The sequence below is a fragment of the Lissotriton vulgaris genome, chromosome 3_1, assembly GCF_964263255.1.
Source record: "Lissotriton vulgaris chromosome 3_1, aLisVul1.2, whole genome shotgun sequence".
Classification (NCBI taxonomy): domain Eukaryota; kingdom Metazoa; phylum Chordata; class Amphibia; order Caudata; family Salamandridae; genus Lissotriton; species Lissotriton vulgaris.
The window spans coordinates 1,618,634,172-1,619,210,887 of NC_141689.1; the positions used below are offsets into that span (position 1 = coordinate 1,618,634,172).

Below are 576,716 nucleotides of genomic sequence, written 5' to 3' on the forward strand. Positions count from 1 at the left end.
TGATAGCTATTGAGAAGGGTTGTGGACTTCCCCCTCGGCCGTCACCTACCCAGCCGGACATTGGGCAGACTTTCCTTCGTCTCTCCGCTTTATCTCCCGCCCGTTACCCTTTTACATTACCCCCTTACCCTTCTACACACCATGAACCAACTGATGTAACTTCTAACTAATGTATCTTCTGTAACAATGTGTAACTTGTAACCTATGTAACTTTCCTCATGTGAAGAGCTCTGATACCTATGGGTCAAGCCAGCGCTACATAAAACTCAAGAAAATAAATAGGAATAAATAAATAAATTGGAATACACTAAGAATTCTCTACATTATCCTTCACTTTCAACAACATCCTATAATTTCAAATTATTTTATTGCACTTCAACCTTTTCACTCTAAGTACAGATATATATTATTTGATTTCTTCAGCATCTTCTCAAATGTGAATCTTTTGAAATCCCTCCCATTAGAGAACTTTAACTCATTCATTTCAAGAAAAGTACTGATAGGTTACTTGCCTTCCTTAATATGAGATAACAAATTCATTATGATGCATTATTCTTAAGTATCTCAAAACACAGCATAAGGAATATCTATAATACATGATGAACCCTACACAGAGTAATATTCTTACTCGATCAGTATTCATTAATCCATATCAAAGTAATTATACCAGTGTAGTGAATTATATTCCAAACATTCCTCCATCAAAACTGTTGATATACATATTTGTTCCTTCCCTCTTTGCACACATAAGCAATTATTCTCCACAAAAAATGTCTTGTTTCACAGATTCTAGGCAAACATTTGTGTCTTAACGTCACGTTCATTATACAATCGAATACATTCACATTTCTAACAACCACCTGAACACTCTATCTTCTGAGTTAAAGTACAGCAACGATATTATATTATGTTCTAACCCATACCAATATCAATGATTTCTATGGACCTATTGCTTACACTTATCTAATGACATAAATTATCCCTCTACCTTCCAGCATTCTAAACAATCGTAAAGTTAGCCATATTTTAATTGAAATCATATAATGTAAAAATTCTCAATTTAAATATAAATGTTGTGCAATTTATGTATTAAAATCACAGCATCTGAAGTCAAAATACTTTTTGTCTCTAATATTACTTTCCATCTCACTGTTTTTTATTAGCTTTTCATTTGAAAAACAAATATACAAGATAGGTATTTCCACATTACATCAAGAGAAAACCATGAGATTATGTATCCGAACACAGTCTCTCATACAAAGAAATCCTCACAGCATAGTTTGAAGAAGTCCAGGAGACAAGTGGAGGGGGGAGAAAGGGGGAACCCATCCTGGAGGACTCCCCTTGCTCTCCAAGTCGTCTTTACGAGGGCACAATAAACCATACTCCATACTCAGACCTGTGTCGGCTGTAGATTATCCATCCCCAGACCATAGACCTCCCGCCACCGGCCCCATATTCTATCAAATTTCCTTGAGCACCGTCTAGCGACATAGATTACTCTTTCAGCCCTCATGCATGCATCATCCCCTGCAATCCAGTGTTCCTTTGTGGGAACCTCCTTAACCTCAAGACTTGTGCCAAGCAGCCTGGGACCTATTTTACTCATCACCACTTGCTGGCGAGCATAGACATTTATGAGTTTATAACCTTGCATGCCCCTGTATTCCCAGTACCATTCCATCCATGTGAACCCATTTCCTCATGACCAAGAATGGGGGTATCTTCCACACCAGGATTGTGACCCCGCACGAGCCCCTTGTGAACCCAGTGTGGCATAGCAATACATTTCGACCTCGCCCCAGGGAGTTGCAGTCAGTGCCTAAAAGATGTGCATTATCTGCAAGAAAAATATACATTTGATGTACTGGGTTACCAACCATCTCTTGATCTTGTCCCCTAGGCCATTTATATTCTAGGACAGGCTTTTGAGGCAGTCAAGAACAACCCTTCCCCCAACTGATGGTCCTGAGTCATGTTCATATATTTATTTATTTTATTTAGTTGCTTGTATCGCGCCAGAATCGACCCATGGGGTATCTCCGCGCTTTGCTCGCCTTAAATACAGAAATGCGGTGCCTCTGTAGGATACCACAGGGTGAGTTATACTTCCTGAAACAGGTGCATTTTTAGGGCTTTCTTAAAGCACAGGTGGTTGGTATTGTGTCTTAGGTTGGTTGGAAGTTTATTCCACAGGGTCGGTCCCACAAATGATAGGGCACGACCACCTTGACTGTCCATTCCCTCCCCACCCTCTGGTAACCCTCATCCATATTACCATCGGGGTTGGACTATTTGCCCAACAGCGTAACTGGCCCAACTACCCTGGACTCCCAATCCTACATTTCCTATCAATAAGCAAAATCATACTTATTCCCAATGCCAGAAATGTCTGTCGCCCACCTCCCCCAGAAGCTCTAAAACTAACTTAAACATAAAAGAATATTTAGGACAATTGTGTCGCCTGTGGAGGTCCAGTAGCATGAACAGTAGTGTTGTATGTGGGATCCTTCATTTGTGGCCCGTGTCCACCGACCCACACCCCAGCCCAAATAAGCAAAACAGTGTGGTAGTGGTTCATCAGGAAATATAATCCAACAAATCCAAGTTGTAGTAAAGAGGTATTTATTAAAGCATCCACCTTCTTGAAAGTCAGCAGTTTAACTGACAACTGGCTGATCTCCAAGATATAAGAAAACAAACAATATTCAAAGAAATGCAAGAAATACATTGAACACTGTACAAGAAAGATTCTACTAAGATTCTACATGGAATGAGCCTAGAGAATTGCAAAGAATTTTCAAGTAGTAAACATTCTGTTATTAACACAATACTCCACATCCCCTCCCTTTATAAAATGAAAGAAAGAAAGATGCAGAAAAACAACTCATTTGTACAATACAAAATCATCAAACTTTCTTGGAATAAATCTCTGCCTTTTAGACAAACGGTGAACATTATTTCCCTGAAAAGATGTTTGTGGAAATAAACAAGGAACAACATTAGCATCATTAAGTATATGATCAGTTATCTCAGAATCTGTACTTTTTTCTTCAACAATTGTGTCACTTGAAAAATCAGGATCCATAGACATACAATGTCTAAAAATAGAAGGATCAACCTTTGCAATTTTTGAAATATTCCACCAGGATCCATTATCCAAAAGAACAGATGTTTTCCCAATTTTACAAATCTCAAAAATGTCTGAACATTTAGATTGGCCTTTTTTAACAAAAGTAGGTAATTTAATTTTGCCTTTGTCACCTACATGCAATTTAGATTTAACTGTAGAATAAGTATTTGAAACAGCAACATTGTGTCTAGCCTTTTTATAAATGATACTCATGTCATTTTTTGATTTGGCCTTCTCAATCCAAGAAAGAGAAATCTCTTGTTGAGGACTCCTGCCTTTAAACAAAAGAAAAGGCGAACATTTTGTAGAAGAATGTGGAGTACAAAGATAAGACCAAACCAAATTTGCCACATGATTCTTAACATCAATGTGAAATTTAATAGCTAATTGTATACCCTCAACTAAAACTCTATTAAATCTTTCCACAAGACCATTCATGTTAGGTGAATATAAAGCAGTCTTGCAATGTTTAATGTTATTCTTTTTGATTAAAACATCAAACAAATGTGAGGTTAATTGTGTTCCATTATCAGACACTACAACTGAAGGCAAACCCTCTCTTTTAAATATCTCCTTAAGAAAGTTGATCACAGAAATAGTGTCAATTTGTGTGGACCATCTATATTCTACCCATTTCGAGAAATAGTCAATGACAACAAAAATATATACTTTTTGTTTCTGAATTCCTTCATATGGACCTAAAATATCAATCGCTATTTCATTCCATGGAGTATCAGGTACCTCTACTTTCACCAAATTTGAATGTAATGGTTTCAAAACTTTATCTGAATTAGCACTCAAAGAGCACTACTTAATAAAATGAGCAATTTTATCATCCATATAAGGCCACCAAAAAATATCTCTAATATTCTTGATAGTACTAGACTGTCCTAAATGACCAAGATGGGCAATAGAAATTATATTTTGTCTAATAGACATCGGGGGTACAAAACAATCACCTTCAGAATCAGGTTTTCATTACAAGTCAAATCATCTTTAACTTTCCAAAACACTGCAAGTTCCTTTGAAAGATTTTTCTCAATTGGCCAACAATCCACAATGTATTTATTGACTAATTTAAGCTGTTCATCCAAATCCATAGCTTTAAACCACTCATCTTTTGTAACTAATTCTGACATAGAAAGAACAACATCATCCACAGATGTTACAACACATTCATCAAACCTCTCAGAATGATTAACAAAATTGATACTAGGCAACAATCTTGAAAAACAATCAGCTCTGGTATTTTGTGAGCCAGGAATATAAATGATATCAAAATTGTATTCATATAATTTTGCCAGAATACGGACCAACCTTGCAGATGATTTTCCAACACCGTTTTTAGATAAAAAAGAAATTAAAGGTTTATGATCTGTCTTTATTTTAAAAGACTTTCCCCATAAATAGGTTTTAAAATGTTCAACAGCCCATGAACAACCTAACGCCTCTCTTTCAATCGTAGAGTATTTTACTTCAGCAGCTGAAAGTGGTCTTGATGCAAACGCAATGGTTACTTCTTTATAAATTTTTTACCTGACTCAAAACAGCACCAAGTCCAGTGACACTCACATCTACAGTAATCACACTTGAAGCATTAGAAGAAAAAGGAGACAGAGGTTTGATGTCAATTATTGCAGATCAGATTTAATAGCAGAGAAAGATCTAAAATGTTCATCAGTCCAATCAAATTTACATACCTTTTAAAGAAGTAATCTCAAAGGTAAAACAATATCCGAAAAAGTTTGAAGAAACCTCGAGTAATATTCACACAGGCCTAAAAATGATTTAAGGTGTTCTTTGTCTTTAGGTTCACACATGTGTTTGATGGAAGCAAGAAGATCATTTTTAGGAAAAATGCCTTGTGAATTGATCATATGTCCCAGATATTCAACCTCAGATGCAAAAAATGTGCACTTATCCAACCGATTAGTCATACCTCTTTCATCTAAAATAGACAATACTTTGTCAAGAATATCTCTGTGTTGTTCTACAGAATCTGAAAATACTAAAATATCATCCTGAAAAGCCATAACATTTTCAATGTCTTTAAATAGTGAATACATCAATTTTTGAAAGACTGAGGCTGGAGATGAAAGCCCAAATGGCATCCTAATGTATCTAAACGTCCGGAGTAATAAATGTTGTGATGTCTCATGAATCTTCCGTAAGTTCTACCTGATGGTACGCAGATTTTAAATCTATGCTGCTAAAAAATTTTGCCCCATCCAATTTTATCAATAAATCCTGTATTTTAGGCAACGGATGACACCCCGTGACAATTTGTTTGTTTACAGACCTCAAATCCGTGCACATTCTAAGCTCACCATTTTTTTTTTAACTAAAACTATGGGAGAAACCCATTCAGAGGCATTAACAGGTTCAATTCTTAAAATTAGGATTTTTCTCAACTTTACTACTACTAAACTGAGAAAAATTCTAATTTTAAGACTTTCGGTATTCACAGAAGGCATTTAGGAGTCCTAAAGTTAGGAGTCCTAACTTTACTACTACTAAATTGAGAAAAATCCTAATTTTAAGACTTTCGGTATTCATAAAATGCATTTAGGAGTCCTAAAGTTAGGACTCCTAACTTCTGTGAATACCGAAATGAGTAAGTGTCTTCTGTGAATACCAAAATGAGTAAGTGCCTTCTGTGAATACAAAAATGGTAGTAAGTTTAGGATTTTGTCTTAAGTTAGTTCTGTGAATCAGGCCCTATATCTTTCCATCACTATATGAGGTTGTTCAGTAAACCTCTTTTTTAACCTATCAATAGCTTCAGCAAAACAATTATAGTCTCCACTTTCAATTCCAGTAGGAGTAGAAGATACTGGTAAATGTATAAATACATCTTCTGCATGACCACCTAAGGTGTTTAATAAAATGGCTAATTTCCTAGAAGCAGAAAAACTTGCACCATCAATGGCTAATAAATAATGATCAAATAATCTATACCATTTTTCCCATTTCATACTGGGCTGATTAGGACCAGAATAGAAAGGAAGAGGTGGTGTACCACAAACAGTACTCATTGTGAAAATTTAATTGTACACCCAATAGTAAAATAATAATTTGCCTCCAAAATTCTAGTAACTATATATGAAAATGAATAAAAATACAGTTGCTGATATTCTCTCAATATTCTCTCTAAAATTGATGTATAAATAATATGAAGTGAACAACAGGCACTGGTAAAAAGATCGAGTGGTTGCTAAGCAACTAACAAATATACAAAATGGCCGCCTAAGCGTGATGACGTCACCGCTTGGATGACAGCACCACGTAGAGGAGAATATCAAATAGTAGGTGTGCGCGTCACCGCGACATGCTAGGAATGTAGCGTGAAGCTTGAAACCTCGACGAACAGTACAATGACGAAGACGATTCTGGATCCAGGAGATGGAGTCTTTATGGTGCGTTCCTTTTTTGTAAAATGCACAGAGACTGTAACTGTTGTCAATTGAGAGTGCGGAGAAACTGCGAGGAAACGACCGCAGACTCAAAACGACTCCTAACAAGCCAAAACACAAACTGTTGCCACTTCAGTCAAACGACATAAAAAGAATAACTGCTGCGCTGCCGCTCCGGCTCGCCACAATCCCGCTCCGGTTTCCAGGATAAGTCTAAAACTTAATCTTTTAGACGAGGCTTCAACCAGTAAACAAAAGTGGCTCCTCAGTCCATTAATAAACAATCCAAGTATATTCAAGTATCGTAATTCCAGCACAATTTTTAAATGAAAGATGAGAATCTTCTTATGCAGATAAAAGTATTTATGGTTCTCTCCCAAAATTCGACAAAAAGTTCAATCTTACTTGTAAATCAGTATACCCTAGAGAGAATCCATCGATAAATCCATAATATGAGTGCACTGCAGGGAAGTCTTGAATCCAAAATTTAAATAAAATTATCCATGACTTTGAAAAATTGATAAAATGATGAAAAATCTTCCCATAAGTTGATCAGTAAATGCTCCAAACAGCTAAGAAAATCCCATCCTCATCGCCAATATGTGGCAGTGGTTCATCAGGAAATATAATCCAACAAATCCAAGTTGTAGTAAAGAGGTATTTATTAGAACATCCACCTTCTTGAAGATCAGCAGTGTAACTGACAACTGGCTGATCTCCTAGATATAAGAAAACAAACATTATTCAAATAAATACAAGAAATACATGGAACACTGTACAAGAAAGATTCTACTAAGATTCTACATGGAATGAGCCTAGAGAATTCCTCAAGTAGTAAACATTCTGTTATTAACACAATACTAGAAACAGTATACATATCAGCTCTTCCAACAAGTAGTTCAGAGTCCTGGCGCCTCCCCAGGGTCTCGCCAGCTCACGACAGGCCAGTTAATCCAGGTCAGAGAATGTATGTGCCATAATTGGGGGTCACCTCAGGCCAGGCTCAAGAGCATCCACCACAGAGTCTGACTTCAAGTCCACCTCCTCCACCACCTTGGCCCTTTCTGTCCTGTCCTGCGAGGATGAGGGGCAACTCAACAGTGTGAAGGCCCTCCACTTCATCGGCTCCCTTTTTTGAACTCCACCATTTGCCAGGCCTCAGCCCTTACCATCGCCTTTCCCTCCTGCTTTAGTCACTCCAGATCGCTCCAGGGGCCTCAAACAAGAATGTGGAGTTGTTCTTAGCTACCCAGAGTATGCCTGGGTATATGATAGGCCCATTTGTTGCAGTTTCACCTTCACGGCCAGAACGAATAAGGCTAGGGGGGCTCCATTGAAAATATTGTCTGCGAGCCATTGCTGTAGATATAGTCCTCCTGATTTCTTCTATGCCAGTTCAGGTAGGCTGGTCACTCTTATGCTATTATGGTGGAAATAGCACTCTGCTTCCTCTGCTCGATCTTGAAGTTGTTCCACTGAAGTGGCCAGCTCCTGCAGTTGAGCCTTCCTTTTGCCAAGCTCTAGGTCGACAGGCTAACTGCCTTCTCTACCTAATGGACCAGGAGGCCAACCTCCGATGATCCATCCTGAGCAGCCCCATATCTAGCCCACATCATCTATCTTGGCATCCAGGTAGTCCGCAATGGCACCCAGTATCTTGCCCAGTTGATCAAGCTGACTCACCAGGGCATCCCCCATGGACGTGAGTGTGGGTTGCCACTCCCACCAAGTCTCCGGGCCAAGTGTCCTTGCACTGTGGGGGTATTATCCTGGTTGGGTTTCATCATGCCATCATGGGCTAGAGCACCTCAGTCCTCGCCTCCCTAGGCCATTGTTCCCCTCTGCAGAGGCAGGTAAGTGTGCGCCCCTGCTGGTATCCTGGAAGCTATCTTTTTGCATATTAATGTGCATTCCTTCTACAAGCTTTGTATGACTACAGTCCATTTGTTTCCATATTCCCAGAATCATTCAACCAAGTCTCAGACATTCCAAGGCTGTATAGAAACCATTGAACCCCAGTGTTGTGCCACAACTTTGCTGTCAATCAACCTCACTTCTATGTCCTGAGTAGGGTGGCTACCCTTCCTGTTGCAGAATATTAGCCTTTCTTTCCATGATGGTGCTCCAAGTCCATCTTGCAGAGCGATAGCACCAGCCCAGGCATGCATTTGTCTGTGGGCACAAACAACTTGTGCCACCTCTTAGGATTTCACAGAAGGACAACACCTGTACTGGTGGCAGATACTCACAACTGCTTTGGAAGGCCGGTTCTGCGAAGGAGGCACAACAGGTCCCACGCTGATGCTGGCCAGAAATCCTGGCCACACTTTGCCACTTCAATAACCTTGGAGCCAAAACAAGCCTTGAAAGCGTGATCTTGAGAAGGGAATCCCCCCTCTCACAGTTAGATACACTTTAGGGCGTGTAGACACATAGACTACACTACACAACCCCTATTTTAACCCACACATATTTTATTGTCCTGAAGAAAGCCAGATTAATATAAGGCACTGGCTGAAACATGTTGACACTCTAAGGACGTAGGAGGTCGTAACCCGCCTCTAACGTCCCACAGCCTTATTTTTAACCGCTGACGGAGGCCCTTTTAATAAAGTATTCTTACCCCAGGGACCATCCGCCAAGCCGTTTTAACTTCACATACCTAAACACCCAACACCGCACACACAGTGACATACCTGCTCCGCTGTAATCAGGCGTCGAAGCACACCCGGGACACGCTAGGTGTCACTGGGTGGGCCCGATGATGAAGCATGCCACCAACTAGGTTGGTGGGTGAGGGCTTTCTAATGACACCCAACAGGTGCCACTGCCACTTGGCAAAACGATACTGAGTCGCTATGTAATTAATAATGTTAATGTCAGATTAACCCAATCTCTAGCTAGTCTCTTTTTGATATCCACACAAACAACTTGTGCCACCTCTTAGGATTTCACAGAAGGACAACACCTGTACTGGTGGCAGATACTCACAACTGCTTTGGAAGGCTGGGTTTGGGTGCCATCCAAGGCCCACAAGCAGACACCACCACCACCACCGGGTCTCTGAGGCTGCTCAATCCACAAGTGTCCATCCTTACATTTCTTTTGCTCCACGCCACTCTCGTTGAGACCAACAGTGTGACCATGACTCTGAAGGTACCACCCTTGGCAGGGTACAGTGTAGCGTGACCATCGGACTGTCCATGATTTGGATCTCAAGTCCATTGTCTGTGATGGTGATCCCTTTTACGGACACCTTCTGTCGTAATTTGGGACATTGAGGTGCGCAGCACTGTTCCCCTGCAAGATGCCTCAGCTCCCTGAGGGGGGGGGGGGTTGTCTCGCACTCGTCCTCTGAGCTCAAGAGTAGCCACACCCTGCCTATTGTCATTCTGTATGCGGCTGATTGTAACATACAGAATGACAATGGGCCAGTCTGGGCTGTTAAAGCATGTGGTGGGCCTCCTCCTGCCTCGGTCTAAGAGAGGGCATTCTGTTTTAACAATACATAAAGTAAATTGTTTCATCTCACCAGATGGAAGAAATTTACAGAATCCAGTTCATGAAAAGAAGCCAGTGAAAGAAGTTAAAAAGAAGTAGTTATAGTTCCTTCACAGTCTCATCATTTTAGAACTGAAGTATTTTTAATATTAAATACAACGAAGCCATAGTTGATGCTTTTTATTTTATGCAACTAACAACCATTTGACAAAGCCAATAGTCCTGGCTTGTTGTAGGTGTAATGTATTACATATCTTAATGCAATAACAGATGTAGCAGAATACCAATCAGGCAGCACACTATGCTAAGCACAGATGTTTAGTTTGTGATTTAAGCCCTTATTTACATCCGAACGCCTTTTGGAGAGGCCCACATTCTTTTCAACCCACTTAAAGCCCTGGAAACAACACCATGTCACAGTCACCTTACTTCATGGCACTGTGCATTATGCATGACTTCAAAGTTTTCAGATTGCCTATGTACAGGGGCATAGTGAACCACCCCACCCCTTGCTGTAGGACCAACAGCAAGGGTGAAGTTCTTGATGGGTCTTTCTGTCTGCAGCTCTGAAGACAAAGGCTCAGCTCATAATTAATGTGAAAAGGTGGGTGAGTGAGTGAGTAAGTGAAGGGATGGGTGGATGGCTGGATGGATTTGTGAAGGGGTGAATGGATGAGTGAAAGGGTGAATGAATGGATAATGAGAGAAAGGATGGATGCATGAGGGAATGGAAGGATGGATGAGAGAAATGGTAAATAAATAGATGTATGGATGGAATGGTGGATGTTAGGGTAAAAGGGCGGATGGATGGGTTAAAGGGTGGATGTATGGGTAAAATGGAAGATGGATGAGTGAAAGGGTGGGTGGATGGATGAATGAAACCGTGGATGATGGGCAGGTGAATGGGTAGATGGATGAGCAGAATGATGGTTTGATTGATGAATTGATAAGTGTAATGGTGAATGAATGGACGGATCAGTGAAAGGGTGGATGTAAAGATGGATGAGTGAGTGAAAGGGTGGATGGATGGATGAGAGAAAGGATGGATGAGTGAAAGGATGGATAGGGTCAATGGATGGATTCATGAGTGGATAAGTGGATGGATGTGTGAAGGGATGGCTAAGCGAAAGGGGGATGGACAGAGAAAGGGAGGATGGATGGATGAGTGAAATTATGGGTGGAGGGATGAAAGAGTGAAATGATGAATGGAAGGATAAATGATGGATAGGTTTGGAAATGGTTGAATAGGTTTGGATATGGATGTGCACACAGATGGAAGGACAGAATGAATGGTGAAGGAATGAATGATGGATAAAACAATAAATGGATGCCACACCCCCGGGTGACTCACCCCACCACCCCAAACTGATACATAATGTAAGGCAGCAAGTGCGGAACTTGGTCTTGAAATGCTCCTTCTGCCTGCCAAAAAGAAGAAACTGATTCCTTGTACAGCGCTGTGGTACCATAAGAGACATTTCACTGTTGTGCGTCTAGGCGACCCTGCTCCCGTGCAATGGGGAAGCAGCGCAAGCAGCCCTCCATCTTCCAGAGGCCATGAGAGATGCATGAGGGCATGGCTCCGTGCACCAATTCTGCTGGGAAAGGAGGGCAAGACAACATAAACTACACTTGCAGACAACAGCACTGACATGACTCAAGTCCCTTCCACCACAATTTATTTTCTTTGAAAATTTTGCACCCAGGGCAACCGCCCCTGTGGCCTCACCCAAACTACTCCACTGCCTACCAGTATGGATGACAACTGACTCTTACACCTTGTAGCCCTCATTGTCTTAAGTAACATCTCCCATATATTGACTTTCACATTTATGAGTCATTGTCTCTATAAAATATGTATGTGATGTAACACACTCTGACACCCTGCTGTACATACTCTGGATGAGTAGCACTATAAAAGAAATTACATACACATAAGAGAGGGTCTTTGTGAAGATGAGGGGCACCATTGGTGGGTGGTAGCAAGGCCGGGCTGGCCTTACCCGGCATTGGCATTTCCGCGGAGACTGGAAGGGTGGGGAGGCGGTTTTGTTAGTGGGGGCTGGCACTGCAAAGTTCCTTGTATATCCAGCAGTTTTCAGGGAACAATAAAAGTGTCACGATAACTCTGGTGACTAATGTACCTGCGGAAGAGAGATGGGAGCTTGGTTTAGTGGCAATTTTGAATCATCCAAGGTAGCACAGAGGGCAGGGCCAGACTGTCCATATCGGGAACTGGGCATTTCCCTAGTAGGCCGCCTGATTGGGTGCTGGTTTTGAATCCCTGGAGGACTGGTTTTTTACTGGGCCTGTTTGGCAGCATACCTACAATATCAGCCCCCTATATCAAAAGCGGGAGCAGTGAGGCTGGAGTGGTGCTTCCAACTAGAAGCCCACCCCTGCCCCCAGGGGCCGGGCAAACTGTTTGCCAGGACCACTTTGGTTCCCAGTCCGGCCGTAACAGAGGGTTAATATGCCTTCTGCAAAGGATGTGTACCATGCATATCAAAGAACAATATTTTATATGCAGAGTTCAGTGGCTTACTGCTTTTGTCACTGAGATTCTTTTGTTACTGTACAGTTCCTAAGTTACATACAAAATCTAGCACAGTGAGCTATGACTATGAACTGTCATCAAATAGCTGCATGCAAACTGCTTGGTCCAGGTTAGAAAGTTATGTTTTCTTCCCAGTTTTTCATTATACTGATGTAGCTAAAAAAGTTTTGTTTGGGTAGTAATAGATTCTTATCATTAAAGTGAATGCTAACTACTGTGCTATGTTCTGAATTCTGAGTTTGAGCTTCTTCAGACCAAACACTCTTACAAAATCCTACAAGTAAGGGTGACACAGATCCTACACCTTGTAGTGCACGTTGCCTTATGTAACATTTTCTATACACTGATTTACACACATATGATTCATTGTCTCTGTATGTGTGTGTGATCTAAAGTGCTCTGGCACCCTACAATGGTATGGGAGGCGCTATAAAACAAATGAAATATATCTGAGAGAGAGGCACTGTTGGTGATAGTGAGGGAATCATTGAAGAGCCCTATCAAAGATTGCCGTATCCTGGTGCACAGTAAAGTCTTCATTTACTTTGCTTTAGAAGCTAATACAATTGATATATATTAAATATCTGCAAATGAACTGTGAAAATATTTAAAAACCTATCATCAGTCTGGAAACCACAAATGGACCACTTGTTTATAATTCAGAAGTGTGCTGGAAACAGAGTTTTAATAGGATCAAAACAATACTTGGTGATGTTCAAATGATACATATTTGCTGAAACACATTTCCACACATTGGTATTTGTGCGCTAAATGGTTTTATCAGTAAAACTGCATGTTGGCATTTTGCTTCCATTCAATAGAAAATGTTCTATATGTAAAAGACAGTGCCTCATTCTGCCCTACAATAATACCTCATCAACGTATACAATGTGTAGTCTGTAGCACACTTCTGTGCATCAATGAGAATCGGCAGTTTAAAGCTCACAGAAATGGAATACCCCATGCAGCATACTATTTCCAGTATAGGTAAAGTAAGGAGGGCTGATATATAGCAAGCCACTAGCAAGGTCATTAAATAGTAATGTGAACTCCTATCTAACCACTCTGAACCACAATAATCCCATTACACTCTGCAGTGGGCAGCCAATTATTGTTCATGCATCCTGGTTAATATCTCCCTTTTCTTGCTGAATGCTCTTACCCTCACACAAGACATGTCCGCTATGGATCTTATCTATCACTCAGTACTGGACCAGTCCCTATGCAAGTCATCACCAGCTCAACAGAAATCGAATGCTTGAAGCGATCTGAAACATAAAGCTGGCCACTCGGAGGACTGCACTCTAGTCCAGCACTGCAGGTCCCAATTAGCTACATCTTATGTGTGCCGCTTTACATCTCACAATGGCACTGATGTGTCTTTAAAACTTACCTTTTGTCCTGAAGTTTTGTCCTGAATTTTGACCTTCTGTCCTGAATTTTTGTCCAGAATTTTGACACTTTGTCCTGAATTTTTACATTCACCGTCCTGAATTTGCCAGTTGTTCACCCTAGTACAGTGTGGCAGGACTGGAATGGCAGCTGTATTTAACAGATTTGAAGTGGCAGAGACACAGCTCTGCATTAATGTGGCCTTCTTGTTTGGCTTTGCGGCCACACACCCATTTTCCCTATGTCGCCATCCATTTTATTTGTGCCACTGTAAATATCAAGGGCATTTATAGACCTCCGCAAAATTACCCTACTGCAATCCTAGAAGATGGTGTTGTCAGCATATTGTAACAGGTAGTATCATTTTTATGTAGGGAAGCTCTTGCTGTACTTATTTCATTTTCAAGGTCTGTAGTGTATAATCTAAATAACAAGGGTGCTGGGAAACACTCCTGTTTAATATGTCTTTGGTTAGTATTTCTTTCATACTGTATTAAATAGATAATCTCTCATTTAACCCTAACCTGTGTTAGCATATCTATATAAGAGAATGTTCAGGTCTACCTTTTTTTATATAACCAAGAACCATTCCATTCTGGATAAAAGTCACTTGATGTTTATTGATAATTATTATTATATATTATTTACAAATCCATAGAAGTAGCTATGGCTTCATGTATAGCACCTATATATGAGTCGCATGATTGAATATTAGGAACTACATCTTCCTTGACCCAAACCGGTTGTAATGTGGCTGATGTACATCGATGTCATCCTGATCATACAGGATGAGGCATCAATGAACATAAAACTCATAAAAATACAATAAATCTTCAATTCAAATATACATAAAGTTTTGATAGCTCAGGGGTTCCTGATATGGAGCTGTACGTTGAATGAGGACTTGCATACTAAGCTCTATCATAATTCAGTTCCAACTAACTCGATTTACTATTTGTGCACCTTTCCACCTCTGAAATTATTATCGAGTGTTGCATTATGAGGGAATGCTGTCCTCACATTATAATTGATCTATAACTGAGGACTTTCATGATGAGACCAACAGAATGCAAAACAATTTATAAGAAAAGATGTTCTCATATGACTTTGATGACAGCCGGATCAACAGCCAGGAACTGTAGCCAAAATGACATTCTAAATACTTAAATTGAGGACCACAGTTAAATGTTTACTTATCATCAAACATTCTATTGACAATGGGAAGTTTCAGTCGAATGTCCTCAATTTGGACACAGATGTGAAGGGTTCAATTAACGATTTTCCAGTCGTGTGGTATGAGAATGTTTATTTTATATGATTATCATAAGCAATTTGTCTGCTAAGAGAGGAAACGGTTGATTTGGATAAAAACATTAACCTCATAGATGCTATTAAACATTCCTCCCCAGTGCTGCGCTGTCCATTGGAACTAGTGCTGAATGGACGTCCAATGGTCGTGCGCAGCACTGGGGAGGTAGTGCTGCCGTCGGCCAATGCACCGAGGCAGCACTTAAGGGGTTAAAGGCTTCTTTACATGTAAGAGGCATAACATCCGTACTAATGGTTGAAATAAGTGCAAATGCATTTACAATAATTGTGGTAACAGTGTTTCAGATTAAAGACTTGATCAATTATATGATTAGTTATGTAGCATATATGACTTAATCTGCCCTGTGAATAAATGTATATAGGGCACACAACGTTGTCTTTAAAGTTGAGAATTTTAGAGCACTTACAATCAATCATCAGGATATTATCAACCTGTAAACCACGCATTTCTTGGAAACACATGATGGTTATTCAGCAGATCTATAGGCAGTAGTACTGTATAGAGTGCATAAACAGGAATGTAGAGGGGATAGAAATTTCTGTCTGAGACATGTGAAGTCCTGTACTATATTGCTCTGATCACTAAAATGATGGGTGGTTTAAATACAATTTTTTAATGATAAACAGTTCTACACTTTCATTGTCTTAATCCATGTGGTGGCTATGAGCTTAGAATGAATTGCTATACTTGACCTATACTGTAGATTTTAGTTCAGTTAAGAGGCCCATTACAGTTGGAGTGCTGAACTCTTCCTTTAATTCATGGATCACGGAATGATTTCAAATGGGCGTGGTAATTTTTGTATCAACTTGTAATGTATTCTAAACTGATTAATTGTACATATTGTTCTAGATCCATGTCAGGTGTCAGGATTCTTATTATGATTGTTTTGCAATTAGGTATATATCACATCACTTTGGATCACTGTAATTTCCTCACAGTAAGGGTGGAGAACGGGCCAGAATAAATCTCTTGCATTTTTATACTTTCACACTTTTTGAATAGCAAAATTATATTTTTAAATAAAGAGATTCTTTTGTATTATTGAATCCAAACTGATGTCTTTGAATAGCTGTTGACTCAGTCGATGTTGTGCCCAACCGCATCTTGTGTATGGTTATGGTTGTGTTAATTGTGGACTTGATGTGTTTTGTTTTAAGATATTGAGTATATTCTCATGTGCTCTCACTGTGCAGCTGCCTCCTTTTCCTTGAATCGTCATCAGCTTCTGGTAAGTATAGAAGGATATTCTTTTTCTCACTCGCCATCTCACTTATAATTGTTTTTGAGGGTTGAGATTATTCCTCCAGGGATGGTGATTTCAGTTGTACTTCCATCTGGTTCCCTGATTAACTCTAATGAAATTCATATTTTATTCTTGGAGATATTTGTACCCCACATTAACCTTGTTAGCACCTATGTTTGGGAGAGTTTGTAATTTTGCTTTAATTGACACGCCAAATAAAGAAAGGGGCAGTCTTGCCCTCCATCAAAGATTCTTTTAATCACAGATAATATTTTAGACCTGGTGATGATATTGGTATCTGTTCCATAAAGGTCTAAATTTCAACAAGCTTAACTCGATTGAATCCCTGTTGTACATTAACTTATCCCAGCATAAAAAAATTCACGAATTTTTTTATTGATTTGTGAAAACATAATATTGTATTCCTATTGCTTTAATGTCAATGTTCCCTTGCAACTGTATATCACAACATTCACTGATATATTTTATAAATTCAAGCATAGCTGTTGTTCTCTTTACTTTGAAAGGTCTTATACTGCCAACACTGCCAGGGCCACAAGGACGAACCCAGAAAGTATTGGGGGTGGGGAGCCAGGAGATCGTGAAGAATTAAGAACAGGGTCAGGTGAATCAGGAGGAGGAGGAAAACCATGAGGAGAAGGAGGACCAGGAAGAGTAAAAGGGCCAGGGCCAAAAGAAGGAACTCGAGCACAGGAACTAGGACCACAAAGAGGACTAGGCACAAGCAGAATCAAGATGAGGAGGACCAGGATTTCCAGGAAAACTAGTACTCTAAGCATTAGGAGATTTTAACTAGGAGGAGCATGAGGAGCATGACCAGGAGTACCAAGGTAACTAGGAGGGCAATGACATGGGGGGGGGGCAGTGGAAGGAGTAGAATAACTAAAAGATGTTCTAGGAGGAAAGCTAAGAAGAGGATCAGTACCAGGAATGCTATGATAAATAAAACTATGAGGAGGAGGGTGGGCAGAAGCAAGAGAACCCGGAGTATGGAGAGGAGGGGAAAAAGCCTTTACAATGCTGCCTTTCCACTCAATGCCTTTACTACGCAGCCTTTACCATGCATGCCTATACCATGCACGGGCACACACACATACAGATATAGAGTGATTGCTAATAACTTTGTCACTGTTTGTTGAATCTCCAGAAAACTTTGTATACCTATTCTGCATTGCCTGATGATGCAAAATGCCATGCTGAATAGTTAAGGGGATGCAATTAAAAAAGTGGGGGGTCCCAAAACACGTTTTTCCACCAATGCATTTTCCATAAGCTTTTTAAACAGACATAGTGAGCAAAATGGTGGTACGATTGCATTGAAATTTTGCAGGAATATAGATTATGCTGTGGAAAGAGTCCCTATTGTTATTTAATCTGAATTTGTTCAGTTGTTTTTAAGTAATAAAGGCTCAATCTTTGTGATATATAGGGCTGCAGTATACTGCACTACCTTCATGGAACACCGCGGTACACAATTATGATGAAACACAATATTATTGGTTAATGAAAGCCCTAGCAAAATAAAAAAGAAGGCAACCATACTGATTAATTCACATTTTGTGTTTGGCCTGTGTCGTAAAATCAAATTAGCATATTAATATTTTTGTAATGTATAGGAAGAAATGAGACTGTTTACAAAGTCTGCAGAATTTCCATCTGTATTTATCCATATTTATTTTTGGGCCATTTTATCTGTATTTATTTATTTTTGTGTCTAAATGAAGTTGTAAAACTGCACATTTTCATATAAATTTAACTGAGAGGCGCATACTTATACTTTTATGTCTGTCATGTTTTAGCTACTTACGCTGCCAATATTACGTAACAATACGTTCACTGGTAAATACTAGCATTATACCATAAATGTATGTTGAATTATGCCATTATTTAAAGAAGCATCATCCTGTTTTTTAATTTTCCATGCTGTCCCATCAGCTCAGCTGCTGGCATATAATTCATGAAAAACAGCAGAGAGAGTCACTTAAAAGAAACACAATTTTCAGCATTTATCCATCTTTAAAAATAACTGCACACAGAAAACACATTGTTCTCTGTCTGTATTTATCTGTAAAAATACGAAAAAACGTAAAACAGGGAGCCTTAATTATGATATTCTATAATATTTTCCTAAAATTATCTAGAAAGTACCCTGATAGTTATTGAATTAAATACATAGTATAGGGTGGCTCTTAAAAGAGCCTTTTCCTATATATATATATATATATATATATATATATATATATATATATATATATATATATATATATATATATATATATATATATATATTTATTCAATGAAAAAACCATAGGTTATAGGCCATATATAGTTAGGAATTAGCATTTACAAAACCTTATTTTACTCGCATAAAACCATTGAAATTCCATATATAGTTAGCTAACTATAAGCGCTAACTATATATCGCGCACCCGCAATCCACTGCTGATGATGTCACATATTACATCATTCATGACATGGTCAGTGACATCACTGATGACATCACTGATGACATCTCAAATGACATCACTGATGACATCACTGATCACAACATCCAGTGATTGTATGTGTCTGTAAAGTTTAAATATGTTTCACATATTGAAGAATGAGTGGATGTATAAGTGTCTGGATGAAGAATTTAGTAGGTGCATGACTGACTGTATGAGTGAGTGATTAAATGTGTCTCACTGAGTACATGGGTTAGTGACTAAACTGTCTTAATTCGTGCATCAGTATGTTTGTTGTTGTGTAAGCTGCTGCATGTGTTGATCAGTAGCTATAAGAGTAGCCATATGGGTTATTGATTGGTTGCCCAAATATTTGAATGGGAGGCTGAGTGTGTGTGTGGGTGGCTGGGAGGTGCGTGACTCTGTGCATAGATGTGTAAGCAGTTGATTCACTAGGAGTATGAGTTCAAGAGTGCATGTGGAAACAGCTATATGAGCGGTTGACTGTGCATGGGTGTGTTGGTGAGTGAATGGATTTCTCATTGCTACATGTGCAAGTAAGTACGTATGTAAAACACAATACATGTGAGAGTTGAGATATATAAATAACTGAACATAAGAGCCAGTGAATGTGTGAGTGGCTGTATCGATCACTGTGAGCTTGTATCAGGGATTATATAAGAGAGTAAATATGTGTTATTATATGTTTGAATAAGTAAGATGTGTATAACTGTATAGTTGAGGAAATGGAGGTGTGATTGATTCTTTGCATGACTGACTAGGTGTGTGAGTAAGTCCATGGATGAGTGACAGTCTGTGAGTGTCTGTTTATACTGAGTGTATGTAAGGTTATATTAGAGTCTGAAGAGGTTCATTGTATTATCACATGAGTGATGTGATCAGTGATGACAAATGAGATGTCATCAGTGATGTCATTTGAGTTGTCATCAGTGATGTCATTTGAGATGTCATCATTGATATAATTTGAGTTGTCATCAGTGATGTCATTTGAGATGTCATCAGTGATGTCATCAGTGATGTCACTGACCATGTCATGAATGATGTAATATGTGACATCATCAGCAGTGGATTGCGGGTGCGCGATATATAGTTAGCGCTTATAGTTAGCTAACTATATATGGAATTTCAATGGTTTTATGCGAGTAAAATAAGGTTTTGTAAATGCTAATTCCTAACTATATATGGCCTATAACCTATGGTTTTTTCATTGAATTTTCAAGGTTTTGTAAATGCAAATTCCTAACTATATATCCACTATAACCTATGGTTTTTTCTGTGAATTTCATTGGTTTTTTAATAGCAAATATGAAAAGCTTTAAAATGTCAAGTACGTGATAGATAAAAACATTTTCGTATTTATGCACGCTGATGTGCTTTGAACGCTGCCCCCCCCCCTCCCCTCTTTTGCCTTTGTTAGTACTCTCTCTTTGCAGATACAGAAGGGTAGTTAACGCAGGCCTTTACCCCCGTTGTAATCCGTCGTACCTCCTTGTCTCTCCATTTGATTGATTGTTGTCCAAGCATTTACTGTTTTAGAATTGGTTCTCTTTGGATCATTCTCTATTTACAAACAAGCACAAAGTCGCAATACTCTGTTTAGTCTTTGCAGATAGTGAAAAATCGTGTAAAAAAATAAAAGTAATCGAGCAAAATCAGTAGGCCACTAATTGGATCTCTTTTTGACCTCGCTAAAATAGAAATATTAGGAACAACCCTTCTTGAGAAATACGAAAATAGTGAGATGAACTGAGCTCCACACCATGAGGGCTGCAAGACAGCTCGGCTCCATCACCCATCCCGCACAAAATAATGACAAACCCTATGCAAATATTAAAAATATAGACAACACACCAGCAAAGAAATAGGGTAAAACATTTTATTAAAAAACTATTTACATAACGTTGCTTTATAAGATGATGTCAGTAGTGGACCGATGTGTGAATAGATCGAAAACAGCACAAGGCTCCAAGATCCGGATAGAAAGCTCCTGGATGTTGGGTGCCATAGTTTAGAGTTCTGAATTTCAGCCTTTTTCAATGCCTGTGCTTTGTTGAATCAAAATTGCGGCTTGACACAAAGCTGACTCAAGCGTTGTTACTGATGCTATGCAGACCAAAACTGGTTTTCAGTTTGTACATTTTTCTAGATTTTTCAATCCAAGTTTGGTTGACTTTGTAGAACGATGGCTTCAGATTTTCAACATACGGTGTGGTGGCGCTGACTGGGAGGGGGCGCTTCGCTCCTGCCCCCTCCCCAAGTAAGATTTTCATACGTGAAAGTACGTTAATGGTTTTGGTCCCCGAGATGCTTCGATGTCACTACCATTCTCAAATAGCATAAGTTCTGGATGTTGGGTGCCATAGTTAAGAGTTCTGAGCAGCGCTTGTAACACTGTCTGAAGCTTATTTCCTCCTACTGCAGCTTCACTATTCTCAAAGTAAGTGAGTGTCGTTTGTGGACCTGACTGCATTAGAAAACAATATGATATGTTACCTTCCTAAACAGCTTGACGGAGGCCCCTGAGGGGCGCTGTGATGGCCATGGACTCGGAGAAGACGCTTGGCTCCGACACCCTCCCCAAGTCTTATAGCACTGGTGTAGCCTGAGATCGCCCCCGACATAGGCGGCCGGCTCCCGGGGTCCGGCGGTACTTTTTGCCTTTTGATGACTCTTCAATTCTGGACCTTGTCCCACAATCCGTTTGACCTGAAGACAAGCTGTAGTGAGGCGCCCCTTTATCGTTTTAGTTGCCATTCCGCCCGCTTTTGCTACACTGTGCCTCTTCCGCCATTCAGCTGTTTTCCGCCCGCTCTTGCGACTACAGCGTCTCGCTCACCATGTAGTTGAGATGCGCCCGCTCTAGCGGTGCAGCGATAGGCGGCTGCCACAGGACTCTCAAAATGGCGGCCGGCTCTTCGGTTTTGGGCCTGGTCCACTGAAATGGCCCTGGGACACCTTGGAAGTCGGACGCTTGTCTGCTAGGGCTTGGATCCCATTCTCGAAAAGCGTCCCCTCAGCCGTGAAGATTCTACAAAAGTCTTGGGGGCCTCCGACTCCCGCAGGCTTCTGGTGGGGAGCGGCTGCCATGATTGCTCGTGGAATGGCCACGACGGAGCTACGAGATGGTAGTGGTCTCATGCTGACGCCAGCTTTAGTCTGAAACATCCAGAAACACTGTAGACTACCAATTCGATCAGTTCCGGTAGCGCCCCAACATGACCCGGAAGAGAAGAACTTGCCCTCCCCTCTTTGACTGATGGTTCTTGTTGCCTGTCCCCTCTGTTGTCATTTAACAGAACTTTTTGGACTGCTGAAAGGGGTTGTGTTCTGAACGCTGGTTGGTGGAGACATTTAGACTATATTCTTGACCTACGTTGTCGCGTAATGCGTTTTATGACACGCCGCGTTAGCGCACCCGGAAGTGATCCGAGGCGCGGCGCGCAGCGCGTAACGTAAGCATAACAGGTCATGTGACTTGTTAATAAAACTTTTCATTGGTTCATTTTACTTTTGTTAATTTAATGATGAAAAGTTTGGTCATATGACCTAAAAATTACGCTTTTTATTATTTTCGAACAATATATTTTTTTCAAACATATGTTATAATATTCCAGGCTAATGTACTTTCCCGGAAAATTTACAACTGTCTGGCAAGTAAAATATATTCCTTTTTCGAGAAAAAGGGCGTTTCTTCCTTCCATGACGGAGCCGTTGAGTAAAAGAGATTCGGCCTGCTGTCTTAGTCGCCGATACGCCTGATTATCAGATTCTTATCGATCACTTTATGTTGCAGACATGAAAAACACAACTGCCCTTGACCATTTATCTTTACTGCGTTCCTACATATTATACCTTTTATCCGTCATGTAATTGGACTGCTTTATTTCACTTGCCTTTTACTGATTCGAAAACAGTCACTAAAAGTAAAAACTTTACAAATGAAAATACTACTACCGTGTTTTGTTTTAAAAACCTTTATTGTGAAAATGTCAGTATACAAATACGGGCCTATAACCACGTGGGCCGGCCACGGAGCAAACTCAAATCGTATATGATGAGGAGACATTTACACTGTAGAAGAACGTAACAAGCGGGCCATTAGGTGACAAGAACAAAGGTGTCTAACAGTTGCGGTATCGGTGGACGTACATTTTGTAATTAAAATACGACAGGGCCACTTACAATAACATTTTCTAGATATACATTTGCGGGCAAAGAGTTACGAGTCCCATTTATACCGGCGCCATTTTGGGCGAGGCCGGGCAGGTCCAAGATATAGTCAAAATGTCTCCACCAACCATCGGCCAGACCAGAACCCCTTTCGGCCCTTTATGTTACAAGATGATGTCTTCCATTCAGAAAATATTGGTGGCAGCATTTTGAAAGGAAACAGAAACAGCCGTTCTCCTAGTGAGTTTCACATTGTTACATTTAGGAAGAATGTTGAAGAGTAGTATGTGGAAAATCTGAAGCCATTTTTCTACAAACTCTCAATCAGACTTGGATGGAAAAAAAAACCTGAAGAATGTACAAACTGAAAACCAATTTTTGTCTGTATAGCACCAACAGTAACGCTTGAGTCAGCTTTGTGTCAAGCCGCCATTTTCATTCAATCAATAGCGTCCCCCTGCACACATTCAGGGACCTGGTCGTGTCTTCAGATGAAACGCATTGTAGGAAAAGAAGCAGAAAGGAAAAGGAAAAAAGTTCCGCCGGACCTAGTGAAGCTGCAGCAGGTGCAAATAAGCTTCAGACAGTCTTACAAGCACTGCTCAGAACTCTCAACTGAGGCACTCAACATCCAGGACTTGCCATTCGGATCTTGGCGCCTTGTATTTTTGTTTTGTTTTTGATGGAAGGGAAAGAACAAAAAACAGACATTGAAAAAGGCTCAACAGTGCAGGGCGCCTTGTGCTGGTTCCGACCTATTCACACATCGGTCCGCTACTGACATCACCTCATAAACCAACGGGGCACCCCACGCCGACTTTCGGCGCAGCATTGTAGGATGGACACACCAGTGCGGCAATTTGATGGATACCACCTCGGTGCCATCCAGATCTCGGCGCGTTCATTCATTCAATAGCGTCCCCCTGCACACATTCAGGGACCTGGTCGTGTCTTCAGAAGAAACGCATTGTAGGAAAAGAAGCAGAAAGGAAAAAGCAACAAGTTCCGCCGGACCTAGTGAAGCTGCAGCAGGTGCAAATAAGCTTCAGACAGTTCTACAAGCACTGCTCAGAAATCTCAACTGAGGCACTCAACATCCAGGACTTGCCATTCGGATCTTGGCGCCTTGTGCTGGTTCCGACCTATTCACACATCAGTCCACTACTGACATCACCTCATAAGCCAACGGGGCACCCCACGCCGACTTCCGGCGCAGCATTGTAGGATGGCCACACCAGTGCAGCCACTTGCTGGACACCACCTCGTTGCCATCCGGATCTCAGCGCGTTCGAGTCACTGTGCCGGAAGAGTGACCGGAACTCAGCTGAACACGCCGTCTTTCGGCGCAGCATTGTAGGATGGCCACACCAGTACGGCAATTTGCTGGACACCACCTCGGCGCCATCCGGATCTCGGCGCGTTCGAGTCACTGTACCGCAACAGTGACCGCAATTCAGCTGGACACGCCGTCTTTCGGCGCAGCATTGTAGGATGGCCACACCAGTGCGGCAATTTGCTGGACACCACCTCGGTGCCATCCGGATCTCGGCGCGTTGTGCTGCCTTCGGCCTATTCGCACATCGGTCCGCTACTGACGCCGCCTCACGTGCCAACGGATTTTCTACGCTTTTTGTAGCCCTATGTCGCATAACAGGTCATGTGACTTGTTTATAAAACTTTTCATTGGTTCATTTTACTTTTGGTTTCCTAAAGATGGAAGGCTTGGTCATATGACCTAAAAATAACACTTTTCATTGGTTTAGAACATTTTTTTTTCCCAAACGATGAAAGCCCCACCTTGTTTCTGGATCATTCAGACTGAAGCTGGCGTCAGCATGAGAGCACCACCATCTTGTGGCTCCGTCGTGGTCATTCCGCGAGCAATCATGGCAGCCGCTCCCCACCGAAAGCCTGCGGGAGTCGGAAGCCCCCAAGACTTTTATACAATCTTCACGGCTGAGGGGACGCTTTTCGAGAATGGAGCCCAAGCCCTAGCAGGCAAGCATCCGACTTCCAAGGTGTCCCAGGGCCATTTCAGTGGACCAGGCCCAAAACCGAAGAGCCGTCCGCCATTTTAAGAGTCATGTGGCAGCTGCCTATCGCTGCACCGCAAGAGTGGGAACAACTCAACTACATGGTGAGCGAGACGCTGTAGTCGCAAGAGCGGGCGGTAAACAGCTGAATGGCCGCCACCTGGGGAGGCCCGTTCACGCCGCCTCCCCCCCCCCCCCCCCGGGCCGCCGCACGCCAATTTTCGGAGCAGCATTGTAGGATACCAAAACCAGTGCGGCAGTTTACTGGACATCACCTGGGTGCCTGTCGTACATGTTGTGTCAGCCATGTGACACTGGACACAGACCGCTACTGACGAGGCCTCCCCCCGCACCACCCGGGACGCCCCACGCTGTTTTTCTGTGCTGCATTGTAGGATCCCTAAACCAGTGCGGCACCCAGGCGACATCACCTGGGTGCCGTCCAGAACTCTGCACGTTGTGCTGCCTTGGGACTATTCGCACAACAGACCGCTACTGACGAGGCCTCCCCCCGCCCCACCCGGGACGCCCCACGCCAATTTTCGGAGCAGCATTGTAGGATCCCTAAACCAGTGCGGCACCCAGGCGACATCACCTGGGTGCCGTCCAGAACTCTGCACGTTGTGCTGCCTTGGGACTATTCGCACAAAAGACAGCTTCTAACCATTGTTGCTTTTTGTGTTAATAAATGTTTAAATGTTTTTAGTTTTTGTTCTGTTCATTATCGTTAAAAGTTAATAAAGTTTTATAACCTTACTTTGTTGGAGTGTTATCTATTTTTTGAAAAACGGGTGAATGGGGCCTTGAATCGGGTTATTGTCATGTGTGGGCTTTGGAAGTGTGCTGCTGCAGGATCGGACATTTCAAACTCAAATGCACGTTCTTTTTCTTACCTTTCCGAAGCATGGAGCGCAATAGCAGGCAGAGAAAGGGTGATGCACGTGTTGAACACTACCTGACCTGGCAAGTTGCTGGCAGTGCCCCCCCGCCCGCTCCTGAAAGAGGGCACACACACACCGCCGCCCCGAGTACTTCAGAAATCTTTAAAAGACCATGCGCTTGTTCATGAGGCTTAAATGGTTTATCACCTCTTCTAGAACCCCTACATCGACCCTCTGACGTTTCATGGAAAAATTACCATGTAACACAATACCAAGCCCTATCAGCTGAAACCCCCAAGGAATCGTGGGGCATATTATCAAGGGGGTTTATCTCCGCTTTTTTGGCTTTAAAAACCATGAAAGCGGAGATAAAATTATTTCCCTATTATCAAGCTGTCGCTAACACCAGTTAGTGACACCTAGAAGGAGATAGCGACCATCTTGGGCCCGGCTTTGCATGTCAGTGATACTTATCACTAATGACATGCAAAGTGGCGTGCCAAGATGTTAGCGACTGGAAACAGTCCCTAACATCGCTACCTTCTATTACCAACTTTTGGAGATATTCGCACTAAGCGCGAATATCTCCAAAAGCTAACACCTGCCCTGAGCAGTTCTTAGCCATGTTATCCAATGGGAGGTGGATAACATGGCTAAGAGCATTAGGTCGATAATACATGAATATCGCTGACTTTTCTGCGATAATAGCAAGGTTTATCTGCGATAAAAATCGCCGATGTGCGGCGATAATTTTTGTCTCTAAACAAGTTATAGACAAAAATTATCGCTAGTTGTTAGTAATATGCCCCCGGGTTTTTGCTTGCAGAAATCGGGAGGCGGGAGACTAGCACTGAAATCAGTACTCACACGCCTGAATCAGGAGAATTGGCATGTCTGAATTCTCTACAGCTGGGGCCATAAACTACATCCGCAGGGGTAGGTGATAGCCTGGGACCAGCCTGGCATCTAAAATGGCTGCCGTGCACGACAAAATTGTGGCATTCGAAAAAAGGCAAGATGGCGCAGCCGCTGGAAGAGATATATCAACATATATCAGCCTCCTCAGCCACCCTCAGGAAACATAGGGGATTAGGATATGTCTCCCGCACACCCTTATACCTAGTACTTTAATTAACGAAGCACAAAATGGCGAATTCCCGTTTCGCTACCAGTTTGCGGCCCAGTTCGCGGCCCGTGAAGCGCTTCTACCGTGAAAAATCATTTTTTTTTTATTTTCCCCACGGGACCCTTTAATAACCCCAACAACATTCCTAGGGGGTCAAGAGGGGGATACCTTGCCCCCTTTCATTAAATTCCCCCTTAGTTTTTCACCTTTTCTTCTCTCTCGATCCTACCGAGAGACAAGATGGCGGCCGCTCCGGACTGTCACGCAGCAAAAAAAAAAAAAAAGCTCACGCACAGCCGCTGGAAGAGATGTATCAACATATATCAGCCTCCTCACCCACCCTCAGGAAACATAGGGGATTAGGATACGTCTCCCGTACCCACTTATAACTAGTAATTTAATTTACGAAGCACAAAATGGCGAATTCCCGTTTCGCTACCAGTTCGCGGCCGCGCTTCTACCGTGAAAAATCATTTTTTTTTTATTTTCCCCACGGGACCCTTTAATAACCCCAACAACATTCCTAGAAGGTCAAGAGGGGGATACCTTGCCCCCTTTCATTAAATTCCCCCTTCGTTTTCCACCTCTTCTTCTCTCTCGATCCTACCGAGAGACAAGATGGCGTCCGCTCCGGACTGTTTAGAATGTTGACAGACACCGGAGAGCCAATCAGCTTTCTGCGCGCAAAGTTCCGATAAGCGAAAAGTAAGCGGACCGGATCGCTGCCCAGAGCGCTGTTACAGATATATATCTTGGTTTGAACGTTAATTTCTCAAAAACTACTGGAGCACATATATTGAGACCTAGCAAAGGCACATCGGGCTAACAGTCCCTACAATTTTGCCAAGTTTCGTGCAAATCCATTCAGCCGTTCGAGCTAAAAGTGAGTCCAACCGCCCTATGGAAAACTCAATGCAAAAAACGCGTTTTGGGACCCCCCTTTTTTCTCAGCCCCCCCTTGACGAAACCCCACCAAATTTTCAGGAGCTGCTCAGAAACAAAATGTGCCATTTTCCTGAAAATTTCAGCCGATTCCATCCACAAACGCCAAAGTTATTAGACATAGAATTTTCAAAAGTCCCATAGGGAAAAAATTCTAACTATATATACCTACTGGCGAACGCCAGTAGGTAATTACCTACTGGCGATAGCCAGTAGGTATATATAGTTAGGATTTTTTTCCTATGGGATTTCTGAGAATTCTATGTCGAATAACTTTGGCGTTTGTTGACGGAATTGGCTGAAATTTTCAGGAAAATGGCACATTTTGTTTCTGAGCAGCCCCTGAAAATTTGGGGGGGTTTTGTCAAGGGGGGCCGAGAAAAAAGGGGGGTCCCAAAACACGCTTTTCCCATTCATTTTTCCATAGGGCGGTTGGACTCACTTTTAGCTCGAACGGCTGAATGGATTTACACGAAACTTGGCAAAATTGTAGATATGGTTTGCCCGACGTGCCTTTGCTATGTCTCAATATATGTGCTCCAGTGGATTTTGAGAAATTAACGTTTTAAAAAAACTGATATATCTGTGACAGCGTCCCGGTTAGCGCCCCGGTTCGCGTACCTTACGCGTAACGGAACTTAGCTAGGAGAAGCCAATTGGCTCCCCGATTGACTGTGAACATTCTAAACCGGCCGCCATCTTGTGTCTCGGTAGGATCGAGACACAAGATGTGGCAAAAACAAAGGGGGAAATGAGCATAAGGGGGCAGAGTACATCCTCCCTGACCCCCTAGGTTTGATGAGGGGGCTTTAAAAGGGCCCCGCGGGGGAAAAAAAAAATACTTTTTATATCGGTTTTTTTTGTGGGGGGAGCGCTCGGTACGCGCACCGGGAAGCGGTCCGGGAAGCGTCATATTGGGAAAATAGGATGAAAGAATGTTCAAATATTGCATGTTTATTGCTTGTTCTTTATTTTTTTTTTTTTTATTTAAGTACCAACATGTAGGTACCAATGCAGAGTCTAAAAATAAAAATACATTGTTTCCATTGTAGATATCTTGCATGTTGTTTCAGAAGTTATTGTGGTATATGGAATTCATAGCGTAGTCTGTCAGGAAAGCAGAAACACCATGGAGGCAGGAGATGATAAAGAGATGTTAAATACACATTGGAGATAATATAGTGGAAGAAAGGAAGTAACTATGAGCAAACTTACTATGTAGCACAAAAAAGTTGCACAGTATATTTAAAGTCTAATATTACATTATAATCAATTTGCTACTAGATTCAAAAATACACATAAAAATGAATAATGTCTCAAACAATTTTGGAATTATTATATATAAATTTATTTTTCTGATTTGTTTTCAAAATTAAAAAGAACTTCTAATAATTCTTAGTCAGAATTTTTCTCATTCTCAATTAGGTAATCCACAGATTCTACACATTTCAGAAGTTCAAAGTCCCATGATTCATCAAAGAATTCTGATTCATTTTCTGTATCTTTGTTGCATTCTGCAACAATTTCCAAGTTATTTTTTTTCTCTCCTTCCATTTTTGTGCTGTAAAATGAATTTTAAAAAAATATATTAGTACAGATAGGGCACTGTTGGGTTTAAGTACAGACAGGTAGTTTGGTTTTTTAAACAGTGATTTTATCTTTGGGCAGTGTATGGTATCAGACTGGAAGTAGAAATATAATAAAATATATGTGATGAAGTCTAAGTCAATTCTAAATTATACAAGACAAGCTTAACTCCATCCATAACTAAAACAGAGAAGTCTATCTTATTCTATAAGTATTACAGAGGGATAGTATATAACTATCAGAAAATGTTTTCCTAATTAACTAAAAGTGCAGAACATACTTCAGTTTTTAAAATAACATCTTACCTTTCAAATAGAAGTTTAAGTTCTCAGTTGAATGCACTTGATATGTACTTCAGGAAGTAGTAGTCAAAATGGCTGTGTTTCTCTCTCTTTCTTTATATATATTCAGGTACATAACCAATCAAATGTCATGAAATAATAGAAGATATTGAAAGTAGTATTTTGATTGGTTGTCAATTCTAACACTTCATAAGTGTTTTTGTTATGTAATTTACCTCAGGATATTTAGTCAGGCTTACAGCATAATTTTCTCAATGGAATTCCATCAAATTTGGGTAAATGGTAGGGACTGCTATGTAGTAGGGGCTATTGTATATTTGATGACAGTGTTTCTTGTGGTTTTTCTGTAAATTACTTTCCCACCTTTTTTTATCGAGCGCTTACCGGTGCGCTGCCCGGTACGCGAACCGGCAGCGTTACGGGAGTCCTCCATTTTGTGTATCAGTAGAATTGACACATAAGATGGAGGACAAACAATGTTAATGGGTTGAAGGGGGCTCGGTAGACACTTTGTGACCCTCTAGGTTTTCTTAGGGGGGATTAGGACGCTGCTATATGCAAAAATAATTTTAAAAAAAAATTGGAAAATTTCGGGGGGGTTTGCGCCCGGTACGCGCGCCGGTAAGCGAACCGGGGAGCGTACTTTGGTGGAAAAAAAAAAAGTTAGAAAAAGTTAAACGTTTTGAATGATCAGAGGTAGGGTAGCTCTGAAAAGAGCTATTGGGTTCTGTGGCTAATTTAGGTACCTATAAGTATGTTCCAATGCACACTTTTAAATAAAGGACGAATATTCTATTCCTTTATTAAAAACATGTAAAATATATTTTTGAATTAAAAGAAGATTACATTTTACAGCTTTTAATATTTGCTATTAAAAAACCATTGAAATTCACTGAAAAAACCATAGGTTATAGACCATATATAGTTAGGAATTAGCATTTACAAAACCTTAAAAATTCACTGAAAAAACCATAGGTTATAGACCATATATAGTTAGGGATTAGCATTTCCAAAACCTTATTTTACTCACACAAAACCATTGAAATTCGCATATATAGTTAGTTGCACTAACTATATATCACGCACCCGCAATCCACTGCTGATGATGTCACATATTACATCATTCATGACATGGTCAGTGATATCACTGATGACATCACTAATGACAACATCCAATGACTGTATGTTTCTGAAAAGTTAAAATATGTCTTACATATTGAAGAATGAGTGGATGTATAAGTGTCTGGATGAAGGATTTAGTAGGTGCATGACTGACTGTATGAGTGAGTGATTAAATGTGTCTCACTGAGTGCATGGGTTAGTGACTAAACTGTCTTAATTTGTGCATCATTATATCTGTTGTTCTGTAAACTGCTGCATGTGTTGATCAGTAGCTATATGATTAACTATATGGGTTATTGATTGTTTGCCCAAGTATTTGTATGGGAGAGTGAGTGTGTGTGTTTGTGTGACTATGTGCATAGATGTGTGAGCAGTTGATTCACTATGGGTTCAAAACTGCATGTGGAAACAGCTGTATGGGTGGTTGACTGTGTGCATGAGTTTATTGGTCAGTGAATGGATATCTCAGTGCTACATGTCAAAGTAAGTACATTTGTAAAACACAGTACATGTGAGACTTGACATATATAAATTACTGTGTATAAGAGCCAGTGAATGTGTGAGTGGCTGCATGGATCATTGTAAACTTGTATCAGTGAGTGTATAAGACAGTAAATATGTGTTAGAATATGTTTGAATAAGTAAGGTGTGTATAACTGTATAGTTGAGGAAATGGAGGTGTGATTGATTCTTTGCATGACTGACTAGGTGTGTGAGTAACTCCATGGATGAGTGACAGTCTGTGAGTGTCTGTTTACACTGAATGTATCTAAGGTTATATTAGAGTCTGAAGAGGTTCATCGTATTATCACATGAATGATGTCATCAGTGATGTTGTCAGTGATGTCATTTGAGTTGTCATCAGTGATGTCATCAGTGATATCACTGACCATGTCATGAATGATGTAATATGTGACATCATCAGCAGTGGATTGCAGGTGCGCAATATATAGTTAGTGCAACTAACTATATATGTGAATTTCAATGGTTTTGTGTGAGTAAAATAAGGTTTTGTAAATGCTAATCCCTAACTATATATGGTCTATAACCTATGGTTTTTTCAGTGAATATATATATATATATATATATATATATATATATATATGGAGCTTTTTCTTTCTTATATATATATATATATATATATATATATATATATATATATATATATATATATATATATATATATATATATATATATATATATAGTCGCCACAATCCGCTGTGTCACACGAAAGATAGACGGCACTCGAAGTCTCTTCTCCAGGTGAAAATTTATTGGCAGACCCTCCTGCCCCCTCGACAAACGCGTTTCACCACTTGGGCTTCGTCAGTGTCTAAAAAAAAAAATATATATATATATACATATATGAGATCCATCACCTACATATATATATGCAGCAATTTGTTCCTCCTGGAAGGAAAGGGGAGTCGCACTTTCAACACCTTGCCTGTGGCACTGGAATAGTACAGATGGGCAGCTGTGATTCCTGACGCGTTTCCTTCGCCTGCTGCAAACTTTTTCAAAGGTAAGCCCAGGTGGTTCAGGGTGTGTCAGTGGGAACGTCTCAGTTTTTATAACGCTTGGCCGGCCCTCTAGTGGACATCTTGAGTGACGTTAGCCGGCATGCTGGTAATTAAAGTCTCACTGAGTCCCTGCTTGTATGCTGACGGTGCTCTGTTACTACGGAAACCATGAGGATTTCCTACGGTGTTGTTCCGTGGCAGTCTATATTGTAGGACTGCTGTGGATCCTCTCCAAACTCTGGTGCTTGGCGGCAGCCGTTCACCCTATGATTCGTTTCCGAAGCCAAAGTATTGGTCCAAGGTCGGGTGACTGTCGCCGCTCTTTGGAGGCAGTGCGTTTCTCTGCGGCTGGACCCGCCGCTCTATATGCAGCAATTTGTGTATATATATATATGTGTAAATAAAAGGTCACGCAATGCGGGTGATCAAATACCCGAATCTCTAAATTCTTAAAGGAACAGTGTTCTTATTATTACATCCCACTATACAAACGGGAAACAGAATACAATAATATGCAACGAAGTACTGCTACTGAATTGTGATCGCCGTACTGCCTGAACTATATATACTAATAAAGCAACAACATATACCAAAATGGAAGAGAGAACAACGCGAAGATTAGCAAAAGCAGAAACAATGTTTCAGAGAAGCAACACCAAAGAAAGTATAGGCGCAGAAGGAGGTGTGAAGACAGCGCCACAAAATATCACAACTTCAAAACAATTATTTCTCAAATTGGGAAAGGTAATGAGAAAAGAAATCTCACGAGGATGGGAAATAATCACTTTAGAAAAATATCTGGAATGCAACATGGTACCGAGAGGTCTCCGGATATTTACTCTCCCCAATCATCCAGACACCAAACCTGAAATGTTGGAGGAGTGGGGCAATAATAATATGGACTGTTCAAAACGTATGATGAAAATAATCATAAAATATGCAGGAAAGGAAGTAGAAGCACTACTTCAAAAAATAACTGAAACAGAAGCAGAGATATCAGCATTAAAAGAAGATAATGCAACAATAAAAAAACATAGAACGGAATTGGATAAAAATTTAGACAAACATGATGATGAAGTTCAAAAAAGAAAGGAACGAAAGTTTCACAGAGATGAAGATGACTATAAATTTGGAACAATATTAACCTTTGCATGGAAATTCGATTCAGTGAAAAAACAATGGGATACCAGGAAGAAAGGCACCAATCCACCAACAAGTGGATCAGAGTCTGATTTTAGTGAGGGTGAACAAAGAGCAGCTGGTATACGTAGGTTTTCTTTTTTAGAGGAGATGGAGCTGCTCTATTACGAACAGCAAACACCACGCTTCAATTCAAGTGGACGAGGATATCAGAGACGAAGAGCAAGAGGCAGAGGCTCCCAATATGTAGGAAAACAAAATGCAAAACAAGACGAGGGAACCGACAAAGGAGGACGATACAATTTGAGGTCCAGACCAGGGAAAAGTTAATTACCAAACAAAAAGGAACACCAAACCTGGTAATAAATCTGTCAAGATACAATCTTTCAAAAGAAGAAATCAAACTATTAAACAAAGGTCTCTCATTCTGTCCAGAAATTCATCATGAACAGGTTGATACTAAGATAGACCTCTATAAATATGTAGGAAAACTTAAGTTAAGGAAGTTCTTTGCCAAGAGAACTGCACATTCCAAAATACAAGAAAACCAAGAAACATCTCCAGGGAACCAGACAGATACAGACACAGGAGAAACAGAACAACTAACACCACTCATCCAAGATCAAGTTGATGACCTAAATTGCGAGATCTACAACATGGAGGATGTACCTCGTTTACGCATAGCGTATGAACTTGCACATGAAGAAACAGGTTCTCAAATAACGGATACCCAAATTTTGAATCAAATGGGAATTGCAACTGATAAACATATGGAAACCATCTTCAAAGCTAAGTCGAAATGTTATCCAATCTTACATCCTGGCAACAAAATTGATCAATTTTATGACCTAGTAATGAGTGATATAGAAGAAATGAAAAACAACAATCACTCGAATACAAAGGAAAATCTAACTAAAAAAGAAAGAGCAGCCATTCAATCCTTAAAAAATAATACCCTGATCGAAATTAAACCAGCGGATAAGGGTGGAAACATCATTGTAATGGATAAACAACACTATATTGAAGAAGCCCTTTGCCAATTAAATGATAAAAAGAACTATGAATTACTAACTAAGAATCCTATTCCTGAATTCATAACGGATCTGGAAATACAATTGAATCATTGGCAACAAAAAGGCTTATTAACAGAAAATGAAAATAGATATTTAATGGTGGAAGATCCAATCACACCAACGATGTACATTTTGCCAAAAGTGCACAAAACACTGAATAGACCGCCTGGAAGGCCTATAATTTCAAGTTTTGGAGGACTATATGAAAATATTGCAAATTATGTGGATTATTTTATTGCCCCAACATTAACATCCTCCATAAAGGATACTGGGGATTTTTTGAAATTGCTAATGAACACAGACTGGCATCCCTCTTATCTTTTAGTGACAATAGAGTGGTGTCTCTCTACACCTCGATAAGCCATGAAAAGGGAATCAGTGCTATTGAATTCTTCCTCAAACAAAGGTCAATTACAGAGAGAGAACACTCAAAAATGATAATTGACATGATCAGAATGTGTCTTTATAATAATGTTTTTCTTTTCAACCAAAAAATGTACCAGCGAAAGTGTGGAACAGCAATGGGAGTTTCCTTCTCTCCAAGCTACGCTAACCTCATGATGGGGTGGTGGGAGAGGAGCGTAGCTTGGAGAGAAGAAAACGACCAACATATGGCTAAGGTAGCATTATGGGTCCGCTTTATAGATGACCTGTTTCTTCTATGGAAAGGTACACAAACAGAATTTGATACCTTCTTTGGTATCCAGAACACAAATGAAGATGGATTACAATTTACATACATCAGCCCCAAAGAAATTGAATTTTTGGATATAAAGGTGTTCATACAGGACAATAAAATAAAAACAACTACTCATAGAAAACAGACCGCAACAAACAGTATCCTTCATGGATCAAGCTTTCATCCCCATAAACTTAAAAAGAGTATACCATACGGAGAATTTCTCCGCATGAGAAGAAATTGTTCAACAGATGAAGAAATGGAAAAGAACTTCAAGGACACAAAAAATCGATTCACAGAACGTGGATATAAACAAATTGATATTGTTCAGGGAGAACAAAAAGCAAGACTGAAATCAAGAATAGAAACATTGAGTAATGGAATTCAGGATGACAGTACTAAAGATAATGAAGAACAAAAGCCAAACAAACACAAAAAAGAAGAACAACCACGAATGATCATAGCCTATACAAAAGAAAGTGTAAAATTCAAAAATTTTTATCAAAGTACTGGCATGTCCTTAAAAAAGATCCGGATATAGGGAATGAAATAGGAACAGGACCACTAATTTCCTATCGAAGAGCGCCAAACCTCTCTGACCATTTGGTACAAAGTCATTTCTCTCCAGTAAAGAAATCTGTGGATTGGCTTCAAAAGAGAAGCAATGGATTCATCAAATGCATGACATGCAAAGCATGTAAAATCGGACAAAATACAAAGACTTTGAAAGATCCCTCAGGCAAGGACTTTGTGGTCAAGACCAAAATAACGTGTGAGACAACATTTGTGGTCTATATGCTGAAGTGTTATTGCGGCAAGGAATACATAGGCAGCACAAAGTGTCCACTAAAAAAGAGGATACTAGAACATATCCGTGCAATTCAAAATCAAGACAATTCATATGCCATGGCCAAACATATAAAAACTCATGCTGGCAGAACTTGGCAAGATATAAAGTATCTAGGCCTTGCAACAATCCCCATGCAGGAACGAGGGGTAGATAGACTGCTCAAATTGAGAAGACTGGAGTCAAAACTGATAATGAAGTTTAAAACAATGTTTCCTTGTGGATTGAATGCAGATGAGGAAATGCATGTCCATTTGTAGAAATGACAATCATAATTCTTGTAAATATGGTATTTGGTCTAGACCGGAAAGCAATCCTAGTGATGGCAGCAGTTGCAAATAGAGCATGGTCATTTACATTAATTTGAGGGTAACAATGTGGGGTAAAGGGCACTCAGCCCGAGGAATGTTAGAAACATCGTTAAGGGAAAAGCACTAGTATGTGTAAATATAGGAATACCTCGTTATTCAGACAACACGTTACATATTCTACTCAAGAGTGAACGTGTAACAGTGCATGACTTAATGATTTTTGACCCCACAATTACCCGAATAAGAAGTATAATAACAAGAAAATGTAATAACAAATAACAACTACATGACCCACAATGCTTTGTTCGCTATATGTAATTGATTGAGTATAAAATGCGGAAATTGAAAAGGGACTAACGTAGAACACTGCCCTGACCAAGAACGTTTGTTCGAAACGCGTAGGAGTTTTGCGATTGACCTGAAATAAAGCTAAAATTCTACTGCCAAGAAGTGTGCCGCGCAAGTTTTTGTTTTGAATAATCCAGAGACACGTTCCCGGTCTCGAACGCGGGCACCAACAGAAAAGTGTTCCCTCTGCGACGGGTGCAATTGGGAGGAAAATATATATATATATATATATATATATATATATATATATATATTACCTACTGGCTATCGCCAGTAGGTATATATAGTTAGGATTTTTTCCCTATGGGATTTTTGAAAATTCTATGTCTAATAACTTTTGCGTTTGAGGACGGAATCGGCTGAAATTTTCAGGAAAATGGCACATTTTGTTTCTGAGCAGCCCCTGAAAATTTGGTGGGGTTTCGTCAAGGGGGGGCTGAGAAAAAAGGGGGGTCCCAAAACGCGTTTTTCCCATTCATTTTTCCATAGGGCGGTTGGACTCACTTTTAGCTCGAGCGGCTGAATGGATTTGCACGAAACTTGGCAAAATTGTAGGGACTGTTAGCCCGATGTGCCTTTGCTAGGTCTCAATATATGTGCTCCAGTAGTTTTTGAGAAATTAACGTTCAAAACAAGATATATATCTGTAACAGCGCTCCGGGCAGCGATCCGGTCCGCTTACTTTTCGCGAAACGGAACTTTGCGCGCAGAAAGCTGATTGGCTCTCTGGTGTCTGTCAACATTCTAAACAGTCCGGAGCGGCCGCCATCTTATCTCTCGGTAGGATCGAGAGAGAAGAAGAGGTGAAAAACGAAGGGGGAATTTATTGAAAGGGGGCAAGGTATACCCCTCTTGACCCCCTAGGAATGTTGTTGGGGTTATTAAAGGGTCCCGTGGGGAAAATAAAAAAAAATGATTTTTCACGGTAGAAGCGCTTCACGGGCCGCGAACTGGGCCGCAAACTGGTAGCGAAACGGGAATTTGCCATTTTGTGCTTCGTTTTAATTGTTTAGAGACAAAAATTATCGCCGCACATCGGCCACAATGCATGAATATCGCTGAAAAGTCAGCGATATTCATGCATTATCCAGCAAATGCTCTTAGCCATGTTATCCACCTTCCATTGGATAACATGGCTAAAAACTGCTCTGTGCGTGAGCTTTTTTTTTTGCTGCGTGACGTTTGTTAACGTTCGATTCGATGGAAATCAGGAAGTGTTGACCACCATTTTGTCACTGTGAGTAAATATTTTGGTATAAATGAATCCTCATTGATAAACATTGTCTGCGCCATCTTGCGTTTTTGTCCAATGCCACAATTTTGTCGTGCACGGCAGCCATTTTAGATGCCTTGACCAGGGCCACTCTCTGCACGCCGCCGATCCTCAGCATGGCTCCCCACCCTCGCAAGCATCTCCCCCACGCACTGGTCACCCCCGCTCTCTCTCTCATGCATGGGACATATACTTCCCCCCATCTGCGCTGCTCCCGCCCGACACCTCCCTTTCACCCTATTCACTACCGCACCCTCTGACACTCCTCTTCCTCTGTGTCCGATTGTCCAGGCCGGACCTAGGCTATCACCTAGCCCTGCGGATGTAGTTTATGGCTCCAGCTGTAGAGTATGCAGACATGCCAACCCTCCCGATTCAGGCGTGAGACTACTGATTTCAGTGCTAGTCTTTCGCTTCCCGATTCCTGCAAGGAAAAACCCGGGGGCATATTACCAACAACTAGCGGTAATTTTTGTCTCTAACTTGTTTAGAGACAAAAATTATCGCCGCACTTCGGCGAATTTTATTGCACATAAACCTTGCTATTAGCAAGGTTTATCGCAAATGCGATAAAAAACGGCCGCAATGCATGAATATCTTTGAAAAGTCAGCGATATTCATGCATTATCCAGCAAATGCTTTTAGCCATGTTATCCACTTCCCATTGGATAACATGGCTAAAACTGCTCAGGGCAGGTGTTAGGTTTTGGAGATATTCGCGCTTAGCGCGAATATCTCCAAAAGTTGGTAATAGGAGAAAGCGATGGTTAGGGACTGTTTCCAGTCGCTAAAATCTTGGCACGCCCACTTTGCATGTCATTAGTGATAAATATCACTGATATGCAAAGCGGGGCCCAAGATGGTCGCTATCTCCTTTTAGCTGTCACTAACTGGTGTTAGCGACAGCTTGGTAATAGGGAGATAATTTTATCTCTTTTTTTTTTGGCTTTTAAAGCCAAAAAAGCGGAAATAAACCCCCTTGATAATATGCCCCATGATTTCTCGGGGGTTTCAGCTGACAGGGCTTGGTATTGTGTTACGTGCTAATTCTTCCAGGAAACGTCAGAGGGTCGATGCAGGGGTTCTAGAAGGGGTGATAAACCATTTAAGCCTCATGAACAAGCACATGGTCTTTTAAAGATTTGTGAAGTACTCGGGGCGGCGGTGTGTGTGCGTGCCCTCTTTCAGGAGCGGGCGGGGGGGCACTGCCAGCAATTTGCAGGCCAGGCAGTGTTCAACACGTGCATCACCCTTTCTCTGCCTGCTATTGCGCTCCATGCTTCGGAAAGGTAAGAAAAAGAACGTGCATTTGAGTTTGAAATGTCCGATCTTGTAGCAGTACACTTGCAAAGCCCACACATGACAATAACCCGATTCAAGGCCCCATTCACCCGATTTTTTAAACATATATAGCACTCCAACAAAGTTAGATTTTAAAACTTTATTAACATTTAAATATAACGAACGCAACAAAAACTGTAAATATATTTAACCATTTTTTGAAATTAACCAGAACTATAACGATAACAACAACAACAACAATAATATAACTTTTATGCCTAAATTACGCAAACATTTAGCTAATCTGCTAAAGGGGGGAGTCGCCATTTCTTTACAATAAGCAATAATGAAAAATCCACATCAATAGGGTTGTCCGTTTTCTCGATGCAGCACTATAGTGCAACATACACAGCACCTGGGGTGTCAAGAGTGAACAGGTCTTTCTTTGTTCCTTAAGATGTTATCTGTGTCAACCTCTTCCGAGAATGCTGATGCGTTAGGATTTCCTTGTGTTTCTTAATAGCATTGGTGTCTGTACACTTCTTTGTCAATTCTGTCAAGATGATAACTGCTTCATAAACAGACGATATCTTTGTTTAGTCATTAGTGTTAAGTGTGTCTGAAACTACAGTGCCCTTCTGTTTTTTTTTCTTCAGGCTCTACAGAGTTTTGTGTGTTGTTCTTTTCAGCGACAATTATTCCAGAGGTTTCAGGTTCACTTGTTTTGTTCTGCAGTGAGTTAACAGCTTTAGAGAGTTCATGTTTATTTGCTATGTCCTGCTGTTCGTCAACTGCTTCAGAGACGTCAGCCTCATTTGTTAAGCTTCAGTAGATCCTGGACCTGCCCGGCCGCGCCCAAAATGGCGCCGGTGTAAATGGGACTCGTAACTGCTTGTTGTGTACTGGTTGCCCAACCTTGATATCACGAGATACATATGCAGTTTTGAAGCACATGGCGGAGGCTTGTCTGCTGTAGTGGGGCGCCCCTTTATCGTTTCAGTCGCCATTCCGCCCGCTTTTGCTTCACTGTGCCTTTTCCGCCATTCAGCTGTTTAGCGCCCGCTCTTACGGCTACAGCGTCTCGCTCACCATGTAGTTGAGTTGCTCCCACTCTTGCGGTGCAGCGATAGGCGGCTTCCACAGGACTCTTAAAATGGCGGTCGGCTCTTCGGATTTGGGCCTGGTCCAGTAAAATGGCCCTGGGACACCTTGGAACTCGGACGCTTGTCTGCCAGGGCTTGGGTTCCATTCTCGAAAGCGTCCCCTCAGCCTTGAAGATTGTACAAAAGTTTTGGGGGCCGTCGACTCCCGCAGGCTTCCGGTGGGGAGCGGCTGCCATGATTGCTTGCGGAATGGCCACGACGGAGCTACGAGATGGTGGTGCTCTCATGGTGACGCCAGCTTCAGTCTGAAACATCCAGAAACAAGGTGGGGCTTTCATCGTTTGGGAAAAAAAATGTTTTAATCCAATGAAAAGTGTTATTTTCAGGTCACATGACCTAGTCTTACATAATTAGGAAAAGAAAAGTAAAATGAACCAATGAAAAGTTTTATTAACAAGTCACATGACCTGTTATGCTTACGTTACGCGCTGCGCGGCGCGCTCTGGATCGTTTCCGGGAAGCTGCGCCTTGCGCAGCGGAGCACTTCCGGGTGCGCTAACGCGTCACGTCATATGACGCATTACGCGACAATGCAGGTCCAGAATATAGTCAAAATGTCTCCACCAACCAGCGGTCGGAATACAACCGCTTTCAGCAGTCCAAAAAGTTCGGTTAAATCTTAAGAGTGGGAGCAACTCAACTACATGGTGAGCGAGACGTTGTAGTCGCAAGAGCGGGCGGTAAACAGCTGAATGGCGGAAGAGGCACAGAGTACCAAAAGCGGGCGGAATGGCAACTAAAACGGTAAAGGGGCGTCCCACGACAGCGTGTCTTCAGGTCAAACGGATTGTGGGACAAGGTCCAGAATGGAAGATTCTTCAAAAGGGAAAAAATTCAGCCGGACCCCGGGAGCCGGCCGCCTATGCCGGGGGCGATCTCAGGCCTCACCAGGGCAACACGACTTGGGGAGGGGGCAGGAGCCAAGCGCCCCCTCTCAGTCCGCGCCATCTCACCGCCCCTCGGGGGCCTCCGTCAAGCGGTTTAGGGAGGCACCGTATCACATTGTTTTCTAATGCAGTCAGGTCCACAAATGGACTCCACTTACTTTGAATAGTGAAGCTGCAGCAGGTGCAAATAAGGTTTAAACAGTGTTACAAGAGCTGCTTAGAACTCTGAAGTATGGCACTCAACAACCAGGACTTATGCCATTTATGTAAGGCAGTGACATGGAAGCAACTCAGGGACAAAAAGCATGAACGAACATTCACGTATAAAAATCTTATTTGGAGAAGGGGTAGAATCCAAACGCCCCCTGCCAGTTCGCGCCACTACACCGTATGTGGAAAATCTGAAGCCATCATTCTACAAACTCTCAACGCTTGTTATCAGTGCATGAGTTTCATGCTCGATCGATTGAGCTAGCCGGATCGGGCAATAAAAAGTATAAAATAGTTATGTAAATAGTTATTTAATAAAATGTTTTACTCTGTTTCTTTGCTGGTGTGTTGTGTATATTTATAATATTTGCATAGGGTTTGTCGTTATTTTGGGCGGTGTGGGTGGCGGAGTCGAGCTGTTTTGCAGCCCTCATGGTGTGGAGCTCAGTTCATTTCACTATTTTCGTATTTCTCATGAAGGGTTATTCCTAATGTTTGTATTTTACCGAGGTCAAAAAGAGATCGAATTAGTGGTCTACTGATTTTGCTCGATTACTTTTATTTTTTTTCACGATTTTTTCACTATCTGCAAAGACTAAACAGAGTATTGCGACTTTGTGCTTGTTTGTAAATAGAGAATGATCCAAAGAGAACCAATTGTAAAACAGTAAATGCTTGGATAATAATCAATCAAATGGAGAGACAAGCAGGTACGACGGATTACAACAGGGGTAAAGGTCTGCGTTAACTACCGTTCACTATCTGCAAAGAGAGAGTACTACTAAGAGAAAAGAGGGGAGTGGGGGGGGGGCAGCCTTCAAAGCACATCAGCGTGCATGAACACGAAAACGTTTTTACCTATCACGTACTTGACATTTGACAGCTTTTGATATTTGCTATTAAAAAACCATTGAAATTCACAGAAAAAACCATAGGTTATAGTCCATATATAGTTAGGAATTTGCATTTACAAAACCTTGAAAATTCAATGAAAAAACCATTGGTTTTAGGTCATATATAGTTAGGGATTTGCATTTAGAAAACCTTATTTTACTCGCATAAAACCATTGAAATTTCATATATAGTTATAAGCGCTAACTATATATCGCGCACCCGCAATCCACTGCTGATGATGTCACATATTACATCATTCATGACATGGTTAGTGACATCACTGATGACATCACTGATGACATCTCAAATGACATCACTGATGACATCACTGATAACATCTCATTTGACATGACTGATCACATCACTGATGATATCATTCATGTGATAATACCATGAACCTCTTCAGACTCTAATATAACCTTAGATACAATCAGTGTAAACAGACAGTCACTCATCCATGGAGTTACTCACACACCTAGTCAGTTATGCCAAAAATCAATCACACCTCCATTTTCTCAACTATACAGTTATACACACCTTACTTATTCAAACATATACTAACACATATTTACTTTACTCTCTTATACAATCTCTGATACATGTTCACAATGATCCATACAGCCACTCACACATTCACTGGGTCTTATGCACAGTTATTTATAGATGTCAACTCTCACATGTACTGTGTTTTACATATGTACTTAATTTGACATGTAGCACTGAGATATCCATTTACTCACTAATACACTCATGCACAGTCAACCGCCCATACAGTTGTTTCCACATGCACTTTTGAATCTATACATATAGTGAATCAACTACTCACACATCTATGTACAGAGTCACACACCTCCCAGCCACCCATACACACACACTCAGTTTCCCATACAAATACTTGGACAACCAATCAATAACCCATACAGTTACTCATATAGCTACTGATCAACATATGCAGCAGTTTGTAGAACAACAGATATAATGATGCACAAATTAAAACAGTTTAGTCACTAACCCATGCACTCAGTGAGACACATTTAATCACTCACTCAATCAGTCAGTCATGCACCTAGTAAATCCTTCATCCAGACACTTATATATCCACTCATTCTTCAATATGTAAAACATATTTTAACTTTACAGAAACATACAGTCACTGGCTGTTGTAATCAGTGATGTCATCAGTGATGTCATTTGAGATGTCATCAGTGATGTCATCAGTGATGTCACTAACCATGTCATGAATGATGTAATATGTGACATCATCAGCAGTGGATTGCGGGTGCGCGATATATAGTTAGCGCTTATAACTATATATGGAATTTCAATGGTTTTATGCGAGTAAAATAAGGTTTTCTAAATGCAAATCCCTAACTATATATGACCTAAAACCAATGGTTTTTTCATTGAATATATATATATATATATACCCACAGCCGGAAACACTGTACTGCATGCCTCTAGTCAGCATCCCTATCACCTAATTAGTAGTATTCCCTTCGGGGAAATGCTACGAATTAGGCGGATATGTAGCTCTGAGACTGAGTGCCATAAAATACAGGAGGAAAGCAAGGCACGTTTCTTGTCCCGAGGCTACTCAGTCAAAACTGTACAACGGGCAATTACCAGATCTTTAACAATATCAAGAGAAGAGGCACTAGCAGTGAAGGATAAACCCAGTGTTGTGCTATCCAAAGAAACAACTATTAAACCCAGAGTTATTACAACTTTCAGTAAACAGCATAAGGAGATTCGGCAAATCTTCTACAGAAATTGGAACTTAATAACAGGGGATCCTGTTATTGGTGAATTCGTAGTGAATAAACCCAATATCACGTTCAGAAAATCTGTATCAATGTCTGATAGACTAGTCAGTAATTGTTTGGAAAAACCAATTTCGGACACTTGGGGCTACCTCGGAGGTGGTTTTAAGAAATGTGCTGTATGTAAGGCCTGTAAAAATGGGTGCAACAAAACCCAATACACAGTGCCTTTCAACAGCAAACCTGCATTGATTAAAAAACGCATGTCATGTAGGACTGATTTTGCAGTCTATGTGCTGCAGTGCCCATGCGAGTTACGATATGTAGGCAGCACTCGCTTGCCGATACATAAACGGGTACTGCAGCACATTAGAGCAATTGTAGATAAAGACCAATCTTATCCTGTGGCCCGTCACTTCGAAAGCGTACACAAAAGTGATCCATCAGGCCTACAATATTTTGCTATTGACTGTGTTATGCCACTAAAAAGAGGGGGTGATAGAGATGCAAAGCTCCGTCTGTTGGAGACTAGATATATAATCGAACTTGACAGTAAGGCCCCACGGGGCCTTAATGCAAGTGAAGATTTATTTACATGTTTATAGGTTTTGAACTGAAAAGTATACCGGATACAATAGAGAATCGGTAATTTTGGACAACAAGTTTTAAATAGCATTCATCCTTGGTTTTTTTATACCAATTATTCTGTCTATAAATGTGTGATTGACAATCTTTTACATTTAAGTTGGTGTGTTAATATGCTGAATCAAACAGGATCAACAATGAGCAACAAATTTCCTTCCACTCCCATGAAATATTGAAACATGTAAAAAAACTTTTTTTTAAAAATACACATAAATATTGGAATGATTATGTTAAATTTTGCACAATATGCACTTATGTTTTGGGGTTTATGATGAGATTTGGTACTTAGAACCTGGATGAATTAAGATGGTTTAAATTGTTTTATGCAATCCGGTTGTACTCTTTTTGTAGTAAGGAATGGTGTTTATTAGATGCATACCAACAGTTCCTCGGAATGATTACTTCTTATAAGATTGGATTATGAATTTCATATGAAGTTTGCTCTTGAAAGAAATCATATTTAAATTGCTGTAGTTTGCACAATACAAATGCTGCTAGATTAACATCCAAAGAGGGTTATTTAATTGTATAGTAGACACTTTGTCTTTTATTGTAAATAATGCATATATTATGACATTTATAACAAAATGTGTATATAGTTTTCTGTATACATTCCCCCTCAAAATTTGAGTTTTATTCTTATAGGATAGGATAGGATGTAAATTTGTAGAGCGCGAATTGCTGCCCGGAGGCGTCCAATCGCTAGAAAATGTTATTGTATATAGGATGGTAACATACTATTGCACATATTTGCACAGCATTTTTTGTACAGCTATAAGGGGAACTTGTTGAGAAGTTAATTGGGCACTGTGCCTTTTATTTAACAAAAACTGACACCATTCACCAATGTGAACAAATCGTGGTACATCAAAGAGTTAATGGGGGCGGACCAGCAATATTCTGTGCCACCTCTTTGTAGTTCACGAAATCTATAAGTACCCTCATTTATTTTTAGTAACGTATCATGTGATCAAGCCTCTGGCTAGAGGCGAAACACGTCATGCGGAACTGTTTGGGTGTTATTCTATGAAACTGATGGAATAAAACACTGTTTTTGCACAAAAGTCGGGTCTGACTTGTTCGTTCAGAGAGTCCAGTCGAAGCAGCAGGACTGGGATGCAGCAGCGTCGAGCGAAGTGAATATATATATATATATATATATATTTTTTTTTTTTACATTTTTTGCTCCACTCCTCCAGTTTTCGAAGAAATTACCACACTCACGGGGGGGAGGCTTTTGCACAGACTTTTATTTGGCAAACCGGGAAATAAACGTTTCGACACCAAGCCTTCTTCTGTGTTAGTGATTCATCGAGCAAAACATGTTTATAAAGCATTATTCAAATGGGCATTGAAATAAAGAAGGGACACACTCCCTTTGTGCATATATAAGCGCCATTTTAGAGTGTACAAGCACCTATAGAATCCAAATTAAAAACTCATTGATATATCATCTAGGTGCATTATCGGCTGAGATCTCAAACATAATCATATTTCATTAGCACAATTGAATGTTGAATACATTTTTATATATACCATTCATTGATATTACTCGTGCCTTTCATTTCAAATCTTGCTGTGAATCGGCCAATGTCCCTTCTCATATTTCCTTAATGCATGCCACACTAATTCATAGCTATATGCTGTGATCCAAACAAAACTAAAGTGAAACCCCCAAACTAAAGACATGTCACGTTATAAATAGAATCTACCCATTTCATCCATTTGGAGAGACATACCATAATTACTCCATCATTTCCCATCTATTTACTTCACGAGGCACGAGTAATATCAATGAAGTAAATAGATGACTATAACTTTCGAAGGTTTTGTAGTTTAAGTTGGTGTTGTATAGAAACTATAAATAAAGTTTGCCTAACTATAAGTAATCTTAACCTTTAGGTGTGTATATATAATAACAAGTGCCTTCAGGAAACCTACGGCAGGGAATGCGTTGTTGCACGCCACCAGTGCACACCCTAGACATTTAATCGCAAGTATTCCCTTCGGAGAACTCTTGCGACTAAAGCGTATATGCAGTACACCAGAGAAATATGAGACATGTAAGGCTGAGACAGTGGAACGGTTTAGAAGAAGGGGGTACACAGAAGATGTTCTAACTAAAGCAGTCCTAAAAGCTAACAACAGATCTAGGGAAACACTACTTCCAGCAAGCCATGAAGACAAGAAAACAGATAAAGGGGAGGACAAAGATGCACCCAGACTAATCACGACCTATAGCCTGCAGGAACGTAAGATTAAATCCATTGTAAGTAGAAATTGGCCCATAGTTTTAACTGATAACATCCTGAAGGATAGATTACCAGAAAGGCCAACTGTCACCTTCAGGAAATGCAAAACTATGGAGGCACATTTATCTAAACCCGTGGTAGAAGGGGCCTTAGTTAAAACATGGCTACCGGTTAAACAGGGGTTCTTTAAGTGTGCGACTTGTCGAGCATGAAAGTTTGGTGTGAGCACCACAAAATACAGATCACCCTTTAGAGAACAGGAACAAAAGATCAGGGGCAATTTTGATTGCCGCACAGATTTTGCAGTATACATTCTCACGTGCACCTGTGGGCTTAGGTATGTGGGCAGCACCAAGCACCAGGTGCACGTGAGAATACTGCAACACAACAGAGCTATCATTATTTGCGACCCAGCCTATCCGGTCGCTCGGCATTTTAAATCTGTACATAACAAGGATATTAACTGCCTAAAGTATTTTGTTATTGATCACGTTCCCATACCCAGAAAAGGAGGTAATAGGGAGATACTCCTAAAACAGCTTGAGACAAAATATATCTTGAACCTGAATAGCAAATTTCCTAACGGATTAAATAACACAGAAGATTTCCATACGTTTCTTTGAAATTTTCCCTTCAATTTGTTACTGCTATTGATCCATTTATGTTCTCTTAATGTGTAGAACTCTGAGAAGACAACTAGAGGAAGAAACATTAGGAGAATTGTGTCCACCAACCGGTTGAATATGTCTGCAGGCTTGCAGGGATTTCGACGGTTATGAACTTAGCTATGGTAGCTGGTGGTTACATAGAGGTGTGAACTTCAACATCGGTCACACTGCTTCTGCAACATTGCTGCAATCAATTTGTAGAGCATTATTTGACTCTCAAATATGTACAGAGCTTCATTGTTATTAGACATTACAATTTTATAATTCACTCATTTTTTTAGGGGACAGCACTTAGCATTTTGGTGAATTTAGAATTCAACTGAACGAGCATCTGGGTAACACCTGGGATCAGGTGTCGTTCTGCAACATCTTAGAGCCTAGCAACTTTATACATCTCTGTATTAAAAGTCCAACAGGCATTCATAGCGATTTTGCACATAGGCAACTGCATTGAGGCAGCAACGTTGCATTAGGACCGTGTTTTTCCAAAAGTGATTAATGATTAAAACATGAATTATTTATTACACGGGCGCATTGTGCACACTCTTTCCAAACATTCAGGCTGGAATATTTTGCACAATTTAATGCGGTATATTAAATGCATATGTATATAATGATAGAGATATATATTTTCTATACATAAATAGATATAAATATATATATTTTTGTATTGTACAGGAAATGGAATTATGTATATAATTGTAAATAATGTTGATATGTACAATAATGCAAAGTGCAACAATCACACTAGGTGTAATTATTTACAGAGTTTTTTGTATATAGGTATATGTATGTTTAAAACCTTAACAATGCATTTATGCTGCTATATTGTGATTATAAATACGCCACACTTGAAAATCTTGTAATATAAATCAGAGATGTAACTGAAGGCTGTTCACATTGAAAAGGTGCCGTTCTTATCTCTAAACACCAGTATATCTTCACTTTTTATTGTCACGTGGTGTGCAAATGATGAAAAAAATGAGTATTTAAAGACATCTCGGACGTCATGACTGTTATGTGATCAAGGGTAGTGTTTACCCGAAACGCGTCATGCCCAAAGAAACAGAGAGGTTATAATAAACTGACTTTTGTACCGGAAAACTGCCTGGTGGTCCGTGATTTCTGAATGCCGCGTTGGAGAAGCAGAAAGTTGGTGGAATATATATATATATATATATATATATATATATATATATATATATATATATATATATATATATATATATATATATATATATATATATATATATTACCTACTGGTGGTCGCCAGTAGGTAGTTATAGTTAGGATTTTTTTCAATGTTAAATCTCAAAATTCTATTTGGAATAACTTTGGCACCGGTTGACGAATCTGCCTGAAAATTTCCTGAAAATGGCCTCGTCGAGCTCCGGTTCTTCCTTGAAAGTTTGGGGGGATACGTCAAGCGGGGGCTGAGATAAAAGGGGGGTCCCAAAATGCGTTTTCCCCATGTTAATTTCCATAGGGCGGTCGATTTCACTTTTAGCCCGAATGGCTGAATGGATTTCCACCAAACTTGGCAAAATTGTAGGGACTGGTAGCCCGATGTGCCTTTGCTATGTCTCAAGATATGTGCTCCAGTGGATTTTGAGTAATTTAGATTCCAAAAAATATATATATCTATAGGCGCTCTCCGGTGCGCGCACCGGAGTGCGCTCCCGGCGCGACACGCGACTTGCGCGCAGAAAGCTGATTGGCTCTCAGTTGTCTGTAAACATTCGAAACAGTCCGGAGCGGCCGCCATCTTGTGTCTCGGTAGGATCGAGACACGAGAGGTGGCCAAAACAAAGGGGGAAATGACCATAAGGGGGCAGGGTACTCCCCCCTTGACCCCCTAGGTTTGATGTGGGGGCTATAAAAGGGCCCCGCGGGGCATTTAAAATATTTTTTTTTTCGTTTTGCGCGGGGGAAGCGCCCGGTACGCGCACCAGGTAGCGCACCGGGGAGCGTAAAAGGAAGGAAAAAGATGACAGAGTTTATAAAAAAAAAGCCTTTATTTAGAAATTGGAGGTAGTTCTAAAAAGAACTTTTTTTTTTCTTCTTTTTGTTGTTTTATATTTTTTTGTGTTTTTTGAACTTTTTGAACTTTTTTTGGCTTTTTAAAACAATTTTATATTTTTTTTGGATTTTTGTCAAGGGAAAAACACAAAACAGGGATTCCAAAACGGCTCAACAGGAGCAAAAAAATTTGAAAATTTAGGGACTGTCAGGGCAGCGGTGTTGCTGTTTCTTTTGGGCAATGAGTTCAACACTCTGCTCCCCATAGCAGAGCAGTTCGTCACACTCCGTGCACAGAAATTTGATGCCTGCAAACTCTGGCTGTATGTTAGGGACCATTCTTCTACGGGATGGTCCCGATGGTGTTGCTCCACCAGTGGAGGTGCTGCCGCCATCTGTGGGTAATTTCCGTGCCAGGTCTCTGACACTCTCCCTCGCAAAGTTGTTTGGGTGTCTTCTTTTGACATGCCTGATTAAATTGGCATTTCCAAAACTATATTTTTTCAGAGGATTGCCTCTGGATAAAGTACTACCACATATTTTGCAGGTTACTTTTGGAGCGTTGACTTTTTTTTCTCCTTCAGGGATGTTATAAAATTTCCAGATGAAATGGATTTTTTTCTTCTGCCTAGGAGGGTCCTCATCTACAAATGCCTCTGAATCACTGCTGGATGACTCTCTTGCAGCCATTGCTGTAGATCAGGAAAGTAGGAGATGAAGATAGTACACAGAACAGCTCTTGCTCTCTCCAAGTACAAAGCAATAGTGAAGGAAATGGGTGGGGATTTCATTCTTTGTAAAAAAAACTGTTAGCAACCAATGAAAAGTGTTATTTTAGGGTCTAATGACCCGACGCGCTTACGCAGCGCGCTCCGGAGCACTTCCGGGTGCGTTTACGCGGCGCGATCGTAGGCGCTTCCGGGGCGCAAACGTGGCGCGATCTTGGGCGCTTCCGGGTGCGTTTACGCGGCGCGATCGTAGGCGCTTCCGAGGGCACTTACGTTGCGCGCCAAAGTGACGTCATCAAACTTTTACAGAAATACATAATCATTTTCCTTATTAAAAAAAACGGATTTTATTTGTATGGATCGAAATGTTTTGCATTATTATTAACTTTTCATTCATATTTTTTTTCACGAACGACAGTAGCGCTCTGGGTGCGCTTTCAGGTGAGCTCACCGGAAAGCTTACCGGAGAGCTTAGCTGAAAGCTTCCCGGAGCGCGCACCCAGAGCGCAAAAGAAAAAAAATATATTAAAAAAATGAATACTTAAAAAAAACAGCAAATTGTAAAAAAAAAAAGGTTAGAAACTCGATATAGAAAGGAATTAGCATTTAAAAAACCTATGAAATTCACTGAAAAAACCATAGGTTTCACACCAGTTATAGTTAGGAATTAGCATTTAAAAAACCTATCAAATTCACTGAAAAAACCATAGGTTTCACACCAGTTATAGTTAGGAATTAGCATTTAAAAAACCTATTAAATTCACTGAAAAAACCATAGGTTTCACACCAGTTATAGTTAGCTGGAAATTTTACTGATATAAAACCATTGAAATTCCCACGTTATAGTTAGATGGACTCACTATAACTTGCGCGTGCAATGCACTGCTGATGATGTCTTATTAAGCCAGTTAACCAATCAATTTTTAAAAACCATCCATTTAGACACTTATTTAAACATTTATTCTTCCATCAACTTTTACATATACATATATAAAATATATTTATTTTTCAGAAAGACACACATTCACTGGATGGTGTCATCAGTGATGTCATGAGTGATGTCACTGACCATGTCATGAGTGATGTAATATGTGATGTCATCAGCAGTGCATTGCACGCGCAAGTTATAGTGAGTCCATCTAACTATAACGTGGGAATTTCAATGGTTTTATATCAGTAAAATTTCCAGCTAACTATAACTGGTGTGAAACCTATGGTTTTTTCAGTGAATTTAATAGGTTTTTTAAATGCTAATTCCTAACTATAACTGGTGTGAAACCTATGGTTTTTTCAGTGAATATATATATATATATATATATATATATATATATATATATATATATATATATATATATATATATATATATATATATATATATACATATATATATATATGTACTGTGTGCCCCGAAGGGCGTTGTTCTCTCGTGCACTCCCTGGTACTTAATTAAAGAGATGTCCACAAGATCTATCAAACCAGAATGTTATTCGTTTATTAACAGCATCCAGCACAAAACCCTACGCGTTTCGGTCTGAACACAGACCTTGCTCATGGGACTGGTAGCATCAATCATTTTGAAACCATTGAAATTCCCCCGTTATAAACTCGTGCGCCCGCAATCCACTGCTGATGACATCCCATATTACATCACTCATGACATGGTCAGTGACATCACTCATGACATCACTGATGACATCTCAAATGACATCACTAATGACATCATCCAGTGAATGTGTCTATATATCTCTCTGTGTATTTGTGTGTATATATGTATATATTTATTGGTGTATTCGCTTTTTTGATCGTCATGCTGATTTAAGTTTCACTCCTACAGGGACAGACTGATAACTAAAGGACTTATGCCGATCCACGGATAGATGTTGTCACATTATATAATTTGTATAATTATTATTTTTTGCCCTTACCACTTGTTTTTCTAACCGATATACGGTATTATTTCTTTACATGTAGGGTAAATGTATGTTTTATTGAGCACATTTTATCCACTACAAGATGGTGCATATATTTGACCTAGGGTTAGTCCTTTATCTATGTCTGTCATCACTAAGGAGCTTTATAATTGAGTCATGTGCTTAGTGTCATTGACACTGACAAAGGCTGACGCCGAAACGCGTTTGTTGTTGATCTTTCATTAAAAAAGACCGCTGTGATTTTTCACCACCCCCGGAGTGCTGTCGTTCCTTTTGAGGGAAGGGACTTTTGAGCGTTATATATATATATATATATATATATATATATATATATATATATATATATTCACTGAAAAACATAGGTTTCAGCCACGTTAAAGTTAGGAATTAGCATTTAAAAAACCTTAGAAAGTCACTGAAAAAAACCATAGGTTTCACAAATGTTATAGTTAGCTGGACATTTCACTCATACAAAACCATTGAAATTCCCCCGTTATAAACTCGCGCGCCCACAATCCACTGCTGATGATGTCACATATTACATCACTCATGACATGGTCAGTGACATCACTCATGACATCACTCATGACATCTCAAATGACATCACTAATGACATCATCCAGTGAATGTGTCTTTCTGAAAAATAAATATTTTTTATATATGTATATCTAAAGGTCGATGGGAGAATAAATGGGTAAATAAGTGTCTAAATGGATGTTTTTTTTGTAAAATTGATTGTATAACTGACTTATTAAGTGTATCTTAGTGAATACATGTATTAGCGAGTAATGTTTAAATATTTAAATATCTGTATCAGTGTCTCACTTTGTGTATAAGTGGCTGCATGGGTTGGTGTGTAGCTACATGAGTGTGTATATGGGTTATTAATTAGTTTTTTGAGTATCAGTATGAGTGGCTGTATGGTTCGGTGGGGGGTATTACTTAGAATATAGATGCATGAATGAGTGACTCACTGTATGTGTTTTGAAGACAGCATGTGTGCAGGACTGTATGGGTGGATGAGTGTGTGTATGGGTGTGTTAGTGACTGAATGACTGTCTCAATAGTGTCTTTATGAGTAAGTACATATGTTTTAAACTAGTATATGTGAGTATTGATGTATATAAGTGAGGATATATGACAGTGACAGATTGGAAGAGTTCCTGTGTAAATAAGTATGTGTTTCTATAAGTGATTGTTTAAGAGGGTAAGTATGTGTATGTTTCTGTAAAAGTAAGTGTAGTGGTGTGTGTATTGCTGTATATGCAAGTAAATGGATGTTTGATAGTTTATTTGCATGTGTGAGTATGTGTGTGTGTAATTCTATGTATGAGTGTAGGTGTGTAACAGGATGTATAGGTGTATGAGTACATATGATGAGTGAGTACATGTATAAGTGACTATATAGAACTGTTGGTGAATGAGTGGATGTGTATGTAGATTTTGGAATTACTGAATAGGTTGTTCTAACTGGTATTGGTATCTCCATTGTTTTGAAAAATGTTGTTTCTATTTTTCAATGTGTGTATCAAAGGTTATATTAGGGTGAAAGGAGGTCTACCACTCTTTCACATGGATGATGTCATCAGTGATGTCATTTGAGATGTCATCAGTGATGTCATGAGTGATGTCACTGACCATGTCATGAGTGATGTAATAAGTGACGTCATCAGCAGTGGATTACGGGCGCGCGAGTTATAGTTAGCTGAACTAACTATAACGGGGGAATTTCAATGGTTTTGTATGAGTGAAATGTCCAGCTAACTATAACATGTGTGAAACCTACGTTTTTTTCAGTGAATTTCTAAGGTTTTTTAAATGCTAAATCCTAACTATAATGTGGCTGAAACCTATGTTTTTTTCAGTGAATTTGCAAGGTTTTTTAAATGCTAATTCCCAACTATAACGTGCCTAAAACCTGAATTTCTGAAGTTTTGTAAATGCCAATTTTTAAATGTATTAATTGTTATATTTATTTTTTTGATACAGATTTACTACATTTTTTATAATAATTATTTTTAGCTATTTTTTTAAATTACATTACATATTTTTAATGTAAAATAATTTTAAAAAATCCAAAAAGATTTTTTTTCTTCAATATATTAAAATTAATTTCTATAATTTATTTTGCATTTTTTTGTGGTAAACGTAGGTTACGCGTAAGATCCTCACACACTCCTGCGTATCTGTAATCGTACTGTACGCGTACACGCGCATACATCACAAATACGTTTTGACGTTACGCGGTGCATCGGCTCTTCCGCGTGACGTCATATAGGTTTGTACGGCGCACGCTATACGTGCCCGCAATTTTTTTTTATGTTTAAAAAGATATATCTATGTATTTAATGTAAATATTAAGGCAAGACATTATCTGAGGTAATCGTGAAAATAGTATTCATTTACTTTTAATAAGCATTTATTACTTTTAAAAGCAATTGCGCGAATCGCAGGGTACCCCTTGCGTACGCACACCATAAGAGCTGCTTACGACTACCCCTTGTGACTTCAAAACAACAGATTTGATTGGTTCATAATACTTCCTGTTCTAACTGTTGAAGGACCCCACCCATTTCAATCATTCTTCTTTGACCTTCACTGAAGACACATCTTTTTGTGAAGCTGCTGTTTTTTCAAGAGATCTTCAATATGGCTGCACAGCAGGATGAAGATTTCTCAGAACACTCTTCTGAAGACGAATTTGTTGCAGAAGATCCAGTCCCCAAAAAGAAAGAAGCACTTATATGGAAGTTCTTTTCGTTTCCTAACGGAGAAAAAAAAGTAAATGCAGCAAAGATGACCTGTAAGGTGTGTTCAACAGTGCTGTCCAGAGGCAATCCTAATAAGCACTAGTCTTTTGGAATTGCCAGCATGGTGAAGCATGTCAAAATACAACATCCCCGCAATTATGCTAGAGCTGCATGCAACAGGCTTCGAGAAGACTCTCCACAAGCTGCACCCAGCACATCCGTCCAGATTTTGCTGATTTAAATATTTTATGCAATTTTGCAAGGAGACTCTTTGTTATGGAGAACAATCCATATATTTCATTTGCAGGCACAAACAACAGCACCGTTGCTCCCATCCTTAATTTTTTTGTTTATTTGTTCCAGAGTATTTTGTTTGTGCAGTTCCCCTTTTTTCCTTTTAAAAAAAACAAAAAAAATTGTTCAGAAAATCCCCCAAAAATACAAAACAACAAAAAAGACACACAAAAAAGTTCTTTTAAGAACTAACTTCAGTGGTCAAAAAAAGAGCTATATTAATATGATAGTGTGTGAAAGTTATTTTGAATGAATGTGTAGTGCATACTTGAATGAAAGAATACATTGGTAGTGCATGGTGAATGTGAAAGTGCAGAACTATTAGGAGGTGCTACAGCATAACTCTATAAGGTGTTTACTTGCAGTGTACTGTAGTACTTCCGAAGCACATGAATGTAACATATGTACATAAATATGTTACAAGTCTATGCTTCCCTCTGCACTGCTGATGAAACTGCCTGGGTGAATTTATAAGGGTGTGTATTTTAACGCAGTGAATGGATTAGTACATACTGATGAATGGGTCGCTACAACAGTGCAACAGCAGTGACAGAGTGCTCGGTGAAAGTGTAAGGATAGAGACTGGGGAATTGAAGATGTGAAAGACAAGTGAGCAGGTGGATACAAGACTGCATGCATAGTGCATAGGGGTTTGAAGCAGTCCATGCCCTAAGGCCTACTGTGCTGCATGAGTACTTGGGTAGTGACTGAATGATTACAGTTCTGCAAGGAGAGTGCCTGACGGAATTTATAACTGCTTCAGTTCTGGCAAAGTGAATGGATTAGTACATACTGCTGACTGGGTCACTACAAAAGTGCAATAGCTGTAAAAGAGTGTTTGGTGGAAGTATAAGGATACAGACTGGGGAATTGAAGATGTGAAAGACAAGTGTGCAGGTGGATAGAAGACTGCATGCATAGTGCATAGGGTTTTGAAGCAGTCCGTGTCCTAAGGCCTACTTTGCTGCATGAGTACTTGGGTACTGACTGAATGATTACATTTCTGCAAGGAGAGTGCCTGACTGAATTTATAAGTGCTTCAATTCTGGCACAGTGAATGGATTAGTACATACTGCTGAATGGGTCACTGCAACAGTGCAACAGCTGTGACAGGGTGTTTGGTGGAAGTGTAAGGATACGCACTGGGGAATTAAAGATGTGAAACACAAGTGTGCAGGTGGATACAAGACTGCATGCATAATACATAGGGGTTTGAAGCACTCCATGTCCTAAGGCCTACTTCATTGCATCAGTACTTGGGTACTGACTGAATGATTACAGTTCTTCAAGGAGAGTGTCTGACTGAATTTATAAGTGCTTGAGTTTTAACATAGTGAATGGATTAATACATACTGCTGAATGGATCACTACAACAGTGCAAGGGCAGTGACAGAGTGTTTGGTGGAAGTGTAAGGATACAGACTGGGGAATTGAAGATGTGAAAAACAAGTGTGCAGGTGGATAGAAGACTGCATGCATAGTGCATAGAGGTTTGAAGCAGTCCATGTCCTAGGGCCTACTTCGCTGCATCAGTACTTGGGTACTGACTGAATGATTAAAGTTCTGCAAGGAGAGTGCTTGATTGGATTTATAAGTGCTTCAGTTCTGGAGCAGTGAATGGACTAGTACATACTGCTGAATGGTTCACTACAACAGTGCAACAGCAGTACAGAGTGTTTGCTGGAAATGTAAGAATACAGAGTGGGGAAATGAAGATGTGAAAGACAAGTGTGCAGGTGGATAGAAGACTGCATGCATAGTGCATAAGGGTTTGAAGCACTCCATGTCCTAAAACCTACTTTGCTGCATTAGTACTTGGGTACTGACTGAATCATTACAGTTCTGCAAGGAGACTGCCTGACTGAATTTATAAGTGCTTGAGTTTTAACGCAGTGAATGGATTAGTACATGCTGCTGAATGGATCACTACAACAGTGCAAGGGCAGTGATACAGTGTTTGGTGGAAGTGGAAGGAGAGAGAATGGGGAATTGAAGGTGTAAAAGACAAGTGTGCAGGTGAATAGAGGACTGTATGCATAGTGCATAGGGATTTGAAGCAGTCCATGTCCTAAGGCCTACTTCGGTGCATGAGTACTGGCTACTGCCTGAATGAATAGAATACTGTAAAGAGAGTGTCTGAGTGAATCTATAAGTGCTTGAGTTTTAGCACAGTGAATGGATTAGTACATACTGCTGAATGGGTGACTACAACAGTGCAAGGGCAGTGACAGAGTGTTTCATGGAAGTGTGAGGATACAGACTGGGAAATTGAAGGTGTGAAACACAAGTGTGTAGATGGTTCAGATCTGCATACATACTGGATAAGCTTTTGAAGCAGTGCATGTACTAAAGCCTAGCTCACTGGTCTACCTTGCTACACCAACTGCAGAATGGTGCAGCATTCACACACATCTTCAGATTTTTTTATTTCTGAAGTGTGTCTCGTTGTATAAGTGTTATGTGCAAACACACACAACAACACATATAGAACACCCCTTCAATGCATAGTGGTATGTATGATGATCTATTTACATAGAGAAGAAAACGTATACAGAGTATCTTTTCCTGTCATTGCAAATATAAAACACAATCTTGTGCTATAACTCTGTTACAAAAAGTGATATAATTTTGCCACAGCATGATTTTAAATTTAAATTAAAAGTAATTAATTGATTAAAATTTAAAGTCTAATGATCTTAAGCTACATTTTAATTCCACATAAAAAGATACACAGCATCTCTTTATATAGTTCAGAATTTATTATTATTAAAAAGTGAAATTATTCTTCAGACATCTCATATTTTAGCACAGCTTCTAGAAGGAGTTCATCTGGTACTTCTTCCAGATCATACTGCTGGTTTGCCATTTCAGAGTTTATAGCTTCCAGTAACTCTACGCCATCCAATGCTTCCAAAAGATCAGCATCATTGCTTTCATTTTCAAATTCATATGTGACATCTGCAGTTCTGATGTCCTCTGAATCAGTCTCGCTGTCTGTTATAGATTGATTTTGTAGTTTAATTAAACTGTTGCTCATTTTTAATGTCTCTTCTGTAATATTCCCCTCTTTATCCATAACAAATCTGTTATGTTCTAGGTCCTAGCACAAAACATAAACACATCACTTGAACAGTTTTCTTAGTACATAATACAAAAGTAGGTTTACCAACTATTTAGGCCCAAAAAAAGTATTATGTAAATACAGTTGTCTAATAACATTCCAACAGTATAGTTTTAGTAGTTCATAAGGTTATATAAATATAATTGCTCATTAAGATATCTTGTTCTTAAGTTTTCGTAGAATTCGAAACCAGTCACTCTTTACGACTATGGAAAATGACTCAGGCTCTTATACTAAAATGCAGTACTAAAAATGTTGAATATGTCTATTTACCTTACCCCTTCCAAACTAGTAAATGTGTTTCAGTGAAATGTAAGGGATACTGTTGCTTGACTAGAATAACACTGTGTATCTGTGTGTATTTAAGTACCATTCTGACACTAGTTTTTGAATACTTCATGTGTTTTCATACACATCAATCCTTAAAGACCTATCCAGTACTCAACTTTTAACAAAATTAGAAACTAGTCATTGCTTACATATGTCCAAAATACTAACAGCAACACGAATAGAACGCCCCTTCAACACAAATTATTGTGTATGATGAGGACATATTTACATAGAGAAGAAAAGCTACACACAGTAACTTATCTTCTGCTTGTAAATATAAAAGAATATTTGGAAACACAATCTGTGACGTATTTTATGTTGAGCAATTTGGTCTCTTTTAATCCTGAAAGTCCCTGGTCTCTACTAGCCAACCATGTCTTTCTATTCAATAGCATACAGGTGCGATGCAGAGAGCTGTTCTGAAGCCATGTCCCATTTTATACATCTCTGTAATAAAACTCTCTAGCACTTTTTGAATATATCTTCTGAGATAGTGGGTCCCCAGGGACACTCAGTATGCATATTAACTTTATCATATATCTTTAAAAGATACAAACCATCTTCGCACATATATGTACTCCGTCCATCTCTTGTTTCTTCAGCTGTGTAGAAGCTCAGCCCATTGACCATTTTTTATAGTTACTTATACTTACCTTAAAAGTAATAAATAATAAAAAAAACTATATATTATACAATTAGCATCTGTGGAAGACAAGAAAAAATACTGTTACAATATGTATTTTACAACACAGAATAATTTGTAAAATATTTCATTTGCCTTTTTGCTGTTCTCAGAATATATTGAATTTCACTAGAAACAGTGATTTCAATTGTACTCATCACATAACAGCGGGCAAAAAAAAGACAATCAATAAGATTATCTTAAAAAAAAAACATTCAACATTCTCAATAACAATCTAAAAAATAGAAATAAAACATATGTTAAATGTTTTTTTCTAAGAGCAATTTCTTACCTAAATATGAAACAACTCAAACAATGATAAAATAACAAAACGTTATTATTAATTTTCATACACTGTAAATAATGTTGTTTAGAAATAGATACTGACAAAATATACAACAAAAAGTTTTTAATTGTTTTAGATACTTTTCCTCAAGGCCAAATAGTATTCGTAAAATCCTTTGTTTTTAAGTTGTCCAATAGTATTCCTGAAAGGCCAAATTGTGTTCCTAAAACTTTGGCTTTAAGAATATTAGGTAAGAATTTGGTAATTCTTTAGGCAAACGTTGTTTAAAAGCTAATTGACCATCATTGCAATGTGTCCAACCTTTATCACATTTTAAATAAGCAGTGTAATGTCCAGATGTTGTAGAAGGACCATCATGAAAAATGATTGCTATAGCTACAAAAGTTCTTCCTGATATTGATACTTGAGTAGCTACAAATGTTTTAATTAAAGTTCACAATTTTCTTCCATCAGCTGTACAACGTTGCATCATTAAAATTACATACTGTCCATATCTTTGTATAAATAATCTTGATGACATTTTTTGATTTACATTGGCTACACTCCATGTTTTGAGTTGCTCCTCAAGACACTGATTCACAGTCTGGTAAAGTCAAATATATAAATCTTTCAGTGTCTATGTTAGTGCTACATGTAAACAAACAATTTTCACAGTCATGTTGCCATTTGTAAGAAAGGCCAAAAAGATTTTCAATATCTATACCTTCCTCTTCCAATACAACAAGCATATACATAAGAAATTCCTGACAATCTTGCTGAATATTCTGCGTAAATTGAGTACAACCAGATCATATGTCCAATACATTTCGAATATCAGAAACACTTCGTATTTTACTTTTATCACTACTACTTTTCTCATAAACAGAATACAACAAAGAACAAAATCTTTTTTCCCGATCCTCAACAATTTGCTGTTGCAAACTTTCAAGGAAAAAACCAACACTAACAACTACATTAGCATAGCAGTTGCCACCAGAACTATTTTCAAATTGATAACCAACAATCTCTTCAACAGTGTCCTTTTTCTTTTTGCTTGCAATCACAACTTTATCTTGGTTTTTTTCTTTCTCTATACCTTCACTACAGATATTCTCATATCTTCTTTTTCGACCTACCACACACTTTTCAAATACTGGATATTGAACTAAATTGGGAGCATATTCTCTTCTTAACCTATTATACTCTTTCACACAATTTGCATCTGTACTAATCTTTCTCTCATCAAAATCAATCAAGTACAATCCAGATAAACTTCTGACCCGAGACAAAGCAACATATGCCATACCCTCTTTAAACATGGTGCTTCCAATTTTCTCCAAAGCACTATCTACACTTAAACCTTGAGATTTATGAATGGTCACCGCATACGCCAAAGAAACAGGAAACTGTTTTCTGCGAACATACAAATCTTTTACAAGCAAAAACCGAGCTGAACAACAACTAAATTGTTGTACTTCTTCACTTTGATCAAATTTGATTTTCAAAAATTCAATACCATCTCTATTTAGATATTTAACGAAATCAACAACTTTACTTATTGCTCCATTTACTAAACCTTTTTCCATCTTCAAAATAATGGGGCCAAAGGGGGGACCCAAGATGTTACCGGCCAATCTCTTTGATTGATTCCTCAATCAAAATACTGGGGAAAGTAATCCTGGCAAGGATAACAGCATGGGCGACAGATAAAGCCATCTTAAGTAATGCCCAATACGGCTTTAGAGCCGGGAGAGGCACCGAAGATCAGTGCCTAAACCTACAACTTATAATTAACAAATACACGGCTGCGACTAAAGGATCAATTTTTCTGGCATTTATGGACTTATCCACAGCTTTTGACCTAGTTAATAGGTCAAAGCTGTGGATGATGCTTCTGGAGCTAGGACTTGACCAGGCTTTGGTGAATTTTTTGGCTGAGAGAAATCCGACGAACAAGCTGACGAGAATATTGATCTTTTGCTTAAAAAGGCTAAAAGAGTGCAAACTATTAAAAATTTGAAGGCTGCAGCAAAACTCACAGGGTTGCGCGACGAATCTCAACCAAGGATATCTAACATATTTACGCCACTCTCAAAAGAAAATGAAACCTGGAAGGAAGGAGGCAAGGGAGATGACAGCTGTAGTACTCTCAATGATAATGGGAAGTTAATGGATGTTTGATCAATAAGAGTTCCAGCGATGGAATAAATGGAATAAATCCAACTAGCACTAGCGAAGAAAAGGCGGAAATGGTTACAGATCCGAACAACCAAGATCAAGATCAAGATCAAGAACGGGACTACGTGGATGCTAATGTGGATGCTAATGGACAAATACTAGCTGTGGGCAAAGAAACGGAAGCTGTGGGCGAAGATTTGTCAGAGGAATCTGACTCCGAAATCTATGAAACTGGAGTCTCGATTACTAGCGAAATTGAAAGTGATATTGAAGCCACAAGTGCGGCTAGCGAAGATGAAAACTCACCAACCGCTAATCTGGAAATAACCGAGTTAAAGATCAATAATAACGAGCCAGGTCAAGACGTAGCCTCTAAAAAAAAATGGAGAAGAAGAAATCCAAACTTAGAAAACCACACAAACCACTAGATGATGAAACAACAGACCAGGGGAGCAACCAGGATCAAGCAAAGAGAAAACATAGACACCTCCGAAAAAGTCTGACTCCTACACTGACAGGAGACACAGAACTTAAAAATCCCAAAATCGGGGCAGTTGAATCGAGTAAAAGGAAGGGAAAGCAACAATATCATGATATCGACAAACTAGATAGCTCTCCAGAACCATCATTGAGTGAGGTCTTGAAGACCATAAAGGATTTTCACTTGGACGTTAAAACAGATAGTCAAAGGAATCATGACGCGATTCAACAACTCCAAGGTGCTATCCAGAACGTAGATAACACCTGTATGGAGATAGTTGATAGGATGGCCTCGGTGGAGAGCCGCACCGAAAATCTGGAAGCAGATGTCATCAAACTCCAGGCTAAAGAAAAATCTCAATCAGCTACTATCGAAGACTTAATGATAAAGGTGGAGGATCTTGAAAATCGGGGAAGAAGAAACAACCTCCGCTTCTTGGGAATCGCAGAAGGGGCAGAAGGAAAGGATGTCAAGGGCTATATTGTAAATCTTTTGAGGTCCTCCATGCCTGAATTATCAAACTGGGAATTAGAACAAGAAGTACAACGGGCTCATCGCTTCCCTCTGACACTCCCTAAAAGCCCTATTAAAGAAAAACAGTACCCAAGAGCCATTCTGGTTTGCTTCGGAAACTTTCTTTTAAGAGAAGCAATCTACGACCTGGCTAGACCAACGAGCAGGAAGGAATTTCAAGGAAATAACTTTTTTGTCCGTCCAGATTTTGCACACGCAACGGTTGAACGCCGATGGAGGCTGAGACAACTTTTTGCCCCATTCGAGAAAATTGGAGGAACCGTTTTTTTGCTGAATCCAGCACGCCTAAGAGTAATCTACAAAGGAAAGACAAGGAACTTTACAAGCGAGATCCTAGCTGAAGCTTATTTGCATGAACTTTCCGAACTAAGAAAATGGAAGGGGAAATATTAAAGATAACCACCTGAAATGCTATAAGGCTATGAAATGATACAAGGCTATGAAATTAAAAACTCTCAGGCGATCAAGCAGGTGGTGATACTCCATACCTGGGACCCCTTGGCCCCAGGATGCCTCAGGGACTGGTTGGGGGGAGGAGGTGTGAGAGGGGAGGGGGGGGAAGAGGGAAGGGAAGGTGAAGGGTGGGTGAGAAGAAAGCAAAAGAAAATTGGAAAAAGGAAGGAATGGTGCAGAATAGGTAAAGGTCAACAGAGGCAAGCAAGGAAAATGATTTCTGAAAAGATTTTTGATACAGGTTGTAACACTCTCAGCGATGACACGCATTAATATATGTACAATGAATGTGGGGGGATTGAACGACTGGAGGAAAAGGCAGAAATTAGCATATCTAGTTAAACATAACAGAATAGATCTTCTCTGCTTACAAGAGACCCACCTCCCTTGGTCTAAGAGAAATTTGCATTGTATTAATGGATTTGAATTGTTAGCCTGTACAACTCAAACTTCAACAATTAGAGGGGTTGCCATTCTAGGAAGGAAAAGTTTAGGCAAAGTGAAAAAGGTGAAAGTAGATAGTAATGGCAGATGGGTGATTATTGATATGGAGCTGGGGCTAACTATTTGTACAGTGTATGGTTCTAATGAGGACGATCCCGAAATTTACGATTTTCTAGAAATAGAGCTTGCAAATTGGTCCTCTCCTCTAGTGTTTACGGGAGACTTAAATATTTCATCTGAATGAGGGATAGGTACATCGTATCAGGGAAGGAAACCTAGAGTCTTTAAAGCGGTTCAATCTATGTTAGCTTCTCATGGGCTTCAGCACCTATGGAGAGCTAAAGAACCTTCAAATCTAGGTTATACTTATTTTTCTAATCCAGCCCAGAGATATTCAAGATTGGACAACTTTTTTGTTTCTGCTTTTGAATCCAAAAAAGTTAAGATAAGCAGACTCCCAAGGTTTATTTCAGATCATAACCCTTTGCTGTTGAATTACGATATGGGAGGGCTAGAATGGCCTAAAACAAACTGGACCTTTGAAAGAAGGCTGTTAGCAAATAGTAGATTTGTGGATCATTTGAATAAATGGGCTGGCGAATTAATTTTTTGCGGCAAATAGATATAGTACATCCCGAAATGGGGTCTGGGAGGCTTTCAAAGCTGCTTTAAGAGGAGAAACAATCAGCTGTGCTGCCAGGCTTAGAAAGGAAGATAGAAGCGAAGTAGAGAGACTAATGGTTAAACTGGTCGAGGTGGAAGAACAACATATAAAGGATATCGCTACTGGCAGTAACACCGAGACTAGCCAGGGAGTTCTGTTGGCAGTAAAAGCGGCACTGCAGAAGGAGGTTACACTGAAAGCAATAGGGGAGTACCAAGCTTCGAAGGCAAAGAGGTATGAAACGGGTGAGCAAGCTGGTAGAGCACTTGGACTCCGGATTAGACAGGAAAAAACAAAGAATGCGATTCCATGTATAGAAGAGGAAGGGATAACATATACAGAGATAAAAGATATCCTATCGATATTTAAAAAATACTATCAGAAATTATATGAGAAGGACCCTTTCAATATTGTTTAGGAAGACAGGTGTATTGACAGAGGACCGTGTTTGGATGATACAACAAGAAAAGCACTTGATAAAGATATTACAACTGAGGAAGCCTTATCTGCCCTGCGAGAATTAGTGCCAGGAAAAGCATCTGGCCCTGATGGCCTTCCCTCGGAGGTTTATAAAGCTATTAAAAAAGAGATCACTCCTCTTTTAGTAGATCTTTTTAATGGGATACTGTACTCTGGGGTGGTCCCCGATTCATGGAAGGAAACTAACATTATAGTCTTTCATAAGAAAGGCAAACCAACAGGGAAACCGGGGTCATATCGACCTATATCCTTAATAAATGCTGATACTAAGCTATATTCAAGGATTTGGGCGAAGAGGTTGGGCAGGATCATAGGCGATCTTGTCTCTCCATGGCAACATGTTTTTGTCCCTGGGCGTGGTACGACAGATCACATATCTAGAGCAATAACCCTGTTTGATGCCCAGGAGGCCGTGCGGGGAGGGATGGCCATGATCCTGCTTGACGCAGAAAAAGCTTTTGATCGGGTGGAGTGGAGCTTCCTCTGGAGCATTTTGGCCGGGAGGGGCTTTGGTCCAAATATTGTTAGGGCTATTAAAGCCATGTATATTGACCCAGAAGCGACAATTACGGTAATGGGAGAGAAATCAGACAAGTTTAAGATAAGTAGAGGGACACAGCAGGGTTGTCCCTGCTCCCCCATACTATTCGCTCTATACATCGATCCGCTCATTCAGAAGATTCTAGAGAGCCCTAGAATATCCCCTGTGATTTATAATAGTTATGAAAACAAGATTTTAGCCTACGCTGATGACCTGGCGGTTATCACAACAGACCCGCAGCAAGCACTCCCAGAACTGGTACAGATGGCTAAACTTTTTGGACAAGGTTCTGGATATCTTCTGAATGAATCTAAAACCCAGATAATTTGCTCTAGAAACATATCAAGACCCGACCCTAGGTATGTTGATTCTGCTTTATATTTAGGGGTTAAGATAAATGCTACAGTGGGTAAGATAGTGGAAGAGAATTACCCCCCTTTATTAAATCAATAGAGGTAGAACTGAAAAGGATGGATGCCCTTTATCTTTCGCTGGTCGGGAGAGTAAATGTTGTAAAAATGGCGATGTTTCCAAGGGTGCTATATCTATTTAGAGCCATTCCCCTATATATTGAGGAGAACATTCTGAAGCAACTAGAGTCTGTCTTTATCAAGTTCATATGGCAGTATGGCAAGGTTAGACGCTCAACGACCCTTATGTCCCTTCCGTGGGAAAGGGGTGGGATGGCACTTCCGAACCTGAGATTGTATCACTGGACCTGTCTCCTAACCCAGATGTCAATCCTGTTTCAATGCGACACTGATGCGATTATTGCAGACAACCAGGGTCCCCCTCCCATCTTTAATTTACTAATGGGGGAAAAAGCTATGGGATTACTGCTAACGGAACTGGAATATAGGTTCTATAAAAAGGCATGTTTTAAGATCCTGCTAGGTGCATGGCAAGTATGGAAATCAATTTTAAAATTTGATCATATCCCTAAAGTCAACCCTTCTCTTCTCTTGGTTAATTCTAGCCTTTTTCCTCATTTAAGCAATGACGGGATCCTACAAGTCTGGAAGGATTTAGGGGTTAAGACGATTGGAGATCTAATGGTAGGAGATAGGATAAGTGGGTTTGAGGACATGCAAAGGAGATATGGCCTTCCCTCAAATCAATGGCTTATATATGGCCAAATCTCCGGCATCTTATAGGCTTGTAGACCAAAGCTCAAACCCCTTGTAGACTTTCCTGTGGTTGAAGGTATGAGAAGAAGATGTAGGAAAATAAAAGTTATTTACAACATGCTGGTGTCCAGACTACAGGATGATGTAGGAAAAGTAGAAAGTGATTGGGCAACTAAATTGGGAAACCCGGATGTAGATTTGGACCTAGCATTAACCTTGAATAAAAAGATTTTTCGGGCGTCCAATTTACGAGCACAACATTTTAAAACAGTCTTTAATCTATACCATACACCGGCTAAATTATTTGCTTGGGGTGTCAGGAATGATGATTGCTGCCCGAGATGCGATAAGGGACAAGCTGACCTACTACATATGTTCTTTATCTGTGAACGATTGACCCCCGTCCTGGATGGAATAACAAAATTCTGGGAGGGGTTGCTAAGTCATAAGATTGATCTATCCCCAACACTAATGTTATTTGGCTCAGATTCTAAACTGGTTTTAACAGATGACGAGGCTGCTTTGGTTTTTATGTCGGTCGCCGTGCTCAGAATCATTATTTCGGCCGGTGGGAAGGATGTAACAGCCCCGTCTTTTCAGATGTGGATCTCTAGATTCTTAGCCATTTATAATGTTGAGTCTAGCCTATATGAATTTAAAGGTGTTAAAAAACGAGAAATGGGAAGACGATTATGGGCCCCGGTTAAGAAATGGATGGACGATAGAATAAGAATTTGAAATGTACTGTATTGCTATATTTATTGATTGATCTTTATATAATTTTCTACCCCCACATAAAAATATTGGGTTTTTCTTTTTAATTGCTCATATATGTATCAGATGTTCTTAAACCTTGCTTATGGTAATGTATTTATGTATTTCCTTATTGCACCATGACCTCCAATAAAAAATTGTTTTTAAAAAGAGACGGAGAAGGAGATTCTTTCGTTGAGGTATTGGGGTCCGGTGTTGTGGAGGGCTTTGTAGGTGTGTGTGAGCAGCTTGAAGTTCACTCTTTTTTAAGGGGAGCCAGTGGAGGTCTTGTTGGTTCTGGGTGATGTGGTCTTGTCATGGGATGGTGAGGACAAATCTGGCTGCAGCGTTCTGGAAGGTCTAGAGTATGTGGAGCAGAGATTTGTTGATTCCAGCATAGAGGGCATTCCAGTAGTCCAGCCTGCTGGTGATGAGTGCAAGGGTGACGGTCTTCCTGGATTCGGGGGGATCCATTTAAAGGTCTTGCGAAGTATGCAGAGGGTGTTGAAGCATGTGGAGGCTACGGTGTTGGCCTATGAGTCTGCCACATGAACCATCTTTATCCACTGTAAATGTACCTAAGAAGGAGATTGGCCATGTAATATGCCCTGCTCTATCAGTCACTCCGTGTAGGACTTCAAAGAATAGTGGCAGCAGTAACCAGGGCTGACCCACCAAAGTTTGTGACTGCAAGAACTAGAGTGAAAATGTGTTGGTTGGGATCATGATCAACTAAAGAGCTGAGGGAAGAGAGTATGCATCCAGGGCAGAGAAAATTAGAAGCATTCCATTCATTTTTGTGTGGGTGTGTGACATTGTGTCCTTCCCTAATAAATAGTGCTGGTTCCTTAAAGCGACCGTTGACCCTGTCACCAGGCAGGTTGCCCCCCTAGCCACCGCATGGTCCTCCTCGTGCTGTGTGCCGTGTGCTACGCTCTCTGAGCTCGCCATTTTCACCCCGCTGTGTGTTCCCCGTTTTTACCCCTCTGCTCTGTCCCATTAGTTTCCCCTCGCTCCCCTTGCCTTCCGCTTCCATTTAGCTTTGTGTAATTGTTTTTTGTCATTTGTGCTTTCCCCTCGCTCCCCCTTGCCCTCTGTGACCTCCTGCCTCCCGCCTTACCCTTTTTTTCCCACCGCTGCTCCCTGCGGCCCGACCCCCGCCGCTCCCATTCACCACCCCGCTCCCGCCTCCCAGCTGCTCCTCCCTCCCTCAGCCCCTCATATGGAGGATGCACGGGGGTAAAGGGAGCGACCGTTGACCCTGTCACCAGGCAGGTCACCCCCCTAGCCACCGCGTGGTCCTCCTTGTGCTGTGTGCTGTGTGCTACGCTCTCTGAGCTCGCCGTTTTCACCCTGCTGTGTGTTCGCCATTTTTACCCCTCTGCTCTGTCCCATTAGTTTCCCCTCGCTCCCCTTGCCTTCCGCTTCCATTTAGCTTTGTGTAATTGTTTTTTTGTCATTTGTGCTTTCCCCTTGCTCCCCCTTGCCTTCTGTGCCCTCCCGCCTCCTGCCTCGCCCTCATTTTCCCGCTGCTGCTCCCTGCGGCCCGCCCCCGCAGCTCCCATTCGCCACCCCGCTCCCGCCTCCCAGCTGCTCCTCCCTCCCTCAGCCCCTCATATGGAGGACGCACGGTGTACGCGCAACGGACGCGCGCAGCAGGTGCGCCAATTGTGCGCTGAAGGCACGCCAAAGGCAAGCCCGTCTGCGCCCGTCCGCGCCTGGACCACGCCCAGAGCCAGAACCCCTGGTCCGCGTTGATGCCAGTGCTCCCGAAGAAATTACGACGCAGCAACCCTCCACGCACTCAATGCCGGCCGGATCCCCGCCTGCTACCGAGCCACCCCGAAACGCACCCAAGGACCCTTCACCTGCCAAGACTGCCGATTCACCTGTCTGCGAACTTGCACCGCACCCGCCAAGCCGAGCCCCAGCAAAAACCACCTCAAGTGCATCCTGCTCAACACCCGCTCCGTCCACAGGCACGCCGTCGAACTCTGGAACCTCCTCGACTCAACATCACCAGACATCGCCTTCCTCACAGAAACCTGGATGAACGCCTCCTCAGCCCCCGGCATCGCCATAGCCATCCCGGATGGCTACAAGATCAGCCAGAGAGACCGCATCAACCAAACTGGTGGAGGCATCGCCATCATCAACAAAAACACCATCCGCATCACCACCAACTCCGACGACACCCTCTCCGCTGCCAAACACCTTCACTTCCAGATACACACCGACCACAAGACCACCCTCAGAGGAACCCTCATCTACAGACCCCCAGGACCGCGCACACAATACAGCAAAGCCATCGCAGACTTCGTCAGTCCACACGCCCTCACCTCCACAGACTACATCCTCCTAGGGGACCTCAACTTCCACAAGGACTGCAACACCGCCGCCCTGCTGGACAACCTCGCCAACCTCGGACTCAAGCAACTGGTTAACACCCCCACCCACTACGCCGGCCACACGCTCGACCCCGTCGTCTCCTCCAGCAAGCACATCTCCTTCAGCCACTCCACCGGACTACACTGGACAGACCACCGCTGCGCCCACTTCACCTTCAGGAAAACCACGACCCACCACCACCCGCAACAGATCCCCCGCAGAAGCTGGAGCAAGATCACCGCCGACCAGCTCACCACCTCCCTCAGCCAGAACCCACCCACCAACACAACGGACCCCGACGAAGCAGCCCGCAACCTCACACAGTGGCTCACCGAATGCGCTGACGAACTCGCACCACTAAAGAACCCTCCCAGCAGACCCGGCAGCAAGAAAGCCTCGTGGTTTACCAACGACCTCACAAACTCCAAGAAAACCTGCCACACCCTCGAGAAAGCCTGGCGCATCGACCAGACAGCAGAACGCATGACCGCCCTCAAGAACGCCACCCGCATTCACCACCAGCTGATCCGCACCACCAAGAAGACATCTTTAAAGAACGACTGGACAACAACACCCACAACAGCAAGGAGCTTTTCAACATCGTCAAAGAGCTCTCCAACCCCAGCGCCTGCAACACCGACATCACCCCCTCGCAAGATCTCTGTGCCTCTCTCGCCTCGTTCTTCCACCGCAAGATCGCCGACATACACAACAGCTTCGGCGCGCCGACCACGCACCCAACCACCGAACCAGTGCCCCCACCACCACCCTCCGCACCTGGACCCCTGTCAGCACCGAAGACACCACTCGCATGATGAACACCATCCACTCCGGCTCCCCCACGGACCCCTGCCCACACCACATCTTCGCATGCTCCGAAGGATCTTCCGATGGATCCCCACGGAAAACAGGAAGACGGTCACCCAGGCCCTCGTCACTAGCCGTCTGGACTACGGGAATACCCTCTACGCTGGAACCACAGCCAAACTCCAGAAAAGACTCCAGCGCATTCAGAACGCCTCAGCATGACTCATCCTGGACATCCCTTGCCGCAGCCACATCTCTGCCCACCTGAAAGACCTTCACTGGCTCCCCATCAACAAGAGGATCACATTCAGACTCCAAACCCACGCACACAAGGCTCTCCACGACACGGGCCCGAAGTACCTCAACAGCGGCCTCACACTCTACACACCCACCCGCCAACTCCGCTCCGCCAGCCTCGCCCTCGCCTCCGTCCCACGATTTCGGAAATCCACCATCCGAGGAAGATCCTTCTCCTACCTGGCAGCCAAGACATGAAACACCCTCCCCACTCACCTTCGGCTGACCCAGGACCATCTCTCCTTCAGGAAACAACTCAAGACCTGGCTGTTCGAGCAGTAGCGAACCCCCTCCCCTCAGCGCCTTGAGACCCTTACGTGTGAGTAGAGCGCTATACAAATGTCGATGATTGATTGATTGATTGATTGATTGACTCCTAGTGTCAAGGGCTGCCAAATATGTATGCTGGTCCCCATCATAAGAGTATCATCTCTGATGCAATTGTGTCAGTTCATGGTATAATTGTGCCATTGCTATATTATTTTCATCATTGACTATTTTGGGGATACAAGTCTAGTAATTACATACTTGCTGCCATCACTGACATATTAAGAGCATAACCTGCTTGCTTTTAGCCATTCCTGACAGAGTGGCAACCGCTTCTCCCATAATAATGTACATAACTGATATATGTTGGGCATCCAGCTGTGGCACAGTGGTAGCCCCGGTTTAATGGTGGGCATTATTACCATAACAGATGCATTAACAGTGTTATGGTGAGCAAGCATGGCCTATGATTCCAATTCCTGGGTATTTGAAGCGGAATTTGTCCGTCAGAGGCATTTTTACATGGTGGTTCTCAATGAAAACGAAAAGCTGATGATTAGGGACTGTGTATTTCCTAACAATGAAAACTGATTTATTTGATTTTTAGAGAAAAAAATAATGCTTTTTCTGAAAAGGTTTTTCTTTTGGAAAATTGAGTTTGATTGCTAAAATTGGAAAGTGGTTTTGATAGAAGAATATCGGTATTTTTAAAAACTAATATGCTAATGAAGACAACATATTACAATTCTAAAACATATTTAAAGTTGTTAGCTGAGTGATAATTCAATTTGAGTTGGGGAGACTTACTGCTGTGGTAGTACCCTTTGTGGCACACAGTATGTGATGATTTAAATTTTACTTGATTGCAAGCATGTAATTTTGAAAAACGTTTTCCTAGCATTCTGCTGATAACTGTATCTGGAATGTGTGGGCGGTGACTACTGATTAATCGTTCTTAGGGTGGTCATAGTGTGATGTTAATACATATCATTAGCATTTTACAGTAATAAAATAGGCTAGTAGCTCAGCAGTACTTTCCTTGAGCAGAATTAGCTCTCACTTCAGAAAAGGTTGGAGACCCCTGTTCTAAGGACTACTTCGCTGTATGATTACAGTTCTGCAAGCACAGTGCCTGACTGAATTTATAAGTGCTTGGGTTTTTGTGAAGTAGTGTGGCTCACTGGTTAGAGGCGGCAGACCCGAGAGCAGAGGACGGCCCGGGACCAGGGTTCGATTCCCGGCGCGGCAGGTTTCTGGACCAGGGTCAACGGACTCGATAATTCTCTCGCCTCGGTGCCCACTCTGATCAGCGATCACACTCGGCAACTCTGGGCATTAGCTTGCCTCATCTTCACTAACGGCCCCACCAGACCGCCGTGGATGCCTGGTCTCACCCTGGAGATACCCATTAAGGGACCATCTCTCAGGGAAGCCAGGAAGGGTTTCGCAGCGGTCGAAGCACAGAGATACTCCCCCGGGAGTGATTCTAGCGCTATATAAACACGCAAATTAAATTAAATTAAATTTAAGCGCATTGAATGCATTAGCACATACTGCTGAATGGGTCGATACAATACTGCAAGAGCAGTGACAGAGTGTTTGGTGGAAGTGTAAGGATACAGAGTGGAGAATTGAAGATGTGAAAGAAAGTGTGCAGGTGGATATTAGACTGCATGTATTGTGCATAGGGGTTTGAAGCTGTCCATGTCCTAAGGCCTACTTCGCTGCATGAGTACTTGGGTACTGACTGAATTATTAGAGTACTGTAAGGAGAGTGTCTAAGTGAATATGTAAGTGCTTGAGTTTTAGTGCAGTAAATAGATTAATACATACCGCTGTTTGAACAGCAGGGCTTTGAACTTCTGCTACGCGGAGGCATTGAAAAACGTAGCTCCTGCATTATCTTCTATATAGTGGGTGTGGGGCAACATTTATGTTTTAATCTTGACTACTGAGCTTAAAAATTATAGGTGCTTTTAACTTCACTTACCTGATCTTGTGGCCTGCTCTCGAACGCCCCGGTCCACCACAGCCTTGTGGCTCATTGTTGTGGATTGCTAAGGCGAGTGCGAGGACCGGAAACCCTCACTTCCGGTAGCGTGCAGAGAGACGCCATCTTGGACGGCGGTCTAATTGTTGTGCGCTCCCTGTCGCCTGGCAGTGAGACCTTTCAATGGTCTCATATGCGGACGACACGCAGCTAGTGGTTGCACTGGAGGAATGTTCTACCCTGAATTCCTGTACGTTCAGACGCGGCCTGACGGCCGTGGCGGATTGGATGTCTTCTAATTATTTGCAATTAAATGCAAATAAAACTGAAGTTTTGCTAGTCGGCAAGAATGCTAGCCTATGGGGTGGGCACTGGTGGCCGAATGCTTTGGGCAAAGCCCCAGAACCCAAGAAGGAAGTCAAGAACTTGGGGGTGTGGATGGACTCCTCTCTTAGTTTTTGTATTCACATCAAAACAAAAAAGTGTCAGGTCCATGTTTTGGCCTATTACGAGGTCTTAAACCCATCCTGAAATTCTTTGACCCGTCAACTCGCCAGCTGATAGTCCAGTCGACGAGTCTTTCCCGCCTGGACTATGCTAGGTCCTTGCTATTGGGGGCTAACCCAGCTGAGATCATCCAGATGCAGCGAAATTCACAACGCGGTGGCCAGAACCTTGGTAGGTCTTTCACGGTTCCGTCCTATCGCCGATACCATCCGGAGACTTCATTGGCTCCCTATGGCGGAGCGGATCCAATTCAAGACTCTATGTCTTTCTTTTAAGATCCTGAAACTTGCTACACCTAATCTGCTCTGCAATTTGCTGACCCCGTATGTTCCTCCCCGTGCACTGCGTTCTCTGGGGCAGCACTTGGTCGCTGTTCCCCGGGTGAAGCGTTGCCGAGCGGGAGGACGTTCCTTTTGCTACCTTGCACCCAAACTGTGGAACTCAGTCCCGGTTCATATACGGGGACTGGAGGATCTGTTGGATTTTAAGAAGGCTATTAAAACTCACCTTTTCCCTCTAAAATTGTTTATTCTGCCGCTGATATGTTGAGCTTCCCGCCGTAGCAATCAGTTTTATCTCTTTGCCTTTCCCCTTTGCTGGGGCAGCTGAGCGCTATATAAGCCTCTATAACATAACAACATAACAAAACATAACCGCTGAATGGGTCACTACAACAGTGCAAGAGCATGACAGATTATTTGGTGGAACTGTAGGGATACAGACTGGGGAATTGAAGATGTGAAAGACAAGTATGCAGTTGGATAGAAGACTACATGTATACTGTGCAGGTGTTTGAAGCATTTCATGTTCTAAGGCCTACTTCGCTCTATGAGTACTTGGGTACTGACTGAATGATTACAGTCGTGCAAAGACAGTGCCTCACTGAGCTTATAAGTGCATGAGTTTTAGCACAGTGAATGGATTAGCACATACTACTGAATGGATCACTACAATAGTGCAATAGCAGTGACAGAGTGTTTGGTGGAAGTGTAAGGATACAAAGTGGAGAATTGAAGATGTGAAAGACAAATGTGCACGTGGATAGAAGACTGCATGCATACAGCATACAGGTTTGAAGTAGTCCTGGTCCTAAGGCCTACTTCGCTACATGACTACTTGGGTACTGAGTGAATGATTACAGTACTGTAAGGAGAATGTCTGAGTGAATCAATAAGTGCTTGAGTTTTAGCGCACTGAATGCATTAGCACATACTGCTGAATGGGTCACAACAATAGTGCAACAGCAGTGACAGAGTGTTTGGTGCAAGTGTAAGGATACATAATGCGGAATTGAAGATGTGAAGGACAAGTGTGCAGGTGGATAGAAGACTGCATGTAAAGTGCATAGGGGTTTGAAGCAGTACATGAACTAAGGCATACTTCGCTGCAAGAGTACTTGGGTACTGACTGAATGATTACAGTTCTGCAAGGAGAGTTCCTGACTGAATTTACAAGTGCTTCAAATGATTAGAGTACTGTAAGGAGAGTGTCTAAGTGAATATATGTGCTTGTGTTTTAGTGCAGTAAATGGATTAGTATATACCGCTGAATGGGTCACTACAACAGTGCAACAGCAGTGACAGAGTGTTTGGTGGAAGTGTAAGAATACAGACTGGGGAATTGAAAATGTGAAAAAACGTGTGCAGGTGGATAGAAGACTGCATATATAGTGCATAGGGGTTGGAAGCAGTCCATGTCCTAAGGCCTATTTCGCTGCATGAGTACTTGGGTACTGACTGGATTATTAGAATACTGTAAGGAGAGTGTCTAAGTGAATATTTAAGTGCTTGAGTTTTAGTGCAGTAAATAGATTAGTACATACCGCTGAATGGGTTACTATAACAGTGCAACAGCAGTGACAGAGTGTTTGGTGGAAGTATAAGGATACAGACTGGGGAATTGAAGATGTGAAACACAAGTGTGCAGGTGGATGGAAGACTGCACGCATAGTATATAAGGGTTTGAAACACTCCATGCTCTAAGGCCTACTTCGCTGCATGAGTACTTGGGTACTGACTGAATGATTACAGTTCTGCAAGGAGAGTTCCTGACTGAATTTATAAGTGCTTCAGTTTTACCACAGTGAATGGATTAGTACATACTGCTGAATTGGTCACTACAACAGTGCAAAAGTGATGCAATGGAACAACAAAGAGGTGCAAGGGGCTTATAAATCTACCCCAGAGTGTTTGCAGAAGTGTATGTATACTGACTGCAAATTGAAGATTTGAAACACAGGTAAGGTGACTAAACACATTCTATATATTTGACTGTTGCATTTTACTATACAATCCTGACTAATTTTGCAAATACATAACCAATTTGCTGCATTATTGGTGCCAACATTACATCAAAAAAGTGACGCAATAGAACAACAAAGAGGCGCAAGGGGCTTGTAAATCTGCCCCAGAATGTATGCAGCAGTGTATATATACTGACTGGGGAATTGTAGATTTGAAACACAAGTCTGATTCTAGACAAGCAACACTATTAATTACTCTTGAAGACTAATATGACTGCACACATTCCAGAAATATAAATACTGCATTTTAGTGTACAACCATGTGTCTTTTTCCCAAATACAAAAGCAATACCTGGTTTCTAATTCTATCAAAACTTTTAAAAAGTATAGGTTTTTAAGCTGTTATGTTTTTGCATACATAAAACATACAAAAATACTTCTCTCAGAATAATTCCTAAATGCACAGACTCCCAGTGTGATTCTAGACAAAAAATATTTAACCTTGCATTTTACAAAAACACACTTATTAGTCTAGAAACGGTAAGGTGACTAAACACATTCTATATATCTAACTACTGCATTTTAGTGTACAACCCCGACGCATTTTGCAAATACATAAGCAATTTCCTACACTATTTGCATCAACATTACATAAAAAAAGTAACACAATACAACCACAAAGAGGCGCAAGTGGCTTGTAAATCTGCCCCAATGTGCTTGCAGCAGTGTATGTATACTGACTGGGGAATTGTGGATTTGAAACACAAGTCTGATTCTAGACAATCAACACTATTAATTACTGTTGAAGGGCTAAAATGACTGCACACATTCCAGAAATGTGCATACTGCATTTCAGTGTACAACCATGATTCGTTTTGCAAATACAAAACAAATAACCGGTTTCTAATTCTATCAAAACTTGAAAAAAGGATAACTTTTTAAGCAGTTATGTGTCTGCAAACACAAAACGTATAAAAATGCTTCTCTCAGAATGATTCCTAAATGCTCAGACTCACAGTGTGATTCTAGACAAAAAATATTAAACCTTGCATTTTACAAAAACACATTTACTAGTCTAGAAACGTTAAGGTGACTGCACACATTCCATGTATATAACTACTACATTTCAGTGCACAACCCTGACTCATTTTGCAAATGCATAACCAATTTGCTGCATTATTTGCGCCAACATTGCGTCAAAAAAGTGACGCAAGGGCAGCTTAAAGAGGCGCAATGGGCTTGTAAATCTGCCCCAGAAAGTTTGCAGTAGTGTATGTATACTGAATGGAGATTTGAAACACAAGTCTAATTCTAAACAAGCAACAGTATTAACTAGAATTGGAAAAGTGACTGCACACATTCTACATTTTTTAGTACTGCACTTTACTGTACAAAGCTGACTCACCAAACACATTAACTTACAAAATGCTTTTATCACAATGGTTATCCAACTGCAGACAAACTCAGAATGTGATTCTACACAACTAAACTACTCTTTGCGCTTTAGCAGGATAAACACATTACTCTTATTAAAAACAAAATGCACCATATACATCTCCTTACAAATTAACAACTCACCTTTCAAATTAATTTGTAGATTAAGAAGAATGTCAGTCACACACCAGATTTTCTTATACAGAATCTCTGTACTTCACTGTTCTTAGCAAAACCAAAAGATGGCAAACTTTCCCTCTCTTTCCTCACATATATACATGTAAATAACAAATTAAATAGCTTCCCACATTAATTCAAAAGCAAAAACACATTTCTATTGGTTGAACATTTGAACCCCTTCTAACTGACATAACTGTGAACCCTACTCCCAATTTGCTTTCTGCTGTTACTATAGTAACAGATCATGCAAAACTCAACTGACCGCAGAGGTCAAAAGTTCAGCACACTGTAAAACACTCCTCCTCAACAACTTTAGACTCAACATAGGTACTTACTCATAGATACCAATAAACACAAAGCCTCTTTTTACAACCAACCAACATCTAAACACATAAGCTTGATAGATATCTAAAAAAAAATTATTTTTTTAAAAAATTCTTGCTTGGTTACGCGTACCGGACGCCTTAGAACTCGGGCAGCATACGTGGTACGATAAGTGTACCCAATGCGTGCACACCAGAGGTCGCTCTGAGCGCCGCACTGGGTACGCGCACCCTAACTTTACCGTAATAAAAAAAGCCCCGGTTAGGTGGTGATCACAGAGTTTGGGGGGGCCGTCACAGACCCCCGAATTAAAAAATGCAGTGCCCCGGGGAGGTGGCGTCCCCGGGGCGTGTGGGGAGGGGGCTCAAAACCCCCACACAGGTTTTTTTATTTTACAAAAAAAAAAAAAAGAAGCCCCCGGGGTGGCGGTCCCCAGGGCTGGGAGGGCCCTCTGGCCCCCCACTACAATAAACACTTTGCCCCCGGGACTTGCCCCCCCAGGAGCTAATTACAACTAAAGCAAGCAAACTTTCCCTCTCAAACTACACACTCAATCTACACACATATACATGTAAATAACAAATCACATTTCTTCCCACATTAATTCAAAAGCAAACACACATTTATAAAGCTTGAACATTTGAAACCTTTCCAACAGGAGCAGCATCAGGTGCAAGAAATCCATGACCAAATTAACTGAGCATTTTCTCATATCTGGTCATACTCCTGACGACCTGAGATGGACCGTTATAGAGCAAATCACCCCCGGCAACAATCAGAACCATCGCTTGTTCGAAAAGGAACAAAGATGGATTTCCACGCTTTCCACGCAGAAGACTGGTCTTAACGACAATATACCCAGGAATTCCATCATGGGATAGGTGTCCATCTGCATATGATCTCTACCCAATAGGCCTCCTAACATATCTGTTCCGACTACTTCTCTGTATCATTACCTAGAACCCAAATACTGGGTGTTCAGGTGAGCCATAGTTGATTGTCAGCATTTATGACTATAGCTGCCTTATGTACCCCTGGCACCTTCAGTGCCGGAATATACAGAGTTTTTACTCGTAACCCCCCCCCCCCTGTTTTCCTGTTCAAAATACTCCGTGTTGGTTCCCCTCCCGAATATTTAATAATGTTTGTGGATTCAATCTACATCCACGATCGTAAGCGGTACATGCACTGTCCGGCTCATATTGTAAATCCACACTCACAACTCGCTGTCATAACTTTATTTAGGACCGACAGCAGTATGAGCAACGTTACCATGACTACCCCCGTCCTCCGTTCGGTGTCAGCTGACACTAACCTCCATTGGCTGTCGGGTCGCACGTGTTCCGATTGCGGCCGAATCCCGTTAATCCCATTGGCTGTCGGGTCCCACGTGTTCCGACTGCGGCCGAATCCCGGAAGTCGAGTGATCGCGTTATTAACAGTGCACCCGCTGAGCGCTGGTCACTACTAACGGGGCTCCATGAAGGTAACCTAGTAGGTTAATAGACCTCCAGGATCCTGCCACAAGTAAGTTCACTTAGTTAGTTTGGCGATAACCTCCAAGCGACTACGGCGCTCCGGTTCTGATTCTACCCTTTGTTTTCTGACAGAGCAGTTTACGTGAGCAATCCGCCATTGGAACCGGGACGCCCACGAAGCAAATAGTTTCTTTACTCTGAGTAAGCCTGCTCCAAGTGATATGAGAATACGTGTGATTGTGTGTGGTCCACTTGCTACACGTTGGCAAGATCTGACCAGCACGTAGTTTTTGTTTATCGCAAGATTGATTGAGGTGGTTTTAAGGTGTCTATTTACAGTTGTGTGGGCCACTCATTTGACCTGACACGTAATCATTTGTTTCACCCACTTCCCTCATTACTAGGTAATAGTTCGTGTTACTTATATGAATGGGATGTATCGATTGTTTTAACAGACACTTATGCACACTATGGGAAATGCGCAACTAGTGCAGGTCACTGGATCATGCACGGCCCGCTCTGCATATTGCACCAGGGACTTCCATGACTTTGACACCCCAGTCTGGTTGTCACCTTCGAGAGCACGTTCTTTCATGTTTGTGTTTGTTATTTGTGTGACAAGTTGTTTGTCTTCTGTTATTGTGGTCCCAACCCCCTTTCCTACTACCTTTATTTTGCAGGTTTTTTTCCAGACTCTGTAAGAAGACCGCGTTACATCTTTTTGTGTGAACTACAATTGTGTGGTTTCTGTTTACACATTGATCGAGGGCAGGGCACACCTTAGCGTGCGTGCACCACCAAGATCATTCACTTTGGTCCTGACGAAAACCGATAATACTAACATGGTTGAAACATGTAGACCTATTTTAATCACATAACACATATGCCTTTTTTTAATACACCACACGTCGCAAACACCGAAGCCTACCTAACTAGACAAAGGTGTCACATATTTTATACTCAGTGTCCCATCACTCCGGAATAAAGTCCAGGAGCGAGTAGCATTGGACACTTTTTAAATCACTCACTTTTAAATATCTCACTGCACATATAAAAAGAAAAATACCTGCTTCACTGTAGTCAGGTTCGAAGCACACCCTGTTGGCACTCGGCCTTCGGGGTGGGACCCCGATGATGAAGCATGTCACCAACCAGGTTGGTGAGTGAGGGGTCTTCTTAAAGGACTACTTTTGTCCTTGATTGGTTGGGCACTACGTGCACCACAATACATTTGATTTCAGAAGCTCATTCTACTATAGCCTCACAGGGGTACTCCTCCATTTGTTTTTGAAAGTATTTAACAGGGGACCGGGAGTTTCCTCCATACACATACTTAAACACCCTCTCTCTCTTTTTGTTTACAATAAACCTTTCCAACTGACATAACTTTGAACCCTACACCCAATCTGCCTTCTGCCTGTTACCATAGAAACAGTTCATGGAACACTTAACTGAGCACACAGGTCAAATGTTCATCACACAATGTTTCTAATCAAAACAGCAAGTGTGCTTGACTTTTCAACATATCAGCTTATCTTACGTAACGTTCCTTAATAACAGTTTATCTTAACCAATAAGAATCATGCTTTTAAAAAACAGAAACATACACCCTAGTTTTCAGTGTAGAATGTTGTCAAACAACCAATCACTTCTTTTCTTTTTTCAAAACTGCATCTTATCCACCATTTTAGAAAAATCGGGCAGCATACGTGGTACGATACGCATATCCAACACGTGCACACCAGAGGTCGCGCTGAGCGGCGCGCAGGGTACGCGTATCATAATTTTACCATAAAAAATATAATAATCTGCCCTTAATTTAAATATTTAGTGCCCCGGGAAGGTGGCGGACCCCGGGACTTGGGGGGGCATTTCACCCCTCCTGTGGAAGCCGGCATTCCTTTTCTACATGGGGAGCAGCTAACATGCTGCTCCCTATGTAGAAAAGCAATAGTATATATATTACCTACTCGCTGTCGCCAGTACGTAGTTATAGTTAGGACCTATATTTCATAGGAAATCCGCAACATTCTATTTGGAATAACTTTGGTGCCCGTTGACGAATCTTGGCTAAATGTTCAAAACTGGTGGGGTGCTCTGGTCCGTTCCTATCCTGAAAGTCTTGGGGTGATTCGTGAAGTGGGGGCTGGGAAAAAAGGGGGGTCCCAAAACGTGTTTTCCCCATGCAATTTTCCATAGGTACCGTTCATCGCGGCTACAGCCCGAACGGCTGTACGGAATTACACCAAATTTGGCAAAGTGGTAGTCCTTGGTTCAGACTCGTGCCTTTTGCTTATATTGTGTAAATCCGTACAGTAGTTCCTGAGAAAATTACAATTAAATGTACATATATATCTATGGCCTCGGTGGATCCGCGCATCTTGCGCGGATAAGCGCACTGTCTCGATCACGCGCTGAAGGCTGATTGGCTGTCAAGTGCTTGTCAACATTCGAAACCAGGAAGTGTTGGCAGCCATTTTGTGCTTCGGTAGAAGCGAGGATCTAGAAATTAGTGGAACAAGTGTTCAAAACGTGTAAAGGGGGAAGGTAAGAAATATTTTGACCCTCTAGCCCTGCTTAGGGGACCCTACAAGGACCCCTAGGGCCCAAAAAAGATTTAATTTTTTTTGAAAAACTGAGAAATGTGCACTGGGTGCATGGAGCCGCCGTGAAAAACAATAAAATGAAGCGCGGGCTCCTGTGTTTGTTTAAAAATTAGCTACCTGGGAGGGCCAAATCCCGGGGTCTAAAATATTACATTTGATGGAGATCCAGAGGGGCCCTGTAGCCCGAGGACCGCCATTCCTCTGTGCTACAAAATAAATGGGTGAGGGTTTACAAAGGTCCTTCTAAGCTCCGGGGATTACCACCCTCCGGGGCTTTTTATATTTTGGGAGGGGGGCCTCGTGGTCTCCATTCTGGAGCAGTCGAAAGCCTTGGGGAACACCACCCTTCAGGAGCGACTCCTGCTGTGTCTCGGGGTGTCTACCCCCGGGACACTGCTGTTTGCTATGGCAGGGCGGGAGTCGAGGTCTCTGCTCTGTCATAGCAAACTTGAGGGTATATTAACAAGTGCCATTTCACCGCAATTTTTTAAAAAAAGCCAAAAATTTGGTTACAATTATAACGCCCTATTCACTAGGCGACGCTAAGATGCAATAATGCATGTTAGCAGCCGTTTTGCTAAGGGCTTACCTCGCATCTCCAATGAGTTGCAATGTAGGCTCTCTCAGTGGCAAGGTAGGTGTTCCTATGACAATATAAAAAGAAAGAGGGAGGTATGGCAACAGCGTTGTATTCACAAGGCGGCCCTGAATTTGAGGACCGATAGCAGAACTCTTGCTAATTGTGGTTTATGTCGGATCCTAACATCTGTCCTGAAGTAGACTTAAGCATGTTTATTATACGAGGTGGATTGATATGTGAAGTTCACAGTCTTATATTAACAAGCTTTTTACTTGCGAACGTAAATTATGGCTGTATTTCTCGTGATATTGGGGGCTTATTTGCAAGGACAGCATTAAACTTATCGTCGCTTTAGTGTTAGGAAAGAGTTGTTAAAGCAGCCATAATGGGTTAATAATAGGCTTTTGAGAATTTGTGAGAATTCCAATAGAAGCCCAGGTTTACACCAGAACATTTTAACACTGTCCTTGTAAATATGCTATTAGGTTTTGTAATGTCAACAACCCCGTCTTCCATTTAAATAGGCATTAAGTATTTAGTGAAGTGCATTGTGAATCGTGAAGCAACGCTGTCTAATTGTGATCGATAAAGAATTTGAAGGGTTGCGTACTTCTTTTACTCGTAATGTACATAGGGTCTGATTTACAAGTCCCTTGCACCACTATTGCGTCACTTTTAACATGGGAAAAGTGACGCGAAAGTGGTGCAAGGGGCTTTTAAATCTGCTACACAGTGTTCTGTCATCTTAGTTTGCTTTCATCGATGTCATGTAGAGGATCCTGGGTAAATATAACGGTTTCTGTACAGCCAGTACCTTTCAAACCTACCCCCAAACTGCTTACTGCCTGTTACCATAGTAATAGTCCATGGAACACCTAAGTGAGCACACAGGTCACAAGTTCACCACACAATGTTGCTAATCCAAACAGTTACTGTGCTGGAGTTTTTAAAATGTTCCATAGGAACCGTTAATCGCAGCTACAGACTCTGGTAAAGAGCTGGTAAAGAGTTAGCCTCAGTATTATACTTCTAGTTATAAAAATAATTTTTACTTTAATTGTTAAATCTTCTCTAAGCATATGATTATCACACTAAATAATAGTGAAATGTCAGACAAAAAAGACGTATACACTTTTTAAAAATTATCTTTTATTACAACAAAAATAAATAACTAGAAACGTAACTTTAAGATAACAATATAATAAATAACTAGAAATGTAACTTTAACATAACAATAAAATACAGAAAATGTGAGATGGACTCCAATGGAAGGAAAGTTGGTAACCTGGAAAACAAAAATGAAAATAAGTTTTTAAAATTAGATCGATGTGACTGAATGAGGTCAAAGATCACAAATTAAGGTAACACTTGGCAATATTTGTTTATATGCACGTCTGCAGTGTGCATGATACATCCCACCCCTCTCATAGGCCCGCGTTGAAGAGGTGTCTGTAGGGAAGTGCCTACTGCTTCAGATTTACAGTATGGATCAGCAGGTCATTAAAATGATTCAGAGATGAGACAAAATTGGGTGCGAGATCACGTCATTATGCAGGACACTATCGTTTATTTCGAACGCATTTAATTGGAGGCATTGTGTATCTAGGCCGCTCTGCTTACCTTGTGTAAAAACTGTGGCGAACAGAGTTCACAACTTGAAGTCTGCTTTGTTTCTACACTGCAGACTGTATTAAATTCAGCCTTGATTTATTTATCTTCAGAGTAGACAGCAGCGTCCATAACTTTAAAAGAGAAATAGAAACAATGTGAGAGAGAGGGAGAGAGAAAAAGAGATAAAAAACAACATTGAAAGTGTGAGAGAGAGAAAGTAATAGATGGAGCAGGAGAGGTAGTGTTAATACTGGAGAAAATCTTCGTAGCTCACTTTTTTGCCTGCGTTGTGTGTCCAAGCGCGTGCAGGTTCATAGTGCACCCTCAAGTTTAGTGATCTGAAAGATAGTATAGCTAGTAATAGCAGAGTACATACAACTGCAAAGTATATTTCTGATTTATGCCTTTGTACACTCAGGATACTGTATTGCATCAACTTCCACTGCAAGGTGGTAGTAGTATTAGTAAAAGCTTTATTTCGATAAAGAGCATATCTTGAAAGCATTTGAACATAGTTAGAAAGTTACATAAAAAAGCTCTACATGTTAAAAGCAATATATGCTCTAGCAATTGTTAAATATTAAAAAACATGATAGACATCAGAAAATATTAGTTATACCCTTCACACCCTGAAATTCATCAGTGCAAGATAAAAATGAATAGAGCAATGAAGGGAAGGGCATTTTGAGGATAGGAGGGAAGACGCAACCACAAAGAGGAAAAATGAAGAAAAAAAAAGAAAAAAGAAGAAAACACTTTAGTGGGATATTCTCAAAGTTCTCGATCTGATATTCCATGGCCATCTCAGGAATTTAAACAGACCACATACACACAGTGCTCGTGCGTCTAATCTAAAAATGCACAACGCTGTAGAATGGCTATGGGTACCCAGTTCCCTACAAAGTGGTTTCAACCAACGGTCCCTAGGTAATGTGTCTGCTGGGCAGGCAAAAAAGACATGGGCGATTGACTCAAGTTTGGACTCGCAGTTCGGGCAAAAAGATGTTTGGAACGGAGACTTCCAGCGTGCAGTCAGTACGCGCTTGGGCAATGATCCTACTCTAAACATAAAATACAGGGCCCTATCAAAGGGCTTCTGTATAATATCCAGGTAGGATTCGTAACATGTGAGGTGATTATGCTGTAAAAACTCCTCTGTCATCCTGCCTAACTTAGGATCAAGAAATCCCTTACTGAGAACGCAAGCCTAATATACCTTCCTAAGGACTGCCTTAGGTGGAGCAGTTCTATTGTCCCATGCATATTTAAAATCGAGATCGTATAATAATACTTTGAGATCCTTTAGCCATTTAATTTTTTGCCATCCATCCATAGACATGATTTCTGATAGGCCCTCTGCGTATTTTGATAGCTCCGGTGTTCGCCATAGGCAGGCCCACAACAGGAGAGGACGGAGTCTTGCTAGATCTTTAAACGAGTGACATCCTAAGTCCTGCAATAATGGTACTGTAGGGGTCCTCTGAGGGAGCATTATGAGGTCTTTAAAAAATGTATTTTCTGGCCTTACGATTTGGTTCGAATTGGTGGAACCCCAGAGTTCGGCACCATAAAGGGCCGAGCTTGCTCCTCTGGCCTTGTAGATATTGATAGCGGGGACAATAGGTCTAGTTGTTGAGGAGCGATGCTTCTTAAGTATTGCCCCCACTACCCTTTTGTGGTTCAGGAGCATTTTTTGCATATGGGAATTCCACAACATAGAATCGGATATGCGTATACCCAAATAGTCAAACACAGTAACCCTTTCCATAGGGACAAAGTTCATGACTGGTGGGGACCCGAGATTTTTAGGTGGATTCAGCACTAAATACTTTGTTTTAGCTGAGTTTATTACAAGCCCTCTCATAGTACAAAAGGACTGGAAGCTATCCAAAAGACTCTGCAGCCCCCTTGGGGTCTTAGAGATGAGAAGGGTATTGTCAGCGAATAGGAGAGTTGGAATTTTTTCGCCCGGCAATGCCGGAGCGTCAGATGGAACACGCTGTAGATGATCCACCACCCCATTCACGTACAAAGAGAATAGGGTGGGGGCCAAAACACAGCCCTGGCGAACGCCCCTATTCACTGGGATCCTAGCAGTTTTCTGTCCCTGAGAACCCTATCTCACTTGGGCAAAATTGCCCTCATGGAGCCGTATCAATATATCTAAAAAATCGAAGGGACCCCCTGCTCAGCTAATACCCACCATAGGCGCTCCCAGGGGACCAGGTCAAAGGCAGTCTTTAAGTCAATAAACGCGAGATAAAGACTGCCTTTGCCTATGCGAACCACCTTCCAATACAGGAGAAGTAGTCTAAAGACCTGCTCTATGGTCCCGGTGCCTGCCCTAAATCCCGTTTGGTAGTCAGAGAGGATTTTGTTTTCATCTGCCCATTCTAGAATCCTTTCTAGCACTACCCTTCCGACAACCTTTTGGCTTGAATCAATCAGGCTTATGGGACGGTAATTTGCGGGGTCGTCCCTACGCCCTTTTTTGTAGATCGGAACGACCTCAGCTCCCTTCCAGGAATCTGGAATTGGTGCGCCTTTGTCGATGGCATTAATTAAAATTGTAATGAGCTTTGCCCATGTTGCCGGATCGGTCCGAAAAAGGTCGCCGTGGATACCGTCAGGGCCTGCTGCCTTTGCCGGCACTATACGCCTGATGGTGTCTTCCACTTCCCTTTCAGAGAACGGATAGCTAGTGTATTCCTCCTGATTTGTTGTAAGGTCGCGAGCTGGGACTTCACTCTGCACCTCCTGCGGGGTAGAGTAAAGCTTTGTGAAATGGTCGTGCCAGATTTGACTTGATATGTTACTAGTGATCAATTCGCAGTCAGGTCTTGTCTTGGTTCTAATCAGATTCCAAAAGCGACCAGCATCCTTATCGGCACTGGCCGCTTTTAATGCTTGCCAGTGCTGCTCTTCCCTCTCTTTCTTGGCGTTGAAAACAGCTACCTTATAAACTTTTCTATCTGACAGGATCTTTGAATGGGATTTACTTTTGACTGCCTCAACCAGGGCAGTTTTCTTCCTTCTGCAATTACTTGTGTACCACCTATCATTGCCATTGGGCTTCTTACGTGCTGCCCCCTGCCCTACTCCGGTGCTTAAACAGAAAAGCTTTCCCAGAGTAGTGATTGTCCTTTCGTAAATTTTCGGCACCCTATCAGGGCCATATTGATCTGTGGGGGCCTCACCCAGTTCACTTAGAGCCTCTGTCAGGGCCTCCCCAATACCCTGTAGTTTCTTACCGTCAATAGCGACTTTCTGCCATTTCAGGCGCCTACCACAATTAGAAGGGACCAATTCCAAAGTTGACATTCCCTTCACTAAGTCTGTGGGCCCATATGAGCATGCCCACAAAGATTTTAGGGTTAGACAGAGTGGACTATGGTCGCTATCAACGGTTGGTGTTATCACCATATCCATCACATATCGCCAAAGTTCATAGTTAAGGAGGATGTAATCAATCCTCGAGGAGTGGTCTACCCTGTTGTAGGTGTGGGCTCCGGTGGAATCAGACAATGTCCTAACATTTGTGGCCCTCAAGCCATATTCCGCTACTAGGGAGTTCAGCTGGATGGCCAATTGGGTCCACCTTTTTATGGGGGGGATGGTTAGGAGTGGAATTCCCCTCTTCGCATCATCTTCGTCAGTGCTGAGGACATCCTCGGCAGCGATAGGCTCAAAAGTACAATTGAAGTCTCCCGCGACCAGGATGTGCGAATCATGGGGACATTTGATGAGTTCTGATTCCAAAGATGTAACTATCGGAGATTGTGCTCCTCCCTTTGTTCCTCGGACATAGATGTTAAAAATTTCCAGGGTTCTCCCTCTTTGGTTTTCCCTAATAGTTAGCCTTAAGATGTCGGGGGAAATACACTCGATCTGTCTTATTGCACAGTCTAGGGAAATGTTAATCCATATTAAGAGGCCGCCCGAAGGGCGTCCCTTCCCTGTTGATGGAGGCACTGCCGGAACGTAGTAGGACACAAAGCCAACTTTATGGTGGGGCACTACACTCCATGTTTCTTGAAAGATACACATTGTGTAGTCTTCGACAAAGCTATTCCAGTCTGGCAAGGATAGTTTCTTTAAAATGCCAACTATGTTCCAGCTCAAGATCTTCAAGCTTTGACCAGCCGGTTTGGGGTCCAACAATTCATTTGATGGTTTGAGTTGGGTAGTGGTCGGATCAAAGGAAAGCTCAAGCGAGGGGGGCTTGCAACTGTATGCCTTAAATGGGGGGCCCTTTGGGGTAAATAGATGGGTTCTCACGAGGAGAGCCTAGCCTGATTATGTATATTATGTTGGGCTAGGATGTCACTTTGGAGGTTATGGTTGAAGACTGTTACAGAAGCATTTGTACTCGTAGTTGGTATTTGGGGGATTACCGTTAGTCAGTCATTCTCGATTAGTTTAGAGCCTCTGGGACACCTGTGGCCATCAGCACTCTTTGTTGAACTTAAGGACAGTGGGGAAGATCTAAACTGGATACTTGAAGTCCCAGGTGCGCAGCTCCTATACTCCAGAGCCAATAGGCCTTCAGCTAAGTGGGGGGCAGTCAGTAAGATCTCTAACATATCTAGTCATTGGTCGCGCAGATAGTGCCTCGTTACCTTAACAATATCCTCTCTAATTATCGATCGGCACCCTCTCACATGCCGAATCCAATTAATCACCTTGTTGGTTAAAGAATCCCCCTGTTCATATCCCTCTTGCTTGGGCACATTTACCATGAATACAGTCTTCTTTGGAAATAGTGGATTAGGTGGATAGCCACGTGGTTGTGAACCAGGCATTACTGGAATATATGGAGGTAACTGGGGTGGTAAAGGGGGTATTTTAGTGTAATTAGTCCCTACTGGGCCACATGTTTGCTTCTGGGGCTGAGCCAGTATCATATTCTCCCTGGGTAGTGCCGATTTATTTGCCAGCATATTTGGATTTATCTGCTTTGTAGCTAAATAAGCACTGCCTTCATGGTCCTGGTTCCTCAACAGGAGGTTTGGAGGCTTATGAACGGGAGCTCTAAATCCTGAGATATAATGCGTTGCTAGAACTTCCACTGTAGCTCTTAGATCAGTGACTATGGCTTTTAGATCTTTTACCTCTAGGGTTAGAGTGTTTATAGTTGCTAATGAAGCCGCAGTCCTGGCACATGGCTCTTCTAAGCCCCCCTTATGTCCCTCAGGCTGGGATTCGCCTATGCCCTGAAAAGATAGGGTGTCGACAGGATCCAAGTCGGTGGACAATGGGGCAAAGCGGTTAGAGCAAATTATAACCGTGGGTCCCAGAGGGACCGATCTAGTCTGTTCTGAAAGCTGAAGTGGCAAGTGAGGAGGTAGAGAGGTGCCTAGAGTGGAGCTAGGGTCGTTCCTTGGTTGCTCCTTGCTGTCAATGATAGTATTTGTGCAAGATGGTTTACAGAACATCTGGGGTATATGGACATTGGGTCGTGAGGGGCATATGCCAGATGGAACCTCCCGCAAATTACTAGTATCTACATTTGCGGCAGGATCACCGAGCAATATGTCACCACAATCGTCAACCAACGATTCTATACGGTCCATAACATCAAATTTGGGCGCCTTCTTATTGTTTTTCTTCACTTTTTTGGCTTTTCTAGCGCCCTGTGCAGTATTCGAGCCATAACCTGCCCCACCTCCCTCCATAGCTTTTCTTTTACCCATGTTAGGAAGTCCGACAAAACAATAACTCAAGTCCCAAGTCCCGAATTCCCTCAATGGGAAAAAAAGAACCTTAAAGGATGGCTGCAGGATCGTCCGAATTGCCACAGAGAATATACAACAGGAAATGGCAGGGGTATAGCCCTGGCCTGGCTCTTCCTGGCTGTGACGGGCTTGGACAGGCCTGCCCTTGGCCCGGGCTTCACCCGGTGTGCGCGCGCGTGCGTTCCGCGAAGCGGAAGGCTCGAAGTCTCTTGAGGCTGGCTGGCAAAGGAGGGGCTGGGTCCGTCACTTCCTTGGTGCTACGCCCGCTGCAACCTGGGGCTTGTAGTCAGCTCCTGCTGCTGGTGGTAGCAGTAAAGTTTGTAGTGCTGCGTCTCCCGCGAAGCGGGAGGCGCGAGGTCTCTTGAAGCAGGCTGGCGAAGGAGGGGTTGGGGCCGTCACTTCCTTGGTTCTACGCCCGCTGCAACCTGGGGATTGTAGTCAGCTCCTGCTGCTGGTGGTAGCGGTAAAGTTTGTAGCGCTGCGTCTCCCACGAAGTGGGAGGCGCAAGGTCTCTTGAGGCTGGCTGGCGAAGGAGGGGCTGGGGCCGTCACTTCCTTGGTCCTACGCCCGCTGCAACCTGGAGCTTGTAGTCAGCTCCTGCTGCTGGTGGTAGCGGTAAAGTTTGTAGCGCTGCGTTTCCCGCGAAGCGGGAGGCGCAAGGTCTCTTGAGGGTGGCTGGCGAAGGAGGGGCTGGGGCCGTCACTTCCTTGGTCCTATGCCCGCTGCAAAATTTGTACAGTTCCAACTTGTTTAATGGGCTTCGATTTATGAAGAATTTATAGAGTAGTAGTGTTTTCCATCAGGTTGTGAAAGCAAGTGGTGCGCAGTGATATACGTGGTTTCAATCATCACGAGTGACGGACTTTTGACCGACTATAAAAACCTTCCTACTATAGGAAAAAGAAATACAAATGCAATAAGATACAGTATATAGGACTGCGCACGCCTAAATTGCTGGGTCGCCTTTTTGTACAAGTCTGCTGCCCCCATCTACTCCCTCCACTGCGCACCCAAGCCTCACTGCCCACCTTTTCGCGGACAGGGTACGTTCTACATCATGCAGTCCTGCTCTGCCACCAAGATGTCTCACATTTGGTGCTGAGTCTTGAAGTCTTGATATCGCTATGGCAAAGGACATACTCGTGCACCCATCTTCATCGCAGGTTCCTCACCCACTCAGTCCTTGCGGTACCACTAACTCAGGGACCAAAGAGGCCACACACATGGTAGTGGGCCCCCTTGTTCAGTAGTCCAGGCCTACATGAGGCGTCCGAACTACTAGGACGGGCCATACCAGCTCTTGCGATGGGAGTAACTCTAAAATGGCGTAGAGCACGTGCGCCCCGTCTTTTTTATTGGTAGTGTCACGTGTGTAGTGACGTATGTGCTGGATGGGTGTGGTGTGGGTGTATACCAGCCATAAGGGAGTGTGTGTGTGCCATTCTGACAACTAGACCTGGAATTAAGAAATAACTACAATGGAAATCTGGGCCATGCAGCGTTCTTGTGTTTTCCTGGTAGCGTAAGCGGAGTGAGCAGGACTGATGTATGCCAGTGCTGCGCGAGGCTGTGAACGATGACTCCGGAGCTATGGGTGTGGTTCTGTTGTGAACTATATGAGAAATCAACTGATTCGGGTGTCTGTGTTGTAGTGCTGCCGTCACCCGAGTCTTAAACGCAAATGTGTCATTATGTCTGTATCACTGACCTTATATTCATCCAGAGTTGCACACATAAAAGATGATGGACATGACGCATTTCTGTGAATGTGAATGTTTGTTGTACATTCAGTGGAGTGTTGTAGCTGTAGTAATACAGGGCTGTGAAAGCTTTAGGTTGCAGTTTTTGGCACATGAAAGTTAGTTAATATATATACGTATATGGTCATTCAGGTATACTGTCGAATTTGGTGCTGGAAATCAGTGTTCGAGGTGCGTCCACATCCTGTTATTGTAAAGAAATAACGTAATCTACGCGTGCCTAAAAATGTACTGTAAATACGGTGCTCATGTAAATTGCTGATATAGTTTTGGGTCGACTTCGCGCTATATAAGTATGCTAAAAAAACTTTTTTTAAAGAAATAGGCCACACTTATAAATTGACTATACACTTTCTTTGCAGTATTGTAATAATCCATTTTGTACGTTTGTATTCGTAGAATGAGCGAGAGAAAGTTATTTAATCGAAGTTTTTGTTACTGGCAGAGGTAAGATAGTTGCATACGCTGTTTACAGCACAATATAATGTGGTAGGGCGCGGGAGCGGCATTGTACAAACATAATAAGTACACAGACACAGATAGATAGTTGAAGTGGGTACGGGCATGTGTGCTCGACTCCATTTTAATACGTTGCTGTTGGTAACAAGTAGAATAGTAATCATGATATCATACACAGATATTCAATCATAAACGGTTTATGACTTCTGCTGTACAAAGGTAGAAGCACTATATGTGAAATAATACACAGAAGATTCTATCGTAAAGGGTTCATGAGTTGTGGTGCACTAAGGTAGGGTCGGTTTGTGTGGAGCCAGCGATGATGCGTGGTTCAGGCAGACCGCACTGGTAAGACTGTCTTTTGACTACTGAATTTTGCCTTAATAAGGCCACATGGCGATTATTTATGGTGCACTGAGTTAGTGGTACGTCTGGTGCTCAGCGTGTTGCCTACTGGACTGCATCATCTGTAATCACGATTGAAATAAAAGATGAAACATGTATGGAATACATTGTCGAAATATGTATTTTCGGGGACATTATAGTTCAAGTTGTGACCTGTGCTTTCCGCTGTGTAGACTATCATTGAGTGTGCCTTTGCACTTGCAGCGTGAATTTTGTTTTTCAACTAAACCTAGAACTGATATAAAAGAAGTTTTTGAAGGAAGGCTACTAAAGAGATATTGTGTAGGTTTGAGGGGCGTTATACTTTCTTTGGTACTGCACTCTATGAATAATGAATGAAGAGTCAGTTGAATTCTGCCTGAATACGGCCACGTGGCGATGAATTATGGTGCACTGAGTTAGTAGTACCTTTGGGACTGAGCGTGCACATAACCTGTGATGATGCATGGTCCGGGCAGGCTGCATTGGGGTAATGTTTTTTGACTATTGAATTTTTCCTTAATAAAGCCTTGTGTCGATTATTTATGGTGTACTGAGTTAGCGGTACGTCTGGTGTTTAGCGTGTGCTCACTCTGCGATGATGCGTGGTCTGAACGGGCTGCACTCAAAGCACTGATTGTTGCATACTGGACTCCATGTACTTTGATGGGAAAAAAAAGTACCATCGATGGTTATCAATTCTTCAGTAACAAAATGATCAGAATCAGATGATTCTTCCAGTGGTGTAGCCATTTTTGTCTCCAAAAATGAAATTCAGGTTTCCAACGAAGAAAAATTGAGGTTCAAATTGTGACCTAAGCTGTCCGCAGTGTAGACTGCCATTAAGTGTGCCTTTGCACTTGCAGCGTGAATTTTATTATTCAACTCAATCTATAAGTGATATAAAAGAAGTTTTTGAAGGAAGCATACTAAAGGGATATTGTATAGGTTTGATATGTGTTATACTTAGTTTGGTATTGTACTCTGAAAATAATGACTCAACAGTCTATTTAATTGTGAGCTCTGATGACCGCAGTGTAAGCAGGAGGCCGTGGTTAGCAAGAGCCCACGGCCACGTGCGGTTGACTAGAGCTGCACAGTATTGGTAATTTAGCGTGTGTGCAGCCAGCGATGATAAGTGGTGCACTGAGTTAGTGACACCTGCAAAAACAAGGTTCTGTGGAGCCTGTGATGATGCGTGGGAGGGGGAGGGGGCAGGGGGGAGGGGGTAGGCACAGTAATTGGAGTAATGTCTTTTGTTAATTGAATTCTACATAAATTATATTTAAAAGTGATAGTATGCCTGACTGTGACATAATACTGTTCACTCTTCTTTGCGATGATTTATGGTGCACTGAGTTAGTAGTATCTTTGGAGCTGAGCTTGTACGTAGCCTGCGATTATGCGTGGTCCAGGGGGGCCGCACTGGGAGCAATGTTTTTTGCCTAGTGAATTCTGCCTTAATAAGGCCCCGTGAGATGATTTGTGCTGCAGTGAGTTAGTGGTACCTGAAGAACTCAGCGTGTGCACACCCTGTGATGATTCGTGGTTCGGGCGGGTCACACTGGTTCAATGTCTCTTGCCTACTGGAATGCGTCATGTGCAATCGCCATTCCACCTGAATCGTGAGCCCTTACAATGTAGATCGAAGGCAGTAGTCAGCACAGACATTGAGGAATGTTTTTTGTTGTATCGTTTAATAAAATCTGAACACAAACAGTACAATTGTCTGCATTAAATAAATCAAGGGTGAATTCCCTACTGTCTGTAGTGTAGATGCAAAGCTGAATTCAAGTTGTGAACTCTGCTGTTCGCAGTGTAGATCGAAGGCAGTAGTCGACACAAACATCGAGGAATGCTTTTTTGTCACATACTTTAACAAAATCTGAGGACACAGTACAATTGTCTCTGCCTTAAATAAATCGAGACTGAATTCAATGTTGTCAGTAGTGCTGATGCGCTCCTGATATCAAGTAGTAAACTCTGTTGACCGCAGTGTACATTTAAAGGCAGTAGTCAGTACAGACATTGAGGAATGTTTTTTGTTGCATCCTTTAACAAAATTGTCTCTGCCTTACATAAATAAAGGCTAACTTCAATGCTGTCCGTAGTGTAGATGCACAGCTGAATTCAGGTTGTGAACCCCGCTGTCTGCAGTGTAGATCGAAGGCAGTAGTTAGGACAGACATCGAGGAATGGTTTTAGTCACATCCTTTAACAAAATCTGAAGACATATAGTACAATTGTCTCTGCATTAAATAAAGAAAGGCTTAATTCAATGCTGTTCGTCGCATAGATGTAAAGCTGAAATCAAGTTGTGAACCCTGCTGTCCACAGTGTAGATCGAAGGCAGTAGTCAGCACAGTTATAGATGAATGCTTTTTGTCACATCCTTTTACAAAATCGGAAGACGTATAGTACAATTGTCTCTACCTTAAATAAAGGAAGGCTTGATTCAATGTTGTCCGTAGTGTAGATCCTAAGCTGAATTCAAGTTGTGAACCCTGCTGTCCGCAGTGTAGATCGAAGGCAGTAGTCAACACAGACATCAAGAAATTCTTTTTGTTGTATCCTTTTACGAAATCTGAGGACATAGAGTACAATTATCTCTGCCTTAAATAAAACAAGGCTGAATTTCATGCTGTCCGTAGTGTACATCCAAAGGTGAATTCAAGTTGTGAACCTTGCTGTCCGGACTATAGATGGAAAGCCATAGGCAGCACAGATATCGACAAAGATTTTTTGTCAGTTATTTTAACAAAGTTTGAGGACATAGAGTACAATTGTCTCTGCCTTACATAAATCAAGGCTAACTTTAAAGCTGTGCGTAGTGTAGATCCAAAGCTGAATTCAAGTTGTGAACCCTACTGTGCGCAGTGTAGATCGAAGGCAGTAGTCGATACAGACATAAGTCTGCGGTGCTGTGGCGCTGAGTTCGCAATGGGCCTGTATCGAGGAGACACGTGGTCATGGCAGCAGCCACGTGGCAGGGTGAGGACCTTCGCTGTGGCAGACTCTTTTCTCTTTGCAGAAGTGAACCAAGGCGTAGGCTAATTATTTATAGTCATACACTGGAGTTGCGTACGTTGGACCAGCCCACTCCGCTTCTGCTTCGAGGGGGGGGGGCAACACAGCTACATGACCAAGATATTCCCCAGTGTCTGAGATAATATGGTTGCGTCCACTGTGCAGTACACTACACGTATCAATACACACGGAAAGAATTTTGGTGTGTATAGTGAGTTGTGTATAACATATCACCGGTAGCGTTAGGTTTGTGTACATTATTGTTGATGTGCGAGTTCCTCCCCTTAAACATAGTTGATTGCCCATCTCTGAACATTGAGCTAGGGTGCTGTTAAAGGGATATATTACTTTGCGAAGGTTCATTGTCCTGTTTTGCGCTGCCTCTGAGGTAGTAGAGGGGTGGGGTCAGGAGGGGTGGTTGTAGTGGTGCTGACGCTAGGTGTTGTGATTTTGTTGGGTGTTGGAAGTGCATAATCAGTACCTCTATCACAAATTCCTCTTTAAATATGGGTGTGAGTTGGGTGTAATTCACGCAGTAGATAGTCGACCTCCTTACACCAGTTAAATGTTGATGTTAATTTGTTACTGGTAAGTGGAGCCATCGCTGGTTTTTTTTGTGGTTTGTGGAGATTTTCTTGGCGGAAGGAATCAATTGAAGACTGGTGATATTTGTAGTTTGTACTAGGTTGAGATTAGGATGATAATTAAAAAAGAAAGAAAAAAAATTGATATGCTTAATGAACATTATAATTAGGAATTATCATTTAAAAAACCTTCGAAATTCACTGAAAAGACCATAGGTTTCAGGCAGGGTATAGTTAGGAATTATCATTTAAAAAACCTTTGAAATTCACTTTAAAAAATATAGGTTTCAGGCAGGTTATAGCTAGGAATTATGATTTAAAAAACCTTAGAAATTCACAGAAAAAAACATAGGTTTCAGGGGTATTATATTTAGCTGGGCATTTCACTCATACAAAACCATTGAAATTCCTCCGTTATAGTTAGTTGTACTAACTGTAACTCTCGTACCCACAATCGACTGGTGATGATGTCACATATTACATCATTCATGACATGGTCAGTGACATCACTGATGACATCTCAAATGACATCACTGATGACAGTGCAGCCCCTCCAGGCCAAGAGTGAGACTATCTTGGCATGGCAACACCCTAAAACACAGACAGAAGGAGTGAGGGTCTTTCTGGGCCTCACAAAATACTATAGGATGTTGGTTAAGGGATATGGCACCACTGTTGCCCCCTTACATAGCTGACTTTGAAGAAGCAGCCCAGATGGGTGATCTGGACAGAGACCTGATACAAAAGCCTTTGACACCCTCAAGGAGGCCATGTGTACACCACCCATCCTCATGGCTCCTGACTTCTCTAAGGAGTTCATAGTGCAAACAGATGCTTCAGATCATGGCATGGGGTGGTCTTAGCACAGTTAAATGAGGGTCCAGACCAGAGGTCTTCAATCTGTGGGGCGCAACCCCCAAGTGGGACGTAGAATCATGGGTAGGGGGTACGCATTCCACAGCCTCACTTCTGCCTGGATCCAAAACCTTTGTTCTTCATTTTGGAAAAGACAACCGACCCGGAAAGGTTAATTCCAATTGTTAAAATGGTTCAGCTGAAGTTTCATTAACTGAGTCTCCTGTGCTGGGAAATGAAGCCGGTCAGACAGCAAACTAGCCTTCATTCCAGGGTGCCTGCTTGCCTTAATGGAATGCAAATATGTGCTATGAGTTAATCTGCAAATGTAAAGGGTACTTTGCAAATGTAAAGGATGCTTAGAAGTTGTTTCTGGCTTTAATTGATCGAATCACTTCAAGCATTGTGATGACAAAGATTTGTTTTTTTGAGTGGAAAGATTTAACTGGGCTGAGAGGTGTGTGCTTTTAATCCTAATTGAATTTACACCGTGCTTAGTATCCCTCAGGAGCTGTTGAAGGGACAGTTATGTAAAAGAAAAATGGAATTACGTATGGTCTGGTATTACTAAAATCTACATTTTGGAAGCACCATTTTATCATAAAACTATTTGCACATTTTGTAGCACTCTATCTTTTACTGATTGTAATGCAAGTATAAAATATTGACTTACATATTCACAGTGTTTTTTGTCACATGCTGTGACCTCGTACCACTTAAAATACACAAGTCACTATTCTCCACTGAACCAACCAAGTATTAATTCTGTGGCTCTCTGGTTACACACAGACCTCTGCATTGCATCAACTAATAGAGGTTTCCTAAAGTTCTGCATTGCATTTCCCACAAAATACTCTTTGTTTATTTTTCATTTAAGCAGGCCTATTATTTCATATGTAGTTAAATGATGGTGAAAGATCTAAAAACATCTAGACTATGTTTGGGGCTTATTTATGAGAGGCTTCCATGCTCCGGCGGCACAGGCATCTCAATCATATCTATGAGGCGTCACAAAGTTACCTTGCGTGGCTTTGCATGGCCTCAGAGATGTGGAGTAAGACAAAGCTGCGCAAGTCCCTTCGGTGCCCTACTCTACATTAAGGACTTGTTCCAAAGGCGTTGTGGTGGGTGTACCCAGATTTACAAAATCACATACACCTGGGGCTGCACCAAACCATTATGCCTCCCCCCAGCAGTCGTAACGAGGAGACATTTTTTCATTTCTATTGGTTTTTCCACTTTCTATTTATGCTGTATTCTGTAGCACACATAGAAAGAGGAAAACGCCTTTTATGATTGTTTTTGTGCAGGAAGGTGCCCCGTCCTGCACAAAAACAATCCTGCCTATGTTAGTGCTAGGCCGCAATTTATGCGCCAACTCAGGGGGAAAGGACAACAATGCATCGTATTTCATAAAGATAGTGCATTCCTGCCCTTTAACATTGGCATAGGGCAGCACAGCAAGAAGACTTGCGGCGCTGCTCTACGCCAATGCCTCATAAATGAGGCCCTTTGTTTTTAGCCACACCTTTAACCACGCCCCCATGCTCACTGCCCGTTGATTTGATAAACACTGTGTAATATTATTTACCGACTGTAACAATGATTTGTTGTAGGAATTGGGGGCGTATATAGTTGTTGATAGTTGTCGATGATGAGGAGTGCCAGGTTCTGGACATTTTTGTCAGGGGGCCCTCACACCTACAATGTTTTGACAGGGGGGTCCTGGCATCAAACATTTGAAGTCCTGCCAGCGGCCTTCATTAGCAGGAGGTTACTTCCACAGGAACGGAGGTGGAGTTTAGAGGTGGCATTTTCTGTGGTGTGGGCAATGAAGAAATTGAGGTAATACCCGTCTGGACTCACTTCCAGGTTAAGACAGACCCCTCAGATAGCTCATGCAAATGAGGGGTGAAAATCCCAAATAGTTGAAGTGGTCCATCTCCCTACAGGGAACGGACTTCATGGTGGAACACCTTACTGAGCCAGATCACACCAAAACTGATGGTCTATAGAGGTTCTTCTGCCTTAATGATGAGAAATCTTAAGGGTTTGGGTAGTTCTCCCACCCTTTCAGCTGATGGGGAAATGTGTTAGAACTGTCAGCCTTGGGGTGGTCTCCCCTGATGTTTTGCCTTCCTCCCGCATTTTTCTGAGCTCGTTTTTGTTGGCATTAGGACTCTGTGCACTTTTCTAACGCTAACTAGTGCTAAAGTGCATGTGCCCTCCTCTAAACATGGTAATATTTGCTCATACGCAATTGGCATATTTCATTTACTTAGAAGTCCCTTGTATAGTCCACGGATTGTGCCACCCACTTAAGTAGCCCTTCAAACATGGGGCAGGCCTGCTATTGCAAAATAAACCTTCCTTTTTAATACATATAAATTACCCCTAAGGTAAGCTCTGGATAACCAGAGGGCAGGGTGCAATGTATTTAAAATGCAGGACATGTACATTTAGGTTTTACATTTCTGAAAGTGAAAAACTCCAAAATTAAGGTTTCATCTCTTCAAGGCCTATATCTCCCATTGGATAGCATTGGGATTACCTTATTGAGTTTTATAAGACAAGTTTCTAAATGGAAAGATATTATACATTCATGTTTGGTGTCTCTGGAATCCTTATTTAAAATCCTAACATATAGAAGTCAGATTTCAAATTGCAATTTTGTAAATGCCACTTTTAGAAAATTGGCATTTTTTTGTTGTTTTTTCAACTTTCAAAAACCTTTATTGTACAGCACTGGTAGCATACACAGCAAGCGGCCTACAACCCGGAGGCCGGCCACAAAGTCATCGTAAGTTAGGATCATAGATATTCGCAATTTACACAGCCTTGTGGCCGACAACCCTGGGGTCCGGCGGCGTCATGGCACAATTATTAACTCCTTGAGCATGTTGGTACTGTTCATAATGTGACCATTTGTCCCTTCCCAAGTGAAGCAACATTATTCCTAATCCTGGTCTACGGCACTGCGTTGCCATGGTCCTAACAACAGCGTTAAATTCTTCTAGTAACTAAACATCTAATTATGGAACAAACCTAATTCCCCCCCCCCCTCCCTCCCGCCATGCACTCCTAACCTTCCCGGCTATTCTTTAGTAGTTGCTGTTCCGTATCGGGGTGCCCTGCTTCTACAGCGACTCCCTGTATTCTAAACCTCTGCACGTTATGGACTGCGTTTTCTCCACCCTGCGCCCAATCGACTTTCGCTCCCTGTGGGATCCCCTAACTCGTCTTGATGTCTACATACCAGGTGTCTCCCCGGCGCACTGACGCCACAATCGACTCCCCTGTCTTTACGTCCCCCTGTGTTCCTTTCCCTCCGCATGCAGTGTATCAGATCGTGTGTCGTCTAGGTCTACCTCTTCCCTATCTGCGTTGCCTGTGTCTCTGGTTCTCAAGTGCGTTTGGTATAATCCCCAAAAGTTCTTTGGCCGGCTTGTGGGGGGCAATATCTCGCTGTAATGTTCGGATTGGGTGCAGCAGTATATCATATCTTGAGCCCATCTCTTGACCGTCGGCAGTGGGCCTCTCATCCAGCATAGGGCGATCACACGTCTAGCTATTAGCATTCCCATGTCGGCTAGTCGCCTAATTGCCACTGGCGGCCCTCTGGAATATCCTATCAGAGCTAGAGCCGGATCCGGAGCCATCTCCAATTCCAGTGTCTTATTCAGCTCTTCAAATATGTTGCCCCAGTATTTCTGTATACCTGGGCACCACCAAGCCAGGTGCATGAAATCTGCCATTTGTTCGTGGCACCTCTCGCATTCTGCCGTTTGCCTGAGCCCATACCTGTGTAACCTCTCTGGTGTGTAATATACTCTGTGGAGGAACTTGAAATGCACTAATCTGTGCCTCCCGTTCAGCGATATCTTTTTAGTGCTTGCGCAGCAATATCTCCACATGTCATCATCTATCGTGACCTGGAGGTCTCTCTGCCATGCCAGTCTAGCTTTCGTGTTCTGCTGCACTCTATGTACCATTGCCGTCTTATATAAGTTAGTAATCAAACTGCGCTGGGATTCTGTTTTAATAACGTACGTGAGTTCCTGTATTTCTGGCGGCTCAGCTAAATCTGGGCCAAGTAGATCCAGTAGGGCGCTACGCGTCCTGTGATATTGAAAGCGGTCTAGTAGTGATAAGTCCCCACGTGTCGCTGCCACCTGGTCCCATGTCTTAGGCTGCCCGTCTTTGAATAAATCTCCCGCCTTGGTAATTCCTAGTGTGTGCAGAGCCTGCACCACCCCTCTTTCTGCAACCGGCGTCAGCCATTTGGCCCAGTCCAGCGGCATTATCGGTGTATATAGTAGTGTGCAATGTTGCGCTTGTAGTAGGGAGTTCCAGGAGTGGTTCGTGGCTGTTATAGAATCCAATATGCCGACTCTGCGGTCAGTTGGTCTGAATACCGTAGTCGGTAGTGGTAGAGGGTCCGCAAAAACTTGTTCCATGCGTACATGGGGGATATGCTCATCTCCATTCACCCAGATATGTAGGTGTGCTGCTTGCGCCACTCTGTAGTACAGCTCTAGGTCCGGGGCACCCAGGCCACATCTGTCATACGGTAGCGTGAGAAGAGACCACTTCGCTCTGGGTTGCTTGCTGCCCCACGCCAGTTTAATCATGAGTTGTGTAATAGATTGAAAGAAGGCTTTCGATAGAACCATTGGTATGGCGCTGAACAGAAAGAGAAATCTGGGCAGCACCACTATTTTCATGATGGCTATGCGCCCCATTAGTGACAACGGTAGCCTGCACCACCTCTCTACATCATCTTCCAGCTTGCTATATGCTACTCTATAATTTTCCCTTAACAATATCTCGGAATCTGAGTGTAGTTGTACTCCCAGATACCTAACCGATTCCTGCATCCATTGCAGTGGAAATTCCATCTCGAATCTACTGGTCACTGGGGTTAGTGGAAAGGCCACAGATTTTTACCAATTTACCCTTAACCTGGAAAGTGCCCCAAAGCGCACTACTACCCTAAGCATTGACTATAGGTTGTTCTCTGGATCCCGGACATACAGAAGTGTGTCGTCGGCGTACATTGACACTAGGGTTTTACATGTTGCAAAATTGATACCTTAATTGCTGTGATACTCACTTAGCGCCCAGGCAAGAGGTTCCGCCACCAGCGCATAAAGCACCGGCGATAGTGGGCAGCCATGCCTAGTCCCTCTACCAATTGAGAATGCTTCTGACACCAGGTTTCCTATACGGAGCCTCGCCATCGGGCCATGATATAAAGCGCCAATCATTTGGAGAAACGGCTCGACCAAGCCGAAGCGTCGCAGCACTCGGGTCATGAACGGCCACTCACCAGAATTGAAGGCCTTCTCCATGTCAAGGAAGACCGCTATGGCTTTTGCATCCTGTCTAACATGCTGCATAGTGCCCAGCACCGTACGGATATTATAGTTGAGATGTCGGCTAGGAATGAATCCCGCCTGTTCAGGCGGAATTAACTGGGGAGCGAGCAACGCCAATCCCGTCACCAGTACTTTCGCATATATCTTTGTGTCCATGTTGAGTAGGGACAAAGGCCTTTAGGAGGTGCACTCATTGTGTGGTTTGCCGGGCTTAAGTATCGTGACTATCAGCGCTTCTCTCATGGATAGCGGCATGATGCCTTCCACACATACATCATCGTATAGAGTGGACAAATGGGGAAGCAGCTTCTCCTGGAATGCCTTATAAAAGCCTACCGTGAGGCCATCAGCACCGGGTGCACTACCAGAGCGCATAGTCGCCAGTGCCTCTGCTATCTCATCTTCGTCTATTGGCAACATAAGGAACTCTCGCTGTGAGCATAGGCAAGTCTATGTGCTCCAGGTATTCTGCTATGTCTTCTGAGAGGTCGCCACACTTAGAGGAATACAGGTCTGAGTAGAAGCTGCTAAATTCGTTTACAATCTCAGCCTCCTCCGTGGCTACGCCGCCGTCCGCTGTTTTCAACTCTGATATTTGCGTTTTGCCCCTTGTGCCTTTCAGCACTCTGACAAGCAGCGAGCTAGGCCGCTCCCCTTCGCCATATGACCGGGCAGATGCATATTTCCCCATATGTTGCACTTCCCTATCCGCCTCTTCATTGTACTCAGTTATCAGTATTCTTATTTCCTCCGCCAAAGTCGGGTCATTGCTACTCTGCTGTCGATGCTCAAGGGCAGCCAGTTGCTGTTCTAATAGCGATAGTCATCGTCGGATAGATTTGAGCACACTGGAATGCTTAGACATAGCGACGCCTCTTATATAGACATTGAAGGTCTCCCACACAGTTTGGAAACTGTCTACAGAGCCTATATTAGTCTCAAAAAAGATCTCAATCTCTTCAGCTAGTTCTGCTTGGAATTGTTCATCTAACAATGAGTATGGAGGGAACCTCCACGTGAATGGAGGGATCACTCTCGTGGGGGAAGCCAATACCAGTAGGATTGGCGAGTGGTCTGAGAGGGTGCGAGCCAGAACTGTGCATGCCTTAATACGTCCCAACATGGCAGACGACATCAGCCAGTAATCAATTCTGGTGTGAATATTATGATAAGCGGAATAGTGTGTGTATCCTCCCTTTTCAGCGTGTCTGTATCTCCACACATCCTCCAGATCTAAGGCGGCCAACTCTGTATGTAGTGTTTGCGCAGCAGCCGTAGGCCTGCGTGGCGGTCCAGCGGATCTGTCAAGTGTCGGGTCTAACATCAAGTTAAAGTCGCCCCCCCCATAGCATCTGTGAAGTGGGGTATATATGGGCAATTTGCGTCAGTTTACTATAAAATTCCGGGGAGTCATAGTTCGGGCCATAGACATTAATGGCTATCAGATCAAACCCCAGCCCAGTGCATCTTGTTATGACAAAAAGGCCCTCTGGGTCAGCCTGCAGTTGCAACAAGGTCAACTTTGATCTAGGGTTCACCCATGTCAGTACCCCCCTGGAGTGTGTTGTGAAACCCGCTACTGCAGTATTGTTCGCTAACCCTTTGGTCAGTAGCATCCTACTCTTAAGCGGTAGGTGCGTCTCCTGCAGAAGGGCCAAGTCCACCCTCTGCCTCTGTAAATAGCTGAGTACTTTCCTGAGTTTGCGGTAGTCATTAAGTCAAGTCAAGTCAAGTCATAAAATTTGTATAGCGCACTACATACCCAGAGGGTTTCAAGGCGCTTAGGAAGGGGAGGAGGATTATTTGTCAAATATCCACGTTTTAAGCTGCTTTCTGAACGCTAGGTGATTCTGGGTGAGGCGAAGGTAAGCGGGGAGTGAGTTCCATGTTTTGGCAGCCAGGTATGAAAAGGATCTGCCTCCCATGGTGGTCTTGTTGATGCGAGGTACAGTGGCGAAGGCTTGGCTGGAAGAGCGAAGTTGGCGGGAGGGGGTGTAGAAGGACAGTCGAGAGTTAAGGCAATCTGGTCCGATGTCGTAGAGTGATTTGTGTGCGTGGGTAAGCAGTCGGAAAGTGATCCTCTTATTGACGGGTAGCCAGTGGAGGTCTTTAAGGTGACCAGAGATGTGTTCATTGCGTGGGATGTCTAATATGAGCCTGGCTGAGGCGTTTTGGATTCGTTGTAGTTTCTTCTGGAGTTTAGCGGTGGTACCTGCGTAGAGGGTGTTTCCGTAGTCCAGTCGGCTCGTGACTAGAGCGTGGGTGACTGTTTTCCTTGTTTCGGAGGGGATCCAGCGAAATGTTTTTCTGAGCATGCGAAGAATGTTAAAGCAGGAAGAGGATACGGCGCTGACTTGTCTGTTCATTGAGAGTGAAGAATCCAGGATGACGCCAAGGTTCCGTGCGTGGTCTGTCAGGATGGGTGCTTTTCCGAGGGCTTCCGGCCACCAGGAGTCGTCCCATGCAGATGGGGATGTACCTAAGATGAGGACTTCTGTTTTGTCTGAGTTCAGTTTCAGACGGTTTTGTTTCATCCAATCGCCGACTTCTTTCATTCCTTCGTGTAGGTTAGTTTTGGCGGTGCTGGGGTCCTTGGTGAGAGAAAGGATCAGTTGAGTGTCATCCGCGTAAGAGATGATGTTGAGGTTGTGATGGCGTGCGATGGCCGCGAGGGGGCTCATATATACGTTGAAGAGGGTGGGACTGAGTGAGGATCCTTGAGGTACGCCGCAGATGATTTCAGAGGCCTCGGACTTGAATGGTGGGAGGCGGACCCTCTGGGTTCTTCCGGTGAGGAGCGAGGTGATCCATTCCAGTGCTTTTCCTTGGATTCCGATGTTTCTGAGGCGTTGTAAAAGGGTGCTGTGGCAGACTGTGTCGAAGGCTGCAGAGAGGTCGAGGAGGATGAGGGCGACTGTGTCTCCATTGTCCAGTAGAGTTCGAATGTTGTCTGTTGCTGCGATGAGGGCGGTCTCAGTGCTGTGTTTGGCTCGGAAGCCAGATTGTGAGGGGTCGAGTGATTTGTTGGCTTCGAGGAAGGCGGCGAGCTGGTTGTTGACATCTTTCTCGATGACTTTGGCCGGGAATGGAAGAAGCGAGATGGGGCGGTAGTTTTTGAGTTCGGTGGGGTCTGCTGTTGGTTTTTTCAGAAGGGCGGTGAGTTCAGCGTGTTTCCAGTCTTCTGGGAAGGTAGCGGAGTTGAAGGAGCAGTTGATGACGTCTCGGAGGTGCGGAGCTATGACGGAGTCTGCTTTGTTGAAGATGTGGTGAGGGCATGGGTCTGTGGGTGATCCAGAGTGGATGGAATTCATCAGGCGGATGGTGTCCTCAGTGGAGATTGGGTTCCAGGCGTTAAGGGTGTTTACGGGGGGAAGATGGTCAGCAGATGGTAGGGTGGGTTGGCTTCCGGGTTGGTTGTCAAAGCTGTTGTGGATGTCAGCAATCTTGTTGTGGAAAAAAGAGGCTAGGGAGTCGCAGAGGGTTTGAGAGGGGGTGATGTTGTTGGAGTTGGCCGAGGGGTTGGAAAATTCCTTGACGATGTTGAAAAGTTCCTTGCTGTTGTGGGCGTTGTTGACAAAGTCGATCCTTGAATGCTGTTTTCTTGGCTTTTCTGATCAGTTGGTGGTGAGTATGGGTGGCGCTTTTGAAGGCGTCCTTGTTGCTGGTGGATGGGTCTTTTTTCCAGGCCTTTTCAAGGGAGCGGCATAGTTTCTTGGACTTCTTGAGATCATCGTTGAACCATGAGGCCTTCTTGTTGCCAAGTTTGTGTTGACGTTTTTAAAGTGGTGCTAGGGTGTCGGCGGTGTTGGATAACCAAAGGGTGAGGTTGGAGGCGGCTTCGTTGGCGTTAGAAGAGAGGGCTGGGGAGGTTCGAAGGAGCGATGTGGAGATCTGATCCGTGGTGATTTTGTTCCAGTTTCTTTGTAGAGTTGGTTGGAGGTGGATGATGGGTTTCGGCTTGTTGTAGGTGAGGCCCCTCACATTCCACGTGAGGGCCCGAAGAGCAGCAGGCTTATCTTTTGATATCACTTCAGTTACGTTGGCCATCGCTCCAAAGTGTGTGCAATTGGTGCAGCTGTGCCAAGAGTAAAACCGGTGTAGGTAGTGCGTGCAAACTGGAACCTAACCCCCCCCCAACCCGCAACAGTCAATTTTACAAAACAGAGAGTTAATGAGCCTCCCCTCCCTCCACCCACAGCAGACCTGCCTCAACCTGGCCTTGCCGAGCCCCTTCCCACCTCCTCCCCCTTTTCCCCCAATCCCAACTGCAGCAAATAGCTCCTCGTGATGCATTGCGTGCAGGGGCCAAGGTTGCCAGGCAGCCTGTATACTCTGACATCGCACATTTCTCTACTGCAGTCGCGCCCCTAACGCCGCCGCGCCCTGTTACTAGCACCTTTTAGAGCGAGTAAACTTGGCAGTTGTCTGCGTTCTAGGAATCCTGGCATAGTCCTCTCCCTCCCCCCTGCATATCAACAGATACAGCCACGTGCATCCGCGTGCTGGCAGTCAATGTATAAGGTCCAGCAGCGACCCAGAGATGGTCAAGCCCCTGTCACCAGCAGATCCTACCGTACTTCTTGCTGTTCAAGGTCACTCCTGTTCGTCCAAGTGACTGCTTCCTTCTCCTACTTCCATGGATCGATTGGAGTCACTGTGCTGGTCCCTGGACCAGCTCTTAAGCGCCTGTTGTAGCGCCCTCGTGTCTGTCAAAATATGTGTCTGGCCCTGCCGGTTCACCCTTAGTTTAGCCGGGTACAGCATTGCGTAGTCTAGGCCAAGGTCTCTGAGCCGCTTCTTATACGGTATAAAGTGCTTACGTGCCTCCTGTACTTTCGCTGTAAAATTCGGGTATAGTGAGATCGCCGAGCCCTCATATTGTAACGACATTTTAGCCCTTGCCAGCCGGAGGGCAGTGTCTCTGTCGCGTTAGTTGAGCAGTTTCGCAATTATAGGGCGAGGGGGTGCGCCCGGGAGCGGACGTGGGCCCAGTGAGCGGTGCGCCCGTTCCACTACAAACATTGAAGAGAACGCATCATCTCCCAGGAGGGTGTTGAGGAGTTTTTCCACAAATGTTTCCATGGAGCCCATCTGGGTGGTTTCCGGCAGGCCCGTGATTCGGAGGTTACAGCGTCGTGAGCGGGCCTCCAAATCCTCTGTCTTGTCCTGTATAGTTTGCACAGCCTTCTCAAGTTTTTTGTGACTCACATCCAGTTCCGTCTGGGCCTCCTCAACTTCTGTCACTCTTCTCTCCGACATGTCTAGCCTTTCAGCATGTTTGTCCAAACGTTCTGCCATCCAGTCCATCCTATACGTTAGTGCGTCGATCTTAGTGCCCAGTGAGGATATACTTGTCTGCAAGCCTTTTTCCATGGACAAGAGGAGTGTCTTTATGTCCATCCCCTTCGCCTGCTCTTCTTCTGGTTGTGTTTCCACGCCGTCCATCGACGGCGCCACCTGCTGCTGCAATCGTCTCTGCGAGAAGGGCAACTTGCTCTGCGTTTGGTCACCCTTCCCCATCCTGTCGACGGTCGACGGGTCTGACCAGCGGACACCCCCGGAGATCGGCGCCCGCGCATACTAAAGCTGTAAGGCACCAGGTCGCAGCACACCTCCGTCACACTAGTTTCACCAGCGCTCTCCTTCGCTTCTACAGGATATTCATACAAGTTGCAGGCTGCAGAGCGTATTGGTGAGCTCCACTCTGCTGCAAGGCCACCCCAGTCCTCAATATCGTATCCGAGCTTAGCTTGTGCACTCCTCTTCCGTCAGTGACCTCCACCCTACACGGTAAGACGATGGGGGGTGCGCTCCTGTTCTCGGCAGTCCCCGTGCCATCCAACCTGTCGGGGGGAGGGGGTGGGAGTATTTTCAGTATAGCTCAGCAATTTGCACCAGCTTCTGGATCCCCAAGGCGCTACTCCCCCTCAGCTTCCCTTACGAGTGCGCGCAATTGTCTCAATAGTAGTGAAGCCTTGCCTCGTGACTCTTAGGGCAGGTGTTCTGCCCACCAGACCTTCACCAGGGGTTAGCCGCCACTCTCCGCCTGTGGCTGCAATGGGGTGTCAGGGGGGGTCCCCCAGCCACTTGTAGGGTAACACTGCGCAGTATCTCTGTTCCTCTGGCATCTAAGTGCGCTCTCCCTTCTGATCCTCGCCACTTTCCAGGCTAGGAAATGAGGAGGGTGTGCCCGGCCCGGGGGGCCTGCTCCGGGCTGCTACCACTCTCCGGCTGCTCCCCTCAAGCTCCTGGCCTTGGTTCTCGAGCCAGCAGTGGGATGGGGCTCACGTGATGACAGGTGTCTCCAGGTAGATGCCCCCTCTCACCCGTCACGTCTGCCGAGTTGTTCGTCTCGTGGGGCAGGCCTTCACTTCCGGTGCACCGCGTCGTGGCTCCACACTCTAGCTGCACGCCTCGTTACGTCGTCCGGCCCGGTGTGGTACTCCAGCCCGGGGCTTCTGGGCCTGCTTGATTGCAAATGGTTTTGGCCACTCACCCGTCCTCAGAGCTGTTAATCACGGGGCAAAGGGCACCGCAAGCCGTGCGCTCTGTTGGGGGGGCTTGGGAGAGGTCCGGTGTGATGCCAAACTCGCTCTGGCGCAGGATATTTTAGGATTTATTAATCAGCGCGGCGGAGCTGTGGGCTTATGCATCTATCGCGGCTGCCGGCAAGCAAAAAATTGGCGTTTTCTTACCATAGCTATTTGGTGTCTGCAGCCTGATTCTGGGCACCTGATGGGGTGTAGTTGGCAGTGGGCTTTGTGTATTCCACCTAGACAGCCACACTCAATGGGAGTTTAGGTGTGATTCAATGGGCCATCACTGACAGGATGGGAGGGAGGAGCTAGACACAGCCTCGCTTACACTTGAATAGGCTGTGACTTATCCACAAACAAAGAGCTGCATATCCCCTGTAGTTAGTCTGGAGCTAGGGCTGACAGGGAAGACCATCTCTACCTTTCAAAGGCCTACCTCTAGAAGCGTCTCCCTCCCTTCAAAGGCACAACTGTGTATAAAAGAAGGACCTCAGACACCACCACTTCAGTATACTTCTGGGGTGAGGGAGAACAGAGAGTTGAACTGCCTCAATAACTGGATGCAGTCACTCTGCTGTTCTGGGGTCAGAGTAGGGGAGAGTTTGTCACCCTCCACAGACCAATCATGTTAATGGGCAGGCAGGAGGTCAGGGAGAATCTTGCTCTCCTCTTCAAACCAATTATCTGTCACCAGGAGCATGCTGATTTCGGACCTCTTAAAGTGCAGTTTGAGGCAGTTCACATGAAGCAGCCTTAAGGCGTTTCTAGGGGTCTGGAGGTCCACCTAGTAAGTGGACACCCCTTCTGCTCCATAATCTCATATGGGCCTGTCGAGCAATACTCAAGACCTCTAGGCTTGACTGGTTCCATAACCCACACCTTCTGGCTAGGTTTAAAGTCTGCTAACACTACCGTGGATTGGGGGTCTAAAGGGAAATGTTTATAGACTTATTGGTGTACGTTCCCTCATTAGTACTCAAAAACCACTAAATACACCTACAGTCTCTCACATGTGTATGCAATGTTTGAAGAAAAGCCCTTGTTTCTCTCTCAACTATCAAAATGTGTTGAAACACAGGGGAAGGCATCCCTTAAGGATAAGACCCCTCACTCACCCGAAGTTGACATGCTTCATCATATGGGTCCTCCTTACCAGTGGGGAAAACCTAGTCACCACTGGGAGCTGCTACTTCAAGATTTTAAGGAAGGAGCTCAGAGATGTTTTGAGTTTTCTATGGAGTAGGATGGTAATCCCATATGTGTGCTGTTACGGTTGAGTGACGTATATTGCAGCGCTGTGTGAAGGAAGGGTGTGATTTAAAACTGCCTAGATAGATCACCAATAAACTTTATTCCTGTGTACTACCTGACAGGATTAAAATGTAACAGCACAGTGTTAGGGATATAAACCACTGTTAGTGATAGGTCGACATGTTTCAGCCTCTTGATCTAAATTCAGTATCAGCGGCTTTCTTCAGGACATGCAGTGCCCCTGAGCGAAGATTACATTTTTCCTCAGTAGAATGGGGAATTGTATTTTTCTCATACTTTTGACAAGTTATTTAGTGTGCAAACACAAGATGATGAAGGGAGTGCTTAAACTTTTCAACCACTCACCCCAATCAAGAAATCTGGGTAAAAACCATCTACCTGTTGCTAACTATGCCAACCCAGTTTGGACCCATTCCTATGCAAATCAGTCTTGACCCTGCTTCCCATGGGAACAGTCCAGCTCGAACTGCCAGGTCAGGTCCTCCATGGACAGGAAACAAGCATCCTCGGACCGGTTTTATGCTATCACCCCTCATCAGCCAGGCTAGCTTGAATCCAGTGGCACAGCGAGCAAGGGAGCCACGTCTAGGAATACCCTTGGCCACTTAGGGCAAATACTGCAAACACAACAAGATGATGGGTGGAGTGCTGATATTTTTCAACAACTCCCTCTCAGTCAGGAGATATGGATTAAATCCATTGGTCTTTGGCTCACCATGCCAGACCTGTTTGGACCCAGCCATATGCAAACCAGTCTTGACCTTGCTCCCCACCGGAACAGTCCAGCCCAAACTAACAGGCCAGGTTCTCCCTTGACAGTAAAGAAGCATCCTGGGACTGGTTTCAGAGTTTCACCATCAGAATCTCGACCAGCTCCGACGATAACCTTACAACCGCCGAACACCTCCACTTTCAGATCTACTCTGACCCTAGAACCACACTTAGAGGCACCCTCATCTACAGGCCTCCAGGTACCCGCAGTCAATTCAGCGATGACATCACGGACTTCGTCAGCCCACATGCCCTCGCCTCCGAGAACTACATTCTTTTAGGAGACCTCAACTACCACCTTGAAAACAAACACGACAGCAACACCTCCACCCTTCTGGACAACCTGGCCAATCTCGGACTCAAACAACTCGTTGACACCCCCACCCATATCGCCGGTCACACGCTCGACCCTATCTTCACCTCCAGCAAGCACATCTCCTTTGATCACACCACAGCTCTCCACTGGACGGACCACAGCTGTGTTCACTTCAGTTACAAAACTACCATGACCCACAACCGCCCACAACCTATCCCGCGAAGAAACTGGAACAAAATCACCACCGAGCAACTCCTCACATCACTCAACCAAAACCCTCCCACCATCTCATCGGACCCAAGTCTAGCGGCCACCAATCTCAAGCAATGGATCACCCACAGTGCTGAAGAATTAGCACCCATGAAAAAGCACCAGATCAAATCAGCCAGCAAAAAGGCTCCCTGGTTCAATGATGACCTTAAAAAATCCAAGAAGCTATGCCGCAACCTGGAGAAATCATGGAGAAAAAACCCAACCACCGACAACATGGCCACCCTCAAAGCAGCCACCTGCAAACACCACCAACTGATTCGCTCCACCAAGAAATCAGCATTCAAGGATCGTCTCGACAACAACACTCACAACAGCAAGGAACTCTTCAACATCGTCAAAGAATTCACCAACCCCACCGCAGCATCCAACGACATCACTCCCTCCCAAAACCTCTGCGATGCGTTATCCTCCTTTTTCTACAATAAAATTGCCGACATCCACAACAGCTTCGAAAATTCTCCCAGCGATCAACCTTCCCCACCACTCTCAGATCCTACTCCGCCAACTAACAACCTTAGCACCTGGAGCCCAATCACCACCGAAGACACCATCCGCCTACTGAACTCAATCCACTCTGGCTCGCCTACCGACCCCTGCCCCCACCACATCTTCAACAAAGCGGACTCCATCATCGCACCCCATCTCCGCGACGTCATCAACTGCTCCTTCAACTCTGCCACCTTCCCAGAAAGCTGGAAACACGCCGAACTCAGCGCCCTTTTGAAGAAACCCACAGCAGACCCAACTGAACTTAAAAATTACCGACCCATATCCCTCCTCCCATTACCGGCCAAAATCATTGAGAAAGCCGTCAACAGCCAGCTCGCCGCCTTCCTTGAATGCAACAACTCCCTCGATCCCTCACAGTCCGGATTTCGAGCCAAACACAGCACCGAAACCGCCCTCATTGCAGCAACTGACGACATCAGAACACTACTGGATAACGGAGAAACAGCGGCCCTCATTTTACTCGACCTATCCGCCGCTTTCGACACAGTTTGCCATAGCACCCTCATACAACGCCTCAGCAATGTCGGCATAAAAGGAAACTGAGCCCACTCGCATCCATCTCGCGCCAACACAACCTCAACATCATCTCTTACGCCGACGACACCCAATTAATCCTTTCCCTCACCAAAGACCCTAACACTGCCAAAAACATTCTTCACGAAGGCATGAAAGAAGTAGCCGAATGGATGAAACATAGCCGCCTTAAACTCAACTCAGACAAAACAGAGGTACTCATCCTAGGAACTTCCCCCTCTGCATGGGATGACTCCTGGTGGCCATGCGCCCTGGGCACAGCACCCACACCTACAGACCATGCACGTAACCTTGGCTTCATCCTAGACTCCTCCCTCTCGATGTCCAGACACGTCAACGCAGTCTCATCCTCCTGCTTCAACGTACTTCGCATTCTCAAAAAGATCTTCCAGTGGATCCCCCTCGAGACAAGAAAGACTGTCACCCACGCACTGGTTACGAGTCAACTGGACTATGGTAACACACTATACGCCGGAATCACAGCAAAATTACAGAAAAAACTCCAACGCATCCAAAACGCATCAGCGAGACTCATATTGAACATCCCTCGCCAGGATCACATCACCGAACACCTAAAAGACCTCCACTGGCTTCCCGTCAACAAAAGAATTACATTCCGTCTTCTCACCCACGCACACAAGTCCCTCTACAATCTAGGACCCGAATGCCTCAACACTCGACTGTCCTTCCACAAACCCACCCGCCAACTAAGATCGTCCAATCAAGCCCTCGCCGCAGTCCCGCGCATCCGAAAATCCACCATGGGGGGCAGATCCTTCTCCTTCCTGGCTGCCAAGATCTGGAACTCACTCCCCACCCACCTCCGCCTTACTCAAAACCACATCGCCTTCAGAAAAGAACTTAAAACCTGGCTTTTCGACAAATAATGAACCACTTCCCAAGTGCCTTGAGACCCTCTGGGTGAGTAGTGCGCTATATAAATGCCAGAACTTGAACTTGAACTATCAGCGAGGCTGAAAGAAGGATTTAACCCAGATCTCTTGACTGGGGGGGGGTTGAAAAGTGTCACCTGCTTCCAGTGCCTCAGCTTGCCCCCTCAAGCTCTCTAGAGTGGGTCACTCTTTTTGAAGAATTCCTCCCTGGTGGGGCCACCATCGACTTGTAAGCCAGCAGGCTCAGGCAGATCACCCAGGGTGGCAATATCTTCGTCAGTTGTCTCAGGGGCATCCTCCTCAGGTACTCCAACTCTGACTGTAGGAATTTCAGGGGGTGGTTTTCCATGCCCGTACCCTTGCTCTTCTTGACAGTTGCCTGGGCCATTGTTCCAGGCTCTAAGGACACCAGCTGAAACTGCACAGTAATCATGATGACGCCTGTATCTCTCAAAGCCTCCAACCGTTGCCCATTGAGGGTGACCCACTGCCTATACTTGAAAGTATTTCCAGGCATATGGGCTTTTGACACCATCTCCTTATCCCCCAGGGAAACTCGGGTCACCTCTGTCTGCTCCATAAAGCAAACTGGGGCTACCTCCTCCCTGGGTGCTACACTCACCAAACCAGGTGGGGAGCTGCACCCTCTTGGGACATTTGAAGTCACCCTTGGAATGCCCATAGTGTAGGAAGGTGGATACCGGACTATGGTTACCCCAGATTTTTTTGCCTTGTGTTTAGCTGGTTTTCAACTTAGTTGGCCTGGTTCTCTGCTAATCAGGGCCCAGGCTATCTGCTCTCTCCTTAAAATGGATTCCATGTACCCTAGGTGCATAACTAAATTGGCTTGGGTCACCTTATCAGCCCCTGTACAGAGCACTATAGGTGCCCAGGGCATAGGTGCATCCAAGGCCTACCAGGGGCTGCAGCATATCTTTTGCCACCCCTGGCTGGCTACCCAAAATTGGCACAACTGGCTGATCACTCAGCTGGGGCAAGGTGGTGTAATCACCCCTTGCTTAGATATAGTATGCCTATATCTAAACCTATCTGGACACATATATACCTATAAGTCACTCCTATGGCAGGCCTTAACAATCCTGGAGGCAGAGTGCTTGGTTTTATGTGAGATGGTGCTCTAGCATGAGCTGAGCCTGTCTGCAGCTGTCGGGACCAATTCCCTTAGCTGTTCCGAGATAATGCCAAACCATATACTATTTAGTGCATTATAATCCTCGCAGTTATATGTTAACTTTGGTTTGGCTTTATCAAAACATGTGGTGTAAGGTGTAATACGATTTGGAATACTATCCCCTTGACAGTCCTGTCGACGGGGATAGCATTCCACCCCTCTAGAGGGAGAAGACATGTTACTTTGCTAAAACGCGGTTGATTTTTAAAAGAGCCTTAGCATCACAAAATGGACGCTTCTGCCACAGACACGAGTCTGACCTCCTGCTGCCGACCGAAACTCAGCAGAGGTGGCCTGGACAAAGGGTTTCCTGTCGCAGGGAGGTGTTACACCACTCCAGACAGGAGATAGTGGATTGTAGCAGGGAGGTTTGAAAGAAACCAGACAGAGCCTGGGGAGCACAAGGCTTCCCCTTGCATAATCCGGTCAAACCAGTTCTGGGGCTCACCAGCCCCAGTCCCAGCGCGACCCTGGACAAAGGGAAAGGGGTGTATCCATACCCTTCCTGGGTCCCACCCATAGGAGGGACCTAGCAGGATATCCAGCCCACCAGATTGGTATAAGAGTGGGAGCAATGCCCAAGCATTCAGATAATCCTGACTGAAACTTATGAAACGAAACTCTGGACCCTTCGACATCCTACTCGACGTAGAAGACTGAAGAATCTCCCTTGTGGTCAAGGAGTGACCACCCTGTGCAAACAGGCACCATCCAGCACCTCGACGCTTGCTTTGTTGCAGTTCCCGCCGGAACTCGAGCGACAGAGTCCGACAAGACCAAGCGTGCCTGCCTTCTAACAGCCCGATCCACAGTCCCTGCAGAGCTGAGACCCGTGGAGGTGACCGGAAGCAGGGCCGTTTCTAGGTGTTTTGCCGCCCTAGGCGAGAATTAAAAAATGCCGCCCCCTCCTTTTTACTACAATCACTCTCCGCCCGTCATCCAGGCTAGAAGAATTAATACATTAGATATAAAAGAACTTGGAAAGTTTGGAATTGACAAAATGGTTGTGCTTTGCCCAGAAAGCATATTAAAGCAAAATAAACAGCAGGTGCCACATTATTACAGTGAACCAGCTATATTGCCGAATTCATGATTACACTGGCATACATCTTGAGCTGCTCAAGTCACAAAGCTTACGATTCGAAATAGCACGCTCTTGTACCATAATGGTATACCTCCAAATGGTTTGCCATGGAAGGATGCAGCAGGGGACATTTATTTAGCTATGCATAACATGAAGCTGGAAATGTTTGCCAAAATTATATTATTTCGATTAAAAAATTATATGCATCCAATAAAATGCTTTCTTCTTAGTAGCCCTCACCTCCATTTGGGATGGTTTGAATAAGGGTGAATTTGTTCCTGAATATTAGCAGAACATAGAAGGAACATACCGGCAGGCCTCAGTATTGTAGAGTAAACTTGACTAACATGTTACACAAAAACTTAAGCTGTTCATCTATGACAAGTGTATCTGAGTGCATCCCATTTACTATTTTCTTTCATTTTTGTAAAGGGAAATATTAAAGAGTGCAGAAAAACATTGTTCTCTGAATGGTGTTGGCATGTTTCGGATGCATGCCTCACACTCACATACTCCATTAGTAAATGTGCATTACCATACAAGAACGCTGTTCAGTATCTGCTTTGCTAGACCTGGCATAGGAAATGATCTCTCAATCAGCATTCTTTTAACCGGTGGAAGAGCGAGTTCCATTCTTCCCACGCTTATCAGGATAGAACTCTCATCTTGACGGAAGAGAATCCCAAGTCCCCTCTTTATCCTGATTCCTAAGATTAAAAAACGTGCTTTATATCCCCCATGTTTAGTTCACCACCAAAAATTAACATCGGATCCTGTCCTTGTGGTTTGTCCTTCTAGACTTGTATAAACAAGGCCTGCAAGTTCTCGAGGGCACAGAACTTCCCAAAAGCGGAAAACTTTGTTTTAAAGACATTTACGACAATGGAGAACAATGCTGACACATCTAGAAAAATCATTTTGAAATAGAGTGCGTTTGTATTCTCAAAAGGTACCCTCGCCAAACTGTAGTATGTCACGGCGCTCCAACGCACCAAGGAGCCACCGTTAACCCTTTGCAAGTATGTGCTAGACAGACACTGCAGTGTGTCTGGCAAAAGGTAGAGGGTTTCTAACTTTACCAGCAAGGGAGAAGGGAATCAGCAACCTGAAATATTTAGCACTGATAACTGGGTGCTAGTGACACAGAACACTGGGACCTGAACCTGGAGTAATGGGCTGCCTCTAATGTGGGACCATCCGGGTGACACACATAATTTACTCTATAACAGAAATTATTTCTTTACCTCAATTACTTTTGGTATTGGGAAAAGATATTCGACAAATTGGTATTACTTGTGCACAAAAACACAGGATGCACACTAGTCACGATCATAGACCATTAAACTTGACATATTTCAAATACCCTGTAGCTATGACTCCATACCTGGCCACCTGCTCTGAACGTCTTAAAAACTACCTTTACCTCCTGTTGCAGACAAAGCAGGACAGAGTGATCCTAACGCCCTTACCGTATGGCCGAGATAAAAGTACACCCCTTAAGTGTTTTGGGCAGCGTGCCACGAAGCACACACATCACAATGAAGCAGTAGAAATGGGAGATCACAATAAAGAAAAAAACATTTTAGTGAAAAAGAAAACTTGAATCAAAAGAAAAACAGAATTTCTGCAAGTACCATTTGTACGTTTACTATTGTAACGCTCACAATATACAAATTGAATCTGGAAAACATGCCTGAACTGGGGTAAAAATGAAGCACATATATACTGCGGATGTTTTTGAAACCAAAAATATACAAACATTTATAAATGTATACAGTGCATAGGCATTAACTTGTGTATGGTAATAATGTTATTGTGAATCAGGCCCACGTGGAATATCCTCTTGGATTGCACCTCAATAGTCAAACCTGAACAAAAAAAGGGAATAAGCAAGCAGCGTTTGACACACAAAAAAAACTGATTATTACTACAAACCGGGACATGACAGAAAAACAAGCCGTACAATTGGGTGAGGAGCTTCGTGATTGAAAATGTTGATTTTTATTTATAGCTCCCACTTAATACTTTACATTTTGAGTTTCTGGTGGCTGTTATATGATTTTATGTTTCCAAGCTCGGCTAATGAAAGGAAACACTCCTTTTACATATTTTGACTTCAATCGAAAAAAAATGCTTACTTAACGAAGCATGTTCTGTGCTTCCTATCATTTGGACAAAGCACGTTCGCAGACAGCTGAAGTGAGAAGTCAATACTATCTTCGCAAAACTTTCTCCCGCAGTGTAAGGTAACGTTTGACATCGAGGCTCCGAGGTCAGTGTCGGGACCACCATAATGAAAGCGCGTGACGGACGCTTCACCACTTACCCCAGTGATGATGACAGCGTGTCCCCAGCGGCGAAAACGCAGGAGGTGGCCAGGAGCAGGGTGAAGCACCTCAGGTTTGTCATGGCACCTCCTGCCGTGCTTTTTTTAAAAGTGCAGCAAGAGAGCAGGCGTGACGAAGCAGGAAGGTAGCTTGGTGCTGTGCAGAGGCAGATGGGAGCCCTTTCTGGTGTGTGCAGGTATTAGAAATGTGCGCCTCACTCACTTTACGCAACACCTTGCCACTGGAGGACATTTCCTAAGAGTGTGGACGTTTGCAGTGGCGGGCGTGCACCGTAGGGCCCCTGCCCGTGGTGCACTGGCACCGGGTGTGACGTGATGGCGCTTTTGAGGTCTGTTTGTTTACTTTTTCTCACGTGTAGTACAAACTCTGCTTTTTGCCGCCCTAGGCGGCCGCCTAGTCTTGCCTAATGGCAGAAACGGCCCTGACCGGAAGCGTGGGGCCCGCCATATTTGAAAGTCCACGAGACGCTGACTGTGCAGCCCATGAGTGACCCTCGAAGCTGTACACCGGGGTTTGAGGAGCCCCAGCCCTGAGCCTCTCTTGCACTGAAGCTCACCCTTCTCCACTCACCGAGTGCGGCGTGGGGCCCTTCTGCATCTTTTGGCTCAACGCGTTAGCCCGGTCACTTGCCCGTTGGCTTGTGGCCCCTGTGCCAACGAACCTTGAAATTCGACTTGTGAATCTGGTTGCTCCAGACTTGCACCCACTCCTCTGAAAAGGAGCCCCCGCTCTGACCCTCCTGGTCCAAGTGCAACGCCATCTTTTAATCCTGCGTGGGTTGCCCTTACCAAGAGTTGTTTGCTCCGATCCGGAAGCCGACACCGCCGACAGCGAGAGCCTGCGTGGGACAACTCGTGATACACTCCTGGACATCCTTGGAGCCCCAGAGTCCACGTGGCAGCGGAGAGAAGCGACCTGAAAGCGCCCAACATTGCCTGGTTCCTTCTGGTTCCACCCTGGTCACTGCTGAGTGACCCAGACTCTGTCCACTCTGCTTTCAGATCATCTTTAACTTCGATCCACCCTTGGATCACACCGGACACTTCTCGTCTCGACGCCTGCAGCATCTTTAGCTCCAAGCACCAGCAACCTGCGTGACAAAACCCGACACTACTTCGCACCTATGCACCCGCTTCCTGTGGGTGAGGTAACTCAGCAACGCCGGTGTTCCCACACTGGTACACACCTTTAGTGTATGTGTCTTAAGTTTCGTCCTTCTAGGTTGAGCGGAAGTATTCTTAAACAGTAACTTTATAACTTTTACGCACCATTGACTTTGCATTGGTGCATGCCTGTGCTTTAAGCGCTGCACCCGAATCCCGCGGGCTTTTCCCGACTTCAGCATTGCTAGTCCCGACTGGTCCCAGCGATTCCCTAGGCCCTAGGCCTAACCACTGTTCGATTGGTATCTCTTATACCACTTTCTTAATATATGGTTTGAGTGGCCACCCGCCCTCATCCATAATTGTGCAACTTTGTATGTTTAACTGTGCTTTTGTTTAAACGCTTGTGCTTCTAGACTCAAAGAGTATAGAGGATTATTCTAGTAATAAATACATATATTTTTATAATATATAACTTGTGTGGTGTCCTTTCATTTGATATTACAGGATTGTGATTGGTAAAACAGCTTGCTTAACACGACCTCTTGAGTTAAGCCTTTAAGCCTGCTTAGTCCATGCTACCCCTAGGATAGCTTTTCTATAAGGTTGACTTACAACCAGACACCATAAGGGATTGTTTGGACTGATACAAGGTGGTTCCAGAATTGGAAACTTTATATATCAGGCCAACTTCTCACATTGGTGAGCAGCGGTGCGGATTTGAGCTTGCTGTTTTACCATTGCAATCTTTTTATCAAATTGAAAGATCACATCAAGTACCTTAGGTACATATAAACAAAAGCTTAGCATATTTAAGTTCTACTGAACTTAGTAGTTGTAGATCAATGGGCTTAGCACACCCTGCCTACAACTCACTAGCAAGGTACAGTAGGAAAACACTTAGTGTAGGTAAGTGCACCACTTGCACCTCACTAGCAGCCATGGCTGGCACAGAGGGAGCTTCAGGCTCTTCACCAGTTGACCTTACCAAGGCAACTTCCAGCTATGACAACCTCAGCCACAGAGACCTGAGTACCTTGTGTACTGCAAGGGGGCTGAAAAAGGGTCACAACCCTACCATTCCCATCCTGATAGCCATCCTGGAGAAGGATGATTTAGATAAGGCGAGTACAGTTCCCTTAGATGCAGGAGATGGAGTGAACCCCCCTGAGAATGAGGACACCCCAGAGGTGGACGAGGAGGAAGAAGAGGAGGAAGAAGCTGACTCAGAAGTAGATTAGTCAGGTCAGAATCAGAGGGGTAACCAGGTACATGTGGGGAGGCTTAACCAAACCAACTTGGACCTACTTGGAAATGGAGAGGGCCAGCACCTCCCCAGAGTACAAAACAGAACTGTTCCAGGCAATAGAAGGGTGAGGACTCCCTCAGGGGATTCTCACATTTCTAGTGTCTCAAGAAACTCTCAAAGGGGGATGACTTTCCCCCAGAGAAGAGAGCATAAGGCCAGGGTGAGAGCTGTAGAACTCCAGATAGAGAGGGAAGAGTTAGCCCTGGCCCAAGCTAAACTTGCTTTAGCAAGGGAACAGAAATTGTGTGGCGTAGATGCCACTGGTGGCATCTAAGCCACACAATTCCTAGAGAGAAAGACAGGTCCTATGATACTAGAAACCTGACAAAGATTGTGCCCCCCTACAAGGAAGGGGATGACATCCACAAGTGGATAACTGCTCTTGAGAGAGCCTGCATGGTACAGCAGGTTCCTGAAGAACAGTGGGCAGCAATCTTATGGTACTCCTTTTCTGAGAAAGGGAGAGATAAGCTCCTCACTGTCAGACATGAGGATGCTAAAAACTACAAAGTCCTGAAGAGTGCTCTAATAGATGGGTTTGGCTTAACCACTGAACAATACAGGTTAAAGTTCAGAGACACCCAGAAGACACAGACGCAGGACTGGACTGATTTTGTAGATTGTGCTACTAAGGCTCTGGAAGGTTGGCTACATGGCAGCAAAGTACATGACTTTACAGGATTGTATAATTTGATTATGAGGGAGCAGATCCTAAGTAATTGTCAGAACCAGCTTTTACACCAGCACCTGGTGGACTCAGATTTGACCTCTCCCCAAGAATTGGGAAAGAGGGCAGATAAATGTGTCAGAACCAGGATTAGGCCTAAGAATCAGGGCAATGACCAGAAGAAGGAGTCTACCAAACCTCAAGATAAGGGTGGGGATAAATCCAAAGAGAAGACTTCCCCAGGGCCCCAAAACTCCAAGGATGGGGGTGGGTCCCAAGACACTTCATCAACTCAGAAAAAGCCATACTGTCATGTCTGTAAACAGACTGGCCATTGGAAATCAGACAGCTGTTGTCCAAAGAATGGCAATAAAGAAAATATACCTCCAAAAACAGCTCCAACACCTCCTGTTACTATTAGCAGTAATCCCCCAGGAAGTGGGAGCACCACCAGGAATCTAGGTGGGTTTACTTTTGGAGCACAGGTGGATTCTGGCCTACCCAGGTCCCCAACCACTTCTGTCTGTGAAAATGGCATGGGGTTTGCCAACTTCACTGATTGCCCAAATACTTTGAGCAAGTACAGACAGGAGCCCCTCGTCAATGGTTTGAAAGTTGAGGCCTTTAGAGACACAGGGGCTAGCATCACCATGGTGGCTGACTGTATAGTCCCCTCTAAGCAACTTGTACCTGGTGCCACATACCAGGTAACAAACATTGATGGAATACAAACCAATCATCCCATGGCAGTAGTAAGTCTCAGCTGGGGAGGTGTCACTGGCCCAAAGAGAGTGGCAGTGTCATCAAACTTGCCTGTAGACTGCCTACTAGGAAATGATTTGGAAATCTCAGGCTGGGCTGAGGTTGAACAGAAAAATCCATTCTAGAATGGTAAATGCCAATGGAAAGGTTAGTGGGGCTGTAATGGCTACAGCCCCAATCCAAGATGTCCTCCCTGAAAAAGTTGGTAGGGCTGAGCAACTCTCAGCCCCATCTTTAGCGAACTCACTTCCTGAACAGAATAGCAGAACTGTTATGATAACAGCTCACACCCAAACTGAGTCTCCTCCTGAAAAGGTTGGTGGGGCTGTGATGGCCACAGCCCAAACTCAAACTGATACCTGTGTTGTGAAGCCTGAAATGATGGATCACTCCACACAAACTGAGAGCATGGAGGAGGAAGAGAAATCTCCCCCTCACCAGACATTAGGACAGGATCAGCCTCCTCAGGGAACTGATCTTACCCCTGATGAAGGAACTGCCCCCAGAGGTTGTTAGGCCTGGCCTGACAGAGCCCCTGATGGCAGTGGACCCTTCTCAGGTGGGATCCAGTCTGGAGCAGGTAACCTGCCCCTCTCTACCTTGCCTTAGTCAGCCCAGGGCTGCAGAGGACAAGAAGGACAGTGAGACCCAGAGGGACCCCTGTCAAATAAAGCACCCCCATCGACAGATTAGGGGCACCAAAGCTAGCAGTCCTAGCCAGGTGAAAACTTTAAAAACTCCTGAGGGAGCCCCCTTAAAAATAGTTAGGGACCTCCCACAGATGGATTCTGTTGGGCACAGCCAAACCTGGGACCTAAAGGGCCCAACCCTGAACTGTCCCTCCAGTAAGCCAAAACAAGGGACCCAGCCTCCAGCTTTAGGTAGCCAGAGGCTGACCCTGAGAGCACAGTGCAACTCAGTTGAAGAAAGAAAGGCACACATGGTGGAAGATAATTGGAGGAAGCGGAGCCCTAAATTAGTGGAGCCTCACTTCAATACTCCATATCAACACCAGCCTTTAACTTTGCATAAACACGCCCAAGGTAGTGATTCCCTATGGTGGAGACCCTCTAATACCCCAAGGGTGAGGGACTGCTTAGTGGACCATGAGACAGGGGGTACCCATGCTAATGCAGGTACTTCCTTATATGGCCACTCAGGCAATATAGGCTTACCTGGTCAAGGATAGCCTTATCTCCTTTCGTTTGGGGGGGGGGGGGTTGTGTAGGAAGGTGGATACCTGACTATGGGTACCCCAGATTTTTTTGCCTTGTGTTTAGCTGGTTTTCGACTTAGTGGCCTGGTTCCCTGCTAATCAGGGCCCAAGGCTATCTGCTCTCTCCTTAAAATGGATTCCATGTACCCTAGGTGCATAACTAAATTGGCTTGGGTCCCCTTATCAGCCCCTGTACAGAGCACTATAGGTGCCCAGGGCATAGGTGCATCCAAGGCCTACCAGGGGCTGCAGCATATCTTTTGCCACCCCTGGCTGGCTACCCAAAATTGACACAAATCGCTGATCACTCAGCTGGGGCAAGGTGGTGTAATCACCCCTTGCTTAGATATAGTATGCCTATATCTAAACCTATCTGGACACATATATACCTATAAGTCACTCCTAAGGCAGGCCTTAACAATCCTGGAGGCAGAGTGCTTGGTTTTATGTGAGATGGTGCTCTAGCATGAGCTGAGCCTGTCTGCAGCTGCCGGGACCAATTCCCTTAGCTGTTCCGGGATAATGCCAAACCATATACTATTAAGTGCATTATAATCCTCGCGGTTATATGTTAACTTTGGTTTGGCTTTATCAAAACATGTCGTGTAAGGTGTCATACGATTTGGAATACTATCCCCTCGATAGTCCTGTCGACGGGATAGCATTCCACCCCTCTAGAGGGAGAAGACATGTTACTTTGCTAAAACACGGTTGATTTTTAAAAGAGCCGCAGCATCACAAAATGGACGCTTCTGCCACAGACACGAGTCTGACCTCCTGCTGCCGACCGAAACTCAGCAAGGCCTGGACAAAGGGTTTCCTGTCGCAGGGAGGTGTTACACCACCCCAGACAGGAGATAGTGGATTGTAGCACGGAGGTTTGAAAGAAACCAGACAGTGCCTGGGGAGCACAAGGCTTCCCCTTGCATAATCCGGTCAAACCGGTTCTGGGGCTCACAGCCCCAGTCCCAGCGTGACCCTGGACAAAGGCAAAGGGGTGTATCCACCCCCTTCCTGGGTCCCACCCATAGGAGGGACCTAGCAGGATATCCAGCCCACCAGATTGGTATAAGAGTGGGAGCAATGCCCAAGCATTCAGATAATCCTGACTGAAACTTATGAAATGAAACTCTGGACCCTTCAACATCCCACTCAACGTAGAAGACTGAAGAATCTCCCTTGTGGTCAAGGAGTGACCACCCTGTGCAAACAGGCACCATCCAGCACCTCGACGCTTGCTTTGTTGCAGTTCCCGCCGGAACTCTAGCAATAGAGTTCGACAAGACCAAGCGTGCCAGCCTTCTAACAGCCCGATCCACAGTCCCTGGAGAGCTGAGACCCGTGGAGGCGACCGGAAGCGTGGGGCCCGCCATCTTGGAAAGTCCACGAGATGCTGACCGTGCAGCCCACGAGTAACCCTCGAAGCTGTACACCGGGGTTTGAGAAGCCCTAGCCCTGAGCTTCTCTTGCACCGAAGCTCACCCCTCTCCACTCACCGAGTGCGGCGTGGGGCCCTTCTGCCTCTTTTGGCTCAACTCGTTGGCCTGGTCACTTGCCCGTTGGCTTGTGGCCCCTGTGCCGACAAACTTTGAAATTCGACTTGTGAATCTTGTTGCTCCAGACTTGCACCCGCTCCTCTTAAAAGGAGCACCCACTCTGACCCTCCTGGTCCGAGTGCAACGCCATCTTCGAATCCTGCGTGGGTTGCCCTTACCAAGGGTTGTTTGCTCCGATCCAGAAGCCGACACCGCCGACAGCGAGAGCCTGCATGGGACAGCTCATGATCCACTCCTGGACATCCTCAGTGCCTCAGAGTCCACGTGGCAGCGGAGAGAAGTGACCTGAAAGCGCACCGACATTGCCTGGTTCCTTCTGGTTCCACCCTGGTCACTGCTGAGTGACCCAGACTCTGTCCCCTCTGCTTTCAGATCATCTTTAACTTCAATCCACCCTTGGATCACACCAGACACTTCTCGTCTCGATGCCTGCAGCATCTTCAGCTCCAAGCACCAGCAACCTGCGTGACAAAACCCGACACTACTTCGCACCTGTGCACCCACTTCCTGTGGGTGAGGTAACTCAGCAACGCCGGTGTTCCCACACTGGTACACACCTCTAGTGTATGTGTCTTAAGTTTTGTCCTTCTAGGTTGAGCGGAAGTTTTCTTAAACAGTAACTTTATAACTTTTACGCACCATTGACTTTGCATTGGTGCATGCCTGTGCTTTAAGCGCTGCACCCGAATCCCGCGGGCTTTTCCCGACTTCAGCATTGCTAGTCCCGACTGGTCCCAGCGATTCCCTAGGCCCTAGGCCTAACCACTGTTCCATTGGTATCTCTTATACCACTTTCTTAATATATGGTTTGAGTGGCCACCCGCCCTCATCCATAATTGTGCAACTTTGTATGTTTAACTGTGCTTTTGTTTAAACGCTTGTGCTTCTAGACCAGAGGTATTCAAACTTTTCCAGGTTGAGCCCCCCCAGCTGAATTCCCCCAGATGTTGGGCCCCCCCACCACCCGACCGAAACCTCAGGAATCCGGCACACCACATGATCGACTACAACGCGCACACCACAGGCCATATCCGGCAAACAATGCTCAACACAACAAGAGTGCCTAGCAAACTGCAGGCCTGTGAGTGGGTGTGGCGAAACGACAGAGGCGTACCACACAGCTCAAAACACAATCCTCCAAGGCAAAGGAAGTCATCACAACCCTCCCCATCCATCATGTACACCTTGTCATCCACCAACTCCCCACCATTCATTCCTTCCCTCCATCTGTGCCCCATCCACATCCAAACCCCTTCAACCACTTGCAAACCCATCCACCATCCATCCCTCCATCCATCATCTCACCCATCCATCCCTCCATCCACCCCCTCACCCATCCATCCATCAACCATCCATCCCTTCGCCCAATGCATCCCTTCGCCCAATCCATCCCCTCACCAATCCATCCACTCTTCCACCCATCCATCCAACCACTCACCCCTTCACCCAAGCTATCCTCCCACTCATCCATCCACTCCTCCATTCATCCATCCACTCTTCCACCCATCCACTCACTCACTCATCCATCCAACCACCCACCCTCTCACCCATCCAGCCATCCCCCCACCCACTGATCCATCCATCCACCCAGTCACTCATCCGTCCACCCACTCAACCCCCCACTCATCCATCCACCCACCCATCCATCCCTCCCGCTCTCCACCCACTCATGCATGCACTCTCTGACCCATCCATCTCCATGCTCCTCTCCTCACCCATCTATGCACACACCTGCCCATCCACTCTGCCAATCATTCATCCATGTCCTCACTCATCCATCCATCCTCCCCCTCTCTCTCCATTCCCCCCCTCACCCAGCCACCCATCCCTCCATCCACCCTTCACACATCCACCCACTCATCCATTCACTCATCCATCCACTCATGAATCCATCCATTGACCTCTCACCCACCCCTTCACTCCTCCATCCATCCCCCCGCCCATCCACCCTCCTCAATCACCCATCCATCCCCACATCCACCCCTTCACTCATCCATCCATCCACTCACCCCTTCACCCATCAATACATCAATACATCCTTCCATCACCTCTCTCATCCATCCACCCACCGACTCGTCCACCATCCACCCCCCCATCGATCCATTCACCATTTCACTGATCCATCCATCCCTCCACCCATCCATCTACCCTTCCAACCATACACACATCCATCCACTCCCATCCATTTATTTTATTTTATTTTAATTTCTTATAAAGCGCAGGAATCAATCCCGGGGGGGTATCTCCGCGCTTTGCCAGCTAAGAAGGTTATTAGGTAGAGCAGCCTGGGGTTTATGTGGGTGGAAATGCTTCTTGGAAAAGGAGGGTTTTTAATGCCTTTATGAAGGACAAGTGATTTATGGTGGTTCTTAGGTTAATGGGAAGGTTGTTCCAAAGGGCAGGACCAACAGCGGAGAAAGCACGGTCACCCTGTCTAGTCTTCTTTGTATTGGGAGGTTTTAACAGGGCTTGGTTGCAGGACCGCAGGGACCTGCTAGGCTGGTACAGTTCAAGAGACTGGGCTAGGTATTTGGGGCTTGCTCCATACAGACATTTGTGTACCGTACAACAGATCTTAAAGTGGATGCGCTGTCGTATGGGAAGCCAATGCAGTTCTTTCAGCAAGGGCTTGGAAGGAGTCCTGGCAGGTGCACCCATGACCAATCTGGCTGCCGTATTCTGGACCACCTGTAAGCGGCCTACTGCATCCGTACTGGCTAATGTCAGCAGGCCGTTACAGTAGTCCAGGCGGCTGGTTACCAAGGCCTGTACAAGTGTCTTTCTGCATGTGGCAGGAAGAAAAGGAAAGACACGCCTGAGTAGACCAATGGTGTGAAAACACAGACCCGGGATGTAGTTGGTGTGTTCTTTCATGGTCAGTTTTTGATCAAACTTCACTCCAAGATTTTTAACGTGTGTTTTGGGTGCCGGTACTGGGCCAAGGTCGAGTGGCCACCAGTCAGGGGTCCAAAGGATACTTGCTTTGCCAAAGAGCAAGACCTCAGTCTTTGTTACATTACACTGGAGGCAGTTCCTCGCCATCCAGTGTGACACCGCTCTCATACCCTCAGCAAAATTCCCCTTGATTTTAGGGTCAAGGGAGCTGAAAGGGTAGAGGAGCTGAGTGTCATCAGCGTAGGAGACCGGTATGAACCCGTATTTCCGCACAATCTCAGCAAGGGGGGCCACATAGACATTGAACAATGTAGGGCTAAGGCATGAGCCCTGTGGCACCCCCTTCGTGAGCCCCCTTGAGATGGAACGAAAGGGGCCCAAGCTGGTAGATTGTGATCTCCCGGCGAGGAAACTCTCCAACCAAGATAGTGCTACGCCTCTGATTCCTACTCCCTGCAACCGGTTCAATAGGGTGTTATGAGACACGGTATCGAAGGCTGCGGACAGGTCCAACAGCACTAGAATCATAGAGCCCCCTCTATCTTGTGACATTTTGATCTGATCTGTCACAGAGAGGAGGGCTGATTCAGTGCTGTGGTTGGGCCTGAATCCAGATTGGGATTGGGATTGGTCCAGGCCCCCTGTCGCTTCGATGAAACTGGAGAGGGTGGTGTTGACGTGCTTCTCTGCCAGTTTGCTGATGAAGGGAAGGAGAGAAATCGGGCGAAGGTTGGAGAGCGTAGACCAGGGCATGGTGGAATTTTTGCGAATAGGGTTCACTACCGCTTCCTTCCAGGCAGATGGAAGTTGGCCTTTGGCAAAAGACAAGTTAAGTAGGTTCTGAATATGAGGACCCAATATCTCGGTTAGCGGAGGGATGAATTTAGCTGGTATCAAATCAGAGGGAGAACCAGATTTAGTTTGGTTAATGAGAGTGGTCAGGTCCTTAGTAGTAATTTTAGGGATGTCCAGAAGAGTTTCACCAGAAGTCAGTTGCGGAGCAGTTTCAGGGGCCTCAGTCCCCAGAGTGTCAGAGACTGTAGTGATTTTTTTATATATTGCTTCAATTTTTTCCTCAAAGAACTGAGATATGTCATCGCATAATTCTTGGGTGAAGGTGTCTGGACTTTCACATACTTCAGGACTAGTGAAAGTTTGAATGATTTTAAATAACTCTCTAGTAGAGTTGCCTGCTTCTGCGATTTGAGTGGCCAGACTCATTTTCCTAGCTTTTTTGACATTTTTGTAGTAGGAGGACATAGCCTCCAGGTAGCATCTCTTGTCTTCCCTATTACCTGTACGTCTCCACAATTTTTCCATTTTTCTGCATTTCTTCTTTTCACTTTTGAGAGCTTCCGTATACCATGTTTCCCTTTTCGCTATAGTAGGTTTTTTGGCATTTTTCTGTGGAGCTAGAGAGTCAATAGCTGTTATCAGCGTAGAGTTGAACAGGGTGAGAGCAGTGTCAATGTTATCGAGATTGGTAAGTGGAGGCTGTTCCCAAATTTGAGTGAGTTTGGGGAGAGTGATTTTGTGCCATGGCCTACGTTTAATAGAGTGGGTAGCCGGGCGGTTAGTGGAGTTGGATAGGTGTGGTATGGAGAAGTCAATACGTTTATGGTCCGACCAATTAATATACTTAGGGGGATGGCAATGAACATTAGGTTGGGTAGTAAAGATCAGGTCTAATGTGTGACCACCTGAATGAGTGGTCAAGAAGGACAAGGGGAACCCATTTAATCACTCGGGACCATGGGCGGCAAGTATTTTCAAAACAACAAGTGGTCCTGAGCATACAAGAATAAGGAATACTGATATATATAGATCACAATGGAATTCTATATAGTTCAAGATTCCTTGACCGGCCGGCCAAGGAATATTTATTATTCAATTAGTTTGTAATCACAAAGATACAACAAATAACCCAAGAAGTGAGGGTTATACTGGGGCACAGTCCTGTGCCAAGCAGTGAGAAGAAGACAAAGGGGTAAAGGTAAAGGTAAGTGAGGGAAGTTATCAGGCAAACAAGGTGAGCTAGCAGGTCACTGGTATCAGATATACATTTAGCAGTGTATCCTGGAGTCATTCACACACCAAATAGTATCATAAAAGTACATGTATGAATTACTCTAAGGTCGACGTTTCGATCCCCAGCTCAAGTATCACGGGATCATCATCAGGACAAGCAAATTGATTTTGCCTGAACACAATTATTTATAACACCAAGTTGATAGCTTGAGGTAGGGTTAGCTTCAATAATGGAAGTTCTTGTTTGAGGGCGCACGTTTTACTCCGTCTTAGTGACTGAATCGTTCTTCCAATTGTGGTCGGGGTGGACTTCTGTAGGGGCGCCAGTTTGGATTTAAGGGTAAAATCCAATCTTGTAGGTTTTGTGACACCGGAATCTATTCAGTTAGTGCCATCTGTACCTCTGCATTTGTTTGCACAGTGTGGCGGGGAGTAGGCATAATTGGGCAAGGATGCACTCTGTTATCTCCGCTTGGAGCCCATTACATTTGCGAACCTGCAATCTTCAGGGCAGGGGTCTCCGTCCTCCGGCGTCTAGGGATAGCGCCGAGTGATAAGGTGCGCGGCCGGGCAAATAACTGGTCCGCGGTGGAGAGAGCAATTCTCTAGAGACGCCGGGCACTGGGGCTGTTCACAATGGAAAGCTTCGAAGCTCTCCATTGTGAACAGCCCCAGTGCCCGGCGTCTCTAGAGAATTGCTCTCTCCACCGCGGACCAGTTATTTGCCCGGCCGCGCACCTTATCACTCGGCGCTATCCCTAGACGCCGGAGGACGGAGACCCCTGCCCTGAAGATTGCAGGTTCGCAAATGTAATGGGCTCCAAGCGGAGATAACAGAGTGCATCCTTGCCCAATTATGCCTACTCCCCGCCACACTGTGCAAACAAATGCAGAGGTACAGATGGCACTAACTGAATAGATTCCGGTGTCACAAAACCTACAAGATTGGATTTTACCCTTAAATCCAAACTGGCGCCCCTACAGAAGTCCACCCCGACCACAATTGGAAGAACGATTCAGTCACTAAGACGGAGTAAAACGTGCGCCCTCAAACAAGAACTTCCATTATTGAAGCTAACCCTACCTCAAGCTATCAACTTGGTGTTATAAATAATTGTGTTCAGGCAAAATCAATTTTCTTGTCCTGATGATGATCCCGTGATACTTGAGCTGGGGATCGAAACGTCGACCTTAGAGTAATTCATACATGTACTTTTATGATACTATTTGGTGTGTGAATGACTCCAGGATACACTGCTAAATGTATATCTGATACCAGTGACCTGCTAGCTCACCTTGTTTGCCTGATAACTTCCCTCACTTACCTTTACCTTTACCCCTTTGTCTTCTTCTCACTGCTTGGCACAGGACTGTGCCCCAGTATAACCCTCACTTCTTGGGTTATTTGTTGTATCTTTGTGATTACAAACTAATTGAATAATAAATATTCCTTGGCCGGCCGGTCAAGGAATCTTGAACTATATAGAATTCCATTGTGATCTATATATATCAGTATTCCTTATTCTTGTATGCTCAGGACCACTTGTTGTTTTGAAAACACCTGAATGAGTGGGGCCACTATTTCTAGGATGTAAACCTAGCAAAGCAAGGTCAGAAAGAAATGTATTGGTGTCCTGATGGTCACCAATGTCAGTATGAAAATTGAAGTCTCCAAGTAAAAGGAAGTTTTCCTTAGCTTTCAAATAGGGGGCTAGTAGTTCAGTGAGAGCAAGGGAAAAGCCAGCATTGGGTCCAGGTGGGCGGTAAACCAAGGCTCCTTTCCACTGTGTTTTAGAGTTGATTTTTAAATGAAAGATGAGTACTTCCATAGTAGGGAGCATCACCTGTTCTAAGACTCTAATACTCAGGGTGTCTCTGTATATAATAGCGATTCCACCTCCCACCTTCACAGGGCGGTCGAGGCGAAGGATTTTATATCCCATGGGTATCCCTAGGGTGATGGTAGGGATAGTATGAGGTTTCAACCATGTTTCAGTTAGGAAACATATCTTGGGTTGAGTGTTAAAAATAGTGTCCCACAGTTCTATACAGTGCTTGGGGAGTGATCTGACATTTAGCAAAAAGCTATCGCAGTTTCCCTGGTCGTCAGTATAATCTGTAGGCCGTCCAGAAATGACATGGGAAGGCAAGGCTTGAAATCCGCATTTGATACAGGAAAAAGGACCCTCAGGACACGGGAGCGCTTTGTTGTTACAGCGGTATTGTTGTGGGGGTTGTAGTGCCCTGAGTGTTTGAGGAGCATACCTGATACACAGAGTGGGGAAAGAGCAATCCATGATGACAAGGACAAGGGGGGTGGCCCCTGGCCCCGTCCAGTCGCGGACGGGCGCAGACGGGCTACTCTTAGGCTAGTCTTCGGCGTTGTCTTAGGCTCCCCAGCGCGCGACCGCTGCGCGCTCTGTAGGGGGCGAGGGCTAAATAGCCCCGGTACACTCAACTGCTAGAGCGCTAACCGCCAGCAGTGCAACAGGAAGTGGTGTCCTCCCTCTCTCTCAATCCGAGGGAAGACGAATCAGCGCTCTAGGTGCGTTTTTCAGACTCCAGAAGTGCACAAACGTCAAGAATGAAAAGAAGTGTGTGCAAGAATGCGATCAGCGGTAATTTTAAAAAAGGTTTCCTTAGTTCACAAAATTTTTAAAAACGATCATACAGCGTTTCACAATACAGCGTAATATAGATGGGCTCTAAATAGCAATCTGTAGCTGGCTAGCGGGTCAGGAGGTCCTGCCACAACCCCTTACCGCAGCGCTAATGAAGTCAGGCTCAGCCTAAATAGCCCCGGTACACTCAACTGCTAGAGCGCTAACCGCCAGCAGTGCAACAGGAAGTGGTGTCCTCCCTCTCTCTCAATCCGAGGGAAGACGAATCAGCGCTCTAGGTGCGTTTTTCAGACTCCAGAAGTGCACAAACGTCAAGAATGAAAAGAAGTGTGTGCAAGAATGCGATCAGCGGTAATTTTAAAAAAGGTTTCCTTAGTTCACAAAATTTTTAAAAACGATCATACAGCGTTTCACAATACAGTGTAATATAGATGGGCTCTAAATAGCAATCTGTAGCTGGCTAGCGGGTCAGGAGGTCCTGCCACAACCCCTTACCGCAGCGCTAATGAAGTCAGGCTCAGCCTAAATAGCTCCGGTACACTCAACTGCTAGAGCGCTAACCGCCAGCAGTGCAACAGGAAGTGGTGTCCTCCCTCTCTCTCAATCCGAGGGAAGACGAATCAGCGCTCTAGGTGCGTTTTTCAGACTCCAGAAGTGCACAAACGTCAAGAATGAAAAGAAGTGTGTGCAAGAATGCGATCAGCGGTAATTTTAAAAAAGGTTTCCTTAGTTCACAAAATTTTTAAAAACGATCATACAGCGTTTCACAATACAGCGTAATATAGATGGGCTCTAAATAGCAATCTGTAGCTGGCTAGCGGGTCAGGAGGTCCTGCCACAACCCCTTACCATCCCTCCACTCATGCATCCATCCTCTCTCCCACCATCCATCCACCCCTTCACCTATGCATCCATCCCCTCACTCATCCATCCATCCCCCCACCCATACATCCACCATGTCACCCACACATCCACCATTCCACCCATCACTCCACCCATACATCCACCACTCCACCCATACATCTATTCACCCACATGGCAACATAACGCACGTCTGGTGGCCGGCTCCACCCGGCATCCCTCGCTCTCCCTCTAGCTGCCTCTGTCTCCCTCGCTCTCCTTATGTCTCCCTCGCTATGCCTTCCTCGCTCTCCCTCTGTCTCCCTCGCTCTCCCTCACTCTGCCTCCCTCGCTCTCCCTCTGTCTGCCTGTCTCCCTCCCTCGCTCTCCCTCTGTCTGCTTGTCTCCCTCCCTCGCTCTCCCTCTGTCTGCATGTCTCCCTCCCTCCCTCACTCTCCCTCGCTCTCCCTGTCTGCCTCAGTCTCCCTCGCTCTCCCTTCGCTGCCTCCCTCGCTCTCGCTCTGTCAGCCTCTGTCTCCCTCCCTCGCTCCCACTCGGTTTGCCTGTCTCCCTCCCTCGCTCTCCCTCTGTCTGTCTGTCTCTGTCTCCTTCCTCCCTCCCTCTTCATCTCACCATGCCTGTGTGTGCCCGGGCTGACACAGCTTCTGGGCGCACACACACACTCAGCCAGGCAGCCGCACCCGAGCACTTCACACCTCTTTAAGAGACCATTCGCATGCTAATGAGCTTTGTTCAGCTCTTAGGCCCCTGCAGCCCCACTCTGACGGAAATCGCCCGCCCTCGCAGAGAGTCTCTCTGCATCACGCTGCACAAAGGGAGGATCGGAGTGGAGCGCGCGCCCCCCCCTGGGATGGTGCCGGGCCCCCCCAGGGGGGCGCGCCCCACAGTTTGAAGAACCCTGTTCTAGACTCATAAAGAGTATAGAGGATTATTCTAGTAATAAATACATATATTTTTATAATATATAACTTGTGTGGTGTCCTTTCATTTGATATTACAGGATTGTGATTGGTAAAACAGTTTGCTTAACACGACCTCTTGAGTTAAGCCTTTAAGGCGGCTTAGTCCATGCTACCCCTAGGATAGCTTGTCTATAAGGTTGACTTACAACCAGACACCATAAGGGATTGTTTGGACTGATACAAGGTGGTTCCAGAATTGGAAACATCATATATCAGACCAACTTCTCACACATAGTTGTAGCCCTCTGTACATTGGGGTACAACCCTTACTGTCTGCTTGTCAAAGAACCCCTACTTCTTAGTCTAAGACTGGGACTAGTTACCACTATTCCATTGGGCATTACTTTGGGGACTTTTGAGAACTTCCTATTTTTATATTTTACTCCCCCCTCTGTCTGCTGGTGAGACACCTGACCAACCTTGTGGGAGTCCCCCCCCCCACCCACCCAGGTAGCTTTTTGGACACTCTGGTGCTGGCCCAAAGGTTCGCCTCCTCAGCAAGCTTCCAGGGGTCAGCAGCTTGCTGTCAACTAGATGTTGGCACTGCTCTGGAAAACAAATACTGAGCACGTGCTCTCTCAAAATTAGATTGTCCACATAATCTACCCAGGACTGGTTGGGGAGTTTCTGGCTGTCTGTGAACCTCTGGCGGTACTTTTCAGGTATCAGTCCAAACCTAGCACTCAAGATGGCTTCCATGGGAATGTACCTGTTCTGGTTCCCAACTTCTAAAGTAAGATGTGTGTCGCACCCCACTATAGTCATGCCCTTCCAACCCGCACCCAATGCTCTCCTGCAATCTTTTGAACCCTCAGGACCTCATAGGCATAAAACCATTTGTCAATATCATTCCCCACCACATAACTGGCCACCAAAACCTTGGGGATGCAGACCTTTTTGAATCCTTCGGGCACAGTAGGTATGCTGCCACCATTACTCCAGGACTATGCCTGTCTGGTCTTTATGTCCAGCTCCTTAAGGCTCCGTTCAAGAGCAAGTAACAACTTTTTCTCCTTTAAGACCATTTCATTCCTCTCCTCCTCCTCCATGGTGAGTTTCCTTTCCTCCATCCTTAACGGGGCCCTTTGCAGCTTGAATTCCTCCTCCTCCTTCCTCTCTGCCAACTCCTTTGAGGACAGGCTGCAGGAAGAGATACTGCTCCCTGGCATGACAGGGAGCTCAAATCCAGGAGTCAACCCATCCCCTTCCACTGCAGATAGCTCATCAGAAAGGCCCTCTCCAGGCCCCTCCATCCAGTGCTTGGTAGGCTTCTGACCAGGCCCTAAACGTCTTTTGCAACTCCACCTTCCTGGTAGTGCTCTTGGCACGAAGTATCCTCTCCTTGCAGAACTCCTTGATCACGACCACAATGTAGACATCCATATTGGCCAGCTCAAACTCCATTCTTGCAGGTGGTGTCAAGTACAGCAGTCTGAAAGATAATTTAGAAAAAGCAAAAAGGCCAATCAGGGAGAATTTGAACTCTAATTGGTATTAGATATGGGATGGTTGTGTACACCAAATCACTATATGGCACTGCACAAGCACAATTCCAATCCTCACTGCTGAACACCAGTGTAGGAAATTGAGTTGGTTGACTGGAGTGTGGCCCCTGGTCAAGTACCATCAATCCTTGTCAGGTTAGGACATACCAAAACCCCAAATTAACCTCTGCTCACCCTCTTGGTAACTTTCCAAAGAGAAGTCAGGTTTAACTTAGATGCAATGAGTGAAGTATGTGTGCAACACTTCAAACAGTTAAACAGTGAAAATGCCACACACAAAAAATCCATGTTAGAAAAGTAGAGCAGAATGCAATGAATAAAACAAGACCAAAACAACAAAAATCCAATCAGTAGAACCGGAGGTATTAATTTTTAAGGAATAAACAGTAAAATAGCACATATAAGCAGGAAGCGACAACCGCGGGTAGCTGGTTGCACTGGACCAGGTCTAAGTCAAAAGTGCATGCTGACTGTGTTGGAGGGCTGGTTCAATACAATCCCAGATAAGTTTTACCATCTCAAGTATTGTGTCAAGAGTCCCGTTCGCATTGGAGACGGCCACAGGGAGCAAGGAGAGCATTGCTGGCGATGGTCAGTGTAGTGCGAGGAACAGGCCATCGTGGATGGGCGGACTGGAGCCCCACCTTGGCAGACATCCGCGGCGATCGATGCTTGCTGTGTGAAGAGACGGGCTGGTGGCAGCTTGTGCTGATTTTCCATGTCAGAGGTGCAGTTCCTGTGAGAATGGGCCCGTTCAAAGTCACAAAGAGCATAAAAGATTGATTTTGAGAGCCTGTAAGCCATACCAAGGCTCTAGGACCTGAGCGGTACCAGTTGGGGGGAAGAACTCGTGAAATACAGATTCAGTAGCTGTTGGGGAGCCATTTATGTCTGAGGCACAGATTAGGAGGCCAGCAGACTAACCCTTTCAGTCATGCTGGGGTTTTTGGTTCAAGATGGGTTGCAATCCAGTTCTACCACTCCAGGCAAGACAGGAGCAGGCAGCAGGTCAGCAGAGCAGGGCAGTAGTTCCTTCAGCGTGCAGTCCAGAAGAGTAGCAGTTTTTTTAGCAACACAGCAGTCCTTCTCCCTAGCACAGGTCCCAGAAGTGTACTGAAGCTTTGGTATCGGAGGTCCTTCTATTATACCCTAGTGCCCTGCTTCTGGAAGGTGGGAGTAGCTTCTAGACAGTGTCTTTGAAGTATATTTAATTCACTACCGGCACTGCCCTGGTTACAAGCTGGCTCAATTGACAGTGCAGGGTCGTTAGGCCCTTCAGTTGAAGACTGAACACAGCCTATTCAAGTGTAAGTGTGGCTGTGCTCAGCTCCTCCTGCCAGCGATTGGCTTATCTAGTAATCCCCCATTGTGTGTGGCTGTCTAGGAGGAATACACAAAGCCCACCTGACAGCAACACCAAGTCATGTGACTCAGGGAGTCTGCAGGCACCAAATTGCTAAGGCAAGAAAAGTGTTGACTTTCTAAATGTGGCATTTTCAGAACTGTAATTTAAAATCTGACTTCACCATAAATTAAGATTTTAAATTAGGATTCCAGAGGCACCAAACATGAACTGGTGATCTCTTCTCATTTGGAAATTACACATATAATATGTAATAAGGCAACTCAAAAGTTATCCTATGGGAGGGATAGACCTTACAGTAATGATAAACGAATTAGAGAGTTTTTCACTACCTGGAACATGTCAATCTTAAAATTACATGTCCTGGGGGTGTGGCCAAGGAGGCCAAAATGACAATCACGATTTAGGGAAGCTCTCAGCAAGTGATGGCCATCCCTCTTCATCCTGCCTGACAGTGCCCGTTGAAACTTGGCCTGAAGGGCTGCCTATGCTGAGACGCCCCTGTTGCTGCCATTGAGCCTCCCCACCCCGCAGGCCGCGGTGGAATATGAAGGCAGCCTGGTGAGGTGCATTCCACTATGCATCCTGTAAGATGACGGCCGCAGAGGTACTGCGGTATGCCCTGGTGCCTTGCTGGGCTGGCTGGGCTAGGGCTGTGATTGCCAAGCGGCCAGTCGCCGGGGGTGAATTGTTGCTGGACACACCAAGTGCGATGGGGGTCAGAGCTGCGGACCTTGCAGCAGCCGGTGAGTTCAGCCAATCTGGGCACTCACTGGTGAGTGGAGGCGGTGGCGCCAGGCTCTGCACTGCGAAGTAGGCCAAGGGGGCCTAATCCTGTGACACGCTGCGTGTATCATGGGGGAAAGGCCAAACTTGTTGCTCCCTCTCCTACCCATGGCCCGCTGCCGTTGAGCTGGGGAGACGGCCTGGACCTTGAAGCTGCCTTGCCTGGGGTGTCCGGCTTTGCGCTGCAATGCCTTCCCTGACATCTGTGGACCTTACCGGCATGAATGGAGGCATCCGGGCCCTGCTGTTGGGAGTACTGGGGCCTGAGACAGTGCCGCCCACTGAAACAGGCCCCCTTTGAGATACCCATGGGTAATGGACTTTGGATGACATATACTGCCTGCCTACATCTGAGGCTGTGAATTGGGGTCTTGTGGCGGGGTGTCTACCTGGCCTTGCCATTGCTGGCCCGGAAGGGTGAGCTGCTCATGCTGCCTGGTGGCAAGTGGGCCTGACCCTGTTGCACGCTCTGCGCCCAGCGACTTGAGCACACCTGACAATGGGAAGAGGAAACACCCCGCCGTCATCAGATCAAACTAATGTGGACCAATTTACCACTTCCATGATGGGAGCCGGAGAGGTGACGGGAGCCCATGAGCCAGCGGTCCAGTCTCCACTACTACCAAATCTAGCGATGATCCTTAAGGCAATACAGGACTCCTGTGAAGCAGTTGAGACTAAAGGCGATGGACTGAACATTGACCTCTCATTGATGAGGCAGGATCTGTGAAAGGTGGCTGACAATGTGACCGAAGTAGAGACCCAAATCGCCACGATTGAAGATGAGGTAAATACACTCAAGAGTCAAGTATCCAAACTAATTCCCTCTACTGCGGTACTCACTGAAAGGGATGAAGATGTTGAGAACCGCTCCAGGCACAACAACTTGCACCTGGTGGGTCTTCCCGAAAGCCTTGACATTCTTGTGTTGGACACACTTGGAAACTGGTTCCACTCCTGGGTCCTAGCAAACAAATTGTCCTGTATTCATCATCGAGAGGACACATTGCTCCCTGGCTCTCAAACCGCCAAACGAGGGAACCATCTCGCCCAGTGATACTGAGAATTCTGAACTTCCGTGACCGGGACACTGACCTGAGTGAGGCCCTCGGTCAACCAGACCTCCAGTACCAGAACTCAAAACAATGATTCTCCCAGATTACACAAGGGAGATGCAGCTGAGACGCTGGTCCTTTGAGGAGGTCATACAGAAGCTCTGTGCCCTCAACTTATGCTATATGCTCCTTTCCCTAGCCAGCCTTAAGGTCATCTTCCAATCCTCTAACTATTTCTTCGCTAACCAGGAGCGGGCCTGGGAGGGGGGCCACAGAAGATCGTGGTCTGCGGCCCTGAACCAGAAGGGGCGCCGCAAGGAGGGCACTGGTGATCCCATTCACCACCCCTTGTGTGGGATCCCTGACCAAGTGATCTATGTCCCAGAGGTCTAGAAGAACCCAGCAGGAGAGGGCCGAGCAACTGGTGACAGAGGCACAGACAGCCAAGCCATTGAACCTCTGACCTTGCGGCCACCCGCGGCTCACCAGCCTACTTGACACAGTTCATCGGAATGACCCCCTGTAACCGGGACTGCCTTTCTGCTGCAGGAGGCCCTGGGCGCTGCTGCAGGGGCAGTGACGGCCGAGGAGGTGCTGGGGGCCTCACTATACCTCCTGAGTGGGGGGTTGTGCTTGTGCACTTCCAGAGCCTCCCGCTAACATAGACCTTTCTAAGTTGTATGTTCCATTACTGAGCACACCACAGTGGTGGACTGTAATAATGCTTCTACCTTATATGCCCTGTCAGGCAGATCAAACTAATGTGGACCAATTTACCACTTCCACGATGGGAGCCGGAGAGGTGACGGGAGCCCATGAGCCAGCGGTCCCGTCTCCACTACTGTTAGGTTTTAGCAAACAGTGACATGTGAGATTGCTACGATTCCGGCATTTTGCCCATAACCCTAACCAGAATCGGGTACTTGCAATTTGTTGACACTCCCCAACGCGTTTAAGGGGACGCATCGGAACATAGCCATTGCTTGGCTTACTGTTCCAGTTCCACGCCCCCTTCTCCTCTTCCTGGTTCCTGTCGGCGTCCTCCGTGGCGTGCTGCAATTCCTGCAGGGCCTTTGTGGAGAATTACCTGTCTCCTGCTGTTCTCCTACCTTTTTCCTTCAGTACCTCACCTTCCTTGAACGCGGTGAGGTATTCTTGCCGGTCTTCGGCTTTCCTTCGATATCGCTCGAGAGTGCATGGTTTGTTTCCTTACCTTTTCCCACGCATTTTGCGGGCGTCTTGCTCGCCTCCTTCCCCTACCATTCCTCATGCCTTTTGCGGGCGTTCTGCTCGTAACTATTCTATTCCTTCCTGTTCTATAACGCTAGTATCCTGTGTTTGCATTTCGTTGTGTTTGATACCCTTTTGAGAGAGAGCGCTCCGCCCTGGGATCTTCTGAGGGCCGGGTGTCTCTCCTCCTGAGAGTGTTACTGCTCCGCTGTTCTGACCCCCATACAGCCGGGTGGTGCACCTCATTCCCTCTATTGTTTTCCTTGGAGTGTTTGGTGTGTGAGTCCTTCGTGAGTTCTAACTGTGCTGGCCTGTCCATTGGGTCTTCTGCGTCCCTCTTCCCTGAACTCATCGATAAGGAGATCCCGACTTTCAATTGGGGTAAGAATACCTGGTGCAACCACACATGTCAATGTTTTAACTAGTTACTGCATTATCTAGTCAGAGTGTGTATTACAAAGTGTGACCTGGTTTTGTTTCCTAGCCTGGACCACCACCTGAGACTCTTCCTACTACAAGCTGACCCCTCGTATGAGGAGAGTGGTGGACACTCCTTGGGTTATTCCCTCATACTTTTAGGGGACAGTAGACAGGAGTGTGTTTTTCATACCGCATTCTTGCTTCTGTGTCCTGGAGGTGGAGGGATCCTTCTTCGTTCCCGTGGAAATTGGTCTCTTTGCTAACAACTACTACTAAATCTAGCGATGATCCTTAAGGCAATACAGGACTCCTGTGAAGTAGTTGAGACTAAAGGCGATGGACTGCACATTGACCTCTCACTGATGAGGCAGGATCTCTGAAAGGTGGCTGACCATGTGACCGAAGTAGAGACCCGAATCTCCACGATTGAAGATGAGGTAAATACACTCAAGCGTCAAGTATCCAAACTAATTCCCTCTACTGCGGTGCTCACAGAAAGGGCTGAAGATGTTGAGAACCGCTCCAGGCGCAATAACTTGCACCTGGTGGGCTTTCCCGAAAGCCTTGACATTCTTGCGTTGGACACAACCCTTGGAAACTGGTTCCACTCCTGGGTCCTAGCAAACAAATTGTCCCGTATGCGTCACTGAGAGGACACATTGCTCCCTGGCTCTCAAACCACCAAACGAGTGTACCACCTCGCCCTGTGATACTGAGGCCCTCGGTCAACCAGACCTCCAGTACCAGAACTCAAAACAATGATTCTCCCAGATTACACCAGGGAGATGCACCGGAGACGCTGGTCCTTTGATGAGGTCATAAAGAAGCTCTGTGCCCTCAACTTACGCTATATGCTCCTTTCCGTAGCCAGCATTAAGGTCCTTCTCCAATCCTCCTACTATTTCTTCGCTAACCAGGAGCAGGCCTGGGAGTGGGGTCACAGAAGATCGTGGTCTGCGGCCCTGAACCAGAAGGGGCGCCGCAAGGAGGGCACTGGTGATCCCATTCACCACCCCTTGTGTGGGATCCCTGACCAAGTGATCTATGTCCCAGAGGTCTAGAAGAACCCAGCAGGAGAGGGCCGAGCAACTGGTGACAGAGGCAAAGACAGCCAAGCCATTGAACTTCTGACCTTGCGGCCACCCGCGACTCACCGGCATACTTGACAGTTCATCGGAATGACCCCCTGTAACCGGGACTGCCTTTCTGCTGCAGGAGGCCCTGGGCGCTGCTCCAGGGGCATGCAGTGACGGCCGAGGAGGTGCTGGGGGCCTCACTATACCTCCTGAGTTGGGGGGGATTGTGCTTGTGCACTTCCAGAGCCTCCCGCTAACATAAACCGTTCTAAGTTGTATGTTCCATTACTGAGCATACCACAGTGGTGGACTGTAATTAATGCTTCTACCTTATACGCCCTATCAGGCATCTGTCTTCAGGTGTGACCTCTGCCATCAGACCACCCCTTCAGTTACTTTTCGTTGTGTCTCTTTTTCTTCCCTCTTTTCTTTTTTCTTCTTGCCTCTCTAGGTTCACCACGTTTTGAATCAGGGTGGCAGATGCTTCACAGGGAGAAGTATGGGGCGGTAGGACTTGGGGGGGGGGTCTTGTTGATGTTTAAAGTAATATTTTCCTATGTTACTAATGTTTTTTCCACATGCTTGGGGTCAACAAGCTGTCCCACATTGCAATACAGATGTTCAGACTTGCGGGTGAGGATTCTGCCTGGGGGCAATTCTAACCCCTGGCGGACTCTGCTCGCCAACATACTTTTCTGTACCTCTCCAACATGATCACAGTTCTTTCCTGTAATGCTAACGGGCTCTCAGACTGGATCAATCGGTTGGGCGACTTGCGCTATATCAAAAAGGTACACGCTACTGTAGTCCTCTTACAAGAAGCCCATCTGATAGGAACCTACCACCGTCTTATTGGCCAATTTGGATATGATAGAATATTTCACTCAGGCTTTGCTTGGGGCTCCAGGAGGGTAGCACTCCTCCTTCAGAGATCCCTTATTCTGACAGTAACTAAGATACACACCAATGCATTGGGATTATGTTAGGATTGAGGGCAACACGGTTGCTAGACAATATAATTTTGTCTCCTGTTACACCCCTCAGAAATTGCTACAACCCACACTTCAGGCACTGAACTCACCCACTTTCTGAGGACATTGCCCACGGGGACCACCCTGGTGGAAGGAGAGTTTTAAAATATATATATATATATTTTTATTAAGCAGTTATTTGAGAACCACAGATTGTTCATAAGCGGTTTAACATAGTCTTTATAGACCACATGCAAGGGGCCCGAAAGTCGACAAGTATCAATGTACAACTCAGTCTCTGTCTCCTATGGTGACTCCTTACATAGAGTGGTAGGCAGAGGACCCGTCATCTGAGTGCCTTAGTGACCCAGTTTCCTCCCTATCTCCCAATACATTGCTACCCCTGTGTTGCATCCACAGTCCCCAGAACTTTTTGAATTTACGTGGGCAGTCCCGAGACCAGTATGCTGTGCACTCCACTAGTTGGCACCAATTAAGGTCTTCCTCCCACTCTTGGGCCGTGGGAGGTCTGTTCGGGTGGGAGATTAATTAAACGACTTCCAAATTAACGATGGCTCAGTGTCATCAAAAATGACGCTCTGGGTATCATGCAAACCCTCCATAAGAGGTTCGCTCAAAAGCTACATTCGGAGTCAAGAAGCAACACAGAAACAATGCGTGACTGACCTATAGATTCAAATATGACGGCTGAAGCGTCAATTCCAGCAGCCTGACTCAGGTGAAGCACAGCATCTGCTAGACCTGGCAGATGCAGAATTACAGCAGGTCTCGTTTGAACAGACAGCACACTGCTGGATTGCTTCCACTCAAAGAATCTACGAGCTGGGGGACGAATCAGGCAAGCTGCTATATTGATTGGCGACTCACGGAGTCTCTTCTACAGTGATACTGGCTATTCGGGATCAGACAGATTGCATCAGGGAAGAGCTACCTGCGATCGCCCACACCATCAAGACCTATACGCATGCATTCCAGTGCCCCCCCTGGAGGTGGAAAACCCCATCCTGTGGGACATCCCTTTGCCCTCTATCCACCACTCTCTGGCCCTGGACCTAGATAAAACTTTGACGGAGGAAGAGGTAGGTAGTTTATGACATTTCTGGCCTTCAATCAGGTAAAACCTTTGGGCCTGATGGGAATGCCACTGAATGATATAACAGATTTTGCTTCATAATTGTGCCACACCTGTTAAACTTTTACACCGAAACAACACACTGGGGTTTCTTTCCCACTGACTTAGGCTGTGCGACCATTGTGGTGATCCCCAAGCAGGGTATATTTCCGGATCAGTGAGCCTCCTACCGGCTGATTCCTCTCATTAATGAAGACATTAAGATTGTTGTCAAAATCTTGGCGGGTCGTTTGACGCGTACCCTTAACCATCTCATCCACCCGGACCAGTGTGGGTTTATGCTGGGTAGAAGCATACGCCACTGCATTCGATGAGTACAAGTGGCCCTCTCCCAAATGCAGAAGCTAGTGGGTAAACTAGACCTCCTTCCTGTAGACTTCAGAAAAGCCTTTGATACGCTCTCATGTGAGCTCTTAGAGACAGTCCTGACACAAAAAGACCTGCTACCAAAATCCCAGAGGATGGTCCACCTCCTCTATCTAGCCGAGTGAATGGCATAGTATCAGCCCCTTCCCAATCCGGTGGGGCACATGTCAGGGGTGTCCAAACCCCCCTTTGTTGTTTGAGTTAGCCATCGAGCCATTAGCATGTCTCATACGCTGTGATGCATGAGTCAGTGGGTGGAGATGGGGAGCGGGTTCGAGGACTGGGTGGCACTCTAGGCCGATGTCTTGTTGGTCCTCTGGGACCCTTCGAGCTCTGTCCCCCGTAGTCCAAAGATTATTAGTCTTTATAGAAAGGCCTCCGGTCTCTATAGTAACTCGGCCAAATCAGTACTGGTGGAGGTGAGGATGAAGAGGGCTGTTGCTGGTGCCAGAATATTCCATTGTGGTGCAACACATTTAAATACCTGGGGGTCCACATATGCCACCTCCCAGGCCTGGCATGGAAACTTAAATTCCAGGACCTGGCCACTTCCCTTGACTTGGACTTCCATTGCTTGCAGTGGCTACCACTAAACCCGATGGGACGCAGTGTTGGAATAAAAATGTTTTAGCAGAGTTATCCATGCATTGTATGTCTTAAGTTAGCCTTCGCTGCACCATTTTATATTCAGCCGCCATTTTGAGCCATGATCGAAACTAACTTCTGGCTTTCGCACTCTCTGCCCCAGCTGAAATCAGCTTTAATACTCTTCGTTTCTCCAAGTTTGAACTTCGCTGTACTAATGAATACACGTTGCCTGTACATACCTTTCCCACTAGATAGGCCTGTTCCCACCCTTGGAGCGGCGTGTGGAGGCAGAGTGACCTTGGAGCTGAGATAGCATGTGCCCGGTCTCAGTATCTCCTTTGCTCATCAGCTATCAACTGGAAATTTCTGTTTGGGTGTGTCATTATTGGTTCTGAATTGTACAAAATGTATCGCCAGGCTTGCTAAAGTCAGTCCCTCTGCAGCACTCCCAGGAGGCTTGTCAGACTGGACTCCACTCGGTGTACTTGAATAAAATATACTTGGTTTGTATTCTCTACTGTCTGACCGACTATTCATTTGTAAGGAAGGTTGAGAGGTGGTCATGAGTGACCCAGGTGGCCCTAATCGGGTCTCTTCCTTCAGCAGCGTGCTCTTTGATATGCTGTGTCTTCCCCAGTATCTATTAGCGAGTTTTCAGTTCCCAGTACCCAGGCAATGGTTCCCCTCACTAACCTCCAAACGGACCTCCTTCATTTGGGCTGGAAAGCGCTACCTTGTGTCCTTCTCGTCGGCACGAAAGTCGCCCTTTGACTGGGGGCTGGGAGTCTCCGATATTTATGCTCACTCCTTGGCTGTGCAATTAGTGCCCATCAATAAATGGTTTGCGGGATGTGGGATGACCAAGCCTATCGCGGGGAATTCCATACGATGGAATTTGAGCTCTTACTCTGTACTCTTTTTGGAAACCTGGTATCCAGGGCAATGTCCTACTGAGCCAGAGTGGCGATACACTGATGGAGGGCGGCCCTGTGATTCACTAGGGCTGCAAGCTAACCAAACTCACCCGCCTGTAGTTCGACGTGTGGCTCCATCAGCTCTCTGCCCTGAAGGGAATCCATCAATGGCACTGCATAGGTATCACTTATTTAGGCGACGTTTACAACGGGACTACGCAGAAGTCATTTTAAGAGTTGCAGGTACAGTATGCCTTGGGCCAAGTGCAGTTTTTTTGCTTTCGCCAGCTGTGACACGCCCTGGCGACGCATCTCCATCCGGTGCCGAACCAGTGGTTTCCGGCTCGGCACCAACACTTAATTGTTAACACCAGTGCTTGTGCACAGCCTGCCACAAGGTGTTGCTGTCTGCCTGATGTAGAGATGACCACAACAGTCAATTGTTAATTGTAAATTCAATGTACATTCAAAATGACAATTGCCTGCTGCCCAACCCATTCTAAATTGTGGAATAGCCTGAATTGTTACACTTGTAGGAGTGCGATGGTTAGTAGTTGTTTGTATTTAGCACCATAGGTGACAAGGTGTGGTGCCAGCTGCAGTGGGCTCCTGACGAGAGCCCTGGCACTTTTTTTCCCCAATTAAGCACTGATTCTATTCTAAATCTAAAATATGTGTCTAGCATTCACACCGAGCCCTTACATTGCAAACAGAATAGAATAAAGTCTTGCTGGAGCAGCAGTGACAGGGAAACCTTTTTCTCTGTATTTCCACAAGAGGCGCTTGTGTACTCAACCTTGAAAATTGTAGGTCTGGAAAAAACGTCTCCTCAGCTACCATGATGGTCATTTCCAACGAACACATATAAGATCTACATATACGCTCAAATGGTGCCTGGGACGTCACTTTTGCGTTATAAGGAACGCCTGCCTGTCCGTTATTCAGTCCCGGGTGCACCAATTCTTTTCCACGAAATCAGTCACTCACCAACAAAACCCAGTCTGACCAACCCCAAAAGTTCACACTAATGGAGACGCAGGCCAGCTTTGATGGAGAGGCTTTGCGGCTGTGAACTACCTTGAAATCAAATTTCAACCTTTCTAAGTGCCAACACATAAATGTTTAGGGGGGGGGGGAAATCAGATTGATAGAGGCCTCTAGGGTATATTTTCTTTTCCCGCCATCCGGAGCTCCGCGACCCTCTGCTGAAAGTTAACAAGGTGCCTCTGGCACGGAAACGCTGCAGCAATAAGCTGAATGTTTCAATTGAAACATGTTTGAATGCTGTGGCGGCGGTAACTAAATAACACAGCTCGATTTAAAACAAGCCCTCTCACTTATGTTCATATTTGCTCGTCCGCCCCAGAGCTTTGAGGGAAACTGTGGCTGGCTCTCAGCGTCGGTGCTGTGAGGCTGCTGAGACGCTGGGTCTGAGACTACAGGGGCTGGAAGCAGCAGCAGGACTGAGTAGAGCATGTACTCGGGCTGGAGGAGGGGGCGGGCTACCGAGGGTGAGAGCGGCGGCGGCGGAGGAGCGGGGTGAGTAATGCCAGAGCGCAGAGACAGGCACACTCCAGCCCTGAGCCTGCACGCACACACACACGGAGGGAAGCGGCCAGGCACCTCCAGCTGCCACTCTGCGGGAGCGCAGCCCTGCCCCGCCCCCTCAGCCGCGCACAGACCGCGGCCCCTCCGCCTCCACCGCTGCTGCCCCGGCTCTGACACAAACTTATGCCTGGACCCGCCGGCGCCCCGGACGGACCACGGACGTGCCTTCCGGGGGGTTTGACCCATGCAGAGGGTACCGAGGAGCCCGCCGGGGACACCCCGACATTGTAGAGCAGCAGGTAAGGGCAGGAGGCTGCTTCTCTAAAAAGTGTCCCATTTGGGAGTCTTACATCAACTACTTTGCATCCCTTTAGTTATTGCATTTTTTTTCTTAATTGGGTTGAGGGAGAGCGCGCCACACCAGCCGAATTTTCTGATTTAAGAACCTACTCTACAGGCACATACATCTTTGATTAATCCCCATTGCGTTTGGGGATACTTCAGGAGAAGGATTTTGCAGCAGAGTAAAAGTCTGTTTGTATAGTGAGCTGTTTAAAGAGTAAAACAGATTTTTTGTGGGGCGGAAAGAGTTAGATTTTACCATTTTGCCCAAAAGTAGATTGTTCCCTCTGCCTCACTATATATGTAGAGAGAGAGAACCCACACACAGTTGGCATGTCTTACTGTCTCGAAAAAGTAAATACTCTTTAAAACTGGAGCTGGCAAGAACTGGTAATTCAGACAGAGACATGGTAAACTTGGAACTACGTTAGGAGAACCGTGCAAAATCCACGTGCAGGTGATTAGCATTGGCCGGGGACCTTTTCTTTTTTCCTCATTTTTTTTCTGCCTAGAGGCGTGTTCTGGAGGCGCGTGGGGTGTCGAAAGCCTTTTGCACGGAGTGTGTAATGCCGGGCAGAGAACTTGATAATTTCAAGTCTTTTTTTGTGGCAGTTTTTTTCTCCACATGCTGCCGCTCTCCCTTTTGCTTGCTTCCATCTCCCCCACGGATCCAAGGTGTCAGTTTCCTGCTGACATCACCCCTCCTCTCAGGCTCTCATGATGCTTAATTGATGTCACATGATGGTTTTTATTGGCTAGGGGGGCAGAGCTAGTGAATTAACACGTACCACATGCATTTTAAGGTTGTTACTTTGTAATAAACAAGTGACGTTGAATCAGAGTAGCTATTTAAACCGTGCAAGAGTGGCGAGGCGTGCCGTGCGCTTCCACGCACAGTACCGGCGGCTCGCGCTTTACTAGTGATAGTGTGAGTCTTGGGGCTTTAAGTAGGACTTTGTAAAGCATGCCTACATATATTTTTATTTAAATGCCATTGCGCTTGGGGGTCTCCTCTTTGGCTGCCAGGAGTGATGTTGCTCGGAGGTGGAACTCTCCAAAAGCCCCCTCCTTTGCGGAGGAGAGAATGGGGTAGACGGGTGCGCCCAGTAGTAGAAATCCATTTACACTAGGGGGCTGTCAGCAAAAACATGACAGAATTGGGGGGGGGGGTTATACAGTTGTATCTGTAAATGTAGACTAAGGCATCTGTATTGTGGTACTGTTGCGTTACTGATGATGTAATGTCTTAAAGGGACATGTAAAACAATACAAAATTGGTTTATAAAAAAACTGCCAATTGCACTACCCTGCACCTATCATAATATCTTCTAAAACATGTGTGCCTCTTTATTTTGTATCTGGTTTTTCTGGTCCCCATTTTATTGTGAGATTGCTGTGATATTGTTTCCCTTTGCATTCTGGTACTTGTAGTTCGGCATTTATAATGGAAAAGAAGAACTCGGATCCCTTGAGCTCATTTGAAGAAGATTTTCGGTGTCCTAGCTAAACATGCATTTTGCAGTCTCCCCTTTCTGTGGGAGCAGGGGCCATATTTGCTATGTCTTTTCCCCTTGCTAGGCGCTGCCATAGTGTGCTGCCAGGTTTGGATCCGGGTTTTGTCGGGAGGGGGCTTCCATACATTCAGAATCCATGCCTCTCCAGTTGCTTGCGCCGGCTGCTCCTTAGCCCAGCCCCGGGTGAAGCTGGCACACCCTTCATTGGCAAGAGGAGAAATGCCTCAGCAAGTTTCACAGCAGGGCACTTCTGGAAATCTCAAAACTGGCAAGCAAACTGTCCCCTTGTCTGCCCCCTGCGAAAAGGGCGCCGGGGCTCAGTAGATGTTGCTTCTGGCGCCCAGTGTGCATCTTAGTAGCAGAAATATCTTCCACAGCAAGGCAGTAGCCTGATTTATGGTTGTATATTTGTTGGACTACTGTGAGTTTAATAGGACCGGGTAGAGGTGTATTGTTTCAGGTCAACATTATGAGGATCTGGCTCTGGTAACTTTATCTTGACACATGTCTGTTATACAGATGGTTACAGATGAAGTGACCTGTAGATGAGACCAGCTGAGAACTCCGGTTCCAACATCTGCATGCCACATGGCCAGGGCCACTGGAATTATGAGTCAAGGGACAACTAACTTAGGTGGCAAAAAAGGGGAATTATGCGGTGTAATGCGCACTTTCTGTGGCAGTATCATTTCAGTATTTTGACATTTTAGCACACATAGATGTGACATGGGCGAACGTTTCACACTATGAGCACTGGTTTAACACCTAATTAATTATAGCAGCCAGCAACTCAATGTGACTGTTTAACCTTTGCACTGGTCCTGCCACTGCACAGTGCCACGCGCTGTCTCTTTTTAATTACTTCTGATCTGTTGAACTAAGCACTTAAAAACAAAATTGCAATTTGAGCCATACGCAAATGGGGGGATTATGTTGTGAGCGTGGTAAATGTATAATTGTGTTTAAAATGAAGCGGCTTCATAATTACATAACTCCAAGTAGTTTCTTGCATATGTCCGGTGTGATGGATTTGGCCGAGGTTTAGTGAAGGGTGTGATGGATAACATCATTCAGCCTTTTGTTATAGCTTAGGTTCTGTAGGCGCATGCAGCACAATTACTTATGTTTCACAAACCAAAAATCACACGGTATGTGTGTCATCTTTGCTTCTGTGCCCTGGCCAGTGTTTAATTTGTGCTGGGTTTTGCCGGTGCTCAGCATCTCTTGTTTAAATCCCTGACACACATTTATGACAGTCTACCACATGGTGGCGTTCCCTTCCTATTTTTGAATAGAGCAAACCAGACAAGTGTTTAACAATTCTGCAAAAAATAAAATAAAAACCGCAAGTTCATTCTATCATTATAGCATTAGGACCTAGGTGATATGGAATAGACCAAAATGTTCCAATGTTTTGAAATTGTAGTAGGTAGCATTGGCACTGGCATTCTGCCAATGCAGGCTTGGTCAGTGGGTGTTACAAGCCACATTGGCTTCCCAGAAATTCCCTTGGTCCCTGGCCCATATTTTATTTATTTATTTTGTTCTTACAAATAAAGCACCGAGTCCAGTGCGTGCCCTATCCTCTTCGGAGGCGAGCTACAGCCGTATCTTCGAGCAAGAAAAACAGAAAAAAGAAGGCCCCTGGAGACCGTTCCATGCATTGTGCGTCATGGAGCTGTTCTCCCCATCCATCTATTCGTCCATATGTCCATTCAAGCAGGTACACGGACCCCCAGAGGCTGCTGGGAATGGTCTTGAGAGGATGCCCTGCTTGTCTTTGATGGTCTGTTTTCTTTGATGTCTGAGGAATCCAGGGCAGGCTTCCTGCGTGTATTGCTTCCATCCTCGCTGAGCTGGCAGGGTCTCCAAAGAGAGTCGGCTCTGCCAGGGGGGCGTGATGAAGCGGAGAGGCAGTTCCCCTCTCCTGCCCCTCTCTGCACTTCTTCACTCCCATGCTAAACTTCATGTTTTCTGCAAGTGAGTCGTATACTTGATTGATTCCAGTTTAATTAAATCGAGTCTGCACAAATAATGCCTTTTTGGGCGTCACTGGCATGAGTAGCCAAAATTGGAGGCATACACTCTTCCAGATTAAAAAAAAACACTTCCTGTTTGTTCTGCATATATTTCCTTCTGGTTCCAAGCCTCCAATTACCATATTTTTTAACCTTGCCGGACAGTGCTGCGTTCAGATGGTGATGCGCGCTGCTGAGTGGCGCTAACACGTCTACGAGCGCTGCACTCGACTACCACCTCGGTGGTTGGAGTAGGCGTAATCGTGCTAATATAATAATAGGTTGTAAGTGTGGGTATGGCATAGTGGTTTGGGCTTGTGCAAACATGTGGCTACAGCGAGGTACATGGCGGTTTCACAATGTGGAGGGAATATGTTAGCCTGGCGAACACATGTATAAAAAAAATGGCAACTGTTCTATTAGTGCAGGTCAGTAAGATGTCTGCGTCTCTCCAGGGCTATATCCATGCAGGAATGAAAACGCATATATTTACTGGGAAAACGTGGATAGAGTGAGCTATGCTACTCATACCATAACTGACAGCCCTGTTCTGCACTGCTCATGGCCTCACATGTGACATCAGCAATGACATCACTTTTATGGACACTTTACAACTGGCTGGGTAACTGGTGAGATAATGATCAAACTTGATGAAATATGACTCCGATAAGTGGGAATTTACCAGTTGCAATAAAAACCACGGAATTACGAGCTTTTGGGAATAACTTTAGGATTTTGGTGCTTACCGCTCCCAAATCTTAAAGTTCTGGTAAATAATAGTCATTCCTCCTTGATCCCTCCCCCCGCCCAACAACCAGAGTGAATATTGGCAGGTTTGACCTATCGATGATTGGTAAGGGGCATGGTTAGAGGCCTTAGGGGAGATGGATGGGAAGGGGTAGTTTTAAAGGCAGGTCTTAGGCATCAGTACGGGGGGGGGGGGGGGGGGGGAAAGGGTGCGAGTTCAAAGTTTAGGGCTTAGGCGCGGGGGGTCAGAGTAGTAGCGACCTTAGCCACGCATACCCCCTTACCATTCATGTCTTTACTATGAAAATGAGTTTAACCCCTTCACTGCGGCGGCTATTCCGCCGCAGTGCTAAGGGGGCGGGGCGGAAGAGCGACGGGCGCATGCTGGTGACTGAACCGCTCCGTCACCAGCGTCGGTTGCGCTGCGCTTATGACGGAGCGGTTCCGTCAAGGCCCCGCCCGCTCAATAGAACGCTCAGCGCAGGCGCGGAATTCGCACCACGCATGAGCGGCGGGCGGGCCATGACGGAACCGCTCCGTCATCAGCACAGTGCCACCGCAGCTGATGACGGAGCGGTTCCGTCATCAGCATACAAGGGGTTAAAGGAGAGCGTGGTTAAGCCGCATTCCTAGTTCAGCCTCTGTGATAGAGGCACGTGTGGTTTAGCAATGCATGCCTCTGTCAAACACAACTGGTAACAGCAGTTACTGCACTTATTACAATTAACCGGATCGGTCTTAATAATGTCACAGAATTGCTCTACAATGATATTGATAGCCACATGCCAGGCCGTTTTGTGAAGGAGCAGTTCAAGAGCTTTCATCCTTGCACACCACGTGCTCATACTACTTTACGTGGAAATGATGTTGTTGGCATGCGCACCATACTGTCTACATTGATGGCATGAACTGTTTTGATGCTGGTCCATGCCCACCCTTCCAACTTCATGATGAGCTTTGCTTTTAGGAATACCCTACACTGTTTGGAAGACTCTAAACACCAAGGGCCATATCATAGAAAGGGCGCACTGTTCCGGTTTGCATCACAGGGCATTTTTAAACTGGTGCGCCAGGCGCAAAAGGGGACCGTGTCCCTTATTGCAATGAATGCGCTGCCCTGGGACAGCGACAAGCTCTGCTGCCCTAGGAGCAGCACATTCAGTGAAATATGGAGTGGGTGCTTGAAAGCCGCACCATGTTTCCCAGTGCAGGCGGCATGCCCCCTGCACATTAAAGTAGAGAGAGTAATCCCTGTGCAGACAGGTGCAGTCGGTAACTGCACCTTACCACAGGGGGATGCCTGGGGGGGGCCATGGGACTTCCTTTCCCCTACACCCCATGAAAATGAGGGAATGCCCCCTCATGATAGCGCTGGAGCTACATGTGTGCCAGGGCTATTAGCATTACAGAAGGGGACGCACAAGCACCTGCGGCCCCTTTTATAATACTTGGTGCCCTGGAGTTGCATAAAGTTGGCACACGCCCTTTGCGCCCTAGGGATACAATGTATAATATGGCCCCAAGTAGGCATAACCTTAAGCCACACTTGGTACTCTGCCCCCCTCTATATCATCTTCAGGTCACACAAGGTGTCGGCTTACCTAGTTCCTACTGGACACTATACTCCGTACGTGGTTTCCTGTACCTTTTTTCCCCATGGACGGGTTGTATGAAACCTGGCGTGCTGAAACTCAGCTGGATAAAGCGAGCAATAGCTGGAAGAAAAAAAGTAAGTTCCATGTTTTGTGCATTACATCAAACGTCTCCAAAGCTATTAGCCAGTCCAGAAATGCCTTTTCACTACAAGGGGCATCTTTACCTTCTACACTCCACCTCCTTTAACCCCACTGCACTATACCCCCTTTAAACCTACATACATCCATTCAGGAACATCAGTGTTGCACCTTCAGGTTACATGTACGGTACTCATTGGTCTTTTATGTGCAATGTAGCTTGGGTGGCTGAGTGCCATCTAGAGGTGTCACTCAATCGATCAGTTGTTTGTAGAGCGCAGCTACTCACCCATGAGGGTCTCAAGGCGCTGGTGGGTGGGGGGTTGCTGATACATCTGGGTGTGGAGGTTCAGTCCAAGAGCCAGGTATTGAGGTCCTTCCCTGAACTGGGTCACCTACTCGGATTGCCTAAAGTAGAGGGGCAGGGTGTTCCAGGTCTTGATGGCGAAGTAGGAGAAGGCTCCTCCTCCGGTTCTGGTCTTGTGGATCCGGGAGAGGGAGGCAAGGGTGAGTTATAATGAGCAGAGTTGTCTAACGGGTGTGTGGAAGGCGAGGCGGTGGTTCCGATATTCTGGTCCTGCGTCGTGGAGAGCTTTGTAGGCTGCGTGTAATGTGCAAGCAGTAAGTTTTAATCCCAGCAAGGCTGGCAGTGTTTCATCCTTTCGAAGTAGATGAAATGAGTGCTGCTGAGTTTGTGAAGATCTGATACCCATTGATCACAAAGGCACAAGTCAAGTGTGTGAATTTCAACAAAAATGGCCACTTTCAAAAATGTAGTTTATCCAACCCATGTTTGCTTTGACATATATGTACATAGCCAGCAATTAAGATATAGTAATGCATTTTATGACTTGAATATTGTTTTGAAAAAGCACAAAAAGATACAGGTGGATTGAGAAGAACTAATGTATAATATATGGTGTAGATGGTGAACTGTTAATACCAGATCATGAATAGGGTGTTGACATGCTACGTAAAATCTAAAAAAATATTTTCTTAAAATGTTAATTATAATTGCATTCTATTTTTTCCTTGGGTGATTGTTGTACCGTCTAATGAATATAAAGTAAGTTATCTTTTCCACCCCAGAAACAGTTGTATGCTCAATGTAAAAGATTAAAGAATACTTTGATATTTTCACATAGGTTAGTGATACTATTGATACGCTCTGGTTGGGAGGTACAGATGGAATCGCTATTAGATTCTCTCCCGACACAGACTATTGCCTCTTTGTGAATCTGCTCCGCCTAGACACTTCAGGGATGGATTTGTGCTGGATACCACAGTGAGGTGCTTTAGATCTGCCCCAGGGCTGCTTCAAATGTATGGAAAAAGTAATCTGGGCATTAAGGTCCTCCAGGTTGGCCCATTGCCGACCTTCTCAGAGAAGATGTCTCAAGAACACGCTATTGAGTTCTACTGATTATTCTTAGGGATGCTGTATTATTGCTCAGCCAACTCTGTTTTTTAAAATTCCAGCCATATTATTTTGCATCTAGGTGGTATCTAACACAGTGTTTCATAAGGTAAGTGTAGGCTATTTTATTTTCATTGGTCTACACAGAATATTAACCTTGATTTTTACTATTGCAAAATAACACAGGCGATCGCAAACAAATTGGAGCAAAATAGCACCTCACCCCCAAATTCAGGAAGGGCTGTGTCATTTCCTGTGCACTTCTTGATACTGTGTAAACCAGTCACAGATTCCCAACAGTCTGACCGCCCCACCACCCTCATTTGTTGGAGACATTCAACCTGTGGTATAATGATACTGTGCCATGCCATCCGCAATGGGAAGGGTCTCACATCGAGGGAGACTGTGCATACTAATGCTGCACTCCTGCTACCGAGCCTCCTTTGAATTTAGGGGGAACTCTGCGGTCTTCTGTATTTTAAATAACTGAGGAGACTCCTTCCAATTTAGGAATACCTATAATGTCTTTGTAATGCTATGCTAACTACTTAGAAAGATCCTGTGGTTTCAGGAAGAATGTACCATCTTATGTGTAATTATAGGTTGGGAGTTCAGTCTGATCCGTGCTGCATACTATTCCAAGCTAACAAATGTGTGAGATTCTCCTGAGTTCAAGAAGATATTCCCTGGCCCTAGTGTGTATCAGATTTAGGGTCCCTGGCCCTAGTGTGTATCAGATTTAGGGTCAGACCTGAGCATCCCCAGTACTGCCCGCCAGTGACTACTAGAGGCAGTACAAGATTTTTTTGATGCTGTGCTTGAAATGTACTGTATTCTATTTTGTGGACCATGGTTGCTGATGTGAGCAGGGAATCAACAGGCAGAAAAGAGTGGCCGTGAACGTTCTAGGCCTTTACCTAACCTAAGGGCTTTCAACCAGACCTTATCCATTGGTCTTCTTTTGTGTCATTCACACTTTTCTTCCACCTCCTACAACATATCACATGTCAGAGGGTCAGCCCACTTCAGCCATTGGTTAACTTCACAGTGAGTGACAGCTTTCTGATCTTTCACAAGGATAATTTCCACACATGAAGGATTTCCCTGGTGGCCAGGACTACCATGACAGTGATTGCTCTTTAGATCCAAAAAAAGTTTGTTTTTAAACCAGAGGTCTCCAACCTTTTCTTTATTAAGAGCTACTTGCGTCCAAAGAAAATCCTTGCGGGTTACTTATATTATAAGAGATGTAGTAGTAACCACATCAAACAAGATTACTTTAGTGACCACTGCATGGAAGATTACTAGCAGTGATCATCTCCATGATTTAGGTATGTTTGCCAGCAGTAGTGTAAAAAATATGTTGACCATTTGGAATGCCTCTGCATGGGTAATACATAGCAGCCGAGCTGCAGTGTCCCTAGCACCAAGTTAATAGTAATAATAGTCTCCCCAACACTGTTAGATTTTAACACTCAAATATCAACTTTAAATATATTTGGGAAATTCAACCTTTTCTCTCCAAATATCATCTTACGACTTTTGAAATTACACATATTTGTGTTTAAAATACACACTTTTCAGAGTAGTTGAATATATCTTAATTCAATCAAGCAAAAGCTTCGATTTTAGGTCTCTGGGATGCACACAAGAGAGCTGCTTCCTGGTAACTGGAGAGCTACCGGTAGCTGAGGAGCTACTCCTTGGAGAAGCCTTTTTCATACAATGTTTTTATTTATTTATATGAGAGCTAGGCAGCTTTCCAAAGAATAAAGTTTTGCAAAAACCATGACGAAAAGAAGCACTGACGCAGCCAAAAGCCTGGTTGTCAATGCCAGACCTATTGGCGTTGCCACTGCTTGTTGTTTTTTTAGATGCAAGTAACTAACTCACGGTTCTCCAAAATGAGTCATGGAGGGCCGGATCCATGCCAGATTTTTAATATAACTAGATTTATCTAAGTGCGTATATGCATAAAATCTGACATGGAGCCGGCCCTCCAACCGACTTTGGAGAACCCTGCACCAACTGGTGCTGTTGGAAGCCGCGTTAGTGCTGCAAAGATTTGTGGGAGTACTGAGGCTGCTTCCGGTCTGTTTGGCCAGTGATCCCCCACATGCTGCTCATAGCAGGGCTGAATTCCATGGGTTCCCTGGAAGGCAGCCTAGCAAACTCCCAGTGAGGGAATGACATCTGCAGGGATGACATCTGCATGAATGATTGTATTTTGACACCCGCTGAACTCCTTTGCAGTGTTTTCAATGAGAGCTGCATATTTATTGAGGGAGGTTTATGTAGCGCTACATGTCGCCTGACTTACTACAGAGGGCTGTGGTGTTCATGAATTAAAGTTCATGTTATTTGGGTAGGAAAAATCTAACCCCCTCCCTTCGGTTTCGTGTCACCAAGTCTTTACCTGAATGTTGCCTTTAAGAGTTATGTTTGTACGAATTGCCCGAAATTATGATGGTTAGAACACCAGACAACCCCACCTTGTGTCTGGTGTGGTCATATATGCTTTTTTTTTTCTCATTCTGTTACTTGTTTTTTTTCTGTTTGTTTTTCTTTTTTTGGCCTTGGTCCCCGCTTATGCCGTGCTCTAAATTAAAAGCCAAGACTAAATGACGTTCTGGTCTGGACACCTGGAGATCACGGAAATAGAAATGCGATGTTTATTTATGCTACGGACTAGCCGTGGTAAAACTGCGTGTAGCTGCAGGGCCTGCATGAAGGATTCCACTCTCTGCATTTTGCTTTCCTGCAGAATAATAATTAACAAAACAGTTTCAGCAGAAGGAATCTGTACAGAGAGCATCTCACTGTACCGCTGCAGAAAGTAAACAATTTGTCTTTCACACTGTGTAGTATTTTCCTTCCGAGGGTGGGCAAGGCTGGAATCCACCCCCCTCATTGTTGCACATTAGTCGCAAACACCGCAAACAGCCTAATGAACGCTTAATTGCATTAGAAACACAAATTACCAGGAGTGTGTGGAATGCCCGTCTCGCAGTTGGGACTCGACACAGGCTTGAAAGACAACTGGCAGGCGGTGTCCTTCCTGCTGTGGGTGGTCAGCTTGCACAGACCCTCCAGTGTTCCTTACACTCCGCCCCCACCCAACAACATTCTCCAGGCAAGCCCACCAACTTCAAAGGCTTTGCAGTGTGCGTTGAATTCTCTGTAATCTACGAACCACTCGTTCAACGGGCAAGACACACCAGTCAGGGTGGGGTGTGGCGTACGGGTATTGAATGAAAGCGCTTCGAAGCCTTGCCAGGGGTAGTCAGCGCTATATGAATGCAATTACAATACATTTACGTAGGATCAAATTCTGCTTTGTTTCTAGCATTTTAACATTTACAGTAACGTCGGACTGCGGGTATTTAATTATAAAAACGCCTGTAGGGTACTTACTTCCGGGTTGCAAGCCTCGCTTTGGCGTGCCCCCAGTGAGAGGGCCTTTATGCTCGCGCTGTAAGTTAGCTGGCCAGTTAAATGGAGGTTTAAAGTGAGGCCATTCATTGGATGCTAGCGTGTTATTACCCACCGCCTTGGGCGCACAGTACAGTTGTGCTGGTGAGCTAATGGCCGGGGTCGATGTAATCACGGTATAGGCTGACCTCTGGGGAGTGCAACGGGAGCCCCTGCAGGACTGCGGGTTGCTTGACCCCGGTAATTACAGGAGGTCAGATAGCGTTAATTAGTTTACAGTATACTGCATACAATCCCACATCCTCGCCTGCCTTTCCTTGGAGGCGTGGGTGAGGGCTGGGCCCTGCTTAGCCTCAGTTGCTGTTCTGAATGGGAGGAGGGGCTCGCATGGCACTGGTAATTGGCGTAGGATTGTTTTTTTAGTGCAGGGGAGGGGTGCTGGTCAAGTTTCCAAGGGAGAGAAAAAAAATGAGTGGTTTTTCCACCGTTAAGAAGAGGACTGGTGTGAAGTTTGTGATTTAATTAAACGCGTTGTATCCCGCCTTCTTCCTACCTCTTGATAAACCGACGTTTTCTTAGGATCAGGTTTAATATGGCGCGGAGCACTGCACCCCTTTATTGCCGCCTGTCGGTGACTTGCAGCTGAGGCGGGGAAGTGGGGAGGACGGGGTCATTGAAGGCATTTTGTTGGCCGTCTCCCTCTCATTGAACAGCACTGGAAACAACACATTGCCCGCTAGAGCCGGACGAAACCAATCATGGCGGCCCTTCCCACTCGTCCTTTTATTGTATATGAATGGAAATCTTGAAGAGGGGCGTGGCCAGCAGCCTAACATGGCGGACGTGTCTCGGTAAGGCTCCGATCACGGGGCCTTAATTATCCTGAATAATCCTGCAGAGGTGCTCCCTCGAAGTCGGGCCGAGCAGGGCTAGGGTGCTGGAATGTAAGGAGGCTGTTGTGTCCGGGAGCAGAGACAGCGGGGGGCCAGGACTGCGCAGCGACACGCTGACGGCGGCTCCAGAGGCGTGAAAAGCACCCACGGCCTAGTCACGGCCTGGCCGCCTCAGAGGTCCTGGAGACGAGGCGGAATTAAGCACCAGAGAGGTGCACCAGGCACTTCAAGAACGGGGAGTGCGCGGCTCGTGCAAAGGGGTGCAAGACACTGAGGCAGGCGTCGCGGAGAGAGACCCTGCTGGACAACGAGTGCAATCGAGCCCGGAGGCGGACCGTAGACCCGATGGGGGCAGGACGGCTGGGTGCGACCCGCGGCGGCCCTCTGAGCCGAGAGGGCTACTCAAATCAAGCACCGCTCCTCACCTGGGGGCGCCCGGCAGACACCCGTAGCCCACAGTCATCCACTGCACACCATCCTGAGAAAGGCGATCCCCCGCAAAATGGCTCCTCATCCGAACTGATAGCCGTCAGTATACCGACTAAGGGGGACACTGGCGGCCTGAAGGGGGGCCCCTAGTTGTCACCCCGCATCTTGGCCAAGTGCTAGGCGGAAATTCACTCGAGGGGGCTCCCCGCAGAACATGGCGGCAACAGGGCACGGAAAAACACTACAGCGCCTGAGCGACCCCGCGTGCAGGGGGCATTGAGGGCCAGAGACAGCTGAGCGGCGGAGGAGCCAGTGATCTGCGACATAAATGGAGCAGTGGTTGTCCACTCCAACTGGACGCACTTCGCGCAACGCCATGTGAGCAGTTTTGGCCAGCGCTGATCCACACGCCACACACTCTCAGAGCTGTAAGGGACCACTACACACCCCTGTTCTAGGACTGAGTTGACAGCTAGCAGAGGGGACCTCTTGACACCGCTCCAGTTCCGGAGGCTGGCGCAAGCCACGCGAGCAGAAGAGCCCACAAAGTGGTGCTGAACACCGGTGGGTGAGCGCAGAATAATAACAACTGTGCCGGCCCGGACGAAAGTACACACAGCAGTCAACCGGAGCAGGCCGACGGGCGGAGGCGATTAGTTCTGAGTAGATCCCCACAGGCGGCTGAGACTGTGGAACCGGACTGGTGGGGTAACCCCCCCCCCCCCCTCCCTCGCAGACTGGCACACCGATCCGGCACATTAATGCCAACGGCGCAGCAGCTGGCAATGGGGAGGTTAAGGGACAAGCCATAACAGCAACAGCAGGCGGCGGGCGACATGGGCCCAACGCAGGAGAGGAGTAGGGAGGACTCGGAGCTCACAATGACGCTGGCAGCCAAGATGGATACTGTATTAGCGGCGGTGGAACGCATTGGAACCACCCTGGAGCAAACCAAGACATCCCTTGAAGCGTGGATAGACAAAGTCACGTCGGATTGCACGCTGCTACATGCAGATCATTGTACATTGTCAGAGGAGGTCGTCCTCCAACGACAGTCTGTCCAAGAACTACAGCCCGTGGTGCGCAGTCATGCCACAGCGCTACAGGATCTGGTGAATAGGGTTCAGGCGCTAGAAGACCATGCTGAGGATGCGGAAGGGCGCTCCCGGAAAAACAACGTCCGTGTGGTTGGACTGCCGGAGGGAGAGGAGGGGAAGAACCCTGAGAAATATACAAAGCGGTGGATACAAGAGCTCCTGTCACCTGGGATGCTGTCTGCGCACTTTGTAGTAGAGAGGGCGCACAGAGTGCCGGCGCAGGCTCAGCGCCTGGGGACACGCCCATTCCTCTTTAAACTCCTTAACTACCGGGACAGTGACGTGGTGCTCCGCAAAACCCGGAAACTGGCGGATCTCAAGGTGGGCAACAGCCGAGTGATGTTCTTCCCAGACTTCACAGCGACAGTGCAGAAGCGAAGAAGCACGTACATGGCCGTGAAGTGGCATCTGCGGGCATTGGACCTACCTTACTCCTTGCTGGTCCCCTCGTGCCTCCGAGTGGTCACCAAGGAGGGCACGCGCTTCTTTGAGGCCCCATCTGAAGTTTGGGACTGGCTAGAGGAGAATGGCAGTGGTCCGGGACGAGGCCCACGGGCCCGGAGGTCGGTGGTTGGCAAGAGCAACAGTCCAGGAGGCGGAGGAGGAGGATAGGGGCCAGGCAGAGCGTAGACCCGGGTCGGGCTGCCGGAAGCCCGGAGAGGATGAGACAGGAGAGACAGGAAGCGCTGGAGGCAGTTGCGACGCCGGGAGCGGCCACTAACACAGACAGATTTGAAGTTCGGCAGCTGAGCGATGTGGATGCAAGCGGTCCGTCCACGGTGCTGTCAGAAGACGTCAATCTACCAGTAGTGACACCGCAGACAGCAGATCTCCTGATGTGACTATGAGAGAGTCCCTCACGACAGTACTGAAGGGCCTCACCTATTGGCCATTGAATGCTATATCCTTTGCCGGGCTGCCGCGCAAGGCGCTGTATGGGTGGGACACTGACCCAGCGACCCGGGTGCTACATGGGGAGGGTGCGCCATCTGGGGCCTGAGGGGAGTGCTCCAACTGGGGGAAAGGTAAAGCTGGTACTGGGGGGCGAGCAAATGACCAAGCAGCTGGCCCGAGCAAAACAAGGGGAAGGGATTAGTATGTATAATACATGAACAGAGCGTTAGCCATCCTTGAGCGCCTCTTAGATACTCACAGGCCCTGCATAAGGGAGCAACCTCATGATATTGCTGGCTACACAACCCACTGCGCGAACACTGTGCTGGGAGCACGACCCACTGAGGGACAGACACACTTTTCGTTTGGACGAATGCCCCGTTGGATAATCGCCCCATATGTTTCGTTGTTGAAAGTTAGTTACATGATGCAGAAGCGACATACAGACAACTCCCAGAAGCACCGGTCTGCTGGCTTCGCTTGGTACCCTTCCCACCCTCCTGACTCCCACGCAGAGGCAATGCACTACCATAAATGGCAAACACTAGCATCATAACGTGGAACAACCGCGTCATGCACACTCCAGCGCACCGTTACTCTGTATTCTCTTACCTGCTGCAACATGGAGTGGGGATAGTGCTGCTACAAGAGACACACATGTCCCGAGCAGAGCTTGGTAAGCTCCGTAGCCCCTGGAGAGGCCAGATATACGGCACTGAGTACTCAGCGCATGCGCTTAGCACGATGATCTGGGTGAGAGCTGGAGTCCCGTTTGTATGTGAAGAAACACAGGTGGATCAGGAGGGAAGGTACTCCCTGGCGAAAGGGAAACTCAACGGGCAGGTGTTACTACTGGGTTCATTATACGCCCCTAACATGGGTCAACAATTATTCCTAGAAAATCTGAATCGAGTCCTCCACCAATACGCGGGATTGCCATGGTTATCGGGTGGAGATTTTAACATGGTATTAGACACACACCTAGACCGATCCTTTGCCCCGCTACGCTCTGCACCGGTGGCGTCAAACACGCAGGCGCTGCAAGACTGGCTTACCCATTGGGGAATATACGACCTCTGGCGAGTACAACACCCCACAGATAGAATATACTCATGTTATTCAGCAGTACACGACCTGCATGTCCGCCTGGACCACATAGTGGGATCCCAGTCACTGCTTCCGCTCTTGGCTGCGACGGAATACCTAGGTAGAACGCACTCCGACCATAACCCTCTGTTATTCCGGATTAGCTGGGACGCGGGCTGGCCGCCAGTACCCATGTGGAGGTTGCAACCGGCCGCCCTGGAGGACGCCGAGTTTCGCTCCTCACTGGGCACTGCCATCCCGACATACTTCGAGGACAATCCGGAGATGACAGCTGATCCTCTGCTGGAATGGATCTCGCATTAAGCGACCATCCGGGGACACTGTATAAGCGCTACCTGGAACATTCGCAAGACGGTGTCCGATTCCCTGACTAGACTGGAATCAGAGCTTCTGCGAAACGAGAGGGAGGACGAGGGAGCCAGGAAGGCACTCAGCCAAACTGGGGGAACTGAGAGGGGAACATGCAACCTTAATGGAATGGCTGAGATGTCATAATTACGTGGCACATACGGCCAGGACACATACTAAGGCAGGCAGGGCTGGGAGACTACTGGCCTGGCTGGTGCAAAGATCGGACCGAGGAGCATTGGTGGGAGCCATTCGTGCGGGGGGAGGGGAAATGGTCTACACGCAGCACGAAATCCACCAGGCACTGACTGCGCATTACAGGCAGCTGTACACGGCCCGGGGTATTAGCTCCAGGCGCGTGCTGGATGAGATCCTAGACCGGGTGGCACTGCCTACTGTCACTGGCCCCAGAACGGGGCACTCTGTGCCCCTTTTACCCTAGAAGAGGTCGGGGAAGCGATTCAGGCCCTGGCAACAGGGAAATATCCGGGTCCCGACGGCCTACCAGCTGAGTACTACAAGGCCAACAGAGAGATCCTGGCGCCCTGGCTCCTCCAACTGTACAACACAGCAATTGATGAGGGCAGGCGCCCACCGACTTTACGAGAGGCCTTTCTGGTGTCGCTACCCAAGCCTGGCAAAGACCCCACAGAGTTAGGCTCGTACCGTCCTCTAGCTATGCGGAATGTGGATTACAAAATATACGCCAAAATCCTTGCAGAGCGATTGGCACTGGTTGTCCCACACCTGGTTAACCCAGAGCAAAACTGCTTTTTGCTGGTTTGGTCCACATCACTGAACCTTAGGCAGTATTTCAGGGTAGCAGCGGAAGCGACATGGGGCTGGCCTAAAGCAGGATGTCTAATATTAGACCAAGAAAAGGCATTTGACAGTCTAGAGTGGGGGTATCTACAGTCAGTACTGGAGAAGTACGAATTTGACACTGATTTCCTACAGATGGGGGACCTGCTATACCGTAATCCGCGTGAGATTGGGGCCCTATGTATCGGAGGCGGTGGCGGTGGCCAGCGGCACCCGGCAGGGGTGTCCGCTGTCCCCGCTACTCTTTGCGCTTGCCATGGAGCCCTTGTCTGCAGCCTTGCGGCAGACACTAGAAGTTGGGATTCCACTGGGGGACGGAGTACACCAGGTGTCGCTCTATGCTGACGACTTGTTAGTATTTATCAGAGATGTGAGCAATATCCCGGACAGTCTGGATCGCCTACTGAGCGACTTTGTGGAGCTCTTGGGACTTCGGGACAATGCAGGCAAGTCGGGCCTCTTCGCGTTTAGCGATGGAGTGGAGGACCCGGGGTTTAGGTTACAAGGCACAAGAGTCCAGTGGATGGCGGACACATTTAAATACCTAGGAATTCAGGTTTATCGCCAACCGGCCGATCTCTTCGACGGGAACCTAGGTCGTGCAGTGACAGCGCTCAGATCGCACATCGGCTTCTGGTCCACGCTCCCACTAAAACCCATGGGCAGAGTAGCCCTGGCCAAAATTGTTATGCTCCTGCGCTTACTCTACTATTTTACTAGCTTACCTCTTTTTCTGTCAGCTTCCTTTTTTACCACACTAAATAAGGACCTCCGTGATTTCATCTGGGGCTCCACCAGGCATCGGCTGGCACTTCGGAAATTGTTCCTCCTCACCGTTAAGGGCGGATTCGCTGCCCCCTGCTTTGAGCACTACTATCTGGCTGCGCAACTTCAGTGGGTTGCCCGCTGGTTAGCGGACAGGGGGAGGGAGGACACGGCTACCAGAGACCCTCCATACACACTGGAGCGAATACACATGTTGTTTCACCCATTGGCCGCCTCGGCGCGCCCCACCCCGCTATTGCTGACGGTGGCATACATGTGCTTCCGCAGGACGCTGTGGCTCACGCGAGCAACCTTACCATACGCGCCGGCGGTACCCCTGGAGGGCTCGCCGGTAGGCGGGGGTGCTTACGCGCCCCATGCTAGAGGTGGCATGATGCAGGAATACAGACACTAGGTGACCTTTACAGAGACGGGGCGCTGACACCATATGAGACACTGGTCACTGACGAGGGGCTCCCACCAGGGGGGTTCCTGCTGCACTGCTCCTTTCTGGCACACATGGCAAAGGGATGAGGGGATATTGCGACCGAACCCGATCAGCACCTTACCATACAATATCTCCACGTCATGGGAAGGGGGAAGCACCTGGTTAAGTGGTTTGCTGCGTCACTGAGGGCAAACACGGCGAGAAACCTAGACGCATTACGGGGCAAATGGGAGCAGGATCTGGAGTCGGCCCTTGACGATAAAGAATGGGATAAAGTCCTCAAGAGTCCAGTGAGAATTCCTCGGAACATGCGCTTTCGCCAAATTCAGGTCTACATAATACAAAGGGCCTACCCCACTCCGGCCTTAATTAATAAATATTTCCACAGGGCGGACGCGTCCTGCCCCAGATAAGAGGCTGTGGACGCTGACATACTTCACATTCTGTGTGGATGTACAGGGCTAGGCACTTACTGGGAGGACATAGGCAGGCTTCGTACGCAGTGTACTGGGCGCATCATTCTATGCAACTGGCCTGAATTCCTCCTACATCTGTTTAAGAGCCCCCCTAAAGATAAAGCATCGTCCCGGTTCCTAGACCTGGGGTTGGTGGTGGCGATGCGTCTTCTCACCAAGAGGTGGAAGGTGGAAAGCGCGGGATCCACCTAGCGCGCAGGCTTGGACCCTATCCCTTCAGGCGTGGGCCAGGGCAGAATGGACTGCGATACGGCGGGAGGAAATAGTGGGGCTCCGCAGGGAACCTATAGCAGAGTCCTGGGAACGTATGGTCCACATCCTACAGTCGGTGGGGATTGCCGCCAATGAAGGAATGGCAGGGGACTAGTGGGGGCTGCAGTTGACCGGGGGGCACGTGCAGCTGGCACCATACTTGACATCTTGCCGGGTGCACTACACGATACTGCAATGCAGGGGAATAACGGAAGGTGGAGGCGTGTGGAGACGAGGGGGAGGATGCCTATCCGGGCGGAGGGAGGGGGAGAGGGAGGTCGGGGAGGATTCCGGAGATGAGTGGGGGACAACATTGACTGTATGCTCAAGAGCATGTCGCACTATGCTTGGTTACATTAGTGGAGTTGAGAGCTCACTGTTTGAAATATTACACTTTTCTGTACCTGGAGTTGGGTCGCACAGGCCCCTTCTCGAACACGGATGCACTCGAACACACCTGCTAACTGTGGGAATGTTTACACAATACAATGCAGTACCTAAGAGACATAATATGTTCGTATAATTGACAGTCGAAATGTACTTGCAGTAATGAATCAGATGAATATATATATGCAGTGTGCTGTCTGTGAAAAATGAAAATGCCAATAAACCGATTTGACAAAAAAATGAATGGAAATCTTGAAACGAGTGGGAGGAAGGTGAGGTGGGCATGATGAAGGAGTGTCATGGAAAGAAAAACAGAAACAAGGCGGACACCAGAGCCAGCAGCTTTCAGAAAAAAAAAAAAAAACACTTTTCAGACCCAGTTCAGAGGGAGACCGCTGCAAGCAGTTCCTGCGTCCGTCCCGTCTGGCGGCCAGTGCCCTGGGCGTGGGTCCAGTTCGCTCATGCTAAAGGCCTGCATTGACCAAAGCGGACACTGCTGGTGCTGGCTAATCCGACCAGAATCCTAGTGGTAGCAACGAAATGTGCAGGGGTATACATTGACGCATTGTAAACAGTACAAAATCTGCAATGCCTAGATCCAGTCCCTCTGATTGGCTGCTGGTGTAGGAGTTAACAATGTCTTTCGTTGTTTTGGCGGGAGGGAGTGCTCCAATCAAGTGTCTCTAGTGCTTCATGTTGGGAGAGAGGTAAGGGTTGAACTCGTGGTCGACTTCACAGGTTAATGTGGAGGCTGGAATACAAAGCATGCAACTCATGAGGCTGTAACCAAGCAGAGGGGCCCGGAGGTCAACTGTGGGGAAAATGGTGCCCAAAGCGAAGAAAGTTCAGCTAGTGCTTACTACACCCGCCTCTTCCCATCCACAATCGGGTGGAGTGGCGCACACAAGAACAACTGACAACATGATGGTGTGGATAAGGCTGCTTTAATGAAACTGGTGCAGAAGCCTCAAAAACATAAACCATGGCGCTACGCCTTACATACTAACCATCAAATCCCGGCTTCCTTATACATCTTAATAACTATCCATCCTCCTCCCCCTCCCCAAAGTAATCCTTTACAAAACCAAAAGCCCATTCACAACTCTTCCCCACTCAAACGCCCCACATCCAACCACAGTGCAAACACCACTGTTGCCCCTTGCCCAAGGACCCTACCACCCGACTGAAAATCCTGTGGGGGTTAGGCATTCTGCCCACCCCCCAAAAACCCATTGGACAGCATGGCACATCCAGGAACAACTGATAACATGATAGTGTGGAAAAGGTCACTTTAATCAAACAGGTGCATTAGCCTTAAATACATAAAACTTGGCGCTATGCCTTAAATATTAACCATCATAACCCGGCCTCACTATACATATTAATAACAAACCACCCCCCCCTCCCCTAAGTAACCCTTACAAAACAAAAAGTCCAATCACAACTCTCCACACTTAAACTCCTTGCATCCAACCATTGCGCATGCACCACTGTTGCCTTGTTATTGCATTCAGAAAATGCCCTATTCCCCACCCGTGGGTCTCGTCATCGTCATTCTTGCAATAACTTTCAACTTGTGTAACCAACCGCCACCTGAAAAACCTCCAGAGTCCCCCCTCCCCCCCCTACACCTTTGCTGGTGGATATACCCTACATCCCCATTGGCATGTGCAAAAGTCCTGCCAACACATTTCTCACCTGCATCAGGCACAACTCCACCCCAAAACCACAGAGCTACCCCCCATCATCACAAAAAATCGACTGCTTCATATTTTATGTCTGCATGTTCTAGAAAAACCAATCCTCCAGATTTGCAAATCTACCACCTTCTCCTGTGCCAAAAGGACCCCAACATCGTGCATCAATTCTTGAAACAACTACAAACCTTCCTGATATTCTTATGATCCTGGGGCACCCACCAATAAAGTCATCAAGATAGTACACCATGATCTTCCTTCCCCACTTACATGAGTAAACATTTTCTGCAAAAGGATGTTTGAACTGTGGTTGAGAGGAGAGATTAAGTGGAATTCAGTTTTGAGAGTATTACGTTTCAAGTGGTTGCATGTGAGACAGAGTTGCATTTTTGTCAGTCTGTTATTGAGGATGCATATGCCTTCTGGAGAAGTGATTTATAGGTAGAGTTGCGTATCATCAGTGTACATATGGTATGAGATGTTGGATAGTTGGAGGATTTCAGTCAGGGTTGCCATCAGCTAACTGAAAAGGGCAGGGTAGAGTGAGAAGCATTGAGGGACGCCACTTACGCCTGGATGGATAGAGCATGGTTGAGCATAACTCTTTGAGTTCTGTTATGTAGGAATGAAGAGAACCATTGTAACACAGTATCTAATAGGCCCATCCTACTTTCTAGGAGGTCCAAAAGGTTCTCATGTCTAACGGTGTCAAACGTAGCTGATGGCTCAAGCAAGATTAATAGGCAAGATTCATTCTGGTCTAGAAGTCTCAGGGCATCATCGACTATATGGACCAGGGTAGGTTCGTACTGTGAACCAGCCTGAAACCTGATTGGTATTGGTGAAGGAGTTGGAATTGTTGTATGTGATTACCAAGCTGTTGATGTACGTATTTTTCCAGGAACCTGGCCAGAGTTGGGATGTTGGTAATAGAGTGGTAGTTGTTGGGCTCTGATTAATCAGAATTGGTTTAGTTTTATTATGTGGGTGACCTGGCCACTTTTTAGACAGTCTGGTATGGAGCCTAGTTTTAGGGAAGCACTAATAATCCTGGTCCATAAAGGAAACAATGGGAGTGTTTGATCTCATTGAGAAGTTTAGAGGGTAAGAAGTTGTTGTAGTGATTGGAGTATTTCAGCAAGAATAATAGATTTAAGATATGTTAAGTCTTAAAGATGGACTAAGAGGTGTTGTTATTTGGTTTACGGAAGGGGCTTTCAGGGTGGCCTCTCTGAGAGGTGGGTATGTTGCAGGCATCAAAGGCTATATGTCAACCCTGGCATTTGTTTGCCCCCATGGCTTCTGATTGGTATGTCCACATCATGTCAGAATACCTGAAATTTGGCAGGTACCACTATATATAGCACTAATATATAATTGCCATCCCTGGAATGTTATTGTGATGTCTCCATATGAGATGAAGGTTCACTCTGATAGTAGTGCAGGAGCATTTAAGGAAAATTGAAATAAAAATTGTGAACTTACTAAATAATATGCTAATAAGTTGGGGGCAAAGTAAAAAAAAAAATTACAACAAAACGTTTCCTGAGTTTATTCACTCAAAAGCCGATATTTGGTGGTGAAAAAGTATTTCTTACGACATATCAAGCTGATGTTTGAGGACTATATTAGTTCATTTCCCAAAAATACATGACACAGATGTTTGAGTGATAATTCATACTGAGCTGGGGGTTGCTTATTGGTTCTTTTATTTAGTGTGTGTGGGCACTCGATACTATGATTGTCATTTCATGACTGATATCAAGGGTTTTCATTGTCTTCATTAGTAAAGAATTTTTATTTTTTTTGATAATCAAATTGATTTGCATTTGAAAAACAAGGACAGCTTGTGATTGCATAGTAAAACAAATTCTACTGTTGACAGACAATACAAATCCCAGCCATAATTTAGCGCCTTCGAGAAAGCCACCCCACCAGAAAAGCAGTGTAACGAGGTAGGAGGAAAAACAAGCACACTTCTCAGGACACTAGGTTTAGCCATTTGCCCCATACCTTCTGAAATTTCCTAGGATAGCTCCGGGCCTCAAAGAGGGGTTCCTCCTGGGCCACACACCAATCCATTCCCCGTCGCCACTTTCGTATGGTAGGAGCTTTGGCCTGTGCCCAGACCGATGCAATATCTTGCTTGGCCACCGCTACCACTGTGCCCGAAAAGAATTTGTCTGCTCTAAAGCCGTCCAGCCCGTCAAATACTCCCATAAGAAGGCGTAGAGGATCATGAGGGACCTGCCACCCCAGAGTTTGTGTAAGGTCAGACTCCACAACCAAAATGGAGCAAGACTAGTGCATAACCTGACCATGTAATAGAAATCGTCCAGAGCTTGGCCACATCGTGTGCAATCTGGGGAGGGGCGCAGTCCTGCCCTGTGTAGGAGCACGGGGTGAGATAAGCCATGTGAGAGTAGTAGCTTTGGATGAGATGTAGTTTGGAGGAGGTCGTCAAGATTTTGGGAGCCATAAGGGCATCGCGCCAGTCTGCCTCTTCTAGGGGACCCAGTCATCCCTCTCAGCGGGTTGGCAGCAAGTCTAGGGTGATAAGGCCATTCTTTACGAGGGAGCGGTATATCCGTGACACCCCGCCTCTGCCTAAGTTTCCCATCATGACCTGGACTTCTAGTGGGCAGAACTCAGGAAGCGAAGTGCCTGGTGGGATATGCATATTAAGGTTGTGGTGGTGTTGTAAATACTTGTAAAATTGGGTAGTGTGAAGGGAATGATGCTGTTACAGGAAGGGGAAGGCCCTGAAGTGGTCTCTCCCCTCCGCCCCTCCCCAGATGTCTCCAAGGAATGAGATCCCGACCCAACCTCACTGCTTGAACCCCTCAAGGGTTGATGTTTCATGAAGCCATGTGCCATGCCACAGCGGTGTATGTTGGGTAAGTCTTATGTCCCATCTCGTGTAGCGCAGGGCAGAGTGCCAAGCCACAAGAACCGCACTGGTGATAGGAGGGATAGCTTGTGGAAAGGAGCCCCATATAAGTAGGACTGGATTTGTTGGAAGTCCATATTGAGGAGCTCAATCCTGTAGGCCGGGTCAGACCAGCCTCCAGTGAACCAGACGTGGACGACTATAAGTTTGGTGGCCAAATAGTAGAGGTGAAGATTCATCATGCCCATGCCCCGTCAAAGGGAGGGATCCGGCAACGAGCTAAGGCTATACATGGTCGCCTACGCCCCCACACAAACATGGTAATTACCCCATCAAAGTCTCCGAACCAACTACCCGGAAGGTGAAAGGTGGTATTTTGGAGAGTGTAAAGGAAGCGGGGGAGGATCATCATTTTAAAAAGTGCCCCTCTTCCAAGGCTGTTGAGGGGAAGGGATTGCCAACGCTTAAAGTCGGTTTTGGCCTACGTGATCAGCGGTGTATTAGTAAAGGTTTTTATGATGTATCATCACTACCAATGTTTACAGTAAGAATCAGTAAGGCTGGTTTAACCTTAGAGATATGTCTTGTCTGAAACTTTAAGATTTCTGTAATCTGAGAGGTAGCTTTAGTGTCTGAGCTTGTGAGATCTGTCACACATTAGAGGTTAGCTCCCCTATCTATCGACTGATATTCTGTCTGTGGTATTTATTTACTCTGACCCCTCCTAGTGGATTCACATTCATAATATGACTTAAAATCCATTTGGAAGTGGCATTATGGGAATATGAAATGAGTTTTGAGGTATAAGTGACTAAAGTTGCTGTGCTCACTTTGAAATATGTTAGGAGACCAAGTTACCATGAACTCCGTGATACACCATTTTGCCACCATTCTTCCTGACAGGTTTTCATAGGGTGAGGAGAGGAAAGTACCCCCATCCCCTAGAGAGGATCAAAATTGTGTCGCAACAGGAAACAAAATATAATGTTTCATGAGTACCTCTTCAGTCTACAAAGCCCTACACGATGTGGGACCTGCATTCCTCAACCACCACCTCACTTTCCACGCTCCCACCAGAGACCTCCACTCCGCCCATCTGGCCCTGGCTACTGCCCCACGTATCTGCAAGACCACAGCCGGAGGAAGATCCTTCTACCTCGCAGCAAAGACCTGGAACACCCTGCCTCTCCACCTCAGGCTATCCCCGTCACTGCCTCAGTTCAGGAAGGACCTCAAGACCTGACTCTTCGAATCAACCACAGCGCCTTCGATTAACCTGCAGTCCCCTCCCTCCCCCTTCCCCCCAGTGCCTTGAGACCATTACAGGTTTGTAGTTGCACTTTACAAGCCACCTGACTGATGGATTGATATTGAGCAGATGGAAGAGTTACAGACTAAATCAGCGAGGTTGCGCAGCTTTAGTGACTCATGTGCATATGGAGTAGCGCAGTGCTCAGATGCACCGAAGGTGGAGCACACTGGCCACAAAAGAATCGTGGTTTTGAGCTCCATCTCAGTCATGTTGCTCTAATAATTAGTCCCCTCAGTTTTCCCAAACAGTTTCTGGTCTGGTACTATACAGCCAGATTCATCAAACCAGAATCGGCTCGCAAAGGGCCAGATTCTGAGAATCTGTCCCTTTGCGAGCGCTATTTTTGCATTTTGGATGCATCATCCCAAAACGCAAAAATCGCAAATATAGAAAAAGCTAAATTGCGATCAATTGCATTTAAGGAATCCCAATTTAAGATTCCTTAAATGCAATTCATGAACTATTTTAAAATTGCGAAATCGCAATCTGGGGGCCGCTATTTACCACGAAGTCTAACTACGTGGTAGGTAAATAGCAAAAAATGAGAAAAATGCACTTTAGTGCATTTTTCTAAGTTGTATGTTACACACACACCCATGTCCTTGGGACATGTGTGTGCTTAACACCAGTGGACATTACCATTTCAGGGGTGAACAGGGTGTCCTTTGGACACCCTGGCACCCTTGGAATTGCTTCCTTATTTGCGATTCGCTAATTCCGAATCGCAAATAAGGAATGACTCCCCATTAATTCATATGGGCCTTTAGGCCCATAGGAATGAATGGGAAAGCCATTCCTTATTTGCGATTAGCAATTAGCGAATCGCAAATAAGGAAGCTGTAGAAATCGCTAAAATTATTGCGATTTCTACATGCATCCCGTTTTGCGAGTCTTTAATAGCGAATCCTTAAAAATCGCTATTAAGGACTCGCAAAACAGGACTTTGATGAATCTGGGGGATAGATATTTTTCTCCCTTGCTGTCTATGTTGGAGGGAGGTTCCAAGCATTTATCGCTGTTCCAAGGTCCCCGTTCCCTGTGTTTGAGTGTTTCCTAGCATTATCTCTTAGCTCCTTGCTTTAGAGCCACACCTTATTTTGATTATGCTCTCATCATACTGTATTTATACATCTTGAGTTGTTTGAATAGTGTGTTTTCCTTGTCTGGTTTATTGCATCGGGTGACATGTGGCAGGTGAGTTGCTGTCGTCTTTGACTTTTTAAATTATACTTTGTGTTATCAATTAATACAAACATTGTCTCAGGGAACAAGTCGGCAATTCAGCTCTCTGACGCTCCTCTGTCCTTATTTTCCTGTTCACTTCCAGAGGAGGGGAGATTTTTCTATTTTGGTGGTTCCTCTCCGAGTCATATCTTGGTCCAACAGGGCGCTGACCTCTTCCTTAAGGAAATGTGTGCCCTCTGAAATGCCTAAGCTGCCCACAGACTTGCTTCACGAGTGGCTGCAGCGGAAGTGAATTTTAAGCGTATGTTGATGGCCAGAACTGGAGTCGAGTTTTAGCCATGAAATGAAACACAAAACCAAGTCAAGTGGAAAATGCCTCCTGGCTATATGTTAGGATGAAATGGCCATTGCGGGCAAAAAGCCTGACAGATGGCTGCTATTAGTTTTAAATAACTCCATTCTTGGCTTGCCTTCCCCAAACCTGTTTATGTGCAGCAGTTATGCGTTAATTAAACATGGAAACCATGGATTGTGCTGTGATATGTAAGGTTGTCCCCTGACTTTTAATTTGGACTTAATCATAGGTAAGAATCTGGTTGTAAAGGTTGATAATCAGCTTGCTTTTCAGACTCCCCTGCTGCATAATTCCAGTGGCCCTGAGTAAACTGGCTCATAGTGATGATAGTTCTAAGCAGAGAAGGCATTCAGATTGCTAAAATGAAGCATTTTTAGGAAGCGGTAGCTGAAAACTGGGAGTTGTGCAAACAGTAAACCAACGTGTGTGCACAAGGTGGTGGGCAGTATGGACCAGAATGTGACTTAAATGCATCTAGAACTGAAAGAAAATGCAGCCCCATGATGAGAAATGAGATTCTATCATTCTGTGGATCTTCTGGGTTCCGTATATAAACTGCTTCAGCGTTAAATGCAAAAGCGATTTGGAAAATAGTACATTTGTAGTTTATACATCTACTGAGTTGCTAACAAATACTCAGCACTATACATACACGCCAATAGACCCGGGTCAGACGGGAGTCTCACGATTTTTGAAGCCAAAATGCCTTTCATTTATTTTAATTTTATTTTTTTAGCTTTCTTCAACCTAAAATTGCCTCTGCTTCAATGGAGAAAACAAAATCCTCCGTTTTCGTTGTCTTTTCTTCAAAGTCTCTTGCTTTTCGGTTGTAAAAGGTTGGTGTGTATGCTATAAAGTGATAGGAGGGCCACTTGCAAAGTCATGCAAATCTACCAACAAATAATCTGAGGTTTTGGATGTTCAACCTCCATTCCGCATTTGCTTTGGTTGAATTTTTGTGTGGTAATTTGAAGATTTCCTGCTACAGTTCTCACTTGCTAGGCGTTTACAGTGAAACACAATTCCCTAAAACAGTGGGTTTCAAGAAATGATTTAGGGTAAAGTTGATCTTATCTGACTTGGATCTTGGTGTAGCCTTTATGTATGTTCCAAACCTTAGCTCAATGTCTATCAGCTTTTAAAGAGAATGTAAGTGTCCTCTGCGATTTTTGATTCAATTGAGGAGATATTCTAGAATTTAGTGGTATCTGCTAATTAATTAGGCTATATATATATTCAGATATGGACTTGAACCCCCCTTTATATGTTGCATTTCATCGTCCACTTGTTGCAATTTCTGCCGCCATTCTGGGTGCATACCACTTAATCTGGCTGCATTGTTTTTACACTACTTTAATGACAATTTTCCCACACAGGTACCTTCTGCTTTTTGCTAGCATGGGGATTCTCATATTCATTTCCTTTGGCCCATTTGGTTCAAAATAGAGAGTTAACAAAGCAGAGGTTGTTGTGCTTTCTGAATGGTTGACTTCTCTGCATGACAGAGTTCCGCATAATGTGGGTCACCTTGGTCAGTTTTTAGGTCGAACCTGGGCAGCGCATGAGCTGCTCTGCGAGGCATGCTGTATTCAGTTAGGGAATTGAAGCTCTGCCCACTCTCCGCCCATATTTGTAATTGGTTTGTGTGATTGTCCACTGTAAGCCGTGGCTGTTCATTGGTCAATAGGGCTCAGAAGTCCCTCCTTAATACCACCTCTTCTCATTTTGTAACCTCCCATGGCGACACCCCCTGTTACATGTGTTGTTACTCGGTAGGCTTTAATTACAGCCTCGAGCACTATTTTCTCAAATAGCTTTGTCCTGCTTGCTGTTGCAGGCAGGACATGCTCTTCCCTAAGGCTTTAAATGTATTTTTTATAGCAACCATTTGCAATGCAATAAGTCTCGCATTTGCGAGAGTTCAAGCTATTGGCATTGTAAATGACAATGCCTTTTATTTATATGTTTTAAAAAGAACACATAAATAAAAGGCATTATCATTTACAATGCCAATAGCTCAAACTCTCTTATTTGCGAGACCTATTGCATTGCAAATGCTTGTTTCATTACTATTGTGTGCCTAGGAGGATACGTGTGCATGGCCACTCTGTGTTCCTAGGCACACTTGTTCACTCTTGTATTAGTGATGGAAATCTCCTTCAACCAGAAATATAATTTTTATTTTGAAGAATCTATCGCACCCAATTCCATTTTCTACCCACTATAGTCCTCCCTCTCCCACCGCAGCATTTGTTCTCTCACAATATTCCCTTCTTTCGCTGTTCATCTTTAGAGCATGATTCAACCATATTGTGATATAAATGTTACACAAGCACACACTGTGATATAAAATCTTGTTCTTGTCGACTTTTTCCCAAGAACCCTCTCGCTTGCCCCCTCTCTCTCTCTATCATGTCCATTATTTTCTGTTCTCTGTCTGCACTTTGAAGAGGTCTTAGGAACTTCACTTTGCGACTGGCATTAGCGCCAGCTCCATATAATATAAGCCAGGCATTAAGGGACAACAAATGCTTTGAGTTACGTTCATTACATAACATACGTGAAACATATTCACATTAATCAAATACCAAACAATAATCTACAATGTCCTCACACACCAAAAAAATTGACCAATATTTTTAAGACTCAGTCACAATCACTGGCCTCCTCAGGAATCACATTGGGCAAAAGTTTCACCCGAATCCCAGTCTATGCATAACACAACAATGTTTTGAGCTCTCAAATACCCTAGAGCAATGGTTCTTAACCTTTTTTCTTCTGTTGGACCCCTGGACCCACTGGAAGCAGGAGACCAACATTGGATTATTATTGGAATCTGGGTACCCCCACTGAGTCATAAATGGAAATATGGAACCCTGGCCAAAGCATTGTCGAAGATCTGAACCACAAAACAATACAAAAAAAATACAAAAATAAGTATTCGTGAGAGAAATACACAAATTATGAAACATTATTCAATTCACAAATATTGAAAAAAAATCAACATTTTAATGCGAAGTTTGGAGCTTTTCTAAATTCAATTGATGCCATTCATTGACCATTCTATATACTGTTTGCTGCACTTACACTGCTTAATATTCTAAGCAGTTGTGGATTCCCTGAGTAGGGGGTCCCTGGACCACAGGTTAAGAACCACTGCCCTAGAGTGTTAGGTCCCAGGTCAGAAGGACCTTAAACATGCACCAGGGCACCCTGCGGGCCCCCTGACACACTTTTTGGAATCTGTGGATCGATTTTGGTGGGAAGAGAACAGGACTCCAAACTGGTGTTAGTCTGTAAAACTAGCAGGTGTCTGGCCCTTGGGTGATTTTGTTTTGATCAAGCATTCAATGAGCTTTAATGCGCAATCCAAAAATTAAAGTGAATTCCTGTAACATCTGTTTAGGTCTCGCCTGTCGATGCGCATGCGCATCGAGCAAGCGAGACTATTGCGAGTTATCCACTCTTTATCCACACTGCAAGGAATCGTGGCGATTCCTTGCAGTGCCCGTGACTTTTAAGGTCAATGCGCATGCGCATTGAGCTTATGCGCATGCGCATTGACCTTAAAAGCGCGTGCGCGTGCACGTCCGTCTCCTAACAACACACACACACCCTCTCCCCCGCTCCGCCCCCTCCCGCCGTGTCGCATTTCTCTTTCTCCTCCCCCTCCCCTCTCTTCCTTCCGTCTAACGCCGTGTCGCACCCCTCCCCGCTCCGCCCCCTCCCCGCTCCGCCCCCTCCCCTTCCCTCCGTGTCGCATTTCTCCTCTCCCCTCTCCGCCCCCTCCCCTGCCCGCCGTGTTACGGTGAAAGGCTTGCTTGTTTATTTTACCCGCCGTGTCTCTGCTGCTTCCCCCTGTCCTGTCTCTCCTCCTCTCTCTCTCTATACCCTCCCCCTCCTCCCCACCACTCCCATCAAGTCCCTCTGGCCCTTCCCTCCTCCCCGGACCCCTCCTCCCCTGCCCCCTCCACCCTTTCTTGTTATTCTTCCCTCTTCTTGCAGCCGGAAACAGCTCATTGCCCTCGTGCTCAAGTTGTAATGGGCAATGTCTTGATGGAGTCGGGTGTTACTGTGCAGGTGGTTCTTCCGCCTGCGTTTCATCTGCGTGTAATCCAAATACAACCCCGTGCTGCCCCGTGGGACTCTTCTGGCACTCGGACTCCTCCTGCTGCTCGGGTGAGTCTCGCTGCGTGACTTAGTAAAGCAAATACATAAAATAGCACGATTTCGTAACCAACAGACTTGGCTTTATATAGTGTGATTTGTTTGTGCGATACTAGTGGTGACGTCTCACTTTAGACCCATACACAGCATAAGAATCACCTGCACGCTCTTCGACAGTGTTAGTTCATATCCTGTTATAAACTGCTAATAAAATGATGCCCCAAAACGCAAATTGTCCATTCAAATGTTCTGACCTGTACGGGGCACACATTGAAATACTCGGACCCGCCACAAGAATATGGGGCTTATTTACAAGGCCCTTGCGCCACTTTTGCGTAATTTTTAACATGGAAAAGGTGACGCAAAAGTGGCGAAAGGGGCTTGTAAATCTGCCCCATGGGGAAATTTCCACATAGTAATAAATGTATTACACTTGCAACTGACCTCTCTCTATTTCCTAGCGCCTCTGTTTTACCTTTCCATGTCCCCATTAATCCTAGAGTTGGATTTCGTATATCCTTTCACACATATCTGCCTTTTCTGTTTTTTGCCCTACATCAAGCCCTTACTCAGCGGATACTGACCTCCCAATGTGTTCTGTCAGTCCGAGGCCGACATTATGTTTTGGTTCCAGCAGCCATTGTGTGTTTGTGTACCTGTTTTTGTGCATTCCTCTATTTGAGTCTGTTTTGGCACGCACTTGTGCAGGTATATGTGTATTTATAATCTGTGTGTATGACTGTTTTTGTTCGACTTCTTTGTGTTGAGTGTCTGTCTCGGCTCCCTGTGACATCAGCAGTGACATATGGGTTAAAGCTTTGAATGCAGGAAGGCCCGGAACGACTTTCATCTTCCCAATCTCAGTAATATCGCAACACCTGGCAAACCTTTTCAGCAAATTCTACTTGGCCGTCAGTCCGGCAGCCTCACCTCACCATTTCTAGCTTGTTGAAACAAAAAACTAGTACGTTTTTCCTGCTTATACAGTTTACTGCTGGTTAAATAACGTAAGCAGCTTATATGTAATTCATGATTTCTCAAATCAAAGGCTGGCTGTGCATAATTAAATGGTACGTCAATATATTGTCTGAAATATCAGAAACCTTTAAAGGTGAAGGAGAAATCGGACTACAAGTTATTTGCATGTGAGAGGAGTCTACTTAATTGTTCTCATATTGCAAGAGAAACTCCTTCCACCTTTAAAATACCTTTACTAACTGTAATTTTTGGGATGAACCTACAAACGAAGGTTCTTTGTATTCGGCTGTAAAAGACTAACATAACGCAATAATATATTTGACTTTTTCTCACAATTGAGTTCGATGTGGTCTGTTCCGAACCTTTGAGCTGTGAATTTTGATCGTGCTTATTTGGTTATCCATTTGGTTTAAGGTTAATGTTTATTGTAATCTCCAATTCAAATTGTGTATTCTAGGAAATAGTTTAGAGATATGGCATTATTATCTTGAACGTTTTGGATTTTTTGAAACCATATATTTGTTTCAGCCTCACTCACCCTCAACCCCTCACCCTCACTCACCCTCAACCCCTCACCCTCACTCACCCTCAACCCCTCATTCTCAACCCCTCACCCTCACTCACCCTCACCCTCACTCACCCTCAACCCCTCACCCTCAACCCCTCACCCTCACTCACCCTCAACCCCTCACTCACCCTCAACCCCTCACTCACCCTCAACCCCTCACTCACCCTCACTCACCCTCACTCTCACTCACCCTCACTCACCCTCACCCTCACTCACACTCACCCTCACTCACCCTCACTCACCCTCAACCCCTCACCCTCACCCTCACTCACCCTCACTCACCCTCACTCACCCTCACCCTCATTCACCCTCACCCTTACTCACCCTCAACCCCTCACCCTCACTCACCCTCAACCCCTCACCCTCAACCCCTCACCCTCAACCCCTCACTCTCACTCATCCTCACTCACCCTCAATCCCTCACCCTCACCCTCACTCACCCTCACCCACCCTCAACCCCTCACCCTCACTCACCCTCAACGCCTCACCCTCAATCACCCTCAACCCCTCACCCTCACCCACCTTCACTCACCCTCACTCACCCTCACTCACCCTCACTCACCCTCACTCACCCTCACTCACCCTCACTCACCCTCACCCACCCTCAACCCCTCATCCTCACTCACTCTCAACCCCTCACCCTCACTCACTCTCAACCCCTCACCCTCACTCACCCTCAACCCCTCACCCTCACTCACCCCCACTCTCAACCCCTCACCCTCACTCACCCCCACTCACCCTCAACCCCTCACCCTCAACCCCTCACCCTCACCCTCACTCACCCTCAACCCCTCACCCACCCTCAACCCCTCACCCTCAATCCCTCACCCTCACTCACCCACACTCACCCTCACTCACACTCACTCACCCTCACCCTCACTCACCTTCACCCTCACTCACCCTCAACCCCTCACCCTCACTCACCCCCACTCACCCTCAACCCCTCACCCTCAACCCCTCACCCTCCCTCACCCTCAACCCCTCACCCTCACTCACCCTCAACCCCTCACCCTCAATCACTCACCCACACTCACCCACACTCACCCCCACTCACCCTCACTCACACTCACCCACCCTCACTCACCCTCACCCTCACTCACCCTCACTCACCCTCACCCTCACTCACCCTCACTCACCCTCACCCTCACTCACCCTCACCCACCCTCAACCCCTCACCCTCACTCACCCTCAACCCCTCACCCTCACTCACCCCCACTCACCCTCAACCCCTCACCCTCAACCCCTCACCCTCCCTCACCCTCAACCCCTCACCCTCACTCACCCTCAACCCCTCACCCTCAATCACTCACCCACACTCACCCACACTCACCCCCACTCACCCTCACTCACACTCACCCACCCTCACTCACCCTCACCCTCACTCACCCTCACCCTCACCCTCACTCACCCTCACTCACCCTCACCCTCACTCACCCTCAACCCCTCACCCTCACTCACCCTCAACCCCTCACTCACCCTCACTCACCCTCACCCTCATTCACCCTCACCCTTACTCACCCTCAACCCCTCACCCTCACTCACTCACCCTCACTCACCCTCACTCACCCTCACTCACCCTCAACCCCTCACTCACCCTCAACCCCTCACCCACCCTCAACCCCTCACCCTCACTCGCCCTCAACCCCTCACCCTCAACCCCTCACTCACCCTCAATCCCTCACCCTCACTCACCCTCAACCCCTCACTCACCCTCACTCTCACTCACCCTCAACCCCTCACCCTTACTCACCCTCAACCCCTCACCCTCAACCCCTCACTCACCCTCAACACCTCAGCCTCACCCTCACTCACCCTCAACCCCTCACCCTCACTCACCCTCACTCACCCTCAACCTCATGCTAAAGATTTACAAAAAAACCCATAAACAATTCTAAAAGCACTAACTCTAATGCTGCGAGACCTATTGCATTTCTAATGCTTGTTTTATCCTTACTGCTGTGAATGTTGTATGGAAGTTTTCTGTACACACGTCTTGTTGAAGTTTCTACTCTATAGCTGGTTTTAGGCCACAAGAAGGAGTAACCTAAATAAACATCAGAACTTGGAGTTATTTTTTTGCTCTCTGCCATTCCATATAATTCAGTATTTGAGTACACCACAGCTTTATTTCTGAAAGGTTATGTGGCTTTCTTCAGCTTGTCAGTGCACATGCGCAAGTAGTAGCTTGGCGCACAGCTGCCAATGAGTTTAGGCATTCTTTCCACAAGGCAAATGAGGAATTTTTTAGTTTGGATTCCAGTATTTGACCCGGTACCTTGGTTCTGTTTTTGGGTTGTTATTTTAGAGAACTCAAACAGAAAGATGTTTGAGTTCTTCACTAAATTTTTTTTTTCTCAAAGGATTCTTTTGTATTTTTAATTACATTTCTTTCAATAAAATCTTCCATTTTATATAAAGTATATTTCCGGATAGTTATGAATATCTTATGTGTAAAAAATATAAATATATTTATCACGGTTGTTCAAAAATCCTCTTTTTTTATTTTTAAATTTTACAGCTAGGTTTGTTAGGTGGATTAACATTTAACCTTTATGTTTGAGGTAAACTGATCCACGGTTTCTCACGATCAATAGTAATGAGCATGAGCTTGACTCGCTGCATGGAAGCGCATGCACTTTTACAGCATTCACAAACCACATTCATTCTACAGGGAATGTTAATGACTAATAATTCGGGGGTTCAATAAACTTTTCCGTTTCATCCAGAACCTTTTATCGTTACATTTACTTCCTCCAGTCGGTCTGGTAACGTGCATATCTTATTAGGTACCTCCCCAGATTAATGGCTCATTAGCTGTATGCTGATGATGAAAACATTACTTTACTGTCAATAATGAATATTTGATGGATACTTCTCCTTTCAGCTATTACTTAGTTGAGGCCTCCCAAAAAGTGTAACATGTTACTTGCTATCAGCTCTAACCTCAAAACTCTATTGTGGAGACGTGTTTTAGAAAAATCCTCACCAGCGGCCCACTGTCTCAAATACCGCCTAACGCAAAGAAGTCCTATGTAGGTCCAGAAGGGTTGGTTCCGAAGCAAATTTTCAGGAATACCATATCGCTGGGGTGAACTGATCTAGGTCCAACTTCCTAATAATTACCCAGATTTTTGTTTTGGATAATCTTTTAAATTTACTCTGGTATGTTCGCAGTAGAAAATATTCATGTTTCCTTAGTGAAAAGTTCCATAGGAAGTGCACATGTACTAGGTGCAGGCTTAATTTAAATATTAAAGTAACATTGGCTTGGATTTAAGGAGCAAAATGGAAGATGAATATGTCAGGTGAGCGGATGAAATAATTGGCCGCGAAGTTGGAGTTGAGTTGGATAATGGCACGTGAACAAATCTGTGTTACCCCATTTATCACTCCCTGTCCCCCAGAATGGACTCTGTTTACTAATGATCTGTGCTGCAGATCACTGTCCTGGTTATTGGCCTATTTTACAGACCTGAGTCCAACCTTAATGCTGTTTGACTTGTTTACAAGTGATGGTTTCAAGACATATTGCAAAATCTACTTAGGTCTATGAAGTTCAAACATATCAACCTTCTTCTAACTATATATCTGGTTACTACAGTAAACAAAAAAACTCAAATAGTTGTCTGTCAAGCCTTTCACTTGGTTGAACCATGATGTAGTGATCCATACTTCCTCTGCCATGTCCGGTTGTGCCCGCTCAGTACGTATGTCTGTCATTCCTGGGTGAACCCGCTAGTGCACATACAGTGCCTGATTGCTTACCACCCATTCCTACTTTCTGCACCTTTGCTGCTCCTGTGTGGGTGGCAGAGTTTGGACTATGGTCAATGGATGCACCTTTCCTCTGGCTCTTCTATGCTTTATATCCAGTAGTTTAGACTACATGCTTCAGTCCATGCTAGAAGTGGTGTTTGTTTGCTGTACTGCATCTATCCTGGTACTTTATCTGTATCCTTTGTGTGCTCATGGAGTTTGGGCAGTCTGCCATGCACACGTGACCCAAAACCACTTCCCCCTGAGGCCACACTGCATTGACATACTGTTTCCGCATCCAAGCACCAGTTGTAATGGTTGACCGTCCTTTTCATCGCCTCTTTTTAATGCAGTCTAAGCCTGTGCTCCGCGACCAAACGCAATAAGAGCTTTCCTGGCATGTACATTTCCATCCTTAGCGCTACCAGTAACTAGTATGTTACCTTAGTGCACATGTGCTTCAGCGCCCCATCAGTGGTATGAAGCGCTATATAACTCTCATTACAATACAATATTCTTTTCATGTTGCTGAACTATTTCTTCCTTTTATAACTCATATCCTGAGTTCCAGAAGTAGCCCTGGGAAGACCACATGATCTAGTCACCATGACAGAGCCAAGGTGCTTTGCGTTTTGATGCCTTGGGCAGACTGCCACCGTAGTAGGGTTGTATGTGCCAGCGCAGTGTGTACACTGGCATCATGACACTACCAATAATTTCGCAGCTAATTCTAATATGTGTAAGCTGAGTCTCTAGACCACTGTTCATGATGGTATTATGCATGGACAGCGGCCACAGCACTTTGAACTATTGCTTGTTACAATGAACATCCATACCCTATCAGAAGGCTTTGCATTTTCAGCAGAAATCTTGGTACCTTTGTAGTACTATCATAAAACAGCCGATATCCTTAAATAGTGAAGCAATATTCGTATGTACATAAATAGCGGCGTTGAAAGTCTTGTTAAAGGAAGTTATGGTTTATAAAAATCAGAGGTTCCTCTAAAAAACTCAACTTGAAGACAAAACTTTAAAAACAACTGACATTCACCGGTTATGGTGAACTATGCAAGCATCACACCTCCACTCCAATGCCACTGTTCATGACTTCCCATGTGAGGTCACAGATGACATCACAAAAGACAGGTAGGTCACCATTGCCGGCACTGCATATCACAATACTCTTGACAGCGGTGATGTAGCTCAACACTCCTGCACTCCCCCGCTTCTACCGACCAGTGCTGAGCTGGGATGACGTCACGTACTGGAGTTGGAGTAGAAGGAGTGCTGTGCTCCTAAGACCACCCAGAGCACAGCTTTAGGCAGGTCATATGCTCTACTCAGTGCTCAATAGCCCTTCACAGACTGCTCATGTTCTTAATTGATTACATTTACATGAATGTCAGTCATGGACTCTAGGTACAGTTGGGTAACTCTCACTATTTGCAGCGCTTAGAAAAATTAGCTTAAGCACTATTTTGAAAAAGGTTTTCTTAGGAAAACCCACCTTGGCACCACTGACAGTCACTGAGACCTCGGTGGTGTTTGGCTTTTTCCAGAGCCTCATTGCCTGCAGAGTCCTCCAGTTATGACTTGTTCACCACCTTTGTTTGTTTTTGTTTTGCATTATATGAGGATCATTGAACTGCCCTCCTTTACTTCTTAGTTCATGTACCCTGACACCTTCATCTGAATGAGACACTGTAATTCAATTTAAAAAGACACCCGTCAGTGCCAGAAGTAAATAAATCCTTTTTACTGCTGTGCTGAGGACAAAAGAGGAGAACAAAATGATGAAGGAATGCTGGAATTAGTCTGAGCCACTGGGATCGACTCCAGATCCTCGATTTTTGGTGAGAACCTCTGTTTGCAAGTCAGTCTTTGTCCTACTCCAGTAAGAACAGTGCACCCCAGACTGCCACTTAGATCCATCATGCACGACAGGATCTCATTTTGGGTAAATTGCCTGCTACTAGTCCTACAACGGCATAAAACTGGGTTTTTGAAAACGGACACAAACAATGATGTTTAATTCATTCCACCTGTCAGCCTTAATAAAAGCGCCACTGAAGAGCTGTATTCTACAATGAGCAAATTCACTCAAACGGCAAATTCCATGTTTCACCAGGAAAAATCATAAGGCAAATGAGTGTGTGTTGTGTGAAATACCAAGTAATTCCGTCATAACAGTTGACAGTTCTCTCAGTGAGCTGACCCCACTTAAGGGTGACTGGCGGTAGGCAGAGGGCAACCGTGAATGCCTACCCGTCCCCCACTCCTGCGCCCCTATGGCCTTCTGCTGTAAGTGGGGGGAGAAAGAATCTGAGTAGTGTCCTGTCTGCCAGTCTCCTCCTTTCCCCCTCTTGAGCGAGGGTCCCCAGATTCCTGGTGGGTTATGGTGTGGTGGGGTGGGAGAGGAAAGTACATCACGGGAAATGGACATTGCCCTAAGGGATGATATCACAGGAAAGGCCAGGGTATTTAGGTCTGCGCCATCTTGACGTCGGTCTTTTTCTAAATCGCAGTTCCATCCCGTAGAATCTCTGTTGTGAATACTCCTACCCACACGGGTCCATGTCTTCAGTTCGGGTTACCTATAAGGTCTTGATGAGGTAGCTATTGGTAACTGGCAAGGCTATAAATCAGGCTAGATCAGCAAATTGCAGTGTCTGCCCCCGCCCCCCAAATAAAGTTGGGATGGCACTGAGATAGGTGGATGGCATTTACATAAACATGGGAAGTCTAACACTGAGTTGGGGGTGAAAGTCTACGATGTGGGCAACAGTATAGGGCATGGACTGTGTCTCCTGGTCACAGTCCCAGAGATACCCCCCAACCTAATTGTTGGTTGGGGTGGGACCCTGACTGGTTTCTGTATGGGAACAGGTCTGGGTACACCCCTCCGTATGCAGGTGGTGTCACCCACGTGGATTGATAGGAGTGCTCTGTGACCGAACACGTAACCGGCAAGCCCGGTCTCCTTGTATATAAGCAAATTAGCGCAGGATGATGTCTAGATTAGGAATGCTTTGTTGATCTTAATTTGTTGTGTTGAAACTGTCAAGATGAAGATTGGAACAGACAATCAGAAATGTTTTGATTGTTGTGTTTTGAGTAAAAGCAACCCAAGTGGTACATTCACACAGTTAAAGGTATAGGTTCTGTTGTTGTCTTGGTTGTTAGAAGGAGGCAGGATCTGACCTGGGTGCCCCCTTGGCCTATCTGTTTGCGAAACACAGTACTAATACCAGTGGGCCCTTTAAATGTGCCTACAGCTGGGAGCCCTCTAATTTGTAAAAAGAGATCCCTCTTTGGACCCCACCAAAATAAATACTTGGTTTTTTGATAATCCTTTTACTGTAAATGACCAGTTTGTAATCTGACTCTGGCATAGGTCAAACCTGAAGATGAAAAGGCCAGAACCATGCAAAAGGTGTAAACTTTAAAACCGAAAGAAGAACCAGTTTTGTAAGCAGCTCTATGATGTCAAATTTCGAAGACTGTTCCATGACCCTGTGACATGCGTCTGCTCCATCTGTTCAGGAAGTAAAGGGGGGCTCTGCTCTCCCATAAGTTTCTATAATGTGTAATTTTGTACTTTTGGTTTGGCGATCGTCTCATTTCACCTCCTTAGTTTGTGTTTCCACATGTGTTTTGGTGTGTGGTTGCTTATTCTACTCCAGAAAAGAGCAGATGGCTGTGGCAAGGAACTGATATTTAATTTAATTAAATTATGCCCCCATGTACAAAATGGTAGCATTTTGTTCTTATGAGAAGGCAGAGTTACTAAGTGGAAAGACAAGACCAATGAAGACATGGTGTGGCGTGGCACGCTTTTTTAGTTCTTGCCTAAACAGTGCATACGCTGTCTCTTGCGAGACCTATTGTTAACTTACAATTGGGCTTAGATTCTGCCTATTGCTTACCATTGGCTGGCTTCATTGTCAGTTTCATTTGCTTGCTTCTTATTCATCATCTTCTGTAGACTTCCTTCCACTTCTTGTTCAACCCCTCCTCCCCCAACATTGATTTATTTACTAACCGTGTTCTTCCACTGCTCATTTTTCAGGCACTAACTTTTTCTTTTTGTCTAAGCACCTTATGGGTGCCTGTGTTTCAACTGCCTGCCTTGTGCACTTCCTCCGTGTACTGTTTGTGTGGTTGCCCCCCTACCACCCACTCTCCGATGTCCGTGTGGTTGCCCCGCTGCATCCCGCCAACTCTTCAATGCCTGTCTGCTTGAACCATTGTATGTCTGCTTATGCCCACGCGCCGTTGTCCACGTGCTCCCACATTCACCCTTCGCTAATCGTTTTGCCTCAAGGAAGCATACTGCTAAAAAAAGAAAAAAAAGTGCTGTGACGCAGCCAGCTCTGACTGCGTCATAGCGCTTCAAAAAAATTACCTTTAACCATCGTTCATGCAGCTGTTGCTGTCTGCTGGTCCTCAGCTCACGCTCTATTGCTTTAGTTTGTTGACTCAGTAAATTATAGCATGCTGTCTTCTTCTGGCCTATTCAGCTGTTGCAAAATTCCAAAAAATCTTTGCATCATGTTTTCACACTTAGTTCTAATAATAAAAGTTTGTTTTTCAGTGGTGACTGTTAAGTATGGTAGGTGTGTGCACAGATCATACTGGCATGGTGGCAGAAGTCAACGGTCATTCACCATTTTTTGTGCAACAAAATGGGTGCAAGTTGCAGCGGCGGTTTGTTCATGGGAGCACTTGGGCGCTGACCCCCTACTGCTGCCTGCCACTACCTCCTTGGCAGGCACATTTGTACCATTTAAATTAGCCCCATCTGTTCCTCCATTCATTTTATTTCCTTAATGAGGCGGGGCTACGGAGCTGTCAGTGGGTGAGGCTGAAACTTAGCTGCACATGTCAGATTGGCTGGTATTTCTGCTCTGGCCAGCCTGACATGCGCAGTTCAGGTTCTCACATTGAAGGCTACCATGGAGCTGCGTCAGCAAAAACAGAGCCCCCTTGGTCTTCAATGGAGTGTTTTGCTTGCATGCCCCAGCCAATCGCATCACTGCTACAGTGGCGGCTCCTCCGTTAAGGCGGAGGATCATCTCCTCACTGCTTTTCGCAGTGGAAAAAAAGGAAAAATAAAATGATAATAATTCTATGTTATTATCAATTCTTTTTCTTCCTGCGGCGTCTTGTAGGGGTGGGGCAGATCTTCTTTGCTCTCAGAGCAAGGGGAAGAGTGGTGGGCACTATGTAAGTGCGCACTATGTAAGTGCGCATGCATGTTTGACCGGCCCTCTGGGGCCGGCCAAACGTTCATGCGCACTTTTCATGTTCTACATGCAGGCTGCATTACAGCCTGCATGAGTACATGCCCACCCCCCCCCATTCACTGGCTGAGCGCTGAACCATGGCGCTCAGAAAAATCACAACGCTGCATTGCAGCATTGTGATAGGCTACCGGGAGGGTCGGAGTCGTGTGCTTTCTGCTTCTTTTGCAGAGAAGAAGAAGGAAGAGGGCGCAGGAAAGGTGGCGGCGGGGTAGGTGTTTTTTTTTTAACCCCCTCCTCTCCCTCTTCCCGCTTCCCCCCTCCACCCCCACTGCTGCTTCCCAGGAAAAGCCACGCCTGCACTGCTCTAATGCTGCTTAGTATTATATAGAGCATAAGAGCAGTACTTGGATTGGCTGGGGAGCTTGGGCTTAATTTTCCCCATCCAGGAGGAGAGAGAAGTAGTGTCCTGAAATCACCCAGGCCTCTTTAGTATGGTGAAAAGACTACTACGGATGAAGTAAGGAGTAGTCGTAGATTAAGGATTAGGGCGCTGAACGGGTCAGAAACTTTAAAACTGAATAGTTGTATCATATTGTGTTTCTCGGTCCACTGCTGCATGGAATTCATTGGGTGATGCTGACGTGAGCACTAATTGGGATCAAAGTAAGCATGTGCGTGTCTGCTTCTGTGTGTGTGCAGGCATGCATGTGTTTGTGCCAATCTGTGATCTTGTGTCCATGTGTGCAGGTGCAAGCATATCTGTGTTTGTGACTCTGCGTCATCGTGAGTGCTGACGACGGGCAGAGGCGTTGCACTGTTTCAGTATACTGCGCAGGCGGGCTCCAGAGCTGTAGGAAAGATGCTCCTAGCACCAGGACTGGGACAGTAGTGGATTCAAGTGCTATCCTTTAGAGCAGGGGTCTCCAAACCGGTCCTGGAGGGCCGGATCCATTCCAGATTTTTTGGATATCCGCATTGAGATACATGTAGTAATTTTAAAAATCTGGCATGGATCCGGCCCTCCAGGACCGGTTTAGAGACCCCTGCTTTAGAGCAACACTCTAATTAATGCAGCTGTTAAAACATGCACAGTACCAATTGTATTGGTCAATTTCGGTGATGCAGTCAATATGCGTGTGTTGTGTTTCTACTACAAAGATTTACTTTAAAGTAAAATCAAATTTGTTGGTAGATAATACTTAAGTGCTCTAAGAGGTTGCTTATTAGCTGAATGCAGCGCTATACGAATAAAGAAAAGAGGAACTGACTAAGGCCCTTCTATATATGCAAAGAATATACCCATGTGTGTTCTGTAATGCCCAGCACACACTGAGGCCCAAATTTACTAACATTCATGTAGTGTGCAAAACAGCAGCTCTCCGTTGTGTAAATGTTTGCTCCCTCCTTTTTCTCATACTTTCTTTCTTCTCCTCCACTTTTCTCTTTCTTCCGGTGCACGCATACACACTCCGCTCACCCATGAGCACAGAATTTCTTTTTTTGTTAATTGCTGTATAAATTCTAACAGCTTTGTGACTTCCTTTATGTGCTTTGCCAATTACACAATTTTCAAGGTGCTCTGTAGAGAGGCACTCAGCTCCAGGGTTCTCAAGACTACTTGAACTCTTCCGGGTAGACATTTTGAGACTGGATGTATTAAGATATGCGGCATTCTTTTATTGTTTGGCTTGGCAGTTCAGGCTGGACTGTTCCCATGAGGCACAGGGTCAAGACTGATTTGCATATAGCTGGGTTTGAACTGAGGTGGTGAAGTGAGCTAAAGAACGATTATGGATTCAACAAAGATCTGTGACATCTGGGGGTGAGTGTCTGAAATGTTTCAGCACTCTGTCCATCATCTCCTTATGTTTGCGCTGCATATTTTAAGACTACACATTAAGAATTTTTTTTATAAATCTTGCTTTTCACCAAATTCTTTATTGAAATTAGCTGTAAAATACACTATTTGGCCCTCTTTTTTTTCCCTCAAAACGTTTCTCTAGAGGAGACCCCCCCAACCTTCCATTTTGTTAGTTGGGCTCCCTCACTTAGCTCGCTCACATTTTAAAACTCATCCACAACTTTTACACCTCACCGCTTTGAAATGTCCTCAGCCGCCAGTGGCAAGTTGTTGCGCTGGTCAAATATTTCACCTGTATTTGTTACAGTTGAGGATTTTTGTATTTGCCACAGAGTCACCATGCTGGAACATATGGAGCCCTCAACATTAGAACAAAATTGAACTACAATTTTGTGCATAATTACATTTTTTAACTTGCTTTTTTTGCATAGCACTTCATACCGCTCTTCTGCCACCACTGAGGGCTGTAAATAACAAGAGTTACTATTACCCATCTGAATGGTAATGCGTTTACTGACTCTGGAATGATGGAACGCCGAGCTGGTGTTGGTGGGAGTATGATTCAATCTTGTGACCAGCTCAATCACAACACGTGGAGGCAGCCACTGTTTAACTCACTGAAGCATCCTGCCAGGGCCGGACTGGGAACCAGAACCGGCCCAGGCAAAGTGCTCGGCCGGCCCCCTCCCCCCTCCGGGAGGAGAGGGGAGGGGGGAGAGGTGCGGCCGCGCTCTGTGACAGGGCTGGTTTTCGGCCTATTTGCAGCATAACGGCCCTGTAACAAAAACGGCCCCAGGGGCCCAAAACCGGCCCCCAACCATGCAGCCCACCGGGGAATTGCCCGGTGCCCTCAACGGCCAGTCCGGGCCTGCATCCTGCCAGCTATGATGCACTATTGCAATGCGCTTGCTCTGAAATTGCATGTAATTCTAAAAGTGAAAATGCACACTTAGAAGAGCAGTAGCACTTGTGACTGGGGTACATTTGCAGCTGTTGTCCTTGTAGGCAGAGAAGAATGTTTTTTTTATATAGCTTCTAGGTAGTTTTTATTGTCAGAATATGTCAGTCAAATGTGAGGCTTGACTGACTTTGCCTGCCCCACCAGGCCTTCAGATGCAAGACACACACACCACTCTGCAGCTTTGCCAGCTTGAAAGACCAAATGGCCCATCTTGTGATTAATTCTGCCAAAAAATGGAGTTAGATAACCCTGGCTACCTGAACAACTTTACTCTATACTGGGTATCCACTCCCATTACAACCAAAACCTTGCCGTTGTGCTTCGTTTTGTGTTATATGAAGCCATGGCTTATCTTAGCCGGGTTATCTAACTCCATTTTTTAACACATAGGATCTCACTGAGTAGCGGTGTTGATACCGAGGGGGTAGATGCACAAGAGTGCTATAGGGATACACACCTTTAAGTTGATTAGGACTTACTTTCAATATTTTTCCTATCTTCTTATATATTTGTTTATTTTTCTGTTTTCTGGTGGGAAGGAGCCAATGATGAGAAAAGGAACACACTGACGAGAACCTGTCAGCAGTTCCCTGGTGGTTGTTCCCGTGAGGTTCCTACCCACCATCCACACATTTTTCTCTCTGATTACTTTCTGAGGTGGTCTGATGTATTTCTCTCTCTCTCCTTGTATGGGATTGCATGAGGCTTGATTGAGAATAGACACTATAGACATAGATACAGGTGGAATGACACACATAGAACTAGTGAGGATATTTTAATGATAGGCACACCTTGTTGCAACTTTTTCAGTGGGTGGAAGGTTAAGTGTAACTACACCGACAAGTCAACAAAGGATGTTGTAGAAAATATTGCCTAAGGAGTCAAGGACCGGGTTGTTGTGATTATAATGATATGAGTGGAGGGTACCTGTGTCTAAAGTTTCCCCTTTGAGCTCCTACTTTGAGAGAATCCAGAGGAAATACCCCCAGAAACCCACAAGAACCCAAAGGCCGCAGGAAGAAGGCCGAAACAACTGCTACAGATGCGGTAGCCAAGCACATGCCAGCAACGACAATAGATGCCCATCGTTCAGAGCTAAATGCTCCTTTTGCGGGATAATGGGGCACTGAAAAGGTGTGCAGGCGAAAACCTAGGTCGGAGGTGAAGTACGTAGCCCAGGAGATGGACAGAGAGGAAGAGACACCGGAAGGAGAAGAGGATGAAGTTTTGTGTGTTGATGACCAAGTTCTGGGAGTAAACTGCGCAAGATCCAGAAAACCTGTGTTACAAATGGAAATAGGAGGAGTGCCGATCAACATAGTGGCAGATTCAGGCTCCCCATATACTATCGTCCAGCGAACAGTGTGAGAGAGAGACTTTGAACCACGGACGAGCAGGAACTTACTCCCTATGGACATACACCCAGTCACGTACACCGGCGAACCCATACCCAGAGGAAGAGCAGCAGAAGGGAAGCTCTAAATCACTGAGAAAGGACCCTTGGTCCTAGGATGGATAGACCAAAGAGCTCTGGGGATCCAACTCAACCCAGGAGGAACCACACAAGTGATGATGACAGACACACCACAGGCATACGAAGAGGAGGCGTGGAAGAAAGAGTACCCTGAAGTCTTCAAAGGAACGATAATTCACACACAAAATATACCTAAAGGCAGGAGCGCAACCAGTGAGCCACAAGGTGCGCAACATTGCCTTCAGGAGCAGAGAGGCAGTACAGGAGGAGCTCCAACGATTGGAAAAAAACGGAGGCATAGAAGCCATTGAAAGCGCTGAATGGCTCGCACCGTTTGTGGTCGGACAGAAACCCAATGGAAAAGTACGTCTGTGCGTGGATTTGAGGGAACTCAATAAGAACATTATAGTACCCAAATACACAATTGTCTTGGTAGACCGGTACACCAAGTGGCCGGAAGTGGACATTTGTGAGGTGGCAGACACCGACACAGTACTTGCCATCCTAACCGCCACATTCTTGAGAGAAGGGATTCCGAAGGTAATCATGTGTGACAATGGACCACAATTCATTTCAGCAATGTGGAACGCGTTCATGGACCGCAACGGAATAGAAGTCAAGCACACCCCTGTGTACCATCCGTCCGGAAACGGACTAGCGGAGAGATTTAACAGAGTGATAATACGCTCCGTTCAAGCTGCAATAAGTGCGGGAAAGGACTGGCAGAAAGAACTACAAAGGATACTATGGGCCTATCGCATCACCTCAGCCAACAAAGTATATAGCCCATTCAAAGTACTCAGAGAGCGAGACCCTTTCACAAAAGATAATCTGGCATGGAAACAACTAGTGGTTCAAAGCAAATGGTCCACGGCGGTAGTTCGTCGCAACATCGACAGGGCTCAGGCCGTGTACACAGAATATTATAACAAATGTCATAATGTCAAGGAGGTGACCCTGGAGAAGGGCAAGAGTGAAGCAGGCGGTGATGAAGAAGAAAGGTAACGGCAAGTTTAGCCCTCCACTACAAGTTGTGGAGCCGTATGCCAGGTCGGCCTTGCTAAGCGATGGTAAGGTGTGGTGGCAAGATAGAATAGCACGATGCGACAGAGTCGTGAAGAGGGAAGACCCGGAGGTTTGGTGTACACCCACCCCGGAGGAGAGCCAAGAACCTGAAAGGGCACAAGCGTTTGAAGGGACCATGCAGGAAACCATTTGTGCAGAGCGACGAAGATATGTACGAGCCAGCAGAGTGCGATGGTGAGAGATCAGCCTATCATATCACGCCTCGCAGCCCAGGTACCGAAGGAAAAGAAGGAGGGTAGAGAAGAAAGGAGATGGTGAGTGTCTGCCTGCAAGACCGTGACCAGCGAGTAGTGGAGGGCCCGATGAAGACACGTACCAGGCTGGGAAGACTGATCAAGACACCAAAGAGGTTTGAGGACTATAACATGGAGACCAAGTAAGACTGGTATGTACTTGCTTCCACCGACTACCACAGTAGTCCTTCGACCACACTGACATCATTCATTGTTTTCTTATAATTGTTGTGTGTGATGGCAAAGGGGGGAGATATGTGGCGACGCGCTCTAGTTGTTGAGAGCGTGTGCCCGGGAATGCTGGGAATGTGCGGCGGCCTTTTTAGGTTGCCGCGAAACTCCAGAGCGGCAAGTTGCATTCCCGACGCTCGGGTAATAAATACTTCATACCTTAAAACTTTTCCTTGTATAATTTAAGAGTGGACCAGTATATGTGCTCCTTGAAGGTTCTTTGAAGGTATGAGCTAATAATGGTTTCTCCAGCCATGTGGTGTTCCTCGTGTGCACACCGGCACGGCGCAGGAGTGCTGCCCTTTATTTTCTCCACATTTTTTAATTATTTAAAGAGTTCTGTGTTCAGTCCCATAAAACACCTTTCGAGGACTTGTTTCCTACTGTACTTTAATTTCAGTCAAGCAACTTGCGTATTTCAGCATGTATTCTCACTTAAGGGCACCCTGAAGCTTTAGGCTAGCCTTCTATGCACTGTGGGCAGTGCTTTAAATAGGCAGGTACTTGTAGGCAGCGATGCCTGTGATTCTTTAATTTAATTTAAAAGGGAAAGTACCGGTATTTCTCAGCAGGGGTGCAGTACTTTTAAATGGAGTACCGGTACTCCTGGTAACAAACATGTACTACGAGATAGTTTCCATTTCAAGCATGCACTGTCGTCCCAGTCCTAGTTTCTTTACTAGTTGAAAGATTTGTAATGTTTCAGACTTTTATCGATTTTTATACCTAACGCTGCTTACGTGTATTCCTCTTCCCAAACATCGAACTGTGTTTAAAAAAATCTCCAGGGAGAGGAATTGTACTGGTTAAACAGTACATGATGAGCTGCCTTTTGTGACTCTTCAGCGGTCTAGATCCACTAGGGGGCGTTCAAAGGGCAGAAAGAGGACTTTTTAATACGGTCTATAACAATAAAATGTAATAAATTATTGTGCAGATCCCCCCTCTATGTAAGCTACTCCAGCTCGATCAGTATTTAAACCACCGTTTGCATTTGCTTCTCTGGTGGGATTTGATTTCAGTGGATTGAAACCGGCATAACCTACACATTGATAGTTTCTTAGAGTTCTCTGTTGAAGATGGTTTTCTTCTGGTTGAGAATTTGCAATAAACCAGATTAGAACACTGGAATGTTGGGAGCTTCATTGAAGGCAATGGAGCGCCCGCGGGCCAATAGTGGATAGTATGGACTTTCTGCTCCAACATTACAACTCCTTTCTTTGTGTCTCTCTTTAATTTAGTTTTTCAAAAAAGGGGGGAAGATTTGCTGACCATACAGTAAGTTTGATCTCCTTGTTTGGAGCGACAAATGGAGAAAATATCAAGATTTGTCTGGTATTATTTATTTTATACCCAATTCATATTTTATAATGGTTCAAAAGGATTCAATTGTACGAGAAAGAACATACCATATACAATAATCTAGTCAAAAATTATATACACGACAACATTACACATGACAAAACATGAATAGAACATATCATGTATACATTAACACATCAATATTCATTGTTTGCACTGTCTTCGAAACAAGAGGTACAAAAACACTCTGGTAAAGAAGAAATCAAATGGAGAGTTTGCAAATACTTAAAGCAATTCGACAAGGACTGGGGAAACAATCTCACACACAGTCACATAAACAAAAACTTGTTACTAATTTCGTCAGTTACTTGTCTCCATTTTGGCCGACACGTTTCAAACTCGCTATTTTACTTGGCGGGTTCTCATCAGGGCTTTAATAATTTATCCTGCAGGGGGGGGGTGCAAAATATTAATGAGGAGAAAATCAATTTTTATCTATCAATAGCCTCAGCAAGTATTTTCTTGTATGTATTAAAGATTGTGATTACCTTACAAGTATAAAGACAGAAGGTGGGGGTTCAAAAAATGGTCTACGGGGGTCCTCTTCCTGATATCTACGGAGCAAGGAAACCATTATTCAAATATGTATTTAAAGCTAAGAATGACCGTAGGTTCCTGGCGGCAGAAAATGCACATTCTCGAATCCTACCTTACTATTTCTTTTATAGTTCAGTGGATTAGTTTGCCCGTTGTTAATGAGATCCCATGTATCCCAGGTATCTATCCAAAAAGAGAAAGAGAAATGCGGAAATAAATATACCGCATTCACTCTGTTCACGATAATTGCGGAAGCCCATATGATGAAAAGGATTACCTTCACTTCCAGCTTCCAAGCTCTGCTGGATCCGCTCGGTGTAAGGCTGTTATTTGAAGCTGCAACTCTGGCGGTTTACAGCGGAACTCCGCTGGCGTGATATTCAAGCGCGTTCCGTTTCTGCAAGAAACACGCGTTTTAGTTACAATCTGAGTGTCGGCAGCAGGAGCGCTGGGATTTGGAGATTGCTGGGGGTCGCGTAGCTAAAGCAGGGTGCTGGCTTACCCGATTCTGTTCGTTTGTCGCCCGTCAATGCTCGCACAGGAGAAATCTTCAATGCGCCATGTTTCAGGCAAAGCTTGGGCTTTTAAAAAAAAGGTCACGTGATTCTTAGGAATTATGGGATACGTAGTTCATCAAATGAACTGACAGATGCAGTGTGTCAGGGACTCGGCTAGATGCATTAAAGAGTTATAGTTTAGAGAGCTCGGACATAGAATTCAATCCAGTTTGTAAACTATTGAATCTAAGTATCAGATACGCTTCTTTTCTGAGTAAAACATCATCCACATCATGAACTCCTTTCAGGTGCCCTATTGTATACAGGACTGTCCACTTGAAGTCCATCTCTGAGTGTCCCTGTTCAATAAAATGTTGGACCATCGGCGCAGACACAACCTTATTTTTAATTCGTGACTTGTGTTGTGTGATGCGAGTATTGATTTGCTGGCTAGTTTTGCCTATGTACAATTTATTGCAGCTACAGGTGATTGCATAAACCACATTCTTGGTTTTGCAATTGCTGAAACTTTCATTGCGCCATCTAATGTTCTTTAATTTAGAGCATTCTACTCTCAGTTGGGGGATGTTTTAATGGAAGTGTAGCCCATCTGCCTCCTGCTTTCTATAGCCTTATAGCCCGCCGTAGCGGGCTATACCGGCTATTAAAGGCCCGCTGAATCGTTAGAGACCCGACCCGAAGGCGAGGGACTTTAACGAAACAGCGGGACTTTAATAGGCTACGAAGGGCTATAAGGCTATTAGAACATTCTGCCACTAGAGGGCAGAATGTTCTAACAAATTAACCAAAGGGTTCTCGAAGCTCGAGGGGATATAAATCCCCTCTAATTTCGGGAAGCCTTTTAGAACATTGGAATGTTGCTCTGCGGGCCTTTACTGGCCCGTAGAAGCATGGAGCACTCCATTGTCTGCAATGGAGCTCCCAACATTCAAAGGTTCTAATGGTCGTTAAAGACCCTCGCCCACGTTATAGCCCTTAGACTCAGGCCCATAAGTTGGTTAGAGGGCCTTCAATAACCATTATTGCCCCCTGCAGCAGGTAATGCTTACTGGATGACGAGTAGGTATTAAATTACTACAGATAGTATGCCTGCTTGTTCTTGGTAGCTGTTGTTCTTGGGTCATTTCTATAGATCTTGTTTCTGCTGTGTGCTGAAGACTTAAAAATAGCATCGTTTTAAAACACCAAGGACTTAATTGAAACCCAAATATATTGAAATAGCTTTGTGTTCACTAAAATCTGCACTATCAGCCAGATTCATGAATGTAAATTGAGATCGCAATAGCTGCGAAAAAGCTATTGCGATCGCAATTCGAAAAAAAGGTATTCATGAAAAAAACTAGCGAATTCGCTAAGACATAATTGCGAATTCGCAAAAGAATTCGCAGAATCCCGGCATTAGCCCAATAGCGAATCAGGAAATGCGAGAAACCACGGATTCTGCGAATAAGTATGCGAAATCGCAATACAATCGCAATCGCTATTCAAGAAAAATCGCAATTAGCGAAAAACCAGAAAATCGCTTTTTGCGAGGCGCAATTTAAGGACAACCCAAAGCAGGTGGTAACCATCAAAGAAAAAAAAAAAGTTTTTGAAAAACCGTTTCCCAATCAGCAACAGGTGCTGGCCTGACCAAACACACTTAAGGAGATGCAGCTGCAGCATTAGGACTCTCACAATGCCAGGACTGTACATGGTGGTCAGGCGGCGAAGGCTACAGCGAGCTGCACGGAACAGACGTAGGATCCAGGAGAGGATATTCCGCATGCGGGTCACCCTGCTGGGCCAAACCAGAGAGCAAATATACGCTAAATACCGCCTGAATGGCCCAATGATCATCAAGCTAATCCAGGACCTGGACCCCCTGATGCAGCACCCAACAAGGCGGACCAATAACGTGCCCACACATGTCCAGGTATTGTGCAGCCTGCACCTTCTGGCCTCCTGAAGCTTCCAGGGGATAGTTGCTGTTGCTGGGGGATATCCCAGCCCACCATGTCCCGCTGCCTAAGGAGTTTCCTAGATGCAATGCTGACCCAGCTACACCAGCACATAAGTTTCCCCACTAGCCAACAGGACTTGGATGAGTCCAAGCATCAATTCTACAATGTTGCGCAATTTCCACATGTGATAGGATGCATTGACTGTACCCACATCCACATCTGCCCACCAGCACAAACTGAATACATGTACCGCAACCGCAAGTCCTACCACTCCCTCAACATCCAGATGATGTGCAATGCTAAGACATACATCACGGACATAGTGGCACAGTACCCGGGGAGCACACATGACTCCTTCATATTCCGGCACTGCGGCCTTCACACACGACTGGCCAGGGGAGACTTTGGTGAAGGACACCTACTTGCTAAGTACACTTGCCCCACAATGTTACACTGTGATAAACTAGCTGCACTGCACAGGCACTCACCCTCTGCTCCTCTCATTCAGGTGACAGTGGCTATGCTCTCCGTGAATACCTCCTCACCCCATACCTCAACCCTGCTACACCACAGCAACGCCAATACAATGTAGCACACATACGCACAAGGAATTGCATTGAGAGGACATTTGGGCTACTGAAGAGCAGATTCTGCATACTTCACAAGACTGGTGGGGCCATGTACTACAGTCCTGATGTCTGCTGCCGCATTGTGGCTGTGTGTGCAATACTACACAACATTGCTACCAAGCATCGGATTCCTGTAGAGATATCTGGCAGTGAGTCGGAAGGGGACGACCGGCCACCTGCACATGCGCGTCATGCACGCGGGGAACACCCTGCTGAAGGACACAGACGGCGCAACCACATCACAATGAACTGTTTCTAGTCGACCCACTCCCCTCACCCAACACTTCACAAATGCATGACAATGGAAATAATGACAGGAGTCTGATGTTGAATGCTTGAATAAATATTATTGTTGATAGCACAATAATATGGAATAATTCCTATGATTTACATGTGAGGAGTATTGCGCCATACTGCTCAATGTTTTAAACACGACATGCTTCTGTCAGCAGCATGTCCCTGCCCATGAATTGAAATGTCATGTGCGCCTCCGGCGCGCCGCACCCAGTTGCCTCTCAGGCTCCTCCTCCGGCAGGGCATGTGATCCCGCACTGGGCCTGCTGCTGCGGCGTAGGACACCGACCTGTGTCGCAGACAGGCTGCTGACACTCGATGTCCCCTCGCTTCTATCATCCCCACCAGCATTGGCTGGGCCAGTTGGTTGTAGAGCCAGGACAGCACTGGTCACCTGCTCTAGTACACGTGCCACGTCCTCGCAGCATTGCACCATCTGCAGCTGCATTGCCAGAGACCGACGTGACAGCTGGGAGGTGGCATTTCCTATCACGTAGTTGGAACGCGTGTAGGCCGAGAGGCGCGTGAGTAGCTGGCGGTGGCGGCGGCGGGTGATGTTGCACTGGCTGATGATGGCCGCAGTTTTTGCCTCCATGACAGTTGTCATCCAGTCAATTCGATCTGACACATTGGCAACATTTCTGCCTATGTTGTGGAGCTGCAGTTGTATGGCACCTTGGCGTCGTGCCTGCAATTGTTGCACGCGCAGCATGCGGCGCTCAATACTGAGCCCTGGCACATGCACAGCCATCGCCCTCCTGCCGGTGCGTGCTGTACTCTGCTGCGGCTCCCTGACATGCCTGCTGTGCTGGCTGGCCACAGTGGGTGTGCGCTGTGTCGCAGGTCTAGCAGCACCTGATGTAGATGGTGCCACTGGGCTGGGTCTTGCTGCTGGCACTGGTGCTGTGCCTGATGTAGCTGGCGTAGCTGGTGGTGGTCTTGCAGCTGGCACTGGTGCTGTTCCGAATGGAGTTGACGTAGCTGGTGGTGGTCTGCATGGTGGCACTGGTGCTGGCCCAGATGGAGCTGGTTGTGTGGATGTCTGCTCCTCCTCACCCTCAGGCTCCTCTGGTGCCTCATCTATCTGCAGCCTCTCGCGGTCACTGCTGGTGTTATCTGCCCCACCTGTGATGGAAAGTGGACGTAGATTAATTGCATGTATCTTTGACATGTGCAGTTGCTACATGCATGCTGGCTAACATTCCCTGACTGGCTGTTGCATTGCGTACATTGGGACATGTCTGGCTGCACTGGAGTTTTTGTACATTGTGGGCAGACTACATGTCCCACAATAGAATAGGGCATGTTCTGATGTGCATGGGCTGCATGACTGGGGTTGATTATAGGAGACTATGGGGTCATGGCCATTGTTAGGGGACAGGGTCGCAGTCGCATGCCACTTACCTTGGCTGTCTTGGTTGGGTCGGGATGAGTCCAGAGGGATGACCCCAACACATGCCTCACGCTGCAGTGTGTCCTCCACACGATCCTCCAAGGGGGTGTTGGGAGGTGTTAAAATCTAGTTTGCGACATCAACATTATCGGCACCATCTTGTCCCTTTTAGGCTCATTCGTGTTCGTAAGTGGCAGCCATTTTGAATGCCATGGCCTCTCTGCCCACTGCCGATAGCCAGCGCGTCTCTCTCTCTCTCTCCTAACCTCACAAGCATCCCACACACGCTGACAGCCCCCGCTCTCACATGCTTGGGCCATAAGACTCCCTTCAGCGCAACCCTGCCTCAGAACCCCATCCTGTTCCCAGCTCAACACCTCCCTCCATTCCTTTCATGATCCTGTATCCTTTGATAAACCCCTTTCCTCTGTGCCCGATTGTCCTGCTCGTTCCCAGGCCGCCACCTGGCCCTGCGGATGCTGTTTATTGCCCCCATACAGTAGGAAGCTTCCCCCATCAAAGAATCCACAACTGATCAAAGCCCCCACCCCATGAGATCCGATCAACCACATGCATTCCGGGAATCGGCGGAATGCCCAGCTGCGTGACAATCATCACCTGTTGTGACCGGGGTGGGGACTTCTACTGTAAATGTGTGTGGGAACGGGCTTGAAGCGGGGATTCTGAGGATGTCTTTCCGTACATCAAAGTGTTGACAAAGATGTGTTTCTTGCAATAAAGCCATAAAACTGTGTATAAGAGGCCAGGCCTCAGAGATGTGGTTAGAGCACCTCTAGAAGATACCCTGTTGTCTGATTTGATGTGTTCTGCTCCGTCGGAATAAACTCCTGTTTCCTGCCTTCCAGTCTCCAGCGCCTGCCTCTTTGTTTGATAGATTCGAGTGGTATGAGAGGCGGTTAGCGCCGGGCAATACTTAAAAAGGTTCTTGGTCGACATCGGCCCTACCCTTTTTAGGTCGAGCCTAGACTAAAGCAAAGCGAAGCTTTGCTGTCTAGGGCTCGACAACTTATGTAATCACTTTCAGGGGAATGTGGACAGCAGACTATCACGAGCGTCTCCTGCCGGAGATTCTACCTCGTGAGCGCGCACGTCGCCGTGCCTCATTTTTCCATTCTCAAACAAAGCCACACTCACGCATGCGCACATACACACACTGCATACACACACCCCCCCTTAAACAGACACACGCTGCATACACACACGCACCCCCCTTAAACAGACAGACACACGCACGCACGCACGCACGCACAAACACACTCCAACATACACACGCGCGTACACCCCCACCCTCAACCCCACTCACCGGGCTCCTCTCCCCTTACGCATGGGAAGGCACTGTGCTAGAAGGTGCGCTGTCTCATATCACCGCCGCCTCCCACAGTGGCATTGTATGGAAATTAAAACTTGCCTCCCCGTAAACACCGCCGCATCCCGGGAACTTCGGTAGCCTTACAAATCCCGAGCGCAGCTCCTCTGACGTCAGATTGGTGCCGGTGGGGCCGTTGCCTGGCAACGGAAGTGACGTCGACGCCGGGCGGGACTTCGACGCCGGGCGGGAGGGGCGGAGCCTGATCGAAGCCTGAGGCGGCCATGGAGCCGGGCCTCCCGCTGCTGCTGCTGGGGAGCTGCGGCCTGCTACTGTTAGTCCGGTTTACGGGCCGGGGAGTGGGGTGCTGCTATGTTTAGACTTAAAGGTGCAACAGGGAGATGTCTGCGGAAGCCCCTTCCCGCGCCTGTGGTGTCACCTTACAGCACTCGCAGGAACTTTCGGGCGAGTTTAGAGCTGGATGGAGCCCCTCACTCACTCTTTGTGCTTCCCGAGGCCACAGCCTTTGTCCTTGTTGCAGCATTGCCTCGCTAAGGAGGCAACTATTCAGCGGAAGAGGGTGAGTGAGCGTGCTTACACTGCAGAACTGTTAGAAATACTTGGACAGGGGAACAAATGCCCCATTACCACCATATTTGGAGCCCAGAATGTATTGCTATATCCTGGTTACTTACAGACACCACCTCAAAAGCCTTCCCTGAGACCAGTGCTCAAAAGTAGTCACTAGGATGTGGCACACTGGACATGTGAACCTTGACATTTGACTGGCATGTGCTGTTAGTGTATCTAGAGCAGGGCCACTGGAATTATGTTGTCGGAGAGGGCCAAATTATGCTGGTTGAGTTAATTATGTGTCAAGAAAAAGTAAATTATGCAGCATATTTTGTAACCGAATTACTTCATTAATTCGTCATTTTTAAATTTAGTAACACTGTCTGGCCATTGTTGCACTTCATTAGTACCAGTCCAGCACCCAAATATAGCAATAAGCAACACAAAGTTGGCCAGTCCAATTTTGCAAACCACCTTCCGATGAGCGGCAACATGTGTCGCTGCATTTCTTTTACAACTTTTGAACCGGTTGAGCTAGAAACATTTTCCTTGTTAAATCTGTACATGGTGTGTCATATAGTGGATTATGTGGCAAATGCGGCAAATCTATAATTATGCAAAATTCGACATGGCCGCACAGACGCATAACTCCTGCGGCTCTGATCTAGAGTGATGCGGTGACTGGGCATTCGACCGGAGTTTACCTAACAAGTGATTGATCATCTTTATCAGTAAATGATGTCACCAATTCTTTATCTGGTGCGCACTATCGAGGTCGGTGGTCAAACTGTAAAAAAGTAAGCAGAGAGTTCTAAAGTTGTCTGAGGTGCTCCCCGCTGGCCCTGCCGAATGACAGGGATGCTGAATACGGGACTGGCTATATATTCTCTGCTCAATCTCATGCCTCTTTCCTCCACCGCCCTTTGAACACTCTCTAGCATGTTCTTTCCCACCCCTTCTTTCTCCCCTTTCTCGCTCTTTAGCTCTGGGTCAAAGCCTTATGATGAAAAACAAGTTCCGGTTCCCAAAAATGAGCGGGTGGTTCCTTTCACTGACTCCAACATATTAAGAATGAATGTCACGCATGCAATAGTAGCCTAACATTTTCTAATAAACTTGACATTTGACTGATCTGGCTAGCTTCCACTGAGCAATAATCCGTTGACTCACACACCTGAGAAAAGCCATCCCACGGCTGCCAGATCTCTGAATTCCTATCAGAAGACATTTACAGGACAGGAGAATGTTTTTTTATTTTTTTTATGGAGAAGTTCCTTCTGTTCCTAGTTGAGTCTTGGGGGTTGGATCTCTAGGTTCAGCTGGGCTTTTCCACCCCTCTCAGAATCAGGTTAGCGTTTCCTTTGCGTTATCTGCGTGCCGTCCATGTTTCCTGAGGTCAGGGCTTCACACCCAGCCGGCAGCCGCCCCCTACTGCGGTTAAACCAGTCCCTTGAAACCGTGAGGCAGGACAAAGGGCGGACACTACAGTCTCAATCAAAAGTGCAAGCCTCAAACATAGGGAGGAAAATGCAAACTTTCCTATAGGCAGATAAGCGTCAGTACTAAGGGGCTAATTTGGACTGGTCGAGTTTCCTATACAGCGAGTACACTATTTCACCACTCACGATTACATGTGTTTCCGGCCAGGAATTATTTTGTCTGCAAACTTAGGGCCCAGAGTGATACTCAAAATGCGGCCCTCCTGACCTTTACATGCGGCCCCTCGTTAACTGCGGCACTGAGCGCTATTTACTCCACTCAGCACTAACACAAAACAAGCATTTACAATGCAACGGTCTCGCCTTTGCAAAACTTAGAGCTAATGGCATTGTAAATGACAATGCCATTTATTTATCTGTTTTCAAAACCAACACATAAATAACAAGCAGTGCATAAAAATGCACTTTGTACTTATAGTCCTTGCTTATGAAAAGCAAGGCTGGCAGTCTCTTTTACTGCCAGCCTTGCTTCTCGTAAGCAAGGACTATACGCACAGCTTGCACGTTTTCAAAACAAATTAATAAAAGGCATTGTCATTTACAACGCCAAGAGCTCCAACTTTGCAAATGCGAGACCTATTGCATTGCAAATGCTTGTTCTACAGAGGGACTGTTGGATCTCCCCCTCCAGTTCCAAGGCTCTCACCCAGCCTCTCAGCCACCCTCTCCTTGGCACGACCTCGGAGGTCGTACCACCTCTTTTTGAAGTCGTCTATGGACCTCTGTGTTACTCCCACTGCGTTTACTCTGGCGCGGATACGCAGCCACAGTCGCCGTTTCTCGGCCTCAGGCACCCTCCTGGAGTCCTTGCCGAAAAGTTTGTTGTGGTCTTGGCAGACTCCATCAATTAGATGCTCCAGCTCCTGCTCTGAAAATTTTAACTTCCGCTTGCGCCCGGTGTCACTGGGCACTGCTGCTGCATCCTCTGCCATAGCTGCAGTCTGCAATAAGCAAAAAATCCAAGTCTGGAGGTGTTTTGAGAGGAGCTCTGAGTGTTGCTGCTTCAATCTCTGCCTCAGTGTTCTCAATGGGGGAGGGAACTGCCTGCTTCCTGGTTGTGATGTCATCACTGTGCTCGACATGCGACTTCCCGTTTTTGCGATCTCGCTATTAGCGAGATCGCAATTTGCGATCTCGCTGATTGCGAGATCGCTATTCCTACACGGAAATGGACGGATTTAGCGATTTTTCTGCGATTTTGAACAATCGCTATCGCCTTTTGCGGCCGGTTGTGATTCGCTTCATTTTCTCGCAGTTTTTGATGAATCCCATTCTGCGAATTCTAAATTGCGATTCGGTATTAATCGCAATTTAGAATTCGCAGAATTCGGTTTTCATGAATCAGGCTGTATGTGCTTGAATACCAGTGACTTGACACTGTGGAAATGGTGCTTTCCTTATTTAGTTCACAAGAGAAATGGATAGTGAAAAGATTATTGTCAAAAAGGGAGTAGAAGAAATTAAGATGAATTCTCCTTACTCTTGTGTGTATTTTATCGCCAACTGCTATGAGGAGGTACAAATTGCACGTGATTTGTTCAAGATAAGCTAGGTTTGATCAGTGTGTCAGCATTGTTTAATTAAGGTAGATCTGCTTCACGTGGAGGTGTGGAGGGCGCCTTATTCCTTCACCCTATGGTTGCATCCAATCTCTACCTTTTGAGGACGATAATATGAGTACCAATTTAATTGGATTAGAGCTACTGTCCCCGCCTAAACCGCTTTGACACACGACCCCCCCCCCCCTCCCCGACCCCCCCAGTGACAGTCACCACTGTGTCGTTTTCGTTTGGACCACTTTCCCATAGGAAAATAATGTTTGATATATATATATATATATATATATATATATAAGGTAATGCGTTTATTTATTTATAGCACACTGAAACAGTTCCAAGAATTAAGGATACACTTTTTAAGAAAGCACTGTTCCACCTGTAAACCTTTGCTCCTCTCCTACGTTTATTTCTCGCAAGGTAAAAAAAAACCCGATTTATAAACGTTTACAATGCTCTTTCTAAACATCAACTAACAGAGCGGCTTGGAGACACAGGAAGGCTGAGCTTTGGCTGGTGGGCTCATTGCGGTCTGGGATCACTTGCATTGTCTGCCATTGGCCTGCAGTGAGACCCTGGGGATGCTGCTGCTTTGTATGGAATGTCATCAGTTGGTCGTGTAAGGAAACTAATTAAACACATGCCTACATCCATGCAAAGGATGCCAATCATGGGCCACAGCTGATTGACTGATGAACATGGAAATGAGCGAAAGCTCATGTTTATATGGTGTTTGAAATAAATTAGCCGGGACCTAAACTTTATTTTTCCTTTGTTTTGCTTTTTAGGTTTTCTTGTGTGTTTTAAAGTATGCCTTCAGTTTATAATAATTTAACACCAATACTACCTTTTCTTTGCACCGGTGAGAATCCTATTTTCGTCTAATGTACATTAAAAATAAACAGGCTTTCCGTACCTTTTCTAAGTACACCTGTGCTATTAAGCTCCCTTACTGTATTATCAACATTACTTGCAATGGTTACTGCCCATTTGTCTTTTGTGCTTTGGCTTTTGTACCAGTTTTGTTTGCTCTGCTCAGTCTTTTGTGCCGATTTTTTGTTCTCTTTCTTGTCTTTTTGTGCCTGTATTTGTGCTCGTTTTGTTGCCTTGACCTGTTCATTTGACTGCTTTTTTCTGCTTTCTCTTCCCTTCTGACCTCGCTCCAGGGACTTTCCCTGTCCTGGGCTCTTCCTGACTCCACCTTCCCCCTCTTCTTACCTGTTTCTCCCATGTGCCTTCTCCTGCTGCTGATTTCCACTCCTCCTTAGCCCCGCTGCACTTCTTCCCCTCCTAGGACCTACTTAATGGCAGCCGTTGCACAACCACACTGCTGGCACACCAGTAATAAGCCAGTCTGTGCCCACCACCATGTACCTTGGTCCGTCTGACCACCACACTTCATTTGACATGCTAGCACACAACACCGGACGCCGACACGACTTCTGCTCCAGTTTCATTCTGCTTCACACTGTAGGGCTCTTCTCATGTGCTCACTGACACTTTCTTGCAGCATCACTCCAACTCCACCCTCTGCACACACCACACCCTGCATCACCTGCATGATCCTCAACACCAGATCGCTCTACAAACACTCCACCGAAATCTGAGACCTCATCGACACACACTCCTTGGACATCCTCTTTTTCACTGAAACTTAGCTCAATACGTTCTCCACTCAAGCCATCGCTGAGGCCATCCCTTCTGGCTACAAGATCATCCACTGAGACCAGCACCAGAAACCTGGCGAAGGTCTTGTGATCATGCACAAATACCCCATCACCTGTTCAACCACAACAGACAAACCGGCCTTACTTATGGAACACATATACTTATAACTATCAGCCACTTAATTACCAACTTGGGCATCCTCGCACATCGACCACCAGCACCTCCCACCACCTTCGCTAACCTTCTCACTGACTTAATTACTCCCATTGCCCTCAGATCCAGCAGCTTCTTACTGCTCGGTGACCTCAACATTCATATCAATGACCACTGTTATCCTAGAGAGTTTTAGCAAAATCGGATTCACACAGCTCGTACAAGCCCGACCAACATAGCCAGATACACACTCGACCCAGTCTTCACTGCCAGCAACAAGCCACCTCACACCACTCACATGGACGGGCTTCTCCATCATACACTTCTACAAAAGCGCACCCCACTGCAGAAAACCCAAGCCAACCTTCAAAATCAGTCCTAACTGGAACAACCTAGCAGAGGCTGACTGGATCCTCGCTCTCAGATCCAGCCAGCCTATCCTCACAGGCAGCCTACAGAACATATCCACTTTCAACAACTTTATCTTTGACTGCGCCAACACGTTGGCTCCCATGAGGAAAATCAGGTATACAGGAACTTACACTCAAGCATGCTGGTACACGGAAGACCTACGAGATTCCAAGTGCTATTGAAAACAACTAGAAAGAAGATGGAGAACCAGCCGAGATAGATGCTTTTGTGCTAAGACTAGAGTCCTGCTCCAACTACTGCAAATCATTTTTCAACATCTTCAGAGATTTCACCAATCTAACAGCAGCCATCAGCACCACCTCGCCCTCACAAGACCTCTACTATGACCTTTCTGACTTTCTCCACAACAAAATACTCAAGATCTACGCCAACTTCGCACTCCAACCTAGAATATATAACATCATGCAATCTCCTGCCACCACCCAGAGCATCCACGTTTTAGCAAACTGGAGCCATCTCACCACAGAAGACGCTGACAGAATTATGCAGACCATCTATTCAGGGCCCTCCACAGACCCCTACCCTCACCACATGTACAAACTGGGTAGAACTCTGATCAGTGCCAACCTCACTACCATCATCAACTCCTTCATACTTAGTTGAACCTTCGTAGATAGCTGGAAACACACAGAAGTCACAAATCTACAGAATAAACTGTCTGCTCACCCGAAAGAATTTGGCAACTACAGACCCATCTCGCTCCTTCCTTTCCTGGCCAAAATCCTGGAGAAAGTATTCAACAGACAACTTTCTGCCCAGCTACAACAGCACCACGTCCTGGACTTCACCCAATCCGGGTTCTGCAGCAACCAAAGCGCGGAAACCTCCCTTCTGGAGCAACAGCTAACATCCGGTCTATCATGAACAGAGAGGAAATGGCTGCTTTCATCATGCTCGACCTTTCAGCAGCCTTCAACGCTGTCTTCAATGCCATCCTTATTGCCAGACACCAGGACTCAGGAATTTAAGGATCCGCCCTGAGTTGGATCACCTCCATCCTCTTCAACAAAACTGAATGAGCAGTCTCCCCATCTATACCTCTGAATGCAAGAAGCTCATCTGTGGAGTCCCCTAGGGCTCCACCCTCAGCCCAATTCTTTTAATCATGTACGTGGCACCCTACACCCACATTATAAGAACCCATTGTCTTCTACAACCAATGACACTCAGCTCACTCTCTCCCTTACTGACACGAACACCACTACCAGGATCAATTTAACCTTTTGCTTGGCCAACGTGGCCAACTGGATGAGAGAGAACTGCCTTAAACTCAACACGGAAAAAACAGAGATCCTGATATTCAGGAACAAGAGCTCCACTGGGGACTTTTAGAGTTGGCCGCCTGAATTAGGTCCCTTGTCCAATCCCACAGACCATGCCAGAAACTTTGGCATTGTCCTAGACCACAAACTCAAGATGAATGAACAGGTCAATGCTGTGATTGCATCCTGCTACATGATCCTCAGAATGCTCTGCGAAATTTTCAAATAGCACCCTAAACACACAAGACTCACTGTCACCCGTGCCTTTTTAACTAGAAGACTTGACTATGGCAAAGGACTCTACACCAGCATCTCCAACCAACTAATGCAAAGACTCCAGACCATCTAAACCACTACTGCAGGATTCATCCTAGATGTCCCCAGAAGTGCCCACATCACTCCCTACCTCACTGGACTACACTGGCTTCCCATCCAAGTGAAGTAGTGTGGCTCACTGGTTAGAGGCGGCAGACCCGAGAGCAGAGGACGGCCCGGGACCAGGGTTCGATTCCCGGCGCGGCAGGTTTCTGGACCAGGGTCAGCGGACTCGATAATTCTCTCGCCTCGGTGCCCACTCTGATCAGCGATCACACTCGGCAACTCTGGGCATTAGCTTGCCTCATCTTCACTAATGGCCCCACCAGACCGCCGGGGATGCCTGGTCTCACCCTGGAGATACCCATTAAGGGACCATCTCTCAGGGAAGCCATAAAGGGTTTCGCAGCGGTCGAAGCGCCTTGGGACCCTCCGGGTAAGTAGTGCGCTATATAAATGCCTATACATTACATTACATTACATCCAGAAGCATTGCCAATTCAAGCTGCTCATCCATGTCCTCAAAGCCCTCCACAACACCGGACTAGAAAACCTCAACTACCGACTCCAGCTCTACCAATATTCTAGACAGCTACACTCTACTTATCTCTCCCTCACACAGGTCCTCAGCATCCGCAGAAGTGAGTCAGAAAGGCATGCCTTTCCCCTTCATCACCACCTAGAACTGGAATGAACTTCCACAACACATCAGGAAAGCGACTACACTCCTCCATTTCTGCAAGAAGCTGAAGACCTGGCTGTTCAACAAGGAGTACCGTCCAGCCTACGTTCTTGCTCTAGCACCTGTATTCCTTCAAGGGTGTAAGCTGCGCTATACAAATAGACATAACATAATATCACTTTTCATTTTTAAAATGTTCATCGCAGGCACATAACTGCCACATTTAGGTGGCAGCATATTTTTTGTGTGTGTTTTTTTGTTTGTTTGTTTTATTGTATAGTATTGTAACCATCGCAGCAGCTTGGCATGGTCAGACTTATTGCTTTTGCCAATGCTTGTAGATTTTTACTTTCCTAACCTAATTTACTGTTTTTCCTAACCAGTCAGATGCAAAATTCAGTGAGCCCTCCCAAGGGCTCTATGCTCCTTAGCGTCCCCCCTGTGTTCTAATTCTGATCTTGAACTTGCAGTGCTATAGGAAAACTGAAAGTATTTGGTTTCTGGTCAGTTATTTGGACCGTCAGTAGAGTGCTAAAAGACCTTAACAAGGTACAGCCCCCACTCTTGGGTAAAACACACACATCCCAAAGCAACGAACGCTCCAGTTTAACCAGGTAGTAGCTTTTGCTAGCCAGCGGCTCTACATCTAAGTAAAGGAATTTCACGTCCGAGCACTCACCACACAGCGTATACAGGATATAAACTCCAGTTTAAAGAAACACAGCCCTCCAGGCCCAATAATACTTTGCGATACAGAACAGTTTGGAATGTCAATTGCTGAAGTCCTTAGTGCTAAATGGCTTTTAAAATCATACCTCACACGGTATACAATTGCTGGCAAGATCATACAATGTCATTGGGATCACCCTTAAATTAATCCTCTCAGGGAAGAGTTTGCCAAGTTTCATAGATGCTTAATCTGTGGTCACCTGGGGTTACGCAACTCCCATACTGGTGCCACAACAAGTCTATTTCCTTCCTGTTTGTAGGACCCTGTGCAGGCATGTTATGTTATCTCATACCGCATATGTGACCAATCGTGTTACTGGTTGAGGGGGGTGAAACTCTATTCTGTGCTCAACCCTCTGGTAGCCTGGCACAGAGCAGTCAGGCTAATTTAGAGGCAATGTGAGAATTATTCATACAGCACTTCAAACAGTGATAAACTGAAAACACAACACAAGAAAAACCCCACACTAATTTAGAAAAATATAGAGTAATTGTTAAAAAATAAATTCTGATGGAAAATGCAAAAATTCATTCAGTAGAAATGGAGATAGGCAATTTTAAAGATATAAGTGAAAATAGCGCCAAAAAGCACAATGCTCAAACTGTGGTTACCTGGTCATACCGCACAGGGACAAAGTCAAAACTTCATGGAGCGTGGATTAGCTATAGGGGCCCAGTTAGGTCCACTGAACACCCTACCTTAATCCTGGTTGCGAAGACATGCGGAGTCCTGTGTTGAGGATGCATTGTGCAGCGGTTGTTCCGGGAAGTTGCGATGGGCGAGGCTATGCCCTTGCATGGAGATTGGTTGTGCAGCGTCAGTTCCGATGGGGTGTGTGGGTCGAGATAATGTCCTTACATGAGATGCGTCGCGTTGCGGCCGTCCAGTGGGTTGTGTTGGGTGAGGTAATGTCCGTACATGAAATGCATTGTGCTACTGTGGTTCTGATGAGCTGTTGTGGGCGATGCAAAGTCATTACGTTGGAGAGGTCCTTGCAGCAGAGTCGGTGCATCAGTTCCGAAGGCGATGCATTGGGCAGCGGAGGCATTGCACTGGTACTGCGGTAGATGTTCCATGGAGAAGATGCTTTGGTTCTGCTCAAGCCACGGATGGGCTGGCAGAGCACCTTCAGGACCACTTTCAAGGTTCTAGGACTGGGGTGGCACTATTTGGTAGGTCAGGACTCACTGATGGCAGAGTCCAAGTACTGGGTTTAAGGTTGTTGGATGCCTATTCTGTCCCTGGGGCTTCTTATTGGGCGGCCAGACAATTATCTCTTGGAGTCATTCTTGAGTCCTGGGTTTAGAGGTACAGGTCTAGTTCTTCTCACCCAGGAAAGAGGACAGCAGGTCAAGCACAGTGGGGCGACATTCCTTCCAGGCATCAGTCCAGTAGAGTGCCAGTCCTTTCAGCAGAAGAGCAGTCCTTCCTGGCAGAGACCTCAGGAGAAGTGTACTGAAGAGTTGGGTCTTTAGGTTCAATATGAATACTAGGTGCCCACTTTAAAGTTGAGGATGCTTGTAAAGGCCCCCCCCCCGAGGTGTCTGGCATCCCTTTCCTCCCTGTCCTAGCCCCAGCTTGTCTGGGGTCACAAAAGATCAGTGTCAAACTCCTTGTGAGTGTTCAGGCATAGCCTTTGTGATGTGCAAGTTGTGGTAGGTGACACCCCCCCCCCCTCATCAACTCAGAGGGGACCACCCTGCCAATACCTAGATTCCCTATTTCTCATTGTCTGGGAGCAATACACATAAACAGCTGCCAGAAATACCTAATCATGTGACCCAGGATCAGGTTGCAGGCACCAAATGGTTAGGGCAAGAAAATGCCAACTTTCTAAAAGTGCCCTTTTCAGAATGGTGACCTAATATTCAACTCTACCATTAAAAATGACTTTTAATTACAATTGATTTAGATGCTAAACTCGACCCATCTACCTGCTCCCAAATGAAAGTTATTACTTATTAAATGTAATAAGGTATCTCAAATGTTATCCTATGGGCGAGGTAGGCCTCATGGTATCTATGCAAATCTTTACTTGATTATACAGCCATAGAATCACATAAAACCAAAACAATCATTAAAATATATATATATATATATATAATGACTTCAAATAAAATTACTTTATATTGTATTAATCTATAATAGCAATTTAATGTAATTTCAATTCAGTATATAATCTAAAAGTTATAATCAATATACATTGGTAGTTGTTTTGAATTGATTCATTACTATAGACCGTATAAGAAATTTCATCAGTGACAAACCATCTCATCTAAAAGGTAGAATATGAGATGCCCACAGTATCCTCCCAACATATGCTTAATGAACACCATATACTTCAGGGCACTAAGAACTTAATGGGGACCTTAAATATAAATCATATATAGATATACTGCACCTACACTCTTTTTTTGCCTAGCCGTCCACATGCATATAAAAAAGCGAGAAACTGCAAATGCTATGGGTTTCCTGGTATCCCTTCTCAGGATTCCAATCAGTGCTCTATAGTCGCTGATGCCCAGTTTTCGACATAGCAGGAGGATTCATTTTCCTCTGTGACTTGAATAAGCCGGACAAGAAAATAAAACGTGCTTCACTGATTCAGTAGCCTTGGTGCAAGAAGGACAACACCTATCTGCCTCATAGGGATCTTGTTGCCAATTAGCCATAAAAGAATAAGTCATTGTAGAAGTTCATGATATTTATTTCTTCAGGGTCATTTATATCAATTCCTGATAGAATTACAGACTTGCAGCAGATGACTCCTGGCCTTTCTTGATATTTGCTTTGAATTCTGACTTATTATTTGACCTTCTAATGCTCATATCCACCTTGAATCTGTTCTATCTAGGCCCCCATTTTAGTATTGAAAATGCCTCCATTGATAATACTGCCAAATTTATTATCGAAACCATTATTTTCTATCTGATCTTCCGGAGTTTATAGATCTGCTTGACTACCTTTTGTAAATACTTTTGTTTTTCTAATCTTGTCCCTTAACAGGTGGACATTTTGCACCTGAAGAAATTGATTTGGTTCTGGAATCATTTTGATTATATATATATTTGTTTGTCGGGTATCAGCTTGATGCTGTACCTACTTCTTTAGCATGAGAACCACAAATTAAATGATATCTCCTTAGCTTCCACTGATAGTATGGACAGGTTTCTTACAAGAATATAATGCCTGTTTTATGACTGAAATATCTATAGTCCGATTTTTTTAGATTTTGATCCTAGGGCGCTCTCTGTCCCAGACAGAGTATACAGTGATCTTTCTTTAATCATTGGTCATTTAAACACTGCTGTGAGCTGCATGGCTGTACAACAGGTGATACTTCTTTATTCTTTTTTCCTGATGTCTGGCGTTAGCCAAGACTTTTGATTTTACTAAGATTGAATGTTTAATATTCTGTACCTAAAGGGGTTTTAGCTGACCCTCTTCATCCATTGGTCTATAATTGTGTCATTCACATTTGTATTCTGCCCATACAGCATGGGGCATTGGGGCGGCCCACTTCAACAATGGGGTATCTTAAGCGCGAGTGATTACACCTTGCCCTTTTAGAAGGAGCTCACCCACACCCAAAGTAGCTCCCTTAATGCCAGGGACTACTAATGTGTGTTTTTTTGAGATCAAAAAAGTCTTCTTTGCTTCAAAAAAACAATTATATATATGTATATATATATATATATATAAATATAATTTTTTTTTGAAGTTTGCTGAGGATTCGTCAGCTTGCAAATAATATGACAAAACAAATACAGGCATAGGAAAAAGGTTGGCAGCCATGCCATCACCACACCTATTGGTTTTGCCAGTGCTTATATTTCTTGTTTTTCTTTGTGATACTCCTTTCCTTATCTCATTACTCTTTGAAGATTTGCCCTCTGATTGATGCCCATTCTTGGGTTTTTCCACAATGTTGTCCTTGGCTATTGCTTGACCAATCGGTTCTTTGAGGATGAAGGCTTATGTTTGAAAGACTGTAGATGGGACCGATTTGCCAGTCTCAAATCCTGGTCTGTTTAAAATTACACAGCTTTGTCCCCAACATTCATGTGCGTTTTCTGCCCTACCAGTGGCCTTTGACCGAGTTCCCTCAGCTGCAATATTACTGATTGTCAAGGACCCCAGAGTTGATCGAATTTCAGGTATGCGAGGAGATTTATTTCCCCTTTCTTCTGCACACTCACTCTTTCGCAAGAGAGGCGTTTCATACATGTATGTTAGGCACACTGTTTATTTCTATCTGTACAGAACCAAGCATCAGCTTTTTTCTCATCGGGTTTCCATTAAATAGGGTGTACTCCACTGAGGAGAATAACGCTTCAGAAACCAGAATTTCCAGATGTATTGCATCCCGGGTATACATATCCCTGTGCTAGCTCTTATAGGGGAAATCCCATCATATGGAATACATGTGTACACTCCATCAGAGCCAAGAAGGTGTCGGTTGCTTTTTCCAGACATGTTTCTGTCAGAGAAAAATGCAGAATGCCCATGTGGCCGCTCCAGCTGAGTTCTCAAGTGCTCCTCTCTTGGTGCTCCATCTGAGGTGAAGCGCCGTTCAGCCAGGATGTCTTAAGAAACCGGTTTCATTAAGTCATTGGTTATCTGATCCCGCCTTCGTCTTACTCCTTTTCTTCGATTCTAGTGCCACAGAATCTACCCTCGTGTTCGGAATACTCACCATTTTGTTAATAATAGTTCAGCTTTGGTTGTTGGCCAGATTACTTGTGAGGTGTGGAGACCTAAGCTAGTTTTCGATGATGGACTAGAGAGAGGAGAGCAGCTAGTCAGGGGTGAGCTATTATTATAGGTGCTGGCGATGGGGAGAGTGAGGCAGATACCTGAAGACTACAAGTAAAGGTCTGTGCAAACCACTGAGTTGATCATAGAAATGTATAGGGAGGCTTGCAGATAGTGTACATGCACCAATGTAGACAGAGGAGAGACATACATTGACACTGAAGAAATCCACCTATATACAATAGTACTCTGATAATATGGTATTTAGTTTTGTCCTGTATAAACAGCAGACTCTAATTTCTTTACAATTGGGGGCTTGACGCACCTAGTCGCCGATTTCTAAAGACTAGTATGAATTATTACAGTTGAGTTCTGACTTCACAATGCGTGCTACCAAAGTCGGGTCACATTGCATAATTGAAGTAGCTGTTTAAAGCAACGAAAATGGAACGTTGCTTTTCTTTCTTCTGCTCTATTTTACTAGCTTACAATGAAAAGCGGAGAAAATTTTCTTTTTTGCACTCCTTAGAGAAAGATAGAATTTTTCTGCGTGTTTACACAAATTCCAAGGTATTGCAGCGTTTTTATTTTTAAACTGAGTTGTATTGAACTGTTTTTAATATCTGTTTGTAACAAATATCCAACAGGTTTTAAATGTGTTTCATTTGCATTAGAGGTTTTATTTTTATTCTTCTTGTTTTCTAATATGTTCACACTTTTATATGAAAGAGCTACGCACCAAAGTTTAAGTGGTTTGTGGGAAAGTCGATGCTGTGGCCATGTATTATATAGGATAAAGTACCCCCTGCCATACATGAAAAGAATATTGCAAGTCGCCTCGGAGTTCCATAACCTTATAACTGAACTCTGCCGTTGTCCTCGTTCCTCTATATGGCCATGGAACTCCTTTGTGACTTGCAACATCCTTATAATGCACAACAGGGGGTACTTTATCCCTTCTATAATGCTGCCCACAGAAATGCTGACTACTGTGCAGTGCCTTCTTGGAAGAAAAAGAATTGCTTATGGCGCCACTGGCTGTACGTGTTACTGCCGGTGCTGGCAGATATTTGATTATAATAAAATGAAAGGTTCCTCATAATAGTCGGACACATCCAAAAATTTGATTTAAAAAAATGCCAATATCATACATTTTTTACACAATTAGAAGGTGGCATCTGTGAAACACACCACAGTAGTCAGTGGGTGAAACAAGACAACGTTTTTAGTGCAAAACGAGCTGAAAAAGTCAAATATGTGGCAATATTTGAAGTGAACGGCAGTATCAATTATTTGGGTGGCCACCATGAACATAAGTCTTCCTGGCTGTGCATTGTCTGTATACGAACCCATGGACATCTACGTAAATCCAGTCTTGATGGTGTACAGAGAGCCTCGAGGTGTTAATTGGTCATCTTCAGGACTAAGCATCAATAAGAAGAGGAACTAGAAGCCATTGAAAAGGTGGGACGGCAGGTCCCAGTCGGGTCCTTAACAGCTCAGACAATGCCACAGCTACTCGGAAGCGAAAGAAACACTAAAAGAGAAAGGTCTGGCTCGATTGAATGTTGTGGCTCATCAAACTTGCATGGGATGATTGATGCCTGCAGTTCATTGTAACGCTTGGCTCAAAACTGCCCATCTGTGCAGAAAATTCCCAAACCTGAGGTGGGACCATCACTGATGGGTAACTACCAAGTTGGACATTTACAACACAGATGGGCCTATAGCACAGAAGGTTCTGGAGACGGCCTTTCGGTTGTTCTGCGTATAGCCTATACAGCCTAAATCTCCATTTAGTCATCTTTTTTGTGGTGGTGACTGCTGACTTACCCACTATTCTAGTTTAGGAGAAGTCTGGTGTCCGTTTTGTGAAGCTTAGCATGTTTTAGAGCAGTGAACTAATCCATACTCGTCTCAACTCTGCTATCCCGCCGCTAGCGCCTATTGCAGTATGCCAAATTCACTTCCCACCTTTACAATCTTCTGTGTGGATTGTACTAGTAAAGGTCCATCCAGCAGCTTCAACGAGCCTTAAGGCCTGCTGCTGCTCCTCTGTGTGCTAGACTCTGAGGGCGGGAGCTTGAGGAGCTTCGACTCTACCCTCGTTCCACCCATCGAGTTCCACCTCACACCGGATCGTTGGATGTTCTGCCTTATATAATTTAATGTGTTCTGGTGAAACTGCTGTTGATCATGTGTTAATGTCATCATTTGCTGCTTTGCGCACCCTGGCCCTTTTTTAGTGACAGATGTTACCTGTGCTTTGGTGCTTTTAGGGTATGCTGTGGGTGACACCTTAGATGGCCCATTTGGTTTTTCATGCCCTACTTACTACAAGCTATTTTGGGTGGTGTTTAAGTTTGACACATTGGGGTAGTCACTCTGACACTGTTAAAGAGGAACGCCTTTGCCTACAAAGTTACGGGCGAATTGTGCAGCCTGGTAATCTGCAAGACTTAAACAGTGAGTGATCGCCCAAATATCTCCCCGCGTCCTGCAGAGGTTGTGTGCTGCTTTTGGGAAGTCTTTGAGGGAGGCATCAAGATGAGCTGAACCTCGGGGGAGTGTCATTCTTGCCCTGAGCCCTAGCTTCTGCTTTTAAAGTATCTTCGGTTTTGAAGCCAGCAATGATGCGTATGTTGCAGTGCAGGCCTCGTTTCTTAGCCTAAAGATAAAGTATGTTTTAACTTTGGGTGCATGACTGGTCTGAGGATAGTGGGTGTCTTTACTCTGTCTTATCACATGCAAGGCTTGGCGTTCCGCACCTTCCATTGAGAACCCTATTGGTCGATCCGAATTGCTACCCTGGGAGAACTACCAAGGACCTGGAATGAACCTATAATCACGTGATACATGGTGTCCATTCTGCAGCGTGTAGTACATTAGTGCGACGAACCACCTGGTGCTCTTTAAAATTTTTTTTTTAAAAAGCATATGGTTCGGAAGGAGAACGTTCAGGGGTTGGAACAATACACAGCTGCAGAGATTCACCGCATGGAAAGATACTCCTGTTAGCTTTTCATCTGTCTCCACTGGGACCATTGCTCATCACTGCAATCTATTTCCCAGGACTCCTGCAATATCATTTAGGCTTTTCATTTCCTGTAGGAAATTTGCCTTTGAAATCTCCGCTCGGTTCCTGTAACAGCACGTGCATTTACGATGAAATCCCTCAAATGAGCATCCGAGGTGGGTGAAGCTAATTGTGCCCTCCAGCACCTGAGACCACCCTCCATTGAGCTAGTAGTGCATTGGATGCCCACAGTAATGTCTCGTGCTCGCAGGATGTGGAAATGGCTGACCTGCCTCGCAGTTTGTGTATCCATGCCGGATTGGTGGTAGGTAATTTTACAGGATTGAGGCTTAACGTAACTAGGCTCGCCACTGGCTGATTGTGACTGTGCGACTTGAGGTTACTGGGAGGTACCTGTTGACTCTTTTAAAGAAGCAGGCCTAGCGACAAAATTACCAATCGGTCGACTCCTCTGAACTTCTGTCCTACACAAGGGGTAGGAAACCACTATTGAAATGCTGCGATACATTTAATGCAACAGAACAAAACACAGTGTGGTTGTTGATAGCAGACCCTGGCCTGAAAAAGAGTTTTCTGTTGTGATGTATACTATTAGATGTAAGGCTGCCACCTGATCAGTCATTTTCGTGCAAGTTCGGGTTAATATAAACAGAGAGCCCTTTAAAATACGATATTTTTCTCCTTTGCAGTATGTTCTTAAAGCAACAAATTCAAGTTGACACATTGCAAAAATAATTTGAGTGCTGCCTAGACTATTCCGAAGGCGTTTTATTCAAATAGAACCCGCATTGCTTTGTTAAAAAGAATACACATTGTGTCATACAAGCTGTTGTTATTGGCGTTCTAGCATCCGAGCTTTCCAGAACCCCAAAATCAATGACGAATGGCCTGTATTTTACTTTGATAAATCTAGAAACCCTAGGAGTCACATTATATTATAGCTCTTGGAAAAACAAAACATCTTAAAGGAAACATTAATTATTAATAATTAGTTCATACATGTGAGTGCTGTTTTTTTGGTCTTTTTGCCCTGAGTTGCATCTTTTGGAAGTTTGTGGGTTATATAGCGTATATGTCCACATTGCAGGGCCTATTAGATGGAGTATCAGGGAACCTGCTGTTTTCTATTTAATGAGGCTAGCGGTCGGTCCCTTAGGTCTGGTCACCTCAATAACCAGATCTATGAGTAATGTTACATCACATAAATGTACCTCAAACACTCTCCAGCTCTCAACATAGAGGGTCTCAAACTTGCCTAGATGTAACACAGAATAGTATGGGAAGCTCCTACTTAAATCTACGAACCTCAATTCCTCCAGCACACTCCCTGCACCAAACAGCCGCCTATTTAAGCTCAGCTATCCAAAATGAACCTAGATAGCTCGATTGTCCCTTTGCCAAGAAAACGAAGGCAGCACGTCATCAGGTTTCTTCTGAAGTACAGGACATTCTGGCTACCTGAAACTAAACAACTTCAGAACAAGAGTCAGTTCTTAACCACTGTGAGTGAGGGAGGTAACCGTGTAGAACTTCCGACACCACATTGCCAGCACTAAAAGACAGTAACATCTTAAGGATTATAGGGGCCCCGGGCAAAACCCTTATTGGGAGCCCCTTTTCCCAGCAACTTTGAATTTATGATCCATTTTTTTGTTAAATTGCGCCCATGGATCATACCTAAAAAGTTAATAGTAAAAGAAAGAAGACAATAGATAGTAAATTGTTTATTTAAACTCATCGCCCATACCCTTTAACATGCCTCCTTTTCTCGAGTTGCCCTTAAACCGCTTTGATCTACATACAGCACACAGCTTGGCATGTAAGTGGACCATAGGGCAGCGCTGTATGAGTCTCTGGGATACTTGCCAACATTCTATGAGCAAAAGAGGCAGAGGTAGTTATGACAGCCTTACTATTTAGATAAATTAACCCCTTCTCTGCTAGGCTTCCCCCACCGGTTCTAATCCTTTTTTAGGGCTATTTGGGATAGTTTGCATTTAGGTCTCCAAAACATTTTGTCCACATCAGGTATCCACGCCAAATGTGTGCCCTTCTTTCCCAATATCCTGGTAATTCTAACAGTACCCAGTGTTTGTGGATTCCCTTGTAGGGGCCTGAGAAATTAGCCAAAATACAGCTATATTTTGGGGAAAAAGTGCTGCAGAAGAAAGGTCTGTTATTTCCCCTGCAAATGGCCTTAACAAAGGGTTTGCTGTGAAACTCAACATGTTCCCAGTTTTTAGCAACAGGCAGGCTTGAATCAGGAAACCACGTTTTTCAATACAGTTTTGGCACTTTACTGGGACAAAGCCAATTTTTCAATTGTTTCTGATTTTAACCTCCTTCCAGTTCATGGTAGGAAAGGGTATGATACCCCATGGTGGATCCCGGAAAGCTATACATTGCTGAATTCAGAATTTAATCCACCTTTCAGAAAGGGGTCATTCGAGTTGATTCTTCAAGGGTTTCCTATAGAAAGTAACAATTGAAATGCAAAAAAATATTGAAATTGAGTTGGAAAAAGAAACAGGCACCTGTGTCTAAGTTGTCATCTATAACTTCTAAGTATAGCATATTTTCAAAAGCAATATACCATTACACCTGCTGGACCCTTCTGGTGGCGGGGATATATAGGGCTTGTAGGTTCACTAAGAACCGGAGGTAACAAGATCCAATAACTGAGCTGCACCTTGCAATGGTTTTTCAATTGTGTAGTGGATATACAGCAATTCATTTGGCAAAATATAAAGAGTCCAAAATGTTGGCAAAATATAAAGAGTCCAAAATAGTTATCAAGGAAACCAATGTATTTCTAAAATTCGCAAAAGATACGGAGTTTATAAGCAGTGGTTATTTGCACATCACTAAATTTGTGGGTATCTTTACTAGCATGTGAATTGGAGGGCATTCCTCTACATGGCTTCTTTCTTACACCCTGTCTTACATTTGGAAGGCGCAAATGTAGAGAAAGAAATTGGTAATAACACTTGTTCAACCATTGTGCGTTCCCCCTGGTCTCTCAATAAAAACAGTACCTGACTTGTGTGGGTAGGCCTAGTGCCAACAACAAGAAACTGCCCAAAATGCAACGTGGATACATCACATTTTTTCACAGAAAATTTACCCTTTCTTTTTGCTGTGTGCCTTGTTGTGGATTTGGAGCCTAGCTCAGATGGCACGTAGTCCTACGAGGTGTGGCTTGTGTGGATCTTCTAACATTTTCTCATCCGGAATCCCCCGCAAGCCTCAAATGCAGCTAAACAAAATCACATTTTCTTCACATTTCTGTGGGGGAATCACTATACCGGCACAAATTTCTTACCACTCAGCATTCCTCTCAATCTCCCGATAAAATTGATACCTTACTTCCTTTGGGTGGGCCGAGCGCCTGGGCCAAAAGGTGTAGAGATTGAAGGGGAAACCAGAACAGGTCATTTGGGCAGTTTTTAATACATTTGTGGACTGACTCTGCTTTCGGTACTCACACAAGTGAGGACCTAGAGTAGGCCAATATACCTGTCTTTTAAGTTTGGTGATGAGTCTGTGCACCCACTTATCAGGGCCAACAGTGCCAAGATTTTACTGGTAATAATATGTGGATGCATAGCCTGGTTTCACTCTATGAAGAAAAATGTTTAAGAATGGAAGGTGTGGCACCCCATATCTTAGGACTGGGAGCAAACAGCCCAGTCAAGGCTACTCGGTCAGAACTGAAATTAGAAACAAGTTGGGAGATAGCTCTAACCAGGCATGCACCGGCAGATATTGAAGCGTCAATACATTTTGTAAGATTCTGTGATAGGTGGGTGAAAACTGTGGGTGTGTGATGGATGTTTAATGATTTCATAGTAGGAGTTGTAATTTCTAAATGTGCTGTCAAAAAGCTCAATAAGTATATGGCTGTTGTTGAGAGGGAGAATAGTGGGATTCCTGAAGGTAGGCTTGTATGCCTCTTTTGTAAATAGGCCCTGGAATGCCCACAACACATAGGGGCATAGGTAAGAAGGCGTTTGCGATTCGCAGAATTCCAGCATTTGCGAATCGCAAACGGCAATTTGGTATGTAGGTGCCACATAGCAAAATAAGGAATCGCAAAAAATGTGATTCCTTATTTTGCTAAGCATTTAAGGAATCGCAATTTTGCGATTCCTTAAATGCTATGTAGGGGTGACTTTTAAAATGCGATTTTGCCTTAAGGAATCGCAAAATACCACCTACTCCAAGTACATGGTATTTTGCGATTTCCTGTCAAAATGCATTTTTTTCAAAAATTCAAAGTGCCATGTGGTGTACAGACATGCCCTTAGGGCATGTATGTGCGCCACATGTACTTACAGGCACATTCCAGGGGTGCAACAGGTGTCCTTTGGGCACCCTGACACCCTTTCAATTGCGATTCTCAAATTGCGATCTTCTCATAGAAAATCGCAGTTTGAGAATGTATCCCAATTCATTCCTATGGGCCTCTTGGCCCATAGGAATGAATGGGACACTCATTCCTTAATTGCGATTAGCAATTTGCTAATCGCAATTAAGGAATTTTAGCAATTGGCAAAAAAATTGCGTTTTTTTTTTACCTACATTCCATTTTGCAATTCTCAAAAAGTGATTCCTTAAAAATCGCTATTTGAGAATCGCAAAATGGAAATTACCTACATATGCCCCATAATGATTTATTGTAAAGGACTAGAAGAATTCAGGAATAAACATTTAGCTGGATATGAAGTTGGTTTCGAAGCAGAGAATGAGGCTGAACTTATTTAGTAGTTCCTGAATCCAAGTCGAATATCTATTTTTAAATGTGCAGTGGCATTCTTAACCGGTGTTGCTAATAAATGTAGCATGTTGTTAAATGTACTATTTATTTTTCCAATTCTCACTTTAAAAAAAAAAGATTATATGCTTTGGTTTAAACTTTACTGAACTACTTTGACAGCAACAGACATTCAACCAGCTAGGCTTCACGTGCAAAACTACAGTGGATCATAAGAGAATGTAGAGACTGTGGCAGGCCTGAGACCTGTGATTGTGAATGTTACTGCCTTAAACTCTCCAATATCTTTATTTGGTTAGAAGAAGACAAAATGTATTGAGTTTTAGAGTTGAACAACAAAAATGTGTTTTCTTTTTCTTGTGAAAAGAGATTGTGCTTCTCAATACCGATATATCCTTTGCAGAGCACATTATACATGGCATAATGCATTGCAATCCTTTTTTTCAATCTAAATATTTGCTTAAAATAAATTGGTGATGCTTACGCAATTGCATGGTTCTGGATTTCTGAAATTCCTGATAAAAGGATTTAAGCAAAATCGAAATTGCAAACGTCATCACTCTGTGTAAATTGGGGAGCATAATTGGCTCCACAGGAGGGACATTCCTCTGTTATTCATTTAAGTCTTGTCTTGCATGTGGTTTCTATCCTCAGAAAGGTTTTATGGAAACAAACACACGATAGATTTCATGATTCCCAGAGAGTGTTTTAGTCCTATTTTCCATAGTTTCCAGATGATTTCATTCCCTTGGAAAGTACAGTGAGGTCACACAGTCAAGTCGGAAACAAACTAGCCAACTCTTGGGTAATACTTCTTTGCTAAATTAAATATTGTAGTGTTGGTAAGTAATGTCTAAAGTTGGAAACCATGGTTTTGTAATAGTTTTGTGATGCTATTGAAGCATAGGAACTTCAGCCAAATTAATGTTACAAACTTTACATGTCCTGGCCCCACTATATTGTGGTGGCAGAATATTTTACTCAAGACGGTCCTTGGTCTTTTGCAGTGAGAAGTGTTGCAATATGCAACATTGCAAACGCTGCCAGACAAATATTTGCTGCATGGGACGTTTATTAATACAACCCTAAAGAAACAAGTTCTGTATGTTGATTTTTTTGGTATCGCTTTGTTCGCCCTAAGTTGGCAGGGTATGCCCAGACGCGGGTCCCTTGCTCACTTTGCCACTGGATTCAAGATAGCCTGGCTTATGAGGGTTATGAACCCGAAACCGGTCCCAGGATGCTCGTTTCTGGTGCAGGGAAGACATGACTTTGGCAGTTCGGGCTGGAAGAAAGAGCATCCCTAGATTCATACATATTGACAGTGATGTGTGATGCACACCACAGATGACCGATTCAAAAAAATGAAAGACCAGTCTTTGAGATCCTCATGGGTCGCGTCACATAAAATAAATGTCAAGTGGTTGAGGGGCACAGTACACAAAAGGCACAGATTAGTGGTTCTGCTGCTACCAATAGTCAACAAAATTGAAGGGTTCGTTTTTGTTGTCCAGAGAACATTCAGACCTTTGTTGCATAAAAGACCGCAATACACATGCCCACTGCCGTTCACCATGGAAGATGACGATTACTTTTGGGAGGGATGCTCTAGTCTTTGCTGCACTGTAGATGTAGAAACCAAGCTAATTGCCATATGGAATGGTAGAGAATCTGGCACACACAAAGGTTAATAAATTATTTAAGCTGGAATGTAAATTTAAGGAAAAGGTTGGCCAACTGTGAACACCAAGATATATGTTCCTTGAAGTGTTGGCACTAGACTCACTGAGTGGCAGTGCCACTGTGAATCTTTTGGATTAAGACTTTGTGTGGTCTTGCAGCAGACCGAACTTGGAAGATGACAGTCAGTGTGGTAGTTTAGATTATTCTTTCATTACTCCTTGGGGGCAATCATGAAAAATACGTGAGCAAGCCTCCATCCACGGGTATGCACAGAAGCAACACCTCACTAAGGCACACTTTTATGGTGGAAAAATTAGCTCAAAATTTGCTTTTAGTGACGAAGAAGAAAAATGAGGGACTGTTAAAGGCAAACCCATCTTGGAGTCCTTCTTAGACTAGAAAATGGTCTCTAAACTATTAATAGTTTTGAGATGTTGCCTGCGACAGCTTGCAGCGGTTGCATGTGATATTGTCTTCTACAAGGGAATTGAATCCTGCCCACTGCATACCATTTGTTGGCTTCGCTTCTCTTCTTCCGTGTGGAGCATGGACCTAGTACTTACTGCTTCATCTTGATTAGTGTCCTTATGCTGCTTGCACTGTAACTATACGTTTTATAGTGCTTTTTGAAAAATAGTTTTTAGCTATTCTGCAAGCTACTCTACAGCATGGCTAAAAGACAATGGCAAAGCCAGTCGTTTTGACTAAGGCATAACCTGTTGGTTTTGCCAATACTTGTTTTTTAAATTGTTACTGCCCCTGTTAAGCTTAATTTAAGAATGTGGGTTTAGAGAGCAGAAGTGACATGATAGTTTTTGATATCACCATAATTGGCACATCAGTATCTGATTTTTTTTGTTTTGACCATGCATGCTAAGATGCTCACTTTTTAATAAAGTCTGTCATGGACCTTACCAGATGAGCCTACACCGTACGGTGTTTTCTGCTTGGGGTCTAACCCATGCTGCCTATTCTAGGTTAAGGGCATGCTTTGTCACAGTATTAATTGAGAGCACATAGAGAATATAACTTGAAGTTTTTAAGTTATGTGTTTTCTTTTGAAATATCTACCCTCGGATAGCATGGAATGGTAGAAATGACATTATTTTATTTTTATTGGCATAAGTGTAACCTATGACAGTGTTAATTCCCCACGAGTGCCAAGGTCACCTGGGCATTTTCCAACAATGTATCTGCCAGCATCCTCTACACAGGAAAATGAAAGGATGTCCTGGAGACTGTATCCAGTGGATGCATCAGATGAACATGTTCATGGATACTACTCGTCCAGATACCTGATGTGTTCTGGGACATATGTGCTTTTACTATTTCTGAAAGGTAATCGTTCATCGTTTGAGCTACACTTTTTACCACCTCTCTCATAGAACCAAACTACTGTTATCCTATAAAAAGCAATCTAACTACTGCATGTCCAACCAAAAAGAAAAACTACTGCTAAGGTGTTCAGTATCCGGCCATGATTGAAACCTCTTTTCACATAACGACACAGACTATGTTCCTCTCTTGTAGCAACAAGTGAACCAATGTTATTCTGTGGGAGGGGGTCTCAACAGCAGCTTGCCCTCCAAAGTGCATAGTTTTGTGGTGCAGTTTGCATTCACTAGCTGATGGTAGTCATTGGTAAATGGCCACCATCAGCTATAACATTGAGTTAACCTGAAAAACATTTTGAATAAACCTTAACTCATTTCTTTCTTTCACAATGTGGGAATACAGATGTCCAGCTCCTCCCCTCCCTCTGAATGTTTCTCAGTGAGATTAGTTCCTTATCCCAGTTTATACTTGGGTTGTTCCGGAAGGCTTAAAAATCAGATAACTTGTGATCCTAAGGTGCTAGCGACACTGGGTGAAAGACTCCAAGCCCCAGAGCAATAGATCTTGCCAAAGAAGGAGACCAGGCTGTTTTTTGATACATGGAGGGAAATGGATTTGACCTAAAAATGTAATAGGGGACATAAAGAACCTTACAGGATCTTCTTTCGGTTGTGAATTCAGCTGGATAGCCAGCCAGCTGGGTGCTTGATCCCTGAAAATCAGGAGATCTCAAGTGGGGTTTAAAGGGTACTTCCTGCAGTGCCCAGGCCAAGCAACTGGCGATGGGCCTATACTCACACCACATCAGGTAATGGCAAGGGTGTATTGTGGATATAAATTGGTGGTATAAGGTATACTCAAAAAAGGACAAAGGGCCTTGTTAGACGGACCGGGAGGGTCGGCCGAGATTACGGGGAGAGGTCTCCAGGGAGAGCCGTCTCCAACGACTGTACAGACAAGTAACTTCCCCCCCACAGACGGACACCACACAAGATTGAAGGTTAACGAGACTTTATATGCAATTCTTAGATTACGTTGGTATGATACAAGGAGGTCTGGACTCAGGGGTCCCCTCGATTCTAGTCTTTGGTTGAGGAAAGGGGTAGCGGGACAGTCTTAGTTACCAATGAGTACAAAATAGCTCTCAATCCTCGAGCTCGGCGTTCTAGATGATCGGGCCGTGGAGGAGCCAAGCAGGTCCCGAGATGGATGAAGAAAGGACAACGGTCCGCGGCGGAGCCTGCAGGTCCCGGTGGAAGATGACGGTTACAACGGTCCGCGGCCACGCCAGCAGATCCCGACGGCGATGAAGGATGAAGGTTACGACGGCTGTGGCAGCGCCAACAGGCAGGACGATGGTGCACAGGACAGAGCTACGGCAGCGCCAGTAGTCCGTCCAGGATGAGTTCCTCTTTACGTCTCTCGACTCCAAGATACAACTGCCTTCCTGCTCTGGAGCTGCCCCAGTTATAGGGCTGGTGTGCTTTGATGTCCGGACCCTCGCACTTGGAGGTCGGGAGGTCCGGGATGAGGGAGTCCAGACACCCAGCAGGGGGGTGGAGCCAGCGCCCGGGGAGGCGATGGGCGAGCGGCACTGGGCGGGGGAGAGCCATCGGCACCTCTTCCTCCCATTGACTTGCCAAGTAGCCCGCTCACCTCCTGGGTGGAGGGTGGTGCCGGAATGTCTGAGGCCGGGCTAGGCCCCGGGTTGAGGTCGATCGGGGGCCAGGCGGCCTCGTGGTGAAGTGTCCAAGATGGCGGCCCGGGCTGGGCGCGTGGGCCGGCAGTGGATCGGATCCACGAGGTTAACGTGCTCGGGGGCAGGGGTCCCTGAGGGGACGGAGGACGTGCAATGGTGGTGTGTGGTACTTGCGTGACTGGGCTCGGGCCTGGTTGAGCCGGGGGAGAGCGGCCCTTCGTGTGGCCTGTCCAACATGCGTCCCCCCCAGCTGAAGGCGGGGAGAGTTACCCATCCTCTTGGGGACTCTCCTCGTCGAGGCGGAAAAACCGGGACAGGCCATCCGCGTTGGCGTGGTCTGACCCAGGCCGGTGTTCGACTGTGAAGTCCATACCTTGCAAGGAGATGGACCAGCGTAGCAACTTTGGGTTTTCCCCCCGCATATGCATCAGCCACTGCAGGGGTCGGTGGTCGGTCTGCACCCGAAAGTGGGTGCCAAAAAGGTAGGGCCGGAGCTTCTTGAGGGCCCATACCACAGCGAAGGCTTCCCTCTCTATGGTGCTCCAGCGTTGCTCCCGTGGTAGGAGTCTCCGGCTGATGAAGGCCACCGGTTGATCAAGGCCTTCGGTGTTTACTTGAGACAGGACCGCCCCAATGCCCTGGTCGGAGGCGTCCGTCTGGACGACGAACTCCCGGCTGTAGTCTGGGGCCTGGAGCACAGGAGCGGAACACATGGCGGCCTTCAACTGTTCGAATGCCGCTTGACACTCTGGGGTCCAGTTCACCTTCTTGGGCTGATTCTTTGACGTGAGTTCGGTGAGAGGCCCCACTATGGTACCATAGTCTTTCACGAACCTTCGGTAATAGCCCGTGAGGCCCAGGAAGGCTCGTACCTCGGTTTGGGTGATAGGGGGCTGCCAGTCCTGGATGGCGGCAATTTTCAGCTGTAGAGGGGCCACTAGGCCGCTTCCCACCTGGTGTCCGAGGTAGGTCACAGACCCTTGTCCAATTTGACACTTGCTGGCCTTGATCGTGAGGCCAGCTCGCTGAAGGGCTTGCAGCACTGCTCGGAGGTGGTGGAGGTGCTCGGTCCAATGGTGGCTGTACACAGCGATGTCGTCTAGGTAGGCGGCGCTGAACCCTTCGAGTCCCGCCAGGACCTGATTGACGAGCCGCTGGAAAGTCGCTGGGGCATTCTTCATGCCGAAGGGCATGACCGTAAAATGGTAGTGGCCATCGGGGGTGGAGAAGGCAGAACGTTCTTGTGCTCGGGGTGTGAGGCCGATCTGCCAATAACCTGCTGTCAGGTCGAAGATGCTGAGGTAGCGGGCAGCTCCCATTCGGTCGACCAGTTCGTCTGCCCGGGGGATGGGATGTGCGTCCGTTCTGGTGACTTCATTCAGGCCCCGGTAGTCGACGCAGAACCGGAGTTCTGGTGTGGTTCCGGGGGCGGCTGCTTTGGGGACCAGTACGACCGGGCTGGCCCATGGACTGTCCGAGGGCTCGATGACCCCGAGTGTGAGCATCTTAGCCACTTCCGCCTGGATGCAGGCCCGTACCCGATCAGGTACGCGGTAGGCCCGGTGGCGGATAGGAGGGCTGTCTCCGGTGTCCACATCGTGCACACACCAGGAAGTGACACCTGGGGTGAGGGAGAACAGACTGGCGAACCGTGACAGGAGGGCTTGGCACTCTTGGCGTTGTTCTCCGGTGAGGGTCTCCGAGAGTCGGACCCCATCCACGGAGCCGTCTTGCTCTTGGGTCCGCAGGAGGTCAGGGAGAGGCTCGGAGTCGTCTTCAACCCCATTGTCTGTGGCCATCAGTAGGCTGAGTTCTGTTCGTGCAAAGTGGGGTTTCAGTCTGTTGGTGTGGAGGACTCGGAGTGGGTTCCGGGAGGACTCCATATCGATCAGATAGGTGGCAGGACCCTTGCGCTCGATTACCTTGAAGGGTCCCGTCCATTTGTCTTGGAGAGCGCATGGCTCCGTGGGGGACATTACCCATACCTGTTGCCCCGGCTCGAATTCAATGGATGAGGCGTTCTGGTCATACCATTTTTTCATGTCCTCTTGACTGGCCTCTAGGTTGGCTTTTGCTAGGTCTCTGAACCGCCGGGACTGGTTGCGGAGGGTGAGGAGGTACCGGAAGACATCTGGAGGGCTCTTGGCCGGAGGCATCTCCCAGCCTTCTTTGATCAGGCTGAGCGGCCCCCGCACTGGGTGCCCATATAGCAGTTCGAATGGGCTGAAGCCTAGGGATTTCTGTGGGACCTCTCGGTAGGCGAAGAGGAGGCACGGCAGCAGCACATCCCACTGGCGACGGAGGGGCTCTTCCAATCCCCCGATCATCCCTTTTAGCGTGCGGTTGAACCGCTCAACAAGTCCGTTCCCTTGGGGGTGATAGGGGGTCGTGAATCGGTAGGTGACCCCACACTGTTGCCAGAGGGATTTCATGTATTTAGAGATAAAGTTCGTGCCTCTGTCGCTGACGACTTCTCGGGGAAACCCCACACGGGAGAAGATCCCCATCAGGGCCCGGCCGACCACTGGGGCTGTCACGGTCCGGAGAGGAACAGCCTCAGGGTAGCGGGTGGCGTGGTCCACTAGCACCAGAATGAAGCGATGGCCTTGTTTTGTACGCGGGTCCAGGGGTCCCACAATGTCTATTCCGACCCTCTCAAATGGGGTCGTGACTACTGGAAAAGGTTGCAAGGGGGCCTTTAGTTTGCGGCCGCTCTTCCCACTGGCTTGGCACGTGGGGCAAGATCGGCAATGCTGGTGCACATCGTTTCTCATCTTGGGCCAGAAGAAGTGGGTCACTAGGCGACTGTAGGTTTTATCTTGTCCCAGGTGCCCTGCCAGGGGGACATCGTGGGCCAGGTTTAGCAGGAAGTCTCTAAAGCGGAGGGGCACTACTAGTACTCGGTTGGCCCCCAGCTCGGCGATTCGTTGCTCGCTGTACAACAGATCATTGTCCCAGTAGACCCAATGAGTTCCGGAGGTATCCCCTGCGCTTTGGGCGAGCGCTTGTTGGCGGAGTCCCTCGAGGGAGGGACAGGTCTTCTGTTCCTGGCGAAATTGTTCTTGTGTGGGTCCCCCCTCTTGGGCCCACTGGTCAAGGTTAGCGAGGTCGGAAGGTTGAGCAGGTTCGAGGGGGGTGTCATGGTCGGGGGTCTCGGCTGGGGCGACCGGAGGCGGTGGCGCCGGCCATTCTGGTTCTTCCGGGTGATGGTTGGCACGGGCGGCCATGGACCGGGTGGTGACGCACGCCCAGTCCGGGACGCCCAACATCCCCAAGTGTTCTTTTCGCTCCACGGCTGCCCACGGGGAGCTCTCCAGGTCATTTCCGAGGAGGCAGTCCACGGGGGCGTCGTCTCGGACCGTCACCTTCAACATGCCGGAGACCCCTCCCCACTCAAAGGGGACGCAGGCCATCCGACACAGACTTTCCGAGTTGTCGGCTGATCGCACAGGGCAGAGAATGTTCGGTAGATATTGTTCCGGGGTCACCAGGCGACAGCGGACGGCTGTCACACTGGCCCCGGTGTCCCGAAGGGCTTCGGCCCGTTGTCCATTGATGCTCACCCATTGGCTGTACTTCTGGGTGTTAGCGGGTAGGGGGACCCGCGGGACCATGTCTCTTCCCCCTAAGCACGCGAGAGTCATGGCGGCTGGCTCCCACTCTTGATACTCTTGCTCGTCTGTTTCTTGTTCTTCGGAGATCTGTTCTTCCCCTAGGGCCGCGGCGGCCACATGGCGGGGTTTTGGACTCTGATACTGCGGGCAGCTTGGGTCGTTTGCATAGTGGCCGATTCGTTGGCATCGGTGACACGTGACATTGGCTCTGTACCCCGGTCGCGCCGGGGTGCTGCCCCGGTTGGCCGGGGGGGTGGTGCTGGTAGCGGGGGCGGCCGGAGTGTTGTCTCTTCCTCGTCCTTGGCCCCCTCCTCCTCCTCTGGGTCGGTGGTGACCATTGTTGTTCCTGTTCTGCTCGTAGGACCCATTCCGGCCCACTCTGGTGATCTCCCACCGGTCAGCTTCGGCTGCGAGCTGCCGGGGATCGGTTAACTTGCTGTCGAGGAGGTGTTGGCGTAGTTCAATGAAGCAATTGTTGGACAGATGCTCCCATACCATCAGATTGAACAGCTGCTCGTAGGTCGTGACGTTGTTCCCTCTGATCCAGCCTTCGAAAGCTCGGCTAAAGTACGTTACATAGTCCACCCAAGTTGTACCCGGGATGCGTGTGCAGTCTCGGAACCTCTGACGGTACATCTCGGGCGTGAGGCCATAGCGGGTGAGGAGGGCCGCTTTCATATGGTCGTAGGAGGTCATCTGGTGGTCTGGGAGCTGTAACAGGGTATCGCGGCCCTCATTGAGGAATCTGCCCCATAGGCCGGCTCCCCAATCGTTTCTATCGATCCGGTGCGCAGTCATAGCGATTTCATAGGCCTTAAACCATTGCTGGATGTCGTCCTCTCGAAAATATTCTTGGACAACATCCTTGGGGATGTGTACTTTTTTCTCCGTGGTCCCTGGGGTGTGTGGTCTCTCGGGCACCCCTAATTCTTTATTCTGCTTGCGCAGGTTGATCTCGGCTAGGTTCCGTTCGTGCTCGTACGCTAGTTTCTTTTCCTCGAGCTCCCTTTGTCTCTGTTTCTCCTCTCTTTCTTCTCGGATACGTAGGTGCTCTAAGTTTATTTTTTGTTCGGCCAACTTGAGTTCTACGTCCATCTTGAGTCGGGCCATTTCTAGCTCGTGTAGTCGGGTTTTTTCTCTTTCTTGGATTTCGTCTTGCGAGAGGCCGGTTCTTTGCTCTTCAGGGGCCGTGTTGGTTTTTTTCGCGGTGCTTTGCTCAGGGGTTTCGGTATCCCCGGTCTCTGCCCAAGATTCTAGGGCATGCTTAAAATCGTCCTTGGTGCTTAGTCCGGTGGTAGCGATACCTAGTTCGATGCAGAACTGCTTTAGTTCACGATGGCTGTACTCCTCTAGTTTTTCCATTTGGAACTTCTCAGTTGATCCGCTCTCTTTAGTTGTCATTGTGGTTCGTTGTGGGGTGAGCTACTCTCTGTACGTTATGCGGTGATTCGGATCGCGCCGCTGGCCACCAATGTTAGACGGACCGGGAGGGTCGGCCGAGATTACGGGGAGAGGTCTCCAGGGAGAGCCGTCTCCAACGACTGTACAGACAAGTAACTTCCCCCCCACAGACGGACACCACACAAGATTGAAGGTTAACGAGACTTTATATGCAATTCTTAGGTTACGTTGGTATGATACAAGGAGGTCTGGACTCAGGGGTCCCCTCGATTCTAGTCTTTGGTTGAGGAAAGGGGTAGCGGGACAGTCTTAGTTACCAATGAGTACAAAATAGCTCTCAATCCTCGAGCTCGGCGTTCTAGATGATCGGGCCGTGGAGGAGCCAAGCAGGTCCCGAGATGGATGAAGAAAGGACAACGGTCCGCGGCGGAGCCTGCAGGTCCCGGTGGAAGATGACGGTTACAACGGTCCGCGGCCACGCCAGCAGATCCCGACGGCGATGAAGGATGAAGGTTACGACGGCTGTGGCAGCGCCAACAGGCAGGACGATGGTGCACAGGACAGAGCTACGGCAGCGCCAGTAGTCCGTCCAGGATGAGTTCCTCTTTACGTCTCTCGACTCCAAGATACAACTGCCTTCCTGCTCTGGAGCTGCCCCAGTTATAGGGCTGGTGTGCTTTGATGTCCGGACCCTCGCACTTGGAGGTCGGGAGGTCCGGGATGAGGGAGTCCAGACACCCAGCAGGGGGGTGGAGCCAGCGCCCGGGGAGGCGATGGGCGAGCGGCACTGGGCGGGGGAGAGCCATCGGCACCTCTTCCTCCCATTGACTTGCCAAGTAGCCCGCTCACCTCCTGGGTGGAGGGTGGTGCCGGAATGTCTGAGGCCGGGCTAGGCCCCGGGTTGAGGTCGATCGGGGGCCAGGCGGCCTCGTGGTGAAGTGTCCAAGATGGCGGCCCGGGCTGGGCGCGTGGGCCGGCAGTGGATCGGATCCACGAGGTTAACGTGCTCGGGGGCAGGGGTCCCTGAGGGGACGGAGGACGTGCAATGGTGGTGTGTGGTACTTGCGTGACTGGGCTCGGGCCTGGTTGAGCCGGGGGAGAGCGGCCCTTCGTGTGGCCTGTCCAACAGGCCTATATAAGATACCAACTAGGGGACCACTTCACTTAAGTTACATGGAAACTAGTACTGTATCTATTACAGTCTCAAAAAATAAGACTACGATTTTGTGTGGCACAACCCAACAGGCATCGCCACAAAAATAGCAAAGGAAACCATCTCCTCAACCCCCACAGGGATGCTGTGATTGATTGTACCATTCTGAACGCTGAAATGGTCAATGGATGTACGGATTGTGAATGGGTCAACCAATTAATGATGTTTGCTGTAGTGCAGTCCCAAAATATTCGTACTCGGAACAATCAACAGGAGAGTCTGACTGAGCAATAAATGTAACCCTTAGTTGCTGGAAATGTCTCACCTTCCATTTTGCCACCTTTTCTCTTTTTTCCCCCCATCACCTACGGATATATGAATATGTGTAACTTTTGTGTCCAATTAAAAATGGATAGATTGACAAATAACTTTCAATGTAGGGATGCATGCTTGTCACACAGAGTCATTGCTGACAAAAGCTCACCTATACTTGAAGGATATATTCTTCTGCTCAATCCGCCTATATATGTTGAGGAGAAGAGAGGATGTCTGGGCATTTTTTTGATCTTCCTTTGAACCGATTGACTTGTTGGGGCTTCCACTCCAGCAAGACCGCAGCAGCAGGACAGAGCAGCAGAATTTCACTATTAAGGGTTCAATCCCAAACGATGGGTAATGGGTAGCTTACATCTCCATTTTCATGTATTACCTCTGCATAGTGTAAGTTGGTCTGTGACAGTGTAGCTCTTTGAGGGGATGGAGTGTGGCTAAAGCACATCTGTGCTGTCCATGACAGTTAAGCTATAGCCAATTAGTCCATCTTATACTTTTGAAATCCCAAACACTCAGATAGTGGAGGTTTTCACAGATCTGTTAATGTGCAGATGTTATAGGACAGAGGCAGGCTTGGCCTCTTCCCCAAATGCACCACAGCACTGATGGGAGTTTGTCCACACACAAAGGATAACCACATGTGGGCTACTCTGGTGAGCATTTGAGGGGGGACCCTGTTTTCTGTAAGTAGCTTCCTTTCTCAATCTTTCACTGAGACATTATTCAAGAAGATGTTCACTAATGGGTCTGGTTTATCAGAGATGATTGCAATCACTCTCCTGTGCATACCCGTTCATTGTTTGCAATTAGTATTACTATGATTCTCAATTTAATGATAGTAATTATTATCACTGATAAGAAAAAAAAATAAAGAACCAAAGTCTCTCTGTTCTCAGAGGGCACTAGATGTAATTTAAGTTAGGGGGAGTGGTGAGGAGACATCACCCCGTGGATCCATCTACTACTTTTTTAAACCTATTGATCTGGTGCGGTCAGCCAGGTCTTTGTTAATGGAACTAGATCTCTCCTGTGCTAGGCGGTCTCATAGGGTGCTCCTGGATAGAGCTACATTTGAAGTTTGTGGTCAGTCAATCAGTAGATTTGTAGAATGGGTCTTGTCACCTATGAGGGTAACCGGGCTCTGGCAGGGTCCAGTTAATTGGTTGAATAGCCAGGTCTTCAGGGACTTTCGGAAATCTAGAAGTGTTGGGGAGGTCTGGAGATGAAGGGTTTGCTTGTCTCATGTCTTCGCTGCTAGGTAGTGTAGCATCCTCCCCCGCTTGGGTACCCACCGGGGTGACTATGCCACACATGGACCTTTGTATCGTTAGCTAAAGGATTCCATCATTGCTAAATCACACACAACACAAGGATCGACCTCTCCATTTGCTACGTCTGATGCGGGGATTATGGTTAGAGAAAGTGGAGCAGAGTGGAATGTCTGGTAGGCTGATGGAAGTTCAGGCAGTAGTTCAAGTAGGCAGGTCCGTAGATGTGTAGGACCTTGTATGCTTGGGTCAGGAGCTTGAACTGACATCTTTTCTGTACAGGGATCCAGAGTAGTCTACTGCGGTAGAGGGTGATGTGGGTTTGTCTAGTGAGATCCAGGACAAGTCTGGCTGTGGCATTCTGTATTGTGTGTATTCTTTGGAGGAGGTAAGTTGCGATCCCTGTGTAGAGAGCGTTGCTGTAGTCCAATCTGCTTTAGACGAGGGCCTGGGTGATGGGCGTCTTGAACTTTGAGGTAGTCATTTGAATATCTTACAAAGCAATTGGAGGATACGGAGTTGACCTGCGTCATCATGGTTAGCTTGTTTTCCAGTATGATGCCTAGGCTCCTAGCGTGGTGAGTGGGGGATAGGGGTAGGCCCAAGTTTTGAGGTCCACCAGAATGTATCCCATGTGGAGCTTTTGTTTCCAAAGATCATTACCGTTGTCTTATCTGTGTTCAGCTTCAGGTAGTTGTCCTTCATCCAGTTAGTGATGTCTGTCTTGCAGTTGTGAAAGTTGGTCTTGGTTTTGGTGGCGTCTTTGGAGAAGTAGAGTATGAATTGTGTGTTATCAGCATAGGATATGGGTTTTGGCGATGCTGGTCAGATGTGTCATATAAGTGTTGAAGGTGGGGCTGAGCGAGGATCCTCGGGGCACCCCACAGATGATTTCCTTGGGTTTGGAGATGAAGGGGACAAGGCAGACTTTTTGCGTTTTTCCAGTGAGGAAAGAGGCGTTACATCTAAGAGTGGCTCCTTGGATGCCTATGTTGTGAAGCCTTGTGATGTGTATGGTGGGAGACAGTATTGAAGGTTGCCAAGAGGCTTAGGAGGATCAAAGCCACAGTCTCTCCTTGTTCGAGTGGGGCCCGGATGTTGTATGTAGCCAGTATGAAGACTGAGAGTCGAGTAGGAGGTTCCATTCCAAATGTGAGGCGAGTTGTTGGTTGATGGCCATTTTTAATACTTTGCCCAGGAGCAGGGAGATCAGTCGGTAGTTGTTGAGTTGGCTGATATCTGCCTTAGGGTTGTTTAGTAAGTTGTTGACTTCTGCATGTTTCCAGTCCTCAGCAAAGGTGGCAGTGGCAATTTAGGTGTTGAACAAGGTGGTGAGTACATGGCTGATTCTGGCTTCGCCTAGGTTGAAGATGTGGTGAGGGCATGGGTTGGTTGGGGCCCCTGAGTGGACGGAGTTCATGATAGATGTGGTGTGCTTTGGGGCTTGCTGGCTCCATTTAGTTAGTCGGACGTCAGTGGTGGTAGCGGGGTCGTTGTGTTGATTGAAGAAGTCTGTGGCCTTGGGTATAAAGTTGCTGGCAATCTTGTAGTGGAAGAATTTTGCAAGGTTGTTGCAGACTTGCTGTGCAGGGGTAATGTTTGTTGCAGCTCAGGGGTTGGAAAATTCTTTGACGATGTCGAAGAGTTCTTTGCTGTTATTGGAGCTTGATTCGATGTGAGAGGTTTATTTATTTATTTATTTATTTTTGCAATTTATAAAGCGCGACTTATACCCGTAGGTGTCTTGGCGCTGTAGCTCAACTTCTTGTCTCGATAAGAACATTGTCTGAATTCAAAGTGGTACAGTGAGAAGAATAATCATTGGTCAAATAGCCAAGTTTGCAACAATGATGAGGTAGTTCTTATCGCCATCTGCAGCGTGTTCCAAAGTTTGGCCGCAGTTTTTGAAAAACATCTGTCGCCCCAGGTGACCGTCCTAGTCAGTGATACTGTTAGTTGGTACAGATCTTTGGATCTGAGTGATCTCCTGGGTTGATATAGGGTAAGCTTCTGTCTAAGAAACACCGGGCCAAGACCATGTAGTGCTTTAAAGGTAAGGCATAGTGTTTTAAATTTAATCCGATTTCTTACAGTTAGCCAGTGGTAGCTACTTTATTGCATGCTTAACGGATTTGAATTTAGGGGTGCCTGACAGCAGCCTTGCTGCTGCATTTTGAATAAGTTGTAGTTTGGCCACCACCTTAGATTGAGCATTCACAAATAAACCGTTGCAGTAGTCCAAAGCTGATAATACCAAGGAACTAACCACCGTTTTCCTCGCCTTATCTGGAAGAAATGGCAGGATTTTCCTCAGTAGTCTGAGTTTGTGGAAGGCAGCAGATGTAACCTGGTTAGCATGGTTAGTAAAATTCAGCTTTTCGTCAAAGACTATCCCTAAATTTCTAACCTTATGGACCGGGGTTGGTAAAGTTCCAAGTGACGGAGGCCACCAGACGGAAGACCACAGTGGGAATAGTTTTCCGAAGATAATTACCTCGGTCTTCTCTGAATTGAGTCGTAAGCAGTTTCCAGCCATCCATTCCTTAATTGCTAACATGCCTTCCTGAAACCGAGCTGCCACCTCTTCTCCATCGTTCTTGATGGCAAGCACCAACTGGGTGTCATCGGCATATGTGGTGAGGCTCATCCGGTAGTTTTTAATAACCCTGGCTAAGTCCGACACATAGATATTAAAAAGTGTCAGACTTAGGGATGAGCCTTGAGGAACACCACATGGAAGAGCAAGATCCACAGATCTAAAGGATCCTAGTGTTATTGCCTGTGATCTGCCTGACAGAAAAGAGGCGAGCAGGGCCCTAGCCTTGGACTGGATGCCCAGTTCTTCGACACAGTCAATCAAAATCGAATGATTGACCGTGTCGAAGGCCGCGGATAAATCCAACAGGACCAGTACCGCTGTCATTCCTTGGTCCCAGATGGTCCTAATATCGTCGGCGGCCTTGATGAGTGCAGTCTCAGTCCCATGCATTTTACGAAACCCAAATTGAGAGTCGTCAAGTAAGATGTTTTGTTCAATATATTCGGACAGTTGTTTATTCATTGCTTTCTCTGCTACTTTAGCTAAGAATGGCAGGCTGGCAATGGGTCTATAGTTTTTCAACGTAGTTTTCTCAAGACCTGATTTTTTGAGCAGTGGTTTCAGTAGGGTGTTCTTTAATCTGTCCGGAAAAACCCCTGATTTAAACATCTCATTACAGACTTGTGTTGCAACTTCACTAATTAGATCAATTACTGGGGGAAAGATTTTAGGGGGGCATGGGTCTAGGGCGGAGCCTGTTTTTATAAGCCTGATGATATCAGCTGTTTGTTCCTCATTTATCTCTTTAAATTGGGAAAATGAACTGTCAAGGGGTTTGAATAAAGAAGTACCTTTCAATTTAATAGAGGTTGTCGTTACTGAAAACTCAGTATAAATGTTGTTAACTTTAGAAAAGAAAAAGTTAGCTAGGGCGTCGCAAAATTCCTGCGAAGGAGGAGGGCCCAGGTCTTCAGATTTCCCAGCCAATGATTTTACCACCTCATACAATTGTCTTGTTGAATTTTTAGAATTTTCAATTTGTTCCTCAAAGTATTTCTTTTTCTCTTCCAGAATAATTTTTTTATAGACAGCTAGTGTTTCTTTATATATGGATTTGTTTTCGCTATCATAAGTCTTTCGCCAAATTCTTTCGTGGTTCCTACAGACCTGATTTTGCCTTCTTAAGGCTTCTGAGAACCACGGGGCTGATGGCACTTTCCTGTTTTTTGAGATGGTTTTAAACATGACATGTGCCTCCACCGCATTGCCCAACCAGGTGCAGTACTGGTCTACTGCTATGTTAGGGTCTTCCGAGATAACGGGACATGTTTTGATCAATGACCATCTAAAAACCTCATAATCAATGTCCTTTCTGATTCTAAATGGTTCCTGCGTTGGGAGGGTTGTTTTAGAATTAGGGGCCTGATTAATGGGAATATGACATACAATGGCATAATGATCAGACCACGTGAGGGGCAGTACATCTCGAATTACTAATTCCTTAATGTTAGAGAAAAGGCCGTCCAAAATATGTCCGGCCTCGTGTGTAGGTACAGTTATAAGCTGAGTTAAACCCAGCGATTCGCAGTCGGCCAATAGAGATACCGTTTCAGGATCCTCTAGCTTATCTAGATGGAAGTTTAGAACTCCCAAGGCTATAAAGGTGTCATTAATTGCCAATGGTTCCATAAGTGACATAAAGGAGGACAGGAATTCGGATCGTGAACCCGGGGGTCTGTAAATAAGTACTCCTTCAAGAAATATAAAGCTTCACATGTTAAGGCCTTTTTCTTCGATCCTCTTAACTGTCTGTGGTAGAGGCTGAGGGCTGTTTGGAAGGCAGTCTCGTCGGTCATGCCCTTGCTAGTGTTCCATTTCCTTTCCAGTTGTTTAAAGTGTCGTTTAGCAGTTTTGAGGTAATTGGTGTGCAAACTAGCCTGCTTGGTGAACCTTCTGTGGATGTTGTTGCCGATGGGAGCGACTCTGTTGACGCAGTTGATGATCCAGTTGTTAGAGTTTCTGACGTTCTGGTCTAGGTTGTTGGAGGAGTGGGTGGTGTTGAGGGCATTGATTGATGTGTCCTTTTGAGACTTTGCTCCAACTGCGGTGGGCTGCATTGGGCAGACTGAAGGCAGAGGTCCGTGAGCTGGTGATGTTGAAGTGGAAGCAGGCATGGTCGGTCCAGGTGAGCGGTGATGTTTTAAATTGAGGGTAGCTATCCCAGTCGAAATCTAAAGGTCTAGGGTGTATGTTTTGGTTACAAATATGAATAATTTTGTGTTGGAGCTTCTGGTACGTTTGTCTTTTAACTCCTGCAGTGCAGGTAGACGAGTATCCTCATTTATTTGCATCCATTTCAGCTTTTTGTAGCAGTTGATGTTTCGCAGCACTTCAATGCTTTTTACCTCATACATTGTGAGCCCCATTTTGGTCTCCATGGACCAAAGACGGTATTCAGTAATAAGCAAAGAAATAAAGTGTCCAAGTCAAGAACTGTCTTGATAGCCTCCTGACCTAGTTCCTAAATAGATTGTTAGCTACCATGACATAAACACCTAATGGTCTGCCCAGCCTCCCTCATCACTAATGCCTATTGAGCCACCTGTGTGCTCTCTAATATTACCTGAATGGTGAAAGGAATGGCCACTTTTCATATTCAGCGACACACCAGTTCCTCCAGCACTTGTCTTCACACTTTTATCACTTTCATCAGATAAATACTCTCGAAAAACCAGGCCATTGCAGTCCTCATCCCATCAATGTGAAAGAAATCGCATATTTAACTCTGTAGCTGTAGAAATTCTCAATTTTTGCCCATACGACTTTTATTTAAATTTTAGGTTTCACGTTCATGATGACATACCACAACCTCATTGTTGCGTTGAAGTAGTATGCAATATGGAAAGATCATTTTAAAATTTAACTTTTGTTCTTGATTTTGCTTTTGTGTTTGCCATTGTCCCAGAACCAAAGTCTTGTTGAGTGTAGAAATCGCTCAGTTGGTCATTTGCTTCATTATTCCGAATTAAATACAATCTTGTTTGGAAAGCATCAAGACCTCTCCCAAGGATGTAAAATGCATTACATCAGATCATACACTCTCATTATCATGATGAACTTTACATTTATTTGCTTTATTCCTCGTTTCAATTTCCTCCTCAGGGTCGTGTTCTAAATACTTATCTATTTATCGTGTTTGTTTGTCTTACTGGCTTCATGGAAAAGACTTCCTCTTTCAGGGCTTGTAGAAAATAAACAAATCTGAAAATATGAACCCTTTCCTTTTCCTTCCCATGCACAGACGCAGCCCACGCACACAAATCATAGACACCTGTGTTTACTAACACACACACCAACCACACTCACACACCCCACTCACACCACGCACACACACCCCACATACACCTCCCACACACACATAATTCCATAATACCCACTAAAAAACAAGCATACACAGCCATCCTTAACACACATAGCCACAGCAGATGAGTTCAGGCAACAGAGATATACAACATTTTCTTGTTTCGGGCTTTGTCTGGCTCCTTGGTCCATGGCATGATCCAAGGGCACACTAAATTACTTGTCAACAAAAGTGTGAGAAAAAGACATGTACCGCAAGAAGACCCTATTCAACTGATGAAAAATGGAATCTTCCCACGGGAGCACTGCATTCACCACCCAGGTGTATTTTTGACCTAAATATTGCGACTCCTTCCATGACTGCCCAGATCAATTCCCCTCGAGAACTGATCGCCAACTTGCTTTAAACCAGAATGTCCTTTTCTAAAAGGAAAATGGTGGCCTCGTAACTTGAACTCAATGTATTTGATTAATTCACTGACTGAACCCTGTGGTTAACCTACTATTAAATTTGCTTAACTATGTCTGTCGTGCTGACAAATGACACTATTGATATGACCTTGATATTATGACCAAACAATCTGTTCATCTATACTACAGTGCACTCCCACTTGGTCTACAATAAATAGTTCTGGACTCAAAAACATGGCCGGCTGCGTTATTATGATACTTTTTCACTACAATGACAGCATCGAGAGTCTAAAATCCCAACAGACAAAGCCAAAGACCAAATCTTCTTAAAAATTCTCTGTATTTCTTTCACATATTTGGTGGCAGCGGATGAGGACGGACGAACTCGGATTAGTTGTTAAAAGGCAAAAATGTTTAAAATCAACATTGTTATAATAAGTATTAGTCACCATTTCATTTTGTCTTTATTCCCTTTACTTTCATAGTTCATTCATTACTAGTTCTGTGTTAAAGGAGCACTTGTGATTATTTTATTTGAAGTAATTTTCTTTTGTTTTTATCAAGTTTCAAATTTGGTCATCGTTTTAGTTCGTTTATCTTGTCATGAGCTCATGAAGAACCAGTAAGGGTCGGGTGAAATTTTACAGAAAGAGGGAAATCTATTGCGAATTTGGAATCATCAACCTAACAGAACAGTTGGGAACCGTGGAGATAATATTAAAGGAACCTTGGGTCAGCGGTCTGGAAGAGGAAAGTTAAATTAAGCTGTGAAGCTGCTGTCAACGGGTGTTCACAGGCCGCTTTGGTGGGGTACTTCAGTAGAGCCTTCATGTTGAGACCATACATTTGGACATTTTGTGGTCTCGCTGCAGATGGCGGTGTGTGCAGTACTACACAGAGTAAGAAGCCCTTGCACATGCTTCTTGTTAATCACATTTTTCTGCACTTTATTGGATGGCTTCCTCTGTGTTTGTCCCTCCCCTGAATCATAGCTTATCTACCCTTGCTTTGGATTGGCTAGGGATAGCCTTCCACTGCTAACATCGGCGAACTACTTTTTTTTATTAAGTTCTTGTTTAGCACTCCATGGGAGCTCATGTCTTGGTCATCTAAACCCTGCTTTCCCTTTCTCGCATCCAACTTCAGTGGCTGCCACCATGGCTGGCGGGTGGTGAGCACGGGGAGGGTCACGCCGGGGGTTCACGATTACGGGAGGGAGCTTAACAAAAAACGTTTTATTTAAAACGGACCTTTCCAGCGTTGTGATTGGTCTGAGCGCCATGACACAGCGCTCAGCCATGGGATGTAGGGGTGGGCATGTTCTCCATGCAGGCTGTAATGCAGCCTGCATGGAGAATGGGAAAATGCGCATGACTGGTTTGAGCAGTCCGAGAGGGCCAAGCAAACAGTTAATGTGAACTTAGGAGTGGGCAAGGCACTCCTCCCTTGTCGAGCTTCACGAGCAGAGCTGCCCCGCCCGCCCACCTGCCTGCAAAGAAAACATAAAATAATAATAACTTAAAGGCATTATTTTATATTTCCGTTCCTTTCCACTGCTCAAAAGCAGTGAGACGATGCTCCTCCACCATAGCGGAGGAGCCGCCACAGTCCAACTCTGTCTCTCCACTCTCACCTTCCCTCCCATTGCTTCTACGTGGTGCACCTGTCACCATATATTGCCCTTGGTGATGCCGTGGATGTTGTCCGCTGCACTTTTGTGTGTCTCTTGTGGCTTTTATTTACTTGGTGTTTCTCTCCCACGCTGCCCCTTTATCATGCCATGGTGGTAGCCACTATGAGCTTTGCTAATGTCAGAGCAAAGCCAAGAGTAGTGGCTGGCCATGTTAAAAGTATAAAAAAGAAAACAGTTTTCTATACTTGCAAAACGGTCTCCGTGCTGCATGACTTGACGTGTGTTGCATTGTGTCGTATTATTATGTTGCGCTGTGGCTGTAGAACTAATGTCTATTGCTAACTATTTATCCTGGCAGCAGTTATGGAGGTCTGAATCTACATAATGAATTTAGCCCTGTCTGGTCCACACACTCTAAATCGATAACGCAAGTGCCAGACTTGCCAGATGGACTGACATAATGTCTGCGAGCGGCCTCGCAGAAGAAACCTTCTAATTACTTAATGTATTTAAAAATATACAACCCTGTATAATAAAAGGCTATGTTTGGTATTGTAATTTTTCAAATAGGTTTTCAAACCATACTTTTAAGGAAATTACATTATTTCTGTCAATTATGGAAGGAGCTGGTCCCTTGCATTAATGCAGGGGTACCTTCCTTCACACCATGTACGACTGTTCTTGGGTGCCAAGCTTTTAGGGTGAGAATTGGTAAGCAGTTGGCCATGATCCTTCATAGAGAAATCCCTTTGACATCCGAGGTGTCTGTGTTGGGCGTATTAGGCGGCTTGTCCCGGTACACTATGGTCCTGTTGCATCCTGAACTTATGAACATCGCGAACCTTCCAGAGAATGTGGCAGTGGTACCATCACCAAATTTGCACCTACCTATTGGGTATGGAAGGCATTCTTCTGGCTTGAAAAATACTGTTTTTGACGGTGAGGCTGCCCTACAGGACAAAGATGTGTGGACCCAGTCTGCGGTATTATGGCATAGAAGAATGAACATCTTACTATGCCTGGACTTGCAAATCCTCACCTCTCAATTCTGTCTCATTGTATGCACCCAACATGGATCACCCTGTGTACTATATGGTTAACTTGTTTTCTATACGCCACCTGAACACCCAGGAGACGGCTTACTTTTTTTTCTTAAATTGTTTTATATTTTTGCCTGATGTTTGGGCCATGCCTTTCGTAAGCAGCTTGAAAACCAATAAAAAGTCCGTTTAAAAACTAGTAGGTAGCCTAATGAAATTTTCATTTGACATAAGTAATGCATAATTGTCTATTGTCTTCTATATGAATCACTTGACACAAGAGCCACTAAAAATGTCATTAGAAGACCGTAACACAAACTTATGTTAGCCTTTAGCGTTAAACGCAAACCCGACAACAAGAAAAGCTTGGTTGTTGGCAGGCCAGCCAACTACATCCTTACTATGCCTTGGAGAGAGGTCACTGATGACTTAATGACACGTGTGATTACACCATGATCCCTTAGGATAGTTCCGTAAGCGTGAGTGTGCACTGTTGCAAGCCTTGACCAGAAACCTACAGAATGCATACATTAGTCCTGTAGTATTCTGGGCAATCCACATCGAGAGGCACGCATAGGGAACTTGATTGGAGTAAAAACCCTTCTGCTTCACGAGAGCACAACTTGGCATTAACCGTGTCCACGCCCAAAGGCGTAGAGCGGTCCTCTGCATGCGAGCTCCTAAAGCTGTCCCAGGTGGCTCCTCAGACGAGTTTTCAAGGAAATGGCTTTCTTTTACTGGAAGTGCTTGCTCCAAATTACACATTTCCTCGGTTCTTTAATGATGAGTGTATTACAGACGAGGCACTTAAAAGCCTCCTGATTAGGACTCGGATGTAAGAGAGCGAAGCGCGCATTGTGAGCACATCAAAGATCTCAAACCCACAAAAAAGCTGCTGGTAAATTGCGAACAGTTTACTCACCAAACCTTATGAGACACGTGTCCTATGTAACATATGACTTTTGTAAGCTGTTCTTTCAATGTATGTGAGCAGTGAGTCAAACATGCTTCATAATAACTTCGACTTAATATATTGCTTCAGAATGACCTATAATGAAGCAAATTATTTTTTGTCGCGTTCCTGTAGCTTTGTTTTCTTCTCCTGCTAGGCCTCCAGCACCGTAGTGCTCTCCCGCCAGGTCTCCAATACATACATCTGCACTCAAAAACATGGCCGGCTGTGTTATCATGGTGGTACTTCATTACTATCACTCCATCGAGAGTCTAAAGTCCCAACAGCCAACCAGTCAAGGACTGTATCTTCTTAAAAATTCGAACCTTTGCAGCTTTGTTTGCCTAAATTTGACCAAAGCATTGGCGTTAAGTGTCTGCCTCGTGCTTTGTACCTAAAGTTTTTTGTGGATTCAAAAACAGTTCTTCAGTCACTCTACATGGCATTGGGTAGGTACCGTTTTGGTCTTCATATAACAACTTTTTGTGATTAACCACTATAAAAGAGCCATCTAAATTGCTAAATGTAATTCATAAGTTGACATCTGTATTACCTGCTTTTAATTTTTCACTCTTCAGTCTTTCCATTCTGATTGTTATTTTAGGTGTGGCCTAGAGGCAACTTTAGCTGTTTCGCCAGCCTCGTGTTTTCCTGAAAAATGCATAAAAATATAAATAGATATACATCTATTTCATTGCACACATATATATGTCGGCTTTCGGTGAGCCCTGTTCATCAATTGGTCTGCTCAAATGCCCTTTACATCTTGCTTCCATCCATCACATCACGAGGTAGTGAGCGAGCCTGCTTCATCAACAGACCCTCAGAACTGTGACTGGTGGCATTTTGCTTGTGCACACCTACCTACATAGTAGTCCTCTTCAATACCAGGGCTGTAAGTCCCATCTTTCTTTTTCGTTTTTGCTTTAATGTCATGCTTTTAATTTTTTTTTTGCCATATGGTAATTTTTTATTTGTATTTTTGCAAACATAAGGACACAACCTCATCACAGTCACACTTTTACTTTTTTTTTACCTCTATACTTAATGCCTTTTTCATATGTTTGCAGAAAACTACATAAACATAACTGGAGGCTTGCCAAGGCCAGACCCTTTGATTTTGCCAATGCTTGGTTTTGTTAAGGGGTGTGAACTACAACCCACAATGAATTCAGGTCTCTATTTCTTTCACATAGAAACTTTAATTTCTTCACATCCCTGTAGGGTAGTTAGATTCCTTCCTATTGAAGGTGATTCTGAAAACGGTATGTACTAATCGCACAAGCGTGTCAGAACCATAAAGGAAATTTTTTAATCGAACTTTCTTTAATTCTTATGGCCATAGAGGCTCTTTAGAGGAGGTGAAGAGGGTGAAAATGCGAGATGTTGAATAAAGGTATGAAACAACTAACAAATGGAACCCATTTTAACTCGGAGTCCTGTGCTTCATTAAAGCAACGCGGGTTGCCACACAGCACATAAACCTAGTAGGGGATCAACAAATACACGTGCTGCCAGGGTTGGATTGGGACTAAAAATTGGCCCAGGCACGTTAAAAAAAAGTGGTCAATTTGCATATTGTCTTTCCGCAAAACACTGCTCCCTTGAAATTTTATTAAAAAGGCGGGGGCGAGGAAATACACGGATTAGTTCACACTGGTGAAACACACCTGAAAACAAGTGAGGCCACTTCTGCCCAAGCCCCCTGCTACCGTTGATAAAAGGGAGGTATTGGAGGCCCATCTGCCTCCATAAAGGCCACTCAGGCACCCACTGGGCCGCTGGCGGCATCCGAAAAATGCAGAAACCTAATTCAGCCCCCCCAGGCTGCTCAAAAAAGCACCCCACAGCTGAACTCAGATACCTGCCCCTGGGGCATTGCCCGAGTGCCTGCGTTACCAATTCGACCCTGCATACAGCCCTGCGTCTCGAAAGTGGTGCCCTACTTAAGTGTAATGCAGATGGGATTCAATATACGTTCAATTCAGTACATATTCGAACCAGAAAATACCATTAATTGCCACTAGTAAAAAAGTGGTATCACTAAGTTGAGGCTTGGAGCTGAGGTATTAAATATTTTAAAGGACCATTCGTCCAACCCAACAGTTCCTGGTGACACGTTGGTAATACATTTCGTTCAGAGTTGACAACTTCTGTTTATTCACAGACCTGCCCAATGAAGTCTTGTTTAGTCTAAAACATAGAAATTATTCTGTTTCGGGCTTGACAATCATTAAGGAATGAAGTGTGATGACTCTTGAAGCAAGAGTAGCTTAAATTAGGTTTTAATCCAAATATAAATAAATTGAGTCAAGAGGTCTGAGAAGGCTTCTGAAAGCAGTCTGGCATTTTGGCGTGCAGATTCGTGGCAGCATCCTCTGCGGTTCAATGAGAGTACATTAATGGAGTACATTAATGGAGTACTAACAGAACGCAGCCCCGGCTGTGCATCTCCTCAGGAGAGCCAACGTAGGAAGTGTTCTGCTTCCAGGGCGTTTCATCAGGAACCAGCATGGGCCAACCATTTGCAGGTCATCCCTTCGCCACCTCACATTGTAACATTGACATAGACATTGCATAAGGACTTTCGAAATGATACAATTCCCGCAAACCTGAGCCCAACCTGAATCTGTTCACTGAAAATGTGTTGAAAGGAGGCCTCCAGTGCCAGCCTTTGCTTTGGGTTCTTCGCGGGAAAAGATTTTTTGTGAATCCCATTTTGTGGATTTTGGTCTAAAATGATATTCTTCAGCTCTCTTCACAATAGAGAGTAGATAAATTGTACTGCAATACAACTGCCAGGGCTCTCTCCATTACTACGGGATCTTCCTATAAATAAGACTGCATGTCCATTTCAGCACCCGCTGTCTTTGCGCTTGGCCGACTCCGCACCCTTCAAACCGTCTCAGAGCCTGTAAAGTGTTTCTGTATTATATTTGAACAATTCTTTGTCCGATTAAAGATGGTGTCTTTTATTCAAAAGGCTGAAAGAATGGAACAGGCTTGTCAGAATTTGGATCTCTCAGTTGAGTGCTTGATACAGCGGAGACCAATTCTGGGTTACGCCGAAATGTCTGGAGCCGTACGGAGGGCCACTGGTAGAACTTTGTTGGCGTAATAGCTGAAACATATCTGCAGGTCCGGCCTCACAAATTTCCATCATTTAAAGTGCAGCGAATCTAACCTTTCTTCTTAGTTAAAGTTATGGCACAGACAGTTTCTGGAGAAACATGCATGTCTCTGCTCCTCAATGGCAAGATGTGTCTTCCCTCCTGTCCATTGCGGGTGGTCGTTGCTGAAAACTGTTTTCATTTCTACTGTATTGGAGGAAGTAGTATTTTAGACTAAACTGCTACTTTGTAGTTGGGCTAGGTTGCTATGCTACTCTGTGGTGATACCAATCGCTTGTACTGATGCACGTTTGTGTGTGTGCTTGTATAGTGTGATCCTGGTTACTAAGCAACTGAGCGCTCTGCTGTTGTGCCAGAGGGGAGCCAGAAAGGGTAGTAGTGGCAGAAGTCACTGAACATGGGGTACAGGTAACAGCAGGGGAGTGGATAATGGGGTTTTGAAGGTAAAGAGGGTGTGTACCAGTATGCCATAGTAGAGCTTCAAGTTTTTGGGTAGTCTCTTTAGCACTTTGTCTCTTTTTTGTTTTGTTTTCCATGCAAAACATTTTGTATTGAAAGAAATGTATTAATCTAGTCCAAGCCATGGCTTACAAGTGAGAGATGTGAACTCGGCCCACAAGCATGCCCCACAAGTAAAAATAAGGAGGGTAAAGTTGTGTAGCAATCGCATCATACATTGTACTGCTTCCCATTCCTTTTTGTTGTAATACCCAGTTGTTGAAATGTTTTACCTCTCGTGAGCTCTTTCTCCGATGCCAAATTCAAGGCCATTATGCCCCACTTTGACTTAGGCCAATCTTACTAGGGCCTAGACAGCGTATATTATTTCAAGAATTGCCTTAGTACTAAATGGTTTCTTGTTGCTATCCAGCACTCACCAGAAGCTGGGGCTGGTTCAGGAAATTAGGCCAGGATGGGACTTGAAAGCAAAATCCGCACAGGCAATTTTTTTTTTAACCTAACCCACCCCTCGGGAGACTACTTCTACAATGCATTATTGGCATGGCAGCCCATCCTGCTCTGAAAGCAGCCCTCTAGTCTGTGGTAGAATACTCAGCTGTGAGCGGAGGACCATCATCATTAAATTCCCTATATTTAAAAATTGTTTCAGTACCCTATATGCTACTTTAATGGATTCCAGCTTTCTCTGTACAGAGGATCCATTTCAGCTCTAAAAAGAAAAATATTCCTGAAAGAAGAGGTGTACGCTGTCGCGTAAGAATACTTGTATGATTGAACCTGCCTCGCGGAGTGGCTTCAGTAATGTTTTCGCAGGCAGTCTCTTTGTCCTCAATTTAGCATTTTAATATTTGAAATAAGAGCATTTTTTTCTGTCCTGATTGATATCTAACATACAGCTAAATTTCTAGCTGCAGGTGGCTGGGGTATGGGAGGGTTCCCAGAGGGTGGCAGTGAAAGTCAGTGTGTAATCTCATGGCCATCTCTGGATTCGGATCCCTAATTTATTTTTCTGATGGAATGTCACAGGGGACACTGGTTTCCTGTCCCCGGATTTCCAGTGTAACCCAATGCTGTAGTTAAGTTTGTTCAGTTGAAGTGAACCAAGACAGCAACTCCGAGAATACATTACCTTGATAAATCAAAGTCCAGCAGTGGAAATTTGTGTTCCCAGTGACGAGATTTTTTTGGTGACCCTTACATTTGCGCAGAAAGCGCCGTTTGCACGAGCTCTTTTACTTTAACCCTTGCCATGACCCTGCACATTGTACTTCATATCTTTGACAAACTCATTCACAAAGTGATTCAAGAACATTCTCAGTAGTTGATGTTGATGAATAAATCCATCAAGCAGCGAAATCGTAAGCGACTTTAGTGAGTATGTGCTTGGAAAACCATGTATACCTTTTAGTTTTTCATTAAGCGTGATCCGATGTGGAATTTTCTCAATGACTATTTTCTAGATGCGTATATAAAATTTCTGACCAGCGCTTGCTGGCTTTTTGTGTTTTTCCATTTTTTTTAAAACTTATATAATTCATGATTCTCTCGACAGTCTACAGTAGATGATGTCATGACCTAGGACTTGATATACTCTTTGATTTGTGATACGGCTCGTTGACTTGAGTTAAAAGGTAAGTCTTGCAGATTCAGCAACGCAAGATTGCTCACGCTAATACAAATTCAGGAAAAAAAGAGGAAATGGTGAAAAAAAACACTGGGCTCTGGCAGATAAGTTTTAGATTGCTTTGGACCCAAGCTTGTGGGCATTAATCTGTTTAGCATCAGTCCTCTTTTTGACCACTAATCAGACTGACCTGCCCCCCCCCCCACCTTCTTTGTTTCTAAAAATAAATCATGGTCCCATCTACTGATGATCTTTCGTGAGAGATTGGACGGGCTGTTTGAATTTTATCACCAGTACTGTGGCACTATCACGTCTGTCCCTGTTGCTTGTTTAGTAGAAACAGCGGATGCGCCTTCACTTGCAAGACATTTGGTGTTTTTATAGGTAGATTAGAGCCGGCTTATTACTTACCATTGGTTGGATTCCTTGTTACTCTCATTTGCCTGCTCTTCTATGGTCAGTACATGCAAGCTTCACTTCCTCTTTGTGTGTTTGTCCCGCCCCGGGGCATGGCCCAAGTACTGCTTCTATGCGCAGTGTGTGTCCTTTCAATGCTCGCGCTTTATTAAGTACTTTTTTCCCCTTAGTTGCATTTTACAGCACTCCATAAGAGTGCAGGTTTGCTTGCAGCATCCTTGTTGCTTGCTGCCACGTCCTTATTGCTTCCCACCAAATGTTTTTTGTAATGCTAGTGTTGCTTGCTACTCTTTATTGTTTGCCGCTCCATCCTTCCTATAGTGTCATTGTTGCCCCTCTCCCCCTGTGTTGCGTTGATTGCCCTGTTCTCCGGCCCCTCCCAGGCTGTGTTTCTTGCCCTGTCCCCACCTATGATGTTGCTTGCCCCGCCCATCAGGAAATAAAAGCGGTATGCTGTACATGATGTCTAAAAGACACCAACAAAACCTATAGCTCTGACTTAGGCGAGACCTATTTTCTTTGCCAGTTTTTTTAGGTTTTCGTTCTGAAGCTCACCACGTTTTTAAGGGTTTTTTTCCCGAAGCACCTGGACATTTCTAATGTGTTTATGGTTTTCGTCCTGAAGCACCAAGACAAGTTTGTTTTCATAGCTTTTCAAGCTTTGTAAGGTTTACTGAGATTACCAAGTTTTTCAAATAAACGTGTATGAGTCATTCCTTTTTTTGGGCAACAACCCCAACAAATACCTGCTTTTACAGAAAGAATTATCTTGCAAAAAAATGATCTGATGTGACTTTTTTGTACATTTTTGCTGCGTTTTTCAACTGCACGCAACGTTTTGCCACAATTACCAGATTCATGAAGCTTGTCATCTTTGAAATTCTTGAGCAGCAACATACCACACACCCCTATTTCCTGTAGCCCATTCCGTGAGCGTAAGAGAGGGGTTTTCTAAATTAACGTTGTGCAGCTTATTTTTATCTTCACACACGGACTACCTAACAATCACCACCAAGACCTTCGCCACCGGAAGTGCGCTGTGGTGAAAAGCAGAAATCTATGATATGCTTTGGTAATTCAGTGGTGACCTTCGCGGAACTGAAAAAAGGCTACTGGAAGAAAAACGTGCACGGTTCAAGTGCATGCTTTACCGGAGCCGAGATGTGTGGAGGTGGTTGCTAAAAAAAAATCATTTTTTTTTATTTCCCTGAGATACTCTCACATGAGTTTCAGAGCTCCTGGCTGCTTGAACTTTTAAGTAAATGGAGCTCCCTGTGCTGAATAGCACACACTGTCATATAGCAACATCTGGAAAATGTTAGTCACGTTCGAAAGCAGATGGAATGTCGTAATCTGCTTTTCGGCCTTCCTGCAGTAGGCCTCATCCAAACATCTCCTCCTTCACTTATCTGGAAACTAGGAGTGGGTACTGTAAAAGTCGTTTTGTCTCCAAATTAATGAATATGCATTCGTGAATGTCTGCCCTATGCCACAGTTTGCTGCGTGCCAACTGCCCCTCCGTTTCTTGTGAAGCCGAAAGGTTTTTGAAACCGTTGCCAGCTTTCCCGCCTTCTCTGCTGTGTGACGAAAAGAGCTGCGAGGTCTTGCTAAGTAAAATGCAACGTGGCAGGCGGGAATATTTTATGCGGAGGGAGTAACCTTTTTTTTTTTGGCACGATTCTGTATCGACCAAATACAACTCCAGGTGAGCTCCGCACAAAGTGCTTCCCCGCCCCGCTCAGCGCCTTGATACCCTCACGGGTGAGTAGTCGCGCTTTACAAGAACCCTGATTGAGTGAGTGATTGAACCCTTAATCACAGTGTATACAGCAGCTCTGGTTAGCAGCAGTGCTCTTCACCTCATTGTGGACCCCACTGAATCACTACTGGAAGCTGAGGAACCCCCACCGAAGCAATTTCCACGTTTTATATCTCAAAACAATGCGCACAGATACAGAAACAATTATATACAAAACAAATACTCAAATTATGAAATATTGTATTTAATTCACGAATTACAAAATATGCAAAAAATCGAAACTATTATTTTTGTGGAAAGTTTGGAGTGTTCAAAATGTGGGTTTATTTCTAAAACGCAGAGTGATATGCTGGACTCTAGCACACAGCTTTGTCTTTGTTGCAACTAATGCATGCTCTTCTTTAGTTGGCGCGTGCTAATGCTTCAGTTGAGTCCACTAGTTGTCCTTACTAGATTATCCGTGCAAATGAAGCTCAGAATACAAACTTAATTTTTACCTTCCAATTCGTAATTCCTCACATTAACAGGGTGTTTAAAAAAGTTACACTCTGCTTTATCTGTGTACATACTTTATTAATCTGCTACTTTTCTAAACCTTCACAGAACCCCTGAGTAGGTGTGGAAGACCCCCAGGGCTCCACGGGCCCCTAAATGAAGAACTGTGGGTTTAGAGGATAGCTAATCAGTTTAGCTACACGTACAAAATTACGTGGTATAGTCATGAATGGTAAAGAGGTATGTGTTGCTAGGTCGCCGCTACCCAGCCTCTACTCGACCACCCCCATACCCCTGTCTCCCACGCTGTCCCTTAAACTACCCCAATCCCTTTCACTGCCCTAAAACCTACCGAACCCAACCCAGCCCTAAAAACGACCCCGGCTACCCATTTCCCTCCCACTGCCCTAAGGCCCAAAACCCTGTACCCTAACTTACACTACCCCGCCCCCCTGCGCTGTCCCTTAAACCCCAACCCATATTTGATCTGGAGGCCCCACTCCCTTTCAAAGCACTCCGTACAGATTTTGCATTCCCTGAAACGGAGCGCTGGCACTATACCCAGGTACGCCATTGGGTGATGCAACCCTCTATTCGTCTCGGGCAGAGCGACGACTCACCCCCTTTGAACGCTGGCTCCTGTCGAGAACATCCGACAAGCCTCTGGTTTCGGACCTTTACCATCTGATAATTTCCCCAGTAAAGCTTCCCAAATCCGCCAGCCAACTCCGCTGGGAGGTAGAAATTGGTAGGGAATTCACGACCAAAGAATGGGGAGACATTTATTACAGGGCAAGGCATACTGCGCATAACATGGCTTGCATTGACACAGCCATGAAGATCGCAGCCTATTGGTACCACACACCTTGCAGGATACACAAATATAATCAGTCCAGGTCTCCGGATTGCTGGTGACAGTGTGGCTCCCCACGTACACTACTACACATATTGTGGGACTGCCCGAAAACTAGGCCCTATTGGGAACAGGTGCTCAGGGACATAGAGAATCACTTGGACACATACATTCCCAGATTCCCAGCCTACGTAATCTTAGGCCTAACGAATCCCCTTAACTTTCCTCTTACGTCTCCATGAGGTAAACAAATTTGCATGGCACTATGCGTGGCCCTGCAAGATGTCCTCTCACACTGGGGCACTGCACACCTACCGACACACTTGGGATGGCTGCATCGGCTGTGGTATATAGTAGAGATGGAATGCATTAGTTTTTCTATAGCTAATCGGCGTCTAGCATTCTCCACATTATGGACGCCATTTTTGTCGTTGTTAACAGCAGAATTCCGGGAGCTTACTTGCCGTAAATATTTCCGCTTATTACACTTATCAGAGCCTTCAAAATCCCAAGACAGTGCACAACAATAGCGATACACCTTTACAGACGTTGGTAGCTTCTCTTCTTTCTTCTCTAGCCACCAGGTCCGAGGGTGGGGGTGGGGGTAGGGGACGGTTTTTCTTTTACTGTGGTATGTTACTCTTCCTACTCAGGACCCCCGTGTGTAAAAGGGTCCAACTATGCATCCCTGAATTTGCTGTTTTCTTTGTTTGATATTAAAACTCAGTAAAGAAATCTAAAACCACAAACTACCCCAACACCCTTCCACTGCCATAAAACCTACGCAATCCCCCGCCCTAAAAAGTACCCCAACTACCTATTCCTCTCCCACTGCCCTAAGGCTTAAAACCCTGCACCTTAACTTACACTAACCACACCCCTGTACTGTCCCTTAAACTACCGCAACCCCTTCTACTGCCCTAAAACCTATCCCAACCCCCTCCCAGCCCTAAAAACGACCCCAAGTACCCATCCCTAAGGCATAAAACCCTACACTGTCCTGCCCGCTCTGTCCCTTAAACTATTCCAGCCTTTTCCACTGCCCTAAAACCTACCCGACCCCTGCCCTAAAAATGAACTCAACTACCCATTCCCCTCCCACTGCCTTAAGGCCTAAAACCCTGCACCCTAACCTACACTACCCTGCCCACAATCCCCTGCGCTGTCCCTTAAACTACCCCAACCCCCTCCCAGCCCTAAAAACGACTCCAACTACCCATTCACCTCCCACTACCCTAATGCGTAATACCCTACACTACCCTGTCCCGGCGCTTTCCCATAAACTACCCCAACTACTTCTACTGCTATAAAACCTACTCCATCCCCTCCCAGCCCTAAACAAAAAAAAAACACTAGCCCCACATACCTCACCACAACATCTTCCTGCTTTCGGCCTCCAGCAGCTAGACCGCCCTCTGCCTTAACCACGCATATGCTTGGTTATAGCATATGCGTAGTTAAGGCTAACTTGGTAGAGCATGAAGAGTCGGAACACGCGTGGTTCAGACCGCGGTGTTCTTATTGTTTCCAGCAGGAACACCTATTTCGTCTTGGAAATATCCTTCCCCTGGTTTAGGTAATGATGGCTGGTATACGAGAAGGAGTTGAAGACAACGGGAGTGGGGTCGGGACAGGCGCTTACTCATAGAAAGAAAACCGAAAATCTACTGCTTTTGAAACATGACCAACAAAAAATAAACACTGCATGTAATGTTAATAGAACATTACAGGTGCTTCCTATAAGGCAGATGCACTTGTAAAAGTTATAGAAACTTTTTTGTTGTTGTTTTAATGCATATTGCAGGAAATATGATGGTTAATCGGGAAAGAAAGTTACTACTGGCTTTACATTATTATATCCTGAAGACCTAGTTTAAACATACAGGAATGACAACATATAAATAAAAGCGGTACAAAAGGGGGTGGTGATGGATGGAGCATCTGAATCAATCAAACACTCACACCCAGTCAAAAGATCTGGGTTTAATCCATCACCGTTCTTTAGCCCACTCTGCCACCCCAGTTCAGACATGGCTATATGCAAATCAGTCTGACCCTGTGCCTCGTGGGAACAGTCCAGCCCAAACTGCCAAGCCATGTCTTCCCTGGACCGGAAACAAGTTTTTGAGGACCGGTTTCTGGCATTCCAGCCGTCTTCAGCCCGGCTTGCTTGAATCCAGTGGCAAAGTGAGTAAGGGACTCACGTCTGAGCATACCCTGCCACACTTATGGCGGCCAAAAGCGGTACAAAAGGGGTTGGTGCAAAAGGGGGTATGCTCAGACGTGAGTCCCTTGCCACTGGATTCAAGCAAGCAGGGCTGAAGACGGCTGGAATGCCAGAACCGGTCCTCTGAAGTTTGTTTCCGGTCCAGGGAAGACATGGCTTGGCAGTTCGGGCTGGACTGTTCCCATGAGGCACAGGGTCAGACTGATTTGCATATAGCCATGTCTGAACTGGGGTGGCAGAGTAGGCTAAAGAACGGTGATAGATTAAACCCAGATCTTTTGACTGGGTGTGAGTGTTTGATTGATTCAGATGCTCCGTCCATCACCACCCCCTTTTGTACCACAGAATATAAATAAAAGGCACAGATAATGGAAAGAAAAAAAGCATTGGCAAATTAAAGTCCTGGCCCTTCAGCCGTGACAGTGAAGGGTACTTCTTTTCTGTGCACTGTGGTTGATCTTGTAAATTGCCGCTTGATGTGTTACACCCAAGTGGTCCATGCTTATCGCCTCAATGTTTTTAATATTTAGTAGGGAGGTTTTCATATGACTGATTCAGTAGGAACCATTGTGTTTGCCTAAAAAGACAATGTCAGGGGATCATGGAAATGCCATTACTTGCAATGCTAGACAGCTGATGGATAAAGTGGGCTAACACCTCCCCCCTGTGGTGTATGTATTTTTTATGGGTGATTTTGATTGATTAAATGTTGTTGAGGGGCGGCTAAAACTGTCTCTATGGCAAGCCTAAAAGGATAACAAGTCATCCTGTGTCTTTGACTGGGTAGGGAGTTGGTCTTTGTCCGCTTTCCTGTTTTGGTTTGAAGTCCTGTGTTACTTGCATTGTCCTTGTGCTGTATGGTAGGGTTTTTTTTCTCCATATTATGTGGTACAGATCCTGTATTTAAAAGGATGACACTGCAGTAATTGCTAGCAAGAACATCTGGCAAGCATCATTGCTCTTTCGCTTATACTCCCCTGCTCCAGTTGGGTCTTCTCAAGCCTATAAACCCCTTTGGCAGATTTCCAAGCCACAATTTCATTCTGAAATGGAATGAAGCTGTACTGCACTGGGTCGCTGTCTCTCATGGTGTCGCCAGCACAGCGCGCTGTCTGACCCGCTGGGCTGCTGTCCATCATAGGTTCATGCCCTCCTCGATCTAGTTTTTCTTTCATTTTATATTGCTGTCATCAGAAATTCAATGTTACTTGGCGTTTCCCAGCTGTTCGTGATATCCTTTCCTTCAGCCTACCACTTTGCCGCTTCTTCTCTACGCGTTTCAATGTCTGCTCGTTTTACAATCGCTGTCTGCCTGCATTGTGCTGTATAATTCTTTCATAACCCATTGTGGAGCTTCAAACACACCATGTGATAACACAAAACTCATGCTATAACATTTTTTTGTATGCTTAAAAATCGCTTGATTGCAGGATACACGAGTTCTGCCTGTTGCCCTTAGGTCTACAGTGTCAAGATGTTGGTTTCAAGGACAGAATGACATTCCTGATCATCAGAGAAATGTAAAAAATCTGCTGCTGTACAATTATATCAAGTTCTTGGCTAGCCTCACTAAGTGAGAGAGGTTCTTTTGAGTCAGTAAAGCAGTAGGCTAAATTTCCTGCTAGACCAGGACCAGTGGTTCCCTTGCTCTCTGTTGAGCAGGAGGCTAAAAGAGTGATCTTCTCTGGAGATAGCACAAATGCTCCCATCAGTCCAACACAGGGAAGCAAAACATGATATATTAAAACCAGCATTGACAAAGCCGACATGCCTGGCGTAAATGTGCCCACACTGTTAAACACAGAGGTTTGCAAATGCTTTTGACATACACTACAAGCACAGATGCTGTTTATCGCATGAAAGCTAGCCCTATTGACTTTGTCAGTGCTTGGAAAAAGTAGCGTAAAAGGATTACTTTATGTAAAGAATACATAATGAAAGAAAAATAACTCAATGTGATGAACAGTGTGTTGATTGAGTCTACCTTTCAGATGTAAAATAGTTCATTCATTCATTCCTAAAGAAGGCAGAATGATACACCTACCATTCAAAAGTATGAGGTAAGGGAGAAATACTCTGGATAGAACAAAATCTCACTGTATATATATTTTAAAGCACTGGTAACAAGAGGGTTTGCGGGTCTGGTGGCTCAGTGGACTAATGTGTCTACTGCAGGGGCCTGTGTTCGACCTCATGGTCACAGGTTCAAATCCCGGCAGGTCCACTCAGCCTTTCATCCATCGGAGGTCGATAAAATGAGCACCATTTAGTTGCGTAACAACAAACATCTGTTATTCGGTGCTCAGATACCCGTAGTAGTGAACGTGCGCTTCACAAATACACATGTTATGTTATATGTTTTTAAGTAAGATTTCAACTTTGAGCACCTCTGCCAATCCCTTTGTGTTATTTTTTTTAATGAGTTTAGTCTACTTAGCTGATATTGCACTTAGTTGTCCAATCTGAGATATTTTGTTTAAAGGGTATTGTCCTGAAAAGACATAGGTTGGAGGGAGACCTGGTGGGAAATTCTGTGGGTATTGACTTTGTTAATATCCTATATCTTCTAGTCATTGTGAGATGCAGGTAGTGGTTAGTGCATAGCTTATTGGGACCTTTAGTGGCGGACTAGATTAAAGCAGTATGTGACAGATCGTTTCAGTTATTTCATTCCTGTGGAGTTGGTGATGGCTAGTTTATGGCCTTGCACAGTGCTGGGTGACAAACAAAACCCAAAGCAGATCTGCCTTACGGGAGCGTGATTGTGTGTAGCAGTGTAAGGAACTTATTATTCATCCCATATGAACCACAGCCAACTGCACAACCATTGAGTGTTATGGCATTAGTGTGAGCTAGGAAAGTTATATACTGTATAGTAATTGTCAAGTGAATGCCATACCTCACTATGTAAATCCGGACAAACAGCGCTTAGAGACCCCGGTGGTTATAACGCGCTATATAAGTTAAATAAATAAATAAATAAATATAGTAATTGCATTTACTTAGCGCTTACTACCCCAGATAAGGTATCCAAGTACTTTATTCTGGACAGAGTGCTACTCCCGAATTGAAGGTAAGGGTTTTTTTCATTGGTTGTTAGTTACTGGGATTAGTTTTGTGCTCTTGATGACACATTTCCATGCATTGCCTCCAGTTTCTATGTGGTAGATTAATTTAATAGAGCTTTGGTATGATGGTTAGTGGGATGGGAGAATGTGAATTCATGCAAATGGTAGTGGTATTAATAGGTGAGCGTCACAGGATTAGCTATTGTTAGGTTGCAGTTGTATGGCTTTTAAATGAGAAGTTGTGATCCTTGAAATGAGGTGTAGGCAGTTTGCAGAAATACTATAATAGGGATTAAAGCACACACGCTTGTAACTTAGAATAGGCTGTGCTCGTAGCGAGGAGGCATGCTGAGGACGAGAAGTAAGGAGAAGTTAATTTGCACGAATAGGAGAGGCAGCAATTGAAAGTTATACATCAATGTGAATTTTCATGGGAATCCAGATGAGGCTTTTGGGGGGATTGCGTGCAATCTGTGGATGCAAACCGGTAGAAAGAAACATTATTTGCATGTGAGATAGTGCCATACAAAATACTTTTGATAAGCGCAAATTTAGCGCATTTGTGCACAAGATTATCCCTGTGATCAGCATGATGATATGTGCAATGCAGTAGGACAGAAGTACTTTAGGAAGGGTTCAGCTCCAAATGTACGTAGACAGCATGGCGGAAATTCGACAATGAAATGTTTTGGAGGAGAGTCAACAAGCAGGAGAAAGGGGCTGATGCCAAAAGCGAAAACGACGGAGGTGCCCAGTGAGAGTGTAGTGAGTGGATATATATTTATATATCGATCTGCTGCCAATCTAGTGGACAATATGCGGGTTGTGCAGGCATTTATTTAGAGGAAGGAGGGATTCTGAGGTGCCAAGATAAGGCAGAGCTGGTCAGTGTTATTCTGAGTTGTGTCCAAAAACGACTCTACCTTACTCCACTGTGAAAGATTAGGAGAAACGAAGCATTCCAGGTCAGGAAACAGCTTGTTATCCTATTTTCTTGGAACAAATTTGGTTGGGGACTTCTAGTAGTTCATATTCCCCTTGCATTATGACTCTGGGAAGGCAGCGTGCTTTTCAGCGGAATGCTCAGGAGATGCCCTCATCAAGATTCCATTTGATCGGATGGAACCGGTGTAGTATGCGTTTACGAGTTACGAGTTTACTAGGGCGGGATGTCAAAAGCACCTTGTTCTCAGCTGCCTGTACTCTTATGCTGGACTCTCTTCTTTCTACTTATTCAAAATGACCCCAGTTTCTTTCAACAGCTGCCAATATTCTCAGTTGGAGTGTCTGTGCTTTTTAGGTCTCGCCTGTCGATGCGCATGTGCATCGAGCTTGCGAGACTATGGGGGCTTAAACACTCTTTAACCAACTTGCAAGGAATCGTGGCGATTCCTTGCAGTGCCCGTGAAATTTAAGCTCAATGCGCATTCGCATTGAGCTTAAAAGCGCGTGCACATGCCCCCAGCCGCCTGCCTTGCCCACTCTCTCTCTCACAGCCTCCCCCAGCTCCGCCCCCTCACTTCTTGGTTGCACGGCCGCTAGGCCGTGCCTCCTCTACTCTCCTCCCCCCTCCTCCTCCTACTCTCCTCCCCACTCTCTCTCTCCCAGCACAACCTTGTTCTATCTCACTTTTTCTCACCCAAGATGGCGCCCCTTGACGCCTAGTTTGCGGTATAGTGCACAATCACGATCGTGTATAGGCACGGACAGCACACACACACTGGTCATACCTCTGACTACCCACCGACCCAATTATATCCGCCCTGCTATCGCTTGAGTTTGCACAGCTTCATGCCTGTGCTTAGTGCTCTGAGCCTGGTTATGTTTTGAACGCTAACGGGTCGGTTGGTGGACGACCTTCCAGCTGGGGGTTTAAAATAAACAGTTTAAGAGATTCCTATCTTCCTAGATTTATTTCTTCAGAGTGCATGTGGGAGATCACAAAACGTGCACCACGAGGGACATTGGTCAGTTCTTGAACTTTGCGATGTTAGTTGTGTCGCACACTCCTGGTCGCGGGATGTTTTTTTGGCACAGCAGTGTTACTGTAAATGACAAAGACGGCTTTGCCATTTGATTACTGCTATCGGTGAATCGACATTTGGTTAAAGTAAAGGGCACGCTAAGTGTATATTTTTACGCATTTAACTGCAAAAGAGTTCAAACCCATTTGGCCATGACCATGCTGACCTACATCGATATACCCACCGCATTTATGGAATTTGATCCGGCAGCTGTGCAGCCACACGTGTGCCATGCAGTCACATGCCTGCGTATGAAACAGTTGTATGTGCAAGGCAAGATTCGGGCTACGTTTCATCCCAGAGCTTGAAATAGGCTGTAGAGTCGATCATGATGTAGATGGCTCATACTACTGTTAAGCTTGTCTGCCGCAGTGTCTCTGTGCTTTCCGTACAGGCTAGCTTCTGCCTCTTGCAGTGCTTACCAGCCAGAAGGCTGTGCTGAGCAGCCCCTTGTAGGGACGGGACAGAGATACCAATGCAGGTTCACAGAAGACGGTTTACCTATGTAATCTCACAGATGAGCTAAAAACGACCGAATGTGACAGCGGTAGGCTGACTACCGAGGCCTGACCCCAGACCTCAGTTGTCGATTGCTAACCCCATAGAGTGGCCGTGCAGTCCTATAGTCCAGTTGCGTGATGTACGTTGTGGGATGTCATTCAGGTTCATCGGCCATTGTCTGGGACAGTTCAGCGGGATGCAGACTAGTTATAGCTCAGCGTGTTGTACTCGTTTTGTTGTCATCACCAATATGCAACGTTATGTCACTGTATGCAAGAATACGTACATATGTATGTGGCCCCTCGGCCTGTAAGATGGCTAGAAATGCAATAACATTTGTTTTGAAAAAGAAACGACAGAATGGAATGCTATCTAGAGGAGTTCACAATGGTTGCAGTTCCCTGAGGTTAATTAAGAGTCAAGAGATATTTAGGACAGACTCCTCCTACATTAACCCCTAGTTCCCCAGCCTGCCGAGAGCAGCTCTTCACGCTCAGCCCTCTAACTACTCTCTCTCCCCTCACGACGCTCTTCCCGCTCCGCCCCCCTCCCCACTCTCTCTCCCAGCACACCTCCCCCTCGCTCCGCCCCTTGTTTAAACTTGAAAATACCTCCCGCCTCTCCTCCCCCTTCCTTCCCTCCCCCCGGCTTCTTCCCACCCTCCTCCCTTTGCCCCGAGGACATCACGAGAGCCGCTAACCCTCCTCCACGAGCCAGCTGATGAGGGAGGAGACGCACAACTGCGGACCTCTCCTGCTGGCACACGAACAACGTCACCTTCTTCACTCTTCAGCACACCAGCCATATTTTTGGGGGACTAGCCAGAGTTGTTAAAGTTGAGCTATATGTACTGTGAAGCCAATGCAGACAGCGGCAAAGTGGCAAAGTGGCTTTGAACGAAACTCAAAACAAGTAACTCTCACTAGGGTCCGCAAGGCTTTAATGTCGAGAGAGTGCACGCTCTAAGAGCTGAAAAAATGGGACAACATTTGCGTTCACTCAAATTCTGTGATGCTTCTATCCACAGCTCGAAAAGTTATTTATAAAGAAAGAGACATCTCTCACTTTCCTCTCGTTCCTGCCAGCTGTCACCTCCACATTCCATATCCTCCGTACTTTTAATTTTGAATCATTATGTTGCCCTCCTTCTCCGTAACTCATTCTTTCTCCCGACTTTTCTTCCCTTTACTCCTTTGTTATCTACTCCCAACGTACTTCTCTCTTCTAATTTCATTTAATAGGTCGAGCCTGGTCAGCCCATGCACTGCTATGCAAGGTGTGCTGTATTGGAGTATGGACTTGAAGCCCTGCCCACTCTCTCCCCACCACCACATCCACCACCACATCCACCACCACCACATCCACCACCACCACCACATCCACCACCACCACCACATCCACCACCACCACATCCACCACCACATCCACCACATCCACCACCACCACCACATCCCATCCACCACATCCACCACCACATCCATCACCACCACATCCACCACCACCTTATCCACCACCACCATATCCACCACCACATCCACCACCACCACATCCACCACCATATCCACCACCACCACATCCACCACATCCACCTCCACCACATCCACCACCACCACATCCACCACCTCCACATCCACCACTTCCACATCCACCACCTCCACATCCACCACCTCCACATCCACCACCTCCACATCCACCACCTCCACATCCACCACAACATCCACATCCACCACAACATCCACATCCACCACCACCACCACATCCACCACCACCACATCCACCACCACCACATCCACCACCACCACCACATCCACCACCACCACCACATCCACCACCACCACCACATCCACCACCACCACCACATCCACCACCACCACCACATCCACCACCATCTCCACATCCACCACCATCACCACCACATCCACCACCATCACCACCACATCCACAATCACCACCACATCCACAATCACCACCACATCCACCACCACATCCACCACCACCACATCCACCACCACCACATCCCCCAGATCCACCATCACCACATCTATATGTGTGGCTCTGTGTGTGTGTAGGTGCAAATGCAATGTTCTTGGATTTTCGTCACAATAAAATACACTGGACATAATCTTCACAAAAGTTATTTACAAACGTTTACGCTATTGCAATTATAAATTACAATAACTTTTATTTAAGTATTAATTATTTACAAAATTAAAAGCCATTGTTATTTGTAATATCAATACATCTAAGTCACGTAAATACAACACACATTGCATTACAAATGCTATAGGTGTCACATTTGCGAAAGTTAAAACTATTGACATTGTAACTGACAAAGCTATTAATTTTGCTATTTTTAAAACCAACACAAATAAAAAAAAGTGTCATTTACAATACCAATCGCTCAAACTTTCCTAATGCGAGACCTATTGCATTTCCAATGCTTGTTATTTTATTTTTTTAGAGTTTTATATAGCGCAAACTAAACCCAAAGAGATCAGGTATCAGAGCGCTTTACATGAGCACCAGTTTATTACAGATGGATACATTCATTTTTGTTAGGCACATGGAGATTAAGTGATTTGGCCAGAATCACCGGATGAGGAGAGTCGTTGCCGAGACTCTAACCTGGTTTCACAGCTTCGAGGTCCACCGCTCTAGCCGTAAGGCTACATCCTCTCCTTTGATTTTGCTTTTGTTTCTATTTCCATGTTCAGAGAAGGGGCATTTTTGGTTAAACTTCAAACATATGGGAAAGGTTACCCAGTTTTTGAAATGCAACGGATAAGTTGCAGTGTTGACAAGGAGCAGAGTTACAGAACATGCTTTGACCGAATTTGGGAGGGAAGGGTTAAGCCTTGTCATAGTAGCATGTAAAGCTTTGAGAACAATAAAGTAATTTATCCACCTACAGACTGCAACATAATATTGAGTGTATCAACCAAAAAATGGGCTATTCAAGACTGCTTACTACCTTGGTGCCAAGATAAAGGAGCCCTAAGCAAACATTGAGGAGTGCTTTGGGTTGTTAAAGGAAAGCCGTGGCCTGGAATGCAGTTTCTAGGATGACCACTTCACTCCTATACGGACAGTGACTCCGATTCTGAATTTCATACCTAGGAATCAGTGAGTTCTGGTGTGTTAGTGTATTTGGTTCAGTAGAAAGGAGACAAGACTACAACACCCAGAATGCATTTGTTATCACACATGCCCAGGGCTGAAAAGAGCGTCCATAATGACCTGGAGGGAAGTGGTCTTCCTAGTTGTGTCCCTGGTGACCTGGGGTCACTTTAAGAGCAGGCCCATTAGAAACAAAACTGGGAATTACTTGACTACACAATTTAGACCATGTTAGAAACTGGAGTAGCTTTCATTGGTGCAGCAGGGGTAGTGGCACGGGGGCTTACTGAAGCCTGCTTATTGCTGCATTTTATAATTCAAGCAGCAGCCAGAGGGCCCATTTCCTTTTTTAGGTCTCACCTGCATAGGCTGCGCATGCGCACTCTCGCTGGTGAGATTTTCTGATTTAGAGGGACTTTGAGTATCGGGCTTTAAGCCCACCCCTCTTTCCCATTGGCCGGCGTCACCGTTTATGCTAAACGGTGGCCAGTTATTGGGAAGGAGCTTTTGCTGAAGTAGAATTTTCTCTTTTTCTGCCATCCCACTTTGACGGCCTGGCCTGCCTTCCTTCTGGCGTAAAAGGTTTCTTATCTTTATGGGGCCAAACACATGGCCCCATAAAGATAATTAACCTTTTTCTTTAGAAGGATAGCAGGCCGACCAAGTGAGACGGCAGAAAAACAAAAAAGTCTACGTCATGGCGAGCGCTTGGATTTTTTTTACCTTCCTCTCTTTGTGGCAACTTGCCCGCCTCTCCCTTAGGAGTGCAATCTCCTGCTTCATTCTACCTGCATGGCACTAAGGGGACATTCACATCTCTACTGTCTCATGGGTAATTTCTTTAATTCTGGGTGCATGTGCCCTCTCCACTTCAGCCCCGTCCCAAGGCTACCCACCCTGCACTGTTGTCTTGTCTGAGCGATGTCCACGGTCACCTTGCCTTCCTCCCGTTTGCCCTCTCCCTCCTGTGAGGAAGGATTGGGTTTCAATCCTGAGCTCCGGGTCCCTGCTGCGCCGAAGGGAGGGAGAGTCCGGATAGTGTGCGGGGAAAGCCTGACATGCCGAGGGCGCCCTGACTGCGACGGGGACAGCCTGGACAGTGCGCGGGCAGGAGAAAGCCAGGATTCACCGAGTGGAGTTCGGGACGGGGGCAAGGAGAGCACAGAGTTTGTACTTCTTGTACAGTTCGCGCCAAGCGGGGAGTCCGGAACAGGAACTCTCCGATTCCCAGGGCGCTGGGGAGTTTCTGGGGTGCCGGCAATAGTTGCAGTGGTGGAGTAGAACCTCAGACTGAACCCTACAGACGACGGAGGCCTTGGGACATGTGGAGATGGCTGAGAGGTAAGCGCAGGTCTGTCTGGGGACGAAGGTCACGTGGCAGAAACCAAGTGAGCGGGAGGGATCAGTGTTACTGGCTAGGCAGGATCATACTCTCCAGGCACACCATGAGGGGGAATCGTAGGGGGGAACAACTTGAAACTTTCAACTTCTTAACACCCTACAATTTTACGCTTGTGCCAACCCCCCGATGCACCACAAGTACTGCATTTTCCCTGCCCCCTTCAGGTTGGAAGTGGAACCCCCTCTGGCGAGACTCAGCAGATCTCTCTATCTAATGCCTCCTGTAGCACTTATTTGGAGTCATCTTGGGAACCGTGCTCCCTTGTGCAACGAACATAGGGCCTTGTGTCCTACAACCGCCTTCACCCACTTTCCCGACCAGTGGCCCCTGGGGCCTCTCCGTGTACTTTTAGGCCCAACACTCCCCTCGTATCCCCAAAGGTTTGTTATGATGGTTCTTTAATGGTATTGTTTATCCCTTTACTCATTGAATATTTGTGAGTTAGCATGGCCTTCTGTAAGTTTCGGCTTGAAGGTCCTCCAGTTACTAGTGTTTCTTTCCCCATTCTTCCGATCCTGTGTGTCTTATCCCCCACCCCCCTTTGCCAGTTCTCTCACGATGTGTGTTTGGTGCCCAGCCCGCCTCCTAGTTTTATGGGTGTTTGCACTAGCCCTTTTATTTTTAAGTAATCGCACCATGTTCAGTTCAGTGCTGATTTAAACCATGTCACCAGGTTTCCATGTCAGAATGTTATCTTATAGGACATGTCTCTTCCATGCAAACAATGAACTGAACCATAACACAACGAAGTTAGTTTATATATCGAGGAGTTATAATATAAGGCAGATACATTATTAAAAGTTTCTGCACATGGGTGCAGCTCTCACGTGTACAAATACATTAAAATTACAAGGTGAATGGACCTATGATACACATCAAAAATGGTTTAACTGAGAACCAACTTATCTGTGAGACATGTTACGAATAGCACATTATGTTCCAGATCCTGTGGGGGTCAAAGAGTTCAGCGTAAACATAGTTAGTTGACATTTTGGCCCATATAATGTATTAGATATCCACGGTTTTCACCAGGGCCCAAAACAAACATCAGTTGGGTAGACCCCCCTCCATGCACAATTGTGGGCTTCGGGTTTCAGCTGTGTCACCCAGTCTCTATTTCCAGCCTGTGGTCACTAAGGCCCGGCTTTAGAAAAAAGTTGGTGAGCGCAGCGCTGCAGGAAAATTTTCAGCACTGTATTGCATGAATGCTAAAATATTACACAGCATCACGCTTACTAAGAGTATAGAAGAAGAATTCAGAATTTTTCAGATATCTGTGGCCTTGCCCTTCTCGACTAAAGATAAGCAGGAATCCACCGGCCATGTACATTCAAGTAAGAATTTTTTCTTGGGGAGGTTCTAAATCCACATATATGAATTCCAGTGTCCAAGAACACGTCATACAAAAATCAATTTGTTTTATATCCAAGAAAGATTTTACGGAAACGTAATGCATTTGCACACTTTTAAAACAAGCATTAAAAATTCAATAGGTCTCGCCTTTTATTAAATTAAAGCCATTTACTTTGCTATACAATACCATTAGCAAAGCAAATGGCTTTAACTTAACCAAAGGCGAGACCTGTTGCATTTTCAATGCCTGTTGCACTAGGACCCATGGCACACTGGCAAAAGTACAGGTTAGAAACCTTCCAACATTTCTGTTAAACAAATTAAAATGAATCTGTTTTAATTTGGGGTACGCACAGAGTATGGCTTTCCACTGCAAAGGGTTGAGAGTACTGGTTGAGCTGTCCTTTCATCTCAGCCTGCTGTTACCAGACACGAGCTGGGCAATGTTACATCGCTTCATCAGAAGGCGGGCAGTCGGTAATACGTCACGGGCATGCCAAGTATGAGATCTGGGAGGTGGACTCGGGGAGGTTTAAGGGCTCTAGGCACCAGGCTTCAGGGAAGGCCACTGTTAGGTATGCGGAGTGCCCTACACCACTTTACAACCCTCTGTCTCCTGTTTTAGGTGCATTAAATGCCCGTAGGCCAAATGAACATGTAAATCATATGGCTAGCCTCTAAACTGTCCATCTCATCTGTAAATGCCTTTCTAGTCCTTTTTCTTGCTCATTGAATTATGTTGTGTGGACTCCGTGTTCACACTTGATTTATCGTCTGTGCCGTCTTCTAAGGCAGTGTTTCTGCATCTTCTTTCCTCCTCCATGGTACTAAAGATGGGTAGGGGAGTAAGGTAGGATCCTATTACTTGTAAATTGCATAAGCAGCTCCTTCTTGCTTCTGGGGATACTTTCAGGAAGCAGCCTGTAAGTCAGGTGAGGATTTCTCCTGATGTCATGTCTTTTCAATATCTGTTGGTCGAGTATCACCAGGAGATTTTTCTTTCTTTTTTCCTCTGCGCCAGAGCTCACCAGCAGCACTTGGGTCCAGTGGAACCCCTCATGGTCCAGTGGAACCCCTCATGGTCCAGTGGAACCCCTCATGGTCCAGTGGAACCCCTCATGGTCCAGTGGAACCCCTCATGGTCCAGTGGAACCCCCTCTGGGTCCAGTGGAACCCCCTCTGGGTCCAGTGGAACCCCCTCTGGGTCCAGTGGAACCCCCACTGGGTCCAGTGAAACCCCTCCGAGTCTATTGGAATCCCTCTGGGTCCATTGGAATCCCCTCTGGGACCAGTGGAACCCCCTCTGGGTCCAGTGGAACCCCTTTGGGTCCCGTGAAACCCCTCCTGGTCCAGTGGAATCCCTCTGGGTGCAATGGAACCCCTCTGGGTCCAGTGGGACCACTTTGTAACAGGCGTACTGGGATTTTCAGCTAGGTTAGGTGGGATACTTTCAGGAAGCAGCCTGTTAGTCAGGAGAGGATTTCTCCCGATGTCATGTCTTTTCAATATCTGTTGGTCGAGTATCACCAGGAGATTTTCTTTCTTTTTTCCTCTGCGCCAGAACTCACCTGCAGCACTTGGGTCCAGTTGAACCCCTCATGGTCCAGTGGAACCCCCTCATGGTCCAGTGGAACCCCCTCATGGTCCAGTGGAACCCCTCTGGCTCCATTGGAACCCCCTCTGGGTCCATTGGAACCCCCTCTGGGTCCATTGGAACCCCCTCTGGGTCCATTGGAACCCCCTCTGGGTCCATAGGAACCCCCTCTGGGTCCATTGGAACCCCCTCTGGGTCCATTGGAACCCCCTCTGGGTCCAGTGGAGACCCCTCTGGGTCCAGTGGAACCCCTTTGGGTCCAGTGGAACCCCTCTGGGTGCAGTGGAACCCCTCTGGGTCCAGTGGGACCCCTTTGTAACAGGTGTACTGGGATTTTTAGCTAGCTTAGGTGGTTCCCAGGATCCAGGACCCTGGTGAGGGCAGAACATTTAAAAGCAAGATGCATTTTGAGTCTAAATCCATTTGACAGATTGGGGTGATGGCTGCGATATTTACTGGATTCTTTAAATACCACTGGGTACGGTGTTTTCCTCCAATCAAGTTTTCATCTGGATCGCGATGGCTCACATGTAGAATTGTTGTGTTCTACCCTGAATTCCACATGTATCAGAAATTACAGTGTATTTATCCCTGGTCCATTTTGGCAGGTTTGAACTACGGAAATGTATCAGAAATTTGTGGGGGTGTAACAATCACCACAAATCTCAGAATTCCTGCCTTTTTCCTCCCATGTGTAATCACGGCCTTAATTCTGTTATTTGCTGCGACCACTGTCCTGCCACAAGGGACTGGTTACCTAATAATGCGCGTGCCGGACAAGGGACTTTCACACAATTATAAACCATTAGTAGAATTGTGTTGTATCCAGCTCTATTTCGTTCAGTCGAACACAGATGATCAGTGAAAAATAAAAAAAAATGCATTAAAAATAACTTTGGCTTCCAGTCAAAAATGTGAAATGTTGGAAGGGACTTTTGACCCGAAGAGTTGTGATTTGCGATTCTTGAAGGGAGTCGCCGTCGATGTGGAAGAGATGGCCCAGCTCTCCCTGCCCTGCCAGAGGAGTTAGCAGTTTTATCATATTTTCAATAATGTTATGCTTTTGTGAAAATGCCTAGTGAAATGAAAAAATGTGCGGCCAGTCTGCTCGGACCGGGGGCTGTGCCCGTGGGCTGAACATGAGGCAATTTCAAGCCGAGCCAGTGTTTATAAATCTAACTTTGCAGTTTTGCAGAAGGGCGGGCTGGGCAGCCCTGGCATTGTGATTTAAAATAACATTTGAATGTGGCCTGTGCTATTTTAAGGAACTTGTGGGGAAGATATTTTTGACCATAGATGATGAAACAAAGCCTATTTTATTCTGCATTGTCTGCCAGGCCCGCCTTGCACGGTAGCCCGATTTAGCCTGAACCTTTTTTTGCACCCCCCTTCAAACGTCTTCATTTCTTTTAAACATCCCGCCCTTCATCCCTCCTATCCATTTTTAGCATACTTTTGTTTTACATGATGTAGTGCACCAAGCAGTTTACAGTCATTTTAATTGGTTTCCATAAGTATTAACGAGTGTACTCTTAAGGAACTAAAATGCACAAAGAACTGTAATACCTAATAATGTTTTGCAATACCTGCATATATTGCATTCTTCGACTCTGCTGGCAGCCTATGTGTAACGCCAACCTACCCATGCATTTTCTGTGTCCACTGAACTTTTCACTAGTCTATGCCTTGTGTCTGTGTCTTTGTCAACGAGCTAGGTCACCCCCTTTAGGAAACGGAAGTAGTATTCAATCCCATTGCACCCCAACCATTTCTTTATTGATTAGTGTATTTTTCGCATTTATTAAATTCATGCTTCTGCCCAGCGTCTGTAGTAGATGTGTGTATAATAGTTATATTAGAGCAGGTAAGATGTACAAATAAAATCAAAATAGCACCTTGTAGGGCCAAGAAAATGCCCCAAAGCCCCCTCCCCTTTTAAGTACTTTTAGTTTTTTTTAATGATGCTCTCAAAATGAGCATTTATGACCACGTCATGATATATCACGTCGTTTCTATATGCATAGTGTGCATACATCAGCAGGCACCTGCAATGCGAAACACTCTACAAGCCAACCCTCTACATCCAAAAACCCGCCCGCGACATGCAAGCAACTAATCTAATTACATCTTCAGTTCTCCGGAGACCCCAGAGGCAGAGTGACTCCAAAGTCTGTCATCCAGCCCATGGTAATTGTGCCAGGATCCCTTTATTCTGTCATATTTGAGGGAACAACCTCTCCTTTTATAAATTACATTTTCTGCTTCCATTCACCGGCCCATACCCTTATGCCTCTTCGCCTTTGATGGGTATAGTGTATTTCTCCATTCTCTCGCAATATTTCTCTTTGAAGATCCCAAATATCTTTGTTCGTTTTATGTGCTGTGAAATTGATTTTTGTCTCATGAAGGCCCTATGCTAATGTTATCATATGGAATAGAATAGAGAATAGAAGGTGATTTATAGAGCGCATGGCTGCCCGGGAGCGTCCCAGCGCTAACTGAAATCCAGAGGGAGGGTCAGGCGGGGTATAAAGAGATCAGGGGAACAGCCATGTCTTTAAAGATTTACGAAAAGACATGAGATTAGGTTGGGCCCGGAGGTCCGGTGGGAAAGTATTCCACATCTTAGACGCCTGATATGAGAACTGCCGACCTCCAGAGCGAGTTCTCTTGATCCTGGGTGTTTGGGTCAGATGAGTGTTGGTTGAGCGAAGGGTTCTGTTAGTCGTGTAGGGAGTCACGAGATCTTTAAGGACAGGAGGGGCTTTTCCGTGCAGGATTTTATGGGTAAGGCACATAGCCTTGAATTGGACCCTTTGCTCCACCGGGAGCCAGTGGAGTTCTTTGAGTGCAGGTTTAGCAGAGCAGCGTTTCTTTGTGCCTGTGAGGATTCGGGCAGCCGCATTTTGCACCACCTGGAGCCTAGATATGACTTTTTTAGGGGAGCCGAGGTATAAGGCGTTGCCATAATCGAGTCTTGACAGTATAAGACCCTGTATGAGCAGTTTTCTTGACTGGAATGGGAGCAATGGGAGGATCTTACGGATGGACCGCAGTAGGCCAAAGCATGTGCCTGCGGTTTTCCTGGCCTGCGTGTTGAGGGTGAGCTTGTCATCCAGCCAAATCCCCAGGCTTTTAATATCAGTTTTAGGAACTGGTGGTGGGCCCATGCTGGGAGGCCATAGGGACTCAGGGCGGAAGTGGGACTGGTTGCCCAACACCATTAGCTCGGTTTTGTCCCCGTTGAGCTTTAAATGGGAGTCGCTCATCCAGCTGACTATATCCCCCAGGCAGGAGTACAGATCGACGGAGGGGAGTTCTGACTGGCTGAGGGAGACGATCAGCTGAGTGTCGTCCGCATAGGTCAAGAGTTTAATGCCATAGGGGATGACAATTTGTTCAAGAGGTGCCATGTATACGTTGAAGAGTGTAGGGCTCAATGAAGAGCCCTGAGGCACTCCGCAACGTATCGGGGTTTCCCTAGAGATGCAATCTCCCTCCGCCACCTGAAAGGAGCGGTTGTGGAGGAAGGATTTTAGCCAGTCGAGGGCCATCCCAGTGATGCCGAGGTTTTCCAGGCGTTGGGCCAGGATGCTGTGGTTGACGGTGTCGAATGCTGCACTAAGATCCAGGAGGATCACTGCCACTGATCCTCCTGCATCGATGATCTTTCTGGCTTCTTCGACTACCGCCACCATCGCTGTTTCTGTCCCCTGGCCCGGGCGAAAACCGGTTTGGGAGGTTTTTAGCAGCTCGTTGGACTCCAGATAGTGAGAGAGTTGGGAGTTAATGTATTTTTCCGCCAGTTTGCCAATGCCGGGGAGGAGCGATATCGGCCTGAAGTTAGCTAGGTTGTCCGGGTCGAGGTTAGGTTTTTTTATAAGTGCCTTCACCACAGCTTTCTTCCAGCTAGTGGGGACAATTCCGGATTCGAAGGAGGTGTTTAGCAGGTTGGTCATAGGTGTTAGGACGCTCATGGCGACCTGCTTCAGATGTCTCACAGGGGCTGGGTCGTGGGGCGATCCGCTTTTGAGGGCTTCGAGTAAGGAGCCAAGGGTTTCCACGGTAATGGGGTGGAACTTGCTTAGCTCAGTATCTCGATTCTGGCACTAAAAGGGGGGAAGGGGGGAGGAATCCACAAGGGGGAGGGACGGAAGGAGTTTGAGTATTTTTTGTATTTTTGAGTCAAAAAAGTTGGCTAGCACATTACAGTGTTCGTTGGTGGGGTTACGTGTGGCAGGGGGTATGGGGGGTTTTAAAAGTTTTTTCGTGATGAGGAACGTCTCTCTCGACGAGTTTACTGCCTTGCTAATTTTATCATTGAAAAAGGCAATTTGCGAGTTCTTTAGCGCCTTTTTGTAGTTAAGAATCGTCAGTCTGTAATTATTTTTACTGATAGGGTCAAAGTCCTTCCTCCAAACTCTTTCTGCTCTTTTGCACAATTTCTTTAGGAGGCGTATCTCCTGGGTAAACCAAGGTGAGGTAGCTTTTGTCCTTGGTTTGCGATAAGGCTTTTTGGGGAGAACTATATCTAGAGAATTGGTAACCCAAGATGAGAATTCAATGTCAGCAAGGTTGGGGGTAGCGCTAAGGGTTGGAGTGGTATCCTTGAGGGCTTGGTTCCATTTGTCGTAGTCTAGTTTTGCCCAAGGACGCGATGGTCTGCCTGGTGCTTGGATTTGTGGCGGTTTAGGCTGGATGCACCAGTTAAGGGAATGAGTAGGTGGTCAGACCACGGTACAGGGATAGGAGGGCTGGTCAGAAGGTCAGGGAAATTGCAAAATATGGGGTCAAGCAGGTGCCCCTGGTTGTGAGTGGGGAGGGAGTTCAGTAGGTGTAGTTGGTGGCCTGCCAGGTCTTGGATAGGTTCTACGGCAGTATTGTCATTGCTATCTTCTATATGGACATTGCGGTCCCCTAGGATAAGGAAGTTAGGCCGAGCGCTAGACGTGGCCAGAGAGCATTCTAGGAGGGATTCGCGGAATTGTCCCATGGTGCCAGGAGGGCGATAGATAAGGAGTCCGGAAAGAGAAATACAGGGGGAAATTTGCAAAGTAAAAAGGACGTTTTCACAGTCCAGCAGGGGGCTATCAAGGAATCGGCATGGTATTGATTCCTTGAAGATGACAGCAATGCCTCCTCCTCTGCCCTTGGGACGGTTGAGGTGTTGGATACCGAATCCCGGGGGAAGGGCTTGGACAATGTCGGCGTCTGAGTCAGGTGTAAGCCACGTTTCCGTGAGGAACAGGATTTCTAAGTTAAGGTCCTCGAGAAGCAAGTTTATTTCAAGGGCATGTTTGGGCAGCGATCTGCAGTTAATTAGTGCCATATTTATAGTCGTCTGGCTGGGGACGTTATTGATAGAGGGTGTATACTTGAAGGAGCAGTGCGGACACTGGGTGAGACTGCAGTCTCCTCTCAGCACTTGGGAGCATGACAATGGGACAGGCCTGTTGAGATGGCGTAGGGCATCCCCTGAGTAGGTTGACCTTACCTCAGTCCTCTTGCCCGGCTCCTGGCGTGTACTGGCGCGGACGGGCGCAGACGGGCTTGCCTTAGGCGCGCCTTCGGCGCGCCATCGTCGCGCCCGCTGCGCTCGTCTGCTGCGCGTTCTGGGAATGCACATGACAAATAGGTGAACTGTTGGCGGGGGGCGTGGCCTCATATGGCAATAAGGTTTGGGTGTTCTTGACTGCCTCTGGGGAATGCCAAGTTTACTACCTATTGTCCAGAAGGACAGAGGAACCATATGGAAAAATACAGTCTATAAAGTTTGGTCTGATGTTTCTGCTCTATTTTGGTGGTGATCCTGAGTGCAAGGTTTCGCACCTCAGTGGACCCTCGCCACATGACTTGTACAAAAAACAGTAAAGACCTATAACCTACCATACACACTGCATTAATGATTCCCTCAAATGTGAGTTTAGAGTGCCAAAGGCTGTGTTTCTGATGTACTTACTGCTCACCTTAATGATGAAAGGAGCAGCAACAGCTTATATTGACCAAAGTCCAATGAAAGGGCAGTGGGAGGCGGAGTTGCAGAGGAATGGCTCTCACAGCAGCGTCCCTCAGGGGACCTCCCCCTTTTTCTCACTAATGGCGGGTCATAGGTAGGAAATTTATTTTTGGGCATGACCAAAAGACACCAGGGCCCCCACTGCACAAAGTAGGTTATTAGTAGGCAGTTCAGGAACTGGGATTTAGAGTTATGGTCCAGATGGCCCAGAAGCACAATTAATGAGTGATATATCTCAAGAACTGTAACTGCCTATAAGATACATTTAATATTTCTGGTTTCATGGCAGTCCGCTCTAATCAAAGCAATGCTATCATAATCTCTTGGTGTAAAGAGGAAATCTGCTGGGTTTAACCCCTTCACTGCGGCGGCTATTCCGCTGCAGTGCTAAGAGGGCGGGGCGTAAATGCGGCGGGCGCATGCTGGTGACGGAACCGCTCCGTCACCAGCGTTGGTTGCGCTGTGCTTATGACGGAGCGGTTCCGTCATGGCCCCACCCGCTCAATAGAACGCTCCACGCAGGCGCGGAATTCGCGCCGCGCAGGAGCGTCGGGCAGGCCATGACGGAACCGCTCCGTCATCAGCACAGCGCCACCGCAGCTGATGACGGAGCGGTTCCGTCATCAGCAGGGGAGGGGTTAACAAGAGATAACAAGACCCCCAGGATTCTCTGCATTTGTGCACAGAACAAACTTATGAGCACTGGAGCAGTGTTTTGTAGATTTTGGCCCAGACGGCCTCAGCCAAGTTCCCCTCATTAGTAGGCTACTTTGAGCGTAATGCAGAAATTGGTGATGGGTGGGTTTCATGTATAGAGCGTAAACTGGGTTTAGTGGGGCAAATGTTTCTTTTTTCAGCAGCACAGAAAATGTTTTGTACCATGGCCTTTGGTACTAGGGCCCTGCAGGCAACTTGCTGAAGATCTGCTATCATCTTGTACAGGCATACAGTTGTCGGCTTTGCAAACCACTCCCCATGAACAGTCTTCTAGTCTTCTGCGCAAAACACAGGTAGCACAATGTTTGCAGAATGCATCTGTTGTAGATGATTCAAATGCTGCACAAATTACCACCATTTTTTGGGTTTCATAAAATCACAAGCTGTTTATGTCCATATTTTCTATCTCACCAGTGCTGCCAGATGTGACTAGAAAGGGTCCTCCCTGTGTCACACTAATGCCCACAAAGTATTGGAATTCCTACACTGTACACCATGTGCTCTTTACTGAAAACAAAAACCCCAGTTAGAGGACCTGTAGATTTTGCTTAGGGACTAGCACCATGCATTCTTTACAATAAGGAGTGATTTAAAACTCTGAAACATAGATCAGTTGCCAGGGGGTAGCAAAGGTGGTGCCGGCCCGAATTCAAGCAAGGAAAATGGGCCTGTACCATTTGTTGGCTAGTAAATTATGACCACAATTGAGTTCCGTAGAGCCTCATGCACCTCTGCGGCCTGGTGCTAGTGCACCTGCTGCTTTATTGATACACCCCTGTCAGGTGCTACCAAACACTGTCGCCGCATAGTCTGGTCAGGGGTTAGTAGCCTACTCCACAGTTGTTATGGAGTCAACAGGGGGCAAAACATACGTGGCCAGAAAAAATAAACAGACAGGTCATGGCTGCTTAACACTTTGCATCTCAGTTGATACGCACGTTACACACAAAGCCGGGGAACGTTTAGCCGTATTATAAAGACCACAGTTGGACCCAAGACTGTCTATTACGTCAGAGTTGATGGCTGGCTCAGATTTTAGACTGCCCAATGGATTTGTATCCAATGGTTTATATGGAAAAAGTCAAACTACATGCATGCAGGATGGCCTTGGCAGAAAATAAATAATTAAATAAAGAGGGATTGGTAAAGGTGATCTTGGTAACGTGGATCTAATTTGTAATTTTATGAATTATTTTCCTTCTAGGCAGTTTCTAGAAGAAGCATTGAATATTTAAACTTTTCTCGTTTCCTGGCTTTTAGTGTATCTATTCTGTACTCTATTGTGCAGAACCTAGAACCCAAATTACCAAAATGTTCCTTAGATACTAAAAAGTTAAAGCGTCAGTTCATCAGTGAGATGCGCCCGGCATAGAAAAAATGATTGCCCTCTCACACACTGGCCCGGGCCATAAAGGTATCCTGACAGAAAGCGGGTCCCTCCTGAGTTATAAAATGGAGGAACAAAGATTTTCAATGTTGTAACACATTTCACAACTCTGTTTGACCACCCTGAGGACTTCATGCTAATTGACTAATGTTTTTTTTTCCCTTTCAGGCCTGCACTTAAACATGACTGAGTTCTGACCGGCTTACAAGCACTTAAACCAGGGTTCCAAGGGAGCAAAAGCCCTCCACAGACCTTGGAAACCCTTTGTCATGGCGACCCTAACGGATACTCTCACAGAACCATTCTCCATGATGTCACAGCCACAGGTAATGCACAAGTGGTGATTGGCAAACTTTTGATGATATTATTGGTTGCAACAAGTGTTTCCTCATGAATGTGGTAATTAAGTTTGGCCCGAAATACTCAGATTCTGAGATCTTCTGATGATTCACGGAGGAGAATGTGCCCAGATCTTCTGACAGAATGTTTCATGTTTGTGCTGATGATGTTCTGCGATACCTAGAAGTCGGAGATGATTACTTTGGGAATAGTTTATTTAAATTCACAAACCGTAATAAGCTATCACTGTTCAGAGACAGGCACATTTTTCACTGCTATGCCAGAATCCGTAAAATGTACTTGACTCGTTAAGCATCATCTTTAAATAGCTTGTCAATATTTAAGGAACATGATGGTGATTTATTAGGTCTCACCTACGCAAAAGCTGTTGCAAAAGACCTAATGTGGTCTTATCAAAACTTAAAATAGGCTTAGAGCCACCCATTGCTTGGCATTATCGTCTCTCTCAATTCTGGGCTTTGTCGTATTCGATTGCTTGCCTTCCCCTTCTGTTTACTCCCACCCCCGGTCAGGATCATAGCCTCTTTACCATCATTTTCATTGAACGGTTTGTATCCTCCGAATGCTCTCTTTTAGGGAACTACATTTTCCTTTCATTTTTTCTTTAATTTTTTTGGTGAAGTGACCGAAGTAGCATCCGCTTTCTTAGATTTATCAATTAAAAGAAAAACATGATGTCCTCATGCTATAGGCACAATCAAGTATGTCTTTTTCCGCCCTTCTTCTCGTGTTTGTTCCTCCCTTGCTTAATATAGTCTTTTAAATGCTTTTGATTGGCTAGATTTCCTTTCAGCATTCTCTGTGAGTGCATGTATTTTCTAGCTCTGTCTTATATGCTGCTTCTATGTACCAAAACACCCGCAGCCCCCCCACACGCTCAGTGTTGCCCCCTCACATGTACACTGCTCTAGTATGCTTCACCCCCATTCCCACCCCGCTCAGTGTTTCTCCCTCCTTCATGTGCTGCTTTGCCGCCCCAACTTTATTTTTATTTTCTCTCTTTTCAAAAGTTCAAAGTTGCTCCTCCCCCAACCCACTCCTCTGCTGCTGCCCCCACCCACTCACAGGCATTTCAATTGTTTTGTGCTCTGTTTTTGGAAGGCCTGGCAGCTGCCATTTGCTTCCAGGCACCCCACTACATCAACAGCACTCTTGTGCACTTAGCATTTCTTTTTTTTATTTCTTTACTTCTTTCTTTTTTTCAATGAACTGATCTGGGTGGCATCCGTCTTCTTAGTTTGGTCAATTAAAAGTAAGAATGAATGAATATTAGCCTTATAAAGGGCGAACTTTGCCCAAAGGCATCAAGGCCCTACAGACAGGGCCATCAGATGGAAGTCTACATGGAGCTCATACTGGAGGACTGGTAAAGAATCAGGTCTTTAAAGCCTTGCGGAAAAGAGAGTTGGACACTTGACCAGAAATCGAAGCGGAGGGAATTCCAGAGCCTAGCAACACAGAAGGCTCTGCCCCCCATCTGACTTTCTTAAAGCTGGGAACTACCAGTAGATTTTTACTAGCAGATCTTAACTGCTTGGTTGGGACTTATCGCCAAAATATTCCTTTAATGCCTTCCGAGCCCAGACTCTACAAAGCCTTATGAGTAAGACAAAAAGCCTTAAACAGAATTCTCCGGTTTATACACATTAATGCCCTCGTGCTTTAGCCACGAGCATGCATGGTGATGCATGCGCAAGCCTACAGAGTGATGCCACTGCTGTCAGCAACTGCTGTGTCATTGTACCCTTTTTTTCCTCTCCTTGTGTTTGTCCCTCACCTGGATAATATCCTCTGTGTGATGCTTATGATTGGCTGAAATGTACCCTTCAACTTTAGGAAATTCGCTTTTTTTTCATTCAGAACTCCTTGAGACTGAATGTGTTTTCCAGCTCTCTCCCTTATGTTCTCATCCACCCTCAAATACTACCCCCTACATGCTGTGTTGCTCCCCGCCTCTTCCAGCGTGTCTGTAAAAGCGCAGGAACGCAGATATTTTTGTGGGGCTGAAGAGCAGGCTTTAAGGTTGTTTTCCTGCATTTGACATATTGCTTGAAAGCACAAGCACACAAAGGTTTTATGGAGCTGGGGAAAGGACCATTTGCTTCACTCACTTATCTGGTGTGTGAGGCCAAAGGTGCCCTTAGCATGACAATTCTCCTATCGGCCCCAAAATCTTCTCCATACAAAGGACCAAATGAATGAATCCTGTGACAAGTAAATTAGGCCTTGATAAGTATTTATCTTTACAGTCTAACACTATCTTATTATTTTACCTGCTGATAGTTTCCTAAGCAAAAAGTATTTGAAAAATTAGCCATGGCATTTGTAAAGATTGAGAACATTGGATTTAATGTACGGTTTTGAGATACCAAAAGATATGTTTTTTTTTTCTCCAGCATTTTTTAAAAAAAGTACTTTTTTTAAACAATACTTTCAGACCACCCCTGTCAAAGTAACAGCTCAGCTCTTGCGTTATGAAGGTGACATATTGGCTTTGCCAATGCTTGTTTTGAGAAGTGTGCACTATTCCCAACACAAAATCATTGATCAGAGGCTCACCTTTCTTTTCTCACTGTCTTTTTGTTAACTTTGTCTTCCCCGAGTCACTCCTGGTCATGCCTGGCCTCTGATTTACTGAGAAGGAAATGGAGAGCAACTGAGGCCCAGGGCTAGCTACCAGTAGGGCCCTACTGCTCAGCTAGCTATTGTGGCGAGAGTATTCAGTGAAATATCCGTGAGTTCACGAGGTTCCGCTCTCATCCTCTCTTCTCTGATCCCTCCTTTGCTCTAATATTTTTATTATTAAAGTCTATTTTAAAGCACAGACTGCTACAACAACTGTGATTCCTTGTCTAATTTTTAAATTAATTGTGTATTTTTATTGACTTTATTTTTATATTGAAATTGTACGTGATTGTGGGTACTATCCTCACCCTGTATAACAATTGTTTTAATTGACTTGCAATAAATTGTATATTTTTATAACATACACATTGTTTAGGGTTCTTGTTTATTATATGGTTTTAATTGCTTAACACGGTACATATTTTGAATTGATTTGGCTTTCTGAGATATATGGGAAATACACCATAGGGTTCTTGTAAGTTGCGTGATTTTGGGACCTTCCCTAGTCTTTTCACCTTATGCTCCTTGTCCCTAATTGTATTATTAAGGAGGCCTCCCTCACTTTTTTTTAACATATTTTAAAGCACAAGCACACACTCACGTGGAACTGTCGAAGGCAATGATATTGTCTGTAAATTGGCTACCCTTCACTGAAATTAATATGGACATAAACATCCTTAGTTGTCCAATATCCAATTTTTTAATTTTCTCCAAAATCTCAGAGGAGGTAGGTGTGGATTTCAATGGAAAAGAAATTCCTGGGCAGCAGCTTCTCTGAATGCCTGTCTACCCCCATATCTTGAGTTTTGCTAGGTATCCTCCTCCCAGCGTTTCCAGTCACCTTTGGCTAGATTAAGCATTTTACAGGGAGCTAACGTAACATAACCTTACTTCTTCGGTGAACTTAAAAATAGGCAGCTGCATCTTTTCAAATATTGCAAAACAAAATGTGAACTCTTCTTACTTGAGGACAACTTTAAGGTAACTGCCCTTTTCCTAATTCCATAGATTTTATCATATATGAAAGGGGGGCATCACAGCACTTCCCTCTCTTCTCATTCCAAAGATGATCCCATCTAAGGAATCAACTGGGGGTGGGGGCCTTCAAGGTTCCTTCCCCATCTCCTCATTCCATAGGTGGTACTATCTATGAAATGAGGAGGGGGTGGAAGTCGAGGTACTTCCTCCGTCAGGGATATTATTGTACATGCTAAATATAGCAAACCAAGAAGAAAAATCAAAAAGCGCAACTCTGTAATAAGATTGGACTGGCTTCAGCTGAAAGTCACTGAAATGTGTAAAACATGCATTGAAAAGATATAAATAAAGCGTTAGGCAGAGTAAGACGCGAAGAATAGATTCATGTCACACATGCTCATTTCTGTCTTTCTTTGCTGCTCTTGGTCCTATGCATTGTAAACAAGCTAAGTTCTTTAAATGAATACCTCTCACAAGATATTAGCCAAACAGACTCATGTCCCTGAGGTTTGAGGACTTGCACACTTGCAGCTTACTGGCTTGTTATTCTTCTGGGTCAGTAGGGTTGACCATTAAGCCTTGGATGTTCCTCATGTCCTAAACATCCAAGCCGTTTAAGTCTGTGCTTGGAAGGCGCTGTGCATTCCTCATCTCTCCTCCTGATAAACAGAGATGGCCGTGGACTGCTACCAGCTCTTGCTCACAATACTTGCGTTGGCTGAAATTCTCATATAGTAATCTTATAATATTGTAAATATGTGTTTATCGGCCAAACATAACTGTTTGAAAAAGAACACCACACTCTTTTGTTCTTAAAGCGATATCGGGGGCTGCTCTGATGATATCCGTTTCAAAATGGAAGGTGCTTGGCAGGTGCACAGCTAAGAAAGGTCTCTGTAAACCACTGGTCTTGTATAAAATTGGCAGCTCTAAACTTTGCAGCTATGCTCAGTTCTCCATTATGAAATGCAATGAAATACATTATTGCCAGAATGCTATGGTCAATATATTAAAGTATACTTGGGCCCCATGCTAACTATGCCAATGGCCACAGTGCAGTAGCAGAGTTGCGGCTGTTCAAAATGCTGCGGCAAGACCGGTCTTTGATATCCCTAAACAAAAGTCTGTTCCGGCTGGGACACCCAAGCTCCATTGGCTACCTGTGAAGAAATGCATTGTCTTTATTGCTTGGTGGATTGTTCACAAGGCGCTGCAGAACACCGGACCTGGAGAGATCAATGCCATGTGCCAAGGGTATATATTCCTTCCTAGACTGCTCCGAGCTTCTAGCCACAATCGTGTAATCGTCCATAAATACCGAAAGGCAAGGTGGGAATGCAGAGCTTTCTCCGTGGCCGCGCCCAAACCCTGGAACACCCTCCCTTGTTCCATCTTCAATCCTCCGCCCCACACTACATGACGAAAGGCCTTAAAAACCTGGCTTTTCAGTCTTTAATTGAGGTTCTGGGTCCTAATGGTCATTCATTCTCTAGTTCTGCTACTTTCACTCCCATAACTCTAACCTCATTAGCACCTTGATGCCTTTGTAAATCTTTCATTTCATTTCAGTGGAGCCAAGCTACACCCGACTGAAGTGACCCAATCAGGGCGTAACCAATCTTGTGTTGCTTGTGTTCCGGGTAAGCTAGGACCTGACTTGAAGTTCGGGCTGACCTGCTGCATGTGAGAATGCCTTCTATTATTATAGTTTCATGAAGCTATGAAGACAGCCACAAGTTATTTTGTGATAAAGGCTAGATTTTTCCCTGCCCTCTTTAAATGGGGTCTTGCACCAGTTTTTTTTTTTTTTAATCAACGGATATCAGCCAGGATGCAGTAGTGAACCTGACTCTGGAAACATTGAATTAGCCACTCCCTTTACATGATGTCACAGTTCCGATATAGAAGGTCAGCTGCTATACTTTGGAACGGATGCCGTCGCCAGAGTCATCTTCTGGCTTGGGTAGAAGTTATGGGCCTGCTGCCCCAGTTTGAATCCCTCCAGATACCGTAAACGGGCACTGCTCCACACCTGGCAAGAAACTGTATGGAGATATTTGTCTGCCTAGAAACTAAGCGAACACAAGGAGATGATGGACAGAGCACTGAAAATTTTCAGACACTCACCTCCAGTCACACATCTGGGTTAAATCCATCATCGTTCTTTAGCTCACTTCGCCACTTCAGTTCAGACCCAGCTATATGCAAATCAGTCTTGACCCTGTGCCTCACGGGAACAGTCCAAACCGAACTGCCAAGCCAGGTCTTCCCTAAACCGGAAACGAGCATGACTGGGGGTGAGTGTCTGAAAAGTTTCAGCACTCCGTCCATCATCTCCTTGTAATTGCTTTGCCCTAGAAACTAGCCATCTTACTTGCCCTATTGGTAGATAGACCTTCCCGCTCCTGATAAATGTTTTTTTGTCAAATTTAATTTTCTTTCTTGCCTATTTGAATGTTGAATTGTGGAATACTTGCTATCTCATTTACAGAACTTTGACTACTGTTGCTGTCCAAGCAATATTCTTTTTTTTAATTATTTATTTTTATATGCTATTCTTGACATTTTAAGAATGATTTCAAATGCTCTAAATGCCTGTTATACATATATAACAAACCTAACGTGTATTTGTGGAGCGAACATTCTCCCAAAAGGGTATCTTTTACCTCTGTGTTATAACCTGGCTTCCTTTTGATGCAGATTAGGTGTACATTATACCGACATTCCTAATATTCTTGTGCGCATGCGCTGTGAAATGTATTTCATAACTGCGAAGCATGCGTGAGCAGGAAGTGTGCTTCCAACTTGGAATCGCCCAGTGTCAGTGGTAGGTTCAGTCTGGGTTTAGCGACACTGGAGCAGAATGTTTGGTCATAAGCAGTGGAAGCATGCAGGAAAAGGTAACTAAAAAAAGGTTAAATGGCAGATGCAAGATGCAGTTTCTGTTTGTGTTTTATAAACCTGAGGAAATGCCTCCTACGCCTTCATCGATGGGAACAGAAACATTGATAACAGTAAGGACAGTTACATCAGCCAAGTGGAAAAGGCTTTTTCCACACTGGAAATAAAATCCATCTCGTCCCACGACTTTACAAAGAGAGCTCCAGTGTAAGCTCTGTAAAGTTCATGAATGGTACTCCTTCTGTGCTCTAAGAGGGGTGGAAAAAAGCTTCTTTCAATGCAACTCACCGCTACTGGGGGTCATTGAGAGTACAAGCTGCATTTCGTACTGGAAATGGGATACATTTGCTCTGGAACTCACAAATAGGGGTAAGTAGGTGGCATGAGAAAGTGCTGGTGTTAGAAATTAGATTACTGGTTGGAGTGGGTGAAAACCTTCTCAAGCAGCAACCACAATTCTTCTCAGAGTGAAGGCACAAGTAAACCCTAAATTAACCTGCACTCAACCCTTAGGTAGCTTGGCACAGAGCAGTCAGGCTTAACTCAGAGGCAATGTGTAATTGTTTTTGCAACACTTCAAACAGTAACACTATGAACACACACCAAAATGAATCACACACCTGAATTGAGTAATTTCTAGTAAATAAAATAGGACTAAAACGACAAACATCCAGTCACTAGAACCATAGATATTCAAATTTAAAGAGTTTAGTAAAAATAGCATCACCAAGTGCAAACTGTGGAAATCTGGTGACACAGGACCAGGCAAAGTCACGAGTTCAGGCTGACTGAGATGGAGCACCAGCATGTTACATGGACCCAGTTGGGACTGCTGAACAAAGTACCTTAAATGCTGGTGTGCGTAGTGTTGCGAGGATGTGTCACATAGCTGAAGCAATGCATCGGTTCTGAGATGTGACGGTGCTGCAGTGCGAGGCCTAATGTAGTCGACGAGGGCTTGCAATGCGAAGTCCGGCAAAGAGGATGCATCATGCAGTGGGGGGGAGAATGGGGGGGGGGTTGTCTGTTTCCCAGGTGCTGCGATGCGGAGCCCGTCCGTCGGCGAGGCTGCTGGTGCAGGGGGATGCAAGGACTTGCACCGAGGATGTGTCGCACAGTGGCGGTTCTGATGAGGCAACGGGCTGTGATGTGTTTTGTTGTGAAGGTTCCAATCTACATTTTAGCCTCAATGCATTGGTTCTGCTCAGGCTGCGCTGCGCAGCAGAGGAGCGGAGTCTGTTCTGCTGGATCCATAGAGGCTAGGTGAGCCTTTTAGGGCTCACTTCAAGGGTCCTGGACTGGGGTGGCACCACTTGGAAGGGTAGACTCACAGATAGGCGAGTGAAGATGCTGATTCAAGGTTGTTGGAACCTTCTGTCCCTGAGGCTCTTGTCAGGAGGCCAGCCAACAAGCACTTGAAGTCACTTTGGGGTCCTGGGCTCAGTAGATGCAGGTCCAGTACTTATTACCCAGACAAGAGGACAACAGGCGGCTTGTCAGCTCAGCAGGGCTGCTGTCATTCAGAGCAACAGTCCAGCAGAGTGGCAGTCCTTTCAGCAGCTCAATAGATACTGACAGTATCCACAGGTCCAGAAGTGTAATGAAGACTTGGTGTTGTAAGTGTAACATTTATTCTCAGTTTTGTCTTTAAAGTTGGGGAGAAGCTTCTAGAGGTTTCCCTTTGAAGTCCCCAGGCATCGTGCCATCCCTGCCTTGGCTCCAGACTAACTACAGGTGTTATGCAGCCTATTGTGTGGAGGCAGGACACCGCCTATTCAAGTGTAAGTGGGGCTGGGCCCAGCTACACCCTCAACTCCTGCCTGTGATGGCCCATCCAGGCACACCTCAGCTTGTTATTGTGTGTGACAATCTGGAGGAATACACAAATCTCAACTGTCAGCTACACTCAGTCATGTGACCCAGAGACAGGCTACAGGAACTAAATGGCTAAGCCAGGAAAATGCCAACTTTCTAAAAGTAAACATAAACAACAATGTACCTAGTCTTAACACCTTGGCTGCTAGGGAGATTTTTCTCCTGTGCTAGTCGTCCTTATTTCTCATTGTTCATGACGAGCTCAGCTCGTCATAAGCACACGACCAGTGTACTGCATGACGAGCTGATCTCGTCATGAGCAGGGAAGGGGTTAAATCATTTGTCAAGCACACAGTTATTCTTGCGTGATCAAGAAATGTAATTAGCATGACCACATTCTCTAAACAGTGTTTTTAAAACTTTTTTTACACACATTTTTCAAATCAAATCATAAACATTGGAAAACAAACATCTGTCGATATCAAAATGGATTTGAATATCCCACAACTTATTTCAATGTTGTATCAAAAAACGTAAACATAAATTATACCTTTTACAACTCGTGACAAATTTAAAATGTACCAGTTAACAACTTTCTTAACAGTAGGAGTAACACATTTGTTTCAGTTGTCCAAACTCCTAAAAAAAAAACATCAACAGGAGTTGTTACGGCTTGTAAATTAGACCAAAGCAAGGCCCCTAATTTTACAAAAGGGTTGCCTGCAGACAGTTGAAAATCCAACAACTCCCCAATGTGTAGTTTTCGACGTGTTTCGAACCTCTCAGTTTTGGGGTCTTCTCAGGACAATGCTAATGCGCGATTGTAGCTCTGAAGATATCTGTCACTCTGAGTCACGCTAATGGATTAACAACATACAGCAACATTGCTACGGACATAATTAAATGCCGATAAAATTGGAAATACGAGCTCATTGAAGCCTCGCCGTATCGAATAATGCTATTCCAACTAGCAAAGAACTGAAAGCCTGCCGTTGTACTAATTGGAAGATAAAGTCAAGATTTTTCTCTGCACAGTTCAGAAATCGGTATTCAACAATTTAGGTGATGTGCCCGAAAATCATTTACAATTAACAAAATTGGATACTGTTGGAACATACAGTAAAATTAAGATGTACCCATTCCTTGGTCCTAAGACAAGTTTAAAAGCTACTTAAGTGGGTGGCACAGTCAGTGCTATTGGCCCACTAGTAGCATGTAATTCACAGGCCCTGGGGACATGTATTACTACTTCACTAGGGACATAGAAGTATATTAGATAGGCCAATGGGGGCTATGCCAATATTACCGTGTTTAAGGAGTGAGCATATACACTTTAGCACTGGTCAGCAGTGGTAAAGAGTGCAGAGTCCTTTGCACCAGCAAAAACAAGATCAGCAAAAATGGAGGTGGAAGGCAAACGTTTTGGTGAAGACCACCCTAAGGCTGACAGGACAAACAGGTGGAGTTATGCGGAGTGTCCTCAAGAGGCACAGAGGTCAATAACAGTCAACCAATGCATTATATTTACCAGCACTAATCCAAAGAAATTGGACTGTAGGAAACAAATGATAGTGAAACTGCTCTTGCTTACTGGTCACAGATTGCCTTTGAAGATAGTTTGGGGTTGAGACACCTGCTCTGGAGATTTGTGCTTCAGAAAATAATTCTGGCCAGATAACACAGGCACTTGCTGGAAATTTCGTTGTGCAATATGCGATTACAGTTTTGATTCATTAAATAGCTCAGTGGGATAATGTATGTGTCCTGTAGAAAATTGAATGCAATGTTTAGATAAGTGATTGTTGCTGCACAGAACCGTGTTAAACCAGCGGGTTACAAAGTGTAGTCATCAAAAATAGCTCAGTGAGTTGTTCACTTGCTGCAAGCAGCTACATGTCCCCTGCAAGGCATATGTTTTTAGGTCTCGCCTGGCGAAAGCAGCAGAGAAAGCAGAGCATGCGCTGCTCACGCCATGGAGAGGAACTTTTGGAATCAATTCTCCCCGTGGGCTTACCTGCACGCGTCTGCATGGACAAAGATGGGTGCTCTTGCCTTTTGTCCAAAGCAGACAGCATGCGCGTGTTCGGGGGACAGTGGACAGTCCGCCGTCATCTTGTCAAACACGCCAGATTCCTTCAACTCTGGCTCCGTCAAGAGATGTGCTCGCACGCTCATGGTGGCGTGCTTTCACTTTAAACCGTGCACGCGCGCACATGACGCACCCAGAGTTGAAAGAAGCCGGCGCACACTCAATAGGAGCCCCAGCCCTGCAAGCCTCTCTCAAGCAGCTGCAGCCGCCCCAATGCCGTGTCACACAGGAACCCCAGCCCGGCCGGCCTCCCTTGTTTTTTTTAACATCCGATGACACGCGGCGATTGTTACCCCAGCACACGCTATGCTAATGGATCACCTTCAACATCGCTCCAGATGCCGCTCCCATTCCAGTCAGAGGTGCTGATTTGCCTGTTTAATTCGGAGGACCTTTCTGTATGAATCTCAGTAATAGAAGGAAAAGGTACTCTTGAATGTTCGGTCTCAGCAAAATTTGTACCCTTCTTGATAATAATGCTTGAAATGGTACTTACTATATCTTTCTCGATTTTTTTCACGGGCAAATGCCCTGCGAATGCTTTCACTACATTTAAAGATTGAGGGCATGCCTAATTTGTAACTTTAATATTCTTTGATACAAATGATGAAAATCTAATCCAAGGGCCTTGCTCTTATGTATTGTAAAACTCAGCTGCCATCATCTCCCCGTGATTAATATAATCTCAGTTGTACCTATGTGAGTTCATGGTGAGAGGTGTAGCTATGTGTGACTGCATGGTGAGTGTTCTGCCCATGAGAGTGCAGGGTGTGGGCAGTGCCTCTGTGAATGTCTGTATGAGTGTAGAATAAGTTGTCCCTGCCTAAGTGTTGGGTAAGGGGAGTTTGTGTCAGTGAAGGGTTAGGATAGTGGTCAGTGATTGGTGTGTCTGTGAGTACAAAGTTAGGAGAGGGTTTAAGTTGTGCATTTGCGAGTAGAGAATAATCAATGTGCTTACGTAAAGGCAGGGTTAGCAGTGTGTCCAGTGCTTTAAGTGGACTGAAGAAGGTGAGGGTCTTTGAAGAGAGCATAGCCAAAGAAACATAACTATGAATAATTTACTAGAGGCTTTATCTGTGTACTTAAGGGTGTGGGCTACATCCTGTGCTTGACACAGCATGCCACTTGTCTAGGGGCGTAGCTTAGTATTGAATCTGGGGTGGGGTTGGGGGTGGGTGAATTGCAAATTACCCACCTAAAACACAGTATGCTGAAGGGATTACCAAAGTTTGGGAAACACTGTACCCATGTGGAACAGGTTCTATACTTATTTGCATTAGGTGGTCCTCTGTGTAAGTGCCCTTAAAAACAGTTAAAACCTTTTTAGTCAAACAAGAACGAAGAGAAAAACCAACAAAGGCATAGAAGACCCTACTTGGTCCCCAAACCCAGCTCTCAAGCCAAGAATGTACCACCAACCCCCCACTACCTGAAGCTATGCTCCTGCACCGGTTTTGGATTTGGGAGGCACTATGGCCGCTATGTGCTTTCTATTTGTGCAGCCAAAAACACCAAGAAAGATTGAAAATATGAATATTGCCCAATATACCAAGCTAGATCTGTTGGCTTAGGAAGTGTTTGTTAAGAATGATTTGTATTTAATATCAGATAAATGAGCAGTGACAGTTTTCTCAATAATTAGAACTGAAATTGTTTCAGCTCTAAAAAGATTCTGAAAATGTGAGATTGTGTGAATTTAACATTATGAAAGCCTGTGATAATATTTCCCCCCTCGCATCACGTTCCTCTGCATTTCCTCTAGACTTCAGTCATGTATTCTCATTTTCTCTCCATAACTGTCACTCCTCCAGCTTTCTTGTCTCGCTCGTCTTTTTTTGCTGTTTTTTCACTCTCAGTTTCTATAGATACTTTCTTTTATGTTTATTTCAAGGTTCCCTCTCTATCTCTTTACATACACACACTCCACCAACACCAACCCCTGCCCATTCAAAGACTGCATTTGCTTTTCTTTTGGCACTGTCAGTATTTCAGCAGCTCTGTTTCTCCTTCATGCACTTCCGCACAGAGTTCTAATGACAAATGGCACATGTGTGACCATCTCTTGCACACTCAGCGTAACAAACACAGTGAAAACAGGAACTGCCTCCATACTCCCCTCCAGGGTGTTCTCAATTGTGCCCCATCATGAACATCCATCCACACCCTAAAATAGCCCAGACATATGACACAACTCCGTTTTCAGTATGTCCTGTGTAAGACTCATGTTGTATGAAAACCAAAGCTACAGAAATGTATCATTTGTGAAAAAATAGATACTCTAAGGGAATAGCTATACATATTCTATGTTACGTGTACGAAACACGTCTGAAGTGTAAGTCACTGACCTGGATTATTTGCAGGGTTCTTACATTTGTTACTGAGAAAGAGATCAGTGGTTTTGCTGGCAAGGTTAGGGATACAAATATAGGGTCCAGTAGGCGCACTTATCAGTGGCTGTGTTCATTTACTGGCAGTGTGCAGAACTCATCCCACTTAAAGACCCGAGTGTGACAGTGTGACTACATCGTGTGCCTGTGGGAGTGCTGGTTAAGGGGTATGACTGAAGAGTAAGAGGGCTGTCTGTATGCATGCAGGGTGAGATATGTGCCTAAGTGAGTGCCGGATACAGCACAATAAAACAAGCATTGAAAATGCAATACGTCTCGCCTCTGATTGAGTTAAAGCCATTTGCTTTGCTAATGGTATTGTATAGCAAAGTAAATGGCTTTAACTTAATCAAAAGGCGAGGCCTATTGCATTTTCAATGCTTGTTATTATTGCAGGATTCTACTCAATCTTCTGTTCTTCTGTGTTTGACAAAATGGGTTTAGTTGTGGGGTAATAAACACTTATTGTTAGAAACAAACCAACCAGTTTGCCGTGCGTGTTACGCAAATTGATATCCGTGTAATTAAACACACAGACACCTGACATGTCTACAGCACAGGTACAAACATACGATGACTTGCCGTCTTGGCAGGGTACTGAGTGACCTGCAGAGTATATCTTACTTGGATTGTGAGTATGTCAGCAAGGTGTAGAGGTTCCAGCTACTCTCCACTTGACCTGATCTTGCTCCTAGCCAGGAGGCACAACACAGACCAAAGGGGTTCATGACTGTCCATGAAGTAAGGCATGTTTATTAGGATGCACAGAAAGGGAAAATAATGACCACTGCACTCCCCCAGAGGCTGCTGCTTCACCTGGAGAAGCCCATTCAATGTTTGTGAGACTTCTGAATGTGTCCTGGTGTTGGCTCAGACAGTGCATGGAGATACAGTTGGTGATGTTTTGCTGGGACCCTGCTCTGACACGGTAGTAGCTGCAGGAAATGGACTCCTGCTGCTTCCCGCCCAATGCCAGCTCTGCAATCAAGATAGTCCTGTAGTCAACTACACTAACAACTATTATGAATGTGTCTTACGTTGGGCCTTTTGTCATGTTTCTTTATAGCTAGTGTGCCATGATTGGACTCTCTTCAAAGAGAAACAGCTCCGAGACTGGACCGAAATATAGGGGTGGGTAAGGATGTCAACTCCTACATCCGGTAAATTTAAAAAAATGTATTTACCTAATATGACAATGTGAATAAATTGGTCAAGCATTAAAAAACAGATTAATTAACTACAATAAGCAGGTTTTAGAGTGAGAAAAACACTGCAAGAGACTGCTAAAACTCTCTAGCAAAAATGCTCTTATTTTTTAAAATGCCAGTGCCTGAAGGCAATGGCTGGAGGCTCCTGAGCCAAAGAAGCCACGAAGCCACTGGATGAAGGTGGGTGTGGGGGGGGGGGGGGGGGGGGGGGGGGTGGTGTTGGTGGGGGGCGGGGGGGGGGGGGGGGGGAGGTTGAACCAAAGCCCCACAGGCTATGCACAAAATACAGTTCTGAAGGTGATGGTGCTGGTTATCGTAGACTGAAAGATTGTCTGACATAAATGTTGTGCTTGGTGCGTATTCCAATGAGACACTGTTTTTGTAGATGATGTTTGGGACACAATATTTATGTCCGGCGATATTCTCTATGCCACAATCTTTATGTTAAGACTATTTTCTGACAATGACATCCTTGTACCACACCAACCTGCAAGATGTTGCAAAGCCCTGTTACTGTCTCCCATCCCGTAGCATTCTAACAAAGACAGGCCGGTAGAAAGCGGAGAGTAAAAGCAGGGCATCGGTGTGACATCCATTTCCCACGATTTCCAGGTCCATTGAGGTAAAACATGTATATAATTTTAAATGCGGTGAGGAGGTAAGGACAAGGAAAACGAGGTAAGGACAAGGAAAACGAGGGGAAATATTAGGAGCAGAGGAGGAGGTAAGGAATGCTAGGCTGAGACACTTGTAGTTATTGATAGAAACAATGGGAGGGAAAATTGTTCCCTATTAGTCAGCCAAAACATAATGTATGTATTGAATGCTAGAAAGAGCATTTCTTGCAAGAAGTGCCGTTCATTGTAAATGATCTATGGCTCAACATAAAATGTTTGGAGAATTACATAAGTAGAATGGTGTTGCTGGTGTTGGCTAAGTGGGTGGTTTTGCAAAAATTGCATTCATTCCGCTACATTATATACATTGGTATTTCTACTGTAAATGATAGCATCCATCCGTGGTATTGGAACTGTCGCAAACTGTAGTAGCATACATCTGTATATGTACGTGCTCCAAGGACTTGAATTCTTTTACCTCGTTTGAGCCCACGCTTCCCGCCTACTTCGGATGTGTGGAGGTATGGTACAAAGTTGAAAGGGTCAGGCTAAAAAGTGCCTGGTGGTCCCTTTGTGCTGTTGGAAGGCGCCCCTTTTTCCATGAGTAAGTGCTTTCATTCACTGGTCCTTTGAAGCTGCTTTTGAAAGTCAGACATTGAACTGCACATTCACTTCTTCTGGAAAGGTCACTTCCTTTTTTTGTAATTTAGGCTGGCAGGCATCGGTGGGGTATTTTGACAGTGTTCTGTTCATTCATGTTGGGAAACTGGAACTCTCAACACACAGGAGAGGGAAACAGTTGCTAAGGACCATGAGTTGGGGATTAAAGGTTTGTCTGTTTACTTTTGTTCTGGATTCATTGCAGCACAGAAATGAGTCACTAACTTTAATTTGTATATACACATGTATGCAGCTCTCGCTCACACACACATATGTTTTTCTATTTATTTTTGTTGTGAGCCTGCATGTCGCCTCGCTGCCTTTTCGCAGTGCTAAATTTGACAACTTCTTGTTGCGATGGCCTTTCGGATTTATCCATTGATGAATGGCTGACGGTTTGATATTGGTTGGAGACATTGATATTTACGGTCACTCTGAGACGATAATGGATTATTGTAAGTAGGGTGGATCCCATTTGCCAGTGATGGTGGTTCTGGTACTGGTAGAAGGACTCACTGATGGGTGTCATTGTCAGGGTTTTCTGAATACAGGGATGCCCAAGGGCTCCCTTGCACCATTTCAGGGTGTTCCACTGGTATCATTCTGGAGGCCTGTGAAATTCATGAAGTATCCTCGGCAAAGGGAGTCTGGAGGACTCCCATTTCTTCATTGTTGAAAGCACTGCTGTTAAGGGAAAAATACTGTTAAAGTCACCTTTTTTATGGAGATGTGGGAGGGAGATTGATGCTTGGGGTGGAGTTACAAGGTCAGATGATAGGCAGCCTGGGTGGAAATCATCTTTTCTCCACCATGATCCAGCAGCCAAATTTCAGCAGGCCCGTTCTATCAGTTTTCAATTGGAGACTCAATTTTTGAATGGATATTGATGGCCAGATAGGGCAGCTCACAAGGATTCTTTTATATTTAATTGGAAGTATCTCTTTGTAGCATTTACGATATATATTCAAAGCAACCAGCACTTTTTAGGAGAAACCCAACTACTTTGGCATGCCAAGAGTTTAGAATCCATGAGAAATGACAGTTCTTAGAAGCAGACTCACCCAGTATTGTAACTTGTTGAACATTTTACTAGAAAAAAAAAATATTTCAGAGATCCTCATGGAAAGAGTTTCAAAAAGCGGCTCCTCGTTTGCTGTGCGGTAAATGTTCTCTGGTAACAGAGAAGCACATATTGTGTTGTCTTGAGGATAAAATGAGGTGTGAATGGACGGTAGCCAACAGTTTCTCATGTCATAGGCTCTGGGTGTTTGACTAAAAGGCTCCCTTTAAACCCCCTGAGTCTACTCGGCTAAAGACTGCCAGATTGAATGTTTCCATTCCTAGTGCCAAGAATGGACGCCAGAGCATCTCTAGGAGCTCTGAGTTCCCTGGTGTATTTTATAACCTCCACATGCATCTGTTTGGTAACAGGACCGCGTAATGAGAGCACATCTTGCAGTTTTTTTGTTAGCAGTTGGCTTTATTACATGCAAGGCCCAAAACGGCGATAGCGTACTTTACACAGGACCTTCTGAAAAGCGATGAGAGGAAGACAATTATAATATTGAGCTGATGCTAATAGTACAGGAAGAATGTATATATAATATATGAGGAGGTTACGATCATTAGTGGTTTGAGATGTACATAAAGAATTTCGAAGAACACGGGTAAGCCAAGTTAAATAAAAAGCATATGTAAATTTCGAGTATTTAAATATCAGCTCTTTTGAATATTTCAAGACTTGATCCTCCCGCCAGCCAGCTGATGTGATGGAATTTTTAGGTTTCAGCACAGTCTCAGAGAAGGAATGATTCGGAGTTCTTTTCTTTCTAAAAGTAGGAGTTTCGGTAGAAGGGAATCCGAAAGGCACCCAGTGGCCCTTGAAATGACTAGTTTCTGTGTAGGTAGTAGGGATCTCCAGAGTGAATATGTTTATGGACATGAAAGCCGAGTTGGCATATGCTTCTGGCTTCACCTGGAAGGCATTTGTGCTTGTTCTGGACAATTGTGATGTGTTTGAAGAGCCTCTTTCATGAATGATGGGAGCCGCCCGTGAGTGGTGCAATATGATCGCTCTGACTGTCATCTGTTCAAGGCTGGTTATTGTGAAGACAAAGGCACCTCGCTCATCACTGTAAGGATGCATTTGAAATCAATAGAAGCACCACCTGCTAACTCTGCTTCAATATGCATCAAGATGCTTTATGCTGCCTTTTTAGAGAGGGAGCCCCATACGTCATATCTCAGGCCACAAATGAAAAATGCCAGCCCCGATTATCAAAGCTGTTTGCACAGGTGTCAAAATTGCTCTAACGAGTTCAGAACCACTTTGTTAATTGAGCAGAACTGACTTTATATTTTTGAATGTATTTACTCACACTGAGGTCTTCGTGGCATCAATATACTCCTGTAATTGGGAATGGGCTTTCCCGGGAAACAATGCCATAGAAGATTATGCACACCCACAAACTTACATTTGTGGGTAGCCACAGCCACATTTATCCCTTTAAGACCCTGGAAACTGTTCTGTATATATACTCCTGGCAATGGTAAAAGTAAATCTCTTTCCGGGGTGGGTACGGATAAGTAATACCTCACAAAGTGTGTGAGTGTTTGCGACAGGGGAACACATGTTCGAAAGTGCTATGGTTATTTTCACACGTGAGAACATATGTGTATATTTTTGCCTCCTCCAAACATAGAATTGACAAAAGTTTCAAGGATTAGGCCTGGAGAGCTGAGACTGTTGCAGATTTCTAGGGTAACCTGTAAGAAGTTTCCAAAAGAATTTCTTACTTTCAGAGGGTGACTAGTTTTTTGAGGGCTTGTTCATGCCAAAGAAGTAATTGGGAATGAAATGGCCCAGAACAACCTTAACCCTTTGAGGGTGTTTTTGGCCCTCACCTCCTGCGGTGGCAACGTGCTGCTAATGGCAAAGCAGTTTGTTTGTGTTTCTCAGACGCGATATTTGGCAGCTGAATATACGGAGTGGGACCATTTGGTGGAGGCACTTGCTTCAATAGCATTGGCTGTAGTGACAGATGAACACGCCTCATTTTTTAGGGCTGTGTTTTGACAGTGCAGCTATAAAACAGAATTATTGCTTACAATATACATAGGGGGTCTTTTGAGCCGACCCTTTCAATGATTGCCTTTCCACTACCAGCCACTTTTTTGCTATTGACTTGAGACTTTGTCAATGACGTCTCGGCTTAGCTTAGCCCAGTGGAGTATTCATCACTCGCCTTGCGGCTATTTAAGAGTATTGTTATGCCTGCAGTTGTGCTTGCATTGATCTGCTTGAGGGAGTACTTTACAACTATAGCCCTTTCTTCTTCCTCCTGTGTGTGCGTCTAATGTGCTAATACAGCATGCATTAGCACATTAACCCCTTACCAATTGATTAGCTAATGGTTGCTCCATGTGGTGCTACAGAAGCATTGTCTCTTTGTGGTAACGAATAGTACTCGAACACTATGTCTGACCGTCACAAACTTGTGTCCTGTAGATCTGGTCTACCGGACAAACCAATTTGCAAAGGCAATTCATTAGATTCAACTATGCTGTAAAGCGATGCAAAAGACATTAGGCCTGATTCAGAAAGGGCCTCCGCACTTGTGGCGGAGGCCCAGCAGTCGTGGGGGAAGCTTGGCACTCGACGCGGAAGCTGTGCAATGAGGATTCTCATTACAGAGATTCCAGCCCGAGTGCAGAGATTCGCCCATGACTGCTGGGCCTACTCCACTAGTGCGTAGGCCGTTTGTGAATCAGGCCCATGATTTCCTCACTACAGTGTAGGGACGAATCTCTATCAGACATTCTTCATCGGCCTTTCTTTGAGAGAGTATAATTAATTTTGGTTCAACGCTCTATCAAATTCCTAGACATATCGTTTTTACTTGCTGCTTTACCACCAGTGTGAGATGAGGTAAGAAAAATAAACTTGTAGCGACTGTAAAGTTTTGTACCAATCATGAACCAACAGACTACAGGCAAAGACTGTGGTGGGCTTCCTCCATGGAGGTGCCACTAGCAATAGGGTTTCTGGGACACCTCATGTGCTTCCATCTGAGGTACTGGTGTTATGGAGTTAAGAATTTGTGTCGACCAACTCCCATTTTTATTGGACTGTATTGTAATTGGATTTATATAGCGCTTGCTATCCCCGACACACCGTTGACATGCTTATACCATATTCCAGGTTCCACTTGTCACTCTTTATTCATCCTATAGTTATATGCGATTTTAACTTTGGCAAATTAACAGCTAAAACGCTTGTAACTCAGAATGCCTTCTATAAAAACGACAACCTGCAACAGGGTAGAGCTGCAAAGATGTCAAGTGAACAATACTGTCATGATAAGCATTCATAGTGAAGTTTAACTTCACAATTCTAACCCCACTTCTACACCTTGAAGGTATTCTGCAAGTGGATATGCTGCAGTCAGGAATGTTGCAGGGCGATAGTTATCAGTCGACATTGTGGAGTCACTCCACCTAAAACGTACTTCTTGTTGAGTTTTATGAAAGGTGATAAGGAAAGGTTGGTGACCAGACCAACCAGGCACTCGTGTACTAAAATGCAGCGACAGTTAATACCCCAGGGCACTTTAAAAAGTCATTAAAGGAGACAAAACATAACTAATAAGGTTATAGGTATTGTGCAATTCTTGGCACCAAAACGGGCACACACAAACTTGTGGATCCTAGATGGTTAACATTGTAATCCTAAAAGAAGTGCATAGGATACTTGCACCCGTCCAAAAATAAATCCAGTAGATAAACAAATCGTGTACAAAAAAGTCAGAATACACAAGTCACTGAAGAAAGCAGAACAAACCCTCTATTGGGTGAAAAAAACCGAAGAACGGATCATGATCCCAATTGACACATTTTCCCCTTGTGCACCACATTTTAGTGAGGAAAGGGCTGCGGTGTGTAGTGAGAATAAGAAGTTCTGCTCCACGTTCGCCAGGCAGTGGCACTAAAGGCTCTGGAGTGGGAAGACTGAATGCACAGGTGACTCCATCTGCATAGACACCTCTTCTTAGTGGTCTGTCCTCATATCTGTGCCTTCTAATCCTGATAGAAAAGACCCATTGGATATCACTCTGTGAGTGGGGAACCCCAAAACAGTAAGGTGCCTGTAGGCATAAGCCTCTGTTCATCTGAGGCAGCCAAGAGATAAGTAAATAGTACCATGACTAGTGCCTTCCTGTGTGAATTGTAATGAAAATTAAGATAATGTGACAATCTGTAGAACTGTAGCTGAAAGTCTTTGAATGACCCGAGTAATTCACGGATTAAATTATTGCAGTTGACTTGACGGCGATGACGTGTGCCTCCTGTATTATAGCCTGTATGCGTGTATATTGTGTGCTCACCCAAGGTGATACCATTTCAGATTCAACCAGCACAAACCAAGGACTGTACGACATAACTGATTTTTGTTGTATGTGCGAAGGGGAGTCAAATGCTTATTTATCACCAACTTCACATTTACTTCTTGGACCCATGGATCCTTAATGACATGACAATTCTTTGTGTTGGGAGGGGATATTGCTAGGGGGACTCAAGTTTCTCCCTATCACTAAAGTCAGTGTTGCTTATTGCCAGGATAGAAACAACGGAGCCTTCATGACATGACTACTCTTTGCGGTGTGTGGAGATACAACTCAAGGGAGTCAAATGTCTCCTTAACGCTGAATCCATTGTTACTACCAGGATAGGACCAATGTCCCCTCCTCTTTCCCGCCTTCATTACCTGTCTACTTCCCCAGCTCCTTCCCCCTCCCCTGAATCTTTTCCCTTGCCTGCTTTTCCCTTTTCGTATTTGTGCTTATTGTTTATCTTGACCTTACAAGTAACTATGTTGCCATGCTCTAAATACTGTGTAACCTTTGTAACGATTTAACCTGTAACCATGAACTGATGCTCATGTAAAGCGCTCTGATACTTCCGGGTCTATCCAGCGCTATATAAAACCTTCAAAATAAATAAATTAAAATAAATATGTCAGTATTTATTTATTTATTTTTAAAGTTTTATATAGCGCGAACAAGATCCTTGCAGATATCAGAGCGCTTTACAGAAACAGGAGGTGTGGTAGACAAACTCTTGGAGACATTATAATATTCGGAAGTGAGAGGGTTGCAAGGTAGGGTAGCAATCGCATAAGAGTATACACACTAGTAACAATCAGGAAACAAAAAAATAGGAGCCGTGCAGTGTCTTTGCTCCAGTAGCGATCGAATAAGATTTTAGCACCCTAGCGGGTGTTAGTAGAGCAATCAGGTCATAGTATAAACCCTAGTAAACAAACTGGAAACCAATAATAAAGAATCCGTGCAATGGCTTTGATCCAGTAGCAATCAAAAAAGAGTATAACACAGATAAACACTCAGGTAGCCGATAATATATGGGCCGTGTAATGTCAATGTTCCAGTGACAATAGTGTTCAGGTAAACTTAGCCATAAGGATGGCTTTTACCTCTTTCTTGAAGAGGACAGTGGAGGGGATAAGCCTAGTTTCTGGCGGGAGTGCATTCCAGATCCTAGGTGCCATTCCTGAGAAGGAGCGTTTGTATGTTTTTTCCTTCCGGAATCTGCGAGGTTTCAGGAGGAGGTTTTTTGTGCTTCTGTTGGATCTTGAGCCTCCTGATACAGTCAGCTTGTTAGTGAGGTAGTTGGGTGACTTGTGGTGTACGGCCGAGTGTGTCATACAGGCAATTTTCAGCTGAACTCTGGCTTCAAAAGGCAGCCAGTTCAGGGCTTTTAAGTCAGGGGATATATGCGAGTGTTTTCTTGAGCCAGTGATGAGTCTCGCGGCTGCGTTCAGCGAGGCTCTTAGTGGTGCCGTTGTTGTTAGGGGCAGCCCGCTGAGAGCCACAATTCCATAGTCTATGCGAGGAATGACTAGGGCTTGTACAACAGTTTGGAAGTCCTTGGGTGGTAGGAAGGGTTTGAGTTTTCTCAGAGTGTTGATTTGGAAGTTGGCTCCTTTAGTTGCTTTGCTAATATGCTGCTGCATGTTGAGATTGGAGTCAAGTGTGATGCCAAGGGATTTCGCAGAGTCCACGAGGGTGGGTTGGACATTGAGTGCGGTTAGACGAGTGAGCCAGGTTTGGGTGATGGCCTTTTTCGCCAGAGGTGAGATCAGAAGGAACTCAGTTTTCAGGGCATTTAGTTTGAGGTGATTATCGTCCAGCCATGCTTGGGTGTTTCTTAGTGTGGCGTTCAAAAGCTTGATGTCTTCCGGGGATTGTAGCTTGAGGTAGAGTTGAGTGTCATCGGCGTACATATGGAAGTATACATTTGATGCTTGAAGCATGGTAGTGAGTGGCTCCATGACGAGGTTGAACAATGTGGGGGATAGGGAGGAACCTTGAGGGACGCCAAGTGTTACGGACACAGGTGATGACAGTGCGTTGTTGATCTTGAACTTCTGAGACCGGTTGTGTAGAAAGGACGTGAACCATTTGAGAACAGTCCCGGATATGCCCATTCTGGTATTTAAGAGCTCCAGTAGATTATCGTGTTTGACCGTATCGAATGCTGAGGAGAGATCAAGAAGGATGAGGAGGCAGGACTCATTGTGATCAAGGATTTGGAGGGCGTCATCAATTATGTGTGTCATAGCCGTTTCCGTGCTATGTTTTGCTCTGAATCCTGATTGGTGAGGGTTGAGGAGGTCAAACTGATCAATGTGTTTTGTCAATTGGAGTTGAACGCATTTTTCTAGCAATTTGGCCAGAGTGGGGATATTGGTGCTAGGGTGGTAATTGTTTAGGTCGGCCGGGTCAGCTGTGGGTTTCTTGAGTATAGGCGTGACTTGCCCTATCTTGAGGGAGTCTGGGATGAGTCCTTGTTGAAGGGAACCGTTGATGATTTTAGTCCAGAGTGGGAGGAGCAGGGGGGTGAGGGCTTTAACAGCATTGGCAGGTAGTGGGTCTGTGAGGTGATTAGCGGGCTTCAAGGTGCCGAGCAATTTGTGAATTGATTCTTCAGAACAGGTGTCGAAGGACGTCCATGAAGCGTTGTTTTTAGGTTGAGTGTTAGTTATGCAGATGGAGCAGGAGTATAGACTTACATCCTTGAGGAGATCACTTCTTATATTGTCGGTCTTTTGCTTGAAGAAAGTAGAAATGTCCTCACAGCTTGGAATATCATTTGTTGAGGTGTTAGGTTGTGGAGGTTGAGTCTTGGTTTGGATTTTGACTAACTCGAACCGTTTTCTTGGTCGGTTTTTTGCTTGGTCCAGCTGTTGGCTAAAGAAGACTGATTTCGAGCGTTTGATTTTTCTGAAGTAGGCGTTTCTCTTATTCTTAAGCGTTTTAAGGTGCAGTGCTGAGGGGTCAGATCTCCATGTGCGCTCTGCCATGCGCATAGCACGTCTGTCTTCATTGAGTCTACCATCATACCATGGGTTCGAGTTTTTGGTGGAGACTCTTTTCAGTTGCAGGGGGGCGGCTTCATTGATTATTGAAGTCATAGTGTCTAGGTAGAGGTCGGTCAGAGAATGAACATCAGACACGCCCGCCGGGGGAAGCAGGAGACTGCCTGTGTGGGCAGGCAAGGAGTTTGGGTTAAGATTCTTCATGTCCCTCTTCCAGATCTTGGTTTTGGTAGGTTGAGCCGGGTTCAGTTTGACCTTTTCGTTGATGAAGAAGGTGATAATGTGGTGGTCTGACCAGTCACAGGGTTGGATTGCCTCCAGCTGGGTAGAGTCTTCTTTGGCGATGATAAGGTCGAGGATAGAGCCTTTTTCATGTGTCGGACGGTTGCCGATTTGGGTGAGGTCAAGTGCGTTGAGGAAAGTTTTAAGGCTATTCACCACAGTGTCTTTCTGGTCGTTCCAGTGGAGGTTGAAATCTCCCAAGTAGATTTGAGTGATCTGTCGACCGGCGTTGGTGGTTATCGTGTCCATGAGTTGTTGGGAGAAGGTGAGGTTATCCCCAGGTGGGTGGTAGATGACATGTAGGGAGCATACAGGTTTGCCCTCGCTAGTAATATCGAGGCAGATGAGTTCGCAGGAGGTGAGGGAGGGGGAGGGACCTTTAGTAACAGCGAGGTTGCTCCTATAGATGCATGCAATTCCCCCGCCCGTCTTGCCATTTCTGTCCAGTCTAATAATGTGATAGTTGGGGGGGACTAGTATGCCCATTATAGGTGTGGAGGCTTCAGTTAGCCACGTTTCAGTCAGAATGGCTAGATCGAGGTCCATTGATAAGATGAGATCCGCGATGTCGGAGGAGTGTCTCGGGGCCGATCTGCAGTTGAGCAGGATACACTTTAGTCTGGGGGTGAGGGGAGTGGACGAGTGTTCTAGGGAGAGGGGGACTTTTCTGAGGTTACTGGGGACGGAGCTTCTGTTGCTCAGTGTGGGGGCCCTGAGGGGATTTGTGAGGATCGTGGGTATGGGAAGGTGTGTGGTGGGTGGGTGTTTAGTGGGACCTGGGCCGTATGAACGGAGTAGAGTGTATAAGTCTCGCTCAGAGAGGGGGTTTAGGGTGCGCCGGGGGCGATCAGTGGCCTTGCGATCAGGGATAGAGGGCCAACGTGGGGAGCAATGAGGGAAAAGGTTTGAGGGGCGGGTGGTGTACTTGTTGGGCGCGGAAGTGGTGGGTAGGGGGTGTCTGGGGTGTGCGAAAAGAAGTTCTTTGATGGTGTGAAGATCTTCTTTGACTTGTAGGAGGGTGGATATGATCATGTCCAGGGTTGGATTGGGGATGGTATTGGGGCTGAGAGCAGTGGGTGCGTGAATGAGTGGGGCAATGGGGTGAGCAATGGACCGATTGGGGCGGGGTGTGCACGCGACAGTGCAGGGCTCTGCGGCCGTAGCAGGAGGGATGGCATTCGATGGATGAGAGGGCTCTGCGGCCGTAGCAGGAGGGATGTCATTCGATGGATGAGAGAGTTTGCGAGTAAGGAGCAGGAATAAGGAAGGGGGGAGGTTGGTAGCGTAGGTGATGGCGCTGGTGGAAGGCGGCACATGTGAGTTGGGGGATGAGTGTAGGCCGGAGAAGGTGGGGGTGAGGTTAGGATAGTGGGGGCTAAGAATGGGGGGGCTAGAGGATAAAGGGTTAGGATAGGGGAGGTGATGTGTTCAGTGGGGCTGCCCGGAAGAGTGGGGTAGTGGGGAGTGAGAATGGGGGGGAGATAGGGTGAGAGTTGGTCATGTCGCGGGGCGTGGGAGATATGCTCAGGGCGGTGGAGGTGTGTTCTGTGAGACTAGTTGGGAGAGTGGGGTAGTGGTGATTAAGAATGGAGGGGGAGATAGCGTGGGAGATGGATCTGTCACAGGGGATGGGAGAAAAGAGGGCAGTGATGGGTTCTGTGTGATTCGTGGGAGGTGAGAGGTGGGGGGTAGGGAGGGTTGGGGTATGGAGAGTGTATGACGGGGAGTGATCTTCCTCAGCGCAAGAGAGGGAGATGGTCCTGTCACGGGGCGGGGGAGATAGGATCAGGGGGGAGGTAGGTTCTGAGGGACTCGAAGGAGGTGTGAGGTGTGGGTTAGGGAGGGTGGGGGTATGGAGGGTGTAGGAGTGAACTTTGCCAGTGAGTGTGAAGTGTGGGCTAGGGGGGGTGAGGGTATGGAGGGTGTAGGAGTGAGCTTCGCCAGTGAGTGAGGAGAGTGGAGAAGAAGTTGCCACAGGTGGGTGACTGACTACAGCGCTGAGAGGAGAGGAGAGGAGTGTGTCGTTCAGATGTTGTGAACGGTTAGATTGATGATTGGAAGTAGAGGGTGTTGAGTAGTCTGAGGAGTTAGGAAAGGGGAGCCGCATGTTGGAGATATGTTCAATGAAGGTGGGGAACAGGTTGTTGAGTAGATTAAGGTTCCTATATGTCGATTGGAGTAGGATGATCCTATTGTTGTAGATGGTAATGGTGGCCTTGCCTGGGAAAACTAGGGATGGCGTGATAGAGAGCGTTAAACCATGAGCGGATTTTCTGGAGGTGGGGACAGTGAGAATGGAGAGGAACGCTTTCCTCCATTGTGCTCTGCGTAAAGTGTAGAGGATGATGTCGGTGCTCGTGGCTCCATTGATCAGTGAGAAGTAGGTGTCCACAAACGGGGTATCAGGGAGGGCCTTCAGGCAGTTGTGTTTGAAGCGTTTGGCGTTTTTTTGGTGCATTCAGGTGGGTAGTTAATTTTGTATGTGTAAATGTAAATGTAAATGTATAGGCATTTATATAGCGCACTACTTACCCGGAGGGTCCCAAGGCGCTTCGACCGCTGCAAAACCCTTCCTGGCTTCCCTGAGAGATGGTCCCTTAATGGGTATCTCCAGGGTGAGACCAGGCATCCCCGGCGGTCTGGTGGGGCCGTTAGTGAAGATGAGGCAAGCTAATGCCCAGAGTTGCCGCGTGTGATCGCTGATCAGAGTGGGCACCGAGGCGAGAGAATTATCGAGTCCGCTGACCCTGGTCCAGAAACCTGCCGCGCCGGGAATCGAACCCTGGTCCCGGGCCGTCCTCTGGTCTCGGGTCTGCCGCCTCTAACCAGTGAGCCACACTACCTCACACATGTGCTTGCCTATGCGTTCCATGGTGGCGGAGGTGTTGGTTAGAGAGGGGGGGTATGCGTGTGTGAGTGGGTGACGTTACCGAGCTCTAAGAATGCTAAGAGGTGAAGTGCCCATGCGTTCAATGGTAGAGGAGGTGTGGGTTGTCTAAAATGGCGTAATGGGTAGGATGGGGAGGGGGGTGTGCGTGGGTGAACGGGTGACGTTACAGGGCTCTTAGAATGATACGAAAGTGCAAAGAGAATGACGAATTAGGGATAGCCATAGGTATGGGCAGTTTAATGAAGATGACTAGTCTAAGATGGCCACCAAAGTTGAGGACTAGTCTAAGATGGCTGCCAAAATGAACTACAGGGAGGCAAGAGTAGTAGTCCTTTGTCAGTTGTTGTCGTTGGGGTTTATAGGGTTAAGTTTCCCTTTCTACTCTGGGGCAGTCGAGTTAGTCCAACTTCTATGTTGCTAGGAGAGGACCAGCTTCTATGTTGCTCGCGGGAGGAGAGAGCCTTATCTCCGTTTTGATGACCCCTGACCGCGTTGGTATGCTGCCTCATGGTCATCTGTGGGCAGTGGAGGCGATTCATTGCAGCAGTTAATGGCCCCCACCATTTTGACAATGTGGAGTGGAGAGGGAAAAGACCGTTATGCTCGTGGCGTTAGTTTGAAAGCCTCTGCAGTTTTTACAAAGTTCCAGGTAGAGAATGAAAAGCCGGCATGGGTGATAAAATAACAATTTGCATGCCAGTACCTTAAAAACTTCGGTGCCTCGTGGTTCCCAGGTTAGTTTTCCAGGCAGTGAGCCCCAAAAGAACTCCCAGAGGCAAGCCCCTACACAGACAGGTCCGGGGCCCCCCGGGGTCCTAGTCACCGGTGCAGGCGGTCCACCTGTCAGGAGAAGTCGGTCGGAAGAGCTAAGGGGACGGGCTCGCAGAGAGTCCTCGCAAGCTCCTCGAAGCGAGACTCTGCAAGTCCGTCAGCTCCGGTGCCCTCCCCGGTCCGAACTCCCAATGCAGGCAGGAGGCCAGTCAGAGGTTGTGAGAGCCACGGGGCCGGGATAGCAGAGAGCCCCAGAAAGCTCCTCGAGGCGAAGCCTCGCACTGCACTCACCGGCGAGACACCGTCTGTCCCCGTGCTCCACCTCAGCTCCGTGAGGCGGGGCGCTGCACAGTGTGACCCGGTGTCTTAGTTACTCCAATTAGGGTATTGCCGCACCGCAGCAGCCAGTCGAGGAGGGGGGGGGGGGTGACTCCAGGCGATGCGCGACCCTCCCGGGCGTCTGTGCGACCCTCAGCAGACTCCAGCAGGCACAGTCGATCTGTCTCGGACACCGCCTGAGTCCAGAGCCAGCCCGGCGGAGGTGGGGATGATCGCGGAACCCAGCACACCCTGTTTGTCCCTGTGCTCTAGCCGCTGTGTGTTGTTGTCCCGGTGCTCTAGTCTCAATGCGACCCTGCGACCCTCCGCAGGCTCCGTCGATCCGTTTCGGACACCGCCTGTGTCCAGAGCCAGAGCCAGCCCGTTGGAGGTGGGGGTGATCGTGGGACCCAGCACGCCCTGTTAGTCCCTGTGCTCCAGCCTCTGTGCGTTGTTGTCCCGGTGCTCTAGCCGCTGTGCAACCCTCAGCAGGCTCCGTCGATCCGTTTCGGACCCCGCCTGTGTCCAGAGCCAGCCCGGTGGAGGTAGTGGTGATAGCGGGACCCAGCACGCCCTGTAAGCCCCGGTGCTCCAGCAGTTCCGCCCGGTGAGCCCTGTAAGCCCCGGTGCTCCAGCACTTCCGCCTGGACACCATCCGATGTAGATGGGGGTGCCCAAAGTCTTGGATCAACAGTGTCCCGCAACAGCAGTCTCCTACCATCCGTCCCGTCCCGTTCTCAACCAGCGTCCAGAAGCAGCCCGGTGGAGGAGTGGGTGATCGCGGGACTCTGCAGGCTCCAGACCTCCGAAAATAAGTAAGTGCAATCCAGTTACTTGCCGATGTTCAGTTCCGTTCAGTTACATCCAAATAGTGGGTGCTAACCGGGATAAGTCCAACGAGGGATCCCAAGCACTAGGAGCTCTTAACAGGAGCTCCTACCTTGCGGCCATCTTGCCACCTTAATTGGTCTTTGCTGTGTGTGGTGCTAGATCTCAGGGGAGTAAAATGTGTAGTTAACTTACTACCAGGATAGGGTCAATGGCACTTTTGTGTCAGGACCAGTCTTTTCAGGTCGAGCATGGGCAGCTCATGCGCTGCTCTGCGAGGCATGCTGTAGTCAGGTAGGGACTTGAAGCTCCACCCACTCCCCCCCCCCCCCATATTTTTCATTGGCCTGTGTCATTGTCCTTTGTAAATGTTGCCTCCCATGAGGGATGGCCTTTTTATGTGTCCTAACTCGGGAGCTTTCATTAACAGATCCTAGAACTGTTTACTTAAATATTGTACACAACAGCACTCACCAGACACCAGCTTCAGTAATGGCGTCTGCTTCCTAACAGACTTTGCATTTCTTGTTTTATTTGCGTCTCACCGCACAACTTATTTTTTCGTTCAATTTCTTTACTTTTAATATATTTACAAAGGCAGCTTTAGTAATTCAGCGCTTGCTGCTCTGCGAGGCATGCTGTATTAAGGTAGGGACTTGAAGCTCCGCCCATTCTCTGCCCATATTTTTCATTGGATTGTGTCATTGTCCACTGAAAACTGTGGCAATTCATTGGTCAATAGGCTTAGTAGTCCCTCCTTAGTACTGCCTTGTCTCATTTTGTAACCTCACATGGAGACACCCCGTGTAACATGTATTGTCACTCGGTAGGCTTTAATTATGGCCTCCGAGCACTATTTTCTCAAATAGCTTTGTCCTGACGGCAGGTCATGCTCTCTCCTAACGCTTTTCAAAAATGTTTATAGCATGGGCGCCGAACGCATTTGCAATGCAATAGGCTTTGCATTTGCAAGAGTTTAAGCTATTGCCACTGTAAATGACCATGCCTTTTATTTATCTGTTTTAAAAATAACACAATAAATGGCATTGTCATTCACAATGCCAATAGCTCAAACTCTTGTAAATGCGAGACCTATTGCATTGCAAATGCGTGTTCCTATTTCTCTTCATTTCTTCCTGTCTGCTCGCTCTTGCCTTTTTCTCTTCCTTTCTACCTTTCCTGCTCAGTGTTTGCCTCTTTCTCTTCATTTCTGCCTATTCTGCTGGTTTTTGCCTTTTTTTCTACTCACTTCTACTTGTCTTTCTCGTTTTTGTCTTCTCTTCATTTCTGCCTTGCCTGCTCGTTTTCGCCCTTTTTCACTTCATTTCTGCCGTTCCTGCTCCTTTCCCGACCGTCTCCCACCTCCTGCCACAGCGCGACCCCATTGAGCAGGTACTCGTTCTAGCCCCCATGCAACAGGTCTTCTGACCAGTTGCTGTAGTCCGCTCAGCCGCACATCTCGCTTGCTGCCCTCTGATCTGCCCTTTCCCATTTGTCTCTCCTTACCTGCCCCCTGCTGCCCTGTTCTGCTTGTCTTGCCTTCTCTTCGGCCTCCTGCTCATTTTTGCCTTTTTCTCTTAGTGTCTGCCTGTCGTGCTTTTTTTCATTGTCTCTTCATTTCTGCCTTTCCTGCTCGTTTTTGCCTATTTTTTTAATCATTTCTGCCTTTCCTGTTCATTTTTGCATTTTTCTCCTCATTTCTGCCTGTCTTGCCAGTTTTTGCCTTTTTCACTTAATTTCTTCCTTCCTGCTCGTTTTTGCCTTTTTCTCTTCATTCTGCCGTTCCTGTTCGTTTTCCACCTGCTTCCCTCCCCCAGTACCTACTTAATGGAGGTTGCAGCATGGCCATGCTGCAGGTGTGGCAAAGGCACGCCCGTTTGCGCCCGGACAACGCCCAGTGCCAGGACCTGAGGCCCACCCGCCGCTACATCACTGATGAGCTCCTGGCCCTAAACCCCGGACCCTGAAACAACAGCTGCTGCACTTCCTACCTGCAATCAACCAAAGAACGATTTTTCTGCCATCATTTCCCCTTCTTCTGCAACACAGGACCGCCATCCCGTACTGGACCATGTGCCGCTCTGCCCTGAAGACCACAAACAACTGAAAGCACTCCAATGCATCCTGCTCAACTCCCGATCCCTCTTCAAAAATGCCAGGGAAATCTGGGACACCATCACCACTCTCTCCCCTGACGTTGCATTCATCACTGAAAAATGGCTCAACCCCTCCTCGAACCCCGACATTACCACCACAATGCCCGAAGACTACAAGATGATACATAGAAACTGCACCAACAAATACGGTGGGGGCATCGCCATCATCTTCAAGGAAACCATCCGATGTTTTGCCTCCAACAACAACCTCACATCGCTCATGGAACACCTTAACTCTGGGTTCAGGCCCAACGATAGCACCGAATCGGCACTCCTCTCCGTGACTGACAATATCAAGATGTCACAGGATAGAGGAGGCTCGATGATTCTGGTGCTGTTAGACCTGTCGGCCGCTTTTGATACTGTGTCTCATGACATTCTTCTCGGCCGTTTGCAGAGAGTGGGTATTGGAGGAGTGGCACTGTCCTGGTTGGAGAGCTTTCTCTCCGGCCGCTCACAAGCTGTCAGCGTGGGACCCTATCGTTCCACCTCTAGGGTGCTCACCAAGGGGGTGCCACAGGGCTCATGCGTAAGCCCCACATTATTTAATGTGTATGTGGCCCCCCTTGCTGACATTGTGAGAAGGTTTGGGTTCACCCCAGTGTCATACGCTGATGACACCCAACTGCTCTTTCCCTTCCACTCCCTCACATCTGATGTGAAGAACAATTTTGCCGAGGGCATGAGAGCAGTGTCCAACTGGATGGCTACCAACTGCCTCCAGTGTAATGTCGGGAAAACCGAGGTAATGCTTTTTGGGAAAGCTAGCATGCTCTGGTCTCCCGACTGGTGGCCCTTAGATCTCGGACCTGTCCCATGCCCAAAGCCAACTGTTAAGAACTTGGGAGTGAAGCTCGATCAAAACCTGAGCTTAAAGGAGCATGCCAATTCTGTCACAGGAGCTTGTTTTAGAACAATCGGCCTGTTAAGGCGAGTCTTTCCTCTTCTGCCTGACACCCATAGAAAGACTCTTGTACAAGCCCTGGTGATAAGCCGCTTGGATTATTGCAACGGTCTCCTTATATCAGCAAATGAGGAGGCGCTTAACCGTTTGCAGGTGGTCCAAAATACTGCGGCTAGATTAATCTTAAATGCTCCTGCAAGAACTCCGTCTAAACCCTTATTAAATGACCTTCATTGGCTGCCCATACAGCAACGCGTTAAATTTAAAATTTGCTACTCAGTGCACAAATGTCTTTATGGACAAGGCCCCAGATACTTGGCCCAAAAATTTCAGATATATAAACCTGAACGTCTTCTACGCTCCAGCAACCAGTGTTTACTGGAAACTCTAACCATCAAAAAGGTCAAACAAGGTGGTCGTGCCCTATCATTTGTGGGACCGACCCTGTGGAATAAACTTCCAACCGACCTAAGACACAATACCAACCACCTGTGCTTTAGGAAAGCCCTAAAAACGCACCTGTTTCAGGAAGTATAACTCACCCTGTGGTATCCTACAGAGGCACCGCATTTCTGTATTTAAGGCGAGCAAAGCGCGGAGATACCCCATGGGTCGATTCTGGTGCGATACAAGCAACTAAAATAAATAAATAAATAAATAAAATAAACTTCCAACTATAGCCCAACGCCAAGACCACAATCAGAGGCACCCTCCTATACAGACCCCAGGACCCCGACTGCCTTTCTGCAAGGCCATCTCTAACCTCATCGCCCCTCTAGCCATCAACTCCTACCACTGCATCCTACTCTGCGACCTCTATTTCCACATCGCCAATGAAAACAACACATCCTTCCTCGAGAACCTGAACAAGATCGGCCTCACCCAGCTTGTCGCCAAACCCTTGCACAAAGCAGGATACACACTCGACCCCATTTTTACCTCCAGCGACAGAATCAAATTTAGCCATGTCACAGAACACACCTGGACCGACCATGCCATTGTTCACTTCACCATCTCCAATGCTCAGCACACCATCACCAAAGCTTCTCCCACTACAGCTGGGCCAGGGTAACTGAGAAACAGTGGACACAAGCCCTCAGCACCACTCAACCCAAAGCTTTATCAGACCTTAACCAGGCCGTCCAGAACGTCTCCACATGGATCACCAAATGCACTGAAAAAAATGCCTCCATGAAACCAACAAAACCAGCAAAACCTCAAAACAAGCCAGCTGGTACACCCAAGAGCTCAGAACCACGAAGTGCCCCGGCTACTGACTTGAAAAAGGATGATGCGCTATAAGGACCCTCCCCCGACACAGCTGCTCACAAAATAGCTACCATCTGCATATCAAGGAAGCCAAGAGAGCAGCCTTCACTGCCCGGATCGATACAGTGGCGAACCACACGAAAGAACTCTTCAAAATAGCCAAGGAATTCTCCTACCCGGCAGCCACAGAGAACACCATCCACCTCTCACAAGAACTCTGCGACACCCTCTCGGACTACTTCAACAGCAAGGTCGCCACCATCACAACAACTTTAGCTCTCACCTGCAACAGGCACAACCAGCTAGTGCACAGCAGCCGAATGATCAACATGTGGTCTCTGCTTTCCACCATCGCTATCATGTCCTCCATCCTCTCCTGGGCACCCACTGACCCCTGCCCCCACCATGTCATCAACCTCTGAACCAACCCAATCAGCACAGAACTACCGCATCATCAATACCGCCATCTCCACAGCAGTCTTCCCAGGAGTTGGAAACACGAAGAAGTCAAACCCTTACTAAAACAAACCTCCGCCTACCACAGTGAACTCCCAAAAATTATCGACCAATCTCCCTGCTCCCTTACCCGGAAAAGGTACTTGAGAAGGCCATCAAACAACAGTTCACTGAGTACCTGAAATAAAACCACCTGCTTGACGCCTCCCAATCCGAATTCTGTGCCAACCACAGCACTGAAACTGCACTAATCACTGCCACAGACGACATCAGAACCCTCCTTGACCGCGAAGAGACTGTGTCCTTGATCTTCCTTGATCCCTCTGCTGGATTCAACACCGTCTTCCACCACACCCTTATCAGCAGACTCTGCAACATGGGCATACAGCAAAATTCCCTCAAGTGGATCATCTCCTTCCTTACAAGACACACAAAGAGCATCCGTCTGACCCCTGTCTCACACAAAACCAAGGACATCATATGCGTTATACCCCAAAGATCAACCCTCAGCCCCACTTTGTTCAACACCAACATGACCCCCTTCGTAGACATAATCAGATCGCACAATTCAACAAAATTAAATACACAGACGACACTCAATGTATCCTCTCACTCACAAAAGGCCTCTCCACCACCAGAACCAACTTCTGCGACGCCATGTCCAATGTAGCCAATTGGATGAGAGACAACTGCCTTAAGCTCAAATCCGACAAGACAGGAGTACTGATCTTCAAGAAGAACATTTCCACATGGTACCGCAGCTTGTGGCCAGCAGAACTCGGACCAACACCAACCAATCATACTCGCAATCTAGACCTCATTCTCAACAGCGAACTGACCATGAAATGCAAGTCAATGCAGTTGCCTCCTCCTGCTTCCACAACCTTCGCACACTCTGCAGAATCTTCAGACGGATACCAGTCAACACTAGAAAGGCCGTCACTCGGGCCCTTGTCTCCAGCCGCCTCGACTATGGCAATGCTCTCTACGCCTGCATCTCCACTCTGCTGCTCAGAAGACTTGAGACCATACACAATGCTGCAGCCAGAATAATCCTGAACATCCCCAAACGCACCCACCTCACCCCCACCTCAGAAACATCCACTGGCTCACCATCCAGAAAAAATGGGAGTTCATGAACCTCAAAGACACCTACAAAGCTCTACACGATAAAGGACTAGCCTACATCAACCATCGATTGAACTTTCCTCTACCCACAGGACACCTGCGCTCCTCCACACTGGCCCGTGCGCACCCCCTTATCCATCACAGCAGGGGCCACTGCTCCTCCAACATCGCCGCCAAGCCCTGGAATGACCTGTTCCTCCACCTTCGAACAGAAGCTGCCTTACGGACTTCTGACAGAATCTCTAGACCTGGCTCTTTGACGGAGACCTCGCACCCATAGCACCCAGATACCCTTGGGGGTGACAGTGCTGCGCTATACAAATTTGAATTGATTCATTCATTCATTCTACACGCAAATAAAGATGGCATCACTTCTGAAGAACAGCTGCCACAGGTGATCCGTTTTTCTTCAGTGCTAATTATTAAGCAATGTTCTTTTAGATACTGCTTTCTTTCATTCTCAGAAGATACAGGAAAAGCAATGGCATTTAGTGGAGAGACGAACATACCATTGCAACATAGTTCTGTCATTTGGAGGATCCATCCTCATTTTACCCTTGCTTTTAGCAAATAAAGGAATATTATCAGAACTTGAATCCAGTCCAATGCTTTTCAGTGGGAAGCTCAAATTAATGACACTCATTACAACATTGACAGATTATGAGCCAAATATTGATTAAGGAGCTGGTGCTTTTGGCATTTTCTTCTCAAATGTTCCTTTTCTTTTGCCAAATATTCATTCTTTGACACTTAAAACTCTACGTTGAATCCACTAGACATGGACCCTCCTTGAACCCTGTCTATGCTGCTTGGCTTTCAAAGGAGACACTAAATGGGAGAACCTGACCTGGACTGGCAGTTTAGGGTGGACTGTTCCTATTGGAACAGGGTCAATACTGATGTGCATATGGCTGGGATCAAACTGAGGTGGCATGGTGGCAGAGGAAGGATGGATTGGAAACATACCCCTAGCGATTGCCAGTTAGAGTTATTGCCAGCATTCCTCCCATCACCTTTTGTGTTTTTGGTGTATCGCTTTAAGTGGCAAGGGTATTCCCAGACTTGGATTCATTGTGCCACCACAATCAAGCTACACCCAACTGAGGAGCCCCAATGAAGGCAAAAGCTGTCTTGGGTTACTTGTGTTCTAGGTCAGGGAGGACCTGGATTGCTATATTCAAGCAGGGCCAAGACTGATTTGCATAGGCTGGGCCCACACTGAGGTGGCATGTTAGGAAATAGAATGACGGATTGGAATGCTACCCTGAGCAATTGCCAGTGGTTAGACTTACTGCAAGCAATCCTCTCATCACCTTTTGTGTGTTTGACTTCTATTAAAGGCCCATAAAGCTGCTCCCTGGGCTACCGCAGTGGCACAAAGGGCTGATGGCTGAACCTCGGGGGACATAAAATAGGCCTGGCAAGCATTTCCCTTCACAATTGACACTTCTTTATCCTTTTTATATGATGTTCTTAGTTTCCTGAGTGAAAAGTATAAACCGTGATATTTATAAAGATTGAAAACATTGAATTTTCCATGCAGGCTTGAGATTTCAAAAGCTGTGTGTTTACTTCTCCTCCAGTATGTTGAAATGTGTTTTTCTTCACTTTAAAAAAAAATACTTTACAGAAAAACATTGGCAAATCCAATAGCTCAGCATTCCCATTAGAAAGTCGAGACCGGTTAGTTTTGCTGATGCTTTTTTTCACTGACAGACTATTTCTTTAGCAGACTAGTTGGCCTCAGGAAACTAAGCTAGCTCCAAATCTGCTAAGGAGAGCATTTTTTGTTTCATGGAGTTGTTTTTTTCCAAGCCTCTGCATCGCTGCTGCCCGGAAACGTAAACATATGGATACCTATAGGCTCCATCGAAGGGGGTATTTTAATTGGGTGGTTTTAAGTGTGCTTCGGGGAGGGTACAGACAAGCAGTATTATTTCCTGCTCAGTCTTAAACATTTTCCAAACTCCAGTGTGAAAGAAAGCTTTCATTGTACGGTGCACCAGCTTTGAAAGCAGGGTTCCCTTGTGTTCTGTTTTTTCTTCTCTCTATGAAACTAGCCGAAGTTTGAACTTCTGTAGACACTTTGTGGGTGGCGCAATGGCGCGAAAGGAGGTGGAATGGGCTGGGGGCAGCATTGCTCCCTGTCGAAGCTGGGCATCTCTAAAGCCGTATACACAGACGCACAGGCTCTCAAGACTATTCTCAGAACGGGAAAGAACAAAAAAAAATACAAATTAAGGCCTTTAATTGGGTACCCTGCACCAGTGGAGTGGCATGAAAGGAGAGGGTATTGAGGCTCGGTCGGGGGTTCACGCGCGCTTTTTTGGCATGCTCCTATGTTGCCCTTTCCCGCGACACACATCCTGCTTTGTCCTGTTGCAAGGGCTTGACAGAGAAGCAGTTTGCACCGCTGCTCCATTTGTGAACCCTTTTCAAGGTAATAGCCTGGTGTTTCCCTGGTGACCACCATGACGTAAACTACTGACCGCCTTCCCTTTCCCGTATCTTTCCGCCTCTTTTGGCGCCCCTCCTGTCTCGCGCCAGTGTAGCACTCAACTATTTGGGCGCATGCAGGCATTTTTGATAGCATGTTTTTTGATATGTTAATTATAAATTGAACACTTAATTCTGGAATCTTGCAAATGAAACGAGCAACCGGGAAGCAAGCCGCCACCTCCCCGACCCCCATCACTCAGAAACAGGGGCTCTGCTAGCACGTGCACAGATAACACCAGTAGTGAGGCCTTGAAACCCTTATCTCAGATGGCAGCGTGCCTTCCAGTCAAGCTGATGTTCCAGGCTGTCGGGAGGGGGCAGTTGTGGGTGTAGACAGCCGAGATGGAAAAATGCACTGGTCAAATACAAAAGGATGGCCACAATGTGGACAGTGCTTAATTTGAGCCGGTGGTTTCCGGGGCTCGGCACTTGCACTTAATTATCAACAACGGAGCTTGACAGTCTGCCACAAGGGGGCACTGTCTTGATAATTTAAAGATGACCACAGCAACAGGTAATCAGTAATTTAATGTAAATTCAAAAAATTACTATTAGCCGTTCTTGTAGCTTTGGGGGCCTGAAATAGTCAGAATGATCACACTTGTTGGAGTGTGATGGTTAGTAGTAGTAATGTTGTTACTATCACCCCTGATGAAAACGTGTGCTGTACCTGAAAACAGGGTCAGTAATAAACCAAGAAATATGTTTACAATTTTAAAGGTCCTCGTTTGACAGGAAGCCCCCCCCCCCCTCAAAAAAAAAAAAAACATGGCTCTGCAGTCACAGCACAGATCAGTAGTACCAGTGACATTTAAGCTCTGCGGTGGAGCGGGTGATTGTATTGAAAGACCGTTGAGAGAATGATAGTCCATTTGTTTCTCCTGGTGGCAATGTGTTTCCCAGAGGCCCTGCTTGTGGGTACATTATTGGACAGTGGGAGTCCTTACTTCTCTAGTACTTGGCTCAGACTTTGCACCTCAGTCCAGCCAGGGGGCAGTGGTTCTCTGATCCTGCAGTACTTCCGGCAGCTGAGCCTGGTTTCTGCTCTGCTCTCTGGTCTTTACATACATATTCTGGAATTATGTCAATAGTGTTTTAATACTGGATTAAAACCTACAGGCAGGTGCATTAGCTGCTTTGTGGATGCTTAATTGATTGGCAGAAGTGTTTCTGTGAAAGCACGGTTAGACTCACTAAATATTTGCAAAGGAGCATACATTTGGATAGTCGAAATCTTGCCTCAAGAGAAATCTCCGGACATTTATGATTTAAACCATTTGGGCATGTGGAAACTGATAGAAAGGTGTTGGCATAGAGATATTTTGCTTTATAAAATAGGTGCTTGTGGGAATATAAATTACTCTTTTTACTAGTGGTCTCCTGTGTGTAAATACACTTTCTAAAATGTTTCAAAGTGTACAGTGTTGGCTGTCAATTGTGGTGGACAACAAGGGCCTGTGGTCTGTGCAAGTCTTTAAATGTGTGCATTTACACCGTGCCATTTTTCCCCACGGGAAGCACTAATTTGCTGCAAGGTTTCCCCCATTTTGCTGGAGAATTCTTCTGGTGAAAGTGGATTTGTTATTGCTCGAAAAGGGATTTATATTTCCGATAAAGAAATCGGTAAAAGTTAGTTGTGTGGTTTGTTTCTCCAGCAACACCATTTTGTCTACCTATTAAATGGGGGAAAGTCGAGTCCACCATCATTAGTAGGGGCTTTCAAATTGGAATTCTTCAGGCAGCAGGCCATCGGGGGAGCACCCTCTAATGTGAAGCAGGCCTGCTTCTCTCTTCTCATCTTTACAGTAATCAAGGATGGCTTACCACAGCCCCTCCCATGACAGACCTGCCTTGTCACTCCCGTTACTTTTTGTAATGGTGACCACACAACTCTGGCTCCACTTATGACGCTGGGAGTTGGAGGTTAAAAAGCCTTTCGGGAGCCAAGGCATGCGTGTAGCATCGGGAGTGGACAGGTGTTTGTGGTGTGGGATACCCCCTGTGGTGTGAGATGCCTCCTGTGGTGTGAGATGCCCCCTGTGGTGTGAGATGCCCCCTGTGGTGTGAGATGCCCCCTGTGGTGTCGGATACCCCCTGTGATGTGAGATGCCCCCTGTGGTGTGGGATACCCCCTGTGGTGTGAGATGCCCCCTGTGGTGTGAGATGCCCCCTGTGGTGTGAGATGCCCCCTGTGGTGTCGGATACCCCCTGTGATATGAGATGCCCCCTGTGGTGTGGGATACCCCCTGTGGAGTGGGATACCCCTGTGGTGTGAGATGCCCCCTCCGCTTTGTAGTTGGGACTAAGGGCCCAGAATCGCCTGTGTTGGTTTTTCCCACTTGTTAGTTGGGAAATGTAAGATTCATACCCTCTGATTCTCACCGACTAAGCTCCGCCCCTGAGCCCATGCCTGCTTCCTTGCAGCTCCCAGCCCCGACAGCCACCTTTCTTCTCTTCAGAAATTGACTGGGGATGAGGCGGAAGCGAGACGACACGCCCTGCCTGGTTTGGTAGGCGACTCTCCGAGGACATAATCATAGCTCGCGACAGGCTCGTCGTCTCCTGTGGACTGTACCTTCCGGCAATAAAAATAGTTCCCCGCTATTCCTTCACTCCTGCAGACCTCCTGCTCGGAAGTTTTCTTAGTTTAAACACGGTAATCACCAGCCAGTTCGCTCTATTTCAGTCGGGTCTGTTCATTTCCCTGCACTTAAAAGATGCTTGCATGTGGGAGTGACGTGCGTTTGTTTCATAAGTTAAGACTCTCGGTGGTATGGGGCGGTATGCTTGTTCAGTCCAGTTCGAAGCGAATTAAGTAGAATATACCGTTCGTTGATTTAGATCCGTTTGCGCTAGAAAGACTAGAATACGTTTTTTATTAAAATATGAAGATTATGCAGGTGATGATGGATTCTGTGGTAATTCGCAGAGCCATAACTATGGGGAAAACGTTACTTATGCACAACCGCATAATTCTATTGGCCCTTGATATTAGAGATGGTGATAAGTGCGGGCTGTTCACCTTTCCAGGGTCGATACACCAAACACCTTATAGTTGAGAAAAGTGTCCAACTGCTTTTTTTTTTACCGCAATACGAAATATAATGTAAGTGATAGCAAAATAAATTATTAACAGTGTCGGGAATGGCACCACCTCAGTAAATGTTTAATTGTTTTGTGATGAAGCATGCCTTAGGTTTTTATTGGTCTAAAGTTCAATAGAAGTGTCTCCATACACGCTTATTACTTTCCATGTACAAACAGGCTTGCGCCTTCGGAGACGCTTTGCATGGAATAGTGTCAGTGAGTGTTCAGCGGCTGAGCCAGACGCCGTTTCGTCTGCTCATTGCAGATTCCAGAGGAGGCAGGCGCGAGAGATAACTAGGTCTCGAGACTAGGTTAGAGGTAAAGCAGGACACTGTGCCTGGGTCGTGCTATCAACTGCAGGGCATTTGAGCACCAAACAACACCCTGTCCTTCGCCTGTGCTGTCCCTTTCTGGACCTTTCTCAGAATGTAATGTTTATACAGACTTTCTCGCCAGTCAAATGTGAAGCGCTCTGAAACGGTTGTTTTTGTTACTTTTGGCGCTATCGAATTAATTTGTAACTTGCTGCATTATACTATCGATGTGTTGTCTCTGTAGAATATTTGCCTCGGCCTGTGTTCCATCGTTAATCCGTTTAACCCCGTTTGTGAACGTTAGGGGGGGTCTGGGAGTTGAGCTGACAGGATTGTCTTGTTTTCAACTTCCCAGCTCTATCGAGATATGTCGTCGGGACAATCAAGGTGCGAGTGGATTTACCTGGGAGGGTGGGGAGGGTCGCAACACAAAAAGAAACAGGATTGTGGGGTTTGTGTGACCACAAGAGGGGCGAGCACGCAGTAGTGCGCCACTCTTATTGTTTGCTAGACTGTGTCCGCCTTAATTTATTGAATGAAAAGTTTACACAATGGGGATTTGGGAGTTGCACGTAACATAGATCGAAAGCCATAAAGGCAAACGATATGTAGCTGCCTCCCCCAGCCCACCCCACCTAGATCCCAAACAGTGCGTAAATGAGCCGGCACTATACCTGGTGTGTTGATTTCCTCCCGCTTAGGACCTGCACTTCTCTTTCCTCCGGGAGGGTACCCCTAACCAGGGATTTGGAGCAGGGGCTGGAACAGGTTTGGAGGGTAGTGATTCTAACAATGGGGCTGTCAGAGCAAAGCCTGTCAGCGCTAGTCTCTGACTGCTGAATGCCAGTATGCTTACCCCCGGCTGAGCCACAGGGAAATCATTCAGTAGAGGCGTATTTTCATAATGAAAGGATGGCTCGCTTATAAGGACATTGCAGGCCCTGCACCACATTGTGACTAACAGCACAGGGACCAATCACTCTATATTTGTAAGGTAGGGTGTGCTGTCTTCAACGTAAGTCGACCCAGAACAAACAAAAAAAACAAAAGAAAAGCAATTTTGTTGTTAGTTGGCAGAGAGCTTGTGCGTCCATGTGCTGAATTTTGTGTGAATGTGTGAGTGCGTGCCCGACCTTGCAATTGATGGTCATAGTGTGGTATCCCAAGCCGGTGACTCCTTATTTACCAATAAAATAGTTTTCCTTACCTGTACCCACGTCTCTTTTGTGGAGAATATGCCACATTTTGGCGACGAGGATGGAATCCCATCCTCGTCACCAGCTACTATATGGTGGTCTGAGCAGCGAGCAGGCATCAATAACCAATCATACAGCATTTGTAAAGCGCAATAGGAAGCAGAGACCAGGCAACGTGAGCATTGAGGATTTATTAATATAATAACGTAACAGGAGCTGCCATTCAGAGGACAGGGTCCTTCCCAAAGCATTCACCTCCCCAACTGATCCACAAAGTATTCGCTCCGTGAACTGTCAATATTCTCCACTCTGTTATCGTTGCATTCCAGAGTGGAGAATGCCTCGATGGAGTATTACATTTTGTCTTAAGGACCAGAGTAAACAGACCAGACGTTCCGGTTCTTAAATCAATGAGAGGAGACTGCTGAGAGGCAAGGGATTCAGAGCAGGTTGGGAGGAGAAACTGAAGAGTCACTTCGAATTGTTACGCAAGTGCAGTCCCTGCACAGTCTGAAAACAACTGGCCATGGGACCCGCTAACATCCAAGGGCAATTCTGACAATTGGCACATTAACAGGAGCACCGCATCAGGAGAGTGTGAAACCAGAACTCCTATACCATACGGCATGTGTCACTCATGAGTCTGCCGCTGACTCTCTGTGCAACCTTAAGAGGGCCACTCTTGATGAGAGTCCCCTCACCAACAACTTGTTCCTGGCTTAGCATGGCCAGCCAGCCCACATTTTGCAGGTTTACCTGCAATCACGGCTCCTGTCCTGCTGCCCACACAGAGGCATTCAAAGATGCCGATTGTCCAGCATTTCTGTTCGCTTTTGGAGCCAAGCAACCCTCCTCCTTCAGCCTTTTATGAGCTGTCTGTGGTTGTAAGGCAAAGCTGCAGATCCTGCACAATGCATGATTAGGAGCACGTTTATCAATTGAGATGCAAATCCAGTCACCTTCCTATAAACAGGCCTGGATGTGTCGATGAATAACACGCTGGGTACATGTCCTGGGAGTAGCCCATTTTTAAAAAATTCTTCCTATCAGCGCCTTTCAAAGTGCTGACATATTGTCAGCTCAGTGGGGAGAGGTATACGCAGAGTATAATTTGCCAGGGTCAAGCAGTTAGTTAAATAGTAGACCTGAGAATCCAGCTCAATGCTACTCTTTGCAAAGGGTATACATTTACCATCATACTGCTTTTTAGTGAATATACTATAAGACTGAGCACTCCTTCCCTCACCTGGTAGTAGCCAGTCCATTTTTTTTAAAAACACACCTGTACTAGTTTCTTTTGCAGTATTTCTAAACAAGCCAGGTGTGGCCAAAAAGTGAGAAGAATAAGTTCAAAGCCTATTGGTTAATGTTCTATACCAATTAAATTAGCAACAATTGAGCTTAAATGAGTTATACATGCGTTGTAATAGTAACTATGCCTTCTAAACATAACATCGGAAATAATCAATTTGGGTACAAGATTAGCCTGGCTTTTGACTCTGATTACCAGTTACCGCACCAGTGTTTTGTCCATATGGACTTTAAATCTTAATGGTTTGGAAAAAAAAATGTCAGTCTTCAAAATAAACAGTCCATAATCATCAATGGATGACATTTATTCAGACATCAAATGCCAAAGCATAATGGATTCATGATTAAAAATGTGTTTGCCTTTTCAAATCAAGCTCATCATATCAGGTTGTGTATGTTCTAACTCATCACTGTAACTTGGGTGTACGTTGTCATGTGTGATTTGCTGCCAGTTAGAGATCTGTGTAGAGTAATTTGACATAAAGTGTTTCTCTTGGTAATTCTTAAATGATCAGAGTTTGTTCTTGCTTTTTTTTGGTTGATGTAGGCTACAGCAATGAGTGAACAACAATGCTTCTACAATGAAACAATAACCTTCTTCTACAACCGGAGTGGGAAGTATCTAGCAACGGAATGGAACACTGTGAGCAAACTTGTGATGGGATTGGGAATCACTGTCTGCATCTTCATCATGCTGGCCAACTTTCTGGTCATGGTGGCGATTTACGTCAACCGCCGTTTCCACTTTCCTATTTATTACCTTATGGCTAATTTGGCAGCCGCAGACTTCTTTGCCGGGCTGGCGTACTTTTACCTGATGTTCAACACAGGACCAAACACAAGAAGGTTGACTGTCAGCACATGGCTGCTCCGCCAGGGACTCATTGACACGAGCCTGACGGCATCTGTTGCCAACTTGCTCGCCATTGCTATTGAGAGGCACATTACGGTGTTTCGAATGCAGCTGCATACGAGGATGAGCAATCGGCGTGTGGTGGTGGTCATTGTTGTCATTTGGACTATGGCCATTGTGATGGGGGCAATACCCAGCGTGGGCTGGAACTGCATCTGCGACCTTGAGCACTGCTCTAGCATGGCTCCGCTCTACAGTGACTCTTACTTGGTCTTCTGGGCCATTTTCAACTTGGTCACTTTCGTAGTTATGGTAGTCCTATACGCTCACATCTTTGTCTACGTCCGGCAGAGGACTATGAGGATGTCCAGGCATAGTTCAGGTCCCCGCAGGAATCGCGACACAATGATGAGTCTCCTGAAGACTGTTGCAATTGTTCTTGGTAAGTATGATTTGTTTACCATACTCTTCCTCCTAATTGCTTTCACATTCTCTTTATTTTGTATTTGTTTGCTTAATGATTGTAATCGACTGCCACAAATATTCCAGAGTATTCATTTTGCTCCAAAATGGTTTTAGAGTTGTGGCTGATTCTTAATCAGTATGTCCTCAATAATGTTATTTTTACTAGCCACACAAGGGAAAAGATGTTGGGATCCCAACCAGCATGTGAAGCAAAAACTCATGCTCAGTTTGTGAATGCTTGTTAACTAGACATTAGTTCCTGGTTCAAAACACAGCCTGAAGCTCTCTGTTGACCAAGTCCCCCTTCTACCTCTCATCTGAAGTCGCTTGTTGGAGGTCCACTTTCCAGTCTTTCCTGTGTATATATATCTATATATATGAAACAACTGATGCCAGTGCTAGACTTCCTGTGAAATTTAAAGGCATAACATTGAACAGTTTAAGTTTAGAAATGTGCATAGTAAAATCACATACAAATTCAGTTTAGAGTGCAGGTTTCATCAAGGTCCCCCGCTCGCTCTTCCCCGCACCTCCACCGTGTTTAATGTACTGGCAGAAACCTCATGTACTGCTGCTTCCCTGCACCCTGTTCCTTCTAGAACAGGCTTCTCCAGCGTGTAGGTCATGTATTACTAGTACATCTCTAACTGCATGTGTGGAACTCTCCTGTGTGAAGCACAGGCTAGTATATTAAAAACGTTTGGTAAGTTGAATTTATATAAGTATACAAAAAATTAATAGCATGTATTCAAGATAAAAAAAATGTGGCTTTTCAGAACTCATAAGCTGATTTTGGTGAAAAATGGTTGAATTTCCAAAATGCATTTAAAGCTGATATTTGAGTGATCTGATATACTGCGCTGTGGAGGCTTATTACAAAAATTAGCACCTTGCTGTTAGGGACATTGCAGCTATGGCTTCGATGTATTACTCGCCTAAAGGCATTTCAGTTTATAAAGCCTTTTTATACATTACTGTTGGCAACACTGCCAATGAACTGATGTGACAATTGCTGGTAATCTTCCATATTGTTGTCATTTATGTCAATTTTGGCTCTCAAAAATAAATTTAAAGCATGCATTTAATTTACCCGTCATCATTTCTTTAGCTGGGTCATTTTCTGAATGCAGGTTTTGAAACTTGCGCAAAAGGGGCATTGCAGTCCCTGCTGTGAAGAACGTGCAGAGTGGTCAGCTCCACCCCGAATATGCCCATATTTTATCATACAGAAGAGATTGGGGGGAGGGGCAGTTTTCCTTGCTGTGATGCCATCCTTGAACAAACCCCACAAGAGGGAAAAATACTTGTACACCACAGTGACAAAAGCAGCCCAGAAGAACATTTCTAAACCGTTCCAAACAAAATGGCTGCCTACATGCTAGTCAACGTAGCCCTATACACGTGGATCATGGTTCGCCTACAAAAGATAGAAAACAGCGAACGCAGAGAGGAGGGAGGAGAGAAACAGTGACATTTCAAGTTCCTTGTTTCAGAAGGAACACCTTTATCACTGATAAGAACATACTTGATTTTGCCTCCACATATTTCGACATTATGGTTCTCTAAGCTTAGCGCTGTCAAGTACTGCATGCTCGCATATTGCTAAAATTAAATAAATCTGTGCTACAACTAAGATGAGACTTAAGTGCTGCACAACTGGCTGTGACTAAGTTGGTCATTTGAGAACCAAAGTGTAAAACTGTTTTAGTGAAGCACTCACTGTTTGCATTTTTTTTATTTAACTGATTTGTAAAATACCTACACTACAGTGAGGCTGTGAGAGGGTGCGAAAAGGGATGGGGGATATGACTGGAAGATGATCAATGGGAGCAGACAAGAGGCAACTAACACAAATCTTCAAAGTCCTGGGTTTAAGTTTGAGTTCTTGACCAAGTGTAGTGGAAGTTCATAGACCAAGCAGAACAGATTGATTTGCAGGCGCTTTCTACCTTGATATGGTTTTGTTCCAGATAGAGGGAGGCGGAAGAGTCTTCAAACATGAAGTGTGTGTGAAGAGCTCTTTTATTCTAGCATTTTTCCCCTGGGACTGCAAATTTAGGGAGCGCTAGCCTTCTACTTGTTCAAGTGTTAAGATTATAGACTGGTGGGTTTGTACCATGGCATACAGTGGTATTCTAAGAAGTTTTGTAATCTCCCATTATTGGCCACATTGGGCTTACCAACCCACCCGAAATCCATTCCTAAATGGACAAAAGCTTATTTTACCTTCTATTAGGATATTTAACAGACTATAGAAGAGGTACTGCATAACTGTGTCGACCGTAGTACAAAGAGATGAAGAAAGACTTGCAGATTGAGTCGTCCGCATTGAGGGTCACAAGAGGCTCACCAGCAGAACCGCAGGGGCAATTTGATTGCTTTCAGTCTTTTATTTCCACAAGACACTTTGAGTGCTTGATAACCTCCTTATCTCTTTAGTAAATGATGGGGAATTTCCAGACACCTAAAGTTCTAGTTTGTATTTGCCAAAGAGGGTTGCTAAGGGGGCTATGTACATATGAATAGTGACTGTGGCTATGTATGCTCAAGTTGGGCAAACCAATGTGTGATGGTGGTGGAGGGTCACATGATTGAAATGAATTTCACCTAGTAGGCTTGGAAGGCTAAGAATGGGCTAGCCCATTGTGGCACTACTCCCTCAAAGTCCATCAAATCTTTAGGATAATGGAGGAGAATTTTGTAATCCACAGCATCCAGTGCCACGACAGATTGAGTACGGACGGTTTTGTTTCTGCTGGCAATATCGCTTTCTCTTGGCTAATGGAGTTTATTCTTTGCATTTTGTTGCCCACCCTAGGCAGCCATGGCTGTGATTTTCACTAACACCTTTGTAATTATCCGTTTCACAATTGTTGCTCCTGCATCTAAAGGTTGTTTCCGCACAGTGTGAGCAGCTTTGACATAATAGTGGACATCAACAGCATACTAGTGATCTTGGTGTATTGTGATCATTTGGGTACATTTTTGCATACTGTTGGGCATCATAGGCATAGTGGCTGTTACCTATGACTTAATGTTTGGAACTCCTGGCAAAATGGTGGGCTTTGTTGGCATGATTTCGCCTCTCCCTGGTGCAATTGCTGTCAGGACAGAAGGTGGTCCTCACTGCCATTCCCCTGTTTATTCCTGGCATAGCAATGGTAATCTTAGGCATAGTGGTGATGATTCTATGCATTGTGTTGCTCATGACATATGGTCATCAGTCCACCCATTGCTTTAGATAGGCATCTCTGGCAAAGGTCGGGCATCTACTGGCTATACATGGCATAGGTCGGAGATCCAACTACGTGTGGATGATGTGTGCAGAAGTCAGATATTAATATAGGAAATAACAAGCAGATATTTTGGGACCAAATACATCTGTTTACTCAAAATCTCAGTGGTACAACTGTAAAGACCCCATTCGTGCATATTATTGGATAAATGCAGAAGGAAGAGTTGTTTAGGGACAAGATATGGACCAGAGGCAGTGAGGGTTGTTGGAAAACCATGGGATGCATGAAGAAACCCATGAAAGTTCGAAGTTGAACCCAGGGAATGTTCCGTGATTTATGCAATATTAAAAACTAGCATGCCACATGACGGAAACTTAAAGGTTTTGACCAAAACTAGAGCTATGTTTTGTTATGTTATAGGCATTTGCTAGCGCAAAACAACTCGCACCCAGAGGTGTATTTTAGCGCTTAGCAACCAAAACTGCAAGTAGAGGTAGACCAGTTAAAACAGCCACGTCTTTAGAAGTTTTTTTAAATTTTGAAGGAGCCTGGCACAACCGGACATGCAAAGGAAGCTTGTTCCAGTGAAGTGGGTCAAGATATGAGAAAGATCTGCCACCAAATCTGGAAGTGCGGACACAAGGGATCTTTAGTAAAGCTTGATTTGGCGATCTAAGCAATCACGTAGGCTGATGTTGACTGAATCCGTTGTGCAGGTAGTCAGGAAGCCTTTTGGTTAGCACCTAATGAGTCAGTCAGCACAATTTGACTAGCTTTTGCAATGCAATAGGTCTTGCATTTGTGAGAGTTTGAGCTATTTGCATTGTAAATGACAATGCCTTTTATTTATGTGTTGTTTTTAACCACTTCGGTGCTTGCGTCGGCCAGCGCCCAACACATGCACTACCTCCCTGGTACTGCGCTCGTCCGTTGGACATCTAAGCCCCGCCCGCTAACGCCACAGTTAAGGGGTTAAAACATAAATAAAAGGCATTGTCATTTACAATGCCAACAGCTTAAACTCTTGCAGATGTGAGACATGTAGCAAATGCTTGTTTCTAAAAGCACCCAATCCTGCGCTTTCAGTTTAATGGTGTCCATGCCCCTTTGTTTATACGTCCCACTTCTAAAGAAAGGTGCGCGGCCACCATTAAAGTAAAAGAGCAGTAAGGAACTCTTTTACAAAAAAAACCTCTTTTGTTGTTAAGTTTACAAATGTTATTTTTTTTGTAAAAGTGCCTCATACCGCGCTTTCACTTTAATGCCGGCTATGCCCCTTTCTTTAGGCGCTGCTTGTCTAAAGAAAGTTGCACGGCCATTAAAGTGAAAGAGCAGTATGGCCCGCCGCTTTACAAAAAAAAGGCATTGGTTAAGCAGCATGTCTTGCGCAGAAGTGCCGTGCTGTGCAGGGAGCATTTTTCAAAGATAAAGCATAGCGTCCATGCTCGTGCGCCGCACTGTCAGGAAAACAGTGTGGGTTAGGAAGAGCCTGTCGTGCCTGCAACATCAGCTAGAATAAAGACATTAAAGAAAATAGCGCTCACAGACTGTAGATAAAACAGACCGTGTAACAACACAAGTAAAAAGCCTCATGGGATGTTACAAATGCAGACAAGGCGATACTAAGGAGCGACTACTAAACCTATTCATGAATCAAAAGCAACCATGTAGAAAGGACAGTAACAGGAGCCAATTGAAAAGATGGGCGGGAAATGGGCAGAGCTTCAAGTCCATACTTGAATACAGCATGCCTGGCAGAACAGCGCAAGCGCTGCCCAGGATCGACCTAAAAATGGCACGTTTCCTAACTGGTAGCCAGCAAAGGGCTTTCAAGATAGGAGCTGAGCACGAGCGAGAAGGGAGGTTGCAGAATAATCGGGCCTGTGTATTCTCTCGCCAATTGAAGCTTAGCCAACAATGAATCGTTTGCTACTAATGGTGTTGCATCCCTGTAGTTTAAAAGAAAAAAGATGAGACACTTTTACGTAGGACAATTTCGACTGGACGAGCAGCAATGTGCAAGTGTCGCACCCCTGAGTGAGACCTGCTGCACCTAAAGGCACATGATAAGTTAAAATCTGACTCTTTAGGACTATGGGGTGGCGTCACAAGAGTCGCTCTCATTTGCTGCATAGCATGCTGTGGGTTAAACGTAATTTGCTTGTGGAATGTGCCAGAGCGACTGGCCTGGAAGAATGGGCAATTTATGATGGTTGTTGGCATGCTGTCCTCCGGAGTACCGAAAACAACAAACTTTGACAAAACCATACTTATTTTCCAGGCACATCTGCTGCTGTTAAGCAGAAAAGTACCACAATAGCACTTTGTGTCCATCCCGCTGGGTGCGCAGTCCTGCCCTCAGCGCTGCGCTCCACCCAGATCCCTTCTTCAGAGGCCTTTGTTGGCCGAGTTGGATGCAAACAAAAGAAAAGTGTTTTTATGAGAAGAGGGATTGTTCAGACAAATGTGGAGATGTTTTGGAAGCGCTAGCTCGCGAAGTTGGTGCTGGATCACTGCGTCATCACAGAGGGCTGCCAGAAGGGCGTGGAACACAGAGTGAGAGACAACTGAATATATTACTGCCCTGTATGCCATTTAGGTTTTTTTCCTACAGGGAATTGATGCACAAAGAAGGAAGTGACTTCACGGGGATGTTCTGACTCCATGATGTCAACCAGATAGCTCTCTGCCCTTTGCCCACCTATGTTGAACCCATGTGACAAGAAAAGATAGTTTCAAAGCTAGAAAACTTGTAAATATACAATTACTAGAAATTAACGCGTAAACCATGATTGATTCAAGTAACAAGTTGGAGGCCTCTTTGTTTGGCGTAGGGATATTCAGTTGGAAAACATTTGATAGAACATGTATTTCAAACAAGTGTTTCTGTGTACAAGTCGCTCATTTCCGGTCAGTCTGTTTCCCGTAGTCTCGTTCACACTTCCTAAATACAGTTTTCTCTCCTCTGTATATCCTGTATGGACTAGGCTTGTCCCAAATCTCACTTGCTGTTTCCTGGTGTCTTTGATGTTCGGAGGGCCATTTATCGGGAATTGGGAGGTAATGGCTTCCTTCTGGCTCAGCGTTTGCGACCATCTTGGTGTGGTTTCCGTTTTAGCGTTGTTTTGTCAGTGTTTGGTGTCCTGTAGTTCCTCCGGTGTCTCTGCGCATCCCGCCCAGGAGTACATCCTGGTTAGAGTCATTTTTTGTTGCCGAGTTGTGTTCTCATATACAGGGGTAAAGCTGAACATGGGTAATCAATATAACCTCGATGGGGCATAATCTGTCTCCTTTTTATGCTTAACACTGGTACACCTGTGGCCCGACTTTAAAAGTACTCTGGAGGTTCAGCAGAGATTTGCACCTGTGCTTGGGTGGCACCTTCTATATTAAACATTGGGTGGGTGCACATTTCACATCTGCACAATGTGAACTGGGGTTTTCCTAATTTGAATTGGGGCTTTACGCATGCCAATGAGTTAGTTAGCCCTTTTACCCATTCATCATCACCATATTACAGACAAAGGCACATGGACAAGCACGCTCTTTGTGTCACCTTTACTGTGCCCCATATATAGCATAATACACACGTCTCCTCATAAGGTTACCCTATTGAAGGATGGGGTCTCCCAATCCCCCATCCCAAATCAGACTGGGTTTAACGCAACGGAAGAGGGAGAGGTGATTTGAGTACCTATTCCATCTTTCTCCTCCGCATTGGCAAAGGGAGCCATTTTTATAATAATGGGATTGACAGTGTTTCAGTTTTTGAACTCTTATCACCAGAATATGAAACGTTGGTCCTGTCTAATGGCGTATTTTCAGCATCTTTTTTGTATCCCATTTTTATTGTACACAGTTTTCTGTGCAACTATGTCCTGTCTTGTTCTATAACATTTTCCTGTTTATTGCACAGTGCGGATTTTAGCTTTTTATTTTTCTCCTACCAAACAGCATTTAGCTCTCTGTAGCCAAAAGCCTGTTGTGGGCCATACTAAAAACTTGGTTGGCTTGGAGCGCCCACATTGCTTAACATTGATTGCCTTCTTTGCCACTCTCATTGGCTTACTTCTTATTCAGTGGCTTTCTCTCCTATATTTGTGTTTTCCTCTCCCCTGGAGCACAGACTTGTTATGACCCCTTTGGTTTGCTGACTTGTGTCCTTCCACTGTTCACATTTAAGGAGCAACCTTTTTAGCTTTATATTCAGCAACACACGAGGGTGCATATTTTCCAGCTCTCTATCTCGTGTGCTTAAAAATCCCTCCAAATGTGTTGCTCCTGCGACGTGTTGCTCTACACCCCTCCCAGCTTCTCGGTTAAAGCACATCAACCAATATATTTTTGCTGAGGTATGTCTGATGAGCAGACGTGAAGGGCTGTTTTTGTTTTGCTGCCTGCATTCCACTTATTGCATAATAGCACATGCCGTGGCACACAAAAGCATTTATGGTGATTTGGAAAGGGCTGTCAGAGGCTGAAGGTGTACTTAGCATGGCACTTCTCCTGGAAGCCCATACACCTGTTTTCTGGACTTCTGCAGACGAGCACATGGCGGAATGCTGTGGAGAGTAAATTAGGCCTTGGCAAACATTTCTCTTTGTATTCTGGCAGCTCCTTATTCTTTTTAAATTCTATTCAGAGTTTCCCTAGTAAAAAGTATTTGAAAGATAAAGAATGAAACATTAAAATCATTGTTCAGTTTTGAGATAACATAAGATAAATTTACTTTTCTTCCAGTATTTTGAAATGTTTTTTTGCTTTTACTTTTACTGCACAGAAGGGTATAACAGTGTCCCTCTACTACACTAACCCTGTGGAAGTGAAGATATGTGTTTAGCAAGAGGAAACCCCCTACAAGGTGTACAGCATTGTTATCCACGTGGTTAAGCGCATCATTACCCCACATAGGGTTAGTAAGCTCTATACACCAGCTACAAGACATTAACCTGATTTGCCACCTGCAATATAACACCCTGAAATGAGCAATAGGTGTAACAGTGGTGCCCTGCAGCGCTGCGAAATACGCAGTGACTTGATAACCAGGCTTTGTTTGGGTGCTTTTTAATTTCCTTTGGATTTGAATTTAAAACTTGTCATCTGCACTTAATAGCCAGGAAGAGGTTCACCCTCTGCCTACTTGAAAACTGCCAGGATCCCAGATGATCAGCCAGTGGCTTCTCACCTGCTTGTCTTCATATCCTTCTCATCTCTTAAATGCACTGAGAGAAGTGTGGTGGAACTCTTCCCTGGGGCGTCTGACTCCCATAGGAAAACTTACCAGCACCCAGAAGTAGATTCAAGGGATCTCAAGAGATGAGGTGTTCCTGGGTGATGTCTAGCAAAGCAAATGCAAAAGCTTTCTTAAGGTAATTTATCATGGAAACTCCATGAGGGAAAAAGATGGTCAAGCTGTGCTTTAAAGTTGCCCACTGCGGTACAAAAGGGGGGTGGTGCCCACTGGCACCGAACTATAAATTTCGGTGTGTTGATGTCTAGTCTGTCTGCAAAAAGGTGCTGAGGAAACACAATGTGGCACTTACTGGCACCTAGGATTCCCTTTTTGAGCAGATCAAGGGGGATCTAGTGATTGATGGCAAGAAGGTCCTTCAGGGTCTTTCTGTCTGTCATTACGTATGTTGACAGATAAGTACTTCTTATCCATGTTATCTTCCTGTGAATCAACATTTTAATCTTCACTCTCTCCCTTCAACCCTTCAGGGACAGCGCTTTGGGAGCCTTTGGAAAAGGTATTAAAAGCCAAAGTGAGAGAGAGCTTCCCCAACTCTTACCTGGCACCACAATGCGCTTTGTGGTAGCGAGCCACCTTATTTTCTTCTCTGTGTACCAAAGCGGGCCTTCATAACCCTGATTGCCTTTCAACTCTCTCCTGTCACAAATATTTTCGATGTGTAGTAATCTAGTTTAACTTCATATTCCAGCTGTTGAATAGTTTCTCTCAGTTCTAGCTATTTATTCCGGTAGCATGAGCGATATATTTTGTTTTTTTATAATGTGTGGGTCTACCTCTCGTACAGTTGGGAGATTTGTCTTACTTGCTTGACCCATATTTTCATACCTCTGTCCTCCAAAAATGCAGCAGATTCTTCTCTCTTTGGCAGTCCCTGGCAGAATGTGTTCATCATCTTGTTGTAAAGCAGTGTAAGGGCGAGGGGTGTAAAAAGTTGCATCTTCAACCATATTTATGTGGTAATCATTGTATACAACCATACTTTTCTGATTTATTGATCACTTAGTAGGTACTGATGTCTTTTCAAGGTGTCACTTATGTTATTGGATCTGCCACTGTCCATGCCACACAGCCTTTATCCCTTGTATACATTTAAATAAGTGTATGGCTATGTTGCATAGCCCAGTGGCACTGTCAAACAATGGTTGAAACACGTGTCCTTAATTTGGCAACACCACCTGGCAGAAATTGGTTTTTATCTGTTTTTAGAGAAGGTTGTCTACCTTTATTTGAGGCCTGTTGGGAAAGAATCATTGGGCTTTGATGGAGAATGTGTGAGGGTAAAAATTAATGGCACTTTGCTCATGATGTCTCATGACAGAAAATGCGCATGCTGAGGCAGTCGACACCAGCCTCTGGCTACAGGAGCGGAGATGGGTACTGTTCAGAACTAAAACTGGAATGGTCGCAGGGTTCAAGGATGGAATGCGGGTAGAGGTACGCTGGAACTATAAAGAAGAAAGAGACTAGGAGTGAAATTGATCAGAGAGGGAGAATGGGTGAAGAGAAGGAATTTTGGAGATCCCCTGGCCTAACAGTGAAAGTAGCCCAAGAAGGGGTGTGGGCTTGAAAGGGCACTGAAATGTGAACCATAGGGGATGTAAAGGGGTATTTGAATGGGAGGGACACAATGTTTTTCCCTATACATGGAACACAGATGCTCAGGAAAAGTCAAGTAGATATGTCTTGATGGAGAATACAAAATCATGTTAGAAGAAAAAGTCTATATAATTCACATTGGCATGTAGACGTCAGTGTGCACAGTTTATATCTTCTCTCTGGGCTATAGTGCCAATATAATATTGGCCAAAGTTTGGAGCTCATAGAAGAAGACTAAATTGAAACAAGTTTATGTATTCGGGCATAGTGTATTTGAATTTCAGTGTGTTTAGATTTACCTGTTACACAGCTATAGGTATTTTTGTTTTCCAATACTGCTATCAGAAGATGATATCTTATTGGTGTACGTTACGAGGCAGTATACCGATAATGGCCACATATGTATAACTTTTCCTTCTGAAAAAGTGCTGCACCTTAAAGAGCTCCTCTCCTCCAAAACCAGCATTGGCAAAGCCTTTGCAAAATCTATTGACTTTGCCATAGTGTTTTAGCCAGATTGTACACCAGTGTGGCTGCTGTTCAGCATGGCTAAAGGTTTGTGGCATAGAGGAGAGTGGCGTAGAGTGGAGTAGCATGTCGTAGAGTGGAGTACCAAAGTGGAGCATTACAGCATCGTAGGATGCAGTGGCATAGATTAGAGTGATGCAGAGTAAACTAAGAGTGGTGTAGAGTGCAGTGGTGCAGAGTAGAGTGGCATAGAGTGCAGTGGCAGAAAGCATTCCCAGGGAAGCTTTCAAATGTCCCCAAGATGTCTTTAGAAAACCAGACAGCTGTGCTGTCTGCCAGACTTTGGCCTAAAAAGAACCATTGGTCTAGTACATTGTGTGCTCATCAGCATATTTGATGCACATATTTTAATTTGGATATCAGTGTTCGTACCATTATAATGTCTGATAAAGTGTCTGTGATGTAGACTGTGGTGTGTAAGTGTATGCAGATTGTCTCAGTTGTGAAAAAGTTATAATCCATTAAGGAAGTGGGGTTCGTTTGCAATCCTTGTAATGAGACTGATTGGCTGACATATAGAAGTTTTTGGTTGTGTCTCCTAAAGGTTTTTTAGGCAATACACGCATTTGTGAAATGCACACATCTTCTCGGTGACTGATAACAAAAAGTTACATTAAGGCTTGAACACTGTCCAGTGATTGCTGAGGTCACCTCAGTGGAAAAATAAAACCCAAAATGTATTGTACAAGCCGCTTCACAGTGCCACAGGTATGTGCCATTTTCTCGAATATATGTACATACTCTAAGAAGTTTTGGTTCAATCTCCTTCCGCCAATATCTTCTGTGTCTCGGGAACTTTCAGAAATTCTCCTGAGACATTACCAATTACATATTGGATCAGCGTATATTAGTAATTTTAGTCCCAGCATCTTTATTTCGGTTGTTTTGGTTCGTCCTTCCACCTCGATTGGAATGTCTGGGGTCTGTTTTACATCTGAAAAGTACATTGAGTCATCACTCACGTACGTATTTATCCCATCCATGCATCTTATACACAAAGCAATCCTTCATTTAAATTGTTAAACACTGCAACATACATTTTTTATTGCTTTGGCCAGCTCTTGAGAGCAAGCCCCAAACCCATTGGCTTAGCCAGTACTTTTTTTAAAGACGTGTTTAGAAGCTTGGTGGTGCTGATACACGATGCAAGCAGGAACGGTGTGTAGTTAGCAGTATTTGTGTATTTACCAGCAAGTTGTTGGGTGATAATTTCCTCTGCTGGACATGGAAAGTTGGATTAATGTTCCTTGGAAATTGTGGCTAGGTTGCATACAGGACTGTGTGTTTTTTAAACAAGAAGCAGAACTGCTGCTTAAATCCGTCTCACTTTTTGGATGTGAGTGAACAACTCTGGGAGGCAGCTTCTCTCCTGGACAGTTTCACTGTAGTATTGCAAACTCCCCTGTCTATTAATATATGGTATTTATGTTGATGTATAGAGTGTAATATGCTATTTGTTACTGTTGTTGAGTGTGACTCAAACTAGGCTGGGCCTTGCGTAGGTCATGAAGTCCCTCCTCTCCCTCAACAATGTTAAGTAATATAATTCTTTCTGCATATTTGCATATAAGGTTTATACCATTGTATTTTTTCCATTTGTATTTGCTTTGAAAAGGGCGTTTAACCAAAAAGAGAATGCAAGGAGTTAACGTTGCGCTGTAATGTAAAATCACTTTCAAGAGACTGGTAACTTTTAGGAGGGTTGTTTCCATGTGTAAAATAATTATTACATGCAATTTGTGAGGCATTAAACAGTGTTTTTTCAAATGACTTCTGCTCTACTATTATGATAAACTGGAATTTGGCCTTTACACTGTAGAAATAAATGTACAATCTGCAGTTCTTAGTACAGTTGCTCTAAATAACAAGTTAATGGACTACATTTATTTCACTGCCATCATTTTAGCCAAAATAGGTTTAACAGTAAGAAAATGGCAGATCCATAAGCCATTAAGACTGGATATTTCTGTATAAATTGACTGCGTTTGACTTTGATATAAAATACATTAGCTTTATAAAAAAAAAAGAAAGGGGTTGGTTGCATTATATGACCATGTTTTCCCCATCATGTTGTGGACCAGATAACAAATCATGGATGTAGATTCACCAAAATGTCAGGGATAGTGAAAGTCACTTCACACACCCTTTGACCTTGATTGACATCAAAGGAAGTGACGCCATCTGACTTTTGACCCAGAATCTTCCCAGGAAGTGATATCACTTAACCTGGATGAAATCGCAGCAATTGACATTACAACAGTGTCATTAATATAAAAATACAACATAAATGTCTCTTTTGGATACACCTATATTTAAGTGCCGGCATTATCTTTGAAAGTGGTGGGGTGTAATACAATACTTGCCCTACATTATAATGAGCAACGCAAATTAACCTGAACTGTTATCAGTGGGTTCAGGGTAAGGGGTTCTCCCCACAAGAATTTGTTTAAAAATGTGGACAAATAGTGCATTTAAAAGCAATAATTTCACACAAATCTGCTAAAAAGTCATGGCCTTTTCAAGGGCACTTGTTAAATATATGTCCTTTCATGGTGTGCCAAGCCAGTGAAACCTGTCGTTCACAGGTGTTTATCCCTTTTTTTCAAAATGTGCAGTGAGAACATCCATATGCCAAAAACAACCTTAGTTGTGCCAGCTCCCGCATTTTGACTTGGATGTCCCCGTATATGCATTGGGTGCCACCTTATGCCGACAATTACATATAATATGCCAGTCTCAGGAATTTTACTATGAATTTTATGTATGTAACATGAGTGCCACTTACGTCAAAATGTACCTCTAGTATGACATGGTCAGCATTTTGTTGTGTTTGCCCCCTCTATATGCCACAGCTAACCTACTTTATGCCAAGAATCGCCTCCATTGTGCCACCACCAGCATTTGCTCATTTGTATCCCATACCAATTACCTCCAGTATGACTGTTGCCGTGGATGTCCTTAATATCAAGTAGTATCTGTAGTATGCCAGGTCCCTGTGAGTTAATTATTGTCTCCAGTAGGCCAACACCATTATCATGCCAGGGCCAAAAGCAGACTCGCAAACATAACACCTCATTCTCACCCATGGTAATTTACATTCTCTAACTGACACTCGTTATATAGTCAGTGTTACCAATCGTTCTCACTCACTTGTACTCATTCATCCTCACTCATTCACACATTATTACTAATTCTTCCACTGAATAACTTACAACTACTCATACTGGCTTGCACTCACTTACTTTCACTCCACCTGACTCATTCATAGTTGCTGACATTAAATATCATTTATTGCCACTCCTGTCACTGACTGTTACATTCACTCACACATGTGCTCATAGACACACATAAACTTTCCATCTCTCTCACACAAACACATTCACCCACAAGCTCGCACACAACATACGTTTAAAAACATTGTTCACTTACCTAAAGCTCCAGTTTTTATTACACTAGCAGTGAATAATATCTAAATAGTCACCATGGGCGTAATTAAAAATGAGCTACAAACAAGGAGGAAAGCTCCTCCTGCCTTTTTGACATTTATTTTGCCACCTCTGAAGCCAGCGGTGCAAAGGCAGTGACAGAGGTTGCAGGGAGCAAGCCAGGGGTCGCAGCTGCGACCCCTGAATGTCATCCATGGAATAAATGTTCTTAGTTGCTTTTATCTTCTCTTCAGCATCCAGTAAATACTGCACCACACTATCTCTTCTGTCTAGAGGATGCTTATAAAGTGCAACTGACACCCTACGGGTACCCTGGCCCTGTGATACAAGTGTCTAGCTGAGCGTGCAAACTGTGTCCCCTGCTAGAGAAAAGATTTAGGAGGAGCATACTCTAGGATAGAGCCAGGTTTTTATCCTTTTTCTGAACTGCAGGATATTATCTATTTGTCTAATGTCAGGTGGGAGTTTATTCCAGAGGCTGCCTTAATGAAGGCCCTGCCTCCAGATCTAATTTTCCTGATTCTGGTCACCTTCACCAAATTGGCCGAAGAGGAACGAAGTACTCGGGGAGGAATATACCATGTGAACTTCTCCTGCAAGGATTTGGGTCCTCGTCCGTACAAGGCCCTGAACACTAGGCACAGCGCCTTAAATTGTATCCTTTGCAGGACTGGAAGCCAGTGCAACTCAGAGAGTGCCTGGGAGGCGGAGAAACAGCGTAGTTTCCGTAATGCCAGTTTGGCCGCCATGGTCTGTATTCTCTGCAGTCCCTCGATCAGATATTGTCGTGATTCCAAAAGCAGAAATTATATCTGGGTCCCAAATATTTCTGTACTTCTTTTTATTCTAACTATTGCACACTAGTTGGTCATGTTTTTTCAAAGCAGCCCCCAGAATGTGAATCCACCCTCTGGAATTTCACTGATCCAGACGTGGCAGTACCTTTTAAGCCCTTACCAGTAGCTGGAAGGGTAAAGTGACAGTGCAGATTAGGAAGGTGCGTCAGTCTTTTCTTAATCAAAACCAACAAAATAAGCATTTCAGTCTGGATGTTTGCAGACAGCCTTGTAAGCCCCACTCAGGTATGCATGTTCCTGGCAGTAGATGGATGGTGGGCTCCATGGAGAATTCAGTTAAACGGTTTTGTGTGGCGTGTAACAGACAAGTAATGTGATTATGGAGCGAGAGTTCCAGCATGCTCTGGCCCAAAGGAAATGGGAATTACAAACCGGGTAGTTTCCTGTAAGCGAAGTTTTTTGTAATGTCATCGGAAATTGAATCGTGTCCTTGCCTTACCTTCTGCGAGTTGTTGTTCGCTCATCCCTCGCGGTCCAGCTTGTTTTCTTCATGTAGACGTGACATGGCTAAGGTTTTCATTGGACTGCAGACTGTGGCTGTTCATTTTGACAACAGTGGGGGTTAAAGGATGCGGCATCCCACTGGGTTTTGGCACCTTTTTCTGCATCCTTCATTTAGTTATCCCAAAAGACCCGTCCAAATCCCCAGCAGTGCAGGGTTGTGTAATCTGGGTCAGGAAATTTGGCTGAAAATGGAGCATTTTTTAGATTGATGAGTTCCAGATATAGAAGTGTGTCAGCATTTACTCTCTTGGGAATTAATCTAATTTATTGTGACATTTAAGATCTTCCTGAAAAACGACATAGGGTGTTTTCAGAGAAATACTGCTTTTACAGTGTAGTAATCTCGTTAGCCTTGTGTAATAAAAGGAATCATAGGGAGCCTGTAAATTACTCTTTTTCAGCCATTGGTCTGTTCAGGTGGATCATTCACTGGGGTCACCGTGGCTGTGAGGACCTTTCATCTACATAGACTGATTGGGAGACTGGATGAGTACCCAAGCTATTGGCCAACACAAGCCCCAATCCTGAACCAACCCGCAAACAGGAATGCTGAATCCAGTCCTGACAGTGGCACTTGGGAAGAGCTTGAAATCAAAAGATGCGAGACAGACACACGAAGAAGTAGGACAAGAAATATAAGCACTATGCAGTCTTCTGCAAGGACAGAAAGGAAACAATGGCCAACCACACTAAAAGTTGCTCATTCTGCAGAAGCCAAAAGATGAGACAAATTAGCAAAAGTAGAACTCTGAGAAGATATATGAGCTCAGCATAAAGAAGATGTCAAGGTTAGATTGAAAGTGGAGGCCATCCCAGAAAATGTTTCAATAGGAGACCCCTATTGACTGAACAGTGAAATTGATCACTCAAATGAGGGTTTTGGAGGCAAAGGTGGACAAAAATGAAAGTCCTCCTCAAATTGTTTTTAGGTGTGGGAAAACATTTAGTTTGTCACATAATTTTCTCAATGTATTGGCTTAAAAAAAAGACATATTTTAGTACAAGCAGTTCTGAAGAGGAGTCCAAGTATACCTGCAAAACTGGATTTATTTTAAAGGAAACCTCAAAGCTGTTTTTTTCATGGAGGTTTCCGTGCCTAATCGATGCGTTCAGAGCTATTCCTAACTCGAATCAATGGATAGGGCTCCACATAGGGCTATTTTTCACCTGGGCAGCTGATAACTTCTGCACATCCATATAACCCCAGAGATGGTTGACTCTCGGTCGGTCATCATTGACTCAGTGTTAGAAGATGTGTTGAACATTTTTTGACTCTGTAAAATCTAAAGCTATGAAATAGCTCCACTCCACAAGCCAGCACTTATTTTAATAACATTATATATTCTAGATCTTCAGCGTCTGACACAGTGAACAAGAGTATTTACCCATAGCAACAAAACTTGTGCTGATGTGTGAAAATGTTGGACCATCCCTTGTGGTCTCACTCAGTTGTGGGTGGGCTTTGAGTCCCTTAGCCTATCCAGTCCTAAAAGCACCCCACCGGCTTTCAGCATGCTGTTGTTTTCCCTTTATCCCACATGACAAATCAGGTCATCGAATGTTGCCATGGTTATTGGGGATATTCTTCAGATGCTAGAGAACTTCCATATATGATGAAAGCAAAGTCATTGAGAAATTAACATGAGGAGATTCTTGAAGGTCTTAGATAGAGGTGAATGAAAACCGCAATTCTGCTAACACGCCATGGAGAGAGGAACAGACTCTACCACTACTCATGGTGTGGCGACCATGATCAAAATAATTGAGAAACAGTTAAGGGCCTGTAATGGCTTGAGAACACCATCTCCGCAGGTACTCTTGATCGCCTCCGAACTATTGGAAGAACTCAGTTTCTTACAAAACATGTGGCACAAACATCTGTTATTCAGTGCCAAGATACCCTTTGCGGTAAACGTGCACTTTACAAACAGACGTTATGTAGTCCTGTATTAGCCTGCCCTCAGTGTATTGAATCTTCCAAACTTTTCTTTATCTCATCTGGTCCCTGCTCATTGTGTAGGCTTGTGTTCATGCCCCTGTGGCCTGCACTCTGTCTTGGAAATTGGTGCTCTGGGAAGCTCAAGGAATGCATACTGTGGTTGGGGAAAGGTACTCAGAACATCGATAGCCGGACGGGAAATAGGATCCCAGGTTGATACTAGGCTCTGTATACCTACGAGGGAAATGGATTCTGAAAGTTAAATAGTCCTTCTGGAACCACAAGTCTGTCTTTAAAAGGGATACAAAGACGATGATGAGGGGCACAGATGAATCCTGTTTCAATGACACTTTGATTCATTTATTAAGGATCAATCAATATTTTGCCAAATCTTGTTTTGCACAAGAAGTTATTTGTGGCCACATCAGTTGTTCACACTCATTACAATCACTCTGTTATCTTCTTCCATTAGTTCTAGTTCCAAACGTGAGACCTTGTATTGATCAGGCGCAAACGCTTAGGCCATAAGACAGCCTGCTGTTTTGTCGGAAACATTTCATATATGAGAAGGAAGGCGGTAGACATGATTGCTATCCTTTGATCTAGCACTAATTGAAGACGATAAGGTGATAGCATTGACTGAGTACAAATGATGTATCTCAGAAGAAGCAACAGCCATCCCGAAAAGTGCGATTGCACTTTAATAAATGGACTGAAGAAGTATTGGAAGTGGATTTATCTGTGTCTTTCTCTTCTCTTTTTATTGGATTCTATTTATATTTACATGCTTAAGAGGGCAAAGTAGTATGAATAGAGGGAGCAATTATGTGTGTAATGTTTGCCTTTGCCCATTTGAAATGTTTAAATCTGGACTTTCCAGGAGCTCCTCCTGCAAAACAGCAGAGTATGCGTCTCCTGTGCATCAATTAGAACAATTTCCTGTCTAATTACAAGAAGCATGTTTAATAAAGCTATACATGGAACCAGCTATTACCAAACTCTTGAATGTCTGCAGAGTTTTACGTCTTGTCTGGTCAGGCCTGGGCGGCCTGTTTCTTTCCACTGATCATTTCCCCGGTGGGCTGGAGCCTTTGGAGGCCGGTTTATGGGGCCTCTTTCATTTTCTCCAGCTTTCTCAGGTAATAACCGAAGTGGGGGGGGGGGGGGATGGCTCGGGGGGAGGGAGAAAGGAGAGAGAGAGAAGAGAGAGCGAGGAGAGCGGTAGCGGGCCGATTTGAAAATGTTTGCCAGGGCTGCTTTTGTTTTCAGTCTGGCTTACACTGTAGTGGTCTCGTGCTCACATGCTTCACCGTGTAGGGAGGCAGCTTTATTGTAGCAAGAGAGATGCCTGGTGTGAACGACTCATTCATTGTTTAGTCAAACAGCAGACACTCTGCTGTAAATCTACTTCCTACAGGTGACCTTTCAGCACAGGAAGGCAGCTCATCCTTCCGGTTCCGGTGCCATTGTTCTCTAAGAGGAACATCAGCAGTTTAGAATCTGTCCAGAACATGTCGGCGTTTCCAAACTGTGGATTTATTTTCACTGAGGTGTAAATGTCTCAAAGAATTGAGATTATAGACTCACATTGAACTGCTTTGATACAGATTCAAATTACTGATGGATTCAGTAGTATGGCCCCCTGCCTCTTTGGTGTATGTGAATTTTCAACAGATGGCCGACCACCGACTATGTTTCCCATATTGATGTTTTGTGACATATCTTGTAATGATGATACTTGTAAAGCGCACTGTTACCCCATCTCGGGGTGTCCTGGCGCTGAAGACCGCTGGGGAAACCCGTCCTGGCTTTCCGTGTGAGATGGTCCCTTCTGGGTATCTCCAAGGTGAAACTAGGCATCCCCGGCGTCTGTGGGGGGCCGTTGTAGAGATGAGGCAAGCTAAATGCCCAGAGTTGCCGAGTGTGATCCCTGGTTAGAGTAGGCACCGAGGCGAGAATTATCAAGTCCGTTGACCCTGGTCCACGACCCTGCCGCGACGGGAATTGAACCCTGGTCCCGGGCCGTTCTCTGCTTCCGGGTCTGCCGCCTCTAACCAGTAAGCCACACCACTCCACAAAGGTAGAAGTTTGGGTTGTGTGTGGTTGAAGTATAGGTGTTGCCACTCGTTTACTTGCCGGAGTGCGCGCGCTTGTGTGTACGTGCGCTGCTTGTTGATGGCTCTATCAAATACGCAATAGATAATGGAAGGAATGCTTGCAAATTGTCTAACCAGTGGCAATCGCTTAAGATAGCGTTCCAATGTTTTTGCATTCCATGGCACCTCAGAATTAGACCCAGCCAAGCTGCACCCAAATCAGATGGGCCAAATAGATCGAAACAGGTCCTGGGCTGCTGACGTTACAGATCAGAGAGGACCTAGCTTGACAATTTGGGCTAGACGTTACCTATTGAAGCATTGCCAAGGATGCTTTGCATATGGGGGTGTCCAATCTGAGGTGGCATGGTTGGCAAAAAAATGATTGACTGAGATATGGCACGCGTAATTAAGAGGGGCCGAGATTAATTCAAGCATTCCATCAATTTCAAATATTCATCCTTGATGGCCCTATGACATTCAGTCATGGCATTATCCTCTTGGTCCACAGGGACTGAGATGGGGTTCTGAGCTGGGGTTCTGAGCTGGGGTGAAAAGTTTTACTTGTTCAGGGCCATCCTCCTGTTAGCGTGCGGAGAGCTCCATACAGCACCAGTGCGCATTGTTAGATTTTGTAATTCGAACGCCTCAGTGTGATAAAGTCCCAAAATGGGCTAGTTGACTGGGACACATGCAAAATCATTTTCTCCTGCAGAGCTTTCAAATAAATAAATATATGCTTTTTTCTTCTTTACCTTTGTTTTATTGTTTCATTAAAAGTGTCCATCCAGTTGTTCAAACTTCAGACTATTTCTTGAGTTGTGCAGTCCTGCCCGGGACCTGCAATACTTAAATAAATGATGAATGTGGCGCAGGCCTCCCTGTGGAGAACACACTGCCCGAGTGCTGGTCTGAACAAAGCTGGGTGTGTTCTAGTGGTCAGCAGCACAACCTTTACTCGTTTCTAATGCATCACACCCAATCTATTGCAGTGGCACATTTATGACCCCGCTGGCAGCCCTGCAGGTGTGGTTGAGACACAGCAGCCAGGCACTTAAGTGGATAAGCCGAGGACGGGGTCAGAGTGAGAGCCCCTTAATAATGGGCGTGCAATTCTGTTGACATTTCCTGAAGTCCGCAATTCTTAAATAATTCGATCTTTGTTATTTTCGTTTGAAAGAATGGGGTATTAAGATCTCTGAGTCGTAACTCATATGTGGGAATGGAAAAAAAAGGCGTGTACAAGACAGCACAGTTTTACTCAGAATTGTATTCCAAATTTAATTTGGCTGCCTTTTGATCTAATCTTTAAATTTGTGAAGTGCTCATATTTGGGACTGATGCCTGCGATGGTATTGGGTCATACTACCTTCTCTATACATTTTGTGTTGCTTAAATATTGAGTATAACATAGAGGATAATCAAAATAAAAAAGAAGCTTATGCTCCTTTAACCCCTTCGCTGCGGGGGCTATTCCGTCGCAGCGCTAAGGGGGAGGCGGGGCCGCGCGGCGGTCCCGTGCTCGTGACGGAATCGCTCCGTCACGGCCCGCGGGTGAGCTGTGCTTGTGACGGAACGGTTCCGTCACGGCCCCGCCCGCTCTTCAGAAGTCCTAAAGTTAGGAGTCCTAACTTTACTGCTCCTAAACTGTGAACAACCCTAACTTTAAGACTTTCGGTATTCACAGAAGGCATTTAGGAGTCCTACATTTAGGAGTCCTAACTTTACTACTCCTAAACTGAGAAAAACCCTAACTTTAAGACTTTCGGTATTCACAGAAGGCATTTAGTAGTCCTAAAGTTAGGAGTCTAACTTTGCTATTCCTAAACTGAGAAAAATCCTAACTTTAAGACTTTCGGGATTCACAGAAGGCATTTAGGAGTCCTAAAGTTAGGACTCCTAACTTCTGTGAATACTGAAATGAGTAAGTGCCTTCTGTGAATACCAAAATGGTAGTAAGTTTAGGATTTTGTCTAAAGTTAGTTCTGTGAATCGGGCCCGACGTACCTATGTGGTAGAGTTTTTGGCTTCTCGGTGTTAAAGTGCAGACTATTTGTTTTGTAGTCGATGCTTTTAACTCATTTTTGTAGGAGAAATGTTACCACAGAGGCATCAGTCACATCATTGGATCACAGTGAACTATCATCAGCACTCCACTCTTAACAAAACTATACACAACAGCACATACCGCTACACCCTCCCGACCGAACACTCTGATAAAAGGTTTTTTTTGTGGACCCCTAACAAGACACCCTGCTCTCAATTACCTCAAACATTCACCTTAAGGGGGCAATTCGCATACTAGAATCCCAGATTGCAGAAACCCAAATTGGTAAAAATCCTTGGCTAGAAACAACAGTGACCACAATATTAATGCTCATATGAATAAAACATAGACATAAAACAGCATATGAGCCATCCCCTCAATACCGGTGCTCGAGATGAAATAAACAGAAGGCGCACTCCACTACTAAAGACCAGGGTGGAGGCCTGCAAACTCCGACAGCGCTGCACGGCCATACTAATGGGAGAAAGTGAACTATACACATAGCTATAGCCTTACACATAAGTGTGTGGTATGAACCCTCCTGCGTGAATTTCGTTACAAATTTAAGCCGGCACCAAGTTGTGGGTGACATTCGTTGGAGCTGGTCAGTTTGGCCGCCACTGCAGGCAACCTTCAAATGATACATTACTGCAGAGGCCTACTTTTCCCACTTGCCTCGCCACAGCTCTAGTCCTGATAGGTGCGTCAGTGCATAAACATGTCACTTTATGCAGACCAGGGGCCTGCATGGTCCACTTTCCTAGCTACGAAGTGTTTGATGGGACACTAAATCTGCGGTTGATGTGCTGTCAGGTGTCAGAAGAAAACCAGGGTGGGGAAGTGATTTTTCTTTTTAATAGGGACCACCCGCAACCAGTTGCAATGGGCCGCCTGGGCACAGTTGCCACCAAAATAAATAGCTGCATTGTTTGAAGGCCTGGGGTGTTTAAGTTTCCTATTGAGATGGACTGATAAAAACGTTCAAAGTTCAGTTGCACGTGGCTTGACTCAAGCCTGCCTTCTGCGACGGCATGCGTAGTTCATATTTAATGCACAGCTGTTTTGTGGTGGAACTTTTGAAAGGAGCATGAAACTTGATGGCCTCGCTCTGACATGCGCAGTAGAAGCCACGGCCTCCGCTTGATAGAGATAGCGGGGAGCTTTGAATTCAATGCTCTTAATGTGCATCGAAGAAAAAAAAGTGTAAAAATCAAGAGCAAGTGACTCGAGGACAGAAAACCTTATCCAAGGAGGAGTCAGTAGTAGTAATCCTATGTACCCTTATAGGGTTGTGATGCGCGCCCTTGGCATTGGAAAGCTTTGTGTAGTGAGGCCAAACAGATCTCACGAGCACTCTCATTCTCAAGGAACATATACTCAATTCTCTATCACACTGTACATCTTTCCATATGTCCTCCCTCACTCTCTGCCTACCCCCTACTTTCATTCCTTGCATCCTCGGTTTTATCCCTTTTGCAGGTAACCCTTTGTTTGGTTGTAAGTTCCAGTCTCTTAAAGTTCACTTCAAGCCCGTCTTTTTTTCTGCCTCTCATTACTTCTGATTGAGCTTTATAAAAGAAAATGCCCCTCTGGACGGTTGTCTTGCCTGGGCTTCTCTCTGCATCACAGGTGCACTTAAACTGATATTTGTAGTGGCTCTCTAGAGAATCCGAAGTCCCTCGCTGAATGCGCATGTTAACATATGCATTTAAGCCACACTACTACTGAAGTCAGTTTTATAGTTCTTGGTTTACCACTTTCTTTCCTGGACATGGTGCTGCCCACAACAGGCTGACAAGAATGGGCACAGTGGGCTGTGTATGCTTCCCCACCACTATACGGGTCCTTTGAAGGCATATCCTTCCGGATCTCAAATAGGGTACTGTGACATTGATGCCTTCCATTACAGTACACGGTGGACTGTCTGACCTCAAATGCAGTATTGTGAGATGCATGCCATCCATAGGTGGCCTGGATGACCTCAGATGCAATATTGTGAGTTGCATGCCATCCATAGGTGGCCTGGATGACCTCAGATGCAATATTGTGAGTTGCATGCCATCCATAGGTGGCCTGGATGACCTTAAATGCAGTATTGTGAGATGCATGCCATCCATAGGTGGCCTGGATGTCCTCAGATGCAATATTGTGAGATGCATGCCATCCACAGGTGGCCTGGATGACCTCAGATGCAATATTGTGAGTTGCATGCCATCCATAGGTGGCCTGGAAGACCTCAAATGCAGTATTGTGAGATGCATGCCATCCATAGGTAGCCTGGATGACCTCAGATGCAATATTGTGAGATGCATGCCATCTATAGGTGGCCTGGATGTCCTCAGATGCAATATTGTGAGATGCATGCCATCCATAGGTGGCCTGGATGACCTCAGATGCAATATTGTGAGTTGCATGCCATCCATAAGTGGCCTGGATGACCTCAGATGCAATATTGTGAGTTGCATGCCATCCATAGGTGGCCTGGAAGACCTCAAATGCAGTATTGTGAGATGCATGTCATCCATAGGTAGCCTGGATGACCTCAGATGCAATATTGTGAGATGCATGCCATCTATAGGTGGCCTGGATGTCCTCAGATGCAATATTGTGAGATGCATGCAATCCATAGGTGGCCTGGATGACCTCAGATGCAATATTGTGAGTTGCATGCCATCCATAAGTGGCCTGGATGACCTCAGATGCAATATTGTGAGTTGCATGCCATCCATAGGTGGCCTGGATGACCTCAGATGCAATATTGTGAGATGCATGCCATCCATAGGTGGCCTGGATGTCCTCAGATGCAATATTGTGAGATGCATGCCTCAGGTGCAATATTTTGCGATGCACATCCTTTCATAGCTCTATAGGTGTAGGCACCGTCCCATCTCAGATGTACTATTGTGAATTGCAGGCCCTCCATAGCTGTACATGAACGACACCATCTGATCTGAGATGTCATAGTCAAGTCAAGTCAAGTCATAAAATTTATATAGCGCACTACATACCCAGAGGGTTTCAAGGCGCTTAGGAAGGGGAGGAGGATTATTTGTCAAATATCCACGTTTTAAGCTGCTTTCGGAACGCTAGGTGATTTTGGGTGAGGCGAAGGTAAGCGGGGAGTGAGTTCCATGTTTTGGCAGCCAGGTATGAGAAGGATCTGCCTCCCATGGTGGTCTTGTTGATGCGAGGTACAGTGGCGAAGGCTTGGTTGGAGGAGCGAAGTTGGCGGGAGGGGGTGTAGAAGGATAGTCGAGAGTTGAGGCAATTTGGTCCGATGTCGTAGAGTGATTTGTGTGCGTGGGTAAGCAGTCGGAAAGTAATCCTCTTATTGACGGGTAGCCAGTGGAGGTCTTTAAGGTGACCAGAGATGTGTTCGTTGCGTGGGATGTCTAATATGAGCCTGGCTGAGGCGTTTTGGATTCGTTGTAGTTTCTTCTGGAGTTTAGCGGTGGTACCTGCGTAGAGGGTGTTTCCGTAGTCCAGTCGGCTCGTGACTAGAGCGTGGGTGACTGTCTTCCTTGTCTCGGTGGGGATCCAGCGAAATGTTTTTCTGAGCATGCGAAGAATGTTGAAGCAGGAAGAGGACACGGCGTTGACTTGTCTGTTCATTGAGAGTGAGGAGTCCAGGATGACACCTAGGTTCCGTGCGTGGTCTGTCGGGGTGGGTGCTTTTCCGAGGGCTTCCGGCCACCAGGAGTTGTCCCACGCAGAGGGGGATGTACCTAAGATGAGGACTTCTGTTTTGTCTGAGTTCAGTTTCAGACGGCTTTGTTTCATCCATTCGGCGACTTCTTTCATTCCTTCGTGAAGGTTAGTTTTGGCGGTGCTGGGGTCCTTGGTGAGAGATAGGATCAGCTGCGTGTCATCCGCGTACGAGATGATGTTGAGGTTGTGTTGCCGGGCGATGGCCGCGAGGGGGCTCATGTATACGTTGAAGAGGGTGGGACTGAGTGAGGATCCTTGTGGTACGCCGCAGATGATTTCAGAGGCCTCGGACTTGAATGGTGGGAGGCGGACTCTCTGGGTTCTTCCGGTGAGGAACGAGGTGATCCATTCCAGTGCCTTTCCTTGGATTCCGATGTTTTTGAGGCGTTGTAAAAGGGTGCTGTGGCAGACTGTGTCGAAGGCTGCAGAGAGGTCGAGGAGGATGAGGGCGACTGTGTCTCCATTGTCCAGTAGATGTCCAGTCCAGTGAGATGCCTACCTTCATGGCTGTACAGGAGCGGGCACTCAAATGTGACATGCAGTGGTGTGAGATGCTTTCCTCAAATGCAGTGCTGTGCGATGCATGCCTTCATGGCTGTACAGGGGTGAGCAATTTCTTACCTTCAATGCTGCGAGATACATGCCTCAGATGCAGTGCTGTGGGATTCATGCCGCCAATGCAGGGCTGTGGGATGCATGCCTTCATGGATGTAGACAAATGGGTGCTCTCCGATCTCAGATGCAGTACTGTAAATTGCAAATCTTCATAGCAGTACTTGAGTGACACTGTCTTATCTGAAATGTAGTCCTGTGAGATGCATGCCTCAGATGCAGTGCTGGGAGATGCCTCCCTCATATATACAGTGCTGTGAGATGCATGCCTCATATGCAGTGCCGTGCGATGCATGCCTCAGATGCAGTGCTGTGAAATGCATGCCTCAGACGCAGTGACGTGAGATGCATGACTCAGATGCAGTGCTGTGAAATGCATGCCTCAGACGCAGTGACGTGCGATGCATGCCTCAGATGCAGTGCCGTGCGATGCATGCCTCAGATGCAGTGCCGTGAAATGCATGTCTCAGACGCAGTGCTGTGAGATGCATGCCTCAGATGCAGGGCCGTGAGATGCATGCCTCAGATGCAGTGAGGGAGATACATGCTTTCATAGCACACAGGAGTGGGCACTGTCTAATCTGCAATGCTGTGAGATGCATGCCTCAGATGCAGTGCTGTGGGATGCATGCCTTAATGGCTATACAGGGATGAGCAATTTCTTATCTTCAATGCTGTGAGATACATGCCTCAGATGCAGTTCTGTGAGATGCTTCCCTCATATATACAGTGCTGTGAGATTCATTCCTTAACCGCATCGCTGCGGCGGCTTTTCCCGCTGTGTGCAGCAAATTTGAAAAAGCTGCGTTACATGACGAGCTCAGCTCGTCATCCGCACACGACCACCGTGGCTGATGACGAGCTGAGCTCGTCATCAGCAGCGAAGAGGTTAATGGATGTATGGGGTGAGCACTGTCAGATCTACAATACTGTGAGATGCATGCCTCAGATGCAGTGACGGAGATACATGCCTTCATGGCTGTACAGGGGTGGGCACTGTCTGATCTACAATGCTATGAGATGCATGCCTCATTTACAGTGCCGTGCGATGCATGCCTCCTATGCAGTGTCGTGAGATGCATGCCTCAGATGCAGCGCCGTGCCATGAGATGCATGCTTTCATAGCACACAGGAGTTGGCACAGTCTGATATGCAATGCTGTAAGATGCATGCCTCTGATGCAAGGGCTGTGAGATCCTTGCATCATATGCAGTGCTGTGAGATGATTGATTCAGATGTAGCGCTATGAGATGCATGCCTCAGCTGCAGTGCCGTGAAATGCCTTCTTTCATGGCTGTACAGGAGCTGGTGCATCCTGATCTACAATGCAGTGATATGCATGCCTCAGATGCAGTGCTTTGAGGTTCATGCTGCAGATGCAGCGCTGTGAGATGCATGCCTCAGATGCAGTGCTGTGAGGTGTATACCTCAGATGAAGCGCTGTGAGGTGCATGCCTCAGATGCAGCGCTGTGAGGTGCATGCCTCAGATGCAGCGCTGTGAGGTGCATGCCTCTGATGCAGCGCTGTGAGGTGCATGCCTCTGATGCAGCGCTGTGAGGTGCATGTCTCAGATGCAGCGCTGTGAGGTGCATGCCTCAGATGCAGCGCTGTGAGGTGCATCCCTCAGATGAAGCGCTGTGAGGTGCATGCCTCAGATGCAGCGCTGTGAGGTGCATCCCTCAGATGAAGCGCTGTGAGGTGCATGTCTCAGATGCAGCGCTGTGAGGTGTCTTCCTTCATGTCTGTACAGGAGCTGGTGCTCTCTGATCTCATCTGAAAAAGTGAGATGCATGCCTCAGATGCAGTGCTGTGAGGTGCATGCCTCAGATGCAGTGCTGTGAGGTTCATGCCTCTGATGCAGCGCTGTGAGGTGCATGCCTCCGATGCAGCGCTGTGAGGTGCATGCCTCTAATGAAGCGCTGTGAGGTGCATGCCTCCGATGAAGCGCTGTGAGGTGCATCCCTCAGATGCAGCGCTGTGAGGTGCATGTCTCCGATGCAGCTCTGTGAGGTGCATCCCTCAGATGCAGCGCTGTGAGGTGCATCCATCAGATGCAGCGCTGTGATGTGCATGTCTCAGATGCAGCGCTGTGAGGTGCATGCCTCCGATGCAGCGCTGTGAGGTGCATCCATCAGATGCAGCGCTGTGAGGTGCATGCCTCCGATGCAGCGCTGTGAGGTGTGGCTCACTGGTTAGAGGCGGCAGACCCGGAAGCAGAGAACGGCCCGGGACCAGGGTTCAATTCCCGACGCGGCAGGGTTGTGGACCAGGGTCAACGGACTCGATAATTCTCGCCTCGGTGCCTACTCTAACCAGGGATCACACTCGGCAACTCTGGGCATTAAGCTTGCCTCATCTCTACAACGGCCCCCCACAGACGCCGGGGATGCCTGGTTTCACCTTGGAGATACCCAGAAGGGACCATCTCACAGGGAAAGCCAGGACGGGTTCCCCAGCGGTCTTCAGCGCCAGGACACCCCGAGATGGGGTAACAGTGCGCTTTACAAGTATCATCATTACATCCCTAAGATGCAGCGCTGTGAGGTGCATCCCTAAGATGCAGCGCTGTGAGGTGCATCCATCAGATGCAGCGCTGTGATGTGCATGCTTCAGATGCAGAGCTGTGAGGTGCATCCCTCAGATGAAGCGCTGTGAGGTGCATGTCTCAGATGCAGCGCTGTGAGGTGCATGTCTCCGATGCAGCTCTGTGAGGTGCATCCCTCAGATGCAGCGCTGTGAGCTGCATCCATCAGATGCAGCGCTGTGAGGTGCATGTCTCAGATGCAGCGCTGTGAGGTGCCTTCCTTCATGTCTGTACAGGAGCTGCTGCTCCCACCTGATAGAGTGCGATGAGTAACCTAGTGCTCAGTGCAGAAGTAGGCGCTGCTTGACCTCAGATACAAGGCCCGGAGAAACCGACCATCCACTGTAAAGTTGAAAGCGATGTTAAGAAAAGAGGAAGCCTCAGAAACGCCCTAATATTGCTAGTCACTCAGATACGAGGGGAAGGATAAGAGCTTCCTCCGAGTGTCATTTGTGGTTTGCGGAGATGCTAAACCGCTCTTCTGGACACTAAAGGGCCTGCTTTATGGACCAGAACCCATTAGAAGCGGCTCCTTCCCTTTTAACTGCAAGTTCAGCCAAAAGGCGGCGGCGCGTTGGACGTGTGTGCTCGGCGCTGAGACCACTCCTGGGAAACGACATCACACTGGCTGAGCCAAAGGCGAGCCTGTGGTCCAATGTATGAAGATAGTTACTCTAAAGTACAGAGTGATTATAAAGGCTAATCGCAAACCCTAAAAGCAAAAGCAATCCCAAGGAAGTAAGCTGTTTGTTAGGTAGGAAACGATGCGTACTAGTAGTTATGTATGCATTAAGTAAAAAAAATAATTCATATAAATTTGTCTGTATTTCTTCATGTTCCTTAATGAATATAAGATATAAAAAGGATTAACAATATCTTGTTTTGGGGAAAAAAAAGTATTTTAATGTAACCAGGCTTCCGTTACTTCCTTTCCTGAAACAGCCCCATCTAATAGCGATTTGTGGTTTGTGGGATAAGCAAAGTCTTGCTGCGCTGTGCGTCCTGATGGCTCTAGCTCACTTTGGAGCATTATGGGGGAACGGCTTCATGAATAGGCAGAAATATTCATATCACACTGTGCAGGCGGTGTGCCTCTGGCGCTCACAGCAAGGGCCATACTGCTCAATCTGTGGAATGGGTGGAAACCTGAATATTTCTCGAGGTCAGGGAACAAAGGTACCATCCATACCTGTATGACCAGTGCCAAGTAGTTTGGAACTACAACATCCGATGTTTCATTTTATAAGCTTTAGGTCCTAATGCTGAATTCTGACTGGGTATCATGAGAGAGACCTGTGCTTACTCACCACACTACAACTCCCCTTAACATCTCTTTACTCATTTATTCAAGAACTAATCACTCATCTGCCTTCATGCAGCGCGCATCTTTTAAGACAGGGTGGGGTACCTGATCTTTAAGGCCCTTCATTGCAGGAGCACTAAATTCATCAGCTGTATGATGTCGAATCATGTTCCCCCGTGCAACCTGCGCTCAGCACACCTCCAGCTGCTAACTACCCCTACCTTTAAGCTCAAACGCCAGGGAGGGTGTAGGTTCTCCTATCGGGCCCCTAAATTCTGGAACTCCCTTCCACTAGTGATTCGATCCTGCAAACAATCTCTTCAGAAAAATGCTCAAGACATGGTTGTTTGAGCAGGCTCCTGCGTAATCCATCTCTGCTGTGACACTGCCCAAAGTTAAGCGCCAAGAAACCTCTTGGTGTAGTGCGCTATAGAAATATTTATTAACATAACATAACATTCAGCCTCCTCCACAACACATCTTCCCCTCGCTCTTCAATGCCCTTGTCATTCAGCCTACTTCGGGCCAGATCTTTCCCTCATCGATCAGTGCATTCATCACCCAGCCAGCCTCAATCAAGCTCCTCCACAAGAGATAATCCTTTCACTCTTGAGTGCACCTGCTACTCAGTCATGTTGACTCAACCTCCTCAACAGTGTGCATGCCTCTTCACTCACCCCCTACACACGCTTGCGGGCCCTTTCGTTTCCAGTGACCAGCCCTAACCACCCTCACTCATCTACACCCACCAACTCTCGGGTATAAAAACAATTTTGGGGTCCTCTGCATTCAAACTGAACTGCCAATCACCAATGGCATTTTTCTTTGGCAACTTCTTTTCAGGTAGTGGCAACTTACAGCTTTTTAAAGTGTAGGCCCTGTTGGTGTGAAACAGCCTATATCTGGATTGGTGGGAATTGTGGAAAAGAAGCATACGCTTTCTCAAGAGGTTAGGTTGTTGGAAGAATGGTCCACTGTCGGATCTCACTTGCAGGATCATAGGGAAAAAAGTGTCCTTGCTGGTGAAAAGGCCACACATGATTGGACAGTTTTATCAGTGTGGATGACAAGTGTTTATATCCATTAGTGGCAGAGGGTTCATGCACATTTGGGTCCTCTGCTACTAAATGTTCCTGAATTTAGATGTAACCGTTTACTTTTCGCCCAGAAGAATGCTGCCCGGTTCCTCTGTGGTCTTCAGATCTAGTTAGAAATGTGTGTGCAGAGGAAAAATACCTGAGAAACCTGGCCTTTATCCCTGCCACTTTGGAACGAGTGCCTGAGATGCAGGAATGATGCCAGAGCCTCTTTTGTGATGGAGCATGTTCTAAGAATATGCTCTCCAGCTGCATTCAGTAAGTTGGCTGTGTCTACTGTTGCAGGATTTGCATTGATCTTGCTTTTTTCATGGCCATCCACTGTTGTGGGGCAGTCAGACTACGGCTCCTGTCACGTCTGTCCCTCTGGCTATGTTGAGTCAGTCTACTGATGACTTATCGTATATCTACACAAAGGGTAGAACTACATCTGCATCCATAACCACGTGCATAAAATGACACCCCCCTCATTAGCTGTGCTTTCCTATGGAGCCTTGTTTGCTGGGCTCTCCCCAGAAGGTATCTGTGACTTGTCTCAAAAAGGTCTACACGTCCAGCTGAAGAGCGGAAAGGGTGCAGGTGCCAGGCCTCCTATGCTTCACGTGGGATATTTACTCGACCAGAATACGGTGCTCCTCATGGAAGACTTCAAAGAATGCCTTTTGCGCCCTCAGGGTGCCATTTCGTGACTGGCATCAGTTACACTTGCGCTCTTTTTAGACAAATGTCTGTGAGCACCTGTCTCTCCCGCTGGACAGCAATGTTTATAGATTGCCCGCCTGCGAGGCTATCACTTTGGGCCTGCTCATGGGCTGGAAGGCTATACTGCAACTGCTCTCTGAAGTTGAAGAAGCCAGCACTCGATCCCCGAGCTGAGCAAATCTAACATCTTTGCAACAAAACAAAAAGGTGCAATTAAGAAGGTGCTCTGTCCAGGTAGCAGATCTTGTGGCCCCAGTGAGTATGAGGATAATCCCTTATTTTTGAGATGATGGATGTACTTTGTGTTACCATCTGCCCTGATTACAAAATGTCTGTTTGCGGGTGCAGATGGTGCTTGGGCAGAGGAGATATTTCCCATGCAATACTTGTTTCACCCATATTCAGAGTCGATTGTAATGTGATACAGTGTAGAGCAGCTCGCCCCCAGCACCTTGAAACCTTTACAAGTGAGTAGCCGCGCTTTACAAGCCCCTGATCGATCGATTGATTGATTGAGGGACGCTCTCTCTAGCTTAGGCCCTGACATTACTGTCTGTGACCTGGGACTCACACAAGGCACCGGTGGGACTCAACTCTGTTGTGAGGGTGGCAGTGGATAAGGATCGGTCCATCGGGTACTGGGAGCTGTGTGTAGCTAGAAGATGAGATGTTGCATTTCAGCACTGCCAGCTCACCATTCATCATTTCAAGGTTGATGAAATGAGTACCATTTAGGCAGATAACAAAAACAAAGGTGATGACAACATTTTTGTTGTAAAGCAGTGTTTGACCGCCATGTCAAGTGTCTGTATTAAAACCTGAGCTGCATACGATGTGCTTGTCATGTTCATTATTTTCTTTTGAAGTGTGTTAGGTTCCTTGTTCTTTTATTGCATTTTTAATATGCCATGGGCGGGGGGGGGGGGCCAGGGGGGAGTGGGTCCTGCTAACACTATCAAGTCAAGTCAAGGACATTTGTATCGCGCACAAATCACATCCGGGGAGACTCATGGCGCTTGCAGACGCATGCATACTATGATGTATAATGACAAAGAGAAAGTCTCACAAAAAGAAGTAACAGCCTGATTCATTAAAGGTAATTGCGCTCGCAAAGGGCCAGATACTCAGAATCTGGCCCTTTGCGAGTGCAATTTTTGCATTTGGGATTCATCATCCCAAATGCAAAACTCGGTAATAGCGAATTAGCAAATTTGCGAGAAATTACATTTAAGGAATCTCTATTTGAGATTCCTTAAATGCAATTCATCATCCATTTTCAAATTGCGAAATCGCAATTTCGGGCCGCTATTTACCGCGAGGTCAAACCTCGTGGTAAATAGCGAAAACTCTGAAAAATGCTTTGAAAAGCATTTTTCTGAGTTGCATGTTGCAAACACACATGTCCTTTGGACATGTGTGTGCGCAACACCTGTTTAAATTAGCATTTAAGGGGTGCTACAGGGTGTCCTCTGGACACCCCTGGCACCCTTTAAATCGCTATCTTATTTGCGATTAGCTAATTGCTAATCGCAAATAAGGAATACTCCCGATTCATTCCTATGGGCCTTTTGGCCCATAGGAATGAATGGGGAGTTATTCCTTATTTGCGATTAGCAATTAGCTAATCGCAAATAAGGAATCAGTAGGAATCGCAAAAAATATTGCTATTCCTACATGAATCCCGTTTTGCGAGTCTGGAATAGCGATTCCTTATGAATCGCTATTTCAGACTCGCAAAACTTCCCAGTGATGAATCAGGCTGTAAGTTAACATTTTTTGTGTTTCTGAATGAGAAGAATAGACCAATAACGAAAGGCAAAATCATGGCCTTCCATGAAATATTTGGAGAGACGTCCCTAAAACGTGTCTGAAGCTACCCCCTCAGGTAGTCATTGGCATAGGGCAGAGTGGGATCCCGCTGTGGAACTGGCGGGCCCCGCACTGATAAATGCACTTGAATTGAATGAATGTACTTGGCACGTAAACTGGTTGATTAATTGAATGAACTTTGCAGTTTCTTTTGCGTTTTGACCTTTTTTTGTTTTTTGGGGGACAAGAAACGCTCCCCCTCAGGGGCCTTTAGTCCACGCTCTTCCAAGGCTAATGTCTCCATTGCGGAAGCTTGCATTGTAGAAGGTATGAGTCTTGATTTAAAAAAAAAATTTAAAAACTAGAAGCAACTAAATAATTTTCAGTGGAGACTTGCATATGGCCCTGTCCCTCGGCCTTGCTTCTAGCGCCCCTTGCCTGGGAAAGAGCAGGGTGTGGAATTAGACAGGCAGCTGAATCAACATATCACTGTCACGCCAAGATTAGTCCAGGTCATGACATGGAGTTGTCCATGATCTGTGATTGATGGCATACTGCATGTTAAAGAGCAAGATATGGGCTTCAATCATGGGTTTGTTAGGCGTGGCAGGGCCATGTCCATGTCCACACATGGAGAGGCCAGAAGAGACTGACTGACCTGGGAACATAACATCTTCAAAGTCGAGCCTCCGAAGCCAAGGCCAGTTCCTGGGCCGTGCCCACCGCCCCTTCCCCCGGTAGCATGTGTTGTGCCTTCGGCCATGGCTTTGTCTCCTAGACTTGTTAAATTGTGTGTCCGCTTGTAAAGGTCACCAGGTCATCTGATCTACACGACTATAAATACACAGACTGAAATTAGCCAGAATTACTCAAGAATGCCACCTGATCCGGCTACGTTTCTCACACGTGTTTTGTGGCGCACAAAACTCCAAGTATTTTTTCTTGTTGCAACAATTAGAGCGTGGCACCTGCAAGAACACCTTGTCAGACACTAACTATCGGAGGTTTTTGTGAGGTAAACCAAGCTCTGTGGTGCCAGCAAAGGAAGGCAAGGCTAAATCGCCATTTATACAGTTAACCGGAATAGGCCACAATTTCCCACAAAACATAGTCTTTCTTGGCAACTCTACAAGGCCAAACCACTGGCGGAACCACCCCAAGAAAACCAAGTAACCTTAACTGTGTACACCACACGGATGTTTACTAGCTCGGTATTGGCAATTACATGACGCAATTCATATGTAACATGACTTTGTATAACCTAATCCAAATACCAAAAGATTATTATAATACAGTGCCTAAGAAAAGATTGAAACTACGTTGATTGACATGAGTGTGTTGCTGAACAGTCACTCTCTTGCAGAACCCTGGCATTACTTTTTAAGCCTGGGTAACATTTTTGTAATTTCCTTTACATATATCATGCAAAATGACTGGAAATTATCTGTAATTCTGAGTCGGCATTTCGAGCTTCTTGTTTGTGTGAAACGAGCCCTTGCATCCATTTTCAATGCAAAGGTGCATTTTGTTGAAAAAAATAGAGCAAAATCGCAAATGAGTGGAGCAGCAGCCTTTCACATTCTGTTTGTAATATTGTTCGTGTGTTCCTGCGACAGGATTTTTACCCGAATGCATTCTTAATTAACCCCTTAGCTGCGGCGGCTATTCTGCCGCAGTGCTAAGGAGTAGGGGGGCCGCGCGGCGCTCCCGTGCTCGTGACGGAACCGCTCCGTCACGAGCCTCGGGTGGGATGTGCTTGTGACGGAATGGTTCCGTCATGGCCCCGCCCGCCCAATAGAACGCTCAGCGCAGACGCGGAATTCGCGCCACGCAGGCACGGCGGGCGGGCCGTGACGGAACCATTCCGTCACCAGCACAGCCCACCCGAGGCTCGTGACGGAACGTTTCTGTCACGAGCACGCAAGGGGTTAAGTGATGTAAGGGCGCAGTTTTGGGTATTTTGCTAGACAAGAGTAACTGGAAATGCCAGATATTGCCCAAGATTGTGCTGTTTTGAAATTTGACCTGGACCTAATACTTTTATGCAGTTTCATAAAATCTTTGTCCCTAGTTTTGGCCAGTGGACAATATCATGATTTTTGGACTTCTGAGAGTCCTTTTATCAGGAGGTGGGACCTGCAAACCTTCACTGTCAAGCTTATTTACTTACTGATGGTGTTTAACAGCGTGGATGCCAGAGTGACTTTCTGAGCTTGTACATCAATGATCCCAAGTTCTACGTCCAAATCTGCAGCCGGTGTTACAAGTGCATTTGAACAAAATAAAACATGGAAGGTTGTATTCAACTATATGTAGTGATTTGCATACTATATACTGCTGGTTGAAGCTTGCTGTTTTTTAGGCATCTCAACCACCCTTATTTTTTTTTAACCAGTCTTCGTCTTTTTGTTTGCTCACCTGTATTCATCCTCTGCCCCTGTTCTTCAGTGTCTAATAATAACAGACTTACACAAATCAGATCTGTTAGCAACTATCCTTTATTCTATGGAATCGCTGATTGTTGCTGCACACTGTAGTTTTGCTTTCCGATCTACTACTATAACCTACATACCTTTTTGAGATTTAATAAGTATATATTAATGTGGAGGTTATGTTTAATTCTTCTAAAATTATAATAAGCAGTATTTATTCTACCTGTCACTTGGCGGTTGGCTATACAGTGCCTAGAAATCGTTGTTCCACTCAATTCGCTATACAACTAACTTAATCCATTCTCATGCACGTGTTTCCTCCAAGATGGCCGCTTGTTTACAGTAAGACTTAAAAAAAAAAAAAAAAACGGGCGGATGTGGCCGCTTGTAGGTTATCAAGCAGGGAGCCGTTTGGAGCCAAAAATCCCAAACGTGAAGATTTCCTCCTGCCGCCATGCCCATGGGGTACTTCACCTCATGACATTAAATTTCTACTGTTTCTCCTACAACAAGGATCGAAATTCTTATTGGGGAAGACTTTCCTATAGGAGCATCGACACTTTCAGGTCGTATTGTTCCATGTAACCACCACTTGGTCGGAGCACTTTAGAGTGCTCAGATCAGTGAGCGGTACTAAATTATCATACCTGGTCCTGATGAATGCTGAGCGGAGTAGGGCTCATAAAGCAGAAACATGTCGACCATTTTTTAGTTCTGTTCTTTTCATTTTACTAAGGGACTGTTTGGTTCAAACTTACACAGCCTTTCAATAGTCCGGAAAATTATTATATTTTCTACACACTGGTTTTAATAGTTAGAGCTACCCTCTTATTAAAATAATCTTGAGGAGTAGTCCATACTCTTTTTAACTCACTTTCACCTTCCCTAGCTAATAATGAGAACCCAATGAAGACAACCGGCTACCAGTGTTTCACTGGGGCCTGAGGGTTCTTTTTAGCCAGGCCTTTGAGCACGTGCACTCTGTCTTCTCTTATTGATATTAACATTCTCTCCTAATAGTCCAGTAGTGCTTGCTTAATTTCTCCACTAGCCTACTGTGTTGAATGTTTGTATTAACACTCTCTCGTTGTTTGAAATACAGTAAGACTTAGCCTTTAATTGCAGCTAATTTCCTACACCTAGGCACACCTTTTGTTCAATAACAAGTTTAGTTATGGTACACAAATTAAATAAATGTGATCAGTGTGTGCTACCTTGTGATCCTAACCAGCTCCTATCAGGTAATAAAATCAATTGTGCACAGGTCCTGTCACATATAATAACGTGTACTACTCAAGCCCACATGGTGCTCTTCAGTACAAGAAACCTTTTGTTCATTATAAACACAATTCAATATGGTTCTTTCCTTTGTCGCATTAAGAGCAATAATACTTTGCTGCCAACGTCATTCAAATGGTATAACAATCAAAAATGGGTAATTATATATAGCAAAATAAGCAATGTTACATCAACAAACAATATTTAGTCAATGCAGCATTTATTTCAATTTCAATTATTTATTCCACTGTGTGTGTTCAGTGTCCGCTCCGGAAGAGCACCATATGGGCTTGAGTAGTGCACCTTGTTATATGTGACAGGACCTGTACACACACCGTTGATTAGACTAGTTACCCAATGGCAAGTCTTCATAAAATTCAGTCTTTCTCACAGCCCAGAGATACATTGCAAACGTGACTTCACGACTGCTGCCATACCCTCTCCGGTAAAAAGTCCTAAGAGATTCAGTAGCAGTCTGCAGAGTCAGCGCGAGCCTGCGTGGGGCCTGGGAGCTGCGCGTGGCACGCAGAACGAATTGCATGCTCTGGGCGAGCAGGAATTTGACCAGTCCACATTCATTCACAGGTCTGCGTCGCGTGCAGTAATAAATGGCTGCACAGGTGCCAGATTACCGCAGTTACAGCATTGGAATGCGTGCACTTTATTTTTGCCCTGGAGACGATGCACCCAAAAAGTAAAGTGCAAACCCTAGGATTCTTTTTTTGACTCCGGGGTGAGTATGAAGGCCCATGTTGGTTTCATGGTCCCCTTTAATAACTTTCACCTGCAGATTTTAAGGAAGATTCAACTGCTCCTGCTCATTGAAAATGTGACTGCTTTTGCAAAATTAGTAGTTGGCACTGCAGCAACCCTCTTCATGCAGGGATAGGAAAAAAGACTACTAGGAGGAAGCTGCAGGAACTGTAAAAGGATGCAGCTATGATTGTTACTAATACGACGCGTAGCTCACACATAACCACGTATGTCGATATAACGCCACTGGTTGACCGTACATATTTAAAACCTTGATTTTGGCTCATAAATTAATTCATGGGGTGGTACCCAATTAACTGAAGAATCGGCTATACTTCTGAACTCCGCAATATCGCTTGACGTCCAGTAATAGGATGCTACTGGTGATCAAGAGAACGCACAGGGATAAGGGCGGAGAGAAGGCATTTCCAACTCCGCCTGATATCACATAGAAACCAAGTGCACCAAAAACAACAAGTTGCCAAAATCTCTTTCCTTTTGCAAAAGCTCGTCTTATTTAATGGCCCGCATCCTCGCAGATGGAAGCGCCTAGAAGTCCTCACGCATACAAGTGCTGCGGATGCATGTGACTAGACTTTACTGCTGGGCCTACATGGGCTTCCCATTGAAGTTCATGGGCATGCAGAACAAGTGAACAGAATATGGCGCAGGAAGGTCCATGCGAGCTATACACCAGCTTCAGCTATCTCTCAGATGAGCTTTGCTACGCTGTTGTGTTGGCTCACACCAAACGTGCTGCGTCTGTGGTAGAGGCAGGCGTTTCAACCAATAAAGTATTGAAAACCCTTATTGACCATAAAATCTAGCACTCATAAATGTTTTTAAAAATCCGAAGTGGGCAGTTTATGGATGCTCTTTATATCCAGGCTGTTGGTGCTATCACAGAGGCGTGATGCGTCCAAAATCCTGAGAGTAATACTGTGATACTCTGGTACTCCGTCAAGAAAAAAAGGAGCACTGGTACGCTATTTGTTTATGTGGTACAAACACAACAATGGTCCCAAGCAAGGAGACAAGGGATGGTAAGAAATAAATATAGACTCAGTCAGTTCTATATTACCGAAGACATGCCCAGCTGAACAGAGGTCCTCAAAGTTTATACTTAAATAAAGGTTTGAAACACAAAATAACACCTTCAACAATTCACGTGCGTGGGGCACAAGCCTGTACCCAACCACGACAATACATAGACACAGACAACACACAGAAAGGGCTTGCAAGGCAAGAGCAACAGTCTCTGTAAAGTTCCAATTATACAGAGAAATTCTTGTAGGTACCATTACACAATATTATATAGTAATTCATTATACAGGTATATGGTACTCAAAAAGTCGACGGCATTTCGGACCCCCTACTAAATGATGGGGTCCATCATCAGGACAAAACAATAATTGCCTTTAGAATATTAGCCTCTTTAGCCTAAGGAGAAGAAGGGGGAACAAAATTACATTAAGTTTATCCAAACACATAACAGAATACTAAGGACTGGTGACATTGTGTAGTGGTTATACTAATAATTCGCTTATATCCAGGGCGGAGACAGCGAGTGATATTTACATTATGTTGTTCGCAGGCATGTGACTGGTGATGAAAAACATATAGGTGGTGACTTTGGTGACTGGCATACAGCTACTATGCCCAAATAGCGAAGGGTGTACGTGGATAGATCGAAAAGGTTTAAAAAACGAGTGGTGACCTCAATGTCAAGCAAAAAACGGCGCAGTGATACAGTTCAATTGCAATGAGAAAAGAATTTGGGCTCACCAAAGAGCGTAGAGTTAGAAGCTCACAGACGAGCTGGAGATGGATTAGTAATCAGCAAGTCCAGGAATTTGGACGGAATTTTCGTAGGGCTTGGAGTAGCTAGAATGGGAGGGAATGAGAGGGAAACCCTTCAGTGAGGATTATAGCGGCGGATTGAAGGAGGGCAGCCGTTGCTAGCCGTTGCTATGATCAGGCGGGCAGAGGAGAGTGAAAGGAATAGTAAGGCTTACCGGGAAAGTTCAAGGTTGTAGTTCCTGGGCCCAAGTGCGGAACAGAAAAATTACCTCGTTTCCGCTTGTACCTAAATATGTAACGGTACATGTTTTAAAAGGCAGAAAGTGGGAGTAACCAGTAGCGTATTTGGCCAGAACCGAATGGAGGCTTACCTTAATCCGGGTATTACCGGTTGCGCCGAGTCGCGCTGGAGTCTTGGAACCAGGGGGTGGCCTGTGGGGGAAGAAAATGAATAAGGCCCGATAAGGCAACTGGGCAATGGGGTCTAAGGGGCCACAGAAGCGAGGGCAAGGCGCGAGGTACGGTCTTACCGGGTCAGTCGGCAACAATGGCTTTCCTGGTTGTGGGTGTCATGTGACCTCAACCATTATAACATGGTTGGCTATTGGCTGTGTTTGGGGCATAGGAATAAAGGAAGGACTACACACGGGTAGCCATATTGGGTAGAAGGAATGGAAACAAAGTAGATGAAGGGTGCAATACATGTGACATTTGTGAAATTAAGGAAGATAAAAACAAGGTCGCATAGAGTACATTACTTCAAAAGGCACATTTAGGAGTCTTTTTTTTAAAGACATTTTTCAGTTCCTTCACTTGAGATCTTTTAGAGGAGGACTGTGCAGAACAAGGTCAGATTAAAGTGGTCCAATCCTCTTGCTGGTTAAGACCAGAGTTCAAACTGTCTGTCCTTATTATCCATTTTAGCTCTTCCTTGTTGAGCAGGAGATTGAGGTCACCGCCTCGTGATGGCATTGTCACTTGGTTTATCACCGTCCAACGAATGTCATTTTCAGTGTGCTGATTGGAGGTGAAATGCTCGACCAAGGGAGCATTAGGAGTCCTGCAGCGTATTCTGCTCCGGTGTTGGGCGATACGAAGCTTGATTTTTTGTTTAGTTTGTCCCACATAAATAAGGTCACAAGGGCATAAAATTGCATATATAACATTGCAACTGTTGCAGTTTGTAAACGTTTTCAACACATTTCTAGTTTCCTTGAACACAAATTCTTTACCCTCAATAGTGAAATCACATACCACACATGTACCACACTTTGAATGGCCCTTAAGAGGCGTTGTAGCCCAGTGGTCATTAATCGTTCTTTTTAGGGGGGCAGGGGATGGTAAGGCTGCCCTCACTAGATGATCTTTGATGTTTTTGCTCTTTTTGAAGGCAAAAAGTGGGCGCTCCCAGTTGAGTTGCCCCGAATTCAAAATATGCCAATTCTTTTTAACCTCTTGGCTGCTAAGGCATTATTAGGGATCTTGTTTAATTTCCATTGAAATCAATGGAAAGTCCATGACGAGTTACCCTTGTCATTAGCAGCCAAGAGGTTAATGGTTTTCGTGATTTTGTTGAAGACAGCGGAGAAGGTCGTGACACATACCAGCTTATTTGTAGTGGGTTTGGGTTTTTGTTCCAAAAGTCCTCACTGAAGGGTTTCCCTCTCATTCCCCCCCATTCTATCTACTCCAAGCCCTACGAAAATTCCGTCCAAATTCCTGGACTTGCTGATTACTAATCCATCTCCAGCTCGTCTGTGAGCTTCTAACTCTACGCTCTTTGGTGAGCCCAAATTCTTTTCTCATTGCAATTGAACTGTATCACTGCGCCGTTTTTTGCTTGACATTGAGGTCACCACTCGTTTTTTTAAACCTTTTCGATCTATCCACGTACACCCTTCGCTATTTGGGCATAGTAGCTGTATGCCAGTCACCAAAGTCACCCCCTATATGTTTTTCATCACCAGTCACATGCCTGCGAACACCATAATGTAAATATCACTCGCTGTCTCCGCCCTGGATATAAGCGAATTATTAGTATAACCACTACACAATGTCACCAGTCCTTAGTATTCTGTTATGTGTTTGGTTAAACTTAATGTAATTTTGTTCCCCCTTCTTCTCCTTAGGCTAAAGAGGCTAATATTCTAAAGGCAATTATTGTTTTGTCCTGATGATGGACCCCATCATTTAGTAGGGGGTCCGAAACGCCGTCGACTTTTTGAGTACCATATACCTGTATAATGAATTACTATATAATATTGTGTAATGGTACCTACAAGAATTTCTCTGTATAATTGGAACTTTACAGAGACTGTTGCTCTTGCCTTGCAAGCCCTTTCTGTGTGTTGTCTGTGTCTATGTATTGTCATGGTTGGGTACAGGCTTGTGCCCCACGCACGTGAATTGTTGAAGGTGTTATTTTGTGTTTCAAACCTTTATTTAAGTATAAACTTTGAGGACCTCTGTCCGGCTGGGCATGTCTTCGGTAATATAGAACTGACTGAGTCTATATTTATTCTCGACATAGGGTCCCCTTTGATCAACTTCCACAGGCACTGGTCCCTCGCTCTGTCCTACGCTGTCCTAGTTGTGGGAGAACCCTGTCAGATCGTCTACTGAGTAATCATCATTATAGTACTGACCGCCGCCCCTCTGTAACTGTTGTCTGCTCGCACTGTTGTCAAAATGATTACCTCCCGGTCTCCCACCTCCGTCCGACCGTGCAACCGGTCTCCCAAAGTCACCACCACCTCTTCCTCGTCCTCTCCCAGGACCGGCATTCGACTGAAACAGTGGGCAATCCCTCCACCAATGCCCCTCCTGCTTGCACTTCGCACACTGATTCGGTCCCAGTCTTTCCCTACTTTCACCTCTCCCAAAACCGCCACCACGACTCGGCGCCGCACCTCTCCCTCTGCCTCTAGACACTTGCTGCAACAAAACCCTAGTCTTCAAATCCTTGGCCTTCTTTTCCTGCTTGTCCTTACTCTCATTTTCTCTGTGCTCATAATACTGTGCCATACTAAGGATGCCTGAAGGAGAGGACGTTGTCCACGTGCTCTCCGACGCTTGCAATCTCGCTGAAATTTCGGGCAATAAGTTCATGACAAACCTATTGACAAAGAGCCGCAACCCTCCATCCTGTGACACATCTTGCCCACTAAAATCCATAAACGTTTCTTCAAACCTCGTAAAGAAGTCCGAGACTGCCTCATCCTTTTTCTGCTTACAAGCCGTCAACTTGTCCCAATCTACCTTCTTCGGGGGAATGAGAGAATGCATGTATTTTATTATGCGCCCCGGCAAGGCCAAAATCTCAGCTTTCGGCTTTTCACCTGGTTTACGTTCCTTATCCCAATCCTGTAATTCCTGCCACGTACCTCCTAACTCTTCCGAATGATCTGTACCTTTCACCTGTCGCCACACATCAACTGGGACCAAGAGCCCAAAAAACAATTCAACATCTGCCAAAGTCATTACAGTGGAAGACGCAGCTTCCGTCAGCTCTTTGTAGTAGGCAGTCGGTTTTTTCTAGAATCTGGGAGCTGGGCCTTCAATGACAGTACCTCACTTCTCTTCCATGGTGTATACACCCATTGTTCCTGGAAGTGTGCATCTACTCTGTCCCTGGTGACAGCCTTCGTAACTGGATCTACCATTTCTGGGATCTCGGGATGAAAAATAGGGTGTACTTCACGCATTGGATGTATACCTGGAAAATGGGGCGTACCTGCAGAGGGCAATTCATTTCTATACTGTAGTAGAGCCTTTAAACTACGCATCACTTCCTTCACCCCAGTATTCGTTCTGAAAGCTCCACTCTGTATGTCTCGTAAAGTCGCCGGAGCCACACCTCCATACCCCTGTTCCCATAGCTGTATCAATACATTGGACATATGCCACAAAGCGTGCTGTTGCATCAAGGGCTCAAAATCTTTCATGGTGGACCAAATATCCTCAAACGAATAAATATTGTTCCTTGCCCACTGGCATGCCTGATTAGCCACTATACTCTTCTCATCCAAACCAACTGTAGAACGCGTAAGCAACTTCCGTACCTGTGTGAGTAATCCGCTCCCTGCGCCTCGGCTCGGCGTTAACATCTCCTGACTGGGGGTCGTGCTAGCTGAAACGGTAGGGAGTGCTAAAGAGAATTGGGAGGGGGCAGGTGAGGCGGTCTGGAGTAAAGAAACGAGAGGTGTCGGGGGCGGGGAAACTGCGCTAGGTTGAGGGGCACTCGCTGATGGACCCGGGACCCCGCTAATAGAGGCCGGAGCTGGCAAGGAGGGATACAAGGACTGCGGGGCATAAGGAGGAGGGGGTCTAGTATTCAAAATGTCTTCCATCTCATCTGGGTCATCCTCTCGTACGACATAACTTTTATTTTCTTTCAACCTGCAAAGCCTATCTGCGCGCTCCAAACGCAGCGCGTTCTCATTCCCAACATGTTCTCTCGCTTTCTGTGCCATAGTCTGCGCGGATTTTTTAAAAGCTTCTTTCTCATCTCTCATCTTTCGCTTCCTGGCTTCTTTCTGCCAGACCCTTAAGGAGTCAAACATGCTTTGACGGCTACGCCTAGCAAACAATTTATCCTGTAAATAATCCAATTTAGCTTCATCAAAGGAACCCGTCAAGGGCCATTGCAAATCCACATTGTCAGCAGTGTACCGGTGCCACAAAGTACCAAACAAAAGCGGGACCAATCCATGCTTGACATACATATCAAAGCTTGGAGTGCCCTCAGGGGGTGCAGGTTGGCTCTCGGCCAGTCTAGTATCTGAGGGTCGACAACAACAACCAAAACATCGTAACTTACTAAAACACGGCATTTTTAAAACACTTCTCTATCAACAGGCTTCGTTACCTTGACTCACTTAGCTCGAGCTCGTTCACACACACATATAATTATGCATTGGGAAATCACGCACACACATATACAATACCTCCAAACACGTGTTACCAAATGGGACAAGGCCCGTCGACCAAGTCCTGGGGAACCTGGACCCTACCGCAGACCGAACAGCACACTAACTGTTCTGAGGATGGGGAAACAAATCCGCTCCCCGTGCGGCACTATGGATCACTGCGCACTTTACCACGGGAGACCCAGGTCTCACCTCCACTGAACCACCACTCTAGGAGTTCAGGGTAAGCACCGGAGTCCACCCGCAATGAGCCACGCCTTCACCACAGTACCACCCGGTCGGATCACTACAAACAATATAACTAGACGTTCCCCCCAACCTCGTCAAGTCTGTCAGAGCGCCTACTCGCACTCTGAGTTCCCCGGAGCACACTAGCCCCAAGAGCACACCGGCTCCTTCAAACCTCTGGAGACACCCTAGTCTCCCGGAACACTCCAGTTCCTGAAACAATCACAGGTGGACCACTCACCTTCCGTAGGCGGCACCGACCTCTACCGTTCTCCACCCCCGGCTGCCAGGACCAACACGGTCAGCTTCGAGTTCCGCCTTCTGGACCCCGGCGTAAGATCCGAACCCGGACCTCTCCCGATCAGCAGGGTGGGGCAGCGCTGCGAGAACCAAGCTCGGCATCAGATGGGTACCCGGGCCCACCGTGCCGACCAGCGGGTCCCCGGTCTTCTGCTACCCACCTACGGGTGAGAAAGATCTTTATCGCGGGGTTCCTATTCGGGCGCCATCTGATAAGCGTGGCTCAAATCCATCCGATTGACTTACCGCACTCACCTATAGTAATTATATATGAAGTCAGCCGGACAGTGGAGAAGAATAAACAAAAGTCTTTATTAGGCCAAACCACACTCATATGAGAGGGCCCTGTCCGACCTCACTCCTAGGAGTGCGAACGAGAGGACTGACTCTCTGCATCACAGCAATACATTATAATGCAATACAGTTAGTTGGGGTACGCCCCTTGTGGAAAATTACTGAAACCCAGACCAGTGAACAATGCCATCATACAGCAGGCATCTGCACCTGCAAGGGATACATCGCTATCTTTACTCAAGGCCATGGAGCTAGGCTTCGGCGTCTCTGGGGCATGAGAACATTACTGATAAAGAGACTTGTTAGTTTCGGCCACAGTAAGCCGAGAAACGAAAACTGCTGTCTTGGTGAAATTCTGTATTCCTGCGGGAGGGGCAGATGAGCGAGCAAGGTCCGCGGACACAGAGGGATACGCAAAATGGTGGCACACAGGCTAAGCTAAGGAACTAATATAGTCACACGTACATTTGAATATGAAAAACAGCAAGCAAACACAGGTGCATATACGAACTTCATTAGTTAGCCATATGATGCTAACTCACATATAAGAAGGGGTAATTGGGGTATCGAAAAGTGAATTCTATCACCATCCCTTGTCTCCTTGCTTGGGACTGTATGTATGATAAGCTCCCCGAGGTCCCTCGCTGATACTATTTGGGATCCCTTGTTGTTTAAAATAGATTTGTTTATGTGGAGCGCAATAATCTATTAGCATCATTATATTTCTCACTAAAGTGTCTGTTTCGTCCTCTTTTTTAAAATCTCAGAATATTCTGATTTAGACCAAAAATAATCCTTTTAAAATGAACTCCAAGAAGAGTGGAGAAGATTAAGAATGGGTAAAGGGCGCAGAGAGAAGAGAAGGATAAACTTGACTAGTTGACATATAAGTAAAAAGAGAAAGAACTAGAGAAGATGAAGTAGCTGCCAGTGGTTTCTCGCCATAGTCTTTGCGAACTGGAATAGTCGAATATCACCTACGTCAAGCCTGAAATTGAATTAAGTAACTCCAGTATTACTGGATTCAGCTTAGCAGAACAGCACCGAGCCCACTGGAGTATGCCAAGGCTGGGCATGGTATTACTTCATTTCAAAGGTAGACAATTTGCTTGGTTTAGTAATTGCTTCTCTGAAATGTACAGATAAACTGCGAATATTGCTCAGAAATAATTGCCAGTGATTGCGAAGGGATGGGGGCTTATGCCTTCAGGCTAGTAGACAAGCATTGATCCTTATTGCTGGTGCATTATAATCATGTATATGTCGTTCTGCAGAGCTTAGCAATTAAGAAATCAACCCTCTGCGATCAGACGCTAATTTCTCCTTGGACTAAATTACTCCAAAAGTGGTATGATTATCAGTGATGGAATCAGCTGATACACTTATGTTGTTCCTGTGTCTTTGCTGGATGTTTTACTGTTTGGAATGTGTGGGACAAAGTTGATTGTTAGCAAGAGGGTGCCTTGTGCCGTATTGAACAAGCTGGATTTAATCCGACTGGCCAATTTTTGGGAATTTGGTTGGTAGCAATATATCTGTCCACGTAGTCTGCAGGATCCCTGCAGTGGGTTGTGCAGCATTTCTTACCAACAGCGTTTTCCACCATTCTGTTTTCCTGAGGCCTAAGTGCTGTGTGTGACAATCATAGTTTGGCTGTTCTTTTGAGTCTATCTTTTCCTTTCCGAGATTGTAGTCAATGGCCCAGGGGTGAGTTTTTTTCTTTAATGGAGATTTATGTAGCACAAACTTGACCCGAAGGTATCAGGTATCGGGTATCAGATCGCTTTACATAGCACCAGATATGTTACATGAGGACACATTCATTTTTTGTTAGGCATGGAGAGATTAAGTGATTTGCCCAGAATCACAGGATGTTCTGTGTCCTTGCCGAGACTCAAACCTGGTTCCCCAGATACGAGACCGACTGCTCTAGCCATTAGGCCAACTCCTCTCCCTAGGTTTATCTGCTGGTTGTCAGGAAGGAGGAAAGTGATGGGGAAGGTTGGGCTAATGCTCGATTTCCCAAAATCTGGCGAAGGGTTGGTCTCAACAATTTAGGGTTGTTACACCTGAATTCAGCCAAAGACTTGCCTTGCACTTGGCTTCAGTAAAAGCTTCTAGAATCACATAAAAAGTGTTTGTCAGAGAGTTTCACAGGAGTAGTGGGAAAGGTAGAACTGTGACAAAGTTTGAAAAAGTAATGGGACAAAGGTTCGCTTATAGAGGTCCTTGTTGATTGATAGAAACATACTTTCCCACCCTCAATGTGTTAAAATGCAAAAGAAATGTGTGCAAAGTATGCTGAACTACTGTGAGTGATATTTGTTAACATTTATGTTAAAAATGCTGACCAGTGAATACATAATGGTCTTGATCTGCCTCCTTTGGCAGACCTTTCAATGACGTGTTTGCAAGCCAGTTGGCTAAAAAGGCGCGTGCACTCGGTTTCATAAGCCTCCACAGCAGATCTTCAACGGGATCATCGAATTAGTGTCACTTAGCTCATTGTGCCTCAAGTGTTTCTCTCAGCATGAAATCTCTGTGTATTTTTCAGTAGTGTCCACTTGAAGAAGAGGATGATGTCTAGCAGGTTAAGTTTGTGCCTCTTCATTAGCCATGTGGTTAGGTTTTTAAGGAGGGGATTCCTTCTTGTAAGTTCTGCCTCCAAGCTAACAGCCAGACCCAGGCATGTGTGGCTGTCTTGCAGCCCTCCTCAGGTTATATTTTTCCTACAGAGCCTGCATCCCCTGCTGGAGTATTAAATTCCAAGAATTTTGGCTTTCACTTTAGCAATGAGGTATTCTTGACCAACGCCAAAGGATTATTTTCTTAAAACCATGGTTATTCTCTGGGCGAGCACCAACTTGCAGAGCCGCTCAGCAAACTAAGAGGGACAGGCAGTAGCGGTCAACGCTCAAATCAAAGACGAAGTCTGCCTGGATACAGAGCTGTTCAGCTTGGTAACCGGAGATCAGATCAAATTTTCAGCGATCAGTTGTTTTTACTTCTGGATGTTCTTATTCATTAGGACATGCTTTCAAGAGATAAAACTCCAAAACGCATGGTGGTTTTCCTAGACTATGTGTATGTGTCGCTGGATTTTGAATCAGGGCTTGCTTGTTGCCGTTGGGCCATTTGCCAACACATTTACACTTCATCTTGACCAACAGTGCTTGTTTTTACCCTCCTTTGATTCCAGTGGTAGGACTACTGCTTAACTGAGAAGCAGGAAATGGCGCATGTCAAAGAACTTTCATTGTTTAGTCAACTGCTGACCTCTCTAGCTTGATGGACCAATGGCCTCCCCTTTTACTATAACCAGTACAAGACAGTGGATAAATGTGGAATGACCCACAGCAGTGGGGAGGTCAAGCAAGGTGAGGCGGTGTGGTGTCCAGTATCCAAGACCATTCTTAGCTCATCTTGGACTTCAATTAGAGCAGTTTTCATGTCAATTTCTGGTCTGAAGCTCATCTGAGTGGAGTCTAACAGATTGAGTTTTTTAACGTGGTTAATAAGCCAGTGATGAGATATATTTCCACAATATGAGTCAGAGCAGGTAGCAGAACAGTGGGTGTGTTGTTCGATTCAGTATGGATCTTCAAGTTGGGTTTCTTGAGGAGAGAGTTCATAGCCCCCTAATTCCAGCTTTTGTGCACAGTGCCACAATTAAAAAAAAAACATTCAGAATGAAAGATAAAATGATTGTAAGAATAGGGACCAGCCTTTTAGAACACCAACTATTCCAACGTCGCTAGGTGACCCTGACTTCAGTGCGGTGAGGAAAGACTATACCGTCAGACCAGAGATGGATGAAAGAACCCTCTGGACCCATTAATGAGCGAGATCAGCATGCTCGTAGGAAACAATGAGGCTGGCGGCCCTCTCACAGGTAGGTATGCTCCTATGGTGTAACAGGGTTATCAGTGAAATAGGCTGCAAGTCTTTCATAGAAGCATTTAGTGAGCATTCTCATTTCATTCGATGCCTCACGGTGGCTGCAGAAGTATAGTCCTACTTTTATGTCAGTGACATGTACTAGTTTTGATTTTCTAAAATCAGGTCACCATAGGCTGTGATGTGCTCGTCGCTAAAGGGGAGTTTATGCTAGGCCCTGAGACTGAAGGTGGTGCCCTCATGCTCAAAATAGAGGAGTAGAAGCCGCATTGCAAAGCATAAACAGGCTGTGCTGGGCCTCCCTTCAATGCAAGGCCTGTTGCCTGCTTCTTCGCACAGTACGCACACACGCATGCTTGTCTTGGCAGAGTGCTGCTATAGAGGCGGTCCCCATTACACACATACTGGATTTGTTCCATGGGCTCTGACCACAGGGCCACCTCTCGCCTCCTTTTCCATCACACCGCTCACAATGACGTACTGTCAGGCTACCTCTGAACGAAGAGTTCGGCGACAGTGTAGGAGGGGTGCTTTCTGGAGCTAAATAAAGACGTTGCCCATACAGGACGTGTCACCCAACATCTTGAGAAGGAATGCTTTTACAGGAATATTTTTAGAGCAAGTTGTGAATTAAAAGCGGGAATATTGACTTGCAATTTCTTACAGCCTTCACAATGTTAAGTTCTGGCCTACTTGGCACGCAAATGTGGGCTGAGTGTAAGGACATGTTAGCCTGGCATAGCCACTGCATGCCAGTGAGTGCTTTGAAGGCATTTCGCCCAGTGATTCACTGTATGCTTGATGGCAACATGAGATGTATTGCCATTACTGCCTGCTCTACTCACAAGAGGCAGGTAGTGGCAATCTTTTTTTAAGTTTTACATTAGCTTTGACTGTTTGGCGTTACTAAAAGTATGTATATTTAATTTGTTTATGGAGGCTTTCAGTCAGCCCTCTACATCCATTGGTCTGATTTTGCACAATTCCCTTTTGAGGTCTCCCCTGAAACACAGCATGAGTGTGTTTTCACTTGTGACACATTTTGTTTACTAAAAGAGCCCAGAAGGGACACACGTTCCTGCGTACCATGCACTCCCGCTATCGACCTGGACCTCTATTCCCCCTCTATTCCCCCCCCCCCCTCCTCACTAGTGCCTGGGGTTGGGGAAAGTAAAACCAACGAACAACGAAGCGACGCAAAGGAGGAGACATAAAACAACGTCCGACAGGACAGGACATGAACAATAGAACTGCCACCCCCCCCCCCCCCCCCCCCCCCGGCGCTCCATTCCTTGACTCTATTATTCCTCCTCCGCTCTCTGTCTTTCCGCTCACGTATACCCCATGCTCCATGTAAATATATTTTTTTTTTATATACTCAATAAAAAATTACAGAAATAAAAAAAATAAAAAAAAGAGCCTTGGAGCCCGTCCATTGTATATCATTTGTTGGCTTCATTGTGACTCTTATGTACTGCCTACTAATTGACCAGCTGTGTCGGTATCACTTCCTCTGCTTTCATGTCTGCCTTCCATGGAGCATGGACCAAGTACTGATTGCTTCTTTTCAATAGTGGCCTTCCACTGCACTCGTTGTAATTGAGGAGCTATTTTTTTTTCTTCAGCCTCTGTACTTGTTGTTGCTTGTTCGCTACCAAACTCCCATTGTCTGTGGTGCTTGATCCCTCCCCTGATCTGTGTTGTCCTCACACCCAAACCTGTCATCATTGTTCCTTGTTAACTCCCAGCCACACTGCTGAATAACATAGCTAAAAGGCATTGTCAAAGCCAATAGCTCTCAATTAGCCAAGTGAATAGGCATTCACTTGGATTATGCTTGTTTTTCCACCTTCTATAGTATGCAGCCTGGGAGAGTGGATCAGCCCACTTCAGTCATTGGCTAACATTACTGTAAGTGACTGTATTTTGCTCTTCCAAAAGGAGCACATCTTCACGCAAAGTAGTTCCCTTAAGTGTCAGGGACTACTGTTGCAAGTGTGTGCTTTTTTAAACCAAAAGCATATTGTTGCTTGTAGCCAATGTTTTATTTTATTTTGTCGCGGGGCAGCCAGCTTCACCAACAGTAACATTTTATAGAAACTATGATAACACAAAAAAGCAATAACAAAGCCAAAGACCCGAGCCAATGGCAGAACTAATTGACTTTGCCGGTGATTGTTGCTGTTCTTATGAGGAGTGTGAAAAGTTTTTATTACACCAGTTTAGGCATAATTATTAGCTTAATTGTTGTTGGCGGAGTTTCCTGTGTGTTTTTTTATATGTCTGCACACTTGTAAAGTTTTCCCTCGTAAATGTTAGTTGATTGCGAATCGGTACCCTGCTTAACTTTTTGTGTTGCTCGCTCTGCTATTGTGGCATGCTGGTACCCCACAGTCGTTTTGTAGGCAAATCCATTCCATGCTACTCTTTTTCTGTACGAACGACTCAACATAAATAGTACATGGTAAAGACTAAAGGGTTTTGCACAGTCACTCCTATGTCAGACGAGCTACCTTTGGATGCAGTTGCTTTCTATTATATCCGTTTTTGTTGTTGTCGTGGTGAACTTGGAGTTGACGCCCGTGTAAATCCGATCGTGTATGTTTGCAATCAATGCTTTAAATGGAACTATAGAAGTGCTGGTGCTGTCTATTCAAAGTATCAGTTTGCTCCTGAGAAGTGCTGGTACTCTCCCTGTGAATGTATTGCAGAGCAGAAAAGTGAAGGTAGTCCCCCTCTCAAATTACAGAAGTGCCGGTACTCCCCACCGGAAGTATCTGCCCATTGAAAGATCTGCTTGCTGCGCAGAATCGGGAGGAAAACATCGAATACGAAGGGAAACTTGTGGTCATGACCCTGAGGTTAATGGCAGGGTGTTGCATATTGATTCTTCATCTAATATGGCTGACAGTAGTTATTAGCCCTTCCTTAGTGTTTTTACCTCCTCAGCCTCCCAGAATACCTGTGAGTGTTCTAACTTGTACCAGAGTGTTCTACTTGTGTCAGTTGGTGGTCTGGTCAGCTGGCGAGTTGTGTACTCAGCTGTGTCCCACAATAAATCTACATGTAATCAACTAGAAGTATCCTGTCATCTATTTACAACACAGGGAAGCAGCGGCAGCATCTTGGGCTGTGCCTGTGAGCATGCAGCCACACGTGATGTGGTGAACTGGGTACTTGGGTGGTGACTACACCATCCTGGTGCAAGACTGTCATGGTGCAGCAGCCAAGTACATTGTGATTAAGGCTCCCTGTTTTCCGTTTTTACTGATTTTTACAGATAAATACAGACAGAAAAACATTTACTTTCTTGTCTGTATTTTTAAATGTGGGTAAAAACAGAAATTGGCTGCTTTTTGAGTGATTCTAAATACACTTTGCCTTGACTGCTAGGCCAATAACTGTGTGGATTGATTGATAAGGAGCTTAAAAAAGAAAGGAATTTTAGCGAAGAGGCTTAAACCGCAGTAGATATGCACAAGGCTGATACTGAAATGCGCATATTTTCATATAAGTGCATTAATTTATCTTCTGCGGGTGTTCATATCACTGAAACCTGGCAGGCATTCAAGCATGACTGCACATTTATTGGTTAAATAAATGTGGATAAATACCAGTTTCAGCTTTAATTTTTTTCCCAAAACCCACAATAAATATGGATAAATATCAACGGAAATGACAAAAAATATAAATTAAATAAAACCAGGAGCCCTAATTGGGATATTCCTAATAAAACCCTGCATGTAGGACTAGTCTTAGAGAGAAAGTTAGAAAATAGACAGCATGTGGAGTGGGACCACCTTAGTACTGACACTGCCAAAGAACTCCAGTCTGTTCTACTGCTCTGAGTGCTGGGATCTTAATTCTGATGTTCTCAAAAACATTTTCGAGTAACTACGACACATTCAGTACTGACACATTTAAGAGAAGTAATCGTACTGCACAACAACTTCCCAATGAAAAATTATTTCAAGCTGTACAGGACTGGGACCCAAAACCGGCCCTGGCAAACTGCTCAGCTGCTCCTCCAACCCCCTGGGGGCCGGACAAGCACTTTGCCAGGGCCGGTTTCGGCCAATTTTGTTACAGCGGACGATATTGCAGCTACGCTTCAAAAATGGCCCTGTAATACAATCGTGCCCCAGGGGCCCAAAACCAGCCCCCAGCCCTGGGGGCCCACCGGGGAAATGCCCAGTGACCGCTATGGGTAGTCCGGCCCTGAAGCTATATTACTCACTGAAGCTGGTTTGACGTGACCATGCACTGGTGAAAATATAAGGACTGAAAGAGATGGACTGCGAGCCTTTAATAGAAGAATAACTACCCGTAAGTCTCTCAAACCTGGGCGAAACGGAATCACCATAATTTTGGTGACAACTACTATCCGTCAAACTCTCTGAGTTTTTGTGGTTGCATCTCCATTTGGTTTGACACAAAGCTGCCTTCCTGTGTTGGCTAATAATGATAAACTTGTTTTTACTCACATTGTTGAGAAGGCAGATTCAGAGATTGATTGACCAGCCCTGAAAAAAGCTTTAAGGTGGGTTGACTTCTATGGGGCTTGGCTTTCTGTTCTCACTAGATCTTCTTTACAGAACCAAACAAAAAAGGTTTTGTTTATGACTTAAAGAAGATATAATAGGGAAGGTTAGCTTAGTTCTATAATTCTACTGGTGGATCGGTTAATAAGAGAAGTCACACCTTCCGAATTGATGAGTTCTTGCAATATTCGTCCATAACTACTGGCACTTCATAGCTTTCTGTGAACTTGAAAAACTGGAAAGCAGGTCCTAGGGAAGGTTGGGGTGGGTAGGGTCAAATGTAGTAAGAGGATGAGGGGGCGTATTTTTACATGGGATATTAAAGGTGATCAGCTGAAATTGATTGGGTTCTGTGTAACCCTATTCGTCTCAGTTGGTACAGTTCCCACCAGTGGAAGCGGGAAATAATCACTGCGGTCTTGGACAAACGAACTGCAGGTCACATGTGATTTAGTAGCTCTCCCCAGGTCTACAACCTACAGTCAACCACAGTCATGGAAAGAGAGCAGGCCATCTTGTTATGCCCTTGACGAGAAATGCTCAGGGCTCACGGGCTCCGCAATCCGACTGATCTTGGTTAACTTTCACATTTTCCCTCTACAAGGACGGCCACCTTCAATTCAAGATGTTTGCAGGTGACACCAGTTCTACCGCCATCCAAGCTGTGCATCCTGTGGTATAACCAGTAGCTGAGATTGCCTAACCTGCATATGTGTGCATAAAGGAGTCGTTTTTAGGCCTAGTCGGTTGTTTGTGTTTCCATCGCTCCAACCCTCCACACTGCTGATTTGATGGCTTTCTTCCCTTTCCTTGTTTTTGTTCTGCCTGTGTCGCATTTCTGTCTCATCGAGTTTTATTACAGTGCGTGAGGAACTATTTATTCTCCCTACTGAGTGTTTCTCTTGCTGCACCTCCCACTAATCCTTTGAGCCTCCCTGCTATTTTTCAAATGCATTAGTCCTAGTGCCTACTTGCATCTCACTGCAACCTATCTTAGTCTCTGCTGCGAGGCGCTGTATAACCAGGCGGACATCATTACATCTGTAAATGCATTGTAATACATTACAAGATGGCAGCCTGTGTTCATGTAGCTGTTGTGAAGATTTTGGCATGCTTTTTCTTCAAACAAACAAAAAAAATACAATCCAAACATAGCCACTGCGTTTACATGTGTGTGCCCGACCGCAAACCTTTTTTTAAAGCAAAAAAGACACAAAAAATACATGATGGCCACCACACTTGCTTGTATATGCTACAATCATCTTGGGGGGGGAGAGGAGAGGGGGAAAGCTCTGGCAAAGTCTCTGGGTGTCACAAGTCAGACCTTTTGGCTTTGCCAGTGCTATCTTGTGGTAGGAGACACAGACAGGAAAACCGTTCTCTTCATGTGACCATGTTGATCTTGGTGCAAGATGAACACCCTCAACCCCAATCCTGCACACCATTTTAAATTATAATCTGAAACGTAGCTTGCATATTAATTCTATAGTGAAACATATGCTCTTTACATTGACTTTGCTTATGAATGTGCTCTCACTTAAGTCTAGCTGCTAAGTGTAACTCGCTAGATTGCTGGTCATTGTCTTGCTGCACCTCAGTAACTTTGTGTCAATAGCAGATCTGCCAACACTCAGGGCTTTTGCAATCTCCCCAGCAGTCTCTGAATCTTTGGTTTATTATGGGGGCGACAGGGTACATGCTCTTGTGCCAAAGCCCCACCCACCCCATGCTCCTTGAGAGTAAGGAGGTCAAGGCCACACCACTTCCTCTCACACAGTGAGATTTTCCCCCAAAGTTGCCAGGTTTGAAACAGGGCTACTAAAAGGTACCCTAGAATGCACAGGCGGGAAGCCACGCTGTGCCTCGGCCTGAAGAGGGAAGAGCTAATAACACTGCTCTGAAATTTGTACACCCCTGCCTTAAGGAATATGGTATAATACTGTGCTCCCGAGGCACATGCACTGTTGGTGTGGGGGGGTTTTATTGCATCCAATCAGAAGGGACCCAGCTGACGGGCGGACCCCAAATCCATGAAAGAGAGAGAGAGTGGGGCTGAAGCTCAGGCAACAGGCAATTTGACAGCATTCAGAGTACGCTTAGGCCCAACTTCTGTGTATATATTCTTGTAATTCAGAGTATGTTTGTCATTTTATTCTTTGTTGCTTTTTTTGCCATGTTTTTATTCTGGTATTGTTTTTTTAGTAGCCCCCATCTGCCATCGGAAAGAGCCCCCGGGTGGTTGGAGGTAGTTGGGCACTGAGTTGAATTGGACACCTGTTTATCATCTGCAGCCCGCTCTGTGCACCAGGTTTAACACAGACAGGACCCATTTTAACTACAAAATATGCACTGTCTGTATCCTTAAGAACAAGTGTATTGAATCCAGGTTGCCAATAGTCTTGTAAATAAAATTGAGATACAAACACACAAGCTGACCCAACAAGAGAAGACAGCCTCTGAGTCGATACAGCAAGATAAGCGAAGTACTCACTTCAGATTCAGAAAACACCTTCAAACTCCTCTCTTCAACCAGTATCGAGCCACCAACAAGCTTCAGTGGTGTTGCCACCCCATATCCCTAGAGTCCTTCCCATGTTTCAGCCATGCCTGGCTCAGGAAAGATGGTCTATCTCCTTACCAGTGATACAAGCCCCCTCCGCCCCGGTGTCTAACTTCCACACCCTCTGTAGGTGTCCACATTGTGTTGATCCCTCTGAAGGAACCACAATGGGCAATGCTTGCCAATGGCTGGGTTACTGCAAAAAATACTGCATTCAAAATACGAAGCTGTGCTCTGTGCTGTTGCTTTTGGCGTGGCGTGTTGGGCACCCCTCGATGTCAGGGTCCCTCCTAGACCTTGTTCGTGAAAGGACAGGCCATCAGCTGCAAGGGCCAAATGTTCTGTAATGAGTGGTAACTTGGCCTCTTCATGTAACATAAACATCATTTTCTGTCTCAGAGATGTAATTTTTAGACAGTATAAGGATAGATTTTTGAAACACTGAATGGTTTTTTTACGTATAGTCTTCATTGTCCGCCTTCATGAGGGTCCCAGTTCCAACTTCCAAGCCCTGGAGTTTCCCATTTCCTTGTCTAGTCTGTCCACTGTATTTCAAAGGGAGGTGGAATCTCTGCTTCTTCTTGGCGTAACACCGCCCTTTTTGCAAATGTGCAAATGTTTGGGACGGTGGTAATCAGATGAATACCTTTTTCTACCCTGGGCGTGGGGTGACTGTAATACTGTGTAGTCCGGGCCGTCGTAGGTTCCTCATAGAACGAACAAGTTGTCATGGTGGCCTATGTAGAGGGGTGAACCTGCATGGCTGCGTGCGCTTTATAGTGTCCCTGTGTTTCCCACTAGGTGGCGCTAGGAACTAAACCAGCAAGTTATTGGCCAAACAGTGAATGATGTCACACCAGATCTCTACCTCCAAGCGGACGTTAGCAAACGGAGCAACATTTTCAAACGCCTGCTGGTGATTTTAGGAGAAGAACTGGGTAAAGAGAAGTATTTGTATTAATTTCTCTTCACTGGTTGGCCTCTCAACTGTTAAAAAGAAGCAAGTAGAACATTGACAAACGCACTTTAAAATGGAATGCCTGCTGCATCTTTGACTACAGTCTCATTGAGGCCATGTTTTATGCCTTTCTCTTTCACTGATGTGTGACTATAGTTGGTAAATCTTTTGGAGACATATTTTGCAACCAACACGACCCAGCCGTGGACTCTCGATGGGAGGCCGTGGTCACAGCGCTGACTCGAGGAATGAATACAGACCGTTTCACAGTTAGCTGCAAAGTAATGTGAAACAGCATACCGCTTCTGTTTTCTTTTTCTCCTGATGAGAAAAGCATCTTAGGCTGCTTCAAATGCCCGTGGCTTGCCGATTGTTTTCCACCAGTATGCACGTGCAGTTTGTTCCTCGTCTGACACCTAGTGTTGAATCGAGGTATTGGCCTAAAGAGTCAGAAATGAGCATATCTCAATTTTTAATGTTATTTTTATTTTGTAAGAGGGAACGTTTTTCCCGTTGTAAAGTTGAGAGTTGGCTTGCACACTATTTTCGATGATTTATTTGGTTTTGTCACAGTACGGCGCTATAGGCATACTTACTTTGTTCTATAGAAAAATGCCTCACTGGTGAATTATGGATAAGCCATTGTTTGTACAGACGCACATCCTACCGATTAACTTTCCCTGTATTATCTGTGCCTTGATTTGAGCATCTCGTGGCATTTCATGTTTATACAAATTGTTTCGTACAGTGCTTACTTGAACACCACCTCAAGCTCAGTGAACTGAAGCAGGGGTGTAACTCAACAAGATGGACTACCTCTGCAGAATATGACGAGGGGCCGCTAAATCTCCCATATCTCACAAAAATCCATGGAATTGGGCTGAATGGGGGCCCCTCGAAGGTTGTTCCTCCCCCCTGATCCTTTGCCTGCAACCCCACAAGCTGAATTGACAACATATTTCTTTCTTCACGTTAGAAAAGTCCGTCATTTTTTTCTCTCGTTTGTCTTTCAGCGGAGTAAAAGTATGTTACACTGGAATGCCCTCAGTGTTTGCTTCAAAGACTGTTCATGCCACTCGGCGGGCAGTCCCCGGAGATTATGGCGGGAAAACATGGCGTCGTGTTGCTGATCAGGATAGGCGCATGCTTGGCTGTACATGAACCAGATGTCCTCGGCTTCAAGGGGCTGCCAGGACACAGAAAGCCAACTCCTGGCAGATTAAAGTCTGCTCCTTGTGCAGAGAGTTGTGCTTCCGAACAATTGGACTATCATCTTGTTCCAGTGTGGAAACTGAAGGAGCACGGTTGGAAAGCAAAGTTTGGGTATGCTGGCTTCTCTGTCAGGATGACATGATGGCGCCCGGGCCCAGTCTGGTGACCCAACATAAGTTCTGCCGCCCCCAGTCTCAGCAGGTATTGAAGGAAATAGCTTGTAATCAAATCAGAAAATTATTTTTATACTGTCACATCTGTCTGCTTCACGGCTGCACAGATGATGTAGCTCCCCCATGTGTTTGGCTTTGGTCTGCCATTGCCACTTTTGTGAACAACAAGATCCCATGTCACAGAGGCCCCGGCTGCCTGCAGAACAACTACCACTAAGGGCATCACTCGTGTCCTATGTAAATACCCTATGCGATCATAAACTGGAGTTTGCGTCAGAATTGGGATTCCGGTTTTTGCTGTAATTACCACCTGGGATTTTCCTTGCACCATTTTTGTAATGTAAAACCTTCTCAAATCCACCTGGTGAGAAACCTCATAATTTTGAGTTTTGCACTTTAGAGTGTTCTCTCCCATTCAGAGGTACCACTATCTGGTATTGTGATGGATACGTCTAGTTGCAGATTCCTCACCTTGTGAGTCTTCCCAGGCGCCAAATTACATCCTGAAAACTGCAAAGGCTCCTGAGTGCTGGCAGGTGACATCATTGGCCTCCCTTTTAGCTCTGCCCTGCCTCTGGACCTGACGACACAGGTGTATGTTGGCACCACCCTTCTACCCTGACTTCAGTTCCTCTTTTTAGTGCTGATATATGCAGATCTGGAGTTCTACTCTTGCCAGTTTGTTTATACGAAGATGGTTTCAATCTTTTTGGCACTGGGCAGGAAACTTGCCCACAAAAGCAATAGGATTCAAGCCATGCCGCATGTGTCACAGGCAGATGTCCGCATGTGTCACAGGCAGATGTCCGACACAGCCCTACACAGCTTCAGCTTTTGGTTTCCTGGTAGTCTGGTACCAAGCATGACTCGAAGACCTATGATGACAAATGCTCCCTGTTGTATCCACAGGCCATCATGGAGGAGGAAGCCAAACTCTGTCAGTGTGCACAACAAAGAGCGCCAATCCCACTTCCAGTCACTGGGTTGCTCCCAGTCCGGTTCCCCATTTTCGGGTTAGTCCAAATTGCTGTCACCGAAAACTTTAAAGAGATAATACAAGAAAATAAGCCAAAGCCTTCGACATCAGATGCCTCTTTTCTAGGGAGAGATCCCACAGTCTGCATTTGAAGAAACCAACACTGGCTTCGACTTCCATCTCAGATCTAGGGCAGAATCTGGAGTCAATGTACCCCAAGTTCCCCGCGCTACCATTGACTTTGCAGCAAATCGCACCTGGAGCAGACTTTGGAAAGGACTCGTCTACGCCAGGTTGCACATTTGACAGGGCCAAACTTCAGTCTGAGGAATATTCTCCTGTTCTCTCCTCGCCTCAATATAATCTACAGTGAGTTCTGTTGGGTAAACCAATGGCTTAGTAGAGTATCTTTCCTGAATGGCAATCAAATGACAATAAATGTCCAGTAATTGTTTTGGACAGGGATGAAAGTCAAAACACACCACAAGCAGAGATTCAGTTTTTCAGAAAATGTATCTATTATTTATAATAGCAAATTTCGTACATGACTGTCACATACAAAAATGGCAAAACAAACATAAATAACATGACTTCGGTGAACCAAGTGACATAAGGTGCATATGTGCCATGGAGGATAAACAGAACATGCAAATTAACTACACATATATACAATATGACTTAGTGTGGGTCCGTCCCTTATTGAATACATCACGTTCTCTAAACACCCTTTGGAATGCCTTCTTCTTAATGGAAGGGTGTAGAGACTAGGGACATGAGCATATGTGTATGTGACAGGTATGTACGAAATTGACTATTATACATAATATATATATTTTCTTTAAACCTCAATCTCTGTTTGTGGTGTGTTTTGCCTTTCATCCTTGTCTAAAACAAATACTAGACCGTTATTGACATTTGATTGCCATTCAGGAAAGATATTCTACTAAGCGATTGGTTTACCCAACAGAACTCACAGTAGATTGTATGGCTTGCACCCAGGTTCTGAGGGACCCAGGGTTTACTCCATTATCTTTAATTGGCTCTCCTTGCCTCAAGCGCCAATATTTTTGAAAGATGGCGTCTCTTTTCTGCTGAGATTTGGATGCTCTTCAAGGCCTTGAGCTTGTTCCATGTAAATAAGATAATGAACAGGCAACTTTTCTGCCTCCTCATTACACTGTAGCTGACATATCTTGAGCTTTAAAATGTTAGTGGCATGGACACCTAACTAGAGACAGAATTGCTTCTTTGGAGGTAGTTTGTAGGGCTGCAAATGCACTGGATTTGCCACTCGTCACAGTAAATACTGCAGCCAAGCTAGCTGAAATGTTACAGACTGAGCCTTCCACTTCATAGGTTTCACTTCCCTTTAACGAAGCACTGACTGAGTGCAGCATGACAGTCTGGTCCATGCCTTGTTCGACCGCCTTATTGCAGTATTATTATTATTATTCTGAGTTTTGTATAGCGCCTGGTTACCATTAGGCATCCCAGCGCTCACCAGAGAATGAAACTACCAGAGTAATGAGGGGGTTAAGCAGAGAATGAGGGGGTTAAGCAGAGAACAAAAAAGTTTTATGCAGGTCTGTGCAGTATGGCACAGACCTGCACCAGGTGATCCCATAGTCCTTATGCAGCATATTACTCCTGAAGGCTTTAGTGTTCAGGCTTCCACAAACAAAGCGACCCAATTGCTTTTCCTACTGCCCACCAGACAAGACATGTAAAAGGATCCATACTATGGGCAAGCCGTCTTTCCATCAGCCAGTCTAACACTCCTTAAAATCTGTTTGTCTCCTGGGTTTGCTGTGGTCACGTCGCCTGGGACATGGCAACTGAGGTTTTTTCAGTCATTCCCTCTTCAGGAATTCCTTTACTCAGACAGTGGAAGATGGTCAGGATGCTGTGAAATATGTATTACCGTCAGGCCTAAACCCTACAGGTTCTGCTGCCAGTGTTGTCCTCCGGCACCAGGCTTGAATGTGCTTCCCAGGGTTTTCCAGGGTCGTCGAACCCTCTCATGGAGAGTGTGGTGAGAAAGCAGATGCAGCCTTTGAATACTTTAAGTCCAGCAGAGCTGTGGTTTGTTCTCTAGGGTTATTTTACTTCACTTGCCAATTCCATCAGTAGCATAAGAAGTTCAGTGGGAACTCTAGGGGCCTGGCCTGTTGCCCGAGACAATGCTCTCAGCCTGTCAATGAGATGGTTCAACGTTTTTACTCGCTCTGGGGTCAGTGACGGTGGCCAAGTAAAAGCCACCATTAACAGCAATGCCTCTGTTTCTTTCAGCACTGCGAAGCTTCTTTAGCTTCCCTTCCAAAAACCCTTTGGGGCCAATAAGAGGCCAAATTGGGCGCCCCTACCACCCTGATGTTCGATTAAAGTAGACTAATGGGTCCAAGAAATCGTTACGCAAGGTTATGCCCTTCTTTTCTAGACACCCCTCGCATGCATTCAGTTGTCAGTGGTTCATGCCACTGTTCTCTCCCAAGAGGTGATGATGTTGCTTGCCATGGGCCTTTGTCAATATTACCCGGGGCAAAGAGGGGTCACTCTCTCGTATACAAGTTTTTTGGTCATCCTGTATTGACGGTCTTTGATGGGTTTGGCCGTTTTTGGTTCATTGAGAATCAGCCACTTGTCGCGCAGCAGTGAATTCTACTTTTAGGAAACAAGGTATTTCTAGCTTGTTGGGCTTGCATTTAGCAGAGTAATAACTGGCCACTGGAATTATGCGATTCTGTGGCCTTAGCAATTTTCCCATAATCATAGATTTGCCGGTTTTGCCACATAATCCATCATCTGCGGCATAATCAGCATATTTCAGCAAAGAAACGTTATTTCTAGCCCAAATGCTTCTAAAGTTACTAAAAATGCAGAGACACGTGTTGCTGCACAGAGGAAGGCCCTTTACAAAGCCGGACTGGTCACCTTTCTGTTTCTTATTGCTATATTTAGATATTAAACTGGTACTAATGAAATGCAACCAATGCCCAGACAGTATGACCAAGTTAAAAAAGTGCCTAAATAATTAAGTGATAATATTAAAAAATGTGCCTCATTATGCTACGTAATTTGCCTTTTCTTGCCTCATACTTTACTCAACTCTGCCACATAATTCGGCCCTCTCCTGCCGCATAATTCAATTGGCCCCGAGTAATACCCAGCATGCCTTACTGTGGTGGTGTCATGACAACGGATCCTTACACTGAATACCCAAGAAACTCAATACACCACGATGCTTCTTTCGAAACAGGAGCCCCCACTGTGTGGAATGTAGTTAAAATCAGAAGGACGAAAAGCTGCAGGACCCCTATCAGAATTTGCACCAGCACCCGGGTTAGCCTGGCAGGTGTGGAGAGCACTTACAGCCGGAGTGGCGAGAGGGAACCATTTTAACAAGGCCAATTGTTCCAGATGTAAACCGCCCTTGAAAAAAGATCCCTCTGTTTTATAGCCATTTGGGAGTTCAGCTTTTTAAATCTGTTGAGATGAAGCCCCCTCGGGGTTATTTGGTCCCCACATACTCGGCTTCTGACCTCTATAGCTGCCAGAGAGTGCACCAAAGAAATGGGGGCAGCTTGGTTTTGAAGGGGGGGGGGGGGGTGAAAAGCAGTGGGCCAGTGCATGTCACATTGCAAAGTTTAAAGACCGCTTACACTTGCATTGGAGCGTTTTTTTCCCTAAGATATACAACCGAATTCATTTGCACATTTGTTTTCCTACTCAGTAACTAACAGTTAGCATAGATTTTTTTTTAAAAATTCACAAAGAGGGCTACTTCAACATTCTGCATAAAATGATGCACGAACAATGCCTCGACGTAGGGTTTTGCATCTTTGCATTGGTTACGTATTTATGTTTTTTTGTGCCTGGTGGAGAGGGTTGCATCCACTCAGCAGCAGCTGTGAAACATTGTTTAAAAGACACAGGCTTTATTTTCAATAAACTCGAACTTAAAAAAAAAGGCACAGGCTTTAAAAAAGGTTTCTCCTGTTGGCCATCTCAGCACCGAAGCCTGTTATCTCATCTCTCTGGCTCCCTGCTTGCTTGAAAGACTTGTAACTATTTATTGTTCCTACAGATGAATCCCATCCCAGCCTATCCCTGTTTATTATCCTGCGCATCACTGATGGGACCAAAGAGAAACTTGCCAGTTCGAGCCCATGTTTACAATGGAGTTTTAAAACGGAAGTGAAAATCGTAAATCTGCGATTTTAATGAAGTAGTCTTATAAACAGCGAAGAATAACCAGGAAAACTATAATATCGTCTACTGCCAGGGGCCAGGCAGTAATAAGGACACTTGTTTTTACAATGCACCTAGAAAAAACAGAAATAAACTATAACTGGCACGCATAATTCAATGCAGGGATTAGAGAATGTCCAAATGGGAAAGAGTTTGGGGAAGGACGAATAGAAAGGTGTTAGGGAGGATTTGGACACGGGGGATGCTGGGTGAATCTTTAGAGGTGGGGAATGGATAAACCGTGCTGGAATTGGAAAAAGTCACTTTGTGAACCCCTAAACTGGAGGGACTAAGGTGTGGCAGCTGAAAGGGGGTGGAGTCACGAGGGGTGGACTCATGAAAAAGAGAGTCTGACTGTCAACTTATACATATATATATATACATATATATATATATATATATATATATATATATATATATATATATATATATATATATATATATATATATATATATATATATTAAACTACTGCAAAAAAATGGTAAAAGGAGAAACGTGGCAGTAAATGGGTCCTGGCTTAATTGGGCATAAAATGCTGCATTTTTAAACATATGCAGCCCGATTCATGAAACAAAATTGCGCTCGCAAAGGGCCAGATTCTGAGAATCTGGCCCATTGCGAGTGCGATTTTTGCATTTGGGATTCATCATCCCAAATGCAAAAATCGCTATTTGCAAAATCGCATATTTGCGAGGAATTGGATTTAAGGAATCTCTAATAGAGATTCCTTAATGCAATTCATCGACCAATTTGAAATTGCGAATTCGCAATATTTGGTCGCTATTTACCACGAAGTCTGACTTCGTGGTAAATTGCGAAAAAATAGAAAAAAGCACTTTAGTGCATTTTTCTCTTTTGCATGTTACACACACACATGTCCTTTGGACATGTGTGTGCGCAACATCTGTGTAAATTTGCATTTCAGGGGTGCTACAGGGTGTCCTTTGGACACCCCTGACACCCTTGAAATCGCTATCTTATTTGCGATTAGCTAATTGCTAATTGCAAATAAGGAATACTCCCCATTCATTCCTATGGGCCTTTAGGCCCATAGGAATGAATGGGGAGTTATTCCTTATTTGCGATTAGCAATTAGCTAATCGCAAATAAGGAATGTGTAGGAATCGCAATTTATTTTGCGATTCCTACATGAATCCCGTTTTGCGAGTCTGTAATAGCGATTCCTTATGAATCGCTATTAAAGACTCGCAAAACGGGTCTTTGATGAATCTACCCGCTTATCTTTATTTCAGGGGGTTAATAATAATGGTGACATAACTCTAGTTGTTAACACACTTGCTGGAGAGATCTGTGTTTAGTCTAGGTAGTTTTGACTCATAAAGTAGCATAGATGATTAATGTATGCACTGTAAACATGTCAGACGTATCTATCCTGATAATTTAAGCCTTTGCACAACGCACATGCTTAGAAAATCGTGCAAAGTGCATAACAAAATTCTTTTAAAGAATGGGAATTATTTCTCCTTTGTCAGGGGACACCTTCCGCCTTGGGAATGCATGCACACATATTTTTTTAAGGGCAGTGTGGTCCCAAGGACCACTGCCTGCCCTTAAGAAATGAAACGTTTCATTTTTTATTTTTTGAATGCATCCCGCTGTTATTGGCAAAGCAGTCACAGACATGGTGGTCTGCTGACCCCTGCAGGCCACCATCCCTGGGAGTGCTAGCCATTCCCAATGGGGTCGGAAATTGCGACAGCCTCATTAATATTCATGAGGCATGCAATTTGCGACCTATTTATTTATACCATTTGTTTATTTTATTTATACCATTTGTAGAGTGCGCTGTAACCTAATCCTGCGGGCATCCTAGTGCTTAAGAAAGGTGCAACTAAGAACAATCAGTATTGAGAGCAAGAGGAGGATATCTCGATGAGGGTCTGTTACTGCTACCCGTGGGGGGGGTTGTTATACCTTTGGAAAGAGCCAGGTCTTGATTTTTTTGCGGAACAGCAGTAATTTGCTGATTTTCCTGATCTCAATAGGAAGGCTATTCCAGGGGTGGGCTGCTGCTACGCTAAAAGCTCTGCCACCCTGGGTCGCTTTCCTAATCCTCGGTATTCTGACATGGTTAGTGGACGAGCCCGTGCGGACTCGTACCACTGGAACTTGTCTTAGAGTGGTTTAGGACTCTGACCATGTACTGCTATGAAGACGGTGCATAGGGACTTGAAGAGGATCCTCTGAGGCACTGGGAGCCAGTGCAGGTCAGCCAACGCTAGAGTTGTAGAGGATCGGCGGGCTCGTGAGAGTGCCAGCTTAACTGCTGCCGCCTGATTGGGAATCGCAAACAGTGTCTCAGACACTGTTGTACATAGCATTTTGCGACTCACAATGTGACCCAATTTGCGAGCTTCAAAATGCTATGGTCGTACATCTGGCCCCGGGACTCTTAAAAATAGTGTAGTCATTCGGGGAAATTTATACCCTCTGCTGTTCCCCCAAATGTTGCACAGCTCTCATAATTCATGAAGTTGTCATTCCGAACAAGCACTGGCAAGGTTAATAAGCTGCGCTTTTATGCTCTGTTCTCTTTGCCAATGGTTTTTAGCCATGATGCACAGCAGCCTCTGTGCCGCATGGCTAAAATATATGTATATATTTTAAATCCTGAATGCAGGCACTTTTTTGCTTTTGTATCGGCAACTTAAAAGAAAATAGAACATGGAAACTTTTATAATTTTTTTATGAGCAGACGGGGTAGCTGAAGCAGCTTGGGGAAGGGTTGAGAGAATGGCGAAGCAACTTGGGGCGGGGGAGATGAATGGTGAAGCAACACAGGAAGGTGAAGGATGCCAAAGCAACATGGGAGGGAACGCAAAAAAAAAACATGGCGTGGCAACCGGTTGTGGGTAGCAGCCGTGAAAGCAACCTAAGTGACACTATTTTCCTCCCTTACACATTTATGAGTTCACAAATGAGTGTGCTTTTCCTCATGCTGTTGCCATGGCATTTCCTCAGTGACTTCCTATGTTTGTTCTGTATTCACCTTGCCAATGTCTGGAGATCCATTCTGAAACTGTCTTTCTTGTTCGCTTTCGAAGAGCATCCACCCCACTATGGGTAGCAGTATGCTTTGGCCAGGCAAAGGCGTGACCAACTCTTCTGCTTTCATAGTTTCTTTAAACATTATTCCACCAGTACCTCTAAAAGTGATGTAAAGTGTGCAGACCCTTACCAGCAGCCTGCTGTCAATCATGTGGAACAGTACCATAACCATGCGCTCTCCAGACCTCAAGAACTTTTCCTTGCTACAGGTAGTGACTGAACAAGAGGTCTGTTGATGCTGCCACCACCCTACTGAGAATTGTACCCACCTTATAGTTTCCACTCTGCAGAAGGACTATTCCTTATAGAAATCTGATTGCACCAACATCTACTCCAAATGTATTTCTGCTGCTCATTTGTGGTTCCTTGTTGATTTCTGTTGTTAATCTGTTGAGTCGGCAATTCTGCTCCCAGTAGCTGCTCTTGAAACAAGATTATGGTGCATTTAGAAGCAACATTCCCTTGCTCTGGTCTTACTCACACCAAATGGTCTCAGCACCAGGTGTATGTATTTTCAACTAAGAGAACTAATAAGTCTGTATGGTAGACAAAATGTATAGAAAGCAGTGTTGCGCACTCTGTGTTCTGGTATCTTGAAACTAGTAAATATTTCCTTGTTCAAAACAGTTGCCTCAATTTTTTTTCTTTTTGTTTGCAGGCGCTTTTATCATCTGTTGGACTCCGGGGTTGGTGCTGTTGCTCCTTGATGTCTGCTGTCCACAGTGCAACATCCTTGCCTACGAGAAGTTCTTCCTATTGTTGGCGGAATTCAACTCGGCTATGAACCCCATCATCTACTCCTACAGAGACAAGGAGATGAGCGCTACGTTCAAGCAGATCCTCTGTTGCCAGCGCAATGAAAATGTCAACGGGGGTCCTACGGAGGGCTCTGACCGCTCCGCCTCATCCATTAACCACACCATCTTGGCTGGGGTGCAAAGCAAAGACCATTCTGTGGTTTGATGGCGTACCATTGGGGAGACTAAATGCAGCAAGGAGGAGAGCATGAGAGCGGGAGTCAGCCCATTGGTAGAATGTCATTGAAAGAAGGTGGAAGTGGGGAATAACATGTGAAGCTGACGCAGCGTTCTGCGCCGCTCGTGGACAGCGTGTTCCCCCAGAAGAATGCACAATTAAAAAGCTAAGCGTGGCATGGATATTGCATTACCTTGCCCCTGTCTCCTGCAAGAAATTTGATTTTTCTGCAATGACCATTCGAAGGAGCCCTTAGAACATTGCAAATCCTGTTTGAGTTGGTTTAAACTTTACGCCTTCTCTTGGTGCCTGTTGACGTCAACTGCCAAGAACTAACAACGTTTCTGAACCCCAATTTCATTTCATGTAAAAACATAGGTTATTGTTTTTTCTTAAAAGATAAGTGTGTTTCATCATAATAAACCTTCTTATTTATCGCCCATCAGCATGCTCATGATGGATATCTTCTGTGCAGAGAGTCAATCCATAACCATCTGTATTAGTAGCTGCACTGCCATATACCTACCAAACAGATACTAGTATAGAGCAGAAATGTGATGTCATTTCAGTGTGCTTCTTATCTCTCTTCCTATCCCATTCTGGGGAGTTTTGTGTATATGTGTGTTTATGTGTGTATGTGTCGTGTGAGTATGTCTCTGTGTTTATATATATATATATGGTTTGTGTAAACATGTTCATTCTGTCTTGGGTAGGAAACTAGAATCGCCATTGCCGTGGTCAGTATTTGTTCTGGATAGTAATTATACAGTACTACATTAGTGTGAAGCTATTTACATGTGCTCATATTTCTGTTGTAACAGATAGTGTCCAGTTTCGGTACCTACTGTACAGAGTTGAAGGCTGTCTTCTTAAGGGAGATGTATGTTGGATAGCAGCTCAACTTTGTGTAGGTTTGCTAAAGCACAAGAACGCTAATTTCTTTTAAATTAAGTTTTCAGGCCGTGCCATCTTCGTACCCTTTTCATTGTCTATCGTGAGGAACTTTTGTAACCCCATAAACGTGCCATGGTTTTGCACTGAAGAAACAGACAGTATTAGCAAGCATAGCCAATAACTTATTCCCTTTTTTCCAGTATTTTTTATTTGTAATTTTTTTTAAAGTGAAGTGGTTAATTGAAGTAAAGTACTGTTTATGTTGTTTGGAGGGACGAGGAGAATAAAACGCGTATCAGGAATTACCGAAGTACTGATTTGCTGTACTATAGGTTTTGAATATGATTAGGTTTTCAGATGCATACATTGTGCTCCATTAGTAGTTAACAAATATTGCACCCTATGTAGGAAGAATCTGGACCTCTGAACGAGTGTCTCATAGGTATACATACACCAACATATAACTTGCCATAATTACAGAGGAAAGTACAATCCTCCATGGAGTTCATCGTTGAGAGTTTTAGAAGGCACACCCATCCGTTTTGATATATAAAGTGTCAGACAATCCAGTATGCGGGAATAGTGGAGAAACGGGCATAGTGTACTGCTTTTGATGTGTGGGCTAGTGAAAGTCCGGAGGACCAGGTCTAGAAAAAGGACGGAGCAGAGGCAGAACAGAGCAAAAAGAGGGGTGGAGCCCTAGGAAGGAGTGGAGTAAGAGTATAATGACTTATGAAAAAGAAGAAATACCACAGCAAAGACAGCCAGTGGAAAGTGGAAGAGAACGGAGACATGGGATGTGTACACGGCAGAAAAGTGTTTAAAAGTATGTGAAAAGACGTGGGAAGTTTGGTTTTTCAATGACATTGAACACAAATGCATTCCTGGATGAAATGGAGGGAATATACCCCTAGTGACAGTTGTAAGCTATGTTTTGAACTGCGGAATAGGTTACTCTAACCGTTTCTCTGATAGATCTGTAAAGCCACTAATAAAGTGTTCTTATCCCAAATACAATGTTTTCCTGGAGTGTGGGCCTTTCATTTAAATTATGCTTTACATTATTGATGTTTGGTGGGGGTTGGGGGTACTGCTGTGCCTCAATTTTTAATAGCCATCAGCCTTTTCTTTGAAGGTGGTAGTGGGGTTGTACACATGTCAGCAATGTAATGATGTGTTACTTTTTCACTACAACATGTTCGTTTTTGACATCACAGAGGACTTTCCATAGTTCAGGAAAGATGGTGGTTCAGCACTCAATTTCAGAAGTTGTCATAAGTACAGACTTGTGCCTATTTGTGCATAATTTATAACTTCAAACAATGTCATAATTTAGTATCATTAAACAAATGAGGAGATAATTTCTTCTTTCAGTAAATCTTTATTCATCTCTTTTTTCTTAAAATCACATCAATCGAACAGTAGCTAACGTGTTTCGTTTGCCAGGGACTTCTTCAGGGCTCAATTCATATGTTGTCATCATTTGTCCTTCTTAATCCAATGAATATTAGAAATGGTTTGTCATATAACAGAGTTTAGAGTGCCATTGCTCCTGCAGTATACCAGCATGGCGTCTGCTTCGAGTTGAAGTCTTAGTCATCAAGATTGTAAGCTCTAGCTTAGAGAACACTTTTAGGTCCTCTGGAAATGACACAACATTACCTCAGACAAAAGGATACTAAACCTAATCCAAACTGGCTATTGCATAGAAATACCACCTCCCAACATCCAACCATGGGCTAGACCGCAAAGCAAGAAGGACGTGATACACTCAAGAAAGGAAGCTGCAGACCTGCTGTGGAAAAGAGCTATAGAAACTATGTTGCTGTCAGGGAAGGTGCAAGGTGTGTGCTCAGCCTACTTCTTGGTGCCACAACCAAACGGGTCTCTAAAGGCTTATCCTGGATTTCGGAGGCCTGACCAGATACATCTGAACACAAATGCTTCGCATGCCAACACCACAAACACATGAGGGAGTTACCCTAATTCAAAGAAAAGGGACTGGGTGTATGTATGAATAACAAAAACAGATTCCCCACTGAATACAAAGATCCAATAGTCAGGCACAAACTGCAAATATTTCAGCTTAGTGGATAAAAGAGGACAGAAAGCCCCCTGTGCAGCAAGTACACATATAGACTGAGACTTTGCGCTGCTGATGGCGAAACGAGGCCTGACTTCAAAATGGCGGCGATCATGGGTAACGACTTCACAGAGCCCCAAAACTTAATCTAATGCCCTGGATTTGCCCTTCAAGCACCAGTTTCCTAAACATATGCCCAAAGACACCCGCCGGTAAGTCTTGTATGCCGCGTTAACCCATTTCTGGGACTTAGCACCGTTCACTGCGGAACGAGGCATGACCTCAAAATGGTGACATAGAGTGCAAACCAGGGAGCGGTGATCTAAGTACGGCGGGTATGTGATGGGAATCACAAGCATGTGGGAGACCGCTACTAATGCAACAAGTGGGGCCTTTTTAAAAAGCTTCTTCTTAAAGACACTGACGTCAACAACTTGAAGAATCTGCCAAGTATGGAGCCTGACCCTAAAAAGGAAGTCTAGGGAGGACGAGGAGACATTCTTTTGCTCCGTTGAAAACGTCCAGACTCCGTTGACAACGAGAGCTGCCACCAGGATTGATTCAAAGACCTGCAACCCTATTCTATTCCCTGCGTTGCTGTCTGGCACACCACCATGACCATCACCTACCCAGACGGACTTTGGATGTATGTCTCATATCTTTCTCCACTGCTGACTCCCTCACGTGGACTCCCTGCTCTCCCAGGCCTTTTTCTTTTTTCCCTTTTTTTCTGTGGATCTTTTTTTTATGGTCACTAATAACTCCTGTATTGAATTTCTAACCTCTTTGTAATTAATGTGATCCTTTTTGTAATTTGTGACACAATGTTTCCTTATGTTATGCGCTAGACCTAGTTTTTTGGCCGATGCCCCGTGGAGCTACCTGATAGCTATAGAGGAGATGGCCCTCTTGGCCGTCAACTACCCAGCCGGACTTTGGGCAGACCTTCCTTCGTCTCGCATTCGCTTTCTCCCTCCCACCCCTTTACCCTACCCCCTTTCCACTTCTAGGCTCCATTCTTTCGTCCCCTATGCTTTTAAAATGTTTTTCAGTTGAGACCTAGCTATTTGGCCGATGTACGGTGGAGCTACCTGATAGCTATAGAGAAGATGGGCTGTGGACTTCCTCCTCGGCCGTCACCTACCCAGCCGGACTGTGGGCAGACTCTACCTCGCCTCTCCACCCTATTTCCCTCCTACCACTTTCCCCTACCCCCTCTCTTCTAAACTCCATTTATCTTGTCTTTACGTTCTTGAAATGTTTTTATAGAAACTGATGTAACTGGTAACTGATGTAATTTATTAACTTTGTGGAACCCTTTGTAAAGCGCTCTGATACCTCCTGCTTTAGCCAGCGCCATATAAAACTCAAATAAATATTATCAAAGAAATAAAAAAGGTAATTTGTTTTACAAGGCGGCAGTATAGCTGGCCAGGCCGTTGTTATTCAGATATGGGTTCCCAAAGATAAACAATTATTTAACAATTATATTTCACAATATTCTCAATGAAAAAGCCAATGATAACATCAAGATGTAAGTATGTAGATGTAAATCTGAATGTTTTATTATTCAACAGTAGTTAAAAAACATTCTTATGTACAAACACAGGATACATATCGTGAAAATAAATTATCCAAAGTGCTAGTGCAAATAATACAAATCTCTTACAGGACATCAATCTTACACATAATCATGTACACCAGTACAATTAAAAACCTCAATAATCAATATCACACCTATATTAAAAACTGTTAAAAAAACATGCTTGAGAACTGTCTATATAAAAAATGTAGAAAACTGTTGACGCAGCGTTTCAGTGAAAGATCAATTATTCATCACCTTCTTCAGGACAATACATAAAACATTCAAAAATCATCACTACAAAACAAAGGAATGATCAATTTAGTATATCAAAGGCTTTTCTTGTTAAAACATTACCTATCAAACTAATCAAATGTTCCTTCTTTACACATTTCAATGAAACACATGAAAACATTTCAATGAAACACATGAAAACACACTAAAAAACGACTTTGAAGATCCCACTTGTTTTTAAAAAAACGCCAAAGGAAAAACCCAACGGACAAATACTGCCAATTTGTAAAAAGTTTGTGTCCACCTAGAAACGTATATAAGTTCCTATTAGGATGTCACTTCCAAAATAGAGACACCAATAATATGAAAATTTCATGTACACACCTAAAGACATACCTGATTAGGAACAAAACAGAACGAAAAAGTAGATTTCATCTCTCTTTTGTCCAAGGATCAACGTTCTGTGCACAGGTGTTGAACGATTTCTACCCAGAGAACTGATAATGGGTGGGTTAGAATCTATATAGAATATAAAACAAAGTTTAAAAAAAAATTATGGTGACTCCCTAGGATTTCATCTTAAAATTTCTCTTTAATCAAATGCGTGAAAAATATTTCCAAGTAACTTACATGGAAATATAGACTGATAAAATCAAGTGTCCATCTAAAAGGTTATATGATAACCGGCGTTTGAAGAGATAATAAAAGAAGCTGAGAAATTATTGGGGGTAGGAGAGGGGCTAACAGAGGGGACAGTGGAGATTGCAGAGACTGAGGGAGCAAACCAAAGCCTACTACTGCAAAAGCGATAGCGGAGAATAGCCCTATAAGGAAATGGGTACAGGCTAAAGGTGGTGTTAAATTTATGGCACTAAGACTCCCAGGAAACAGCCCTACCGAGGCAGGCGCGACACTAGGGGAAATAAACTGTTCTAATAATATGACAAACATAATTACCCCGGGTGATGTAGCGGGGGGGATGGTAGAAACAATCAACCTGTCTCCAAATGGACACACAACCCTATTATGGATTCAACGGATGGTTTGGATACGGCTGTCGCTCTGGTGGAAACTTCCTCTCCCCCCTTCCTGCCCCCCTGATAGCAACAACGGGGTAGTCCCCATACCAATTTCAGCATCTGCACAGCCCGTGATAGCTCCAACCTCTATAATAACAAAATAACCTGGCTCTACTTTTACAGGGGCAGATAACATCAGCGATATATCTCTTTTGAATGCCTCCCAGAATAATACACCTACTGATTGGAATTTTCAAGGGGAGGTATCCTCGTCATTTCAGATGATTTTGCAATTGCTCAATGAACAAAAACATGAAGCCCAATCTCATTATCAACAGATGCAGGAGGATAGCAGTAAAACTCAGTCCTAACTACAGGAGATGGCTTGCAAATTAGGGGCTATCTCTTAGGAGGTTGAAGAGCTACAACAGAGAGTTGTTTTAACCGAGGAGAAATCAACTCATTCTGAAATAGTAATGAACAAGCATAAAACCCAGAACTGTCAAATGCAAATAAAGCTTCAAGATTTGGAAAATCGACAACGTAGACAGAATCATCGAGTATTTGAAATTGTGGAAGGAGCCGATCCCAGAGCATATATTGTACATCTATTTCAGAAAGCATTTCCGGAGTTATCGGACTGGGATTGGAACTCACAGATACAAAGAGCCCATCGGCTTCCTTTGATTCAAAGAAACAAGGGAAGTCAGTACCCTTGCCCAATTTTGATTTATATTGGCAATTTTCTACTTCGCCAGGCAATTTCATTAAAGGCGAGACCAAATACTCCAGTTACTATTGATTCAGCTACCTTTTTTGTTAGATCAGACTTAAGTAAACTCACTATGGAGCGGCGTTGGAAACTATGACAATATATCGATCCAATAAAGGATCTGGGGGGCCAGGCTTTTTTACAGGAACCTGCCAAGCTAAAGGTTCTAAAGAACGGCAGCACATACTATTTTTTGGAAAGAAGTGAACTTGAGCAAACTCTAGTCAAATGGAAGTTGGAAAAAAATGGACAATGAATTATGCTCTCTGTATCTCTCTTATGAATAATGATGAATAATTCTATATATATGTTAATCATGATTGAAAACTTAGCCGTTTATTAGTTGAATCTGATTTATTTTTTTGATGTTTAGATACAAAGCTCTGCAAGATATGATATATAGCTGAGAGCTTGTAGTATTGAATGGCCGGCTCCTCGGGGCTGTGACTCCGTTTTTTGCTGCCACTACAGTGGCAGCTGGGTTAATGGGGGGACCTGCACGTAAGCACAGAACTGGGAGGGGGTGGGGCAGGGAGCTGCAAGGTAGGGGTTGGGGGGTGGAGATTTGTCAGGGAAAAAAGCATCACGGGGACAAGCAGTTTAATAATACTAAGATGTAGCAAGGCTGATTTGATTTGGTATAAGGGTTTTAAGGACAGGAATATGTATCACATAAAATGTATCAATTAAAATGTTTGGTATGGAATGTGGCGGGTTTAAACAGTAGGATTTAAAGAAATCTGGTATTTGAGGAACTTAGGATGTATAACCCCCAGATAGCAGTATTAACTGAGACTCACATAGCATTCAAAGATAGAAGATTACTCAAACAATTAGGCTATGACATTTTAGTATGTACTGATTTCAATGCTTCAATTCGGGGGATGGCAATTCTAAAACATAAACAATTTAAGGCAGAAACTAATAAAATATTAACTGATAAAGCCGGCAGGTGGGCAATTGTACAGATAATAATCGAAGGATGTAAATACACAATCTGTGGTGTTTACGCTTCTAATCTAGACGAACCTAAAATTATTGACCAAATTAATATGGAACTGCTTGGCTGGGAAGAGAAACGCATAGTACTTGGAGATTTCAACTATATTATGAATTATAACTTAGATACAACTAGAAGGTGCTCATTTCAAAGAATGCGAAAGACTAGGGCGGCAATTCTGGATCTGGAAGTAACTCACTTAATTAAAGATGCTTGGAGATATTTGTACCCTAACACACCTTGCTACACTTATTATTCTGCCCCACATAAATTATGCTCACGCATAGATATGGTTTGGGTTTCGGATTTTATTCTTTAAACCAGTAGTATGGTAATATGCCCAAGAGTGACCTTCTTCTATCATTTGATGTAGCAACAGAGAGACAAACTCTTCGCTCTTTTTCATTCCCCAGATATTTATTTTTGGATTCTACTTTCATTAATTTATTAAAAAACCATATAAAAGAATTTATAGATATAAATATGCATTCAGCCTCACCAACGATAGTGTGGGATACATGTAAGGCAAGCATTTGAGGGTTTACGCAACAATACATTTGGCGACAAAATAAAGAGCGCAGATGCCAAAATGAGAAATGGTTTACTGACATACTTCATGTCGAAAATCTATTGTCTGAAGCTTTACTAACAGGGACGGCTAACTTGGAAGCATTAAACTATAAATTAATCGAGCTAAAATCATCCTTAAAAAATCTATTCAGGGAGAAAAGCATTATCAAGTTAAGAAAATATCAATTAAATCAGCACGAAGGTGGTGAGCGGATAGGCAACATTTTGTGATACAAAGTAGCTGAAGACCGAGCTCAAATGGCTATCAAGGAAATCAAAGGGGCCAATAATCAAATATTCCAGGATCCTAAATCGATTTTACAGCAATTCGCCCAGTATTATCAAGATTTATATACACCAGAAAGCGAGGCTACTGAAGAAAATATATAATAAGATATATATATATCTCTAAACAGGAAGTATGACGTTACAACGCATGCTTTTACCATGCATGAAGTTACAACGCAGTTTATACAACGCATACCATTACAACTCATAGCGCTTTGGGGTGCTGGATAGTGAATAGTTTAATTTACTATTCCAACTCCAGTCCCCGTGGATAGTAGGGAAGGTGTTGGATAGTAAATTAAATCTATTCCCTATCCTAGAGCGCCCCCAGCGCAATGCGTTGTAATGGTTTGCATTGTAATGGTTGCGTCGTAATGGTAGTGCGTTTTAAAAGTTTTGTTGTAAAGGCTGTTTACCCTCTAAGCAGAGTTAGGACTATGGAGGAAGATTATTCGGATCAATTAACGTTGGATATTACACAGGTTGAGATCAGAATTGCTATTAATTCCTTGGTGTCTGGTAAAGCTGCAGGAGAAGACTCGATTCCTTTAGAACTCTTTAAAACCTGTACGGAGGAATTGATACCGTTATTATCTAAGGGTATTCAAGATATTGGGAATGGGGAAAAGGCGCCACGGTCTTGGAACTCTACTCAAATTATCTTTTTCTTAAAAAAGAGTAAACCAGCTAATGAAAGAGGATCAGTTCAGACAGGCTTTATTCGACAAAAAGTCATAAAAGCAAACAGTACGTACAAATAGAGTTTAGACATATAAATAAAATCTGATTTTGAGAAATCTGTACATATATACATATATATAAAACCCAAAAGTTCATTATACAGTTAAAATATTTCATCTTTATAATTAGTCCGTTATATACATAATTAAAAATAAATTCCGGTATAGTGTTTACATATTAATCTTTGAGCATTCTACTTCTGATGGTCCAGGCCCAGCCCAAATACCTTGCCACGGCTATACAAACTGTCATGTCAGTACAGGAACACATGAAGCGTCTGTACCCAGTAATCTGCACATAGGACGAAGCCACGTTCTTCGGGGCTCCGAGTATACCGGGCATTCAAAAAGCAGGTGACCAATAGTCTCTGGGCGAGCTGAGGAAGATGGACAGACAGCTTTAGCCCCCGGAGACAACTTACTAGTGAAAGCCCCTACTGGTAGGCTCCCAATCCTCAATTGGAAGTATAGTTTGCGATCAAGAGGTTTTGAGATAACGTCCCAGAAGGATTCCAGTTTGGGCACATCCTTGATGGCTAAGAACATTCCAGTCAAGGACCCTGGGTCAATAGACCTATAGGCCCCAGAGGCCACAAACTGCCAATACAAAGACTTTAGAGTCTTCTTAGGGGGAAACCTTGAATTTATGGGATCCTCCCACAGCTTCTGCAGGCCCATATTAGTCAAAATGCCCCGAACATGGTCCACCCACTTGATCTTACGGAAGGTGTCGCGATAAATAACATCAAGCAAGCCTCTTGCGAAAATCTCAAGTTCCGGCGTGGTCCAAATCCTCCTCCAGTATAAAACTGGACGAAAGGATGCTATAAGCGCTATTGGGAATAACCCCAGATCGTGAAAAAGGAGATTCATGGGGGTACTCTGAGGAAGTTTTATTAAATTCCTTAAAAAGGATTTTTCAGATATAGACATCCCCCTAGAACTTTCGCATCCCCATATCTCAACCCCATACAGGGCAGGACTAACTGCTTTACCATTATAGACCGCCAGTACTGGAGATATTGGCTTAGTTAGAGACTTCTGGTGTTCTAGGCACAGTGCTCCACTTAACTGCCTATGTCTTAGTGTGGCCAGGTCAATTTGTTGTTTCCAGGTCAGCTTGCTATCAATGCAAACGCCCAGGTAAGTAAATTCTTGGACCCTTTCCAGAGGACGCTGATTCATGTTCACAGTACCCTTCAAAGATTTGGAAGCGTTAAAAGTCATAAACTTTGATTTCTGTACGTTTACTTCTAGACCCCGAGCGGTACAAAAATCTTCAAAGAGTTTCAAGCCCTTTTGAAGCCCGCTGGGAGATTTTGAGACTAAAAGACAGTCATCGGCGAACATTAAAATGGGGACTTTTGCTCCAGCAAGGAATGGTGCATCAATATTAGAGTCAATTAAAATCTTTGCCACATCATTGATATATAAGGAAAATAGAGTTGGCGCCAGGACGCAGCCCTGGCATACTCCAGTTTTGCAGCGTGAATCTTTCTGGATTCACTATGCTGTGCATTATTCCGCGATCTGGTGGTTGGGTCCGGATTCATAGTCTTTTTTCTCTTTCTTTTTTTTTGTAGCCCAGGTGGGCGTCGACGTCCCACCATTTGGTGCACCTTCGTGACGTCGGCACGCTTCCTGCGGAAGCTCCCACCCTTGGGCGCCATCTTCAGATTCTTTTTTCCGCCGTTGGGTCTGGATCGTCGCATGAAGCTCCGGAGAAGTTTCAGGAGAAAAGAAGGAAATACACCAAGTTTTTGAGAAAAAAGGACCGAGGGAAGTCCGAGAAGAAGACCTCCTAGAGCCAGAACGAAGAAAGAGGAGAAAACCTCGTGATACTCGACGGCCAAGGAGAAAGCGCGCGCAGGGGGCCCCCTGAGCGAGCACATGGACAACACCCCATTCAAGTTCTGCCGTAATTGCCACCACAAGTACGCGCAGAAGGACCAGCATCCGGTCTGCAACCTCTGCCTGCCCATCGACCACTCCAGCGAGGATTGCAACGCCTGTTCAATCTTCACGCCGAAGACTTTGAGAGTTCGAGAGAGACAGAGGGTGGCCCACCACACGATGCAAGGGAAAGGGACCACGCCGACCCTCTACCAGCTGGGTGCCTCCTCCGACGAAGAGAACATCGCCGAGGGACCAGATGACTTCACGGTCGTAGAGACCGATGTGAGACCTTCAAAAAAGGTAGGAGAGTCTACGACCCCGAAAACCAAGACAGGGCCGAGAAAGCCTGAGGGAGAACCCCGAAAAGCAGAGGCTAAGTCCTCGAAAGGAGCGCCGGCGACGAAAGTTTCGACGTCCGAAGCCGCATCCTCCGAAAGGCCCAGCGGATCCTTCGAAAAGGACTCCCAGATGGCAAAGACCAGCGAAAAGCAAAGGTCGTCGAGGCAGGCCCTCGAGAAGGGACCCTCGAGCGAGAAGACGCTCAGAATGGCCTCGACGTCGAAGGTACCGTCGAAGAGACCAGCCGAAAAGCTCGACGCCAAGCAAGCGGCAGAGATGGAGGAAAAGAGAAGAAGGCTCGAGGCCGAAATGGAGAGTATGCTCCAGAGGAAGAGAGTCTTCGAGGAAACAATGAAGAACTACTCGATTCCCTCAAAGACCTACTCGACTCCCTCGAAGACCGCTGCGACCGCCGAAGAGGTAGAGGTGCAGGAGGACTTCGAGGCCGAGGAGCCGCCGAAAACTCCAAACCCCACAGATGAGGGAGAAGAGGAGGACTTCTACCGCTTGGAAGGAGATTACCTCCGCGAGAGCTACTACTCAGAATTCTCGGCGTCGCTAGAGGAAGAATGGCAGGATCTCGAGGCCGATAACCCCGAGGAACCTGTGGAGACATACCCTTCGAGGCCTTCGCCACCAGACGACATCGGGGCTTACTATGAGGTCGTTAAGAAGGCTGCAGCAGTCTACAATGTGAAGTTGGAGGAGGAACAGACAAAGGCTGACTTCCTGCCAGAAACTTTGCTCCCCTCGCAGACGAAAAGCAGCTTCCTGCCCATGCTGAAGAGCGTCACGGCCCAAGGGACTGAAGCCTTCAAGGAACCGGCCACATGCAGGTCAGTGACCCAGAGGACGGAGAAGAAATACAAGTTCTCCTCCGAGGACCCCCCTTATATCCAGGGCACCGTGGCAGCTGACTCTATAATCACGGCAACGGCCAGAAGAAGGGCCAACGTGCCAACCACATCTGGGCCACCACCTGATAAGGAAAGCAGGAGGATGGACCTCACTGGAAGGAAAATTGAAAGAAATGCCGCTATGCATTGGAGGATGGCAAACTCCAATGCACTCCTGAATAGACACCAATATCAGCACTGGGATGAGATGAGCCAGTTGCTGAAACACATGCCTGAGGAGTACAGGCAGAGGGCAGCCCCGTGGAGGGGGGAAAGGACATAGCAAACGCATGCCTGAAGACAGCCCTAGATGGGGCAGAAACATCTAGCAGGCTGATGGCCATAGGCATCACTGAGAGAAGGCAAGCCTGGCTCAGAATATCAGGCTTCAAGGCAGAAGTGCAAAACAACATCCTGAACACCCCCTTCAACGGGGAGACGCTGTTCGGGGCATCAGTAGATGACAAACTGGCTCAGCTGAAGAAGGACAATGAGACAGCCAAATCGATGGGAGCCCTACAATTCAGGGGGATGCGGAGAGGCACCCCCACAAGGAGACCAAATGGTAGAGGGGGAAACCAGCAATCACATTCGCAACAGTCGCACCACCATGGTCAACAGAGTGACAACCAATGGCACCAGGGTCAACAGAGGCAGAATTGGAACTCCCAGAATAGGGGCCAGTCCTTTCGAGGGAGAGGAAACGGACGGGGCCAGAGACGGAGAGGTGGTGATCAACCCCCCCCAAAAGTGACTCCATGAGGAAGGAGGCGCTCACCCACCCAAAGCCTCAGGGGGGAGAGCACCAACAGCTAAGGGGAGGCTCACACGGACACGGCTCAAGAGAACACACAACACCAGTAGGGGGAAGGTTGAGATTTTTTCTACACGAGTGGAGAAAAATAACCACAGACAAGTGGATACTAAACATTATACAGCACGGATACTGCATAGAGTTGGAAGGATATCCACCAAGCAGAAAGCCAAAGAGAAGGGGTCACAAGGGCAAAGAACTGCAGTTGCTCCAAGAGGAAGCTTAAGAACTGCTCCTCAAAGAGGCCATAGAACAAGTCCCGCACAGGGAACGGAACAAGGGGGTGTAACCAAACTACTTCCTAGTACCAAAGGCGGACGAAAGCCTAAGACCCATCCTGGACCTACGGTTCCTGAACACCTACGTAAAAACTCAAAAGTTCAAGATGACTTCCCTGCAAGAGGTCATCCCACAAATAAGGCCCGGGGCTACTTGTCCACCATAGACCTAAAAGACGCATACCTGCACATCCCCATGAACAGGAAACACAAACACATGTTAAGATTCAAGGTGAACGAAGACCACTACCCGTTCACAACCCTGGCTTTCGGACTCAAGTCAGCGCCAAGGGTCTTTACCAAATGCCTCGCGGCGGTGGCCGCACACCTACGAAGGAAGGGTATACATGTGTACCCCTACCTGGATGACTGGCTCGTGAAAGCAAGCTCTTACACGAGGTGCAAAGCTCACGCAGAACAGGTCACAAGAACGCTCACGAACCTGGGCTTCTCCATCCACTGGAGAAAGTGCTCATGGACCCAGAACAAGTGAAAATCTTCCTGGGAGCCCTGATCAACACGGTCGAATGCAGAGTGACACCCAGCGAGAAGAGAACACTCAGCCTGCTGAGGGAGAAACGTCACTACCAGAAGGGGCAAGTTCTGACAGTGAGGACGGTGAGCAAGATCTTGGGGGTGATGGCGTCATGCATCCACCTGGTCCCCAATGTTCGGCTAAAGATGAGACCACGACAGGAGTGGCTGCAACAGCAATGGTCACAAGCAGAAGGAAGTTGGGAAGATCTAGTGGTTGTTACGCACAATGTGCAGGAGGAGATGAGATGGTGGACGAAGGAGAATATAACGATGGGGAAACCTCTAACGCCACCGGACCCAACTGTGACCATCACCACAGACGTATCCCAGAAAGGATGGGGTGCACACATGAACAGGCTCAGAGTGAGGGGTCTGTGGAACCCAGGAGATGCAGTCAAGCACATCAACTACCTGGAACTGAAAACGGTGTTGCTGGCCCTCAAGGCCTTCCAAAAGCACCTTTACAACAAAAGGGTGATGATACAGACAGACAACACCACAACGATGTTTTACATCAACAAGCAAGGGGGGACTCAGTCATTCCCTCTGTCGAGCTTGGCTCAAGAAATATGGAGATGGGCGATCCCACTCAGGATAGACCTGCTTGCCATACACCTGCCAGGGAAGGACAATGTGGAAGCGGATTGGCTCAGCAGGCAAGCATCGGTGTCCCACGAATGGGAACTGAACAACCAAGAGACAGAGAACCTGTTCAGGAGGTGGGGCACACCAACAATAGACCTGTTTGCAACACGCCAGTATGCAAAATGCCAACACTTTGCATCGAGGGAACAGGAACCGATGTCCCATGGGAATGCCCTATGGATAAGCTGGTCAAAGAAATTTGCCTACGCTTTTCCACCGACGCCACTGATTCCCAGAGTCCTGAACAAGTGCAGGTCGAGCAACATGACTCTCATCCTGGTGGCTCCCCAATGGGCGAGGCAGACTTGGTACTCTCAGATTATGGAGATGTCGCAGGGCAGAGCACACAAGTTCCCAAAAAGAAGAGACCTTCTCTCCATGGAAGGGGGACAAGTTCTACACCCAGAACCAGAAAGCCTCAGCCTGTCAGCGTGGCTCCTGAGGACTTAGAGTTCGCACATCTAAAACTACCAGAGAGCACACTTCGGGTGCTGAGAGAAGCAAGGAGACCCAGCACGCGGAAGTGCTATGGGGAGAAATGGAAGAGGTTCACGCAGTGGTGCCATAGGAAAAACCTGGAGAGATAACTGACTAGAGAGTCTACAGTACTTAGATACCTCACGCACCTGATCAAAGCTAAACTAAGCTCGTCCTCTCTGAGGGTTCACCTGGCAGAGATTGTGGCATACACAAGAGGAGAAACAGGAAGAAGTTTCTTCACTTCCAGAGTAGTTAAAAGGTTCTTGGAAGGAGCGAAGAGAATAGCGCCACCCAAGAGGATGCCGCCGCCGGCATGGAACTTGAACGTGGTACTGACGGAACTCATGAAGCCACCGTTTGAACCCATCCATAAAGCGTCACTACAAATGCTGACAATGAAGACAGCCTTTTTAGTAGCAATAACATCGCTACGCAGAGTGAGCGAGCTACAAGCTTTGACACTTCAAGAACCGTACATACAAATACACAGTGACAGGGTCGTGATGAGGACAGACCCGCATTTCATGCCCAAGGTAGTATCTAAATTCCACATGAACCAAAGTATCCAGATACCTAGCTTCTTCCAGAAGCCCACGTCAAACGCGGAGAGGGCGCTCCACACTCTGGACGCAAGGCGGGCAGTAATGCACTATATAGAAAGGACGAAAGAACACAGGAAGACGAAACAATTCTTTGTGTCCTTCGCAAGGAGTCTCCTGGGTAGACCAGTGACTAAGAACACCATAGCAAGATGGATTGCCAAAACAATACAGCTCTGCCATATGCAAGCTGGTGAAGAGCTCACGGAGGGGCAACAAGCCCACTCAACCAGAAAGAAAGGGGCAACGATCGCCTTCCTGGCAAACACGCCCATCCAAGACATATGCCTGGCGGCAACATGGGCTTCAGTGCACACTTTCACTAAACACTATTGCGTAGATGTGCAGATGAACAAGGAAGCTCAAGTGGGCCAAAGAGTGCTTCAACATATCTTTAACAACCAACGCTCATCTTCCACCCAGCCGCCACATGAGTGACAAAACCGCTACGAAATCTATGCACAGCATAGTGAATCCAGAAAGATTCACGCTGCAAAACGAATAGTTTCTTACCTGTCGGTGTAGTTTTGCAGTTTGAAGATCTTTCTGGATTCACTAGCGAACCCACCCACCTCCGCCAGAAAGATGAGGCTGGAGAAGGTGGAAGGACATAGAGTAAGATAGGAACGTTTAACAAGACAAATATACGTGAAGAAGTTTACGTTGAAGGAAAGTTTAATACACATAGCCATGGATTCACCACAAAAAAGAAAAGAAAAAAGAATCTGAAGATGGCGCCCAAGGGTGGGAGCTTCCGCAGGAAGCGTGCCGACGTCACGAAGGTGCACCAAATGGTGGGACGTCGACGCCCACCTGGGCTACAAAAAAAAAAAAAAGAAAAAAGACTATGAATCCGGACCCAACCACCAGATCGCGGAATAATGCACAGCATAGTGAATCCAGAAAGATCTTCAAGCTGCAAAACTACACCGAGAGGTAGGAAACTATTCGTTTCCACTGGGAACTGCGGAGTAACATTCCCTGGACTCCCCCACCTAATCTGTGCATAATTTTGTCAGTGGAGTCTTTTTACTAACGATAAGAGAGGCCCTGGCAGACCCATGTCACCAAGGACTCTCCATAAAGTAGAACGTGGAACCAGGTCGAAAGCTGCTCTTAAGTCTATGAAAGCAGCATATAGACTTCCATGTCCAATCAGCACGGTCTTCCAGTACAGCATAGCAAAATGCAGCACTTGGTCGACCGTGCTGATCATGGTTCTAAACCCTGCCTGTAGGTGGGATAAGATCTTATTATTACTTTCCCAATCAAGAATTTTATTTAAAACCAGCCTACCAAATATTTTTTGGGAGGTGTCTATCAGGCTGATGGGGCGATAATTGCCGGGCTGGGTCTTATCGCCTTTTTTAAAAACGGGTAATATCTCGGCCCCGTTCCAAGAGCTAGGTATGGGGGCTCCCCTGGCAATCATATTTGCCAGAAGAAGTATGTAACAACCCCAAGAACTCTGGTCTTGCATAAAAAGATCTGCGGGTATGCCATCAATACCAGGCGCTTTACCAGGGACCACTAGGCCTAAGGCACACTGAACATCCTTCAGAGTAAAAAGATCTTCAGTTAAGGGCTCAAATGTGACTTACACTGTTGATTGCGAATCCAGACCCTTGGCATATTGTATCAGGAAATGTTTTACCCACTTTTCTTGGGGGACCCAGTTCTGTGGCTTATCCGGATTGCCCTCCACGCCCCACTTATAAACATTCCAGAACCTGCGCATGTCTTTACAGTATCCCGCTTCCTTTAGGTCATTCCACCTTTTTTCATCCCAGTCACGCTTAGCTCTTAAGACAGCATTTTTATACTTCAGCCTGGCTGCCCTAATATTCTCAATGGGCTCAAATTTAATTGCTTTTCCCAAGTCAAGGCGAGCCTTCCTGCAGTCACCAGTGTACCAACGAGATGGTTCTGGTGCGCGGCTGCCTTTACGCCCGGTGGGCTTAACAAATAGGCTTTTAAGTTCACCAAAAAGAACCTCATGGGTCTTGGTTCCTTGTTGCAATTCTAAAATATCATAGTCCCCTTCCGTTAACAGTAATAAGTCTAATTTCGCCTGTCCAAGCTTACTAGCTATAAAATCCAAATTTGTAGAGGGAAACTTTGGACCATCAAACGTGGCGCATATCGTTTGATAACAAAATGTCACTGGAGGGAGTAGGAGTCATTTCAAAACCCCATGGTGATCAGGAGAGTCACAATAAGAAAGATTCATAGACCAGGGATTGTGGTCGCTCTCAACCCTGTCTATGATCATCATATCCTGGAGATGTTTCGAAAAGGCCAGGTTAAGCAGAATATAATCTATTGTACTCTTACGTATGCCACTACTAAATGTAAGTGCCCCAGCTTTACCGCCTGCGGTCCTTCCATTTGCAACTTTTAGACCTTTGTTTAGACAGATAGAGTTCATTTGGACCGCTACCTCAGACCATTTACTAACTGGTTCAAGGTCCAAATTGGGAATCCCCCACTCTATATCCTCCTCCTCTGACACGTTAAAGCTTCCCTTCATAAGAGGCTCAAAGTTTACATTAAAATCCCCCCCCCCACAATTACATTAAAGGGAGAACAATGGGTTTCTAATAAGTTTTCTAAAAGCACAAAGACCTCAGATTTTCTACCCCCCGTGCTTCTCGCATACAAATTATAAATATAAACTGGTACAGGATTTAAAAACTTGAGACTTAGGACCTGAAGATCTCTATGAATAGTATAAATAGGTTTTACTATTAGCCCCAGGTCTTGTCTTATCCAAATAGTTAATCCTCCAGATGGCCTCCCCCTCCCTCCCTTCCTTTACAGCAGGGATGCTATAATTTAGGTATCCAGGGAAATGCACTTCCTCCAATGCCCGTGTCTCCTGAAATAGACATATCTCATGTTCTTGGATGAATAATGCCCACTCAGGCGACTCTAACTTAGTCTTTAGGCCAGCTATGTTCCAAGAAAGAACAGATCCACGGCTACTAGCACAAAGCACAAGACACGCCTCACCTATAGGTTTTTGGCAAGTATTGGGGGAGATAGATTCGTTAACGGGACAAACCAAAATTTGATTTTTTGGTGGATTAGTAAGAATGGAACTAAGATCTTCACCTAATATTACACTGTTATCTGCTTCACTATCTAAGTTTCTTGGGGATAAAAGTCAATCGTTCAAGTCTAATCTAGAACTTTCCTCATTTAAACGATCAGTATGTTTCCCCCTTGTAAGTTTCCAGGTTTGGGGAGGGGTTGCTCTCATCTGAATCCTAGAATGATCTGAGGAACAAGATCTAAATTCTAAATTTAGTAATTCACCAGCTACCACTGGGTTTTTGAAAATAAGTTCTATACAATCATAGGGATCACCCTGGAAAGTTAATCTAGTTGCGTACTGAATGTCCTCCCTGATCACTGACTTACATCCTCTTACATATCTGATCCAATGAATAGCTTTGTTGGACAGAGAATCAGGAGTTTCACGTTCCCTGCCAACAGGTAGCTTAGGTGTGTTGTTCAGATATACTGGTGGAGATTTGGTGGGATTAGAATTAAGTGTGGAAAAACCAATGTTTGGTCCAGGATGGATCTTTTAGACCCATATCGCTTATAAATAGCGACGCTAAAATATTTGCAAAGGTATTAGCAACTCGATTGGCACCATTAATGTCACAACTGGTGTCACCCCAGCAACACGGGTTTATCCCTAAGAGGGATACTACGTCACATATTAACATCACTATCACGGCGTTCGATGTAGCACGGATTAAACCAACCCCACTTGGTATGATTTTACTAGATGCAGAGAAAGCATTTGACCGAGTGGGGTGGGGTTTTCTGTAGGCTACACTGCAGGCTTTTGGTATAAAAGGTCAATTTTTAAAGTGGATTCAATCCCTATATGATAAGCCTATTGGTAAGTTTGCTATATGGGTAAATGCTCTTCTACCTTTTCGATCAAGCGTGGGACGAGACAGGGGTGTCCCCTATCACCGTGGGACGAGACAGGGGTGTCCCCTATCACCTTTACTATTCGCTCTTATAATCGAACCATTCCTGATTGCACTGCAGAGTCAAGATTAGATTTCTCCTTTGATAAACGGCTCAAATTCCCTTAAAATAACTGTCTATGCTGATGACGTTGCAGTCTATTCTACTAATGCCGTAGAAGCAATGAAGGGCATTATAACAGAGGCAGGGAAATTTGGCATGGTTTCTGGATATATGATTAATACTGGTAAAACCCAAACTGTTATGAACTATAAACCATCAAGGGCTTTAACGGGGGTATGTGATGTAGCTACCTATTTGGGGGTCAAAATCTCCTCGAATATTAACTTAATATCTGCCCTAAATTATGAGTCGCTACTAAAAGAAACTTCTACCTTATTTAAGAAATGGCATAAGTTACCTTTAAGTATTATTGGCCGTATAAATCTGGTCAAAATGAAGATCCTGCCTAAATATCTATATCTTTTCTGCTCTATCCCTTTACGGGTAAATAATTCCTACTTTAACAGATTAGACGGTATTATCAGTAGCTTTATCTGGGAGTATAAGAAAGCTCGTCGGGCTGCTACATTACTCAAACTCTCTTTCAATCAAGGAGGACTGGGTTTACCAGACATTAAATCTAATTATTGGTCTGCTTTTTTGATCCGTTTTCGAAGTCTGATGATCCCCGATAAATGTTTGTATTTTCACAAATTCATGTTAGGTGAGGATGTAAATTTGTTTTTTCATAGGTTAAATGACCCCAACTACTTTAAACGTGTGAAGTTTAAGACGGCATGGGTCACTGTTAATATTTGGGGCTCCATTCTTGTTAAGAGTAAAGTCTCTCTTTTTCATCACAGAACCTCTTTGTGGTTCAATCCGGGATTACCGGGAATTTTTCATGATGCAGCTGGTTTAGTACTATCAGAATCCGGTATTAAAAAATTGGGAGATCTATATGACCACTAGGGGTTTTTTACATTTGAAAAGCTGAAGGTGTGTTATAATCTTACAGAGGGGGCCGGGTTTAAGTATTATCAAACCAGGGATTATTTACTAATATATTAGATTCTGATCTATGTAATTGTATTTATAGAGAAAATGATAAAGCATTGATCAGTATTGGATATAAAATTTTTACTAGTTATAGAACTGACGACTCATCAAAGCTATCTGAGAAGTGGAGCAGGAAGTTGGAGATCGATGTGGCCCCAAACTTGATAACTCTCTCTTTAAACAGCTTAAATCGATCTGTTAATTCTTCTAGTGTAAAACTGCAGTTATTTAAAACCATATGTCAACTCTATTATACACCAGACAGGATTCTTAAATGGGCAACTAATAACAACACCAGTGATCGTATGAAATGTCCTAAATGTGATTTAAGAGCAGCTGATATTACTCACATGTTTGTTACTTGCCCACAATTAATTGAATTTTGGAATGGAGTAACTAAAGTTATGTCTACGAAACTGGCACGTCCAATTACCTTGACTTCAGTGGATGTGCTTGTGGGCATGTCTGGGGGGAACAGCTTTCAATGCGGTCTGCTGAACATTCTAATTTCATGTGCCAGATTAACAATAGCTAGGGTCTGGATTCAACATAACCCACAGACGGTTATGGAATGGTGGAGTCTTGTAAAGGAAATACATAATATGGAACATGCTTTAGCCGCAACAAGGGGTCTTCAAACTAAAATGAAAATGGAGAAAATTTGGGGATCAATAATGTCTTTATACTCGTTTGCTCTTCTTTTTTGTTATTGCATATCATTGCTGTTCTATGATTCATGTATTGTCTTGCTGAAGCTACCTTAATGTATTTTCTTTTATTATACGTAGGAATTTCCTTGCTTTGTTATAAGCTTGTCCTTTTGATGCACATAAAAATTTGGAAAGCAAAAAAAAAAAAAGATAACCGGCGTTTGAATGGGAACACAAGTCTGGATGTCCCTGTTGATTACAACCCAAAACTATAAAGATCGTAATCAGTCCATCTAAATTATAACATAATGAATCACATGTAAATCTCACCTTACGTGACGGCAATATCTGCAATGTGTAAAGTACTCTCAGTTAACTACACTCATAGAGGCACAGCTCTGTAATTTAAAACTTATTAATAAACATAGATGTCACTGATTGACTCTGTATAGTGTATTGCTGTTTCTCTACACTTAGATGCCAATATTCATACATATATCCTCATAAAAATGGCAGCAAAAAGGATATCTCATCAAGTTTATAGGAATGCCATATTCACTTTACGATAAGCAAGTGGAGACATTTACTCTCTTAAATTCAGAGCACTAGTCTCGTGATTACTACTAATAGATCATATAAATGTTAAATTTAAATAAAACCCAAGTGGCATATCTATAAAGACAAACTAAAGCCCTCTGTTGCATGAAGTATTTACTATCCATGTTGGGATCATCTGTCTCATGGCCCTCTTGCTCAGTTCTAAAAATTTCAAAAGCCAGCTGTATTGTATGGTGTCTATTTATGACGCGGTTCAATGACAAGACCCAACAACGTCACTAATTGGGCGATTGTGTGAAAGGTTGCTACTACCCCAATCCATAGAGTAGATATATTTACACAGTCTATATATGTATATACCTGGATCTAAACCTTTATTCACGTAAAAACTACAATGGACATCCATTCATAAAATTCTAATTAGGCAAAATATAATAAACCACCCATCCTATAAAAGATCAGATTATGTGTATGTTTACATGGCGGCCATATTGATATCACATAAAGAGACACATAAAGAGACAGGTTGCACACCGTTTTTTCCAAAACCATTTTTGTCGTTACTTTTTTCAACCATTATTCAAGTGTATGGCGTGCTCACTGATTCGTGCCAAGCCCACGTAGCACGTGTAATACATAAACACAAAAGATGGCAGGGTGTCATTTAGACCCCACCGCAGTGGCGACAGCCTCATTTTTAATGATGCCAATGCTTCCAATATTTTTTTGATAGTCCTTGTTCTCATATCATATTTAATCCTTGTATATTACGCTGCGCGATCATTTTTCTTATAGTCATCTTTTTCAAAAACTCCTTCTCATGCAAGGTAACTGCCAATTTCCAAATTTTCTCATGTAATGGCGGGCCATCCGAACCTCTCAACCAAAAACACGTACTGATGCATGGTTCCATTTTAAGCAGTTTATTTTTCCAATGCATTTCGGACCCTTTCTGGGTCCTTCGTCAGGGAACATACTGTAAATGATGATAATACATATATTAGCAACCCATATTCTCAACCACGAACTCTTATATTCTATAAGAAAGCATTCTTATTGTGTGCAACATGTTAACCATACGTATTACAAAACATCCTTCTTGTTACACTGTCTCAAGTGCCCTGTTGTTAAAAAAACCATCTACTGCCCGGTGCTCCTTTAGATTGCTTAAAAATTAATCAATAAAACCTGGGCTTCTTAACTCTCCCTGCGGGTCTTCACAATATCCTCACCGCTCTCTTTCCATCCTCGTTCTCCCCACCCTCTTCCCCCGACTAGTTTTCTTGCTTCTATTAACCTAACATAGCGTTTCTATAAACAAAACATGGCGTTTCCCACCATCTATGCCGGTTCCCTCCTGCTCTTTAACCACCCCCATCCTCATTTCACCAATCTCTTTTCATTCAACGTACCTGCTTAACTACCGACATGTACCTCTCCTCGGTGGGAATGAAGACTATCCTGACTAAGTTACTCGTTGACGTTTTTAATTGTGAACTTCCGCCTTCATGACTAAGACCCGCCCCTTCTCTTAAACCCACAGTAAACACCTAACGCCTAGGTGAACAAACAATCTTAAAATGACTACCTTTCCCATAATCCTTCTGGTCTCTATATGAGCGATCATGATAGAGTAACGTCACTGCACTCGAAATTGTAATTATCTGTACACAATGAAACAGGATGGATAATAACTAATAAGCAGAAAAATGTCCACAATAAGTTGATCGAGTGTCCACAATAGTATATATGTTATCACATTTTTCGCTGACTCGTTTGAAACAAACATGCTGAATGAACCGCGATGTTCTGCCTTGCATGCTGAGCTCGATATTTACTCCTTGTTCTTATCCGAAAAGCTCATTTCTTCGCTGGGTGCTAACCCGTTAGGGCTAGATTCGACAATATCACATAAAGAGACAGGTTGCACACCGTTTTTTCCAAAACCATTTTTGTCGTTACTTTTTTCAACCATTATTCAAGTGTATGGCGTGCTCACTGATTCGTGCCAAGCCCACGTAGCACGTGTAATACATAAACACAAAAGATGGCAGGGTGTCATTTAGACCCCACCGCAGTGGCGACAGCCTCATTTTTAATGATGCCAATGCTTCCAATATTTTTTTGATAGTCCTTGTTCTCATATCATATTTAATCCTTGTATATTACGCTGCGCGATCATTTTTCTTATAGTCATCTTTTTCAAAAACTCCTTCTCATGCAAGGTAACTGCCAATTTCCAAATTTTCTCATGTAATGGCGGGCCATCCGAACCTCTCAACCAAAAACACGTACTGATGCATGGTTCCATTTTAAGCAGTTTATTTTTCCAATGCATTTCGGACCCTTTCTGGGTCCTTCGTCAGGGAACATACTGTAAATGCAAGAAAACTAGTCGGGGGAAGAGGGTGGGGAGAACGAGGATGGAAAGAGAGCGGTGAGGATATTGTGAAGACCCGCAGGGAGAGTTAAGAAGCCCAGGTTTTATTGATTAATTTTTAAGCAATCTAAAGGAGCACCGGGCAGTAGATGGTTTTTTTAACAACAGGGCACTTGAGACAGTGTAACAAGAAGGATGTTTTGTAATACGTATGGTTAACATGTTGCACACAATAAGAATGCTTTCTTATAGAATATAAGAGTTCGTGGTTGAGAATATGGGTTGCTAATATATGTATTATCATCATTTACAGTATGTTCCCTGACGAAGGACCCAGAAAGGGTCCGAAATGCATTGGAAAAATAAACTGCTTAAAATGGAACCATGCATCAGTACGTGTTTTTGGTTGAGAGGTTCGGATGGCCCGCCATTACATGAGAAAATTTGGAAATTGGCAGTTACCTTGCATGAGAAGGAGTTTTTGAAAAAGATGACTATAAGAAAAATGATTGCGCAGCGTAATATACAAGGATTAAATATGATATGAGAACAAGGACTATCAAAAAAATATTGGAAGCATTGGCATCATTAAAAATGAGGCTGTCGCCACTGCGGTGGGGTCTAAATGACACCCTGCCATCTTTTGGGCCATATTGATATATCTAATGCATTACATACCTAACATCCAAAGCATAACGGATAGCCTAAATCTGGCAAAAGCTAAATATAAAGAATGAGCAGAAATGGCCAAACATATCTATTCAGAACCGGCCACTCTGGGCAGATGTTAGAAAAAAGGTTTTTTTATGGATAGTGTAAAATAACTCGGGTGTGTCTCACCAATATAGACTTCCAGAGGGGAGAAAGCTAACCTTAAAGTCTAGAAGATAAATTCTTATGAAGAGGAGGAAATAAAAAGACACAGAATTAATCATAGATAGATAATTAATCATAGATAGATAATTGGAGCCCGGAAATGGGAAATCAACAATTAAAGAAAAGGGGGATGCCCATATCTACAGTGTATTATAGTATCCTTTCCCACTCCTCTTTAAACCACTCTTCTAGGTATTGAATTTTGACATAGTGTTGTTCTCTTTTCCTTTTCATTTCTAGAACTCCACCTCTAGCATTAATCTGTATGGCGTCTACAACATAGCATTTCAAGTCATCTATTGTATGTTTCTTTTCTACCCAATGTTCTACTTAATGGGCATTTACATCTATTATATATGCCTGACTTATGTTCATTAAGTCTGACACATATTTCTTTAGATGTTTCACCTACATATCCTTTATTGCAAGGACACGTAATGAGGAAAATTACTTTTTTAGTGCGACAGTTAACCATCTTTTTAGATGGTGTATAATACCATCGCATTTGATGTTCTCACCTGTTATAATGTTGGCACAATTATCACAGGAGCCAAATGGAAAGTTGCCTATTCGATATGAGCCATCTCGTACACTGAGTTGTTTCTTTCCTTTGTCCTCCTTATAAGTGTGTACCAGGCAATTTCTAATCGTCCTGTTCCTTCTATAGGCAAAGGTAGGCTCCTCTAGTTTGTTTTCATTATCCACATTTAACAAATGCCAATTTCTATTAATTACATTTGTTATTTTGTTACTCATTTTAGTGTATTTGGTGACGCATGTAATTTTTTGTTTCACCACTGTCTCTTCTTTTTGGTTCAGATAAACTATTCCTATTGAAATATTTTGTTCTTTTGTAAGCTCTCTTAACACGTCTTTTTGGGTAACATCTATCTAAAATGAGTTATAGAAACTATGTCACTGTCAGGGAAAGTGCGTGGCATGTGCTCAGCCTCCTTCTTGGTGCCAAAACTAAATTGGTTCCTAACCGCTTAACCGCGGTGCGGCTATTTAATTAGGTGGACGGGGCCGCGTCGGCCAACCGACATGCACAGCACTACAGAGGTAGTGCTCGTGACGGCAGCTGGCCGACAGAATCAGAGAAGGGGCTAAAGGCTTATCCTGGATTTCGGAGGCCTGAACAGATGCATCTAAACACAAAGGCTTCACATGCCAACACTGCAAGAGGTCATCCCACTCGTCAGAAAGGGGGACTACATTGCAACAATACACCTCAAGGACACGTAACTGCATGTACCAATGAACAAAAGAAGTTCCTGAGATTCATCATAGACAATATTCACTATCAATTCACAGAGCTATCCTTCAGGATAAATTCGGCATCATTGGTTTCACAAAATGTCTGGAAGCCATGGCGGTGCACCTAAGGAGAAAGGGGATTCACGTCTGCCTCTTTCAGGACGACTGACCTCTACAGGCAAACTCGTACCAGCAGCGTAGAGCCAACACTAACAAGGTAATGCCAACACTGCACAAACTCTGCTTCTCCATTAGCCTAGAAAAGTTGCTCCCTGTACCAGAAAGGGAAACGATCTTCGTAGGTGCCAGACTAGGCTCAAGACAGAAGAGCGTGTTTCCCATATAGAGAAGGGTCCTGTCATTGGTGCAACAAGTTCATCTTTACATGAAGGGGCCATCTCTGACATTGAGGACAGTAGGGAAACACATGGGCATGATAGTGTAATTCGTGGCACTCATAACAACCACCAGTCTCCTCTTAAGACTGGTCCAGGAATGGCTACAGAGACACTGATCACAGAGAACGGGGACTGAGAGGAACTAGTAGTTATAACAGAGAGAGTGCATAAGGATATACAATGGTGTCACAGCAAGAATATCACAATAGGCAGAATTTTCAGACATCCAACTCTTACCCATTATGAGTGTTACATTACACCTGACATTGGGTTCGAAGCGCACATGAACAAACTAAACAACAAAGATCCATAAAGTCGGAGTTCACAGTGAAACACACAAACACCCTGGAGTTCAAGTCAGTGTTCTCAGTCCTCAAGGCCATTGAGTCACAGCTGAGGGGGAAGATAATACAAACGGACAACATTACAGCAATATTCTACCTCAACAAATGGGGATGGGGAAGATTATATATGCTATCCACCCTTGCGCAGGAGATAGGGATGTGGGCACTGAAGAGGAGCGTAATGCTAATGGCAATTCACCTTCCAGGAGTGGGAAACACAGAAACAAACAGATTAAACAGAGAAAAACAGAACCTCCCATGCATGGGAATTAAATGCACAGTTACTACGCCAGATCGTCAGAAGGTGGGGAACACCACATGTGTATCTGTTTGCAGCAGAAGAAAACACAAAATGCCTTCGTATCCAGGTTTCCATGCCACCAGTCTCTGGGGAATGCCTTCGATATAGAATGGCCAGGGAGAATTGTTTACGCCTTTCCAGTATCCCCTGGTAACAGAGAGTAGAAAACAGGTGACCATGACCCTCAGCAAACCAAAATGGGCTAGACAACTTTGGTTCTCTGACCTAGTGGAACTGGCACATGGAAATATGTCACTACCAGAGGGTGAAAGCAGGTTACCAGTGGGTGCCTGGTGATGAGGGCGGTGTGCCGATTTTGCCACCACCCCCCTCTTGTGACCCATGGTGTGATATTTTCTCACCCTACAAGTGCATTTTTTTGGGTTCCTCAGAGATTGAGGGTACCTCAGAAGGAATTTTTCCTTTGCACTTTTTACACCAATTTTCACTTTCAAGTCCCCAGGTCAGGGTGGGCCTTACTGCGCCCATACCGCCATGGTTTAGATCACTTATGGTCCTGATGAATGCCTGGTAAATTTACACCATACACGTCCGAAACATGTTGATCTAGCTATAAGTAAAAGGAAGCAGCCAAACAAAATATATTTGGCTCTCTTCCTATACATTGTTTTTAATATGTCTAATTAATCAACCAATAAATAATTTTTTGATACTATTTAGACATTTTTAACCCCTTCGATGCTCATCACGAGTTCAGATCGTCATGAGGCACGGTTGAGCTGTGCTAATGACGAGCTGAGCTCGTCATGAACACACCCACTAACATTATGGCCCAGCACAGGAGGAAAATCTCTCAAGCACCCAAGGTGTTAATTTTAAATCACCATCACTTGCCACTTCACGAAACCTGCTCCGCAGTAAATCTGGCGTTGTAGCACACTGGGGAGGCATTTGGCCTCTCCCGCTGGGGCCCAATGATGAAGCATGTCACCAACCAGGTTGGTGAGTGAGGGCCTTCTATACAGACCTAGTTGGTTTTGTATCCTTATGTTCTTTTTCTCGTGGTTGTTATTACAATTGTAGCAATTATACTCTTTTTTTGTTTCAAACATTATTGCTGGAGACTAAGAGTGTACTACATTTTCCCTACCTCTCCTTTTAATGACTAGTCACTACCAACACAACAGGAGATTCTAATCGTGCAACAAGGCAAAGTGTTCCAGCCAGGACCCCAAAAAACTATGCTTGACAGCATGGCTTCTGAAGACATAGTTTTTTATTTATAATTTTTATTAAACAAAGAACCATCCCGTCATCAGTGATCACAATTGGCGCCTTCAGCAGTTCCCAGAGCAAGGATACCATAATACATATAGCAGAGAGAAATCAACATTGTCACAGTTAGATTTATGGAACTGTTGCACCCTCCCTCCCCTGCAATCATGTCTTCACATGTCTAGGATCTATATTTTTCCCATATTTCTCCCATTTTTGGGGGCATTCTCTACTTTGATAAACAATCTAGCAATGTTGCGCTTTGCCACCCCTGAGGCCAATGCGAGCCAGGGTTTGGTGTGTGATGGCCACCTGGTCTCGCCTGTGACTCCTAGTAAATGCCAGCAAGTGTCTAGTGGTATGTGTGCCCAGTACTTCAGACATCACTCCAGTCACCCAAGAACAGTAGCGCTGTATTTCGGGGCACTCCCAGATAATGTGAAAGAAGGTACCTGTCACTCCTCACCCCCTGATGCAATGAACTGAATCCGACCAGCTTGTGATGGAGAGTCCGAGGGGTGTATGATCTGTGCAGAACTCTTAGTTGGATCAAACTAAATCTCGCCCATATGGCGACCTCCCGAGGGCTCTGGATCTCTTCCTGCTAATCGTCGTCTTCCAGTAGGCCCAGGTCGGATTCCAAGTTGCTCTCAGTGGGGTCAGGGGATCTGGAAGATTATTCATTATCTTCCAATAGGTTAGGGATGTTGCTTTGACTATCATGGGGTCGAGTAACAGTTGGTCCTATAAAGGTGAATAGTTATGTTGGATTTCTCCTTCTTGTATGTAATGGTGTAGGGCATTTCTCAATTGTAAGTAGCGGAATTGTTCTGTGCCGGCCATTTGATATTCACTCGAGAGTTCCGTGAAGGTGAGCATTCTCCCACCCCACCATATATCCCGATGGTGTCTAAGCCAATCAGGCTCAATCTGCGAAATCCCTGCAGGTGCCCCACATTGCCTAGTGCATTGCTTTCCCCAGAGTGGTGTGTGTTGAGTCAATCACGAGTCCCACCCCAGCAGCTTAGTAGTTGTATGCCATGCTCGTACGACCTCTTGTGTATGTGTTGGCAGTGGTCTCCCCTGTTGCCTGTAGTACATGGCCGCAAGGTGCCCTCCACTCCCCATTGCTTGTTTGTCAATCCTATATACCAGTTATGTATGTGGCACAAAGACCCAGCCATTGATGTTAACCAGCTGTGACGCTAGGTAGTAGCTCTGAATGTCTGGGACCGCTAGACCACCCTCGTATACCCTGCGCTGTAATTTGCGCAATGCTCTCCAGGGCCTGCTGCCCTCTCACAGGAGGCTACGTTGTTCCCCCTTGATGATCTTGAAAAAGGTGTCTGGCATCCTATATGGGGTGTTCTACAGAGCGTAAAGAAAGCACGGTAGGGCCATCATCTTGAATAATGTTGCTCTGGCCATTGGGGAGATCAACAAGCTCCGCCAGTCCTTTATGTCCCTGCGCAGCCTTGCCAACTGTGAATATATATTGAGATTTAGGAATTACTGAGAAGTACTCGTGATCCATATGCTTAAATATTTGAATTTATCGTGTTGCACCAGGGCTGAACAGTCAGTCGTGAGTCGTGGGAGTTCGCCAGCAAGAGTAAAAATGAGGGATTTGTCCCAATTTATCTGATATCTGGAGTATGTACCGAAGAGTCAAAATATTATTTATCAGTCTATGGAATGTTTGTTTGGGTTTGTGTGTGTAGATCTGTACATTGTCTGCGTACAGTGATATACGCTCCTCCCCTCTCCCTCCGATGTCTATGCCCCGGATTAAGGGGTCTCCCCTAATACATACCGCTAGTGGTTCTAGTGCCAATGCGAATGAAATAGCGAGCATCCCTGTCACATGCCCCTGTGAAGTGTGAACATCCTCGAGGTTGAGCCCTTTACCTGCACACAGACTTTCGGGCACTGGTAAAGGAGGCAAACCCAGGCGCATAAGTGTGGCCCAAAGCCCAGCCTGAGCAACACCGCATTGAGAATGGGCCATTCGATGCTGTCAAATTCCATTCCAGCATCTTGTGACATGAGAGCGGCAGGTATATGTGGGTGTGTCGCTGTGGCGTGGATTACACCATATAGTCTTCTGAGATTAATTTGGGTACTTCTGTGTGGTATGAATCCAGACTGATCTGGGTTTATTAGGGTGGAGCTTATAGGTGTAAGTCGGTTTGCCAAACCCTTGGCTAGGACTTTGATTTCAAAGTTAAGGAGGGATTTAGGCCAGTAGGAGCCACATAGGTCTGCGGGCTTGCCCTTTTTAGGGGTAATGACTATTGTGGCTAATCTTAGGTCCTTGGGTAAACACCCCTCTAGCACATCTAACATCGGTTGCGCCAGCCTTGTTGCTACACATTTGAAGAGTTCTGCGGGTAGCCCATTTGGGCTGGTCTCCTTCCCGAACTGTAAGTCACAAATGGCTCCTTCCACATCCTCATTTGCCAAATCACAATCTAGGGCATCTCTATCTTCATCTGAGAGAGTTGGCACGGAAATGTCTCTGAGCAGTTCTCCTCTTTCGTCCCCGATCTAGTTAACACTGATTGGTAGAGTGACTCTTAGTAGGACGCAAATACCTCTGCTACGTCTGCTCCTAACACTCGCTTTATGCCATCCATCATGCAGATTTTTTTGACCCAGTTACGCTCTCTATCTCTCTTTTCTAGCCATGCGATGAGCTTATTGACCTTGTCCCCTAAGTCTTATAGCCACCTTTGTGTGGCAATTGCGTGTTGGTGTGCGTCTCCTCCTCCAAATTCCCAAGTTCCCTTTGTTAGAGGCGTATTGTGTGTCTCAGCTCATGAGCCTCTGATTCGCCGCTACTTGCAGTTTGTTCTATCTTGTGTTCTAGCGTTTTACACTTGGAGTGCCTCTTGTTCTTGATGCTCCCTAATGTTGCTTGCAGGTATCCCCTTGCAATTGTCCTGCTCACATCAATTCGCTACTGATAAAGCCTAACAACAAGCATTCCACATAGTTATCAATATCCCGCAAATAAAAAAATGTTTATAATAAAACACTAAATGAAATACATAAACCTTGGCAACGTTATGTTTTGATTAGATTGTAAGTGTTTTTTGTGGTTCTACTTATCTGCGGTATATTGATAACTATGTGGAATGCTTGTTGTTAGGCTTTATCAGTAGCGAATTGATGTGAGCAGGACAGTTGCAACCGATTAAGTGTGAGACAATATTTATCTAAGATACCACCAAGGGAATCTTTTTGTTTTACTTGTGTACTTACCCTGTTCCCTTGGGGCCAAGGGGTTACTCTCCTTTTTTAGACATAGGTATCCCCTTGCTACTGCTTTGTATACCTCTCACAGAGTGAAGTGCGAGTCTATCGACCCCACGTTTTCATCGAATTATTGCTATTTTCGTTCGCTGAATTTGTCTTGGAATTCTCTATTCTGGAAGTACCAGGGTGCTATCTGTTGAAGTATGGTATTGTTTCCGACTGGGCCCTGGAATAGAACTTCCACTGGTGAATGATCAGAAATGCCTCTGACTTTGTGCTGTGCTCTGCGAAAGTGTCCAACATGCATGCATTGTGTAAAGAGGTAGTCTAAACGCGACCCAGGGCCATTGGAAGCGGAAATGTGCATGTACTGTCTACTGGTCGGGTTGTGCAGTATGCATAAGTCCGACAGGCCCATTGCCTTTGTACATACCCACAGGGACTCTGCTCCCGCTACTCGGGCCGGCACTGTAGTCCTGTCTAACTTGTGTGATATTTTGCCACGTTCATGTCCCCACCTAGTATAAACACTCCCGGAGGCATTTCTAGTAATATTTTGCTTAGCTCAAGGAGTGTGCCTGCGTGAAGTTTGGTGGGATGTATCCTGAACATAAATTGGGGGGTTTCCCCTCCCATGTCCCAGTCAATGTCAAGAATCTGCCCAGTGGGTCTTGCCTGGAGCAGTCTTTTATCAGAGGCACTGAGTTTTTAACCAATATCGCCACACTTCGGGATCCTGACGTAAAGCCTGCGTCAGCTATCAAGATGTAGCCTTACTTATTGAGGGCTAGGTAATGATTGCCTTGCAAGTGTGTCTCCTGAAGGAGGACAACATTGGGGGAGTGACTACGTAGAAATTGCAGGACCATAGTCCATTTTATTTTGTCCCCCAGGCCATTCACATTCTAAGTCAAAACTTTCAGTGTGATCATGGTCTGTGATGGTTTAGCTATATCTAGGTGCTTAGCGTTTAAAGTTACCTTCCTACCCCCTCTCCAACTTCCCCCACCAGTTGCTGCACAATGTGCCTAGCCTGAAATGATGGATCAATGTGCAAATCGAAGATAACATTTAAAAACATAACCTTAAGATGAAGAAACTAGTCCCCTTTGTAGTTGCCCCCCTCCCTGACACCCTGCACTGTCGGTTTAGAACTACCCACCTCCCCAATTTGCAGAGCACCTGTCAGAACCATTCTAACTAAAACTTGGGGTTGGCTGGCTCCGCCACTCCTTTATATGCAGCCACCCTCATTGCATCAATTAATAACCATACTTGTTACATGCTGTCCAAATTCAGGGGCCCGCCCCAGTAGTTCGCTTCAGGTATCGGATATACCCCAGTTGCCTTTTTAAGTTTTTGTTCCGTTCCACTTTTGCCTACTGAGTTAGGTACAGTCACCCCATTTTCATTGCTGTTCAGTGGTTCTTTCAAACTTCCTCCCCACAGCCGGTCGGCTTCCAGCATCAACCCCAGAGAAAATATTTGCTTCTGTCGCATCTTTGTAGTCTCCTCCAGGGGAGGTGCGCCCCCGATCTTCATGTCTCCGACCCTGTTCCTGTCGCCATTGACGAGTGGTTTTCTGCTCTCCTTTAAGCCACTCACATACCTCCTCAGGTGTTGTAAAATACCAGGATTTGTCATTGTCCAGGACTCTGAGCTTGGCCGGGAGTAGCAGAATGTATCTGAAGTTTTTTGTTCTTAAAGTTCATGGTGCGTTGCTGCAGCTGAACCATGAGGGTAATGTCTGAGAAGAGCCGGATCGATGAGTTTTCATAGGGTAGGTCGCCCTCTGTGCAGGCCGTCTGCAGGATTATGTCATGGTCCCGGAAGTTAAGGATTCGTGCAATTATGGTTTGTGGCGGTTTTGGCTGTGGTACAGATGCTCTGTGCGCTCTTTCCACAGAGATGAGGTTTGATAGACGCTTGGGTTGGAGGTAGTTAAGTATGAGATCTTCCCAAAATAGTCCCGCATCTGGTCCCTCTGCCTCTTCAGGCACCCCCACCACCCTAATGTTGTTCTTGCGGGCTCGTCCCTCCTGGTCCTCAAGCTTCGTCACCATCATCCTATGTTGGTTTGTGGCTTGCAGTTCAGTTACATTTGTCGCTGTTACCCCTACTTTTTCTGAGGTTTTACTCAGATCCGCTCTCAGGAGGTTCACCTCAATTGTGACATTATCCAGTTTGGATTTTAGGGTCATTCTCAGTTCTTGGATTGAAGACATAGAGTTTATGCACCTCAAGCTGCACAAAGAACCACAGAGGTTCTCAAAGAAGCAGGAAGACCGGCCTCTCTAAAATATGGCATATATTTTGAAAATGGGTGCACAAAACACAACACAAACTGGAACAAAGGCCCCACAGTCCTATAAATACTTCACACAACAACTGGAGAACGGGCTTTCCTATGCAATGCTGAAGGTACACCTGGCAGCCATTGTAGTGTAACCAAGAGGTGTTTCCTCCAAATGCCATTAGTCAGCAGGTTCCTGGAAGGGACATAAAGTCTGGCACTACCCACACGAACGGCCACACTAACTTGGAACCTCAGCCTGGTTCTCAAGCAACTGATGACGCTACCCTATGAACCCATGCATATTGCAGGTCTCCAATGTCTCACCTTAAAGACTGCCTTCTTAGTAGCCAAAACATCACTTCACAGGGATAGCGAACTGCAGGCACTAACAGTGCAGGAACCGTACATACATATACAAAATCACTAAGGAAGACCAAACAGCTCTTTGTCTCTTTTGCCCTGGTGACTAAGTGGTCTCCAGTGACTAAGGCAACCATAGCAAGGTGGATAGTTCAGACATTGCAAAGGTGCTACACAACAGCAGTTGTGAAACTAGGAGAAAGATAAAGGGCACACTCCTCCAGGGAGAAGAGGGTAACACTAGCCATAATAGCTAATGTCTCAATCAATGACCTCTGCATGGCATGCCACATGGCCCTCAGTACACATATTTGCTAAGCATTACAGTGTTGAAATCCTAGCAAACAAGGAGACACAGGTTGGACAGAGGGTACTCAGAAACGTGTTTGCAAATATAAGCTTGTTATCTACCCAGCCTCCTGCATGACAAGAGAATACAGCTGCACAATCAATTCACAGCATGTGAATCCAAAAAGATGTTAGGAGTAGTTTAGCAGCTTGAAGACTTTCTGTATTCACATGCGGCCCTCCCACCTCTGCCAGAAAAGGAGTACGGAGATTTGCAACAGGAAGAGAGCCAATCAACCATGATGGAAGCTACAAACATAGGGATGTCAAAGAAAAGAATCTGAAGATAGCTACCATGTAATTGAGGTTCCTGGGCAACCATAAACAGACAGAAAAATCCATTGCGGAGGGGGCATAGCAAGCATACACAAGAATACCATCTCAGTGACTGAAACCGAATCCCCCAAGTACAACACTTTCAAATGTCTTACCGCCAACATCAAGACGAGGGAAAACAAAACACTATCTTGCAATCTCCTCTACCATTCACCAGGCAACAACACCCCATTTGGAGAACACCTATTAGATCTGATATCTAACTGCGCACTCAGGGAAGTCCAGCAACCTAATTCTAGGAGACCTCAACCTCCACTGGAATGAGGAAGACAACCTGCTCATTCAAAACCTGACCAAACTCCTACACAACAACAACCTCACCCAACACTGCTCAGAGGTAACCCATATCAAAGGATCAACTCTGGATGTCATTATTGCCCAACCTGACGCAGTCCCGATCGACCGCATCATGCCAGTCGACTGGTTTGACCATCATATCATCCTATTTCACATCAACCAATCGATCCTACACAAACCCCCCAATCAGGTCTACCCCCACTGGGTAAGAAATCTAAAGTAGATTCCCCATGGACGTCCTACAAGAAAAGATAAGCTTTCTCCTCCCCACCTCCTATGACGACCTATCCACTACAGAAATCACCTCTCACAACAACTCCACCATGATCAACATTTTGGACCAAATAGCACCCTTAAAACAAAAAAGAGCCAGGGCCACTCCTTCCAGATCCTGGTTTTACACAGACATTAACGCAGAAAGAAGACCATTCCGAGCAACGGAAATACTCTGGGAGAACAATACGTCCCCAATCCTCCTGGACCAACTGAAAGCAACACACAAGCAGTACAAAACCCACATCAAGCACGAAAAAACGTCCTTCTTTCGCAATGCCCTTGAAAACGCTAAAAGCAGACTAAATGAGCTCTTCACCCTCATCAGGCAACACACTTCCAAGCCCCCCATGTCCACAACACAGGCTTCTAAGGCCCTGTGTGAGAACTTTGCCAACTTCTTCACGACAAAATCTCCAAGATTGAGCTCTCCCTGGATGTCAACTGGAACCTTGTCCATAGGAGCCTAGCCCCAGGAGCAGATGGTAGCACACCCAATCACCCTCCTAACCAATAGAAATCATTCAACCCCGTCTCGGAATTAGAGATAGTCAAACTGATCTCCACCTCTAAACCCTCCTCTCATGGCTTGGACCCTATTCCTGCCCAACTGGCCAAAAAGCTAAAACTCTCTCTAGCACCGCTCTGGACCAGGATCATAAACAGCTCCCTGAGCTCCGGAGTCATTCCAGACTGCCTCAAAGTTGGCCAAGTCATGCCACTACTGAAAAAAACCAGGCTTGGACAAAAATGATTTGAATAATTACAGACCTGTCTCCAATCTTCCTCTCCTGGCCAAAACGTTGGAAAAGTGTGTTCTCTTCCAGCTGACACAACACATGGACAGCATCAACCTCCTGGACCCCCACCAATCAGCTTCAGAAAAGGGTGTAGCACAGAGACAGTGATCCTTAATATCATGGATGATCTACACAAGTCCCTCGATTCAGACCAATGCTCCCTACTCATCCTCTTGGACATATCGTCAGCCTTCGATACGGTTGACCACCAACTACTCATTAAGGTACTCCAAGAAAGGTTAGGAGCTGAAGAGGCAGTCTTAGACTGGTTCGGCTCCTTTCTCCTAAATCGCTCTCAAATTGTCAAAATTAATAACTTCAGGTCGGACCTTCACCCTGTCAGCAGAGGAGTCCCTCAAGGATCATTACTCTCCCCGCAACTATTCAACATACACATGGAACCCCTCATCACCATTCTCAAAAGATCCAACACTCCCTTCCACCTCTATGCAGATGACACCCAGATCTATCTCGAAACCTCCTCCATTGAAGACATCCAAAGACTCAACGACACTCTCAAAGAAGTCCAACACTGGCTCTCATCAAACCACTTGAAATTGAATCAAGACAAAACGGAAATCCTCCTCATTTCTAACAAAACGGAAAACCTCCAAGTCACAGAATGGCTAAAAGCAATTGAGGCTTTCAACGACAATCTCTACCTTGCCAACTCCGTCAAATCGCTCCGAATCACCTTAGACCCCAAAGTAAGCATGGTTAAACACATCAAGAACACAGCATAGATTGCCTTCCTCAACCTGAAACTACTAAGCAAGATAAAACCTTCATCCCGAACAACGACCTCAAACAAGCGGCACAATCCTTGATACTTTCCAGATTGCATTACGGAAATGCAACCCTCACAGGCACAGCAAAATCACACCTAGCTCCTCTCCGATCAACCCTGAATGCAGCTGCAAGAATGGTCACCGGAGTAAAAAAATATGACCACATCTCGCCCGCACTGAGGGAGTTGAAATGGCTCCCAGTTGAAATGTGTGCCAATTTCAGAACTGCCTGCGTCACGCACAAAGCCCTTCACACAGGGAAACCCGCATACCTGGCCCCCAAACAGACAAGGAACCTCAGGAGTTCAAACACTCTACTGCTCATACAGCCGAAATTCAGTAAACAAAAAAACGTAGCATGATCCTTCTCTGGAAATGTGCCCAAAATCTGGAACTCCATCCCAGTTCATATCAGGACCATCCCTTCCTATCCAAAGTTTAAAAGGCAGCTCAAAGACCTCTTCCTCAAGAGCACTCTCCCAATTGAATAGAGGGCCACTAAAACTCATGAGCATGCACACTTTGAAACCAAGTCCTCTACCTCACGCCTAGCCTGACTCCTTCCCACTATACCCCCGTTCGGAAGGATGCACGGCTTAAAATAGTGTCCTCTCTTTTACGAGACTATGCAACTTCCCGGCTTCTATCATCATACAACGTGCAAGGTCTCCTTCTGCACCTTGCAGCTGTTTGTGTGACCACCGCTATAATACCTGTCTTGTTTAATACTGGTATAAAATGTGTTCTCCTCTACTAAGTGTTGTAAAGCGCTCCGATACCTTCGGGTCTGGCTAGCGCTATATAAGACTCTGAAATAAAATAAATAAAATATTTCTGGCATCATCATAGAGGGATACCGCACAAAATGTCGACAACGATGCCCACTCAGGGGGGAAAAAGGGAGCAAAGAGACAATTCCTGACCCAACAGCTAAATATACCCCACAGTATCTCATAGGAGCACCATTCTGCCTGTTGCCTACCAGCATACTTGAAGCAATTGTACCCTGGTTAACTAAACTGTGATGAACACTTGCAGTACCTGTAGTACTCCTTGTTACTGTGGTTCTTTACATGTAGTTGCCAGAACTTAGGGTTGATATAAAGCTGCTCTGTAGTTATATTGGGATCTCCTGGCCATTAAAGGAAAGGGTGGTTGTTTCACCACACTTGTAGTTCTCAAAATCGCTTGGCTGTTCAAGAGCTGCGACAATTAAACACTATAATAGCATGGTAGCCTCTGCACTGGAAAATGACTGATGTGCTGGCTCAGCCTAAAATGCCATTATGACGTAATGACGTTCTCTGACCTATAATGTTTTTATTTAATCTTCAAAATCAATAAAAACTCTTAAATAAATATATGGGTGTTTTGTTGAACAGTGCTCTAGGATCTCTCTCCAAAATGCAAGGTATTTTACGCCAGTAATAGTAGACAGGTATATTTATCAGTTAGATTATTTGGTATTATAAACAATTATATTGTTAAAAGATAACCTCTTAAATGCTGGGCATTTATTCACCCATTTGTTCAGTGAGTGTTTTCAGTCTTTAAAGTCTGAAAAATGTTATGAAACTATTTGGATTGCCGGGTTTTGAACTTTGATGCATCGACCAAGCCACATCGAAAGCAGAATATTTTCAGCTGTCATTTTTTGCAGTGAGAAATATTATCTTATGTTTGTTTTGACCGTGGCATCTATGCTCATTAAACAGTGGCCTCGTCATCATGCTTATTATTTTAATATTGCTTTTTTCCTCTTTCCTTTATGTTGTACAGCATCTGTTTTTATGCTGTACGGGATGAAAGAAAGACATTGGCAGAGCCAATAGGTCTCCTGGGTGAGACCTATTGGCTTTGCCAATGCTTGTTGTATACCTTTTACAGTTTTAATGAACTCTGCAGACATCCCATTTGGCTTTGAAGACTGGTTCTGCCTTTCATACTTCACTTGACAAAATCTGAAGTTGATCTCCGAGGCCATGTCTCTGGCTGTTTTTCATCTCATCAGGAGCTGCTCAGGACTGCCATGGTCCCACCAGCCCTCCGCCTTTTCTCAAAAGACCCTTTGTCAGTTCTTAGATTTTATCCAACGCTGGTCCCACCTCGTTCATGCCTAATGATTCAAAACTTATAGATAAGGTGCTGCATCACAATTAACACCTTTACAGGAACTATCTGAGTGCTGGACCTGGCACCATTGTTATTGCGCCTGTCTGAGGTTCTGTAATTCTCGAGTCTGACTCCATTTTGTTCTGTGCCACCATTTTGTGTTGCCCTCACGTAGGCCTGTGAAGGTAGCCTGGCGAATAAAGTGGCCTGGCCTTCTTAGTCCATGTATAAATTAACTAAGGTTTCTTTTTGACTCTGAAATGAACTGTAAGAAACTGACCTCTTCACCTGAAACTGACCTCGCAAAGCATATTTCCCTGATCGATCGTTGTCTGAGATTGCCAATCAATGTTCAGGACATCGTTAACTTTTAGTTTTCTTGCACATGCCTTGTCTTGTTCATCATCTGTTACTGTTTCTTTTTATGTTTCTTCATTCCATGGGTTATGCTTTCAATTATAGGTTTATCCGGATTTTGGAGGTTGAATTTGGGACATTCTTAATGATTGACTTTTGGATTGGGATACTGTACATGTAATCATGCCATGCCCTGCAGTGCCATCTAAATCAGATTAACCTTTGTGAACTATGTAATTGTAATGTTTTGCCCATATCCTGCTAAAACCCCAAAGCTAATTCCCTTCTGACCCTTCAGATTTTCCATTTGTTTAGGAATGTAATTGGTACAACTCCCTTACATGCCTGGGGCAGGATAAAGAGTATATAGGACGTGAAGTAAGACCATTCTAGCAGACTGCCTCATTCAGTTGCTAAGGCTTCTGTGTGACGTAGTCTCACTCATTTGAGGTTAATAAAAATGTACTTCTATATTCCAGCTTCTGTGTCAAGTTCTTTGTGAGTTTAAAAGGACTAAGTATCAGTGGAACCCCTGAGAAGTGGATTTGTGATTTCTACATGTCGAGTAGCAGCACTGAGTAGTTTCTGGTTGCTGCACTTAAATTCCCTTTGTGGAGTTTTTCTCTACCATTCTTGACCCTGTTGCTCACGACATCCTGGTGTCCAGACTTCTTTTCACTGCCTCTGATTACTTCATGTGTGATGGTTCGACCCCAAACGGCATCACGTTATGATTTTAACTCTCCTGTTTTTTTTCTAAGGTGCCTTGGGTCCCCTCTCTCGTCGCAGGGCACTTTGATGCCCTTTGGGATTCTAGCAGCATCCATTTACTTGTTTGACTTCTGCCTTATGCCCCTGCAGATGAAACCAATCGATTCAACAGAATCAAATGTGATCAGAAATCCACCTTTGTAATATTCAATAAATGGTTCCCTGTCCAGATAGATGGATGCCAACATATTGAAAGTGAATTCACACAGGATTGAGGTGTTGATTCAAAGGAGGAGGGGGGGGGGGGCGGTTAGGAGGGAGAGGGCCTGGGAGAGGTTCAAGGATTTCATTTTCGATCATTGATTTAATTACTTTTAGTTGATTTTTTGATTTTTTGATTTATTATTATGAGAGATTCTTAGTAAACATTTTCTTTAGTTTCTTCTCGTTATGAACAGTTATACAAGCCATTTCCACATCTCCTGATTAGTGTAATTTTGTCCTCAAGTATGTTGATTATTTCTAAATTACCGACCGTGACAGGAAGTGATCACCTGGCAAACCAATAATAATTAGCCAAGTTTTAATTTATGGTATGTTCTAATTCTTTGCTGCCCCCCCCTACACCATAATTAAGGCAGACAACATAGACTTAGGTATCTAGAATGTTCATTAAATGATTTATCATCAAACTGAATTAAATTGTGGCTTATTAGTTTAATTTTGGGTTTCTGCTCTTGGTTGTTCCCGTAATTAAAACACCATAAATACAAAATCTTGCTCGAAAAAGAAACCTATTTAAGCTACAAAAATGAATTTCACCCTAAAATCGATATCACTGATTTTTAATGTGAAAGACAACAGAATACATTTTAGTGGAGAACACCATATTTCAAAATAGCACTATACACAGAAGTCGAACCTGCATATTTCTGTTCAATTGTTTTGCTAAAAATATTACACATGGAGGCACTACTGTACACAGATGCAGTTGACCTATGGTAGAATTAATTATGACACCCAAAACGTGAATACCTGATTAAATGAGTAATGGAAATGAAAGATAACAGAACGCACTTGTTTTAATCTGAACACAACACTTTAAAGTTTATGAAACGATGTATGGAAAGAAAATAGGGAACCTTACTTGAAGAACACATGTATAGGTACTGAACAATAAATATAGAGTATATTGCTTTTGCACAGGGTCGAATTGCATGCAGTGTTCACATTTCCCGATGATTTATGTGCACTGTCTTGTCGATTGTCACTAGCTTCCAAATAATGTAGCGCATTTCTTGACACTGGGCGTAGCTACAATTGGTGCAGAAGGTCCTGGGGCCCCCAGGACCCAGAGCCCAGAAGCTCCCATTGAAACCTGACAATTTCTGAATTTTACTACACCAACAGCAGTCATTGGGGGTCATTTCAAATGCTTCCACCACGGCCCATGGCATCCTCGCTAGGTTACTTTGTGGACACTGGCTCAGACCAGCCCTCAGCTACCAGGTGAATGCTTTACAGAACCACCTGGCACTCCTTCAGATCAGGCAATGGCAAACCATTCCAAAGAAAAAGAAAAGCCATAGCATGCAAGGTGTCCTGTTTTGCTGCTCTCTGTCCATGCAGAGCCTGGGTATCATCTGGAGAGAAGTGTATGCATGTGTGTAAATTTTGAAGCAGCAGTTTTTGCTAGAGCCTATAACTGGTGCATCACTTACTCCTCTCTCAGTTTTTAACAAAAGATTACAAATGTGACCTCCCACAACAACCACTGGATGTAGTGTCCTTCGCCTCAGCCTTCTCACATGTGCCTATTCTGGATGGGTTACTCAGCCGTTTTCCTACAGTGGACAACTGTTATGAGTGAGGTAAAATTAATGTTCCCTGTATGACCACACCTAGGCACTAGTAGTAATCAGTTTAGATGCTAAAGTCAAAGTGGCTACCAGTTTAAACCTTCTCCTTTGGTGTGAACTCTTCTAAAATGACCTCATGGTTTAGCCAGTTCTTAAAATCTCTTTAACCTCCATCACTTTCAGACTTTATCTTGATAGTTGTAATTTCCACATGAATCAAGCACCAGCTATTGCTCATGGTGCTGTATTGGGATCCTGGCATTTCCATAACTTCAACATTACACCGCCTGAAAACTCCTTCCTTGTTTCGACCAATAGAGCATGATCTGTAAATTAACCTAGCATGCCCTCGATTATGATTAATGATTTCATTACTTAAAACTGAACAACACATTTTTCTTCCCAGTGTCACCCTTAGCTACAAACCCATTTCCTTATTTGCATTATTATAAAGCACATCTGTACCAGGATTGTGTCAGCCCTATTCAAAGAGCACAACTTGAGGGATAGGTAATCTATTTGCAAAGTATTTCTGCAAATAACTAGTCGATCAATGAATCAGTCAATTTGTAGATCGCACTACTCACCCGTGAGGGTCTCAAGGCGCTGGGGGTGGAGGGTGCTGCTACTGCTCGAACAGCCAGGTTTTGAGTAGCCTCCTGAAGGTTAGTAGGTCTTCGGTCTGCTGTAGGAGGATGGGGAGGGTATTCCAGGTCTTGACGGTGAGGTAGGAGAACGATCTGCCACGAGAGGTCGTTCTTCGGATGCAGGGGACGGTAGCGAGGGGCGGTTAGCGGAGCGGAGCTGGCGGTTCGGGTTGTAGAAGGTGAGTAGTCTGTTGAGGTATGCTGGTCCGGTGTCGTGGAGTGCCTTGTGCACATGGATGAGGAGCTTGAAGGTGATCCTCTTGTTGACGAGCAGCCAGTGCAGGTCTCCCAAGTGGGGTGTGATGTGGCTGTGTTGAGGGATGTCGAGGATCAGGCGGGCAGAGGCGTTCTGTATGCTTTGAAGGAGTCTCAGCAGTTTGGCCGGGGCTCCCGTGTAGAGGGTGTTTCCGTAGTCCAGCCTGCTGCTGACTAGGGCCTGGGTGACGGAACTTCTTGTTTCGGTGGGGATGGTGAGACGGCGCTGACTTGCTTGGTTGCGTGCGTGGTTGGTGGGTGTCGGTGCTGTTCCCAGGACGGTCGGCCACCAGGAGTCATCCCAGACTGAGGGGTGTAACTGAGGATGAGGACCTCCCTCTTGTCCGAGTTCAGCTTCAGTCGGCTGTTCTTCATCCATTCAGCGACGGCTTTCATTCCTTCGTGGTGGTTGGTTTTGGTGGTGAGGGGGTCCTTGGTGAGTAATCAGATAAGCTGTGTGTCATTGGCGTAGGAGATGATGTTGAGGTCGTGAATTCTGGCGACGTGGGCGAGCGGGCCATGTAGCTGTTGAACAATGTCAGGCTGAGGGATGATCCTTGGGGTACGCCGCAGATGATCTTGGAGGATTCGGAACAGAAAGGAGGGAGGCAGACACTCTGGGTTCTGCCGGAGAGGAAGGAGGAGGCTCATTCCAGAGCCTTATCTCGATCCCTGCAGTGTGGAGGCGTGTGCGTAGGGTGCGGTGGCAGACCGTGTCGAAGGTGGCTAACAGGTCTAGGAGGTTCAGGGCTGCAGTTTTGCAATTGTCCAGCAGGGCCCTGATGTCATTGGTGGAGGCGATGAAGGGAACCCGGACTGGGACGGGTTCAGGATGTTGTTCTCCTCAAGGTAGCGGGTGAGCTGTTGGTTGACGGTTTTCTCGATGACCTTCACCGGGAACGGGAGCAGTGAGATGGACTGGAAGTTCTTGAGGTCTCTCGGATCTGCCTAGGGTTTCTTGAGCAAGGCGTTGATCTCGGCGTGCTTCCAGCTCTCCCGGAAGGTCGCAGTCTTGAAGGAGATGTTGATGGCCTTGCGGAGATGGTGTGCGATGGTGGAGCTGGCTTTATTGAAGATGTAATATGGGCACGGGTCTGACGGGGAGCCGGAGTGGATGGTGTTAATGATTTTGATGGTGTTGTCGTCGTTGATGTTAGTCCAGGTGAGCAGGGGGTCGCTGTGGGTGGTGGCTGTGGGGTCTGAGGTGTTGTGGGCTGTCGGGGTGGTCAGGTTGTTGAAGCTGCCGTGGATGTCTGCGATCATGCGATGGAAGAAGGTGGCAAGGGTGTTGCACAAATCTCGCTATGGTGGGATGTCGCTGGTGTTGGAGCTGAGTTTGGAGAGTTCTTTTACGATGTTGAAGAGCCCCTTGCCGTTGTGTGTGTTGTTGTCGAAGCGGTCCTTGAAGGAGGTCCTTTTGGCGGATCTGATGAGGTGATGGTGTTGGTGCATGGCGTTCTTCTGTGCTGAGTGGTTCTCCGGTGTCTGTTCATGGTACCATTTCTACTCTAGTTTTTGGCAAGTTTGTTTGGAGGCCTGGAGGTCCGCGGAGAACCATCTGGCATTCTTGTTGGTGCGTCTGTTGGAGGGTTTCTTGATCGGGGTGAGAGTGTTTGCGCAGTCGTCGATCCAACGCCTGAGGTTACTGGCTGCGGCATCAGGGTTCATGGGTTCGGCGGGTGGGCTTCGTGCGAGGGCGATGTTTAGCTGGTCTTTGCTGATTTTGCTCCAGCTGCGCGGGGGATCTGTTGGGTGCATTGGTGCATGGTGGATTTCCGGAAGGGGAAGTGGATGCAGCGATGGTCGGTCCAGTGGAGTTTGGTGGTGTGGCTGAAGGAGACATGGGGTCAAGCGTGTGGCCGGCGGAGTGGGTGGTAGTTGTTACGAGCTGTCTGAGTCCGAGGCTGTCGATTAGGGATGTGGAGTTGGTGGTGTTGGTGTTCTCTGGGTGGAAATTCAGGTCTCCGAGGAGGATGTAGTCCATGGAGGCGAGGGCGTGTATGCTGACGAAGTCTGTGTTGGCGTCGCTAAACTGAGGCCGTGGTCCGGGGGGGCTGTAGATCAGATTTCCTCTGAGGGTGGTGTTGGGATCGGTGTGGATCTGGAAGTGCAGGTGTTCAGCGGTGCTGAGGGTGTCTTCAGAGTTGGTCGAGACCTTGAGGGTGGACTTGTGAATGATGGCGATTCCACCTCCTACTCTGTTGATGCGGTCTCTGCGGTGATGTTGTAGCTGTCCGGGATGGCTATGGTGATGCCGGGTGCTGAGGATTCGTACATCCAGGTCTCTGTCAGGAAGGCAACATCCAGGGAGAATGTGTCGAGCAGGTCATCTAGGGTGGTTGCGTCCTGTCCTGGTGTGCGGGTTGGCGGCTCGGAGACTGGAGAAGCTGCAGCTCCGGCAGGAGAAGGGTCCTTTGGTGCATCGAGGCGGCCAGGAAGCAGGTGTGTGAACATACTGTGTTGAGTGCATGGAGGGTGTTGGCATCGTAGCAGAGTCGGGCATCGTGGTGTTTGCGGGGGCCAGGTGGTCTGGCGGTGGGCGCGGTCCAGGTGCAGAAAAGCGCGGACAGGCTTGCCTTAGGCGCGCCTACGGCATGCCAGCGGCGCGGCCGCCATATAAGTGGAGGTGGGAGGAGCAGCTGGGAGGCAGGAGCGGGAGCGGGAAGCGAATCAGTGCTTAGGGGGCGGGGCCGCAGGGGACCCAGCGGCAGGAGAAAAACGGAGGGGAGAGTGGGCTGGGGATACAGAAGGAAAAAAGAGGGTACAATCAGGGAAAATAAAGGGTGAAAAGCAATACTTAAAACAAGGACAATGCAGTAAAAATACTGTACAGAAGTTGCAGGGAGAAGCACAATCGTGACAAGAGTGGCAGAGCGAGCGCAAGTCTCAAACAAGCAGCAATATACTCCAAACAAGGTTCTTGAGCTATATTATTAACTAAAAATAGGTGAAAAAAAACACCAACAAAAAGTGAAAAAAGTAGAAAAAGAAAAGCCTGTGAGTACCAAAATGTCACAAAAAACCTTACAAGAATAATTACTCAAATAAATTTAAATGAAGAAAAAAGAAACCACAAGGGCGCTTAAACAAATACACTCACAATTAATACAAAAAACATCAACATATATAAAATCATAGAACAATGGCATAGACTGAAAAACAAATCACAATAAACACAATATACAATCGAAGAATAATGTGATCTCTGATTTTTGCCATGTACAGATGTCAACGGCGTTTCAACCCAAAATTTCTTTGAGGGTCATCATCAGGATAAAAATAGCTTGAAGAGCGAAAGTGACCACTTGATAAACTTTCTTCACGATCTTTCAAGACAAAAAGTAATTCTTCAGAAAATGTACCAAATGGCTTCCAACAGGGATACCTGACAAAATTCGGGAAGTGCCATAAAAAGCGTGCCTCCAATTTAGATATGGTAAGAAAATTTAACGGCTCAATAAATAGCCGATAGTCCAAACACATCCAAAGTGTCAGAAATTCATGTATTCCGTGCGTATCTCCCATGATCTCGTCTACTGCAAATAAGTCAGCATGTGAAACCTAAGCAGCAGCAGCAGCGGGCTCAGGGGCATGTGGTACTGCAATTCTGGACCCTTCCGTTCCACCAGCCTCGGGGTCCAACACTCGTGTTATAAAATATCGTCGTATCATGACGAATTTGGTATCTACGAACCGGTAATGATTAGGACATCATCTCTATGCATTTGCGTCATGATTAAATGATGCTAACACCCTCAAATCTTGATTTGCGCCTCGAACCCGCAGACTCCATTTTGTAAACAGCATCCATCTTATGACTTGCCCTCATATAGTCAATTGATTAAAACTGAGTTTGATCTGAAAGGACACGTCCACTGTAGCTGACTTCCCCATGACCTGGCCGAGCTGACTCCGCTGCCTCCAGCCAAGCCTGTTTGGGCAGCTCCTCGCCCAGTGGCCGAGCCAGATACCATCAAGGCACAACATGTCATAAACCCTTCACTACATACAGACCCTGTTTTCATACACACACACACCTGTCCATGATTCTTGTTTATGACCCGTTTTATGATGGGAGGGTGCTCGACCTTATTGGCATTTCATCGATATCTGATGGGAGTTCTGGATTTGGCGGGGTAATCCATCACAAACTGGACATCTGAAATATGTGCTGACCAGCGTGACTTCGCTCTTTGTATTATTGTGGAAATATTTGTATTGCCATATCGTAAACTTAAGAATTCTTGCCTGCAGCTGTTATTTATGTATATAAGGAGAAGTCTGGTTCTGTAAAAACGAACAGTCTCCTGAGAACTTACGGCCCGTGTTGTCGTACTTCTAGGACGCATGTTACTTGGTTGCAGCCAATAAAACTCGATCACTGACTTCATCTAGAAGACTCTGTGTTTCTGTAAGTCCAGAACAGGGAGAACCTAGAGGTCTTCGGGTGTGGTCCCCTGGCACCACCGGGTCTCTAAAAACCCGGCACCTCAGTTGGCGCCCAACTCGAAAGACTGCTGCCCTGACTATCGCCCTGTTTTGGACCCAGTGATCCTTGGTAGAGCGAAACGATAGACGAGTCTTCTAGTGACGTAACCGATCTTCAATATTCAGTTAAGTATAAGTGGAGCATCTCCCAGTTCTTAGTTTGGTTCTTAGTTTGGTTCTCAGTTTGGTTCTTAGTCTTGGTATCCCAGTGATACGGTTTGTATTGGTACTTGCAAGCACCAAAACCGAGGGATTCGTGTATTCACGAAAATATCGTAATTAGATAATCCCTTGAAGTTTGAAGCTAGACTAGTGAAGCGAAGATGCCTGGTCTCAGCAGACTTGGAAACTTGTTTTGTCTTGGTTGTAGTAAGGACTCCCGATTAGAGGACTCGTGTCCGGTTCCTCCGATTGGAACTCCAACATATGAGTTATATATAAAGCACGGAGTAGGTCCTATTGCGTATAATGAGGTATGGATAAAATACACCCGCAAGGACGGTGTTTTAAAATGGCCCCAACATGGTAGTTTTGACTCAGAAATATTAGACAACCTTGAGGTCAAATTGTTCAAGAAGAAAGCCCGGCCGGCGATGTTTGACTCTTTTCGCTTATGGCGCAAAGAAGCCAAACAGAAAGAAATAAAATTAGCAAAGAAAAACAAAAGAGGTATGTCAATGGTACAAGCTGCCGTCGCATACAGAGATAATGAGGAAGAGCAGGAAAGTGAACAAATGCTCAGAAGCAAGTAACTAGCAATAGATAAATGCTACCCGATGTTACCACATGGGGGACAAGACTCAAAGGGAACATCCGAGAGAGATCCATTAATGTCCCATTTATTGAACTCACCACCCCCATATACATCAAGTATTGTGGGACCCCCGAGACGTATTGTTATACCGCGCCCTGGCGCACGAAAAGCAGCTCTTGCACAAACACCAGCTCCTCTTCAGCTGGTTCCTACTTCTCCGGCGCAGCCTTCTCAAGGGCCGCCGCCTTTGCTCCACACTCCATCTACTTCTACAACTTTGCCTACCGCTCCAACTATTAACTATGATACTACGTCTGCTATTGCTTCAACTTCCTCTGCTGTTGCCTCGAATTCCTCTTTACAACAGCCTGTCTTTCCTGGCGCATCTGCCTCGCCGCAAGCTTCTCCTTCTGTTAGACAGAGAGTGACAAGTACTGTCACTGGTCTATTCTCGCCTTTCTTCGGGTCGCCTAAAACGACCCCTAAAACAGAACGTAGACAGTTGCGTAGTCAACTACCCGACTACGAGGAGAGAGAAGGGCTGAACGAGTTAGCACGCAAATGGGTTACTGATACTGTAAGGTATGATGTTCAGTCTGTCATGAAAGTTTTCAGTCAGTGGGATCCGTCCACTCAGAGATATGTATTTGAGGAGATGTGCGTGTACCTTTGGGAAGATTTACGAGACAATGACCCAAAACGCAGAATGCAGGAACTAGCCCGCATGCGATTCAAATTTTACGAAGGCATGATTGTAGGTGCCGATGTTGAAAAAGCAATGGATCTGTTGTTATCTTATAGGAGTCAGGGAAACAGCTCTAGATCATTCGATGAGGATGATGTGTCTGGTAGGAAAAAGGCGCGACAGTACCCCACGAGAGAGGTTCCTCCAGTATGGAGGGAAGGTGATGCGAATGCACAACCACCTGTTCCACCGCATTTCCAGCGAGTATGGGTACATGTCCCCTGGAAAAGATCCGAAGATCTAGCACTCAAACAGACATTGCCTGATCCACGTAAAAACCCAGCAGGATATTACAAGGAGTTGTCACAGACTGCCAGCTCATGTATAATGAATTTAGCAGATATAGACATGTTGTTTGGGAATGTTGTTCCGCATCCTTTATGGAGTAAAATTCGTCATGCAGATCACGATCAAGAACTAGGTGACTCATGGGCTAATATTACTGCTACTGATGCTAGACAAATTGGTGGTTCTAAACCCGAGCCCTTAATAGCAGACCTTCCCGGTAGGATTATCGCGTACATGAAAACGTTAATGCCTGAATTACGTGTAAATTGGGACAAGCTATCTGCGTGCAAGCAGAAGAAGGATGAGAATGTGTCTGACTTTTTCACGAGATTTGAGGAGACTTTCACCGAGTGGTCAGGACATGGCTACCGAGGGTGGCCAGAGATTGTTTGTAGACAAATTCGTACATAATCTGCTTCCTGAACTGTGCAATAAATTGAAAGATTCAGAGAGTGCTTGGGCTGTCTCCACGTCAGCACAGATTTTAGCCACAGCCCAGTACTACGAAAATAGGCGCAAAGACGAGTTAGATAAGACAGAAAAGAAGACTAAGGAACTAAAAACTAAAGTTCTTCTCCAGCAAGCGTATCCGCCTCGCACTCCTAGCCAGCCCAATTACCAGCAACCACAGCAGTATTCGAGAAACGCACAGGGGAACGAGTTTTCCCACCAGCGTTCTCCGTATGGCCCGAATCAATGTGCATATTGCAAGGAAGAGGGTCATTTCAAAAGTAATTGTCAAGCTCTTGCACGGCGCTTAAGCCCTGTCTCCGGCGCAAGAGGTAGAGGTGTTCAACAGGCTCCTAGAGGTAGGGGCCGTGGAAGTTTTCCCCAGAACACCAATTCTTTTCCGCCCCAGAATTCTATGAATAGCTTTGACCAACAGAATAATGCGTCTTCCAGGTCAGCTCAGTACTATGCAGATGACTATTACGCAGAAAACGAGAATGAGGGTAATAGTTGCTAGGACAGCCATGGACAAAGCGAGGGAGTTGTTTCAGTTCCAGTAGATCAGAATGGACCTTATGTCGAGGTGATTACATCCGGAGTGTCGGAGCCATTTCTGCTGGATACTGGTGCTACAAAAAGTTCAATTATGCACTCAAAACTTCCTGGCGCACCTTTGTCTGGCGAAATGAATGTTTCAGTAGGTTTTTCTGGCGCCCCTGTTAGAAACCCGATTTCCAGCCCTATGCCCCTTTCTGTTGGCCCATGCGAATTAGAAGCACCCCTCATTCTTACCACAGGTTGTGGCGAAAATTTGTTAGGTTTGGACTTACTGAAGAGACTATATGCGACCTTGTACTGTTCTCCTTCGGGAGTACAACTTACGCTTGGTAAGAGAGTGATTTCCCCGATGTATTTGTCAAAAGAAAGGATTCCGACTGAGTTGTCATCCCTCCCAGATGTACTTTGGGCGAATGGTTCTAACGATGTGGGTCACTTAGAGATAGCACCGTATGTCATAACATTAAAAGCTAATGTTAGGTTGCCACGTATTCCCCAATATAGAATATCAAATGAATGTGAAAAGGCTTTGTTAGCGATCGTCTACGATTTGATTGCGAAAGATGTCATCGAAGAGACTACAGGCAACATTTGCAACAGTCCTGTTTTGCCTGTCTTAAAGCGTACCGATCCTTCACAGCCCCCTGTGTACCGATTTGTGATTGATCTCAGGGAAGTGAATGAGATCGTTGTACCGCAGTTTCCAGTCGTTCCCGACATTACTGCCTTATTGACAATGGTTCCAGCCTCAGCCAATTGGTTTTCGGTGATTGACCTGAAGAATGCTTTCTTCAGCATCCCGATTGCCGAGGAGAGCAGAGATATCTTCGGCTTCAATCTAGGAGGACGAAGCTTCCGCTTTAAACGCGCTCCTCAGGGCTACTGTGAGAGCCCATTGATATTCAGTCAAGCTCTGAAAACACAACTAGATACGATTGTTCTACCTGGTGGCGCGACTCTGATCCAGTATGTAGATGATCTACTGATCGCTGCAGATACTGAAGAAATCTGCAAGCAAGCCACGTTGTCATTGTTGCGTCATTTATGTGACATGAAGCACAAAGTCTCGCTTTCCAAACTACAATTTTGCCGACAAGAAGTAACCTACTTAGGTCACATCTTATCGAAGGAGGGAAGGAGACTGACCCCAGAAAGAATACAGGCGATTGCAGAACTGAGTGTCCCAAGGACACAAAGAGAAGTGCGTGCCTTCTTGGGCATTACATCGTATTGTAGACAATGGATACCGAACTTCTCACTGTTGGCCAAACCTTTGTTGGCATTAATGCGTAAAGACATACCCAATCCTTTGCCTTGGTCTGAAGATTGTCAGGCGAGTTTCCGTGAGTTGCGTGAGGCATTATGTTCGGCTCCTGTGTTGGGCAACCCCGACTACAGCAAGCCGTTTACATTATACGTCCACGAGAAGGAAGGTTGCGCATTATCAGTCTTGACGCAGCACTTTGGGGACAAACAACGCCCATGTGCATATTTTTCCGCGACTCTAGACCCCGTAGCTAAGGCATTACCGAGTTGCTTGAGAGCCACTGCCGCAGCGGCTGTCTGTATTCGACAGTCCGCTGGGTTAGTCATGAATAATACCCTGACCGTAATGGTCCCACATGCAGTAGATATTTTACTAAACAGAACAAAGACACAACATCTGACTAGTGCTCGACTGTCCAGCTATGAATTGACCCTGTTAGCAAGTCACATTCACATAAAAAGGTGTGACACACTCAACCCCGCTACGTTATTACCTGTTCCAGCAAAGACAGATGAGGTCGATAAACATGATTGCTGTTTTAGGACAGAGGAAGAGACAAAAGGGAGAGTGGACTTACAGGACACTCCTCTCTCTGAATGTAATGATAATTTATGGGTTGATGGTTCATGTTTCAAGTTGCCGAATGGTGATACGACTGCAGCATATGCCGTGACAACATTACACACGATTGTAGAAACAGCTCGCATCCCCCACAATTCTGCGCAAGCAGCAGAGTTAGTCGCACTCACAAGAGCGTTCGTGTTGGCGAAAGGAAAACGAGTAAATGTGTACACTGATAGTCAGTACGCCTTTGGCGTAGCCCACAGTTTTGGAAGATTGTGGCGTGAACGTGGGTTCCTGACGTCGCACGGTGCAAAGATTCAACACGGCCAGCTAGTACACGACCTTCTCGAGTCACTGACCTTGCCCCTACAGGTTGCGATCGTGAAGTGTAGCGCGCATAGAAAGATCCGAGATGATGTTGGTCGAGGGAATGCATTTGCCGATGAAGTCGCGAAAGAGACTGCAAGGAACACAATGAGTCGGATGTATGTCGTAGGTCCTGCTAGATGGACCCCTGATGTGGGTATGTGTGAGGACACCATCGAAAGTGTGAAGTCCATACAAGCTGACGCGACTGAGAAAGAGGTGAATGAATGGAGAGAAAGCAAGGGTAGGTTAGACGCGAATGGTTGTTGGGTCGAACTGTCAGAACATCAGCGATGGTTGTTACCGGATGCTTATGTGCTCGCAGTGGTAACGATGGCCCATGGAATGGCACACGTCAGTGTGAAAGGAATATGTAAGTTGTTGGCCCCGGTATGGCAGAATAGTGGTATCCCAAAATGTGCAGAGAATCTGGTCAGAAATTGTATGATATGTTTGAAGCACAATCCCGGTAGAGGAACCCCAACCCCAGCTGGTCATTTTGCACCTCCAACGTATCCGTTCGAGGTCTTGCAACTCGACTTCATTCACATGGAGAGGTGCAATAACCTAAAATATGTCCTTGTTGTCGTTTGCGCTTTCTCCAGGTGGGTAGAAGCGTACCCCCTTAAGAACAACACTGCATTTTCAACTGCCAAAGCCCTTGTCAAGGAATTCTTCCCTAGATTCGGCATGCCTAGGATTGTCTGGAGTGATAATGGAAGTGAATTTGTGGGACGAGTAATGAAGAGAGTGTGTGAGTGTCTAGGCATCTGCCAGAAGTTTCATGCTGCAAACCACCCCCAGTCGGCAGGCCTGGTAGAGTGCTATAATGGCACGTTAAAATTGAAACTGGCCGAAATCCAAGCCAGCACAGGTCTCAAGTGGCCAGACGCCCTGCCTTTGGCACTCCTGTCTACGAGGATGATTGTCCATTCTAGACTGGGACTTAGCCCACACGAGATCGTGTTCGGGCGCCCAGCAAATATATGGGGAGTACCGAGGCCAAGAAAGCTCAGTGAAATTGAGCACCCTGTACTGTTTGACTATTTGCACGAATTGACAACTAAACTGCATGCTTTACATCAACAGGTCCACAGCTCCTCTCCACCGGCACCTGATGATCCAGGCCACACTATCGAACCTGGCTCTTGGATCCTGATTCGCAACTTCAGACGAGCAAAGCCTCGCTGGACCGGACCTTTCCAGGTTTTACTGTCTACCCGCTCTGCAGTACGTGTCCACGGAAAGAAACATTGGGTGCACGGCGCCCACTGCAAAAGGGTCCCGTTGCCCCTTCCATACGACCAATGGGTCCAGCAAGGAGTCGCTGACTCCGAGACTGAGTTTGTACAACGTTTCGTCCCCTTCAGCGATGCACGATTAAAAGGAACTGGTACTGACAAAGAGAGCGATTGTATCTTGCAAGGATCTGTGCCTCCGTCGATGCAGTTGGATACTACAGAACCTGAAACACTGTTTGAAGATCACACCGTGCCTGGAAAAGAACGATATAATCTGAGGCCAAGACCAAGGAACTGACATACCAGAATTAGTGCGATCTTCCCTTTTCCCATGAACTATTTTTGATTCCACAGCTCTCTCGCCCAGGAAAGTAGTGCATTTTTGATTTTCGAACCGCCATCCGGTTCTGCTGCTAAGGCCGCGGTTGAAGTCTGGGGGGTGCAGCCGGGGACGTCTAGGTCAACGGTTCTGGTCAGTCTGAGGGAATCACCCCGGACTGGTCCGAGCGCACATCTTGGCAGAAGCAACCTCCCACCGCGGGCAGCAACCAGAGGATGGAGTTTCCGAGGGTAGAGAGACCTGCTAGACACATGAACTTTGAAAAGAAAATATGTATTGTAATGGCAAGAAGACGAATTCCTAGTATTGAGCATCTCAATGTTGTGTAGTATAATAATGTTTTTGACTGGCTATGCTCTGTCCATCTTCCGAGTTCCATTCATACACAACACCCAGCTCACACCTCCTCCTACTGTTCCCACACACTCCTTTCACCCACTACCTGAACACGAGTCTGCCAGAAGACTAGAATTCGTAAACAACACATTTGTCCAACTCCTCCACCAGCACCAATCTGTGATGAACACTACGAACTGTTGGATATGCGGACTCATGCCACACACTACAGATAAGGGCATCCCTTACTTTGTCCTGCCATTTAGTTACTTCGGTTCTCTGTGGGCTTTCCAGACCATGTTCCTGTTTTCCCTTGAACCATACGTTCGAGGGGAGAACTTAAACAATAAGGCGCTAGTGGCGGGAATCCGGAATATGAGTAGAGACATCGACACAGTTAGAGCCACTCCCAAAGATGAGTTTACACCATACAGTAGATGGAACATCACCAAGTATGGGATTTCCCTGAGGGAGAACAAGAAATCAAAGAAATCCTCCCCAGTCTGGGTAGTACCCCACCGTGGTCACTTATGTCTGCAAGGTATTGGCAGGGATCCCAAAGCTCAGTTGGGGAAAAGCGAATGCACAGAAACATATGTGTTTGCCTCCCGAACTTCCCCTCCATTCTTGGCGGCTAAAGGCACCTATTTTGTCTGCCATGACAAAGCCTACACATGGTTGCCCTCTGACTTCTCGGGCACATGTTTTATCTCGTTTCTGCTGCCACCCACCTACACGGCCGGGGCAGATTACCACCGGACAAGGACAGTTAGGGGTGTCGTGAGTCAAGACGACACTGCGGGTCAAGAATTTGGAGACTTCGCAAAGGGTTTTCTGCCATTTTGGGGGCCTATGGTGAACAGCAGGAACATTCGCCAATTAACGAGAATAGTTGAGTCCGCCGTGACTGAAACGGCTGGTGCCCTTGGCAACTTGACAGCTGAGCTTCAGTCGGATCGACTTATGACCCTTCAAAACCGGGTTGCCCTGGATGTCATACTTGCAGACCGTGGTGGTGTATGTAGAGTGATCCAATCTAGTTGCTGCATTTTCATCCCCGATAATGCTCCGACAGTATACCAGGCCATCTCCAAATTACACAAAATCTCTGATTCCCTTCACACAGAGAAAGGGGATTGGTCTCTGCTAGGGTGGTTCTGGGAACTGATCTCTGCCTGGGGATGGAAAACTCTGATCTTCATTGGGATGATCTTAGCCGTTCTGTTTATGTTCTGCCTGTTTGTACAGTGCGCTCCTGCAATATGTGGCCTCTGCGCCACTTCATGTGTAAGGAAGCCTGTGTCAAGGGACGAACTGAGCAACAGAATGATGCTACAGCAGCATCTCCGTGAATTCATCAATACAGATTTGGACTCTGACTAGCGCAAGTTATTGCCTAATATGAGGGCAAAAGGAGGGTCTGTGGTACTGCAATTCTGGACCCTTCCGTTCCACCAGCCTCGGGGTCCAACACTCGTGTTATAAAATATCGTCGTATCATGACGAATTTGGTATCTACGAACCGGTAATGATTAGGACATCATCTCTATGCATTTGCGTCATGATTAAATGATGCTAACACCCTCAAATCTTGATTCTGGATTTGGCGGGGTAATCCATCACAAACTGGACATCTGAAATATGTACTGACCAGCGTGACTTCGCTCTTTGTATTATTGTGGAAATATTTGTATTGCCATATCGTAAACTTAAGAATTCTTGCCTGCAGCTGTTATTTATGTATATAAGGAGAAGTCTGGTTCTGTAAAAACGAACAGTCTCCTGAGAACCTACGGCCCGTGTTGTCGTACTTCTAGGACGCATGTTACTTGGTTGCAGCCAATAAAACTCGATCACTGACTTCATCTAGAAGACTCTGTGTTTCTGTAAGTCCAGAACAGGGAGAACCTAGAGGTCTTCGGGTGTGGTCCCCTGGCACCACCGGGTCTCTAAAAACCCGGCACCTCAGGCAGCGACACAGAGGTGGTGCTGTGCGGCACGGGGCTGTGACCTGCCTGATAAAAGGAGGAAGCGAGGACAGTGTTTTAACAGAGATTGATGTACTAGAAATTACAGGTAAGGGAAGGTAAGACATGTGGTAGGAAATATGGTATAGTTTGGGTGGTGATGTGGGGGCGTGGCCAGGTAAAAATGAGGGGAGAGGGTGTGACAGGAAGATAGAGGGGGGAAAGGTTGAGGAAGATGGATGCAACATCTGGTTTATGTAAATTCCAATAGTATTGGACTAGGAGGAGGAATAGAACAAGCTTGGAGAGGAGAGTGATTGTATCAGGATGAGGCGGGACACCGAAACAGAAAATTTGAGCTATATGGTTAGTCAATGGAATGGACAGACCTGTTACTTCTCGAAGTATGGCACAATTTTTTTATGTTATTTTTTTCCTCCCCAGGAAGTATGTGCCCGACGCATCTCAGTTCATACTGTGGAAAATTAATTTGTGCTGATAAACATTGTCTGCGCCATCTTGCCTTTTTCCCAATGCCACACTTTTGTCGTACACGGCAGCCATTTTAGATGCCTTGGTCAGACCCACTCTCTGCACGCCGCCGATCCCCAGCGCGGCTCTCCACCCTCGTAAGTCCCCCCCCCACGCACTGGCCACCCCCGCTCTCTCTCTCCCTCATGCATGGGCCATAAAACCCCTCCATCTGCGCTGCTCTTCCCTGGGAATCACACCCCGTGCCTGCCCGACACCTCCCTTTCTTCCTGTTCACTATCGCACCCTCCGACACCCCTCTTCCTCCGTGTCTGATTGTCCAGGCCGGTCCCAGGCTATCACCTAGCCCTGAGGATGCAGTTTATGGCCCCAACTGTAAAGAATCGCCCCTCTTCAAAGGAGTTACAGTAGATCAAGGCCCCCACCCCATGAGATCCGTCACGCCGCACGCATTCTGGGAATCAGCGGAATGCCCTGCTGTTCCTGTCATCTGATGACGAGCCTGTATTACGATTGGGGAGGGGATTCTCACTGTAAGGGTGTGTGGGAACGGATCCGAAGCGGAAGATTCCAGTGATGTCTTTCGTACTTCAATGTACTTTTATTATAATAAAGAATGTCTGCCTGCCATAAATGCGTGTATAAGAGGCCAGGCCTCAGAGATGCAGTTAGAGCACCTCGAGAAGATTCCCTGTTGGTCTGATCTGATGTGTTCTCCTCCGGAGAGAATAAACCTTTGTTTCCTGCCTTCCGGTCTCCAGCGCCTGCCTCTTCATTGATTCATACTCTGTGGGATAAGAGGCGACATCGCCGGGCAATACTTAAGGTCATTCCGTTCGTTGATTGCCTGCCTGCTTTACAATTGGCGCCCAACGTAGGGCCCATCAGCGACACGTGGATCCAGTGGGAGAGGTCCTGACGACAGAGTGAACGACTGCAGCGATCGGGAGAGCTCCTGTCCGATAGACCCTCGTCTGACAGCCGATCATCCGAACTTCACTGGTTCCGAACCGACCTCTCTCGAGTGCTCTACGGTCCTGACTGGGAACCATCAGGAGTGCCGCGGCAATATCGGAGATTGGAGGACAGTCGGGCGCTGGACGCGGAAGACGAGAAACAGCCCATGTGGTCCGGGTAAGGTCGTGTAGAAACGACAAATTGTGAAACAATGATGGTTCTTTGAGACATTCGCTGCTTACAAACGGGGAAGAGTACAAACACTCTATCTTCCTTTGTGGACAGTGAAGGGTGGGTAACGCGGACTTTTGTCCCCCTTTGTAATCTGTCGTGCCTATCTATTCTCCTCACTGTTTGTTTGATTGATTGATTGCCAGGGTATCTCCCTTTTCTTTGATTGTCAGAGCAGCTCCTTTTTGAGGCATTCCCTGTCCGCAAACGGTGAGGGATGGAAAGAGTCTCTCTCCCTTTGCAGATAGTGAAGGATAGGTAACGCGGACCTTTGTCCCCCTTTGTAATCTGTCGTGCCTATCTTCTCCCCACTGATTGTTTATTTGGATCTAGTTCTCTTGAAGCATTCACTGTTTGCAAACAACGTAGAATAGCAATATTCTGTCTAGTCTTTGCAGGTAGTGAAGGATAGGTAGTGCGGACCTTTGTCCCCCTTTGTAATCTGTCATGCCTATCTTCTCCCCACTGAGTGGTAGCTGGTTCAGCCCGGACCGTTTGTTATAGGTGGATCATCCAGTCCCACTGGAAGGCACCCCTAACAAGGACATGTTCACAAAACATGGACTAGTCGCTATAGCATATAGCAAATTATGGCACAGGTATACAAAGAAGGAACCCCAGAGTCAGTGGCCACTGATAGGATCCTTTGAAGAAAGCAAACTAGATGCACTAGATGAAGTTCTAAAAACTCGTAGAACGACACCGACCATGCTAGACAGCGTTGGCCTGTGGCGCAAAGAAGCTGTACAGCGAAAAAAGGAAGAGGAAGCTAGGTTAGACAAGGAGCTACGTAAAGCAGCCCACCTAGCCGCAAAGAAACTAGAGGAAGAAATAAAGGAGAGAAAGGAAGCTAAGCGGAAACGAGAAACCGAAACATCGAGTCAGTGTCCTGTTAGAACACCCTCTGCGCTCTACCCCGAATTACCCTCGAAACAGCGAGCCAACGATGATCTCTTATTAGGTCCTCCGATCATCTACATGCCCCCTCCATATGCCCCTTCCCAACCTTCAGCGCAACACTCGCTGCCCCCAAGCACAGGCGAGAGTAGCGCCAGGGCCTCGGCCCCCATGGCCTCCGCGCCGGCCGAACCCCTCGCACCAGATACAAAACAAGCAGCAATGTTAGATGACCATGAGGCCCGAAAGACAGAACCCACGAGAACAAACAGGTTGAGCAAAGATGAGCGAGCAGGGATTGACAAGGTAGTCAGGACACTAGTAGAACGAAAGGAGAGTGAGGAACACATCATGGATATATTCATCTCATATGCGGGAAGCCACAGACGACACTTTGTCGTACGATTGTGTTATCATGTCCTAAATGCTTATGAGGACCGATATCGAGATAAAGGTCCCGAGAGCCTAACGACTCTGTATAGAAAGGTTGATATCGGGGATGAGGGCGAGTGTGACGTGACAGACCTCCTTGCGCGTACACTTGAAGTTTTCCTCCACCTCACTGAATCAGAGGTGGAAGCTAAGCCTACGACACCTGTAGCGACCGAACCACGAATAGAACAACCTAGCACCATGATGCCGATAAGAGAGGCTGCCCCCTACTGGGTTCCCCCACGAGGTCAGGGAACACACGATGATGTTAACCACGCGGATGCAAGAGGGAGGGTAGTGTACAACTGGGTCTACCAACCGTGGGATCGGCAGGATATTCTGACGTTTCGAAAATCCCTGCTCGATTTACGAAAAAACCCCACTGCCTTCTACACTGAACTAGGTACAGCCTTAGGTTCCACTATCATGACCCTAGCGGACATCGATTTGTTCTTCAGGTTATGTCTGCCAGCTGATGTGTGGAAGCAGATCCGCAAGGTCGACCACCTTGAGCTGTTCGGATATACCTGGACACAACTCGATGAGATCGACAAGCAGCGAGGAGCCGGACAGAAACCCGTAACGGCTATTCTTGAACTTCCGGACAAGATCGTCCAGAAACTCAAGACCCTGATTCCCGAGAAGAAAATAGACTGGTCAAAAGTGACGGCCTGTAGACAGAAACCACAAGAAGACGCTTCGGAATACTTTTCTAGGTTCGAAACGGTGTTCTCCGACTACAGCGGCCAAGATATGACCACTGCAACCGGACATCACTTGTTCGTCCAGAACTTTGTGTAGGGTCTGGTGCAAGAGGTTTCTCAAAAGCTGCAAGCGAGCGAAAGCAGCTGGGCAGCCTCTAAACCCGCGGCTATCCTCCAGATGGCCCAATACTATGAGCATCAGAAGAATGAGAACGACAGGGCATCCGAACTTAAAAAGAAGGAGTTGAAAGAGAGGGTCATGATAGCTCAACTGCAGGGGGTGACGATAGGTAGGGAACCCTCCAAAGGAAACTACCAGTCGACAGCCCCTAAGAATACACCCTCCAGAGAACGAACGTCTGTACCCTATGCAGGCCGAAGGGACTTAGACAAAAACCAATGCGCGTTTTGTAAAGGATACGGTCACTGGAAGTCGCAGTGCCCGGTTCTTCATGAAACGAACAAGAACCGAGAGGCTGGGGACGGGACAAACGGACAAAGGAACAGGGACCAGGGACGGAGACACACCAATGACGCTAACTATGACAGATCAAGCCGACCTAACACATTTGACCGCCCACGACAGAATCAGTATCAGCAGTCCGATTGCGAAAACGCCCACGACTTCGCATAGGACAGCCAGGGGCAAGGGAGGGATCCAGTCGAGCTTTGTGTTGACCAGCAAGGTCCTTATGTCACTGCTAAGGTCCTGGGTACGAAGTCCCCATTTTTGGTGGACACTGGGGAAACACGTAGTGCGTTATCTAAACGACTGATTCCAAGGGCACCCTTGTCTGGCTCACACGTGACATCAATAGGCTTTGATGGAACGCCCTCTACTAATCCCTTATCTGCACCGATTCCCTTTGACTTAGAGAACAACATCACGGACACGACCTTCCTGCTATCCTCCAACATCCCCGACGCCATTATGAGTCTTGACCTCCTGAAACACTTTCGAGCCACCATTCGGTGTTCCCCAGACGGAGTACGAGTCATACTATACGATAACCAGAATCTGTTCAGGCCTTGTCCCACCCGACGCATGTTCTCCATCACTGACGCTGACTTGTCCCTACTAGACACTTTACCCTCGTACCTTTGGGCCAAGACCGACTCAGACGTAGGACGCATGGTGATAGATCCCGTGCACATCACTGTACGACCAGACGCTATGCTCCCAAAACTCCCACAGTATCGGATATCGCCCGAGGGCGAGAAGGCATTGGTGGAAATCATTCAGTCCTTAGTCGATGCAGGAGTAGTAGAGGAAGTAGTCAGTAACGTCTGTAACAGCCCTATCCTACCCATTGTTAAGAAGCAGGGCGAGGGAGATGAGAAGGCTTATCGCTTCATTATTGACCTCCGGGAGGTGAACAAAGTAGTTGTACCTCAGTACCCAGTAGTCTCCGACATCACCACTATCCTGACCCTGATCCCCTCCACTGCCACTGTCTTCACCGTCATAGATCTCAAAAATGCTTTCTTTTCCATCCCCATCTATCCAGACAGCCGATACCTCTTCGGCTTCACCCTAAAGGCCCGTTCATATAGATTCTGTAGAGCACCCCAGGGCTACACTGAGAGCCCCAGCATCTACAGCCAGGCTCTCAAGAGGCAGCTGGACGCAGTCCAGCTCCCGGACGGAGTAGCGTTAATCCAGTATGTCGACGACATTCTCCTGGCTGCCGATACTACTCCACTTGCCATCACAGCCACCATCCAACTCCTGCACTTCCTCGCGGAGAACGGTCACAAGGTCTCCAAGAAGAAGCTGCAGTTCTGCCAACCCCAGGTGACATACTTAGGCCACCTCCTGTCCAAAGACGGGAGGAAGCTCACACCCGATCGGATCCGGACCATCCTAGAGACCCCTGTTCCCAAAACTCAGAAACAAGTTCGCTCCTTAGTAGGCCTCACGTCCTTCTGTCGGCAGTGGTTGCCAAACTTTAGTCTCATAATCAAACCTCTACTCTCTTTGTTAGCGAAAGATGTCCCCTTCCCACTCCCTTGGACCCCTGAATGCCAATCCTCCTTTCAAGAACTACGAGATGCCCTTTGCTCAGCCCCTGTCCTAGGAACCCCCGACTACACCAAGCCCTTCTCCCTCTTCACCCACGAAAGGGAGGGGTGCGCTTTGTCTGTCCTAACACAACCCATAGGTCCCAAACAACGCCCTTGTGCCTATTTTTCTGCCACTCTTGACCCCGTAGCCAGAGCTCTGCCCGCCTGCCTTCGAGCGGTAGTTGCCGCTGCCGTCTCTATCCAACAAAGTGAGGGGTTTGTACTTTCGAATTCCCTCACTGTGCTGGTCCCCCATGCTGTCGACACCCTACTGAACCAGACCAAGACTCAGCACCTGACTAGTGCACGACTGACTGGTTATGAATTGACTCTGCTTGCACCCCACATCACACTGAAATGATGTACCACTTTGAACCCTGCCACTCTGTTGCCTCTCCCTGATGGTGACCCCAATGTGTCCCCTATGCATGACTGTGTGACCCTCACGGACGAACAAACTAGAAGTAGAGCTGACCTCTGTGACACTGCTATCCCAGACCCTGATGGAGAGCTATGGGTAGATGGCTCGTGCATTAAGCTTCCCGACGGTACGACCTCGGCTGCCTATGCAGTCACCACAGCCCGGACGGTAGTTGGAACGGCCCGCATCACCCAACGGTCCGCACAAGCAGCAGAACTGATTGCCCTCACACGAGCATGCATCCTAGCAGCAGGCACAGTTGCAAACATTTACACTGACAGCCAGTATGCCTTCGGGGTGGTTCATCATTTTGGACTCTTATGGAAAGAAAGGGGATTCCTGACTTCACATGGCACACCCATCCTTCATGGAGATCTAGTCTCTGCCCTGACCGAAGCAGTCCTCCTCCCCAAGCGGTTAGCGGTGATCAAATGCCAGGCGCACAAGAAGGTAACAGATCTCGTTGGACAAGGGAACGCACTAGCTGACATCACTGCCCGAACCACAGCCGAGAATAGGACGACCACACGCATGTACGTGACTAGGTCACAGACAGAGAAATGGAAGGACGCTAGAGAACACATTAGGGACATACAGATGGCCTGCTCCCCCCAAGAACTGACTGAATGGGCACGGGTGGGACTGAAAGATGATGAAGGCTGCTGGCTGACAAAAGACACAAACAAATGGCTGCTACCCAATTCCTACTTGATCCCCATACTGACTATGGCACACTCCCCAGCACACATAGGATCTGCTCCCATGATTGAACTCATCACCCGAGTCTGGCACAACGACAAGATTCCCGAATCTGCTAGACGCCTAGTTCAGCAATGCTTAATCTGCTTGCAACACAACCCAGGGAAAGGAACTGTTGTCCCTCGGGGTGGGTTCGGGGTCCCCGACCATCCCTTTGAAGTCCTACAGATGGATTACATTCAGCTAGAGCGTTGCCTGGGTTTGAAGTACGTTCTTGTTGTCATGTGCGCCTTCAGCAAATGGGTGGAGGCCTATCCCACACGCGACAACACTGCCATGACCACTGCCAAAGTCCTGTTAAAAGAGTTTTTCCCCCGATATGGCCTTTGTCGGATTTTATGGAGTGGCAACGGCCCCCACTTCATAGCTGAAGTTATCCAACTTATCCTAAAAGGGTTGGGTGTAAAACAGAAATTTCACGCAGTCTTCCACCCCCAATCTGCAGGCCTGGTCGAGCGACACAACACCACACTCAAGCTAAAAATCTCTAAGATTGTTGCCTCCACCGGACTGAAGTGGCCTGATGCCCTCCCATTGGCATTGCTATCAATGCGTTCCACCCCCACTAAGCACCACTTGACCCCCTACGAAGTAGTATTCGGGCGACCAATGAACGTTTGGGCCTCGCCTAGGCCAACTTTGATTCATGGCGTCCCAGATGTCCTAATGTCTGACTATCTGTACACCCTCACTAAAACCTTAACTGTCATTCATCAGCAGGTGCAGCAAGCCATCCCAGACGCTTCCAGGGGCCCAGGACACGACATTCGCCCAGGGGATCACGTCTTGATCCGCAACTTCCAGCGTGCCAGAAGCTTGGAACCTCGGTGGACGGGCCCCTGGCAAGTCCTAATCACTACACGGACGGCCCTTCGAGTAGAAGGAAAGCGTCACTGGGTGCATGCGCACCATTGTAAACGCGTCCCATCAACCCTGACGACGGAAGAAGACATCGCGACTCAAGAAGAGCTCCTGACAAAAGACAAACCATCATTGAGCTGTTACACCGACACAGAGGCACTCGAACTGGCAAAGTTTCCCGATCCCACCGTGCCGTCCAGAGAAGGGTACAACCTACGTAAAAAGGGAGGAGCTTCGGCAAAGCAGACCACTGACTAGGTAAAATCTCAGAGCGGTAGCCTAACACACTCAAGGTTGCCCGAAGAGAAGTCAGAGGAAGTCGGTGGTTCTGCCCGCTACCGAGCACTCTGAAGATGATGGAAGCGCCCGATTCCCCAATTATGGAAGCAACCGGATATCCGAAGATGACCTACCGAAACCCAAAGACTGACAAGCTGCACAGCTCAAAGACTATAGCCATTTTCATTACCCTTCTCTTTTGCCTCCTCCTCATGACAACCTTCTGGATCATCGAAGAAAGCACACCCGCTCACAAAACGTTGCTCCCCACTGAACTGCCGACGACTACCAAGGAACACTTCTTGATTGCCCTTTCACCACAGCTCCGAGAAAGGCGCAGGGAGTTCTGGAACAACTCCTTTGTGCAACTGCTGCACCAACACAACCTTGCCGCTAATGCCACAAATTGCTGGATCTGCGGGCTGCTGCCCCACGCAACTGGACACTCCATCCCATTCATTCCTTCGCCTTTTTCCATCCACGGCTCCTGTCTTGCCTGGCTGATCCTTCTGCAAGAGAGCTTTAAAGACAATGCCACTTCAGAAAGAACTGTTTCACATTTCTACCACGGGGTATGGCTGAATAAGACTGGGCGAACTGCTACTTAATTAGGCCCTCTGACCTCTGGCACCTCTATTCACATGGACATCCCTGCCAAAGAGCGAGTGGAAATGCAGGTGTTCCATAACCCAGCCAGACCCACTTTCTCCTACCTCCGGAAACGAACAGCCGCCACTCTGACTGTGGCCTTGTCTGTCGTCAACGTCTCGGGCCTTGTGTGCATCGAAGGCCTGGGAACGCAACTGGTGGGCCACAGCGCCTGCGCCATCACCAGAACACTGGATTCATCCGACCCTCCCTCCTTTGTTACTTCTCCAAATATGTACTTTGTTTGCGGCACCAAAGCATACACCTGGCTCCCCAAAGGTTGGAGGGGCACATGCTACATTGCCTTCATTCTTCCACCTACGTATGTGGCCCCGGCAAGCCACCACCGGCAAAAGCGTGCAAGGGACATCGACCAGGCCGACTCTACAGGGGCACAGTTCTTGGATGCCGTGAAGGGACTTGTGCCATTCTGGGGTCTGATGGCGAACAGCCGTGCCATCCGACATTTGACCCAGGCAGTTGAAACCACCATGAACATCACAGCCGGCATCTTGACCAATAACACCGCAGAGCTTCAGGCAGTCTGCCTGGTGGCTCTTCAGAACCGCCTCGTTCTAGACGTGGTTCTGGCAGACCGAGGAGGAGCATGCCGCATCATTGGGTCCAGCTGCTGCACCTACGTGCCAGACAATTCACCTTCTGTTTACAAGGCCATCGAACACCTCCATAGACTATCATCTGAAGTACACCAGGAACAAGAAGGATGGTCGCTTGGGAGCTGGTTCTGGGACTCACTGAAAGCCTGGGGGTGGAGGTCGTTCACATTCATCCTAATTCCGATTGTGGTGCTATGCGGGTGTTGCTTGGGTATCCAATATTTGCCTCCTCTGTGTTCGTTATTTTCAAATTGCATTTGCCCAAAGACTTTGGACTTACAGACTGAACACATGAAAGCTTTGTATGATGCAGAAATACGTGGCATTATGGGAATCGACCCGAATTAACAAGTTGGCGAGAAATGCTAAAAGGGAGGACTGTGGAAAATTAATTTGTGCTGATAAACATTGTCTGCGCCATCTTGCCTTTTTCCCAATGCCACACTTTTGTCGTACACGGCAGCCATTTTAGATGCCTTGGTCAGACCCACTCTCTGCACGCCGCCGATCCCCAGCGCGGCTCTCCACCCTCATAAGTTCCCCCCCCCCCCCACGCACTGGCCACCCCCGCTCTCTCTCTCCCTCATGCATGGGCCATAAAACCCCTCCATCTGCGCTGCTCTTCCCTGGGAATCACACCCCGTGCCTGCCCGACACCTCCCTTTCTTCCTATTCACTATCGCACCCTCCGACACCCCTCTTCCTCCGTGTCCGATTGTCCAGGCCGGTCCCAGGCTATCACCTAGCCCTGAGGATGCAGTTTATGGCCCCAACTGTAAAGAATTGCCCCTCTTCAAAGGAGTTACAGTAGATCAAGGCCCCCACCCCATGAGATCCGTCACGCCGCACGCATTCCGGGAATCGGCGGAATGCCCTGCTGTTCCTGTCATCTGATGACGAGCCTGTATTACGATTGGGGAGGGGATTCTCACTGTAAGGGTGTGTGGGAACGGATCCGAAGCAGAAGATTCCAGGGATGTCTTTCGTACTTCAAAGTACTTTTATTATAATAAAGAATGTCTTCCTGCCATAAATGCGTGTATAAGAGGCCAGGCCTCAGAGATGCAGTTAGAGCACCTCGAGAAGATTCCCTGTTGGTCTGATCTGATGTGTTCTCCTCCGGAGAGAATAAACCTTTGTTTCCTGCTTTCCGGTCTCCAGCGCCTGCCTCTTCATTGATTCATACTCTGTGGGATAAGAGGCGACATCGCCGGGCAATACTTAAGGTCATTCCGTTCGTTGATTGCCTTCCTGCTTTACAATAAGGCAGTGAGTTCAACGGGGGTGAGCTGTTCCGAAGAATGGTTGGGTTCCTTTCACTTGATGGGCTCAAGTCTGATGGTGTCTTTGCTTTTGAGATATTTTTTGCCAGTGGAGATTTTCTGGGATTGAAAGCACTCAGGTTTTTGCAGATAAAGGTTTTTAAATACAATGCTCGCCATTTTTAAGTTGATTCTTTCCTCAAGGGAAAGCCAATGTGTTTTACTCAGCACAGGAGTGGTGTGATCACATTTTCTGTTTTTTCCGGACACAGGCCTGATTAATTAGATCAGCGGGAAAAATTCAACCGCATCGGGCCGATATGCAGCAAGGATTAAAGCCGAGCCGCGACCAAAGGCAAACACAGAGTCCTTGGCCAAGGTGATCTAATTAATCATTTCCGACATAGTTCCTACACAGCCGACGCTTTGACAGACGGCGTGCAGCCCATATTAGATATGTGAATTCTGCCGCCCTATTTACAGCGTACCGCACGGCGGGCGTTCCTGTTTGCAGATTTTTAGATTGTTCTAATCAGAATCACCTGCCTAACAGATTATCCTCACTACAGCAACTCTCTGTGCACGTGGTGCAGTTAAAAGTGTACCCAGTCCATGTCCTGAGGAGAACCTTTAATCAAGTTGGTTCGAAACGCGTTGACCCCCAGCCCGTGGCAAGAAAGAAGGGCGCAGCTAGGGATCAATTCAGTCCACTTATGTGGGCCCTGGCTTGCAACCACACTAGATACTCAGCCACGGGTCTTGTGAGACAGGCAGGCATTGGTTTACCATCCCTAATTCCGCCTGTCCACTGGTATTCCAGCTATAGGACTGGTTATATGTTTCCTTTCCTTTATTTGTAATGTTTTTGATCTACAGATTTATTTGGATTGTACCTTTATGTATTCTAAGTTGCACTGTGGTGTCATATAATTGTTTGAATATTTGATATTCATGCTTGGATAGTTTGTATATTTTGTATTTATGTTGCACACTAGTGTCTGTTTTTGCTTTTGACTTGACTATCTCTGACAGTGTTTTCCTTTTGATGTCATGGTTTTATGAATGTTGAAAAAATATCTTGAATGAAAAATAAATGTTTTGCTAAACATATGCCTTAGTTACACAGTACTCATTGGCTGTGTGGTCTTGAATTTTAAACTGAAATTTTCTGGCTAGCCGCTTGTTCTGTTTTGCTAATTGTTGAGGTCCAGGCTGGCCGGTTCACTGGGCCCAAAACCTTTTGTGTATACATGTTAATCTAGAGACGACATTACCAAGGAACCTTTAAGGGATAAATAGCTTGCTTTATTCCCATTTCCATTGATGGGAAAGACTCTAGGAAAGACTCCCGACCTCCCTTTTAAGAGCAACCACTTCTTCTTTCAGTGACTCAGTCAAGATCCTTAATGCAGACAGTTCATTAGAATGGGCACTTTTACTTTCACTGAGATTTGAATCTTTGGCCCCACAGTCATCAGCCTCTAGAACATCAAACTTGTTGTGGCAATCTACCTGGACAACATAGGGGGCCCACAAGAATCATCCTGGAGTTTTTCTATTAACAAATCAGGCTCCTTCCGCTTATCCTTAACCAATCCCTTTTTTTCCCTTTCAAGTTGGAATTAAACATACGTGGGGGTGTGCTTAGACTTCACATTTTAGGAGGAGGGGGACAAAGCTGAGCCAGGTAACCCGACACCGTGATCAGCAGTGGGTTCTCTACATGGGATATAACCAACCAAGTCCTCTACAGTAGTAGAAGAATTTGGTTGGGAGTCTGCTGTCTCCTGGCACTCTGATAAGATTGATTTGATACAATCCATGGTCTCGTGACAAACTGTACCCAGGGATTTTTTCTTTTTTTTTTTTAGCATTTTCAAGGCCATTGACCCTCTCCTGACCTTTCCTTTTAACCATCTGGCCTAATTACCCAGGAGAAGGTTTTGTTAAAATAATTATGATGATGCATTTCCTACTCCGCAATGAATCAAAATATAACAAAATATGTGCTGAAACAAAGGTACATAAAATGTTTTAAATACATTAACATAGAGTGATATAGGATAACAGAACTAACAACCCACAACTTCCTGGCCCCCACACAATAATATGTATCCTTGCAATAGGCAGTAGTGAAAGCCAGGGGGGGCAGGTCCAGGGAAAAAGAAACCCAACAAAAGGGTTTCGATAGCAGGCACAGTACCTCAGGTCCACTAGAAGATCGGAAGATCGAGAGCCGAAGCCTGCACCATGGGCGAACAAAATGAAACACCGAAGGGGGGTAGCCCTGCCCTGCCTCTTCCTGGCGATGACGGGCAAGGACGGGCCGTGGCGCAGGGGTTCTGGCGCGCTTTAATGTGGGATTCAGGGTTTCAGCTCCTCCATCCTGGGAGAGCAGTGGAATGTGGGCACTGGAGTCCCCCACCGGCCAAAGCAGCAGTCGCATCCCGCGCCGTAGGTGTTCTGGTGCGCTTTAATGCAGGATTCAGGGTTTCAGCTGCTCCCTCCTGGGAGAGCAGTGGAATGTGGGCACTGGAGTCCCCCATGGGCCACAGCAGCAGTCGCATCCCGCACCGTAGGTGTTCTGGCGCGCTTTAATGCGGAATTCAGGGTTTCAGTTCCTCCTTCCTGGGAGAGCAGTGGAATGTTGGCACTGGAGTCCCCCACCAGCCACAGCAGCAGGCGTGGCCCTCTACAGAATATCTCCCCTAAATCATTTCCCCCTCCCAAAGTCCAGACTGTAGTAGCACTGATGTTTTCACATATAAATTACACCAATTGCTTATACATTGACATTCTTGGCTATCTCCTCCAATACTTACAAAGCACGAAAAGGCACTTTTTAGGTTTTGCCTGGTGAAAGCTGCGCTCTGCGCAGCTTTTTTGCGCAGGCGAAAACCTAATGAGTATTGTACTGGAGTTAGGAACGGCCCCCGTCTTCTATTGGCTAGCTCCATAAATGGAGGCTAGCCATTGGAAGATGGGCCTGTCCGTCAATGTCGGACCAGATTCGGGGGCGTTCCCGAGATTTTTTGGCTTTTGGCGACGTCACGCTACGTCAGCCAAAAGCCGGGAACGCCCCCGAATCTGGTCCGGCATTGCCGGCACCTGCCTTCTTGCTTATTGGTGGAATTTTGTTCCTGGCGTGACGTGTCGGGTCTCCTACGTGGTGACGTGTCGGGTCTCCTTCTCCGTAGGTCTCCTTCTTCGTGGCTAAGGAGTTTCAGGTAAGCGATTTTGCACCCTAGCAGCTCTTCTCCATCTTGCGCGACGTCCTTTCCTGAGCCCTGATACCGATTCGCTCTGCTAGGAGCCCCCTAATGGCCACCAAGTTCCATGTTGACACAATCTATGCCTACCTCCTTTAGTGCCTATTTACCACGAGTGCTGTTGCTACATGTATGACTCCTTATTTTTTGTTCTCTTTGCATCGGAGGCCTAATCTCCGCATGGTACCGCAGTTATTCTTTCCTTCCCCTTATTGTTGAGGGCCACTGTCTGGGCGGCACCCCACGTCCTCACCCTCGTGTCAGCAGTTCCGCCCACAAGCCCTCGTCCGCCCCCCTACCGAACACCCTTGCCCCCTGTCCTGCCAAGCTACCCTTGCGCTCCCGACCACGCATCCACTATCCTCCCCTGCGCCCCCCCAACACTTTACAAGCAGGCACCCTTTCCCATAATGGGCTCAGAATACCTCCTGGAATATTGATTCAGTGTGATTTACACTCTAGGGGTCTATAATATAAATGCCAGCTTGACAATACTTTATGTTATATTCACATTTAGTATGGGGCTTTGGCGAAGTGAAGTGCATGGGGGTCCACTATCAAGGATGAAACTTTCACATGTCATGAATGGAAATGTACATATATGTTTTTCTCTCCTTATTTCTCTCCATAGATCCTCATGACCTGGAAATCCCAGGTTTAAATCGGTACTGAGAACCGTGAGTTTGGAAATACTTAACGTCTACACTGAGGTTAGGGTGCACCTTAGAGAGTGCATACCGCCCAGTGTTTGTCCTTTGGTCCTGATGAAAGCTCGGCCAAGTTGGCCCTAAGAGCAGAAACATGTCGACCTTGTGATATGGATGATACGACCCAAGTTTAAGGTCTACATCATCCATCTCACCCTTTTTAACCAGATGCTCACGCCGATCTTTATTAAAGTTTGGTTTGTATCAGCGTTTGCACCTTTTTACTTTTATCACTTTCTCACTTCATTCACTGTTTTTACATAATCCAGCTCCACTGCAGATGCAGGTGTCGTAGCACACCGGTTAGGTCTTTTACCTGCCCGGTGAAAATACCCAATGATGAAGCATGTCACCCAATAGTTGGGTGAGTGAGGGTAATATAATAAACAATTGTGATTTTCCACATTTCACTTCACTTGAAAATATTTCCTTTGTTTCTTTTTCTAGTCACTCCTTTGTTGTTGTTTGTATTTCATTTGGGGTATAGGAGTGTCCTTTGAGCCCTAACTCTCTTGTTGTTGTTACACACCCTTTCCCGGGCGCCACTCCCTGCGCACCTGTCCCGAGGCCCACTTCTCCCATCCTTCACACCTACTCTCATGCACTCGGTCTCGCCCCTCTGCTGTTATTATTGTTACCCGAGCACCAATAGCAATCCTGCCCCGTTCCGACGTGCGCCACTCCAAATGCCGACCTTTTCCCAAAAGTAATGACACCAATCTTGTCAATTCCAATCCATCCATGAAACCTGGGCACCCCCATTATCAGGGTGACTCAACACTTAATTAACCAACCCGCACCCTCTGAGCAACCCTCATTTGTATCCATGCGGTGGAATCCAGGACGCTACACCTGTTCTTTGTATGGGCAGTAGAGGCCTTCTTACATCGTGTTCTGTTGCTGGCTTTTCCCTGCCTTTCCTTCTCATTGACATCGCGCGTGCTTCCCGCTCAGAAGGCCTTTCGTAACCAAAACCCCACGAGCCCGCCAGCCGGGGTGGCCTGTGCGCGGACGAGGTAGGTAGCAGAGGATCTCCCTTTCGGCTAATTAAGCTGGAATATGCATCCAAGCAGCCTATTAGCATGCCACGCTCAAAGATGTATCAAGGCCTTTAGAGTAGTATGTCGGGGAGGGCATGTGATGAGCCCCCCGCCGTCACCACCGCCCCCCAATCCCTCGGTGCCATTGGCCTTTATTTTTAATTTATTTATTTCTTTCTTTTTTGATGTGACAATGTTTTTCTCGCTGCCTAGTAACCCTCAACCTTTATGTAACTCATGTAATCCCTAGTCCTTATGTTTGCAACTAGTTCTTATGTAAAGCGCTCTGACACCTTCGGGTAAAGTTCGCGCTATAGAAAATCGCATAAAATAAGTAAATTATGGCCAGGCAGTTCTGTCTGTTGTCTCGTTCATTAACCTCCGCAAGCACAGGAGGGGTGGGGCAGCTCCCTGGTGTCGACCCACCATGCTCTCGTCCCAGCCGCACCCTCTTCCTCCCCTCCTTCTGTTGTCCTGCCCCTCCCCCAAAGCATTCACTGCATCGGGCAATTTCCGAATGGCGCCAACTGGTCATCCCTCGCCCGCTCTGATATCCTTATCTCTATCCATTCATTCTCCTGGACAGCCCCCCTACCCCCAGCCTGGTTCCTCCCTCCTTTACCCTGCAATCCGACCCGACGCTGCCTCTTCCTTGGTCCCTACTTAGTGCCTTTGGCGGGCTTTTTACTATCTTTTACAGTGGCCTTGAAGGGGCGTTCTCGCGCATCCAATACTCACTCAGCACTTTTACCCGAGCAAGTTATCTCTATCTATCCATCGACATTATAACGCTATGCATGAAACATACTACAGGACCCAGTGAGGTGTCTTATCTACCCGGTGTTCCTGCACCTTTGCCTACCTTAATCGGCACTTAATGAGTGATAATAGTCAAGAGGTGAAATCGCCCTCTTATTCAAATTCCGTTACCAACCAGTGTAAAGCAGCAACCGAGGCATATGTCCACATCTCACGCATATGCATCCCAATCCCCTTAAACAGCCATTTTTGCCTTTTCGTATTTTTGTCTAGGAGTAGACCCCACCCCACCGTGACTTGCTACCACCTCTGCGTGCTCCCGACCCCCCACCCCCCTCCACCCCTGTATTCCTTCACTTTCCTTGCACCCCCGCAGTCCGGGACACCCTCACCCCACCGGCGCCCACCCTGCCCCCATCCCCCCACGTCCTTCAGACATCTGAGCCCCAAGCTCCAAGCATAGCCCCCCGTCTTGTCAGGCCATATCCTCTGCTCCTGAGCCCCAGCCCCGTCTCCACAACCCTCAACGAGCCTCTAACCATTCGCCAGCGCCCCCCCTTTTCCGACCACCCGTTGTTAATGTCAGCAACAGAAAACCTGTAAATTGGACTGCAGTCTAGATTAGAAGTGGATGCTACAAACTGGCCGAATACAATATACTAACTGAGAATGTGTGGCATGCTAGTGAAAATCAAATAATAAAGAAAACATAACACAGCGTGCTAACCGAAATGCACTATTCTGTAGTTTTGTCAAAAAACAAGTGTTGCGAGTAGCCAACTCAAAGGTATGCTTTCTTTGAAATCTAAAGGAACTAAGGAAAAATGCCCTCAGTTTTGTAAAGCGCCGACTTTCATCTTGCAATCACGTAGTAAATAAAGTCAGTTACTAACGGCAGCCCGCGTTGAACACCATCCGACATGTGAAGGGTATAGAGTGAACGGTCCTAGGTAGTTTACTAATTCGGAAGCAGTTTCGTTCAACTTGCAGAAAGTCGCGTTGTATTTCACCAGCACATCCAGGTTACACATAGGGTGCACACGCCCTCCGTACATGCCTTTCTTACACTGCTAACTCTGAAGTGATCCTTTGGACTTCACACAATCTGATCTGTCATGTGCACTTTCGTTGTACTATATATAAAGTATTCTGGTACCCAATCTTTTCCTTAACTGAGAACGTAATTTGTGCACTCCTCCACCCATCTCCTGCCATCCTGTCTCCCTCCGTTCCCAGCATGCCCACCCCGAAATGCAAACGTACTCCTCCGCATTACTCTTGCCACTGTCATAACCGCCGCCAATACACCCTTCCTGAAAACCATTCTTCGGACTTTAATTTGTTGTTCATTGCGCTCTCACTGCCGGGAGGAGGAGTGGGATCTTGGGTGGTAAATAAAAAAAATATTGCACCAATTTATCCGGAAGCATTGTTTGGAGGGTACGTGTAAAAATACTGTAAAACGTAAGATTAAAGTCGGATGCGGTTTCCGATAGTAATGACTCATTGTAGCAAGCCGACTAGCAATCGTGATGGGCGTGTGAGGCCATTGAAAAGGAGCGCTGCATTTACTTCCGCCTTAGTAACGCGTTGGACGGTGACGTCTTCTTAAAGCCCCAGCCATGTACTGGTGTCCATCCCCGTTGTATTGAAAAACGTGTTGCTATAGGTCGTCAAGTTTACTGTGTATGAAGTGGCATGTTTTCGATGTGTTATGTCTTAAATCACTTTTAAATGCTCGAACTCCGTCCAGATCGTGGGTTCTGGTAGCAAGGTGAATGTAATGCATTTTGGTCCAGTAGCCCCAGCACCATTTTGGTCACTTTGTATCACATCTTAATGCCAAACAATACCAGGCGCACACACGGAGCATGCGTAATAACACATTATAATCTTACACATGACGTGTCATTTTGACAAAATTACTCATTTTAAGTACCTTATACTTGGGGGGGCTTTGTGTGGCTGTGTGTGTGGGGGGCTTTGTGTGGCTGTGTGTGTGGGGGGCTCTGTGTGGCTGTGTGTGTGGGGGGCTCTGTGTGGCTGTGTGTGTGGGGGGCTCTGTGTGGCTGTGTGTGTGGGGGGCTCTGTGTGGGTGTGTGTGTGTGGGGGGGCTCTGTGTGTGTTTGGGGGGGGGCTCTCTGTGGGTGTTTGTGTGTGTCATTTGCGAGATAAATCTAGTGGCATTGTAAATGATAATGCCATTTATTTATGTTAAAAAAAACATAAATAAAAATAATGTCAAGAGCAATGCCAATAGCTCTAACTTTAACAAAGGCAAAACCATTGCATTGTAAATGCTTGTTTAGGCCTTTTATACAGTTGCCTTGCATTACCACTAGATGACACCCTAGGTCTGCTACCCCACCTTAGCCAATGGAAGTCCTAAACTTTGTACCTGCAAAGAAAGTTCATCTAGGTAGTGAACCATAATTAATAAATAACACGTCTTAATTCTATTGGTCTATGTTTAGCGTCAAGATGTGAAAGGCCCTATCACATAAAATAACACGTGTAATTCTCACACCCAAATGTGTGAATTGAAGAGGTGCGTTGAAGTGTGCTAACAGAAAGAAGCTCAGAATTCTCGAGTAACAAGTCGCAGTGCTTTGTTAAATGGGATTTCATGACCCGTGTAGATTTCCCTGTGCACACTTTCTGATACAAATAAAAGGTTTTCAATTTAAAGTGACCTCTTTTGACATGCACTGTTACTTTCATGGTGGCAGAAAACCTACAAAGCATTGCATATATGTATACCCGGACAGTAAGAAACTAAGTGGATGATGTAACCACATGATTTTCCCTTCCTTCATATATTGGAAAATGCAATAGTATTTAGGGCCCAATAGGATAGATCAATCTTCAACTTTTCAGGCAAAAATTGATGCACAAATTGTGAAGGTACGCCCCATAAAAGGGGGTATGTAGCGGAGTTATTTCATGTTACTAGATGTCTGAATGCTTTCTGCAGCACACATTCAAAGAGGATAAACTGTATTAATTTGTTGATTTTACCGTTTACTGAAGAAAAGCAGATGTTTTGCACTGCCTGGCAAGCGTCTTGTTTTGTCCTGGTATCCAAATACGTTTGCCTAGAAAGATAGTAGGTTTTTCAGCAGTTGTCTTAAGTTCCATTTTGAAGTTAAGTACATTTTACTTCTGATGGAGGAAGCTTTAAATATGAAGAGTAATGAAGCAAAGTCATTCAATGTGGTGTGTTATGTAGGAGAAACCAGAGCAGGGTTCTCATCAGCGCATCCCCGAAGAGTACTAATAGGTGTACATGAATTCCTGTTAGCTACTCATATTTATGTTCCTAGTTCTCACTCTTTTTTTTGTATGTAACATTTGTAAAGCGCTCTGATGCCCTCCCAGGGTCTAGTTCGAGCTATATAAAACTTTATAAATAGTGCTAAAGAACTTGTCACAGACTGATGCAAAATCGTACAAAAGGTAAAAGAAGCGTTGGAGGCCAATTACAATCCAATGCCGAATGTCAACTATGAAAGGAATATCTTCAACCAAGCACGACAAAAGGTTATGTTCCTAGTTCTCACTCTTTTTTTTTTGTATGTAACATTTGTAAAGCGCTCTGATGCCCTCCCAGGGTCTAGTTCGAGCTATATAAAACTTTATAAATAGTGCTAAAGAACTTGTCACAGACTGATGCAAAATCGTACAAAAGGTAAAAGAAGCGTTGGAGGCCAATTACAATCCAATGCCGAATGTCAACTATGAAAGGAATATCTTCAACCAAGCACGACAAAAGGTTATGTTCCTAGTTCTCACTCTTTTTTTTTGTATGTAACATTTGTAAAGCGCTCTGATGCCCTCCCAGGGTCTAGTTCGAGCTATATAAAACTTTATAAATAGTGCTAAAGAACTTGTCACAGACTGATGCAAAATCGTACAAAAGGTAAAAGAAGCGTTGGAGGCCAATTACAATCCAATGCCGAATGTCAACTATGAAAGGAATATCTTCAACCAAGCACGACAAAAGGTTATGTTCCTAGTTCTCACTCTTTTTTTTTTTGTATGTAACATTTGTAAAGCGCTCTGATGCCCTCCCAGGGTCTAGTTCGAGCTATATAAAACTTTATAAATAAAAAAAAATGCATCTTAAGAAAGATCACGAGGACTCTGGTCCTCTGTCCCCCAAAAAGTAAAAGGCAGTGCTCCATGGCAAGTCAGTCATGTGCATGCGTGACAGGCTGAACTGGCTGTGGCCTAATTCAGGAAGATATTCTCACTACACGTTGAGTCCACATTCATTCATCCTAAATGTTCATCAGGTTTTAAGGCCTGTGCTGGTTATGCTGTATGTACGTACCCAAACGGAAGTAGTTGAAAGTAGAAGGTGTCACCCCCAATGTACTCAGCTCATGTGGCTGAGCTTGAAGCCCTTTCCAGACCTTGCATCCTAGCGGAAAACAAGTAGGCCACCATTTTCACTAATCTCAAGTATGCATTTGGGGTGTAGCATGATTTTCGGGTGTTGTGGTTACAAAGGGATTACTTTACATCTGCTGGCACATCAATCAAAAATGGCACCAATATAAATAATTAGCTTGAAGCTTTGTAGCTTCCAAAAGAGGAGAAAAACTGTTCTGTCCACAAGCTGCAAAAGGTAGGATATTAATGTTATATGCAATAGGACCCTCATGGTTCTGGGTGGACTATGAACAGTAACTACGTAATATGTGGGGAGGTGTTAGCGTGTGGTTAATGAGAAATATGATGTAATGGGCAGTATGTGTGTGTATGCTGAAAAATAAAGTCATGCTTAACCGTAGCTCCTGTGCGGCATAATTTATCTGCATGCTCCAGGACTGGAAATGACGCGACAACTGGTGATGAGTAGGGGATACGTGCCCAAGGAAAACAAGACTGCTTTTCTTGAGAGTTTGCAATGGTACCGCAAACTGCTGGTTCGTGCTACATGTGCCCGGAATCGATGCACAGCAGTCTGTGACCGGCACATGTGGAGTCAAAGACCTGCTCCAGCCCATACACAGCCACAGGAGAAATCGAAGGTCCTACAGATGAGCATATTCAAAACGCCCCCTGAAACCCCTTGGGAGGTGATTGACAGAGATACTGCACCGCGCTTCAAAAGCAGAGCAATTCATCAGACAAAGCAAGAAATAACAACAGCATCAACAAGGTACGAGAAACACTTTCAAGGACAACTAAAGCATACTGCAATGCCTGCTTCTCCAGCAACTTCTGCTTACAGATGTTGTCGGTGCCAGCCTGCACAGCGACTGCCTGAACAGCACATGCCAATACAATGGTGGTAGAAGGGAATGCAAAATACAATGCAGCCGTGTTTCTAGGCCACCATAACCTTTCACACTTCTGAGAAGCAGAACATTGGCTCCAGGTGGGCTGCGTATATCGAAACATTTGATGACTTTCATAGATGCACTAGAAGGAGAAGATAACAAGAAGATCATCAAATACTTGAAAAACCATGCAGGTGATGGAGTGAAAGAAGTGCTAAAGAACTTGTCACAGACTGATGCAAAATCGTACCAAAAGGTAAAAGAAGTGTTGGAGGCCAATTACAATCCAATGCCGAATGTCAACTATGAAAGGAGTATCTTCAAACAAGCACGACAAAAGGTTAGTGAAACAATGGACAAGTTTGTTGGAAGACTTGATGCACGGATTTAACATTGCAGGTTCTGTGACTTCACCAAAGAAGCTATGCGCCTCAGAGTTTTCGATGGCTGCTTTTCAGATTCATTTAGAAGAGGATTGTTAAATTTGGGGGTCTCTAGTTGGCATAGGTAGGTACCTGAGACAAATAGGGACACACGTCTAGTCAGGGTAAAGGGGTACACTCCTAAAATAACCCCTGCTCACCCCCTTGGTTTGCCTGGCATGATCAGACAGGCTTATCTCAGAGGCAATGTGTAAAGTATTTGTGAACCCATACAGTAACCAAGTGACAACACTACAGATGAACACCACACAAGTTGTATATTAAAAGTAAGTATCTTTTATATAGATTTAACACAAGACCATAAACGACAAAAATCCTCAATAATGTACTTAAAATGGTAGAATTAGCTTAGTTCTCTTTAGATCCTAAAATGCGACACTTGAGTCAATGTACCTTAATATGGGTAACGCAATACAACAAAAGTGTTGCAGGGAAGGTGATGCTTCGGGTCCTTACATGCAAGAATGGTGATGCGTCGGTTCTCTACTGCTGCGTAGGGGACGGTGATGCATCGGTTCTTCTCTGTGAGGGTGAAGGACCGGGTTTTAGAACCCAGCGGCGTAAGGGAAAACGCCCGATGCCTTCGAGTTGCCCTGCCTTGGCAAACAGAGACACGGGACACTTCTCGATGACGTCAAAGTCTAAAGTTTATTGGCTGCAACTAGGAACAGAGGTCTACAAAGCACAACACGGGTAGTTCGCTAGAGACTGCACAAATTCAATGAGCGGAGCATGGTCTTTTATGCCAAAAATCAAGCCTCAGGCAACATTCCAAATCAGCATTGGGTTCATACAAACTGACCAATAGAAACATGACATTTTAAAAGTAGCGTATGACGACAATCCCACTTTCCGTTGTCCAGACCACCAGAAATGACCAAGCACATTCCAATATCCTGTTCAGTCAGGCCAGACAAACCCATCATAAAACCCTCAACCCAAATCAGTGATTATGTCGTAAAGGAAGGAGCAGAAACAGATTAGAAGTGAGATAGAAAGGTGGGTGCAGTGTACTATAAACTTCAGCATGTCCTGCTCTTTGATCTTTGTCTGACCAGCTGCCTAACAAGGAACTGGCTCAACGAGGTCAGCCTCGGGTAAGGGAGTCAGTTCGGCCAGGTCATTCAGAAGTCAGCTAAGGTGTACGTGTCCCAAAGACTCGTTCGGCCGCAGTCATCGGCCTATGTGAGGGCAACCACAAAAAATGGCTGCCACACACAAAATGGAACCCGAAGGTTTGAACGAAATCCCTAAATACGTAGTGTTCTCATTGATCGATTAATGCAAAAACACTCGTACACACCACACTCGTGATTTGCGGTCCGCTGACACCAAAATCGTCTATTTCCGACGACCTTTATTGAACGGGTTCCGAACCACCAAACCAAGGACCCTCAAACCACGGTACTACAGACCCTCCTTTTGCCCTTACATAGGCAACAGACCCAAACCCATGTCAATCTGAATCTGGATCTATATTCATCAGATCCAGATTCAGATTAAATGATGTCATAAATGAACATTGTTCTGTAAGCCCAAATAGAACCATTCAAACTAAAAGGCAAAACCAAATATGGAATACCTTTATCGGTCGTATGGGGCATTAGACCACAGATCCAACAGTTTGTCGTGTTCACCACTAACTGGTGTTGGTGCAAAAGTTGAATAAAGGAATTGTTAGCAAATTCCAATCGTCTAACTACCTCATGTTCAGGCAAAGGGTGAAAAGAATGAGAAGAAATAGTGGGTGGAGGTGGAGGTTGCACAGTGGGAATAAATGTCACTTTGAAAGAGAATGTCACGTAACCAATTAAAAATATCATTAAACTCAATAGCAAAAACAAACACGGTATTAAAAAACGTTTTTTTTTATATCAGTTTGCATATCTTCTTTTTAAAAATCATTGTCCTTGCAGGTCTCTCCAAACTCGAAGAAATCCATCCTAACTAAATATGCTGCGCGCGATGGTAGGGTGTTCTATGCTAAGGAATGCCTCTGTCAACCCAGGGCAACTCCCTTAGGCCAACCAGAACCTTCGACCTAGTGTCTCAGGCTTGCACTCCAAAGACTTGGCACCGCGACCCTACAGCTGAACCCGGATGGCGGTTCGAAAAACAAAAATGAGTAGATCCTCGGTGGAGAGTTTACCTGCAAACAGAAAAATCATAAAAACGTTATTTGTACTTTATTTGTCCCACGACTCTTGGTCGCAAATTGTAACGATCCTTTCCAGGAAATGTTTGGTCCTTAACCCGTTTAGCGCGTCGAACATTCCGCCCCAGTGCGGACGTTCGATCGCGCTAACGGGATTCGGACGTCCAACGGTCGTGCGCAGCACCAGCGAGGTAGTGCACGCGACGACCGTTGGATGTTCGCAGCACGGAAGGGGTTAAACAACAAATCAGGCTCAGTAGTGTTCAATCGATTCAAAGGAGGCACAACTTTTTGCAAGAGATCGTCACTTTCTTTCTCAGAGTTTGTACCAATCAGACAGGCATCACTGAATGGCAAAAATCGTGGAACAGTTTCTGTTTCAGAGTCTGGAAGTCCTTCCTGGACCCACTGATCGTACGGTAAGGGCAATGGTGCTCGCTTACAATGTACGCCGTGGATCCAGGTTTTCTTGCCTTGCACTCGAACTGCAGAACGTGTAGACAGGAGCACTTGGTAGGGTCCTGTCCAGCGGGGCTGATCGTTCTTGCTCCTCTGAAAATTCTTGATAAGGACCCAGCTTCCAGGTTCAATAGCGTGGCCTGGATCTTCAGAAGCTTGTGGCAAACTATCCTGCACCTGTTGGTGTAAAACACGCAGTTTAGTCGTCAGTTCGTGCAAGTAATCAAGCAACACAGGGTACTGAATTTCGCTGAACCTAGTGGGCCTTGGTACGCCCCAAATATTCGCTGGGCGACCAAACACAATCTCGTATGGACTCAGACCAATTCTCGAATGCACAGTCATTCTTGTGGACAAAAGCGCTAAAGGCAAAGCATCTGGTCATTTTAAACCAGTGCTCGTTTGGATTTTAGCTAACTTTAGCTTCAAAGTGCCATTATAGCACTCAACTAAACCAGCTGATTGGGGGTGATTTGCAGCGTGGAATTTCTGCCGGATTCCTAATCCCTCACACACTCTCTTCATGACTTGACCCACAAATTCACTCCCATTGTCACTCCAGATAATTCTCGGCATTCCAAACCTAGGGAAAAATTCCTTTATTAGGACTTTCGCTGTGGACAAGGAAGTATTGTCCTTAAGGGGATAAGCTTCTACCCATCTAGAAAAAGAGCAAACAACCACTAAAACATATTTCAAGTTGTTGCATCTCTCCATGTGGATGAAATCTAGCTGCAAAGCCTCAAACGGATACGTAGGAGGAGCAAAATGACCAGCTGGTGTTGGAGTTCCCTTACCAGGATTATACATCAAACAAACCATACAATTCTTAACCAAGTTCTCTGCACATTTTGAAATTCCCGCATTTTGCCAAACCGAAGCCAACAACTTGCAAATCCCTTTCACGCTGATATGTGCCATGCCATGAGCCATTGTAACAACCGGAAGCACATACGCGCAGGCAACAACCATCTCTGATGCTCGGACAAATCAGTCCAACAACCATTCGAATCCAATCTACCCTTACTTTCTCTCCATTCATTCAACTCTTTCTCTGTAGCTTCAGCTTGAATGGATTTCACACTCTCAATCGTATCTTCACACATACTCTTCTCTGGAACCCATCTCGCCGGACCTGCAACATACATTCGGCTCATCACATTTCTCGCAGTTTCTTTCACGACTTCATCCGCAAACGCATTTCCGCGACCAACATCATCTGTAACTTTCTTATGGGCACTACATTTCACAATCGCTACTTGCAATGGCAAAGTAAGTGATTCAAGAAGTTCATTCAGTAATTGCCCATGCTGGATCTTCGTCCCATGCGAAGTCAAAAACCCACGTTCTCGCCACAAACGCCCAAAGCTATGAGTCACGCCAAAAGCATATTGACTGTCAGTATACACATTCACTCATTTTCCTTTCGCTAACACACATACTCTCGTTAATGCAATCAACTCCGCTGCTTGTGCTGAATTATGTGGGATACATGCAGCTTCAACAATCGTATACAAAGTCGTAACAGCATATGCCGCAGTCGTATCACCATTCGGCAACTTAAAGCACGAACCATCAACCCACAAAGTACCATCACACTCTGGAAGAGGAGTATCCCTAAGGTCTAGTCTCCCTATCGTTTCTTCTTCAGTTCTCAAAAAACAATCATGTTGTTCTTCAATATCTGTCTCAACTGCAATCGGCAACAACGTAGCTGGATTCAACGTGTTGCATCGTTTAATGTGCACATGACTCGCTAACAAGGTCAACTCGTAACCCGACAACCGAGCACTAGTTAAGTGCTGTGTCTTGGTACGGTTCAACAAGGTATCCACTGCATGTGGAACCATTACCACTAACGTATTGTCCATAACCAAACCAGCAGACTGTCGAATTGAAACAGCCGCTGCTGCTGTAGCTCTCAAGCAACTCAAGGAAACAGTCCAAGCACTCGCTTAGTGCACAACTCAGGAAGCAGATTGTACAAATTTGTCAACGAACAATCTCTGGCCACCCTCAGTAGCCATATCTTGACCACTATGGTCTACAAACGTCTCTTCAAACCGCGTGAAATAGTCGGACACCGTCTCGTCTTTCTTCTGCTTACAAGCAGACAACTTGTCCCAATTAACACGCATTGCGGGCATCAAAGTCTTCATATAGTTAATTATCCTGCCGGGAAGTTGAGTGATAAGATCTTCAGGCTTAGCACCTCCAACTTGTCTATCATTCGCAGCAACAATATTAACCCATGTATCACCCAATTCATGATCATGATCCGTGTGTCGAATCGTACTCCAGATAGGCTGTGGGACGACATTACCAAACAACATGTCTATGTCCGCTAAATTCATGATATACGAACCCACAGTTTGAGTGAGCTCTTTATAATATCCCGCCGGATTTTTTCGCGGATCAGGTAAAGACTGCTTATTAGCTAAAACTTCAACACGCTTCCAAGGAACATGTACCCATACTCGCTGAAAGTGTCCAACAACAGGTAGATTAGCAGTTGCATCAGGAGGTCTCCAAACTGGAGGAACCTCGCGCATCGGATATTGACGCGCTTTTCTCCTAACTGACGAATCAGGCTCAAAAAATCGCTCAGAAGGGGTATTATTACAAAACGACAACAACGTCGTAATTGCTCTCTCAATGTCATGAGACTCACAACGGTCCCTTTCGCAAACTCGGAACGCACTCGATACAATTCTTCAGGAGCTTTACCTACTTCGTCAACCCATTGTTCATGGAGGAACACACACATCATCTCAAAGACATATCGCTGTGTCGGTGCTTCCCATTGTCGAAAAGCATCCATAACACTTCCAATATCGTATTGAGAAGTGTACGTAACCCATCTACGTGCCATGTGATCCAAAACTGTACGTTCATCTATACCAGGCAACTGACTAGGTGATTGTCTACGCTCACTAGCTGGAGACATACCCAATTGATCCAACAAAGGAGAAAGAAAATCAGAAAAAGCAGCAGTCATTCTCTGTCTAGTAGAAGGGGAAGATGAAAGAGTAAGAGAAGACGGAACAATAGTAGAAGAATCCAAAGTCGGAACAGACGGAGCATTATAGGTAGGCGTAGGAGTAGCAGACGAAGAAGGAAGCAAAGTTGGCGGCCCCTGAGGAGGCTGCGCCAAAGAAACAGTAGCCAACGGAAGAGTAGGTGGCTGTGGAGGAATCACAGGTGGCACAACAACCGGAGGTTGTGGAACTACAATTTGTAGTGGCGGTGCAGTAGCATTTTGTGCATAAGGGGGTGGCGAACTCAATAGATGCAACATTAAAGGATCTTTTGCAAGGTCTTTCTTTTCTTCCTGTTCCTGTGACAGTCAGGGCAGCAGTCCTTCGTAGCCGTCGGAAAGCGGGGAACCTCGCAGCAAAGACTTTCGGACCACGACGACATACAGGGGTCGATGAAGTGGTTGGCCTAACTCCAGAATTTCCACACAAAGCTCTCCACGATCTTCGGGCTTGGACCGGTACCGCTGAAGTGGCCCCACGTTGGGCGCCAACTGAAGGACCGGGTTTTAAAACCCAGCGGCGTCAGAGAAAACGCCCGATGCCTTCGAGTTCCCCTGCCTTGGTAAACAGAGACACGGGACACTTCTCGATGACGTCAAAGACCAAAGTTTATTGGCTGCAACCAGGAACAGAGGTCTGCGAAGCGAAACACGGGTGGTTCGCTAGAGACTGCACAAATTCAATGAGCGGAGCATGGTCTTTTATGCCAAAAATCAAGCCTCAGGCAACATTCCAAATCAGCATTGGGTTCATACAAACTGACCAATAGAAACATGACATTTTAAAAGTAGCGTATGACGACAATCCCACTTTCCGTTGTCCAGCCCACCAGAAATGACCAAGCAAATTCCAATATCCTGTTCAGTCAGGCCCGACAAACCCATCATAAAACCCTCAACCCAAATCAGTGATTATGTCGTAAAGGAAGGAGCAGAAACAGATCAGAAGTGAGATAGAAAGGGGGGTGCAGTGTACTATAAACTTCAGAATGTCCTGCTCTTTGATCTTTATCTGACCAGCTGCCTAATAAGGAACTGGCTCAACGAGGTCAGCCTCGGGCAAGGGAGTCAGTTCGGCCAGGTCATTCAGAAGTCAGCTAACGTGTACGTGTCCCAAATACTCGTTCAGCCGCAGTCATCGGCCTATGTGAGGGCAACCACACAAAATGGCTGCCACACACAAAATGGAACCTGAAGGTTTGAACGAAATCCCTAAATACGTTGTGTTCTCATTGATCGATTAATGCAAAAACACTCGTACACACCACACTCGTAATTTGCGGTCCGCTGACACCAAAATCGTCTATTTCCGACGACCTTTATTGAACGGGTTCGGAACCACCAAACCAAGGACCCTCAAACCACGGAACTACAGACCCTCCTTTTGCCCTTATATAGGCAACAGACCCAAACCCATGACAATATGAATCTGGATCTATATTCATCAGATCATCGATATGTTGCTGTAGCATCATCCTATTACTTAGTACCTCCCTCTGGACAGGTCTCCTTGCACACGAAGTAGCACAGAGGCCACAAATAGCAGGAGCACACTGTACACAGAGACAGAACATGAAAAGGATAGCTAAGACCATCCCAATGACCATCAGAATCTTCCAACCCCAAGTGGATATCAAATCCCATAACCATCCCATTAATGACCAATCTACTTTATCCAAATGGACAGAATCGGAGATCTTATGTAGCTTGGAAATGGCCTGGAAGACTGACGGAGCGTTGTCTGGAATGAAAACGCAGCAGCTCGATTGAATCAGTTTACATACTCCACCTCGATCTGCTAGTATGACATCCAGGGCAACCCTATTTTGAAGTGTCATAAGTCTATCCGACTGGAGCTCAGCAGTCAAGTTAGTCCGTACACGAGAGACGACCGCCGGGAATTGACAGAGGAGGGATTGCCTAGAGCGGAACACCACCGCGATAGAAACGTACCCGTTTCTTCACTTGGCGCCATTCAGAAATCCCCTCCCGGCTTTCGAAATCACACCATAGCGAATAACAGTGCTATTCCGTTTTTTGAAAACTACCAGTGGACAAAGACAGTTACTATCCTTAAACTACAACAGAACATTATATTACACAGCACCGGCTGTTGTATAAGCTCACAGAAAACCCATTGCTTAATACTGAGCTTTTAAGGTCCAGACTTACTCCATCCATTCTTTGGAATTAGAGTGGAAGCCCTGAAGAGTCGTGTGACTCAACCGTACACGACGAAACACGTGTCGGCGTTTGTATCATTCAAGTCTGGAGAAAATTAAACATCTTGCAGAGACAAGAAGAATTACATCAAAGAACCTGCTTCTGCGTTTCCTTTTGAACTTTTGGTCATTGTACCTTGCTTAATTATACTTAAATGTAGTTGCGAGAGCTTGGCTATGTATCATTGTTTTGTCTTTTTGACTTACCTAGACGGTTAAGGGTGTTTTTCCGTCTGCTCTTCACGCACTACATATAACGACCATCTTGCCTCTCACACACTTTGTAACGTTTCAACCCAGGCAGCGCGCCCATTTAGTCCTATTTTCTAAAAAAAAACCCCACATCTTATAAACTCAGCAGTCAAGTTACTAAGGGCACCGGCAGTTTCGACTATGGTGGACTCAACCACTCTCGTCAACTGACGAATGTTCCTGCTGTTAGTCATCGGTCCCCAGAACGGCAGAAAACCCTTAAAGAAATCTCCCAAATCTTGCCCTGCAGTATCTTCCTGACTAAAGACACCTCTGGCAACTCTCGTCTTATGGTAATCTGCCGCAGCTGTAAAAGTGGGAGGCAACAGGAAAGAAACAAAACATGTGCCCGAAAAATCAGGGGGCAACCATGTATACGCTTTGTCATAGCAAACAAAGTAGGTACCCTTAGCGGCTAGAAATGCTGGGGAAGACTGAGACGTAAATACGTAAGTATCAGTACAAACGCTCTTCCCTAGCTGAGCTCTCAGATTCTTGCCATTACCCTGCAGACAATAGCGAACCTGATGGGGCACTATCCAAATCGGTGGAGAACTCTTCGCTCGCTGGTTAACACTCAGACTAACTCCATATCCAGTAATATCCCAACCACTATATGGTTGTTTATCATCTGTCGGAATAGTTTCAACGGCATTAGTTCCTTTGACCATGTCGACTATGACTCTAGCAACAGCACTATTCTTCGGATTGTCCTTCAGTGAACGTAGGGGATAAACACTATGGGCATAAATGAACATTGTTCTGTAAGCCCAAATAGAACCATTCAAACTAAAAGGCAAAACCAAATATGGAATACCTTTATCGGTCGTATGGGGCATTAGACCACAGATCCAACAGTTTGTCGTGTTCATCAGTAACTGGTGTTGGTGCAAAAGTTGAATAAAGAAATTGTTAGCAAATTCCAATCGTCTAACTACCTCATGTTCAGGCAAAGGGTGAAAAGAATGAGAAGAAATAGTGGGTGTAGGTTGCACAGTGGGAATAAATGTCACTTTGAAAGAGAATGTCACATAACCAATTAAAAATATTATTAAACTCAATAGCAAAAACAAACACGATATTAAAAAACTTTTTTTTTATATCAGTTTGCATATCTTCTTTTTGAAAATCATTGTCTTTGCAGGTCTCTCCAACTCGAACAAATCCATCCTAACTAAATATGCTGCTCGCGATGGTAGGGTGTTCTATGCTAAGGAATGCCTCTGTCAACCCAGGGCAACTCCCTTAGGCCAACCAGAACCTTCGACCTAGTGTCTCAGGCTTGCACTCCAAAGACTTGGCACCGCAACCCTACAGCTGAACCCGTATGGCGGTTCGAAAAACAAAAATGAGTAGATCCTCGGTGGAGAGTTAACCTGCAAACAGAAACATCATAAAAACGTTATATGTACTTTATTTGTCCCACGACTCTTGGTCGCAAATTGTAACGATCCTTTCCAGGAAATGTTTGGTCTTTAAACAACAAATCAGGCTCAGTAGTGTTCAATCGATTCAAAGGAGGCACAACTTTTTGCAAGAGATCGTCACTTTCTTTCTCAGAGTTTGTACCAATCAGACAGGCATCGCTGAATGGCAAAAATCGTGGAACAGTTTCTGTTTCAGAGTCTGGAAGTCCTTCCTGGACCCACTGATCGTATGGTAAGGGCAATGGTGCTCGCTTACAATGTACGTCGTGGATCCAGTTTTTCTTGCCTTGCACTCGAACTGCAGAACGTGAAGACAGGAGCACTTGGTAGGGTCCTGTCCAGCGGGGCTGGTCGTTCTTGCTCCGCTGAAAATTCTTGATAAGGACCCAGCTTCCAGGTTCAATAGCGTGGCATGGATCTTCAGAAGCTTGTGGCAAACTATCATGCACCTGTTGGTGTAAACACGCAGTTTAGTCGTCAGTTCGTGCAAGTAATCAAGCAACACAGGGTACTCAATTTCGCTGAACCTAGTGGGCCTTGGTACGCCCCAAATATTCGCTGGGCGACCAAACACAATCTCGTATGGACTCAGACCAATTCTCGAATGCACAGTCATTCTTGTGGACAAAAGCGCTAAAGGCAAAGCATCTGGCCATTTTAAACCAGTACTCGCTTGGATTTTAGCTAACTTTAGCTTCAAAGTGCCATTATAGCACTCAACTAAACCAGCTGATTGGGGGTGATTAGCAGCGTGGAATTTCTTCCGGATTCCTAATCCCTCACACACTCTATTCATGACTTGACCCACAAATTCACTCCCATTGTCACTCCAGATAATTCTCGGCATTCCAAACCTAGAGAAAAATTCCTTTATTAGGACTTTCGCTGTGGACAAGGCAGTATTGTCCTTAAGGGGATAAGCTTCTACCCATCTAGAAAAAGAGCAAACAACCACTAAAACATATTTCAAGTTGTTGCATCTCTCCATGTGGATGAAATCTAGCTGCAAAGCCTCAAACGGATACGTAGGAGGAGCAAAATGACCAGCTGGTGTTGGAGTTCCCTTACCAGGATTATACATCAAACAAACCATACAATTCTTAACCAAGTTCTCTGCACATTTTGAAATTCCCGCATTTTGCCAAACCGGAGCCAACAACTTGCAAATCCCTTTCACGCTGATATGTGCCATGCCATGAGCCATTGTAACAACCGGAAACACATACGCGTCAGGCAACAACCATCTCTGATGCTCGAACAAATCAGTCCAACAACCATTCGAATCCAATCTACCCTTACTTTCTCTCGATTCATTCAACTCTTTCTCTGTAGATTCAGCTGGAATGGATTTCACACTCTCAATAGTATCTTCACACATACTCTTCTCTGGAACCCATCTCGCCGGACCTGCAACATACATTCGGCTCATCACATTTCTCGCAAATTCTTTCACGACTTCGGCCGCAAACGCATTTCTTCGACCAACATCATCCGTAACTTTCTTATGGGCACTACATTTCACAATCGCTACTTGCAATGGCAAAGTAAGTGATTCAAGAAGTTCATTCACCAATTGCCCATGCTGGATCTTCGTCCCATGCGAAGTCAAAAACCCACGTTCTCGCCACAAACGCCCAAAGCTATGAGCCACGCCAAAAGCATATTGACTGTCAGTATACACATTCACTCGTTTTCCTTTAGCCAACACATATGCTCTCGTTAATGCAATCAACTCTGCTGCTTGTGCTGAATTATGTGGGATACGTGCAGCTTCAACAATCGTATGCAAAGTCGTAACAAAATATGCCGCAGTCGTATCACCATTCGGCAACTTAAAGCATGAACCATCAACCCACAAAGTACCATCACACTCTGGAAGAGGAGTATCCCTAAGGTCTAGTCTCCCTTTCGTTTCTTCTTCAGTTCTCAAAAAACAATCATGTTGTTCTTCAATATCTGTCTCAACTGCAATCGGCAACAACGTAGCTGGATTCAACGTGTTGCATTGTTTAATGTGCACATGACTCGCTAACAAGGTCAACTCGTAACCCGACAACCGAGCACTAGTTAAGTGCTGTGTCTTGGTACGGTTCAACAAGGTATCCACTGCAACGTGTTGTCCATAACCAAACCAGCAGACTGTCGAATTGAAACAGCCGCTGCTGCTGTAGCTCTCAAGCAACTCGGTAACGCTCTAGCTACCGGATCCAAAGTCGACGAAAAGTACGCACATGGACGCTGCTTATCGCCGAACTGCTGAGTCAAGACTGACAATGCACATCCCTCTCTCTTGTGAACATACAATGTGAAAGGCTTACTGTAGTCGGGAGTACCCAACACAGGAGCCAAACACAACGCATTGTGTAATTCAGAAAAGCTCTTCTGACATTCGTCAGTCCAAGGAATAGGATTTGGAGTATCCTTAACAGTAAGAGCTATCAAAGGTTTCGCTAGCAAAGAAAAATTAGGGATCCACTGTCTACAGTACGACGTAATACCCAAAAACGCATGTACTGCTCTCTGTGTCTTAGGAACGCTCATTTTTGCAATAGCTTGAATTCTTTCCGGGGTCAGTTTCCTTCCCTCCTTCGATAAGAGGTGACCTAAGTAGGTTACTTCTTGTCGCCAATATTGCAACTTGGAGAGAAAAACTTTATGATGAAAATCAGACAAGTGGCGTAACAATGACAAAGTGGCTTCTCTACAAATCTCGTCAGTATCAGCGGCAACTAGCAAGTCATCAACATATTGATTAAGGGCTGCACCATCAGGTAAAACCAACAGATCCAGTTGCGTTTTCAAAGCTTGACTATAGCTCGATGGACTCTCGCAATAGCCTTGAGGCGCGCGCTTAAAGCGGAAACTTCGTCCTTCTAAAGAGAATCCAAAAATGTCCCTACTTTCCATGGCAATCGGGATGCTGAAGAAAGCATTCTTCAAGTCAATCACCGAAAACCACGCGGCAGTAGCCGGAATGAGAGTCAACAAAGCTGTGATATCAGGCACAACAGGAAATTGTGGAACAACAATCTTGTTCACTTCGCAAAGATCGATTACAAACCTATATACAGGAGGCTGTGAAGAATCAGTTCTCTTCAGAACAGGCAAAACGGGACTATTGCACACATTACCTCTCGTTTCCTCAATGACACCCTTGTCGATCAGATCATAAATGATCGCTAAAAGTGCACGCTCACCATCACTCGAAATACAGTACTGTGGAATAAATGGTAACTTAGCATTCGCCTTCAGTGTCACAACATATGGAAGAATACCAGTAGGCCCACATCGTTCGGACCAGTAGCCCACAATGAATCGGGCAAAGAAGACAATTCAGGTGGAAGTCTGTCTTGCGACATGTACATCGGAGAGATAACTCTCTCACCCAAGGTAAGATGTACTCCTGACGGAGAACAATACAACGTCGCATACAATCTCTTCAATAAATCCAAACTCAACAAATTCTCATTACAACCTGTAGTCAAAAGAAGGGGTGCTTCAAACTTACGAGGTCCAACAGAAAGAGAATATGGAGCAGAAACTGGATTTGTAACCGGGACACCAGAAAAACCTACAGAAACATTGTCAAAGCCAGACAAAGGTGCGCCAGGGAGTTTAGAGTGCATAATAGAACTCTTTGTAGCACCAGTATCTAGCAGAAAAGGTTCTGACACACCTGCAATGACTTCAACATAAGGTCCACTCTGATCTACTGGAACTGAAACAACTCCCTCTCTTTGTCCATGTCTCTCCTAACAATCATTACCATCCACTTCCTCACCTTCAACATAGTAATCATCCATATAGTACTGTGCTGTCCTACCAGACGAACCTTGCTGTTGATCAAAACTATTCATTGAGTTCTGTGGAGGCAAAGAACGCCCATTTTGTCCTCGACCTCTACCTCTAGGCGCCTGTTGAGCACCTCTACCTCTCATACCAGAAACACCATTTGTGCGCTGTAACAAAACCGGACAACTATTCTTGAAATGACCCTCTTCTTTGCAATACGCACACTGATTAGGCCCATACAGAAAACGCTGTTGAGAAGACTCGTTCCTTTGCGAGTCTCTCGAATATTGCTGAGGTTGCTGATAATCACGCTGATTACTAGTACGGGGTGGATAAGCTTGTTGTAGAAGAACTTTAGTCTTCAATGCCTTAGTCTTCTTATCCGCTTTCTCTAACTCATCTTTGCGCCTATTTTCATAGTACTGGGCCGTAGCTAAAATCTGCGCTGACGTGGAAACAGTCCAAGCACTCTCGGAATTCTTCAACTTAGTGCACAACTCAGGAAGCAGATTGTACAAATTTGTCAACGAACAATCTCTGGCCACCCTCAGTAGCCATATCTTGACCACTATGGTCTACAAACGTCTCTTCAAACCGCGTGAAAAAGTCAGACACGTCTCGTCTTTCTTCTGCTTACAAGCAGACAACTTGTCCCAATTAACACGCATTTCGGGCATCAAAGTCTTCATATAGTTAATTATCCTGCCGGGAAGTTGAGTGATAAGATCTTCAGGCTTAGCACCTCCAACTTGTCTATCATTCGCAGCAACAATATTAACCCATGTATCACCCAATTCATGATCATGATCCGTGTGTCGAATCGTAATCCAGATAGGCTGTGGGACGACATTACCAAACAACATGTCTATGTCCGCTAAATTCATGATACACAAACCCACAGTTTGAATGAGCTCTTTATAATATCCCGCCGGATTTTTTCGCGGATCAGGTAAAGACTGCCTAATAGCTAAAACTTCAACACGCTTCCAAGGAACATGTACCCATACTCGCTGAAAGTGTCCAACAACAGGTGGATTAGCAGTTGCATCAGGAGGTCTCCAAACTGGAGGAACCTCGCGCATCGGATATTGACGCGCTTTCCTCCTAACTGATGAATCAGGCTCAAACAATCGCTCAGAAGGGGTATTATTACGAAACGACAACAACGTCGTAATTGCTCTCTCAATGTCATGGAGACTCACAACGGTCCCTTTCGCAAACTCGGAACGCACTCGATACAATTCTTCAGGAGCTTTACCTACTTCGTCAACCCATTGTTCATGGAGGAACACATACATCATCTCAAAGACATATCGCTGTGTCGGTGCTTCCCATTGGCGAAAAGCATCCATAACACTTCCAATATCGTATTGAGAAGTGTACGTAACCCATCTACGTGCCATGTGATCCAAAACTGTACGTTCATCTATACCAGGCAACTGACTACGTGATTGTCTACGCTCACTAGCTGGAGACATACCCAATTGATCCAACAAAGGAGAAAGAAAACCAGAAAAAGCAGCAGTCATTCTCTGTCTAGTAGAAGGGGAAGATAAAAGAGTAAGAGAAGACGGAACAATAGTAGAAGAATCCAAAGTCGGAACAGACGGAGCAATGTAGGTAGGCGTTGGAGTAGCAGACGAAGAAGGAAGCAAAGTTGGCTGCCCCTGAGGAGGCTGCGCCAAAGGAACAGTAGCCAACGGAAGAGTAGGTGGCTGTGTAGGAATCGCAGGTGGCACAACAACCGGAGGTTGTGGAACTACAATTGGTAGTGGCGGTGCAGTAGCATTTTGTGCATAAGGGGGTGGCGAACTCAATAGATGCGACATTAAAGGATCTTTTGCAAGATCTTTCTTTTCTTCCTGTTCTTTAAGCGGCAAAACTGGGTAGCATCTATCTACTGCTAACTTCTTAACCCTAAGCATCTGTTCGCTCTCTTGCTCTTCTTCACTATCCCTATATGCAATAGCAGCTTGCACCATTGACATACCTAGTTCTCGTTTATTCTTCTTCGCTAACTTAATTTCTTTCTGTTTGGCTTCTTTGCGCCATATGCGGAAAGAGTCAAACATTGCAGGCCGGGCTTTCTTCTTGAACAATTTTACTTCGAGATTATCTAAAATCTCAGCTTCAAAACTACCGTAACGGGGCCACTGTAGGACACCGTCCTTTCTCGTATATTTTACCCAGATCTCATTATAACTAACAGGGCCCACACCATGCTTCACATATAATTCATATGTAGGAGTTCCAATTGGAGGAACCGGACACGAATCCTCTAACCTGGAATCCTTAGAACAACCACAACTAAATAACTTTCCAAGTCTGCTAAGACCAGGGATCTTGCTCACTAATCTATCTTCAAACTACAAGGGAAATCTCAAAACGATAGTCTCGCGAATACACAAGTCCCTTGGCTTTGGGGCCTGCAGGTACCAAATCAAAGAGATCCACTAAAGGGATACCAAAAACAAACTAAGGACTAGGAGACGCTCCACTCATACTTAACTGAACTGTCGTTGGCGTCACCAGAAGACCCGTCAATCGTCTTGCTCTACAAACGTCTCAGGCTCCAAGACAGGGCGACAGTCAGGGCAGCAGTCCTTCGTAGCCGTCAGAAAGCGGGGAACCTCGTAGCAAAGACTTTCGGACCACGATGACATACAGGGGTCAATGAAGTGGTTGGCCTTCCTCCAGAATTTCCACACGAAGCTCTCCACGATCTTCGGGCTTGGACCGGTACCGCTGAAGTGGCCCCACGAGGGCGCCAACTGAAGGACCGGGTTTTAGAACCCAGCGGCGTCAGGGAAAACGCCCGATGCCTTCGAGTTCCCCTGCCTTGGTAAAAAGAGACACGGGACACTTCTCGATGACGTCAAAGACCAAAGTTTATTGGCTGCAACCAGGAACAGAGGTCTACGAAGCACAACACGGGTGGTTCGCTAGAGACTGCACAAATTCAATGAGCGGAGCATGGTCTTTTATGCCAAAAATCAAGCCTCAGGCAACATTCCAAATCAGCATTGGGTTCATACAAACTGACCAATAGAAACATGACATTTTAAAAGTAGCGTATGACGACAATCCCACTTTCCGTTGTCCAGCCCACCAGAAATGACCAAGCACATTCCAATATCCTGTTCAGTCAGGCCGGACAAACCCATCATAAAACCCTCAACCCAAATCAGTGATTATGTCGTAAAGCAAGGAGCAGAAACAGATTAGAAGTGAGATAGAAAGGTGAGTGCAGTGTACTATAAACTTCAGCATGTCCTGCTCTTTGATCTTTATCTGACCAGCTGCCCAACAAGGAACTGGCTCAACGAGGTCAGCCTCGGGCAAGGGAGTCAGTTCGGCCAGGTCATTCAGAAGTCAGCTAAGGCGTACGTGTCCCAAAGACTCGTTCAGCCGCAGTCATCAGCCTATGTGAGGGCAACCACACAAAATGGCTGCCACACACAAAATGGAACCCGAAGGTTTGAACGAAATCCCTAAATACGTAGTGTTCTCATTGATCGATTAGTGCAAAAACACTCGTACACACCACACTTGTTATTTGAGGTCCGCTGACACCAAAATCGTCTATTTCCGACGACCTTTATTGAATGGGTTCGGAACCACCAAACCACGGACCCTCAAACCACGGAACTACAAGGGGAGGTGATGCGTGGGTTTCTTGCTGCGCTTCCACGGCGATGGGGTCCGCAACGCTGTGATGCGACGAAGATCTGGTGCAAAGAAATAAAGATGTTGTTTTCTTCTTGGTGCTACACGATGTGGACCACCACAAGCCCTGCGACACACTTCCTGGTGACGTGTTGGCGTCTGATGTGATGTCAATCCTCTTCTTCGGCGATGCCAGGCGTTTCAACAACGATGCGAGCTGCGACAGGCCCTGCGACATGCTTCGCGGTGATGCTGCGGCGTCTGCTGCGACGTCGATCCTCTTCTCCGGCGATGCGAGGCGCTCCAGTGGCCCTGCGATGACTCAACAGTTCTTTTGTCCTGCGACATGCCCTGCGACACACTTCCCGGTGAGGCAGCGGCATCTGTGGCGATGTCGATCCTCTTCTCCAGCGATGCGAGGCACTTTTGCGTTGTGAACCGACAGCAGCAGTTTGGCGTCATGCTTCTTGCTTGTGAGTCGTGCTTCCGGCTCCTTGCGACACGCAGTTCCTCAAAAAGTCCAACACAACTGCAGGCACTTCCAAATAACTCTTGGGGAGCTGGTGGGTGAAGTCTGTTGTCCCTGAGACTTCCGACCACCGGCAGGCAGATTTGGGCAGACTGCAGGCAGCACGCATCCTTCGTGATACACGCTCACATAAGGAATCTTCCTCGGGTTTCAGACGCATTGCCACATCCTTGGCACGCATCCCCCTCGCATTAAGTTAGAGTTTCCAAAACATGCAGACCAAGTATTCTCTCATGACCTCTGCATCATAATCGTTGACTCACACCCTCACTAGGGAACCCGGCGGGGTTTCCTGTGAGTAATTTGTTTTCCTTCTCACCCACGGTTGGCACTACGCACATGAGCTTAGCGATTGACGTATACAGATGTCCACACTATCATAGGTCTTGATGAGACCCATACTCTGAGTGTTGAGAGAAGCGCACAATCTAGAGAAAATGCTGATGGCAGCGAGAGCAGAAGAACAAGCAGACCTGCAAGCTGCTGACATGGAAGCAGGAACAGCTCACAATGAATCGTCATTGACCGTGAAAAGCAAGCACAAGCATAAACAAGACACACGTAAGTCAACTTCTTCAAAGAAAACAAAGCTATGCTTCTGATGTGGATATTCATTTCCTCATGAAGGTAAATCTTCAGCCACAGGACCAGTCTACAAAGGTTGTGGGAAAGAGAACGATTTCATAACTGTGTGCCGAGCTAAAAAAATAAAATAATGAAGAGCCTCACTACAGCAAGAAAAGATGGACACGAGAATGTTCCAGAAGCATTCTTGCCATGCCCCTAAAACTAAAAGGCAACATTAGCTACGACAAGTAGAAACAATGCAAAATCAATCATCGTCAACCTCATCGTACAAAGGTTCTTTGATGTCACTATCGAGTACCAGCGAAGAAGATGGGTGTGCACTAGTGATATTTACAAAAGGACTCCGTGCACATTGGGGGTTAGCTACCTGTAAGAAAAATATCATGGTTCAAAGAAAACTCACCAAACAATGACAAAGTTCATTTGGACACTGTCCCAAAATCACATTGAAAGTGAACAATCACACAATAACTTTCATCATAGACAGTGGTGCGTCAATAAATATTATTCCAGTGGAAAAATGTAACAACCTATCCCCTGTGCCCTGTCTCACTCTGTCAGGTTTGCCTAGCCTGCTTCTTAATAAAGCCAAGGGTAATTCACAGTGACAATACGACTTAAAAGACATTGATGCGAGCAACCATTTATGTGCTACAAGGGTCTTCCCCAAGTGCCTGTTTGCTCAGTCTTGCCACTGCTGCTAACATGGGGTTGATATCCCCCAACTACAACCTCTGTGCTCAGTCTGATATCATGAGCCGATTTCTGTTCTCGTTCCATGCCCTAGGAAATTTCAGGAAAATGAAAGTTCAGCTTCATGTCAATGAAGACATTCCCCCTGTTGCTCAGCAGCACAATAGAGTTGCTTTTCATCTACAGGAAGCTGTAGCGAAAGAGTTGTTAACACTCTTAAAACATGACATCATTGGACACTCCACAGGCCCCACACCATGGGTTTCGCCCATAGCAGTAGTACCAAAACAGGACAGTAGTGGAGTGGTGGGCATTGACGTTGATATGCACCAGGCAAACAAGGACATTGGGAGGGAGAGACACGCTGGTCCACACATATCGGACGGGATCCTGCAATGGAACAGAACCAAAGTGATTTCCCGTCTTGACCAGAATAAAGGATACCATCAACTCGAATTGGAGGAGAACTGCAGGTACATTACTACATTTTCGATTCAGATTTAAGAGACTGATTTTTGGAGTATCTTCGGCGGTTGAGATATTTCAGGATGTTATTCGCTAAGTAATCCAACCTGTTACATATATTTTCAATTACAGTGATGACATACTGGTTTTTGGGAGAACACATCAAAGCCCTTATTCCAGTGTGCCAGTTACTTGCTGATGCAGGTTCCACTCTGAAAGCCTCAAAGTGTGAGTTTCACAAAACTGAACTCAAGTTTTTTGGGCACGTATTCTCTGATGAGGGAATGACTCCAGACTCAGACAAGGTGCAATAACTGTCATCCACTTGCTCCCTCAGGATGTTACCATGCTGCGATCCTTTCTAGGCATGGCCAGTTAAAGTTCAAGATACTTTCGCAACTTTGCTACAGTGAGTTCCCCATTCAAGAGACTTGACATAGCAAAATGTCCCATTTCAGTGGTCTCCTGAATGCGACCAAAGTTCCCAAGAAATTAAACATGCAATTGGGAATGTAAATGAAATGGCCTACTTCGATCCCAAGTTACATGCCAAAAGAACATCTAATGGAAGCTTGGTGATGCTAGGGGCAATTCTTGCTCAACTTAATGTCATCTAAATGCTCAAAAACACATTGTGGCCTATGCCAGTCAGTAATTATCTGAGACAGAACGTGCCTACTCTGAGCAGAACTAGGAGAGTTCCGCTATGGCATGGGCCTTTGAACATTTTGAGTTATTCCTTTATGGAAAAATGATTTACTGTCATTACAAATCACCAGGCATGTTCACTATCTTTGGAAACTCAAAGGCTAAGAAGTCCCTTTGCATTGAGAAGTGGGGGTTAATACTGCAAGAGTATGACTATGAGATTGTGCATAAACCTGGGAAGGATCAAAACCCAGCAGATTACTTTTCACGAGTGCCCCTACATCATCACAGTTCAACATCCAAGACAGCTGAAGCATATCTCAACTTTATTGTGAGATCCAGCACACCAGCATCTGTCAGTGGAACAAGTCATTGCTGCCTCCAATGCTGATTAAGACATGATCATCATCATAGAACTTAATACTATGCTATCATGGATAAGTAGTACCCGACCCCTTGCCCATGTTGAATTCCAAAAGCTCAAAAATATACAAGATGAGTTAGCAGTCACGCAACAGGGCGTAATACTGTGAGGCTGGACAATTATCATACCTGAAAGCCTGAAACAGCAGGTAATTGAGCTGGCCCATGAAGGACTTCAAAGGAGCCCTACAAGATTGAGTGTGGTTCCCTCGGCTAGATGAGTGAGAAGAAGTTGAAAGCATGCCACATTTGCAATTGTTTGTCCCCTGAGCACCCAGTAAAAATGGTCTTACCTTCCTGTCCATGCATGGGAGAGGGCTACATTTAACTTCTTTGGGCATTTAGGAAATGGACACCATCTCATGGTAGTGATCTACGAATATTCACGTTTTACTTTGGTGGTAGACCTATCTTTGACAAAACATGAAAAACTCATAGCGAGATTTAATGACATTTTTGCAATGCAGTGTATCGCCAAAATCCTCAACTCTGATAATGGCTCGCCGTTTAACATCAAAGAGTTCAAAGAATTTCTTGTCCAATCAATTTCATGCACCAAAAGAGTACACCCCTCTGACCCCATGCCAATGGTGTAGTTGAACAATGCATGAGCACCCTCAAGAGGGTCATTTAGCAAGCATCCATGGAGGTAATCGGTCTGAGCCAAGCCATGTGCCAGGCCCTCGAGGCCTGTATATGAACTCCTAACTCGACCACTGGTGAGAGTCCAACCACCTTGCAATTTGGGACAGCCATCAGAACAAAAACTACCTCAATGGACCCCGGATTTATCTGTGAATACTGACAAGATTCGAGACACTGACGTGACTCGGAAAAGGAACATGAAAATGTATGCAGATCAGAATCGCCATGCCTAGGAGACAGTCTTTGACTAAGGAGACTGGGTACTTTTAAACAGAGACAAACATGGAAAATGGCTGATCCTTTATATGTTGTGGCGTACCAGGGTCACATGATGACAGGACATCGTCCTGGACAATCCATCACTCGGGACACATCACATTTCAAACACCTACCACAACACATGTCGAGTCCTGAAAACACGTGTGAAGTTACCCGCCAGCAGGTCCGGCTCAAGCATCTAAGCCTATGCAGCTGTTGCCCAATCCGGGTGGACTTCGATCATCTCGGATCACCTGAGCCAGCAGACAATGGCACGCACCTCGCCGGCTAATTGAGGAAATGTGATTTTAGTGATGTCTGATACTTTTTATTTATCCAATGGAGAGATGTAGCATATTGATGTTATACACACTAGGACCCTTGTGGTTCTGGGTGGACTCTCGAACTATAAAATTTGTGGTGAGGTGTTAGGATGTGGTTAATGAGAAATACAATGTAATGTGCATTGTGTGAGTGTAAGCTGAAGAATAAAGTAATGCTTAACCGCAGCTCCTGTTTGGCGTAATTCATCTGCATGCTCCAGGGCTGAGTAAGATACTACACACAGTTCTTGTTATCTCTGCTTCTAAAAATGCACATTTGCCACACAATGATAGTGTTACCCTGTATGTGTCTCTTCTTAACTCAGATCTACTTGTGCCCAATCTACATGACTTCAACATCTTACAGAAGCAGGCACCCAAGAGTGAGAAAGCAGTTTGGAAAAGGTATAGGTGCATCATGCATCTGAATGATCTCTGGAGATAAAATTTAGTAAAATAAATGGCTCTTTGAATATTATTGTGAATCTTTCTTGTTTGTAGCATGGTATTGCACATGCTAGTAAAGATGGAATGGTACTTGCTGCTAACAATCATTGTTTTGCCTCTAGTATCTATTCTATCAGTGTGCCCACTCTGTCATATGGGGGGGGGGGGGCGGGGTGCATGCACATCCAGATATACTTCACTCAAATCCCCCACTGTTGTTCTTGAGAGTATGACCTAGTTATAGTATGAATCTTTTGAGGATAGATAAAAGCTTCCGTTGTGTTAGAGCTGATGCAATTACAGTGGCAAAGAGACTGACTGGGGCTTTGTAGTGTAACTGATGTCAGAGTGTGAGTATTTATTTCTTCATAAGCAGAAGTAAAATAATTTAATTCAGAAATGGTATCCATGGCACGAGTGGCGGTACATAAGGTCTGGATTGATCTTGCCGTTATATGGATCTCATTAGCTCCATACTCTCTCATCCAAATGAACTATTTACATACCTACATTCAATTAGAGTGGGCATTTATATGTATTTTATTTGACATTTTTCCAGATGCCACACCACTCAGTGGTGGGAGTGCACTTATCAGGTAAACAAACAGTGTAGACAAAAGTCTTGATTACCTGGTAGGGCAAAACTACCTTAGCAATCATCAAAGATGCTTTCATCTTACATTGAAATGACTGCAAGAGGTGGAAGGTCTTATTGTGCAAAGGAGCTTAATTAAGCTGGAGTGGGAGAGCCCAGAAGGGTTTGATTAATAAAAGAGAGGTGGATGTGATGGCACCTTGGCCGGGGTTACTGTTTGCATTCAATAGACCTTTGTGGTTTACTGAGAGGTGAAGAGCGCTAGCATTCAACAAATCACAATTATAATAGTGCAACTCATTTAGTTGTACATTAAGGACCAGCATTCAGTAATCAGAGTTAAGGTGTATTTATTATATATTAAGTATCAAACCACCAAGTAAGCAAAACAGAAAAGTATTATGTGCATGAAGCATTACAGCAAGTATTTTAAGGCATCCAATATGGACAAAAGTCCAAAAATTATGGCCATCAGAATAATCCAAGTACAAAGAATAGAATTCTGTGCTCCTCTTAGAGGCTCTGTTCCCACTCCCTAAGCATGAATAATTCAAAAGTAGTTTAACCTAAATTTGAATCTACCTATAGATGGGTCATTAAGTTTGGGCAGTGGACAATTTATAAAGCAGGAGACTGACAGCATTGCAAAGATTACAGTAGAAAACCTCTAAAGGAACAAGTATTTAGCATATAGCCATGCGCTCACAAGCAATGGGGCAAGCGGAGAGGTCTGTACCTCTCAAAGTCCTAAAAGATCTAGCCTACAATCTAACAGCATATAAATTAATTAAAGCATACCGATGCAGTCTCATGGTGGTGAACCTCATTGGAGTTTTCTACCATTAAACACAGGTCAATATGACATCCATAGCCACACCTTTACCGACTTTATGAACCTAGAACCAAAAAACTCGCACTTAAGGCCACAGATGTAAGCTGAGTCTGTGTCATATCCATGATTACCAGTTGAGATGCCAGTAAACCATATAAAGACACTATGATCATCATGTACATATCTGTGTTTTCTTCCCCTTTTTCCAGTTCGTCACACACAGGAGCTTTGCCTTGTGTGTGAATCCACCGGGCACTGTTGAAGCCTGGGGACCATAACTTATGGGTGAGTCCTCCCTGTGATATTTCTTCTACTATCTTGTGTTTCTCCACAGGGGCATTTAGTCACCATATCTCACTGTGGATATTCACCTCCTATGTTGTAACCCACAGCTTTCCAAACTGTGTGGCGTGACACATTACTGTGTCGCAACCCATATGTTGGTGTGTCGCATGAGATGCGATGATCTGGCGTCTGCCAGCAATCGGGGCTCTTAGAAGGGGTGAAACAACAGCAAAGCCCTATTAACATGCACATGGTCTTTAAAGACCTGTGAAGTGCTCGGATGCGGCTGTGAGCGGTCCCGGGCTGCCACACACGACAGGGGGGGGGGGGGACTGAAGCCCTTTGATGCCAATGGGTGTTGCACGCCTGATACCATGTATCAACTATAACGCTCTTTAGTTCACCCTTGAACTCAGGCCTCCTCGACCTGTGATGTGGTCCTTTCACCTCTGGTCTTTGCCCTTGACCCCCTGCACTCCTCACTGTTCAGTCCTGCACTTCACATCTTGACTACTAGTCCCCCTCCTGTATCACGTATGAGCCCCTTCCGGTCAAATATGTTTACTGTTCTCGTTCAGCGCCCTGCGGATTCCTTCCCCGTTTCATTTCTCCAACCCCTCTTGGCAGCCTCACGCCGCTGAGTCTGTGGCCCTCTCTCCAGTTGCCCTGTAACCCCTCCTTCCTTGTGGTTGGCACCTCAGCCTCTCCCTATCTCTCCATAGCAGTCTCACCTGTTGTTGGTGTCTCTCAGTCTCTTTCCAGCAGTCTCCCCTCTGGCATCCTCTCTCTCCCTGAGCTCTCCTTGTCCCAGGTCAGTAGGCGAGCCTCCTACCTCCTGGAGACATCTCTAGACACATAGCACAGAGGAAGGCAGTATGAAGGGCGAGGAAGTTAATAATGAAAGGAGGGTGGCCCTGTGTCCACTCCTCTCAAAGTGTTCCCTAGCAAAGCAGGAAGTGGGGGTCCATGTTGATCACTCCTTTCATTCAAGAGAAGCGGGAACAGGTGCCACTGAGCCGAATGCTGTGAGCAAGCTTCAAAACGGCATAAAAAAGTCTTGAGAGCGCACTTACAGACAATATACAGACAATATACATTGTGGTGTTTAAAAATAACAACAAAGCCCTAGTAACATGCACAAGGTCTTTAAAGACCTGTGAAGTGCTCAGGTGCGGCTGTGAGCGGTCCCGGGCTGCCACACACGACGGGTTTGGGGGGGGGCTGAAGCCCTTTGATACCAATGGGTGTTGCGCGCCTGATACAGTGTATCAACTATAACGCAACGCGAAAGCAGCTGGTCTGACAGACTTTTTCATGCCGTGGTTTCATCCTTGCTTGCTATTTCAGATCTTTTAACCCCTGATGGACTGCAGGGAATAAAAGATTGCCTAAAAGAGGCTGCGCTTTAAATGACATCTGCATAAGTATGATTGGGGGGAGGGTGTGTGTGGGGTGTGTGTGTGTTGGGGTGTGTGTGTGTGGGGGGGATGTGTGTGGGGGGGGGTGTGGGGTGTGTGTGTGTGGGGTTGTGTGTGTGAGGTGTGTGTGTGTGTGGGGTGGTGTGTCTGTGGGGTGGTGTGTGTGGGGTTGTGTGTGGGTTTGTGTGTGTGGGGTGGGGTGTGTGTGTGTGTGGGGCCCGAACCAACCATAGGTGGTTCGGGCTCGCTTGCTGCGCTTCCTCTTGTTACTGTGTCCCTGAAAATGTTTTCACAAAATGGTGTGTCACCAACATGAAAAGTTTGGAAAGCTGTGTTGTAACCCATTTTCTATTATACTGTCCTCTAAAAATGCATTTGCATTCACCACGCGTGTTTTAATTTTTAAAGCTCTGGAGTCACAATAAGACCGTGTCTATGCATGTGATATACGACAGCATCACTTATGTTATCTCTTACACTCTTTTTTCTCCCACAACAGGTAGTTCCAAGATGTAAAAGGTACTTATGTATAATAGACACCTTCTGTGTGTGCAACTTTGTATGCCACTTGTCCTAGATGTAGATTATTTTTACTAAGGTCCTGAAGAATCGCAAGTTCACTGAACAGACAGCGAGAAACATGTTGACCCACACGTTCTAACAAGGACACCACCACACGAGCCATTATCCTCGGGCGAGTGCCTTGTTCACTGTTTTTAGTTAGGGTAGGAGACCTCCAGAATAAAGTTAGTCCTTCTAGGTACTCCCAATCCTATTTTTAATCACCCATCACAACTACTCAGTTCTGGCCCCACACCCGCACATCACCAATACAGCAGTTGGATAGAAGATCTCCGACAAAGGGCCCCTATTTTAGGGAGCCCGTTGGGTATTGCACTGAGGAGCAGCCCAAATGATGAAGCATGACACCTGAAAGGGTGTGTGAGGGCATTAAGATCCAACATATGGATCCCCATCTATTACCTTTTCTGGTATGGTGGGATCAAGTCACCCGTGACTCCACCGACCCCCTTCCTAGAGGAACAGCACAAACCTGTTTTTGTAAGTTTTCTACCATCTCATGAAACCTAGGCGCTCCCACATCCTCAGGCACCTCAATTGTTGCAGATATACAATGAATAAACAGCTTCTTCGCCATGTTTGCTTCTCCACACTTTCTGCCAAAATTTTCATCTCAGGCCTCTCTGTGTCTCTAATACATAGCACTCCTTTCTCTAACTAATGACGTATTGGGACTGCACCTGTAGAGGAGAGAACAGGCAATGCAAACAAAAAATAAATTTCGAGATCCAGGCCTACTTTAGTCACGTTTTTATTTACGTGCAGCATAACTTGAAACATAAAGTGTGAAAAAGTATAAAACACCATTTCTTCACAATTTGGCTAAACATGACTATGTACACGTTTATGAATTTCTAGTTTCTACAGTGTATGCACCTCAGTTTCACATTCATATGCACCTCTTTACAATATTAACATTGAAACACACAAAGTAGATGGTGCTAAAAGCACATATATATTGCATAGTTGTGATTTCTAAGGGTGGAGCTAAAATTACGCCACTTCAGATGTCTTGAATAGGAGATGGCGCAACATAGTAGGAAGCAGGAGAAGAACAACGGAAAGAGTCAGGTGGGAAGACAGCCTGAGAGGTAGGCAAAAGGAAAATAGAAAGCAGGAGGGTGGGGAAAAAAGGGGGAACAAGAAGTAATGAAGAAAAGAAAGGGGAGACTTACAGGAGGGTAAAAGAGTATGGGAGACAGGGATGACAAGGGAAGATTAGGGTATACACAAAAAAGAAATAGGAAGGTGTGTGGTCACATTTCAGGTAGGATTTTATTACTAAGTGGATAGTTATCCATTTTGCATTCCTTGTTGCAGCAGTTGTCTTTTTAATGCAATTTTAAATGGGACGAGTTAATCAGTGGCATTAATGACAGGTGGATGAGCAGTCTATTGTAATTGTCCCAACATGTGGAAGTCTTGGAACGTGGTGGCAGCACAAGGTGATTGGGGTGTTTTTTGAATGCTGTGATTGGCAGGTTCAATGTTTCAAATTGATGTGTGGTGTGATATAGTGTCATTGAGATAACCACAGGCCACGTCGTTCATTGGTATAAATGGCTCTTATATGAGTTTCTCAGGAAGCTCTGGGGTCAGTGCTTAATTTGAACCAGTGGTTTACGGTGCTGAGCACCAGCAGTTAATTGTCAACAGCAGCACATCTGAGAGTCTGCTATTTGGTGGTACTGTTTGTGTAATTCAGAGACAAGCAAACAATAGTTGTTTATTAATCCAATATATATTAATGATGACCAATAACTCTAGCCCTATCTATTCTTATAGCATTGGGGCTGGAATAATCTGAATTGTCAACACTGACAAAAGGCAATTGATGGTCCTAGCTGCAATGGCCTCCTGGGGCACATACAATCACTGTTCTGTAAAGATATTGGGAAAAGCTGTTACTGGAATGATACTGATCATGATATTTGTAGACAGGAGGAATATTTCTTTATATCTTTTTGTAGTAAGCGTGAGGTTCCAACGATTGTGGTTTAATTTGCTCTGGTTCATAACAATATATTTTCCCATTAGCTGACAGTTGGATGAAGGTTAAACTTAACTGTCCTTGTATCGTTTTTCAACCACGCAGAGTATATGACTACGTGCCAATTCCTCAGTCAAATGCGGGGTCATGTGAGAGTTCTGTATTAATCAGTGATTATTTCTGTGCTCTTTCCAAAGTCTTTTCCTCTGGGGCATGAAGTTGTTGCACAATCTAGATGTGAAATGTAATTGTAATTTTTTTAATATTTTGATACAGTTTGAGAGTTCAACTACACATCTTAGCTGCTCTGGACTCATGGTGGGAATGTGCCCTGGCAGGAAGTCTTTCATTGTATATATTTCACTCTCAAGTATGTGCTGTAAGAAGCTGCAGGACTTTTGTGTTTTTCACACTGTGTGAAATGTTATTGACAACCCTCATAGTGTGGAAGTTCTTCATTTCAGCAGCTGGCACTTTGGAGTGATTTTTCATGGAAATTATAACCCTTATGGCCCGATTCCGATCTTGCAAAGAGAGCCCTCCATACGACTCGGATACAGAGGGCTTTCCTAGTGAATCGCACTGTGCGAATCCGAGCGAACGAGTTCCATGCATCCGTATGCTGATGGACTCTGTTCGCTTGAACTCCCATTGAACTCTATAGGAGCCTGTATACCGATCTTGTACACAGGCTCCCATAGCAAAAAGGGGTGGTTGGGGAAAAGCGAACATCCTGTGGCGGGCACAGCATGGTGACCACCACACTGTGCATGCTTGGATCAGGGGGACACATGGGCACTCCCCGCGACTGATTCGGAGGGCCCCGGGTGTAGGGGGGCCTGCTATGTCCCCCCGAAGTCTGATTCCGACAGCCGCTTTGTCTCGCTGAGACCGAGTCGATATGGGTGTCCGTATCGTGCATCATACTCATTCTTTCGGAATCTGGCTCCAGTGCGCTGCACGATGTGGCTGCGAACGAGTCGGATGGACAGGATCGGGTTCAGAAACGATTCGGTTGACGCGGTCTAGATCTTTGCATCGTACTTGGTCGTTCGAAAAGGGGGACGATTTGGTCGGAAACATAGGCTCCGAATCGGATTCACACATTCCGCAACCCCTCTGGAGGCCTTCCTAACGACATCAGAATCGTCCCCTTTGTGTCAAAGGTGTCTTTTTTTTTATTTTTACCAGAAGAATTATTAAACCAATGATCATTAGCACTACAACCCTCGTCCTCCACCTAGACCCTACTAATGAGGTAGCATCCAATCCGAGACATCCAGCCCTTATCCATTTGGTTAAGTGCTGTAATTAGCTAGCCTTACCTTAGCACTTCTTGTTTTGTTTCTTGTCTCAGATGGGAAAACGGAGGACACAGAGGGGACTCCCGGGCTTTCACCTCCATCGGACTGTTCAGGCGTTTGTTCCTCTGCTGGGCTTTGGAAAAACCCTGTAACCACCGAGGAGGCAATAGGATGGAGTCAGGACGCCTAGATGGCCTCCCACGTCTCCGTGGCCAGGTAGGAGATGAGCAACTTGGGGGTTTTGTTCCTCTTGCCTACAGCGTCTGATGCCAAGGCGGACACACAGTTCCCGCTCCATCCAGCAGGTGCAAAAAGCAGTCACAGGCTGACATGAGCCTTGCTGCAGGGTGGTATGTATGGAGCCAGGTTTACAGACAGTATTCTCCGCGTCTGTGGAACAATGCACACATGCACGTTCCATATGAGAATTTATTTCTGCATTGAGTGACAGCTGAGAATGGTTTGTATATGCTGTCACTCATTCATGTGTGCAGTGGTTGAAAGCAGTTCAAGCTGCCATATTGGGTGTGTGTATTTAAGGGCATTCTGCATCATTGTTGGTGCAATGGTTGAGGGAGCTGGTGTTTTATGGTTAGCTTTCACTATTTTCTGTTTTTCAATGGGGAAACATGCAGTGAAACGGACACATTGTTCTCCTGTACAATCACCTCCCCCCAAGATAAGGAAGTCAGGAGAGGAGAAGCGACTTAAACAATTAATTTTGGATTCTTAATCTGTCTTGAAGTAGAAAAAAGCAGGATCACAAGCTTTGGAAGAATATGATCTGTATTTAGATAGTTCAAGTTCTAATTCTTCGAATAAGTCCTCTCAGCGCTCAATAGAGCATCAAGGGAAATGCTTCTCAAAGGACGTTACCAGACATACTTACCCATGTTAGAGAAAATATGGGGTTTCCAGAGAAGGATGTTGCAAGTACATCTATAGAATCTGTCTTGTCACAATTTAAAAAGCAATCTAGAAAAACTCTCCCCATTCATGAATTTGTTATGGACATTTTGTTGAACTAATGGAAGGATCCAGAACACATTAATTTGCCCCGCTTATTGAGAAAACTTTATCCCATGCAGGGGATAGAAGATTGGGCTTACAAAAAGATAGACACTACAGTGAAGAAGGCTAATGCTGGGTCCCATCTAGTCATTCGTTTTGGAGTATATGGGGCTATGTGGCACAATCTTTACTGACTGACTTTAAGACTTTGTTCAAGACAATGCAAACAGGTGGCCAGTGCTCCGATCTTTTGGAATCTATGGAAAGACAAACTGAATTTCTTATATTGTGTTTGATCCTGTCAGGGCATCAGCTCTGTCATGTGGTGCCTATATTCCGGCCAGGCGCAACCTGCTCTAAAAGGGTTTGAACACTGACTCAGAACAATGTTCAATGGCTTTTGCGTATTCCACGCTGTTTGGTAAGGACTTTGATGACAAACTTCATAAAGTAGTCAAGGAATAGAAGCATTCCTTTTCATTCTGTAAACATCAGCAGACTAAACAATCTTTCTTCAAGCAAATCATTTCCTCAACCATCCCATAGGCAGCATATCACTGCAGGAGGTCAGAAGTTCCATGGAGAGAGTTTCCAAGGGAATTTTCAGAAGAAACACTAGCAGAATCCAGGATATATGAGTCCGCATTCCTGACTATGCCACCACTGAGGTTCCAACTGGCGAAATACCAGAGGATGATTGGGAACTTAGCCATTTCCTGGAGAGTTGGTGCAGTATGATATCTAACATAAACATAAAGACCGCAGCAAACAGAGCGTTCAGAAAGTATGGGGCATATTATCAAGGGGGTTTATCTCAGCTTTTTTGGCTTTAAAAGCCAAGAAAGCGGAGATAAAATTATCTCCCTATTACCAAGCTGTCGCTAACACCAGTTAGTGACAGCTAAAAGGAGATAGCGACCATCTTGGGCCCCGCTTTGCATGTCAGTGATATTTATCACTAATGACATGCAAAGTGGGCGTGCCAAGATGTTAGCGACTGGAAACAGTCCCTAACATCGCTATCTCCTATTACCAACTTTTGGAGATATTCGCGCTAAGCGCGAATATCTCCAAAAGCTAACACCTGCCCTGAGCAGTTCTTAGCTATGTTATCCAATGGGAGGTGGATAACATGGCTAAGAGCATTTGCTCGATAATGCATGAATATCGCTGACTTTTCAGCGATATTCATGCATTGCGGCCGTTTTTTATCGCATTTGCGATAAACCTTGCTAATAGCAAGGTTTATCTGCGATAAAAATCGCCGATGTGCGGCGATAATGTTTGTCTCTAAACAAGTTAGAGACAAAAATTATCGCTAGTTGTTGGTAATATGCCCCTATGTTTCCTTTTCTTCAAATGCTGAGCCTTTAGTATCCAGGTTGTTTCATAGTTTTTGCCTAACTTCAACTCCTGTGAAACCTGTTCTATCTTGGGATCTTTCTCTGTTCTTCGTACTCTCCAATCTTCTCCTTTTGAAGCTTAAAATCTGTGGATGTGAACTTTCTTCCCTTTAAAGTAGCGTTTCTGGTGGCTATCACATCAGCCAGTCATTTGGGGGAGCTGTCTGCTTTACAGAATGCCTTGCCATTTTTGAGATTCATGGAATATGCACAGCTGTTAAAATTGGATTCAGGGTTCATTCCCAAAAATCGCTCTAAATGTCATTCTTCTCAGGAGCTTGTTTTACCCTCTTTGAATGTTACACTCTTTGGATGTTAAACGTGCATTGTCTGTGTATGTTGACAGATCTGCTATGTTATGGACTTTTGATAGTCTCTTTGTGACTTTTGGTTTAGCAGGACACGTTAAATCAACATCTAAGGTAACTCTCAGTCATTGGAGTAGGGTCCTTCTAATATCCGAGCGATATCCACTAGAGGGGTGTCAGCTTCACAGGCTGTTTTGAAGGAGAGTCTTTAGAGGAGATCTTTCGGACTGGTGCTTGGAAATTAGAGCACACTTTTATTAGACATTCAGCCTGATTCATCAATCTCCCGTTTTGCGAGGCCCTAATAGCGAATTATAGCGATTCGCTATTAAGGACTCGCAAAACGGGATTCATGTAGGATTAGCAAAATTTATTGCGATTCCTACTGATTCCTTATTTGCGATTAGCAAATTGCTAATCGCAAATAAGGAAAAACTCCCCATTCATTCCTATGGGCCAAAAGGCCCATAGGAATGAATGGGGAGTATTCCTTATTTGCGATTAGCAATTTGCTAATCGCAAATAAGATTGCGATTTGAAGGGTGCCAGGGGTGTCCAAAGGACACCCTGTAGCACCCCTCAAATGCACATTTGAACAGGTGTTGCGCACACACATGTCCAGAGGACATGTGTGTGTGTAACATGCAAAAGAAAAAAATGCACTAAAGTGCTTTTTACTCTTTTTTCGCAATTTACCACCAAGTTAGACTTGGTGGTAAATTGCGACCAAATATTGCAAATTCGCAATTTCCAATTGGTTGCTGAATTGGATTTAAGGAATCTCTATTAGAGATTCCTTAAATCCAATTCCTCGCAAATATGCGATTTCGGTAATAGCGATTTTTGCATTTGGGATGATGAATCCCAAATGCAAAAATCTCACTCGCAAACGGCCAGATTCTCAGAATCTGGCCATTTGCGAGCGCAATTCATGTTGATGAATATGGCTGTTAATCATTTAAATTGTGCTCAATCCAGTCACTTGAATTTTGGGAGTGGACTTGGAGGATGCTGCTCCTGTTTGATTATTTCAATTTGTTTTGATATGGCATTAACATCTTGTGAGTGTGCTTTATATCCTTTGTTGTACTTTATTTCAAGTTTCGGTATTTGAAGAGGACTTTATCTTCATTGGGCGTATGCTTTGGTATACCTCATTTGTAAGGATTGGGTGGAGGACGAGAGATGTGGTAGTAATGCCCTGATTACTTACCAGCAACCCTCATTACTCTTAGTCCTACTAGTTCTCGACCCAGTCATACTTCCCACCCACTGACCCTGCCGAAATCAGGTCTTTTATGGTGCTTGGTATTTCAGGAAGTGCTAAGTTAAGGCTAGATAATTATAGCCCTTAGCTGGAGGGTGGGTGAGGTCATCAAGTGTTTTCTGTTTTGTTTCCTGTCTCTGATTGAATATTACCTCATTAGGAAGGACTGGGTCAAGGACGAGTAGGACCAAGAGTAATGAGGACTACCGGTAAGTAATCAGGGCATTCTGTGCCCTTATGGTGAGGACTAGATCATGGCTAGCTAAAGCTGTGTTCACAAGCACAGGATCACCAGTGCTGCCAAACTTTATTGTGTTAGCCTACCTGGCCTTGTATTGTCTCACAGTCAAACTAGTCAGATTACCCATAATAGCGATAATAATATAATCTCTTATTTTGGTATTCTTTCTTAAACTCGTACTTCTAGCAGGGGATTCACTTTTCAAACCCTCTGGCTGCACATGCCACTGGCACTGCTCTTTGTTGCATTGCACAGGTTCGTTCAGTCGGTACTGGTCCCCAGAATGTTTTAGATGTAGGTACTGCAGTATTACCGAAGGCTGTGTCTCTTAAAGATAGGGTAGAAACTGAAGCTGCTGCTAGGGTCCTGTGCCCATTGCAGCACAAAATAATTTTGAAGGGATAGCATATTGAGGCCCTGCTGTACAGCATCCATTTTAGGACACAATCCACCGCTTAAGACATGGTTGAAGGTGACTTCCTAATTGAACTGGGCATCATGGCAGACACAAGTAAGGGGCTGGTTTGTTGTTTTATTGGCCTCCCTAGTGATGACTTGGGTGGTAATCTAACACTGGTAGGTGCTGCTGTGGCAGACACCGTGTATGCATTATTTCAAAGAACTGATCCTGTGGGTCAGCTCTCACCGCACCCAGTTGACTCTCATAATCTGAATTGGCACGAGAGTGGCTGTAGCTTTTGCTGATAAGATATCTAGCCCATTAAGAAGGTCACAACCCTGTAGCATATGTTCAGCAAAGACAAAAAGGTATAAAAATAAAGATACACTGGAGGAGAGTTTATATTGTGGGGAACAAAGGTCCAAGCATTCTCTCCAATGTTTAATTTCTCAGTTGAGAACAATTCAACTCCCTAGTAATTCTTCTTATAATGGGACAAGAAGAATGACTTAGAAGGGCCAAAGGTAGGGGTGGATTGGGAAAAGATGTTTAGTGTTGTTGCTTCTTCAACCTACCCCAGACACGGAGAAGGCAGCTAAACTTGGTATTACACCTTACACAGACTGCTCAGAAGCTCCCTCTAACACAACATTATGGGTTTTACAACATAGTGATACCCATGTTACATTTTTTAAACTGAAATGGGGCTTTTCATTACATTACAAAGATCTTTATTAGGTTAAAAAAATATAAAAGAAACATACAATTCATTGTAACAATTAATTTAAAATCACAATTGAGAATGACCATATGTTAAAATCTCCATGATAAGTCATCATAAATAATAGTACTGCATAAAACAACTTGCCATTAAACCGTGTGCAAATTTCCAAACAGCAACTGCAGCTGCCATCATCCTATGATTGTAGCAAATATATCTCAATATTAGATATACAGAATTTACAAGAGCAGGTAGCACTAGTGGCATAAACAGTCTCATTTTGTAACATCATTTATATTGTGTGCATAATGCAAATCACAGTATGTCCTACCATTACAGTCAAATCAGTAGTAACCCATGTATAATTGACCATAGGAAAATACAGAAAGGGACAACTTGATTCTTATATGCAGCTAGTATTGATATCTAACTACTACAATTACTTGCCCACTAATTTATTCAACCTTACTGCAGCTGCAATAAATCAGATCTTCCCTTTAATCGGCACAAGGCAATAAAAATACATACGTACACATGATTAATTCAATCAATCTTAGATAAATGGCTAAAAAATCATCCCAGCATGAGCAACTATTTACATACAGAATTTTCCTGTACTTAACATCACACCTTGTTCAACCTTTCATGCGGCAAACTCTTTCTCCTCCTTCCTGCAGAAGAGGAGTACAGAATAGACAAGATTTTTGTCTGATACTCCTTTTTGGAGCAGATACAAGATAGCATCTAACTCAGCATAAAGAATAATCCATAGGAATAAAATACTGAAGGAAGACTACAGCTTGACAGATGATTTGGAAATGTGTACAAGTGGTATCATAGAGAAATTTGCAAAACATCTGTCAGATTGAAATAGAACTCATTTTGCAGAGAAAAAAAGTTCCATGGACTTCCTGAAAAAAGAAACTTGAACTAGAAATGTAATAAGCTCATAAGAAAATCCTGTATAATAAACGGGTGATTTTAGAATTAAAGCAAGTCATCTAAGTTCTGTCTACATCTTTAGTGAAAGGTTAGAAAATCTGGAGAATTGCTTCCATTGGAGGAATGATGGTTGTGGTACGCAAGGGATGTCCAGGAAAAGTAAGTTGTTAATAAAAGTATTACCATCTGGGGACAGGTGACACATACTTTTTATAGATGTGCAGGGCCAGATTGCCTTCTTGAGCTCATTAAGAATAGGCATTTAAAAGAAGGGTGTTTGTATCTATTGGCACACAGACAAGGTATCAAATAGCCTGTACTTTAACTGCACACAGTATTATTGTGTGGTGTTCACATGTCACCCCAGTAGTGGTGCATAAATTCGATCTGTGAAAGCAAGCATATGTTCCAAATATAGCGCCTAATCAGGCAATTCATTTTTTCTTCTTTGGGGCGATGGGCTGAGGCCAGACTTTATGGATAGCGATAAAATGGCAGACGTCCCAGTTGTTTTGCACTTTCATGGCTTCTCCAATTTTTTGGGTTTTTGCTTCGCATTCTATGCAAGGAAAAACAACATCCAAAGATAATATTTCTGGTTCATGTCCCAGTGTTTACACACTCCAGAGCTGTTTTACAGTGGAAGCTGACAGTCCCACAGAGACTCTCCCAATTGGCTGTCCATTCTCAGAGAGAGGTCTGTAGCAGATTGGCATCTTAGGACACAGGGTGGAGTAGGACCCAGGGCTGTTTGTTTAACTGTCTGGTTTATTTAAACCCTAAATAAGTTTGATGCAGCATTTAATTTGATCCGATTTCCTCTTGAAGTCGTGCTCCCTCTGATCATGCCGGTGTGGATGGAGATAAGCTCTAATTGGAATGATCTGGTATGACTTGTTCAACTTCAGAGAAGGTAGAGTAAAACAGTAATGCATATTGTAATTTAGTAATAGAGTGGTGTGTAATACTGGTTTCACTTGTTATGTGTGTAGAAAGAGTACCGAACACATAGCACGGACAGTGTAGGACAAAGCAAGAAATACATTAAGGAAACATCCTCAGAAATGATTGTACACATTTTCGCATCATTTCTTTCTCCTGCTTTTTGCACTCTCAACCTACACGTCAGCAGTTGGCTGCTCCCAAAGAGCTTGGCCCTGGCTCCTCTCTTGTTTCTCTTTCCTCTAAGCTGTTGCCCTCAGTACAATCATCCGCTCCTTCAGCTTCTCATAGCACCTCTTGCCGATACACTCCATCCTTGCTGTCTCTGACCTTGCCCTGATTGTCTGGAATATCACTCTATTATCTGGCACTCTATGACCTTCTACTCCCTCCACATTACTCTCCAAAACCCATCCAATCAGCATCCTCGTTTCCTCCATCCCATTACTCAACCTCATCCCTCATTCTTCATGACCTATTCACCCTCACCCAGAGGCTGCTGCCCTGCATCACCTCCACCACGACTGCTGCCAGGTTACAACTACTGAATACTGAGTAGGGTTCTGATGGGTTGTGACTAAGGTAGGGGTCACCAGCTGCTGGTAATAGTAATACTGCCACACAGATTCACCAAAGGAACTGAAGTCCTCGACTGAAGAAGGATGCAGTGGGCATGCGGAGAGCCTTTAGGGAGATTGAGGAAGCCCCATTTTAGTGTTTCCTCTCTCGTTTAATGTCTTTACACCACCTGCATGGACTCTCTACAGGCCAGCGCTGTCTGTCATGCTTGCCCATTGCAGACACAAAGCAGCAAACTCTAAGGTGAGGCCGAGGAAAAAAATACAAGTAAAAGCAAAATGGAGGAATCCAGATGTGATATCCCTTAATACAGCATTGTCTCTTTCAAATGCAATGTAAAAGGCAGTGTGCCCCCAGAAACCCTAATACGTTTAAGTTGTGAAGAGATCTGAAGAGAAGCAGGGAGAAAAAAGATGGGAGCTAATGGGGGGAAAGAAGTTTGTTTCCCTGATACTATTACTAAAGTTTAAGAGCTCCATTAACTTGAGAAAAGGAATTTGGTAAATGAGTGTAGATGAGAATTAAAGGAGTGGAGGGTGTCATGGATGGGAAGGAGAGGTTGTCTCATGTATTCATATTGGAGCTGACCAGAAAGGACTTGGCCCATGGTTTTGAGAGGAATGAGCAGGCCATTATAAGTAGAATTGGTGGGGAGGCCCGACCTATACAGCACGACATATAAGGGCATGCTGCACCTAAGGGAGCGGTCATCAGAACCAGCAAAATGAACTGAGGGAAACAATATCCTCGTCAGGGCACAAAACAGTGATAATAGTCCTCAAGGTGTGGCTTGCAAGAGCAAATGGACTTGATATCAGGATCAACCATGAGCATGATCACCTTTATGGGACCAGATTGGTCTGCCAAAATACTCTTCTTGAATGAGGCTGAAGAAATTTTGCCATCAATACTGTCCCAGGCCCAGAACCCTACCTGGTCTTTGTTAATAAACCATTTCACCGTTTTCTTTTAACTAGATTTCGTTTAAATTTGATACACTTTTTGTTGGGCACCTGTTGGGCACCTACACTAGATGGGATACACCTGCTAATGCAAATCCATGTGATTGTGATCAGTTTTCAACTCAGGACACTTTACACTTTATTATGTTCTGCGATCACTACGCACAAATCAGGAGAAAATATCTTTTACCAATTCTTCGAGAGGCTGGCTTTTTACAGGTTAGGCCAGCACTCTTATTTTTGCAACTTTTGCACAATGCACAAATTACTTTTCATGTTGCAAATTTTCTAGTAGCAGGAGTCTGTATAAACTAAAGGCGTAGCAAAGGAAGACACGGACAAATCTTAAACGAAACATTTTAAAATATATTCTGATGTTTTAAACTTTTTATATGAAATGACCTCTTGTTTTAGCTCAATTTACTATGATGTATAACTTGTGTATATATATTATTTTTAGAACTAATGTAATTTGATGGTTTGATGTATGATATATTATGTAGATATTTCTATTACTGTATTTGTTTGTCTATTTTATGATCTGTATCCTGTGTCTTTTTATGATTCTCAAAAATCGAATAAAAGTGATTGACTGACTGACTGACTGAATGAGGCTACCAGACTATTAACTTAATACAGTCTGTGATGTTAGGATGAGAATTAATCTGTGAAAAAGAGGAGTCAAGCTGTTTTAACCAGTGCAACACTTCTACACTGGAAATTAATTTAAGTCATGCTCTTTCTTTTCTGTATATTGACATAAGGTAGTGTAGTAGAATTATATATTTTTCAAAGGAAATTATTGTGACAGAGCATTTTTAAAGTCTAGTAGCTCTCATGATTCAAATATCAGTTGCCTGGCTTCTCTGCAGCAGGAAGTGTCAACTGTAGATTGCTTATGAAATATCTATTATAATTTTAGCATCAGTGGATCAAGAATACACATATTAATCATGCAAGCAAACATCTCAAATAGGGCATGGTGGACAAAGATTTATAGATTAGTTAAGCAGGTGAAAAGCTCGTTAGCAACTGCTAAAATGGGCTTTTGATATGTACTTTGGAAATCGCAGAAATTGCCGTTAGCATAAGCTGAAGACATTTTGGTTGTGGCACCCATTTTGTTAGCCATGTGATTCTGCCGTCTTCACTTTTGCCTGCCTTTCTATTCTGCTTGAGTCATCAACTGTAGATAACTCCTTCAATAATGAGCCAGAGCAATTTATGAGCTCAGAAAGGCCTGTAGCTGCTAGAATGCACCTGTCTTAGAATGTAACTGTCAGGCTGTTCCAACTGGTGTAAGCAGTTCTGTACCCCTCCCACTCTGCTGACAAAGTGGTTTCTATCTGTCCATGTTAGTCTGTAGCTATTCCTGTGTATGCCTGTACCTTCTATTTAAGTCTCCATGCTTACTGTGCAACAAACTGGGTATATAAGGCCCTTGGTTTCTGTATTCCTTGTACTACCTCATACAGTGCCTGAGGGTGTTATATTTACATGAGTGATTAATAAACTTGTTATTTGTTTGCTTAGGGTGGATGGCATTGGAGCTTGTCCAAGGCAGTTAAATTAAGCAATGTTTTCTTCCTATCTGTTCCCCATACCTCTATAAGGGCAAGATGTACAACCATTTGCTTTAGCAACTCGCAAATTTGCGAAAAATTGCGAGTCGCAATTTGGAAGTCCCAAAAGCAAATGTACACAAATGTACAACAGTGTCAGAGACACTGTTAGCGATTCCCAATGGGGTCGCAAAAGGCAAGGCTCATGAATATTAATGAGCCACTCGCAATTTGAAACCCCATTGGGAATGGCTGGCCCTCCCACGGATGGCGGCCTGCTGGGCTCAGCAGACCTCCATGTCTGGGACTGCTTTTTAAATAGTGCATGTTATTTTTTTTTAAATGCAGCCCTTTTTCCATCATGTGTTCCCTCATTTACATTGGACACACCCCCATGCAAATGGGGGAACGACCCCTGAAGATAGTGGGGCTCTTTATGTGCAGCAGTGCTATTGGTATTACAGAAGGGGTCGTACAAGTGTCTGCGGCCCCTTCTGTAATACCAAAGTGTCCCTGGTGTGTGAAAAACGGGCACACACACATGTTGCGCCCTTGGTACACTTTGTGTATTATGGCCCCTGACATGTTATACAAGTACTGACATAGGAAGGATTTGAAGAGTCAGTGCACAAGGTGTGGAACCAGTTGTGATTTCCGTAAAAAAATATTGACCAATTTAGGGCTCTTAAAATAATTGGACCATAATGATCCTTAAAAATTAACAAGCATTGGCAAAGTCAAAAGGTTTGACAATTACACTTGCATACTTACAATTAAAATTGCCTGGTGCAGTGCAAAACAATTTAACAAAGGACTACTTTGTGTATGCAGTGCATGGATGAGAAGTGTGATGACAGAATGTACTTCTCAGATGTAAAATAGTCCCACATGTGTACCAGTGGAGGCAGAAGAATACACCCAAAAACCCAATATAAGAAGGTGAGACTAATATTCTTCTGTGGACTGATCAAAGATGTAATTCACAATGACTCAAGCCAGTGGTGAAAGTTCCTGAGACAAAGAAACCAATGTTGGAAGGAGGCTCAGTCAAAGCCCCTTAGAGTAGTTAGACAATAAAATATACTCACAAATGATGGTGCAAGCACCATTATTCGTCAGAGTAAAAAAGGATGAATTCACAAAAAATGATGGGTCCTCTAAAGTGCTTAACATTAAAAAGGCTGAAATTCTAATAAAAAAATAATACTTTTTTGTTGAATACAAAGAAGTGCAATTAATAGTGAAAATATCTGGAAAAATTAGATTTGGGAGGTTAGAAGGGCATTTTATGAAAAAAGATGGTTCATGTAATTATATTAGATATAAAGCCTCAAAAAAGTGAGATTTTACAAATGATTTAGACTGCAAAAAGGAAAAGCATTGCTGTAATTAGGGTGAGGCTGGGTGAGGCTGGGTGAGGCTGTAGACTGCTTGCAACATGCCAGATACCTGTATATCGCTGAATGGAGAACATATTAACTGAATTGAGACTAAGATGAAGAATTTAGGGCCTCATTAGGATGGAGGTCGGACTTTTGTCCTTACCACAATCCCTTCGGAAATGGGACCTCCCGGCTATCTGTCAGCGGTCTTGCCATTTGAACCACGATGCAACCCCCTTCAAAGCAGTCGCAATGTGTATTCTTTGTATTGTGGCATGTGCTGTGGGCTGCAGCACATGCCTAAGAGAGAATGTACCGTACATCCAGTTTTTAAGAATCAGGAGAAACTGCACCAAGAAGGAAGACTGTTTCAACAGCGCAAAGACCCTGCTAGAAAAATTGGTTTGACGAAACTACCCAAGGAAATTGTTGAAGTGGTCTATGAAGCGGGCTTGGTACACCCCAAGGGTTGCTGACACCAAAAGAAGTGAAAAAAGACATGCCGCTGGTCTGCGTCACCACCTTTTCAGGTATCACCAACGGAGTTAAAAAAACAGTCAAAAAGAATTGGCATACTGTGAAAGGATGAGAAGAGTTTAAGGAAATACCAGTATTCACCCTCAAAAGGAACAAAAACATCAAAGATAAACTGGTGTGTGCCAACGCCAAAGTGAAAAGGCCTCTAGTATCCATACAAACCATGTTGGCCCGATGGTGTGGAAATTGCTCTTCATGCGCGAGGACCATCGAAGGTGAAAAACTTGAATATAGAGGTAAATGTATCTCGCACGTGGAATTTACAAACTGCAACACAACAAACGTAATTTACTGTGTAGTGTGTCCGTGCGAACTGGCGTACGTTGAGAAAACCACCCAACCACCCAAGCCATTAAAAAGAGGATCACACTACACAGATCAATAATTAAATGTAAAGTACCAAATGCTCTCATGGTTCAACAATGCGTGGAAAAAGGACATGGCCCACAAGATATAAAATGGACAGTCCTTAAACATCTCATAGGCAGAAGCTCTGACCCCATGCTATCCAGGTTTGAAGCAAAAATCATCCTACGACTGGGGACCACTGATAATGGATTGAACAAGATGAGTGAGATTATGCACTGCATATGAGGCAACATCCCCACACATTACACTCAACAAGGGCTGATCCATCAGGAACACAATTTGCAGCAGCTTCCCAACAGCATCACATGCGCATTGCTAATACGTTTCATACAGTGAATGTAACACTCCTAAAGCGGCATTCAAGGTGCTGCAACAAGGTATACTAAAGTCATCTGGACTCAATATCCGCAGGAAAATCAAGACAATATGCCATTCCGACACCTGCCGACGGCATGCGCACATCATGAACAATAACGTGTGTTCCCGGTTGCCATGTGAACAGAGGAATATTGCCGGAGAGGAAGTCAGGCAGCACACGCCAGACCGAAAGACATGCCGACAACGTCATCACGCTTGGCTGGAATGAGGAGATGTAATCAGCATCTGCAAATAAGACACAGAAAGCCGTCACAGCGAGCACCGGAGCTGACAGACATGCAACCTTACAGAAGACTCCCCGAGAAATGAGCGGAGCTGCGACTGCAAGGTATTCAACGTCTAGTCCACCGATTAGTTCTCCCAGCGAGTTGGGAGAGCACGAGAGTCACCGCACAGGTATGGAAGCATGTTCACTAGCACTGATAGAACCCCAAGTGAGTTTGAACCCACACACATGACCCTGAAGAACCGCACCCACAGTGTATTCTTTTCACTGAGCATACATTTGTATATCGTTCACAACAGCAAACAGCATGAAAGATATCCTTTCCTCAGCCCAGTTTAGCCACGCAGAGATATTTGGCCCACTCAAGGTCCACATGTTAACCTCCATATGTAACTTTTAGGAAATAATAAAAGAATTATTGTGAAGGCTCCAATCCCTCAACACCCTCCACAGACAGTTCATGCGCCGAGTCGGGTACCGAACACTCTTTAGGAGAAATAAATACACAAGACTGGTATGTGTAATACAATATGAACAGTAACAACACTTTACATCGTGTTTTGTAGTACCTTCCCCAAATAACACCCCCATGTCCCTTAAATGTACTTACAGTGTCCTACAAGAATATAACTTGGCCTGAGGAAGACCTTCCATCAAACGTATATCCAGGTCCAATCACAAAGGTTGAAACGTGTTGGCACTCTTTCAATTGAGGCCAAGAGCTACTATGATCAAACACTGGAAAGAAATATTAAACGTCTAAGCATAATTAAGATGGCTTAACCAAGAATCACCATATTCGAACTCTGACCTCTATCTGATCCCCCCACTACCGCTGTAAAGGTTGAGGACACAAGGACAACAGGTCCCATTGTAAAAATTCAGTCGGGCATAAAAGGTTTAACCATATGGAATAAGGTACATGCTTCATTATGCCTATGCTTGAGGTATGAATTATTGGCAAGCACTGTTCAATAGATATATGTAAAGTCTATCTGTAAAATGTACTAATATTTTTTTCAATGTTATTTGTGTATTGTTTCCAGTAACGTACTTTCATTGTACTCAGTGTAAATATGTATGTTATTGTTTCCTTTTATTGTTACCTTCAAAGATAAATATTTGATATAGGTAACCTACCTGGCACATGAGTACCTATTTGATACAACCTCCTGGGTTGTACACTTCAAACAGTAATAGCGAAACGTAAGCATTACCCAAAAAGATTAAAACAAAGTAAGCAGTGTTCAATAATTGAACAGACGTAGAGAGACCCTCTGAGCTCTCCACTGATGAAATAACTCTTGATTTATGGTCTATTAGGCATTGTTTTGCAGTGACTTAATTTTAATTAAGGCAGGCCTACTGGCATTGTCAAGGTGTCATCACATTAGTAAAAATAGCCACGTCATATTTCAACATTTCAATGTAGGAGAGTAGGGTCTGCTTCCTATGGTCACTCCCACTTTTTGCTGTGATACTCTGGTTTTTTGACTTTAGTGTGGCTATGGGCCTGCTAATCAGACCCACTGCCCATCTGTTCTCTCTCTAAATTGACACCATGTACTTTAGGTACATACCAAATTGGGAATTGGGTCACCTTTGTGAGCCCCTGTATAGTGTACCATAGGTACCCAGGGCATAGGTGCATCCAAGGTCTACAAGGGGCTGCAGCATGAATTATGCCACCCCTGGCTACCATCCAAACTGACACCACAGGCTGATCACTCATCTTGGGCAAGGTGGTGTAATCACCCCTTGCTTAGATATAGTATACCTATATCTACCCTTAATATAGACACATATATACCTATAAGTCACTCCTATGGCAGGCCTTGACAATCCTGAAGGCATAGTGCTTGGTTTTATGTGAGATGGTGCTCTAGCATGACCTGAGCCTGTCTGCAGCTTTCGGAACCATGCCCTTATAGCTGTTCAATCATATAGCCATACCATATACTCTTAAGCGCATTATAATCCTCGCGGTTAATGCTAACTTTGGTTTGGCTTTATCAAAACATGTCATGTAAGATGTCAAACACTTTGGAATACTACCCCCCGCCAGTTCTGGTGGCGGGGGTAGCATTCAACCCTTCTAGAGGGAGAAGACATGTAGTTACTGCTTTACCCGGTTAAAGTTAAACAGAGCCTCAGCATCACAAAATGGATGCTGCTGCCACAGACACAAGTCTGACCTCCTGCAGCTGGGGGAAACACCAGCAAGGGAGGCCTGGACAATAGGTTTCCTGTCGAGGGAGGTGCTAGCACCTCCCCAGACAGCCTGTAGTGGAATGGGGCAGGGTGGGTTCAATGGAAAGAGGCTTTTCCAGACACTGCCTGGGGCACACAAGGTGCTCCATGCACAGCCCGGTTCAAACCAGTTGCTGGGGCACTCCAGCCCCAGCTCTTGTGCGAAACTGGAGAAAGAGAAAGGTGTGTAACCACCCCCTTCTCAGGTTCCACCCATAGGAGGGACCTAGCAGGAAATCCAGCCCCTTAGTTTAGTATAAACATAGGAGCTGTGTCTAGAGACATTAGATTATCCTGGAAAGAAACTCTGAAATGAAACTCTTGGACCTTCGACGTTCCATATCGACTGGAAGACTGAAGACATCTCCCTTGTGGTCAAGGAGTGACCACCCTGTGCAAACAGGCACCACCAGAACGTGCCAGTTTGCTTTGTCGACGCTCCCGTCGGAACACGAAGACTTAGCGACTCAGGAGCTGGACTTTCAGACTTCTCTGACTCCGATCCACATCCACATCAAAGCTGAGACCCGTGGCGGACACGAGAGACGTGGGACCGGACATCCTGGACTACCTGCTCTTTGCTAACAGTGCAGCTTCTGAGGTACCCTCAAAGTTGTGCATTGGGGTTTGAGAAGCCCCGGACCAGAGTAGCATTTGCACCAAAGCTCAACCCTCCACACTCCACGAGTGCTGCGTGGGGCCTGTGCCTGCATTTCAGCTCAACACATCTTCCCGGTTGCTAGCCCGTTGGCTAGTGAGCCCTCTTCACCTGATTGCATCTCGACATCGCCTGGTTCCTTCCTGGTTCCTTCCTGGTCACTGGCTAGTGACCCAGACTCTGTCCTCTCTGCTTTCAGGTTCTTCACTACTCCGATCCACCCTTGGATCCACCCGGACACTTTTCTCCTGGTCGCCTGCAGCACTTTCTTGCAGCTCTCCATAGGAAACAGCGACGAAACCCGACACGAAAGAACAACTATGCACCCAGCTTCCCTGGGTGAGGTAACTCAAGTACTCCGGTGCTCCCGTGGGTGTTGACTCTTGAAGTGTCCTAGTTTAAAGGGGTTTTACCGTAGTCCATCCGGAAGTGTCTAAAATCTACTACTTTGTAACTTTTATGTTCCTATTGTAACTCTATGGTAACTCAAGTGTGTGTTTAGACACTGCACCCGCCTCCCGTGGGCCTCCTACTTCCAATCCCTTGGTTGTTCAGTGTAGCCCCAGCGATTCCCTAGGCCCTAGGCCTATTCACCTTTCCTGAAGTGGTTCTTATACCACTTACTTAGTATATGGTTCGTGAGGCCCCGAGGGCAGAATTGTATTTGTGCCACTTAAAGTATGCTTATTGAGTAACTTGTGCTGTATCTCGATCTCTGACCTCATAAAGAGTTCAGAGGGATTGTGTTAGTAATAAATACATATATATTTTATATATACCTTGTGTGGTGTCCTTTCATTTGATATTCAGGGGATTATTATTGGTAAAACAGCTGGCTTCACATGCTCTCTGAAGTTTTAGCCTAAGACTGGTTTGTGCATGCTACCACTAGGATAGCTGGTCTATAAGGTTGACTTTACAACCATCACCATAAGGGTCGTTTAGACTGGTGCAGGGTGCCCACTAGAATAGTGGACATCATATACTAGGCTAACTTCTCACATTCAACACTATTAAAATCCATAAGTATAGTATTAATACTCAATGAAACTTACATTTTCAGTATCAATGTTGCTAATAGAGCATTTTGCATTAAAACATATATATTAGGGTTCACATTTTACTAGTGGTAGTTTATCACTCACTCTAAGGACAACCACAATGGGCTTGTCCCCCCTCCCCCCTCCTAGTATCTCCCACTCCCTCCTTTCCCTCCTCCTTGCCTCCCTCTCTTCCTCTCTCTCCCCCTGCCCTCCCCCTCCCTAGTTAAGCTCCGCCCTGGCAGTAGTAATTTCTTTTGCTGCTCCTTCTGGTGGAACAGCTTAGTCTTCTGCTCCCCCCATGGTGGGAGCAACAATGAAATGCTGGCTTAACCCACCTCTCCCAGACACAGGCATGGGGGCTCTTTTGCACCCAACAACCTAGTCCCTGTGAACAGGGGCACAAAGTAGGCACAGGGCGGGGGCCCCAAGTGTGCCACCTTCCCAAGGGGATAAAATATAAAACAATTAACATATTCTACCAGCACCCCAGGTCCTGGCCCACACAGTGTGATTTGTAGTGAAATACAGAGATGTGCTGTCTAACAATGTTTCTGTCATTTTTTCCTCCCTGTGGCAATGTTTTAAATGGTCACACCCCTGGCCTTGTAGGACTGATTTTGTTGATCTTTGGTTTGCTTTGATCCTGGTGGAAAGACCTAGCCACCAGAAACATTCTCTTCATGTCTCCTGTCATCTACAGCAGCACATTTTTTGGGGAGCAGTATTTTCTGTCTCCCTGCACCAGATCTATCTTCTGCCTGGCTCCTAGTGCTTCCCAACAAGTGTGGCAGTTCTGTATATAATTAAAACAGTGAAGTGATATATCTTAACTATATCTCTGTGAAACTGAAGCATAAAAAATGAGAACGCTCCTCCCTATTTGGCAAGATAACTACCTCCTGCTTCATAGCTAAGCACCCTCTACGTGGAGTAAGCTCACTTGCTTTTTGACTGTGCCACTGAAAAAGTAATGAAAAATCTTTTATTTGCTATGGTTCCTATAATTGGCAATTCATATATCAATCACCTACTAAGAACTCGTAATACCTAATGCATAATAATACAAACATATTGTCTGTAAGAGTATCTTGACATGAGATCTTCTCCAGTTCCATCACTGGCTCAAAACCCCTGATTTAAAAGAAACAATCTTCATATTATTTGGCAATGCTTAAAGTCAAATCTTCAAAAATAGTTAAACTGTTGTTTTCTCTTTTTGACTTGATTTACGGAATAATTCTATGTGTTCTAAAATATCTTCCAACAAGCTCCAATAGACACAACTATTATTTCCAAAGGGAAACAGTAAATCCATGTAGCAGGGTTCTGGCTGCAGCAGGATTGTATTACAATTGCTTACCAATTGTAGCGTCTTCCCTTGCCTTGGAGCATGCAACTAGATTGTGCCACACACTGGAGTTGCGGTTGAGCATTTCTTCATTCCCAATATTCATTCACACACTTTACTTGAAATCACACTTCCCAAACCACACCCTAACACCGCCCCTGCATATTATGCAGTTCCTGTTCAGAGTCCGTCCAGAGCCATGGGGATCCTAGTGTGTATAGCATCAATATGCTGCATCTACCCCTTTGTTAAATAAAACGTGCCATGTATCACCTAAAATCACATCTCCTCGATCAATCTGTAAGGGGCTTACACTTACTTGCCGGCTAGGGTGATATGTCTAACAGTCTAACCTGCGGGTGTGTTTGCCTCCAACTTAGTCTCAGGAGCTAGCGAGTGTCAAGGTAGGTGTTTAAAATAAGATGTTTCCCGATTGAGGGACTTTCCAGGATGCAATATCGTCACCATGTGTCCCTTGCATGCCACCACCTGTAAAAGATCAGTCTGTCTTTCCTTTCTGCTTTACCAGAACCTAGTTCCTTTGTTTCCTGGGCATGGTGGCGCTGATCAGTATATGCTTTTATTTTACTCTTATGAGTAGCATCAGTGTCATGCAGTTTGTCAACATTCACTGATCGATCTGATGTCCATTGAGGTAGTTTTGTTCTGATGGCTCTCACAAACAAGGTAGCTGGGATTTCACCTGTTGTGGAGTGAGGAGTTGATTGATAGGCCCAGAGGGCCTGGCACATAGCTTAGTTCAAGTCGACTCCTTCCATGGACACTTGTTGAATTACCCTTTTGATGGTGCCCATAAATCTTTCGACCACATCATTGGCTTGGGGCCAGAGAGGTGTACTCTTTTGGTGTTTGGCATTGAGTCGTACAAGAAATTCTTTGAACTCTTTGCTGTTGAAGGGTAGGCCATAATTGGATTTGAGGATTTCGGGGATGCCCCAAGTTGCAAATATGTCATCATGCTTTCTATGACTTTAACATGAGATGTTGAGTGCAGTGTTTCCACCAATGGAAAACGTGTATATTCGTGTATGACTACCATGAAAAGATGTCCATCTCCTAATGGTCCGAAGAAGTCATCTGCAATTCTCTCCCAGTCACGGGCAGGAAGGTCTAACATTGTCACTGGGTGCCACGTCACTTTGGGCGACAGGCAGTTGCAGATGTGGCATGCTTTCAATTGCTTTTCTACTCACTCATCTAGTCAAGGGAACCAAACTCTGTCTCTCAATGCTCTTTTAATGGCTACAATGCCATGGTGTCCTTCATGGACCAACTCAATGACCCTTTGCCTTAGAATATCAGGTATGACGATTCTCAAGCCTCTCAGTACTATGCCTTCTTATGTGACTGCTAACTAATCCTGTATGTTTTTGAACTTTGGGAATTCACTATTATTGACCAGAGGCCATGTGCTTTGTCTCCATAATTGTGTCTCAATGAGATCTTTGACGATAGTCATGTCTTTGTGTTGGTGGGAGCAACGATTTGTCCCTCAGATAGAGGCACTGGTGTGCTGGACCGCAGCCATCCTGGCTGTTGAAATAGGACGATATAGTGGCACTCTACAGTACAATGCAATACAATCCCATTTATAGAGCACACAGATACCTCCACTGAGGTGTCCCAGTGCTATCGTAAAAGATCACCCAGAGAAGAGAGCAGAAAACAGGTTAGCAGGTTCCTAAACAGGAATCAAAAAGAAGAGCTTCTACGGACTTTATAAAAACTGTTTTAGATGGGCTGCTTCTCAAATTAAGAGGAAGTACATTCCACAGGTTAGTTGCCAAGAAGGTGAAGGACCTGCCTCCTCTTCTGGTTCTGTGAATATGGGCGCTTTGGAAAAGTTTGAGATTTTTGGATCTCAAGGATCTCTCCTGTCTATATGGTTTGTAATGGCTCCTAAGATAAAGATGGCTCCTGTGATGGTAGGACCTGAAGGCCAGAATCAGAGTTTTAAACTGGATTCTCTCATTGACAGGAAGCCAGCTGAGGGCACGTACATGCCCAGGCAGCAAGATTCTAACCGGGAACTTCAGAATCAGCTGGGCAGCAGCATTCTAAATGGTTTGAAGATGTGGAATCAAAAAGGTTAGGAGGCCTAAGTACAGGCTTTTAGAATAGTCCAACCTAGAGGTTATTAAGGCTTGGAAGATTGTCTTGCAATGCTGTACTAGGATGAGGTGCACTGACCTGAGGGTGAAGAAATCAGAGGAGGAAGAATAGCCTTAACCTGGTGTTCAAAGGTCATGTCTGAGTCAGATTTCACCTCAAGGTTTCTAACGACCGGAGCAGGACTAGGGGGGGGAACACCCATCTCCGATGGCTACAAAAACCTACTTGAAGGGGCGGAATTAATACCGAAAAAGAGAACCTCAGTCTCGTCTGAGTTAAGTCTCAGACAGCTTGTGTTCATCCAGTCAACCACAGATTTCAGGAATAGTTTGAAGAAGTTAAGGGAAGTGGGCACATTTTCATAGAAAGCAAGGAAAAGTCAATTGCTGGGTTCTGATCCTTAACCGGTTTGTGTACAAGCTCATAGTCATACTCTTGTAGCCTCAACCCCCACCTTTCGATGCAAGGGGGTTTCTTAGCCTTCAAGTTTCCAAAAATAGTGAGCATCTCCTGGTGTTCCATGATGAGAGTAAATTGTTTCCAAAAAAGGAATACATGAAAATATTCCCAGAACCACACAACATCCAGACTCTCCTTCTCTGGCTGAGAGTAGGCACATTCTATTTCAGACAAGTTTCGACTGGTGTAGGCCACAATGTGTCTCTGAGATTTGGATGGCCGTTGTGTTGAGCAAGGACTGCCCCCAGCCCCGCCAGGCTTGCATCTAACATGACTTCGGTGGGCAGCTTGTGGTTGAAATAGGCCATTTCAGTTGCATTCTCAATTACATGTTTTCTTTCTTTCTTTTAAACTGTGATCGAATTAACCACTGAAAAGGAACATTCTGCTTTGTCAAGTTTCTCAGTAGGGCACTCGCTGTGTTAAAATTGCTAATGAATCTTGAGCAATAACTGGCCATGCCAAGAAAAGGTATCAGCATGGTGATATCTTTGGGGAGGGCCCGTGGCAAGTGGATCACAGTGCTCACACCTTGTGTGACTCTGGAGTCATTCCCCAATCAGAGAATATGGTTTTGTGGATGCACATTTGGTGCATTCAAAGTGAGACTGGCATCAGCAAGTAACTGGCACATTTGAGTAACAGCTTTGCTGTGTTCTTTCTGGGGTCCCTCAAAGACCGGTATGTCGTAACTGTAATTTAAAGCATGTGCAACAGGTTGGATTACTCCACGGATAACATCAGCTGAAGATACTCCGAAACTTAGACTCTTGTATCTGAACAAACCAAAATGAGTGGAAAAAGTGGTAATATATCTGCAGTTCTCTTCTAGCTTGAGTTGGTGGTACCCTTTGTTTAGGTAAGACTTTAAAAGACTTTAGCCCTGTTAAGTTGCATGATCATGTCTGCTGTATTTGGGACCCGGGCGTATCGCCCCCTCAATGGCTCTGTTTGACTGGCGCATATCAACACAAATGCGCACTGCTCCACTGCTGTCCTTTTTTGGTACAACTACTATGGCCTGAACTCATGGCGTGGGGCCTGTGGAACATTCAATGATGTAATGATTCAAAATTGTTGCCAACTCTTTCTCTACAGCTTCTTGCAAGTGAAAAGCAACTTTATGGTGCCGCTGAGCAACAGGACAACAGTCTTTGTTGATGTGAAGCTGTACTTTCATTTTGAGATTCCCCAGGCCATGAAACAACAATGGAAATTTGCTCGTAATCTCAGGCTGAACACAAAGGTTGTAGTTGAGGGATATTAACCTCATATCAACTGTGGTGGCAGAACTGAGTAAACATGCACTGGACGAAGTTCCTTGTAGAACATGAATGGTTGCTGGTGCTGACGTTGTTTTGTGTTGCATTGCCAATTTGAATGATCCTTGGCCTCGCAACTGTTCAGAAGCTGCCCAGGTATCCACCTTCATGAAGAAGTGAGGCATGGCACAGGAGAGAGGCTGTTGAACTTTTCCACTGACATGATATTAATGGGCACCCCACTGTCGATGATGACGTTTATGTGGTGACAGTCTACCTTCAATGCACTTCTGGGACAATGGCTGAATGAAGTTCGGCACTTTGTATGGTGAGTCTTTCCTGAACTTTGGTCTTCTTCACAGGCTGCTAACCCCACGTGTCTTTTGGTGAACATTATCAGCATGCACTAATTTTCTTCACTGGTACTCGATAGCAACGTTGAAGAACCTTTGTATGACAAACATGAAGAAGATATATTTTGCTTGGTCTCTACTTGTCACAGCTGATGTTGCTTTTTGGTTTTGTGGGCATGGCAAGAGTTCTTCTGGTAAGTTCTTGCATCTTTTATTTCGGTGTGACACACTTGATTTTTCCTTAGCTTGATACACAGTTATGAAGTGGTTCTCTTTCCCACAACCCTTACAGATTTGTCCTAGGGCTGGATATTTGCCTTCATGGGAAGCGAAAATCCACATTGGAAGCATAGTTTTGGTTTCTTTGACAACGTCAACTTACATGCATCTGTTGTGTGCTTGTTTTTCATGGTCAATGCTGATTCTTTGTGCTGTGTCCCTGCTTCCACGTCAGCAGCTTGTCTTTCTGCTCATTCCTCTGCTCTCGCAGCCATCAGCATTTTCTCTAGACTGACGGTCTCTCTCAACATGCGCCTTCTATAAGAATGTGAAAGGCAGCAATTGATGGCTCTGAGGCTCATGGCTTCCTCATAGGTAAAGTCACAGAACTTGAAATGTTTAATAAGTGTGTCAAGTATTTAAAAAAACTCATTCATTGTTTCACCAGTCTGTTGCTGAAGATATACCTTTCATAATCAACATTCAGCATTGAATTGAACTTGGCTTCCAGTGCTTCTTTCACCTTTCAGTAAGATGTCATGTCCGTCTGTGAAACTATCTTTAGCGCTTCTTTCACTCCATCACCTGTAAGGTTTTTCAAATATTTGATGATTTTCTTATCTTCCTCCTTTAGTGCATCTATGAAGTCATCAAATGTTTGATTTCTGTGTTTGTATTTTCATGCCGTCTTAGTCTGAATAGATGCTCTGTGTTCTGGGTGCAAATTACAAAAAACAATTTGATGGACAGAATGTAGATCAATGTCTTACATTCACCCCAGTACAATGATCTGGGCCTAAATCCATCGTTTTTTGCACTCCACACCACCCTGGGTTAGACAATGGCGATATGCAAATCAGCTCTGACCCTGTGCCCCATGGGAACAGTCCAGTCCGAACTACAAAAGCCATGTCCTTCCCAGAACGGAATCAAGCATCCGAGGACCGGACCGGTTTCGAGGTAACACCTCTCATCAGCCCGGCTAGCTTGACTCCAGTGGTGTGGAGTGCCTGGGACCCACGTCTGAGCATCCCCAGTACACTCAGGGAGAAAATTACAAAAAACAATTTGATGGACAGAATGTAGATCAATGTCTTACATTCACCCCAGTACAATGATCTGGGCCTAAATCCATCGTTTTTTGCACTCCACACCACCCTGGGTTAGACAATGGCGATATGCAAATCAGCTCTGACCCTGTGCCCCATGGGAACAGTCCAGTCCGAACTACAAAAGCCATGTCCTTCCCAGAACGGAATCAAGCATCCGAGGACCGGACCGGTTTCGAGGTAACACCTCTCATCAGCCCGGCTAGCTTGACTCCAGTGGTGTGGAGTGCCTGGGACCCACGTCTGAGCATCCCCAGTACACTCAGGGAGAAAATTACAAAAAACAATTTGATGGACAGAATGTAGATCAATGTCTTACATTCACCCCAGTACAATGATCTGGGCCTAAATCCATCGTTTTTTGCACTCCACACCACCCTGGGTTAGACAATGGCGATATGCAAATCAGCTCTGACCCTGTGCCCCATGGGAACAGTCCAGTCCGAACTACAAAAGCCATGTCCTTCCCAGAACGGAATCAAGCATCCGAGGACCGGACCGGTTTCGAGGTAACACCTCTCATCAGCCCGGCTAGCTTGACTCCAGTGGTGTGGAGTGCCTGGGACCCACGTCTGAGCATCCCCAGTACACTCAGGGAGAAAATTACAAAAAACAATTTGATGGACAGAATGTAGATCAATGTCTTACATTCACCCCAGTACAATGATCTGGGCCTAAATCCATCGTTTTTTGCACTCCACACCACCCTGGGTTAGACAATGGCGATATGCAAATCAGCTCTGACCCTGTGCCCCATGGGAACAGTCCAGTCCGAACTACAAAAGCCATGTCCTTCCCAGAACGGAATCAAGCATCCGAGGACCGGACCGGTTTCGAGGTAACACCTCTCATCAGCCCGGCTAGCTTGACTCCAGTGGTGTGGAGTGCCTGGGACCCACGTCTGAGCATCCCCAGTACACTCAGGGAGAAAATTACAAAAAACAATTTGATGGACAGAATGTAGATCAATGTCTTACATTCACCCCAGTACAATGATCTGGGCCTAAATCCATCGTTTTTTGCACTCCACACCACCCTGGGTTAGACAATGGCGATATGCAAATCAGCTCTGACCCTGTGCCCCATGGGAACAGTCCAGTCCGAACTACAAAAGCCATGTCCTTCCCAGAACGGAATCAAGCATCCGAGGACCGGACCGGTTTCGAGGTAACACCTCTCATCAGCCCGGCTAGCTTGACTCCAGTGGTGTGGAGTGCCTGGGACCCACGTCTGAGCATCCCCAGTACACTCAGGGAGAAAATTACAAAAAACAATTTGATGGACAGAATGTAGATCAATGTCTTACATTCACCCCAGTACAATGATCTGGGCCTAAATCCATCGTTTTTTGCACTCCACACCACCCTGGGTTAGACAATGGCGATATGCAAATCAGCTCTGACCCTGTGCCCCATGGGAACAGTCCAGTCCGAACTACAAAAGCCATGTCCTTCCCAGAACGGAATCAAGCATCCGAGGACCGGACCGGTTTCGAGGTAACACCTCTCATCAGCCCGGCTAGCTTGACTCCAGTGGTGTGGAGTGCCTGGGACCCACGTCTGAGCATCCCCAGTACACTCAGGGAGAAAATTACAAAAAACAATTTGATGGACAGAATGTAGATCAATGTCTTACATTCACCCCAGTACAATGATCTGGGCCTAAATCCATCGTTTTTTGCACTCCACACCACCCTGGGTTAGACAATGGCGATATGCAAATCAGCTCTGACCCTGTGCCCCATGGGAACAGTCCAGTCCGAACTACAAAAGCCATGTCCTTCCCAGAACGGAATCAAGCATCCGAGGACCGGACCGGTTTCGAGGTAACACCTCTCATCAGCCCGGCTAGCTTGACTCCAGTGGTGTGGAGTGCCTGGGACCCACGTCTGAGCATCCCCAGTACACTCAGGGAGAAAATTACAAAAAACAATTTGATGGACAGAATGTAGATCAATGTCTTACATTCACCCCAGTACAATGATCTGGGCCTAAATCCATCGTTTTTTGCACTCCACACCACCCTGGGTTAGACAATGGCGATATGCAAATCAGCTCTGACCCTGTGCCCCATGGGAACAGTCCAGTCCGAACTACAAAAGCCATGTCCTTCCCAGAACGGAATCAAGCATCCGAGGACCGGACCGGTTTCGAGGTAACACCTCTCATCAGCCCGGCTAGCTTGACTCCAGTGGTGTGGAGTGCCTGGGACCCACGTCTGAGCATCCCCAGTACACTCAGGGAGAAAATTACAAAAAACAATTTGATGGACAGAATGTAGATCAATGTCTTACATTCACCCCAGTACAATGATCTGGGCCTAAATCCATCGTTTTTTGCACTCCACACCACCCTGGGTTAGACAATGGCGATATGCAAATCAGCTCTGACCCTGTGCCCCATGGGAACAGTCCAGTCCGAACTACAAAAGCCATGTCCTTCCCAGAACGGAATCAAGCATCCGAGGACCGGACCGGTTTCGAGGTAACACCTCTCATCAGCCCGGCTAGCTTGACTCCAGTGGTGTGGAGTGCCTGGGACCCACGTCTGAGCATCCCCAGTACACTCAGGGAGAAAATTACAAATGCACAAAAATTACAAATGCACAACATCTTTGCCGACAACTTCACTGGTGGTGTTGGCGGGTGTTTTGAATACGCTCCTCTGCATGGCCTTTGATTGCTTTCTGCAACCATGTATCGGCTGGAGCAGGGTTTTTACTCTACATTTGCCATTCACAGACTGCTTTGTATCGATTCTGGGCCCACGCAGAAAGCATGAGCAGTTGGCGCATCGTTGCAAACTCTTAGAGGGAGCAGTCTTGTTTTCCACAGGCACGTATCACCTACTCGTTGCCAGTTGTAGCATATTCCCCAGCCCTGGAGCATGCAAATAGATTACGCCACACACAGGAGCTGAGAGTACGCATATCTTTATTCTCTGGGGCGTGGCCAAGAACATGGTCGCGTAAGACGCGAATTCCCGAAGCTCCTGACCGGAGCTTTAATCCTGCAACATCTTGCCAGTTTTTAAGCCTGATTTTAATGTGGGTCTCCGTATGACACTGCCATGCAGCGGTACAGATGACCTAGGCCCCGGTGACTGGTGTGCCAGCGGCTTTTTAAATACACTGCACAATCTCTGCTCGGAGGCGGAAAATGGTGGATGGATATACCTCAATCAATCAGAAAAATTTGTAAAGCGCGCTACTCACCCGCTAGGGTCTCAAGGTGCTGGGAGGAGGGGGAGACGCTACTGCTCGAACAGCCAGGTCTTGAGTTGCTTCCTGAAGGAAAGATGGTCCTGGGTCAGCCGAAGGTGGGCGGGGAGGGAGTTCCATGTCTTGGCCGCCAGGTAGGAGAAGGATCTTCCTCCGGCGGTGGTTCTGCGGATTCGTGGGACGGAGGCGAGGGCGAGGCTGGCGAATCGAAGCTGGCGGTGGTTGTGTAGAATGTGAGGCGGCTGTTGAGGTATTTGGGGCACGTGTCGCGGAGAGCCTTGTGTGAGTGGGTGAGGAGCCTGAACGTGATCCTCTTGCTGATGGGGAGCCAGTGCAGGTCTCTCAGATGGGCAGAGATGTGGTTGTGGCGAGGGATGTCCAGGATGAGTCGTGCAGAAGCGTTCTGTATGCGCTGGAGTCTTTTCTGGAGTTTGGCTGTGGTTCCCGCATAGAGGGTGTTCCCATAGTCCAGTCGGCTGGTGATGAGGGCCTGGATGACTGTCTTCCTGGTTTCGGTAGGGATCCACCAGAAGATCTTACGGAGCATGCGCAGGGTGTTGAAACAGGATGACGAGACGGCGTTGACTTGTTTGGTCATTGTGAGCGAGGAGTCCAGGATGAAGTCCAGGTTGCGTGCATGGTCCGTTGGCTTGGGGGTGGAGCCCAGGGCCAGGGGCCACCAGGAGTCGTCCCAGGCAGAGGGGGAAGGTCCCAGGATGAGGACTTACGTCTTGTCTGAGTTCAGTTTCAGACGGCTGAGCTTCGTCCATTCCGCGTCTTTCAATCCTTCCTGGAGGCTGGTTCTGGCGGTGGTGGGGTCGTTGGTGAGGGAGAGTATCAGCTGGGTGTCGTCAGCGTAGGAGATGATGTTGAGGTTGCGTTGGCGTGCAATGGCTGCAAGGGGGCTCATGTAGACATTGAAGAGGGTGGGGCTGAGCGAGGATCCTTGCTGGACGCCGCAGATGACTTTGGTGGCCGCAGAACGGAACGGGGGGAGGCGGACTCTCTGAGTTCTTCCGGCGAGGAACGAGATGATCCACTCCAAGGCCGTTCCTTGGATTCCTTCCGATGTTGCTGAGGTGCTGTACTAGGGTGCGGTGGCATACGGGGTCGAAGGGTGCAGAGAGGTCTAGGAGGATGAGGGCGGCTGTTTCCCCTTTGTCGAGCAGGGCTCTGATGTCGTCGGTAGCGGGTGGTCTTGGTGCTGTGGTTTGCTCGGAAGCCGGACTGTGAGGGGTCGAGGGATCCGTTTGACTCGAGGAAGGCGGAGAGTTGTTTGTTGACAGTCTTCTCGATGACTTTGGCAGGAAAAGGCAGGAGCGAGATGGGGCGGAAGTTCTTGAGGTCCGTGGGCTCCGCGGGCTCCGCGGTGGGTTTCTTCAGGAGGTCGCTGAGCTCGGCATGTTTCCAGCTCTCCGGGAAGGTGGCGGATGCGAAGGAGCAGTTAATGATGTCCCGGAGATGGGGTGAGATGATGGTGTCTGCTTTGTTGAAGATGTGGTGTGGACAGGGGTCGGTTGGGGAGCCGGAGTGGGTGGTGTTCATCATGCGGGTGGTGTCTTCGGTGCTGACCGGGGTCCAGGCGCAGAGGGTGGTGGTTGGGGGCGCTGGTTCGGTGGTTGGACTGTGCGCCAAAGCTGTTGTGTATGTCGGTGATCTTGCGGTGAAAGAATGAGGTAAGTGAGTTGCAGAGGTCTTGCGAGGGTGTGATGTCGTTGTTTCCAGCGCTGGGGTTGGAGAGCTTTTTAACGATGCTGAAGAGTTCCTTGCTGTTGTGGGTGTTGTTGTCCAATTGTTCTTTGAATGTTGTCCTCTTGGTGGTGCGGATCAGCTGGTGGTGTTTGCGGGTGGCGTCCTCATGGCCCCGGGAGCCAGGCGGACTGAGGGAGCTGCTACAGGACCTACCAGATATCTGGTGAGCTGCTGCGTCGATGGCTGGGGCCCGGGGCATGGAGACCTGCGGTCCACCTCCCGGTTGTTTCCTAGTGTTGTAGCTCTGCTGACGGACGGTGCCTCCCTCGGCTCACGGGAGGCCTTGGGGGACGTGGAGTCCCTGGCATGCCCTGCCAGACTGAGGGGACTGCCCACGTGCAGTTCCTGCCCTTCTGTAGCGGCTGGGCCCGAAATGAAGATTAGACGCGGCCCATCGGGGCCTTGTGCAGTGGGGGTCCCCACCCTGTTGTTTCGCACCCCGGCCAGGGACTTGTCGCCCGAAAGAAGGTTAGGCAGTGAGTGATGTCCTCCCCGGCGGTGTGTCCCGAGGGTAGTGGAGCAGCTGTGCTTCCTAGCTGTAGGGCGTGGGATGCCCCTGGGCCCTCTGGGGCCATGGTCACTGGACCTGCGCCCTGGGATACTCACCTTTCCGGCACTTGGAGAGGCCTCGCCTTGTTGTTTGTCCTCCCTACCCAGTGTCCATGGATTGTTTCCTTGCTGGGCCCGGACTCGGATGGAACGTGGCCCCGGCCCTGAGTAGCTGAGCCCGTGCACAGTGGTGGAGTCCCTGTACAAGACCCCACACCGAGTTGGAGAAAGGTGCGTGGGGTGCAGAACACTCACTCCAAGACACAGACCCCCTATGTTGCGGGCCTGACATTGCAGCGGCCTCTAAGAGACATTGGGTGTATGCTGCTTCCCCCTCCCCTTCTCCCCCCGCCTTTGCGCTAGTGCATTGTCTGAGGAACTGGGGCTGATTGCACCTGGGGGTCAGGCGAAATCCGCTTACATCACCAGACAGAGCCTGAAACGGTGCGTGGTGCCCCCTCTTCACCCAAGGTGACCAAGGAGAAAGACCTGAAGCCCCCTAGACAGTGGAAAATGGATAAATGCACCAAGGTTGTCACCCCACACGAAGCTACTCAACCCATATCAGAGGCGGCCTATACTCCAAGCCATACAATCATCCAGGGAGGCACTTGAAAACAAAATCGTCGAGGTGTGCTCTGAGGTCACGATGCTGAGGCAGGACCTTTGGAATGTCTTGAAATGAGATACGAAGATGGAGTCCTGGGTCTCGGAGGTGGACGACATAGTCAAAGTCTTACAAAAAGCAGTGGCGGACCCCGCAGTTCAAATGTGACCTGCAGTGGCATGTGGATGAGGCAGAAAACAGGGCATGCAGAAACAATCTCTGCTTTGTGAGATTTCTGGAGGGGGTGGAATGAGCAGACCTGCCTTGACCAATTGGCTGAGAGTGAGGAAGGGATTGTTCATTTATATGTTTATGTTGTTTGCACTGGACCAAGCACTGTCACTTGTCTACCCTGGTGGATCCACACTTGGACGAGGGTGCACACTGACAGGGCTGCCCCTCCGATACTGCAACACCCATGTTCCCACACATAGAACACCAAACCGTCTTGGTCCTAACCTGGTATGTCAATGGCCTGAGAGACAGGATTAAACGTGGGCTGGTCACCCAATATATAAAGCATCTACGCACAGACTTAGTTCTACTACAAGAAAGACACCTGATGTACACACAATGTAAGTTCCTTGGGAGGGCACAATATGCGGTTGTGGCACGTGCTGACTTTACATCCGGCTCAAGGGGTGTCGCTATTTTGAATAAGAAATCACCCCCCCCCCCCCTCTGAAACAGCACACAAACTGATAGAACCAGACAGCAGGTTTGTTGGGATGACGGGAATATGGTGCAGATGCAATATTACTATCATCTGTGCATACTCACCGCCTCAATTGCAATCCCCTGTACGGCTTAAAATAGCCGATATCCTTCTGGAGACTCCCATGTCCTTCCATCTAATAGGGGGAATTTTTATAGTGTCATCAGTACTGGGACTGACCAGTACGGTAGGCTAGAGGGGAACATCGATACCACCCCCTTGTACCGCTTCACAGACACCCTGGGGCTTACTGACTTATGGAGATCCCAACATCTGACAATACTCTTACTTCTCCCGGGCCCATGAACTATACTTCAGACTGGATTATGTCATTGTGCCTAGGGGGGAGCTGGGGGTGTTTGGTCGGGCAGAATGTCAGCCTGGGGCCTGTCGGACCATTCGCCACTGTTGGTTTTGTTGGGGCAGCAGACCCGAACCTCTAATCCCACCTGGAAACACAATGGCTGGGACCTACAAAAGGAAGTAATCCTAAAAGTGCTTCAGACTGACACTGAAATCTTCTTTAAGGAAAACCAGGGCACCGTTGATTCGAGGTCATACTTTGGGAGGCATACAAAATGGTGCTACGGGACAGGGCTCAAAATAAGATATCATGGGAGAAGAAGAAAGAACGGGAGCACATAGTAAGGATAGAATGTCAACTATTAACCCAAGAGAGGAAAGTCTTAGATTGGCCTGACCCACTAATTGCCTGACAAACAGTAGCTCTAAGGGTTGAGTATTGTGAACTGGCTCAAGAAGAAGCAAGGAAGCAGAGGCTGGCGACACTACATCGCCTATATGAGGTTGGCGACAAGGCCGGGCAGTTATTGGCTTGGCTCAGCAAAAAGGAAACTGATTCCAGATGGGTTGACTCCATCGGGGGGACAACGCACAGCACAGACAAACAGATACTGTCCACATTTGCCCAACACTATGCAGTCTTTTAGGACCAGAAAACACTTAGTACCACCGAAGAAATCAACAACTACCTCATAGACACCACTACCCCTAGGATAGACGAAGACCATATCGCGAAGCAAGAGGAAGATATAACACTGTCAGAGGTTGGGGACGCAATAAATAGGCTAAGACACAGTAAAACTCCTGAACCGAATGGATTCCCCTGATGAATTTTTAAAAAAATGCAACAATCTCCTCAGCCCCCACCTCCTGGCTCTATATAGGGATGCCTATACAGAGGGGCTTCTCCCAGTCGATCTCTGCATTGCCACAATAGTGGTCATCCATAAGAAGGGCAAACCCAGGGACAAATGCAACTCATACCATCCAATCTCCCTCCTGAATATGAAGGTTAAAATCCTTGCGACAATACTAGCCACACGGCTACTGAGAGTCGTAAAAACCCTTATTCACTGCGACCAATCTTTGTGATGGCTGTCAGGAACCGTACTAACCCACATGCCTTTCTGGCGCTAGACGCTGAGAAGGTTTTGATGCTGTGCACTGTCCTTTCCTGAAGGCCTTCCTCATTAAATTTGGCTTCGAACAAACTTTAACACCTTGGCTGCTAGAGCAATTTTCCTCCAGTGCTGAATTATTTAAAAGCCCCTTGTGCATGACGAGCTCAGCTCGTCATCAGCACAGCTCCACTGTGCCTCATGACGAGCTGAGCTTGTCATGAGCATCGAAGGGGTTAAGGAAGTGGGTGGCACTTCTGTTCCTGAAACTGAGGGCAGCAGTGAGGGTCAATGGTGGGCTTTCACCTACGTTCCCAATCTCCCCTGGGACCTGACAGGGGTGCGCCCTGTCCCCACTGCTATTCATACTGGTGATAGAACCACCTAGCCTGCATAATCAGACTCCACCTGAAGGTAGAGGGTTTCCGAATTACACCAGACAACCAGGTAGACGAAAGAATTTCGCTATACACGTACGACATCCTTGTGTTTATTACGAACATTGCAACTACGATCCCCACTGTGTTCTCTATCCTCGAAGAATATGTCCGGTTCTCGGGGTATAAAATCAACTATCATAAGTCCATACTATATAGCTCAATGCAAGATAAGGACTGGCCACCGATACCCAGAGACCTATGTATTGCCACAGAGGGATTTCAGTACCTTGGGATTTTTCTCACCCCATACCCTATAACGTGTCACACGCATAATATACACCGGGCTCTTTCAAACTTCAAGCAGGACGTGGATAGATGGAGAGAATTCCCACTCACCATAATGGGCCGAACAGCAATGTACAAAATGATTTCACTACCCCAATTCCTATATGCGCTACAGAATACATATCACCCCCTCCCTCGATCAATATTCAAGGAGGTTGATTCCGAACTTCGGGCACTCCTCTGGGTGACAGGCCACCCTAGAATTGCACTAAAGTCTTTACAATGTAATCTGTACAATGTGGGAGTTGCGCTTCCAGACATGGAGGCTTACTACTGGGCAGCTCACTTTACCCCCATAAATGACTGGATACATACTCCTGGGGACCATCCCACCTACAGACTGGAAAGGGAAAAACTCACTCATAAAACATTCATTCACTATTTATATGGCAGGAAGGGGATCCACAGACTACTCCCTGCAGCTAGAGTCACCATAGAGGTGTGGAATAGAGCCAGTATGGCGCTGGGCTCACACAATAACCAGGTCCACCCCTTTGTGGAAGGGAAATTGGTTTAAAGAATTGAATAAGCTACAGGAATTCTAAACATGATACCTGCTTGGTATCTCCACAGTGGGAGATATCACGGCCAAAGGCAATCTAAACCTTTTCTGCCTTACAGGTCAAATTCCAACTTCTTGCCTCCCAATTTTTTCTGCACTCTAAGCTGCACCATGCTTGGCGGATCCTCCATGGGGGCGTTTGGGCGCCGCCCCACTACTTTCTCACCCTGCGAGAAGGCAGAAACAAATAGTAGAGAACTACCATCTGTTTCTGCCTTCTCGCACGGCGAGAAAGGATAAGTTCGAGTTCCTGCTCGAGACAGTGGGAGGGGTTACTCGAGGGAAGGGGGGAGTGGTTTTCCTCACTGTTGTAAATACAGTCTGTTTGGCAGCCTGAGAGGCTGTCCAAACAGACAGTATTAACTGTATTCATAACAGCGGGGAAAGCCGCTCCCCCCTGCCCTCGGGTAACCCCTCCCACTCTCCCTGTTCTCTGTATGCTGCAGCATACAGAGAAATCACGTGGTGTTAGGGAAGCCGGCCGAACCAATTGCAGCGCTGTGCTGTGGTGGAGCCAGAGGGGAGGGAGGCTGCCTGGCTTCCTGCATGACGAGTCTGATGAGTCATGATGACGATTCCGAATTCAAGAACTGAACGGCGGCGGGAGTCGGAGCGGACTTGGAGGCGGGAAGCCGGAAAGTTAAGGTAAGTAGTAAAGTTTCTTGACTATTTGACTTATGACTGTTTTATTATGTATTGAAATGTCTTCCGACCTTTTCACATGAAGCGGGAGGCCCCTCTCCGTTTCCTGCCCTAGTGCCCTTTGATGCTCACTTTCCCTCCGTGTCCCTTCGACAGTCTGTGGAGAGAGAGAGGTGTCGGTGGCCAGGTGTGGATTAGGGCGTTATGCAGAGGGTTAGACATTGTCTGGTGTGCAGACTCTCTGATGAGTGTTACCACAGAGCCCTGTAAAGCTGCGACAGCTGTCATCACGCCCCGCCACTTTCAAATGTCACCAGCCGCGACTGGTGCAGAAGGAAGAGACGCCTCTGAACTCTCTGAGTTTGCACCACTGGAAGGGAGGCTATTCCAGGAGGAACTAAGGTCAAAGGTAGTCTCTGCCACTTACAAAACGTTAAATAATAATGTGCCTGACACTATGGGCAAATTGAGGGGGGCATGGGAGGGAGCACTGGGGGAAATGGAGGACATAGACTTGGAGGTGGCCCTGATTCACCCAGAGAGGTCGCGATCAAAGCCAGGCTCCGCCTTATTCAATTTTAAATTCTCCACCGGATCAACTATGACAGAGACAAACTACACAAAAGTACACAATGAGTCTCCTCAGTGCCAGCATTGCTGGAGAGGACTAGGTAAAATTCTCCACATGCTTTGGGAGTGTTCACATATAGGGGCCTACTGGTAGACAGTAATCGCTGAGTCGAACGCCTTCCAGGGAATCTCCCTCCCACTAGACCCTATATTCATCCTCTATGGGATCCCAGGAGACGTAGATGTTCCCCAACCCCAACTTCTTTTTAGCACACTGGACCTGGTGGTGTCCAACCAAGATATTGCATATCACTGGGGGGGGGGGGGGGGGGGGGGGGCGCAAGAAATCCCCACATTACAAGAATGGAAAGGAGGCATGGATTTGTATATGGCAGCAGAGAGAGTGACATATAAAATTAGAGGTTGCCACAAAAAGTTCAAGAAAATATGGGGTAGTTGAATGAGATACTATGGTCTAAGCCTGTGTGTCAGAGACACCCAATCTAGTGCAACTGGGACATCGGCCTAAAAGAAACTTGTCGAACCCTGGAGAGGGGGACTGGAAGTGAACTGTGGGATGTAGCCCTGCCGTGATGTGTACCGGGGTCACAGATGTAACTAGGTTTGTACTTTTATTTGTGTCCCTGTAATACTCACCAGAAGTGGGAATTACTAGGTGGTCGTGCATGGTCCAAGTGAAATCTTGCTGTTGCAGTTATGTCAATGTTTACAGTTGATGCAAAATAAAACAATATATATTTATTTTAAAAAAATCATATCTTTATTCTCCAGCGTTCATTCATTCTGCAATTTACATCATACTTCCCAAAACCACGCGCTAATATATCCCCCTCATATTATGCAGTTCCTGTTCAGAGTCTGCCCAGAGCCACGAGGGTCCTAGTGCATATAGTATCAATATGCTATACAAATAATGCAGTGAAACATGAAGATAGATATTTCTGATAACCAAAGTTGTCTCTTACCATCTCCAAACATGGTGAGAGTTCAAAGATTACTGGGAAATGTAGTTCATCCTCGGGGAGTTGTTGTGGAGCTACTCTACGTAGACATTATGCCTTTTCTTCTCTAAAATGGGATTGGCATGAGCAGGTTTGGATCGTTGCACCCCCTGCCCAAGCTGAGCCATAAGTAGAAAATACCCCCTAACATACTCCTAGACACAGTCTTCCCATCTCTTAAGATGATATAATTCCATATATTACAAGTAATTTATTTGCACACTTTCTAGTGATTTTTAGAGTGCAAGTTTGCTTTTTTATCCCACTGGTTCACACACAACAGTTGCGCAAAAACACAATTTAAACAATTTATTTAAAGTTACTTGCTTCTGGACCCTCTGCAAAATATTATTTGTGAAGGTTCACCGGCTGTTGCTAATTGTGTGGGAGTTTTTGGCTCTCTCTCTTCATGTAGCAGTCAACAATTGGACTACTCATTTCTCTAAGTAAATATTCACTTGTGCTGACACTTCACTGCACACTGTCATGCGCAGTTTGTTGCCAATGTCAATTTGCTAATGTTCATCTCCATTTTTGGGACACTCATTAATTATGAGCCTACATTTGTCTACATTTGTATTGTTTACTTAAAATTTGTGTTTGAGTCTATGACTGCTGGCGGAATCAGTTCACCACCAGTCATGGTCTTGTTTTTCCAGATCCATAGGTATACACTTTCCGCAGTTTGTTATTTTGATCTCTTTCTTAAATTTTGTCTTGTGCTCCCAGCATACAGCACTTGAACCCTGGAGGAGGGTCTCCAACACCGGTGTTTATAAGTGTATAAGACTGCCCTCAGCATGGGACACTTTGTCGGTGCAGTGGGGGACTCTAACCCACAGCATACAGAACTTGAACGGAGGAAGAGGGGTTTCAATACAAGCGCTTATAAGCGCATAGACTGCCCACAGTGAGGAAAATGCAGAGGGGAAGACCAGGGAAAGAACGGGCCCTTCTGCCCCAGGATGAGGCAAGACTGTGCTGGGCCTTCTCTTTTGACCCTTTGTTGATTTGGAGATCTCTTTTTTTCGTGTGGTCTTATGCCTAAAGGCTAACAATGTGGCAAAGGAAATCAGCTCCCTTGAAGGTAAGAAGGATTCCTTTGGCACCTCTGGTGCAAACTCACCTCCTAGAGGTAATGAAAATACAAATGTATCAATACATTTACACTTCTGGTAGGTCCACTGTTATCAAAGTTTCCTCTGGAAAAATTAAGGAAATGCTGTGATGTTCTCTTTAGGCGTATAACTACACTTGTGAACTCTTTTTGAAATGAAGTACTGGAGAAACTTAGCCACTGGAAGCTAACCATAACACAGTTCCCATTTCTTCCCCCGTTTGCTTATGTGTCTCCCATCACTTGGGAGCTAGGGGCGTAGTCGAAGTGGCAACTATTGTTTCTAGTGCTTCAACTGCCCGACTACCCAAACATGCAGAGGGCAGGGAACTAAGGTAGCTTCTCCAGGACTCAAGGAGCATTGTCTATCTTCAGGAATTGAGGCTCAAGTGGTCCCTGATAGAGATACAGCAAAGCCGGGTGTAAGTAACCCGCATGTTGTCTTTTCCCAGGGTAACACAACACTCCAACTTCCACCTGAATGCACCTTTTATGTTATTGTATTAGAGTCTGTTCCCCCACTTCAACCTATAAAACAGAAGTTGTGAAGGACTTAAAGAATAAGGTTGTGCATTGGTTAAAAACTAATGCAAGATAGAATGAAGAGTTGTTCAGGAAGTTGTTTAGGTGAGAAGGGTGGGGTGGGTTGGTTACGGCCAAAAAAAAGAAACTGACTACGTGGTGATCAACTTTAGGAACTCAGAAATTAAAGGTTTGTTGTACTCTTTAAACTACCTTTCTTCTTTGTCGGGGAGAATAACAATTCTCCAATTATTATGCAGAGAGGGAAATAAAGGCTAACATTATACATATACTTTTAATTGCTGCCCAAACATGCAGCCCTTTAAAGAACATTAATACATCATACACATATAAGTCAAGTCAAGTCAAATGATTTATATAGCGCGCTACATACCCGGAGGGTCTCAAGGCGCTTGAAGAAGGGTGGGGGATTACTTGTCGAATATCCAGGTTTTAAGTTGCTTTCTGAATGCTAGGTGATTCTGAGTGAGGCGAAGGTGAGTGGGAAGTGAGTTCCAGGTTTTAGCTGCCAGGTAGGAGAAGGATCTTCCTCCCATGGTGGTTTTGTTGATGCGAGGTACAGTGGCAAGGGCTTGGTTGGAGGATCGTAGCTGGCGGGAGGGGGTGTAGAAGGAAAGTCTTGTGTTGAGGCATTCGGGTCCAAGTTCGTAGAGTGCTTTGTGTGCGTGGGTTAGGAGGCGGAAAGTGATCCTCTTATTAACTGGGAGCCAGTGGAGGTTTTTCAGGTGACTAGAGATGTGGTCTTTACGCGGGATGTCTAGTATGAGTCTGGCTGCAGCGTTCTGGATGTGTTGGAGTTTTTTCTGGAGTTTTGCAGTGGTGCCGGCGTATAGGGTGTTTCCGTAGTCCAGGCGGCTCGTGACCAGTGCGTGGGTGACCGTTTTTCTAGTTTCGGTGGGGATCCAACAAAATGTTTTTTTGAGCATGCGAAGAATGTTGAAGCAAGATGATGAAACGGCGTTGACTTGTCTGTTCATAGAGAGTGAGGAGTCCAGGATGACGCCCAGGTTTCGTGCGTGGTCCGTCGGGATGGGTGCTTTTGCAAGGGCCTCTGGCCACCAAGAGTCATCCCAGGCGGAGGGGGAGGTACCTAAGATAAGGACTTCTGTTTTGTCTGAGTTCAGTTTCAGACGGCTGTGCTTCATCCACACGGCTACTTCTTTCATTCCTTCATGTAGGTTGGTTTTGGCAGTGTTAGGGTCTTTGGTGAGTGATAGGATCAGTTGAGTGTCATCAGCGTAGGAGATGATGTTGAGGTTGTGTTGGCGTGCGATGGCGGCGAGGGGGCTCATGTATACGTTGAAGAGGGTGGGGCTGAGTGAAGATCCTTGTGGCACGCCGCAGATGACTTCAGTGGCCTCTGACTTGAATGGTGGGAGGCGGGCTCTCTGGGTTCTTCCGGTGAGGAACGAGGTGATCCATTCCAGTGCTTTTCCTTGGATTCCGATGTTTCTGAGGCGCTGTAATAGAGTGCAATGACAGACTGTGTCGAAGGCTGCGGAGAGGTCGAGGAGGATGAGGGCGACTGTGTCTCCATTGTCCAGTAGAGTTCGAATGTCTGTTGCTGCGATGAGGGCGGTCTCAGTGCTGTGTTTGGCTCGGAAGCCGGACTGTGAGGAGTCGAGGGATTTGTTGGTTTCGAGGAAGGCGGCGAGCTGGTTGTTGACAGCTTTCTCGATGACTTTGGTCGGGAATGGAAGGAGCGAGATGGGGCGGTAGTTTTTGAGTTCGGTGGGGTCGGCTGTGGGTTTTTTCAGAAGGGCGCTGAGTTCTGCGTGTTTCCAGCTTTCCGGGAAGGTGGCGGAGTTGAGGGAGCAGTTGATGACGTCTCGGAGGTGTGGTGCTATGATGGAGTCTGCTTTGTTGAAGATGTGGTGAGGGCATGGGTCTGTGGGGGATCCTGAGTGGATGGAGTTCATCAGGCGGATGGTGTCCTCAGTGGAGATTGGGTTCCAGTCATTAAGGATGTTCAAGGGGGGTGAAGGTCCTGTAGAAGGTTGGGTGGGTTGGTCTCCGGGTTGGTTGTCGAAGCTGTTGTGGATGTCTGCGATTTTGTTGTGGAAGAATGAGGCTAGGGAGTCGCAAAGGGCTTGAGAGGGAGTGATGTCGTTGGAGTTGGCTGAGGGGTTGGTAAATTCTTTGACAATGTTGAATAGTTCCTTGCTGTTGTGGGCGTTGTTATCTAGTCGGTCTTTGAACGCGGCTTTCTTGGCAGTCCGGATTAGTTGGTGATGTATGCGGGTGGCGTTTTTGAAGGCGTCCCTGGTGCTGGTGTTTGGGTCTTTTTTCCAGGCCTTCTCGAGGGAGCGACAGAGTTTCTTAGATTTCTTAAGATCATCGTTGAACCAGGAGGCGTTTTTGCTGCCTAGTTAGATTTGACGTTTTTTCAAAGGTGCTAGGTTGTCAGCGCTGTTTGTTAGCCATTGGGTGAGGTTAATGGCTGCTTGGTCGGGGTTTGAGGAGTGGGCAGGGGGGTTTTGAAGAAGCGATGAGGAGATCTGGTCGATGGTGAGTTTGTTCCAGTTTCTTCGCAGAGTAGGTTGAGGATGGTTGTGGGTTGTGGTCTTTTTGTAGGTAAAGTGAACGCAGCTGTGGTCCGTCCAATGGAGAGCTGTTGTGTGACTGAAGGAGATATGTTTGCTGGAGGTGAAGATAGGGTCAAGTGTGTGACCTGCAATGTGGGTGGGGGTGTTGACAAGTTGTTTGAGTCCGAGGTTGGCGAGATTGTCCAGAAGGGTGGTGGTGTTGTTGTCCTTGCTCTTGTCCAGGTGAAAATTGAGGTCTCCCAATAGAATGAATTCCTCGGAGGGGAGGGCGTGTGGGGTGATAAAGTCAGTGATATCGTCGCTGAATTGTGCACGGGGTCCTGGAGGCCGGTAGAGGAGGGTGCCTCTTAGTGTGGTCTTGGGGTCGGTGTGGATCTGGAAGTGAAGGTGTTCGGCACTGGTAAGGTTGGCGTCTGAGCTGGTTGAGATGCGGCTGGAGGTTTTATGGACGATAGCTATTCCTCCTCCTGTTTGTTTGATGCGGTCCTTACGGATGATCTTGTAGCCTTCCGGGATGGCAATGGTGATGTCTGGGGCTGATGAGGTGTTCATCCATGTTTCTGTTAGGAAGGCGACGTCTGGGGAGATGGTGTCTAGTAGATTCCAAAGGTCGATGGCGTGTCTGTGGATCGAGCGGGTGTTGAGCAGGATGCATTGTAGGTGGTTGGTGTCAGTTCTCTGTTTTGTGTTCGTGGAAGAGGAGTTGTTCTTTGTGGCGTCGAACTTGCAGGATTTGCAGGAGAAGGATCCATGGGTGTGTCCAGGAGCGGCTTGGGCGCAGTTGGGGAGACGGCCGGGGTTTAGGGCTAAGAGGGTGGTGGCATCGTATGTGATGCGGGAGGGGCGGGAGGTACGGGGGCCAGGGGGTCTGGCGCTGGGCGCGGTCCAGGCGCGGACGGGCGTAGACGGGTTACCTTTGGCGCACCTTCGCCGCGGATGGGGCGCGAACGCTGCGTGTGAACGCTGCGCGCAAATGCATCTGTCATATATGGATAGTGGAGGGGGAGGGGCGAGGGCGGCTCAGCTGGGAGGTGGGGCGGGCTCAAGAGGACGGGTTTCTACAGAGAGAACAACAAAAACATAAACAAAATGGCAGCGGAGGGGGGAGCAGAGCGCCGGGGGTTATCGCGCTTTAATATGAAAGTCACTGTGGCAATTTAAGTGCAAACAAAGCGAAGCAGCAATCACGAGGCAGTATTAAGGCAAAACGCAGCACAACGATACCAGCTCTCGGCAGTGAGACTGGGGAGTGACCGCTCAGCACAACAGCGATGAGGGGATCACAGCGCTTCCAGGTACGGGAGCGCTGTATGTAGTCAGTGGGAGGGCGGCTCAGCTGGGAGGCGGGGTGGGCTCAAGAGGACGGGTTTCTACAGAGAGAACAACAAAAACATAAACAAAATGGCAGCGGAGGGGGGAGCAGAGCGCCGGGGGTTATCGGGCTTTAAATATGAAAGTCACTGTGGCAATTTAAGTGCAAACAAAGCGAAGCAGCAATCACAAGGCAGTATTAAGGCAAAACGCAGCACAACGATACCAGCTCTCGGCAGTGAGACTGGGGAGTGACCGCTCAGCACAACAGCAATGAGGGGATCACAGCGCTTCCAGGTACGGGAGCGCTGTATGTAGTCAGTGGGAGGGCGGCTCAGCTGGGAGGCGGGGCGGGCTCAAGAGGACGGGTTTCTACAGAGAGAACAACAAAAACATAAACAAAATGGCAGCGGAGGGGGGAGCAGAGCGCCGGGGGTTATCGCGCTTTAAATATGAAAGTCACTGTGGCAATTTAAGTGCAAACAAAGCGAAGCAGCAATCACAAGGCAGTATTAAGGCAAAACGCAGCACAACGATACCAGCTCTCGGCAGTGAGACTGGGGAGTGACCGCTCAGCACAACAGCGATGAGGGGATCACAGCGCTTCCAGGTACGGGAGCGCTGTATGTAGTCAGTGGGAGGGCGGCTCAACTGGGAGGCGGGGCGGGCTCAAAAGGATGGGTTTCTACAGAGAGAACAACAAAAACATAAACAAAATGGCAGCGGAGGGGGGAGCAGAGCGCCGGGGGTTATCGCGCTTTAAATATGAAAGTCACCGTGGCAATTTAAGTGCAAACAAAGCGAAGCAGCAATCACAAGGCAGTATTAAGGCAAAACGCAGCACAACGATACCAGCTCTCGGCAGTGAGACTGGGGAGTGACCGCTCAGCACAACAGCAATGAGGGGATCACAGCGCTTCCAGGTACGGGAGCGCTGTATGTAGTCAGTGGGAGGGCGGCTCAGCTGGGAGGCGGGGCGGGCTCAAGAGGACGGGTTTCTACAGAGAGAACAACAAAAACATAAACAAAATGGCAGCGGAGGGGGGAGCAGAGCGCCGGGGGTTATCGCGCTTTAAATATGAAAGTCACTGTGGCAATTTAAGTGCAAACAAAGTGAAGCAGCAATCACAAGGCAGTATTAAGGCAAAACGCAGCACAACGATACCAGCTCTCGGCAGTGAGACTGGGGAGTGACCGCTCAGCACAACAGCGATGAGGGGATCACAGCGCTTCCAGGTACGGGAGCGCTGTATGTAGTCAGTGGGAGGGCGGCTCAGCTGGGAGGCGGGGCGGGCTCAAGAGGACGGGTTTCTACAGAGAGAACAACAAAAACATAAACAAAATGGCAGCGGAGGGGGGAGCAGAGCGCCGGGGGTTATCGCGCTTTAAATATGAAAGTCACTGTGGCAATTTAAGTGCAAACAAAGCGAAGCAGCAATCACAAGGCAGTATTAAGGCAAAACGCAGCACAACGATACCAGCTCTCGGCAGTGAGACTGGGGAGTGACCGCTCAGCACAACAGCGATGAGGGGATCACAGCGCTTCCAGGTACGGGAGCGCTGTATGTAGTCAGTGGGAGGGCGGCTCAGCTGGGAGGTGGGGCGGGCTCAAGAGGACGGGTTTCTACAGAGAGAACAACAAAAACATAAACAAAATGGCAGCGGAGGGGGGAGCAGAGCGCCGGGGGTCATCGCGCTTTAAATATGAAAGTCACTGTGGCAATTTAAGTGCAAACAAAGCGAAGCAGCAATCACAAGGCAGTATTAAGGCAAAACGCAGCACAACGATACCAGCTCTCGGCAGTGAGACTGGGGAGTGACCGCTCAGCACAACAGCGATGTTTGTGAACAAGTTTAACTATCCAGTGCACAGGGCTGTCTTCCTCTTTAAACTGCGAACAAACAAGGGTAAAAGGAATCCATCTCTGGTATTAAGGAAATGCAGAAGTTTTGAAAAACCATCTTGTTACACATCTCAATCCGAGGTGGAATTTTCTAAAATAAGAGAAAAGCATTATAAAGTAAAGGGAAAGAAGCACTGGATGATAAACATATTATAAATGTACATGTTTAGCAAGCTTTACAAACTCAAAGAAACCTTAGTATCCCTTCTCTCCTCATAGGGTGCGGAGGGTAGGATAATGTTAGCCTGTGTTTGTCTTTAATGAAATCAAGATTCTCTTTGCATAATAATTGGAGAATCGTCATTTCATTACAAGACGGGAGGCTACCATTATGCATGTTCAGAGCTGCTGATAGCTACATTGCTAACATGCTCTATTGGTCTTAAGTAAAGTTTTGTAAAGGTGTTTGCGTTAGACCAATCACCTGTTCTAAGAATCTCTGAAAGAGATCCTCCTGACCAGAAAACCTTACTAGACATTGCCCCTCTAGATAACTGGGCCCCAAATATTGACAGGTCTATGCCAGCTTCACTCATTATGGTACATATCCATCTAGCTAAAGTTGCTGAAGAGACTGGTTTATGGGGTTTAACATAAGATAATGTAAAGATACTTCTGACACGGTGTAGATTGAATTCCTTTATTTGTAGAAGGCAATGCAGACAACACACCAGAAATGCAAGAGCGGTGCGAAGCAGAGGGCAGCTGGGCAGAAACTGACAACGGTCACCCAACTGTCATTGGAATCAGCTGGCATTCTAGAATGCCAGCTGATTACATCACAATGCTGGCGCGAGCAAGGTGCTGGCGCGAGGGGAGAGGGGACAGGAACCTAGGGGGGACAAGGCTAAGGGAAAGGCAAAGATAAATGTCAACACAACACATCTCCTTCCCAATGAGGGAAAAGAGGAGCGTAAGATTTTGTACATAGGAAAAGGTGCACAGAGAAAGAAAAGAGGCGACCTTCAAAGTGCATAAACATTAATCACATACAACATCTTTAAACTTGCTTGGTTTAACAATAACATGTCCAACCCTGCCCGTACTTCCACCCTCCGTTACAGAATCACCTACGGGATCATCTTCTTCCAATAAACTGGCACTACTCATGCATCGTACATCACTAGAATCGCCACTATCCGGGTAAAGGTGTTCACCTATAATTTTGTTCGCCCCTGAGTGGGGCGGACACAGGCACTGGTGGACTGGGAATGCACAAAGGCCCTGTTGCTATCTTCCTCTGATCTAGACATATCGTTTGGCAACCAACTTGGGCTATGTAATCCACAAGCAATGACACGCGCAGCACTCTGCTCGAATAGCAATGTCCTGAGCTACACCACTATCGCCCCTGCTGTCAGCGGCTTTCTCACACAAGGAGAGCGCAGAAACATGCCACACCTTGCCTTCACTAAGTAGAGCAGAATTGCAGAAGATTCTTTCAACAACGAGGGGTTGTGAATATCGATTCTGCCCTTTTTCAATGAATCCGCTCCTTCTCACTCTCACTCTGTCTCCCACATTGAGACTATGTGGTTTGCACTTATGCTTGGAGTCAAATAGCTTCTTGCACTCACTCTGTCCGTCTTGAACATTCTTCCTTAACACATCTACAGACCACTCTGCTTTCCTAGCTGTTTTAAGCCGACCTACATTGTCTTGGGACATGGGGGTCCTGCTTCTCATCAATTCAAAGGGGCTAAAGGATGTACTCACAGTGGAGGTGATCCTGTATGCCCATATCTTTTTGTTCAATTCATTCCTCCAATGCAACCCATTATTGTTGGCTAAGTGTATGGTGCATTTTACTACCCTGTTAAACCGTTCCACAGCTCCTTTCCCTACTGGATGATAGACAGATGTGGTCTTATGGGTGATGCCATTCCTTTCTAAGTACTTCTTGAAAGGTTCAAACGTGAACTGTGTACCATTGTCACTTACAATGGATTTAGGTAAGCCTTCCCTCGTGAAAACACCGTCAAGAAATTAGAAAATGTTGCTGGCTTCAGTCGTGTGGAGTATCTCAGGCAGTAGCGGCTCGTGGAGGGAATGCTGTGTGGCGGTGGGGCGGGGGGGGGAGGAGCAGGATGGGGGTTAGTAAACTACGGCATACGGCCGAAGAGAGGTAAGTAAACAAATAAATAAAACAAATTTCATTGCACGCGCTGCATTGCCAAATGCGATGCAGCGCGCGCAATGAAATTCGTTTTATTTATTTATTTGTTTACTTACCTCCGTTCTGCCGTATTCTGTAGTTTACTACCCCCCACCCTGCTCCTCCCCCACCCCGCCTAACCACCCCACAGCACTCCCTCCACGAGCTTCTACTGATCTCAGGCCACTTAGAAAAATGGTCAACAAGTACTACCACATACACCTGCTCACCCCGGTCCTTTATGGGTGCCATGATGTCAATTCAAACCCTTTCCCAGGGCATGCCAGGACAGAGCAAGTGTGGCAACGGGGGTCTAAGGGTAACCTGAGATTTGTCCGAGTTTTCACACTGCACACAGTTTCTGACCTTCCTCTCAATTTCTAAGTCACAACCTGGGCACCTGTACCAATATCTAACTCTGTGTTTGGTTTTATTGATGCCTAGGTGGCCTTCATGGCAAATTCTATTATACTGTTCCTTAGTGCTTTAGAAGGTATAACCTTCCCTTGCCTCAAAATTAGTCCACCCTTCACTGACAACTCATGTCTAAGTTCCCAGTATGTCCTCTGTTCTTTTTTGATGGTTTTCTTGTTAGGTCAACCGTGAAGAATGAGTCTGGTAATTTTCTGCAAAATGTCATCTTGTTCATATGCTCTCAACCACTTTTCTCTGGGAATGCTAGGTAATCCCTGTGGACATCAGAACTACCCCTTCCTTTCCAGAATTCAAGAGCCGTCTAAAAATCCTCTACCTCAACCGTGCATTCCCGAACTCTACCTCAACAGCACACCCTGCAACTCTGACTACCTCAAAGGTGCTACCTCAAAGTCGCCCGCAGTCACCAGACAATTATGTTAATTTTTGAACATGTATGAATCTATCTTTGCTTTATTGTTCTATACCTGTCTTCTCCAAATCCACTGTAAAGCGCTCTGATACCCTCCGGTCTGGCCAGCGCTATAGAAAACTTCTAAAATAAAAAAAATAAAAAATTCCTCAGTGATGGTGGCCACACAGAATTCCTCCTCCTGGCATTCTACATCACCACAGTCAGGGAGGGGTAAACGGCTGAGAAAATCAGCAACTACATTCTTAACTCGAGGCAAGTACTGTACCTCATAATTGAAATCTAACAATTTTACCGACATATGTGCCAGTCTAGGTGACGCAGCATACAACCCTTTTGCAGTAAGTACTCTGGTGAGGGGTTTGTGGTCACTCTGTAGAATGACTCTCTTGCCCCAAATGTACTGGCAGAAGTGTTCCAGGCCCCATACACATGCTAGGTCCTCGCGCTCAATGACCGAGTACCTCTCTTCGATGGGAGTTAGTGAGCGCAAAGCAAACGCAATGGTTACCTCCCTGCCTGCCTCACTAGTTTGCGGAAGAGCAGCTCCGATACCCCTCCCACTGGCATCTGTAGTGACCACACTGGTGAGTTTTGGGTCAAAACCTTGCAGAGGAGGGGCATCACAAATTTTATCTTTGAGTGCTCTGAAGGTTTTTTCACAACAAGGGGAACATTCAAACTTGTTCTTTGACTTTAACAATTGTCTGATGTCGTATGTCTTTGAAGAAAAATTCCTCACAAACTTGGAATAAAATTCCACCAGGCCTAAGAAGGCTCTCAATTCCTCTTTCTTCTGTGGCACTGGGGCGCCACAAATGGCGTTCAGTAGCTCCCTCTTGGGCTTGATGCCTTGAGGCGTGATTTCATGCCCAAGGTAAGTGACCTTCCTCCCAGCAAACCTGCATTTATTGTACTCAGCAGTCGTACCACAAACTTGTAAAGTATTGAGCATTGGAATAACTTCTGGTCATGGTCACTCTTGTCCATGCCCATTACTAAGGTATCATCTTGGAAGATGAGTATGTTTCTGACCCCCTTGAAAATTTAGTGCATCAGTCTTTGGAATAAGGCTACCGCTAATACCAGCCCGAATGGGACTCTTTTGAACCTATAGCACCCAAATGCTGAGATAAAGGTGGTGCGGCACCTACTGTCTGGGTGTAATGAAACCTGGTGGTAAGCTGCGTTGAGGTCAATGGTGGAAAATAGTTTCAAGTCTTTGGTAAGGGCTAGCATTTTGTTAATTTTGGGCAGGGGGTATTGGTCTGCCAGGATGGTTTTGTTGAGGTCGCGTAAGTCAACACATAACCTCAATTTGCCGTTGGGCTTGCGGGCTATGACTAAGGGCGCTACCCACTCAGACGTTTCTGTAGGTTCTATAATGCCAGCTTTGAGTAGTATGCGCAGTTGTGCTTTGACGTCTTCTCCTAGGGAAAAGGGGATATGTCTGACTTTGTGTATGCTTGGTACAGAGTTGGCTTAAGTTGGATTTTGTGTTGAAACACTTTCAACTTATCAATGTTGCCACTGAATACTTTGTGGACCTTACTTGAAATGGATGGTCCTAAATCATTTTCGGGTTGAGTCAATAGCACAGGTTCTAAACTGTTGGCATTATGTGTTATGCCCAATTTGCATTGGTCTTTCCATCCCAATTCAGAGGGTACCATGACAGAGATATAAAGTTTGCTGGTGGTTTCCCTGTTCTTAAATACAAATTTGAGTTCTCTGTACCCAACCAACTCTATGGGTTTCCCTGTGAAGGTTTTAAAGTGATATCAGTAATTTCATGCCTTGACCTAGAACGTGTTCGAATTTCTCAGCGCATACGTCTCTGTTGATAATAGTGTAGGGTGAGACTGAATCAGCAACAATAGTAATGCTCACCCCCCTATGGCTACCGTGCACATGGATTTCTTCTTGTTCCCATTCACATTTGTATCAAAGGCTTGTGCTTCTATCACATTAAGTGCACACAAATTACATTCAAATTCGTCAGATGAACTTGAATTGTGTTCAACGTTCTGCTCAACAATCTTAACTCTAGCCCTCGGTTTTCTCTGACATGCTTTCTGAAGTGTCCGATAATGCCACACTTAGTACACTTTTGATTACATTTCGAGTCATTGGCCAAGTGTCTGTTGCTACTGCAACGATAACACTTCCTCTGAGATAAATCATTAACTCTGCTTTTAAGTTCCATCTCCACACTATTCTTATTCTTATTCCTGAAAGCTGCCTGTTTTTTCATCTTAGTTTCGCTTATCTTAGCTACTACGCTAGAGTTTTCGTGTTTAGTTTTGCTTTTGGAGAGTACTGCTTTAGCGCACCTACCAGTCAACTCAGCTCTCTTTACAATGTCTATAACATCTTGCAGGGGTGTTTTCCCTTTTGCCCACAAAGCATCTTGTATATTGGAATTAGCTGCTCGCATTACAATTTGGTCCCTTATGAATTCGTCATGCAGGTTCCCAAAGCGACACGTTAAGGCTAAGTTTATATGTGCAGACACAAAATCCCCAATGTTTTCATCTTTCCCTTGTCCGCGGTGAAAAAATTTAAAGTGATCCACAGCAACACAGACAGTAGGTTTGTAATAATTGTCCAAGTCGTCCAAAGCATGAGCAAAAACATCCCCCTGTTCACTATCATATACTTTCTTGTTGATGCTGTTGCATACTTTAAGCCCTCCTGCCCCCAAACAATGTAGCAAAATCGTATTTTTCTTTTCTGGTGTAAGTTCACCCTCCTCATCATCAAAGGTAGAGATCTAATTTGTAAAGTACTCACGCCATTCCTCCCATTTCTATGTGGGTTGCCCTGACGCAGGTAAAAGGCTTGTGGAGGTGACAAATTGTATATATTTCCAGATGCCAAAGTAAAGTATAAGAACTGATAGATAAAGGTAGCAATACAACTGGGCTGCAGCAGCAAGGAGTAGTTCTTACACGCAAGTAATAGACATGCTGTTCCAAATACTTAAAGAAAATGAGAGGGCTTACAGTGCTTCGCAAATTAATGGAATAACGCTAAAGTCAGTTTGGATAGAACTGGATAATAGTATATCTCATGTGTAATCTTGCACAGACGCTCGAAGAAGATGCTCCAAGTCGAAGCTGCCCGGACCGGCCACACCAGTGCTTGTGAAAGGGACTAAACAGACCGCAACATAAGAATTGCACTGCACGGAAGTACAAATGTGGTGTCTGGCACTCCAGTGAAAGCACTGCCAGCCTTTCAATGTGCACTACAAGCACCTGAAAAATGGCTGCATGCATGCACAGAAGACATGCTTAAAATCGAACATGTGGGATGCCAACCGCCTCCTGTGAACCACTCAAACAAGATGGCATTCGATGCATCGTGATGACGTGGGCGGTGACGCGCGCAGCAGTTGAGGTGCGCCACACAAGCCGGACAAGGTCACATGTGCATGCTGAATAAATCACGCACTAATAAAAATGGGATTGGCTATAATCAGTAAGGCTGAGCCCAATACAACCTTGTAACAAAAGAATATGCCAGTACTGATGATTATTCACAAATGACTTGTCTCAAAAATATATACCTTATACACATTTGAAAGCTCATTAGTAGCTTTTATTCAAAGAATTTTGTTGGGATTATCTTGTAACACAAGTTTTTATACACAGTTATATTTCAACAAGAACAACCCAACAAGTGACAAAAAAATTGATTTAAGGGACAAGGGGCTTAATAAATAATCATACGCTCGCTCTCACACCAAATACCTGCAGGAATGGTTGACAAGACCGTACTGGGTAGTGGACGCCTCCCGGGGTAGATTGCAACATCGAGCAGCTACCCAAATCTTTAGAGTTGTACGTAGTATGGATAACGTAATTTCCTAAGTTGAGTTTTCGATGCCGCTTGAGTAGAAAACGTTAGTGCGAAGCAATCACCATTAGCAATTTGTCACACGTGATTCATCGGTGTGTTGTCTTCTCGTCATCTCATCGCCATAATTGTAAAGATACTTCTGACACGGTGTAGATTGAATTCCTTTATTTGAAGAAGGCAATGCAGACAACACACCAGAAATGCAGGGGCAGTGCGTAGCAGATGGCAGCTGGGCAGAAATTGACAACTGTCACCCAACTATCATTGGAATCAGCTGGCATTCTAGAATGCGAGCTGATTACATCACAATAATGGCGCAAGCAAGATGCTCGGGTGAGGGGAGAGGGGAGGGGAACCTAGGGGGGCAAGGCAAAGGTAAATGTCAACACAACAGATAAAAGCAGTTGATCAACTCCATACAATTTTTCATCATAAACCTCCATGCATCTTACCACACACAATTTTTCACAGTCATTGAAAAAGGGATAGAAAATAGAGTCCGACATAGTCTTTGTTCTTTTCCAAATGTCGAAATGTACACCTTCATTAGAATAAAATTGGTTAGGTAACCCAATAACCATTATATCTGAAACTCGTTTGAAAGAAATTAGGCAAAGTAAAGTTGCCAATTTCATGGAAATCTGTTTCAGAGATAAGAAGGTAAAAAAACCTTGCAAATTAAACTAAAATCCCACAAGGAATCATAATGTGATTTGGGGGGGGCTCTTTTAAGTCTAACCCCGTTCATAACTCGTTTGATAGGAGAGTTGCTACTTATTGCTAGATTATTCACTATAGCATGCCCAGATGAAATTGCAGATCTGTAACAGGAAATGGTCCTATGAGAGAGACCAGAGTTAAAAAGGGTTGCTAAATAGTTTGCTATCTGTTGAACAGGGACCTCCACGGGATCCAAACTCCTCTCCAGACACAAACTGCACCATTTTTTCCACACACCCTTATATTTTTTCCTGATTCCTGGAGCCCAGGATTCATCTAATAAGTTCGTAGCTTCTGATGAAAGGTCTGAATATCTATAGGGTCCCCTGAAATTCTCCAAACAAGAAGGTTATTTTTCCACTCTAAAACTAAAGGGTGTTCCTCCCCCTCTGGGTCATGAAGCAGGCCCAGGGTTGTTGGAACTAGACAAGGGATATCTATAGCCAGTTCCATCACTCCGGGGAACCACACCTGGGATTTCCAGAAGGGAGTCACAAGAATGATAATGCTCGACTCTACTCTCACTTTCCACAGGACTCTCTGGATTAAGGAGAAAGGGGGGAATGCATAGGCTATTCTTGCCCCAAGGTTGAAGAAAAGAGGTTATTGCTGCAGCCCTTGGGACTGGTTTCCAGCTGAAGTAGGTTGGAACCTGAAAGTGTAATCTGCTCTCAAATACATCTATCTGGATTGGGCCCCATAGGTCCTGAATCAGAGAGAAGACTTGATGTAACTTCCAATCGCTGGAATCCCTCAGGATTCTAGAGTTCCAGTCTGCTCGTACATTTTGAATCCCTGGAATAAACTCCGCTCTTAGGATAATCTTGTGTTCCCAACAAAAATACCAAATTTGTGGTGCTAAGTCTGAGAATACCTTGGATCTCACACCTCCTAGTCTGTTTATATGGGATACTGCTGAGAAGTTGTCTAGGTGGATCCAAGTGTTTGAATTCTTTAGAAGGTCCTTGAAGCTCATAACAGAGTTCAGGGCTGCCAGCATTTCTGAACAATTTACACGAAGAGACTGTTCCTCCAGGGACCATCTTCCCTCTGTCTCTATTTTTCCTAAATGAGATCACAACCTGTGTTGCTTTCATCAGACTCTTTTATAAAGTCCGGTACATTCCAGAAAATGGCCCTGCCGTTCCATGCACTGAGATTGCTTAGCCACCAAGTTAAATCCTCTTGTGCAACTTGTGAAAGGGGAATCAAGTCTTCGTACCATAGTCCTTTCCTTAGACCTAAGGTCTTTAGTCTCTGTAAACCTCTGTAGTGCAAAGGGCCGGGAGGTATGCCCTGGATGGAGGATGAAAGGAGTCCCAAAACCCTTTCAAGGTCTCTGAGCAGTATTGTGTCTTTGGATAAGACTGACCTCATGTCTTTCTTTATCTTTCATTTCTTTCTTGTGTGGTAAAATCAGGTGGGATAGGGCCGAATCTACCTGAAAACCTAGGAATTCTACCTTTTGAGTGGGAGTCAGAACTGACTTCTCCGTATTTATAAGAAACCCCAGGCTTTCCAGAAGATTTGTTGTCATAAGTAAATGATTTTATACCTCTAGTCTGTCCTTTGAAAAGAAGAGTATGTCGTCTAGGTAAATGATTAATCTCACCCCCCTCTCTCTGAGATGAGTGACCACTGGATATAGTACCTGCGTGAAACACCACGGGCCGAGGACAGCCCGAATGGGAGGCAAAGAAATTGGTAAAGCATGCCCCTCCATCTGAAACGGAGATATTTATGGCTGTCCTTGTCCAGGGAATCGTGAAGTAGGCATTTTTGAGGTCTAGTTTTACTATTCTATTTCCCTGCTGTAGGATACCTCTCAACACGTGAATACCTTCTATTTTTAAATGTATGTAAGTCAAGAATCTGTTCAGATATCTCAGATTTATGACTGGCCACCAACCCTTGTCTTTTTTCTTTGCCAGGAACATTGTACTTACAAAACCTTGTGTAGTGTCCTGTTTGCCTACTATTGCTAGAGCACCTTTGTTTGTAATCAAAAGAGGATGGAAAACAACAGAGTGGTATACTTATCTGGTTGTGAGCAGCTAACAAAAGAGGAAGACAGCCCTGTGCACTGGATAGTTATACTTGTTCACAAACATTCCAAATGTTTAAGATGTATAAATGTTCTTTAAAGGACTGCATGCTTGGGCAGTAAATAAACGTATATGCATAATGGTGGCCTCCAGTCTTGTAATGAAATCCATGTAGATCCCCTGGGTTACTTTTACAAACCATATGCTTCTTCTTTTGCTCCAGGAACTATAGCCAGGGTGATTACGGACCCCATTATAACGTTCCAACTTTGAATCATTTTACCTCTTTGGATGATAGTGGTTGACTTGCAAATTGTAAAACAGATGGTGGTGTTGCACCTGACACACTAGGGGTAATTCATTCAAGGGGGGATCTTCTTGTTCTTAGAGTCTCATGCCTTTTCTCCCACCTATAAGGGGGGATGATGACCCCTCAGATCTTAAAATACTATCATACTATCTTGGAATACTGCAGGAGCTCGATCAAAGATAGCTAACACTAATTGATTGAATACCATTACTGATTTTGATAGTCTTTCAGGAAACATGGATGCTTTATATTTTTGCAATTGGTGTGTTTTGCGTCCTTTTGTAACCCTGCATTACATTCCTCTGGCGCGCGAAAGGAGGATAGGCAGTGCTGATTTTAGTGAAGGTAACAAGTGTAAAGGTGAAAACCATTCAAAGCACCCCATACTACCAAATATTGCACTTTGCATGTCCTAGTTATTTTGATTTTATAATAATTAATTATTATTATTATTATATTTTTATGATAAACACACAGAGGTCGTGGATCAATTTGACTATTTTTTTTAACCAAGATTGTGGACAATTTTAAATCCCAAAGGTTTACTATCTGTGTGGGGGATTCTAATATCACATCATGTAAATTTACAGACCAAAGGATCGGTGGTCTGACTAATTTGAACCAGGAGGATTTTTTTACATTTTAATCACTCTCCATATGGGGGATGCCTTAAACAAGTTAGTTATAAACAATGTTTCAGAGAGATGTGGATGCAGTTCTTTGATTTGCATCACGTCTTTGACATAGAGCTATGTATGAGCTCCTTCATATTCATAATCAGTGTTCTGCAGTGCCTTTATTTGGGGCCGGTGTTTGGGCACATATTCATTCTACAAAACACAACAATTAGAAAGAGGGTCCAAGGGCGAGATTAACGACCAACATCTAGACACATGCCCCAACCAATAGTACTAGCAACAAACAATGTCTAGGGGGTCAGAGAAAGAAAATTTTAACTCAACTGTGAAAACCATCCGAGGCACAACTAATTACTAGTGAGAGTGGAAAAAACCCAAAATCAAGTGTATATGTGTAATAAAAGTAAGTGGACAGTTTTAGAACAGCCCTTTATACCAGATCACTGTCCTGATGTTGCAAAATTCTTGTTCAATAAGGAACAAAAGTGGGTTTACAAGTTGAATAGCGACAAAGGAGGATTGAATGAACCAATTCCCTGGATGTCGCTATAGGAACATTATTTCACTCAGTGGCTAAGTTGCGTTTTTCTATTACCCAGTATTTTCATTAATAATTCACATAAGACATTGATATGAAATGAGCCATGGCCATGTGATCGGCCTTTTAGAGGCATTTTAACTCTTATTCTTTCTGTTATGCGACCGGATGATGACGCGCACGCTGCACAACAGAAATGTATACAAATAGGTATCCTGTTGACTCACTGATTTGGAACCACAATATAGACATGTCTCCTATTCTAATTCATTCCATTTTGGGTTAATAAAATCGGCAGAGTTTATTGTTATCCTCCTTTGGGGGTAAACTACATTTCCCTCTTTTCTTCTTGACCATGTGACAGGCTGGTCATGTGATCGCCTTATACTAAAGGATGGCAAAAATATCAACATCAATACCTAAACAAATTCACATTACCATATTGAACTGACATAGCAAGACAAGAGAGTACTAGTCCGAATCACATTATGGTATGTGATCAGCTGTTTGCGTGAATGTCGTCTATTGAAAAGAAAAATTAATATGGTCTTGAGTAGCTACTAAATACATTTTTTTGTTCAACTGATTTAGGACCGCAATATAGTGTCTTCTAATGATACAATAAATACCGGCAGCGGCAAACTACAATCCCCATGATCTTTCTGGTCATGTATAATCTATTTAAAAGACTAACTTTCATGGTTACGGCATGTGATTGGCTGTTTGCGCGAATGTCGCATACTGATAAGAAATATTATTATGGTCTTGAGTAGCTACAAAATACATTTGTTTTGATCAATTGATTTGGGACCACAATATAGTCTTGGCTCCTGTCGTTTCTAATGATACACTAAATACCGGCAGTGGCAAACTACAATCACCATGATCTTTTTGATCACAAGACCGGCGGGTCATGTAGTCATGTGAATGGCGCTTATTGAAAAGACTAACTCTCATGGTTTAGATCAGCTATAATTTGCATTTACCTTGATCAACCTTTTTTAGGCCAACAATTCAGACTTGTTCCCCTCTTTTTCAATGATACTCTTAATATCGGCATAGCTAAATGTGATCGGTAAGGGGGGCAAACTACAAGTCCCATGATCTTCCTGATCACGTGACCGGGTGGTCATGTGATCGCTGTAGAACGGAGGAACAAACAAATATGGCTTTGCCTTCCACAACAGTTCCTCCCCAGACAGCGCAGAAGGATGCTGGGAGACACCGACGGAAAGGTGAGCATTAGCATATGTTATCACGCTTGTATCGGGAGTTCTACAGACAGCCTAGGATTAGACATAGCGCATATACAAGTCTTCGACTGTACTTTGATTGGGGCATGCGTAATCACTCTTGTGGATACGATGTTACCAGGGCAAGCTGTTTATTGATCACTAGAGATCGTTCATGATCTGACTTAGCGCACACACAAATTTTCGTCTGCACTTCGACTTAGTCATGCAAACTCTACCATGTGGATATGTTCTAACAGTAGAAAGCGGTTATTTCCAGAGGCGTTGAGCGGGGGCACATTAAGATTACTGCGCCCATAAACTAAATATTGCGGGCAGCACGTAATTAGGCTCTCTCGAATGCCACTCTTGACATAGAAGCCATTTGAAACAGCAGAATGGTTATTCTTAATTAAATGCAGCTGGATTTTACGTGTGCATTTATAAGCGCCCTGGGCACACAGACTACTAGAGTGTTAATATCATAATTGCATTATGCGAGCCATACACGATCAAGCCCCTAATAGCACTCTGCTGACAGAACAATAGGTAATGGCATTGTCCGCTACGTGGAGCTGAGGAGTTTAGTATTATTTATATTTGTCTAACTTGTGATTAGAGACTTACAGAATGTCTTTCATTGTTTTTATTTAGAGCGGTGCTCCTCTAACCTGAGCTGCAGCCAGGTGGGGTGATGCGCTATCCCCACAACTAATGGGTAAGTGGCCTACTGGTATGGAGTAATGGAAATTATACATACTCCTCGCTGACATAATATACACGATGTACTACTAGTTTTGACATCCTTGTTTCCTGTCCTTGATACAACGTTACTACAGTATTGTGGTGGATTAAGTAACTGGGATCTACAGGTGATATGTTTTATACTTTTCATTTCCACTATTAAGCAGTAGCAACCATTCTGGTCCTGAAGAAAGCAGTGGCACAATTGCCACTTATGCTGAAACATGTCGACCCCTATTGTGAACAGATATTATGTTAAATCTGTTAGTTTGTCACACACCTTTTAGATTTGGGCGAACTGAGAGAAATTATTAAAACTTTTCTTCTACTCAGTTCTATCCAATTTTAACAATTTTTCACATTTACTTTGCACTGCTATTCAGTTTCCACTCACATTATAATTTCTTGTACCTCCCATTTGTTCATACACAACTCAATGGTTACGTTCCAGCCACGACAACATCTGTAGGCTGTGGACATTTTCTCCTGGACAAGGAGAACCCACATGATGTAAAAGGGCGGCACAGAGCGGAAACTGATGGGAATATTTTTCCCATACTCTTGAGATTTGCCCACTTACTTTTATTACACATATACACATGATTTGGGTTTTTTCCACTCTCACTAGTAATTAGTTGTGTCTCGGATGGTTTTCGCAGTTGAGTTTAAATTTTTTTTCTCTGACCCCTAGACATTGTTTGTTGCTAGCACATATTCATTCTCCAATATTACAGAGAACTGAGGATAGTTTTTTATGTACATTGTTGACAGTCCCTAAGAGCACATCTAATATAATCTGTCATGCCAATACAGGGATGACTTATTTAGAGGATTCAATAGGATTGACCCCATTATGTGTGTAAATGCACAAATGTACACTGTGATCCTTTATATGACTCTTGTGATCCTTTCTTCCTTGCTGTTTGAGATTTATGATCATTAAGTTAATCAAGGGTTTATTTGTTCATGATTGCTATCATTGTGTAAACTTATCCACAGGAATGGCACATTGTTGTTTGCACAGATTTTCAGGCGCCCTTATTGTGATCTTTGCAATCCTGATTATAAAACTCTGTATTTCACAATTATTATGTTAAATTGCTAATTGTTTGAATTGATCGAAAATTCATCTGAATGGAGCTTTGCTATTTTGTTAAAATCTTATGTGCTCACATTTGATTTTTCTTTTATATATGGACATCTAATGCAAATGATTTGCTCTTCTTGATCTGACAATGAATGGTTGCGTTCTGGATCCATTATGTGCTCACATTTGATTTTTCCTATATATGTTGTAAAACTAATCATCACCCTACGGATGTGATTGTTTTATAAAGAATTGTTGACATATAATGCTAATGATTTGCTCATCACGAACTGATAATGAATTTAGTAGGCCTGGGCTGTAAATTTTGTTCCGCTCGCGGAATTCACGGAATTTGGGTAATTTCGAGTTCAGCGGAGAACGCGAAATTGCCCAAAATTCTGCATTCTGCGACTTCGTGAATTTTTTTGCTTGTTTGTGTTCTCAAATGCGTGTTCGCAAGATATTTCTCCCCGAGCACGCAAACAGCTGTTCTTGTCATTACCTATTTTCTGTGCAATAATTGTGCACTTTATCATTATGGCATACTTCGTTATGATTATTGCATTGTGAACATCCTCCCTACGAGGTTGTCGTATTCATACCCTCTCCTATCCCAGATAAGTCTAATGCTGGAATGTTTTTTGTATACTCAGTACTGTTTTGTACATTTCTTTTGCATTAATATAAAAATAATGTTTTACATAATTATCGCAGCATCAACATCCTGCATTATGAGGCCGCTGCGTTCCTAAATACGCATTTATTTATGCTGAGTTTAGTGCCTGAGTGGCCTTTGCATACTTAGTAAATCCTTTTAAGTACACATACACTAAAGGCTAATCCCCTTGATAGTTCATCCACCTTCTGACATTGGTCTTTGTACATTTTCAGATTAGGTGAGCCCATCACCTGTGATCTCCTATACCAGCGCAGTTGTTTAATTCTTCACTAATTACATCTACTAGTATTTACAGTATGTTTTGATTGTCCACTTCAGGGTAGCACTACTGGTTAATTATGCAGTTCCTTATTTTTATTTTATTGACTTTGCAGTTTTTGACCCGTGGAGAACAGCGAATTTAGTCCTGTCTCCTTCAAAACTTTTGAAGTCCTCTGAACTACTTTATCATCTTTGGCCCTGTGAATTATCATAATTCAGTAAGGCTGTAAGTATTTAGTTTAGACAGCCCATTATATTGGGTTCCTGGTTGTCATTTTCTTTATCTTTCCTTCATCTTTTTTACTTTTCAGTTTTAATACGGAACGGTTCAATATGTAACCGTACGGGGTTTTGGCTCTTCATGTGATTTCTCATCTGTATTAGTTCCTGGATAAATCATTTAGTAGGTTTCACTCAATTCTCTCTTTGGAAATGGATTGTCTGACTTGACTGAATATTTTGTCGCACTACTGACTCTGACTTTGTACCAGTTGTGGGTCTTTCGGTTTTTGTTTGTCTAACTTTATTAATAATAATAATAAACAAAATAACAATTCTACTTCATTGAAATATTGTAGATATGGGTATCCTGTGCCCAAATAATATTGAGCTGTCTTTTCATCTCTCTCTTCCTCTTTTTTTCTCATATGTCTCCTTTTTGGATGGTTTAATTATTTGAGTGTTATACTTGAATCCTTGTTTGGGTTCCAGTGTTACTTTGTCCCTGGTTCAGGCAATAGGGTTGCCCCTGCTGTATGTAACCTATTATGTTGTGGCACAAAATGTGGCCACAGTCAGACCCAGGATTATCAAAATCCTTTCTAGCTGATTGTTTGGCTATTGATAATGTACTCCAAATGCCTTGGCTTTTATATTTTAAACTAACTTCTTCTAGAATGGGTGTTCCTTGATATTATGACTCCCCCGAAATCTTAGATCCAGTTTCTAAGGATAAAATGAAAAAAACATACTTAACATACAAGGCTAGGTTGCGAAATTTAAAGACAGAATCTTTGAGGACAGTGTTTACTAATTCTGCGCTATGTACTTCTATAGGGACAGAACCATATTTAATTCTTATTCAAAATGCTCAATGCAGGTTTTATCTGACTCATTTTAGATGTAATATACTGCATTTTTTATCCTGCATTCCCAATACAGGGTTTGACTGACTTCCCATATGCCACTGTGGTTTACCTCAGCCCCAAAGCACAAGTCACTTTATGCTCTTTTGTACAATTTATAGTGTTCCATGTAGACGTGTTTTTTGTACCTCGTCTGCGTATGGCTAATATTGGACAACATCACTCTGCTTTATTATTTTTACAGAAATGTATTTCCCCTGATATCTGTTATGCTGTTTTAAACTTTATCAAAGCTTCACTGATTATAGGGAATTGTTAAGGTACTTCTGCAATATTGTAATTTTACAGATGTATTATTTTATTATATTGATGCTTATATTGATTTTATGGCTCTGAGCAAAAATAAAGAATTATGACTGACTGACTTCTGTCGCAGTGTGATCACAAATCAGTAGCAACAAATTTTCCTAACTGTATACATTGTTGTGAAAAAGTGACCTACATTTTGTTCTCTGTGAATAAACTTTGTTACTGCTGCATTCCTAATGATACTTTCAACATTGGTTACAGAAAGGCGATTTATCAATCCATAAAAGCCTACTGAATCATTGATAGATTGCTTGAATGATTTTGGAGCAGGGTTGTGTGCCAGCACAGATATTATTTTATGTGTATACAGCAGACTTGGAAACAAGTGTACATGGCCTCTGATCTTCTCCTCATAAAGTTAGTGGTCAGCACATATCCCTGCTTCTGTATACTGATGATATGGTTATTTTAGGTCAAACTGCATTGGGCTTACAAAAACATGACTAAATTGATGATTATAATAAAGGAAAAAACTATTGCTGGTAAATATTGTGAAAAAAGGAAGGTCTTGTTGTATGGATGGAGGATAAGTCTGTTTCAATGGTAGTTACATGGATAGGCAATAGGATCTTAGGAGAGGTCCTGTTTCTCAAAGTTTTTGCTTTGAGAAGGTGTGACCAACTCTTGTTCTACTACTCAGTTACTTTTGGAATTGAGGTTTAAGCCGATACTAAGGCTCAGATTTACTAACATTTGATGCAGTGCAACTCGGCAGGACAACTGGCGGTGCTGGGCGGCCTTAAATGAAAAGAACAGGAATGCGTCATAATTACTAACACATGGCACATTCCTCCTCTCTGTATGTGCTGGCACACTTCTGACTACCAAGTGCAAACACAGGCACCCTTGTGCCATAGTGCAAGGGTGCCTGCATTTCAATCACATTTTTTTTTGTGCAGGAAGGGAAACCTTCCTGCACAAAATCAATCCCCAGAAGCATTTACCTCTTTCTATGTGTCCTGCAGTGTGCAGCACATATAGAAATTGGAAATAGCGAGTAGAAATAAGCACATTTATCCTCTGTGCACCTCACTTGGGCAGGTGTAACATTTTAGCGCATTCCCAGGTTTACTAGTCTTAGTAAATCTGGGAATGTGCCAAAAACCATTGATGGATGCATGGGAATGCCCACGCTCCACCGATGAAACGCCTTCCTCATGCAGAGTAACTCAAGGCAGTGGCTTGAGCTGCCTTGCGTTACTCCAGATTTGCTATGCCATGGAGAGCCACTCAAGGTAGCTCCGCATGGCATAGTAAGACTAACTTAAGGACTTGCATTGGGGCAACAAAAGCCCAGATAAATCTTGGCCTAAGCCACTGTAAAATCTTAGATGGACAGTCTCAGTTACTATTGATTTGGGTCTAATTAAGTAGACACTGGCTTTCGATTCCTTTATTTTTCAATATTGCTTTCGTTTGACAAATGTGCATGGGGTATATTTATGTCACTGATTTGTTAGGTGTTGGATATAAACATAAGGTTCTGATTTGATTTGGCTGGTCATTTTGTGTTTGGAGAAGAAGACCTACCCAAGTATTGGCAAAGAAAGATACATTGTGAGAGGCCTCCTTCGTTTCAGGAGTGTAGGAAGCTGGCTCTGTAAATACCATAACAAATTATGGCATAGTCTGCACATAGTCCAGTGGATCCCCAGAGGCTTTGCAGAGGCCAAAGTAGATAATACTAAATGCTCTCCTTTGTGGTAGTCTGGTCGAGCAATTAGGCTTATCAGAGGGCTTTGTTAGGCATTTGTTGTACGCACTCAGGCAGGACACGATTATGTACACTCTGCGACTAAATCTGAGGTCAATTGTTTATAAAAATATTACCTTTGTATTGTTATTACTTAGAAACCAAGATCCTTTGTTGCAGTAAAATATGTTTTGTAAAATCACAGTTTATAATTATAAAAAGTGGACACAGTGCATTTCTCATACAGTTCAATGTTATCCTATGGAGTAAAAACAATGTTGTAATTTCACAGCTTAGTTCATAACTTACAATTCCAGTCATTGGGTTTTAGAACCAACACTGGGCAAGGGTCAGGTAAATGCAGCAACTGCTCCACCAGCACCACTGGGGCGGCCGGGTACAGAGGTCAAATTCGGTCACTGGGACCCAATGTTAGTAAATGGAGACTGGGGGCAAGCAAATAGGTGCCTGTTGCAGGTGAGTCAATTTGAAATTCAAGGTCAATCTCCAGGGGTTAGGATCAGCACCGGGGGGAGCCATGGGCAACACCAAACACACACCCTCAGTGGCACAGAGGCGGTTGTGTGCAGAGTGCCAACACATCATCGGGTGCCCAATGCAAAGCAAGGGAGACTGAAGCTTTCAAACAAAGGCTGCAGGCTCAGACCAGGAGGCTGGACTAAGGGAACTGGTAGCTCTGGAGGTAAGTTGGGATGTTGAAGGGTAACTCTGCACCATCGATCAGGCTCCCCTAAGTCCTGGGGGCTGCGGGTGCAGGGGTGTCCTTACCGGAGCCAGTCGTTGTTGGTGGGGGCTTCGTTTTGAGACTGCAGGCATCATTGTGAAGTCCAGGAGAGGTCACACTGGAGTGGACTCGACCTCAGGACCACTGGGGAACCTTCTTAGAACTTGTGGGCCACTTCGACTTAGGTTTGAGGTTTCGAGTAAAGAGGTAGGTCAGGAGATCTGGTTGGGCGGTTCAGCAGGGCACTGGGGCTCTCCTTGGCTTCTTTGTGGACAGGGCCGCTGTCCTCTGGAGTTTCTTGGTCTTTAGGGAAGGCCGGCAGTCCTCCCAGCGAGGTGGAGGTCACTGGGCCTGCAGGCCGAGTCGCTTTTTGGCACAGGTTTCTTCGAGGGCTGCAGGCAGGTCTGTAACGCTGGGGCCATGTCAGTTGTCATCTGGAGTCTTCACTACTGCTTCAGTCCTTCTTCTTTAGGTCACCAGGAATCTGAGGATCAAGGTTCAGGGGTGCCCCTAAATGCTCAATTTAGGGGCCTTACAGGTTCAAGCAGGTAGTAGCTAATGGGCTACTTATCTTTAGGGTGACGACACCCTTTGTAGTTCCACTACGTTTGGGGAGAGGGAGATGGAGCAAGGTGGAAAAAACATTTTTGTATACCCCTTGTGAAAATAACTTTCCATAACAGTAACATGTATTAATTGTTTGGTTTTGAAATGAACCAACATAGAATAGAATGCCCACACACAAATACACGTGGGATATTAATTTGCATATAATTGCCAATCATAATTCATTAATTTGTCATGCATCACAACATAAAGGGTACGCATTTGTCGTAACCTAATTGATTAATTGCATGAATGTGCTTTTTGTCTGTTTATTTGTGGCATGAATCATGAAGATTGGTAAGTAAAATCACGCATATGTGTTGCTTAAAGCTAGGTAAATACTAACTGGGATATTACAAGAAGGGGCAAGTAAACAGAAGGGCTTTATTTCGTAAATTTACGGTTATTTGTGTTTGTTTCAATAATAGTTCCTAAATTGAGGCCTATGTGACCAAAAGAAGATGGAAGCTGACTGTGATTCCGAGGTGGCGGTCTAAGTACGCATGCACCAACTGGAAGCGCGAGCTGCTTGTGCCTGTGCAGTATGGGTCAAGGACAGTGTGGCCTGCCACATGGAACAGAAGACAAATTTTCTGGAAGTCAGCAAGTTAATCCGTGGGAATGGGGCATTGAATAACAATTTAAAGGACACTTCGAAGAAAGTTAAACATGAGCAATGGCACCACTATTTTTTTTGTTATAATGATGACTCAACACAAAATGAACAGTAAGGAGATGAGGGGATGCTTATCCACCTCTGAATTGACCAATCACGGACGCTCTAGGACATAAGAGTTACGAATTTAGGTAGATAAGTTAGTGTTAAGGGGTATAAAAGAGGACATTTGGGACAATGAAAAAAACGTACTTTTTGACTTAATCTTTGCACCCTGAGATACTGACAGTCCGCGCAATTTTTCCTATGGCGCAGGGACTTTGACATTTTTCTGTACTTTAACTTTTGAATGGGTGCGAAGATCTATGAGAGGGGAACATCGAGAGAAATAGAGAGAGGTGTTTCTTTGTGAACTATTTTGTTCTATGCTGATGTCTGCATCTCTACATCTTGGTAATATGTTTTTGATTTATTTTCCTAAACTGTCATGCTAATAAATGAATGTTTTAAATGTATGTTTTAAATGTAATCTTTCTTTCTGGATTATTAATGCATAACTGAATTTTTCTTTCAAGTAAAACGTAGAGATCATGCTAGGAGATTCAATCTCTAAATAAAGATGAAATAAATGGAGAATTAAGCAGGTCTTGTTGTCCTTTAGTTAACTTTTACTAGCTGATCCAACGAAAATAAATGGTGGGGTGTTTTAAGTTTTTCTCCTTTAAAGAAAACCATGGTAATAGAATTAAAACTGCAGATGTAAATAATGTATAAAATCTTAGTTTAGACACTCCGCTATTGCCACGCGGCTCTCCTTTGGTCTTCACTGAATCCTCGGAGCAGAGTAAATGTGTGTATGAAAACAATTGGTAGTGTTATGGGACCACTGGTGAGAAATTCGTGAATAGCTCCTTGGGTTGAGGTGATGGTTTATGAATAAGTCAGTCAGTCAAAAAGCTTTTGTTATCGGTTAAAAACCATAAAAAGACATATTTACACATTTACACATACATCAATACTATATAAATATTTAAAAAATAGTAAAAGACCTCATAAAACAACGTTCTTGAGTGAGAATGAAAGGATTTAAAAACAGAAAAAAAGTACATGCGTAAGTATCCCACGGGAGCAACAAGGGTTCCATACTGAACTGCTAGGTAACTTTAATAAAGGGGGAGACCTCCCCTATTATGTTTTTTTATTTTCCTTTAGTATTGCACACCTTCTGAACCGCATAGACAGAAGGAATTTTGCTGTTACATAAATTGTCAAAAAAGTGGTATCGGTTTTGAGAATTCTAAAGGTCTCTCTATAGTCCCTTATGCCCCTGGACTTGCAGAACTGAATTATTCATTTAGCTCTTGCCCGGGAGTAAGAGGGGCAAAAGAGCAGAACGTGTAGATCTGTCTCTCTGCTACTCGCGCACCCTGGGAAAGAGCTCACAGGGGCTGGAACTTTTGACCACTTGTCTGTGGCCTCCCTTAGGGGAAGTGAGCTGTGCCTGAACTGGATGTACAGTTTCTTGGCCAGGGGGGACTGGATGTCGTCCAAGAATCTCTCAGGATGGACCTTGGTCTCTAAAAAGGTGTTAGTAAGCCTACCCAAGGAAGGGTTTGATAATAAGAGAGCCATACCATGCTCTCTCAGTACCGAACTCAAAGTTTTTCTAGGGAGCAGGGCACAGGCCTCCTCCGGGGAAGCCCACAGATCCCCCCTACCCAGGGCCTGGGAGAGGCGGTGGATGTACTTTAACCATGGGATCCTCCCTGCGCTCCTTCTAGCTAGCAAATCCCGCAGATCCTCCCTATAACAGAGCCGTCTCCAGTATAACAACGGACGATTTGAGATGACATCCTGGATAGGCACCAGACCTATGTCCAGCCTTAGGGGGTGAGGGGGGTACTCTGGGGAAGTTTCAAAAGACGCCTCATGAAACTATTCTCGGTAAGGGAGAGGGGGGCCACACTTACATGTCCCCATAATTCTGCACCGTAAAGCGCACCGCCTCTGGCCTGAGCTTTATATATTTCTACGGGCGGTCCCATCAGTTTGAGGGAAGATTCATTAAAGACTTTTAGGATTCCACCCGAGGACTGGGCAAGCTTCAAATTAGCCTTAGCAGTCTGCGAACCCCAGTCCATTCTGTCATTTAAAGTGACCCCCAAGTACTCGAATGTGGAAACTCGATCGAGAGCCATTCCATCCATGAATAATTTCTGGAGCCGCGCTGCACCAGTATTACTTGGTAGCAGAGCATTGGTTGCTATAGGTTGACTAGTATAGATGATGTGTAGAGTTGAATATATAGAATTTTGATGTACAGAATTTTGGACTAACATCTGTTGAGTTCGTATTACGTTATAAGTAGTCTGGAAAAGGCTTCCGGAAAGTTTGGGAAGCTGGTCACCCTGTCTGCAGGCAGAGGAAGTGTGGCAAGTGAAGTCGCACATCACATCGTCTGTTTCAAAGTGGTGATATTGTTGTATGTTACAAGTTTAGGGACCTTTAGGTGTAAAAGTGATGAATGTATAGCGAGGGCAACCTTGGAAATCTTGGGTCTGAGCATAGGGATCATTAAGTATTCTGGCTTAAACTCTACCCGGAGAGAGTAATAAAGTTTAACCTAAGCTTGAGAGAAGGGTAAGGTAGAGGGAAGTGCTACTTTATAGGCAAAAGTAAAAAATTCTGTGGTAGAGAAGAGGTAAGCGCTGTCTACTGGAAATACAGAATTCTTGTGTGATTTAGATAACTATCACTTTGGTTTTAGCGAAACAGACAAATGTAGTTGTTTTATGTAGTTACTAACTTATTTTGCTGTATTAAAGTGTAAATACAGAGTACCAATAAATTTTGTAAAGGAGGGGTCAGTCGAAGCTACAGAAACCAGAGCAGGGCTGACATCAAAGGTGTTGCGCAGGGATTGGTCCGCGTGACCAAGACAGAGTAAGGGCTGATTGGTGCCTCAGTGAAAGCAGCGAAATAATTGGTTGAGCACTAATGAAACATATTTTGTTTTAATTGGTGCGTTAGTGTGATCCGCGCTGTGATAGGCTGGTGTTACGAAGCAGTTTACAGAAGAGTGCGCGATCTTTTGAAAAACAGGAGGTCAATAGAGAAATGGAATTTTATTACGGAATGGAGAAAGAAAAATCTTCATGGTTCAAAAAATTGAAAAATGAGTTCAAAAGGATAAAGTAATTGAAACAAGAGAGGGAAAAATAATTCCTCCGCCGAAAACGCCTGCATCATACATGGTGACAAAATATGACTACCATACATGTATATGGTTAGGAAATTGGGCAAGGTATACTAAAAATGATGGATATTAGCTTTCCCAGAAGTAGGATCTATTAGTCTTGCAATTTTGAGGAATTTGAGAGACAAGATGATGAAGCTTGACCCAAGACCTAGACCGACTCAGTTTGAAGCTTTAGCTGAGTGGGAAGATGAAATGCATGATTTAGAGCAAGAAAGGTTTGGAGGGTACATGGGACAAAGGAATAGAGGTCGTGCATTTTGGAGAGAGACACATGAGACTAGAATGCGAAGGTTGAGAAATGCTAACATGTGTGATGGAATGAATCCGGTTAGATTGGTTGATGAGGAAAAAGTGCAAAAATGTACAGAAAAGAGGAATAATATAGAAACAGTGAAAAGAAATTATGAGGATTGTGGGTCCGAGGATGCAGTGCTGGAGGAGATCCTAAATAGGAGACCACCGCCATACCAATCAAATTCTAGGAGTTTAACTCGAAGTGCTCCACAGTCAGAGGATAGACTAGCAGAAACTCCAAAACGATTTTTGAACTTTAGAGATGTTCCAGATAGAGTAGAAATGAGATATGATTCAGATGTTCCATTAATAGGAACCAGATATACCGGGACACCTAAACAAACGGATGGAATAGAGAAAATTGAAAATAGAGTGGAACAACAAATTGAAGCACAACAGAGTACTTCTGAATATATACGTTCAACAAACGAATTGGCTGAAAAAATACAGGAACTTACTAAAAATATAGAAGCTGTAACTGTTCCAGTAACAATAGGTCCAGTAATCCCAGTGTTTGAAAATCAGAAAATAAAAGAACCATCTTTAACTATTCCTCTAAATCAGAGTTTACAAAAAGTAAAAGAAAAGGTTTACCCAGACTTGTCAGAAATTAAACGAACTAATCAAATTACACCGCCTGATTTGACTTTTAATCAGAGTCTTCCGTATAAATTTCCAACAGGAGCGGAGTCTGGTTCTATAACTCCTGAGAAAAGCATAGAGAAAATTGATTTAACACAAACCCCAGTAGGACCATCAGAGCAGTAATTAAGTGATTGGATTAAAACTTTCAAATTGAAAGAGACAGAACCAAACATGTTAGATGTGGCGAGACAAAAAATTGATATGGAAGAACTAATAATTTGAACAATTGGTACAGATAGATTGAAAAGTTATCAGGATGATGAAATTATATTTATGTGTAAAAGTATTATGTGGAAAACAAAAAGCATGCATGATCAATTTGAAGGGTTGGCAAGCGAAATGGATGTAGATTTTTCAAAATATAAAGCATTGCAGAAACCCTATAGAGTGGATTTTACTGACAAAGATATAGACAATATGAATACAGCAGGCGGAATTACTCAAATAAAAGAGTTGATTGTGTTATTGAGAAAATTGGGAGACATTGATAAGTGGAAAATGATTTGGACAAAGAAAAGAGTAATGCAGTGACAAATCCACATTAGCGTTCGCAGTAAGAGAAAAGGAAGAAGTGGTAAATGAGTTTCCTATGAGAGAAATACCAGGAGGAGGATATGTGCATGTACCCTGGAGTAGACAAGATATTTTATCATTCAAAAATGATTTTCCCAGATTGAGAGAGAAACCAGTAGAGTGGTATAGGCAAGTAGATCGATTTGTGAAAGTTTCAAAAGTCTTGTGGGAAGATTTAGATGGGTTATTTGACATAGTAGTACCAGCCGATCTATGGTCAGAGTGCAAGATTACAGTGGACTGGCTAAAAGCTGAATATCCACAAGATAAAGTGACAGGTGCTCCTGGACCTGATGTAATGCGAAAATATAAACAAGTGATAGTGTTTATGAAATAAAAAATTCCACCAAAAGAGACAGATTGGGTAAAAATAGACAGGACAATACAAGAAGCCAAAGAATCAGTACTTTTATGAGAGACTGTTATCAGTGTTTAAACAGTATAGTGGGTATGAGGAACTGAATGAAAAAGATATGAGTCATTTTGTATATCGTTTTGTGTTCGGATTGAGACCGGAAATAGGAGATATGATTAAGCATAATTTAATGGGATGGCAGTCATGTTCTGTGGACGAAGTCTTGAGACATGCAAAATACTGTAGTGATGAAATTGAAGTAAAATAAAGGAAACTTAAGGAAAAGGCAATGTAGGCACAAGTAAAGGTTACAGAGCATCAAGTAGCTCAACTAGAAAATAAAACTACAGATGGGAATCAAAATAGAGTAAAGGGAAATTTCAGTAAGCAAAAATTAATTGGAAATATAGAAGAATTAAAGAAGAAATATCCATGTCATAATTGCGGTAGGATGGGACAGTGGAGGAAAGAGTGTACGTTTCCACCGCAAGTTAATTCAGAAAATACATCATTGAATCTGCAGGTTCAATTTTCAATTCAATTCAAATGATCTTTATTCGGATTTAGTACATCCATAAAAGTACGTACAGAAAGCATTAAAAACATTTTTAAAAACTCATTTAAGGATTAAAAACAAATTATCCAATTAGATTAAGCAGCATATATGGCATAAAGTGCATAAAGTATACAGTGCAAAAAAGCATACCACATAATACGAGAGGAACATTAATCCTTTAGTGTCCTTAAATTTCAGATATACTTGTGTTCTCCCACGAGAATTGGTTCAAAACAAACACATATACAGTGGAGTCACTATTTAGTAGCTGGTATAATGATAAAGTGCACAAATACATGGGATGGCATAATACTATAGTCCATTAGCCATGTTCCATACTTGCCCTTGATTTTACACAGGCTTTTATGAAACAACTGACAGAGTAAATGACATCGTCTTTATGTAACATTTGTAAAAATTGCAGAGCAGGAATAGAGTCTCGTAAATTATACTTGCGGAGGATTGGTTTTAAATATTGACAAGTGTACAATTTATAATGGCCACAAAAAAAGAAATAATGTAATAAATTTTGTTTTCCACCGTGAAAACAGGGACAATCCAGCTCTTCAAGTTTTTTGTTGTAGCCAATAGGGAAGCTAAGCAAATAAACTATGCTTCCCTCCCGAAACCTAAATAAGAGACTCCGATTCCATCTTCCTATAGGCATTGACAAATATCTTATGGAATTGTGTGAATTGTCAATACCTAAGTCAATGTTACATAGATATCTACTAACCACTGGTTTGATAGATTCTAAACTCATCCTTTCCTCAGTATATAAATCCATAAATGCCCGTTTAATAATATTCTTGTGGGCGGGTATAATGGAATCAGGGGAGCTAAATAAAGTTCCTTGTCCCACATGCTGCAAACTGTTTTTAACAGCATTAAGCCAGGGTATATAATGTGATCTATCACTAGACAAGCAATCAGTTATAATACTGCGCGTTAATGTTGCCGCTGGATTTAGCCATATTTTAATCCAAAAAATGGCAGGCCTCGACTTAATAAAATCAGCAATATATGGCAACCTTAATTCATTGTGACAGATCAGAGTGGGAGCAGAAGGGACTCCCCCTAACACCCTCCTACAAAATCTATTTTCCTCCACCTGGAGGGCCGAGCTATTACAGTAGCCCCATACTTCAGCTCCATAAGTCCCAGTTGGTCGGCATTGGGTACGATAGATGGTAAGAAGGGGGGTAACGACGTCAGCCAATTTTGGTTGGCGAAGGGATAGGATCGAGTTAATTGATTTGCCAATTTTATTACTCGCGAAGGCAGCATGTTGATGCCATAAACCTGAGTTGGAGAATAACAACCCTAAATAGGGGAAAGTGCTGGTGCATTTTAGCGTATCGTTGCCGGATTTAATTGATGTAATGTTATACTTCTTTGGTCCGCAATTCATTATAAAAGATTTTTTAAAATTGGTGTTTAGACCAAGATCGGACATGAAGGTAACAAACCCAGAAATTAAAATGCGTAAAGCGTTCGGTGTACGCCCCATTAATACAGCGTCATCCGCATAGAGTAGCGTAGTAATGGGGGTGCCGTTTATTATTGGGACATCCTTAATGATCTCACTCAAGGTACTACTTAACCTATTAATATATAAAATAAAAAGCAGTGGGGCAAGTACGCAACCCTGTCTGACTCCTCTGCTGATAGGGATATCATCAGATAAGTCGCCATCATTATTAATTCTTACTCGCGCTTTTAAATCCCTATGTAAATAAGAAAGAAAATACACCAGTGAGTCGTCTAAACCATAATCAAGCAAAAGTGACCACAACTTAGAACGGTTAACAAAATCAAACGCAGAACTCAAATCCATAAAACCTAGATAAAGAGGGGATTTTTTGACAATGATATATTTAGCCATAATTAAATTTAAGTTTAAGCATTGTTCAACAGTTCCTACTTTACTTCTGAATCCCAGTTGGCTACAATGGAGGACGTTGATATCATCAGCCCAGTCCCTTATCCGCTTAAAAATTACCCTTCCCAGGACTTTTAATGTATTATCGATCAGTGAAATCGGACGGTAACAGGCGGGATCAGACCTGTCACCTTTCTTAAATATAGGGACGATGACACTGTTCGACCAGGATTCGGGGATTGAGCTGTCATTTAGGTTATTAAATAGGTTGCATAAAAGGGGTGCCCAGAAATTAATTTCTGATTTTATCTGATCAATAGAAAGGCCATCGGGGCCTGGGGCTTTATTACTAGCACTATCAGTAATTGCATCCTCAACCTCTAGTAGTGAAAAAATCAGAGGTTCAGTGCTATGAAGTAAAGGGACAGTATCTAGAGGGGTAGCTAATAAGGCGTAGATTTGGGAGAAATGTTCTACCCACGCCTCGCCTGTTATGTTGCTATTAATTGGGTTGATGTTGGAACCAAAAGATCTTAAAGACTTAACTTCTTTCCAGAAACCCATTGTGTCCTTCAGTTTGGCCGCACGCGTAAGGGATTCCCAATGGTTAATTACTAGGGCTTCCGATCTAATTCGTAAGGCACTTTTATATTTTGATCTTAATTCTCTCACTAGTTGAGAGTCCCTTGGATTGATATTAAGTGCTGCCCTCAAATCCCTGTTGGCCCTAGAGCAGGAGGAATCAAACCAACGAGGTACCTGGGCGGTGTTCTGCCTTACGGGTTTGGAGGATTCAGTTCTAATTGCCCTGCATAGGTCACCAAAAGCGCCAACCACCTCATTACTGGGACTAATATAAGACAGACAAGTCTCTACCGTCTCAGGGTGCTTTTTAATTACTCTGGAGAGTATTCCTTTATTATCAGCTCCCTTCCATACTAGTCTCAATTTATCCGTTGATAATGCTAGATTTTGAGGCCCTACCGCTAACTTCGCTGCAACCCTTGAGGTCTGGGGATTATGTAAATTAATTCTAATCGGGTAGTGGTCGCTGTAAATGGAACAGATGACTTCTGCTTTTAAAATAATTTCACCTAATCTTGGACATGTGAAAATATAATCTATTGTGGAAGCATTACCCTGACCTATAAAAGTGGGAGTTGTTATGTTATTTGCGCTAGTACATACAATATCCATAACATTAACTAGGTCACGGGAAGCTATATGATTTTTCAATTCTTCCCCGTTTTTACATATTGGACTATGGCGATACATATGTGCATTAAAATCCCCACCGATGCAAATACCATCAAAGGGTCCATACTTTTGCCCCCCCATAATTTCATCTATAAAATTAAACAATAATATAAAATTACCATTTGGATGGCTAACAAAATCATTATTATAAAAATTGATAATGCATAATTTCAATCTGTTAATGTACATTATAGCCATAAAACAGCAATTACCTGGTGTTGGGATCAACTTAGTTTGCACCCCACATTTTATTTTGGACCAAATAGATAATCCCCCACTAGGTCGCCCCATATAAGACGGGGAAGCCTTGAGATTATAACAACAAAAACCCTCAATAGTTGGTGATGTTATGCTCCAAGTTTCCTGTAGCAACAATATGTCACAATTATTATCAACCCAATTGTGCCACTCTATGATTTTCAATTTAGATTTTAAACCTGCTATATTCCAACTGACTAAAGATAGTTCAGAGTCCAAAGGCAGATGGACAAGGGTCTGAGGAGGTTCTCTCAGAGTACTTTGAGGCGAGGATTCAGGAACAATCACAGATTCGGATGACGGAGTCAAGGGTAGTTCGTCAGATATAGTCGAGGATGGTCAGCCTTGCATATCCAGATCCGAAAGGGGTGCAAATCTATTATACGTTTGAAATGGGAAATAAGGTTGTTGAAATTGCATAGGTAATGGCCTAAAGTGCATAGATGGTGGTTGAAAATGCATGGATGGTGGTTGGAAATGCATTGATGGCAAAGGGAATTGCATAAATTGTGGGCGAGGTTGTGTGTCCAATTGTCTATAAAAGTAGCTCAGGGGTAACATAGTTGCAACAGTAGAGATGGTTGAATAGTTGCAATTTTTGTTAAGGAGGTTTCTTACGGTCCCCGGGTTGTTAAAGTTAAGAACTATACAGTCACCTTCCTTGTCCTTGAGTAAAGGGCCAACCCACGATACCCTACGTGCAGATATAATCTCTCTTGAGATATCAAATCCAACACCTTTGTGTTTAGTCAGCCAGTCTATGCTCTTATTTCTCAGTTGCACCCAAGATTCCCCCTGGTCCTCCCTCAATGGTGGAACACCCGCTAAAATCAAAACAAAAGGACATGCATCTGGTGGCAAATGTAAAGCTGGTCCTTGATGTTTAAAAGATTTGGTAGACCCTTGGGAGCCGGTCCCCACGGTATTATTAGCAGCAGTCGCATTTGGAGCTATAGTTGGTTTAATTGGGCCTTTGTTGCTATTTGGAGCAGGAATGTTAGAAGTAGATGGAATAACAACTTTCCTTGGAGCAGGTATGGGAATCGGTTTTGTTAAGTTAGCTTTATTCACAGTTGGCCCTTCTTTAGTAGTTATGGGTTTAGTTATTAATGACGTAGTAGATGGGGGTAAAGAAGCAGGATTGGTCAATACCCCACCCAAGGTACTGGTGGTGTCCTGTGACTTTAGTGACAGTATATTGTTTGTATTTTCCAATTCCTTCAAGAGACGATCTGCTCTAACTTGGTCCAAAACAATTGACCCCTTCTTTTTTGTTTCCCCAGTCTTGACCAGGTTGTCTAGTCTGTCCAGTCTTTTAAAAATATTATTAAACTGACTGATCATTTGCTTTTCAATCCGGTTAAAAATGGTGTCGACTATAGTTTCTATTATGTTTCCATTCTGTCTAGATAGATTGTAGTTATCACCCATTAATGCTGTTTGGGTCCATATGGTTTTTGAATTCCCGCGCTGGAGAGTGGTAGATGCATCAGAAGTACTGCCCATATCAGCGGAATCTTTATCCTCTGTAAGGACAATTTGTGTCCCTATAGGTGTATTTTTATTCCACAGACTTTGCGGTGTCGGCTGGTTTTTGTGGAATAGGGGCTGTTTCCTTTTATTAGCACTTTGCTTAATTGAACCTCTTTTGCGTTTTTCCCTTCCCGTTTTGTTACAACTGGAGTCGGTGTTGTCCAAAGTAATAACATCATCCTGCGAGGCAGTTATGATGGTAGAAACATTTTCTGTCTGGAGGGAAACTGGAGATGTCACTGTCCGTATGGGTTTAGATATTGCTACCCCTGATGTTGTGGATGCAGAATCTTGTGCTATATAAGTGACAGTATTTTCATCATCCGTAATGGTGGGCACATCAACAAAGGGATGTGATGATTTTACCACTAGAATTTCCGGGTTTATGTGAACGTCTCCATTGGGACAGCTATTGATACTTGTGAAAGACATTTTATTGTAAGTGGAATGAGAACCCATAGAAAACCTTCTCTCAGTCTCCACTATTTCATTAAAAGCAGAGTCTATCATTGACTCAAAGGAAGTGATGAGGGAGACAGAAGTGTCAGTAGCCTTATTTTCAGCATCAGTGATATTACTCTCACTCATTTTGTACTCCAATGTTAATTCTCACCTGTGATACAGAAGTTAGATATTAGAGGGGTGGCCCGCCCGTCCACTGACGGCCACAGACGGCCCGCCCTTTGCCCGGGCTTCGCTCCGGGCGTCCCGCTCGCGTCCCGCGACGCGGGTGTTCCCGGTCTTTATGCAGGCGTTGGCGCTCTCTGGGCGCGAGCCGCGTCACGCTACACGCGCCGCCGCGAGGCCTGCCGGGATTTGTGGTCTCCCGGAGCGGCGGCGCGGAGTCCGGTGCCTTAGGACTCTTGGCGGTGGCGGCGATGTTTCCTGAAGCTCCCTGGTGCTGTGTCAGCCCTCAACTGACTCTCGGCGGTGGCGGCAAAGGTCAGTGCTTCCTCTGCAGGTTCAGAATGAGGTAATTCAACAGCCATCTCCACAGCAACAGGTAGTTAATCCACAGTGTCAGGTGCCACAACCTCCACTTCCTCACAATGTAAACCTACAGAGATACAATACAGAGACAGGATTCTGCGCAGGAGATCAGGTAATAAGAAATCCCAGAGTGCATGTGAGTCCGCAATATTGGCTGAAAGAAGACGGAAGTGAGTCGGATGACTGTTTCTGACGGTGCCTGAAAGAGGGAGAAGAGTGCGTACTTGGCACTCCTCTAGAGGTAGATCACTCTGGTCCATATGTGAATGGGAAGGTGAATGATGTAAATGTTACTTTCCTAGGGGACACAGGTGCTACCCATTATACTGTTATATCAGTGGAAATTCAAACGTTTCCTCTCTCGGGTGAACATATTCAAGTTGTAGGTGTAGCTAATCAACAGATTAAAACGTCCTTAACAAAACCAATTGAAATTGGAAATTTTAAAGACATGCATCGGTTTGTGGTGTGTGATAATAGTCCTGCTAATCTTCTTGGAAGGGACATACTGTGCAAAATGAACTGTGCCATTTACTGTTCACCAGATGGCATTGAGCTTCAAACTCCAGATGAGGATAGTTTGTATAAAATGACAATGACATTAATGGAATCAGAAAAGAATAGTATGTTTCCTGTGTTTGATCAAGAGAAAATACCTGATGAATTAAAAGAGATAGTCAAAGAACAAGTGTGGGATTTTACAGGAGAAGATATTGCCTTGATGAAAAACGTAGATCCTGTAAAAATTTCTGTGAAACAAGGAATAAGTTATCCGAATATTCCCCAATACAAAATGACAACTGAAACAATTGAAGGAATAACACCAGTGATAAATAAAATGATTGAGCAAGGGATTTTGAGAGAAATAGAAACTAGCCTAACGGAACTTTCAGAATAGTACAGGATTTGAGAAGGGTAAAAAAATTTTTTGTTCCATGTTGTCCAAATGTGCCAAACCCAGCAGTAATCCTATACCAAATTCCACATGATGCAGAATGGTATACAGTCATTGATCTATGTAATGCGTTCTTCACTGTTCTATTACACCCTGAAAGCCAGCCAATATTTGCATTCCGATTCAGAGACCGTATTTTGACATGGTGCTGAATTCCTCAGGGGTATACTGAAAGTCCCTCTATCTGTATTCAATTGTTAAAGAAATCATTGGAAAGTTTAAACATGCTTGGAGAGTCAGTTTTAGTACAGTACATTGACAATTTGTTGGTGGCGTCAAAAACAAAAGATGCATGTGTTTCAGATACTGTTGCACTGTTAAATCATTTGGCAGAAGAAGGGCATAAAGTGTCACCATCAAAGATACCATTTTGTCAGAAAGAGGTACAGTATTTGGGCCACAAGATTGCTAAGGGAATTAGACAAGTCACAATAGAAATAATTAGAATGATACAAGGAATGAAATCTCCAAAAACACAGAGACAGGTGAGAATGTTTATTGGAATGGTTGGATACTGTCGACAATGGATTAGTGGATTTTTACTAATAGCTAAACCCTTACAGAGATTGACAAAAGCAGGTGTAAAGGACCCAATAATACGGAATAAGGCAGAACTGGAAGCTTTTGAGCAGCTAAAACATGTCTATGTGAAGCAGCAGCATTGGGAATGCCAGATTATGAAAAAGAATTTGAACTATATTGCAGTGAGAGAGAAGGATGTGCATTGTCAGTTCTAATACAGAGGCATGGAAAACTGAGGAAGCCGATTGCATACTTTTCTGCTGTTTTAGAACCCGTTGCAAGGACGTTGCCAGAATGCTTAAAAGGAGTAGCTGCTACAAGTATGAGTCTTGAACAAAGTGAAGGTATAGTGATGGGATTTCCTTTGAGAGTGTATGTACCTCATTCGGTGGAGGTTCTCCTCACTAGAACCAAAACACAGTACCTAACCAATAATAGAATGACAAAAGATGCGAAAACGATTCTAGGTGCAGACAACGTAACAATTTCAAGATGTGTAAATGTGAATCAATCTACATTATTACCTAATGCCATGAATGTGGAAGTAAGAGATGACGTGGATCACTAATGCTTGGATGTTCTAGAATACTGTACTAAACCAAGGCCTGATATCAAAGTTGTACCTTTGCCTGAATCTGATTATGTGATGTTTGTTGATGGATCATGCTTGAGAACAGATGAAGGTGTATTGAGCGCTGTATATTCTGTTTGTACAGTAGCAGATGTCCTAGAAGCATCTTGTCTGAAAGGAATCCGTTCAGGTCAAATTGCTTTATTGATTGCTTTGATTCGAGCATGTGAGTTGGGA

The 576,716-nt window shown here is 45.1% G+C and overlaps 1 protein-coding gene across 1 annotated transcript; it reads left to right on the forward strand.

Annotated features, from left to right (window-relative positions):
• The first annotated feature begins 147,374 nt into the window (after positions 1-147,374).
• On the forward strand, positions 147,375-393,293 carry LPAR1 (lysophosphatidic acid receptor 1). The gene is made up of 4 exons (XM_086962103.1): positions 147,375-147,849; positions 278,847-279,004; positions 322,670-323,417; positions 391,066-393,293. Exons 2-4 carry the CDS (start codon positions 278,948-278,950, stop codon positions 391,368-391,370), a joined length of 1,110 nt encoding a protein of 369 aa, XP_086818229.1. The 5' UTR covers positions 147,375-147,849; positions 278,847-278,947; the 3' UTR covers positions 391,371-393,293.
• The last annotated feature ends 183,423 nt before the right edge of the window (positions 393,294-576,716 follow it).

Excerpts from the sequence above, each read along its gene's own strand:
- LPAR1 (XM_086962103.1), top strand. The coding sequence starts at position 278,948 with ATGGCGACCCTAACGGATACTCTCACAGAACCATTCTCCATGATGTCA. Across the intron at positions 279,005-322,669 it reads CCATGATGTCACAGCCACAG|GCTACAGCAATGAGTGAACA; the intron begins GTAATGCACAAG and ends TGGTTGATGTAG. Across the intron at positions 323,418-391,065 it reads GACTGTTGCAATTGTTCTTG|GCGCTTTTATCATCTGTTGG; the intron begins GTAAGTATGATT and ends TTTTGTTTGCAG.